Consider the following 490,360-nt stretch of genomic DNA (forward strand, 5'->3'; position numbering starts at 1 on the left):
AGTAACTTTAAACTGTGCCAAGTTCTGCCAATCTTAACTAACAGTTAATATCGATATGGCTGAGGGTCCGGCAAAAAATAAATCAAAAACGTATTATTTCCACCCGGAATGGGAGCATGAATTTCTTTTCACATCAGCAGAGAAGACTATGCCTCAAATGCCAACAGGCGGTAGCCTTGCCAAAACGTGGCAACCTGGAGCGCCATCATGCTAGCACCCATGCTAAATTCAAAGACTCATATCCACAGCGCATTAAGATCAAAAATAATTGATGAACTGAAAAGAGGAGTAAAAGCACAGCAGTCGCTTTTCATCGCGCCTACAGCAGAGAGCAAGGCAGCTACAGAAACGTCCCTCCGAGTTAGCCATATTTTGGCTAAGCACAAAGAAGCATTTACGGATGGTGAGTTGATCAAAGAAGCAATGAGCCCTACAGCTGACATCTTGTTTGCTGATTTTAAAAACAAATAAGACATACAAGCAAGGATAAAAAGTGTACCACTTGGTGCACCAACTGTAGCCAGACGAGACGAGTCATTGTCCGAAGATGTATCCCAGCAAGTATTAAAAGACTTATCTTTCTCGGAATACTTTTCAATTCAATTTGACGAGTCTACCGACGCCACAGACACAGCCCAGCTAAGTGTGTTTGTCCGAATGGTTTTCACGGATTTTACTGTCAAGGAGGACTTTCTGGCCCTTATCCAATTGAAAGAAAGAACCAGGGGTGAGGACGTTTACAAGACATTCAAGGACTTTGTGCCTTTGTACAAGATTCCCATTCATAAAATAGTGTGCTTCACAACCGATGGGGCACCGGCGATGATCGGTGTTCGTTCAGGATTCGTCGCGTTGTGCAGAAAAGACCCAGACTTTCCACCATTTGTAAACTATCACTGTTTGATACATCCACAGGCATTGGCATCTAAAGCAATTGACATGTCACATGTAATGAATGTTGTTGTTAAAATAGTCAATTCAATTCACGCAAAAGCGCTTCAGCACCGTCTATTTAAGTCTTTATTGGACGAACTCGATTCTGCATATGGAGATTTGATCCTTCACGCAGATGTAAGGTGGCTCAGTCGGGGCAAGGTGATCCAGCGTTTTCTGGATTTGCTGGCAGAGATCATCAGTTTTCTGAAGTCGAGGAACAGGAGTATGAGCAGCTGTCCGACGATACTTGGTTATTGGACTTGGGGTTCCTTACCGATCTGACCGCAAAACTCAATGACCTTAACCGAGAATTGCAAGGGAAAGCCCGAGAGCTTTGTCACATGATTAGCGCAGTGAAGGCATTCAAAGTGAAGCTCAGTTTGTGGACCACTCAGTTAAGACATGCGAGGCTGACACATGTCACAAATCTTGAAAAGGTATCACAAAACCTCACAGACAAAACCGCTTTTCATCGATTTGTGGAGGTACGCGACATGGGGCAAGTAGTTGGTTTTGTATCAAACCCTTTCCTCAGCATTGACATTGAACAGCTGTCAGTTAAAATGTAGGAGGTGTTTACATTACCTATGGGCATTAACATGGAGATGACATTGAAATGCAAAGCGACATTGAATTGAAGGCCAGAGCAAGAGACCAGGACTTTTGGTCTCTCGTGAGTAGAGAGCGGTATCCACTGATTGGGTCATGCGCGCTTAAACTGAGGGCCTACTTTGGCTCCACATACTTATGTGAAACGGCCTTTTCACAAATGAAAATAATAACATCCAAGTATAGAACTCGTATGACTGACGCACATCTTACTGACTGCCTCAGACTGGCAGTCACTAACTATCAACCAGATTTCAAAAGACAGATAATGTGCAGTCACAGCAGTCTCATTAAAGTCAGGCTGATAGAGCAACTTGAGCATTGACAGATATTTTGCATTGAACAGAGAAACTTAATATGGATTGTGTTCATTGAACTGTAGGCCAATATCTGTAAATATGAATATTATTAATTGAACTGAGAAACTCAATATTGTGCATTGAGCAGATACTGTGAATATGAATAGTTCGTATTGAAAAGATATGCCTACCGTAAAAATGAATATTGTGCCTTGAGCAGATACTGTGAATAGTTTGTATTGAACAGATATGCCTTCCGTAAATATGAATATTTTGCATTGGACAGATAACTGTGCATAACTGTGTTTTTCTTTGTGTGTATGTTTGCACGTACATTCAGCCTGTTGTAACAGAAATTGATTGCAAAAATACATATGAGATGAACAGTCTTACTCCTAAGTGGGTTTTTTGGAAGATATCGGATTGGTAGATCTCAGTTTACAATTTGGAATAAAAAGTGATCTTGGGCTTGAAAAGGTTGGTTGCCACTGCCCTAAGGAGACAGAGATGGGCAACCTGTCTGAAACACGCCTTCGGGGCACAGTGTTTAATAGTTAAAGTTACACAAGCCTATACAAAGAAAGAAAGAAAGATCACCTGATTGTGTATTATTTTTATTTGAGTTTTGCCTTGATTGTTTTGTTTGTTGAATGTGTGAAAAGTTCATTATTTTTAATAAACAAATAGCACAATGTCAGCACACCACCAGAGGCCAAGCAAATCATGAAAATGTGAGTAAAGCAAATCTGATTGAAGGAAAACGCATTTGAAGCGTCTGTTCAAGGCGTCTAAGTGACTTGATAGAAAATAAAGGAAGGAAGCTCCCCTTAATGTTCATATTTTATGGTTTTAATGTAATTTGCTTTCATATGAAACTGTGATGTGCTTTATTTTTACGTTTGCACAACGGTAATGTAATGCTGAACTTAAAACCTTGTTAAATGTTTTTGCATCACGCTGTTGGCAATGTTGGTGCCAGCATGTCCAACTACTGCGCAATTAGGTTTTTTCCCTTTAGTGTTTTAAGTTAGTTAAAAAAGATATCGTACCCTTGAGAACAACTTCCAACACCAAAACATTCAGAGTAAATTGTATTTTTACAAACGAGATGCTGATTAGCTCTAAAACTTGGAAGTAAAAACGTCATTTTCATTCATCCGCATACACATTAAATGTAATAAAATAGCATTCATAAACAAAAGTCAAGTGTTACCATTAGTACATCTAGGGAAAAATCTGCACTCAGTTATATTCTTTGTCAAAAAGCAACAGAGTGAATAGTGGAGGCTGAAAACAAAAAACCTTTTCCAACTTTCAGATAACACGCAATCAGAGTACAACATGTCGAGCTGGTATTAAACCAGATTACACGGACGCAATATTCCCTGATCTGATGATTCCTGGCAGTGTGCTCTTAACAATGTTAACTCATAACTTACATCAAAGGTGGATGGATGGGTAGGTTTGAAAACAGCGATTCATTAGAGGCTATTTATTATAGGTAACAGCGGGATACGGAAGCATTTCTCATCATTTATCTGCAGGAGGTCTACGGCAATAATTGCATCAGCAATATAAGTTGGTGTGTGAAGTGTGCGTGTGTGCATGCACCATTAAAGAAGAATGAGTTCAGTTGGAGCACATGGGGATGTGGGGGTGTGTTGTTGGTATCCTTACCATAGCAGGACTACTTCTGATGTGGGTGTTATGTCGTTCATTTGTCCGACGGTTGTTGAGAAAAGATACAAAGCTCTGCACAAACTTTAAAGACAATTTCCGCCACTGAGGTTGAACAAAATAATAATGAGAAACAATATAAAAATAATGGCTTAGCATCTCAAAATAGCAAAAAACGTTCTTAAAATATGACTGAGTATTTCTATTTCTATTTGGACTCAGCATCTAATTATTCTGAGGTTCAGACCTGTTGTTTTCTTCACTCTTTTGAAATCACTAGCACCGTCATTTTAGTTCACCTTCTTGACACCAGACCAGTTCCCGACATGCCGTTTTTTTTAAACACTTTTTTAAACTGTAGTCTTTTGACTCTTTGCTTCTTGTCCAGACATGCCATTTTTGAAACAGTTTTTTCGACAGGTCCACACCTGGCTGTGTTTTCTTTTTTTCTCATTTTTTGTAGTTTTCTTCACTTTTTTGAGAATGACAGCACTGATTTTTTTTCACCTATTTGGACAGGCCTTGTCACTCTATCAGAATCCTCCCTCTAGCAGTCTTAGAAATGTCTTAAAAAGGCCTACAATTTTAAGAGACAGTGGTCATTTTGATATCGTATGCAACTAAGAGATCAGGCGAACCTATTGACACCAAGCATGTCACAACAGTTTGTCTGGAACCTCCCTAAAAGATGCTCCAAAGTTAGGCTGATTGGTTAAAAAATTGCCCAGAAATCCTTTAATTGTCCCGCAGCGGGGAATATTACATCATTACAATAGTGTTTGCACACTACAAAATAGCATGTATGTACACCATGGTAATAAACGTGAAATTGCAAGAGGTTATATTGCACTTGCATGTTTACTGCACAAAGTATTATATGTCCAGACAGTGTACTTGGAGTCTGTGTGTTGGGGGTCTACAGGGGCCTAGTTGAGTTATGAACAAACATACATCTGGAAAGTCATGACGAGGCCAGGTATTGTCAAAATGTTAGAGGTTGAATAAAAGAGTGCATTAGGGAAGATGGTTAGAACCACAGCAGCTCTTCTTCGAAAAACACCATTAGCCGCCAGCTGTTTCCCTGTCTGTTACACCGCTGCCCGCAATCTGCACACCTTTCATGTGGAATAACCTTGTTTTCCCGATACCTTTTTATAAGCACACAGCAGCTTGGGTAATAATTAAAATGACAGAGGAACGAGAAGGTACGAATGGAAATGTGTCACCTTGACTAGTTTGTGACCACATCCAGAAGTAAGTCTTTCATTAATCATTCTGGGGTCATTGTTGCACTAGCTGTGTAGACATACAACATACAATAAGTTAATTTGAATTACCAGAGTTACTCAGGAACCATCTTCAAAATGTAATTATTTTTTGTCTCTCTAAATGTACATGCTTTTAAATAGGTTGTATTTTGAAGTGGATGTTATTAAGAATGTAAACGCCTAGCAGGAAACATTCACCATTTTGAGGAATAGGGCCGTTGTCTTGACAAAAGTTTGATGACAAGATTAATACACTCTCCATAGGAACAGTGAAGTATATCTTGTAGCGATGTTTGTGAAGATGATGAAGAAGTCTCCGGAGACACCAGCTTGTATATAATAAGGTTTATTACAACAGCATAGTATCATACACCAACACGGGCGATGCGGGGTTCCCAGAGCCAATTGTGGAAGTCCCCCCGAACTATCTCTGTGCATGCCATTTATAGAAGAAAATGTGTGTACATCCAAAGTGTGTGTGTGCTCACCTGAGGTACTCAATAACAATGTGTGCCCCCCTAAGGGGACATAGGTCCATTCATAGGGGCCCCCTGACGTATGCCAGATGTTTGTTTTTTCCCAACATTCCTCTTACCCAACCTTTGTCCTCAGAGAGTATCTACCTTTGTATATCACCCCAGATTTAACACACCACAACAGTTTAAAATAGTTACTGGAGACAGGGAAACAGCTAACCTGTCCAAACTTCCAACGTTGCTTACCAGGCCTTTTAAAGCCATACTTAATTAATTAATACTTATATCACTTTTTACTGAGCAATATTGAGTATCATTGCATTACTTTTAGGATGTGCTTTTGTCCAATGCGACTAACAATAACATATCAAACAATACAATCCTATTGGATAGTGAATAGCTAGTGTTTGTGTATGGTTTGCTTTGAAATATAACAGCCCTAGTCAAAGTTATTACCTAATATCTTTACAGAAAATCATATTGTGAGCTGTGCGTAGTTGTGCTGCAAACTGACTGGCCACTTAATTAGGTACACCTGTTCAACGGCTCGTTAACACAAATATCTAATCAGTCAATCACATGGCATCAACTCAATGGATTTAAGCATGTAGACATGATCAAGACGACCTGGTGAAGTTCAAACTGAGCAGGGTGATTTAAGAGACTTTGAACATGGCATGGTTGTTGGTGCCAGACGGGCTGGTCTGAGTATTTCAGAAACCGCTAATCTACTTGGATTTTCACTCAGAACCATCTCCAGGGTTTACAGAGAATGGTCTGAAAAGGGAAAATATCCAGTGAGCGGTTGATGCCAGAGGTAAGAAGGGAATAGCCAGACTGGTTGAAGATGGTAAGGCAACAGTAACTCAAATAACCATTCGTTACAAACAAGGTATGCAGAAGACCATCTCTGAACACACAACACCTGGAACCTTGAAGCAGGTGGACTACAGAAGACAGCAGCAGAAGACCACATCGGGTGCCACTCCTGTCAGCTAAGAACAGGAAACTGAGGCTACAATTTGCGTGGGCTTATCAAAACTAGACAATATAAGATTGGAAAAATGTTGCCTGGTCTTGATTCCTGCTGCTACATTCGGATGGTAGGATCAGAATTTGGCATTTATAACATGAAAGCATGGATCCATCCTGCCTGGTATCAACGGTTCAGGCTAGTGGTGGTGGTGTAATGGTATGGTTGATATTTTCTCAGCATACTTTGGGCCCCTTAGGACCAACTGAGCATCATTTTAACACCACAGCCTGCCTTTGTGTTGTTGCTGACCATGTCCATCCCCTTTATGACCACAGTGTACCCACCTCTGATGACTACTTACAGCAGGATAGCGCAGTTCTGAAGGAAAAGGGGGTCCAACCCGGTACTAGCAAGATGTACCTATTAAAGTGGCTCTTAATGATAGCATAAAAAGACGTTCTTTATCAATAGTGTTCCTATAAAGAAATGACTTCAATTAAAAAGTTGTCTGCAGTATGGAGGTGGAACAGAGGAGTCATCTCCAAGGAATGCAACAGAAAATAAGTCTCCTTATGTTGCCTGTGCCATTGCTCGGCAGCTCTCACTTCTCTCCCAAAGCACTGAACAGAGAGGGGATAAGAGGTAGAAAGTCTTTAGCTGTAGAAGGTTTTTTTCATTTTTGTTATGATGGATAGTGCAGACTGAGTGCCATGATGTTTGTCTCTGGGAGTGCTGTGTTGTGACCACTGGGGTCGCTCACTGATTCCCAGCCATCTCAACTACAAAACTAATAAGACACTTGGCATTTTCCCGGAGTGCTACATTACTTCCATTGTGAGCTTCTTGTAACTTATCGGAGAGGCTGGAAAAATGTGTGTGCTTCTGAGTGTAACTTATTCTGATTTTGTGTATCTGTATTCCATATGGGACCGTGTGATAGCATTGGTGCGAATTGTGTGCATACAGCTTTGTCTACGAGTCTTTACATACATAAGTGCAAATGTCAGGGAAAGATAGATGACATCATTGGGGGCTAGATGTGTGCATCCCGGCTGGTAACAAGGCAGAAATCCTAAGAGGGACAGAGCAGTCCACTGCAAGTAGAGAGCTCGGATGAAATATCCCCTTAAAAGCAGTTGGAGAGGTTTGATACCCTCGGTGAGATACCGAATGTTATCTCACCTGCAGGAGAATCGTTGCTGAAAATAGTCTGACGGCTAAGGAGGATTATATGTTGTTGATGAGATCAGCACAGACAGATGGAGTATTTATGCAGCAAGAAGTTTGGGAAACCAACTCAATTTGATATCGGAGCTTACTGCACTGTGTATTCCTTCTTAACTTTGCTGCCAACTGTTGAGACGCTGCTGCGAGTGAGAACAGTTGTGAAGTCAAAGACATGAATAAATTAGGAATTGTGTGTTTAATATATTCTGCAGGGTTGCTAATTTGCACTCTGCGATATTCACACTTTGTGATATTTGTCATGCAGACTTACTGTGTTAACAGTCCAGTGTGCCATACAGCATTTATTGTTTGAAGCTCATAAGCTTCAATATGATTATCAGAAGAGCTGAGTGGTGCAATTATTTGTGTTATCAACAATTGATAAAAAGGCAAGTACAACAGAACATTGGTAACATGCCTTCATTCACCTCCAAATCAAAAACATATGGGGCGAAGCCTGCGGGCTAGTTCAGGTAGTCAACTCGAGCACTAAGGATACATTTGCACATAACGCCCCTCGTCATTCTTGCAACCAACCAAACATAGTCCCCAAATCTGGCGCTCTATTTAAGCTCTTGGATCTGCCTGCCTCTGCCTCGCTAATGCTGCTGCCGCCACTGCTGCTTCCACGCTGCTAATGCGTTCACCTCACTGCTGCTGCTGCTGCTGCTGCTGCATTCACGTTGGCGATGCCCACCTGCCCCACCACCACCCCAGCTTCCACCTGTGGGCTCGGGGATAGTTATCTAATCATCCCTCAATGTTCTATGTTAGTATGTGGAGTGATGAGGCCCGATTCTTGACGCCAAACTCAAACTATATACTGCTTTTAATAAACATATTAATGAAACACTTGAGTTGTCTGACTGAACTGTAACAAACAAAGTCCACTTTCTAGCACAGAGAGAAATATGAACATGAAGGAGATATAAAATAAACCAGGGCTTTGTCTCAAGGCCAACTACCTCCACGGTAATACATTTGTCTGAGGTAAAACGATGACAAATAAAAGGCCTTTAAATGTTTCTATTTTCTCCACACAACGTGTCAAAAAGAATTGATGTCTCACTCTGCAGTGCCACAAATTATCCCTTGGGAGAAAAACAGCTCTCTGCAGACAGCTGAGTGAGGGGGATCCGGTCCCTCTTGAGAAGTCAGAATGATAGGTCTGTTTGGAATTCAGAAATCCTGGCTGCACTTTCTTTCCCAAGATGGCCAGCTTCTCCTTTATTGCTGTTATGTATACACCTTAGGGGTTATTCCTCCCGGACTATCTTTGACAATTTTCACTTGTTTTATTCCAGAAGTCTTGATACCAACTCAATGACAGACATATATTGCACTTCATCCTATCTACTTACCTCTAGGCTCGGCACCAGAACAAATCTACAGAGAGGGCATGTGATTTTAATGGGAGGGCCCACAAAACTGCTATGTGCCGTGGCACAATATAGATAACATCCAACAGCATGGCCAACAGCATTGCGTAATGTCTGAAGGATGTATTTTCTTAATTTAACTTACTTCCTGAAATCACTCACACCGTAGCATTAAATTGTTTTTTGGAGGAGGGCAGAAGTGTCAAATGGGAGGGCCTGACGGCGGTCCCTTGTTTTTGTTGCATACATTACACCTGGACTTTATATATCATTTATCCATACAAAATGTTTTTTTTCTATATAATGTCAAAGATGCCACCAATCAATGCGTCAGTGGGTGTCCACAACCCCCCCCCCCAATTCCCCATGTGTGTCCAGCAGATTGGTTTATGGCTGCAGCACACTCCAGACTGGGCTTCATTAACTGATAGCAGCAGAGATGGAGATATCATTGACACATGAGTGTGGACAGACAGCAGCTAGATATCCCTTAAGAAAGAGTTTTTCTTAAGGGATACGACCCACCGTTCCACCTTACCTTGCACATCTTAAAATTACACACATTTATCCTCCCTTGCTGAATAAAACTGCAATGAACATTAAGAGACAAATATCCAGATTAATGTAATTGTGCAAAAGGGGTCAATAGGGTTACTGATCAATACAGGTGACTCAATTACGATACCACAATTTTGAATGTCTGGGTTTTTGAAACAGTCAGGCACCTGCTTGTTTGGCATTCACTCCTGCTTTTAGAGAGAAATCAAACAAACATTTTTAAAGCAGCATTATTATTATTATTATTCAAGCATTTGCCACCATGACATATCAGTGACTTTTCACCCTGACCTTTGTTAGATTCCTGCTCTAAGTATTTACATTTCTTCTCTTGTAGTCATGTATAGGTCACTGAGTGCTGCAAAAAACGGTTTTGGCCTTCTAACTAACTGCTGGTGGATGTTTGAAGGAAGTGACCCCCATGATCTTAATCCAAAAAGGACCCAGTGGCACACAGTACATGTATGTTCCTGGCATCCTATCTTATACATTTAGAAATGTCATATGTCACATTAAGCTCACTGAGAAAATATTGATTCAAGAGTTTCTTAAGGATTTGTTAGATATTCCCCACATATTCTCTCTACCCCCAGTGATGACGTATCTCCACAAATACAATCTTGTTGTGTTGACAGATGTGACAACTTAAAATCATCCTTAAATAAATTGTCGGAGACGGCAACTAGTTCCAGAAATCTGCAAGAATTCTTGGGGTGTTTTTTCTCCATGAGGTTGAATGGCTGACTGCAGCGAAATGTCAATAGTCAAGAAACTGACAAAAACAAATAGATAAGAAATGTCTACACTATATATTTGATATTTTTTCCATTCTTTGCTCAAAGCATATAGTCTCCTCTCTCTTTAGTCAAACACTCCGTCCATTACTATACATATGCACTCGGGTATTTGTGTGATTTATCAGGTAATTGGTGTGACTCAGTTAGTCTCCTGGGACCATTAGTGAGGATTACAGACCATTACCTTCACCAGCTCTAATATGTGGTGTCATTCAGCATTTAATGCAGTTAAATCAAGTATTTCTACGATGGCCAGACATGGTATAAACAGAAACTGGAATAAGGTATTTCCAATTTATGAAGTTGCTATTTATTGAATGTTGCAACCTGCAGTGTTCCAGAAGAGAAGCTGATGCAGGAGGCTGATTTCATGCTGAGATAGGACCCGAGGAGGCAATATTGCTTTGCCCAAACCATGCTCACTGTTCGGAAGGGAAGTTCAGTTTAATTAGGGCAGTTCAATGTTGCTTTTTATGATACCTGGGGGGCCTGTTTTCTTTCTTCTGCATATTCATGATTCTATAACTTTTGTTTAAATATCAATGGTAAAATGTTATCTTCAGTTAACAGATTTATAGTGGCTAATTCCCCACTCATTGGGATGATACCAAGTATACTCAAGGTTTAGCATCTGGTGCTCAAAGGGCAAACATAAGCATTGACACAGGGATGGTTGTTTGGTTACTTGGAAATGACATTCATCATTTGAACTGAAATGTGACATTTAAAGCAATGATCATAGCAACATCCAAATAATGACCACCATGAAAGTCAATGCAAAACGAAAAGTCACTTGTGATGGTTGCTCAACAGTATCACAAAGTGCCCAGCTGAGATGTTACATCTCTCTAACAAGGAGAATAACCTTTCAAACTATTTTCCTTCCCCAATTATTAAATACCCATAAAATGTTTGTGGCATTCATTTCTGTTCAGTTCACCTAGTGATTATCCGTCGAGGAATTTATCAGTAAGTGGTTAAAGCTGGTGAAAAAATGCTTTCAAAGAGCTTCATATTAGGATTCTTCTATCCATTTTAAGAAATGTATTAAATGTAGGTACACTAAAGAATTTATAAAAAAACATATACATAATAGGAGAAGGATTTGGAAGGGGAGGTAGCAACAACAGCAAAAAGAGTTGACATGAGCTGCCTTGGACATCTGTATATATTTGATTTCATGTCAGCTGGTATGCAAAGAGCTGATGAATAAGCCAATAACAATGAAGAATTTGATAAAAGCCAACTATCTAAATGTCATGTTCTTATTTAGAATAAAATGTGTGGTATGTTATCGTCATTTTTTAAATAACATAATTAATTATGTATTCTCATCACATTATCCTTATTACCAGGGAGGTATTTAGCCAGCATACTCTTTCTTAAAAGTGACATATTATGCACATTTTCCAGGTAATACTCATTTATTCTTGGGTTTTTACCCTTCACTTAAAACACTGAGTGCCTGTCTCTTAAAGACCCCTTTCCAAAAAAATGTACCCTGCTCTGATTGGTCAATGTTTTCAGATCCTTTTACAGCAGTTTAAAGCCACAATGTTGGAATTCAGACTGTGTACATTTCTCCATCAATTAAGCGTTTTGATACTGCATGGTATTTACAGCATATAGCACCTAGACCTGGTTTATAACTAAATGAGGCATGCAGTCTCTCTTCACACCATATGGGACCTTTAAAGGATGTAGTCTGTAGTCAGATTCATAAAAGTTAAGGTTTAGCTATACAGAAACATTTCAAATCACAAAAGTATTTTAGTTTTCGGCCAATTTAAACCAGGGTGAATTGACAGTGTCTGCGTTTTTCCTTATACCCGTAATAATGTGACTTAACAGAAATTATTTATATTAAAGATGCCAAATAATCTGTGGTTGTCAGTGATGGTTACCACCTGTCAGGCAGATGACAGCCCAGAAATGATTCTAATAGATGCCAATGACTTTTTTGGATTTGTTTTTAATCAGCACCAGAGTACACAGGGTCCCCTGGAAGGATGCTAATCTTTTTTTTTTTTTTTTTTTTTGATATAATCGGCACTGTTGCATATAACAGCTCTGTGTGACAGATTAAATAGGAGGTATTGAGTCCTTGGTCCTGGGCAGGAGTGCTGAAAGAAAAGTGCCAATTTAATTTTCAGGCTGTGTGCAAGCATATGGCCACTGACATTCATTACTGACAGCGTGTCATTAGAAGGCCAATTTTCCCCACTTTAGGAAACTTTCAAGTGCACTCTGCAATACAGGCTTTTTATCCACACCACAGGAACATTGACAGGTATTGGACTTAAAAGGTATACCTGGGAGAAATGTTCTAAGTTAAATATGTGTCTTAATGTAAAGCTGTACTAAATGTGCAATATTAAATACAAATCAGGGGATTGCAATATATATTGTAATAGTAATTCAGTGCCCTATGAGGCCAGAGTAGCCATCAACACACATGGTTTTTCCAGAGGTTGGATGATACATTTCTATGAAACACAATTAAATAATGTATGAAATGCATCAAAATAAAACATAATATCTTTCTGTGCTTCATTAACTGAAAGTGAAAAGTTCAAACTCTTGAACCATCTGTCAAACAGAAGTGTTTGAGAGAGGACATCTAAAAATATAAGAAAACAAAAAATGAATACAACATTCATGAAATGTTCAAAAATAATTTGATAAATATAGGAACACTTTTTAACAATTAATAAGCATAGAAAATCTATTCATACCTTTGTTGATTTTTTTGGAAATGATATTAAAATAGTTATTGGATTTGGAAAAAATATATGTTGTATTTTTAAGAGTTTAAAAGGTTGAACAATAAAAAACGAATTATGCTAATGGTAATAAAGCCTCTTTGCTTAAGGATGCTGTTATACATGTTTAGTGTAATGGTATAGTTATTGAGAAATATTATGTTCTCTGTTTCTGCACTGCAGTTGTGCAAAGGGAATTGAGATGTTGTCGTATTTATTAGCCACACTTTGTGATGTGGGTTATATATCTTTACTAAAACTCTCACTTTTTGCAAGACTTTCCTTTCAGTCCTATTTTTGTTAACAGAGCCGAATGTATTAATGTGAGCTATTATCTCCAATCTTTTTGTTATTTTCATAAATTTGGACTGCTGTCACACATTGAATAATGGCTTTCTTTAGTGCCTCTGTTGACACACTTTTGCAATATGGGACACCAGGTTGGAGATATGGAGCCTCCAAACATTCACACATCAAACTTGTAATTACCACAATGAAGCTGAGGTAAATATTTTTTCTCATCCGGCAGCTTGCGCACACATTAGATCATATGTGATGTGGATGTACGATAAGTCTCTTCATTGTGGTTAATTATAAGCTACTGCAGTGTTTGAAAGGATCATTGAAAAAGATTTTGGGACCCAATGTTTTTCGTACCATTTGCAAATGACCCCCCTTGTCTGGATGCTAGCACCTCTTTGATGGCATTCAAATGGATTACAAGGGACTAGTCTTCACATGGCACTGTGTCAAAAGCCTTCATGTAAGAGCGAAGTCCTCTAACAACAACTGGGGGATTTACAAAAACAGCTTCACGGGTCTCAGTGGAGGTCATTACAATCGGGATGAGCGGCGTCCCCTTATGGTTTGAAGAGCATACATTGATATAGGAACAGAAGAAAGTGGGGACAAGAAATATGAGTGTGTAGAGAGCAAGCCAAGAAGGACGACGGCTTTAACTGGAGCGTTGAGAGCATCGGGGAAAGGAACAAACGTTTGTGGTTGGTTGATGGAGCAATTAAAACGAATTTCTGAGAAAGCGACACAGCTGTGAATACTCATCTGCTCACATGATCTGGTACAGTAAGTGGAACTGATGCCCCTCACTAAATCAGCAAGTAGCTTTTATTGAACACAAACACCATAATAGTTTATTGATATACTGTTGCCTAGTATTAATGTGCTGCAGTTTGCAAGAGCTATATGGGTCAGCCACTGTATGTACTTGCGATAACATTTCTTTAATGTTACCGTTTAACTTATCAAAAACCATGTAAAGGTCAAAACATTTGAGTGATCATAGACACAGACCTGGAGTTCATCAGCGTTAAGACAATTACAAAGTCAGCCTACTATCAGCCTAAGAATATTTCATAGAATAGAATCGGAGGATGAAACCCTCTTTATTTGTCACATACATGCACACAGCAGAGCACACACAGTGAAATTAGTCCTCTGTATTTAACTCATCCTAGGAGCAGTGGGCAGCTATTGTGCAGCGCCTGGCGAGCAACGGGGAGGGGGGATTGGAGGTGTCCGGTGCCTTGCTCAAGGGCACCACAGCAGGGCCTAGGAGGTGAACTGGGACCTCTCCAAGTAGCAATCCACTTTCCATATTTCAAGTCTGTTTGGGGACTTGAACCAGCGACCCTACGTTTCCCAGTCCAAGCCCCTACTTACTGAGCCACTGCTGTTACATCAGTTTCTGTCTGAAAGACACGGTAAAATAACAGTTTCTATTTCCAATCTCTACAGTGACGTCTCCGGCTTTTGCCTGAACATTTGAAATATCTCCAACTTGAGGCGCTCGGAGTTGCAGGACAAAATAGGGCAAGTGCTCAGCAAAAAAGACGCTGGGTGCAGAGCTTTTATTTGAGGCAGCCGCACGCAACGGTATTTGCTCTCTCCTCATTACAAACAAATGGGAAAAAAAGAATATGGCATAAAAAAGGCACTATGTGGACACAGGCCCTAATGCATGCAACTCTGCCTAAGTTAGTTAAAGTCCTGCTTCTCCATGGTGAGTAAAATTTACCTTGAAAATTCTGCTCTGAGCCTCAACACACGGCTGCATGACCTGCAAGGTCATTTAAAAATGTATCTGATTTAAGACATAACACCCTTGTTCTAAAAATGAGGTATATTGCTTTCATTATGTTGTTTCCGTATTGGATATATACAGTGAAAATGGCTTTGAACTACAGAGCATTTCCAATGGGTATTGAATGATCTGAGTGTCATCACTGCTTAATCTTTGTCATCTTTCAAAGTAATATCCCAAAAGATAACCCCACACGGGTTGTATGAATTTGCATGTGATAATTGGTTTGCAGCGATGAATGTGGAAGGTAATTGACAGTAACCAAGCTTTCAGACTTCCCACCAACTCTGGGACCACACACAAATAAATAGATTGATGGCAGAGTCATCTGATGTGACTCAAGGTGAGCTTTCCACTTCACAGTTATAGCATAATGCATGTATGTGTTGAGATGCAGCCATAATGCTATCTGTGTGTGTCAGACACCGATTCCCTGCTGAGGCCTTAATTGCATCTCTCGCTAATCCCGTCGCCTGTCAGGGCTGCTGCTGCCGACGGCCCTGTACAGAGGATAATCGCCAGGCTGATTGGGCAAAACAGGTCCCACCTGTCTCCCTTCTGCTGCAGTTTGAACAGGTTGATGAACATGCGTTGTGTTGCAAGAATCTTAAACGTCCCCTATTGTACTCTTTTTCAAAAATATATTATAGGTATCAGATATATGCAAAACACTTCTCTGAAGTGATATAGTAAAAGCCCTATTTGATAAGAAATAGAGTTAATATATCAATATTTTGCGTGGGAAATACACTAGTAACCTTACCTTAGTTTTTTCTATCTGAAAAAATATCTCCAACACTTTCAAAACAAAGTGAGGCCCATGACTGCATTCCTTTACAGCTACATGAAAAAAGACATAATCAGATTATTGACACAGCTTTACAAATTATGAGTTTCCAGTTCTTCATGGCCTGATTTTTTACGTAATCCACCTATATTTCTCTTGTATTTATTGGCTAAGACTCCCGAGGAAGTGATCAGTTTGTATTTCTGTTATATTGGCATACTTACAGTGGGGCAAAAAAGTATTTAGTCAGCCACCAATTGTGCAAGTTCTCCCATTTAAAAAGATGAGAGAGGCCTGTAATTTTTATCATAGGTATACCTCAACTATGAGAGACAAAATGAGAAAACAAAATCCAGGAAATCACATTGTAGGATTTTTAATGAATTAATTGGTAAATTCCTCGGTAAAATAAGTATTTGGTCACCTACAAACAAGCAAGATTTCTGGCTCTCACAGACCTGTAACTTCTTCTTTAAGAGGCTCCTCTGTCCTCCACTCGTTACCTGTATTAATGGCACCTTCTTGAACTCGTTATCAGTATAAAAGACACCTGTCCACAACCTCAAACAGTCATACTCCAAACTCCACTATGGCCAAGACCAAAGAGCTGTCAAAGGAGACCAGAGACAAAATTGTAGACCTGCACCAGGCTGGGAAAACTGAATCTGCAATAGGTAAGCAGCCTGGTGTGAAGAAATCAACTGTGGCAGCAATTATTACAAAATGGAAGACATACAAGACCACTGCTAATCTCCCTCGATCTGGGGCTCCACGCAAGATCTCACCCCGTGGGGTCAAAGTTATCACAAGAACGGTGAGCAAAAATGCCAGAACCACACGGGGGGACCTAGTGAATGACCTGCAGAGAGCTGGGACCAAAGTAACAGAGGCTACCATCAGTAACACACTACGCCGCCAGGGACTTCAATCCTGCAGTTCCAGACGTGTCCCCCTGCTTAAGCCAGTACATGTCCAGGCCCGTCTGAAGTTTGCTAGAGGGCATTTGGATGATCCAGAAGAGGATTGGGAGAATGTCATATGGTCAGATGAAACCAAAATAGAACTTTTTGGTAAAAACTCAACTCGTCGTGTTTGGAGGAGAAAGAATGCAGAGTTGCATCCAAAGAACACCATACCTACTGTGAAGCATGGGGGTGGAAACATCATGCTTTGGGGCTGTTTTTCTGCAAAGGGACCAGGACGACTGATCTGTGTAAAGGAAAGAATGAATGGGGCCATGTATCGTGAGATTTTGAGTGAAAACCTCCTTCCATCAGCAAGGGCACTGAAGATGAAGCGTGGCTGGGTCTTTCAGCATGACAATGATCCCAAACACACCGCCAGGGCAACGAAGGAGTGGCTTCGTAAGAAGCATTTCAAGGTCCTGGAGTGGCCTAGCCAGTGTCCAGATCTCAACCCCATAGAAAATCTTTGGAGGGAGTTGAAAGTCCGTGTTGACCAGCGACAGCCCCAAAACATCACTGCTTTAGAGGAGATCTGCATGGAGAAATGGGCCAAAATACCAGCAACAGTGTGTGAAAACCTTGTGAAGACTTACAGAAAACGTTTGACCTCTGTCATTGCCAACAAAGGGTATATAACAAAGTATTGAGATGAACTTTTGTTATTGACCAAATACTTATTTTCCACAATCATTTGAAAATAAATTCATTAAAAATCCTACAATGTGATTTTCTGGATTTTCTTTTCTCATTCTGTCTCTCATAGTTGAAGTGTACCTATGATGAAAATTACAGGCCTCTCTCATCTTTTTAAATGGGAGAACTTGCACAATTGGTGGCTGACTAAATACTTTTTTGCCCCACTGTAGATACGTTCAACGATTACTAAGTTAATTAGCAATTGTAATGGAATATATTTTTAAAGTAAACTATTTTAACCCTGTCCATCACTAAGATAAGATAATAAAAAAACTGTTTAAAGAACATCAAAATACAGTATGTTACAACATCGATGAAATTACCCCATAGTAAAATTAGCTATTGACAAGACTGTTTTGACAGTTGGAGAAACAGGTTATCTGATTTCAGGTTTTTTTCTTTTGTTATTACGTTTTATTGAGTTTATTGTGGAATACAAAACCCATCAACTTAACTGAGTTGTGCGTGGTTAGTGAGAGAAGATCGATGTGAGAATTTTCCCTCTAACAACTTCTCTCGATGCTGTCAGACACTTTTGTTTAGAGGGAGGAGGGTGCAGAGTTTATACTCCTTTTCTGAGGCTGTTCATAGGAACGGGTTGATTCATTTGGTTTCTGCTTGGTTTGGCTCAAAGCTATGTCTACGGAGAGAGTTAATGTACTTCTGTTGTCAGAGTTTCTAACAAAAAGTGTTGTTTTCTTTTTTTTTGTTACTTTAACTTGACCTTTAGAGCAGAGATTCCAACTTTTCAATTTAGTTTTGAGCGAGATACGGTATCAGTGAACTCAGTTTATGAGTAGACCTTACCCACCACAGGGGTTTCGAGTCATCTCTCAACTCCCAGGACAATTGTTCCTATAAATACAAAAGCAGCCAAATTCACAGTTTCAAAGCATTTATAGACAATGCAACGGTCAAAGATAAATACAAATTATTAACCAGCATATCTAACATCCTTTAGACACATCACAGCATGACTGATGCTGAATTATCCCCCTGAGCCATCTGCTATCTCTGACTGTTCAAGATTATTTGGAGACTATGTCTTGGGGTTTAGGACAGTCACAGATAATCCCTTGGGACCATAATAAAAAAGAAACGTTAGCTTGGCCTTCTATCAAGATTTGTTCCACTCCTGCCTCAACTTCAATCTGTTTTCCCATTCCATAATGCACCTATCGTTATTTCTGTAATTGTGGTTATCTATAAAATCAAGCCCCTTACTTTTATCAATAATAACCATTATTTTTACTTATACTTAACTCTTTTCCTAGATATCACAAGACCCATTTTAATGGACCTGATATCTTCTCCAACAACCAGAGGATATCAGGAGAGGCTCCATTTGTATTGTCTCATGTGTTACTTGATCTCAGAACTGTTAACAAAACTCTGGTCACAGAGTGGGCCAATGTCCTTCGAGATTAACCTTTGATTACTCCACATGCACTCTTCATAAGCTATTTCCGAAGACTAATGTTCCTAAACATGACATGACTTATCTTGGGGATTCCAGTTCTAATAGAAGTACTACATCAAGGAGTTGTTGGCCTTATTCCCCTGACTTAGAAATAGTAGAGACTGATTTTTATCAGAGATCTAAACACCTGCTCAGGTTTTATTTGACCTTTTATCATCCATCTGGACCTGCTTCTCTTTGCATTGTCTTGGATTACTGTGAAGAGCAAACCCTGGCACGGTAAACACTCAACCTGGAAATTGTCAACCTCCTCACTATATTGATGACACTCTACGGTGAGTTTTACCCTTGGGTGTCTTTACACCTGCAGGAGATTTCTATTATCAAATCTGCGGGCAACACCAAAGAACAAACATTTTTTACACCTCACCTGGAACCCAGGAGACTTTCTCTCAGCCCTCTCTGCTGCCTATGTCCCGAACAGGAGCTCCGTGCTTGGGACTCATCCAACTGCTACCAGGGAAAATTGCCAGCATCTGGTCCGTGTCTTGACCCTGTCAGGATAAAAATGGCAAACAGATACTTAATGTTTTATTTTTTACGTTTCAGCTGAAGACAAAGTCCCACAGATTATTTTAAACCATCTGGATGTTACCACAACAAATGTCCAGTGGGATCAAATAGCATATCTGAACAACAGGAGCTGTGAGAATAGGAATTCATCCTTCTGTTGCTAAAATTTTACTTCCACGGCCCTGACTTTGTTGTGGAAATAGCTTTTCTATGTGTTAACATGATAACTACTTTTCACAGATCTGCAGTCAAGGACTCTGCACAATTCTCAGCCCATGACTGTATACTCATGTTCCCACATCAACCACGTTGCAATGAATCATGGTGTTCAAGGTGAAGGAATCATAAATGCAGGTGCTGCTTGTGAACTGTTGTTGGTCCTGCATTGCAATACAAAAAAGCAGGTCATTCCTCTGAGCACTGTGGATTCAGAGGGCTTTTGAAGAAGGTTGAGCTCCACATTCACAGCAGCATGAAGAATGGTATGTTTATAAAAACAGATGTTGACATGCTGGAATATGACCGTGGAGTGTTATATTGGTGTGACTGATACGGCTTCATTTTTAGTATTAAGGTAAAAACTCTGTGTATCCAAGAATATGCACAACATAGCAATATGTATTATCACCAGTATTATATATTGCAATATATGTTATTATTTTCTAAATAAAAACACATTAACAAAAGCAATGTAGCATACATACGTATTTCTATTAGATGATAAAGGCATATGATGAGGTTTGAAGAATTAAAAGCAGTCTTTATTTGACCAGAACGGAGTGCAGAATACAAATTGGATATCAACGTCTTTTAGATGCAGTATATTCAAGATTGCCACTTTGCCTTGGCAAGTAAGATAGGTTGAAGTGACGTAAAAAATGGTTTGGCTAATAAGTAAGTAAGTAAGTCATGTCTCCAAAATGTATTGGCCAATACAATATGTTGTGTGTGGATGTCACAAGAAAGAGAGGTACATAAAAAGCATCATTGTTGCATTCACTGCTTCTACTGCAGGGCATCACTAGAGCTTGTTTGGTTGTTTGCTACACCCTTCCTATTTCAGCTCTCTATGGTGATTTGTGCCACTGACTGGCAGTTTAATGATATCTGTATTACCTTGCTGTGGAGCCAACAGTAGGACCTAATGTTTGTGTTCCTCCTTTTTCAATTTCCTATTGTGAATTTCATGGACACAGGTATTTCTGCTTCTGTGTGGACTGTCTCAAGCTATTCTACTCCAACAACATCTTGACATTTGGAAAAGAACCATTAAAGAAACAAGTGTGAGACTTTTAGTGTTAGTCTGCAAATACCCTGCCATTGAAAGTAATCAAACAAGATGAGATCTGCAAGAATGGGAGAAAATATGTTCTGTCAAATCTACAGTCAAAAGGTGGCTATTTTGGGAAATAGATCCGTTTCCTTGCTTGCTGAGACCATAGGGCAGATTGTTACCACACATAATGGAATCAATATTCTCATATTCTTTCAAGAAATATGCTTTTTTCCCCAACATTTTAAAGCTTGATGTAATGGTATTGCGAATGTGACTTGAACAAGGGTCATTGCTGAAGGGATAACGCTCACCTTCATCAATAGAGCACCTTATGACGATACAACGAACATGTTTGACCTTACCGTCCATCTTGACAAAGTGTTACAACCTTACAGTTTGAAAAAAAAATCTAAAGTAGACGCTGTTGAAACAGAGAGCCCAGTGAAATTCAAGCTAGTTACTTATGATTGTGACAAATTGCCTTCAGAGAGGTCTTGGTCTCTGCACATTGCTCTATATATAAAGGAGCAGCAGGTCAATACAGACCATGACCTTGTGGTCTCCGATTAATGGTTTGTTCAAAGATCATGAGTCAAAGTGCAAGCAAACACCTCAGAACGGTGACAGATCAAAGCCAGAAAATCAGTTTTTATTCAGCCGTGAGCATTGTGTAAAATATATGCACATTTTTAAGACTTTAAACTATTTGTTTTGTAGATGGTATGCATTATTTGATGGCTTTTATCAGACCCTTAGTTTGGACCCATAAGTCCACTATAGGGTCCTTGGAGTCGGAAATGATGTTATTCTTATTCAATTCGGCCCCAAAGGACAAAAGCCAAACCACATTAGATTTCCCAATCGAGTCCCAATAAAAGTGAGCTGTAGCATTTTTACAATATTTTGTCCCCAACCGCTGGATATCAAGAGGTTTAAACTAAATATAACACAGCAGCATCAGAAAAAATGATAAACAGCCTTTGAGGCAGAATTGAAGGTAAGTTATACGCTGTTGTATTAGCTAGGTGTCCCCTAGTAATCGAGTGTAAGAAGGTATTCAGTGTTGTTATTGTTATTATTCAGAATATCTCAACTGATGGTTTTTCAAGATTATGAATGCCATTGTATTAAATAAACTACAACCTTGAAGTTGTTTTCCACTTATTGTTTTGAAGGTTAATTGAAAATCTTTATTTTTAGTTTGCCTACAAAGGGTTATCTGCTTTTACAGTCAACTGTCTGAATCTTTGTCTTACAAGTATCTTGCTCCATTGCAAGTTCACAGCAGGACTTCGCCAGGGGCTACCGTTATCTGGATGACAATTTAGTGTTAAGTAGCCTGTATTTGCTGTGCACAAGTGCCATCTTTTGTGTCTGCTATCAAAGCCTTCAAAGTCTACAAAGAATAAAGACAGAACAACATTTTCCCAGAAGCTTAGTGTGAGTTCTCGCAGTTAAGATCGTATTAAAACATTGAAAAAACATCTTGGTGGTACAAAATAAATAATCAAACACATTTCATCATGATAACGGATCAGAAATACTCCTCACAACTCAAAGCAATCTCTAAAAACAGAACCACCAGAGAGGAGGGATTTTGGGGATATCTGACCCAAATGTCAAACATGTCCTTGTGTAGTATCTTTAGTAGCAATCATGTATATTCTTAGGTGCACTTGGCATCTTTTTATACATAAGTGGCTATCATTCCTTTCGCATATCTATTCAGCCAGGTTGTCAGTCTTCATAAATAGTTTCTTCAGTGTATCTCCAGAGAAGCTGCTCATGCTGCTTGATTGACACTCTAAAATGAGCAGCAAAAGCTTTGTGGTTTCACTGTCAATGTTAATGTTAACGGCAGGTCTTATGCACCACTAAGTGCAGACATCAAGCGAAGTGAGGCAAAGATAGATCGATCTACAAATTTTGATGAAAGTGACAGTAAACTTCAGAGACGCAGCGACATTATTTACCTCATCACTGAAGCAAACAAGAGGAGTCTGTCTGAAGCTTCCCACACTTGAGTTAGCATTCGGATGGATGCAATACGGTCAAATCAAGCCTCTTTAATAAGCAGTGTTGGGTGTAACCTGTTATAAAAGTAACAGAGTTCCAATACTGTATTACTTTTTGCTGTAACGCAGTAAAATAATACATACCTATGACGTTTCGGTAATATTGTCCAACACATTCTGAACTGAAATTAAATGGTGTTTTGTTTTTTTAAGAATTTACCAACATCGCGAGACACCGGAGAAACAATTGTGCGGGTAGAATAGTAAGCCTATTCACTATTGGTTAAGATGGCTGCAGAAATTCTACTTTTGCGCGATGGATGTTCTCACATTATTTTCACTTGATTAGAGAAAAAGATACAAACATAATAGTCAAGTGCATTTATGTTCGTTACCAAACGAATCGTCTAAATCAAGAAATAGCAGTAGCAACTTAAAGAAACACCTGGAGCAGTGACACGCTAATGCTAAGTTATTCGAGAGAGCTGCAGACACAAGTGTGATCAAGCCAAAGCAACAGAAGTTAACTTTCTCTGGGTCTGCCATGATGCTTGAACCCTGAGAAGTTAAGAGACTCAGGGCAGAGTTGGTTTTTGAAGATATATTGCCTCTGCCATCTCTGGAATCGGCAGCTTTTAGTAAGCTTGTCAGCTAAATCCCTGTTAACACCACCAATGACAAGGTAAGCTAACGTTGCCATAGAGAGGTAATGTTACCGGTAGCCTATCCAAATATTTAAGTAACTCAAAAGTAATGCAACATCAGTATCAGTTCAGAGACAGTAATAATGTAATGTAACGTATTACTTTAAAAAGACAGTAATAAGTAATATGTACTGTATTACATTTTGGAAGTAACTTGCCCAGCAATGGTAATAAAGTTAGAATATAATGAAGCAGCATTTTGAGCACATTGAGTCCTACAATATTTCAATGTATGGCTGCTGGTGTCTACTAAGTGTTTACAGATGCTGCACTCATTTCAATGAAACAGAATATGAAGAAAGAAAGCAATATTAGCCACCTACATCTTGAGCCAGTTAGGTCTCGACACCTGTCATAATACAAAAAAGCTGAAATACAAACCTGTAATAAACCACAACAGCATTGCTATAAATATTCTGGTTGTAATTAGGCTTTGATCTTTCAGAAAAGGGGATGTGGCACCTTACACACATCTGACCGCTTTCACCATATGACTGTGAGAAAAGGTGACCTCTCTGGGGAAGCACCGAGAGAAAAGAGTGGATCTTATTTTTTCTTTCCATTTTCTGCATGAGTGGATCTGAGTGCAGGCTTTGGTCTGCTTTTGTCTCCTCTCTCTGCTGTTTCTCTCATCTGCTACCTGCCTTACGCTTGACATTTCTTATCCATCTAGGTCAGTCTCCATAGGACAGAAGGAAAGAAACAAGAGAAAACACCAGGGCAACGAACAGAAACAACTATTTAGGCAACCTGTGATGTTGTGTAGCGGTGCAGGCAAGGATGGTGCTAATTGCCTCAACTCAGAGGACAATCCTGCTTCAATGTATTACCTCTCCACCATAAACCCCTGTGTTGGTTAATTAGGAATTGAAGGATCATGTTTTTGTTTTTTGAAGAAAAAATAAATGAAATACAGCAACACAGAGAGGCTTTTTGATTACACAGAGGTGTCTTTTAATAGAATAGGAACTGAAACACGGACCATATCAAATGTGATTAGCAGCATGTTCCATGAGAGTTGGCTAGTAGAGAAAAATACCTGTTTTGGAACTAATGGAAGGAGGCTTTTTGAATTTTAAGTGTCTGGGAGGAAAAACATTTCAACAGGGAGAGGGGAGTGTGGAGATCAGATCAGTTCTACACTCTTTCAATCATCCAGCTGTGAAGTCAAACACCAGTGCCTAGAGATAGAGTCATTGTAAGATAAATAAAGCTAGATGCAGCGGTCTGCCCTCCTGAACCAGACACGAGGAAGAGTAGCTGGGCGTCTCTCTCTGTCATCTGTCGTAGGGCCGAAGCTCAGCATAGAAACTATCAGGAAGATGATGTGTCTCCAGAGACAAAGATGCCTGGGGAAAGAGTCAGCTCTTAATCATCTGAGACCTACTTCGCTGGCATTTTTCTCTTCGGTGCGCTTTAGCTTATGCACACACACTGCATCTCCCTCTAATGCTATTTGCATACTTGCAAATCCTCACAAAATGCAATCCTGTGCTCCCATTTACTTTGGACTTCAAAACAATGCCTTCTTTTAACTGAGAGTGTTAGTTATTTCCTTTCAGGGCTTGGCAAAAGCTGTTATTATAGCATAATAGCTTTCCGAAAGGGCCACGTTGCTAATTAGAGACTTGGACTCAAACATGGCTCATCTCTTCAAATAGAGTCTGGCACGCATGAGTGGAGAATGACAGAGGGAATCCATCTCGGTGGTCTCCCACCTCCATTAGGTGTGTATATGGGAGAAGGAGTTGGCCACTGTGGGCTATTTCAGCCTGGGCTGCAGAGGGCAGCCAGGAGGATGATCATTTGTTACCAAACAGTCAAGAGAATCCCCACCGCACCGAGACAGGAGGTGAGGTGGTATGACCTCAGGCACATCTGACAGACACCAACTGTGAGAGAAATTAGATGTGATACAATCAATAAGGAGCATGTGTGAACTTGTCGAGTGCACCATAACATACTGAAAATGGGAATCTGTCTAGTTTGTTTATCCTTATTCCAATTAAGCTGAATTTGATTTCTGTAATAATGCTCTTACCAAACATGTTTATCTGTGTATTTGTCAGAGTTCATTGCATTTTCTCAAGATGTTGCTAGTCCCAGGCTTCTCCAACAATGCAACATAAACACACCTCAGACATAAAACGATAAATAAGTGCAACTAGAAACAGAAATAAAACAAAAATAATGCTGCAAGAGAACATTGCAAGTGACACAATGTGCAAGTACTTGCAGAAATAGGTCAACTATTTACATCTCACATAGAATAAGACAATAAAAGCAACATTTAAATTTAAATTAAATGTATGTCTAATTTACTATGCCATTCAAAATTGTTTTACTCGTCAAATAGTTTACACATTTTTATATTCATATTTTATTTTTTCACTCTTTTACTTCTGTTTTATATTCTATTTTGAGATGTTTATATTCTATAATAGTTTATTTTCTGCTCTTTTATTATTTCTAATTATGTACAAATTGTTTTAAATGCCACAGCAACGAAAACATTTTCCTAATTTGGGATATTTTAAGTATATCTTGTCTTATCTTAAATAATGCTCAGTGGAATTATACACTTTACCATGTGCTGTCACTTGTATTCCTATTGGTGTTACTTAGCATTTACTGTGTCATCTGGCAAAAGCTCTAACATTTCATTAGGCATTTATTCACATAGTAGGAAAGCGCAGGTGTTACTGATGACAGTAACAATGTCTGTGTTCTATTTAACCGTCCTACTAATAATTGCCATGCAGAACACCAGAGCCCTGACACTGAAGCAGCTAAATGGAACGCAGCCATTGTTCATTTTATTATTTACACCTGTGCTTTTCCTACTGTGACATACAGCATCTATCACATTTCAAATAATTCCCTATAGTTAAATCAATGTGGATACATCTGGCCAGATATAAGTTCTGTAACATCTCATAATTTCCATTATTAATACATTTAAAATCATTTAACTTAAAAGTTGTTTTTGTTAATAAACAATCATTAATAATGTGTACTTTTTGTCACTGTATGTGTAATGTGAAATCCTTATATGAATTATATGTTGTATCATAACTAATAGGACATGATGATGATTAGGATTACATTCTTAAAATCCTCTTTAACAATTTATTTCTGGATGAATTATAACATCTAATATATTTGTTATTTATGAACAAGTTATAGATGTAATAATGTATAGCTAGTGATATATAAACATTACTATTTTACATGGACCAAAAAACTATTATTAAGTAATGAAAAAAGATTACACATTTCCATAAATTGTTCATAAATATTTTATGAACAATTTCTTTAAGGTTCATAAGTAATCTGCTTATCGATAACAAATACTTGTGCAACGATAAACTGTAACATCATTATAAAAATACTCATATTTGGTTAAGATTATGAATAATAATTAAATTGTTTCTTAAAATCTCTTTCAATATTTACTCATTTAATTGATATAAGATGAGTTAACTATCAATGTACAATTTATAATGAATAACTATCCCAAACGATTTGTGACTTTTAAATATATTTTCACACCCACACATATAAAGCTTACTGTATTTAGTGAATGTGCATTTCTTTTTCGTTACATTTATGTCAGTGGTCCATTTTGTCCAAGAAAATATGTTTTCAAGGCCATCTCCTTCAAGTATTGAATGAACTTCAATGTAAAGATCTGTTCACATTCATGTTTTAGTTTCCACTGTGTTGGCCTATTGGGGGCAGTAAGCAACCAGAAACAGATGTTACTCAGTTATAAGAGGCAAGGATAAGTATAGGGCAACCAGTCACCAGTCTCTCACACACAGACAAGAAAAATCACTACCATGACAGAAAAAAAAAAATCTGCATTACTTGTCAGTTTTAGGACTCAATTAATAATGCCTGAGATGAAGCCGCTCTCAAATGCTAACTTGTTAGGTAAACAATCATTGGTACTAAATGAAGGGAAAAGCTGCTTTCATTTCGCTTGCTTGAGAAAACAAGAGGATCCAATAAAGGCTCAGGACACAAGGTAGAACTGCAATTAATATTCCTGTGGTGAGAAGTGGGCTTCATTTTATCCTGGTCACAAGGATCTCACGCCATTTCAAACAAGTCAGATAATTACCTATTTAGATTTCCCCCTGACAGTCTTTCTACTGTGACAGTGTGGAAACAATAGTGAGAGAGAGAGAGAAAGGGCAATCGTAAACTCAGGAGAAATTAATATGCCATTGTTTAACACGTGTAAGAGATGACTGTCTGTCTTCACAGAGGTGTTTAGGTGCCTATGTAGTGCCGAAATTAAATGTTAAGCCTGCCAGCATTTTGGAGGACATTTGTTCTGGTACTAAAAGTCGTCAAGCAGGTGTACTTTGATGAGTCGAGAGCAAGTAAGGCCAATTGTATGTTGATTGCTGATTCATCTAAATCAGTGGTAAAAGAGGGGACATTTGTTTGCAGTACAGAGGGCTATTTATCAACGGTGATTGATATCCAGCAACACTTGACTGCCTCAGGCTGGACTCATCCATCCGGTGCCAATCACAGAGCTTTGCCAGAGAAATTCACACTGCCTTCAGCACTCAAGCTTTGATGCTATACCAGTCCAGTCTCATTCCTGAGACTTCAACCTTTTAGAGAGTTGATATAGTTGTGTCCCCTAAAGCTAAAGCTAAACGTATATATTTATGGACACTGAAACCGGACTTGGACTTGAATGAGTTCAATCGAAATAGGAATAGAGACTCCTCATATATCCAATTCCGCTTTACTGTGATAAAAAAATACCCAAAACATTATGTAATATGTCCTGTTAGCTGGATGCCATGCTCTCTTCCTAGTAAGGTCTTGTTTTTCCGCCAGTTTTTCTTTTAATTCCTTGAAATCCAACAATGGTCCCAAGTTCTTAAAGTTATTTAACAGTATTTGCTATTTATAAATGAGTTTCTATGATATACAGAAGTGCTATGTTCATTTATACTTGATATGTATGACTAACTCAAACTCGACTTCAAAATACAGTGGGGCAAAAAAGTATTTAGTCAGCCACCAATTGTGCAAGTTCTCCCATTTAAAAAGATGAGAGAGGCCTGTCATTTTTATCATAGGTATACCTCAACTATGAGAGACAAAATGAGAAAAAAAAATCCAGGAAATCACATTGTAGGATTTGTAATGAATTAATTGGTAAATTCCTCGGTAAAATAAGTATTTGGTCACCTACAAACAAGCAAGATGTCTGGCTCTCACAGACCTGTAACTTCTTCTTTAAGAGGCTCTCTGTCCTCCACTCGTTACCTGTATTAATGGCACCTTTTTGAACTCGTTATCAGTATAAAAGACACCTGTCCACAACCTCAAACAGTCATACTCCAAACTCCACTATGGCCAAGACCAAAGAGCTGTCAAAGGAGACCAGAGACAAAATTGTAGACCTGCACCAGGCTGGGAAAACTGAATCTGCAATAGGTAAGCAGCTTGGTGTGAAGAAATCAACTGTGGGAGCAATTATTAGAAAATGGAAGACATACAAGACCACTGCTAATCTCCCTCGATCTGGGGCACCACGCAAGATCTCACCCCGTGGGGTCAAAATGATCACAAGAATGGTGAGCAAAAATCCCAGAACCACACGGGGGGACCTAGTGAATGACCTGCAGAGAGCTGGGACCAAAGTAACAGAGGCTACCATCAGTAACACACTACGCCGCCAGGGACTTAAATCCTGCAGTTCCAGACGTGTCCCCCTGCTTAAGCCAGTACATGTCCAGGCCCGTCTGAAGTTTGCTAGAGGGCATTTGGATGATCCAGAAGAGGATTGGGAGAATGTCATATGGTCAGATGAAACCAAAATAGAACTTTTTGGTCAAAACTCAACTCGTCGTGTTTGGAGGAGTAAGAATGCAGAGTTGCATCCAAAGAACACCATACCTACTGTGAAGCATGGGGGTGGAAACATCATGCTTTGGGGCTGCTTTTCTGCAAAGGGACCAGGGCGACTGATCCGTGTAAAGGAAAGAAGGAATGGGGCCATGTATCGTGAGATTTTGAGTGAAAACATCCTTCCATCAGCAAGGGCACTGAAGATGAAGCGTGGCTGGGTCTTTCAGCATGACAATGATCCCAACACACCGCCAGGGCAACGAAGGAGTGGCTTCGTAAGAAGCATTTCAAGGTCCTGGAGTGGCCTAGCCAGTCTCCAGATCTCAACCCCATAGAAAATCTTTGGAGGGAGTTGAAAGTCCGTGTTGCCCAGCGACAGCCCCAAAACATCACTGCTTTAGAGGAGATCTGCATGGAGGAATGGGCCAAAATACCAGCAACAGTGTGTGAAAACCTTGTGAAGACTTACAGAAAACGTTTGACCTCTGTCATTGCCAACAAAGGGTATATAACAAAGTATTGAGATGAACTTTTGTTATTGACCAAATACTTATTTTCCACAATAATTGGAAAATAAATTCTTTAAATGTGATTTCCTGGATTTTTGTTTCTCATTTTGTCTCTCATAGTTGAGGTATACCTATGATGAAAATTACAGGCCTCTCTCTCATCTTTTTAAATGGGAGAACTTGCACAATTGGTGGCTGACTAAATACTTTTTTGCCCCACTGTATATATATATGACTGAATCAAACTACATAAGCACCTTTTATAGAACAGTGCACATGAAGGCGGGGTCTAATTTATTGATATTTAAACATACACTTAGTAGCAGCTTATTGTGGTTATTGAATTGTAGATTTTCTGTCCCAATTCAAATCCTTAATGGATAAGCATATTGTAAATTATTCTATAAAGCTAGTGCAGCTATACTGCATGCTTATGGGTTTGTAATATGGCCAAGAATGTTTCCAGGGAACCATTTTTACAAATCAGCTCATAATTATAATCAAACACAGTCGAGTCGAGGCCAGCCACGTCAACAAAACAACATGATTACCATGAAATACTACACAAAGACTGGCTGTGTTGGTTGCCATGAGCCAATACATTTAAAAGAAAATTATGACTCTTTTGAGACTCAATCTATGTGCTCTGTTCTCCTATTTTTAGCTGATCCGGTCTTTTGTGTTTAAGTGTTTAAGGGCCAGGTAAGTATGCGGTACACATTTGCACATGTACAGAACATTTAAAGTAGTTGCTCCGGAGTTTTGGTGGAGCTATTATTTATTTTTCAATCTGTTATACTACATTAGCAGTTCGCCTTTTTTTTCATTTTTTTATTTTGTATCAGGCAAGTCACCTGAATATCATATATACTTTTCTTTCACCGGTGCCAAACACTTATATCTCACAGTAAGCAAAAGCTTAAGTGTCACCTCTTTAAAAAACTCCCCGTATCTCGTTATTTCAAAATGTGGTTATTGACTTTGCATTGTGTAAGTATATAAGCATATATTCTAAAAATAAACAAAGCTAATATTCTAAGTAACTTTATTTTTGACAATTAAAATGAAGGCAATGTTACATAAAGACAGCTGGATACCGACTTAACTTGGACCATATGCAAGCCTGCTTGTTACATTGATTAGAGCTTAGAGTAAGAAGGGATTACATCTCCAGAGGACTCCTGTATCGATTTGGGCCTTCATAGTGTGCGTAGTTAATGACTGAGACATTTTAGTTTTTCAGTAGAATGGAATACAGGCAGTTTACAAAATACATTTGAAAAGTTATTGCACTGACTTGTGGATGATTCATATTGTTATTCAGTTTCTGATCTACAGCATGCTCATTAAATACAAACTTTGTTTTCATTTTGTTTTCATAGAAAAAGGCTGTTGAGCTGTTTGGATGGCCTACAAGACATCACACCTTAATAAAATAGTACATATACTGTAAATGTCAAAAATAATAAGCCATTGTGCAGTAATGCAGTCTTACGAGTCCATAATGTAGCAGCAATCTCCAAATTATTCTAAACAACTCTTAAAGCAAAGAGTTTACAATGAAGCTTTAATACAACAAATGCAAAGCACAATATTTTCCCTGGCTCAGATCAGAGTCACAGCTTATTCATGTATGGTTATATTGAGGAAAATATGGTGCACATGCAGGTTCGGTGCTGTTTTGTGTTATTTTTATCTTCTCTAATCTGATCATCTCTATCATGAAGACAATGGGGTGTGGATAAAAGCTCAGGTGCTACAAAACAATGCATTAACAAGTCCAGAATGCCCAAGAATACTTAAATCTATGCAAATAAATGTGTTTATCATATTCCTTGAGAAAGGAATGACAGTAAGTACAATATAACGTCAAAACCTTTTCAAACATGGATATTGCCATCTCTTAAATATCATACAGACAATGAAAAATGCACATTCTAAAAATGGGAAAAGATTATTACAAGCACAACATTCTCTTTATATTCCCATAAACTGATCACATTAGAGAAATGTGCAATAATACAGTGAATCACCTTCGTCAATTAATGTTAGCTCTCTGCTCATTGATGGATGGCATTGATATTCAGAATAGATCTCTTAAACATCACCAAATGCACTATACATATAGAGCTTTATCAGGTCTTTACGACCCCTGTGCTTTACTTACTATGATTCATTCAACCATTCACACATAGCAGTACCACTTGCTCTAGGGAACTAATACTGATACACACTTATACACCATTTGCCATTGGGAGCAACTCAGGGTTCAGTATCTTGCCAAAGGATACATCGACATGTTGACTGCACAGGCTGGTATCGTACCCACAACCTTCTGGTTGAAGGACGGCCGCACTCCATCACAGCAACAGTCGCCCTATTAACAGTAAATCTGATATAATAAAGCTTGGAAATTATAAAATACAGTCTTTCCATAGTCTATTGACCTTGGATTCTTTTTGTTAGTTTCAAGTTTTGACAAGAGAACTGTAAAGGTCATATAATAAAGTTAAAAAAGCTTTAGGCATCTGAGTTGGAGAGACAGCCATTCTGCTAACGAGACTCTGACTGTTGTTTTCTGATGTGTGATTGATTCATAGCTTTTTAATGCATACATTCAACATTGAACACATCATGTTTGCATGATGCATGTTCAGAAGCTGTATATCTAGCCTTCGGGCTAAAGAGAGGACTTACAGACAAAGACATGAATTATAGGTAAATGAGGGGAACTGGTTGCCAGGGGACCTGTGACAAAACACTTCTCATATGTGATTAAATCTCCAGGCAGTGGCAATTTCAGGCAAAAATGTCCAAGGCAGAGTGGAGTGGGCAGTAGCCGCTTAAGTAGTAGTTCATTTTACAACAAAAGTCTCAAATGAACAAGCAGCAAGAAAGAAAGTATGCAATAAATGTTTCATCTTTGGTGGATAATTGTAAATCATAATGCCCAGAGACAGGAGCAACGAGAACAGGATTTGATTGAAGAAGATATATATTTTATGGCTCAGTAGCATCGAGGAAATTAAATCTGATGCCATTTATGCCAAGTTAGTTCAGTGTGACGATGCTCCCCTCTCGTCTTCATCTTTCTTTAAAATTCGCAAATTGCTTATAGGAATATGATTCAATAATCCAAAATAGATATGGAGCTCTTAATTCTTTAATTAGAAAGATTGTTTGCCTATTGTGGACACTAGCAAAATATAGATTTCTATTCAAATGCACATTTTGTGACTTGGAAAGTGATTCAACAACTCCATATGGTGGCAAATGAGCTTCTGCACCTTCAATTTGTTGTTTATTTCTTTGATATTATTGAAGAATACTAAGAATAGCATTTGAAGAAGAGTTATTACATAAAAGGCTTCTTTCTGCCCTGGTGCCTTTTCAAAATTCTGCTCTGACTGTGTTCTCTGTCTATGGTTAGCCGCCAGCCTTTTATGATGTCTGAATACTTGTATCGTAATCTAAGTACCTTTAGACCATCACATGTAGGACGAATTAGTTTTATTAAAAAAGGTGAATATTTTTTTTTTAAGTCATTTTGGATATCTTCCAAAAGAGCTGTAGTTTCTAATCATATACATTCCATTCAGTTACTTTATGTTATCATGGTCGGACCATGAATCCACCTACAAATAAAACCATCTGCAGTCATTAAAACCTTGTAGTAACAAAGCTGTGTCACACAATCAGTTGTGGATCATGAATAAAACTAGCATGCGACATCTGCCCAATTCTACATCTGCTAACACTTTAATGGTAATGGTTCGATTCAATTCCACTTTTTATGAGTTACATCACACTGTGCCTCAAAGTCAATGGGACACAACTGCTCAGATGGAGAGTCGTTTCAGGTAATGGCACATTCACAACACCTACAGTTCTCCTCTAGCGTCCTTGGCAGGACATCTGTTTACTCCTGGATCAGTATTGCATGACTATACATAATAGCAGTCTAATCAACATTATGTTTAAGCAAATACGGATTAATTTAATCAGATATGTCATAAGAGGAGGAACTTTCAAGGTCCACCAGCCAGCTTTGCCATTATGATATCAGCTTATTTCTATGGACTTTCTGTACAGCTGTCCTGCATAAGGCCGTTACTGACAATTTACTTCCTGAGTAAATTGAATTTCACTTTTCGTACAAAAGGCTACGTTCCTCTGTGTAGATTATAATGACAGATCACTTCTTTTTATTGCAGTGCAGATTAATTTAAACTACATACTATCTGTGAAACACCTTGGCTCATAGATCTTTTGCAGTGTCTGCTGAAATTAGGCATTATGCATGACTTTGAAGTCCTGATGATATCTCTCTATTATTTTGCATACTGTGCAGTACACCTGGCATGAACTCTTTCTGTGAATATTAAAATATCGTTCCATTTAAGTGAGCTGGGAGAGGCTTCTTTAATAAATATTTAATTGTTTTGACTACTCTGTAAAAGAAAAACTAGAAAAATGGTGTATTAGACAGTTAGAACGTTATGCTTTAAAGTCTATAAGAACAGATGCTGGCCATTTCCTAACATTACTACTACCTTAATGTAAAATTATATTTTTAATGTCCTGGCACATAACTTTATGATGGTATAGCTCAAGAACCACAGTATTAGACGGACCCTAATAGAGGTAAGTTTTACTCTTTAATCGAAAAACACTAAGATAGAATTGTATCTTCAATCATATATTGGGTGATTTAGAAAGTGTATCAGGTTCCCTGCAGCAGAAAAAAATGAGCAATTTCGTTTTATTCAAATAGAAAGATCATTAATGGCTAATGACCCAGGAATTATGGACAGTGGCTTTTTAATAGCTCCACTGGGGATGAATAAAGTCACTGAGTTGAAATGAAACTGGTTAATACTCAGGCAACAGAAAATGGTATTTGATAGATGTTGCAGCCCCCAGTGGCAGATGGTGTGGATATTGACAGGCAGGCCAGAAAGAAAAGAGACATCATTACTGCTCCAAGTCTACGGTTTTCTCATCTATTCTTCTGAAATTATGCTGCAAATTGGAAATTTAAATACTAATGAACACAGTCAAAAGATTTAAGGATCCATTTTCCCAGGAATAAGCTTAGAACCTCCTCCTCAGGTACTGAATACTGTGGTGAATATTGAAGTGTGACACTTGCTCCCAAGTGCTGAAAAAATGGTATTAATCAGGGCTTAAGGAATCTATTTCAATTGTATTGCGTTCATGATCTTGTGTCTCAAGCTTCATTGTATTGTGTTTCTTCACACTAAAAACAGGCGGTTATATTAAAGTCTTGGACCTTTTTAAATAAAGGATGTATTGCCTTTATTTACAAAGGTAATCAGATTTTTTTGTGAGGAAACATCTGTGTGATTTTTTATCTAATGACAATACAACAATATGTATTAACACTTTGAAAAGGTTCTGTTGATTGAATTGTATATTACCATAATATGAAACCCCCTCAATAATTCAGAAGTGCTCTGTAGTCAAACAAAAGTAAAAATGGATGGTTTGGCAAATTAGTTTAACTCCATGTCATATTTTGTGTCTCAGAAATGGATGAAATACTGACATGTTAAGTACAAATCCTATTCGGAAAGAATTTAAAATTTGGGGGGGCTTTTACTTATTAGAACAGTTTAGAGTTTCACTTTTCAATTTCTGGAGAATTCTTAATAGATCTCAGAGAGAATGGGCCTCCTGTCAACGCAGTGTGGGGTGGAAACAGTATTGATACTGGCTCCCAGTCGAGAGAGCAGGAGTCAGGCAGCAGTGTGGTTATGTACTGATTGAGAGCGGAGACAGCTGTTGATAGCTCATCAAAGGGTGAGGTTCCTTCCTACCATCCAGGCACTCTGGGGAATGAGCTTCTTCCGCTGGGACTTCTCCCTGGAGGACGCGGCTGTATTTTTACTTTTTAATCTCGCTTGGGTGGGATGAGAATGAGCCACATCCCTGCATTTGAACTTCATTCCCCTTTAAATTAAGTGATAGTGAAAAGCAGCCTATAGATCACCACCATCTCCGAACATACCGAATATATCACAGCAGTCATTCAATATTTCCATTCCTTCTATCTGTTGCTGTTTATGAGCAGGAACTACGACAGACAGAAAGTGGATTTAGGAGCATAAGAAGTGCCATAAAGAAATGACTTATTTTGACCTTCATCATAGGAATTTAAGAAAGACAAGTACCTTGCAAAACCTCTCCTTGTGCATATCTAATCTTGTGGGGCCAGCCATAACCAGTCTGCCGGTGGACAAGTGGCAGGCAGCAGGCTTACATTGAAACTGTGATTTCTGAATTACACTGTTTCTTGTACTGTCTTTTTAATGTAGAGGAAGTAAAGAAACCGTAACTGGGGATGTATTTGCTGTTTGAGGTGCTATATATCACTCATCAGCTTTAAGACATGAAGAAACGTTCATTTCCGCTTCAGTCTAATGTATTATCTTTGCCGGAAAGTGGGCGTGTCCGTCATTTTGGCCGGAAGTGAGGTTAGTGCCCTCATACTATATTATTCTAGAAAAAGCCCTGTAATGCATTTAATACAGTGTGTGACTTTAACAATGGCAACTATTTTTATTTTCCTATTTTGAGGAGGGATTGTGTCAGACTGTCGGATGTGTGTGTGTGTGGGTGGGGGGAGTTCCATAGTTTTGGAGCAGTGCAGCGAAAAGCCCACGCACCCATGGTGACTAGGCGTGGGGTGGGGACGGTTAGCAAGCGAGCAGATGAAGAGCGTAGGGAACGAGAGAGGTTGTACTCCTGAAGGAGGTCAGCCAGATAGGTGGGGGGCCACGTTGTCAAGGGCTTTGAATGTGAGCATGAGGTGTTTGTAGTCTATCTGGTATTTTACAGGGAGCCTGTGCAGTTGGATGAGGATGGGGGTTATGTGTTCAGAGGATTTGATGCAGGTGATCATCCGGGCAGCAGAGTTCTGATGATTTGGAGTTTATTGAGGAGTTTTGATGGGAAGGCCTAAGAGGATGGTATTACAACGTCAATGCAGGATGTTAGAAATGCATGAACCAGGTCTTCAGTGCTGGAAATACTATCTATATTCCATTTTCTTTCACCAACAGTCATTCAACCTATCTATATTCTACCTCATTATATCTGAGCGAAAGATGTACCTACCGCCACCAACGATGAAAACTACTACTAATGTGTGTGTTACACTTTTAAGAATGACGCTGTGGCCGATCCTTTGTGTAGCACATTGAATTTTATTCCTGTAGGAACAGTAACAGAAACACATGGATATCAGTCAACAGCGTCTGTGTCGCTCTGCATTACTCGTACCGTCTGATGTCTCACTCTTATTAGTGACTGGCGTCAGCTATTGATACCTTATGCACACAGCGCCTCCTGCTACCAGGTACTCCAACCATGTAAAATGTAGCCAGACCAGCTAGATAATTAATGAAATCACACAGAAAATATCAATCAAGTCATTTTAACCTGTTGTAAAGTCCATAGCTGTTTGGACATTTTTGATGTCTCTGCAAACACTCAGTGCCACATGTGCATGTTTTGAAAGCAGATATAATGTTGTACAGAGTGATAGCAGAAGAAGTTACAGCCACTCTCAACTGGAAGATTAAGAGCTCCCTGCAACAGGCTGCACACCTTCAACTCATCAGCAAGATAACAAACTGCCTTTACTGAGAGCACACTGTGAGCAGCATGACAACAGATTGTTGTTGTTTATGTCATGATCGAAAAATGCCAATTATTAACTAACTTTTGAACAAAACAACACTGCACTGCATACAGATCCCGCAGCTGCTTTAGTATTTTTCACAAAGTAGCTGCTCCATGGGAGGAGTGTTTGCTACCAAGAGGATTCTTGGACCTACGTATTAAACTACACTTGTTGTTTCCACTAATCTTCTTTGGAATACATTTGTTTTACAAAAAAAAAAAAAGGGGGAGCAATGAGAGCAAAGGTCACTCCAAAAACAATGAGCTGAAAGTAGCTAACATTTTCTCAAGAGCTGTAGATATAGGTACAATTATTTATGGGTCTACTTTTCAACATAGACAAATGAATGTGTTTCATTAATATGGAAATATTAAATATATACTTACAGAATGTAATACTTATTAAGGACTGTATGTATGTAAATTCCACCAATCCTGTGTGAAAATCCTAGCCATATTCTTTGTAAAAGATTGTCATGAGTTGACCTTTTAGGGAAAACGGGCATTATTCTTTAGTCTAAATGTATTGTTGACAATTTCTTCTTTATTGGAAACCAAGCTGTTTGTATAACATTAATATTGGTGTTATAAAAGTTCCATAGTCTCATGCAGGGACATTTGAGTGCTTTTGCTATTATTATATCTGATCCTAAACTCAATCTTAAATATGTTTCATAATTCATGTGCAGCAACTCTGCAAGTTGGCAATAAAAGTAATGATCACTAAGTGCTGTTTTGAGAGCTACATTCTGACTTATTCTACATTCTCAGGCTGTGAAATTGTCTTTTAGATTTATGGGTGAACCAGAAAAAAGGGAGGGAAATTATGTCAAATTTATTAAAGGTAGTTTGCTATTAGAATATATAGGAAAGGACAGAACAGATAAGTTTGAATACTCTCTAGTTGCGCTTTTCTGATCCTGTGCTTTCATTTTAAAATGTACTGCATGACATCGCAGGGGTTTTGTGCCGGTGGAGATGGCATTGTGTATTCAGAAGAAGATTTGCCTGAAGTACCTTACCCTTGATTATTTGAACATGAAAGAATTATCATTCCTGTATCAACATTCATAAAAAGTGGAAGGAAAAAAATAAGCAGATTTACATTTCTATTCAACATTCAGAGAAAATACTAAACTCAAAGCCAATCAAAGGGATGTGCTACAAAGGACCTGGGTGCTATTGGAAATGAAAATGCTGCTATATTTTTACTATGTTTGATGGTGGTTAATGAAGCGCTGGGTGGAAGAGCTGCAGGGTTAATAGAATAGTGGACATTGTTGAGCTACCACTATCCCCAACATGTAATGAAAAATTAAGTCTATATTGATATTAGGGACAGGCAAATAAATATTGCATGATATTATCCCCAGTGTAGACTTTGACCAAAGTACATTGAAAATGACCCGATGCTGATAAGATCTTTTGAACGCCTGATACTGTTAAATTGAAAAAGGAAGTTCTCACTATAAAGAAATCTTCAAAAGTAAAGAAGACAATGGCTAAAAGATAATACATGGCATATTACATTAGTGTCACCAACCCTATCAGATCAAATGAAATCCAACCCTATCAGATCAAAGGTGACCTCTGTATGTGTCATCTGTGTCCTCAGTAGTGTTGAACAAAAGACAGATAGTAATAGGACACATTACATCCAGAGACATCATTGATGGTACTAAATGGAAGGTCTGGCTTGTTTCCAATTCTCACACTTGTGGTCTGTGGATTCTTTCCAGGTTCCTACTTACATTACCTACAGATTTCCGGTAATTACCAACAGTGTTGAAGTGCTCATTAAGATTGCAAGTATGAGGTGTGGAGCTTTTTCCTAACACCATGGGGATATGCTGGGTTAATGAGGTCAACCCATCCCTTCTGCAAAAACACTATTTGTCGTCACTTGAGACGTTTCCAACCATACAGATTTCCAGTTGCAGTCCAGCAAAAACAATACATTAACAATTCAGTCAGCTTGCAATTCGGCTTCAATTAATTCACCGTTTATTATACTTGCTGGAATGAAAACAAACTGGGCAGAGTCCTTGTTCATGGGCCAACAGCTACAAGTTGAACGAGGACTGCGCAGGTACAGCAGAACTGATGGTTTCTTCAAAGCTCGCTGAGTATAGTTTCTTGCCAAACAAGTTAAGAAATTCATATTTTTGTTGACACTGTGGACTACAGTAACATTGTCATGAATGTGTATTCACCATTCCCCCACAGGGGATCAATTTTTCCAGGAAATTGCAGCAGTTGACTAAAATCCTCGACTAAACTCAAAATCTAGTCATCATTATAATGCCCTAAGCTCTGCATCATACTTTGCCCAATTCAGAGCCAAAATACTTCTTGTCTTTTGCTGTCAATTGGACACTGCATGATAGTTAACTCTGCAGGTGTTTGTTTAAACAATACTGTATTCTTCTGGTGTCTGAATACTTGTTATATTTTCACAAAAGAGATATATATTTAAAGGGTTCTTACTTTTCCTCACTTACTTACTTACTTACAGTTGTTTTCCATCTGCTAATGGACAAACAATGTTTTTTGGACTATTTAAGAACAAGCACAATCTTGCAGGTAGCAAAAGTAATGGCACTGTCCAAACTGTCATGGGAGGCAATTGATAGTTCCTAATGACATCCAGAACACTGCCCACAATATACTGTAAGCTTGGCGATAGGCACTGTGTTGATATTGAGTTATCTGAAGACTCTTATAGAGTGTAGTTGTGTCTTTACTCGTGCAGACATCGTCCTATTTCACTCGCTTGTACTGTGATTATTATAAGTCAAAGGGATGCTAAAAGTCATTTACAGATTAAGTCTCAGAACAGAGGCAGGGTAACTAAAGACTTCCTTTACTACACTAACAAAATCCAAATTGTCAAAAGTTCAACATTTTTTACCAATTTGTATGTATACCATATCTTTGTGATTACTGTATTATTTAAATATTCAGTGCTTAATAAGATGTACAATATCCACAGATGACTAGGTTAATACAATGCTATCTCTATTTGTAAAGCCTATTAAGATACAGTGAGTGAGAGACAATTGTCCTCTGGAATAATGCAGCAAATGACACTAATCTGCTTTAAATTGGTCATTGTAATGTAGACTTAAACAATGCGGTGAAGCAGGCATACTTTGGCAATATACATTAAAAACAACTCCCTAATATTATAGTCCTGTACTATGGGTCTATTTGTACAAATGAGTGTCTCATCTATGTTTCACCTATCTTTGTTCTATTGAAATAGTTACCTATATGGTGTTGATATGCACCCCTTTTTTTCTGTCTGTGTCAGCATTGGAGAGCAGATGGATTTATATTGTATTTGACTTGCATTGGTTTTTCTTTGCAATATCAATTTACCCCCAAAGACTCCTTTGTGTATGCAGTGAGCAGGGGGAGGGGAAAACACCCAAAAACAATATTTGCTTTTCTCAGAGATTGCTGCAGGTCATATACTTCTATTGTTCTTTATAGACACCTACAAACTGCATCGACTGCTTAAAATTGCTGAACTGGGGGACATGAAGTAAATACAAGAATTACAACAAATGTTAACACAGGTTTTTTACTGTGGACACCAGACTGGACTCTAGTTGTAATGTGTTACCCTGAACATTCTTGTGACTCAGAGGTCATAAATTGTGCAAAAAAAGTCAGAGAAACATACCAAAACTGAAAAGGTTGCTAGGGGAACTGGTGGGCTAAATGCAATGGGAGACTAAAGTTGGAAGGAAAAAAACACATGAAAGAGTGAACAAAGGATGTCCAAGCCAGTTATAGGTTTGGTTTAAGGGAGACAGAGCCAAGGCTTGCACAACGCCTATGTTACATTTAAATGACAAAGATTATTTCAGTTAAATCCAGGTCAAAATTAATGCTCCTTTATGACACCCAATGTGCCATTTCTAGAAATGGGAATCAAAAGCGATACTGACAGTCATTCCTCTAACAAACCATACAAACAAGGTTCATGGCATATCATTGCAGTTTCTTGGAGAGAAGAAATATTTGAGTTTCTGCCTTGTTACTTACATCTGGTGTGGAACTAAACAAGGCTTTGATGACCGACTCTAATGGGATCAGCACCTTCCAGAGAGAGTCCTATAGCCCAACCAATGGATCTCATCAGATGTCCTTCCCCCCTGCCAGACACTTACTTACTGTTGGGTTCTTGAAATGCATGGGGAGAAGGTGAAAAGGTTAGAAGTCTGGCAAAGGGGGAGTAGGGCAAAGCAGTCATTGTGCATCACAGGTGAGACGGAACAAAAATCTATTAATGTGTCTTTCCTTTAAAGTCCCCTGGTTCAATGATTCAGGTGAAACCCTGATGAAGAAGAAGACATACTTTTATTAATCCCTTACAGGGAAATTGCTTTTCTCTACTCTGTTGTGTTGACACACATTACACACACAGAGGATATACATGCACAAACACATGCAGAGGAGAGGTGGCGGAGCAGAGAGGCAGCCAGGTACCCGGCGCCAAGGGAGCAGATAGAGGTTAGGTGCCTTGCTCAAGGGCACCTCGGCAGTGGCCTAGGAGGAGAACTGGCACCTCTCCAGCTACCAGCTCACTCCATTTTTTTTTGGTCCGATAAGGATGTGAACCGGCGACCCTTCGGTCCCAAGACCAAGTCCCTACTGACTGAGCCACTGCCGCCTCTGATGAAGACTTAATTCACAATGGGGATTGTTTCTAACATGGGTAGAGCAGAACAAAACAAAAAAGAACATGTGTGTACATATTACAGCAACAGATATTAAATATTTTCGAAACTTCAAATTAGCTAACAAGCTGAAGGGGCAGTAAATGTAATATTGGAACTCTTAACATGAGTCTAACCTACCCTGGTCTTTGTGTGAAATGAAATGCAGCGCTTGAGTCTTCTAAGGCTTTGAAGTCTACATTTGGCATTCTGGACTGTGGGTGTCTTGCAAAACAGGTGTCTTTGTTGTGCTAAATGTATGCCCCTAACATTCTGTTCCCTCTGGAAATGCACCCTCGTCTTGACATCAAATAACTGTTGGTGAGATGGGTTTTTTTTTGCCATTAGAAACTAAATAAATGTCTAGATTATGTATAATTTTGTAATACCTTATTAAAAAGGGGTTCTCATTTATCAATCCAATAAGCTTTACATTAATATGCATTATTGTGTTATTTCTCTGGTACTTAGGCATGGTGCGACATTTGTTTCTATTATTCTATCTTAAGAATAAGAAGAAGAACATTAAATCATGATTCATCCAAAAGCTTGTATACCTGCTGTAACATAAACAATCACACTTTATGAGGTAACTCTCACTACGCAGATGTACTTTGAAAGAAATAATAGTGCGGTTTTTGTTGGAAGCAGAAAAAGAGCCATTTGAGTTACTGCAATTAATGTCCATTTTGAAAATTATCCTCATCCTCCCTATCTGCCTTCCTGTTAACTTAATGTCCTGATGGGTGACCTTTAAATGCAAATGCATACAAGCCCCTTGATAACAAAGAATCTTTTTGCTATATTTTCCATTTAGATGACAGTTACCGCTTCCTTTCTAGATTCACTGAAGAAGCAACCCTTTAATTCTTAATCACGCTAATTAAGTGCAATTAGACAATGGGGATGTGAAATATTAATGGAGCACTTAACTTTGCCTTTCTTCTCTAACAGGATATTACTCACGAGTCCTTGTGAACGGCAAATTTGTTCATGAGTCCGGACAATGTCTGAAGGCATAGTGGACACATTTCTGCAAGCCACTTTTCAAAGTCGGGATGGTGGCATATGGTCTCTTACATTGTTATATAACATACTTTTCTATATCGTGTTTTCAATCAAAAGAGAAAACTAGACACAAAGTAACATTATGCCACTTGGCCATGTCAGAACACAGAATGTGTCATTGTGTATGCTGTCTTTGCTACAAAAACCAACTCCCTTTTCACATGAAAGGTGGAGTGGCCATCTGACAGTTTTGGCTCAGTAAAACCCTCTGAAGTGATGTGCTACTCTCCTAACACAGGCACAAAATGGAAGGATCTGTTAATAGTGCCGTCCTCATGTTGTAATACCATCTGTTCCATGGCAGGCCATCGAGGGGTTTGACATCAAATTGAGTGCGATGAATGAATTTCCATGCTCTCTCTTTTCATTCCAACTTAAAAATCTTTCTTTGTTAGCATCTCGAAAGAGTTGAAGTCGACCAAAAAGAGGCGTTGCCAGCTTCAGCGCTTATGCTAGTGCCAATTCTACAGAGGTGAAAAACTACATAGAGTAAGGACCAATATTTTTTTTGTTTATGTGTGCTGCATTATGTCTAAAATATTCTCTTTGCCCTTAGTTGTAGTTTTTTGAATGAATTGCAAATTTCTTTAAAACTCATTGTGTATTTCATTGTTCAGCTTTGTAAAGGAAATCTCTGGGGACCACTTAGCTGCTTGTACATTGTGTGTTGCGGCCTATGTTTGTTTGTATTCCATTATGAGCCACTAAATGCTTATTATTGTTCCTGAAAGGAGTCGAGGTAAATGTGTCTCCCCTTCTGTATAGAATTGAAAACATTCAGATAATAGATTATCTCCACACATTTCTATAAACATAATTCATCACCAAGAAAGCTAAATAAATGAGGTTTCTGTGCTGTGTGAGATAAACAAAAGTTCTGGTGTTACATTAATACCACACATATCGATAGGTCGCCTGACCTCATCCTGGGAGAGAAATACTGGATGTAAGGGAGGGGGGTTGGTGACCACAAAGACATCCAACAAACTCATTCCTTTCGGTTTAAAAAGCCTCAAGCCTAATACTTGCTTTCCCTAGAGCTGCTATGTTTTTAAAAAGTGCCTCTCTCTGCATGAGCGGTCTCACTCAAGAGGGGACGACGGACGGCTAAACTGTAGTCAAAGCCAGCAGTGGAACAGACAGATGTAGTAGGAGACAGGCAGGTTCATTTTACCAAAACTGCTTGTGGGAATGGCCAAGGACCTTTTGGAAAAGACTGCTTTAATGCCATGATATGTGACACGGGTAGATGCACATTTGAAGCCTTCCGCGAAGCACTGATGATAATCGGACTTGCCAAGTTGTCAAAGCAAAGGGCTGAGTCCTGACATAGACAGCTTAAAAAAAACACTTTTTAGGGAGCTTGCCCTTTTATTTATTTTAATCTGTAATTGAATCCATGTTATAGTCCTGATCCTAACTATATTGACTTTTATAGCTTTCACCTAATTGTCATGGAAGTGAAAACAAAATACAGCAATAAGTCAACAAGAGTTTAATTAAATAGCCTGGTCTCATTTTTCCTCTTGGATTTCTGTGTGGGATAGAGGCGGTGGGGAACTGAATGAGGAAAGTCTCTGCCTGTAAGCATTAATTGTACAGTCTCACAGTCTCCCTTGACATGAGGAGGAATTTTGCTTGTGGGAGCAATGGACTGTGTCATTTTAATGCCCAATTTAGCTTGAGCTAAGACGTCCCCCCAACCAAATCAATTGCTTTTTTTATATTGCTGGAGCCTTTGTTGATGAGTTATGTCTGACAAAAGAAGCAATGAGCTTTAATCAGGACCACATTGTGTTCAACTCTGACATATGAAAGACATTTAGAAGTATATAGATAAAGTCTTAAGGTTAGGGTTTAGTGGCAGGAATTGCCAACCATTACTGCCCATTCCTCCACTGCAGACAAATAGTCTGCTTACTGTACATCCTCATAACATTTAAAAATATTTTTTGCTGTCACATTCTGATTGGTTGCATGTTCTGTGGCCAATGCTGTTTGTTAAAATGATCCTCAAACCAAACAAACAAAGTAGATTTTAGAAAAACAGTTGCAACACTAGAGATTTTCAAGGTCTTTCCTCTATCGCGGTAATGCCAGTATAAAATCCACAAACACAACAAAACTGCAGCTTTACTTGTATTTGCACACTGGATGGCCATAGCACTATTGGACCATATTTGATATATGGAAATGATGATGCAACATGATCACAGTACTTATGCCTGCAGGGTTAATGAGACTGTTAACAAACACTTTGATCCACATTAAGGTAGCCCCCAGTTTTTATTGAAACAAAACTAATTAAATCCTACAGAGATCACTTCCAGCTGCGCAACAACAGCAAGTTCAGAGCTAAACAAAAAACCAGCAACATAATTCTCAGATGAGCCAATTCCATTTTCATTACATTGTTTGTTGTAATTAGAGCACCCAAGTTTCAAGTTTATGATACACAACATAAATACTGACACTCAGAGGGCCAATGCATGGATGGAGCAGATGAAAGGATTCATTTAGACTGTGGTGAGATGACAATATGTTATACCACATCAACAAGCACATTGTACGCATTCTCATATAGATGGCGTCCAGTGATGCTGATATTGGCGCAACAGACATGTTCAACAGCTGACCATTTTCACACGTGTTCCTTTAAATGCCAGACAATTTCAATCAATTACAATAGGTTTTAATAAATTAAATTACAAAATTAATTCTCTGTTAATGCACTTAAGAACAACACATGAAAGCGTTGTGTGATCTGATGCCCCAATCGGTAGGCATACACAATTTTCTGTAGCTTCCAAAACATTTCCAAAAGAATTTTTCGGTGTTATGATTTAAAAAGCTAAGGTGGATAATGTATTTTAAAATATTTTACTAGGTATTAGGGATAGTCCTGCTAGGCAAATGTATTGAAAAATAATTGAAACAATCGGCTTGGGTTTTTGGTCTTAATATACATTTCCCACGACCCAAGCTTTAGGGTTTGGTTAGGTTTATGGATAAACAATACTCTGTACTTTCAAAGGGGCCTTAATATCCCTTTTAGGGTTTTACCTTTCCTGTAGTGTGTTATATAGGTTTTTGTGGATGTAAATGGTCTGCAAAAGCATACATTTCAAAGTTTGTTCATAATAGAGCATAATAGGGCCACTTTAAGGACTGTTCAAATTAGGACTTCGGTGAAATTATGTAAAGCTTAGTGAGAAATGTGTATATGTTAAAGATATATATATATATATATCAGGGAAAGAATATAAAAAAGACTTAGCCGATTCAAGTGTCCAAAAAGTGGAAAAGTACATATGAATAACTTCTAAAAGTATCTTTTCCTGACTACTCAGCATCATCAAGAAAGCACACCGGTTTTATTTCCTTGAAAGGTAATATAATGATTCCTTAATTTAAGGAGAAAGTACAAGTAATGCAAGCAGCCAAACCAAAGGCAAGGCTCTGCACAAGGAAGACGCTATGTTCTTTCCGGATGAATTGGTGGAGCTGCTCAAATGCAGTATTCTACCAGCTAAAGTGATTTTGATGCAGAGTCTTAGAAGTATTACTGAAACTGAAAAGTGCCTCATGAGAATATATCAGGACACAAAATAAAGGGAACTGCTGAAAGTTGTACCATCCTTAAGAAAAGATGAACATAAAATCACAGGGATAAGGAATAACTTATGTTGGATAAAATCATTGTTTACAGCCATCTCAACTTTTATGTTTGGGTATATTGATATCGACTTGCATTTGAACTTTTTCTTTCAGAGAGGCAGTAGTTCTTGGTGGAAGTAGTCACTTGTGCATTCCTATTTCATGTTATCTGAGAGCTGCACTGGAGCTTGGTTCAGTTAACACACTCTCTAACAAGCATTGGATCAATTAGTGCACTGGCCTGTTGAGAGGGGAGAGGAGATTGATTCAACAACCTGGTGAATAATGGTTAAGAGTTTTGGGAATACATTCCTTTCATTAATATAATTATATTTTTTATCAATTAGACTAACATTATGATAGTATTCCTTTCAATATAGCTTAAAATTGCAGAGATCAGATAGGAATTATACATGCATAGAGGAGATACAATAAAAGCTCTCAAGCCAATCGTTGAGCAGAGAATAAAACAGTAGGCAACAACATTTTGAATACAGGTCAAGGATTATTTTCCAAGGACATACAGTAACTGTTTTCTCTCACAGCAGAACATGAGGAGCTTAACATTTAAAAAAGTTTAATACAGTTCAATTAGGCTCAAACTAAATAAAGTGCTTGCATGGCGTATTAAGAGGCTTAATATCAAAAAAGAGTCATTAGTGCTATTATAAAAAAGCCAAGGCAAAGTCACTACAGATCCATTTTAAATAAATCATATACTTTTGTTAATGACTACAAGCCCCTCAGTCCCTCAATCTAATTATCCTGAGAATACAAGTAACCACACAGGACTTAGTGATGGATTGGGCATTCTCTGGGTTCTGGCAATGCAAAAACTCAACCTATAAAAGGGAAAACTAAATGCACATAGCATAATTGTTCCCAATATGAAAGACAGCTTTATTTTAAGAAATATTTAAAGAGAAACAAGCAGGTGTATTGTAAAACAAGTAAGCTTTATCAAAAACATATGGAGAATCCAAAAAACATTTGTACTGCCCAAGGACCTAAATACTTTTTTCCCCAACCCTTCAAATGTATATATAGAGCCCTCAGGGTGTCTTACAATGGACAGCAATTGTAATGGCAACAGCTACCATAGACACGCTAAGCATTATTTGGCATTTAGTTATGATAAAATGTTAACTATGTCTCTATACAGCCTAACTAAGTACAAGTCGTACCCGATGGTGTATAACATGTACTGTACCTCATGCGGATGTGAGACCATTAATTGGCAGCAGTCAAAACATTCTCTGGAAGCCAGGCATCCCTGAAACGCACAAAGACACAGGCTGTTGGTTTCATCCAGCAGATTTTTATTAGAATTGACTCCGAGATACAATGCTGCTTTATTAGCCGCCAACCTCTGACCATTGGCAAAGAATAGACAGTCCTGTCAATTAGGATCTGATATCAGGCAGATCAGATGTGTCTGAGTGATGTAAGCTGGAGCTAAATTAGAACTTGATAGGACTTGAAAGCTGAGATTCTCTGAGAGGTAAGATATTAGCTTTTATAAATGTATGCCAATATCTGACCATATCAAATAAGCTAAATATATCAATGGAATCAAACATAAAATGATGAAAATGTATTAATATTATGGTCAACAATTAAAACATGTTCGATAAATAGCTGCAAATAATAAAAAAAGAGGTAGTGATGCTTTTACATAAGTTCAGTAGTTAGGAGTTCTCTCTTTCTCTTGAATTCAGATGTATTTAACTGGCAATGAGGAACAATCATGTTGTTTGCAAAGTGAACATTTTTTAAAAATGATTACGACGTCAAGAATAGACTTTTTCAGTTTTAATGTGCCTGGTACAGGAAACGTGTTTGCCAGTAGATTTTTGAACATTTTGCCAATTTGAATTCAGCAGATGATTCCATGTGTGCGGTGGTGGTTTCGCTAGATCTTATTTGGTAGCCACCTGCCAAATGCCCAAATACCAATCTGAAGTGATATTATATCAGTCACAGAGGGGGAAAAGGGTGAGGTATGTGATTTTGTAGATGTATAGGGTTGAGGTTTTTAGTTGGATAGTTAGGTGTCTACATGATTCCAGCCTGTACTCTAGTTTACCAAACCTTGTATTTCATATGTATGTTTGTGTGCTGGATTTAGTTTAGCAGATGCTGTTTCCAGAAGAAAATCGCTAAGCCATTTGTCAAAGTACATCATAGTTGATGAAAGACTTTAACAGATCAGGGGATCAAACCTATGCTGTCGTGACCTGTACAGCAGCCCCTAACCTACCTGGAAGACACCAACTGACAATTTATGTTGATGGATTCCTCCAAATTCCACCAAGTGGGCTGCACCCTATCAGCGCTGCATATTTGACTTTGATTTTATTATTTCTGTAGTTTTTTGGCTTAGCCTTAGGGTCCAGTGGTGAACTCTCATTCAATGTATTACAAGTGAACACAAATGTGATCCCAATACACTTTAAGCTGAAAAAAATTAGCAGCGAATTACTTCACTTACTTCCCATTAGCATGTCTTACTTGAGGCTATGGCTTCATAAAACATGAATTACCCTGATCTCCTCAGTATGGTCTGGGTTTGACCTCCCACTCTTCTCTTTGGTGGGTGGTTTCAGATGTTTTCTGACAGCACTTTTGTGCTTGAAGACCAGGATCAGTAACACATGACTGCTTTAAATGCTGAGAGCCATCCATAGGACATAAGACAAAACGCCTGCAGCATAGAAGCGGGCATCTTGGGAAGGCAGGGGAATGGGTCAGGTGTTTTAGAAAAACAGCTCCTGTGAATGCTTTGTAGTAAAGAGGAGCTTTTGGTTGATGGCAAAAGAAAACACATTACTCGTTTAATGTTTCCACTTGAAGTATACCAAAGGAGATTATTGAGTGAACATTTGGTGTCAAGGTTCAAAGGTTCAAAGGTTCAAAGGTTTTATTGGTAATATGCACAGCATATACAGCGTATATGTTGGCAATGAAAATCTTATATCCCAGGCTCCTCCAATAACTCAACATACATGGTGCAAATAAGATAAATAAAATAATGCAAAACGAGAGAAGAATATTTACAATAACAACACTAAGGATGTAAAGATGTAAAATATACATATGTAGAATACATAGAAATGATTTAAATACTTTACACTGTTGAATGAGGAGGTATGGACAGATGCATATAAACATATATTTATGGCAGATGTGTATAATATATATATATATATATATGTGTGTGTGTGTACTATAAACAGATGTGAGTAGACATTCACACAGCTCAGCAGTTCAGTAGTCTTATAGCCTGTGGTATAAAACTGTCTTTGAGTCTGGTGGTCTTGGTCCGGATGCTGCGGTACTGTCTGCCAGACGGCAGCAGACAGAACAGATTGTTGCTGGGGTGATGGGGGTCCTTTAATATCCTACCGGCCTTCTTCCTACACCGCTGGGTGTAGAGGTCCTCCATGGATGGCAGCTCCGTCCTGGTGATGTGCTGAGCAGTTTTCACCACCCTCTGTAGGGTCTTACGGTTGAGGGCGGTGCAACTGCCATACCAGGCGGTGATGCAGCCAGTCAGGATACTCTCGATGGTGCACCTGTAGAAGTTGCAGAGTATCCTGGAGTCCATGTTGAACTTCCGCAGCCTGCAGAGGAAGAAGAACCGCTGTGTAGACTGATGTTGTTGGCTATGTTATACGCTGGGTGCATTTAAATTAGGACTGGATTTAGATTATAAGCCATGGAGAAGCAGCTCATCATCACCAATTACCTACAATGACAGGCCTTAGAATTAATGTTGCTCCCAGAAGAACCTGACGTCTTTCATTCTTTTCCAACAATACGATTAGTCTGAATATAATTTAATGCAACGTGTGATAGTTGGACCTACACATCCTAAATGTCCCTGAACCTCTTTAACAAACCAAATTTGACTGCAAAGTGACTGAGTTCAATCAGGTTAAGAATTAATGAACGTTTCTGGCTGATCCTGTGAATTGTCTACAGGATCCCTTTAGTCTCGTGATATTCCACAATTCAGTGAGAATATGTCTGTGCTACATCAAGATAAAACGGAAGCAAGATTCCACACCATTAAGCAAGTGTCTCTGGAGATTCAATTGTCAGTAAATGTGACTATAAGCACACTGAAAATTGTCTTGAAGAAATACGGTTTAATGTCATAGAGCTAAATTAAATCTAATTCAGCTGAAGCAATACAGCCCAAATGAATATTCTGAAAAGGCAATAAAATCATCTGCTTAGTCACTGATAGTTAACCAAACCATGAAAGTATCTTCTCAATTATCTAATTGTGGTATGCATAACTATGAAAACTTGTAATAAGGCACTTTGCCCTATAACATACTTGTCCAATTTAATGGTATATTGGGTTCTTTTTCCCCCTTAAAAATATACATTTTACAACCTATATTATCATCTATATGAAATCTTTAGCCTGGCAGTACCAACTTTGCATATAACCTTGCAGGACTCCAATGTTAGTTCTCCAACTAATTGCTTGAAACTAATGCATATTTATGTACACCAGGAAATATGGGATGGTCAAGTAATGAATCGCTTTTACTATTGAGGGCAAATCTCTTGACCCCAGAAAACTGCAGCTGCAATATCAAAAAGTGGGCAGACACTGGCCCGAATAGAAAATCAATATGGGTTCATCATTTCTTTTAACCAAAAACAAGTGGTATGTGCTTATGGGAGATAAAGAGCCTCTCACATGTATTATTGAGACATTGGAAGTTATGTCTGTTCTGAGCCAGAAAAAACATATCAATGGTGGTGGTCGACCATTCATAACTTTACTTTGGACATGTTGCCATTGGTTTTGCCCTTTATTTATTTTTGGAAGACTATTTAACCACTGCATTTTGGGGAAAAAAAAGACTATTAGATTGGATTTTCATAAACTTGGGCTGTAATACTGGAAATTGTTAGACAGAAATTAACAATGTGTATGAAATCTAAAAAATAGAAAGTTTAGATGGAAGAACATTTGTGAGACAGCTTGGCAGATCATGAAATGAAACCTCAGAGCTTGTATGTCAGCTGGGAATTTTTTCTCCTTTAGGTCACATTCAGACAGCTTCCTTCTTCCTGTGTAACATTTTAAAGGAGGATCATTGTCTAAAGATCACACAGTGTCGTTTTGGTATGTCATAACATCACTTGTGTTAAACATGCTTTAAAAACATGTTGTGCAGTTGTGTACGTGACGTGGGTTTCGGCAGAATGCATACGGATATTCTAATCCCAAGATCTCTTCTGTAAAAGGGACCATCTGTCCAATCCCTGTGTGCTGACTCCAAATCAATACACTTTTGTTGTGAGCCAAATTATTAAAATGTTATTTTCTTATGTGTGTGACATGAAATGTCTTTTAACATCATGGTTAGTATAAGCTCTATTGTATTTGATATGTAGTTTATAGTTTTGCAGGTTCCATCACACCTATGTGCCTCTGTAGCTTAGCTGTTTTTACCTGTTGCTGATAAAGGAGATGGAAGCATATGCATTTCAATAAATATTTATTTCTCCAAGCCTCCCCTATTACTCATTTTTTGACAATTCTGGCCAGAGACTTGTCCAGCAGCTCATATAGATGATTGATCATTGTGGTGTGATTTAGGATCGAAGCAATGACGGCTCCTCTGCCAAGAAGCGGCAATTATATTTGTCAGAGCTGTTGATTGATTTCTCATTTTAATGCCACTGTTTCAGGCCTTTATCTCAAGGTAACATTTTGTGGTGAAGTGATACCATGGAACAGAGCCAGGGCTGACATATTTGTACTTCATCTGGGCGCAAATATCCATTTGTGTCATTAAATTACTGGACATAATGGTTTTAATGAAAAGCAGGACAAGATTCTGCCTGCATAGATATGCAAGATGTTTTTTTTACAGTAATGGCATTTCTGTCAAATTAACTACAACATTGAAGCCACAAATCCAACCAATATTACTGTGAATTAAAGAGGGGCTTTAAGACAAATCCATCCGAACAAAGCTCTTGTAATGTCAAATTCTAAATTTGCCTCCATTTAGTCCAAACTGTGGGGGCATATCTACAGTTTATAATGTATTACTAATCACACCTGTCAGGATGTGAAGGCTGCAGTCATGGAAAAAGGCATGTTGGACAGCTTAAAAGCTAATTACATTTGGGATTTGTTTCTTTAGTCATCTTTGGCTGCCCAAGCCTGCATGCCCTTCTTGCTTTACTGCTCTTTGAATGACATTCATATTGTGCAAAAAGGTTTCAACAGAATTTCTCAGAGTGTGCTGCCTCAAATCAGCATGATTGCTATGACAACCTATAATTTTCCAATCATTTTGATGTGCCATTATGGACATAAACAAACTGCCAAATATTCTAACATCCAGTGGAGGCTGTGAATGAATATATTCTGTCTAATTTTTTTCAATCTAGAAAGACGATAAACAATCTGATTCAAAAAGCAAAATGCCGTTTAGATTTTGATTGATATCGTACCTCGAAATATCTCATATGGGTAATTTCGCTTCCTGGCAATGCATTTAAGAGTGTGAAATGTAGAATGTCTGTGTTACAAAGACAGCATGATTCTTAAATGTAAACAGATCATCACATTGTAAGATGTAAACAACTCATATAATGTTCTCTCACAGAAGACTTGTCATCAATAGGGGTGTAACGGTTCACAGAGTTCACAGTTCTGTACAACAGGAAAAAGCAACAACAAAAAAAGTCCCAAATGCATGATTCCAGGTTTGCTGTAATATATTTTGAACAGTAGTGCAAGTTTCAGTATAGAAATGAGGAACTAACATTTTTGAATAATTAACTGTATTACACAGTTAAAAACAAACCACAAACAGTACTACCACACACACTAACATATTATCTATAATGGCTGATGTCAAACGAAAAGGTTCAATAAGCTGTAAAACTAAAAAAGAAAACATTATAAAATACATAATAAGTGTTTCAATCACTTTCAATCACACTCAATAAAAGGCAATACAGAACTGTATAACATCTCCTGGTGTCAAAATATAAAATACATACATTTGTAATTCTACTATAACGTGAATCTTATATTGCATATGGGCGCATAGCCGTTGAAATATACAGTGGGGCAAAAAAGTATTTAGTCAGCCACCAATTGTGCAAGTTCTCCCATTTAAAAAGATGAGAGAGGCCTGTCATTTTTATCATAGGTATACCTCAACTATGAGAGACAGAATGAGAAAACAAAATCCAGGAAATCACATTGTAGGATTTTTAAATGAATTAATTGGTAAACTCCTCGGTAAAATAAGTATTTGGTCACCTACAAACAAGCAAGATTTCTGGCTCTCACAGACCTGGAACTTCTTCTTTAAGAGGCTCCTCTGTCCTCCACTCGTTACCTGTATTAATGGCACCTTTTTGAACTCGTTATCAGTATAAAAGACACCTGTCCACAACCTCAAACAGTCATACTCCAAACTCCACTATGGCCAAGACCAAAGAGCTGTCAAAGGAGACCAGAGACAAAATTTTAGACCTGCACCAGGCTGGGAAAACTGAATCTGCAATAGGTAAGCAGCTTGGTGTGAAGAAATCAACTGTGGGAGCAATTATTAGAAAATGGAAGACATACAAGACCACTGCTAATCTCCCTCGATCTGGGGCTCCACGCAAGATCTCACCCCGTGGGGTCAAAATGATCACAAGAACGGTGAGCAAAAATCCCAGAACCACACGGGGGGACCTAGTGAATGACCTGCAGAGAGCTGGGACCAAAGTAACAGAGGCTACCATCAGTAACACACTACGCCGCCAGGGACTTAAATCCTGCAGTTCCAGACGTGTCCCCCTGCTTAAGCCAGTACATGTCCAGGCCCGTCTGAAGTTTGCTAGAGGGCATTTGGATGATCCAGAAGAGGATTGGGAGAATGTCATATGGTCAGATGAAACCAAAATAGAACTTTTTGGTAAAAACTCAACTTGTCGTGTTTGGAGGAGAAAGAATGCAGAGTTGCATCCAAAGAACACCATACCTACTGTGAAGCATGGGGGTGGAAACATCATGCTTTGGGGCTGTTTTTCTGCAAAGGGACCAGGACGACTGATCCGTGTAAAGGAAAGAAGGAATGGGGCCATGTATCGTGAGATTTTGAGTGAAAACCTCCTTCCATCAGCAAGGGCACTGAAGATGAAGCGTGGCTGGGTCTTTCAGCATGACAATGATCCCAACACACCGCCAGGGCAACGAAGGAGTGGCTTCGTAAGAAGCATTTCAAGGTCCTGGAGTGGCCTAGCCAGTCTCCAGATCTCAACCCCATAGAAAATCTTTGGAGGGAGTTGAAAGTCTGTGTTGCCCAGTGACAGCCCCAAAACAGCACTGCTTTAGAGGAGATCTGCATGGAGGAATGGGCCAAAATACCAGCAACAGTGTGTGAAAACCTTGTGAAGACTTACAGAAAACGTTTGACCTTTGCCAACAAAGGGTATATAACAAAGTATTGAGATGAACTTTTGTTATTGACCAAATACTTATTTTCCACAATAATTGGAAAATTAATTCTTTAAAAATCCTACAATGTGATTTTCTGGATTTGTTTTCTCATTCTGTCTCTCATAGTTGAGGTATACCTATGATAAAAATTACAGGCCACTCTCATCTTTTTAAATGGGAGAACTTGCACAATTAGTGGCTGACTTAATACTTTTTTGCCCCACTGTATGCCAATAGCTTCCGTTATTTATTTTGGTCTCTCAGCTCTCATGTCTATTGGCTTCTTAAAAACAGCGGGGATAAGCTGTTGAACTGCTGTTCTCTTTTGCCAGGCTCCGGTGATTGCAATATGGGTAATGCCTTCTGATGATTTAGCATGTTTGACGTGTTACCATTAGCACCGCTGTCGAACAACGCCGACACACCGTCCTCGTTCGATCCAACACTCGCACTCCATCGTTGTAGTAGCGCACAGAGAATGCGAAATGTTCCCATACAGCTGATTTAAAAGAAGCAGGTGGATTGTCTAGCTCCTGTGTGTTATCTGAACTCGCCATGCTAACTTTTCTTCTTCTTGTATTGTGTTGGTTTTGTTGTGTTTTCTTCTTGTTCTTCATTTGTTGTTTAAGGGCGGGTGGCAAACAGCTTTTAAGCGCAATACCGCCCCCTGGATTATAGTGTAATGGATACAGCCCTGAGTGACAGTTTTTCCCACTGGTAAAAAAAAAGGCGTATTCGTCGTGTTACTGCATGTACCGAACCGTTACGAATACCGTTAAACACCTAGTCATCAATACACTTCCTGCCAATGGGCATGTGAAAAATAGCCAAGACATTCACAACAATTTTCAGTTACACAGTAAATTGCACTTCAATAACTAAGGCAAGGAATACAGGCTGACCTGCAATTCGAGATGCAAGCAGGGGGGTGAGTTGAGAGACAAAAAGGCCTTTGACTAGATTGTTGAACAAGCAAATAGTTTACAGGCTCATTCTTAAGTTAAGGAAAAGTGGAATTGTCATCAGACTATAGCCGAGGTTCTGAGATGCTGCCTATTGTGCTATCCACACAGATCTGCATACAACCAAAGCTTGTTAAAACATGATAAGACGATACTATCCAGATTTAAAGCGTGAAACAGCTTCGGGAAATCACAATCCATTTCCCAGAGCGTCTGCATATATCTGTTATAGGTCTGTAGAGCCTAAACTAACTTAGATGTAATTATTTTTCCCATTTTAATTTAAATCTATCAGGCTTGGCTCCACTTTTCCTTGTTTGCCTGTCCTCACCAACTTTTCTCCACGTTGTTTATTCACACACAGACTGAACATTGTTTTTATCTATACATTTGTGTGCAGACATGCAGGGATTACACCATGATGTTGACAGTAAGTGGGGCTGAAAGTCTATTGTTAGAGACGATCTTCCCTGCATTGTTTTCCCTTTTGTTTGTTTTATTTTGTACTTTTAACACTGAATTGACAGTCCAGCCACTGAATATCCAACGCAACTGGGAATTCTTCCAGGTGATCCAAATGGACAGCCCAGGCCTGCTGTTTTTTTTGTTGCAACATAGCTCTAAAAACCCAGTAAAAACGATATGACTGGCACCAAACAGCAGGCAGTTATGTCATTGTTTATTTCTCTCTACACACATTTAGCCACTTTATAGACCAAAATGCAAATCGTAAGATTAAGAAAACAATTTCAAATCCGAGATGGAAATGTTTACAAGGTACATGAAAAAGATTTATGGAGAATTAGTTTACAGATTACTCATGAGATAAGAATTAACTCAAGCTTTAAACTATTACAAACTTGGAAGTCACACTGGGATTGAGCCTTGCACAACCATAATATGACAGTAATGGTCTATGGAGGCAGAAATTACAAGAAAAAAAGGTTCTTGAGTTATTGTGTATTTCAGTCCTCACAATCCAATTAAATAGCTCTGTAGAAACAGAGACAAAAGCCCTCCCAATGGTTTATTGCATCTTGCATTTTAACTGTGTAAAACCGTATCAACCCTCCTCTAAGCACTAATATGCTTATTCATCTCATTGACTCTTAAATCTCATGGGTTTCATCCCACTGGTTTTGTTATTATCTATAACAACTTAGACATTAAAAAAGATTCCACTTTTTGGCAACCCTACATTTACAATATGTACATAATAACTAACATTATGTAAAAAAATGTAGAGGCAATGTACATTTGACAGAGATTATTAAGCGTTTTAGTGACTCCGAGATCCTTTAGATCTGTTTTGTTGTGATCTTGTTTTGTTCATTATGTTTTATATCCAACATATGCTTAAACACTTAAGCAGGTACCAATGTCACCTTTGACCAACTTCCAACACAAGACATTGAGGTTAGTTATGGTTTTTCCCAAGCCGTTACCTCACCCACCACCAACCCTCTTTTAATACCATCTGAGCTTGAAGTTGAGCCCTTGAAAATCCTTGCAATGAAATTAGTTTTCATGGAGTTTATCTCCCCATTCAGTGTTTTGGTCAAAGTTTCCTCTGAAAAATAATTTAAAAAAGCAGATATATCAGAATCTAAGAAATAATAATAAAAAGGAAACAGTTTGTATACCTCAAAAACACATTTCCTTATTGACTGTTGATATTATAGCTCAAATCCAAATGTGACAATATTACAAACATACATTTTTTATGTCTTGTAAATTGCATTGTTGAGGAACCTGCAATCTACATGTTTCATACATTACATAATTACACTGTAGTTGTGTATGACACTGAACCTTTGAATCTTAAATGTAGAGAAATGACCTATTCTCCAAAAATCAATAGCCTGAGCAGGCGCAATCCAGCAACTCCAAACCCAGAGGGCAATAGGGGAGTATTTATAAAGTCTTTTAGTCCAAAGAGTTGCTCCTAGGGATGCCATTTTGGAAAAAAAATATTTTAGTTTGTTAAGCCTAAAGTAATCCACAAAGTATCTTAGCCCTAAAGAGATCTCCATAAAAAAAACAGTTGGGAGTATGGAGGAGGACTATTGAAAAGCTAAAGCATTTTGTTTTTAAATAGAGGTGGAGAAATATTCTCTAAACGCTAATTGACAGAGAGCTAATGAAACACTAAATATTAGCCTGTAGGGAAAGTCTAATCTCATCAGATTTCTGCTCACAACTCCAACCCAAAACAATAACATCTGAATTGATCACATCACTCATATATTTCCCTCATTATCAGATTTGGTATGCTGCTCTCATTGCAGCTTTCAATTGACTTTTTGTTGATTATATACAAATCTGATTTATTATTTGACCAATTCTTATTTCTCATAGTTTCTTCAAAGTGCTTGTAGATACTGCCCTTTGTCCTTTGTCTTGGTGTTTCCCTCAAGTTTGGACACTTGTATTGTGTTGGACACGTATACACCATACTGATCAATAGTTAAAACAAACTTGTATAATAATAGGTCAGATTCACAACTTAGCTCCTATTTTCCCTTGACTTGGTAATTGTTTTGACTATGGTGGCTTCCCAACAAGCACCAGTATGTTTTCTTGCTGGGAAATAAAGCCAAATTATATATTGGCCTTTCCCATCAGAGTACTGATTGTATTATACAGCCACATGGCAAAGCCAATTCACCCCCTTAATAAAACATGATGTCCATGGTTGAAAAAAGCAATATTATTTGGCATTCAGAGTATCTCAAGAGAGGTTCATTGTAGTTATTTAAAGAACCAGTGTCTTGAATGTTCATTCTAAAGGGAAGTAAAGTCTCTATTCTGAGCTGTTTCTAGTTTTCTTAAACATACTGACAAATAAGAGATAAACCCTTTATTGTTTACATGCATTTGAGGATTAAATCTCCTCTGCTTCTGAATCATTGCTCCTGCTTTATTGTCGTAAACCTGCAAGCAATGTAACTTTATATGTTCAGGTACCCCATAGAGATGAACACATTTTGAGTTATGGGGAGTGATTGCATCTCTATTCCTTTCCTCATCGGCCAAGTCAATTAATTCTAGAATTTTGATGACTATCCATCTTTAATTATGTGTGTTTGTGTACATGCCTGTGTGTATGTGCCAAATTATTTGGGGACCATTTGTCTGATACTTGATATTCCCAAATACCCCACTAGCCTGAAGTCTCAATATAAGAAGATAAATTACGCATTACATAAGGGACCCTAAAGAAACAAAGGTTTCCAGAAGAGGAGCACTGGTGATTTAGTGCTGGTTTAGAAGGTGGCCCTGTGTTAACCCACGGTAGGATAGAGGAATAAATCTCCCCTGATCTGACTGAGCCTTGGAACTCCAATATAACAGTTCGTTTGGCCCCACAGGTCGAGTCAGCTAGACCCGGGCCACTTGCAGTATTTAATCCTCAGCCCTTCGGCTGAGTTAAAGCTTGGATAATCCAAGCCTACATGGATATATAAAGTCCCCTCACCATTTACAAAGACTTGCAGATCCAGGTGGGGTTTCACCAGCCACATGTGGGTCTTTCCCTCCTCTCTGCAGTTCACAGCCTCTGGTAACACTTTACTATGCAGTCACACAGCAACGAATTCGCAACAAACCAAAGAAATAACTGTGAAGATTATCTGACAAATACTTTTTAAATAATTACTCATAAAAGCCTGCTGTAGAAGGATTGTTCTCACTTGATATCATTGTAAACAATGGTGTAAATCAATGGCAGCTCTGTTCTTCCTGAAGGAGGTAGAAGCTTTTCAGTTTTGGACTATAATATAATTATAAATCAAAGCTTTGTAATTCCATCTCACATGAATGGGATGATTTATCATGTTTAATAGGGTGACATTTTATAAAAATGTACATACCACACGTATGATAGTTCTTAATTTAACAACAACAATGTACTAGTGCATGCTGCAAGCTTTACCATTTGCCGATGAAGGTTTCAAGGTTTTATTGGTCATATGCACAGCATATGCAACGTATATGTTGGCAATGAAAATCTTATGTCGCGTGCTCCTCCAACAACTCAACATACATGGTGCAAATAAGATAAATAAAATAGTGCAAAAAGAGAGAAGAATATTTACAATAACAACAATAAAGATTTAAGGATGTGAAATATATACATATGTGGAATACATTGAAAGCATTTAAATACTTTACACTGTTGAATGAGGAGGTATGGACAGATGCATATATTACGTATAACAGATGTATATGGCAGATATGTATGATATATAGATATGTGTACTATAAACAGATATGTATGGCAGATGTGTATATATATATGTATGTATGTGTGTACTATAAACAGATGTGAGTAGACATTCACAGAGCTCAGGAGTTCAGCAGTCTTATAGCCTGCCAGCAGTCTTATAGCAAACAACAAAAAGGTTTTGCAATTAATTCTTGATTAGTTAGGTTTGATTTTTAATTCTGTGTTCAGTTTTGTGTTGTTGCTTTTTGATTATTCAGTTTGTAAAGGTTAATTTAATGAGATAAGCTGGTTTGTTGTGGCTACGGTATTTATAAGTGTGTTTGACTCTATGTGTCAACCCCTGGAGAAATAGCCAATGTTTATGCTACCACCGATAGCAAAAAGAAAGAAAGAAATACAGAATGAAAGAAAAACAATAAAGAAAGTTTTTGTGTTGGAAAGCTAATGAGGGTTCTGTCATGCTAGCCGCTCTGTTTGGATGCACATGAAGTCAGGAGTTCACAAAAGTTCATCAACCTTTATGTCATCCATCCAATAGTTTTACTTTGGATGAGTAACCATAAAGGACAATTGCCCTGGCTTAAAAGACTTTGCTGGCTTAATAGTGTTGTCAAAAGGAAAGCACAATTGTAAGTCACTGATAATATAGTGATATTAGTTGTTATAAAAGGTAATCCTCTCACAGATTTTTTCTTTCTTCTATTTCCTAAACAGCAGCAGATTATATGTAACTACACACATCATTCATTAGGCATGAAACCTTCAGAACTTCTCATATTGCTCACAGTCTTCGTTTGACCTCTTATGATAAGATATGATATACAGCTGCACGACTGTTACTGAAAGCCACCTTTGCTTACTCATGCAGTTATTTTGGCTTTGAAGTCCCTCTAATTGCAATATCCTTTTGAAGTTAGTGGGGCTTATATCCTTGATAATTTAAATTCTCAGCTTAGATTTCAGGTGGAGTTGTTTCATCTTTGAAGCAGTCACTTGTGGTTATCTCACAACCTTGACCCCACCTAGGAGGACAGTCCTCAAGTTTTTCCTAGATTGTGTTGCTTTACTATATGTTATAGAGGAATGCAAGCCTGACAACAAATGCTGTGATATTTCTGTCATAATCAAAGTGTGCGCGTCTCATTATGTTTGTGAGGGAGACTGAGGCAGGAGGAGAGACAGACACAGGGAGAAACGGTACGTAATAGAATTAGGAGTGATTGAGTTCAGTGGCATGTGCAATCCTAATCACCTCACATTTAAAATCACCCTGAATAATTGCCTTGGTTTGCATTTGGGCAAATGGATAAGCAGGGCAGTCTCAGTGGGCTAAATGTCAAAGACAGGCAGAAACCCCTGGAGCGTCACTCCCACACACACTTCCTGTTCCTGCAGAAGGACACTTGGAAGGGCAAACCACACCATGGATTTAAAATAACATTTTATCAAACCACATTTAGCACACAACTCTACTTGCACTGCAATTACTCGTGTTTCCATCCAGCATTTGCTTGCACTGCATTTCATCAGATTAATTGTTCTTGAACACTGTATGCAGCTAAGAGACAAAAAAGTGCTATTGAAAGTTTGCAGTTGGGTTTCGCTTATGAAAACAAGTGTAAAATTCACAATCTAAGGTAAGCACTTTGACCTGAATTTTTAACCTTTACACACATCTACCTGTTTAAAATGCAGAGCATCTGCCTCTGCATACACATTTTCCCATGGTTTAGTCTTTGTCTCCACCTCCCACTACTTACATCAAGTCCTTGTGGGTTTTCATGCATCTCTTATAAATCACCTATGCACCCATGTTGGCGATTGCACTGGTGATTAAAATTTGTATTATTTGTTAGATAACCTTCACATAAGGCGTGTGCATAAAAATAACTGAAGATGAGAATGAATGTCCCGAAAGAGCACTTTAAGAAGAGCATGCAGGCCTATTTATCAGGAGCTAAAAGCCCTCTCTTCACTCTTATTCCCAGGGAGCATGACTTGGGAGCTCTAAAGGACAGGCAGTCATTATATTCACAACGAACAAAAGGGAGGCAGAGGGCTTGGATTCCGAGCACGCTTTTTAACCACACAACTTTCTGAAAGAGCCACTGTCTCAAGACCAAAGCTCTAAAAAAGGCACAGAGCATAACGGAATAGCCAGCGTACGAGTCAAAAACATCAAATCAGGTTTGATTTAACATGCCTCTAACTGCATCTTATTAGAGGGGACAACAGTCATGTTGGAAGGAGGATAACGTACTCTGCAAATAGACTTTGAACAACATAATTCTTGAAATTTCACATTTCAAAAACGTCCTTCTTATGCAACATTATGCAACATGCTGAAAGGTGTGTCCCCACAAATGAACTGCACTAATCATTTTGTTCTAATCAACCAATGCTTTCCCTTATGATCCTCTGCTTGCTGTATGCTCTCTCGATGTAGCAAAGTGATGCAACATCATTAGACTTGGACAAAACATCTGGTTAAAGAAAACAGTTTGGTACAGTAAACAAAGTCTACAGTGTTTTCTGACTTTGTTTGACATGGGTCTTGAACCGAAAGCAAATATAGATCTGTTGACACATTTTTAAGTGTGGATATCTTACATAATTCAATACTTCTTGTACAATATTACAAAGAAAGAGTTATGGGCTGCTGAAGTAATTTCCCTCCCCATGTTGGCTGAGAAACAAGACCTTGGTAGCAGATGGAGAAAAAATAAATATCATGTTCCAATCAAAAATACCTTTTTACAAATCAGCTATAGCTTATACAATGCTAAAGCAACACACATTTCTAAATCACCTTTTCTTAGGGTTAACCAACATTAGAAAAAAATGCTTTTCTGCTAAGCCTACCCTTTGAAACCCACAATAATTATCCCGCCTGTAAAAGTTTTACAAGGTCGCCAACATTGCAATTGAGCAACGATTGAAAATTGACGTTTAATTACTCTGGATAACATCTTAGTAAAGTCCAGATGGTGCGAGTCCAGATATGCAAAATAATGGACTTTATCTTCTCCATTATTTGTGTATACTTATACCTTGAAATTACCCTCTATACCTGAATTAGTTCGTTTATACTTCTGTTTGTGTGCAGACAGGTGAAGCATGGGCCAATCCAGATCACGGGACGGAATCACGCATTATTTTTAACTTATGGAAACAGCCTTGGTGGAGGTCTTGCCTTGTCAACTCTGTGAAGAATGTCAGCTATACTGGGAGGCTGAAGTATTAGCATGGCGTCAGGGTGAAGGCCAATGGCATTCAATACACACATCTTATTTACACTATATGTTACCAATCTTTCGCAACTTGCTCTTGCCGAAGTATTATTGTTAATTTCCTGCATTTACATATAGTTGGGAGAGGTTACCCCAATTCACCTTAAAATAACTTTAAATTGATGTTGTGGACATTTTAGAGTTTACATAATTGTGGTATTACTGCGTCAGGGTGGATGGTTCATCAAAGTAGAAAGCTTTGATGAACCATCAAAGGTGAGTGATGTGTTGGTAAGGTAGAATGGATGAAAATAGATAAAAAAGGGTTGGCATATTGTAGCTTTAAAAGAAATGGAGAGACACTAAGGTCATGCTGTGCATGCAGACCTTTGCCATTTATTTATTTTGTCAATTTAATAAATTGTTTATTGGTACAATGCTTCTCTGATTGAGACTCTAGTTTGCATCGTGTTATCAAAACATACATCTTGAATGTTATAGTTGATACATTAAATAGGTAAGGCTATTTTTGTGAAATGAGATTAAGGAGACAAAAAGTTATTTTCAAACTTTACTCTGTAAGCAAACTTCACAGAACACAATGTGGTGCGCATTTAAGTCATCTCTAACATGGCTTTTGGCAAATATCCAGTGGGTAAGACTTAAGGGTAGTCATTTGCAAAAATAGAATAGAATATGTATTCCTCAGTGTATAATCACCTTAATCTAATAATCGTTGTGTTTCAGTTATTTTAGAATGAGCTCATACATCTGCACCAGCCTGGTTTGGACCAATCAAACAACGGCTATAGAAGGACGTTTTTCAAACACTCAAAGCAACTATAGTTCCACTTTCCAACATGGTTTTTGCAGACACACAACTGATATTCCTATTCAACCCATTTAAAGATGTGTAACTTTAATGAGTAAATATCTACTATGGTGCAGTCTAGTGAGATTTTGGGTAATATCCATTATCACTGGGAAATGAAAGACTCACTTGTCGAAGCGTTGTAAAAAAGCATGCGGTGAGGGATAGACTAACGATTGTGAGGAAAAAGGGATCGAAGGTTGAGTCAACTTTTTTATTTAATGCAAGTAAGGGATGACATTTTCCTGGAAGTGCATTCTGATTAGCCAAAACTCTGACAAAAAAGAAGTAATGCAGCAGTAGGCAAGTTTTATCTTTACTAACTGTGGAAACTGTCTCGGGAGGAGAAGATCATTATTTTACTTTCTGGGAGTCCTCTTTTGTAACACATTTTCCCGGCAAGATTACAGGTTCAAAGGAAAAGTACTGCTTGGCACAATGTCGCATCAGTTCTTGGAGGAAGTCGTAGGTAACTTATTTAAGCAATGCTTGCTAACGAGCAATAGAAGAACACTCTCAAGCTTTTACAACCACTCCGTTAAAAGAAGAGGTTGGGCCATTATTTCCCTCAAAGTAGGTTTAGCTTACAAGTGGCACTGAACCACAGCATGCAGGCAGCAAATTAGCCTTTGGTAGACCTCCTAGCACGATGCTGGCAAAAATAAAAAGCAGGAATACATAAGGCACACATATATATGAGAACAAGCATTGTCAAAAATGATAGAATAAACAAGCTTGTTATGCTATTTAAAATGATAATGTAGTTTTTTTTGCATATTTAGGTTTTTCAATTCACTATCTAAACACAACACTTAAATATGATTACCTTATGACTTTGACATGGGCTAAGTAACATTTATTTGGAGGTATTTTTCTGGCCACCTGATGAATACAAGTTTTAACTCTTTTTTAAGCATTGTTTTTGATCTAACAACATGCTAGACTTCACCAGATTGTCTCTTACTATTCTGCCAGATGGTGATGTGTTTTCAACAAGTTTAACAAAGCTATTTTTCAGGCAGGCAAACTGCAGAGTCAAGAAAAAAAAGAAAAAACTGAAGTTTCATCATAAGAGAAACTTTTCACGTATTAGTCATTTGACTGATTATAAACATATTGATAGACTTCAGTTCTAAGACTGACAGAGTAATTTCATTTGTTTCATACGTTTGTTTATGTTGCCACCTCTTATGGCTTTACACTCTAGCTTCATCTCAACAGTTGCTCAAGTTGCTAGAGATAGTTAACATAACAGTTATAGCCAGCCTGCATAATAATATTGATCATGGATGACAGGTGAACAACTGTAGTGGTAGGAAGGAAGTTAGGTATTCTCTCCACAGAGAGTTTTTGGGGGGGACAGTGCTACAATTGCCTCATACAAAACAACAACAACTTGAAACCGTCTGAAAACATAAGAGACATTTGTCACTGACGACACAGCAGATTCAAGTGCTGAAGTGCTTGCGTATTGGCACTGTGCAAATCATGTATCATTACATTTCCAGCATTGCATATAATTTTGGCAGACTGCATCATACATGACTCACCTAACCACTGGCTAAGACAAGCAATTATCCAGACGGAAATGTGGAGACACATAGCATAACGGCTTTCCAAAACTCCTTTCCCTCTAATTGGCGAGCAGTGTCTGGCAATACAAAGCTGAGAGAGCAGAGGGTTTGGCAGTTGGAAGCAATGAAGTGAAAACAAGAGAAATTTGGGAATAAGTGTACAGCATGAGGTGGATAAGGCTCACACTGATGACCCTACATTAGCTTTTAAATGCTTCACATTTCCCCATGTAAGAACAAAACCTGGACATTTTGTAAGATATATTGTTTGGTTAGAATATTCCTCTCAGATCAACGGTGTTTGTAAGGATCATTGACACAGCCATTCAAAGACTTCCAACCTGCTGTATGCATCCAGAGCTCAGCAGGGTTATAGTTTTTACCTCCCAGATAGATTGAAATAAAAGTACAAGAAGGTAAAAATACAAACTGCAAAGCCCCATAACACTTCATCCATCTATTCACTTGTTTATTTTATAGCTGGTGCAGGAAGCCCCTTTGGTGATAATATACAGTGGAGTAATCTGAAGCATATGGAGCAAAACCTATTTTAGGAGTTGACTTTTTTTTCTGCTGATGGTGACAATTGTTCAGGAAGATGGTGTTTAGGTTCAAAGGCCACCATATCTCTCCCTCACCTGATTCGTCTTGCATGGATTAAATAGGTTTCTTCTCTGACTGCTCATCCTTATCACAGAATTGTGCTGTGTTTGCATCCACGCACAGCAACCCATTGGTTAATGCAGAGCTATGGTAACACATTTTCAAAACAGCATTTCTGTCTCACTTCAAGATATTAGAATGCTTTATACAAGGGGTGAATATATCATTTTGACCCCCCTATCGCAACAGCGTCAGCAATTGCAGAGAAACCATTTTTGAAACATTTAATTTGTTAGTTTTTAGCCATAGAGCAAAAAGTTCAGATTCATTTTAGAATAAATCAATAAATGGTGCGCTTCTACAAACAAAACAACAACATAATTAATACATTTAAACAAACTACTAATAGAAGAGTGTTCTCCGTCAGCAGCAGCAGCAGCTGATCCTGATCACTGATTTCTCTCTCCTGTCTTATTATACTGTACTCGCATTTATGTCCATATCCACCAGATCTAGCTAGTTCTAGCCAATGATATGAAGGCCTGCTTATCAACGGACCCCTGAACAATGAGCGTTGCTTGGCAACGGGGTGTAGCGGCAAAGCATAGCGCAGCATTGTGTATTTGTTTGTATGACGTTTGGCAGTTCTAGGTATAAATGCTCATATTTTCTTATCTCTTCTTTCTCCATGCCTCAAAGTTCACTAGATAATACATACTCATTTTAGCAAAAGTCACAGAGTTTGAAATGTGTGGGTTTTATATTAATAGAGTTACACATATTTCAAAACGCAGGGAGGTAAAAATGACCCCCTTGTTTATTTCTGGTGTTAATTTATAGAAGAGAAATGTTATGCTGCCCTATGCCAGTGAAGATTAAAACAATCTAAACAATGAGCGACAATGTGAGGATCCAACCCCTGCAGTTAGTGCCATGCCTTGTCAATGAACATCCTATGCTTATCCTCTTTTAGAACACAAGCTGAACTCCTTAAACACATTTTGATGATCCTCTATTGATGAATTCCTCTGATTTAATCAATATTCAGGCTTTGGGTCATGCCATATTCCTATTCTTAATTACTTCATGGTGACTGAAGTTTGATACCATTATCGAAGATGACAACAATATTATCTTTCAAACATTATTATAGATTATATAGGTGCTACTAATTATAGTTTAATCATAAAGACAGTAAGCTAATATTACATTTTACATCATGTTTTTAGGTGTGATATTATCAAATGAGCATAATTTCACAGTGAGATACTTATACCAACCTTAAGACCTGCATTTTATAGCAAATTAAACTCTTCGGGGAATTTTCAATTTTATATACAGTCCCAAAGCTGGAAACCAAAAGAGCTGATACTAGTATGAGCCTGGAATTGTTAAATAAGTTGTCACTTTGTGCCTTTAAGGACAGAGATAACAATTGTATCGGAATGTATTGATGCAACTTTTGTTATACTAGCGGCAAGCTACAATGTTTTTTGCACTCTTGCCATCTCAGGGCAACAAGCTGCTGGAATGCCAGCATCTATCCGTGTTTCATATCAGCAAATCTAGCACAGCTATGGTTTGTTTGCAAAGCCTGCCCTGTGAGAATGATAAATTGAAGTGATACATGTGTGGTCTCACCTGTACGGCTCAGAAGTCTCTTGGGTGAATAACTGTACTCTGTTTATGTGTGTGTGTACTGAACCTATCTTCTCTCCCGGGGAGTTTTGGGGTGCTGGGCTCAGCGGGAGCCTCTGGGAAGACATTATCGCCCACCCATCCATCCCCCATGGGTTGTACCTCCCTATATCTCAGCCAGCGGGGCTTGAATGCCATTTGTTACCCCTAGCATCTTATTGCATTTCATTATTAAACCATTCATTTTCCACAGTCTTAGTCCAGTGCCCGGTATTTGCAGTAAACTTCTCTTCTCTTAAAGAGTGCCACATCATGCAAAGTGCTATTTCTACAGATAAATAAATTGCCACTGACAGATATGTGTTTCATGCTGGGCAGAGTCATTGTAATGAATTATTTATTTCAAGATAATGAACTGAACATTTGACTTCTCTGTAAGTTTTACATTTTTTCTTGAGTAGTCTGAGGCAAAACAGCAATTTGATATTTTGCAAAAATATATATTCTGAATATATTAAACTTTTGGCTATGACTTTAAGGAAGTTTACACACATTTTGTATTAATTACCTACAAAGACTAGCTTTATTTTGTTTATACAAGCTAGTAACTCCCAAAAATTGGCAAATGAAGTTCAACTGCTGACTGTAAGAAGATAGTGTGAGGTAACAGAACATCAATCAGATGGAAATGGGACTCTTGAAACATTGGCTTTGTTTTAGTGATAGATTTTAAACTAATGGATTTTAATGGAAGAATCAGTGATTTGTTTTCCAACTGGACAAAACTGTAGCTGTTGCTGGGTGGGATCTAAACGAGCATAAGCAGGGAGCATCCTTGAGAAAGTACCATCTGTCAGGCAGATTCTGTGTGCTGATAGAAGGAACAACTTTTGCTTTAAATAGAAAGACATTGATGACCTGAAGTCTATTCATAAAGCACCTAAAGCAAATTCACTGATGTCTTATGAGGAAAGCTCTTTCTTTCCCATGCTTGAGCCATGCAAAGACAATGTGTTATCTGTGTCACACAAGGACGTTCAGTTTACGAAGGAAATAAAAAAGAAGCTAGAGGCTATATACAACAGTATGCAGTGTGCGAGTTCATGCACAGTCCCTCAACCCTTGTACTGTTTATGATAGAGAACAATGATGCAGTTATGGACCGAAATGATAGAACTTCAGAGTCTAGCGGCCATTGGAGCATGGAATAGGAAGGGGATAGAGGAGAACTAAATCCTGAACTATCATTTGTTGTTTCTGCTATCTCTTGTTGCCACCACAGACAAATAAGCGTTATCTTAAAATAGTATTTATTGTTACTATTACTCGTGATTCAGAAACAGGGAATTCATTTCATGACCAAAACAAGGTTGGTTTTGGAAGATTAGCATGACCATATGCTAGAATTGTAATTAAAAAAATATTGTATTATTAAAGATTTTATTTAGATTGTGGAATAAGATGTTTTTTCTTTCTAAATCTTGAATCAATCTGCTTTTTGGAGTTGTCCCTTTCCTGTAGTGTGTTAAATAGGTTTTAGCACATGTAAATGGGGGCTAAAATCCAAAGTTCTCTCCAGAGGGAACATCTCCCCCACACATCCCTCCTGTCTGAAACTCTTTTCCATAACATAATGACATCACCATGTAACGCTTATGCTTCTATTTGCTTGCGCAGCACAACAGAGCTGGCCAGCTAACCAACTAGAGCAGACTGGGCTCTGGTTTCAGACAGAAGGTGAAAAGCGGTGCTGTAGCACAGGCAGTATAAGAAAATGAAAAGCTTTTTGAACATTAAAGCATGGAGACATGTCACAGTAGAGGCACACAATGACCTATGAATAAACTGTCATCGTGTCATCCTCTTTATTATTCTGTTTTAGGGTCAATTCAAAGGCTCAATTAAGTATACAGTAGCAGCCACCTTTGGGCAGAGGAATGTATTGAAGCATTTGATTCTTTTCCTCAAGCCATAACAGTATTGTTTTTTTCATAGAAGCTGGTAAAATTGTAAACTGCTTTAACTTCTAGAGACCATTTAAAAGGTATCACAAACCAACAATGCTGTTTAGGAGCAACACATTTCAAAAGCTGGCCAAGCCATCATTAGTTTTGACAATCTGCCACAAATAGTTTATTGTGGTAATTTTGTAAAACCAAGCCAACCAATTTCCGCTTTTAGTCTTCAGGCTCCTGATGCATTTGACCTTACATGTCTCTATCACTGGAGTTTGAACACTTGACAGAGCCGTAAGCAAGAAGCAGCCTGGCAGTTATTAATCCCTTTGCATCACTCATTGTCAAGTGTTAAAAAAAAAAAAAAGGATTTCTGCCCATACAGAGGATTTAAATCAGAGCCTTGTTATTTCAGCCCATTGATTCACTGTCATCATAATCTCACCTCAGCAGAGGGCTGAGCTCCTATTACAACACATTTGGAGTTGTTTGTTTACCCAACGATTAGCATTGTGGGTGCACAGATGACAGAGTGTGGGCTCCAACATTAATGAACATATCGTCTGCACAATACCTGGGAGGTGAAGGGATATTGTAATAAACTGATCTGCTCCAAGTTGTGTTGTGCTGGGGTATTGTTCTATTATTGCAGCTGCCCTAGAAGTCTGTCCTATTAGAAATGCATTCTCTTCTACACACAGTTGGTTGCTTTTTCTCTATATTAAATCCTCTCTTTATTGCCAACAGCTCTTTTGATACTTCATTCATGACTAGATGAAATAAAAGACTCATGTGTTGGTTTAAATAATGCTCTCCACACTAATTTGGAATATGCAAATATTCATTTTGACTAATACGATTATTTTCCATAATTTATATATGCTGACACAAGAGTCTAGAGGCAGTATGTTGTAGAGCTTTAGAAGACAAACCTTTGGTCTAAACGAGTGCTGAGCTATGCAGAGTCTGGCTGAATATGGAGGGTGAGGGATAACTTTGATACTTTGGTGAAGCATGTCTCTCTCACACACAAACAGACACACACACACACACACACACACACACACACACACACACACACACACACACACACACACACACACACACACACACACACACACACACACACACACACACACACACACACACACACACACACACACACACACACACACACACACACACACATTGAATTGTTCACAAGAGCAGATCACTCCCCTGTGGATGGAGCTCCCACAGTGAGCTACAGGCTCCTACTCCCGTTTAAACAATGTTTACATATCATTCTCTATCTTTCTTCTCCCCCTCCCTCCCCCAATTTACTTGAAGGTGTCACATCATATCATAGTCAACATGATAAGGCACAAGATTATCTTCAATCATCCAGACCTCTCTTTGATTCAGGTCTTGTCCGGGATGGCGTGTAGGACGAGAGGGGGGCTGATGGGTAGCGTCAAAGTGTTCAGGAATGTGGCCTGAATGCATGAAGACAACACGCCCGCTCCATTACCCCCTCTGTCACATTCTGTTTCATATATCAAACTGATAGTGAGGCTCGTTTGGCTGTGAGACGTGTAGAATTATGCACTTGGCAAAGATGGACAAATAGAGCAGACAGATCTGTTATGCTTGGTTATCAGGGGGCTTGGGCCCTGTCAAAACATTGCCTCATCCACTTATGAACTCCACCAGGCTAGTGTTAGTTACGACTTACGCCCTTAGACCGTTGTTTAGTCTCTAAATTTATGTTACTGATGCATCGGGTCAGGCACCAGGTTGAAGTGACTTAGAATGTGTTCAAAATAGCAAGTGGGTATTTATTCATAAAATAAATGAAAATATGGAAACATGCAATAGCCTCAGAAAGGCTCAATAACTACACTAAGAGAATAGTATAGAGAATAGCATTTCAATATCATGCAAACAGCTTTTTCCTGCTTGAAAGGACCAATCTTGTTGACATTCCTTTCACTTCCCTGTCATTTCCTTAGGAATACTATATGTGGGAAAAATAGAAGTATTTCTAAAAAGTTGTCGCAGAGTTGTCAAAAAACAGTGTTGTCGAAAAAATATAACTAAAGGTCGCCCAGTGGCACTGGGCACATACTGTATCTGGATTAAGTTTTGCCTAATACCATGAAACCAGAGGCTAAATCTAGCTCATATTTGCCTGCAAAGTTAGTTGTCTTTTTAAAGTGCTTTTATTCTGAATTCCCCAAAGACTTGCTCTTTTGCTCAAAATCCATGAGCCAGGTTCATGTTTGCAGAACAGAATAATCAAGTGTTCTCAAAGGAGTTATTAAATCTTTATGTGTAGTGATGAATAAATGATATAAACATTAATATTTGACCTAATTAACTTTAGCCCTAGAGAAATGGCATTGAAAGCTCTCGGGCAACCTTTATTAATATTGAATAGTTAAGTTACACAACATCATTTTCTGTATACTAATTGGGACCCCCTGCTTTTTTGGCACAGTCAGTGTTTTCAGAAGTAATTCAGCCAAGGCTTTAGTGTATGAAAGCGAGTAGCAGTTTTATATTTGAAATTCAACAGTTACATCAGCAGTGTTTGCAGTGCTGTGCTTTCAACAACAGAGTCATTTGCAAAAAGAGTTTGATGCATTAAGATTCTACGTGAAAGTCACTCCTCATCCAAAAAGGCGGCTGTTGACTCGTATCGAACCGCACGCCTTAATGATATATTATGCCTCCCCCTCCCGGCAATTGTGACAGAGAACACCTTGAACAACACTGTGTGCATTACCGTATGTTCACAGCATTAATCTCTGCCGCAATATAGGCTGAAGCCAAAGCTGTGCCAGAAAAGAGATGCACTCAATGGATGGTTTTTAAGTTCAAGTGTGCAATTGGCTCCATTCTCTAAATTAAATTATATTGCAATCAAATCACACTATTTAATAGAAACAAAACCACTGTGGTCAGACTACAGAGTGGGGATGATGCTGAGCAGGGGATAAGCATTGTGATGTATTTTTTTTTTCTTTCTTGTAGGTGGGTTATTTTATCCACTTCATTTAACACCAATGAATCAGTCACTGTAATTGCAGTATATGCCAATAATGCTTGTGCCCCTTAGGCTTACAGAAAAATGTTAGACCTATGGTAGCTGTCAGGCAGTTTCAACAAAACTCCGAGAGATTGCAGAAAAAAGAGCTACACTCAATTTCACATTCAGACCTTGAAGACGGTGTGGAACACCCAACTGTCTCCTTAGCCTTGATCTACAGGCGGTTTGAGAGTTGACACCCTGGTCTGCCAGTTAGTCTAGTATGTCACTACAGAGGAATAAAAAAAAGAGGTAGAAAGATGCTGTAAGTGTCTTCATACTCTCCGTGCATAAATTATTCCGACAGCAAATTCTTCAAAAGATTGTTGAAGTGATTCCAGGACAGAGCGTGTCTTTTCAGCGCTTGAAAGAGCAGGTACAGTTTCAAACAAAACCTCTAGAAAGTTCTCTCTGCTGTAGGGAGCGTCAAGGTTTTGTCTGCTGTGAGATGAAAGAAAAGCAGCAGGGTTTCGATTCCAGACTCGGGAATGCCACGAAGAGTAAACCAGGCCATTCCTCTAAAGCTCATGTCATCAAAGAGATTAATTGGCTTCTGTCTCTTCAGAGTATTACTGATTGGCTCTCACAAACAGAGAGGCCTTTATCTCATTGGCTCAGGCACTGCCTTGGGTAGAATGAAAGACTGGGACCTATCAGCAGCCCCAAAGTCCATCTTAATATCTGACAGCCCTTTCATGAGTCCACTTGGTCTCTCGCCCCTCTCAGTGATGTCTGTTGCTTTGTTAGTGTCTTTGAGGGGAAATTGCTCTAATGCCATGATTTGGGATTCAGCTTTGCCCTGACTGATTCTGAACCACCGCTTGGCACAGAACTGCAAGTCATCTCATGCAACCAGCTAATTTCGTAACCTCTTTGACATATTCTATAATTATTACATTTCCATTTCAAATAGTAACACTTCAGCAGTTTAATAAGTAGTAATTCATTAGTACTCATTAAGAATGATTTAACATTGTGCTTATTGGGGTTATGAGACAGTTATGACTAATATGCTAATAATGTCTAACCGTGCAGGTCTTTACTCATTCGGAAACACAAGTTATTCATTAATAGCCTAAAAACTTGATTGAAGAGAAATATGATAATAATCGTTATATTAAAGAATAAGCCGGTAAGAAGAGCTGTAGGAAACATTATTTCCTTGTACTCTTGTCATAGTAATGTATGCTTGGATTAAGGATTGGGAATTAATAGATAATTATCAAATAAATATATACAGTACGTCTCATATATTGTTGATTCATTTAATTTGTCTGGGACATAATTAAACTGCCCTGCTGCACATATCTGTACATTAAAAAAGTCACACAGGTATTGATGACAGACATACATCAGGGTTCAATCCAGCCCACTGACAAACTCTGCAAAGCTTTTTATCGTGCCATGTTCATATGCTATTTAAAAAGGCATTGATATTTTTTTATCAGGACACAGCTGTGTGTCTGCTTGGAAGATAAAGATACAGAGAGGGGCACTTACAAATATGTTCATTTCAGTGATCACAGGTTTTCATTTTAAAAGCTTATATTTTATTTAGTAGTAAATTAACATGCTAGCTACAGTTCATGATACTTTAGTTTTATACCATTATAATGACTTACGATATATATATATATATATATATATATATATATATATATATATATATATATATATATATATATATATATATATATATATATGCACAGTGTATATATATATGTACAGTGTATATATATCATAAAAATGATATATTTTCTTTTTTCTATACATATATATTTTCGTGGTTATATGAACCCCCATGATGTTGGATTATGATGTTCATGGAATGCTTGGGTGTGTGCATACTTATAAAGATAAAGGGTAGATCGCAGAGTCTTGCCAATACTTTGTTGTCAGCTCAATGTTTTGGTAAAAATATGAACAAACAATAAAAAGAAAGCTTTCTCATTCACATCCTTGTGTGAAAAATATTATTATACCCCACTGTGGTCCTGCAGAACTTAAATCACAGGCACATCTGAACAAACAGCATGACCTGGCTGGACGTTGATTGGATATGTGGTAGATATATTGGTCTGAACCTTTTCTGTTGCATTTGTCATTAGGTTGTCTGGGAGAGGTAGTGAACCAAACATTTCTATGTGCCATGGTTCTCCCTTGACAAAAGCCATGGGGATGTGGCAGGTATTGACCTCCACATTGTGAAAGTCAAACGCCGAGATTGAAATGTCAGCCCTCACCATCAGAGCTGGACAATAACCATAATGAAGACTTTGTTACCACAGCCGTTAAATGTTCATCAGCTGATGGAGTGTGCTGAAATCTTCCCTTGGTAATAGGAGGTGGGGGCAGTCCCGATAAAAGCCGCGAATGGTGATCATTATCGATGATCAGGCCCCTGGATGAAAAACCATCAACCTCCCTTTTTGATGGAAATTGCACTTGATGAGACGTTAGACCAAATGTAAGTGGGTTCACAGACAGGGCATTTGTTGACATCACAAAAAAAGCATACGTCTCTCCAGGGCATTCTTGCAATTACTTTGCAGAGAGTGAATAAGAAGGATTTAAAGCTAATCAGGTCCACAACTCTTGTCAGTGATGCGATGGTACAAAACGCTAAAGTTAAAAATGATTTTTGTTAAGTTAATTGAGATTGTTTTGAAAAGGATGCTCTAATAAACACAAATATCCTGAATTGCTGTAATGTCACTTAAGTCCATCAGGCAAATGGAAAATGAATGAGACAAAAGAGTACAACACTTTACCATGTTCAGTAGGGGGAGCCAAGAGAGGGATCTCACCACTGGCTGGTTAGTTGGAGTGGTTGCTCTGGCATAAGTGAAACTGGGGGGAAAGCATGATCCTCTCAGTAGTTACACCTTTATCAAAGATGTAGCTTGTTGGTAAAAAAATAAGAAGCATGGATACTGGGTCAATGTGGTGGCCCATGTCTACAGCACATCCTTGGGGTAACAGTAGGGTGAATAGTAACAAAAAATGCAATGCAGGGAATAGAGAATCAAACATAATGAGAAAAAAAGGGGGGGAAATTATACAATAATGTAGCAGATCTGACCGTAAATGCCCAAATGATGTCATACTGCGTTGAGCCTTTCATTCTGTCAAGATAAAAAAAAATGAAAAAGAAGAACCAGCACTGTGCAATCAGTAAAGAAATACAACATTAATTTCTTTATTATTTTGTATCTGCGCCATAAACTACAGCACTTTATAGTATGGTGTGCAATGGAGGTACCTAACATGTAGGCTAATGACCTTGGTTAAATAGCAATTACAAAAAGAGAAGTGAGAAGCAGCACAGGTTGGTGAAAGGCTTAGGGTTTTTTCACATCATTTTCTCCCTTATCTGGTAACAATAATGACAAAAAGATTCAAGCCTCCTTGGGGAAAAAGGTCTTTGCTCCATGCCATTCACATCAAGTGCTTTAGGTGGGCGCTTGCTCTGCTGGGAGAAGGTTATCTTGAATAGAGGAAAACCTAGGAGAGGCAGTATTGATCCAGCCCACAAAGATACATTAACAATGAAAATGCAGGCAGGAATACTACCACATCTTCTCATTTGGTGTATTGCTTCTCATTTGGGGCTTAACAGAGTTCCTAGAGAAGCTTGCCAATTGCTTATTAAATATTCAGTCTCCCTTTGAGCCATATTATAAATGTCATCATATGCAAAGAAGGTATTTCAGTATAAATGAAGCTGAAAGGGCTGTATATTTAGTTCTTTATCACTCAAAAACAACCACCAAGATGGATTTCAATTAAATGTGTTACAGATACTATATGTCCGAATCAGTGTGTATTAAACACCTTTCTTTAAATCATAAATCTCAATGCATTCCCATCATCTTCAGCTGTAGCAATGTACTAATCTATCATGGGGAACATGGTCGATATTACCTTCCAAACAATTGCAACATCATGTCATCGAGAGGCGTTAGCATGGTCTTGAAGTACCGCTGTGTCCTTTAACAGTGTCAAATGATCACTAAAAAAACGGACAGAATTTTTTTATTCCAAATTGCACGACTATAAAACAATGAGCAACATATACCTGATGTTCCGTTCCAAAAAGATCTGTTGATTTATTGCAGCAGGCCTATAAATAAACAAAAGTACGATCAAACAAAGGCGACCGGCAAAAACAAACCCGGTAATAAAATGTTACTGTAAATCAGAACTAGGCCTTGACATCACTTTTTCATTGAAGGAATATTTATATAACATTGACTTCAATTATATAATCAAAGAGGCATTACGACAAACTTACTTGCCAAAACATGGCTGTATCCCAAGGAAAAACAGATGCAAAACAATGATTTAGAAAAACATAGCAACACAATAACATCAGTCACAATGGATTAATGTTTGTCTTTTAAAACCAAGACAACAGATACAAATACAACGGATCGGCCATGCAAGTGACACAGATAAGCTACATTTGCATATTGTATGCAGGACTTATCAAACAATGTGGCAACATTATTTCATCCATATCGGGCCATTACTTTGAACTCTATGTGACCGTCTGTCACTGCAATAAAGCCACAGACCCACAGGTAATTTTTCAAGAATTTCCCAACGGTGTTGGATCAAAGACCCCAGAGAATTTTAAACAGATAGATATATTCCTGACCTTGAGAGTAATTTATTCTCAGCTTTTCAAGGAACTAGCACAGAGAATGACATTAACATCTGTTGAGTCAGGGATCACGCCTAAGTGCATAATGCTGCCTGAGATTTTCTTGCATGAGATGAACTCGGTTGAGATGATCTGATAGTATGTGTAAGACTAAGGTCAAATAGAACGAAGCAAAGCCCAGCGCTGCACAAGGTTACTGGATCATACATTCATTCAATTTCTAAAGTATCAGAGTAATATTATCACATTTATTCAGTGATATTGCGAAAAGTGCCCATAGCAAATGTGCAAGTATGATATACAGTAGCTGCAGGTCATTTTCTAGCTTGAACAACAAGTATGAGATGATGTGAGCTACTGAGCAAAACACAGGTCCTTACTTAAACTTTGATCATATGATCGATCTGTGTAAGTTCGAAATGCATTTTTATCTGCATTTGATTTCAAATGTCAGCTGTTTTTATTTTTTTTTAAATATATTTTTTGGGGGCTTTTTGCCTTTAATCGGAAAGGAAAGTGGAGAGTGACAGGAAGGTGGGAGAGAGAGTCGGGGTGGGATCCGGAAAGGACCACGGGTCGGGAATCAGCCCGGGTTGCCGGCATACTGTGCAGGTGCCCGAGCCAATTGCGCCACGGCCCGGGCCAAATGTCAGCTATTTCCCTTTTGACCTGAATGCTGCCATTTAGTCTGGCTTGAACTAAAGTTCAATGAAATATTTGCATGAAAGTGCTATTTTGTTAAAGGGCAACTATCATTAGCTAGCAATACATTAGATGTTTAACAGCGTTACAAAGGTTTAATAAACACATTGGGTGATCCTCTGCAATTGGCTTGCCAATACCAACATTTAGAGACATTTATTTTAAGCATACTGTATATATAATGGATCATTTAGCCTTACTTTAACACATCTCAACCCGTTATCTGCCAAGACATCACCCAGTTTATTTAACTCACATTAAGTGAGAGAGTGAGAAATGATGTCATCTGACAATATTCTATCTCATAAACTAATTAATGTTAAATCAATTAATCCTAAATAATATTATGTATAATTGCCATTTCAATCAAAAAAGTCTCTAGTATTGGACAGAAGTAAGAATAATGTAACGTTCTTGAAACCTTAATCCTTTCCCTTTTAATATAACATCTCATTTTAATCTTGACCTTTAACATAATTAGCTTTTAAGGGAATACTTCTAAAATACATATGATCTTCTGCAACGTAACCTCCAACAACCCAGATTGCAACTCAAAGGACTTGATAAATGGCTGTGCGATAATACTGTTTTCTATTAACTGTACACTGTAACTGGAATTACCTTTCTGACAAGGTCATTAAAATGTAGGCTATGCAACTTATAACACATCTACTAAACCAAGAAGGTGCTAACCGTGGTAAGGTATTTACATTAGATACATTCCTATCCACCTTCCCAGAAAGAACAGGTGAACCAAGGTTGTGCTGTAACTAGATCATCAGCACCGGACTGTGTGAAGGGTTGTCAAAAGGCACAGTTTTTTAGTCATTCCTCCACCATGAGTTCATGACTGCTCATCAGAGATAAGTGTGAGCCAATGAAACCGCGTTTCCAAAGAAGCCAGTAAGCGCGCCTAATCCTATTTTAAAGAGCTCAACCGGGGGGCGGGTGGGTTGGCTCCTATCCACTCCAGCCAGAACCAAAGCGTGAAGATGGTGGTGCTCCACTAGACCCTGGAGACCTGGACCAGAGAGACGAAGAGTAGCTGAATGGCAATCTGCAGATGGTCTCACCGGCTACTCAGCGGGTGTCATGGTGGAGCTTCACTGGAGGCATCAACAGTCAACTTGTAAATACAACATGTGTGGCCAACACTGGAGGCAAGCATGGGATCATGCAAAGGCACAGATGGGGTGGGAAAAAAATGATAAACTGCTATTTCAGGCAGAAGGAGGAAAGAAAGGACAAACAATCTGTGCCAATTAGACTGAAGACAGCCGGTGTGGCTGGTGAGGAAGTTCAGGGCTGTTTAATTTTACCCTCCATCATTACAGTCACCATCCTAATCCTATTTACTTACGTTAAAGAACAAACATCACTACTTTCGAGATACATTTCAATCAAATATTCTCTACAATGTAAAAGTATAACAATTACATAACCTGCCATATTGAGAGTAATATAAATCATATTTGCACTAGTCAATATTTACATATCAATGTATGAAATGACTATCTGTTGTGAATTACCAACGTTAGCAGTTTGTCTTAGCTCAATGGAGCATTTTATTATGTTCTAATTGTTTTGTTTGTATAGCACAATGCTTTGCAACTATTTATTTTCAGTGTCATTATCCAAATTGAGTTATTTTGACAAGCAATAATATCTGATGCAACATGTTTCTTCTCATGGTATAAAAAATGCAACCTGACAATAGCTTGACATAAGCTCCAGCAAACAAGCACTAGACCTAATAGTGAAGTAAGAGAAAATTACAATTGATAATACCATACAGAGGAGCTGTATTTGATGAAATTAAATTGGCTTAGGAAATATGAATCGACATTGAGGTTTTTTTTTTTAAATGGGATCTAATAAAATAATGTAGTTTATCCTCTAAGGAATGGGATGTGATGGCATTGGTGAACCTCTGAAAAAAAAAAAACCTGTCAAATACTTTTCTACCTATGCACAGCTGTACTTAAAGGGGCCCTATTATGCTAATTTTCAGGTCTTATAATTGTATTTTGTGCCTCTACTGTGAAAAGTTTCTATGCTTTAATGGTTAACATGTGCTTTATTTTTTTCATACAGCCTGTACTGCAGCGCCTCTTTTCACCCTCTGTTGGTCGGATGAACAGCTCTGTTCTGATTAGTCAACTGCAAAGAGATGTCCCAACCCTTAGCCTATCACGTACAAAATGTTGTACAAATGAGTGCTAGCCAATAGAAGCATTGATGTTACCTATAGGAATGTAACTATGATCAAGAAGTAAAAAAAGGAATCCAAGGTAATGTGTGAAATCGTAATAAGTATAAAGCAAGTGCTGCATGCGTAGGCATGACTGCACAGTACACACTGAAGCTGAAAGCATGTACAGTTTTTTTACTACAGACTCATTAATTACCTTTTATATCTCAGTTCCCTAAATTACAATGTCTTATAGTGAATGATTGATTTTTCCTGCTCTGCCAATGCCTGCCTAAATGTCCCCGCTCAAGAGCATCACAAAGATAGTGCAACAAATGACTGCCAGTTTGGAGATAAGCGTTTTATGATAGGTTAAGTAGATAACTGCAGGTATACTTTATACATGTATACAATCTCCATATAAAGGCCTAAGCTATGAGCAGTTCTGGGGTACCATTGCTATATTTTCGACTTTAAATTAGGAATATCTAAAAAGGTAAAGAACACCCCATGATATTAAGAAAACAGGAAATAACTTTATGGCAACATTATTACAGACCTTGTCAGCAACTGAAATGCTACCTCAATGAATGCTGCTAGGAGAACAGAAAATGTCACTTCCTGCAGAACACTCATCTCATAGCACAATGCAAGGACTGCATTTGCATGTTTCAAGGGGTGACAATGTCATTTGCATAAATTTAATGAGTCCGTGGACACCTGCGGAAACAAGCTGACATTGTTCAAAGGCCTTTTTTTCCCCTTATTACTCACAATATTGGCCCTGGCTTGCAGACAAAGCACGGTTACACAGATAATCAGGAGGTTTGACATCACTGTCACAGAAAGGTTGTTTTCTTTGGAATGGAAATGCGTGCAGGACGTGGAATTTTATACCCTGCTAAATGGATGACATAGATGGTTAGGATGATACAGGTAGGAGGACTTGTTTCTCTGGGAGGAGCTGGCAATCACCGGTCACCAAGGCTAGTGTGTAACTGCTAGCAACGCAGGGCCCCTCAGCCTGTGGTATTTTGATGAAAGACGTTCAACTGTCAGCAACAAAATGGGCAAACTAATTACCAGTGTAACCTGATTTCCTGGTTCCCACTCTTCACAGCAGTGGCTCTCCCCAAGCACTGGGTTTGATTGTTAAACTGAGAGAAGGTTATGGGTAGACACACCAGAGACTGAATAAATGGATGGGATTGAGTATATGGAAATTAAATAAATATGCTACTCTTATTGGCAATGGTTCTGTGAATTCAAATGAGGGAAAGAGGGTCTCTGTGGCAATGACAACAAGGATTTACATTCTCTCTGTCAGTCAGGCTTCTCAGGTGGATCTATGGCACTGTGCTACACTGTAAAACAGACTTTGTGTCTTCATGTCGGGCAGATACGAGATGTATGTCTACAGCAGCACTTAAAGTTTTTTTATTGGCAAAATTGCAGCTGTACTTTGTCCTGGTCATTTACATTTTCAGCAGCTCCTGTTTGTGTAGCTACACTCAGCAGCATATTGTTCTCCCTCCTGAGTCCTTTATTAAATACTGATGAAACAATGGTGACACATAAGCTCTCCTTTGTCAGGCCTGAGCTAAGTTAATTAATTAGCAATCCATGCCGCAGTGCCAGGAGGTTGTTGATTGTATCGTTCTAAGCCGTCATCCTGTGTAAATTGACTGAGATTGAGATCTAACAAGGCTTTGACCTGGATTCCTTCCTAACAACCTGATGTGTGAAACATTGATGAGGGGATTTAGTTGGAGGAGGCTAGAGGACATGTTATCTTTAGCCATGCCATCACCTCCATTAGCTCAGAGGAGCGAACGCAGAAGTGGTGAGAAATTCACTCATGTGTTTTCATAATTATAGAGTATTGGTGAGCAACCTTGAAAAGATAGTCTTTATTCACTTTACTGGTGTGTTGCCAAAACACGAAAAGATCCCTGCACGCTGATTGAAATGCAATTAAACCATGGTAAGGAATTTACGTTTCGGTCCTAACTTTGTCTTCAACTACGTCCTTCAGTTTGAGTTTGTTTCCATGGAGATTACCTCCTCTGCAGCAATGCGATGCCTTTTAGCTTCATCAATTGTCATTCAACTGTAGTGTGCAAGCATAATATTCAGGAGGTGTCTTGTGACCTGCTCATTCTTTTAATGAAAACACAAGTACAGTAAAGCATAGCAATTGGTTCCATACCCTCAGCAGTAAAAAGTCACTTTGGTGGTCACACAAAAGTGGTTTGTGAATGCATTGCCACCTCCACGGGCCATCTAAAGCTTTAAGGCACAGTGACTGTCGAGTGAGCAGGCCCCATGGGCCAGAGAGTGAGGTTAGAAGTCTGTTCACTCTCAATCCACATGCTCTTGTACAGAATAACAAACACAGCATGCCAATGCAGATGAAGCACTGTATTCAGAACATCATACTACAATCAAACACTGCATCTGAATACAGTGTTTTGATCATTATCGCATTTATGCTATACATACAGACCAACATCTGGGAACTGTCTATGCCGTCTGTGAACAAGACTGCAAATGTAACATTTCCAATCCATGTTCTATTTTTGGCATTACAATAAAGTTAGTGGAGGTCTGACAAAAGATAAGATAAGATAAGATGGACCTTTATCTATCCCAGTGGAAAAATTCAGGAGGTAAAGCAGCAACTGAGTGTGAGTGAAAAACAGGACAGATTCACAAGAGGATAATACAATTAAATATAAGATTATATACACACACACACACACACACACACACACACACACACACACACACACACACACACACACACACACACACACACACACACACACACACACACACACACACACACACACACACACACACACACACACACACACACACACACACACACAGGTGTAGTATAGTGTCATGTTAATGTTTACTGGAAAAGAGACGAAACATTATGTTTGCCTCACAAAACAATAATGCTCAATGCAATAAAATATAAAAACGAGACCTACATCTAGAACGACAAATCATGCTTTCCAAGCCTGTATGCATGCATGTATTGGCGTTTTTCAACCTCCACCCATGTCCACAAAGGTAAGTGACTGCACACCACCTAAAGCTTAATCATAACAAGACATAACAGCGCTTCCTTCCAGGTAAGGACTCTCCCATCCATGACCTTTCAATTAACATCGGCACCTCAATTCCCTCTTGGTTGGTCTACCTGCAAGTGCCATCTGACCCCGCTGCTTATGTCAGGTGCAGCAGCTCGAATTGTTTCCAACCCAAGTTCTTCCACACTACACCGCTCCTCAGCTTCCTTCACTGGCTTTTAGAAAACTGCACAAACGCGCTTCAAGATACTGTTACTGGCCTACCATGTTGTGAAAAGATTTGGTCCTTGCTACATCCAGGATATGGTCAAAAATACTCTCCAGCAAGCGCACGTCACTGTGCATCAGCCATTGGGCTTACTACTCCCTCACTGTGAGTTGGATACAGGTAACCTATAACTAAAACATGCCATTTTGCAATCCTGGCTCCAAAATAGTGGAACGACCTCTCAATGGAAATTAGGACAGCACAAAGTTTATGTAGTTTTTGAAAGGATATCTCGGCAAGTCTGATTTTAATCATGTCTTCCACTCATTCACAACAAGAGGTTCCCCTGAGTGATGAAATACTTCTGTTGTTATTTAATGTGCTTGTCTGCTTCACTGAATTTGCTCATTCCATATTATTTTAGTCAGTATATGATTATTCCCCCACAGGCTTTGTTTTTTTCTAGCTAAGCCTAGGAATTCCCTGTGCTTCCTACTGAGCGACATCAAACTGAACTGGGCCTGATTAAACAGCATGCCTGAAACTTCATAAAAGAACTTGAACCATTTAACCTTCGAGAAAGATCCACTGGTAATTCATTCTTCTCCCTTTTGCACCATTGTAATTGTTCACAATAGGGGGTGAAGTTAATTGTAACACAAGCCACAAAGCCAAGACCTTGTTTCTATTCAAAGTGACAACCATGCTTCAGGGAAAACAATTACGTATAATTGCCACTTCAAGGCATCTCTATATAATGTAGAACAATCTTCTAACAGTATCCTGTACGTTTGTTGTGTATCCCGTCAGCTTACAGAAATGTCATCTTGTCAAACAATTGTCAAACTTAGAACTAGGCATTGTAGGTTTAGCGAGTTTCAAGAAACAAGGAGGGTATGAAAATATCTGCTCTGTGTATACATTTTAGGACTTTTTGGGGCAGCTGGCAGCCATTAGATGTTATGAGAGCTGGGGAAAAACTAAACACAAAAATTGAGCCATGGCTTCCTGACATCCTTGTTTACAATTGCCAACCCTTATGGTTAAGACAGTCAGTACATAAAATCACAGTTTTACAGAGCTATTTGACTTACTGCAAAGTCAAGATGCCACTAAACTTCGAACAACCAATGGTTTCAGTCCTGAAGGGTACTAGTCATCAAGAAAGCAACTTTGTGGGGCTAATCCTCAAGCTGCATAGAACTACGTTTTCCACAAAGTTGCACTGAAGCTTATAACAAACACACCTAAACGTTTTGTAATAAAGTTGAGCTGATATTTCTGGATTTGAATTGCATTACATTGTTGACCTTTTGCCAGTGTATTCTAACTATAAGTGTCAGCGTTGCAGGGAATAATTCATTCATTCATTCATAAATAAGGATGTGGACTGCATGGAGAAACTTTGATGGACCAAACTCAGGTGTCTTCAAAGCCGCAACTGACAATGTGTGTATAGGAGATTTGCTGAAAATGTCATGAAACCTACATTTCAATGTTTATCATAAAAAAAGCAATTCTGATAGTTTTTATGCCTTTTCCTCAAATTCACACAGGATGCTCAAATTGTAGAGATACTACAATTATAGCGAAGCCGGTCATCAATCACCTTTATGCTATGTACGCGTTATCCTTTATACACACATTTGTACACCAAATATGAGGTAGTTCCTATAAGGCGTACGGCGCCTTTAGTCAAGGTTTAGTAGAAGAAAATAATTGTAATTACATTTTACCCTAATAATATAAAAATAAATGTGTGAAATGAATATCCTTAAATTCTAGTAAAATACAAAAATGCAACATGATAAAAACAATCATGATAAAAAACATCTACAAAGACATTTACTAAAGAAATCTACGGAAGAGGATTAGGGCCTCATGAAAAAATGTTTTGGGGGAAGTCAGAATTTCGTACATCCCCACAAAAAAAATTCATGTTGCCCTAATCGTCTTCCGTAGAACTCAAATCAATTCTGAATTATAAAAAAAAAACATAAATATTGTAAAAAATAGTAAAACATTATTTAAACGAAAGACATTTTGTTGTGCACCTAGATTTAATTGCTTAGTGAATTCCATGGATAGTTTAGATGTTCTACAGGAAAAAACTTTTAAGGTTGCACTCTAGTAACCTAAAAGACATTTGATTGAGAGCACTAAAAAACCTGCAATACTTAAAGGACTCATTTAAAAAAGGTACTGCATGTTTATGTACCAACTCTACATAAAGATCTCAAGTGTGCAAATCCCCATACATTCTTGGCTTTTAATTGGAAAGTAAACTTCTTGATGGATAGGGTGCCTATAATTCAGTCCCCTGTGATGCAGCTTTTGCCGTGTTAGCAACAGGTGAGTGAGAATGAGCCCCAGATCACACAGGCAGTAGTTGCATGTCGATGAGTGGCAGGTAACTGGAGTGTGAGGTAGATGAAGGCCCTCCAGCTGGATGCTGTCACATGTGGTAGGACTGCTAGCGTAGGGTGAATTCAAACACTTACAACGTGTAAACAAACAGCAACATGCGGAGGAGTATATTGCATTATTATAGTTTAAAATGTTGACAGCAGGTTGCTGTTTTACTACATACAAAATAGAAATGATTAGTTATGTTGAAATACATTTACATACCTCACAGACTTGCTCCACCACCACACCACTTCCTGCTGCCTTCACTCATAAGAAGCCGACCTCCTGTCAATTCCAACACTGACCAAGCACAGCATCTGAAGAGACAGAGTCTTCTCCCCCCTCCCAAAACAAATCAGAGACTGCACAGTCCTCCCCACCTTCAAATAATTGATAAAAACCTCACCTTTTAGACTGGTTTTTAATGTGTGATTAGTGTCCTAGGGTTTAATGTTGTTGTGTGAGCATGATTTTATTTTGACTTGTATTTGATTTTCTTTAAGCTGTTTTGAGCACCTGGAAAAACAATTGATAAATAAAATGTATTACCAGGTTCATTGTTAATATATGAGACATAAAAGCACACTATTGGGCTGATTTTGTTTTTACTAGATCTCATTTAGCTTTCTTAATTTTTGTTCATTTTCAGGGTGTTGATTGCGCTGGATGGTGCTATACACCTGTCAATAGTTTGTTAAAAACGTTATATAACTTCATCTCCAGAGCATGAGTTTTTAACATGTTATCTTGCAAACTTGCTAACTTGAGTAAAGGCGTTACACAAAGTCGCTATGTACAGCAATAAGGTGATAATTGGTGCAGACCTATTAAACCTGCTAGATGGTGAAGGCAGTGTGAAGAACAAGCGCATGAATACATGCAGTAATCAGCCGACCACAGGACAAAAACTCTCATTAGGACAAAGGACGTTCATTCAGAGTTGGATGTCATCTTCTCAAGAAGCCAGTCAATAAAGCCTATTATATTCAGGTTAAAACTGTGAACAACTGAACTTTCTCTGTTTAAACCCATTATAATTTGAAAATTGTAATATAAGATATAGTATTATTATTAGTGAGGCCTACAAACCCTTGAAGTCTTTGTGAGGAACGTGCTGTTAGTGTAGGAATTTTTTTTAGCATTAGTTTATGTTCGCTGAAAATAAAATACCTTTTTCATAGATCTATGGGTCCGTTGAACAAAGACTTACAACTGTCAAAAACAATGTCAGAGAGAGAATTGCATAATGTATCATAGTAAAGTCACAATGACATACTTCATTTTTGCAATCAGAGAACAATTAATAATGGTTTGAGGTGCAAAATGCTTCCGATATTTGTCACCATGACAAAGCTGCATTTAGGCTGAAAACCGCGAAAAAACTGCAAAATGAGAAATATTTTATAGTGTTTTATAATGCAATCCCTCTGTTAGTAACCTACACTCCTTAATGGCTTTAGTAAGAATGTATAATATTTCTGCATGTAGATTTATATTGTTCATTTGGTCCGTTCTGTCGGGATATCTTTGGATTTAAGCATTTTATGCTATCCGCCAATATCAAGAGCCAACCAATTTCTTTCATATTGCATTACCTCTACAGTAATTGCTTGTCTGGACACATTCGAGGATATTTTGATAGGCCTTGATATTCTTCAGATGTGCTGACCTCAGGTTCAAAGATGAAACTAATTTAAACCTCCTGCCCTCGAGAGTCCATCCCAAGACAGTCATTTGGATGATTTTCAAGTGGTCGAGAGATGCCTCCGGTTAATTAAAAATTAACTTCAGATGATTAATTGACACCCTTAAGAGGAGGATCCTAACAGGCTTCCATTTGTGTGTGATAAAGACTGGTATTTGACTTGCAGTAGCCAATAATGATCTCCATCAAAATAATAAAATTCAAGGCCTATTTCATTTTTTACACTTTTACTGTGTTACATCATCTGTAGCTGCTTTTCATGTGACATCAGTATTATACTGATAGATTTTGCCATGTATGTGATTTATAAAAAACATATCCCTTATCTAGACCTACCACCACCCCTATCTTGGTTTCACATTCTGTCTCTGGAGGAAATCTTCTTAAATGAAGTTGTAACTGCAGAATGTCCGTCTTCAGAAGTGAAAATCACTTTTGTAATGTGTGAATAAACTTTAGGCTATTATTTCCTTTTGTCAAAGTGATTATCATCACAATAACATTTACAGAAAGGCAGCGTATCCTGTAACCTTTAAAGACACTCTTAAATGTGGCTGACTTTTATGGTTATTTACATTTTTTTTTTAATAATTCATAACTATACAAGTAAAATGTTTTCCCTTTGTGACAAAAGTTTTCCTTTTCCTCTTTCATTCGTGGCTACATCGAAACCATATGACACACCCGCTGGAACCCTATATTTCAAGATTTTCTCCCAGGTCAAGTGTGTGGAATTTCAAACCATCACCATCAAGCTAAGAGAAAAATGTAGGGCTGTTGATCTGTCATTTAAAATTCAATGTGATTGCTCTGTCAACACAACCCCAGATTGAGCTGTGCTTCATCTAAACTGGGTCTACTATAAAGTCAAATTAAGATCTGCCCATCGCAGTGGATTCATAGGAACACTTCATTATTACTGTATCATTTTGCAAGTCTAGTTTGATATGCACAAACAAATAGTAAAATCATGCAGCAATTCACCTTCCCTGCAAAGTGAAGCCAATGCGAAAGTTCAATACCGTCTATAGAAAGCAAGCAGCAAAAAAAGTCAAAGACCTCATGGTTGACAAGTCGCTGCCGTAATGTTGTCTGCTTTTGGTGCTCCATGTGTTATTGCCCAACAACTTTAACCATTTCACAGTAAATTTTCACATATAAATATTGTATTGTCTTTGAAAAATCAGTGCATTTCCTGGGCAAAGTTAAGGAAGTGGCGTAGCTACGTGAAAGTATATGCTTGGGTGAAGTGTCCTTACCTAAACAGAAGTTACACTAAAAATACATAAATACATTTGCAGACAGGACGTGAACACCAGTGTTTAAGTCTTTAAGGCCCACCCATCAACTCTAACCCCTCTCCTAAATGGGGTTTGTTGCTTGTTATTCTTCCTGGTCTACAATTACTTGGATTGCATTTAAAAGACATTTGTGGGCTAGACATACAGTAAGTGCATCTGATTTCCTAGGTACAGATAACAACACAATATTTGACATTTCAGTAAGAATTGTCACCAAACAGCAGCATGCTACATTTCGAATACACATATATTTGTTCCTGGAAGAGGCAAATAATGACATAACACCTGCAGAGCAGTGTCACCAAAAATGAGCAAAGGTACATATTTAAAAATCCAACCTTCTGCTGGCAAAATGTGCCAGACAATATCTGCCACGTCTGGCACAAAACCTTCTATTATTAATGTCTGCAATGTGTATTAATAGAGCACATCTGCCTTACCTCATCTGTGTCAATACCATATTTAATAAGTGAACATTTCAAATCAGCAGGAAAAAAATGACAGAAGCCCTGCACACCTGTGAATCCCTTATTTCCCTCCTCTGTCCGTCTGTTCCACACCAACCATACAACTTTAAACCCCTTATAAATAGAGTACGATGTCCTACCTTTAACATGACGTTCTTTCCTCTCCAGTTTTCCTGTAAATGAAGTCCAGGGAACCAATCAGATGTGAGCTTCTTCTGTTCTTGAATGATAACACACATTTGAATTATTCCAAAGCTTCTTATCTCTGTTATATCATTCAAAAAGAACTACTGACTAAAGCAGAATAACTTAAGAGATTCATTTAAATTGATTGGACAACAAATACATTGTTCATTCATTTACAGAGAGCCACATTTCCCAATTTGAATTAACACAACATATCAACAAAAGGCAGAACTGTCTCAGAAATGAGAAAAAGCCTTATATCCCAAAAAATAAAACTTTGTGTTCAAAACATTACAGTCAATATCTGTGTTGGATAACTCGAATATTCCACAAAATGTAAGAACAGATAGGGCCCAGTGTCATTTTGTACACACAACTTTGCTTACATTAATATCAAAACCCAACTATCACGTATTATCCTGGTTTACATTCCCTGTTTCCTTGAGCGAGCAGTGATCTCAGTTTGTAGCCCTCCAATAGAAACTGATTAAAATTCTATAAAACCTCCTACATGATCAAAATCAGGACAAGAGTCCCAACATGGAATCAAGTATACCTTAAAAGATGAACCAATCTGGGATTAGCACACATACACATTTTAGAACCAGATCATGAAATGCAACTCAAACAGGTTTCATAGAAGACTTCCACAGAAAACACCTCAAGGCAAATTCCCAACAGGCATCACTAATGATGACTCCAGATGCAGCAGGAGAGCTTTTTAGATTAATCCTTTGAAAAGCTGATGAAGGTAAATACAATTTTAAAAAAACATGTGTGATGCAAGTATTGAGTTCTGCTGACAAAACCATTCAGGTCACGTTGGTTGTTTGTGCTGGGCAGAGAATGAGTACAAAGAAAAAGTAAAGACCTAAATGGTGTGATAATGAGACAAATGTGTTCTTCAATTGTCTTGCTGCAAGTTGTGTGATATGGAAATTGTAATATGAAATGGACAGTTCAAAGTGATAAGATGTCTATATAAAATATAGTTAAATTATGGCTTGATATATGTATAAATAAAGTACTTCTGATTCTGATTCTGATGTTCACCTTCACTGATGATCAGAAAGAGAGAAGAGCCTCTCTTTAGCTAAAAAACAGTACAACTTTTTATACAAAATCCAATTTTTCATGTCTTTTAAACATAAATATCGTGTCCCCTCTGTGTGAAGAGCTTCGGAGAGTTTCAGGAAAAAGATTCTCTCTCTTTTTTACGGTTGCGCAACCATTAACCACTAAACAACCAAGGTGATACCCGCCCACCTTATCACCTGAATCTCCTCTTTGAGCACCATTGTCTTCAAACACTTCACAGAGGGGCGTGGCAAATCATTCACATTTAAAGCTACAGACACAGAATAAGCACTTTTGAAACACGACTGAAACAGAGCGATTTATGGCATGCTACAATGCATGATCTGTCTGGTATTTCACAACATTTTCTACAAAATGACAGTCTTATACAGCTGAACTGGATTCCCATTACGTTTGAAGGGGAACACATTGTTCACTTCAAGCATGGCATTGGAAGACAACATTGCAACAAAATGAATTGGTTACTCGGTTTAGGAAATACAAATAATTGGTTAGGTTTAGTAATCCCATGGTTTGGCTCAATGTCACATGGTTATGTCATTAGTCCTTAATGTAGTTCAGCGCATGTTTAACCAAGAAGACTGGCTAGACATTCATTCACTCTACAGCTGCATTAACCAGCTCATTAACCAATTTCTTTTCAACACAATCTCAAGCAGCCAATCATCGTACCGCAGTCAAACTTTAAAATCGTCAGCTGTTATTCCAGGTGTTTACGCTGCGGCCTGCCTCCATCCCCAACCACCTACAGTTAACGTGTCCAATGCCAAGGAGAGCTAATCCGAAGACCACAATTCCTCTTCATCCCTTCTTCTCATCAAATCCAAATCTTCAACACCACCAACAGTGTATAGACCCCAGAATCGATTATACTCATAGCTGCGCTTGCCCCTTAAGATATACAATATCAGAATCGCAGTCTAATCGCCAAGGACTATTAAACATTTCCATCATATGGCGCATGTGTTAATAAATGTTCTTTTAACAAAAAAGTCTCTCCTGATTAAAATAAGATAAGGAAAAAATAAATGTTGGGTTTCCCACGGGATTGTCCTGTCTTTCATCCATTTTGTTAATATGCTTTGTTCTTAATATGTTGTAATATCTTCCCATTAGATGTTGTCCAAAACCACACCATCACTCAGCTTAAAATGATAACCCTATCCCCCTATCACATTTAAAAACATTCATTTTGAACAGCTAATATGTTTTGGGGGGGGGCATATCATCTTATGAATATCATAAAATGTGCGGTTACAATGTGTTTTATTGGGATCTCTTTATAACTTCTCATCATTAAGCATTTTATGGTTATTTTGAGGCCTGCATTATGATTTGCAATTATGCTGCCAACAATTGACTACATCTAAGGATTAGATTTCTCCCACGCTCAGTTTAGCAGGCAGTGCAGTGATTACACTTACAGTGGGGCAAAAAAGTATTTAGTCAGCCACCAATTGTGCAAGTTCTCCCATTTAAAAAGATGAGAGAGGCCTGTCATTTTTATCATAGGTATACCTCAACTATGAGAGACAGAATGGGGGAAACAATCCAGGAAATCACATTGTCTGATTTTTAAAGAATTTATTTTCAAATGATTGTGGAAAATAAGTATTTGGTCAATAACAAAAGTTCATCTCAATACTTTGTTATATACCCTTTGTTGGCAATGACAGAGGTCAAACGTTTACTGTAAGTCTTCACGAGGTTTTCACACACTGTTGCTGGTATTTTGGCCCATCCCTCCATGCAGATCTCCTCTAAAGCAGTGATGTTTTGGGGCTGTCGCTGGGCAACACGGACTTTCAACTCCCTCCAAAGATTTTCTATGGGGTTGAGATCTGGAGACTGGCTAGGCCACTCCAGGACCTTGAAATGCTTCTTACGAATCCACTCCTTCGTTGCCCTGGCGGTGTGTTTGGGATCATTGTCATGCTGAAAGTCCCAGCCATGCTTCATCTTCAGTGCCCTTGCTGATGGAAGGATGTTTTCACTCAAAATCTCACGATACATGGCCCCATTCATTCTTTCCTTTACACGGATCAGTCGTCCTGGTCCCTTTGCAGAAAAACAGCCCCAAAGCATGATGTTTCCACCCCCATGCTTCACAGTAGGTATGGTGTTCTTTGGATGCAACTCTGCATTCTTTCTCCTCCAAACACGACGAGTTGAGTTTTTACCAAAAAGTTCTATTTTGGTTTCATCTGACCATATGACATTCTCCCAATCCTCTTCTGGATCATCCAAATGCCCTCTAGCAAACTTCAGACGGGCCTGGACATGTACTGGCTTAAGCAGGGGGACACGTCTGGAACTGCAGGATTTAAGTCCCTGGCGGCGTAGTGTGTTACTGATGGTAGCCTCTGTTACTTTGGTCCCAGCTCTCTGCAGGTCATTCACTAGGTCCCCCCGTGTGGTTCTGGGATTTTTGCTCACCGTTCTTTTGATGATTTTGACCCCACGGGGTGAGATCTTGCATGCAGCCCCAGATCGAGGGAGATTAGCAGTGGTCTTGTATGTCTTCCATTTTCTAATAATTGCTCCCACAGTTAATTTCTTCACACCGAGCTGTTTACCTATTGCAGATTCAGTTTTCCCAGCCTGGTGCAGGTCTACAATTTTGTCTCTGGTCTCCTTTGACAGCTCTTTGGTCTTGGCCATAGTGGAGTTTGGAGTATGACTGTTTGAGGTTGTGGACAGGTGTCTTTTATACTGATAACGAGTTCAAAAAGGTGCCATTAATACAGGTAACGAGTGGAGGACAGAGGAGCCTCTTAAAGAAGAAGTTACAGGTCTGTGAGAGCCAGAAATCTTGCTTGTTTGTAGGTGACCAAATAGTTATTTTACAGAGGAATTTACCAATTAATTCATTAAAAATCCTACAATGTGATTTCCTGGATTTTTTTTTCTCATTTTGTCTCTCATAGTTGAGGTATACCTCAAAATTGGAGAACTTGCACAATTGGTGGCTGACTAAATACTTTTTTGCCCCACTGAAATTATTTTCTGGTAGTTTCCCCTGATGAACATTAACAAGCCAAGTTATGTGTTATGCCACATCTTGACTCGAAGATACTTGTACATATTCATCGACGCATTTATTACTAGCAACAACACAAACCAGAACTTGTACTTAACACGTCTCGGTGGAAAAAACGTTCAGTTTTGCTGCACCAGCTGTTTCTGACTTATTTTTATAAGCTTTAAAATGGGTAAGAAGACTGTGATCAACAATGGTGATAACAAAATGACCTATTTAATAATGATGGTGGAAGAGGCTGCAGGTGGGAACACTTGACCTGGACATCCATTGTGTTGAATTTGCCCAGCTGAGGCAAAGTGTTACCCTCTTACATAAACCCCGCTGCTCTGAAAGGTAGGATAAAAGGTCAACAGCCCAAGATACTATATATGGTGGTTATTTTCTATTGTAATAGGGGTTATGCATTATGCTATTAATAATGCGTTGGCAAACATTGCTGTAATGACGTCAAGAATATGGATAAAGCACACCTGGCCAGCAGCGTACACCGAATGAACACTTAATGTGTTGATTGTTGTGCTTCCCATTCTTCACACGCCATGTCCCTAAGGTACGTAATTTCGCTTATTAATGTAAATATTTTTGTGTCTTAGAATAGAACCTACCCAGCTGTGATGGCGCACCATACCTAGTATTATTTGTTTTTGAGATTAATTAAAAATATCTAAAGTCAGATTTAGATATATAATTTCAGACCTTGATAAAATGTGAATTACATTTTATTACAAATACACCTGTCTGTCATGTTTCTGTCTAGTATTTCCTGTGATCAATGTAGAACAGGTCCAATCAGGCGGTGGTGGTAACTACCAAAAATGTCAAGAAAAAAACAATGCCTTTCACAAGCCCCCGGTAAGTGCCTCAGACGTTGAACCACATTTCTGTAAAGGCCAAACGGTGTATTAAAACCTTTGGGTCAGTCAGTGACTTCATTGGGCCCGAAAAGACATTTTAACAATGACTTACATTTGGACAGAGATGTGTATAAATCAGCTGATTTCCTGTTTTTTCATCAATACTTGTATAGCCCTTATTAAAATCATTAGGTTTTAAAGGTGTATAATGCACTAAAAGCCAAGTCCTGTTATTTTCTCTCCCCATTCATCAAAACACAGCTGTGTATGCTCCAGGGTCCCTGATACTGGTACTGAAAGGTTGAATAAATATAATACATAAAGTCATGCTTTCAGCCCTTTTATTATAGACATCAAAAGAACATTTAGAGACCATAGTTAGAAAACGTATGAAACACAGTAAATCCTGACAAGCATCTCCATCAGCATCCAAAATGCTTTAGTCCTCTTTGCTTTCTAAGATAACAGCAGTAAATGACAATATCTGACAGGAAACACCTGCTGCTGCTATATTTTTTGCTTCAACAGTCAAATGTTTAGGTAAATGTGCCACTAATAAAGAGTGACAAATTCAGCTTCAAGCTAAAAGCAGGTAGGACCTGTTTCACTACATGCTGCTTTTATTCTTCACCTGGTTTTTTCATTTATTTAGTAGATTTTCCCACCCAAAGTGTACCTCTCCACTTCAAACCTCCTCCAAAACTCTTTTGATACTGTTTGACGATAGCAAGGCAGATACTGTATCCAATCAAAGCACCGGGGCTTTCGATTATAGCGTTAAGAAAAAGGTAAAAGTCAAAATCATCGGTTTCCATTTAAGCAGTTGGCAGATAACAACAGATGTACACTAACATATGTCAAAAGTGATATTGTGGCCCTCATTCCCACATCCTTATTTCCAAACAACTGTTTTATTCAAATGGAGAAAAGCAAGCATGTGGCTACTTCCAAGAAACTTCTTATAAAAAAGGGACTTGTTATCCAAGAAAGTTACAATGAGTTCTCTCAATGACCATACACAAAAATTGGTGAACAATGCAGAAACATAAAACTTCCTCTATTGCTATCTATGTTTGGTTGTATTGAATATTTTTTACCCATTCACAAGTTTACACAACTCCTAACCTGAGTGATCCAGAGGCCCTGCACAGCCACTGTTCGTAACTACCGATGCATGGCAGAAATGCAAGTGTATAGAAGCACAATTTCCCATACATCAGCTAAGTTAGGGTTTTCTTCATTCCTTCCCTGTCTTTTGAGGCAGTCAAAGAAAGAATAATATAAGAAAAAAAGGCGTCATTTTAAGATTACCGATAAAATAACACTATAACAATAAATGACCCTTTTTGGTATTCTTCTTGGTGCACCAGTTTTCTCCCAAAATGTGTCTGTTCCTGTGTGTTCAAATATTGAAAAGTTCCCTATATTTATTTTTTTGAATCCTCCTCTCAAATTCATCGTGCGCTGTGCTTTTGGTCACCTGTGGAGAAATATGCAAATGTGGTAGAGAGAAAAAAAATCTAGCTTGTTGAAATTGATGCAGGACTCCAGCAGCAATTTCATATTAATTTCTGCCTCCACAGGTACTGTACCCTGAAGCTCATATGGTAATGAGATTTTGCTTGTCTGTTTCCATTTAATGTTTGGAGTGTGATCCAAATCTGATCTTCATTATGGTGCCGCTAATGTGGAAGCTTCACTTAAAAGTGGATAGGTAACAATATTTCTACTGTCTCTCATTGTGTAATCAGTCATGTAATTAAATTACCTATCTAATCTCAGTGATTGTTAAGGTTGATATTGGACAATCTTTCAAATAAACATGGAAATGAAAATGCCCCTGTCTCGATGGTTGCTCAAATATTTGATTAGAAATTCAACATATTACATTCATAAGAGAAGCTATTTTCAAATTAGTTCAACTAACATGGCGTCTCCAAATAAGTGAGAAATGAGGGATCATCATCTGAATCCAATATGCATTAGCTTTTTTATTAGAATGTGTCCTAAGCCAACTAAATGGATTGTATTGCACTTCCATTAAGTCATGACACAAGATACAAAATCAAAGCCACAGATGACTTTTATTACTTCTTTAGTGTGGGTCAGGCTCTAAAAATATAGAATCCAATAGCATATTTTCATTTTACCACCCTCGGGCCCAAAAGCTCTCTGTGTAGTGGTTATTAAATCAAAGAAGAAATAAACCCTATGAGATCATTAGGAACTATCTTTCACAGATTTGCACTGCCACAGAAGACATTACACAGTACACGTGCTTTCTGAGTAGATACCTATTGTACTTGGATAAAGTAAACGGACCTTCATGTGTTGAATTGGTTTAAATGCTATTATAAAGTGTTCAAACATGAACACATATATTGTGTGGGATAATAAGGAACGTTTAACTAAATACATAAGGCTGCAAAGCAGAGTTCCAAAGCATCTCAAGTAAAACAAAGTGTTCATTAAGTAAGGATGAAGGACTTCTTTTGTAAGGGCTGTACATTCACACTTCTCATTCGTTAAGGGGAATTAAAAATGAGATTCAGCCAACTTGCATGTTTTAGTCACTCATTTGTTTGAATACCTTCTCAAATTACATTTTCTGTTAATTTAGCGTACAACAGGAGGGGGCCTTCAAAGTGTTCACACTTTTGCTAATTGAATATGTTCCTCTTCATGTGATGTTGTACTACCCAGTTTGAGTATTTCCCCATTGAGAATCATCATAATAACAATCCACTGTGTGTTTGAAAAGGATCATCCAATGACACGCATATGGCGTACTTTAATTTAAGAAATGCACATATTGTAACAAAGCCCCCAGAAAGAGCGCAGGCCATTGAAGCAAAATGGTGTAGTGGTGAAACAATGTTACTACAGTTACGTTGTGACATCATTTGGGCACAAAAATACTTTTACGCATTGAATAATATTGGGGAAAAGACATCTGCTAATTAGCATATATGTTTTTTTTTTCTTCCCACTACTAACACTTTTAGAGAGCTTATTCAATTAAAGTTCTTCCCTCTCATTAATTTGACTGATCCGAGAGCAGAATTGGAAGCAGGGTTCAAGGTCAAACTCAAGTGCGCATGCTCTACCGGCCAAGATACGGTAACTTTTTGAAACTAAAGATGCTCCATTTTGGTCTTCATCGATCATTGAGCAAATTACATAGGAATTACATAGGGGCCCTTTCTCCGACGCTTTATCCAGTTGTCTTTAAACATCCATGATTGTAATGCATTTCTCTTAAACCAACAAGAAGTCTGCTCAGATTTCCAATTTTATTTCGTTTTTTATTATGAGTTATTGCTATACATCCTGGGAAAAACAATTGAACTTCAAACACAATTTCAATCTGCTTGTCAATTAAAAGGTCCAATCAGGAGATTGCAAATGTGTTAACCTGGACATCCATCCATACATTGCAGAAATATTTCAGTCCAGTGCTGGATGTGACGGACATTCAGAGTCATGCTGCCAACTCAGGTGCTTATTTCCCCACATTAACTTAAATGTCAGCAGAACCGTTTGACCAAATCTGGATGATTAATACCTTCACCAAGGAGGGCATGTTTTTTTCAGCAGGGGAAAACACGTCTGACCATCTGACCTTTTCCACTAAACTTCATGGAAGAGGTGAGGGCAAGCTATGAGCATTAAAAGTTTGAAGCAGATTTGAATCATCGGGCAGAATCATAAATTATTCACTTTCACTTATATCATAAAGCAGGTCATTTCACCATGAAACACTGAATAAATCCTTCAAATAAACAGACTGCGTAAAAGTTGTGTTGTTTTCCACAAACTTATTCCATCAAAATCAATGTTACGAACACCACGATGACAAAACTCATTTTAAAGGGTGCTTGAAAGCCATGGTCTTCAACTTTTCGCCACTAAAGCAGCTCCACAGAAAACAATTTCAATGGTAAATGTGTTACAAAATGACTTGATTGTTTTGAAATCACCAATATCTATGTTCCATGTTCAACATTACAAACACATAATGACCAAAAGATTCACCCCTCCTCCTTGCACCACAAAGCGCCATTGGCACTCTTTTGTGCCAGTAGCCATCGGGCAATACAATAAAAGCTTGATTGATAAAAACTTATAAAGACCTGCACTGCATATACTTTTAATGCATACTGTTACATTTACATTTTCTATTATTTTTGTCCAGCCTATCCTGTGACACATTCTTGCTGTTGCTGCTAAAACACCTGAATAACCATACTGGGATCAATAAAGCCTTATCTTGTCTCATAACCATGTCAAATTAATTTGAAGTAACACATCGATAAACATTATAAGCACCTGCAAAACTGAGAGGAGATACTGAGACATGGCTTTGCATTGACGCACATTCAGTTTTGTTGCAGACACTGCTGCAGTTCACTGTATGCTCTCTCAGAAGACTTTTTAAACTCCAGATTATTTTCAAAGAGATTACACAGTAAGAGTATCAAACACAATATGTCTCACTGACATGAGAATTTTCCATCTCTCTTCACAGGCAACATTCCTAATTGGTTTGATGTCAGCTGAATGTAGCTGGCTATAGGCAATAAGACACTTGGGGATTTAATGGGGAGTGAAAATCACAGCACCATCACCGTTTCTTCTTCATTTGAAATGCTACAACTCTCAAATGACTTCAGTGGAATGACTGTAATGCCCAGAGGGCAAATAAAGCATGCATCTGTCATTATAACAAATGATGGATTGTGAAACAAATGGGTTTAACCAAAGAGAGCCAAGTAAACAATTTTTTACTGAATGTATTTTCATACAACAAAACTCATACAGCAATAATATTCCTACTTTGTTTTGCTATTCTGGTTACACAGGAAAGTCACATAAAGCATGTTTGAATTTCCCAACAACATCCCTACCACAACATATTACAAATGGTTTTCTCTTTGCATTTCCAAGACAATTACAGAAGGGAATACATATAGGTACACCTCTCCAGGTCTCAGAAAGGGTCAGTGTAGTTACCATTAAATCATATAAATGCAAATATATCAAATCAATTCTTGCAAGCTCAATCACAAAAGTATTAAAGAATGCATGATACAAAGACGTAACTGAAATCATTTGAAAACCATTAGTTATAGTTAATCTAATGTCTGAAATAACCAAATATTTGACAGAAAAACTGTCCTATCTTTCAATAGATTAATCTCAGCTGGATAATGCCCCCTTTTTGGATGCACTTTGACATTGCTGAAATGTAAAGTGCAATACAAATGCAATTTATCATTATTATTATTATTATTATTATTATTATTATTATTATTATTATTATTATTATTATTATTATTATTATTATTATTATTATTATTATTATTATTATTATCATCATTATTATTATTATTATTATCATTATTATTATTATTATTATTATTATTATTATTATTATTATTATTATTATTATTATTATTATCATTATTATTATTATTATTATTATTATTATTATTATTATTATTATCATTATTATTATTATTATTATTATTATTATTATTATTATTATTATTATTATTATTATTATTATTATTATTATTATGTAATTCCATTAAGAAAAAACAAACAAAATAACAATTTTGTTTTAATATACTGCGAATGCTCAGTTGCAATTCAAACATAAAAGCTGATTATTACTTAATAATCTAAGTACTTAATGCTTTCTGCAATTGTATTTTTCAGGCATGTCAGAAATATTTTGGGCCCCAGGCCATTAATTAGTTTATGAATGAAGCATTAAAAAAAATCAGAATGATGAAAATAGGTAATGTGCTCAGCACTTATGGCTCTTATTAAGTTCTGGCAGGAGCATTTTTGGAATGTGACACAGTTTTAGAATATGGGATTTTTACAATAGTCCTGCCTGCTGAAGATTAAAGAATGAATGGCTTTTTTGGAAAAATCTTGCACTGACAAGGAACCATCATCCATGCCCTGTGTTTTACACGAGGGCTGAATTATGTTAACTTCAAAATGAAATAAACAAAGGCATTGAGTTTTTCCTTCTCTGCATTGTCTCTTTTTGCAACTTAAACCAGGTAAAATGTATCAAAGGACCCACACTATGGGTCTATAGTACCACAGTTATTGTGGAAATTAAGTAGATAGATGTGTAATGGAGGCGTTGCTTGGATCTATAAACATTGGGGGCTTAGTCCAGCCGGACAACTATACAATCAGAATATTGATATAGTATATAGATATCAATATATAGATAATATAATAGAGTACCAAAACGGAAACATATGGACTGTAGGTTACACAAAAAGTGTGCACATTTATTTAGTATCATAGCCATGTGAACCTGTTTTCATTTGGGGGTGGACCTCACATCCTCTAGGGGGGTCTGGGACATGTTCCTCCACAAAGATTTTTTTTTAATGTTAAAGTAAAACGATCAATCTCAAAATTAGGAGACTAGATCTCTAACACCCATATGAAACAGAACTACAATGATCAAAACATCTTTAGAATATGGCCACAACCAATTACAAATCATCAACTTGAGTGTGTTGTGAGTGTATTCATATGGTACCTCTTCGTCTCAGATCATGCTGTGGCTGGCAACTGAATGCATTTATGATCACTGATACGCAGTCAAATCACGACATCCAAAATGCCAAAATTAAGTCTTTAAAGCCGCAGTCCAAAAAACAATGGGTGATGTAACGGTGTCTGTTGTCCATTTGAGAGTCTACGGCTCTTATTCAGAACCTGAACGTTTTTATTAATTTACATGAAGATCCATCTCTGAACATGATGTTCCTGACAGTCATATGGAGGTAAAATGCAAAAAAACCCATCTTATTCTCAGTGTGTTACTCTGCTGTCATAATTTCCCTTTCTGCTGCTGCAATATTAACATGGTAGTCTACTGATCCTTAAAAAACGATGGGATGGGTTTCATCTATTGTACCCGGTACGTGATTTTCAAGGTTATTGGCACATACGAGCCATCCGCTTCACTTTACAACAGCGCACTTCCTGGATAGTAATCTCCTTCTTGCAAATTAATGCCATCCAAGCATATTGTCCCTTGTCGGTGCTTCGCCCTCTGCGGTACTGAAGGCCCTCGATAATTGTTCTTCTTTCCAGACTGAATGTTTTACTGGTTGGCGGCAGGCATTTAAAATACTAATTTCACGATTATGTTTTATCACAGGGCTAGCAGTTTTAGAAGAACGCCGATGTGTGAATTAGAGATGACGCATAAATGCTCAAAGGAAATATGCCCTAAATGTTAAGGCTGCTGGCTAAAACAGTTATTTAAAAAGCAAAAACCACCAGCGGGAAAACCATTGAAAAAAGTTTCAAAACCAGTAAATCTGCGGTTTCTCTAATGGTCACTTTATAAAGCGCATTTCCATCTACATGTATTTAGACATGATCTATTATTGGCCATAAAAAGCCTGAGTAGGAATGGCAGGAATCTAAAAACTTGATGTACAAATAAAATGTTCTTTTCCTACTATACGTAATTGCCAGAAGAAATGGTGATATGTGAGAAGGTGCAACACAGTGCAATTGTAGGCTCTACTTGATTGTGTTTTGTTATCTTACAACAAAATAAGTCACATTTAGGATTAAAATCTTAATTGCACAATGAACTTCTAGAAGTAACTAATAACCATTGTGTCAACTCAGCAGCTTTAAATTGCCAACATAGCTTTATATTTCCTTATGACACAGACAAACAAAATAAAATAATGAGTAGTACATTAACCGGTCTAAGTTCACAAGAACAAGCCTGGATGAAATATGTTGCTTTAAAGCACAACAAGTGCAACAACCATGTCTCAAGTAAAGGCAATTTAAAACATGTACTGTAGGTATGAGCAGCGAATTCAGCCTTATTAAAATATCATACGTTTAAACCAGTTAACTTTTGTCCACTGAGCAAAAGGGTATATCTTTTTTTTGGGTACTTTCTAAAGCAGGCTCAACAAACACATTTTCACAAAGCTTAAAAGTCATCATTAGCTAGTCATAAAAGGGATAGCAAATAATTATACAGCTACAGCTGATGGATGCATTTGAAGGTAAAATAATGGACAAATTGGACTGCTTTAGTGACCTGCTGACTGACTGACATTGACATCCCTTCAGACACGCCAATAGCACAGCTGAAAACTAATGATTATATGTTGATGAATTGTGGGAAGTAATGTGACTTTCACATTTTAAAGCATTTGTCCCGGGAGTTCCAGGGTTACATTTAACAAACAGAGTGCTACATTATTTGTTTGTTTATCCAAGCTGTGATGCAGATTTAAACCCTCGCCAACTCACTTTCAAATGTTTTCTGTGTTCCAGAGCCAAACAATATTTTGCTTCTGAATATCTGTGTTTACAAGATATTTTTTTACATTAAAATTACATAAGTAAAACTAAGGAACTGTAGAACTGACAACAAAAATAATAGATGGACAATGAGGAAGGACTATGTTTTGGCCTGTTGTGTTTTTTCTCCCAATAAAGAGCAGATTACTGATGTCATGTTCTGTTAGGACTTCTAGCTTGGAGTTACTAAACAACTTATTTTATAGAAGTGTATTATTATTTATTTGTGTGTGTCTTTAACTATTGTAGTTCTGTTTTTATTTATTTTGGTTTTCGATCCTCTTATTCTTTGGGAATGTGATTCTAAACTGTTCGCCTATGTAAAGCACTTTTTATAATTATCATATTCAAAATCCCCTCGTCTCTCTCGCTTCAATTTACTGTAACTAAACACAATGTCAGTATTTACATCTGATTGTTTTGGACTCCTTATCAGATCAACCTTAATGCATCTGGTTACCACCAAATATCTCATACTATTTGTACAAATACATTGCTCTTATTTGGTGATTGATGTAGTGATACTGTACCCATGATTAAAACTGTTTACACAGACTGAAGACATTACCAGAATGGAGACTTTAATTCAGTAATTTTATGGTTCTAAATTATATTTCAGCTCAAAACAGTAAGTCAGTTAGAGGAAATTATGTAATGTATCTGAATTATTGCTTAATGCCTTTGCCACCATATGCTTTGGTTGCCATGGTTGCTGCATTAATTGCAGTAATCAGTGTTTGCTTTCCATCTCCGCGGGATAATGTTAACTAAGGTTTTAACATGGATGAATGTACAGTTGTGAGGTAGTGTTGTAAATTAGCCATTATTATGAATAATTGGGAAGTTAAAGGTTAACTGAAATATAATTAAAAGGTTCAAATCTAATAGAAGGCCATCTTCCTGAGGAATTCCTTTAACCTTTAACAGATGTTTGCCCCCCCTTAAAGGGCTATTCATTATTAAGTTTTTTTTGTATCTCTCAATCGAATTACAGGTAACTTGTTACCAGCATATAGTCATTGATAACTCAGGATGAAAATGTAATCAATACATTTACATTTACACTTGGACATGCATAAAATATATTGGTGTAGCCTTCACGCAAAATTAGCCTTTGTTTCAAAAACCTATTTGACCCATACTGTATTTGTTAATTATTTGAGATATTCAATATTTGCGGGTTCAAAAATAGGCCATATAGGCTGGCAAATACACCAAATTGTGAAATGTTCTTCAGTCACAGGGCTAGAGCACAGTGGGACGGCAATAAGGCACCACTTCGATGTCAGGCAACTGCGAAAGTCTGAACCAAGCAACCCATCCTCAGATCCTCAGTGAAGAGTTCCCTGCGTGGTATGGGAACTACACAGCCGACAGCCATCAAGCTCCACAGTGTGGCAGACGGCCCAGTACACCACAGAGTGAACTTCCCTCTTTTTAAAAATTTATACCAGGCACTTCTTAAGGAAAACCAAGAGGATCAAAAGTTCCAGTCAAGCCAAGCATCAGTTTCTGCAGGTTTCAGGTCAGTTGAACAGGTAACAGCAGCTCGGTGAACCAGCCTATGGCTACAGCTCTGACTAAGAACTCTTCCCATCACAGACAACCTATATGCTGCTTACCGTGCATGTTCACCATACACATTCAACACTTGAGCTTCATTTTCTATGGTCCTTTAATATTCCATTGCATTGCAACTGTTACAGATCAGGAACCACTGCAATTTGCATCTTTTTTAAAAGGGGTATTTAGTGTGTGTACACTGTTCTATAATTTGTATGTAAGGCACACAAGGGGACAGACTCCCACCATCACAAACATTGTCGCTGACCATTTACTTATCATTAAAGCCTGTGAGGGTGGTCAGATCTGGAGGCTTAGGAGAAAATTGTTTGTGTTGCATCAAAAGAGCTATATTTAATCCTTGTCAACAGTTACAATGTCAAACTATTTCAATGGCTTTAAGTTCATGAAACATACATTAACAAGAAACTGCATTTCCCAATCAAGCCTGTCAGAGCCTATTCTATTTGTTTTAAACAAAATAACAAATGTTATAATAATATGCTGTAATTCCTGTTTAAAAGTCATAATTTAGTAGGTCGTATGGGTTTATATTCAAATCCCCACTATATTCATCTGCTGATATCCACATATCGACTAAAGATAAAAAAAAAAAAAAAAAAAGCTGGTTTATAAGCTACAAATATGCCTGTTGAGTTAAACCCTGTATACAACTACTCCAACGCTGTAGAACCAAGCAACTCCCCTCAAGGCCAAAGTATCTGTCTTGCCATCTTAGGCCAGTAAAGAAAAAAATACTCAAGAACATTTTAAACAACTTGAAGTGAGGTCATTCGAAGACTAACAATTCTTTAACAGATCCTTTGCTACTTGCAATGTACACCAAAGAAATGATCATGAGACTATGTGATTCATTATTTACCAACCTGGCTGCTGCTCTCTATTTGCTGATTTTTGAGATTGTTTGAGTATAAACTAGAATATGAAAACATGCACACGAAGCAGAGACCCAAAGTATCCAATGGTCCAGATGAAACAGCATGGTTTATAAAAGGCTTTTTAGAAAGGATATCATCAGTGCAATATGCAGTTAAAAGAAAATAAAACCATTATTCTTGGATGTCCAATTTGACAACTATTCTTTCCAAAAGTGATGTGATCAGTGCATCTTGTGTGTTGCTTGCTCAGATCATTTCCAGGGATAGGAAATGGGAACACCATTCAAATGTTGTTAACAACAATAACACTAAGAAGTACACCAGCAGACAAAACCGTCCCGTCTTCGGCTTGGTAATATAAATAAACTGTACTCGCTGTATCTAAAAACTGAATATATTACACTGTATGATTATCTCAAACATGTGATCTTTACCCCACTTGCAAAGAAAGTATTGCCAATTCAAAATGCTGTGAATCATCTTCAACTATGAACTTTTGAAATATTTACTTACATCTGTATTCCTTCTGTCTATATACCATTTAAAACCAATGGCAAAAAAAAAAAACATTGAGGGAGAACTCCAATTTGCGATGGTGCCTAGGCTAGGTACATACAAGAACAGCAGATACAACTATAACCAGTAGCAACAACTGAAATATACAATGTTTTTAACCAGCGATTAAAAAATGTTAAGGGTCTATACCAGTACAATATTGAACAGCATTTATGTCATATTCCAACAGTTTTATAGATTATATTGACACATACAAAAGTCAGTAACATCGAAGCGCATCTTTTCACTACTCTACATAGCAATAGTATTGTAGAAAGAAATGGCAGCCATTTTGAAAATACCCATTCCTTATCATTCCATTTACAAATCTAGGCATGGATTCAAACTGGCTTCTCTATGGCTGAGCCCTGTTTAACACAGCAGACATAAAAAAGGTATTCTACAACATGAGGACAAAAGGGAAACAGTGGTTGGCCTTTCTAGTACTTTAGCCTCTGGTTGTTTGGAACAATTGCTGGGACTGGAACACAGTTGCTCAGAGGGGACTGGAATCATGTTTCTTGGCTGTTGGGCCTTAACAACTGCTCCAAATTGTTGTCCCTCAGCACAAATGATGAAATAAAAACAAACCACCTTAGTCTTAGCGAAAAGCTGGCCTCAGATGCTATGCCTCAAGCAGGTTCCAATCAGGAAGACAGGCAGAGGTGAGGGATCCGCCCCGTTTTATAGACTCTGCTTTTCTTCAGGGTCCTAGTGCATGCCCTTAATCTGCTTCCCATTCTTTTTCCCACTTTGTTTATTTTCTTTCAAAGGAGCACACAAAGGGATATACTGCACATATTTGGATTTTCAGAGTCATTTTCTCAAATTATATTTTGTACTCTTGTAAATATTTGTCTATTTCTTTATTCTAAAAATGTTTTTAGCTCCTGTTTACAACTGACTTTTCATTGCTATGTTCATACATGAAACATTGCACAACAAAGCAACTTGTCAGGGTTTGGGGAAAATAGGACCCAAGTGCAGTAATAAGGAGGGGGTATACAAGGTAGAACGAAAAGCAAGCTTTTATTTATAATGATTGAGGACACAGGTAAAAGTACAAAACAGGGAAAGTAGCAAAACAAAACTATAACAAACCGGAAAGACGCAGGTGGACAAGGGAGGGCTGACAAGGGATATCCAGAACATGACAGGGAACAGACTCACCTGAACAACAACGACAAAACAACAAGGAACACAAGGGAAGACAAGACTAAATATACAGGGACTAATCACAAGACAAGACACAGCTTGGGAGGGGAGGAGAAACACAAGGGCAACAGGTGACAACAATGAGACAATCAGACACAGGAAGGCAAACACAGGAAGTGACACCAGACAAGACACAAGGAGGAAGATACATTTCAAAATAAACCTCAACAAAACCAAACACAACCCTATAATCATGACAAAACTTCCTTTATAAACCTACTTTGTTAAACCACTGTGACTTTATTTCTGATTCTGATATCTGGTTTAAGCCTGCACCCATGGCAATAAAGGCTGCAAACTGCACAGGGAACAACCCCAAGATAAGAAAGACATCTAAAATCCGTGGGCTTTAACTTTAAAATGTTCACATCCACATTGACAGATCCAAACAGATCAGAAGATGTCTTTTACCTGTTTGTTTAAGCCTAAAGCCCCAGAGACACAAACGTACATTGGGTTCTGTGAATTGGAGGAGCCATGGGCAGGAATCTCAATTATCTAGGATCCACACTGCCGGGGAACAAAATTAAACTGAACTTCCTCTGACCGTCACCCCTCATTTTTCTCGCAGCAGAAAGGGTCAGGAGCTCCGGCACTTTCTACCATGCTGTGGAGCTCAAATATCACACAGAATCCAGGGTGAACTCAACATCTGCTACCACAGCAGGTTTGTGCCGTTTGTAGGCTGGCAGGGGCTTGTGCGACTGACACAAAGTGGATTTAAACCAATAGGGCGATTATTACTGCAGCCAGGCAGAGCTCGGACTTGCCAAATGTGGCCCAGGCAGGCTGCTGTTTCTGTTCAACATGAGCCTTCAAATTCTCTCATTCTTTAAGGCTACCCTACAAGGCTCGAGATTGGGCAGCAAAGTAGTAATTTGGCATCTATAATTGGAGAGATAAACGTAAGCCCTGAGCTACTTTTGGAGTGTTAATGGGATTTTGTCCCACTGTTTTGTATGAATGTGTTTGCAGCAAGGACTACACCTTTCACTATTATGTGCTATCGTATATATCCATCAAACATAACGGTCCATGGAGGTGGTCATTCTGTGACTAATATGTCAGACGTAAATGAGTGCAATCCCTCCAGCCATGCATAACTGGCCGTATCAGAACAAATAAGGTATACTGACTCCTCGGTTCCAGTCCAACACTTTCCCACCCATATAGTATATTGCTGAGGTAGGGAACAATTGTTCTGCTGCACCCCCTCCGTCCCTCCTTCCTCTTTTCACTTTCCCTCTTCTAATTCAGTATATCTGAGAGGCAGTCTGCAGGGAGGAGGAGAATGAATAGAGAGGTGGAGACAGTGGCTATTTTCCAATGCACACCGTGGCTAATGGCTGCAGTTAAGATGGTAACATTAAGCTGTTAAATTAACCTTTCATGTCACTGTGGCCATGAATAAATTGTATATATCTGGTCTAACTAAGTGATCTGACACAGTATCATGGTAAAGTAGAGGCCAATTCAAAGGTTCAAAAGGTTCAACGGTTTTATTGGTCATATGCACAGCAGATACAGCGTATATGTTGGCAACGAAAATCTCATATACCAGGCTCCTCCAACAACTCAACATACACAGTGCAAATAAGATAAATAAAATAATGCAACAGTTAGGCAAGATTAGCATAGGAATAGGGACAGCTGTGTTCAAATGTCCTTTCTAAAGTTTCTATAGTCACTTTATTGCATCGCTTGTTTATTTTCACTGCTTAGAATCATCTGGCAATGTAACATACAGAGAATAGAGTTGTTGAGAGAAACACTTGCCAGCAAATAAAAAAGTAAAACTCTCTTGTGATTAAAATAACAATAAAAAAGGAACACCAGGCAACTATAGATGTTATTCTTTCCATATACAAAGGCAGTGTGTTGCTCAATGTCCACTTACTCGACTACTTAAAATGTCTTTGGTAATTTTTCTTTTTCATCGCACCTTTTGTGCCATTTTCATGGGCCTCCATCAACGGTCATCTAAAAGAATTCTTGGAATTGTTGTCACCAGTTTTGCATAAAGGTTAATTGATTTAAAAATTCAAACTAACCACTACTCAGAAACCGATTGCGAACTCAACACATCAAATTTGGGAATCCATGGGAGAGCATTTCTTTTTTTGGGTCCAAAAATATTCAGTACTTTCTGATAAATGGGTTTCTTTATGTTAACAGCAGCTCAACAAAGGAAAACCAAATGTTGGTTATGAGTTTGTTCTTCCCACCACAATGGTTATATATATGTTACTTTCTTTTTTGAAGTACTTTGTGTTCATCGACTTCGTTCATTAACAGATGTCATTTGCTCAGAAAACAAACTCATGTTGTGAGTATTGGTAGGTATAAGTAGAACAGAACAGAGAACCAAACAACTAAACTTAAAAATCTAATTGAAATAAACAATCAAATAAAATATATTGCTAATAAAAAATGTTAACACCAATATATTTACAGTTCAATTAAAGCTGGGATCACACTATCTTGTTATTATGCTTTCCGGTTGCTTACCCTTGTTTCAATTCATATAGTTCATACTGTGGTAAAAAACAAAAACTAAAGGAGGATTTCATACTTTCATACACATATTTATACCCAGGTATTCCCAAATGAACACCTACTGCTATAAACATATTCATACATGTGCACATACTGTAGGTGCAGTCATACAATATGCAGGTAAGCAGAACTGGACAAGAAAATCGTTGTTCAGTTATTGCATGTCAAATGAACAAACACACATTTGTTGTAGTTTATTTTTCTTGACATACACAACAAAACACGGAACTATTGTAATGGAAATGCAATGTTGGAACACTCAATAACCATGAATCACCGCTGCAGACTGTCCTCATGTGGTAGAACTGTCAGCACTTAGCGCCTCGGTGCTCTCCAAGGTGCTGATCCTGCTGCTGGGAGCTGTCCAGAGTGCTCTCTTCTTTCCCTGGGGGCTTCCTGCCAAATCTCCTGAGGCTTTTCTTTAGTGTGCTGCCCTACATTTGCACTCACTGCATTCTCACAAGAAATGTTTTAATTGATACTCAATTACATCTATTAGTACATTTTAGAGGCGTATTTATACTAAAAACACTACATTAACTTCATTAAAAGGTTCAGATATATATCTTTTTTTTCTTTGATAGTTAATATGGCCGACTGCTAGCTTGTGGAAGATGTCCTTATTAGACATACACGCCTGAATTTAATGCACTAATGTGATGATACAAGAAAAGAAGAACATTATTACCCTGCTTAAGTAAATAACGTTTGAAGGGATAAACATTGAAGGGGTCTTCTAATGCTCATTTTCAGGTTCAAGGATGCAAGTAATGGCAGTTGAAATTTATAAAATCATATGGCACAATCTATTCTGGCTTTTAAAATCACATATATTGTTAAATGTGCATCGCTAAGCGTGGCATTTGACAGCGCACGCCTTTAAGAGGACATACTCTGCTCATTTTAAGGCTCATGTTTGTATTTTGAGCCTCTTGTGGAGACAAAAAGGTCTTTATTTTTCTCATACTGCCCGTGCTGCAGCCCCTGTTTTCACCCTCTGTCAGAAACCAGAGCCCACTCTGCTCTGATTGGTCAACCGCTAAGAGATGTCGCCTATCACTAACTATGTGTTGGAGCGCAGGCCAATAGAAACTTGCGAGTAAAAAAGTGTTGTCGTTTTGGGTTGTGTGGGAGAGAAACTCCCTCTGGAGAACTTTGGGATTCAAGCCTTTGCAGACCATTTACATGCACACAAACACCGATAACACATTTCAATAAAAGGAAACCCCCCAAAAGCATAATAGGGCCCCTTTTACTGTACACACTTGGAATCAGCTGAATGGTAAACTGTTCAATGGCATTTTTTCATTTTGTATACATGTGAACGATTAACGTAAACTTATTTACTAAATGTTTATCGTTCACTTGGGAAAAAAAACATTTACCTTACTGTATACTATTGTATTCCATGTTGGAGTTACTAGTGGGTGACAATAGTACAAGTATAGTCACAGTAGGGATAATCTTTGTTTGCATTTTGCTTTTTCTTCAGCAAGAATGGGACTAAAGGTATAGAGGTCACAAAGATGCCCTGGGTCTGTATTTGTTTTAAAAGTGTATGTCAATTCTAGGTTGTTATTATTCATACTACCAAGGGCAGATATGTGCACATTTAAATGCACATGTCTCTATGTATGTATGTATCATAACTCTTGTGTATTATACATTGTGCATTTTCTGTATACATCATTTCAAATAACTTTGTTTTACCTATTTGCATCCCCAGCATATGCAACCTATAGCCATATATATTTCTGTTATGATTGTTTGTCATGTGTCTTGGGGGAAAAACAATTTCTGAGGAACTGTCCTTCAGAGGTGTCCTTCTGTGGTCACAGGTTACATACAGTGTGCATGCAAGAAAGAGTGATTGTTCTGGAATGGAAATAGCAACACTACTTTAAAATACTGAAGCCCCATAATGCCGTGAGAGTCCACAATGTCAGTGAAATACACAATACATCAAAGAATTGCCACAGGACCCTAACTACTTTTATGCAAATGTAACATTTATTAACATTGTTGTGTTGAACCAGGTTACTGAAATGAATGTCTCATGTATGTAAATGACACTAGGGAAAGAGTAGGTTATGTTGGAGCCTTTTTTGTCTTGTATAATCTTGTTTTGTTTGTCTGCTACTTTGTCTTTTGTTCCTTTTCTTTTGCTCTCTAAACAGCATTTTGTAATCTCTACATAGAAAAAAAGCCCTATAGTCAATACACTTGTCAAAGTGTCAGAATTAAGTGGAGAAAAATGCGCAGTACCCCTTCAGAATGCAGCCTTTCACACGGCTGTGATCAAGGACCCAGAGCATAGTTGTTGCAGAAACACAAAAGCTGCCAGAGGAAGAGTGGTCCCTCCCACAGATTTATTGACCAAGTTTACTGAAAGTGCAGCCTTCACCGTGGGGATTACAATTCAGCTCCATTTCCCCCCTTAATCCGGTCATTAGTCAAGGTTTGCGAGGACACTCAACATCCTCCACTTTTCAGCTGCATGAAAATAATTGTTGACCAACATTTTTAGAACAAAGGAAACACTCTTTAGTAAACAACAGCTTTCAGACACTACATACACGTGAGTTGGTAGAGCTATAGAATATATTTTACAGATCTATTTAGGACAGAGCAGAATTGTTCCAAAACACTCGGTAATACAACTGATTCATGAAGCATGTCGATTAAATAATTGTTCACCTGGATTAGTACTTCGTGGTCAGAACATCTACTCCCTATGCCCAACCTCCTGAAATACGATCTTAGCTCCATGTAAGTGTAAAACTCCTGCATTCAAAATCTTACTGAAGTAAACGTTATTGGCATCAAGATAGACTTTAAACAAGTTACTTATTTTACTTCATAGCCCATTTCAGAATCATGTACTATATTCAATTCCTGGAATATGAATACTGCTGCTAGACATCTTGAAGGGGCCCTATTCTGCTATTTGAAGTTCAATCCCAAAGATCACTCCAGGGGGAGTTTATCTCCCACACACCTGAACAGGGCCTCTTTAACCTTTAATAATATACAGTATAACAGATAATGTATTAGTTTATTCATGTTGTATTAGATAATCTGAACCTGGAAAGTAATGAGTAGCAAAAACTATCAGATTATTGTAGTGGAGATAAAAGTACAAAGTAGCAAAACATGGAAACACTATACATTGTTGCATCACAGCACTGAATTTGATACACATAATGGCAACATTCATGGGCCTTAAAATGTGGGGTCATTAGAGGTATCCATTATTTATCTTTTGTTGAATCTAACAACTCTTGTGATTTCATTCTGGATTTACATCAGTGAAATGTGCAGTAGTGCCATAACACACATTTGAAAGTTTGAGGATGAAGAAAAACCCACTTTTTTTTAAACAATGAACTTAAATATAAACGTTCTAGTCTCTAATATATAATCTTTTCAAGTGATGTGGGTATAAGCTTTTGTCAGTCAGGTGACGTTACATGCATTAGTGGCGAACATGTTATTTAGTAGCATAAAAGAGTTGCATAATGATCACTGTTATATAACTTATATTCTTAGGTCAAGGACAAAAAAAAGTAAAGCATCATGATTTGAACTTTGTCTTTTGGTTTCACACACAATACAAACAGCAGTCTCCTGGATAAAGTCATTGGTTTTGTTTACCCATTCATCCACCCCCACCTGTTCCTCTTTACTTAAAGCTTTATTGACAATGAGGTTTAGTTGCATAGTGACATAGGTTTTGGGAAACAAGGCTGCAAGCTATGATAAACTCAAATGGGATTGAGATTTTATTAGCTATGGAGGTAAGTTTTCATTTTTTTCCATCCCTCCATTTTTCCTCCATCTAGTTACTCTTACAGTCTCTCCCCCTTTCAATGGAAACAGAAAAATAACCAACTTTCCTCAGTGCAGGCTGTAGCATGCAGGAGCAGCTCTTTATAATCTGAATACGACTCCTGCTGATATTGATTCTGTCCGAGAGATGAGCCCTCTGGGTTTTTCTGATGTTTATGCAGGAGAATGGTGATGCTTGCTAAGTGGAAAAGAGACAATAAATCAATATGCAATGTGAGGGGAGGGGAAAGCAAGGCATCTTTTAGCTCAGGATGAGTTTTCAAATTTGAGTTTGGTTTTCTTTTTGATACACTTTTGTGGCGGAGTGAGGGGGAAGCAGCCCTTTCCTTACTTTTCCGTCTTCAGCTGAGATCCATCACTGCTGACCTGGAGGTCTTCATTAGCTGAAGGCTGTGGTATGGAAGAGAGCCTGGGGTGAATTGCAATGCAGTGTGTGTACACGCTCAACAGTAAACAATTCCAGTTTGGATACTGGTGTGGAGATTCAGTTAAAGTGTGTCAGATCCTTTTCCTACCTGCTCATACTACATTTGTGTGAAAAGTAGGAATATCTTAACTGAAAATCAACTTTTTATAGAATCACTTCAAACTGATGATTATCACCCATTTATGAGGTGCATGTTTTGTAAGATTTCGGCTATAGCCCAATCAACACCACTCGAATTGCCAACATACTGCCTGTTGTGCTCTGTTTGAGGGAAAGTAAAAAATCAAGTTTTACCAAAAAAGAAATACTCCAGTGTTGAGCTTCGAGTCCCACTGTTTGAAATCAGCCTGTGAAAACAAACACATTTAGCAGTGTCATTAGATGACATAGAGAAACAATTTAGAAAGTAATTTGGCTTTGTGTCAACGTGCGGAAAAAAACATCTATAAGAGGTAAAGTGCTCTATAACTTACTGTATATATAAGCAGTCAAAGGGATGTAATAGTTATACAGATGGAGAACAGAATACCAATAAAAGTACGTTACATGGCTTGTTTTGATACGGGATAAGAGAATTCTGACTACAGAAAGTCAGAATTCTGACTTTTTGTAGTCAGAATTCTAACTACAGAAAGTCAGAATGAGGAAAAAGTGAAAATGATTTTTTCTCAGAGTTCTGAGATGTTTTCACAATCTGACTTTAATCTCATAATTTTGCCTTTTTTTCTCATAATTCAAATGTATTCTCGAATCGTGACCTTGTTCTCTAATACTGACCTTAATCTAATAATTCAGACTTTAATCTTAGTACCAAAAAAAAAATATATATATATATATATACGTTTTGGTCAAATCTAAAACAGAAAACTCCCATTTACCGATTCCTCTTCTGTATGTAGATAATCTTAACATTATACTCATTGTTATTAAGAGTTTCGTTTCCTGATAACTACTCCCTGTTCTTAACCGGCAGATGTGAAACAGAGAGCTGGCAATGGTGTGCTTTACACAAGTTAAAAAGTATTTCAGATAAGCAAATCATATAGTTATTATCATTGAAAAACTTGACATCATTGTAATTATTAGTATTCATAACACCTCTACAGCAGGCATTTTGTTCTAAGTAAAAACACTATTTACTGCATCGTTCCATGACTGTTCTCACATTAAAGTCATGTTTTGGTTTTAAATCAAATAAAAGTGCATATGCTTATATAAAAGGCTGTGGCGCTATGCCAGCATGTTAAAGGGTAAGAGGGAATGCTTTCAGGCAATCAGTGTAGCTTAAATCTTGAATGCTTTGCACAGGCACATAAATGATCTTGTTTTCAACAGAATCACTGTGATAAAAATGATTGAAACAATACAAAAAGTAAAAACATATCCACAAAATGCAACTTTTTCATATTCATAATTCATATTCCTTGTTTAGTCCTTTGTCTGGATTGATTCAGAGAGTTTCGGCATAAGCATTATATGCATAAACTCATAGGTATGCAATACTGCTTTCAGTATTCCATGAATCTGCTACGCTGCTGCACACATATAAACAGTTCCAACATGTTTGATTGATTGCTGACAGCCAGAGTCATATCTCTTATAATTTAAAAAAAGTCTAATAAAGATACTTTAATTATTGCTCCACATAGAAACACTAAGTCTGCTGCACAGATGGATCATCAGCGTTGTTGTTATAGAGAAGACAGTGGGACGTGTGAAACCGGGTTTCAATGATTAAGGTTAAGCCTGCACAACAACAGTGTGACAGTGATAGTGGGCGTTACACCTCCGTGTGTCAGAACAGCTTTATTTGCGGGAGCCGCGTTATGAGTGCAGAGCAGCAGCCTTTGCAAGTACCGTAATTTCCGAACTATAAACCACTACTTTTTTCCCACGCTTTGAACCTCGCGGCTTATACAATGACGCGGCTAATTTATGGATTTTTCCCGCTTTCACAAGCTTCATGCCGCCAAAATGGGATTTTGAAAAAAAATACACAAAAAACTGAGCAGCATCCTGATTACGGTAGTCATTTTGTCACCCTCATCATGGCAAAGACACGGAGAAATGCATATGATGCAGCTTTCAAGTTGAAGGCGATCGATCTGGCAGTTGGAAAAGGAAATACCGGTAGGCACCTTCGGCTTATAGACATGTGCGGCTTATTTATGCACAAAATACATCTTTTTTTAAATTCAGTGGGTGCGGCTTATATTCAGGTGCGCTTAATAGTCCGGAAATTACGGTAATTGTTTGCAATGATATGCACTTTAGAACCTTAAACCCGATGAATGGACGTATTTTAAAGAAGTGCTCTTTGGGAGTTGAAGTTAATTTGTTCAATGTGGTTAACAAACACAGACTTGAACTCTTGACTTTCAAAAAACAGTAGCTCATGTTTTTTGCTGGTGACTCACCCAGGAGAGTTTGATGTCCATCCCAGCCTACAAAAAATGTTGTTCCATGCAATAATTTATTCCAAAAATCTCTATATTCACAACTAAAAGGGTTCATGGTCAAATGTGGTAGTGCAGGAAAACAATAAATAATACAACTTTTATCCTCCAAAGACTACTATCATAAAAGGGATTTGGATGTAAATTGGCAACATGTGAAACAAAGGAAAGCTCAATAGGCACAGAGAAATTAACGTGTGATTCATTTGAAAGAAACACTGCATTTAATTTCTTAGCCACAGTTGAAGCAGTCTTCAACAGCTATGCAGCGATTCCTCTTCATCTCAGTAAACTAGCTTTCCTTTATCCAAGAAAAACATGTCCGCTTATAACCACAAAAGTTTTTTGATTTGTAGAAAATCCATAAAAACATGGACTCGTACATTTTTGAAATGCCCCCGTGTCATCTCAGCGGATTTCACTGGCTTTGTCATTGCTACAAGGCTTTACAGGCGAAGGCAATTAGGGAAGCTGGAAATGGTGGCATCTACTCCTACCATCATCAAAATGTGTCGGACCGGGTGTGCTGGCAGATCCCGCCAATAGCTCGGATAGATGGAGAAAGGGCAAAAGTGCCGCTGCCTCCTCTGGTTGCCATGGCGAGGAAGGAGGTGTGGAGAGACAGCCATTGTAAGTAAAGTAAAAGGAGAGTGAATTATCATTCAGCAGGTGGCACCAATGCTGGCAACACCACCAAGTAATGAATGGTATTGGCCTGCCTGCACACACAGGGAGGACAATAATCTCCCATCAGCCACCTTCCTCTGCCCAGCAGGTAAAAGACCTCACACTGATTGACTTGTCAGGTCGGTAGGCATGTGAAGCACGGAAACATAACAACTCTGATCACGTGTTGAACACCAGGCAGAGTTTTGAGGGAGGGACAAAGAGTGGAAATAAGCCCCCTTTATTCAATATCGATTTACATTTTATATAAAAATTACTTACATTTAATACATTTCTTCAAAATACAAGCAGCCAAACAACATACAAATCAAATACAAAATTATAAAATTTCTTATATTTATCATCTTTCTTTTTCCAAAGTAACAGATGTGTTTATATTAATAACCTTTTCCGTAGCCGTGGTAAATATCTTCCTTGTCTACATATTTAATCCATCTGTTGATATATGAGACCTAGAAAAATATGGTATTCAGTATCTGTCTTTTCAGCGTACAGTACGGTATCTGGGCATCTGATCGGAGAACATTCAAGGTGGGCTTCAATATCTTTCACCAAAAAAGATAAGTTCATGTGGTTTATATTAATGTAGAAACAGGGCATGTGAAGTGGGAAATCCAAGGAAATGGAAACGCTGTGTAATTACATATTGTGTGACAAAGATCATGTCGATAGTATGGCATTCGCTGGAAATCCAGTCAGTAGATCCGTCAGGTACCGAGGTAAAAATGAAAAGGACAAAACTTCAAAAATATGATGCGTCACTGCTCAATTGTGAAGCTTTGTGGTCCTCATGTCCTATGATGTGTAAAACAAGAAAAAGAACCAAAGAACCAACCCCTAACTCTTCTCTACGAAACTAACATTTGTTCAGAAAAATTGAGCCAACCTGCCATCCTTACCTTCACAAAACTGTCCATATTCCACCCTAAACTAAAAACAGGTATGGGTACAATTTTTTAGCATTGCATTTTTAAGGTTTAAACTGTGCACGAGTGTGGCTTATGGGTGTTAATAAAGTTTTTGCAAATCAGCAGCTTTACTTCAGTGTCACACAGTATACAGTACAGCGCTGTATAACTTATGTCGGACAAACATTAGAAAGCAAAAACAGTAAATGGAAAATAAATCTCTTCAGCACACCAACAAGGACATTATGCTGATGCTAAACCGGTTGGACCTAAGAGTCTTGTAGGAAATAGAAAAGTCTTCTTTCCACCTTCATATTATATATTGTACACTGTGGTAAAAAAAGGAGTACAAAGTGTAAAGTTAGGCTATGCGGCGGTTTCATGAATTGTCCCCTCCAGTTTCTTTGGGAGTAGCTCTCTCCTCTCGTCAATACTGATGACCGGCTTCCGGCAGTTTTGCCCGTCGATATAGATCTTTGCATACACCGGGTTGGAGTAGTTCATTGGCTGTGAGGGAAGGGAAGCAGATCAAATATATTTATTTATCAAAGTTACTTTAGAACAGTAGGAGACTTAAAGCTGCATTAATACAATGTGTTGTTGTTTTTGCACACATTTTAGAGTGTTGTGGAAGATGTTAGTTAGCATTTAAATAAGAGCACATCCACGTAACAGCATCATTATCCATTTGGAGTCGTGTTATGTATACCTGACACATTTAAGGCAAAAAGGCACTCTTTTTTTTTAGCTCTGTTTTGGTCCCCACTACCTGATAAAAAGGCTAAATACTTGTATACGTCTGCTACTGTAGCTTTTTAAATGCAGGTGACGTAAACATTGGTTGCCTGCTTGTTTGCAGACAAGGTGGATTAGAGCGGTTTGCTGGCTACTTTGGGAAAAACCAAGACAAATAGCTAAATATCTAATGGGAACTGTAGAGTCACACTAATGGGTTTGACGCTGCACACAACCATACAGTTTAACATTACACAAGGCCATTTGAGCCAATGTTAATAGAAGAAAATAGTGATTAATGCAGCTTTAAGTAAAGTCCACTGGGATTATCAAGGTGTAAAAAGTGTCTTTAAGCAGACAGAAGAAAAAAACAGAAAGAAACAAAGAGCACAAGTAAACCATGCATGATTCCTTAGCAAGCAATGTGGTAACAGACAGAACATGCAGATGGAAGTACATTAAAACAGAAATCCAGAAAACAGAAAATTGCTTTATTCTAAAGCAGTAATAGTTTAAATATCTTTTAACACTTCTTTGACATAAGCAGTAAAGTAGCAAAAGACCAAAAACTGTCTATTGCTACTTTAAGAGCTGATGTATAGAACATCTAAGATTTCGTGAAAGTTATCTTGACTCACAGATAATTATAACAAATTGTTTCAAATATTCACCAGGTAAGTGCACACAAGGGTGCCTACTTGAGGATGAATTTGTGTTGTGGATGGCAAACACAAATTAAAGTTTGGAAAATTCACCTGTCCAGGGATTACCTCCTTGGGCACAGAATTTATGCCCAAGGTGTGAGGGTCACTGGATTTTACACACCAGCCCTGCAACACAACAGGCACCAAGTCTGTTTAAAAGTTACAAACACAGCTAACACCAAACACATAATAATGCTATGTACAGTACTTCTAGCTAAAGGTTATTCCACTGTTAATAAACTGAATAAAAATGCTCTGAGGTAAAGACGTGAGTCAGGGACTCAGTGACTGTAGTAGAAATCAGAAGCTAGTTTAAATTCAAGCCAGTGTGCCTCTGTTGGAAAAAAAAGAAACAGCCAGATTGGACTGACAATAGCAGATGTCAGAGTTGGCAGGGCAAGAAGCAGTGGCAATAAGCTTGAAGCTCTAGCAGGTGAGCTAGATAACAACATCAGTGACGGTGTTATGATTCATTTGATATGCTGAGTGTTAGTGCGAGGTTGAGGATCATGTACAGAATAAATCACAAACCGGATGAAAAGTCATCTTGGTTCGTGGCACTTGGATATACATGCACACTACTCTAGACAGCTTTTGCTAAATCTCTACAACACTTGAATGGTATGATTCTATTTGTTCATCCCAACACCAGATATCACACAGGAATTACATTTTTATTTTCTGGTTACACAATGCTTACCATGTTTTTATACACGTGACCGTTCTTGGATTGAGATAAGCAGGTGTAATAAGTATGGCATCAATTAAGGCCAGTTCAATCAGCCCCTCCTATTCCTTTACAAGCACTGCACTGTTTATCAAGGATGCATAAAGGGACGTGATTGCATATGGCTACTCCAACCTAAATTCCTAGAAAATGTTATAAAGCAATTAAAAGGCATATGTTGCTTGATTAAATTATGCGTCTTAAACTTAATGAGCATACTGACGGATTCACCAAAGCTATATATAAATACAGTTTATGTGTTCAGCTGACTTTTATTCCAAGACAGTTGACTCAAAAAGACATAACTTCCTTTCATCTTAAACTGCAATATGTATTTTACTTTTCCTTAGTACATTGGAAATGTCGAACAAAGGCAAAATCATGTTAATTTTTCATGCAGTGAAAATCAGTAACAGTGATTACAGTCATTCAGCAAATAATGCAAACAATATCAAGTGTTTTTAAAGGCATCACAAATCTTGAGACAGAATCATTTCTATAGTGATCAAGTGCTCCACTTAAGTTGAAAATTGAAAAGTATTGGAAGAAAATGCTATAACTATTTGTATGTTATGCAATGATATAGAGTAGTTTATTCTCCTCATTTGTATTTGAACTACAGTAGTCTTTATTTCATGTATTTTATATAACATTACTGTTCTGCATATATATACAACTCTGGAAAAAATTAAGAGACCACTCCACATTTTTCTTAAATCTTTATCTCTACATGTATGACAGTCATTCCAGTGTCTGTTGAATTCCAACAAAGAGAAAACAAATCTGAAGTTTAGAGAATACAATACAATTAAATAATAATAATTCAACCCAAATATATACAGTGGGGCATCGTAGGTACACCTCAACTATGAGAGACAAAATGAGAAAAAAAATCCACAAAAATCACATTGTCTGATTTTTAAAGAATTTATTTTCAAATTATTGTGGAAAATAAGTATTTGGTCAATAACAAAAGTTCATCTCAATACTTTGTTATATACCCTTTGTTGGCAATGACAGAGGTCAAACGTTTTCTGTAAGTATTCACAAGGTTTCCACACACTGTTGCTGGTATTTTGGCCCAATCCTCCATGCAGATCTCCTCTAAAGCAGTGATGTTTAGGGGCTGTCGCTGGGCAACACGGACTTTCAACTCCCTCCAAAGATTTTCTATGGGGTTGAGATCTGGAGACTGGCTAGGCCACTCCAGGACCTTGAAATGCTTCTTACGAAGCCACTCCTTCGTTGCCCTGGCGGTGTGTTTGGGATCATTGTCATGCTGAAAGACCCAGCCACGCTTCATCTTCAGTGCCCTTGCTGATGGAAGGAGGTTTTCACTCGAAATCTCACGATACATGGCCCCATTCATTCTTTCCTTTACACGGATCAGTCGTCCTGGTCCCTTTGCAGAAAAACAGCCCCAAAGCATGATGTTTCCACCCCCATGCTTCACAGTAGGTATGGTGTTCTTTGGATGCAACTCTGCATTCTTTCTCCTCCAAACACGACGAGTTGAGTTTTTACCAAAAAGTTCTATTTTGGTTTCATCTGACCATATGACATTCTCCCAATCCTCTTCTGGATCATCCAAATGCCCTCTAGCAAACTCCAGACGGGCCTGGACATGTACTGGCTTAAGCAGGGGGACACGTCTGGAACTGCAGGATTTAAGTCCCTGGCGGTGTAGTGTGTTACTGATGGTAGCCTCTGTTACTTTGGTCCCAGCTCTCTGCAGGTCATTCACTAGGTCCCCCCGTGTGGTTCTGGGATTTTTGCTCACCGTTCTTGTGATCATTTTGACCCCACGGGGTGAGATCTTGCGTGGAGCCCCAGATTGAGGGAGATTAGCAGTGGTCTTGTATGTCTTCCATTTTCTAATAATTGCTCCCACAGTTGATTTCTTCACACCAAGCTGCTTACCTATTGCAGATTCAGTTTTCCCAGCCTGGTGCAGGTCTACAATTTTGTCTCTGGTCTCCTTTGACAACTCTTTGGTCTTGGCCATAGTGGAGTTTGGAGTATGACTGTTTGAGGTTGTGGACAGGTGTCTTTTATACTGATAACGAGTTCAAAAAGGTGCCATTAATACAGGTAACGAGTGGAGGACAGAGGAGCCTCTTAAAGAAGAAGTTACAGGTCTGTGAGAGCCAGACATCTTGCTTGTTTGTAGGTGACCAAATACTTATTTTACCGAGGAATTTACCAATTAATTATTTAAAAATCCTACAATGTGATTTCCTGGATTTTGTTTTCTCATTTTGTCTCTCATAGTTGAGGTATACCTATGATAAAAATTACAGGCCTCTCTCATCTTTTTAAATGGGAGAACTTGCACAATTGGTGGCTGACTAAATAATTGTGCCCCACTGTACCTATAAATAACAAAACAAGAGACAATGATAATGCTGAAGTGGTCTCTTATTTTTTTCCGGGGCTGTATATACAAATGACAACTATGTGATATGCATCAGTAATAAAGACAAATAGAAATAGGATAAATACTAACTTGCACATAGTGATGTAGTCTAGGTCAAATTCATCACAAGTGCAAGTTATTATTTTAAGTTATTTCTATTTTTTGGTGGGAATACTTACTAATTATTTATCAATGATGCAGATCACATAGTTGTCAGTCTAAGAGGTTTCCACTTCAATGAGGGAAAACTGTTTAAGATTTATCTTATGTCCCATAATATAGTTTTACCTACATATAATATTAATAATAATAATTATATTGATCAATAGATTAAATCAACATTGATCTGAAAAACATAGTACATCAATGATTGAAAATGTGCTGACAGTAATGATGAATTATGAAATAATGGAAATACATAAACTACAGGTTTCTTGTAATAATGAAAACAGAATAAAAAATATGGCAAAAAATGAACATTTCTTAAACAATGTTAAGTTAAATTAGAAACTGAGCACATGTATTTTTTCAGTACAGTGGCAGTGATACACTGCCATAATGTTGCACATGCTTCTCAGGGATATACAGCGTTCTGTTGGCATTGCGGTTAGTTTAATATTAAGCACATATACCAACCTTGTGAGGGTCCAGCGTGAAGTTGGGTCTCAGCAGGCTGCCTGCATCAGCATGGTTGTCGTGGTCCACTTCATACATGTTGTATGATGGGTTCCCAATTTCCACATTTATTCCTCCGTTTGTCATGGGCTGCCTCTGGACTCGTTTTCCCCTGTGGTGCACGGAGCAAGGAATCATTAACATGATACTCAACATGCAGGTCAACATGCTGTGTTGAATGCTGAACTACAGTTCAGCATTCAACACCATTGTGCCCTCCAAGCTCATCATTAAGCTCAGGGACCTTGGGCTCAACAGCGCCCTCTGTGACTGGATCATGAGCTTCCTGACGGGCAGATCCCAGGCAGTGCGGATGGGGAACATCACATCCTCCACCTTGACCCTCAACACCGGAGCCCCTCAGGGTTGTGTGCTCAGCCCTCTCCTCTACTCCCTGTTCACGCACGACTGCGTGGCCACACACAGCTCCAACACCATCATCAAGTTTGCTGACGACACGACCGTCATCGGCCTGATCACAGACGGCGACGAGACGGCGTACAGAGAGGAGGTCAGAGCCCTGACATCTTGGTGCCAGGACAACAACCTCCATCTCAACGTCAGCAAAACAAAGGAGCTGATTGTGGACTACAGGAAGAGGCAGAGAGAAGCACACACACCCATCACCATCGACGGGACTCCTGTGGAGAGAGTCAGCAGCTTCAGGTTCCTCGGGGTTAACATCAGTGAGGACCTGACATGGACACATCACACCAGGGTCATATCCAAGACGGCTCGACAGCGGCTCTTCTTCCTCCGCAGGCTGCGGAAGTTCAACATGGACTCCAGGATACTCTGCAACTTCTACAGGTGCACCATCGAGAGTATCCTGACTGGCTGCATCACCGCCTGGTATGGCAGTTGCACCGCCCTCAACCGTAAGACTCTACAGAGGGTGGTGAAAACTGCTCAGCACATCACCAGGACGGAGCTGCCATCCATGGAGGACCTCTACACCCAGCGGTGTAGGAAGAAGGCCGGTAGGATATTAAAGGACCCCCATCACCCCAGCAACAATCTGTTCTGTCTGCTGCCGTCTGGCAGACGGTACCGCAGCATCCGGACCAAGACCACCAGACTCAGAGACAGTTTTATACCACAGGCTATAAGACTACTGAACTCCTGAGCTGTGTGAATGTCTACTCACATCTTTTTATAGTACACACATATATATATATAATATATATATATATATATTATACACATCTGCCATACATATCTGTTTATAGTACACATATCTATATATTATACATATCTGCCATACACATGTTATACATAATATATGCATCTGTCCATACCTCCTCATTCAACAGTGTAAAGTATTTAAATACTTTCAATGTATTCCACATATGTATATATTTCACATCCTCAAATCTGTATTGTTAATATTGTAAATATTCTTCTCTCTTTTTCACTATTTTATTTATCTTTTGCACCATGTATGTTGAGTTGTTGGAGGAGCACGCGACATAAGATTTTCATTGCCAACATATACGCTGTATCTGCTGTGCATATGACAAATAAAACCTTGAAACCTTGAAACCTTGTACAGCTCCACACAACAAATCACATCTCACTACTTGCCACACTTGGGTGTGCATAACTTTGCTTGGCAGAACTAAAAGCTGAATTATAATCAGAGGCTTAGCTCAGAGGTCAGGTGTTTTGCCGAACATATTCAAATAAACAACAAACTTTGTATACATAAAGCACAGACTTCCATTCATCTTTAAAGCTGTGTAGTTTTGGATCTCTTATCATCTGTTGCCACTTAGAAGCCTCTTTCTTATTTATATATTTATCAAATGACTTACCGTTGCCTCCTTCTGCAGATGTAAACACCTGCTACCACCATCACAATCAAGATTACCAGCAGGACCAGAGGCACAATGATCGCTATGCTTCCTGAGAGACACACAGAGGAGAGATGGTGTGGTGAGATGAGACACGATTGAAAGGATTCCAGATGGGCTCTGATAGTGACACACTGTATGTAACCATGCCTGACTGTGGCTTCAAAAAGGCCACTTTTTTTTCTTCCTCTCTAATGCTTGGTTGACTGAACACTTCCCTTTATTTACAGAACAGATGTCTATTACAAATGGGCTGAGCAGTAGCACTAAAGTAAATCTGCAGATTCTATAAAGACGTGAAACATTTAATTTTGAAAGCGTACATTAGAGGGAAATTAGTTGGCATCACCAAGGTATGTGGATTTATGTATTGTTTAAAAGTAGGCAAGTTTAAATGAAAAAAGGCGTGCGGCTATCGACATGAATCAAGCGATGTTTAATGCAGGCTACCTTGGCTGGTTCAGGACACTAAAGATATATTTCGGTTTAATCATTTATGAGGACTTTGCAGGGATATATTCAAGCATCCATAACCGCGCTGTCATTACAGCAATGGCATCTCTTTTGGTGCTTGTGGCATCGATGAGAGGGGCTTGTGATGAATACTTAAATCAGTTCTAAATGTGCTTAAAGGGAATTATTTTTACTCAACATTATAACCGGAGAGATTTAAATTTGTCTGAACTTCAACAGTTTTCCAGGTAAAATTTGGATAAATACAGACTAGTGGATACACTGAACATGGTATGTAGGGCCTTTCTTTAGGAGATGTCAATGTACTACTTAACTTTATTTGTAGAAGGACAACAGGCTGACGACAGCAGCTACTTTAATTCAACAGACGTAAATCTGCTGGGCATGGGCTTTTCTTTTCAAAAACTGGCATTATTGTATGGAGTTCAGGAAATATTTAGTTAAGGCGCCAGCCAGGGCGGAGTCCAATATGTCTGTTGATATTTTAAGAATGTGATAATTTCAGATGTACAAGTAATTTTGCAAATGTAATGCAATTGAGATGTTGTCGAGATGCCATATACACTTCAAAATACAGGAAATATAATAATTTGAAATTCCCAGTACTCACCTCCTCTGGTATTGTCCGATCTGCTGCTTTTAGGAGCGGGTCTCTCACACTGTGTTCCCGCCCAATTGGCTGAACACCTGAAAAAGGTCGAAACAAAGTAAAAATAAAGTCCCGTTAGAAATCCTGGCAGTAAAACTGCTGAAAAAACACCTTCACATGACGAACTACATTATGATGGGACCGTGGTTTACATATACAACACATTATGATTCAGTCTTGCTATGGAGTGCTTTGATTCAAACACAAACAAAACACCACCTGGAGAGAGATCACTAAATATATACATGTTGTGTCCACAAACAGTGTGTGGGAATTTACATGTTGAATATTCACTATGTAGAAATATCAAAGGATCACAGCGGGACAACAAGTCGTCATCTCATTTGTGTTCCAATGGGATCTGATGGGCATGATATATGACCCTTGTTAGAAGAGGTGATATCTAATTTCACACGACTGACGCAGATGGGTCTGTAAAGCATGAGCGATCTTGTGGGCGCGACTGGATGATGACAAAATGAAATTACTCTAAATTACATGCACTTTAAGAATCAGAACATTGGGCTATCAAAAATAAGAATGCAGCGCCATACATACGGGAAATGAATCACGCCCTCGTTGAACGAAATGTCACAGCGACATGAATTTTAATGGGATACTTGAAGCAACGGCGAGTTTGATCTCCTCTGGGAGGCGTACACGATGAAAGGACTAATTCCATAACAAATGAAGAAATTATTTTAAACTGTGTGGAAGGCATTGAAGGTAGACACCGATTACTGATGAGATGTTCAGCCTAGGAAGTTGTACGTGATGACTGGTCAGTAAAGAACATATTGAACTTGCTGTCATGCAAAGGTTGCAAATGCACACACTGAAGCCCAAACAGACAGTGTCACATTATAGTCCCCTCCCCCCCTGATTCCTGTGTGCATGAGATGGGTGGATGGGTGGCAGTGAGGGGCAAAAGTACATCATGCAGCAATTGATAATGTAATAAGAGCAACATCAGCTGATAACTGCCCAGAAAGTAATAAAGAGAATGAACAAAGAGTACTAATTAAAGGTGGTTAGCTTAGCCTCAATAAAAAAGCGCTAATTTGTGCCTAGTCATTGCTTAGAATAAACATTATAATTAAATTGTTATAAAAGGAATATTTTGGCATACATGAGAATACGTTTTTGTCTCATTTAGCTAATTTGTTTGATGAGATAATTAATAAAAAAAATGTTTTAACCGTACAACAGATTTAAAACTAGAGTCAGCCACTGATTAGCTTAGCTTAGCACAACAACTGAAAAATAGAAACAGCTAGCTTAGCGCTAGTGTCCAAAGGTTATACATATCCCAACCAGCACCTTTTAAAGGTCAAACACATATTTTTAAGACTTACTAACCTTATATAAAGAAAAATGAACAATGCAAATGTGATGTAATAATATTACAAATAAACCACTTAAAGGTAGGGCTATGGTAATAAGTAGGTTCACTTGTAGTCAGTATTACTACAACATAAACGGAGGATGTGAGAACACATTTTCTCTCCTGTTTAAATGCAAAGCTGTGAGTGTTACTGCTAAAAGGGCGAGTCAAAGCTCAAAGAGCATCACAGTGTTTGACAGCAACTTCAAAAGCTTTCTAATTACGGCTAGTTAGCTAACCTGTCATTACTGGAGCCCCAACAGGCCAGGGAAGTGTGACAAAACACATTTTAATCAAAATAGGAAGTCACAGTCCTAATTTACTAAGGACACACTCCAGTCACAATTAAATGGCTGGAAATAAAGACACAGAGCTGTCCAATAAAAATGTAATGCTATCATAATGTAGTTAAATAACCATGTCATTACACTGTCTTTCATAGTACGTTGTTTAACCTATTTATGATTGCTTTTTCATTACACTTATTACATGATAGGTTGCTACAAGGCAGTACTCAGACAAAGGGCCCATACAGTAAAGTGGACTGAGGCTGAAATGGAGCCAGATGGAGTTGGGGTGGTGGTGCGGACAAAAAGGTGTGAGTTAGCTCTGAATACAGCTTGAGAGGTGAGAAAGACCTACTTGCAGCGTGGTTTGTTAAGAGCTGTTAATGTGCACATCCCCTCATTCTGACAGAAGTAATCGCAGGGGTTGGCCAGCTCATCACAACGTTGGTTCTTGAACCCTGACGTACAGCTGCAAAACATTGTGTTGGGAGTGATAAAAGGGCCCAGAGAATATATATTGTTGAACTGTTTGCTGCATGATGAATGGAGATTGACAATCTAATCCCTTTAAGAAGCTTCAGTCGTAACATGTACGACAAGTAAGTCAATGTGTCTGCAGCAAGCAAATTAGCAAAGAAAATCAAACATGAACACAGCAATTTCACTGGTCACCAAGTGAGGGGGGGCATCTGCAAAAGAAGAGTCTGTTACAGTGGTCACACCTCTGAGATGTGTGTATAAGAGATAATAGAGATTTTTAGTCAATTAATTAGTTTTAAAAACAATACACAGAAGAAAAAATGTCACTTGGTTGCAGTTTAGGAATTCAAATGATATAAATTCAGAATATGTAAGATGTTTGATCATATATACATTGTACAATATACTACATTGGGAATATCACATATAACACAAATACAGAACACAAAACACAATCATATTGTAATGTGGACAGTTTAAAGTGGATGATTGCGAAAAGAAATGTGGCAAAAGGAATTTCTGGACTTAAATGTTTGAAGACTTAGGGACACCTGAAAGAATGACTCAAGGTCTTTTTTTGTTTCATGAATTGGGCTTAGTCCTGTCATTTTTGGTGACACACTGAAATGATGTTTTTTGTCACTGAAGAACCATATATAACACATCTGTGTACCTGTCTGTTTGAGCCAAGTGTATTTGCCATCCCTCTCCATCTCTCCCTCTACCACACACTTTCTGAAGATTGGCCTGTGACCTAAAGGAGCTATGCCACTGTTAGAGATAGCATGACGAGAGCTTGCTGGAAGTTCCTGCATTTGATGAAAAAGTCTAAAAAATAGTTGTGCGGTTCAATTTGATCCGGCCCTAAATAACTTATTTTCGTGGGACTGATGTTTGATCTGGACGGTGGTCTGCAGGAAGTTTTCACACCTGCAAATTTGGTTTGGATATATCAGAAAAGTCTGATAGTCTCCAGGGTACTTGCAGTGTTGACTGTTCTGCAGTTTGTTTGTAAACTTTCAAAGGTTAAACTGCCACTAAATTCAACTGCTGATCGTGGAATCTGTTCAGCAGGCAATCATATAATAAATCTGTTCGAGTCAAAGCGCTTTTTTGCGAATCATTTGGAAACCATGATAACACAAATGCAAGTATTTTCCCTGATAAGTAAAAGGTGTTTAAACCTCCGTGCTTATTTCTGACTCCATGTACCTTTACTGTTCATTAAGTCCAATTTAAAGTTTATGACGGCTATCCCATAGTAATAAGCTCTCAAACACAAACTGACACCTCTTTTTCTATCTGTGAGTGATTTTTCACAACATATGACTGATTTACAGTCCAATGATACTTATAATCATGTTTTTCTCATAATCAGTGGTGCAGGATAACATTCATTAGTTCATGTTTATAAAACGTATTATCTTCAATCCAAGTCAGTGGGATCAGTAAGCAGACAAAGACTCAAATGCAACAATGTATTCCCCTTTGTCCAAATCAAATGAACAGGTGTGAAAGCATCATTAAAATAGGAAATAATTGGAAAAAATATCCATACAGTGAGAGAAATAGCAACATACGACTTCCTCCGTCTAAACTTGAAAAACAGAACCATATTATGACATTACATTTGAGAAGAACATTTAAATTCAATTAAATTGGATCCTGTTTGCCTATTCCACAAAGACATCCTTAAAATGTACATCACAGTCACCTCGAAAGAATGTTATTCAGGGATTTATATAAAATGTAAAGTGATGAAGAAACATGGTGTCTCCTCAAGAGCATCTTTTCATCTGATAAAAAACTGACAGTGAACACAAAGTCCAAAGCCATCTTCTCAGCTACAGCATCAGATATGTGTTAAGACTGCAGTTTAAATTACTGTTGTGGTTTACTGCTGTCTTAGGTAGGTGTATTGATCTTACTGGCAAAAACAATTGCTGAAGTAAGTCCGATTTTCTGCAATGTAGGACAGAAAAAGAGCTGTTGTATAGTTAAAATGCTTCACAACAAGAATATTTAAGTATCTCTCAGTGAATAATGATGAGAGCTTAGATGTTCACCAGTTGTCTTGACTCTGCATTTAAAACATCTCTTTAACCAGTGTTAGTGTTTAATGCAAGCATTATCTTTACAATTGAAGCAGTTCTGCCATATGTGCTCATTTTTGGAAAGTTGGATAAAGTATGCATATACTCCGTGTATTAAGGGCAAACATTATGATTTCTTGACACAGACGTATCCATCATCTCACATAATCGCTGGTCTTTGCAGCAAATAATAAACCGCATTATCAAGATCTGTTAACCTTATCGAATAGGATGGGATCATTTGCATAGAAATTGATTCCATCCCTTGGAATTTGTGAATGATGACCGAGAATTTAAATTTAACTACAGTGGACAATGGGCAGTTAAAAAAATAGAGAGTTCCAATTTCCTCCTTGAAGAGATTTTTTACATAGCACTGCATATGATTACGGTTGAGGTGGTATTAATCTATGGGGCAGTGCTTTGAGTAGTCTTTCATAATAAGTCCCTCGGGTCTGCCTGCCAATCCTTTGTCTGTAACAGGTTTGTGCCGTAGGATTTCATGGCATGTTATTCAACTGACATATACCTCAACCCTCTTTTTTCTTAGGGTTTCTAAAACCTACTACTGGAGAGAGTCAGAGATGCCTGACATCAGCTCTTAACTGCAAGGAGGAACAGCGTGATATGTTCAGAATGGCAAGCTTTGAAGGGGCTTTGAAACCATTTTTATCTGCCTAAAAACCTTAAGCTCCAGTGAGGTGTCACAGCGTAAGATGGCGTACTGGCACTCAGCCCCCTGCTGGGCCATGGCCTCCACGCAGTGACATCAAACCTTCCCTCAACTTAAGGATTTCTTTCCAGAGGAAGACATCTACCTTGTTCTCCGAGCAGGGAAATTGTACCCGTTGGTGATTTTCAGTGTTGCATCTAAGGCCATGATTTCTGGGGCACGGAGCCGGCAATTGAATGGAAACAGTGAAAGTGTGGATAATAGTAATCTTTTTTTCTTTTTCCCCCACTTTCCTTCACCCATTAAGCAGTGACTTACTGACAGAAAGGCAGGTTGGTGTCGGGGTCCAGGTGACAGGTGCCTCCATTGTAGCAATATCCATCACACAGCTGACAGCTCGGTGCTATTCTGCCATTTGTGCAACTGGAGAGTGAAAAAACAATGGAATGCTAGCGACAAGCAGAAAACCACACTTTTATAAGAAAAAAAAAACGAGTCAGTCTCTGACATATGCATATTAATACAAAACGGGAGAGTTCTAATTCACTGACATTACCAGACACTAAATTGCTGTAGGGTGAGTGGTCTTATACATATTTCAGATTTAATCAAATCAATTCATTCAGCCTGTAGCCTTGAGATACAGCTACTGGAACCTGGGGATACACTGCAGAGCTGATGCTTCTTTATAAATGGAAAGGACTATGAAGCAGTATAGGAAAATGTACGAGGGGCAAGAAAAGAGAGAAGGTACCAAGCACTCACTTGCAAACCACATCCCCCGTATCCTCATTAATGAGGCAGGGAGCTCCATGGCAACGGAGACACTTGTCCACCTCGCACTTGTTACCCTCAAACCTGGCGGGACACACACACTCCACGTATCCGCTGCTGGAAAGTGTGCAGGCCTTGGAGTTCACGCAGTAGTGGTGACAGATGTCTGTTACAAAGTCACAGAGATAAAGAGAAAGAGAGAAGATAGCGCGTAATGAGAAACTGGGAACATAGTTTAAGCTGGTTTGATTGGAATTGTACAGGCCTTTTAATGGGACTCAATTATCCACATCAAATGACATCTTAGCCGCAGATGAAAGCATATCACCCCTTGGGTACGCGATGGTAGGAAAATACTAATGACGAGGAGTTGAAATTGTTTTCCACGCAAACCAATGAGACAAAGCAAAGGAAAATACATTATCACTTCAGCACAGAGACACCCGAGCATTGTTTGATTGTAGTATTTAGATTTTTGTTTATCTGCAAAGAGAGGAAAATGCAGTGAAAATACTTCAGGGGGTTGTTTTTGTTCCCAGTCTATGTCTTTGAAATGCTTATTTCTGTAGATGTTATGCAGCTTAACTCAAGCCAAAGAAAGCTTTGTGGTGACTGGTCTTACGGCTACACTTGAAATGCTAGTGGAAATCATACGTGCATAACCATTATAACTTTTTGTGTTTGCTATGGGCAGGACTTACGGTAGAGACAACGGTCCCCAGTATATTCTGCCATGCAGCGGCATACAGGCTGGTTCCCCTGAGTGACGTCGCATGTTCCACCATTCAAGCAGTAGTTGTCACAAATCCTCCGCTCACAGAAAGGCCCCGAGAAACCAACAGGGCAGCGGCATGTAGGCTTACCTGGGGAATAAAACAGAAAAGGAAAGATTAAGAGAGCATGAAAAGCACCAAAAACAATAGCTCATTGATCCTACTCACAAGTTTTTTTTCCTCCAGATATATAGCTTATTCCTCTATTCCTCCCATAAACCACTATTGTTGTCCGAAAACTATAAAATACTTTCAACACATCAATGCACATCATTGCGCTGGATGACATTTCCCATTATGTGTCGGTCTCACAAACACGGTCTTGCTGCTGTGAGTACTCTCAAGCCCTAACGGCTGAAAACAGTCCCCAGCAAATGGACTTCCTATTTGCTACAAGGCCCTAAACTATATAACTGTGGCTGAGTACACCTCTACCCAGTAATATTGGAACAAGCTTTAATCTGTCAATCATAGTTCCACACCAAGACAAGTGGTAAGCCGTAAAAAAGTAAAGGTAAAGATCCATCCTTCCATCCAGCAGTTTTAGACACATATTCATGTATGGGTCAAGGTGACTGCAGATTGGCACCTATGGAAAGAAGCTAAGGTGCCCTTTTTTTCAGTTACAACCTCCAAGTCCATCTAGAGGATCCCAAATGGTTCACAAGGAAGACATAATTTGCATATTATTCCCCCAGCATGTTCTAGGTCTGCCCACAGTTTTCTCCCTTGTCAGACATGTCTGGAATTTCTCTAAGAAGGAGGCGTTCCAGAAGCATTCTAATCAGGTTTCCACAAGACCTCAAGTGGCTTCAACATGAGGGAATGGTGGTTTGACTAAGTGGTTTTGTTTTAAAGTTTATTTTTTAAACAACAGTTACAGTGATTTCCTTCATACATATTATTTTACTTAACAAAAAGGAGGAAAGAACATTCTTTTAACAGCTTAACACACGTTTGTTGAGTGGGGTTCAGAGACATTTGGACCAGTAAGACCCCTCAAGTGATTGCCAGGCCAGCAATTTGATTGGTCTAAAATCACATGACCCTCAACTCTTAAGGTGCTGTCCTAGCATTGTTTACCAACTAGTCGCTATGTGTGTCTGTTTGATACTGGGCTGGATTTGTATGCAGGATTTGATGGCTGTGGCTGAAAAATAGGTTGATAAGAGAGTAAAACCAAAATGAGCTGAGGGAAACTTGAAAAAGTTGGATGATTATGTTGAGTGTGACCATCACTATGAACAGCACCAATTGCATAACTGTACATATGACTATTTGACTCACTGTCAATATTGATAAGCAGGTTTAATGTCAGAGCTCATGCCTATAAGTGAGATTCATAAACTGATATACATTAATACTGTGTGTATGCAAACTTTATAGTAACCTTACTTGTGTACATGACCCTGAGATATTAATAGAAGTTTGTGCCACAGCTGCACCACAATGTTTGCCATATAATGTAGTAGTTTTTGAGACATTACAGAAACTTCCATATTAGCTTTATACACACCCCTAATGGCTGTTTAAGTGGAATTAGTGTGATTTATTTTATTGTACTGAAGTAACACATTATCAGCAGGAGATAATTATTCTATCAAATCAGATGTTTTTATTCCATTAAAAAAACAATGTACTCTTCACCATGACATGGCTAGGGATTGTAGCCACCCCGGCCGATTGCTTGCATAGTATACAACCAAGTTGTCAAGAATTGGGTCTTGCTTCACTATTACAGTAATTTCACACACCACCACTTTGTAGTTGGGATAATCTGGGTTTGAAATGTCCAAGAGAAAATCACTCTGCCTCCGGTAACTTGTCTATTATCTCAATGGTGACTGGGGTTTAAGCTCCTTACACAAGCACCACTTTTAATCACAACAAAGAAAGAAAATAAGCTTTACCACTCACATAAGGAGTCACTCGTCTGAGCCAAAGTAAATGATGTAAAAGAAACTCAAATAAAAGGTATTTTTCAATGGGCTTTAGCTTACCTATCTGCTATTTTGTTTTAGATTTATAACAATTTTCTGTATTTTTAACTCAAAAGTACATCCATACTGTGATAAAAAAAAACAATAATAAGCTAGAATATTTGTGGATATATTTGTGTATATTTTCAATATCTGAAGGAAAACTATCATCTGAGAGACAAAATCAAAATGTAAATAAATGTTATCTTATCACATTGGTTATTATAGCCCCTATTGTCAGAAACAATGAAATGGTGGTTATGTGGTATTCTTTAAGGACTCATGCTCTAGTGAACCTTTTTGAAATAAAACCTAAGTATGTTTTTTTGTTGCAAAACATCCTATTAGAGTTAAGGGAAACCTTTTTAAGGGACAGTAGAGCTGGGATTCAATGACACTTTGTGTTTTTATAGATACAACTGAAAATCGTCCAGCCTCTAATTGATTGTGAAGCTGACTCCAGTCGCCTTATTTTATCACTAACGCAGTGACTTTAGGAACCAATTTGACTGGATTCACTCCTTCGCTTAACTTTGGTTGGTCATTTGTATGTTTTTGCCTCAAAGACAAGCAAGACCTTTATGAGAAGAAAATCTAATTGCCAAGCATGAATAAAACAAAAGGCCCCAGCGGCACAACACATACAACAACACTTTCATTTCCCCCTCAGCTGTCCGCCGTGAATAGCAATACAATGTATGATCTATTGTAGACCGATAGGCTTCAACCACAGTGCTTGCAAATGAAAAAAAATACAAGACTGATTGTCACCAATAGAAGCCCTGCCTTCTCTTATTCAGTCTAGGGTCCCTCCTGCAGTGATCTCACACCAACATGATTCCCAGCTATCATGACAGACAGACTACATTTCTATTTCATGAGCAGCGGTGATTATTCTAGCATCTGTTTATGTCACGTAGAGCCGATTTTGGATTCAAAAGACCATTTGAAAACTAGATGAAAACACAGATTACAGAATATCAGTTGACTTCCTGTTGGGTGTATGCTTTTTCCAAAGGCCAAAAGAAAAACAAACATATTTTATATTAGCTTTAGAAAAGCTAGAAGGGATTGGAAAATGTCCTCTTTGAAAGTATAAATGTTTAATAAAATAAAAATAAAATAAAAAAATCCAAAGGATTATTGTTTAACCTCCAACTGTTTGGTGTAACTACTGAATCACTCAAACACATTGCTTGGTCTCCTCATTTTATGTATTGGCTGTCATTCAATGAATACATCTTTAATAATTTTAAACCATTAGGATATGGTTATGTCATTATGAGAATTTATTGTGGGAACAGAACTGGATTTTTTTTGTATTGGGGAAAATGTTCTTGTGAATCTTGTATTTTTCTGACAAATGGAAATGGAAATGTTGTGGGTAATTGCTATGATTGGAAGATGATGTATGAGCCTGTAAATGAATGAGAGCATTTTTAATAGGGCTATTCATCCTGATTCAATTCCACCACTGACATCACAGCATATTCATATACGTTTGCTAAATTGAAGGCAGGACAGTTTTTCTTCTCCAGAAACCATAAAAGCATGAAAGAAACCTTGACATGGAAGAAGGTTGATAAAGGAGGATTGTTCAACTGGAGCATCAATGACAGAAACTGTCAAACTGGCAGATGTAATCTAGCAAATGCGAGCTGAAGTGAGAGAGTTTATAGGAAGACAAATCTGGTTGGGTTGGAATTAGGGTTGGGGTTAGGGTGAGGGGGATTACAGTTATGATGATTGAAAGTATCTGTCTGTGGCAGCAAAAGTTAATCTCAGCTAATTTAGTCTGAGTTAAATATTAGGAATCAGAACATAGGAAGCACTTATTGAAAACATACCGAAAAATAAGAGCAAAACAAAAAAAGACAACAACAACAGTGAAATATAAAGCAAGTGCAGGGCAGAATCAGGCTGCAGATGTGGTTTTGACAGTTGATTTTGAAGTAGACTTACCCAGGGGTGAGCCCATGCAGGTGCCTCCATTTAGGCAGTAGTCTGTACAGTGGTTGACCTCACAGCGTTCCCCGGAAAAATCGGGCCAGCAGTAGCACCTCCAGTCTCCTTTTTCATTGGCTAAGCAGCGGCCTCCGTTCTCGCAGGGGGGACGGCACAGTTCACCTTCACAATAGCAAAGCCCATATCGCTTATAGTGTGTAGCAGTCAATCACATCACACAGTGCTGTGCTGCAAATGTCGGCAACAATAGAGGTGCAAACTGGACTTTTTTTGAATGGATAAGGAAAATTGCACGCAGGAGGGGGGCTTTGTCGAACCTTCATACACGACAATTCTTCACAATGAAGTATGGTTTGGTCTGCAATTTGAAGAACTATGCATGCCGGCTCAGATTACATTTTTTTGCTGTATTTTGACACATTTCCAATTCCATTTAGGGTTTTCAGTGCTTATCAAAATCTTTTCAAAGTGACAATTGTTTCTGATTTTCTCCGCAAAAGCAAGGTTTTCCATATCCACCAATATAGCTGATGTTAATCCAACATCAAGCCATTTTTACTGTGAAGATGCGAGATTAGGCCTACCTGAGATGATGCTATCACTGCAGGTGCCATTCACAAGCACCTTCCCCTCCGGACAGGTACATCTTGCGCCCGTTGGGTTGAGCAGACACATGAAATCACAAGACATTCTGAGGCATGGATTTGATGCTGTAGAGAAAGTTTAAAAGAAAAGAGAGCCAAGAACATGATCGCTCAGTCTGGTTTGAGATGAGACAGACATTTTGTTTGTTTGCGAAAAGCGTGTTTGTTCTGTCTCAGAGTAAAGCTATTTATTTCAAGTGTTTTAATTTGAAGACTAGTTTTGTCTTGAAGCCCGGAGAGAAACAAGGCTAAAGCATGTGAGAAACTCCACTCAGCGCCCTCTTTCCCAGATTGAATAATCAACGACTTTGGAACGTGTGAATTATTTCCCATTGTCTAATTGATTAGCGGCACTCTGAAGTGCTCTTCCCCTTGCCGCCTACAGTGGCGAGACAAAGAAATGTAAACCTCTTGTGAGAGAGCACTCTGAATTCACACAAATACAAACACTTTCAAGAAGGTAAGTAGCATGCATTAGGTTCAATACTGATAATCAGCATGTGTGCACTATAAGAGGTCTGGCAATCATTAGTTCAAAATGAATGTTTGAATTTAAATCAATAGGAGGCCTCTAACAGAGCACTTAAGAGGCCAATTGTGTACAACAGGTGCCATATGGAAGAGTAAAAGCAAAGTGTTAAAAAATAGCAATGGCAAAATGGATCTAAATTAGGAATTTTATATTTTTTGATCGAACGATACAGCATACCTACTTTATGTCTCTGACTAGTCATTAATGGATACACAGTACACAGTGTATGCTATTAAAGATAATCATGGGTCTGATTTCTTCTACAAAGACCAAAGGCGTGAAAGCACAGAACAAATCTAAATGGTTGTTATGGTTTTGCTGAATATATCAGGCTTCCATGTCATAGCTTTTTTTTGCAGGTTGTGCACATCTTCTTCCCACAGACTACACAGACTACACGACTGAGGCCTAATGAGTCTCTGGGGAATGGAACAGCTGCCCTTTAAGTGAAAAACTGACCAAGACTGAGCTGTCTGATGTTCTATAACCATTAACACCAAAGATGTAACAAATAACTGAAGTTGGTCTACTACATGAAGAAAGTGAGAAGATGGTGGGTTGTATTGATTTGCTGTGTCTCAGGAAACAGATGGGTGTTTTTTGTCGACCCAGCTTTTACCAACCTTATTTTCAAAGAGCATATGCTGTTTCTCCATGTATAATTTCACTAAAAGGTATATATTTAATAGATGGTATGCATTTTTATAGCCCAAATTAATTGTTACATTGTTATGACAATTAATTGAAAATGATGCAAAGACTTCCACACAGTGAATGGTTTAGTCATCACGTCATTAATCTCAGCTATACTGTATTTAATGAACATTATATAGCGTATTGCCTTGCGAGCTGTATATTCAGTATAGGCTTTGATGCAGTTTTCTTTTAGTGTTTGTTTTGTTTTGTGAACCTCCTTACACTATGACTTTCCTACCTCCAACAACCCCTCTCCACACGACCTTGTACCTTGTACACTTTCCTTTTATGAGGGTGCTTTTCACAACGTAAACAACCTTGTAAATACAACTACACACTTCAGTTTGTTAAAGGACTGAGCATTCTTTAGAGTTGGACATTCCTTTGACAGTTGTCTGTTGCTTTCAAAAGAAATACGCTTCAGGTCTCAGGGTCAAATGTTTCATATATGCCAATTTTGTTCATCGATTACTCGACAATGCTGTAAAGTATGGAAATAAACCACAAACGGAATCTTAGACTTTATAAAAAAGAAATAGATCTGCAATCTATCATGCAAATAAAATATAATAACCTAGCTTTTCCTAACATTGTAACTAAATAAAAAAGTTCCGCAAAAGAGTATTTCAAGAAGCAAATAATATAGTAACACACTGAAATCAATAGATAATATTGATAACTGGAATTTAGAATCAAATCCAAATAATGTAAAACTGTAAAAAGGAAACACTAGCATCACATGTTGGGCCAGATTTAGAAATATCTTTAATTCCTCTCTGCATACTGTAACTTTAAGGAAAGAATAAGTGTAGGACTCATAGGTAAGGTCTCTGTGTTATTTATTATGTGGTGTTTTTCACATATTATTGGCGGTTGGTGTGCACTGGAGCATACGGTGGAGTTAGTAGTGCTTTAACCCGAATGCATTCGCCTGCTCACTGGTGGTTTCGTATTGAAAGAGAGAGGGGGTGACTCTGGAGGTGATATTTTCTGAAGACAGCTATTCTACCGCAACATTCATCGCAATTTCACCACAATCGCCTTCACAATTGTCATCTCACTTCAACTGCTGGCACTTTATTTTTGCCCTTGTTTATAAAAATTGTCAAACCAAAAGAATGAGCGGAGCACTTTTGTTTGAGCGTGTCAAAGTGTTAACTTCCTATAGTTTGCCCCTCGCAGCTTTTAGTTTGACTGCCTACAACCACAACAATATGTTTCTTAAAACTTAAAAATGAAACCGTTTGTAAAAATGACTCACCATCTTGTTGTTTGTAACGATGGGAGATCAAAACATTTGTAGGCTTCTCCATCCCCAAGCTGAGAAATTCCACCGACTGTTTCCCGTACTTGTGAATCTTGAAGACCTCGTGTTTTAATCCCGTTCCGTAGATATAATCCTCAAATATATCAATTCTGTATGGTTGAGAAATTCCTGTAAATCAAGGCAGAGAAACATCAAGTAACCATTTTAATAACACTTGCAGCTTTAGGATAATGAATTTCTATCCAGTGGCTAATACAAGAAAGCATGTGTGGGCAGATTGTTATTAACAGACGTTGTTTGGAAGTGTTATCTTTTGAGACACAAAAGCGAGGCAATTTGTGCAATTATTTGATAATAAAGTAAAGGAAGGCAAAGAGCAGCATGAATAGTACGTTGTGCTTTATTTTTCAGAAGAGTAGTTGTTTACCGTGTCTGTCGCTGATTGTCACCAGAGGGTCCGAGCCATCCAATCTCATGCTTCCTATCTGCGATAGCTCTGGATCTGCCCAGTACAATCGCTGGTTGAAATAATCAATGGCGAGGCCTGTGGGAGGATTAAGTGAAAATATTTTATTTACTTGACAAATTACACAGGGATCATCACTGAATCCCTCAATGCAGGAGACCTTAAGGTCAGAGTAGTTTCAGCAGATGAACAGAATGTGAAGACAAGGTTTTCTCTTTGTTTCTTTCTCTGGCTGTTTGCATCCCACATTAATTTTGCTTGCGTCCAAATAGCATAGTGGATCTTGGCTTGCTTACATTGCAATTTTTAATCAGTGCCTCACTTTTACCTTCTCCAAAAAGTCTGACTGGATAATTGAGCACCTGGCTTGGGCGTTTAAATGGGTTTGCTTTTTTTTCCCACGGATGATGAATTCCTTTTCCTGTTACTAAGACAGAGTGTGGGCCCCTTGAATTAAAGGAGGCCAAAGACGCTCTTCAGAACTAGATCAGCACTGAGTGTCTCCCTGTAGACACACCAACACACTCCGAGTAGCTATAAGTATTCTTTCCTCCAGCTTAACTTATGCAGTGTATATGTGGTATGTCTAAACACATGAATATTCACCATCAACCGTATGCGGTTCATAACAGACTGTACAGTATACTAAGGAATCTGATGACACTTCCTATGGGTATTCATCTGGCATTAAACAAATGCATCTAATGTAATTGCATGTGATATACAATTACAAAGCAGGTTACATCTTTCTGTGGCAATTCTTTAATTGAAAGTGTGAACTTGCTCCAGTGTGTGTAGAATTAGCTAATGAGCTTGTCAGCCAATTTAATGTACAGTGCTTTGTATATTCAGAGGATTGTAATAAATTACAGAGACGTGCAGTGCATCAAATGTATCACGGAGATTAGCGCGGTTTCATTACTTCTCTGGGCTTGCGATGGAAATAAAGTCCTGGCTTTGAATAACAATGCTTTATTTTATTTATGGTATGGACATATGTGGATTCTTCCAATGTGCACAGATGAATAATTTATATAAAGTGGCAATGGTGTTTTAAAAAGGTAGGTTTTTCGAGAGGTCAAGGGAAAGTTTAACTGGAATATGTATGGATCCAAGTTAAACATGGTTGTTGAGGAGGGGTTCTTAGTTAACATTGTTTTTCCTGCAGTAAAAATGTAGGGAGCAATTGGTATTAAGAGGCCTTACCCTTTGCTGTAGTGTATTATACAGGTTTCTGTGCATTTAAATGGTCTTCAAAGCCTAAAATCCTTCTCTCCGCTACGATTTGACTCAATTGTTTTTTTCTCCGAGACAGTGATATCACTATGTAACACTCACTTCTATTGGCTAGCCCTCCAACACACTACATGATAGGCTAACGGGCAGTACATCTCTAAGCGGATGACTAATCACAACAGAGCCTAACCAATCAGAGCAGACTGGGCTCTGGTTTCAAACAGAGGATGAATAGAGGTGCTGCAGCACCGGCGGTATGAGAACAATAAAGACCTTTTCTGAACATTAAAGCCTGTAAAGATGTCACAGTAGAGGCACACAATTGAATTATGAAAGTTAAAATAAGCATGGTAGGTCACCTTTAACAACATGTCAATACTATCTCTATTTGTTTTCGTACACTGTTTGTTTAAGAATTGAATTTTTCTGACATTCTGAGAACTTTTCCTCTAAGTAATTACATAACATGTAATGTACAATCATTTAACTGACCTCAAAGAAATGGTGTGATTTTTGAAGAGCATTTTTCTTTTAACTAAAGTATGTACTCCGGGGGATGTGATCAGACAAACATTTGTTGAATAGGATTCAAAACTGCATCTGCAACTGCCAAATAATAAAAGTACCTGGAGGAGTTTTAATGGCCAGTGGCAGAATGTAGCAATCATTTTTGTTGGCATGTTATTTGTTTCCGGAGAACTTACAAAAGGTATGCATGCATACAACCCTTTGATGATGCAACACATGTTCCTGCCAATGGTTTCACACTATTCCACTGATTGATGGCTGCTGGCAGTAACACTGCAAGAAACGTTTCAATGCGCCAGCAAAGACCACTCCACCGTTATTGGATGTAAACATGAATTTTAAAGCCGGACCTTTTAAAATATTCCAAAAGTCTGCTTTGCAAATGTTTTATGAGAAAGGAACTGCACTCAACATGAGTAATCACACTTGTGTTACACTTATAAAACGAGTGATGGTAATACTGGATGTTAATACTGCTTTGTTTGTTTTCAGGAAAACACCACAGGGTACCTTAAGGATAACCAAAGTAACGAGTGGGAAGGAATACATGGCAATTTGAATAATGTATTGACTTCAAACAGAAATACCTACCAGTGGGTCTCCTGAGGTTTTTATCTAAGAGCACTCTGCGCAGGGAGCCATCCATGGCTGATTCCTCTATTTGAGAGTGATCACCTATTACGCTCCAGTACATCATCCTGCAACAGAAAGAGAAATGCTGTACCTCCTTGAAACCAGCGTTTTGTAACAAACAGAAGACAGTAAGAATAGTGGAAAACCTTACCACCTATACAGCCAATTATCAATACATCTAACATTCACACAGCTTGATTAAACTTTATGTGTTATACACAACCGGCGGCAGACCTGTATCTATTGGTGGGTATTTGATTTGCGAGGGCTGGCTCAATGTAAAAATAAAAGATGGCACAGGCACGCAGTTTATTGAACTTGCAATCTGTTAATAGCATATGTGCATCTTGAATTTACTGACAAGAAAAACAACGTAGTTAAGGTATATTCGCATGTAAGAATGAAAACACATTTTTCGGGGGCATTGCCAGTATGTGGACCCAGTTTCAGCCAGAGCTTTATATTATTAACAACATAAACGTACAGGCTAAAACTGGACCTCTGTAGGAGCACTTGTTTCATAATCAAGCTCCATTTTGAGTCTTGTATGCATTCTGGTTACTCATCTACATGCAAAGAACATGTTTCAATCATTGAAAAATGTAAATGAGTAATATTTGAGCAAACAAAAGTGTTTATTTTGAAGATTACATTTGAATAGTGATGTAAAAATATTCACGCTCCACCATTTCTTGTGTTTTTCTTGTGACGCTCAGGGCTGACCATCAGATCTACACAGTTAGGTCAGAGACCTCCGTTTATTCTGCTGGCTGTAATGTGACAAATATCTTCCATTCAGACCATAACAATAAATGGGGCGAAGCCTGCGAGCTAGTTCAGGCAGTCAACTCGAGCACCAAGGATACATTCGCACATAACGCCCCTCGTCATTCTTGCAACCAACCAAACATAGTCTCCTAAATCTGGCGCTCTATTTAAGCTCTTGGATCTGCCTGCCTCTGCCTCTGCCTCGCTAATACTGCTGCTAATGCTGCTGCCGCCACTGCTGCTTCCACGCTGCTAATGCATTCACCTTGCTGCTGCTGTGTTCACGTTGGTGATGCCCACCTGCCCCACCACCACCCCAGCTTCCACCTGTAGGCTCGGGGATAGTTATCTAATCATCCCTCAATGTTCTATGTTAGTATGTGGAGTGATGAGGCCCGAGTCTTGACGCCAAACTCAAACTATATACTGCTTCTAATAAACATATTAATGAAACACTTGAGTTGTCTGACTGCACTTACATTTAATATATTTTCGGGCCTACACATTTTTTTAATATACATCCATCCCCCCCAGGGCCCTTGACTTTGGGATTGTTGTTGCAGATATCGCAACATACTTGGTGGTTCTCGGTACATATTCTTATAGTTGCTTCTGTCTTTGGTGATGATTTAATATCCATATAGGTAAGTGCAATTCCAGAAATAATTAAAATGTTGCACATTTTCAACATTACTATTGAAGTATCAGATGCTAATGCAGCTGATGAATCCATTTGGAAAGCATCAGTGTTCATTGTGAGCTGTATGACAACATGGGTGTCGCTACGGTTGGAGGTTACATTTAATGAACGTGCTGTGACTAACATTATTGCTTTTAGGTAACTGATAAGACTACTGAGTGATTTAAAAAAATGCTTACATTTTCAATGAATGTCAAGTCATAGCTTATTGATTAAAAAGTCAAATTGCCTTCCTCAAGTTTTGATTGGAGGGTTATTCAATTCACCTGTTGGCATCGTATTAATAATTGAGAGCGGCTTGTTGCAATTCTATTCCTGGCCAATCAGGGAGTGACTTGAGAGGTGGGGAATAGGCCGTTTTCACAGCACCCTTCTTTTATTATCTCTACAGGAAACACAGGTGTACTTATTAACATTAATTTACGGCACTGTTCCATTAAGATAGGAAACCTCAATTCAGCAGATATTCAGCCACAAATGGATTTTTTAGGCCACTTCTGAGACTACTTTGCTGATTTTACTTTTCTGGCCGAGGGTACATTTTATGCATCCTAGATGTAATAAATAATAAAGAACACCTTTCCTCTATGTTACCTGCGTTCTGGCCATAGTTAATGCCCAAGGGCTTCATGTAAATGTGTTTATTTGGATTGAAATCCCTGTTATATAAACATTCCTCATTGCCGAAGAGAATTTTTTTGTACAAAAGAGACATTTTACTATAATTGAGTAGGAATGTTTTATTGTAAGTAACTGGGCATTTTATCATTTTAATAGTACTTGAGATTTGTTTTTACAAGTGCCGATTAGAGTATGTCAGGCTATCCAATGGCTGAAATATTGGGAATCAGTACTACCATATACTGATAAAAATGTCCAGATGTGAATATTTTGAGTTTGATTGTTGAGTTTGATTAAGCATCTCATAGCTAATTTGATATCAAAGGGTTGACTTTTATTACAACTAGTGCTTCGTCAATAGAGGTATTTTATTATTTGCCAAAGGCAAACATGGTGCCTAGCTGCTGATAGGAAGGAGACAAATAGATCAACAGCAGATCTATCTATTTTTTTCCGACATAACACAATACTGGTCACAGTTCTTGAGAGATGTCAGTAATACAAGAGAATAGCTATGTGCACAACTTACCCTCTGCCTGGGTTCACAGCGATGGCGTATGGCTCTCCAGCTATGTCAGTAATCAAACGTGTGCAATTTGGTCCTTTCAGTTGACCCACATTTATGGAATATCGCAATTTAGTCCAGTGGGCTGTGTAATAGCTGAACCAGTGCATCCGAGAGTGATCAGTCCAATAGATGTTGCCTGTGATCCAGTCAGCAGCAATATCTCGGGGGCGCCGGAAGTCAGAACACTGCAACCAATAATAGCCACATTGTCAGAAGCTCTATTTAACTGGGTGGACATATTTACCAAGAGTATGACTAGTAATAGCAAGGGACATTTGCTATAGTGCAGTCTTCTGAAAGAAACAATTAAACATATGCTAGTAATTTATAGCTCTTTAGCTCTTTACTCTCAACTACGGTGGCTGACAAGTGCAAACATGCTACAATAGTCCACCATATTTGCATTAGGAGAAATGTGCTGCAGTTTCAGAAACAATTAAAATATGACAACACAAATGTTCCAAAACAAATTTAAATGAAGAAACATGTTCACCGACTTGATGAATCATGTGGAGCATTTTGTATTTGCATGTTTCGTCCATGTTGTTGATGTATTCTAAAGCTGGGCATGTGTTATCAAGTTGGTGACGATATTTCTTTATTTGCATTTGTTTTGGCACATTTGTGTATCTATATTTGCATCGTTTTTGACACCGGTATTTCTGTTGATGGAAATGTTTTGGGCCACTGTAACGTGTTTGCACCTGTTGGCCACCATACCAAACCCCTAATTTGAGAAAATCCGCAAAACAATTAAAAAGATATCTTTAAACAAAAGTGCCGCATGCTAAATATACTTACGATATTTTTTGCATTTGTTTTAGTTTGACTTCTTTCTAGATTGTCTTTGTAAAAGATTCCCCCGGGGTTAAACTGTGTAGCCCAGATGAACTTTTGGTGGTGAAACAGAGCATCCATCCCAATGATACGGGCATTGTCCTCGATGTGAGTGAGCAGTTTGTGTCCGTTGCTCTGGTTGAATGGATACACAAAACTTCTGATCTCAGTGTCATTAGCGATGTAGAGCAGCCGTTCTTCTGGTCCTGTCGGATGAGATGTGAATATGTAAGAAAAGCCAATAAAATAGAAGTCCATATTAAGTAGTTTAAGAACAGTCCATACACATACAGTTTAACATTTTACAATAAGGTCATAATAGCAACTGCAGACTACAACAAATTAAGTTTGATATTAGACTTTAGGATCTTACCTTTTGCTATGCAGTTGCCATTTATTTCCTTATAATTCCGGTCACATGTGCACTTAAAAGATCCTTTGGTGTTTGTGCAGTAATGAGGACATGTATCAAACTGTAGGCATTCGTTTATCTCTGGAAAAGGAAAGAGCGTAATTTAATTAGTAACAGCTTTTCTTCATCTCTAATAAGACACTTTATACGCAGAGCAGTTAAACCAAGGCCAAAATCGGTCAGGATATAATATGCATAAGTGAGAATGTTTGTGTAAGTATGAACCTTATATACATTTTCTCCATGATAAGTGGTCCCCTCGACCCATTAGTAAAGATGAGATTATATAATTGCTGAAATTATTTTCTTTATTCATAAAGGTAATAACTACAATAACAAAGGCCTTCAAACTTAGAAACAATTACAATGCCAAAGGGTTGAGTAAATTATGAAAACTATCATCCATTTAGACAACAAAAACTGCCTCTACACGTTCAGAAAGAAGAAGACAGTAGGCGGGAGAGGAGATCAAAACATGTAACATTTTGAAAGCAAAATATTTATGAAAAGTTAAGATGTAAAGTTACATCTGGTATTTGTCACTAATGAGATTATCATATTATCATACATTCCAGTTCACCTCGTCAAAAGTTGGTTGTAAAATCAGGTTGTGACAGGACTTGAAAGTGAAAAAGCTACAATATAAATTTCCATTTGAACCATTTTCATTTTCTTTCCCCGCATACTTCTACTGGAGTGGGGGTTTGAATACAGAGTTACTAAGTTTAATTTCTTCCAAACTAATTAAATACATAGAATAATAAAAATAAAAACATACAAAAAATGTCAAGAACATTAAATAAATAAAATACAGAAACATATGAGATAGATCAACAAAACGGGTGTCATCACATAATATTGCATCCCCTCTCATACTTGCAAAACACAATCAAACACCCAAACATTACCTTCGCATTGGCCTGTCTGTTGGTTCCTCTTAAAGCCGGGTTTGCACTGACACGTAGCATTAGCATTCGTTTGGTTGCAAATCGCATCCTCTCCACATGGATCTGTTTTCTTTCCACATACATCTCCGTTGGAAACTACAAATAACGACAGCACTTTGATTACAAACCCGTCCTCTGTTTCTTAAGCCACCTGCTGGGTTATCTCTTTTGATGTGCAAAATCTGTGAGGGCAGCATCTTCTTTCATAAAGAACACAGCACACGTCAAACATGGGCATGCATATATTACCATACATAACAAAACATCACGGTCAAAATGAGAAGATTGCTAAGCTTGATAACATCACAGTGACATTTCTATCCCTTCCTAATATTTCTTTGAGGTGTTTGTGCTGTACTCACAGGCTTTGCAGTCTTGTTCGTCTGAGCCGCCATCACCACAGTCACTGAACAAGTCACACTGCAGCTGGATGGGGACGCAGCGCTGGTTACTGCAGGTGAACTCTGTCTTCCCACAAGGCCGAGGTCTTCCAGCTAACACCTCTGCTTCAGTACACAGTGTGGATTGAAAATAAAATAAATATTCAAATAGAAAATATGTTTCTTTCAGTTTCAAATGATATTTAATTAGAATATTAAATGGTGACAGAGTTTATAACTCTCATTACATATTAGCTATGACTTTTCTGCATATTGAAAATAAATGTGTGTTTTTAAGGGCCCAGATAACCTTGGTTACTCTATTTTCTTTTTAAACCTTTTTAAACCGTAATAATTAGCAGTGATTGAGTAGTTGTTCTACTGCACATAAACAGCTGTATGATATTCTTGGTTATTTATTTTTGAGTAACTTTGAAAAATGTTGTATTGTGTCAACAATTATTTTAATTACCGGTACAGTTCACTTATTTCTTTGCATGTTATACCTTTAACACTGTGAGTTTGACAGTCACCCCAAACACAACAGAGAGGAGGAAGGGAAATAACAAAATGGAGTGATGGAGGTGGATGTAAGAAACGGTGGGGTTAGGGTGAAAATGGAGGGATGGATGGAGGCCAGAAGCGCACAACAGTGAGAGGTAATGGAGTGAGCTAGGAGATGGATGGACGTATCAACGGAATCAGAAAGGAAGATGAATTGGGGACAGAAAGAATGAAAGAGTGAAAGATGAGAGAAGCGATTTGTCCATTCCTTTCTGGCTTTCATCGTTCACACCTGGCTAGTGTGGGGCATGCTGGGACACTATGACAGGGCTGCCAGCCGTTATGCCTTTAGGCATTTTGGAGAAAGTAAAAACGTTTTGCGACACAAAAAATCCCACTGAAAAAAACTATTTTTAGTACACTAAATAAATTAAAACGCAGCCTGTAAATCTCTCAATTACACACAGTGGCAGGTACACCCCCTGCTTTCCATTTGTAAGCCCTTGAGGTGCTGATTTGAGCACATGCAGCTAGCTATTGGCATACGAAAATAAATGAATGCAAAAAAGACCTTTTTTTGAATCACAAACTGAGTGTATGATTGCCTGAGATACGTATAGTATATCCAGCAAGAGGCACAAATCAGGCCGAGAGTCTTCTTCAGCATATAATAAATCAGGCCTAGCCATTTGGCCTGTGTAGTCTCGCTATACGAGTGAATAGGAAATCTCCGGCTAATGATCATCTGGGAATTTCCAAATGCCGCCAGTAAACCCCTTACTGTAAATGCCTTGGATTGTGACAGACCAATCACAACCGTTTACCTACATGTGTCGGGACGTTTGGGGATGCCATGTTGAGATAACACGATGTTGTTGGGCGATGTCAAGGCTTTTTGAGTAAAGTGTATATTGATGTGTGTGTTAGCATGTTAGCAGAGCAGCTGTTGCAATCACAGTTCCGTGGATGTGTTTTTGGAACAAACCGTGGTAACAACTAACTCCTGCATTACAATACACCACCCTTATACAGTATGAAGGGCTGACCAAAATACTTTTAAGTTGTGGCACGCAGCTTTTTTTAAACCACTAATTTGGTAACACACATTTTAGTTTTTGGCCGCTATGTTAACAAGATATTTAGAAACCAAATTGCAAGATGAGGACTTTAAAACCCCAACATCACCAGGAAAACTGCACAGCATACTACCATTTATCGACCTGGTCAGTGATTGTACCAATAGGGTACAACATGGGCATGAAAGGCCAATGTTAATGCTACAGTTTTTTGTTGAATGCAACACTCATTTGATGCTGTTTTGAAAAATAGCTCTCCAGGGGTCATTCATAAATATAGTATGAGTGACCAGGAGATGATAAAAAAACAATTTAAAAAGAACAATGAAAAAAAATATCTGAGTAAAGCTACAACAGGAATGTGATTCTTTCATACTACTGTTCAAATATTATAAACGATTAAAACGTTTAAAGATTGCGCTTGACCCACAGATGGGCAAGGGCAATCTTAAAACAATGCATCAAGTGACCAGAACTTTAAATGTTTCCAAAATTAGGATCAATAAAGTACTTATCTATCTATCTATCTATCTATCTATCTATCTATCTATCTATCTATCTATCTATCTATCTGTGCAGATTAAATGGCAGGGTTTAATAAGTGCTTTCTGTGCTCACCACACTCCTCTTCATCCGAGTTGTCACCACAGTCGTCCACTTTGTTGCACACTTGGTCTGTGCGCAGACACACATGATCATTTCTGCAACGGAATGGCCTTGTAGGAGGGCAGGGAAGTTTAGCTGGAGATAAAAAGAACAGTTAATGGATATGTCTTTGAAAAAAGAGAACGAAGCTGCTTGCAATCTTGTAAGAAAAGACAATGAAATATTCACTATTGTAAAAATAGAGAACTGGTGGTTTATAAAATATGCATTGACTGTCTTCAAAGGAAAGCCTTGTGAGTGACACTCTGAACCCACCACACATGTCAGCGTCTTCATCTGAGTTATCTCCACAATCGTCTTTGCCGTCACACACCCACGTGTGGAGCTTGCATAAGGTGTTGTTGCAAATGAACTCATCCGCCCGGCAGAAGAAAGCACCTGCAATTACACAGATAAGTCCTCAGTAGCTCAGTAGTTTTAACTCTCAAAATTAGCAAAAAAAGTGGTTTTAAAATGTTAAAAGATATGATTGAAAAACTTTTATGACAAGATTACAATGACAAATCATTTAACTTAATGATCCAGACAGCCCTGTATTATTTGGCTCACAAAAGCTAAGTCTGAATCTATTCATCTCATCTTAAATCTTTCATCCTCGCTGTACTAAAAAAAAACACCTCTGCCACACATCATCTCATCCTACCTGTCATATTATTCTCTGTTGTTAAGTCTTCTTTGTATTAAATACTTTGAAATGGTCAGTGATGAGGACAATATTCTGAAAGCATAGCTACAAATTACTTTACACTTGAAGAAGTTAAACTTCAGCAACACTACCCTAGGGAGAGAAGTGGAAATAGATAATGCTAGAAAAAATGTTTTTTTAAAGTAAAATGTACCATTCGATTAAGTTTTATAACAAAATATAAAACAAAAAAGGAAATTTACTACTTGAATCTCTCTTTAAAATAAGTTGGACTACCACCAAGCTACTGCAAAATGTGGTTAAACTGGTTAAATAACATACAGTTCCCTACTCCTAACACTGGAAATGCTTAACATCTAATTTATGCCACATCATTTCAATGCTAGCATGTGAAAATAATCATTTTCTTTTTAGAGATGAAAAATCCAAATATCAGTCCTTAAAAAACCACCACAGTGGTGCAGGAATGAGCCCTAAAAGTCGTAAATGCCTTAGCATTTTATCACTACAGGTACTTTTTTTAAAAACGTGTTTGGTTAGATGCCAGAGCAAATGTCTTAATAACAGCTTACAAGATTTTCACATTTTGCTATACGACATAAAACATGTCAGTTAAGACATCACTTGTGAATATCCAAAGCTTCTATGTGATTTAAAAACGGTGGTTCCTAAAAAGTTGCTAACTCATCATCATCACGCCAAACATTAGCTGCCTTTAGCTTAGCACTAGTGATGCGGAGCAAAAAGACCTTGATGTAGTTTGTTATACTTCTGGATGTTGCATTAATGCTTCAGATATCATAAAGGTGTTTTTAAAATGTGCAGAACAAGACGAGCAAGAATCATTAAGGTTTATTTTCTGCAATATTTAAAATTCCAATGGAAAAATTCCATTGCTTTTGAACGAGGGAGGCCTTGTGATGCTAACTTCCGGGTCGGCTACAAAACTACGTTATCACTCTAATAACACACTAACACTTACCCTGGCTGCAGTTTTCCTCATCACTGTGATCCATGCAGTCCAACACATCATCGCAGCGCCAGCGACGAGGGATGCAGTGTGCACGATTCAGGCAGAGAAACTCATCTTCCCTGCACTCCTTCACACAGCCAATCTGTCAGCAAAGAAACAGCGTTAATCATCAAAACTGCCCATTCCAGTGATGTTGTCGGCTGCAATCACAGGAGATCAAAACAAATGATTTTCTGGTTGCTTGTTAAGTTGTTTTGTCATGTGAAGCTGCACTAACCTCATCTGAGCCATCCAAGCAGTTGTCATGTCCATCACACCGCAGGCTGGCTGACACACACCCTCCGCTGGCACACACATACTCGTTCACAGAACATGAAGGGGCCACTAGAGAAGAGCAGGGTATATCAGTCAACAAGCCGCTTTTGTCAACTACAAATCACTCAGGTGAGACCTTTTAAGATTTTGGCTCTACAGTGTGAAAAAGTGAAACCTTTTTACACAAAGCTGACTGAAAAGGTGGTTTCTTAGAGAGGATTTGTTACCGGTCACTAAATACAGATTGATTTTCTCTTGCAGGTCAAAAAAGATACGGTGTAATCATTTCCTCAGTGCTTTGACAGGAAATACCAGTGTAACTCGCCAAAGCAAATTTAGCAAAAACTGCGACCATTTCTGCCCATTAAAATAATGATGAATTTCAATGAATTTCAGTGTTTAATTTTTCAAGGTCTGCAAATTATCATGGAAATACATAAAGACCATTGAAATGTTTCTGAAAGTCACCATCACAAACTTTCTCATGCTTTGTAGCCTACTGTATATTGTACAGTAGGGGCATGTGCAAAATGCATTTATAGAGCCAATTATTCCATTGATTAAACCAATGATACCAACATAATGGATGTAAGCCAGTAAAACAAGTACTTTCTTTTGAATTCAAATTCTATCATTGATAATGGAATACTTTTATATTTGTCATGTGTAAATGTTTCGGAAAGCAATGACCTTAGACAAGCAACACTAAACCTTTCACTAAATCACATTCAGTACATCTAGCTATTGACAGGATAACCTTTTCTTTCAACTATGATGAAGCAGAATTAAATAAACTCAACTTTCAAAAAGAAAAACACGCATTCCGAGGAACAAAATGTTAGAAAGAAATGAATAGAATAGAAATGCTCTATGCACAGAGGTTTTATCCAGTAGTAATTCCTACAATGACTCTTTTTTAAACTAGAGGACATTAGTTTTGCACCTGTTTCCTGGCAGTTTTTCTCATCTTCCCCCATCTTGCAGTCTTCTTGGCCATCACACAGCCACTTCAGCGAGATGCAGAGGTTGTTGTGACACCGGAACTGGTCATCTGCACAGCGTGCCTCACAGCCTTTCTGTAAACAAATACATTAAAAACACAATATAAGTTCACGGTAGGAAATCTGTGCCATATTGTTATTATACAGTGAACGTTAACTCCTGGGAGGAAACACTATAAAGGGGCCCTATTATGATTTTGTTTTTTTCCCCTTTCCTGTTGTGTGTTATATAGGTTGTTGTGCATGTAAATGGTCTGCAAAGATTACAATCCCAATATTCACACCAGAGGGAACACACACTCCCAACGCCCAATTGGGTACCTTTGTGTACAAAATGACATCACTTTGTAACAATCGAGTTTCTATTTGCTTGCACTCCAACACATTGTAGGTGAAGTGGGTACATCTCTAAGCAGTTGACCAATCTCAAAAGAGCCAGCCTGCTAACCAATTAGAGCAGACTGAGGGATAAAAGAAAAGTACGAGAGAAATGAAGACCTTTTGAAAATGAAAGCATGTAAACATGTCACAGTACAAACACTGTACAAATGTGAACTTGAAAATGATCATTATAGGGCCTCTTTAAATATACACAGAACAACTGCTGATCTAATAGATTTTTTAGCTATAAGTCTCAAGGCAGTATTCACTACTCATTGTCTTTGGACTTCAGAGTTTGAATAGGTGAAAAGGTCCTCATGCTTTCTGTGATGGAGTGTAAATCTTCTCTTAAAGTTGAATTGCATCAGGGCCAGAAGCCTCTCAGATAATATTTTATTTATTGTGCACTTTTCCTATCCGCTCATAAAACATCATGGAGTTGAAGTTCACGACATATTGGACACACACACACACACACACACACACACACACACACACACACACACACACACACACACACACACACACACACACACACACACACACACACACACACACACACACACACACACACACACACACACACACACACACTTTTTTGAAACATAGTCTTTTGTCAACTTTGAATAAGCTGATACTGATACTCACTGGAAATCACTGGATCTGATATTAGAGCGAAAAAAACTGTCAATAACTGTCAGTGACATATAGGCTGCATTAAGTGTTGAGGTATGTCCAGTTTTTTACACTGGAATTAATTGGTTATTCTAAATTCTCATATTTAAAATGTTGCATAAAGTTGCACCGTAAGTTTTATTTTGAATATTTGACTGGGTGCTGACTGAACAAAACCGCTGAAAAAGCTTTGAAAAATAGGAAGCAACAGTATTGCATAATTGAGTTGTATTGTGGCCTAAATAATTCTGCCTTAAGGAGTGTAGGATATTTGTTTTGTGGTTTGAGCCTTGTGTTTTTTGTTTTGTGCAAAGTGCATCAATACTAATGTATTAATAGCATCTTAGCTGTTTAAGAGAGGGCTGTACAAAGACGGTATTGGACATGAAAAAGTTTTATAAATCCATTATTATTATTTTATTTATATTTTTTTTTTACTGTATTTTAATTCTGATTGAAAAAACTTTATAAGACACAAGTAATTAAAGGTTATTTAAGGTTTCCTCTGCTTTCCATGGAATGGTATTATAGAAATAAAATAAAGCAATAAATTAGAAAGAATAATGAATGGTAATATCGTCCTTGAATTATGCATTGCACTGCATCGTTACCACTGATTGAGCATTCTTTGTATGCTTTCTGAATCTCTTTACACCGTGCAATGCTAGATAAAGGCACATTTGAGCTAATTTCGTCACATATTACAAGAGCGTAACATTACAATGGCAATTTGCAAAGCCTCATAAATTAAGATATTCAAGCATATTTATAAACAAGCGGTCTTTGTTTCACTGAAAAGCATGGGGGATTAGGATTTTCAGATGCAAATAAACTCAAGGTATTTCAGGCGCTAATGTACTTGAAGGTACGATAACTCATCAGAGCAATATTTAATGTCTGGCATCTTTGGAAGGTAACAAACATGAAGACTAGATTTGGATCAACACTATGAATAATGTCTAGAATGGGATTATTTTCTTTAAAAAAAAAGCAGCATACCAGTTCAATTGTATCTCCCTTTCCATTTGGTATATTCAGTATGTGCTTGGACTGCAAGCTCTGATTCTAACACAGCATTATAAAAGCTTGATAAGCAAATCCCAATATCCATGAGAAAATACTGTTTCATCTGTTACAATATTACTTTTTATGTAAAGTGACCTGTAGGTTTGATGTTAGCCAATATTGCCTAATGATATAAAAGATAGGTTAGCACATGAAGCGAAGTGCTAGGAATGTTTTTTATGTTCATCAAAGAAAGGCATTATAACAGGAACGGCAAAATGTCTGACATATTAATGTGCGATAAAAAGGTCCATAGAGTAGGATTTATTGGCGTCTAGCTGTGAGATTGCAGAATAATGAATATCCCTCTGTTACCCCTCCCTTTAAAAGCTAGTTGGGATATTATGGTGGCCCAACGGTAATACAAATTACGAGACCCTCTCTAGAACCAGATTTTGGTTTTATCAATCCTACTGTAGAAACATGGCAGACCCTGTATTGAGGAAATGCGCTTTATGTATATTATAAGGGCTTTATATTTCCACGCTCCCTGATCGTGGCTTAACCAAAGGTCATTCATGTCTGCCATCTTGAATTCTGTCTAAAAGCTTTGATTTCGGCTCTGAGGAGTGAAGATCAAAGAAGTATCTCTGAGGATTAACTGATGTGTTTTCTAACCTGTGTGTGCATTACATGACATAGAAATGTACAGAATTTGGCAGGTGGTGTGAATGTATTGGTAGTGATGCTGCCGGCCGATCCAGCTGTCATTGTAAACAGAGGTTTCTTCATGTGACACATCAGTGAAAAGTACATCTAATTTCTCAGAAAATACATTTCCTTGTATCCTATCTCCTTACATGATTTCCAGCATGTCTGAATGCATCCTAGATTTGGAAGGACTGAAGGAGATGTGGGAAACATGTAAGATTCTGCGGATCCAATCAACAATTCTTAGGAGTTATGCACTAATGAAAACATAGTTATGAATATTATATTCTGTTTCTGGCTGTAACTCCCCGATTCCTTCACACTGGTCCTCTAAAAGGGTTCTTCGTTTGGAGCCATTTTTGAAGTGTGCAGTATTTTATTCCTAATTTAGCGTCTTGTTCATATCTGTGCCTCATTAGCACCACTTGTGGGTTTACCTTCCTCCCTTGATTTATAAATAAGTGTTACACATATCTCAAACACTGGCCTCATCTGAATTATCCAGACAGTCATAGTCCCCGTCGCAGCGAAATCTGGACGAGATGCAGTCTCCGTTAGCGCAGGCAAAGTCCTTGTGGTTGCAGGTGACTGGCTCTAAGTTGAGAAAAAAAAAAAACAGATATAAAATCTTGCCAAATGGATTATTTTTTCCAGAAAAATACATAACAAAACATACATCCCCCGGTGCAGTGATCGGCCAAATGTTCTGTGTTGGCAAAACCATCCTTTTAGCTAATTAGAGTCATTTTATATTAGGAGTTGAGGAGCTAAGCTGATCAAGATGTAAATACATTCAAGGCCGCTCTCACAATGGAGGGGGGCAACACACTCTCCGAAGCCAAAAAGCTTCAGCCATTTAGTGCAAGTGTGTCCCTGAGGAGAATATTAGGGCACAGCTAAACAGCTGCATCACATTCAATGTCTGGGCCCTCCCCCTTGTTATCAAGAACCGTTAGCTAACCCAGGGTGTGTGTTATGAGTTGTGCTGCAACAGAGAGTCCCAGCAGGCATTGCAGCAAAGAAATCTGATTTGCAGCCTCTGCACAGTCTGCGGGGTCCACCGGCTTATTCCTTCACCATCCACCACTTGACTGGCTTTTATTTGCATTTATGTGACATTAATAGGTATGGAAAATGAGTGCCTTATAAATCACGTAAATGATGCATACTCAGCAGGAACACACAATAGGCATGCACACATGAAGTCAAGGCAAACACGCACATACACACGTACAATGCGCAAAATATATGAAATTTAACGAGGTGTCATTTCACAAGTAAATAAAAGTGTTTCTTCTAAAAAGTGAGCATGAATATATATGAAAAGGGAATATTACTAGGGTGAATTGCAGAGGAGAGATGGTATCAAGAGCTCAGGAGTCTGAGTCTCATTATTATCAGAACAAGAAAAAGTGCAAATAACAAGAGTTTTGTCTTGCCTAGTAGATAGTGGGAAACATTAGCCACAGAAACATAGGTGTGTGTGAGAGACATAGAGCTTGTTGTGGTGGTGGGTGGGGCTCTCAGGTGTCTTCTAAGAAACCCAATTCTTCAGTGTAGAACATCAATAGTGTATATAAAAGAACGAACTGAGCTGCCAGAAAGTGAAGGAGTCGGGTACTCACTGCAGTTCTCCTCGTCTGAATTGTCTCCGCAGTCATTCTGGCTGTCACACCTCCAGTGGTCCGGGATGCAGTTGTTATTCTCACAGCGGAATTCATGAGGTCCGCAGGTCTTTTCATCTTTTTCACCAGGAGCAAACAAACACAAAGATGAAAATGGCTTCAAAGAGCATGAATATTAATGGCGCGCAAGCTACCATATTTTCTACGTGTAATCATCGTTTCCTCAGGGTTTCCCTAAGCAAGTCTGACACAGAGTTCAAAACAGAGTACGCACTCCAGAGGCTAACACACAGTAAGATGAAATACCTGACTGTGCTCGCAATCATCCTCAACACAGTTTGTGACAAGGAGCTGGCAAAATTGAGCTTTCTTCGAAAAAAACAACAGAAAAAATCTCAGAACACAACAAACACTGAGGTATTTGATTTTTGATTTTATCTATACCGTGACCCAAAAGTGTTTCTGTTTTAGCCTCCTATTAGTGACAACAAGACCAGTACATACTGTATGTGGTGTATTGATATTTTTCATTGCCATCGCTTTAACACAGTGGCAGCAATTTAGTTCTGTATCAGTCTATATCATACCATACCTTCTTTGTCTTTGATGGTATGTATTTGTAAAAGTATTAGTTAAAAAAAATATTCAGAAAAATGTGTTTCCTAAAAGGACCAGATACTTGCCAACATGTTTAAACAAGCACAAGGATCTATACAGTTTCCAAAGAAAAGTTCCCTCTCATTATGAGAAAAGCAAAAAAAACAAAACAGATTAAAACATATAAACTGAAAGTACATTGGCCAGTTGGAGACTTGGATTAACACCGAGGTACAGCTTCTTACTTATAATACTAACCCTGATGATCAGACTGAATGGTAAATGGACTGTGGGGTATGTATCTTGTGACATTGACATGTTGATTGCAAGGGCTAGGGATGAAACCGCCAACTTTCCAATTTGCTTTACATTCTGAGCCACAGCAGCTGTAAATCTTAAAAAGGTCTATAATATGTCACTCCTGTGGTTCAATAAATGGCATTTAGGAGTCTTACTGTGTTTCGACTTTGGTGTCAGTTTCGACTTGCAAGTAGCTCAGTTTGTTTGAACTTGACTTGGGAACAGGGTCAGCGGTTCAAGTCCCGAGAGGATAAGGGTGCGGATTGATAGCTGGAGAGGTGTCAGTATGCCTACTTGAGCAAGGCACCAAATCATGTTCCACTGGCAGCTCCTTGGTTCTGCCACCTCTCCATTAGTGCATGTCTATAGGTACTGTTTGTGCATGTGTGTATTTCGGGTCACAACTGTGTAATAAACCAGAGTGAATAAATGATTTTCCCCTCAAGGAATAGTAAAGGTAATCTTATTTATTTGCTGTTCATGCTGTTTAAAGTGACCCTGCTTGGGATTTATGGTGAATGTGTGTGAAGGGTCTGAAGTATATAATTCGTAAGTCATTACTGGCCTAGAGGTGGACTCACTTAAAAAAGAAACAGATGCTTTTTATATTTACTCCAGCAATGCTACTTCAGAATTATTCAAAGCCAAACTGAGCCTTCCTTTAAAAATTAATTTCAGCGCAGACATCATCATGGTTAATAGCCAAGGTAACGCTGTTATCAGTTAGGGAATAGATGCGTCATAAGGGGAGGATGGCGGATTCTGCCTGGATCTCTTTCCAACACGACAGCAGGAGGAGAGAATCAGGAGGGAAAGCTGAGCGCAGCAGCCGAGGATACAAGGCGGCAATTCATTAGGAGGCATCTCAGTCACTAACTGCATATAAAAGATGTGAAACAAGAAAAAAAGAGTAATATTTCCCCGCTAAGCTAGAGCTCATTACGGTGCTAACAAGCAAAACTTCCTTAAACTGTCCGAGGTAATTCAAAGAGAAAATAAAGTAGCTCTAAAGCAGCATTATCTCTTTAGAGGGCTCTGATCTGGTGAAAACTTTATAGGTGATGAATTACAGGATGACACTGCAGATAACACAGTTTGAGGGGCTAAAGTCAAACATCAGAAAAAATGTATTAAAGTGGGATAAACATTTACTCAATGTTACATCAGGGTCCTCTCGAGTTAAGTGACATTTAAGCGGCAGCAAAACAGTCACATGAAACCGACGTCAAATAACAAAGGAATCTAGAGGTTTGAAGCATCAAACATCAAAGCGTTCATAATACTAAAATTGCAATCTTGTGCAAGCCGAATTAACTGACAACACTATCAGAAATAGTTGAGTTATTTGCCCCATGTTTGTGCAGGCATAAAGATATTCTGTGCTAAAGTAACATTATTTAACAAAAACTATAATATGATTATTTTGAAAGTCTGTTGCTCACTCACTCTGAATACACATACCGACAAACCATGTGTCACAGAAGGGGTGGGATGTTGATCAATATTGGCTTAGGACGGGTGTCATCACGCATCTCAACCAACGAGAGCATAGGGGGCAGGTCTGAGACTGCTGCAGCACTCGGATGTACCGAAAGAGAAAAAAGAACTGGCGGGGACAGAAAAATGGAGGACGGTACCAAACTTTTACATGGACATTTTGAATCTCTTCCAGACGGCCGAGTTGGTAGAACCATACATATTTGGAACCACTGCAAAGTTTTTTTTTTTTATTTGATTACATGAATTAATGTCTAAATTGAGATTTAAAATATATATTTTAAATATGTTAAAAAGCACCTTAGTTGTTTAAAGTGTTTGCAAACCAAATGTTTTTCCACTTTTCTTCATATAGCAGTACTTTTATCTTAAAAGTGCGCAAAACTTATTTTTTTAATTCATTATTGAATTGTGAGCACAATATTGCGATTAATCAAGGAAAATCCCGCAATTAAAAAGTTATGTTCAATGCCCAGAACTACGTTTATTATGACTGACTTCATGAATAAAGAATAATTTTGTGTTGTTGTGTTTTTGCTAAACATTAAAACTAAGCAACGGGGATTAGCATTTTTGTGGAGTGAAACTAGTAATTCATTGTTAAGAGGCATTTCAAGCTAAAACAGCCCTGATTAAAAGTCCTTAAACGTTTTTTTTCTTTCTCAAGAGAAAACGTTCCCAAATGTGCCCTGACATTACAATAATGTTGTTTTGTTTTATTTTGTGTGTATTTTGTGAGGTTACACTCCGAGCAAACTGAGATCATAACGCTGAGCTCTTATCGACAAAAGCGAACAGCTGTCCTTCATGGGGTTCTATCTCCAAACTTCAACAGATGAGGCGCTGAGAACACGTTGAAGGCTGGAGACGGATCAGAGTGAAGCCAAGTGTAAAATTAATTCCGATTCAATCAGATCCTTCCCCCCTTTAGCTGAAAATGACGTGAAGTGCTGTGATTTATGGTTAAGTGGGTTCCCACAACTCACCGCAATTAGCCTCGTCTGACCCATCTGCGCAGTCGGGGTCCTCATCACAAACCCAGAGTTTGGAGATGCAGTGCATAGAGGCCTTGCACTGGAACTGGTCTGGGGAGCAGGTGCTTTCAGCTGTAAGCAGAGAGAGGATTTGAACTTTTTGGAAAAGGTATAAATATAAGAGTCTATGAGCAGCCATTAATCTCCCAAAACACTAACATACCTGTTCAGTGTTTTATTATAGCAACTAGTTGTTGTGCTGCCTATTAAAAAACCTCACATGTTACAGATAGCATCTTAATTTCAGTGGTGTAGTGCTCATTCCAAAAGTGCATTCCAAACCACATCCAATCATTGTGGGAGTCTAGGAAGGGGTGAAGTAATTAGCTTCACTTTAATTAAAGTCCTTTTTTTAAAGTCTCTCTTTCCCCCTCCTTACAACTTGCATCCTCTCCCCCCACTCTGACCCCGCTCGCAATCCCATGCAAGACAAATCACAGCATCCTGAAAGACTTGAATGGGCTGTGATATTCTGATGAGTTACATCAGGGCAGAGGAAATCTGGTCTTATCCTCTGTGCGATTCAATAACTAATCCCTTTTCACAGGAACAGGCCAAAACAAGGGCCGCCTTTGGAATAGTTAATGAACATTTCGTCATGTATTGTTTGAGCATAAAAATAAATCTAACATGTTATAATTACGATTAAGATGATATATCGTTATCAACTAGATACAAAAAAAATAAATAATCTAACATTAGAGTTGACTTATTATGTATTTACTTATCTGTCAATGTAGGTATGGGCACAAGTGCATCTGTTAAGTAACTAGGTCAATCAATTAAAAGTGTAAAATAAAATAAAATACTTTGATTCTAATTTGAGGAATTACTTGTTTTCTGTTCACGACTTCAAAATAATAATAAAATAGAAAATAAATAATAATAATAATAATAACAATAATAACCAATAGATTTATACATCTCACCAGTTATTTCTAAGTCTAAAAACAAATCTTAAAATAGTAGCTGTGTTTTTTGTGTGACTTTTGCTGTATTGTCGGGACAGGTTGATCAAACAGGTATATATTCATGAGCGACCCAGTCTAAAAGCCATTTCGAAGTCTATGAGTCTGAAAGTAATAATGCAGAGCCTTACGGCAGTCTGTCTCGTCCTCTCCGTCTCCGCAGTCGTCCTGACCGTTGCAGCGCAGGTTAAGAGGGATGCATTTCTGTTTCCTGGTGCACTTGAACTGGCCAGACAGACAGATGTATGTCTCTGAAAGAGAAAATGGGCAGGAGCAACGGAACGTTGCATCAATAAGAAATGCTGGGATGTCCAGACAAAGCAAAGCATTTACTGGCTGCTAGTGATTCATCCTGCAACATAGCCAGTTTATGAAAAGCTAATACATTCACTTTTAAAGGTGTTTTAAACATACAGTGTTTACTTTTTGAATGTTTTATTTTATTTGAATTCAATACGGATAAGGCTTCAGCTATTTACAAAACTCATCATTGAATATTTTTTAACCTTCTCTTTCCAATTAATGGAAAATGTAATGTTCAAGATGTCCTTAGAACTCATGGTGACATTTTGAAATAGCTTGTTTTGTATGAAAAAGAACCCGACACCCAATCATTCAATTGTACTTGATAAATTATTCCAACAATTAATTGATTTCCAAACAATTATTAAAAGTAGTCATTATTCATTTCCTGGTGATCAACTCATTAATTCGTAGACTGATTGTTTTAGCACTTAATTGTACCATCACCATCAAAAATAACAAAAGACATGACAGCACTGGGCGCGCGGTTTAATTGATTCTGCAAGCTAGAATGGTTTCTGGCAAATGCAGAAACAGCACAGCAAAAAAGGAAGGAGTATTAAATGACATTTAAAGAAAGATTGAAAATAACCAATTAGATTTTCTTAGTTAATTAAAGAGCTATAGTTGCTAGATCCTTACCACAGTTAGCTTCATCTGAGTTGTCACCACAGTCGTTCTCCCCATCACAGATAAATGGAGGAAGAGCACACAGGCCAGTACCGCACTGGAAACGCCCAGGCTGACATTTGAATTCCGCTGTTGGAAGAGATCATAACGTTTTCTGAGGTTACAGTATATACTGTAGATCAGTACAAGGCATTGTGTAAAGGCCATTAAATGCTAACAATATAAACTAGCAAAGACAGAAACACAGTTCCAACTCAATAATAATATCCCTCAAATATTACCTTGAAGTGTTCTGGTACACATAAGTATTGTTTGAAAGCCAACACTTTGAACAACATGGCACTCACGGCAGTCTGTCGGTTCATCCGATCCATCCCCACAGTCGTCCACAGTGTCACACTTCCACCAAAAAGGGATACACTCATCTGTCCCACAGCGAAACTGAAAGTAGAAAAATAAATAAAGAATTTGAGGTCAACATGAATATTTGACACGTTTAAGCTTCAACATTCTTCAAAGCCAAAGTCCAAATCAATATACAACCATTTTCTTGGAGTATATGTCTGAAGAGATAAGAATACGAGTGTGAAGCAATTTGGCCACGGGGGAAAGAAACAAGAAAAAACATGGACAAACAGAAGCAGGAAGTGGGAGGGGGAGTTGGCTGACCTGACTGGAAGTGCAGTTGGAGAGACATGTCTTGTTGTCAGCAGCCAAGTAAAAATTAGTGGGACAGGCACATTTGTGTTCCCCACCGGGAGACAGAAGACACAGGTGGCTGCATCCTCCGTTCGCAATCTGACACTGGTGCTTGTGTACTGTACAGAAGGACACAGAGATTAAAACTAAGTAACACAAAGACTTTCCTTCTCAAAACTCGGCAACAACTGCTCAGCATGGGAGGATAGTGCCAGATGGACTCCGTACCTTCGGGCTGGCGCAGGGAGTGGTAGACCTTGATGGATTTGATGGCCTGCCAGGAGTTGAGCAGCTCCATCCCTTGAGCGCCAGTCGTCTTATGAGCACGCCGAAGTGATTTGGACTTACCGTCCGTCCAATAGACAAAGTCCTCGAACAAAGTCAGAGCCATTACCCCTTGGATGTGATCGTAGGACACTGGAGAGGGACAAATGGCCAAGGGAAGATTCAATTAAGTTCTTTTTTGTAGTCAATTCAGCACTTACATAAACCATTTCCTTGAGAATTAACTCCAGCAAGCGTTCCAACTTCCAATTAGTCACCTCCACACACACTAATTTATCCAGACTCTGGGACATTTTCAATTGTCCAACATTTAGTGACATAAACACTATTAATACTTTAAATCCAACTATGCACATCACAGTTTAACATCCACAGCACAGCTTTAAAGAGGCTTTCCTGTGTTAATTAGGTTTATGTACATGTAAATGGTAAAGGCTAGAAATTTGGACTATTATTATTTTGAGTTCTTATTTAGTCTTATGTCCTATATATATTATGTTGCATTGTTGGAGGAGCTCGGGACCTAAGATTCTCATTGCCATAACAACACTGTAGCTACTTTGCACATGACAATAAAAAAACCTTGAACCTTGAATCTCAAAGTTCAGTACAGAGGGTGTTTCTCCCCCACACATTGCCTGAAATACCTCCATTGGAGTATTTTGTTAACTTCCGTAACAAAGTGACATCACTATGTAACACTTCAGCTTCTATTGGCTAGCGCTCCAACACATTGTATCTGATATGCTAAGGGGTGTGAAAACTCTGAGGGGTTGACCAATCACAACATAACCCACTAGCTAACCAATCAGAGCAGACTGGGCTCTGGTTTCAGACAAGGGCTGAAAAGAAGTGCTGCAGCACAGGCAGTATGAGAAAATAACAGACCTTTATAGACATTACAGCATGTCAAAATGTCACAGTAGAGGCACAAAATACAAATATGAACCTGAAAATGAGCATCATATTTCTTCTTAAACTAAGAGTTGGAGCAATTAGAGCGAACATCTTTGCTAAGGAAGCTAACTAGCTGCCGGCTCCAGACTAGTGTTTAACAGACAGATGTACCACCTTAGTCTCACCTTTGCGTCTTTGGGTGCCATCCATGTTGGCAAGAAGGATGTGGTTGTCGTCTGCCCAGTAGAGCCTCTTGTTGGTGTAATCGATAGTGAGGGCAGTAGGGCTATAGATCTCCGTGTCAACGATAACCGTTTGCCCTCGGCCATCCATGCCAATACGGCCGATGTAGGGGGGGTTCGCAGCAGTCTACCCAGAACACGTACCTAGTCAAAAGTACAGCGCAGATCAAAGAGCTACATTCTCCAGCGGGCGGAATGTGATAGGAATTGAGATTCATTTTGACAAAAGTTGAAAAACATCAAATGAGACGGATCTAACAGTTTTCAGGTTAACCATCTGAAAGTAGCAAGTATATCTGTGTTCTCCCTCAAGCTGTGAAATCAATCCATATTAAGGAAACTCTAAGGTGAGCTTTACAGTTGTGGTAATAAGCTTACCCTGTCTGTGGGTCCAGAGCTAGATCTGTGGGGCTATTGAGGCCAGAACTGATCAGGATAGTTGGGTAGAGACCATTGGCTTTTGAAACTTCCATTGTTTTCCTTTCTGCATCGCACCAGTACAGATTTTTCCCAATCCAATCCACTGCTAAGGCGCTGGGTACTGCCGTTTTGTGGACTACCTAGTAACACAAGCAAAGGAAGATCAGTTTAAGTATGTAGGTTTGTCAATTGCTATACATTTGTCCGTTAATGAATGTCAAGAATTTTGAAGAAAAAGATGGCATTCAAGGACAGGTGGTTCTTTAATGTGTTCACCTTTGACACACAATGTACAACTGAACGATAATGGCTACAAATGCATTTCCTCTGTGAAAAGCTGCTAAAGGGTACTGCAGACCAGAAACTGAGCTTTGTTGTTAAGTAAGTGAGACATAAAACAGAATACACTGTCAATTGTGATTTGCTTTAGTGTATATTTCATATCTCTAAAAAAGGAATATGTTAAGTATCTTTGATCCTACAATGAATATGTTCTTTGTGTTTTCTTTACTTCCTCATTTGAGCCACTTACAAAATGCATGAGATGAGTTGGAGCTACAGTTTTGGTGGAAGTTGAGTGTTATGTCATGTTTGTTGAGATCAGGAATTGGGTGAAGCCTGCCATAATCCAATTTATTGTTTTTTTGTAGTCTTGTGTGAAGTTGGTGCACTTGTGTTTTAAGAATTACGCAATTAAAAATAAGGCAACAGTGTAGCTTCACCCATAATTATGCATACCTTGTTAAATAAGGGGCTACAGATAGAGGATATAAGAATATAATTAGTCTCACTTAGTACAGACTTGTAGTGACTATTAATCACATACAAATTGTATTTTGATATGCACTTCTATATAGATCTGAGTAAAACAATCTAAATTGAATGTGCACTAAACCATTTTTTGTGCCATACTGCGCTGTGACCACTTCACCCACCTCATTGCAAATGTTATCAGTTGTAAATAAATAAATGGTGGTGTAGAAATGTTTATTGCATAAGAAAAAGTTGGTTAACTGGAAACAAAAAGTACTCTTTGCTTGAGTATTTCAGTGTGAATGCTAATTATGTTATTAAAGCAGCTAGGATGGAAAGCAGCAGACACACTCTCCTTTGAAAAATAATTTCTCATGTCACTGCGCTAATCTCAGACAGAGATTAAGTTCAAATATAAGTGAAAGTATTTAACTGGTGTAAATACAATCTAGAAACTGTCTGGGAACTCTATCAATATCCCCAGGACCGCCTAGCCTGTGAAGTCTGAAAAAGCAGTTGTTCAGAATAAACAACCATTGTGCCAGCTGGCAGATAAAGCTAACATCATTAAAACCCCCTTTTTACAAAAAGAAGAAAAAATGCCAGCAACCATGCAATCTGTCATTAAGGAACACGATGTGCTTTGAGGCCCTTTCTGTCATCATTTGCGAGAGGATATATAGTCTTGGCAATAGACTTGGCTGTCCCCGAAGCGGTAATTTGGACACGACTGAACTTAAAACAGTCACTAAAGGGACACTTTGGGAAGTATTTTCAATCACAACTGCCTCCTCGGGCAAAAAAGAGTTGATACTCGCATAAAGTTCTTCTTCTTTATCCGTAAAATCTCACTGTTGATCAAAGACATTGTTTAATGTGGCACTGAAGGTTAACTGAGACGAACGTCAACATTTGGATGTGGCTGACCGATCAAACTCCAGATTAATTTGGTCTTTATGTTTTGATCTTGAAAGTTCTCTCTCAACCTTTTTCATTTCAAGGTAACATTTAAAACAGAATAGAGAAGTTCAATCAATCATTTTGTCTTATATTATTTCATCAATGTTAAGTGTTTTAACACAAAGAAAATGTATTTTGCGACATGATTTACTTGCTTTTAATAAATATATATTATAGAATTAAAACCAGTCATCAATGACCCAGTGCTTATGTTCCTTCCGCTATCAAATGCAAAATACCATCTGTGACATCACTGAAGTTTAACTTAAATAATCATTCACCCCACATGGCACAGTGCAACACAAGATAAAAAGAGTAGAAATAAAGAAAAAAAGGATAAAAATCTAGGTTTCACTACATAGTTTTGATTAAGCCATTGAATTCAATTAATATCCGTCCTGGTCCAATTAAACTCCTATCTTGGCACAGAAAAAAAGCCTCAGAACTACTCTCTGCGACCAAATAGTTTCTCTATCATGGCAATCCTATACACATAGCAATGGATATTAGTTGCTCTTTTAATTAACCCGAAGTGAGAAGCTTCGCGATCTGTGTCTCAGACAGTTTGTCCTCTTGCTAAGCTGTGGCAGTGGCTCAAACCCAGACTGTGGAAGTAATTGAGCTGAATGAGCCTAATATCCCCAACGCACCAATGCTAATGAGAGGTGGGACGGGGGCCCAGCAGGTGTTCTCCCAGTGTCCCCTGTGTCTGGGCTCCGATCCCATGACCCTGACAAAACCTTGTAAATTACACCACAGAGCTCCATTGTGTCATTGTGCTTATTATATTTATCCAAAAGCCATTGATGATATTCCTATCATCACTGGCGCACATTCATTGTTGTTAGGCTAACAGGCCGTTGGCTGCCCACAGAACAAATTCATTATGTTGACTGTATAAAAGGAAAAAGGGCGCCTATCTTCTGCTAAGCAGTGATAATGAGCCACTTAACATATGGTTTGCCATACTTAAACCGATGACTCATCTTTACAATGCATGTTAGTGATTAAAATAAATTAGCAAAAAACTGGTGAGAGCAAAGAAAGATAAAATAATTGTGACAAACAAGTAAAGTACAGCTAATGAATCTTGGGTAAAATGGCACTAGGCACCATATGGCATGCAGTCAGAGCAACTAAACACCGTGGTACCTTCAGGTCACTCCCATTGAGGCGCATCCTGTTGATTTTTCGACCATTTGGCCTAGTTGAGTCCACCCAATAGATGAATTCCTTCTTGTAGTCGAAGTCTATGTGGATGATGTTGTTGAGGCCCTGAGGAATACAGAGAAGACAGAAAACACAAATATATAAAAATGACAGTTTTATTTCAAAGTAACAGTAAGAGAATGTTCCAGCACCCATTTTGTAGATGAACAAGTTAAATCCAAACCAATACATGGAGGTCAACATTAATAAAACATTTGATATTCCTAAAGGTGGATATGCTAACATGATGAGAAACATAGAAAAAACAAGCCTAACTTCCAACGTTTCTGTTTGTGTTGTGTTATTTACAGCACAAGCACTATTGATTTAGGAGGGTTCCCCATAGGTTGTAATGCTTTCAGCAATACAGAGCATTTGAAGAGCCAGTGAAGCCTCCAGTTCTCCGGGAAGTTGAAGTCCTATCAAAGCAGGAGAGTGAGGTACTTCCCTTCTCTGTCATGCTCACCTGACCCCACTGTCAGTCAGATGGAGCTGCTCACAAAACAATTGCCCCCACCCTGCTGTCTTTCACTGTGGGTGCAGACAAAAGGTGTCAGATAATCTGACAAGTGAAATGAGATATCTTCATCAGATCATCAACACCCTCACAGACAGGCTGCAAAGGATCCTGGGGGAACTTCTTTTTCTGGCTACCGGTGATTTAAAACTACATGATTCTCAGTTATAACTAACATTCTGACGTTTTATCCATCCATCCATCCATCCATCCATCCATCCATCCATCCATCCATCCATCCATCCATCCATCCATGGACCACAAACCCTTATGTTTGCTGTAATAGACCTATCTAAACTTAACACAAAAGTAAGGACATTTGCGTTTGGCAGCTTATTACTTTGTTGTAACAATGCTTCTTGGCAATAAATCTTATACTGTCGGAAAGCCTGTTCCTTTCACATAGTGACACCTTTGTGAGGAACATGCATTTGTGGGAGGAGGAGCAAAGCTGAGTATGTGGGTTGCACCCATGAAAAATGTGACAAATCTCCTCTGCCAATGCCAAACAGCTTTTTTTTTTGCTGTTGACTCTTTTGGGGTTGTTTGGTGGATTGGATGATTGAAGTCTGATGATACAAGACATATTGGCAACAGCAGCAGAGTAGCGTGTGGAAGAACCATACACAGCCACAACTGCCTCTCCTCCTCATGATGGTCCCCAGACTGGTCACATGCTGCTGCCATACCATTTTTCAACCAGTATTTGTCCCAAGTCAGTCAATGTGGTTGTGTGGGTCACTCTGGCATGGACAGCTGATCCCACAGGTGTTCAATGGGGTCGAGGTCAGGACTGCAGGCAGGCCATTCCCTCCTCTCCACTCCTACTCTATCAGTGCAGCAATCAGCAAAGTTCTCTGTGCCTTCTCCACACTGTGACCCTGCGATCTAAGTGCTGTAGGCAGAATCTGGACTCATCACTGAACATAATGTTTTTCCACATGTTGAGGTTCCAGTGCAAGCCTGACAGTGAAAGGCAGTCAAGGCAGGCGTCCTGGCGGCCGTACGAGACCGGAGATTGGCTTCAGTTTGGCATTGGCAGAGGAGATTTGTCACGTTTTTCATGGGCGCAACCCAAATACTCAGCTCTGCTGCTCCTCCAACAAGTGCATGTTGCTCACAAATGTGGCACCATATGAAAGGTAAAAAAAGAGGCTTCCAACAGTATAAGATGAATTGCCAAGAAGCATTGTTACATCAAAGAAATAATCTACCAAACACAAATATCCTTACTTTTTGTGTTAAGTTTATATCAACTACAAACTGTGTGTTATTACCGAAACTAACAGTGAAACCACAAGCGGCCAACAACAAATTCACCTATCAACTCAAATCCTGTGTGATTTTTTCCCCCTTTTCCGCCGATGTTGTGAGATATATATACAATCTGTGGGTAATCCAATTAATTAACCAAAAGCAAAACAATAGTAAGACAACAAAAGTAAACACACCAAATGTGTTTAAACAAAGTGTAGGAGGAGTATAATATTATTGCCATAGACGTGTGTTGGTCACATTTATGCTTACAGCCATAGTAATTCATAAACCATACCTAATATCATGAACATATCATCTGAACAGGGGGTTCTAATGGTGTGGTAAAGTGATATGAGGTCAGTAAAGTATCCACCACCACTTAGTAAAGCCATCTGCATATTTCCCTCTCTAGCTTCCATTAACGCTAACACGCAGTGATTAAAGTGAGTTGTGGCTGATGAGAACTCCGATACATACACTAGAGTACATGGAGTCAGGAGGTTAATACAGCTGTGAGAGGAGACTGCAGGATACCCCAAGGCTGATGTACAGTAAATCACAGCCAACCATTTGTGATAATCAACAGTCAGATTCAAGCATCGCCATGAGCAGCAGCGATGACACGTAGGAATGATTGAAATAGCTTTTCCACAGGGTCCTCTATAGGGTGATTTTACTCTCAGCCAATCAGGGGGTTGGGGAAATAGCTCCTTGAGGATGAGGGTTTTAATCACCTATGAATGGATTCTAGATTTTTAACATTTTTACCAATTTATAATAGGGAGGCAGACAGCGTTCCCACATTTAACAGTAAGTCCTTCCTTTTTAATAAGGCCTATAGTTAAGGATGGTTTCAGGCTTGCCTCGAACATCCTTATGGGTCATATATTCTATAGAGTTTTATTTTATATTTCTATATTAATTTATTATTAGTATTTTATTTTGCCGTATTTGCCATTTTTTTTTACTTCATTTTATTTGTATTTTACATTAGATCTTGTAATTATATGTAATTGATTTTTTTATTTTTACATTGTCACTCATGTTTGTTGATCTGTAATGCCCCCTGAGAAACGTGTATTGTGATGGGCTATACAAAGAAAATATGATTTGATTTAATTTTACCTGAAAACTAAATCTATTGTTTGAGAAAAGGCATTATTTGCACTAAAAGGTGTAACTTCAAGATTTTATATTGTCAGATGCTTCTTAGGTCGCATTCACACCTAACAGTGTGCTTCTTTTGAGCGCACCAGAAGCAAGTTTGTTACATTGTCTCATTTTTGAGAATGTGTGATTTGTGTTCACACAGGCAAACCTCAAACGGACTATACACTGTAAACAAAAGCCATGTGCACATAAATGCTGCTCAACAATAGGTCAGTCATTAAATGTGTAAATCCCATCCCGTGGAGCATCAGCAGGCTATTTCCATACTGCTGTTAATCTGGAGAGCATATCAATAGGCTCTAGTGGACGGCACATGATTATATAATCAGACAATGTGCGTTAAAAACATTACAACACATATAATGAGAGACGTTCTGCAGTAAGGAGGATGTTTCAACAGCGACAGGTGGTTCTGATGAGATTGTACCATAGCATTTTCGCTGTACACAGGGGACGAGTTAAGTAAGCAGTCACAAAAGCAAAAATTGCCTAGCTTGTGTTTATATTTGTTTATGTCTCAACATGAATAAATTAATGATTTCAGAATGAATGAAAGCATGACCCATAGGCTACTGTATACACAGCCTGGATAAAAAAGCAAGCCACAACTTGCTAACTTCTCCTCCAGTAACCAGAACATGAAATTAAGTGTAAAAAAAGCGCTTCATATGTTCTGGTTCGGACAGCGTTCACACCAGCGATGAGCCACTCCAGAGTTCACTAGCAAGCATTCCCAGACCACCTCTCTTAGGCAGATCATAGTCCGTTTAGAGGTTTCGGACTGTGCTCACACCAACCCAAATGAACCGCACCAAAGGCTGAAACGCTCCAGGGTTCGATTCAACCGTACCAAGCAAGGCTGGTGTGAACGCAACGTGAAATGTGTGTTTAAATATATATATCTGACAAACTTGGTACAAGAAGCACGGTAATTTAGAAATGAAACATATAGAGGACAACATAGTCATTTCAATATCAATCTGTTGATGCCTCTAAGCAGTATGTCAATCTGATAATGGTGAAGACTCATCTACCCTGTGTTTAATTTCCCTACAGGCACTATGGCGGTGATGCAGAAAGTGCTTACCTGTTTCAAGATGGTGTAATTTGAGCCATCGACGCTCAGCTTCCTGATCTCATGGTGGTCCGCCATAATGAGAAAAGGCTCTTCAGCTGAAATGAGGAACATGCAGCGTTAGAGGACCAGAGGAATATGCAGTAACTCACTGGAATTATGCAAGTGTAGAGATAAAAAAGAGCGACTGACCTGTCAGGGCCTTGCATGTATTGGGGTTTCGCTCCAAGGCTTCATAGCCATCCACACACAAGCATTTGTAAGAGCCGTAAGTGTTGATGCAGCGCTGGCTACAAGGAAGGGTAGTGGAGCATTCGTCAACATCCACACACGTCTTCCCATCATCCTTTAGGTGGAAACCAGGCCAGCATTTACACTGATGACATATAAAACACAACAAATGTTAGGGTTTAGGGGTCAAAACCATGATGATCGTCATATTACTCCCGAATTGTGAGTCAGGAAATTTGGCGTATGTGTTTGTCTCCACCCTTCTCTCGAGTTTGGCGCGTATAACTTATTCCTTTGATGTAGCTTTCATTGGCTGCCCATACAGTACAATAAGGGATGATCTGCATATAACTCCAGAATGCTGAGTGATAGAGTCATAAAAGCTGGTGTCCATCCTAGTCTCCTCCTACTGTTAAGTGTCGGACGTTTCGCATTTATACATTGTTCCTCTGATATAGCGGTCACTGACCCCCCATTCTAAAAGATATTGAAAATGCTTTTGATATCTGGTTAAGGGAAGGTTGAAAAAACTCTGGACCAAGACTGGCATGTTCAGGGAGGCAAAAAAGCACCATGTAGACTAAGATTGCCAGTTAATTGGACACTCAGTTCCCAAGTTATAAAGAGTAACTACTAATGCTTGGTTAGGGTTAGGGTTAATTGTTACTGAGACTTGATCATGAATTTCGGGAATGGAAGATGAGAGCCTTTCTTTATTTTAAATAATTATTATAAAACAAACCATTCCAGTTTTTTCTTTGTACAAGCTTTATTGTAGCCATGTTATTCAAGCAGTGCACCTCTACATGCTTGATTTTTTAAGTCATTTTCAACGGACAATTTATTTCAGACTCCAGTACCTTTGCCTCAAAGGAATGCAGGTCAGCACTGGAAAATGTCTCAAACCCTTGCATCCAAACATGACATCAAAGCTTTGATACACAGTGTACCCTTGCTCAAAAATCCATCGCATTTCAGTGACCAGAGCCCCCCCCCCACCCCAAATCACTCAAAGTGCTTGTATCAGCTGCTATGGACCCAGAGCAAATCCCTTTCTTATCCACAGTTATAACCTTGAGGGCCTTTCTGCTGATCTTCCTGTTCAGGCCACCAATGGATGAGCTAAGGGTCTGCATTGATGTGCTCCCTGTGCAGCTCTGCCCCTGACATGACAGGAAGGAGAGGGTTTCTGTGATTTCCACCAGTTTTCTGATGCAGTGAGCACCATATTATGGAGGAGTGAGAGAGGGGTAATACAGAGACGAGATATAAACTGCTGCAGGATGATAAAAGTGCAGCCAATGGAGTTCTCCAGTGAATGTGGCCTTGACCTGGATTCATTCCTATCATCACATGCCACCAATGCCAGGCATGGCACAATGGCCCGGCACCATGAGGCAGCGCAGACACAAGCTGGCATATCATCAGACTCCTTTAACAGCATTCAAGGTTATTCAAAAAGCAACAAGTTTAACCTATATATGCTCTGACCATTTTCATCTCTTCAATTATGTGCAAAGTAAGGCTTGATTTATTATTAATAAGACATCATTAATGCCCACCTTCTGCTAATGATGCAAGAGCTTTGAACTATAGATCAGTATGAATTCTGTGGTACTTTTCTTTAAATCTGCATATTATGTTGCAAGTCACACTGTGGGAAGTAGGTCACATTAAGTGACTCGTGTCTACAATTTAACACAGTGGGGTCACAGAGTTTGCATTTGGGAGGTAGCTTGCTTTTGAACTAAACCACAGTAACAAGCTCAAAGCTGGTTCGGAAAATGGTTGTATTTTCAGCTTTTACTGGAGGAATAAGGCTGTAGCCAGCAAGTGATTCAGAGGAGGAATGTACTTTGGAGCAACTGAAGCGTGACTAGTCCACTGGTCATTTACCTTGTATCCCACAGGAAGATCTTGGCAGTCCTGCGTGCACCCACTGATTCGTCGGTTCAAGCATTCTTTAACATTACAGTTCCTCTCATCTGACCTGTCTCCACAATCATCTCTGCCATCACAGAGGTTCCCCTCAGAGATGCAGCGTCCATTGGAGCACATGTAGAAGGAGCCGTTGCACAAGCTTCCTGAAAAGAGCAAGATATGACTGTCACTGGCACAACGCCCAGTCATTTATCATAAAAGTTGCGGGAATGTTTTTGACATTTCAAGATAGCTCTCCCGGTTATAGCGCCTTTTGTATCTGCCACATGTCCCCACCAGTTTGCTGGGCGAGTAATACTGCTGGTGACACTGATGAAGGGATTCCAGAAGCAAGCCAAGCAGCAGTCTTACCTGCGGCCAGACATTTGAGGTTCAGAGGCAGTTCGTCAGAGTGGTCGGGACAGTCTGCATAGCCGTCACACTCCCACTGAGAGCTGAGGAGACAGCGGCCGTCCCCGCAGCGAAATTCTTCTGATCCACAGGAGCGGTACACTGAAGTAAGAAAGATAGATGTTTTTCATCAAGTTACCCTGGGACTGACACAGCTTCAGTTGAGGGTGGAACATAATTAAGTGCTCATAGTGAAAATAAGCTTTTTCACTGCCATTGTTAATATTTCAATGAAGCCCCCTCAGAGAATATATTGTAAAATCATTGCTGATTAAAAATCAAGCCATTTGGAGGTGTAATGGTGTGCACAGCTGCATTGGACAGTATTTCAAGCAGAGCATAAATGTTTCATCAGCCCACGTTATAACCTACATTCTGTGAAAAATGTTTTTAAATGAAATACAGATAATCACCATCATTTCAATCAATCTTTTGGCATCTCATATTTTAGCATTGATAACTGGCAAAGGTACGGGGAATACAATAACTGAATAAAACTGTTTCGACCAATTACCATTATTTTGCATGGTAATGTACTGTTTCTTATCAAATCAATGCACAATGAATCAAAATTATTATTATTATTATTATTATTTTTGTTTTAATTGGGCCGTAGAGTGCCTTTATTAGGGACCAAGTGTTGAGAGGGGGACGAAATTGCCCGAAATGTTCCCAAATCGGGAGTCAAACCAGCATATCTAACCACTGAGTAAAAAGGCGTCCCACAATCAAAGTCACGTACTTCATGTAACACAATCGTGCCACTCATGTTTGAACCACATTTTATTTTTGGTCCCACTTGCATGGTCCATTCGACCTTTATTCACTTAATCTTTTAATTCCTTTTAAAAACTGTCTCCGACCATAGAAAAATAATTTTCTTGAGGTATACAGTGTGAATGTGCAGAGTTCAAAACCATTGAAAATAATATGTCTACCAATTCTGGGTTAGGAAACTCTCTAGTACAACTTATTGGAAAAAAGAAAGATTCATATACCATTGGAGTAAGCAAGCAAGAGAGCAAAATAAAAATACAAACCACATTCCACTGATTCATCTGACCCATCTCCACAGTCGTCATCATGGTCGCAGACGAATCGCTGGGGGATGCACGCTTTGTTGCGGCAGCGAAACGAGCTGTCATCACATGTGTTGTTTGGTGCTAATGGATGAACATAAATGGTTTCAAGAGGCTAATCAACAGATACACTTTTTTTCTGAACATGGTAAGCTTCCACTCTGTGTAAAATGTCAACTTTTGTGAGCCTTATGCTTTTATTATTTTCTCTGTGATTGAAATTGTTCCTCCACTATTGAATAAAAAAAATAATAGAGATAACTATTACGTTTGAATTGTCCAGGACCACTTTGTGGAAGGCGATCAAGAATACACCCCTTAGAAAAGACTGCAGTTTTCCAAGAACTTCTTTTGTGCTCTTTTCCTACAATATACTTGTTTTCTTTTCTTGCTCAAAATAAAAATAGGCAAAATCATTTACAGTCCAGTAGGTGTTAAGTGTTTTCTATTTTTGACAGTAAAATGTTAATGTTTTGGTTATGAAACCAAGCAACAATGCCTTTTTTGGGGGGAATCCTGGGATTACATTATATTTTTTTGTTACTGCAGAGAGAATATCAATATGTAAAACTAGAGTTTACCGCAGCCAGCTGCAGACAGTTCATCGCTCCCATCGGGGCAGTCCCTTTCGCCATCACAGAGCCAGCGTTTTGGAACACAGGCATATGACCCAGGGCAGCTGAACAGCCCAGGAGCACATGTCACTGAGCCTGAGAGGAAAACAAGACCACATTCCCAACACAATAAGTCAAACATACCACAGAGAAACATATGTACAGGGTATACCTAACCAAAGCATATTCCTTTTTACTTGTTAGGATAGTACTTTAATATTTATCTGTAACCGCAATAGATTTTGAACCCACATGGGAGCAGAGATGGAAGAATTACTCAAGTGAAAGTAGCAATACCATGCTGTTAAAATACTCTGTTACAAATAAAGGTATAGGCATCAATATGACGTGTGTATCCTGTAGTGTGTGCTATATGCTTTTGTGCATTTAAAGGGTCTGCAAAAGCTAAAATCCCAAAGTATCCTCCAGTAAAGATTTTCTCACACACACCCCTCCCTCCCACAACTCCTGTTTTACACCCGTTACATAGTGACATCACATCACATAACCTGCAGCCTTTCTGTCACTATGCAACTCTCACACTTCTATTGGCTAGCACTCTGACACATTGTATGTGATAGGCTAAGGGGTGGGAAATCTCTTAACAGTTGACAAATCCCGAGCTGGCCCGCTAACCAATCAGAGCAGACTGGGCTCTGGTTTCAGAGGGAGATGCAGTTCCCCTTGTGCATGCTAAGAAATAATGATTGTGCTGTTTTATAAATCAATGTTGTGCTTGCGTTCTGTAAGTCAGCAATACTGAACTTTTATATTAGAGCTTAAAAAGGGAAAACACACTTAGCTATAAAGGTAAATACAGTAGTCCAATTAGGCATGTCTAGCCAAATGCATATCTTCTTTTTTTTATGAAATGGAAACCTTTGGGCAATTGCATTCATATTTCCTCCACATCCCATTGCAATCCAATTATGCAACAAATGTTCACAGCAATGTTTGTCACTTTGTTGTGGTTGGATTGTTTTTATTTTATTTCAGAATTCATTACGTACACAACTCATTTGCCCATTGAAAAAAAAAAGCTGTGCCCCTTGGGTCTCGGTTGATGAGAAATCTATTAGCCTCAGTGCCTACTTGGATCATCAGAAAGGCCTGCGGACTCATTTGTTGTCTTATTGAGATTGTTTTATTTTTGTCCATTTGTTTTTTAGCTCTGTAACAGTGAACACATTGAGTTATGCAACGCATGTGACCTTTTACATCCACAGCAGACTACTCCAGACATCTGAAAGGGAGACCTACCGCATATCTGCACGCTCTCATCAAGGCCATCCTCACAGTCGTTCTCGCCATCGCATAGCCATTGTTTGGCTATGCATTTGTTCTTCGAGCAGGCAAACTGGTTCCACAAGCATGAGGAGTCTGCAGAAGGCAGTGGGAAAGGACTTTCAATACTATAAATCAAACAAAACAAGGAGGAAACAACAGTAAAAGTGACATACCTTATAGAAGGGGCCGAGGGTTTTTAAAATCATGACACAACAATTGGGTTAGCTTCTATTTACCCCAAGGCTGGCTTCTTTAACTATTTTTCTACTTCACAGCACACATGAGCTGCCACACCAAACACTGTTTGCCTCTCACAAAAGACATTTTGATGAAAGCTCCTGGTTTCTGTCTGACTAGGGAAATTAAAACATCAACTGAACACAAAACAGAGTCTATATTAAATATTGTATCAATAACAAAGCAAGTACTCATTATTTTGTTCTCTTATTTCAATTTAAAAAAGAAACTAGGCTGCTGGGGGTGACAAGAAACAGTTGGGTGTCAACTTGGCTGTTCAACCCGCAAAAGCCATTGTGTGAAATGTGGATTTATTCATAATCTGCACTGAGTTTGTGTCACTGAGCCACCCACTCTCCCTGGGAAGCCGTTTCTGTGGTCTCTGTCTCTCAGATGTAAGGCCTGGCAAAGACGGCAGGAGCTTTGATGAGATGTGGAGGGAAGGAAGGGGTAATGTGTGCTTCAGGTCACACCAGTTCAAGGAAAACTGAGGTTGGGGGGTAGGTGCGGGGAGTCTCTTACACTGCTTTGCTTTCCTTCCTTTCAGACTTTGTAAATCCCACCAGCTTTCTACGTGCCTTGATACTGTGATGTGAGATAAGGATAAGATAAACATTAAATGGCTAAATCTGCAAAAGCATGATTATCAAGACTGAATTTGCACTTCAATCAGCTGCTTCGACAGCTGCTTCAAGTGTTTAACAAAATACCAGGTCTGTAGCACATTAAATGTATGAAAGAGAGTCTTTCATCTCTCATTTTCAATGGTGTTTCACACCGAAGAAAAGTGCATTATCCGTTGTGGAGTGACAAATGACTGTTCCATCTTATCACATGTGGAATTTTAAATTTTTCTGAAATGTAATGACATTTTCCTCAAACCACTTTGCCGTCGCAATCAGATAATCAGTAGCTGAACGTTTTATATGGTAATTAACCAAGAGGAATGGGAATATTGTCTCTTTTTCCTGAAAAAGCTATTCAGAACTTCTCAAAGAATCGTGGCAAAATTCATATCGGCTCTGATAGCATTTGAAGCATGGGATGTTATCATTTCACACGGACACAAATTACATTTTCAGATAAAGGAATGGGAAAGCTGTTCATGTGTTATGCATCTCTCTAACAACATTCATGGCCAATTTAGTCAATAAGTCAGATAACTTGAAGAGCATTAAATATGAGAGCTGGATAGCACTGCACTGCGTTGCACTGTACTGCAAGTACAGTATATGTTGCAAGTGGAATGTGAACAAATGTGCTGGTTCTTTATACAGTAAGCAGTCAAGTGAAATATCTATAACATCTCTGCCAACAACTGAAAGAGATCTTAGACTTCAAAGATCTATGGTCATATTTTGTTATTCTTCTTGAAATAAGTCCCTTATCAGCCTCCAACTACCAGAGTCTGGATAGTTTGAAGGCAAAATGCATTATACATAAACAAGACTAAAGTCTGCAGACATACTAACAGCTCTGTGAGGCTCTACTTAAGCACAGTGGTCTCTCGAGCTAAATGTTGATGTCAGCACGCTAACATGCTCATAATGATAATGTTAACATGCCTGGATTTGGCAGGTGTGATAATTTACACATTTTGTCCCTATCAGTTCCGTGAAGCATGTGCTTATTAGCAATGAATACTTAGCACAGCTGAGGCTGATGGGGATGTCACACAGGTAATTGGTCAAGTACTGGACAAATCTGAAGGGGTACTGATGTGAATGATATTGAAACATTATGGCATTGGGATTACTAAATTCTGGAGGGTATGTTGCCTCGGAACCCTGACGGTCTGTACCAAATGTTGTACAAATCTATTATAAAGTTGAGACATTTCCTTGCAAGTATTATGGATGACTTACTCGTGGTGCTAAACAAAGGTCAAGGGATCACCCAAGGTATTAGGATACACCCTGTGGGCACCATGGACATCTTTACTAAATAGCAATCCATAGAATAGCTGAGAATTGTTAAAGTAAAAACTCTTAATATCATGGTGCTGCTGGATGAAACTACATGGATCATTGAAGTCAGTAGGTTGTATCCTGTATGTACCATGAATGCACCAAATTCCTTCTCAATTCTTTGATTAGTGTTTAAGTTATTTCAGTCTTTGAAAAGTAGTGGTCCGATTAAAGAGAGGAAACAAGCACTTATTTGTGGACACGTACAGTATGTGCATGCTTTAAATCGATCAGGAAATCTAAAACACACACAACCTTACACATACTTGAGTTAATGACAAAATATGTCATTGTGTTTGTGTGCGAGTGTCTAAAATGGGGTGTCACTACTGTCAATAATTGCAAATTGCAATATCTACATCTCGTTTATCTCACAAAGATAGGAAATGCAATAGTCTTCCAGTTCTGTGAACAGATGACAGCACTAACTGCCGACTGCTTCCTGACCTCTTACAGCCTAACTAAAGCATGGCCTAGACGATGCCATAGGCTGTAGTGAGTGTTTTGACACTGTGTGTGTGGACTTATTCATCAGATCTAATTATCTTGTGCATATGTGTGACGGTGATAAAGCCCAACAGCTACTCTCAGCACCTACATGAAAGCACCCAGTCCATTTTGATTTGGTGCCAAAAGCAATGACACGTGAACGGTTGTGCGTGTGAAATCTATCGGTTTGAGGGCAAATTATCCATACCATGACTTAATTATGGTCTCCCTGTTTAATTGGAACGTACTTGACTTTGTCTCTGCATACCTTAGCACGGATCAAAGCACAGGTAAGAATGCTTTGGCTGCCTCTGGTACAGGAAGTAAAGGAGTGGCATTGTGCTATGTAATCCTTTCATATGTCCCCGCTTTCTATTGAACATAATTTCCCATCTTTGTTATAACCATTTTAATGACTGATGCCTCATTAATTAATTGTTACACTGAAAAAGCTATATATTGTTAGTCATTGTAAGAGAGACGAGGAAGAAAACATGTGTCTTTAGCAGCATCACTATGAATTCAGGGCTGGAATAAGACTTTCAAACACGCAGCAACACCCACTTGAGAAATCTCAAACACACAATAAGAGGGAGCAAAACAAAGGGAAGAGAAATTGCCTTATGGCATGATACACAATCATCTCTTGTCTCTTTGTTTCTTCCTTACACTGTAATATTTGTTGGGGGCCTGGATTTATTCAAATGACAAAAGCATTACAACAAATAGCTTCATTAATGGAACGTAAATATCATCCCGATTACCGACAGTGTAGGGAACATCGAACAAATACCTCATCTTTTTTTCTACGTTAGATAACAGAACATCATTTCAGTTCATTGTGAAGAAGCACTTCTATTGAGAGGTAATATTAGTTGGTTTACCAACATTTATCCACCTCATCCTTGCAGTGCTAACATTTGCTCTTTAACATTAAACACAAAACAGAGGATATTGACCTGTTTTAGTCTAAGTAATATGCCAATCCTTCTGATAGCAGCAGATACTTTCTTCAAACCATAAAAAAAAAAAATCTCATGGTGGAACTAGAGAAAAGTCCTTTCTGCACGATAATTGAAATAGTTAACTGTATAAGTAAAATGTTGACTTGCTAGGGGTGCTAAATGAAAAGTCAAGGGTTTGCCCAACATATTAGAATTCATCATTTGAATGAACAAGTAGTTTCGTTAATGGAAAATAAATATCCTGCCAATTCCCGATAGTGTTGTCTAAATCAAGCAAATAAAAAATGTCTTACGAGTTAGAAAACACAAAATATTTTTTTATTTATTGTAAAGTTCTTCCATTAAGAGGTAAGATTAGTTGGTTTACCACACTGGAATTCATCTGCTCCATCCTCACAGTCTTTTTGGCCGTCGCACAGCCAAACACTGGAGATGCAGTTCCCACTTGGACAAGCAAAGTGGCCCTCCTCACACTTCTGTCCATGGGAAACTGGGACAAACAACACAAACAAGTCAGTTCTCTTGAAATAAAGTAATGTTTGAGGTTATTATATCTTCCTGAGCTCCCTATGACTCTCTCATCCCACTGTCATTATCATCTCCAAAAAAACGAGATCTGTCCTAAGTCTTTTCTAATTGAAGTTGGCTTCCATAATCTGTCTCTGAGTGTCTGTCTAGGTGTGTGTTTGTTTGGGAGGTTTCTCACCCTGGCAGTTGGTCTCGTCAGCATAGTCCCCGCAGTCGTTTGCACCATCACAGATCCACGTCGGGTGGATGCACAGGGAGGTGGCGTTGCAGCTGATGAAATCCTTTTCCGTCACTCCCAGTTTGTAAAAGTGAGAGCAGTCTGTGTGGTCTGAATACAAAACACAGCGCCACAATAATTATCTTGTCACCATGGAAGTAATTGAAATAAGGGTGAGTGTTTAGACATAAGTCAATCGAACTTTTTTAAATGTATATTAATAGATAAATAGATAATAAATAAATAAGGACATGAATAGTTATTTTTTGTTAATAAACATTGTTGTAATTCCAATAAGAATAATTTGAACTGGATCTGAGTGGATGTATTTTTTTTAAATGTCTCTTAATAAATTAAGTATGCTGGCAGTTCAGTTGCTTTAAGTGAGGCATCGATGTTTCTTCTGGTGCATCCCATATTTAAAAACATCGATAAAAAGAGACCTGGGCAGACATAAGTAACCAGATTCCTGTGATCTGCTACAGGTACACCTCTGTTTTCCGCATATTTATTTGACCTATACTGTAATTGCAAATCACAAGGTCAAGGACTCACTACAGCTTTTTTCATCCGAGGCGTCGGCACAGTCGATGACCTGGTTACACCAGGCTGAGCTTGGTACACAGCTCCCGTCTTTGCATGATGATTCCGATGATCCGCACGTGACATCTGGGGGAGAGAATTAGCATTTCAAAAAGCAATAAGAGGCAGTAAGAGGTACAGCGCACAAGAATACTTTCTGGGGGAGGTTTAAATAAGCTTTCGGTCCTGGCAGATAAGAAAAAATCTCTCTGATGAATTGGAATATCAGTGCTATAAACACTGCCTGAGTGTCATCAGCTCTCAGTGCGGTGCAACATCAAATGACCCATAATATGCAAGATGGGCTTGTTGTTCATTTACCAAGTACCGCACAATGCTTAGACTAATTTCTCCAGCCTGAAATACATAATCAGTATATAACATACATGCTACTATAATTACATTTGCCTAATGGCAATGGAAAAAGTTATCGGTGGTGTCCCATTAAAAAGCAAATGGAAGGCAGAAGATAAACTCCTGGCATCCTAGAGTTGGAGAGTGTGCATTAATTATGAAAACACCTCTATCTTCTTGTGGGCTCGATCAGCTTGGTAGCTAGACCTTGATAACATCCCACTATAGCCCAATTACAGCAGGGGAATGAGCAACTTTTACTGGATTATTTCAACATTCAAGGTTAAAAAACAAAATCAGTTGCAAAAAAATGTCCAGGCAGCTTCACAGGTTGTGGGGGCTTGGGAGCCACTTTGAATCTGTGCACTCTGATCCTGGGACTCATTAGACGGTGAAGGCTTAGCTCAGCATGTGGCCTAGCGTGCCGTATTGATATGAGCATTAGTGTCGCCGGATCTTGCCCTCAGAGGCAGGACGGGATTGAAACGGGACGGATTGAGCCGCAGATCAAACGGTTGCGACTCACTGCTACAGAAAGCTTCATCCGAGTTATCCCCACAGTCATCGATCCTGTCACAGAAGCGACTGTTGGCCACACACCGTTGGTTGTAGCAAGGTCTGAAACCATTCCGGCAACTCCTGTTGTCTGGACAGTGAAATTCATTCAAGAGTTAAAAGTTAGACCATCCTCTTTGTAGCACTCCAAAATCAATCCACAAGTGATTATTTCTCAGACAATTCATCCAGGTGTTTCTTACCACAGTACTGCATCTTCTCATCTGATTTATCCTTGCAGTGGGCTACTCCGTCACACGTTAGCTGGTAGTCTATGCACTCGCCATTGCCGCACTCAAATTCAGTGTGGATGTTGCAAGAGGAATTTTCTGCTGCAGGAGACAATGAGGGTGTCAAAATCTCAAAGCTTGACTGTGCATATTGGGCAAACTTTGTAAAAGTATGTGAGTTCAGAGGCACTGTGTACTGTAGTGGAACTCCACATGTACTCCAGTGACCCAGTTTTGGGTCAACATTTGAAAATGTCATTCAATAACCCAATTATCCTTAAACTGTTCTTCAACTTGAGGGAAGTCTGGCTGTGACATGCTTGGCATATTCTCATATTCAGTTAGCAGCTTACGCTTATTTGATTTAGGGTAATGATTTAATAAGACATTATGACATTTTACGAAGTGAAATTCGACAATAAATTCTTTCACGAACCAATCTCTGTCTCTTCTCTGCTTTAAAAAAAAAAAAAAAAAACTTGCTCCAGTAATGAAACAAAATGGGGTGTGGTGGAAAAAGCCTGTCGTCCTCTAGCGTGACATCCAGGCGACCATCCAGCTTTTTCCCTGAGTCACTTGCCATGTTTAGTCTGGCCAAACCTCCATCGTTTGAACAGCACCTCCCACCTTATGGTCTATCCTCACATTGCATTTGAAATTCAACCTGCAATCTGTCAAATTAGAAAGCCAGACACCATTGGAATAATTCAGTTGTGTGACTTTTTAGCAGTTAACTGTAACACCCAATGTTTTTTCTGGCATAAACATAAAGTCGCCAACTGATATAGCCTTAGTTCCCTCAGCAGTATCAACTATGACTATTGGAATCGTTACAAACTTACTGCTTAGTCGAAGAGGAAGATAAATCATGCCTTACTGTGTGTTTATGCTTAAAGGAATCAATTCAAATATATCAAAGGTGTATGTAAACAGCACAAATAAGAGCTTAACCCAAGTTTGGACATAAGCCAGGTTAAACTATGCATTTCAATGTTTTAAATAAAGAGTGTCCTTTCGATCGATATGTGGTGCCGAGATGTCCCAAGGGTTAGCACTGGTTTAATTAAATCTGAAGCTCCACATGACTTACACACGCATCGGTTGTCGTCTAAGAGCACACGTTCTCCGCGGCAAGTGCAGTTGACCCTCCCATACGGGGTCAGGAGACAAAGGTCGCCGCAGCCTCCGTTCATGTGTCGACATGGGGACAGCTCACCTTCAATAACAATCAAACAGAAGCGATTAAGCGGCGAGAAGCAGTGAAACAAAGAATTTCCCCAGGGATGCACTCTTTCTTGAAGTCTTTGAAGGTCCGAGCTGTTCAAGTCTTGGGCTGCACAGTTTGAAAAATAAAACGTATTGAGATTATTTTGACTGATACAAAAGGATTCATGATATTGGAAGGATCGAGAGATTTTCAGTTTTCCCTTTCATGTAGTATGTTATATAGCTTTGTGTGCGTGTTAATACTCTGCAAAGACTAAAATCCCAAAGTTCCCTCCAGAAGGAGTGTCTCTCTCACGGGTCAAAAGTCGTGCTGCCGCACAGGCAGTGTTAACAAAATAAAGAGCTTTTTGAACATTAAAGTGTCGCTGTACAAATATGAAACTGAAAATAAGCATATTATGGCCTTTTCAAATCTGTAAATTGTTCATTGTTCCATGATATCTCTGTAGTTTCAGAATAATAAATTCAGAATTGTATTTTTTTTACATATTTAGCTTTCAAAAAGTATTGTGCTTGCTGTGATTTGAATATTGCACTACTCCATATAGTTATTTCAATACAAATTGGATTAATTGTGCAGCACTATTGAATACTCATGGATTTTTTTTTTCAGAAGCCTTCCTTGTCTACTACAATATTAACCAGTGATTTTCCAAATTCCATTGAAAGTTGGCATACAATTTGGGATTGGTAAATCAATCCAGGAGCTCTTGCTTTTTGAATCTGAGGGCCTAAAACACTAAACTTGATCCTTACAGCTATTTTGGGGCGAAAGCTAATATAGATTTTCTCCTGGAAAATTCCATTAGCGCAAAGACAGAAACATTTTGATGCATGGCATTGTCTACATTCACTGATAACAGGAAAAATAAAAACACTAATAAAGCAGAACATTAACTTATATTTCTGACTGATGTTTTTTTGATTTTGAACTGCAATACTTACAATTTGTTTTATTTAAAAGGATGAGCACTGTTCAAGATATGAATAAAAAAAGCTGTTCCATTGTTAAAGGCTACCTCTATCCTCACTGACAGGTAGTGTCTCGGCCTTGGGTGCTGTGTGAACAAGCTGTGTGAAGCTCTGTGGGAATCGTGTATTGCACTAAACCGCATGACCAAACTGCAGACATAACCCCTGAAAGAAAATGCGAAGGAGCAAAGGTAGAAAAGAAGCTTAGCAACAAGACATGTAGTATTAAGTGTAAGTGTTAACGGACATGCTTGTCCCTTCTGTTATTACCTGCCTTCCAGCCATGAGGATTTTATTCATTTGAGAAGAAACAGTTCCTGTGTTCTGACACTCAGGGTTACCATTTGTATGAATATTTAAAGCATTCATTGTGAGGAAAATCCAATGAGAGGTTAACAATAAAAGACCTGAAGAAAGGATTAACTGGTTATCAAATCAACCATTGTTGGTGTGTTGGAGTGAACGTTATGCTGACCTGCAGCTGTGCCCACGCAGGTCACAGGATGTGATTATGTTCCATGAAGAGATAAACGAGGAGCAGCATCGCTCTCGGCGTCCTGGCCCAACCACTGGGACACACTTAAGCCCACCTTCCTTTGTCCTACTTGGAAATAAAACTTTATACGACCCTTAAGAGACTCCCTTAATAACATAGGCTACTTATTTTTATTAATTACCTCTGAAACTTACTATTCTAGCGATTCTTAATATGAACACCTTTATTTATCATTCATTTATCATACGCTTTGCCTTTTCTTTGCTTTTAATAAGAAGAACTTATTCGTCGGATATTATTAGTCGACACTGACACTAGCTGATAACATATACAGTATATTTGAACTGTGTTGAATATTTTACTTTAAGTGTAGTGTCTTTTTATTTTTAGTACGTACTATTCAGTTTACTGTTCCTTACAAATGTACTTAAAGTTTTACTTTTTGTACATTTGATAGATTACATATCCTGTTTCTATATTAAAAATAAATAATGAAAAACTACTGAAACCTTTCCAGAACATGTTGTTTAAGCTATTCTCTTACCAAAAGTGAATATTAACTGACATGTTGTTCTTAGCTAAAAGTTCATTTGCATCTGTAGTCATTGGATGAAAGCCACCAGTTATGTACAGGTTGAGGAAGTAAGAGATAATAGTAAGTTGCAGTGAATTAAGACATTATACTTTGAGTAATATTGGTAATAGTCCCGAATAGAAAGAACAAACCTGGCTTTATTACTTCCCAGAGCATTGAAGCAACAACAATTGCAGAGCTGGGGGAGGATACTATAAACACGGCACAATATCCTCATTTTGCCAAAGTAAAAAGCAAATACAGTGGTGTATTTATTTATTTCTGTTTTCCTTAACTACACTTTTTACACAATGAAAATGCTCAAGTGTAAACTTTTGCCCATAAACACACATCATCACCCACGCACCTGCCCACACATAATACACAAATATTTGCATACACAACATTGCATCCAATGGTCATTAAGCGGAGCTCATCTCCAGCTGTTCAAATACTCACAGTTGTTTGTGTCCCTGGCCACTGCTATAATTCCCATTGGTTGATGAGGTATGTCCGCTCGAAGCACCTTGGTGTCCCCGCCTGTGTACTTGTTTGATCGCAGCACGGATCTGCGGGCCCAATCCGACCAATAGATGAAATCTGCATAGATGGCGAGCCCGTAGAAGTTTCCCGCTCCCGATTTAACTATGACCTTAAAGAATATAGGAAACGTGTTCATGTTAAAACCTATTTTTATCATGCTTTTCACCTTTAAATTAGCCCTATGGGGCTTTTCTCGGTTTTCCCTTCCCTTTACTGTGTTATAGAGTAAAGGCTTCTGAGCATGTAACTGGTCTGCAAAGGCTAGCATCCCGAAATTCACAAAAAACTTCACAATCACATAAATACATCATACTAGTGCTTCTTTTAGCTAGCACTCTAAAACATTATACTTGATAGGCCAAGGGATTGGACATTTCCGACTTTTCTTTAAGAAGTTGACCAAGGAGTCGGCTAGCTAACCAATCAGAGCAGACTGGGCTCTGGTTTCGGACAGAGGGTGAAAAGAGGTGCTGCAGCACAGGCAGTATCACAATAATAAAAAAACACTTTATGAACATTAAAGCATCTGAACATGTAAGTATGCACAAAACACAAATATGAGCCTTACAATCAGCATAAAATGTCCTCTTAAAGGCATGTGCTGTCAAATGTGACTCTTAGCAATGGACTTAGCACATTTAACAATATACTTTGTGTGATTGAAAATGCCTGAGTAGATATTGACATATTAATTTATACATTTCAACTGCCAATACTTGCATCTACAAATACATTACTCTTTCCAAAAACTGCCTGGAGAACGCATCATCAAAATGTTTAGTGTAAACCTAGGAATAAATGTTTTGACTCAATCAACACATCACACACGCCGCCCACATGACTGCTTAACCCAGATGTTTAGGGAGTAAATGACAGTGTCATTGGCAGGAAGGCAGGAATCCATCAGATGGCTCCTTGTGGGACTCTCCAGGCTTGTGGAGGAGGGGGGATCATGGCTGCCAGCAAATATGTAGTCTTAGCCATTAGTGGGACAGGCTTGTAAGCAGCATCACATTAGCCCTGTGCTGTACTGGGATTAATAGGACAGGTGTTGATTAAAGAAGCCCAGCATGTGGAAGTAACAACTGGCCATCAGGCAAGTGAGAGACAGGAAAAGAGGCGTAGTGTGGAACGGGGAGGGGGAGTGTAGAACGCCAGATGGGGTCGAAAGCAACATATTGATGGGAAATCAGATTTGGGAGACATTAAGTTTACAGCCAGCAACATAGTACACCCTCGGAAGTTGCAGTTCGAATAATGTGAACATATTCTGTATGTCCTTATCAGCCCTTCACTTTTCAATAATGTTGGAACAAGGTTCTTCCATTACCATGTTGACAGACTACAAACCGATGACCTAAAGAAGGAATCACATGACTACATACTTCTCAGTCAAAGGACACTTACCGTTCTCAGACACTCACATTCCTGGTAAAAAGGGTATATTTTCCCCAGCCATGCTGACATCTCCCCTTATTATGCACTCTGCTGCCCTTTGTGAAGCACTGCCGTCATTAACAATATGGGTCTCCACTCTCAAAATGGCACGGGGGAGTGGGCCATGCCAAAACTGCCAACAACACTGTCGGCATGTAATGGCACTGCTGCAGAGAACGGGGGTAGATGGGCCCTCGAGGACACTTCAACGGCATCCAAGTCTACATTCATATGACTACATACAGAATTGGTGTAATGTCATGCCTTTTATTGTATCTATTCTAGGGCATGACACAGTTGTGTACAGCACCTTGCCTGAAACGCCTCAATTGGACTCATTTGTTTACTTCAGAAACATAGTGACATACCTATGTAACACTTGCACTTCTGTTGGCTAACGCTCCGACTTATCATAAGTCGTGATACGTGCTGAGAGGCGGGCCATTTCTAAGTGGTTGACCAATCACAATAGAGCAGAGGAGCTAACCAATCAGTGAATACTTATTATGGGCTCTGGTTTCCGACAGAGGATAAAAAGAGGTGCTGCAGCACAGGCAGTATGAGGGAAAAAAATACCTTTTTGAAAATGTAAGTTATAAACATGTCATAAACAGGCACAAAATACAAATAATGAATCTTAAAAATGTGCATTATAGGGCCCTTTTAAGAGTTACACAAACGTACTTTTGGTATAGGCGGAAGTTAACAGCTACTTCTTTTTAATTTACACATTTTAATTGGAATGGTGAGTGTGCACCCAGAATGGTCTCACTGTGAAGCCTTCATTAGCAGGTCTATGCTGCAGCAAGGGCAGGTGGGGGACCCAAAGGTGAAGACTTTCTGAGCCTTCTGACCCGGCTCGGCAAACACATGGGTAACTAATTGAGATGGGCCAAGGTGCAAAGCTGCCGAGGTCACGTCAAGAAAAAGTTGAAGTTCATTGCAAGAAAGGGCAATTTTGTACTGTAATCTTACATACATCCACTTACGTATAATCTTTTATATATCCAGCTGGGATTTTATAAATGATGCATGCAACGTTTCATGGGCAAAATGAGGGGAGTGAGAACTCCCTTCACTGAGATTCTTTAGTTTAGAAAGAAATGACTTCTGTGATTAAGGAACCATCTGTACCCATAGAGCTGAAATATCAGAAAGAACATCAAGAGGGTTTTCAGATCCTATCCGCTGCGTAGAGGATCATATTTCAGGAGCTCAATAGGGATGGGAGATAAAATGGAAGAATTTTGAGGAAAAGGGCATATCAATCTGACATCCTTGTTTCACTGGTGTGTTTTGTAATGAACAACTCCATCACTGAGAGAGAAATGAGAAAACAATATAACATTTCCAAGTGTATCACTTTTATTAGACGCTTTGTAAAAAGACATAATGTGAAATAGGCTTAAAGAATATTTTAAAAATTGAAATAAGGCAATCAAAATAACGCATTTCATTCTGGGGCATTTTATTTAATACTCACATATCTGCTGGTGCCATCGTAGTCACATCTCTCAATTTTGCCAAGGCTTCCATCTGAGAAGTAGAGCTTCTCGGCTTTGTGGTCAATGGTCACTCCGTTGGGCGTCAGGATGTCTGAACTGACGATAATCCTCATGTTTTTGCCTGCTAAGGTGGACCTCATGATGCTGGGCCTCTGCTCGTTCCAGTTTGTCCAAAACATCAGGCTAAAATGTGGAAGGACACCCAAACAAACATTTATTTTCTCGTATTTAGCTTTAACAAGTGGCTTGATCTTAATGTGAAGATATCATCCTTGCTCTCCAAAAGAAGCACATATTCCCCTTTAGTACTTGTACGAATGTTTACCACCAGAGGAAGAACTACAAATCAATTATGTGGAGTCTAAAATTGAATCAGGGAGCAGGGATGATCGTTTTTGCAAGTGCTGCCTGCAATAGCAACATGTCAATTAGGATACTCTCTGCTATGCCTGCAAAACAAACCCTGATGAACAGAAAAAAAGCTTCTCTGAATCACATTGCTGGAGGTTTAAGCATTTTTGTCAGTCAGCTATCAACATGTTTCCAAGACTTCCACGGGCCTGTCATTGGCTCCCTGTTTTTCGCCCCGAAGGAGCTCATCACCAATAACTAAGCTGCAATTTGATTAAACTGATGAGCATCACACGTTGTGAGATAGAGGTCATTTATTCGTAATCCCCCCCTGTGAGGACATCTAAGAATATGAAAAACACAGATAGAGGAATGGAGTAAATAAATGAAAGATCTCTATCTTGGTTCGTACGGGTTTGCAAGATGGATGGTGCATGTTTAAATCTACAGCTATGCAGTTAAACCACAGAAAAAATGATGCAAATTGTAATAAAAATATCTTTCAGCCACTGGGCTTTTGCATCACACTATGATGAAGTCATGGTAGTCCACTCTAGTGCGATAATAAGGATTCCGGTTAGAAGTCACAACCAGGGACCGCTAATTAATCACTCGAGTTGGAATTCTAATTATCAGACAGTGCTGCTGGAGTAGGATGGATATGGTGCCAAATTGCCAACCAAGGATTTAGTCAGAGGTCAAGTAACAGTAGTGGCGGGAGAAGGAGTGAAATACTCACTCCTTTTAAGACTGCTCACAGAAACATTTTTATAGTCATAATTACGCAAGAGTTAGATCTGAACTATATGTGACAGAAATACTGAGGTGTTATTTTTGAACAACAGACAACACCTTTGCTGAGAGAACTGGCACGCAAAGTAAACTGTTGAATCAGGAATTCAATAAGCTGTTGGTGCAGCTCAGGTGTTAAAATGCTAAACAAGCCAATCTTTATCTCAGTCATTAGTCTCAAAAGGTTTTTGTTTAAGAAGAAGTATAGGGTATGGAAATAAAAATTAAAAACAAATTAAAAAATATATAAATAAAACTAAAGCTTTAATTCAGCTTTGTTATACATTTTAGATTGACTACATATAGGGACTATTTTTAAGTGTTACATAATTTAATGCACATGAACAGGTTTTTTAACGTAGTTGATCTTTTTTAATCTAGTTAATTAAGATGAATTAAATTGTTGATTTGAATAGCTTTTCTGGGAAATTGTGAGAGGAAGGCATTGTCAAACCTACTTGTAACAATGGCACAAACTTGTGTTTATCTTAAAAAGAAAGAAAAGTTGGGAGTTTTTTTAGGTTATTTAAATGAAAATGTTGTGGTGTTGTGTCTCCTGAACATAAAACCAGATTACATTTGTATACTGAAGAAGGCTGAGACAATGAAAGCTATATACATGTATTGTATTATCAGCATAACAAAGAAGAGCAATATCATGCTTAAGGATGATGACGATGAAAAATGAGAAAACCTGAACAAATAGCAAAATATATAATCATAGGTAAAAAGGTGTGACGGTATATAACACTGGCCTCATGTCCACAGTTTTCTTGGATTAACTGAATGATACAATAATTCAGAGTTAATGACAATGTGGAAAGATGTAAAAGAGCTACTGACTTCTGACACTCATCCAGGGCCAGGACATGTGGATGGTCTTCCTCAGAGAGAGTGACCACAGCATTCCGGCTGAAGGCTCCGACTCGTGTCTGGTCCACAGTTTGTCGGGTAATGGTGGAGGTTGTGGAGCTGGTCCAGTACAAGGTGTCCCAGCCCTGGTGGTATGCCAAGCCCTCCACTGAACCAACATCTCAAAAAAAGAAAAAGGCAAATGAGAATTTGGCGCAAGTTCCAAAGATTTGAACTTGCTCAGACAACACAAAATAAGCACAGGCCAGTCTGAAGGACACATATATTTGAATCTGGCAACATTTAAAAGTGGAAAATGCATCCGCTGTGTTAATGTGTTTCGTCATTTCTAAGAAGAAAAACAAATCTAGTATAGAGCAAGAGACCATCTGAAACTTAACAATACACAAGATAACAAGATTTGTCCTTTTTAAATTTAGGTCCAGGGAAATCGTACTGATATATTAGGTTGTGTGGCATTTCGGTAATGAAATTAACCTAAATTAAAACATTAAGGGTATCTCCCAGTGCCATCAGGGGCCACTAAACTGTGCTAGAAGCTACAAATATTGACTTTGCTTTTAACAGATGGCAGGCCCCAATTGTATTAGAACTGGGATTATGTTTCCTCTGTGATTGACAGGGAAATGACTTCATGCCTGACTACGCCGGACAGACATCTATTTGTTGATGCAACAGTCACTCAGCACCTGAATATGTTTTTGTTGCTAGACCAATTTCCTAAACAATGAATATGAAAATGACTTTGCAGCCACCCGAGGCGTGTGACTGACAGGGAGGAGACCTCCATGGAGAGACACAGTGATCACAGACTGAAAAGCTGGCCGTATTCTTGTTTTGATCATTTACTGAGATTCTGTGTATTTGCGGCAACTGTTTTGTAAATGACCTTTTGAATATGACCTTCGTTATTTCAATATTCCTAGCAACGAAACATTTGAATAAGTCGGGTCAGAATAACTGCGGTAATACAGTGTCGCTGGGTTATCATGTATTCATGTATATGAATATGACTACTGCTCCCAATGGACCACTGTAGGGTATTTGTGGAAGCCTTTGACTTGGGGATTATTTCTTATGGGGAAGAGGACACACAACATATTTTATATGGCATGCAACACATTTTTGACACAATGCAAACTCCAGAAGGCAAAACCACTACTTCATAAAACAATGAGACAACCTAACCCAAACGGTGCTCCTATGTACAATGGAGAAAGTTTTTGGATAAAGGAAGCATTTAATTTCCATTTGAAACATTATTTCCTACCCTGACACAGCCTATCCATTAAAATTCAATAAAGACACTGGCCTCTAAGCTATCAGATATAACAGTGTGTCTGCCGGGTTTGTTAAGGCTTTGGAAAGATTACCTGCATGAATCAGGATCTGTCTGTGTTTGTTTGTTCATGTGTAAATCTTCTTTGCTTATTGTTTATTTCTGTCAAAACAAAGGATCCTCCATCTTAGGAAAAATACACTAACAAGTCCAAAAGAGTACCTTCTCCTCTCTGTTAAACTCAATATGAGCAACAATAAACACAATACAACATACATTTAACAATGCCTTAGTATTCATATGGCATCTGTATGGATGTAATTGTCGTGATCTTTGTTTTTGTGATTAATGTCTCCTGTTTTATTTTGAATGCATCATCTCTTTGTGTCTTGGCTCGTTTTACTTCCTGTCAGTGTTTTATCCCACCATTTTCACTGCCCTTATTCTTTCCACCTGTGCTGCCTTCATGTCTTCACCTGGTCAGCTCTGTATTGTTAATGTTATGAGTCCTTTTTCTATATATGCCTGTCTTTAAAAGTTATTTTTCTTGTTCGTGTCGCCCTGATCTGGAGCTTCTTGTCAAGGTTCGTGTCAATGTTTCCTATGACGTGTCATCCTGTCCCACATTTTTAATTTGTTTCTTTCCCTCAGTTTTACCTGGCTTGCTCTTTGTGCTTTTGTGACCGGCCGTCACAAAAGATTTATCTTGTCATTTATGTAACCATTTGCACAAAATTTCATCTATGCAGGTTGTAATTTGTCATAATTGTGGACATGTGGCCGATAATAGCAAATGTGTCTATTTCCACTTGTATAAAAACCTTTAAACTGAACAATTTAGGAAACTACTTGAGTCCAATTGCTAATTAATAGTTAGCAATAAAAGGCGTCTGGCAGCTTGGAGTTTCTCACATATTGTTAGCAGGGCAAGGGAGTAATTAAGGGGGGACGTGGAGTATAATTAGGGAAATATGGATGATTAACATCTTCACCTTTTCGAAAAGACGTGATGAATGCAGAAACTTTTAGAGGGAAATAGAAGGATGTCTTGTTTTTACATAGAGTTAGAAGCTGGATGATGGAAGTGGTTTCATCAAGACCAATGGAATTGACAATATCAATCAAATTACAAACAATGTGTTGCCCTTACATTACTTAAAGTACAAGAGTATGCATTATGGATTCAAACATTTTAAATTATACTCAAATTAATTGTTTGCTCCTCTTTGATTTTGCATTTTGCAGGTGTGAAGCGCAAAAAACGACAGAGGGTTTTTATTAACGCCTCCTAGAAGATGAATACATATGCAGAGTGCTCCCTCAGCGGGGGTTTTAAAGATGGGTCCGGGGGATATGCGTGAGTGGGAACGCTCTGCCAGTCTCCCGGTGTGAGGTGGGATTGGGAAGGTGCTGAGCCCTTGCTCCCAGTAGAAACTTCACAGGATGGCAGATGATGCTAGCCGAGCAGAACAGAGGGTTTTGCTGTTCATCTGAATCCAGTCATGCTTATCAAGACAGGACTGACTGGGATTTAGTGGAGGCATAGAGAGGGATTGGTATCACAGTCAGTAAGCAGAAACCTTTCAAACACAGGTATTATACGGATTTAGAATCAAATGGTCTTTCAGAAGCCAATAAAAATAGTCTAGCAATACTATTAATGCCATGCCAACTGCTATGTGAATATTCTGTACTAAGCAAGGTTTTCCAATAGGATTAAAATAGAAATACATGTAATTATTATCTGTTGAGGGCAGCACATCATTACAAAGGCAGCTGAAGTCTACGGTCTATGTGTGTACTGGATCATAAGCATAATGGAAGCGCTTCAATCTCCATAATAAACCAATGCAGTTTTCTTCAATTCAAAAGAAACGTACACCAAAAAAAAGGCGTTTTAAAAACTATGTGCAAAAGAAACGTTGCCATTCAGACAGATGTATTGATTGAAATGGTTAATATATATTCGTCGAATCAAGTACTGCCACCATGACACCAGTTATACTGGAAAATAAGACATGTATGCCTGTGCTGTGGGGACAGAGGTAAATGTAAAACTACTTATGCAAGTGTGAAATCCACTTACTTTCCGCAATAATAGATCTTCCTGTCCAGTCATCTTTTATCATCTGGATGTTTCCGAAATGGACATCGCTGAAAAAGATGCGGTTGGTCCGAGCTGCATTCTGACTGTAATCAAAGGCCAGGGCTATGACATTCTTGAAGAAAGCTGGGTTTTCAAAAGGCTGGACAGGTGAGTTGAGGTCGTTCTCGTCTGAAAGGTGGATGCTTTTCAGTATGGTCCTCTCAGAGAACAGCAGATAACCTTCGTAGCGCTCACATGCAAAGCCGTCCTCGGCCAAGCGGCCATGGGCGCAGGAGCATGTCCGCCGGCCGCTACCAAGGTGGAAGCACAGCTGCTGGCAGCCTCCATTACTCCTAGCACAGGGGTTTGTGCCTTGAAAATACAAAAAAGAACATGTTTTCTTAAAATTGGCCTCAGTTTCAGCTTTTTTGGTGATCATGTTTAAAATGTACAAGACAGGTAACAATCATAGCTGCAGTGCATCAGCAACACAAGATTTTCAAATGAGTTTAAAAAAAGACTTTCATAGACCAAACATGCAATATTGTGAGTTCAGTGTGCAAATCAATGAGACCTCCACCTTTTTCTCTGCCTCTATTAAAGACTGTCACATCCTTTAAATTGACCCCCAAACCACTCCTCATGGTCACAGCCTCGCTGGTGTCAGTCTTGAGGCCACGTCGGATTGAACCATTGGAGTGAGCCCTGAAGAACATCCGGAGAAACGAGGGGGGGAGCATTAGTGGTTTTGATTAAAAAACTGAAGGCACACTGTATTCTGATTTTTACTAGGGCAGGGTAATTGGAAATGTAGATACTTCATTGACATTCATAAAGCAAAATCAAAGACTGCAGTCACCCACATACAATTCTTGTTATGAAGTCTATTTAAATAGATGATTGATCTCAAGTCAAGAGATCATGCAAGAGAGGTTAAAGACATGCACAGACACACAAACAAAAGAGACATACAATTCACTATAACAACCTTTTTCCTTTTCAGTGGTTTAAAACCTGACTCAGTCTGTTGCTTTAGATATCAAACAACAGTGTTCCGATGAACTGCAAGCATGTAAAAATACATAAAGCGACCAATTCTTATAAAGAGAAACATGTCTTCATCAAGTTTAGCTGAATGCTTTAATTTCGCAAAACGATGAGAAAAGATTTTTCCCTGCTGACGAAACTGAATACTGAGTGTTTACAACAACAGAAGGTACAAAACCCCACTATGAGAATCTACTGTTCTTAATCTTTTCATGAGACCTTTAAAGACAAGGGTTATTGTCAGTTTAGTGTTTCAGGCATTGCAGGCTATTGCATGTGTGTGTATTTATGAATATAATAAATTACCTGTCAGACCAGTAGATGTATGGCCCAAACACAGCCACTGAGAACAGGTCCACGTTGGCCACTGATAGCACAATCTCCCGGCTTTCACCTGTCTCAAGGTTGATCCTCTCGATCTTATCTGTGCGGGCGTCGCACCAGTATAATGTATTTTCCTGGAAGGTTATTTTGAAATTCATATCACAAAGCAGACCTCCTAGGCACACTCATATTTCAGCCCAAAAGAGATGAGGTAAGAGGTACAGTATATAGGAGATGAACAGCAGAAGAAGAGGTTGGTGATAGTGTTTGTGCAAATGTACCTCATAGTCGATGGAAATTCCGTTTGGCCACATGATGCCTGAGTTGACCAAGGTTACCTGGTCTGAACCATCCAGTCGGGCGCGGCCGATACAGGGGTTCTGACCCCATTCAGTCCAGAAGAGATACCTGGCGAGCATAGCAGCATACAATTAAGAAATACAATTGAACAATAAACTTTCTGATATCAGAAGAACTATAATAATAACACATAATATGATAACAGTACATTTTGAGCAGTGTAAATGATTAAAGAATAAATACACAATGCATGGGGCTGTCAATGTTAAAAAACATTCAACTAAACATTAGTCACTTAAACTAGAACATTTCTTTTTTTTTTTATAATTGACCACTAATGATTAAAATCTACAATCCATAACATGCAAGATGATTGCTTAAGCAATCTTTGTTTTGCATTACAGCCAACACACTTACACCAATATGTACAGTTTTAAGAAAATATTGTTCAACATGGCTGGTCTGCAAACATATCTGTACAATAATTTTCCACAGCATGACTACTTAAAAAAGAAAAGGACTAAAATGTGCAAAGCCAAAGCAAAAACATGTCTTCTTTCTACAATTAAATCAGCTAAAAGCTATGTTACTGAAATGCTAATATAAAAAAAATATGAAAACACATAGAAGAAATGGCCTACCCCTTCAGTGGATGTACTGCGATGGCTCTAGGCTGATCAAGTCCTTCAGATATCACCACTGAGCGGTATGCACCATTCAGGCGTGAGATTTCTATTAGATTGAAACCATGGTCTGTCCAATACAGGTTTCCTGGGGACAGAACAAATAACAATAACCAGGCATAAATACAGCAGAAGGCTTAATGTTTTCGCCAGTTGAAGTCAAAACAAACACATCAGTGCTCATAAAGTGAGAATTTTCACCGATCAATACCAACTTGACAGCCATTGGTAATTGACCCCCAGCGCCACGGGGAGTAGCAATACTAACCAGCAATCCAGTCAACAGCTATGCCTTCCACGCGGCTGATGCCGGTGGTGATGATGTCCTCCCTCCAGGTCTGATCACGTTTGGCCCGGGATATTCTGTTCAGGCCCATGTCTGTCCAGTACACGGTGTCATTGCCTGCAAAGCCGTACAATAGAGTAAATGACAGGAGAAAAGTGGAAGATAAATGTGGCTGCCACAAAAGTAGTTATGCACAAAAAATCTGCTCATTTTGCACTACAGCACAGTCCATTTCACAAAATGTAGCGTGCAACCATAAAGTATGATGTGTAAAAAAAAAAGAAAAAAAACACATTTCATTCACAGCTCTTTGTTGACTTACAGTGCCTAAGCATGGAAGGGAATTGTCAGCCAAAATTTAAAGGGCAGTATATTGCTTCAGCAAAACATGGTGCCGGTTAAACTATTATGGACCCTTTGTGATTTTACAGCCCCATTAGATAAGCAAATGAAATAGTACATAATTTATTTATGGATTGCAATCTTTCAAGTGCATCTTTTCTGTGCTTTCCTGTCAGCTTGGCTCTGTGGAGGTTGTTAGGCGGTTAGGAGGCGTTATATGTTTATTTGCACGTTCTTGTTCCTGCTGCCTTCACACTCTTCACACGCATACACACATATGAGAGCTGCAGGGCTTTCATCTGTTCTGCTCTGGCAGCCTGGCTTCTGTAATGACAACTGAAGGATGTGCGTAAGCTATCAGCTGCTTCCTTCTGATGGGCTTCATAATGCATTTGCATGTTGCACCTGCACAAAGTAATAACGGGTTGGACAAGTGGCAATCTTGCTCTTTAATTTTGAAAGACCCAATGTTGCCTTTCGCTCTGCTTAATTTGTCTTTTCGAAAAGCTGCGGTCACACATCCAGATTGCTATTGATATTTGAGGACACTCACAGTCAGAATTAGATTTTGTTTCCTCTTGAAAGTTATTGGATGACAGATTGACATAATATTGAGGAAAAAGGTCTAGGGAAATAACTCTATTCAAGTTAACTACTAATATGTGATCATATGTAATTACATTTGGCATGTACACCCCTTGGGGTGGACAAATAATGACTACTGCAAATGTTTGCAATGACCTGACATTAATTACCTTATTCCCTAGCAGTTGAGATCGTTTGAATACCTACTAAGATGACTACAGCAATGCTCTGTGGAGTTGTAGTTATATAGGCTTTTTAGCGCTTTCAGCTGAACGCTAATGTCAGCATGCTAACATCATCACATGACAGTACTAGCATACTGATGTTCAATTTGAATATTTACTATGTCCATGCTAACATGCACGATTATTAATCAATGTGCTTGTTAGCTAATTAGCAAATGTGGTAATTACTAAAAAACTGAGCTGAGGCTTGGCAGCCTTTATCTATAACATAAGTAATTATGTAAATTATTGATTTTGACTTTGGGATGGCGATAGAAGGGGGAAAGTTATCATTGATCGTACCACATTTCATGGCAGTACATCCAATCTCTGTTCGGACATTTCAATAAAAAAAACAAAATGTAGACCTTTGGGCACAACAAATGAAATATCCAGGGATCACCACAGTCGTGTAAAAACATCATCTAGGAAATTCTTATATAAAATAATAGGTGTAATAGGCCTAGTTGTTCACACATTGCGGTCTGGAGGTCTGAACATGGTTTAAAAGAATATGTTTTCTGATTCAGGGTTGGGGTTAGGGTTAGAGCCCAATGACCTTGCAGATAGTCTTTTTATTTTTAGACAGAACAATATCAATGCAACAGTCTTTGTTGCATTTAAAGCAATATTACATTTTATTCTGGTATGGTTTTTCTCCCTTCATTAGCTACCAGTGTGCACATAATATTCACTTCCAAAGGACATATGAGGTCTGTGTATCCCTGCTTCTACCACTCCGTTGGGAATAAAACATCTGTTTCAGCAGCCCAATGCATATATTAACATTTTCTAATCACATTTTTTGCAAACATATAATGGAAAGTCATAGAATACATGTCAAATTACCCAAGTATGCCTTTTTATCTAATGCTGCTTTCTTAAAGAATTGCTTCATATCCTTAGTATTTGAACCCTTGTGTGTAAAGTCCAGCAGTGGCTCAGTAAGTAGGGGCTTGGACTGGGAATCGTAGAGTTGCCGGTTCAAGTCCCCGAACAGACTTGAAAAAATATGGAAAGTGGACTGCTACTATCGCTGCACAATAGCTGCCCACTGCTCCTAGTACCAGGATGGGTTAAATGCAGAGGACCAATTTCACTGTGTGTGCTCTGCTGTGTGCATGTATGTGACAAATAAAGAGGGTTTCATCCTCCGATTCTATGTATTTGGTTTCTGTTTTCAGTATGCCATTTCCTTTACGCTGCTCTTGTTATCATGCTTCAGTGGCAACCTATTACACATGTGGAATGCTACCAGCCTATAGTATATTCATAGCATTTGTTTGGGTTCTAGATCTATCATTTTTATCACGTATACAATATGAAAGGAGGCAGGGATGTAACAAATGACAATGCAGGCTACTGGGTCCATGTTTTGCAATGCACGTTACGGTACCTTTATTTGATACAATATCTTGGGAATTGCTTTATATTAGGATTGTTTCCGAGGGTTGTGAGGAAATACTTATTCAAGCTGAGGTTCCCCGGTAATGTGAACTTATTACTCTTTCATCTACGCTGCACTCCACACGCCCACAGACCATTATTCACAAGGTTCGAGCCCGGTATAACAAAGACCTTTCCCTCCCCCTTGTTTTAAGATTAAGGAGATGTTGCACTGTGGGAGGAAGGGAAGAGCAGTGTGTTGTGTAATGAAATGTAATGTAGCACCACCAATAGCGATGCTGTTTCATCAGTGATACACTCATGTAACCAACAAATATATTATTTTATAGCTTACATGGTGCAAGTTTAGACTATTTTCAGTCATGTTCTCTTGATTTTGAGTGTGTATAGTGAAGTATGAGTGGAAATGCTGATGGGGAAGAATAGTAACAATTGTGTCATCAATTTTCCCTCCACTTGACATTATTAAGACCACTACAGAGCAACTGGCCTGGAAAGGATTCCACTTTAGGGGGCCCATGTCGTGCCAACACGGATCTTTAACCTCATCACGCAGCTGTGTAATGGTAGGTCTAGTCACTATATTATCGGTGTTTCATATAAAAGGTTTCTTCATTATTGCACTACATTATGATTACAAATAAAAAGCTGCAATAATATATATATTTCCTCAGCTAAAAGGCACATTAGAGGTCTGTTGCCTAACCCTAATGTCCATTCATAGACGTATGGTTATAGATCGAAGGTATGGACATGCCCTTTTGAAGAAATTGTCCTGGGAATGTAGATGACATTTAAGAAGTCTTTCATTCCGAGCGCCATCAATATTCTTAACTCAGCAAAGTGACCTAGAAGATTTAAGCCACAAACATTGATATGACTTTTTAAATGTGTAATATGACTAATGTATTTGTATTTTACTACCTTGCTTCTCTGCTTTTTATCTTGGTGTTTCTTTGTTGAGCCAAAAATAATACATTTTGACCCTTGTTGACAGTAAATATTTGTTTCACAGTTGAGGAATCCAACCTGCTTTGTTTTGCAGGGAAATCAAAGGTTTTTGCCACAGGTAAGCCAACATAATAACTTATATCAGCAGGAACAAACAGTATACACATTTAACCATATCCCAAACCAAAAGACACATTATTTAAGCTTCATTGGATATATAATACTTTATATCTGATTGCAAAATTGAAGATCTCTCAGTGTTAAATGATATGTTACCTGCATGAAAGTCAACTCCCACAGCAAACAGCGTTCCTGTAATGGGCATGAGGGCCTCGCTGTTGTCATTTGGCTCAAGAGCAATTCCCCGGATTCCCTCGTGGATGGAGTACATCAGAAATGAATCAACACCTAAAACACAAGCAATTAGCTATTACACCCTCACGAAAAGGAAGTAAAGCATTGAACAAAACAAACGGCTTTGAATAGGTATGGACTCATTACATGCATTGAACATAGGTGAATTGTTTGACAAAGATTTGTCGGAGTGCTAGAAAAACCGAACACAGGTGTTACATAGTGAAATCCATATGTTGTAACTAAACAGAGGAGTCCAATCGAGATGTTTCAGGCAGGGGGGGAGTGGAGAGAAACTCCCTCTTACAAAAACCTATATAACACCCTATAGGAAAGGGAAAAGTCCCAGAAACATAAAAGGGCCTCTCTTCAGGTGTATGTGAAATATCATGATGACAGCTCTAGAGTGCATTATTAGCAGGTTTTGGCTAACATACCCTCACAAGACATACGGTCGCTACGCAAGTTGTAGCCAACAGTGCAGGAGCAACTCCGGGTGTTCTCGGAAGTTGGGAAGCAGAGCTGTGAGCATCCTCCGTTGTTAATCTGGCACTGGTTTCTTCCTGTGAAAAAAATACAAAAAACAGGACAAGGGCAATAAATAAACTAGCACAGATGAGTGATTGTGGGTAGTGTGTGTGTGTGTGTGTGTGTGTGTTTGTGTTGTGAGCAGGCTTACCTTTCTGACCCTCCCTGTCGTACACTTTCATATGAACCACCCCACTCGTCTTGTTTCTCAGGATCACAGGGTTGCGGCCGTCTCTCTTGGTTACCGTTCCCAGCTGGGCCGATTCCTCATCTGCCCACCAGAGTTTTCCGCCTGTAACCATAAAGTTTGTTTGATGATGCAAATATAGAAAGATACGGGCACAGGTTCAGTAAAACACCAGTTTAAGGGTTAATTCTGCTTCAGGTAATACCCAAGATTTATGTCTTCTTTTCTACAAAATATATGCAAATCATGTTGTGATTAGAAAACACTACAGCACATTCATATACCAATTCCTACAGCAAACGGGTGCTTCAGCTTTCACTCTAATCCACCAGGGCTGGCACTCTTATGCCATACAACCCTTTAACAATTGAAGCATTTTCCAAGATGATTTGAGATTAAAAACTGGAATCCCCTGTTCCCTGCTCTGCACACTGGCTTGTGATAAACATATTCACCTTGATGTGAATACATGACAATAATGTAAGGGGGAGGTCTCTATTATGGAGTGGTATTGGAGCACATTCCAATGAAATGTCTACGAAGAGCATGCCACCATCACTAACACATTATATATATACAGCGGCAGAAAAAAAAGAGACCACTTTAGCATTATAATTTTCTCTTGTTTTATTAAAGACATGACTTTGACTTAAATTGTGTTTTATTGTATTTTATTCTATAAACTACTGGCACATTTTCTCTGTGTTGAAATTCAACAAACATTGGACTGGCTGCCATACATGTGGAGATAAAGATTTAAGACAAGTTTTTGGAGTGGTCTATTAATTTTTTCCAGACCTGAATATACACACATATTTACTTTTTTTATTTGTGTAATTAGTTTTTGAGCCACCAATGCCTTTATTATGGATACAGATGTGAAGCCAGGTCTGAATAGATGCGCCTCAGTAAGACTGAGCCCCAGAACATGGGCAGGGGGTTAATTTATATATTTATGAGTATTGAATGCACATGATATTAATTCTGACCCTTCAAATTGAGCAGATACACATGTAGTGAGCATAAACAGCAACAATTTTCAATCTAATTTGGTATTGATATTTGTGTAGTTATAGACAATGGATACATTTAATGTGATTCTGAGACAGGAAGATATGAACTCATTGATTTGTTTTACTTTTTTATATAAGTGCTTGGACAATTGCATCTGAAAACATGTACTGTAGTTGTTGTGTGTCATAATGTTTCACTGTCTCCTCCCTGACAGACTGGATGGCCTATGTGACTCTGTGTGACACTGAACCTGCAGGCTTAGTGCTGGCGTCGTGAACATAAATGATGAGTGTGTCTTTGGAAAAAACAGCACATGCACAATAGGCTCCTGACCCCATCACACCCAGCCACCACCGCACTATCCTCTCCCCCCCCACCCTCCATCTCTGTCCTCAGCAGAAATCAGTGATGCACTGTCCAGGCACTTTGCCACAGACTCTACAGACGTGACATGAACTCTCAATTTGAAAATCCCACTGAAGTGCAATGTGCAGAAGAGCCGTGTGGCTGCTCGTGGTTCAAAATAGACACCTCAAATGGGGGAGATAGACCTGAGATAAGTCCTTTTTTGAAAGGGACAAAATTGCAAAAAATGAAGCATTACATAAAGTAGGCGTGCACTGGAATAGGCAGCGTTATGGATAAAAAAAATCCTATTTGTAAAGTATCATCAAAATCAGATATTGTTAAGGGTCATTTGAATGAAAAACATATTTTAGAAGCATGGCGACCCTCCACTGAGGATCTACTGTGGTGGGAAGCTGCAGCCACATATGAAATGACTTACAGGTAAATAAAATTGCTTATGGTTTGTGCAGAATCAATCCCTCTGAGCAGTAATGCTGGTGCACACACAGTTGGGAATGTATGACTCTTCGGCTATATATATTACAGTACAGCTACATTATACACAATAGCAACCTTGTGTAGAATAGCATACAATATGTTGTTATGAAAGTGTTACTTATTAAATGATTTGCAATATTTCTTTTAAATATTTTCTTTTGCAAAAAACACACATCACACACATACATCCCTTTAGGATGAGGTACTGCTTTGTTAACTCAGACTATTTGATTTATTTAAAATACAATTAACCTACACAGGGGATGTACAACTCGTTTTCGCAAATCAGACACATTCCCATGAGTGCAAATGACAGTCTACATGCAGTTTACCAAACATTTGGCCCTGGAGGGCATGCTAGCTTAGATTAGCTTTGCACCCTGTGTTAATTTGATGCCGTGGGGGCTGCTGGCTAGCTTTGATTGCTTGCTTTCGGCACATCATATTCAATTTCCACCTCAACTGCTAGTTTGATTCCAGGCAAGTCAGGGCTGATGGATCACCCACACCTTTTTTCAAAAATAGAAGCCCTCTCCTTTGCCTGAAGCCAATCCAATTGTTACAGAGCCCTGGGATCTGAGTGGATCGACCTCGTGTCACTAACAGTGCCTTCATTACGTCTTTTCACAGCCAGCCTAAGCAATCTTCAAGACAATGCACGCAAAATAACACAAAAGTCAAAAGGAAATTCAGGTAACACATTGCTCATCAGACAAATTGTCAGTTCCATCGATGACAGTCAAGCTCAGAGTAAGGGTTACATTTTGCGGGTCGATTATGGCTGTATCCTGACAAAACCTGTACAGAAGCAGGTGATGCTATATTTCCTTCTGCAGCAATCAGAGAGAAAATGATAGTCTGATACTTCTCCACTCCACGGACATCACCTCACTAGAATAACCACTGCCTCATCCACGATACATACTCAAGCTCTCCTCGTCTACATTTGACATTTTTTGGGAAAAAACCCAAACCACTGCGACCACGTCCAACTAATCGATTGAGGTAAAAGCCAGAAGAGAGTCAAACCAATGGAGGCTAATTATTGATTGCACAAGAGGTTTTAATTACCTATAATCACTTGCCAATAACTTCAAGTTTTCATCTGCATATTCATGTTGTACTTTTCCATGAGGTATCTAATTGCAGTCTGGTGAGCTAGCAAGTCAAATAAGACAGAAACCTTTGGGTAAACTGAGTGAATGTTCAGCAAATGCACTTAATTGCATCTTTCACCATGGAGACAAAACAACAACGTCTGCAAGAAGGGACATTTCTCTGTAATAGGCATCATAAATAGACTATTCGCTTGTCAACGAAAGGAGATCGAGATGGGGAAATGACATGTCTGGGTGCTGCCCTGCTGTCTTCCCTGTTCTCATTTTCAGCTGACCCTATACATTTCACAAGTATATAAATGGTCTACAGCAAAGGGGGAGGCATATTGGTGCAGACAACAACACAACTAAACGAGAGAAAATGACACCAAATGCAAGATCTCAGGGTAAAAAGGAAATGTAAATGTGCTCTTTACTCAGCTACAGTAGTATAGAAAACATTCATGTTGTAGTGTTTAATTGGTATAATTAGTTTGAAAGGCATGTATATGGGCACAGTGATGTCGTTACAATCAAGAAGTGTTAAAAAAGAAACATTTTAATGTGTTGCTACTGAGCACATTTACTCAAGTATTGTATTTAAGTACTGTTTTGACATACTAGTTCTTTACAGAGTAACTAAAATTAGCTTTACGATGCCATATTATGCTGATTTCCAGGTTCATATTTGTATTTTGTGCCTCTACTGTGACATGTGTTCATGCTTTAATGTTCAAAAAGCTCTTTATATTTCTCATACTGTCTGTGCTGCAACTCTTTTCACCCTCTGTCTGAAACCAGAGTCCAGTCAGCTCTGATTGGTTAGCTGGCAGGATCTGTTGTGATTGGTCAATTGCTTAGACATGTCCTGCCCCTTAGCCTATGTTGTACAATGTGTTGGAGCGCAAGTACATATAAGCAGTAGTGTAACACAGTGATTTCATTATGTTACGGAAGTAAACAAAGGCGTCCAATGGAGGCATTTCAGGCAGGGGAGGGAGTGTGTGGGAGAGAAACTCCCTCTGGAGGGAACTCTGGGATTATGACACACTACAGAAAAAGAAGAACCCCAAAAAACATAACAGGGCCGCTTTAAAACAAATTACAACAATAGAATTTCATGCCAATTATTTGTTGTTATAAAAACAGAAAGATAATAATAAATCCAAGGATACTACGCAAGCAGCTGTACTGTATAGCTTTTACTTTTACTTTAACTTTTGCTGATAATACTACTGTAGTTTTACTCAATCAACAATAATTAAATTCAGGAATTATAACAACAACATATACACATTCCTTCTATGCCTAGTTTTAAAATAATACACACATTTAATATCTCATCAAAAGAGGTCATTTGAGCATTAAATACACTTTCATGCTCGCATGAATCTAAATGTTAACGTACAAATCCACCAGATTGCTATTTTCTATACATATAAATTCATTATTATGTGACGAATGTGCGATGGAATTTCTCTATTTATAACAATACAGTTACAGTGCTGTTCATTCTACCATTCAAAACAATTTCCTCAACATAACAAAAATGTCATTAATTTTGATTGATGGAGACTCGCTAAAATGTTTCACTATTTTGCTGTACCTGCTACAGTGCAAGAACAAAGCCATTACTCTATGTCACCTCCGGTTTTATCTCCCATTTGTGAAACGCAATAATGAAGTCTCCATCATCCAAGAAACAGTCCTCCATAGTCAAAGTATTTACTTTAAAAAGCCCAAAAAATGTGTCTGGAAGCTGCAGAAGGTAACATCTAACAAAGCAGTGGGATTCCATTCTGCCACAGCTGTGTTATTCTGGTGTTTACGCTCTCAGCTCATGCCGACAGATACCCAGTACACATGAAACGAAGGCCAGCTCGATCAACAACAAGCTTCAAGAAACACAAAGCATCACTCCAACAACACTCCTAATTTTCTTTTTCCCTTAAAAAATGTAAAACTGCACTTTAGCCCGCACCACAAGCACGCACACACACAAAGTACACTTACACATCTAACGGCTCTGTTCAATATGTTTGCTCCCTCCTCATTACCAATCTTGGCAAGAAGAGTGCATTTGCATGGCTCGCTGGGTGGCTTCCCAATTGCCGAGATTGCAGCAGTGTGAGAACATTTTAAATTATAATAATGATCTTTGAGGGGGAAAAAAAAGAAGAAGAGGCGATGAATTTCATTTTATTTGTCACTGATTTGAAGAGTACAGGTACAGGCCAAATAACTCTGGTTAATATAAAACCAATAACGGCTGATCTTTGTATCTTATTACACTCAGTATTACTCTTACTGTTCGATGCTCATACTGTGTACTCTACACTGTGTATGACAGAGCTGGTACATGTTCTGGTACCAATGACAAGTGGTGATAATTGGAAACAAGTGGGAAAAAAGAGCCCAAGCTAAACACTGCCCTACATAAACATATGGCTAGTTTCCAGAACATGGTGACTTAGATTTCAGGAGATTACTAAATGAACCTGTGAGTTGATGGATGATGTGACACGTCGGATTCAGCACGGATACCCAGAATAAACACATAATGAACATCCCCCTCCCTTTTCATTACGAAAGGGGGTGAGAAAATCAATCGTCAATCACTGCTGCACTGTGTTTTAATTATCTGTGGCCCCGTGGTACTTCACTTACAAAGTGAAGCACAACTCTTGCGAGGGGCCGACTAAATAGCCCCATTCTCCAGCCACTTTACTGGTTAAACACGTAATCCTTGCACACTCTCTGACTAATCCCCAGTGGCAATCTGATGCACTCGTGACAAGCTCCACTCACCCATCACAGCCAGAGCGGTGCCTTTGGATAACTCCCTCTTTAGAGTCTCCAGCACTTCCAGGCCATTGCCGTCCAGATTGCACCTGTTGATAGTGCCATTGGTCGAGCTTATCCAGTACAGCTTGTTGGCAGTGTAGTCTATTGAGAGACCTGAGGGGAGAAGTGAAGAGAGGATGCCAGGTTAGCACTCATTTTGCTAAGATAAAAACACAAGCAAATATTCACAGACATTCAAAAAAGGAGGAAAAATATATAATTTGAGACATTTCACTGAACAACAGAATATTATTACTTGGGAAATAAAAACGCTGAGTCATCCAGTCGTTGAACTGTAATAAATTGCACCATAAAGGGAAATTACTTTATTCAACAATGAATATGAAGCCCACAAGAACTTTCCTATTACTTCAACAGTTTTGCCACAGCACATGACGTAACTGCATTTCCTCAACAGCTCTATGCATTTGGTTAAATAAAGGGATCTACTAATAGAAAGCTTTATTTGTCTACTGGAACATATTTGTGACGGATCAGTTCATATTAGCTCCAGCTGGCATGACAAATCAACAAGAGTGAGACTAACTGCTTTTAAATCCATTTCCTGGCCAAATGGATGGCATTTTTTTTTAGAATACCGCCGTGAACGGTAACGAAAATGAAGGCAATTTCAGTTGTAGACCCCTGGACAACTCACTGTCTCCCACCATGTGTTGGATTTATGTCTGGCAGATTCACAGTCACAATGCGTCATTAATTTACGCTTGTCCCCAGGTCTACCCCATAATCATAAACGAAGCCAGTGAAATATGGCCGCGCCCTGCTATCTGTATTGCTGACAAGCCGGGGAGAATGGAGAAATACAGGAAAGACAATGGCGCAGTTTGTGTGACAAAGTGGGAGTTTAACCTTGAGCTGTGTGACAACTGCTACTTGAATTGAGAGCAGCTGATTGTTTTTTGCTAAATCGAGCAGCAATGGCTCACTTAAGCGTGCATCATGGGGGATAGAGTTAACACTCAAAAAGTAAGAAAGTATAATGATAGAAATGTAATTATAATGTGCATATAGACTCAGAGTGTTGCAGTAATGAGTCCTAAAAACCGGGACATACTTTGCATTCAACCTCTCAAAATCAATGTTTTTTTGGAGCTTGAAATAAGTTCTGTGGTTAACGCAAGCTGAAAATATTTGCACGTTTTGTTCTCCAACATAAAATATGGCAGTAAATACTCCACTTCCGCTAGTGACTAAATGAAACTACTAGATATTATCACACTAACAGTAATCAGCCTTAAGCTTAGCGGTGGTGATGCAGAACCATGCGACTATAGTTCGTCTGGAGCATCACGTTAGCTTTTTATTTCTGCCAATTGCATTTATCCTTAAACAATCATATAGTGGTGTACATGTTATATATATATATATATATATATATATATATAGATATAGATAGAGAGAGAGAGAGAGAGAGAGAGAGAAAACAGTGTTTTTTCTCGCAGTCCCGAAAAAACAATGTTTTCGTCTAGTTTGTTGCTGTGTTCGTCATATCCGACGGACTTATATCGGAAAGTACAACAATTCAGCCGTGAGTTTCTTCTTGGAAAAAGTACAACTTTCTTCAATTTGGAAGCCAAACTCTCCGTGGAACTCAGCAGCCTGGGACTACTCTATTCCCCTATTGTGCCGACCCCAACCTGGAAAGGAGCCGCAAGCGGTGTGAGAGGAAACAGAAAAGGGGGAAGCGTGGAGGTATCCGGGCGAGGCTAGCGGCTAGCCCACACAAGCCGGCAATTCCAACTCTACTCATGGCAAATGTCCGTTCACTGGACCACATACGGTTACTTAGAACAACCCGGCGTGAGGTAAGGGACTACTGTGCTTACGTGTTCACGGAAACATGGCTCCACAACAACCCGGACTCCGCTATTCAACTAGACAAGCTAACATGCTACCGAGCAGACAGAAACATAGTTAACGGGGGGAAGACCCGCGGCGGCGGTGTGTGTATTTACATCAGTGATGCTTGGTGTCGAGATGCTATTGTTTGTTAACCAACACTGTTCCCCGTTGGTGGAGTTTATGGTTCTAAGGTGCCGTCCTTTTTACCTGCCGAGGGAGTTTTCCGCCATTCTATTGGTGGCAGTTTATATCCCTTCGAGCTAGGGTGGCCAGACGTCCGGCTTTAGGCCGAACAGTCCGGCTTTTCAATGCCCTGTCCGGCATCCGGCTTGATGCTGCGCCGGACGCCGGACAGGGCATTGAAAAGCCGGACTGTCCGGCCTAAAGCCGGACGTCTGGTCACCCTACTTCGAGCCCCAACAACAAGGACAGAGAGGAGGCACTCAGTGCACTTTACAAAGCCATCAGTGAGCAACAGACAGCACACCCAGACGGCCTTCTCATCGCAGCTGGAGACTTCAACCACGCTAACTTAAAAACTGTTCTGCCTAAAATATACCAGCATGTTGATTTTTCAACCAGGGAAAACAACACATTAGACCTAGTCTACACGACCATCAAGGGAACATACAAGGCGTCCCCCCTCCCCCACATTGCCCTCTCTGACCACCTCACTGTCCTGCTGAAACCGGCCTACAGAGCAAGGGTAAAGGTTGCCAAACCGGTTTCAAAATAGGTATGGGTGTGGACAGAGGACAGCACTGCTGCACTTCAAGACTGCTTTGATACGACAGACTGGGACATGTTCTGCAGGCAGCAACTTACAACCATCACATTAACATACAAGAATACACAGAGACAGTCACAGGCTACATCACCAAGTGCATTGATGATGTAACCAACACCAGAGCCATCCCCATCCAAGCCAACCAGAAGCCATGGCTGACAGGGGAGGTCCGCACGCTGCTCAAGGCCTGCGACACTGGCTTCAGAGCTGGAGACCCAGCTGGGCTGAGAGCAGCCAGGGCTGACCTGTGCCATGGCATCAGGAAAGCTAAACGTCTGTACACCAGGAAAATCACAGGACATTTCAAAGACAGCAGGGACTCACAGAGCCTGTGGCAGGGTATTACGACCATAACGGACTACAAACTACCACCGCAGACCTGTGACAGTCACACCTCCCTGCTCAACAACCTCAACGGCTTCTTTGCACGCTTCGAAGCACAGAACAACACAACTGCGCAGAAAACCACCCCCCTGCCGACGACCAAGCTCTGTGTCTGTCCCCAGCCAGTGTGAAGAGGACACTGCTGAGGATTAATACCCGCAAGGCTGCGGGACCTGACAACATTCCTGGTCGAGTGCTGAGGGACTGCGCAGAGGAGCTCACGGATGTCCTAAAAGACATCTTTAACACCTCCCTGAGCCAGGCTATTCAAGGAAACCACCATCATTCCTGTGCCGAAGAAGTCATATCCAGCCTGTTTCAACGACTACCGCCCCGTCGCACTGACCTCAACCATCATTCCTGTGCCGAAGAAGTCATATCCAGCCTGCTTCAACGACTACCGCCCCGTCGCACTGACCTCAACCATCATGAAGTGCTTCAAAAGGCTGGTCACGAAGCAGATCAAATCCACTCTTCCTCCCTCCCTGGACCCGTTTCAGTTTGCCTACCGAGCTAAACGGTCCACAGAGGATACAATCACCTCTGCTCTACACCCAGCGCTCACACACCTGGACACTAAGAACTCTTACGTCAGAATGCTATTCATAGACTTCAGCTCAGCATTCAACACCATCATCCCCCATCAGCTTGTGCTTAAACTTACAGACCTGGGCCTCAGCCCCTCTCTCTGCAACTGGTTGCTGGACTTCCTCACAGAGAGACCACAAGCTGTGCGGGTCAACAACAACACATCAAACACACTAACACTGAGCACGGGGGCCCCCCAAGGCTGTGTGCTCACCCCCCTTGTCTTCACCCTGCTGACCCATGACTGCAAACCCAGCTACAGCTTAAAAACACACTGTACACAGACACACAAAGGGAGCCTGGGAGCAACTGTGGTGTGAGCAGTTGGGGATCTGGTGCCTTGCTTATCCTGGTAGGGCCCAGGAGGTGAATTGTTAACTCTTTGGCTACCAGTCAACACCAGCCCCACAGACTGAGCTACTGCCACCCCAAATTGTGCTTAAACTGTAAATAACGGTTATTGTGCTCAGCAGAAATCAGTGTTCTGCATGCTAGGTGAAATTGATATGTAAAAATGTAATGTCATATAATCAAAAAGGCCTACATTTCATCACATACAATTCTCTATATCTGGCCTTTTTCCCCCAGAATATTCTCAAATAAGGATGCTGGTGGCAGGCCCCCAACATTCAATGATACATCAAGATAGAACATCTTACATTCCAGCACTTTCCTGTACCGGCAGTGCATCACATCCACTGCTCAATGATTCCTCTCCAGTACACACACTCCTTAATGTTTCAGACTGCCAGTTAGACAGCAGGCTGATTCTACTGCTCAGCTGCTTTTTGTGAACAATCATCCTTAACATTGTCCCCCTCCTTTAATATTTTTTTACAAAAGGTGGTTTGTCTTCTAAACCCTCTTTTTGTTAGTCTGACATTACGCTGAAATGGAAAGCTGATGTAGCAAAACATTGATTACAGGGTACCATGAATCGAGCACATAGCCTACTACTGTACTGTTTGAGAGGATTGTACAACTAGTTAAATATCTAATTGAGAGAAAACTGGATTTTCAGATGTGGATTTGTTTCTTGTCTTGGATTTTGGGGCTTTTTTGGCTTGAGTATCAAAGATGAGTACAAATGGCATGAGTCTGCTGTGTACTCGAAAAATAGAAAGCCTACCCTTTGAGAAGAAGTGCCCCCTTCAGTTTCTATTTGCACATATGCCACTTCAAACGACACAAAAACCAGCACCTCCACATGCACATTTGTGGGTGCCTTTAAAAGATGATCCGACAGAGAGTGAGACAAAATCGTTGGTGATAGAAGTGGAAGGGGGGTGTTGAGCATTGCTGTAGAGATTTGCAGCTATTCAATCTCAACGATGTACAAAAGGTGAAGCGGAACACAAGAAGTCATCATGCAACGTGGAAGGCAGACCTTTGGCAGATGGAAGTGGGATACAACGGGCTTGAGCAATATACAGTTCAAAGTAAAGCCATTAACATTACAAAGCAATTTTGGTGTCCAGCCACCAATTTTGAAAATGACAATGTGCCATGGTGGATATTTTCTGTCTATACCTGCAGACAAATGTCTATACTGTAAAGCAAAGCAGGATCATCAATCATAGCTTTCTTGTTCGCCCAAGTGATATACTTTCTATCATGACGATCGTTTATGTTAGAGTACAAGATTAGTCCAGGACAGGTTCATGTATCACTGATGCTAAATTGCACCATTTCAATCCATAATATTAACTCCAATGGGAAGAAACATATTGTACAGAAGCCATAAGAGCATTCTTAGATAAGAATTGTCCAATCATCAACCATGGCAGCTTGATGTATGTCTGGCAGGCATTAACAATAGAAAAGCAGCAACACAAATGTTCTTTGATGCTGAAAACCGATTCAAAAGTCTTTAAGAATCAATAAGTCAAGGACAGAAGTAGATTGGATAAATTCCTCTTCAAGTTTGGCCTTATATTTGTGTAGGTTTCAAAGAAATAGCCACTGTGACCCCTTGACCCAAATATCCTGTTGATCGTTGTTTCTAATTCCCTGTTTCGATATCATCACCAAGGCGATGGGTGTTGAAGCACATCTCAACAGAAACAACAATTTAAATACATTGATTATAAATAGAATAATGCAAACTGCAATTACATCAACGCTAATGTAAAGACCTTTATTGGGTTATCTTTGCCAAATCAAAGTTCAAATATGGGGAATTATATCGAATGCATTTGGAATGAAGTGAACATGGATGCAAAGTGGTGCAAGCAGCAGCACAGATGTTGATGCTGAAAAATGTAATTGCATGAAATTACCATAAATTGAACCCATAATAAAATAAAACAGACACATTTCCTCAATTTCTGTCTTGTTTTGTTGTAACACTATGTTTGCAGTGGGCTGCTACAGATCTTGCAGACAGTTGGCATAAAAACAGGCAAACAAAGCCACTTGGATTATAGAATAAACACAAAATATTGAGAGAATGTAAAAGTACTGTATATTTGCAAATAAAAATAAACGATCTTCATGGCTTGGTCAGCTGAATCAACAGAACAGTGGTCAACAGAGCGGTGCAGGAAAGAGTCTAAAAACCCATAAATTAGATAGCATTTTACTACCTACAAATCACTCTTAGTCAATGGTTTTGCAAACTTGTTGTTGGTCATTGGCCTCAAATAATCTATGTGGTTAACACAAGCTGTAGACAATTTTACTTTTGTTCTACAACAATAAACGACGTCAGTGTATACTCCAGTCATGAATGCACAGAGCCTCAATGTGTCCAGAAATGGCAGAGGTCTAACTCAGTATTTTATCGAAAGGTCTCCTACTGACCTACAGGATCCCTTTGATTCTGGTGGAGGACCTTGCTGTTACTCCCGTCCATGTTGGCCATGTTAATGGTGTTGCCATCTGTCCAATAGATTTTTCTGTGTGGGAAAGATGTGAGGTGAATAGTGCGTTATCCAGTCAGGCACAAGACATAATAAGGTTTAAAACATAGTCGATGAATGCTACGTTGTTATTAATTGAACTATGAATGTAAGCCAATAGATTTTGTTCCACCCGACAACCTTGTACAAACGTTTGAAGTTTAGATTTCTCTTTACAACAACAATGCTTTGATCCCTAGCTCAGGTGAGGTCTGTAGTGAAGTTTCTTAACAGTAAGCATTGAAGGCGATGCACTGATGAAGTGCACAAACTGCTTTAATCTACTTACCCCTTGGCGGGGTGCACTACAAGGCACCTTGGCTTATCAATGCCGTGGATGATGGAGGTCTTTAGGGAGCCATCAAAGCGAGCCACATTGATTTGTGACTCGTCATTTTCAGAGCTGAGCCAGTATAAGTTCCTGGAAAGCCAGTCTAAAGCCAGACCGCGGCAGTTGGCTATGTCTGTCAAGGGAGAATGGAACAAGTGTTACTCCTTAGTGCTTTGCAAAACTATAATGTAAATTACCTTAGGCTACATTTAACATAAACAAAAGGAAGGAATGGGTGGTATTCAACAATTGAATAAACTTTACTTTGAAACGTTTCACCTTGCAGTCAAAAAGAGGAAGTAATTGCAATTGTATTACAATTTATAAAATGTGATTAACACTTATACAATAAGTTAGTAACTGCATCGCCCCCAAAAAAAAACAACAATCACAACCTTCCACTGCTGCAGAACGATTATGTGTGTGCAAACTTCTCTATATTAGTCATTACACTGAACATTGGTATACATACTACATAGAAGCTTGGATTTTGTACTCAGTATGAATGTATGGAAAAAACCAACCTGCGCTAATGATGGTTTCCAGCTGGGTACCATTGATGAAGCCCCGTTTGATGGTCTGGGTTTTGATGTCAGCCCAGTAGATCCTCTCCTCCTGGGCATCGTACTCCACCACGGTGACATCATCAATGTCCGGCACTGTTAGCGCCGTCATGACATTCATATACGGGTTGTCTATGTCCACGCCGCGGATTTCCGACCTCCGAACGTACAGGAGGAACCTTTTCAACGCTGGTGAGATGATTAATAAGTGAATTATTCAAGACTTTGTGACACTTTGCTGAAATTCTCTGTCAGATTCAGGTGAGAGGGTGATAATTACAACCTTATTATAAAGGTAACCTCAATCAAAAGGAACTTCATATGTTCTATATATAGTATCCCATGGTTTTGCTATGATTACATAAGGAGAAAGCATGAAAAATGAGGAAGGTGTTCTGGCTCACCAAAGCAGGATTGTCTGTTGGGCGAAAGCTTCATCAGGTGTGGACAAGTGCAAGATGCAGTGCGGTTGTAATTGATGAGACACAGATGTGAACAGGGACCACGTCCATCATTCTCCTCACATGGGTTGGAAGCTGATGGGAAGGCAAGGAAAGGAACGTCTCAGAATGCGAGGTTTCAGGTTGAGATGCCAATCAAGGTTATACATAAAACTTACAGGCAATTATTTCAGAAGTAAATCATTGCTGAAAACATCTATACATGATATGGTTCTCGGTTTTCGCTGAACAGTAGCAAACAACTGCTTTTAAGCATGACACTTCACCAAAGCATGTCATTCATTTATACCAAGTGTGGCTATTTTGAACATTTTAGAAGGCACCTTTTTTAGTGTGAAGAGAAAATGTTGGGTTGGGACTACTTTTAGCTGAGTTTGATTGATATTCAATCTTGGTTAGTATGTTACTGTAGGGTAGCAGCTCCTCAATCTAAAGAACCTTACCTGTTGACAGTTTCTACAATAAGCAAAGCACATCAGAAGAAGTCCACTTTATGAATTTCTTACTCTGTACTAGTCAGAATAAATCACCTCAGCAAAACTGAGGTAAGTCGACCTCACTTCAATTATTTCCCATGATGCTGCAAACTCTTTTTAGGCATCAAACACATCTGTTTTCACCATCGGCTCTGGATGATTCATGTCAAACAAGCTCATTCAAAGCTAATTTCCCGTTGTTCCTTCAGCAACACATTGGAGAGCCTCATTGCATCGCACATACTGCTTATTTAAGACAACAACAAATCCAACTATTTCTGCGAGCTGGCAACAGCACTCAGTTGACTCAGTATGCTAATAGGGGGAAAACTGAACAGCGTTGCATTCAACTGAATCATGCTATTGAGGGATGACAGGCAGCAACAACAGAGCCAGGGTGTTTGTTTGCTCTAAACGGTCATATGTATTTGCAAGAAATAATGGAAGAAATGAGCCCAAGCAGCTACGTTAAGGCACGGAAAATGGCAGTACTCCTGAAAAAATAAGGAAAAGTCAAATTCAAGGAAGCTTTGTTGTGCTTTACAATTTAGGATGCAAGTGCTTCTTTCAATGAAAAATGCATATTTGTTTTGTGTATTTTTCATGATAATGCTGCTGATAAAATTACTATGTGGTCTGTATGCCTGCAAATATATATCTTCTAGATGGCATAAACATGACAATGCTTACAGTCACACTGAGAATAACAAAAAGCTAAATTGATGTGTGTAAAATCATAAAACTAGATTTTCCTGCACTTCGCTTCTTTTCTCCCTTAATCACTTAAAGGAACAGGTACACACACGGAGAAGCAGGAGGGACTTATGAAGGCTATGTATTTCTACCTCATTGGTCGCTATATATGATATTGTTAAGCCCAGCAACTCCAAAAACCAGCCTGTAATATAATGCTTAAAACCTACAATGGTTGAATTCCATTTTGCTGTAGCCTAGTGAGCTATTAGTTATTATTTGTGGGTCGAAATGAATTTATACCAGCTATAAACAATCCAAGCTACTGGGCTGTGGTTTATTGTTGGTCAGAGTTGCTTTTATAAATAACAATAACGTCTGTGTGGTAATCAGCAAAAATATGTTAGTGGGTCAAATACTTCCTTATCCTGAGCCTAACCAACTGCCTATGCGCAGAAGGATAGTTTATAAACTAGTACAACAACTACTAGGTATATTGAGGACTCTATAATGCCAATATACAGTATAGAAAAAAATACACACAAAATGTCAAGTCACCCAATAGAGTGTACTCCAAACCCAAACCTTAGTGTAAACCAAACCCAACAGCCCAAAATATAAACGAGCGGAGACATTACTGACTAGGGAAGGGTTATTATGTTATTGTTTAATCAAAAATCTCTGTTGTTTATTTCTATTTTCTTTTGTTTAGAAATGGTGTAAAAATATATACAGGTATAGTTTCTTTGTGATTCTCTGTCAGTAATCAGCAAATGATCTGTTCTGTCAGCACCCAGGCTGACAAAGTGCCTCCTAATTTCAAAAGGCTTGTTAGCCAATGTAAAACACAGCCTTGCCTTTCAAGTGACATGTAATGCATTTACAGGCTGTTTATGCCTCCAGTGGAGCTTCACTGTGGTACCTGCTGAATAACTCAAAACAGCTGCATATTGTTGTTTCCTTTCTTCATAATCCCTCCTTTTTTTTTTCTTTTTCTCTGGTCCATATATTTGTGGCCTAGTGGAACATCGCATTTCTAGGCAGTAGTCCCCCCGCGCCCACCGCTGAGCTCTTTTTAATAGGATTAGGCACGCTGACTGTCTGCTTTTGAAAAAGCAGTCTTATTTGCTCACACTTATCTATGGTGAACAGTCATGAAAACGCAGATACAGGAAGGAAACAAGCAAATTAACTCGTGACACACTGGCAAAGCATATAAATCACTGAATAGATGCAAACCCGATTACCACCATAATAATGCCCATTTAAGGATGATGGCTTACATATGAGGAAAAGCTAAGGCGGATAAACAGAAAACTTGGCAATGCTGGAAAAAGGAATTGCAATAGATCTATCAAACAGGCACTCTTGGCGAACACGTTAATCAAGGTTTTTTTGGGAGTTCTGCTAAAAAAAACATTCAAAAATCAATGTTAAAACAACCATTTTACGGAAAACATTTTTTTTTAGTAAGATGCAGATTTAATGTCATTCATTTGAGCCAGCAAATTTGCATATCAAATGAATATTGGCTTCAAATGTAGGCTTCCTGCTAAAATGATCACCTCCTCAACTCTGACAAGAGCAGATTCAGAAGCTTTTACTGGAAAGAAATTGCTTGCACTATTGTTGAAGTTTCTGAATGACTTCATATATTTCCTGTAACATAAACACATTATTCACTCCTCTAATTTATTTGTTAATTGGATATGCCACAATTATTAATTGGCAAATGTGAGTCTTATTCGATTGCCCTCTTTTTTTTATGAAGAAAAAAACCTTAATATAGTGGCATAAGCCAATTAGAATAATAGGGATGGTGAGAAAAACACTTTCAGAGGTACCATTAATTCAAGCTAGCTAATTATCTGCATGAGTACCTTTTTCATGCAGACACATGCTCATTGATTGACAGGCCAAATGAAGGCAGGAGCAGAAGCTGGAATTAATTACATGATGCTGTTTTTTTTACTCCCCTTTGAGCAAAATGAGAATGAATTGTGTTTTAAAAGATAATGCATCCTCAGTCACATCCAGTACTAGAGGATTATAGCCACATTCATAATAAATACCCAATGGTTCATATGATAGGATTTGTTGATTTTGCACTTTTAACAGCTTAATAAGCTCTTTTTTTGTGCATGAGCCTGAATACGAGATACCCAAAGTGACTTAAAAATTTTTTAAAAAATCCTGAACCTTTGTTATTGCTCCTTTAATCATTGTCTCTTTAGAAAAGTATTTTTTGGGAAATTACAATTAAAGAGGGATATTTGTCTAAATTGTACGGTGGCCAACAAATGTGCAGCATTTAAAACATTCCCCAACTAATGCGCAGTGTTTAATGGAAGCGCAGCATTAATGAAACATTGCAAACACAAACGCTGCTAATAGAAAAGGCTGCAAGAAGCTCAAAACACAACGAAAACAGGGACAATAAACAGTGACGCTCACTGCTGGGATATGAGTGCTTGTTGACGTTCGGGGATTATAAAGTTGGCCATCAATCACTGTCGCTGGAAATGTACCTACAGTTTTAGGGTCTTATTTTAACTTTGTGATCACACGATTCCTCCTGATATTATTGCAGATCTGCTGTAAGCTAGTTAGCTAACATAGCTAACCTTGTTATTTCAAATATACTGACAAAACAATTTGGAAACAGACTCCGCAAAAGTTACATGTGACAATTGGTGAAGATGTTTCTTTATTTTCATTCATTGTGTTTCTATATTTACCACTGTACATTTGTTTAAAAAAAAGGTCAAATTTGGCATTGTGAAACATTTACATTTTATATTTTTGTTATCTACCCACTTCTGTTATACTTAAAACAATGTTCATAGAAAATGTACTTATGAAGCTTTGATCTTTCAAAGAACGTATAACTAGTCGCCATGTTAAATAGGGTGACAAACCATCATTTCAAAGCTTGCATGCAAGGCAGTTCTCAAAGAGTTAAATGTCCCTGCTACGCTTATCCTAGAAGAAAAAAAACACGACAAATTATACATGAACCTGCTTCCAGCTGTGAAATGTCCCCCTTCCATCAAACGGTCCTCACCTTGTGGCTGCCTGCTGGGGTGAAAGATCTGCAAGTCAAAAGGCTGAGCGCTCGTCTTCTGGATGACTGTGACATTGCCCCCTGTCCACTTGTTGGCTCTCGCCAATGTGTTCGTCCTCCAGTCAGTCCAATAGACGCTGCCTCCAAAAAGAGACACCGCAAAGGGATGGGACAGGTACTCATGGCCCCTGAGGATCTCTATGACCCCACTTCCATCATAGAGAGCAGAGAAAATGGCGTCCGAGCTGTTTAAAAGTGAGCAAACACAAAGGCTCAAATCAAAGTGGAACTTGTCTGTAAATTCATTAGAGCGGGACAGTAGAGATAGGCAGATCAAAGTATAACCCACCATTCGACTGATGGAACTTTTAAATAGTTCAGAACCCACTTGTACATTGTGCTAAAATCTCTAAATATTACATGTCATCCATTATTTAATGCAAGAGGAGAGTTTTGAGTTATTTTTTTCTGCAAGGACTGGTGAATCTTTCGTAGTATATAATGTCATACATTTATATTGAAAGCTCTATAAAGTGTGAATGCTTCTACACAACGTGGGAGCTATAGTGGTATACCGTGCATCCGTCCAAACAATCCTCTTTTCCAAATGATCCAGAGTGAGTCCATTAGGCCAGGCGCCGATTTCCATATCCTTGAAGACGATGTGTCGACCTCCTCCACTCATTGACGCAGCCTCGATTCGAGGGAAGGTGGCATCCCAGTCAGTCCAGAAGAGGATCCTGGAAGTAGAAAAGGCAACACTTTGAATTGATCGTTAGACAAGCAACAATACACACAAATATGTATTACTTCATTGATCCAGTAAAACGGGCTGTTAGACCTCATTATTATCCATAGAGCAATTCCTCCACTATTAGTTTTTGTCAATGCTAGTAAAACATAACATATACGATGCTGGTGTAACTGTATGCATAATCATAGACTGTGGCAATGATGACTGTCCAAGAACAGCACCAGCGATCCAGTTCAACCCCTCAACATCTGTGACATGACTTGAAATGGGAGGCCATCTGTTTTATTATGACTTTTCACAGCTCAATGAGGCCTGAAAATTAACATTGATGGGCACTATCCTGAGACCTGCTACAACTCAGAAGCATCGCGTCTGTCCTGCTTGGTCTACAAAGTCAGCCAGAATGAAGGAGAAAATGGGTGCTCAGGCTTAAATCACATACTGACGACAACGGAACAGTGTTAGGAAGAAATATACTTGTCCAGATCAATAGCCTTATTCACTTGATACGGCCTTCCTGATCAATGGCCCACTCCTCTGAGTGGATCCAAGTAATTAGATTAGAATTATTGCCCTGGAATGGAAATGTGCCTTTAGGCACCAAAAGCAGCCATTAATTCTACTCTGTACAACCATGAGATGTAGTCATCCTCAGGAATGCACTATAGGAGGGAGTGCATGAGAATATTACTAATTTCTTAAGAGTGTGAAATTGATTTTAAGGAATGTCTGGATTTTGCCTTAATCTGACATATATTACCCACAGTTTACGACCACTGGCTACTTCTTAAATGCATTAACTAACATTTCCTAATTTGAAATACTAACAACACCTATTTTGTTGCATTTTCTTTTTCTTTATTGTTGTGTAATTAACTACGGTGTGTCATCTCTAAACTAAATGTTGTAATTTGTAGATAGGAAAAACATTGGATGCATCCTAAAGCTTTGATCTATAGTGCAAATAGTGGAAACAAACTCTTGTTTCAATTGAAATAAGTAACTACATCATAATTTCTCTCTGATAGAATTACATTACTAATGTACTCTTTCAACAAATATCAAATATCATGTTAAGTACATCAACAAAAATGTACCTTATAAGGGATTATAAAATTATAATATACATTACACACAGGTAGAAGGAGCACATTTGTTTGTTTGCAATAGCAGTACATACAAACTTCATATAGGAAGAGAGGATCAGGGCAGCAAAAGGCCTAGCGGTAAAAAAAAAAGTAGTTTGTCACTTGACTATGCTTAACTTAACAGCAGAACATTTCTACAAAAAAAAATGTGTTGGTTGTTCTAGCTAACTTCTCTGTTTATAACAACGTTTCATGGCAGTGGGTTTTTAAATAACACATCTCTTTGATTTATATTAAGGCTAAAAGTAGGTCCCAATTAGAGTAAGGACATGGCCATTTTGAGTGACAGGGAGATGCTGTCACATGTCACTGGCCGCTAGCTGTCTGCTTTACTGCAACACCTGCACATACCTCAGCTACACCTACTATCCACCTTTTGCCCATCTTTGAATTAGTTGGGATTTGGGGATGAAGTCACTGCTTAGACAAAATTGGCCAGAGCCCTATGAGCCTCACAAGAGCTCAGTTTGTGATTACTAAACTTTTTATGTATTATTCATAGAAAAAAAAGCAAGGCATCACATCCTTGTTCAATGCCAAGTGCAGGGCATTTACAATGGAAACACAAGTCTCATGTTATTGTGCCCTCATGTGCATAAAATATCATGCTTTCCCACCCAGATCCCACCCTTCTCCACCTAAGCTCCTTGACCAACCAGTAGAGCCGTCAAAGTGCAGCGACATGGACATAATCCTCCACCAGCTTCATCACCTGTTTGAACCATCCAGCACTGACAGCCATGTTCTAAAAGGCACCTGGCCAGACTAAAGTGACTCTGCATTGATAGGAGATTGCTTTTTTCTACCACCCTCAGAAACTCCTTATCTTTAAAAAAAAAAAAGGATCTCTATTTGTAATATCGATATCCCAGACTTAAGGCAGCTGCTGCTAGGCAACACTTCCTTCCTGTGGTATAATACACAATATTCAATAGCCAACAGAAGGGCATTGCAATATCACAAATAACATTGCAATTATGTTTACTTTTTTATTTGTGTTATGCTACAAATAAATTCTCATGGGAGTATTTTGACACCGTTGTACATACTGTATACAGAATAGTAAGAGAAACAGACAAAGAAACAGAAGAACATAAAGGAATAACATGAGGAAAGGTAATCCTATTGCCCAGTGAAAAAAAAACCAACTCATTGTCAGTATTCCACCTACTAAATAAATAGTAATTAATATAAAAAATACAAACTTGAACAGTGTGACATAGAATTATATCAGTCCTTTTATGCTTTGTTGGTATGTTACAATATGATAACATTTGCTTAAACGAATACATCCCAAAAACCGGATGGATAACCCCACCCACCCTCTCCACATGCAGCTGGACAGACAGCGGAGCTCCTATAATGCCGGTTTGTTTTTATTTTTATTACTTCTTTGAGATGTTCATATTTTAGAATTGTTTATGTATATGTGCAGTGACTTGTATTGTTTATGCTGCTGCAACACAAACATTTCCCAGTCTGGGATTAAGAAAGTAATTATTATCTTATTTATTGTTATCTTAACTGTGTTATTGGTATATTTTCACTAATATTCTTCATTGATGCCAGATGGAATTTTTAACATTTATCAACACAGAACTATTTGAGATCAACCACTAATATGTCCATGTTTTAAAAAAGGACAAACAACATGTTGAGTCCAACAATAATTTGTAATACTTGAAATCCACTGCCAAATGAATTGTAATTAAAGTACCAAGTACTTCTCATATAAGGGACATACAAGGCTGCATGATTTACTACGATAATATAATACTATCCAAAGTATAAACCACTTTCTCGTCATTAATGGTCGTGCACACGACCATTCACTTCAAGAAAATAATTTATAATATAATAGTTTTGAGGACCTACAACTATTTTCTCAGGGATATTTAAACTTTCAAAAATATATTTGCATAACAGTTCAGCATTTACTGCATGTTTATTTCACCTTTGCCTTGAAGAAGTAAAAGGTAGATCGATGGCCGCTCTGTGTCTACATAGATAGTTGATGATTGAGTTGAGACACAACAAAAGCACTTTCTGTCTTATACCATGTGTGATCGGAGAACTTCAACTAATTACACATGTTAGAAAAAACTAAAAACTGAAATAACCTCAATTATTGTGGCCGGCAGGTGCAAACGTGGTACAATGGCCCAACACAATTTGCTTAGGGAGAAGCACGCTGCAGTTTCCAAAAAGATGCAAAGTTGCAAATTGTTTAACAGTCCAAAACAACATACACTATCAAAGCCTCCTAGGTGGGTTCCAATGAGGAGCCTATTAGACCCAGCTAATAAGAAGCCTATTACAACCAGTGTGACGTCGTCCAACAACCACATTTACCAATTTGAAAAGCTTAATAAAACACTTGTTATACCAAGAAAACAACTAATTGCAACCAATGCAATGTAATAGATGTTTCTTTTCCTCGCTTGCTGACTGGGCAAAGGGAAAGTCTGCTATTTATCAGTCTACAAATGTGCCCCATGCATCTCAGCAGGATAAACAACCATGATTTTGAAATAGCCCCGGAGGGAATTATGCACAATAACAACAAAACATATTTTGGGCATTATATTTGAAGGTCTTGCTTAAACTGTTTGAAAGAATAACATAGCCCCAGGGAACAAGAGTGAAAGGGTAGTAAAGCGTGTAGAGCTGGAGCAATGGTTCGGGGAGTATTAGCTACCTCACTTGTCATTACTGGAATGGAGCATGCAACACTGTTATTGATGTATTCTATAATGTATCAGCTGCCGTAATAGACCTTAGAACAGCATATATATTCATATGTCAAGGAAGATGCAGAAGTGAGATATAAAAAGAGGTTGTTATTGTAACTATTTTCCAATAATCTCAATGTGTGATGGATTGCATGGTTTCTGTATGTGTGAGTTATACGTAACCTACCCCTGGCCCGGGTCTAGAGCGATGGCCCGCGGATGCTCCATGCCCCCGGCGATCAGCGTTGTTCGCATATCTCCGTTAAGCTTGGCCACCTCGATCTGGTCCAGATTGCTGTCAATCCAGTACAGTTTCCCTGTGATCCAATCCACAGCCAGACCCTCCGGGGTGGCCAGACCATGCTGCACCACCACTTCAATCCCTGTCACCCCTGAAATAAAAAAAATGTCCATTGAAAAAAGGAAGCAGAAACGCTACACATCATCATCATGTCTCAGACTTGTAAACAACTATTTATTTTTGACTCAACCTTAGCCAAGCTAACTTGAAGCTAATGCACTAGCATGAACCTTTTTATTTTGAGTTTTTATACTCATGGTTGCACTTATTGTACGTTGATTTCGATAAAAGGTTAGGGTTAATGAAATATACTGTAACATGATAAAATAACTATATATACGTAGCATGGGGGCAGCATTGGTGGTGGTGTCTATTTTCAGTCATCAAGTATACCTTCTCAAAGAAAAAGTCGAGACTGAGAGAAGAAACTCTCTTCGATATAAAGAAGATTGCTTTCCACAGGGTTCCATTAAGCATGTTAAAAAGGCTGTCCCACCATATTTATAATCTCAATGTTTAGAATTATTCTCAGATGCTGAGGCTTTTATGTGTGCCTCACAAAAGGGTGTTGTGGGAACATCTAAAAGGTGATTGCTACCGTTCTGCAGAGGGAAATAAAAGCAAGTAAACCTAATGAATGTTCTGTCACCCACAAAATACAGAGCAAAGGAAAAGTTATGATTCATCATTTTATGAGGAGGACATACTGTAAAATATCAGCTGAAGACTTGTGGTTCTGCAGTATTTTTTTTAATACTTCAGACAACCGGTGATAAATTCTCAGGCAGAGACAATATCAACTCAGTGCATCAGAACCTGAGTATGTGTAACGGCAGGAGAGTAAAACAGAGCGTTATCATCGGCAGTGTCTCAGACTTCCATTACCGCTGTGCAGCACAGATGACACGACTCTCTTTAGCCAATACATCAAAAACAGTCTTCAGATAGCAAACGTTTGTTTACGCGCACGTGGGTGTGTGCGCGTACCGCCAGTCTCGGAGAGCCTTCCTCTGTAGATCTTATCCTCCACCACATCTGTCCAGTAAAGGAGGCTGTGATTCAAGTGGAAGTCGAGCGCGATGGTGTTCCTCAGCCCTGGCACCAGCAGGCTGTAGTCCCGCTTGTGAAGGTCTATTCGTCTTATTTCATGCCGGATTGAGAAAATGATGAAAGCCTCAAAGGGATCTGGCCAGGGAGAGAAAAAGGGAAGAAGAATAGTATTTTATGTATAAAGAGGGCCATGGACGGGTTAGTGAACAGTTTTTAAAATGTCCTTCTAGAACAATTGATATCATGTAAAGTGCTGGACAAGACCTCTTCTTCTTTAATAGTAGTGATGACACTATATGCTCTGGTACCTTTTCAGAGAAATATCATTGCAAAAGTTGTAAAAAACCCCATGAAAACCTGTATTATAATAAGTAACAACAGAATACGTATGGAGGTTTTTACACCATGTCATTTTGGATTGGATAACTTTTTACATATTTTATCTAATGCATTTTGTGTCTAAGAACCACTTGTAAAGGCATTGACACACACACACGTACGCATTTTTACATATGGCTTAATTTTCCATGTAAAAATATTTGTTGGAACCACAACTCCTACTTTTCTAAAAAAGGGATTTTCATATAAAACATACAATATGTAATGTAAAAGGCATATTCAATTAAACAACACAAATAAATGTAATGCACTTGTTTATAGGGTTGTTCCTGTGAGCTGGCTCACTATCGTGGCTTACTGGAGTAGTTGAATAGAACAGGTACTCAATAAATCCATTGCTAGTCCTACCATGACAAAGGTTCTGCTGTTAACAGGTCTTGTAACATTTTTATGTGAAACAACACAAGAGTTGCTAGCTCTGCTTTGTGACATTAGCTTCTGTAATTGCAAAATAAGTGATGCTCCAATCCAAGAAGGGTTAATCTTAATGATGGTGACTGGTTTGCAACATGATTCCATCAAAATATGGTGGAAATGTGTCACAGGGATTTGCTAAATTAAGTAAAGTCTGTAGGGGCATTAAAACAATTTATCGTATTTAGCTCCATGTATTTTTTCTCACTAAGCTTGCTTTCTATCTCTCTGTTGATGTTCTGTGTGGAGGACATACTTTCATACATGCATATCTCACTGGTTTAAACCACCACATTAATATGCATTGGTTGCTGCCAAACCAATTTGTTGTCAAACACTCTGGGAATCAACACATTACATATTTCCATTTTCTGAAAAAAGTAGATACATTTGAAAGCGGTCCCTTTAGAGAAAAAACATCTTGCAGGGTCTCTAAGAAGTGACTAAATCGAGGGACAAGTCCTAAAGCCGGCATCTGTGTTTGTATGCTGAACTTCTCCGGCCTTGCCCACTGAGATTTATTTTAATCAGTAAGATTATTTCCGCTTCTGAGAAATGTTTGTATAACCAAAACTTTTCACTCTTCGCAGCATTCTCCACTAAATCAAACTACAGTTTGGGTCTGTACAGTCTCAGGGTCTGTAAAAATGCAATTAAAATAGTGTCCTTGCTTCAATGGCACATTTCGGTGTAGCAACCAAAACTAGCTACAATGCAACCGGAGTGATTATTTGTGTTTGCAATTCTTTTATCCCCTGAGATGTGAAAAGGAAAAAAAAGATGAGTGTATGTGAGCTCGGAACTTCACAAAGAATCCAATAACACCTCACTCAAGATTAAATTGGAATGTTTGTGCATGTATGCAAAGTTTGATTTATGTTGAGGCTGTAGAATTGTGATGGTCTCCCAGAGAAAATGGTGTATTCTTTTCCCTGCGTTAATGTAAGATTAGAGCTGCAATGGCCATCAATCTTGGTAGTGAAATAGGGAAGCAAATAATCAAAACAAGGTCCATAAATCTGAATGTGGCAAGCCACCCGCAAGTGTGTGTAACTATTGTATTTCAACACAGTCACAGAGCAGGCTCATCAAAGACATTATTCAATAAAAACAAAAGCGGAAAGTTTTAATTTGTAATGTGATACTATGCTAGCAAAACATTTGTGTCTGTATGAGAATAGGTCTTAGGTGAACTTGTGCAGTAGAAATACATCTGAGGAAGTATGAGAAAGGAGAACAAGCTTCCCTCATTCAGCATCAGATCACATAGAAATAGACATGGCTCGTCACCCGGATGCCTCTTCAGATTGAAACTGATTGCATTTGACCTGACAGAACCCTGTTTCAACACATATTACTATTTTTCAGACTACCTTGCCACTTTCCCAGCACTAACTCAAAAGCCTTCCAATTCTGTAGTTTGTCTTTTCTTGTTTTTCTTTCCAGATTTCCTCATCTATCATGTAAATAAAAAAAGTATTCTGAACAGTCTTATTTTTTATGAAGGACCAACACTACATGGTTACAGTTTTAAGGTTAGGATTACAAATTATTTGTAAATCAGATTAAGATCTGACAGTACCCTAAATCAAAACATTTCAGTAGTTTGCCATTTCTTATTTTGATTTCCATTTTATTTCATAAATATTGAGAAAACTTTAATTTTTTTAAATGAAAGGCATTGGCTAGCTACAGTCTCAGGGTGTGGGTTAGGGTAAGCGGTACCAATTAAGTCAGATTTGAATAGTTTAGAGTTACTGGTATGCCCTAAGATTAACTTTACTGCAGATCCACAGGCACACACCATACCAGCAGTCAACAGCATCACTGAAAACATACATTAAAGAAAGCTATGGTCTGTTACCCGTGCTGTGACAGCTGTCTCCGTCTGACTCCAGCGTCCATCCCGGATAACAGGAGCACTTCACTGTGGTTTTGTACTGCTCACACACCTGGCTGCACTTCAGGTGACGACTGCAGTAGTCCACCACCTCACACGTCTTGTTACTGGAGTCCAAGTGAAGCCCAGGGGGACAAGAACACACGACTCCTTTCCCTGGTGCCACCGTGCACTGGTGACTGCAGCCCCCTCTGGCTACAAGACACAAATCTGGGGTGGAGAAAGGCCAACAGAAAAATGTTAGGAATTGTACAGACACTGGAAGAAAGCCTCAGGTTTAAAAGACCATTTAAAATAATACAGTATGTGTTGCTGCTAAATTTCAATTTTACAGACCGATAAGCAATAATTGACTGAAATCAAAAATGTTTGATGTTTCAAGGATAACATATTTTTACCTCATAAGGCAAGCATCGGGATTTGTTCACATATAATGAAGATAAAGGTGTTGTATAATGAGAACATTTTCATACAGCAGATGCTCTTGGGTTTCACTTCAGGGTGAATGACTTGTATTTCCACCACTGTTTTTAAAATCTAAACATGAACCAGAACAGAACTTTTCCTGTCAAAAGTGGTATAAAGACAGACGTGTTTTGAGTCTGTGCACTTTCATCTGGTTAGAAAGTGTTTTTTCTGCCCCTGCACACCTGGCTTTTGTTAGAAGCTGCCGGGTCAAGATTGACTGCTATATTGGTGAGAATGAAACTGTTCCAGGGGCTGTATTCCCACAATGATTAAGATTTCATTCTCAGTGGGGGGTGGATCATGCGGTCACAGTTGTTAATGGTGGTTTGTGAGTCCCACTGATGTGGTGCAAATCAATCAGGCTCTCAAGGTCTCTCTGAACACATAATTGTCTATGAGGAGCCAGAAACCCTCTTTCCAGCTCCGATAACACAGGCACTCAAAGATCCTGAAGAGCCCCCCTGAGGCTTGGTTAGTGACGTTGTAGAAAATGAACCTCAATGTTTACACTGCTCACTTTAAGAGATTATATGGCTTGGGCCAGTCACATGAGATCACTTTTCCCCCTCTGAAGGCTGCCTGGACAAACACATCCATATTAGCCATCAACCAGAACCAAGAGTATTATTTTATTTTCTGTCCCCTCTGCGTCTGAGACAACACCTACAGATTCCATGTCAAGCTCGAAAAAAGCTGCTCTGTGTGAAGGAGTTGATATAGCAGGGGCCCCTCTCGGAGATGTTTCTTCAATATCCAGTGATATAACAAAAACAAAACAAATCCAAATGAGAAATAGCACCGGTGCTGTGAGGTAGCTAAGCAGGAAACGTGTCCTAAACACCTAACGTGAAAATAGGAGGATGTGACAGCGCTTCAACTTTCCCAATTAAATTTCATGCAACTCTGCAAAGCTGCTAAAACAAGTACATTTCAGGAATAAATAACTGTTTCTAAATAAAGACAAATATTCTCCAGTTTTCACTCCTAATTTCAAAGGGTTTTATTAAAGTGATTGGTTTCCTCCTAAACCAATGCCGCCAACTCCAGTTGGTCCATCATTGCAGGAGTTGTCAAAGAACCGCAAACACAGTGGGAGTAATGCAACATCCGAATGCCTAAAAGTCTTTGGCAGTCATTATTTATGACAGTTTTTCTTTATCTTTTCGCTTAAAAGTGAGACTTCACCTTAAATATATATTTTGAGTCTCAACACTCACCCCCTGTGGGCTTGAAGCGTGGCTATAAAAAGCTCCCCATAAAAAAAAAAAACAGCAGCTATGGTCAACTTGATTTCCGAGAGTAGCATCATATTCCGAGTTTTTATAACTTGAAGTCAAAAAAATCAATACAAACTTCTCAACGTCAGTCTATCACCCTCCTCCAAGGTGAGGAGTTCAGGGAGAAGTTGTGTATTCAGTAGCTGTTTGGGACACACACTGACCATACTGATGTATGCTCCACAGACATGTCTGCTATGTTGCTATGTCTATTTGTAAGTGCTCACCATTATAATATTGGAATGTATTGGAATTGACACAATACATTAAACGAAAATTATTTTTTTATAATCTTTCACACCACCAGGGGATGAGTGTTTGATATAATGTCAACATACTTTTATTATTTTGGGTAAAGGGCTTTTTTAGACAACCTCACTTTTTTTTCCCGATTTGGTGACACAGCTTGTGAAAGGCCAAAAAGCCAGTTCAAAAGGGAATGTATTTCTTTATTTTTTTCCTGCACTGAGCTCTGATTTTCACCTCATCGAACGCAAATATTTTAAGCAGACCATTTGTAGAAATAATTGTCAGTGTCTTGCAGGATGTCTGAGGGGAAAAAAAAGAAAATATGACTTCACAGATACAACAAACATACCGCAGATGGGGCCTTCATCCGAGCGGTCTGCGCAGTCCACTTTTCCGTTGCATATCTTATCTGGTGTGAGGCAGACGGAAGTGTCGTTGGCACAATGGTACTTGGGTGGCTTGCAAATGGCAGTCTCACAGGACTCTTCATCTGAGCGGTCTTCGCAGTCAATGTCCCCGTCACACACCCAGCTCTTCGTTATACACTTCCCTGCAGAGAATGACATGAGGAGAGAGGCAAGACACATTTTTTTCCCAAGTTTTACTGCAGTTCAGATGATGTAATCTTGTTGTGGTAGTATTGGATAATGTGGCTTCCAAAAAAAAAATGTTTTCTGCCCTCTCACATGAGATTGAAAAAGATTGCACATTATTTTCCACATGTGGCCTCCATATCCAACAAACTGTTTCTCAGCTATGGGCTAAATGTTCGACTTGATAACATTTTAAAAAAAAATCAAGATGAGTTTTGGTGGTACCTAACCTTAAGCTTAATTTGTAACTCCCTGGCCGTGCAGGTTGACAATAGATAGGTGGGACTACAGATGGGGGTGATAAGTAAAACAATTCAGACATCAGGAGGTGTCTTCTTTTTTTTTACCCTCCCAGGTGAAACAAGGATCGCAGCATATGCCAATTTACACTTTTTCCATCACAGGGCTTTGGGATCCCACTGGTTTGTGCTTTGTGCTGGATCAGAACAAACAGACGTGGGAGGCTGAAGTGACTGCTGTGGGGGTGTGGATTTTGTGTGATATCAGGTATGTCGGTGTGTCTGTTTAGCCTCAGATCACCTCTCAGCTTCCCAGTACCCCACACAAAAACAGTCAGATGACACTTGCTTTTAATTTTCTCAAGGCCTAATATGATGCCAGTGTAGTTGCATGCGGAAATGCAAGCTCACATGCTATTTGAATACAAAAGCTTTTCATGCATGAAATAGGGAAGTGCACTTGGGGTGCGGAAATGTTCCATTCCAACTGTCATCCAAATGGGTGTGTGTGCCAGTGGTGATACACATGTACAAACAGGGTCATCTTTTGTACAAATGAATTCACCAGTCTGGATTCTGGCAATTTCACATAAGATGATAAGAAATGACAAACTTAATCTTGGTTAGTATTTATCAGAATCAGAGCCATAGTGCATGTGTGTGTATACAACTTAAAATAGACATTTGTGTGGCTGTTCATACAGTACAAAGAAAATGGGAGTGGAAGGCACAAAAGCAAGATTATATTGTTTGTTATACATATAACCATGTACTTTTAAACTAGGAATTCCAAAAAAAGAATGGCTTAAAGTCATATTAGTATAAAAATGCAACCTATCTCTAAATGGATTTCCTAAAGACATTCTAATCATTATTTATGATCGGCCCTAAATATGGCCAATTTAGAAAAGGAGTTACTGATTATATAACAATAAAGATCTTCATTATATATTCCCGTATACAACATGTTTTGTATTCTAACTCAGAAAATAACACCTTATATACACCATGCTCTGGCTGAATTAGAGCGATGTATTCATTGAAATGTCAAGTAAAGTATCATCCACAAATACCCCGTATAAACTGAATCTATGGGGCCTGCCGCCCACACACGAATGTAATATTATAAATACCAAATTCAGTTGACGACCTAGTATGAAGGTTAAACATTTCAATCTTTTGGCTCACCGGGGTAAATAGGTGTCTACAAATTGATATTTGGGTGGTTCAATCCCCAGCCCTTGCGGTCAACATTTTGAGTGCAAGTAAGTGTCGTTGTGTAAGATGCTTCACCTATATTGCTCCCGTAGGCATGTATACCCCATTGAGGTTGATAAATTGCTATGGATATAGGTGTCAGGTAAATTATGTGTAATACTGTATTGCATGAGCACAGATAGAACTATATTAAGTATAGAAGATTCACCATTACAGAAGATTGCTCTGAACTATAAGGGTATGTGTTCTGATAATCACCACATCAGCATCAGTATAATGTTAATGTACCCATTCCATTCACGATCTGCAATAGCAATCTCTGGCGGAAACTTATCCTGCTCTCATTCAGGAAGAAAAGTGCCCTAACATTGCCAGAAGCCTGTAGGCATGGTTGAGAAGAAGATGGATGTTACAAAGTTGTTACTCTCATATTATACCCAGTATAGACCACTTCTATAAACCATCACAAGAATATTCAAAGTGTAATGCATTGATATGGGTTTATGCATACCCAAACCAACCTACTAGAGTGAGTCATTGGCTTGAGGCACTGACTTTTCTAAGCTCTAACTGTGGTGCCTGAGGCAATGATTCTGAACTGAGCATGGTGAACATTGGATGCTCTGCAAACCTAAGGGGGGAGTTGCCATATTGAACAGTAAGCATATGATTGAGGGCCAGAAACATGAGCTGCTTTTCAAAAGCAATGCAATTAATAAGTAATTAGTAATTATTTCAGACAGGACAAGTCCTCTTTTGTATGGTAAGGCTTGTTGTTTATTTCTCATACATTTACTCATCATGCTCAATCATAAATCCCTGCTGCCTGGGGCCCAGACAAGGTGATAACCTTGTTTTTCTGTTTTACCTATCAATATCTCTTACCACATGATGGGAAAACAGGTCAAAACTAAATGTTTGACCATCACCAGCAATACTAACTTACAGGTCAATTTTATTCACACAAAATGTAGGGGCAACCTCTAAACTTTATCAAATCAGAATATAATCTAATTCCTCATTTAATACTCTAATGCTTGAGACACTTAGTTATTTAAAATGTTTGCTTTTAAAGGAGCAACTTCCCTAAATCATGTCTCTTTGATTAAGTTACATTTTTAATGCTCATCTAGTTGTGCTGTTCCATTGAACGCAAGTAAAAAATTAACAATCATTAGCTCTGTTATCAATGTATCTTTTAAATATGGTAATGCATTCATCCGCAAAAGGGTTGATGTTCAAGAAAAAGTATTCAAATCAAGCTTTAGTCCTCGTTTTTCAAAAAGTATAAACTATGCAAAATACAAATAGATTACCATCCCTGTAATCTCTCAGACCGGCACAAATGGCCCCTTCCAAAAACCTGTTTAAATGTTGTTGGTGAGGGCACTCTGTTCTTTGGAGGAGGACAGAACAAACTGCATCAGTGCACAGGGGTGTGACATAGCAGAATTAAAGTGAATAATAATTGTGAGGTCTAACCAACCCCTAACCACACAGCATTGCTTCCATTCATGATAACACTGTCAAGGGACAAGTGAAAAGCTACAGAGCTAAAAACAAAAAGGAACCGAATATTTCTTTGACCTTCTTCTTTCAGCTGCAGCACGAAAATGAATGCTAGGGCTGGGTATATAGGGAGTTTATACACGCCATTTAAATGGTCTGTCCTGATTGGTCGCACAAGTACATGCAGACTTCTCTGCACTGCAAGTGGATAATGGTTAAGCCTCTAGAGCCTGTCAGAGAGTGAAGCCTTTGTGAAAAGGAAGACAGCCATTTGGCAGCTTTATTCACAAGTGATACACACAGAAGAAATGTTCATGAAACGACTGAGATACTTTCCTCCTCTCTATATCCAAGCAAGACAAGGCTAACAATGTTGAGTAGATATTGTTTACGAAATGTCTCAATTCGAAGGTTAAGTACTGTGAAAGTCCAGGCAGTAAATTGCCCATTTTTAAAATGTGGTTTTGTAATCCATTCATGTAACTCCAGACCAGCATGTCTAATGTAGAGGGAGTTTCACAATTTTTCTGAAGATTTGTCATGATGTAACCCACCCACAAAGACAGGGAAAATCTGTGAGTATATATAACGCAATACCATAGTCAATAATCAAGTCAGTTCACTGTGTTGCTGTGTGTTACTGTCCTTCATGCTCAAATTAGTTCAGCCAGGCTGCCATGGTGCAAAAACTACTACATCTGTCTCGGGCGGGTGATGCAATATTTACTCGATGAACTCAAATGCAAGCTGCATTTAGTTTTCATGCCTTAGGTTATGATTTTATGGCACAGACCTGCCCACATTTTCAGCGTCAGTTGACTAATGAAGTGTTCAAATAAACACTACAACAGTGTTTGCATGTGTCAGACTTTATCTAAAAAACTTCTGGAAGATATTTTGCCTGCAATTTGTCCATATCAATTATTCATTTGCTACTTCGAGACTTAAAGGCAATGACAGTAAAAGTAAAACAGGGAACACCAAATTCAGCTTCTTTAAACATGCAAATAGCTGCTGACAATATTCCTTTTAAGTGTTTTAGTTAGCTGTCTTATCTATTCACTACCTGTATCTTTGCAGGTAAATTTGGCCTTGGGGTCACACATCCTTTTGGTGCCTTCGCAGTCTTTTTCGTCGCTCCCGTCCTCACAGTCCTTGTCTCCATCGCAACTCCAGCGTTCTGGGATGCAGGTTCCATCTGTGACACAGTGGAATTCTTCTGCACTGCACTCGATCACAGATGGCAACACTAAAACAAAAGCCTTAAAGTCATTTACAGCACATTGCAAATACATCACACTATTGAACTATTATTTTTACAAAGGCATCTTCTACAGTTTTCTTTTTTCAAATGTGTGTCTTTGCAGGCGGTGCACTTGGAAGCGATAACAGATCTGTTGGTTTCAAAGAGGGATGTTGTTTGACTCACACAGCATTCAAGGTTTATGTCCGTTAGAGGTTTTTGTCTTGTCTAATGATTCCGGTCACTATTTTATGTCCCCAGCTGGCGATCATTACAAAGAAGAGTAACTGGTAGTGCTACACCATTATGTTGTAGATGTTGTTTTGCAGGTCTTGGACATGCTGGATATATCCTTTGATGAAAATGAATGCCTTAACAAAATGTCACTGGGAAATACATCAAACATTTCCCATGTTTTTTTAATGGCTTAATCTTTATGAACCAACTCATGTCAGTTTCCCACTGAAAAATGCACCCCTCACTCAGATTGAGAAGATACAAATAACATCCTGCAATACGGCTGCCGTTTGAGGTGGAAACTGCATACATTTTGCAGATGTAAAGTAAACGCAGGTTGAAAGTCAACCAGAGTCATCGATCTTGAATCACAGTGACTGACACTGTCTAATAAAAAGTACAAATCTACATTTGTTAAGATAAAAGTATAGGATATATCTGCTAGTCAACAATTTAGGTAAGGAAAAGTAACATTCCAAAGGCTGATGCTATTAATGTTAGCATGTTGTTAACGTGATAAAACACTTGACTATCAAACTATAATTGTATAATAATTGTAAAATATAAAAAATAATGATGCTGGATTTAGTTGTGTATGTGTTTGTGCTTAACCACACTTTTCTAGAAGAAAAATGGCAACTGCAAATGACTGTCATGCTGCCTGAAGTCCAGTTGATCGGTCAAATGACATCAATCCAATTGCTTCTCTTTTCTGGTTGATTGTTGTTAATTATATGAACAGTCAATCCTACAACAGCAGTTTATTTGTATCTGTTTTTTGCTAACTCTGCAAATGCCTGAATTTGTATCATTTGAAGAAGTTATAAACATTTTAACATTTTAACACAATGTTTAAACATTAATTTAAGCCATGGGATTGAGCATTCAGTATGAATGATTTGTTTAATCCCTAAAAGTCAAACCCAAAGAACGTTTCCCTCACAGCTGAGGTAAAGCTAAGACAGATTCAATCCCCTGGGGTAAAAGCAGATGCAGTCACGGGGGAGTGCAAAAGCCTGCAGTTCCCATCAGGAAACAGTTTGATGAATAGTCTACACATTCTAGTGACAAGCAAGTGAGCTGTGAGTTTCTAGGTGCTTGCATGAGCTTTCTGTGGTAATTAGATTAAATGATTCAACTGCTGATGGTAAAATCCTCCCGAAACAGAGTGAGGATAAGATAAGTCACACGTGAGAGTGAACACAAAGTTATTGGACTCAAGCTGATTAATTGTTAAACATGTAACTGCACAACCTAAATTTAAACATGATTTGACTTGCAAATAAAATCATTAGCACTCTCAAACAGATGTAAAGGTAGATACAATCTCATAGAGGTAACTAACTTTGCTTCAAGGCACATTTTTCAAGAAACTCAAAGATTACAAATACCCAAGATTACTTATTATATAATGGGGTAATAACAAATACATTGCTTTAATATGTTGATGTCAGCATAAATAACAAAGGTCATCTTACTGTATGTCAGAGCAGATAAATGTGTCTATTTGCATTTCATCTGACTTTGATATGTAATCCAGGCATTCTTACGTGCTGAACCACCTCTGCAGGTTGTGTTCTCATCACTGAAGTCTCCACAGTCATTGTCCCCATCACAGGCCCAGTGGTCTGGGATACAGCGACCACTGGAACACTTGAACTGGCTGTTGGCACAGGACTGAATGCAACCAACTTCATCACTGCCATCTCCGCAGTCATCATCTATACACACAGACAGTGAAAGGTATGATCTCATAAATACAAACATATATAAAGGCTGATAAATACAAAGGGTGAATCAACAGACATCAATTTATTAACAAGCTCAGATTTATATGATGAGTATCTAAAAAAAACGTCACCTGAATCACAATGCCACTTCATGCTGATACATCGCCCATTGGAACAGCTGAACTGGGTGAGGGGCTCACAGGTGGGGAAGGCTGAAAAGTTTGCATATGGGTATACGTTAGCTACAATAGCAATCCAAGCTAAACCAAAAGAAGTGAGGGTGCAATGGCAACTTTGCCTCCCCAACACATACCAGGCCCATCTTCCAATTCAACCCTAATTAACGACACACCTATACAGTTTTGTGATGCAATATTGTACGCTTGTGCCTCTGTTGTGATAAAAAGTCTTTCCACAAACAGATATGGAGAAAAAAACACACACACACACACACACACACACACACACACACACACACACACACACACACACACACACACACACACACACACACACACACACACACACACACACACACACACACACACACACACACACACACACACACATACACACACACACACACGTAAAATCCAAGGATTTGCAAAATCAGTGGGATTCATCAAGAAACCATGAAAATGTGTATAAAATGTTGTGCCAAGTAGGTACTGAGGTATTTCACAGAATACTCCGACCTGAATGTATCCCCAGGTGTTAAATTAAAAAATACTTTTTGGGAGTTATAGGTGACCCTGGATGGAAAGGAAAAATAAAGTTAAGACAAATCGAAAATTCCTCCTTTGATTAATGTTCTCTACTAAAAAGGAGCCTTGATTCACAAAAACTTATTTTTGCACATGCTCTTCCTGGATCAATGCCTCCAATTTCAAAGCTTTGCGTGTATAAATGCTTGACCGTTAAATAACTAAAATGATTTACAATCTGAAAATAGTATTAGTTGTTTACACATTGGAAGGTTATGGAAGAGAGGGGAAATGTAATCACAGTGCATTGACAGTCATTTTATTTATCACAAGGTACACTTTGTTACATTTTTGGAATCAGATTGTTCTCTACGCTAAAGGATTTCAGGTTTAAAGTAAAAAGACAATTGAGAAAATATACTTTGTATATATACTTTCTAAGTGACAATGTAATGTATATACAGTATATGTAAAGACTTAACTTTACAATGCAAGCTAGTGGAAGCAAATTGCCACATATGCAGTCATTCATTAGCTGATCCAACATCCATCACAGGAGACAGGGAGGCTTCATGAACCAAATTGGTCTATGTTGAAGCATCAGTATTCTCCACCGGTGCTTCAGGAAGTATAGTGCACATTCTATGCATGTTGACTATTGACATTGTCAGGATTGACATTTATATTCCCATCTGATACCATTCTGGTTTCCAATTTTGAGATGCTTTATATATAGTATTTAAAAAAAAAATCTTTACAGGATGCCTGAAACTTTATTGACTTCGGTTTGAAATTCAAGTCTACATTTGAATTGATTTGCCGGCATCTGCTGCTGCTGCTGCTGCTGCCTGGAATACCTTAGGCGCTGTCGAGAAGACATATTGTATCTTTATCTGACAAGTGACTTCTACATTTCCCACAAATGTGTTAGGTCTCACTGACAGCGCATGACTAGTTGGAATTTAACATTCATTAAAAATGAAGCACGAACATCCATAAATAATAAGGGTTTCAAGTAAACAGTGTGCCTGGCAAAAAATGGAACACCGGCATCCATAAATAATGATGGCTTCGAGTGAACAGAGAGCCAAATATGAGACACCGTATGACAACTACTAAACTACTGACAAACAAAATCCAAATTAGCATCAATCTATGAGGCGGCCACCACTGAGCTTCAGGTGTTGCAAAACCCACAGTAGTGCCATTGATGCTAAGTGAGCTGCCAGGGCTTCACAGTACAGCGCCTACAGAGGAGTAATGCCTGAGGAGGCCCAGACAACAGTAAGGCAGAGAATATGTTTTGCTGCACAGCTTGATTATGATTGAATGAAGCCGAGCATGAACTTTAATTACTCCTTACACCCTGGCTGTTTGTGGCTACGTATTGAACCAGCTTTAGGACACACAAAGGGAGGCTGAGGCGATACAGCACTGTGCAGCTCTTGGCAAACATCTATCACTGTAAAAGGCTGATTTCATTCAACTAGTGATTAAAAGTGGAATCGTAAAACCTTTACCCCCATCTTTTTAAATGTGTGCTGGTAATTCATCCAGTTCAACTTCAGTGCTGAAAAACATATTTTCCACAATAAAGCGCTCTTTTTCCCCAGCTTGAAAAAAAGGTTAAATACATCTTCAAAGAACTCCAAAAAGCTCGGGCCATCGTGGCATGCCACGTTTTTTTTCTTTTTCAACAAGATTAATGCAGAACACAGAATGCCACTTTCACTAACTGAAGCTGACAGTTTGTGTAATACCACTGAGACACGACTTAAGAAAAGTGAACTACTGCACAGAAGTATGCCGTTTGCTCAGCACCAGCCTGTTAAGCTGATGCCATCAGTGAGGCCATGTTGAGTTCTTGAGAAAGAACATAGTATCAATAATTAAAATCCAAACACTGTCTTAATTGAATAAGGTGTTGCATGTGAAAGAGTCTGGCAAAACATCCAAGAAGTAAAATAAATATTCAGTCCTTACATTATTTATTTTGTCACGATGGCACCATCCTAATATGTAGCAAATTCATGGCAATGTAGCTAATTACTTTTTTTAGATATTATTTCTGGACCAGTGGTGGACCAATTCAAAAAAGACTGTGAGACATTGCTATCCCTTGAGCCATGCCACTCACTGGATAAAACCAAAGTCCTATCCCTCTAGTCCGTGTAAAAGAACATATAATTCTGTGTTTTCCTACTTCACTACAAAGTTGGACAGCTGCAACATTTATGCAAAATGAGAGTAAAAAATAAGATAACTGGTCCAATTACTCACTTCTTAGTCTGCAATTCCATTTTTTTTTTTTTTTGCCGTGTGCTTTTAAGGACATTATGTTGAAAAAAGGGAAATATTTGTATTCTAATGCTGAAATTACATGAAATTACCCAGTGTGAGTGCTGCTCTGCACATATTTTCTATCTACCCATTATAGGCATAACAGTGCCTGCTGGACTCTAATTATAGTCACATGTTGAATCAAAAGTACATTTTAAAATGTCTCTGCCTGAAGATTAAACCAATGTGTCACTATGGTGAAACCATATTATCCCTAAGATACATCTCATAAGTACAAAAAAAAAAATCTTAACGATGATACATTTACACCAATTACCATTTTAAACTGCACGATGTAAATAAGTACTGGATGCCCTAATGCCCTTATTAGTATTTCAATTCAATCACAGCGGCGACCCATAATGACATGTGGCAAAAAGCCATTTGTGACTCACTGCATGATATTTCATCCGACATATCCCCGCAGTCATCCTCCCGGTCGCAGCTCCAGGCTCGAGGTATACATCGTCCGTTCTGGCAGGATAGTTGGTCGGGCTGACAGGGCCGGGCTGGGAAAGAAGCCACATAATTCAATCACACGTGCATAAGTCAATGCAGGATGTGCACAACAACCCTAATGATCACTACATCACCATGATGTCAATGTCCGCCCGTTGCAAACTTTTTATCACTCAATCACACAGCGGCACAGGGAAGGTGTGAAAGCAGTGGGAAATGTGCTGTGGCTTGACGCGCTGTCAGTTAGATGCTGCAAGGCCACAATGAGCATGCGAGGACAGCAGACATGGGATGTCTTGCTGATGTGGGATATGCACGTCAATCTGGCGATGTGGGAACATTCATCATCCTCTGGCTAATGCTCACTGATTGATTCTCTAAGGATAAAAAGCTTCTGAGAGGCACCATTGAGGGTATGGTTGGCTGTGTGATATACTGTAAGTACTCCTGACGTACAGTACAGTCGACTCTCGATGTTGTGACAACTCTTTGGTACTGGAGAGTGCTCTAGTAAGGCATAATGGTGATAACTTCCTTCAAACGCAAAACAGCTCTGCAAAACACAATTTTATCATAACTAGTTTAATGCATTACTATATAGTCAACATGTTTCTTTAAACACTACAGTCTACATAAGCTAGATTGAAGAGCATGTTTAAGTCATTTAAGAAAAGTCCAACTAAATATCAACTGACCCACAGTCACAAGATGTTCTAATACAACAATTTCAGAACATTACAAAGAGCATTACATTACAAAAAAACAAATGAGTTGATGACGTTTCCATTCAACTGGTGTTAACCAGAAAAAATGAAACTTCAGAGGGTTAAGAAGAAGCGTTATTTACACTCATAAAACACAGGAAAAAGGGACTAGATTTATGAATGTATTTCTCTATTCCTAAATCAGTCAATGAAGTACCACTAAACTGGGCTACAGTTGATCCCATAATTATCCCAGAATTACAACATGTATTTCCAATACCATCATTCCAGAACAATACAAAGAGCTGTGGTCAGTATAATTACTCAAATGCATGGGCCTGTTAAAGACTAGATTCTGAAAGTTCTGTTTTAAAAGGCTGATACCACAGTTGGCCAATGCAATGTTTTTTTGATGACCAAATGACAAGCTAGCTATGTGACCCAGGTTCCATCACTCGGCGAAACCAAGCACAAGTATTACCAGTTAATGGTAAAAGCTCCTGACACCAATGATTTTCTGGTTCATACTACAAATGCGAAACGGGAAACTCAGGATAACATCCTGACTCCAGAACTAATTAAGAGTTCATAAGGGGAAAAAACACTTCTGACAAAAATATGTAGAACTGTACATACCTGAGCATGTTGTGTTGGCCTCATCCTCGTTGTTCCCACAGTCATTGGTTCCATCGCAGAGCCATCTTTTGGGAATGCAGCGGTTGTTGCTGCATTTGAACTGATCCACAGGGCAGGTATGATTGTCTGCAAAGGGTTGACAGGTCAGAAGTCGGACAGTAACCTTGCTGCAATTAACTGAAATATAATAAAAAGGCTAAAGAAAAATGTAAGAGATCCATGTTCAAATGATTCACAGCGTCTTAGCGGGATTTCACTCGTTGCACTGTTTGACTAATCTTTCACAGCACATTAAGCCATGGTTGATGAAAAAAGAGTGATATTCTTTTAGAGAAGAATCCCATTAAGTTTTTCCTTGGTGGTTTGTCCTTAAATAGTGAGTAATGGAGTTTTTGCAAAACATTTTTACAGTGTTCTTAAGTTCCTTTGTTGGCTTCAGTGCCTTGATTTCAGTTTTATATTAAAGCCACTTTCACATAACAGCTTCCCTAGAACACCAAGCTTCTTATTTTCTTTTCAATCATTTAACTTTAGTTACACATTGACCGTTCAAAATCATTTAGCCTCACAAACCATAAATCATATTAAATTAATGTGGGCAAATTCATGTGCAGATATTGCCACACTATCTGCATGATAAATTGCCTTTGATTTTGAGACAACCTGGTGTTTGGATATGCCAGATGCTGCATGAGCGTGCCACCCTGACACGTTAAGTCAAATTACTTTGGTTATCATCTTGTGTCTAGTCGCGGGAAACATTACCTCTATCTGAATTACATCTTGATTTTGCCGCAAAACTCAATAAGAAGGCACAATCTCTGTCGAAGACGTGACTACTAAATATTGATAAAAATGCAATGAAAATCATTTAATTTATCCACTTAATGTTTGTTTTGTAGAACCAGTCGTGAAATGATACTAAGTGCATTTACTCAAGTACCATATTTCAGTATTGTTTTGACATAAAGGTATTTTACTTCATCATATCAGTTTAATACTACCTCATACTTTGTACTCGTTTACATTTCAGAGGCAAATATTGTACTTTTTTGTTGGTACTTTTTACAATAAATTTATTTAACAGTCATATTGACTAGATACTTCTTATATATAAAGCACATATGATACAGAACTATAAAGTCACTAGGTATTTTTTGAAGCTCCTTTAATTGGCTTTATATTGAAAAACTGCAACATTAAAATGTTCCATTTATTGTTCACAGATAACAACAGGACACTATAACAACCACGATAATATAATACTGTGAAAGAGCCATTCGTCATAACGAGTACCCTCACTTGTAATACTAGTATGTTTTGATCAAAATAATTGTACTTTTAATTAGGTAAAATGTTGAATTCACAACTTTTACTTATAATGGAGTATGTTAAGACCATCGTGTTTTCCACTTTTACTTAAGTAAAGGTTCCGAGTACTTCTTACAACACTGTTGGAGACACATACTATTTATTTAGATCACAAAATGTCCTATAGCTGACATCTACATATTTTGACCATCACAGGAACTCTCTGTAGGCACTAGAACAAACCAAGTTAGACAATTGTTTAAGTGCATGATATCCCAGAAGAGTGGATAATTAAATATATTCAGATGATTCTGACAGAAGATTAAATTATAGTGCTTTGCTTGAAGAAAAAAAAAAGAAACTTCATCCGAGTTTCTTCTAACATGGTGTTTAACCGTCTGATTTGTTAAAGAGCAAAACTGCCTCGACAGGGGGAAAAGGGGAGACTGCAGTGTGGAGGAGGAACACTTTTCAACCCTTACTTCAGTGACATTTACGAACATAGAAGCTGGCAGCAGTACAGATGTATCCCTTACTATTTACTATTAACTGTTTCCAGTACTATTGCAATCTTGTGCAATAACCCTGGTATGTGCAATACAGACTCTTTCACATTTAACTTTTTGTTATTACTCGCTGGTACTTCACATAATCATCGTTGTGCAACACACACTTTTTTTTATTACAATTTCAATAACTCTATTTGTTCGCTTTTATAATGTTACTACTTTTTCTTCACTGTAAACCTGAAAGAATGTAGGGACTGCCTTAGTTCTCTTGATGCACTTAAAGGTCAAATGTTTTCAGACCTTAAATATGATATCATCGCTGAAGAGGCAGATCAATCCTTTTTCATTTTCTTATTTTCAAAATGTGGGTTTACAGAGTATATTTACATGTGTTTGCCTTATTATTTGATATGTTAGTCTTCTCATTTATGTGTGCCTTTTATCTGCACTGCACTGTTGATGTTGTAATGCTGTAAATGTCTTTGGAATGACTAAAGGATTTATTTTATTTAACTTGTTTGTTTTTACTTGCTGCATGTATGCCTATCACACCATGTATTTTCTGTACATACATGTATAACATGTTAACAGTGTGTTTGCATGCAGTGCCTGCCGCTCAGACACATGTTAGCATTCTTACAGCAATTGTGGCTCTCCTCGTCACTTCCATCCAGGCAGTCATCATCTCCATCACACTTCCACAAGGCCCGAATGCATCGCTGATTATGGCACTGGAACTCATCACTTTTACACCGCTGTGGCTCCAGGCCACCACTGGAGGCTTCTGGGAGAAAAAGTGGTGAGAAAAAAATAACAAAAATCAACCAGAGACTTCTTCATGATATATGTGTTCAGGGGGAATTATTGGCATAGCTATGATAGCACATACAACATGTTAATAATGTCTCGTGACCCTATGTGGGGTCAACTTACATATGTGAAAACTCTCTTGGATAATTTCCCACGTGTATTTATTTGTTCATTAACAGATTTGCATGTGAAAACATGAGGTTATTATTTCATGTCTGTCCCATAGGATGAAGCTAGAATTACAGTATACTGCACAGGATGATATTAGGCCTTTTCCTCCGTCTGATTCATTATGTCCTCCTACCTGCACAGGTGACATTGTTCTTCTCCAGAAGCTGGTTGTCAGCGCAGGCACACACTCTGCCTCCTGGGATGGCAAGGCAGAGGGTACTGCAGCCCCCATAATTCACACTGCACGCATTGTCACCTAGAGAAATAAATCCCAAATAAGGTGTCTTGCTAATATAAAGCTACATTTTCTAAAGCCTACCTTAAGTGCCGGTGGTTTACTTTTACATTTGTACGGTGAACAGCAGAGGCTCAGGGGTCACTAAATCACGTCACTGTTGCAAAACTCTTTGACAGACGTGCGAGGCGTACGCCACGTGATCTATGACCACATGTCAAGTGAATTATTGCGAACACGGTTGGTGTGAGACATTTGACATTTTTATCTTTCTTGAAGGAATAATTTCTCTTTTTTGGACAAAGAGTGAAAAAAATACTGTCACATAAAAAGTTAAGGCATGAGACACCTTTTCACTTTCATTTTCCCCAGAGCCCAAAGGAAGGGCCTGAGCCAATGAGATAAAGCTTTTGGATTTGTAAGAGCCAATCGCTTATACTCAGAAGACTGAACAGCCAATTAATCCATCACTGACATGAAAGATGGAGACATTTCTAGTAAAACGTCTTTAAAAACTAGGCTGTGCACGCAGAACCAACCATTCATCTGCATCATATATTTGTCATTAAACTTTCCCACAGTCCAGTGTATTGGAACATTTTAGTATAACTTAAATAAAAATAACCTTGTTTTCATGATCATATTACCTTTAACTTACAATTAGGAAGTTTTAATGGTTGGAATTATGCTTGAACTTTGCTTATCTCAGTATAATTGAGAATAATATCATTCATACAGTGCAGTTTGTATAAAGCTGCATATTTTTTGTGAAGTTGTTAAGGATGTTTCTTAATTTGCATGTGTTTTGGCACATATGTGTTTTTATACATGCATTGTTTTTGAAATTGCAACATGGAAGTGTTTTGGGCCGCTGGACTACATTTGAGCAAGTAAGCCACCATACTTTTAAGCCATGACACCTGGTAAAACCATATTTTGGATTGGTTTTAACAGAGTTTCATGCACCGAAAAAAGAAAAAGCATCAACCAGCCCTTGTTGTGAATTACTGTAGGTGTCTGAACACAGTTTTTTTAGGCCTATAATGGGATAGGGAAAAACACTGTCAGCCATACCCGATTCCCCTATCTGTTCTTCTCAGCTTACTAGCAGCAGAAATCCATCATCATTTATTACAGAATTGAGCTAAACCCTGAATCACATATTTAACTTCATAGAGAAGAGTCCCGGATGGTTTTTAAGTCACTGTCAGTGTTGATCAATGCCCTGGTTTACGCCATAACATTTGACACCATTAGACACAAGTAGACATCTCAAGTGTATATATCACATTAAGAACCCTCCATTAAAAACATGTGTTTAGGTGCCTGGACCAAGAGCAGAGTGGTTCTATTTTCAGTGCAAAACCTTCTCAGCTAGTAGTGGCAATGAATGGAGAGTAAATGAGGGAAAAGCAGCCAACCTTGCTGACTCTGTGCATCGTAAACTCGCAAGCCAAATAGTGGCGGTCTCTCGCTCCGCAGCAGAGTCACATCGCCGGTGGTCAGGTCCAGCTGGAACACCGAGGCATTCATGTACTCCGTCCAAAAGATGAAATTACGATAATGAGAGATTCCGAACGGATGGTTCAGCTCTTTTCCATTGTATACCACCTGCAACATGGAGCAAACATGCAGTGTAATCAAAAATTAGCGGGGCCACGGAAAGATGCCATCAGCAACAAAATAATCAATCATCTCAAAAAGGGGGGCTCTGCGTGTTTAAACATGGGCTTAATGTTGAAAGTATTAGAACACAGTATATGATGAATGCTGTTTAATTTCTTTGCACAAATGTATTCACAAGCCGCTGTCTGCTTATAATAATGTTTGCTCAAATGTTGGCAATGATTAAATAGCATTTGCAAATAATTCATTAGCTTAATATGCCAGTAGAAACTAGAGGCGATGGGAGCATTTGGGATGAAGGGCTGTCTTGTTGGCAGTTGTGGTTGGAAGAGGAGCCGCGAGCAATAATTTCACTGCTCTGCAGATTAACATTGTATCATAAATAAAATATAGGAATGGTTTTTGGACCTTGACATAATGATGATTGTGTGAACAACTGTCCAACTCTGGTGTAATAGCATAGAAATATTGGCAGAATGAAACAGGAGTGTTTGAGAACTGACAGTTAATGTTTTTGTTTCTATGGTGTGGGTGTTTTTGGACCAAGTTTCTTTCAAAATGACAATAATTTCAACCTAACTGTTGCTCAACAACTCAAAAAAAGAATCAAGGTAATAAATACCCTGTCAAAACACAGCTGCATATTTCTTTCTGTTATAAATGTTGCTGCATTCTGTCTTTATTGATCACTTCAGGGTGTAAAACTACTTGGGTTGATGCTATAAAATTAACACATTTAAATTAGCATGTTTATTTGGTGAGGTTTATTAACTCGGGATCTTAGATTCCACCCTCTGGCCCTCTATTAAAATCTCACAAGCATCACAATCCTCAAGTCTAGCAGAAACACAGCTTAAATGAATCCTGCAAATGACTTTCTACATCATTTAACTGCTCCATGGAATCTCTACATACAAACTAACACTAACCATTCTTCCTGTCCCATTGAGATGAATCTTCTCGATGTGGTCGTAGTAGGCGTCGCACCAGTACATGGTACTTGTGCTATGGTCCAGAGTCAGGCCATTGGGCCACAGCATGTTGGAGGTGACGAAAATGCGGCGGTTGGATCCATCCATCCAGGCTTTCTCTATCCGCCCTATGCTGTCGTTGACTTCATCTTCTTCCCAGTCCGTCCAGTACATCCAGCTACCATGAACACAGATACTCATAATCATTGCAATGACATCGTAAGGCATTGGTTCATGCAAAATCTATAAGTCATCACAGGATTCAAACTAACACTGATCACATTCCAAATTCAATCGCAGGCACTTCATCTCAGCTGTCTCCTCATTCATCCCCGCCCTTACTTTCGTGACACACCGATGCTGGATGGTTGAGCTCCTTCGTCAGCTTTCCCCTGCTTTGATTTCTTATCAATCCATAGACATGTGACAGCATTTGTCAAAGTGATGTATTCCGTTTCACAGTGAAATGTGTTGTGTGCTTTGTACACCCATGGGAAGGCGTGACTTAGCTCCCCAGTGAATCGAATGTGAACTGTTTCATTCACAGCGTTCATTCATTCATTCGGGAAGAATTAGAGAGAACAGAACCTGCACTGCCACATTGAACCTCATAGGCATTTGATCAGAAGACGTCATGACAAGAGCATTCTCGACTGAGAACGAAATGAACTGGAATACGGATTTCCCACATGTAAAACCAAACATCCCCAAAAGTCAAAAAGTGCATCGTAGCCTGAGAAATTATTCAGGCTTATCAAGTTGAATTGCCGCTTGACTGCACATCAAGGGAAAGTTGGAAGTCCTATATTCCCATAAAACAAAATAAAAATGCAGTTTTTGTGTATACCTTGTGTATGCAGAGACTGCAACTCTCAATGGGCCTGTGGTATTTGAACCTGATTGGGTCAACGATTTGACGTGATCCACTCTCTAGTAACTATGCCCAGGGGATTTGCTCCGTTTGAGTGATGCTGACTGAGCCATGTGGCCCCCTGTTCTCATCAATGATAAAGGGCTGGCTAAGGGAAGATGAAACAGAATGGGATATGGAGGTGAATGAAGACTTGAAGTCATCTTTACGACATTCTGAATTATTAAGCAATATACCCCACACACACATACATGCCTATACTTGCACACAGACAAACTTAGACACTGTGTCAGATGGACTGATGGACATATGCTTAGCCGTGTGGTAATAGGAAAAAACACATACATATAATCTGAATATCTATACTGGCTAAGCTGCAATTATGAAGTTATCATCAAGCAAAAAATGGAAAACTGTTAAGGCTGAAGCTTCTCAAATGCATATATTATTTTGTGACCAATATATTTGAGTTTTAGAATGTTTGTTGAACAAAATTGGACATTGGAAGGCATCAATTTGGGCTAGATATGCCTGTAAAGTTGCTTTTTAACAATTTTCTGACATTTATAGACCAATTTATTATCAATAAACCAAAAATAATTATCAGTACATTAATAAACGTATGTTGCGGCCCATATTGTCATTTAATACAATATGCCCAATATTCAGAGAGTGATAAGATGTACTTTATATGAAACATTCTTTATAAATGAACTTAACATTGGAAAAAGGGAATGGTGTAAAAAAGGCACAGAAGAAGAATACATCAAACATCATTGAGGAAATACAGTATACCACATGTAGAAAAGTTGCTACGAAGCAGTGTGATCAAACAAGGGAACACACACACACACACACACACACACACACACACACACACACACACACACACACACACACACACACACACACACACACACACACACACACACACACACACACACACACACACACACACACACACACACACACACACACACACACACACACACACACACACACACACACACACACACATCAAGGCATCCAGAGATGACCAAAACTGATTGAACTACCACTCTAATCAATTAACTCAATAATGAATGATAATTGTATGAGAATTCCTTTTATGAACACATGTCTGTATTAGCTCCTTAAGACAGCGAAGATATAGAGGTATGACTGTTGAGTCGACATCGTTAGTCCTTACCATGTCAACACAGACTAAAGGCGGCTGAAAATAAGGTAGCAAAGATGCAGCGGTGCATCGATGTTACCTGAAGAGACCCCTCCAGCAGAGAAGATAGACATCAAAGGACTTTCGGGTTGGGGCTGAAAGCTTCCTCGGAAGCCCAAAACTAACTTTTCTAATCATTTGTGATGTCAGCGGGAGGGTCGGAGTAGAAGTTATTAATCCATGTATTAAAAAAAAAAATGACATGATATTTCCACCCCTTGACACTGCTGCCTCAGTAAATCTGTCAGGGCTGAAAATTCTGGGGCAAAACATGCTATTTCCTCATTAGTCTCACAATGCTATGGCATTCTCGCCACAGTTGTAACAATTGATTTTTTTTTTTTCCTTCACTTGAATGCACATTGATTTTATGTTTGAAAATCAATGTGTTCCTTTTCCTTGATTTACAATCTGGACCACTGTGACATATTTTGCATGCTTAAATCTGGGTTATTGTTAGAGGAGAAAACAAGGCACAACAATAGATGAGAAAAAGCAAATGGTTGACTTAATTACTGCTTTTAAAGTAAGTATTGACACATGTTAGATAAAACAGGAAATGGCAAAATTCAAAACCAAGTATATTAGCTTTGGGTTTCGGTTTGGTGTATTTACCTACAGCACTGAAACAGCTGTGTATGGCAAAATGATAGGAACAACCCTCTTGAGGCTTGAAGACTAATCTCTGACTGCTATGGATTTGGTGTGTGTTAATACGATTTAAGCCTTAAAATGTTAATCCTTTAGATCCTTAAGACGCTCAATGAATTTGAGCTTTGCACCATCTCCTCTATATGTTAAATACCATCTCTGCTGGTGGAGTCCTCATGAATCATACAGATGATGTGCGAGAACTACAGAGACAGAGCTATGAAATAGGTTAATTGTGGCTCACAATACAAATGGCTGTGTGTTAGGTGTATGGGCAGCAAGATGACCCACTATTCTATTTAAAATAGAAATACTTTTTGTCTCAGTATAACCACGCTGGTATACCTTTTCATGTTTTATTTAGAGATACACATGAGGTTATCATCAGTCCTTGCAGATATATGCTAAACGCGATTATTTTCAGGATTACCTTTTGAAGCAGAGTGATATTTACATCTACAAAAGGCACAGTGGTCTTATCTAGAACCATACTGTAGTTAATACATTTACAACAAGGCAAGAAGGAGCTCAAAACTGATTACTGTATGCCACTTCAGTCAGAAATGTGGAAACCATGACTCATTCTTAGGCACAGAAATACTCTGCTTTCATAAAATAAACAATTCTACTTAATGGTTAGGAGACTAGTAGAGGTAGTCGTGCATGGGTTTTGCAAACCCTTCTACACTATACAAACCAAGTTTAGTACCAAAACAAACACATTTTCCAAAATAAGGCAAAACTTTGTGATCTCCTGGGTACAGAGGGAGTAAACAATACAATAAATGCAGCAAATAAACCTGTGTTAATCATTTCAAATTTGATGTTCCTTTTCCACTGCAACACACTGGTGAGCTACATAATTGTGACATTATACAAAACATTAAAACCAATTTCTTCTGACCTGTTTAGAGGGTCCACCACGATGGCCCGGGGGTGTGACATATTCCCTTCCAACAGAGTCTTCCTGGTCTGCGAGGCTCTCTCGAGTCTAGCAACACTGATTGTCTTCCTGTATCCATCGTTGGTCCAATACAAGTTACTCCCAATCCAGTCCACCGAGATTCCTTCAACATTGTCCAGTTCTACAACAGAATCACCAAACAGATGTTCTAGGTTGGACACAATAGTATGTGATTGGCACCACAAACAGAAATATATGTATTTAGTTAATATAAAATAGGACGATTTATGTTAGCGCAACTAACAGAAATGACTATGGTATCCTGAAGTGTTGGATATGTATTCACTAGGAAAATTGTTTGGTAAATGGTTTTATTACCATTTAGTGACATTTAATATATATTTAATATTGAAATAGAAAAAGGTTGTTTGTACAAATTATGAATAATTGAGAACCGTCTTTCTACAAAGCAGTCTTTTGACAGGTTAGTAAAGCAAATGTAATACTATTTTAAACAAATTAGTACAACATTTAGAGTACAATGAGGGTGTTTGAGTAGATACCTTTTTTTCAAGTCCATCAGTATTGATTCATGTAAAGTATTGAAGTCAGTTTACTGTATTCTAAGGAAATGCTGCAGTTCATAAAACTAATTACACCCACCATCTTTGAGTATCGTCTCTCTGCTGTTTCCATCAATTTTTTGCCGCCCAATAAGGAAACTGGTGGTGTCAGCAAAGTAGATGTGTCCCGATTCTGCGTAGTAATCGATGGCCCGAGGGTTGACCAGGTCCTCGATTGGAACAATGTGCTCATCGCTGGACTTGATATTCATATCCAGGCCTCGGATCACGCCTGGACGCCCCTTACCGTAGAACAGGAAGAGATCGTTTTTGGGCTCTAGGAGGCAAGAAAGGACGGACCCTTTTTTTACTGTTATTGTCATTAATTGGTGTAATTTATCAATGCTGATTCAAGCATTAAACCCTCTTACTGGCCACATTGTTTTATATGAGAGCCAGAGCCAAGGCCATCCATTCACCTTAATGGAGCCAGTAATCAGTGCCAATAAATTCACTCTACCCCTTCAATCATGCTCCCGCTACAAAGCTGCCTTGACAGTGGGAGAAGGAAAATGCCTGAGCAAACAGACAATGGCAATACTTACATTGGCTGTGAACACTGCTTCTGAACTAAAATACCATGGTGTCTATGTAGAAAGGCAAATAGAAAGGCCTAGAAAGCTGAGGCAGCTCCTCGGCGGCCTGCCAGCCGCAAAGGGGGCTGTATGTTCTCGAACCCTTTGGGATCCTCTGGAAAAGGCAAGAGGAGAATAAAGGAGGGCTTCCTCTCCTTGCTCTCAGCCCCTACCCAAGAGACTGGGATGCTGTGGGTGAGGACCACACATGCCTCACTTCAATTTATCATTTTGTGAGGGAGAGACCAACTACCCAGGAGAAAATTAAGCATTGCGAGAGACCCAGATATCAAACCCCACAGTGACTGCTGTAAGAAGAAGCACTACCATTTAGCGCCGAATCTCATTATGCTTAGGGAGACTGAAAGTGCGGGCAAGACAGAGATAGCTGGTGTCATCAGAACATCTATGAGGGGGGCATAAATCAAATGTGTCATGGCTAGTCTCTCGATGCATCGTTACCCCGATCGAACACTGGTGGGCCCCTCTGATTGTGTCATCAATTTGATCTTCTGCTTTTATTGTCAACTTCACAATGTCCAGCAATTGATCAGAGCAGCCAACAAATGCAGATAAACTTAAATCCTCATTATGGCGATAATCAATCAGGCCGGCGACAGGTCGATAGCGGAACGTCTCTTTCAAATGGGTCTGTGTCCACTAGTGCTCATCTCTATCAATGTCAGTCTACAAAGCTGATGCATGTGTGGCACTCTGTTAGCTTTATTATGACGCATGACCTTTACCGGCTGACGCTAATTTCAAAGGGAGCACTGATGCAAAACGTCCTTTTGAGGCACTAGTGTTCCTAGAGGAAGTACTAAAAGTTATATGACTGTTTACAAGGACATGTACTTGAACACACAAAGTTGCACACATTTTTAAATTAGGGGTATTATTGTTACACATTAACAATCGTGATCAATCTGGAAACCTTAACTCGTTAAAAAAAATATAACGCAACTTAATGACATCACCAAGCTTGACCCCAACATACTCTCCTACATTCAGCCCCAATGTTTACTATGAATTGCATGGCACTGGAAAGGCAAAGGGAGCAGAGATATTGGCACATGTTACACGACTTATCTCACCATGTGGTCATGCATTTTAAATACCACGTGTAGTTGTTTATCAACCCCCAAAATACAAGTAAATACTGGTATTTTAAACCTGTGATTAATCATAAATGATTATGGCAATTATCGCAATCGATTGAGAGCACTGATTTAAATTCAAGGAAAAATATTCACTGACTTTTACAGGACTGTCCGTCTGAGTCCAGACTGTATCCGGTACGACAGCGGCAGGATCTTGACTTGTAGCTGCCACTCAGAAAGCAGATATGGGAACATCCACCAGGCTTTCCATACAAAACTATTTCACATGCGTGACTCCTGACTGTGGACATAATCAGAAAGGACAGAAAAATCATTATAAGTCAATGAAGCATCCTCCCTCTGTACTACCCAGACGCCTTCTTGTGAGTCACAACATCGAGAAGACTGTGACACAAACATTCAGATGTGAACCCATCTATCAAAAATGTCCTGTACCTTTTGGTTGAGTGAGTTTGTGGTAAACACGGAGCCCTCTGGTATTCCCCAGGCTGGCCAGTGTCCTGCTCTCTGCTGTCATGTTGAACCTGTGGATCTGTAGCAGCTCCACGCTAGAACTCCCTTTGGAGGAGTCAGAGTGGGTAGCATATAGGTAGTCCTCAAACACGGCTAATGAATAAATATAAGTCACCTGGAAAACAAGAAGACTCATGTTTAGAACATTAACATCATCCCTGAGGACGAAAATAGGTAAAACCACCTGAGAAAACAATACAAATGTGTAATAATCTGTTTTAATCATGCAAAAATCATGAAAGCGATAGGAGAGTGAGGTAAAGCTGTCTGTACATTTGGCATGCCAGACAGGATCAAAAAATGGACTCCACAGGGAAGCCTATGGCCCTGACACACAGCCTCCACGCTACATTTAGCAAGCTGACAACCACACAAAGCGACATGGCTGGATCAGCCGTGTTCACAGGAAGTACACCTAAGCTCACACCTTAACTTCAGGGGCACTGCGAAACATGAGAGAGAATAATTAAATAAATAAAAATCCACTCAACCGTTTCTCTCTATGGATTTGGTCTCGCCACTCTACCTTAAAAAACAATCTCACACACAAGACTATGTGATTAATACACATGAATCTTTACCTACAGCATGTGTAATGCATGTTATTTGGTGCTTGATGGATTGAATGTGAGGACAGAATCAAGCAAACATGATAGACATCAAAGGAAGAAAGTTAAAGAAGTACTGTGTAATTTGCAGATTAGAGATTCAATGATATCATATATTTTATATTTTTCTTCTATGTCTTTCCTGCTTATCTACATAATTATAGCAGCATGTAGCCATATTACAATATTAAAGCCTATCTGAGCATGATTCGACAGTCACAAGCACCCAATATGAGAGGTCGGAATAACTCAATATGATCATTAGTTGTCTTCAATTGGAATCGAAATGAAATAAATCAAATGTTTAGTTAATATGATACACAATTCCGGTCAAAATTGAGAACAACAAGCCCATACTAACTTAAATGGATCAGAAAGTCTGATGTGAAATATATTAAAATAATACCATTTGAACATTGTGGTTTGGTTTAAATTATCAATATATAGCTGGACATATATTCTCTATAATTTCACTTGCCATGTTCATTTTGCTCTAAAGTTATTAATTCAATTACTATAATTTGCATCTTTGGAATATTCATTCATACAGAAGTGTGCACAAATAAGCCTAAGAATAGAAATGATTTCATATGGACTATTCAATTCTAACTTCATTGAATTACCTGAAAACATACTATTTTGAGATATAAATCTGAATTAATATAATATATTAATTCAGATTTATATGGAAGGACTTGTATCGTGATTTCTTGAGTACAATATATTATCTATACAAAATGAATGAGGGATTTGAGAAACATTTTGAGTTTCTGAGGAGATGATCTGAGTGCACCTCTCAAGAACAGTATGATCCGTTTCAAATGCTAGCCTAGTACTTGAAATTGGCTTAATTTGAAAAATTACACTAAGTTACATAGTAATTCAGTTCAACTCAAAAAGTGTTTCCCCTGAACACTGATAATACTGGCTATAATAAAAACATAAAAAAAGACTATGGAAAAGATGCAGGAAGAAGCTGCATGGCATTTGTCATTGTAGATTCAAGATCATCTCTCTAATGAGACCACAAGCTAGAGAGGGAGACAATATTATGCAAAGAACATCTGCATACAAAATAAGGTGTTTGAAATGTACGTTTCCTCCCCCTCATAAAGGGTGAGTATGTAGTCCAAGTTGCTTGAAAGGGCCTTTTAATGAATAGTCATAAACTCTGATGAAAGGCTTCAAGCAGGTACTTTGGGGAAAGACACTATTGATATGCTCATTTGGAAGACAGCCACACATGTGCCTGATACCTTCAATTAAATAAACCATCTATTCCCCATTCGAAAGACCTTTTTTACAAAAATGACTAGTAAATTAAAACAACAACCAGTGAATATCCCACCTGTCTTGCAGTTATAAAGCACAGTGCCCTAAATCAGAAAATTAAAAGTCCCTCTCATGTTACAATTTGGAGTCTCTTAAATGAGACACTAGCGATAGGAGAAGCCAATTGTCTGTTCGGATTACCAATGACGAAATGTCCCCAATGACTCTGTATGATGTGGAGCCCATTAAAGACATAAAGCAGCGTTACAGTGAAATGTGACACTCACTTGGCTCCCATGAATAATGGTGTGCCTGTTCCTGCCGTTGTAATCCACCACATCGACGTAATCCAGGTAGGCATCTGCCCAGTACACCAGCTTCTTGACAACATCCAATGCCACAGCTGTGGGCTGCTCAATTTTATAATCCACCAGCCGGGTCCGGTTGGTGCCGTCCATGTTGCAGCGCTCCACCTTGGCCACATTCCCATAGTCCGTGAAGAAGAGCATTCTACAGAGGGAGCAAGAGTTTCAATGATTATTTGATGTTAGGGATAATACAAATTTGTAGTGTAAGCAGTGTCATCATTTTTATTCCAAATATTCTCAGACCTTTAACATGCAATAAATAAATCATTAGCAAATATTTTTCCTTGAAGTACACACATTTTTTGTGGCTTGTTTAGTATGATGCCGCATTTGCCTCAAGCCATTTGATAAAACAGAATGACCCTTTGAACTCATACAGTAGAGCCTTTTTATGTTAATTCACGCTGCAGTTGACTGTTCATTGAACCCCTCCGTTGTAAAGTGACTCTACAATCGCAGCTTTGAACTTTACAGACGGAGATTAGATCTGATAATATGGAACATTTAGCTCCTTTTAGAGAGTTAAGGGGTGAGGTGTATTATAAAGCATTTCAAAAAATGTATTTAACTGTATGTTTATCTGATCCAAGCGGCTAATATTTCAAGACCTAGCTAGCAAGCTTAGCCTACTGATCCAACCTCAGCGGCTGACATTAGCACACCTGACCTAACATCTTACTGATCCAACCTTAGCAGCTGACGTTAGCACACCTTGCTAACAAGCATGCTGGTCCAAACCTAGCTGCTAACATTAGTACACCTGGCTTACAAGCTTACCTAGAGAAAATTGGTATGTGTTTACAGGTTAGCCTACAAGTTAAACTACTCCAGTTCACAACTAGCATGTTGTTTTGGAGCTGGTCTTGGGTGTAAACATAGAGTGAAGGTCTATGCCAATGTGTTTTTACTTGATTGTTTTGTTTAGTCACCATCTACAGAGCTTTTCCATTTGGAATATTCAAACCGAAACATACAGTAACAATCTACATGGTTAATCAACTATTATGTTTTAAAGGGACCTGTTGAACATGAAACTATTCTTAACAAAAGGTTTAACATTTTGGCATACACTTTGTATTATGTCATCTAAAATAAGGGAGCCTACAGTAAAAACAACTAAGGAAATAATTTAAAACCCTAACAGGCACATTAGGCATTAAAAAAGGTTATAAATAGTATGGTTATTTAATATTTTATATATTAAAAGTACTATCTTGAAGTCTGATCTAGCAAAACCCTTGTCATATGAAATATGTTTTTACCTTTTTTTGTTATTTCCTTACACACCCGGTGTTGGTATTAAACCATTTGCTATGTCCCAATGATCCAGTCCCAAATGTTCCAAGCCTATCTCAAAAGGAAATGAGAGTAGCTATAAAACAGCAGCATAACAGTCGTGCATGCACCTCTCTCTCTCTCAATTGCGGCTATACACCTGCTGTGGGCCTGCTGTAAATGTGAAAAGAATGGCTTCTCAGATACCCAGCAGCTTTTTTATTTACACGTACGCTCCGACGGTTGAAGCATTTATGTGACTTTAGCATCATTTAAATTATTCTGATTATGCCATGTCGTTGCTTGAAAAAAAGCCCTGGTTCTGACAATCTCAGGATATTATGGCAGCCTATATGTGCTTTCAGCCCATTCATGTTCAGTGCTGTGCTACCTTACAAGCACAACATAATTATCTTAAATGAGAAACAAAGAAGTGCTTGAAAAATGCTTAAAGAATGGTTAACATGTTGGAGTGAGTGTGGGGACCCAGAACAAAGCAACAAGCTAAAAGTGATTATATATTTAAAATTATTAGGTTGAAAAAACGCCACAACACTATTCTGTTTCTTCATTATGGTAACAATAGCTTGGGCTGAAAAGTAGTGTTGGAGAATTGCTTCAACCAAGCACAAGTTTTGGATTTACATGACATGATCCGAATGGTGCTTCACATTCGTCAGATACAGTAACTTAAAACAGCTACAGTAAGGCCAAAACAAATCAATAGTTTCCCACTTAAATGTGGTGTAATACAAAGAGCACACTATAAGAAAATAAAGTATCTCTAATTTAAGTCAATTCATAAAAAGTGCTTAAGGTGATGCTTTTTTCCCAGAGCTCTTAACAGATGAGACACAACAATGTGAAAATATAGTTTGCTATGGAGTCTTAGTTTTCTTATGGGTTTGTTAAAGGTGGTAGGTCATTTAATACAAAAAGCAATAGCCAATGTGTGATTGTCCCAAACAAATTGCGATTGCATTATGTTTTCAAATGTCCAAAAATACCAATGTTAACATTTACATCATCAGGGCCTCGCTCTTGGGACTCATGTAAGGAGTAAATGTGCAAATGTGCTGTTATATTGTTGTTATAGCACCATATTACATAATGAGGGTGACTTGAATAGTTGTTTGAACACAATGTGTCACTTTGACAATTTGACAGTGATCACAACCCATTGCCTATTGTTATTAAAAGTTGATATCTGACAATATATTCAAAATCTTAACCAAGTTTTCTCATTTTAACCAAGAAGTTCCAGATTGTGAGGGCACTGAAACAATGCACCAATTCAAAAGAAAAGAACATGAGTCATGTTTTGAGCGCACAACATGTTATGTAATTAATTAAATAAAAAGTATGCATTCTTAGTCTGTCAAGTTGTATAAGATAGTTCAACTTACTAGTGCTTTTACAGAATAAAATACAAATAGGCACGTCACTATGTTAACCCTTTGATACACGACATGGGTCAAAATGATCCAGAGTGAATTAAATTGTAGACATCTTTGCAACAAATTACTTGAATAATTCAGAAATCCAGGTATTCTTCAATTAACTAGTTTTTTCATCACGACGTCTTATTTTAATTTTTCCTTTCCTACTTTTTCAAAAAAAATCACTTTTGTATCACTACCCTTCTAATTCAAAAATGACCCGTATTGACCTACAATGTTATTTCATGCATGGCTGAGGGTTTCTTTGCTGTATTTTTGGAAATCAATGTAAATAATCATTTAATATTTCAATTATGGATTAAATATATTGTTTCTGATTAACATACATCATTATTTTCATTGTCCCTTTCTTAATGTATGAACTGAAACAGTTTTTGTATCACTACATCAGGTTTACACACATGGGTCAAAAATGTCCTATACTTTTCACATGCGATACTTCATGCCATGTACAATTCAACAGGCACATCTGATTTGCACATCTGATTCATATGAGTCTTATTTTACACTTCTTTTATCTAAGAAACTATTTAATATATTGTGAAAGATAACTATACATAATTTGAAAATGAATTGATCTTTCTTGACCCTCCAAATTGAAGGAGAAGTATAGCTCAACATGTGGATTCAGTGGCAATATGGGAAGGCTGCTGTCCTCCTGAGCACCATGCATGATGACAGAGCAGTGGATGACAACCGTGTGAACAAGAAAACCAGAAGTGATCCAGTACTTAAACAATTAATCGATGAACAAAATCAGGAGAAGACACAATGGATCAGATAGTTCGCACCTACACATGTAAACGGAGAGCACCAAGATGGCCCAATGTGCTGGATGTCACAACACTCAATGCTTCATGGATGCAATGCATGGCGGCTATTCATCAAGGAGCTGGGCAATTGTCATGCCACATATGAAGAGGCAAATGTAGGGCACGTCCCATCTCTAAAAACACAAAACAATGTAAATGGAAAGATGTGGGCAAAAAAAAAAAAAAACACAGCCACCACCCAGCTACAGGAGGACACCAGAGAGGAGGGCCAACTGAATGGGAGGAGGTGCAAGATCTGCCCTGCTGGTGTTCCAAGTGCAACAGCCCAGTGTGCAAGGATCACAAACAATTGGTTGTCATTTGTGAGGCATGTGTGCACTGAGATGGTCATCTTGTAATAATACTGGATCACTTCTGGTTTCTTCTTCACACTGTTGTCATCCACTGCTCTGTCATCATGCATGGTGCTCAGGAGGACAACAGCCTTCCCCTTCCCACATAGCTCACCATGGTCATGTTGCCACTGAATCCACATTGTGAGCTATACTTGTGAAAAGCAATCAACAGTAAACATTTACAAATCATGATTATGTTGATCAGAAACAAGATAGTTAATGAACAATTGGAATATTAAATGATTAAATACATTGATTTCCAAAAATATAGTAAAGAAACCCACAGCCATGCATGAAATAACATTGAAGGTCAATACGGGTCATTTTTGACCAATGTTGTCCCTTAAAAGGGGTTTGCATTGCTTGTGTATCAAAGGGCTAAAAGAGTTGAGAGTAACTGTTGAATTAAAACAAGATTTAAAAAAAAAGAATGTTCTGAAATGCCTCTTATAAAATGGCAGTTAAGCCTGCCTCTCTGCATAGCAGCTCTGTAACCTGGAGGCAAACGCAGTAAAAGCAGCATTTTGCATTTGCTTGTTGTAATTTGAGGACATTTAGAAGGCATCCTGCAAAGGACCTCGGGGTGTTGAGTAGACATAAAATGATAGACAATGTGTGATGCGCTGAGGAGCAAAACCATTTACTACCTCAAAAACCCGTGTGGAGGGAAGAAAATCAATTCTGAAAGACACAGGGAGCTAGTGGAATGTAAGGCAAACACTGCATGGCCATGGGAAAATAGGTGCTACATGTAGTGTAATTTGTTTCTGACAATAGGGACTGAATCACATTGGAGAAATATAACTGCATCATGGTCACTTTAAGTATTGAAAAGAGCTCAGGTCTGCAGGTACACTAATTAACATGGAAGACTTGCCACGCTGTCTTGCTGCGGTTGTGAAGACGGAGCTCCAACAACCGCCAATGATAACGAGCTACACCGCAACGGGAAGCCGACTTAATCTGCACGAGTCAAGCCAGGGGGAGAGATGGGCTGCCCTTTGAACCCCAAAAACAGGCTGTGCTAAAAAACTGTTGGAGTCAGCAACAAAGGAAACTCCCCAAACAGCTGCACCTTCACATGGCATACAAATGATAGCTTTCTGGGATCAGGATGGTGCTGATGCTGAACTTGTGCATTCCGGAGCTATAACGAGATCCACGTTGTATTCTGGACATGAGCATTTCCGTAAAAAAAACCCGCGTGGGAGAAGTGAAAAACAGTGTTGGTCCTACAATGAAAAGGAATAGACTTTTACAACTGACAATGAAAGGCACACACTCAAAGTTGTTTTTCTTGATGTTTATTTCCTAAAGCAGTGGCAGAAAACACATTCCTTCAGCTGCTTTTTTCAAGTTGGTTGTTTTGACCTCACTGCAACTTCCCAATAAAACAGTTATGATAATAGTTAAGGACATTGTGAACAATTATAAGTATCTGCTTTTGGTAGCAACTTGCATTTTAACACACATAGAGATGCAAACAGAGAATGGCAGAATTATTTTCTCTTTAAAGAAATGTAACCGTTTTTTATTTACTTTGATGTTATTATTTAGAATATCTAATAATAAGTTGACCTTTTGTTTACAATGGCAGTGTTTTGAAGGCTGTATATTGTGTGTTTTGTGCAGTTGTACAGTTTAAGATAAACACTATGTTGTATAATACAACACATGTGATCACCTAGAGATTTTGTTTGTATATTACATTATTTTTTTTGCCTATCTTCCACAGATGGTGTTTGTATAAGCAGCATATCATACTTTGGGATTTTAGCCTGTGTAAACCATTTACAGGCACAACAACTTATATAATATATTATAGGGTAGGAAAAAACCCCAATATATGAATATGCTCTGATATTTCCTATGTTGCCAGGAGGGTCATATGTTTAAGGTTTTAGCGAAACATCTCAACAACTATTAAACAATTGATTAACTTACATTTATGGACGCAACAGGATAAATGGTGATAACTTTGGTGATACATTAAGCTTTAATCTGCAACCATTATGAAGTAAAAATTGACTATGATGAAATGCAAATAAACTAAATGTGTTCCTATCACTAAGACACTTACACAGAAGATAATTTGGACAGTAATTATGTTTTACCCAAATACATTGGCAAAATAAATGTGTTCTAGTATTTAAAAAAAACATTTTCAGGAAATAGGTTGGACTCTGTGGCAAATGTGCAAAATCTTGATTCTTGCACACATAAGAGTAACGTCTCCATATATCATTTTTAAATCATCCAGGCCTCAGTAATCTTTTTGAGTTCAACCTTTCCAATCTGTGATGCACATGGTACATGGTGTACACCTTTAAAATGGGACTCACAGGTAGCATGAAGTTTAGCTAATGAACGCACCATACCATCAATCAAAGTCTCCTCCACAAAAGCTTTTTAAAAGGAAAGAAGAAAGGGTTATCCATCAAAAGGCTTTCCCGTGGCAAAGTACAAATGCCTCATCTGATAATAAGAAAGGCAGGGAGAGAATCAAAAAAGAATGAAAATAGAGTGCCAAACCAGAGCATATTCTATAAACACTGTGCCTCGCACTGTTCTGCTCTCTAACACCTCCCTGATTTCTTTTGTTTTCACTCCATTGCTCCTGGTTGACCGACCTCTCCCAGACTCGCTTTTTTCAGAACCAACCATACCAATATCTCACCAATTAGAGAGCTAGGAAAACTTCTGTGTCTTATATTGTCAATCTGCTATAGCCAGCAGCCTGCATGTCCAGCTCCCTTGTGGGCTGAAAGGCTCTATATCCATACAATCATCCCTTTAGACACACAATGGAATGGGCACTTATGTGGGTGTGAGTCATGTGTGATTACAGCAAATCCACTGAAAAACAAGCCATACTTACATTGTATCAAAAGGTGACTCAAAAGGAGCAAACTGTACTCTCTATGGTATTGTTTTTTTGTTTTACTTTAAGCCATATTGCTTTCCAACGGCTGACCAGCATTTAATGAGAAAGAAAACACGCTGCCAACCGCATCCGAACCGTCCACGTCATTAAGATACCAGAATCTAATTATTTTGATTTAATAAAGCACAATATATAAACAGGAGTTCTACATCAGTAATATAGTTCAGCTTCAATACAATTGTTATGCGTTAGGATGCAGAACATACTGTACATCATCTTTGCCTTACATGGAATAGGTAAGAGATTTATCAGCAACATGCTACCATTGTAATGTATGTATGGGGGCGGACTGTACCACAAACTCTAGTACTAAAAATAAAATGTCTATCACTCTTAGTAGTCCATTATATTATATCATATTATATCAGCTATATTTGATTCCAAATGTTTAATTTGTTTTGTCATGAAATAGAATTAAGTCAAATAAAATAAAGTAGACACTGTTCCACAAATTTAGTACTAAAAGTAAAACGAGTATCACTGTTATGGTTCTATTATATCATTTTATATATTGTATTAAATTATATTTCATTCTATCATAATATATTTCATTATACATTATTATGTGATACAATATAGTAGATAAACTAAGGAAAAGTTAGGAATGTGTTCCAATTTGGAAGACATTGCACATGATTAACATTGTTTAATACAATTACATTAAAATTGAATAAAATTAAATAAGAAATGCACATACACAGTCAAAATATACATACCAACAGTTCTCAAGGGTTATAAACACAGGATGCTGTACCTTTTAAAGATATAATATTACTGTATATATATCAGAAAATGTGTGTTGTTATTTTATGAGATTAGTGTTTGTTTATGTGTCCATAATTTAATGGTCCTGTTATTCTCTTGCTCGCTAAGAAGGGATAAAAGCTTTGAGCTACTGAAACTGGTTCACATTTTAGTTCAGCTGCTGCATGCAATTTATTTATTTATTTTAGTTTGTTTGGTATTTCTGCATGATGACACACGGAACTGCTGAGAAACCTGCAATAAAAAAGTTCAGTGTGACCGTCAACCACACGCTAACTGTTTTAGTTTTTACTTGGAACATTGTGGGGATATTTCTAACTCCACAGTTGCTCGGCTTTTGTGTGATCTCTACAGAGACAAAAATCCTGTAATGGAAAGTCCTGAAGGGATCTTTTCTACTGAGAGATGTGCGGTGAAATCAGTGAATACAAATGAATGTCTCGGCAGTAGAAGCTGTCTGGAGCATCACCAGCTATCCGCCAAATTACACAGCTCAAAGAGAGGAGGGCTGAGTCGAAGGACAGGGAATCATTTAATCCCGTCATTGCAACTCAGTCACATTCCTCCAGACAAGTCTATTGTATTGCATTGTGATTTATATTTCTCTTCTCCTTTCCTTATTCTATCCGCTTTAACAAAAGATGCATGATGATGAATGAGCCTTGCCGTTCTTACAGATGCTGTGTGGTAAAAAACCTGCAGAACACTCACCCCATGAGAGGATCCAGAGCTATTCCTTTAGGATTGAGCAGGTCCAGTTGTAGGATAGTGACACACGTGTCCCCGCCGTGGTTGCAGGCAAATATCTTGTCATTTATTGTGTCGACAAAATAAAAGTTGCCTGTTAGCCAGTCAATGGCCATGTGCTCCACATCTGCAATGGCAAAGAAGAGGTGAATTATTGTTTGAAACAGTTACATAAAATTACGATTATAACACTTTCAATGATTAGCACAGAAACAGAGAAACTAACACTGACATAAACTTTGGGATTTTAGTCTTAGCAGACCATTAACCTGCACAGAAAACTACATTACATACCACAGTAGAGGGAAAACCCCAAAAAGAATAATAGGGCCATTTTAAGATCCTTACCATAATGCAACGCACTGTTAGACACAGCATGTATCATACAACAGCTTTTAAAGGCAAATAAGAATTCAACATGAAATGTAAACTGATCTTGGAATGTCAAAATCGTGCGGTGTTACCATGGCCTCTGAGAGTTGTGATTGGCTGGCATGAATAGTACATAAGGCCTACAAAATGACACGAAGCCAGGGAAAAAAATGCACTGTTTTCTGCAAAGGTTTTATATTTTGAAGAATCTGGGATGGATCAGCTACAAGGAGGGAAAGAGAGTGATTTTGATGCAGTAAAGCTGGCGTCAGTTTGAAGGACAGCTGTAGGGGAAAGGTGAGCAGCCAAAACCACTGAGGCTAACCTGCCTTCAACAGCACAGATAATGAAGAGATATAGACAGAGCTCAAAGGTAAGAGTGTGAGAGGAAAAAACAATGAGAGCAACAGAAATAAAGGGGGATGGTATCTCCTCTATGTGAGTATTCATGATTGAAAAAGTAGTTTGCACTTTAAGAGAAGAAACTATCAAAAAACATACGTTGTAAACTTTGTTGTGTTCTTATTTCCTGTTCCCGTGTGAATCCACGCAGATTCCTGGTTTCAGCACAGCGGAGTTGCCCAGAGGACTCTGTAGAAAGGGTCCAGCATACACTTTCCTGGTTGCGTTGGAAATCTAATGCCAGTGTTCCATTTACACTTAGAGACCTCAGGGGCTGGAGGCCTGTTCCATTTAGATGGGTGATGATAATACGATCCGAACCACCAATGAGAAGCATTGGTCGGCTGTCACCAGGATCTGGAGTGAGGGGGGAAAACACGGAAGATATTACTTTGACCACAAGAAAAGATTGAATAAAGGTAAAGCAAATCATAAAGTATAAAAAATGGTAAACTCCAACTTTAATATTGTCTGAAAAAGCACCCAAACAATCCAATAAATGTTATCAGAGCTGATTGATTTGAACAATTACACCAAACGTTGAAGCTAATTAAATCCAGGACAGTCCAAAATAAAAAACTTTTAGAATTTAATTAAGTGTGCGTATTCTCGACTATTCACCGCCCAAAAAAAGGCCTTTATTTATCCCTATTTTCCACATAAGTTCAAGTCAAGGGATGCTCTCCTAATATAGGCAATAACTCAGAATGCCTGCTCACAGACCTGTTTTCCTTTATCCCTTTTTGTATCCCTTCTGAATCCATTTTTAGTAGTGATACATTTTTCTCCCACATTAGGGGGTACATTGGGTTTGACCAAGCTCTCTGTTTGAAGTCTATCGTTTGTTTTAATCAAGCAAGGAACATCATAGCTGATGTGGCAATAATGGCAGAGCTTTTACTTTCAGTCAAAGTGAAATGTTTAAAATATACAGACAGAGTATATTTAAATGCTTATCATACTGAAATGACATGAATTACTCCCTTATTGAAGGCACTTTTTTTACGGATACATTTGAAAGCTGCTGGCAGGCTGAGCACCAGCAGGGGAGTACAAGGCAAGGTACACAATATTATCAGTTTACTTTTCCTCAATGGATGATCACTATCCAACTGCTTTATCTAAATATGGTTTGAAAAAGAGAGCACATTTTCCATCTACACAGACGGAGAACTAGCAATATTTCTGACTAATTAATGAAGATATAGGGTCCATCATTGTGAAGCAAAAAACTACAAATGTCTTTCTTTTTGTTACAAATATTTTATTCCACTAAAAAACACAAACATTTTTGTATTTATATGTACTATAACATAATACATATGCTAAGTTGAATTAAAACATGTGTTGGACTTTGACTATGTGCTTGGAGATATTCTACACTTTTGTAATATAAAATAATCCAATGAAAAGACAAAACAAAAAACAATAATAATGTGATCCTACAAACTACTGCCTGTGTATTAAAACACATCTAAATAAACATCAAAAGACCACATGTTAATTTTACATTTCTATATTGATATTGGCATGTTATTGTATTTGAGTCAATCCTACATACACCATCCTGCTTTACTGTGAATATTTACTCAATCAAATGCAACATGTATTCATTAGTGGTGAAAAACAGCCCATAAAAAATACACTTTGGAGTCGAGTTGGAAAAAAACGTTGCTAAAAAATGTTTTAGAAAAAAATACAGTGCTTAACTGTTAAATGTTGTTGTATATTTGTGATGCACTTTGATGATTTAGATACAAGTAGGATCAGATGAAAACTTAACAACTATAGAGATATAGCCTATTGATTGTCGTCCTTAAAAGAAAGTCAATGATACAATGAAAATACATAATGAGCCCTGTGACAAGTCTTTCTTTTTCTATTTGGAAATATGATTCATAGGATTGATGTATTACAAAAGTCCAAAAAGGTTACACAAGTTAGTGAAGTGCATAATCAAGCCACCACGAGTGGTGTAGAGTTCGATTTGTGATAGGAACACAACTAGAATAAAACATATTACACCTTTCACTTTCACCTGAACATAATTCTTTGAGATCCAATCAAGATTAAACCCCAAAAAGAACATTTTTACTGCCGAGTTTTAACTTTAATCTCACATTCAACATGTTAATATGTTTTTTCATTCCCTGCTGCCCCTCATCTCCTAGCTCTATCTGAAATGTATATTTATGAGCTTTTACAACTAATGGTAACCCCATAGTTATCCCTGTACCACTATCGCTCTCCGCTAAATGAATATTAATGCATGTGAACATTGGGTTCAGTTAAGTTTATGGGTAATCATATTCAGTTTATTCCTTGTAGGACACCAGTCACATTGATTAAAAGCTGTTTGGTGTTCTCTCCATTTAGGTGTCGGGCCTCCAGCTATTTTCAACACATATATGCCAACACCTTAAAAAAAATCAGCTTTAATTTATGTTTCACAGAGAAACAGCACCCAAGGTTAAGCTTGTTTATTTAGGGATGGCCACCCACCAAAACACAATACCTTTTATGTTTGTTTTACTTCTGTTTTTACTCATCGGGACAGATTTGTTAGCAGCATCAGGTATTAACATAAATCAGGACGACGTTAGGCATTGTCTTGGCACAAAATGCTCCAGAATGCTCCCACTTAAAATCTCACGCTCGTTAATTTTATCATTATCCTGGCCTGACCACGTCTGCTCGTTCCTTTGTGGGTGATAGATGTGGTCGCTCCGAAACCACATTAATCTTGCCCTACCAAAGCTAGTGGGTGATGACAAGTAACAGTTCCACTCCTGGTTGAACAGAAACACCTTGTTTATTATTAGAAATTAAACATAGGCAGATGATTTTGTTTTCCAAAGCAAGTGTGCCGCTCACCTTGTTTGGCTTTGCAAGATATCCTGTCAGGCTGCAGGATGTATCCTTCTGTGCAGCTGCATCTGTATGACCCATAGGTGTTTGTGCAGGTTTGGCTGCATGTGCCATACATGGCACATTCATCATGATCTTATGGAAGAAAAAAAAAGGAACAGAGTCATTTGTAAAAATTAGGTATGCTCAAACATGACCCAAATACATAAAGTATACTTAATGCGGCCTCACTCTGGCACCTCCGGCATAATTTATTTTATAAGCAATGAGCCTTATTTGGGAGCTGAGGTACCCAATAAAGTATTCTTTCTCAAACAGGATCAAATTCAGAAAGCTTTGTCAAACCCCTTCCCTTCAGCGCAATTATGCAATATTGTGCCATGTCGCTGGTATACGTTGTGTGCAGTGTCCAAATAAGACACTCCAGAGGCACCTTTGACAGCAAAATCCTGTTTTCGTTGCCGGCTGTCAGAAACAAGGCCCGTGGCGTATATGAAGAATGTAAAGAGGGTGAAAAAGAGACGCAGAGAAATGGTGTGCTGTATCAAAATGTGTATGCATGTGTTTCGGGGTGAAATGCACTGTGCCTGCAAACAGATGGTTTTCTTATACCGGGCACCTCATGCCTATTCATCTGGAGGAAGTCTGGCCGAGAGGCACATGGAGGGATAGCTGAGGGGAAGAGGGAGGAAAATTAAGGGAGGGATCCATTGCAGGAGGCAGTTATATCCTACCTCTGCAGCTTGTCCCGTCCTCGCCGACCTCAAAGCCATCAGCGCAAAAACAGAAGGTGCCGTTTCTCGTCATGACGCAGCCATAGCGGCAACGGAGCTCGTGGCAGGCTGACAGGAGCTCTGCAGGGAGGAACAGAGGAAAAGTGAGAATTGGAGAGAAAGGGGGGTGGGATGGAATGGAAAATTACTTTCTGATTTGGGAAATGACTTTTTGGGGATTTCATCGTGAAGTGACCCTTTCAATCAGAACTGCCACCCTGTCTATTGGCGGAAAGAAAATCTGCTTTCACAAGTTTAAATCTGATTCATACAAGGGCTTTTTTGATTCACAACTTGGAATTGAAAATGGGTTTGTTTTTCGGACAATCCGTATTTTTCTTTGTCTTATGTTACTGTTTGAAATAGGATAATTACAGGAGGAAACAACTCAAAGAAATGTCATGGCGTTAATTAGTAAATGTCACAGGATACAGACAGGTAGGGACAAAAAAGGTCACTTTTGTACTGTAAGGTTTAAAAGACTTTCATGGATTCATAAACATTCAACCCTACAATCAATCCGATGAAGACATATTTCCAGGCCTACAATTTAAAGCAATCGTTGGACAAATGCATTAACTGTTATTAGTTCTCAGGAAGTGCTATAAATGGATATTTCCCAAGTAAGTGTCTGAATTTTGAATGGCGATAACGCTCTCTATAGCACTAATCTTTATACACAAAGAAACAAAGGACGGCTAATTATGCCGCGATGAAAGATCGGCAGCATAAATAGTACAAATGGAAGTATAACTCTCAAACAAAGCCTTAATTGCACAAAGATTGATATGCCGCGGCTGAACATTAATTAATGTCAACGTCAATGCAAAAGATAAAAGCTTGCATTGATTGTCCTTGGTCTTTTCTCTGCTAACCATTTGAAGACATTCCGAAATGTGACAGCAGAGGACCAAATCGTTTCTTGACAGGGTGTATTTACATTGAAATGTATAAAAGGAACTAAAACACAATCAAAGCTGCACTTATCATTACTTCTAAGGAGACCATGGTCTTTTGAGTTTTATTTTGAAGAGTTCACATTATGTGATGTCAGTAGATCAGACACTTTTTAACAGTTATGGAGTTATCATAAGTGCTTTTGTCATTTGTGTGCCTAACTGATTCGCTGACACATTGAGATGAATGGTGTATTGTTATGATATATATATATATATATATATATATATATATATATATATATATATATATATATATGTTGTTGTGTGCTTGTTCGAGACCAATGTCAAATAATAATATTTATTTGTTGTCAGGGAAATTTAGCAATGGTATACAGTGAGAAATGTTGACTAACAAGCCAAAAGGGGGACACATTTACACACATAGCATGTCGTTACTGAAGCTAACCTTACACAATAACTGTGTATATGCTCAAAGGCTCAACATATTTCTGTGTGCATGCATACAGACGAGGAAAAAATATTTTGTAAGTAAATGAACAAGCTTCCAGGGTGGTTTGCAGAGGTTCTCGGGTTTTGCAAAGAGTTTCAAAATGTCTTTGTATGCATCTGTTATTAAACAGTTTTTGTGCACGTAAATGGTCTGCAAAGGATAAAATCCCACACACTCCTCCCACTGCCTGAAACGCCTCAATTGGATTCCTTGATTATGTCCATAACAGAGAAACATCACTATGTAACACTTGTGGTTGTATTGGCTAGCGCTCCAACACATTGAACAGGATAGGCTAAGGGATAGCCAGCTAACCAATCAAAGAGGTCTGGGATCTGGTTTCCGACAGAGCGTAAAAAGAGGTGTTCAGCACAGGCAGTATGAGAAAAATAAAGACCTTTTTGAACACTAAAGCATGGAGACATGTCACAGTAGAGGCACAAATACAGCATAAAAGTCCTCATAAAATATTTGTGTAAGGTGTTTTTTAGCTTGTCAAATTTCTGTATGAAATGATGTCCAAATCTATGTGTTATCATTTATAATGTAAATGCTTTATATTTTGTGTCTTTGTCCCATCTCAAGTTCAGATTTTACAAATATGCAATATATCTGTACTGTAAATATTTCATTAAACTTCTGAATGAATATTGAAATTAACAGTATTACCAATCTCGGTACCACTTTACAACAAGGCTACCCTTATAAAGGAATCATAAAGGGTTTATAATTATGTCATTTATTAGGTTGTAAACACTTTTATCACACTATTAATCATTAACAACCATTTATAAATCAGTGCTTACATAGTTGTCATGCATCAACACAGGCTCACTATTTGGCAAGAGGACTAAGCCTTATATTGGCTAACTAGTTTACTTTGTCTTCTTCATCAGCCAACATCCTTGGTATCTGTTGTTCACTCAGTTGATTTCTTCCCCCCATCCATCTTGATGTTGCTTTGCATCTCTCAGTTGCCCTGTTTATCTCTTATCTTATAAAAGTGTATTAATGATTAATAAAGTGTTCACAACCTAATTAAAAAATGAATTACAGACTATTTGTAAACCCTTTAAAAGGGTAGTATTAATATAAAGTGGTAACAAAATCTAACGAGTACAAAAGGGTGTAGACAAATATTAATTTGAACGATGCAGAATGTAAAACAATGGCTATTCTACCTCTCTCAGCTTCAAAGAGGTTTGAGATGGAAATACAGGAGTGAACCTTATGTGTATTTGGTTTTCATACACAACCTCAAAGGAGTTTTGACTGACAGCGATCGGAGTGGAAATTGACTGCATTTTCATTTTAGGGCAAACTATTTTCCGAGGTGAAAAGAGGGCAAGCTAACACTGAAGTATTAAAATGGTAAATGCCCACTCGCCTTTGGTCTTCTACGACCACGCCTGTTTGAATATGTATTAACACTCCTCACTGGCTCACAGAGGTTGAATAATCCTGGGGTGGCAGAGAGCCGGAGCTCAATAAACTTTAAAGAGAATCTGGAAACACACACTATATTTCAGAGGGGCAGGGTATTGCTTTTCAGTGTTAAAAGGAACATTTTGTTGACATTAATCAGTTTGAGGCCAATTGTTTACTCCATTTTTTCCACCCACTAAAGTGTGACTGTCAGGGCAGCTGCGGGTTTTGCTGCACTATAAATGTGCGAGCATTAATCCAAAGAGCTAGGAAAAACATGTTCATCATATTACGATACAGCTTTATTAAGAATATATTATTTTGATCTACATATATTGATATGAGATCATTTTAAAACAGATATTTGATATATTAATTCATGGAATCGTGAAAAAGTGAAAATCTGATCACAGGACACAAAAGCATGTTTCATGTTGGCCTTTAATAGCCCAAGTAAACCTTTATGAATGTCAGGAAATACCCATATGTCCCCTTTGACATCTGATTTTGTCCAGATGTTGGCAGGATGGTGGACCCAAAAGCAGTAAAAAGAGGATGGCAGGTGTTTATAAAACAAAGTGAGTATTTAGTAAACAAAAGCTAATACAAATAAATAAAAACACAACACAAACACAAAAAAACAGGGACAACCAGGCATGCAAAAAAATTGAAAAAATTAACATGAACTGTCCATGGAGTGCATGAGGGACAATAGCAGGACCATGGGCAGGAACACAGTTGATCAACACAGTATGACAAGGAACACTTAGACAGTGTTGTGTTGCTCTAGCTCAAATACAATATGTTATTCAAATAATGCTAGTGTTCTCTTGAAGAGGGTCAGTAGAGTGGTAAACCACCAATTGGAAGGTCAATTGTTTGATATCCAATCCATGCACTCAACATGACAAAATGTCATTGGGCAAAATACTTAACCCCAAATGAATTCCTATGGCAGGACAATAGTATATATGTGTGAATGCTCTCCTTTGCATGGCAGCATCTGAATGAATGTGTATGAATGCTGATTTGTAAATGTAAAGTGCTTTGAGGGGTTGAAATATACATATATTTCTGTCCATTTACTATTAAATCTAAAAACTTCCCCATTCTCATATGGCTCAGAATTTGTTTCAGAATAATGTATTTGTTGGAGGCTATTTTCTGACAGATTTCACAAACCATGTCATTTTGTCCCCACCAAGTCACAGGCAGACCTTAAGGGAACGTGCAGGTTTGTTGACTTCAATACTGTTTTTAAAATGTGTTTTTTTCGGGACAGCACTTAGTTGATGCACTGATACTCCTCCTGCTTCACCAAACTGGTGGCGTGTTGACTGCCATGTAACACACCAACTATGGATAATTACAACCCCTCTTGAAGTTAGCCCTTGGAGACAAGCTAACATCCCTACAAGGTACAGAAATTGTTATCAAACCACCAACCATGTAAGAAATGTAAAAAACATCCTACTAACTCCAAAATGTCTGCAATAATACTACTCAGTCGTAAAAGCTCCTTACTGCACTTGCAAAACCACTAGAGATATCAATCTGTCAACACCTAACTTGTTATGGCACATAGGTTTTTCAGGAAATGCAATGCTGCAAAACCGACACACCATTGAATAAGAACGGCGAAAAAAAAGAAATCTGATCTAAAATTGGGCGAAATTTGAAACTGTATTTTCTTAATGATCTACATATGTCATTCCTTAAAGTTATCCTTATCTTTGTCTGCAGAACTATGGCACTAATAACATTTTTTCCAAGATTCATTCATTTACTGTATTTTTTGTTTGCATGCATGCATACAAACAAACAAAAAAACTCACATGCGCTCACACATAAATGTCTCTTCCCTGGCTTCATCCACAATTATAGAATACATTTTCAGCTCAATTTAACACGAGACCATTAAAGTTTTACCCCCTGAAAATGAATGCAACAGCCTGTTGGTTAACGCTACAATATTTCCTAATGTGGCCAACAGTGACATAATGTGGCGCTTATTATGACATAATATAAACCCAATGCATTTATGTTGCTTCGTTCAGCTCTGAATTACTCACTAGTAATTACCAAACAGCGTTAAATTAGAAACATGCAGTGAAAAAGGTTTTTGTTTCTTTTTCTGTAGAAATGGATTTATTAGATATCAGAAACGCATTTAAGCCTTTGGGTCTGAATTATAACCACAGTTCCATCTATTCTCAGCCTTGGCCCTAATGTTCTGCATGCGGCTATTGCTATGGATAGTGTTTTTTCTTAGTTTTCTCCAGGAATGCGGCAAACATTGAGATTGCTCCTCCAATTATGCAGTAGAGGCTAAAGAGTCACAGCTGAAAAGTGGTTAAGATACACATTTTCATAACAGGAAAAACAACATACTATACTATAGGCTATTTGAGTGCGAGTTAAAGGTCACTCCATCCAACGGACCCTCCAAAGGACATGTTCTGTGTACAAGAGCTGCAAGCTGGGAAAGCAAGCATTCATGTCGAAGTAATTTAGAGGACAAGGATGTTTTTTTTGTGACTGAGTGTAAAACGGTTTGAGATTCTGCTGGACATATTGGGGTGTACTAGAGGGCAGAACTCAGAGAAAAAAGTGGAGCCACATGAAGCTCTACAAAGAAATGACAAAACATTAAAAACAATCATCCATCATGATGGCAACAGCTGGAGAGAAGGTGCCAGGTTGAAAGTAATCAAAATTACACACACCTTACAAAGAGCCACATGCCAGTAAAATGTATCCGCTTGGATGGCTACATTGTCAGCTGCTGCTATCTTTCTGGGACATTAGCATTTGAATGGTGCAGTATAAACAGACTTTCTCTGCCCCTTTTTGACTGTTATGCACTTTGAATAAACTGCCAATCAAAAGAAAAACAATGGCTTTGTGTGAACCCAGTTCATGATGGGCTGTCTCTTATGATGGCCTGACAGGGGTGAGAAGGAAAAGTGCTTTTTTGAAACCTTGTCCTCTTTGCTAGCTTAAAAATAAATAGGCAATTTTTGTATGAATTGTCTTGCAGACCAGGAGCAGGAGTATACATAAACAATGGTGGAAAGAGCACACAAAGCTTTTATTTAGGTACTAGTAATAATACCACTGTGGAAGAATACACTGTTACAAGTAAAACACCTTCATTCAAAAGTAAAAGGACAAAAGTGTTTGCATTAGCAGTATAAGCATTAGCAGTATTATGCAATGAAATTATCCAAATTGGGAACAATACAATCTCCTCTAATATATTTAAAGTTGCTTAACTGAAAGTACTCATGATGCAAAATGGCCATTTTTTAATCAATTATTGTGTACCTTGTTTTTGCTAGTATAGGTGAAGTAATCCATAATAATTCATCATGATTAATTAGTTGATTTACATATATTTATTTTATTAATTAAAATTATGAACCTGTAAAGTAACAACTAATTATTTTAAAATACAATATTTGCTTCCAGATTATAGTCTAGTATAAAGGAGCATACAATGGTACAATACATCACAATTGTACTTAAAGAGGTCCTATTCTAACGACTTAAAAATAAAGTATAAAAACAGGGGCCCTATTCTGCTAATTCTCAGGTTCATAATTCTATTGTATGCTTCTACAGGGCCATGTTTACATACTTCAATGTTCAAAAAGCTCTTTATTTTTCTCATACTGCCTGTGCTGCAGCACCTTTTTCACCTTTTGTCTGAAACCAGAGCCTAGTCTGCTCTGATTGGTTGGGTGCTGAGTGTTGGATAGTGATGTCACTATATTGTGGAAGTCGACAAAGGATTCAAATTAAGCCGTTTCAGGCATGGGGGAGGTGTTTGGGAAAAACTCCTTCTGGTGAGAAATTTGGGATTATTTACATGCACAAAAATGTACATAGGACGATATAGAAAAGGGAAAATCCTCAAAAGCATAATAGGGCTCCTCTAGTATGGTACTTGAGTACTTTTACTTTTTTTTCTAAAATAGCAATAGACTAAACAATGGTGATATATCCTGTATATTTGCTGATAAGTTTGAGACAAAAGTATTTACTGTACTCGAGATGAACTTTGGCAAACCTTTCTACATCTCAATGGGAATAAAAAAAAGAACATTCAGCACTTTGAAAAATGAGTATTAAAATGCAGCCAGGTAAAAAATGTGTTGGGTAGAAGGTACAGTACGTTAAAACAAATAATTGCCAGCCCTTGACAGGTGGGTCAAAAAGTGAAGCTGCTGGCAGCCGTCTCTGTTTATTTACCTTCAAGCTTCTGTGTGGACCCCATGTGACCTGTGCATTATTATTCATGGCGTGGTACGGTAACTTGCACGTTTCCCTGTTGTGAGGCGGTATGCAAAATGGCTACATGCCGGGCTGAAGATATTCAAAGTTAATCCTTATATCTGCTCAAAGACGCCAGATGATCAGCTTTCCCTTTTGGCAAACACAGAGAGCTGCAGGGATTGTATATCTGCCACTGAGCCTGCTTGATGCTTTTCACATATCTTGAGCTATGCGGTGCTACTATACCCATGAGAGCAGGAGTCAATAGCGAAGTGCATGCTGTAGCCTTGATTCTATGGTTGGCACATAAACTGCATTAAGAAGAAATATGCTAAAAATAGATCTGATCTATGCTTCTTCTAACTTAATATCAATAAATATTGGCATTAAGTATCTGTAATTATCTTTCTCCTGCCACTGCGGAGTAATACAGCTGTTAAAGAAGCACTTGGTAAGAGAACACTCAAATTATAATTTGTAACCACAAAGATAATGTGATAAACAGCATACATGTGTTTGTATTATCTTCTCTAAAAGACTGCGCCTTAAAAAAGAAGTGTCTGCTGAAGTTCAGAGAACCTGCAGAAATATTCATGAGCTGCTGAGAAAACTGATATTAAACAGTAAACAACACCCTTCTCAAAATGTGGAAAATTGGGATGCCTAAAATGTTTGAATTACTGAAATACATGGTCAAATGTTACTGAAACACAGAGGCATATGCATTCACAACTGCCAGCTCAGTCTAATTTGCAAACTAATTTACTCTGATCCGATGTATCAACATCTAGCAATTGCACAAAATTAATTCCATCTGTTTCTGAATTGAGCCTTGAAAAAAAGTGTGTTGGGATATGCGAAGCCCGGAGGAGATTCTGCTGCCTTGTTACGTGTTTTTTTATGTTATTGTATATTTAGAGGTTTGCCCAAATTTGCCTAAATCCTGTCTATAAAATCTGGAAATGGCAATGTTATTATGTCCCTGGTAGCCAAGTGTGCTTGAATAAAGGAAATGTGATGTTCATTTTCAGGTTCATATTTGTATTTTGTGTCTCTACGGTGACATGTGTCCATGCTTTAATGTTCAAAAAGGTCTTTATTTTTCTCGTACTGCCTGTGCTGCAGCACCTCTTCTCATCCTCTGTCAGAAACCACAGTCAAGTGCTCTGATTGGTTGACTGGCTGGCTCAGTTGTGATTGGTCAGCCGCTTAAAGACGTGTTAGACATGTCCCACCGCTTAAAATATCACGTGCAATATGGTGGGCGCTAGCAAATTAAAGCGCGAGTCCAACTTAGTGAAGTCACTGTGTTATGGGAGTAAACAAAGGAGTCCAATGGAGGCGTTTCAGGCAGTGGTGAGTGTGTGGGGGAAAAAGTCCTCTGGCATGAATTTTGGCCTTTGCTAAACCATTTGCATGCATATGCAGGAAAACCCCAAAAGGCTTTTCTATGGCCTCTTTGCCGGTGTTGATAAACCATGACCTTTCTGAGTGAAAGACCAAATTAATCATAGAATGTCTCGTTAAACATAATCAATGCTAGAATGCCTTTTCAAAAACTTGGAAAAACCCATTTTGTATCACCCTTAATAGGCCAAACAGGGAATGATGCTCTAGTCAGCAGTGTTCGAAAGAAGTTGACAGCATGTCTCCTAGCAACACTGGCCCTCACATGTCAATCAACATGGTTGACGCCCACCCATAGGCCTGGAACTCAGTGTGTTTTCAGATCAGCACTTTATTTTCTGTGTTCCCTTTACTCAATCCATATAGTTGTTGCATCTTTGTCCCTCAGTCTGTTTGTGTACACACGTCAACAATCAAGACAAATGTCAAGCAAGCTTACTGAGAAGATATTCACCACAAAACAGTTAACACAAGTTATAATTTTTCCCCCTACTTCAGTATAGAACTCCAGCGTGTGTTGTTAGTATTCCACCGTAAATTAAATACTGAAATATTTAACTCAAGCAAATGTCAACACTGTGACTACAACACAATGCACATATGATAAGGTTGTTCCGAAGGTGCATCAGGTAAACTTCAAAGATTATCTTAATAAGCCTAGATTTTTCGGATTCATGGAACCAGTGTGTTCTGCTGGAAACAAACCGCACAAGAGTTTAAGTGAAGGAGAGCCGAGACCACCCTTCACGTGGCAATCTCGGCCCACTTGCAAAAGTTGTGTTCACATTACCCACAAAAACTAAACCTAGGGGTGAAACACGAAAGATTTATAAAAAAACTACTACTCCTAAAGAGCTAGGTGAACATACACCCTAAGATGCTGTTTTTCACAAATACATCCAAAAATGTTCTTACCCTCTTTAGAAAAATGGAAAAATATGCAAAACTGAGGCAGAATTTGCATAGTTTATATATTACTTGACAAGTAAGGAGAATGGAAATATGAGTTCAACTTTAAGATTTATTGAAATCATTGTCAAAAGTGTATGGTAACACTGAGTTTCTGTATATTTGGGTCATTTCACTCCACATTTATCCAGCACACCACTCGAGTAGATGTTTCTCAGACCATCCATATTTGGCCGCACAGACGGTGGAGTGTGACACTGTTGGTCTGCCAATACAAACAAAAAGCCTCACGATGGACGAGAAAAGACTAACCAAAGGCTAACAGACAGATTGCCCCATGGGGCCCAATTATGGCTTCCATTTGGGGATGGCCATGGCCTTTGCCTGTGAAAAGTCAGTCTTTCCCTGAAATTGTGTTTGCAGTCATTAATGTTATTAATGAGGGACCAAAGTAAGAAGCAACCCTAACCCAGAAGGTAGACCCATGATTTCCTCAAGGACTATTAATAAGTGGATTTCCCTTCTTTAAATCAGGAGCTTTACCCATTCCGTAGGTCTGTAGCTGTGGTTGGTATCCTCTAGGTGAAATCATTGATCCCACTAAAAATGAAATTGGGTCATATATTCCCTTAGGTTTTCACATTCAACAGTCTCCAGAAGTGTGCGCGGGAATATTATTTGTTTAAAATGAGTAATGATTGCAGTGACACCATTTATTGACAGGGCTTTAGAAAGTTATCTGAGAAGCTTAAGTGTGTCAGCTTTGATGTGACTTGAAGCTGTCCGGATGGTCTAGAAGTACACATTTCCCTAGAAAATAGAGGAATACATGCACATATACATGTAGTTTTCAAATAACGTAATCCCATGGCTCAGACTGGGGCTCAAATGTGACATTAAATGTCGTTAATCTCTCAAAGCACGATTTGTGGAGGGATTTGAGAACTGGTACACTGCCAGGCATCTGACATGGCCTTAAATATTGGAAGACAAACCATGGGTGTGGGTGTCAGAATCTCCCAGCAAACAATGAAATGTTAATTCTAACCACTCCTGAGGAAGAAAAGCCGCTGTAATAGGATTTGATTACACCAGATTGTTTCCTCATATTAGCGAGAGTTACGATATGAGTGACAATATCTTGCCAGACTGCGGAACAACAAAGTAAGATGCATGAAATATTGATTGCCAGTGTCTGCTGTTATTTATATACTGTGTAATGGGGCTTGGAAGTCCCTTTACTGGAGATACCAGGATAACAAGACTTGGAATCTCAACTCCTTAAACACCAAAGCAATTCATGAAAGATAAATTAAATTTTAACATTCCATGAGCTTTATTCATTGGAAAATTCCATGCAAAGGAATTGTAAATCATCAGATGCAACTGTAACTAAAGTAGGAGTAGGACATAAAACAGTAGTGAAAATTGCAACCTCATCTTCTCTGGTAAAGTGGCTGCAGTGAGGCAGAATAACATACCAAGAAGCAAAGCACATTGCGGAGTACCACCAGAGAGAGGAGAGTGACCACTTTTACTACTTACTGTAAATGTTCCATCCATTAGAGGGGCAACAATTTAATAAATATGCTAATATGTTACAGTCTACAAGGTTGGTTTGGCAGCACATTTTCAACCTACTGAGAGATACTACAAACATATTGAGCTGTATTCATTGCTAGTCACTTAGGAACATGAGCAGCACTTATCACAGGCTCCTTCACTCTGGAGAAAAGTGTTTGTTTGTTTGTTTGTTTGTTTGAGTTGTCGTAATAAAAAGTTAATCAAGTGAGATGATTGAATGTTGTTCTGAGACAGTGGGTGGGAGGGATGTTGCGTGTTTGACATTGTTTAGTTTTCAGAGATTTTATCATTCGAAAAAAAGGGAAAACCGTATGTTTCCTTGACTATTTTACCATCAGAATGTCAAAGACATAGTCAGAGAAAAAACGTTTAAGGCAGGGTTTACCAGAGAAGATAAACTGGGGAGGCAGGGCTTTCTCACTTCCATGTCAGTAATTTGCTTTCCAGCTTCTTCACAGCCAGTGTATATAATTTAAATACCCAAATAGCTTTAAAAAAAAGTGTGTTATCCGCAGAGGGCAAACACATTGCATTTGACAATTTGTGATACGACATGGACATGATCGCTGCATAAAATTCCAGATTACCCTAACATGGCAGAAAAAGATCTAAATATTTTCAAATCAAATGCATTATAGAGCCAGTCAAAGCAGAGAGGCAGCAGCACCTCATCACTGCAACATTCAGCAGATTCTTTTTGCTGACGATTTTCTGTTGAAGTGAGTTGGAGTGCCGCAGATTGAAATTCCAATCATATATTTAATCACAACCAACTGTGCTCTATGGGAAGCAATTTGAAACCATGTGGGTCTGCTCTTCTTTCCGATATGTGCCACAAAGATTGCTATACTTTTTTTTTCAGAACAGAGCTAATATGCATCAGGTATTTAATGCAAGCTATTTTCAAAAAAGAAAGACGGATATATTAGCTTTAAATGCATCCATTGCAAGGAGGAAACTAAACTGAAACTGGAAGCTTGGGAACACTAACATTGTTTAAGCAAAGTATTTCAACTATCTAACTATCTATCATCCATGTTGCAAATATGGCTGAATTTGTGTTTAATTACGTCTATTTGTTTGCCTCTTTAGATAAGTTTGATTATGGATGTGTTGCACTTTTATTCAGACTGACAAGGGCATTTAAACCAAAAAAAAACATTTGATACATTTAAATATTTTGATGGATTATATGCCTGGACTCTTAAGGTGTCATTAATTATACCGCAAAACCAAAAAAGTTCTTCATAACATCGCTGGAAATGTGTAAGTTGTTTGGTTACGCTAATCCTAACTCTATCCGTAAATATGGGGCCAAGCAATTTAAGGATTTCATGTTCATTTTTCAATTAAATAATGCAGTTTTATATTGAATTACTATTAGGTTTTGTCTTTGTCTGGTTTGTGGAAAAAAATATACAAGTAATCCCACATTCATTTAGACATATTCTTCAAATGTAATTGTGACATTTTAAAGTAGCTGTTTAACAGCTCTGAATCCTGGAGGTCTCAATTCAGAGCTTTTAATGTGACAAGCTTAAATCGATGATAGAATTTGCTTTGCGGTTTAACTGAGAGATTGTGACAACACTCAATAACTGCTGAGCTACCTGCTAGCTACAGTATAACTCCCTGGAGGGATCATTTGTGCAATCTTCTAAATTGTGACGTGAAAAAAAACACTCTTAAAACACAAAGTTCAATCCATATTTTTTCCAAAAACACATGATAAGTGTTTTTTGCTTCTACAAACCACATTTGGCAAGTGAAAATTAGGCCAGCATGCAGAGCATATTAACCAGTCTATAGCCAAGAGTTTCTTATTTGTTGTTTGGCCAGATATCATGCTAATTAGCTACGGCTGAGTCAATTTGCATAGACTGCTGCCATCAGAGTGGGTAAGATTAAGAGTCACTGGCTTAAGTTTTAGCTTCTACTTGCAGCAGCTTGTAGGAAACTGTAAAAAATGCGAGTTAAAATCAACATTGTGCACCTTATGATTTGATTTGCTTGACTCAACCTTCCATTGAGTTACTAGCCTTGCCATAACTTCAGGGAAAAAGAGCCAACATCTGGAATTTCATTTAGAAGTAAAATAACAAGTATGGTATATATTGTAGGTACAGTGGCTGACAGGTGCAAACGCGCTACAACAACATAAAACACTTCCATTAGGAGAAACGCACTGCACTTTCAAAAATGATGAAAATCCAAAAAATCAGAAGTGAAACCCTGTCACCAGACTTCATGAGACGAAATGTCTGGTGGTTTCATATTAGCATTGTTTTTGAAATGGCAGCGTGTGTATCCTTATGAAGATATTTTGTGTCGTAACGCGTTTGCACCTTTCAGCCAATATATATAAACTTTTACTTGCATTACACTTTGGAAGTGTGGGACAAAACCAAGCAAGCAATGTGCAGGTAAGACATGTCTACTGAAGTGTCGATTGATGCATCAATAGTTTCCATCCCGATTTAAACACAGGGACTGGTTTTTGTTCGAGTCTTCAATTTGTAACAATCACAGAAGCGCACCTAGAGAATTACAGTTCATTCAGACGGCTCACATGGAGCAAATTTAGAGTATATATTAGATGGTTGATGCAGAACATTGATCCATGTTTTTCCCTTCCCTGGGAGAACACACTTTGAAGCTTAACACAAAGACATAGGAAAGAGATCAGGGAGCAACAAACTTCCCCACTGGGGGAGAAATCAGAGCCTACCCTCCCTAGGGGGAGGAAATGGAACAGAAAGTGTAAGCAATAACTGTGGCAGCTACTGTATGTTTGTATTGCGAGCAGTGAAGCAGCTCTTTCATTGGCAATGAGAAAGTGAACACATGCGAGAGAGCTTTAAAAGAACACTATATTAGAGTACAGATCTGGATATGTGTTTTTACAGTGTAACTCGAGCAGTCTGAACTAGTTTAACTGCCTTTTATAGAATAGAAGGTTATCAAAGCACAAATTATGTCTAGAGTTTTCTGTTTGTGATATTCAAACTGACCTGTTTTTAGTTTGAGAAGGTTTTCCGCTCTCATTTGCTGACTGATTTGGCAGTAAATGTCAAGTTTCAAATAAATAAATGAGGCTGTTAATGATGAAGGGATTGGTTCGGGTTGAGTCAGTCAGGTATAAAAATACCAGAGTAGTTCTTGATGCGCTATCTAAATGTCACCAGTGTTAAAGATGGTGTGAACTGCACGTGATGCTCATGTTAGCAGCCAGTTTTTTTACATAATGCTCACTCAATTCTGTTTTGAAATTACAATTTTAAAGAGGCCCTGTTATGCTTTTTGAGTTTTTCCTTTCCTGTACTGTGTTAAATAGATTGTTGGGCATGCAATTGATCTGAAGAGGCTAAAATCCCAAAGTTCCCTCCAGAGGGAGTTTCTCTCCCCAACCCTTCTCCCTGCCTGAAACGCCTCCATTAGACTCCTTTGTTTGTTCCTTTGTTTATTCCTGTAACATAGGGACACCACTATATAACACTCACACTTCTATTGGCTTGCACTCCAACACAATGTACATGATAGGCTAAGGGGCAGGGTATAACTAAGCGGTCGACCAATCACAACAAAGCCGACCAGCTAACCAATCAGAGCAGACTGGGCTCTGGTTTCAAACAGAGGGAGAAAAGAGGATGCATGTTTTCCTACTTTTTTAATTATATATTAAAAAGTCATAACAATATCATCATTCCCTTGAAAGCTGAGCATAGATTAGGATTAGGATGTTTTTTATCAGCAGTGTCTAACTCGTAAAACCTAATGCTGATGATCTTTTTGGTTATGCCCAACAAAATGGCTGCATTTTCTCTTTACAATGACACACTTTGCACAACAAATTGTGCAAATTATGATACACTAGTGTCCGCAACCACGTAATGAAATCATAATTTTCAAAGCCACAAAGCACATTTATGGTACATATACAGCCATAAAGTCTGGTCTCTTGGCATAACAGAAGAATAAAGATGATTTAACTTTTATAAAATGCTATTTTCAGTTTAAAATAAAGGGAATTATTATACAAAAACGAAGACCGTCACATGGTAGTGGAAATTCAAAAGTACATTCAGTGTGGAAGGGAAGCACATTACAACTGGCCATTTTAAAAAAATAATAAATCATGTAATATCCTGTACTATATATAGTCAAGGTTGTGTTGCTGACATTTACTTTGAGACAGCCACATTGAGTTGGCTTCAATCTATCGGTGATCTTTGATGGCACAGCTGCCATCATGATACAGTCTCCAGCAAGATCTCTTCACTCAAAATAGCAGGATCCAAACCCTAGAACTCAGAAGTGACAACTATTTATATTTCTACTCAATGATAGTGTCATGACTGTTTGTTCCCCACAACAAAAACAAACTATGTGTTATCTCTTGCTTCCATTAGCAAAGAGAAAAATGGTGACTGTTGAACTTTGAGTAAACAGACATAGATTTAGCCTGGCATTAGAATTAAGCTCTGATTAGAAATGTAAGGCCTAATGCCAAGCCATACGCATTAACAGTCTCCAAATTCTGTTTCTAAGCATATCCAAGCTGTTTCTTTAATATGTAGTGTTCCTTTGGAAGATATTTGATTATGTTCACTTTCTGGTACTGCCCGCAGGACAACATTTGTTTAAGTCTGACATTTGTCATCCTTAATGCAAGCAGTGGAGACTTCAGAGATCCCACGGCACAGCCTGGAGCATACGATTTAGAGTGAGCAAGTTTCCTGAAGGTGAACGAAAAAGAGTTGGTGGTTTTCCATCTGGGCACCTTCATATCAAGGCCCTCTCGGGACGCACGGCATGTTTATTCATAAGAGGTGGGCAGGAACGGGAGTGGGAGAAAAAAAAAAGTTTTGTAAGAGACCCAGCTGGTAGCCTAAAACTTCTCTTTGGTGACCTCAATTTCTCCTGCTACCCAATGAGTCCCGTCTGTCTGTGTGGGACTAAGCATACACTGCAGTAAGTGTCACTGTGAGTCAACTTAAGCAAGGTTGAAGACACAAAAAAAAACTGTAATGACAGGGAGGTGTCATCTTTAACATGAAAGAGAGTATAAAGACAACAAATTCAAGACTAGTGTTTTATTTGAGAGAGAATCAATATTTCTACTGCTTCAGGCAAGGAGGCCGAAAACTGCAGGGTTGTATTAAGAGGAGGATTGTCAACATTCGGGTCACACAGTCCTACACATCAGTAGAGCCTTTTAAAAATAATTTAGAACACAGAGGTTCCATGTTGACTACTCATTGAAAAGGACTGTGTGAAAAAACATCAGTCAGACAAGAAAAGTGGATGTATGCAGTTCACAAGGCTAAGTTGGTGATGTACCCTCATCATTGATGCAAAGGCCAGAGAAATGGGTTTCAAAGAATGACTGCGTACTCCTCTCAGAGAAAGTTTACCCCCACCCCACCTTTGGCTTCCTTTCCTTGATGCCAAACGGGATCATGAGTATGGTATTTGATTCCATACAAAGTCTGCATTTTAGTCTGGATAGCTTAATATTGGTATACATTATTGCAGAACATATGTCTTAGATTTACAGCATTGTTTAGTCGAAGAAAGTGGAAGAAACAGTACAATAAAATATCTCTAACCAGATCACACACATTACTATCCTACGTGATCTCATTTTGATTACGCATGGAATAACTAATGTCTTATTCTTTCAGATTCCATTCAATGAGTCTTCCCTGAAACTAATTTGATGCCCTTTTGGGAGGACCGCCTCCCTCTGCTGTAGATAAATCTGTGATAAGCAGAAAATAAATATGTAAATAAAAGAACAGGACTGATCATGAGATAACTAAGGGAAGTGAACACAAAAGCAGATGTTGCTGGAGTTACGGCAGATATTAAGAGCGATAAAAATCCCAAATGAGGGAACAGCCTTTAATGAGCCAATATGATCGTTTTTGGCAGAAGAAGGCAACGTGGTTTCCTCAATGCTTTAGACCTTACATTTAAAAACATGTGTATGTAGTGAGCAATCAATAAAATGTTTAGCAACCTTACGATTCAAGGCTTTTGGAAGGTTGGTTGCTACATCTACACCACTAACAAAAAAGAACATTATTCACTACGTATTTACTACATTTGAATATTTATTTTATATTTAATGTCAACACATATTTTCCCACCTATTATACTCAAATGAATGGTGTTCAAGTAAATGTAAGGTCTTCCTTACTGTAAAATAAAGTTTGAGAATAGGCAGCACATCTGCTGTTTGTGCATTTGTGCTTCTGGATTTGCAGGTAATTCAAGTGTGGCTCTAGTTAACTGGAGATTAGAGGGCTTGAAAACCATGGTTTATAAATCTCTTTAAGCTTCAGGTTCACTTGTGAAAAGACCTGAGTATTATACCCAAGATCGTAGCATACAAAACTCTTAAAGTAACACAATATCACAAGATGTGTTCTTTCTTTTTTTTATAAGTATTTGTTTTACTTCAATAAACTCCTGGGTCTTCGAGCCATTAAAAAATTGCCTTTTAAGGTAACAAGAAAAGGTAAGGTTTATGCATGAAAGACTTATTCTTCTGTACTTCGGTCTCTCTTTAATCTCCATTTGAAAGTTGCACAGTTTTACTGTGCAAGTCCTTGTGCTGTTGATTTGTGCCAAACACACAAAAAAATTGACCCTCGTCAATTGTTTATTTATTTTTCACCTTACGAGTTCCCTTTTTCTTTACTCTTGGAGACTGAGCAATGCATTAAATCGATAGTTCCCACAAGATACAACAACTTGAAACTTACTGCTATCATATTTTTACTGTTAACAAGAAGCTTATGAGAGTGTTGTCGGATTGGTTTCCTTTGATATCATCTGTAAAGCCTCTCACTATAACAACAAACCCACTATGACCCAGTAACAATGGCTTGCCTTATTGTTAAAGATTACAATTGGAATAAATTCCGGGGCAAATGACTCTGCAATAGTCACGGGTGTCTATCGGCGCCATCACGTGTCAGTAGCAAATGAAACATTACACCCAAGTAGATGCCCTAATTTAAGCCCCTTTTCCGGAGCAAAGCAATATGACCTTGTTGCAGTGTGAATTATATACTGTATAAATAAATTAAACAGGGATTTTGAAAAATGTTAGAATTTAATAAAAGGTAAAAAAACATACTGACTTTATAATTTTCACATATATATTGTTAACAAGGTGGCTAATAATTTACATTATGATCCCATTCCCCCCCCCCCCCCCCCCCAGCATCAGTGGATACAATTACATTTTTCCATCTTTGTTGACACAGGTTTGCAGTATAGCGCATGGAGCGGGAGATATCTGAGAGAACTGTCGGAGTGTTCTACCTTGGCTGACTTGAGCGTTTCTTCCAGATGGGGTTTTGCATTTTAATTTAACCTGACATGACATGAACACAGTATTTGGACCAGGTTTGCATACCTCCTATCCTGCTTCACCATTTAGTTAGATGAGCAGACCTTTTGGTATTAACCCTGAAGATCTGTGTCTAGTTTAGGGACAATTTGGGCAGATTTGGCAAGTAGCCAGTGCAGGGTATCTAATGTGTTCTACTGCAGTTACATTGCAGGTTTTTAAAACCACAGGCCTCCATGCAGCCCTAGGCTGGGTAAACCTTTAATGTATCCAATTTGTTCAGTTGTATGTGATCTGTACATGTCAATGGCATTTTTGTTAAACCAAAACAGACATATTGCATACTGTTACAATGTCTCTACACTTCACTCAATCTTGGTTTAATTCCCTTCCCTGATCCAAGGCATTCTACCAAGTAAATACATCAATGCAAGCAATAATTCAGGGAGTAAGACATTTCTGCTCCGTGCCAACAAACAAGCTCTTGGACTCTTCACAGCTCTGAATCAGAGGCTAGCATATCCTTACACCTAGCATTCACATAGAGACAACGCCCAGCATGCCTTTAACTGTCTAAAAAGGTCAAAAAAGGCTGTGGTCTCTGCCAGACAGAGGCTACCGTTGTGCCAAGACTGCAGCAATCACATAGCAGACGCTGTCTTCACAGAAGCCAGGTGCCGATAGCAGCTTGGTATAGCTGCTAAAGAATGCGAGCAACAGCACAAACTTGTGTACAACACCACACCTGGTGCTTCCGTCCTGCTGCTTTTCTTGCCTGTTCTGACAGGAAGGATGACGAGAAGTCACCTTGGCAACCAGTCCAACTGCAACACTTGGGAAGAGGCAGCTCATGCTAAGGGGGTAAATGGTTGTCTACCAATAGGAGGGTCAGTGGATGTACTCCGAGGTCTGCAGTCAACATTCAAAGGGTCCTTGGGCAGGATACTGAACCCCAAATTGCTCCCCTAGGCATTGCCAACAATGAAGATGGGCATTTTGAGTTGCTATGAATAAAAGTGTCAGCTAAATGGAGTCTAATTAGCATTTATATCACCAACCATCAGGCATGAGAGTTGAATCTAAGCGTTACAGACGATAGATGGATTAGGCAGTGCGTATCTAAGTGAACGTGAAAACGATCCCTGATCTCCCATAAACAACAAAAGCACACTTTGGCTTAATTTACTCGATTAAAGTTAGGAATCTTATTAAGGGGAGGTAAGAGTAAAGCATTTTCCAAAGCAATTTATTGTAGAAATGGAATTTGGATTCAATGTGTGAAATAAATTCCACCATCTTAATAAACCAAATACGATGAGCACAATCTGATTAATTTCCATAATGATGAGAATGCTTATTAATTTATGTATTCTAAACCCAAGGCGATAAAGAGGATTGGCTTCATTAACTCTTACCTCGACAGTGAACTCCTTCGTCGTAGCCATCTTCACAGTCCCTGGCACCATTGCAGAGTTTATTGAAATGAATACACTTTTTTGTCCCGATGCACTGTATGTGATTCAGTGGACATCTGATCACCACGTCCTTTGCACCTAAAAGAGAGAAGTGTAAAAATAAAAATATTGTTATTCCATTTATTCCAACATTAATAATTGATGTACTGTTTCTGCAAAACCAAATGAGCTTTAACAAAGTTCCTATCAGCATATGGAAGACAGTGGGAGACCATATGGAACATACATTTGCATGCTTCATTGTCATTATCATTTGTGTATTTTGCAGGCGATACACATTTCTCCTAGTGGTTGTTTTTTCTCAAAGTGCTGATACTTCAAGACCTTCTTTTTAAAGGAGGCGGAAGAACCTGTGCATATGCAAATGTATTTATACTTCACACAGCATTGTTCTTCACACACAACAGATGTTCGCCACACTCCTCTGCGGACGCACTGCTGAAGTCCTGTAACAAACTGCCCGACCATCGCTGCAAGCCAGGCGAACGGCAGAGAGCAGCTGCTTAAGGATTCATGAGGCACATAGGTGACCCTCACTCATGTGGCAGCCACGGGACCACATAAAATACAGCGCACCACCACTGTAAATGTGTCACATCTCCACCCCAACTACATTGGTATCAATTACCAATGTGACGCTTCAGCCACTTAACGGAAAGATTTATGGGCTCTGTAACAATCCCCAGAGTTTTCTCATTCCGAAAGGACTCAAACCCAAGCCCACTTGGAACGCCTTGACCGGGCAGTTACTTATTCATAACATGCTTTTCTACTTTGTAAGGTAAGAGATGCAGCAATTAACGTGGCTATTACAGAGACAGCCATCATCCTGTGTTGATTTACAGTACAGAACGGATCTGTATTGACACAATAATGACTCACGTTAGTTCCTCCTCTGGAATATTTGTATTGCTTTAAAAGTGTAGCAAAGGGAGGCCTTTCTTTTTTAATGAATATTTCTTGGCTTTCTGCTCAAGCCCCAGTGATTCACACTATTTCATTGCCATATTTAGGTAAGTCAAATATAAGTGACCTTGTCTCAGGGTTCATATTTCACACATGAGCAAACTGGCAGCCTCCTCTGCTGAGCTGCGAAATGTCTTTAAATCATCACGTTCCCCCCCCCCCCAACCCCAGCTCCTCTCGGGGGATGGAGTTTGATATGTGTGCTACTTTTCAGACTTCATGTACAAAGGAATATTTGTAAAATCATTACACATTAACAGTATACTAAAAATAAATGTACACTAAGGATTCCTTCTTCAACATATCTGACATTTTAGGAATTTAAAAAAGGAAAAAATGCTTTTTAAAATCATTTGGGATCAAAATATGAATACTCTGTAAATTATTTTGTCGTACATTTCAAAACACATAAGACAGAGTACACACTGTCACGGGATATTTCACCCAGTGCAACACTTTAGTAAATGTCCATTTGGCAAATGTGCTATTTAACACCGAGCTGCAAAGGTCTCTGACAACGTAACAGCGCCGTCAGCCTCTCTCCTTGCTATCTCACCACATGGGTTCTAATCTAATGTGATAAGGGGAGGGATGGTGCATGAATATTCAGTGGCTCTGATCTGTCATGCAGGGGTACACAGATGGTCTCTCAACGGCTGAGGTATCCAGAATTCCTCTGTCAATTCCCAAACTACTGTACTATATTGGATGATCGCTCAAAGTCGTACAAACCAGGATAGTACAACACGTCGTGTAACACATCCTCTGACAGCTATACCTGGGTTTCACTCACCTTAGATTCCCATTCCGAGACGCTAAAGGATGCTTAATGTAAACATCCTTCAGATCAGTACAGGCAAGAGATTATCTCAGGCAATCGACAGTGCAGTGACTATGAATAACACTGGAATATCTTGTATGAGGAAAAGAAATGTGTATGGATTAGGAAAATGAACTCATAATTACAACTCTCTGCAGGCCTGTAGTGATAATGAGCTGTGAGATAAGCATCTCCGGGATCAAATACTTAAAATATGATTACAATAGTATGCAATGCACTGAATTTGTATTTATTTGTTTGATTCAGGTTGATTTGATTAGCAACCCGGATTGTGATAACACCCATGCTAGAAATAACAGAAGGCCTCCAAATATTGTTAAATGAAAAATTAAAATAACGCACAAACAGACCAATGCACACACTTACTAAGAGGTCTATTCTGCCATTATACCATATTGTAAGCACTTAAGCTTAAGTGTGAAAGGTGACGATTTTTAAAATAGTTTAAAAAAATAAACTTTAGCTCTATAACTGTCATTGCTGGAGTTTAGAGAAAGTAAACGAGCAGGCGAGAGTTAATGGAAACAAATCAGAGGCAAAGGTTTGCTTCTCAAGGCTTTAACTCAGTAGAGGACACATCCATTTAATTGAAAATGTTTCTTGTTCCCCTGACTGTCTGATGTTGCTTGAAATTTGGCCACGTTTTTTATTTTATTTTTCAAATCAGCAAAATCATTTTGCTCCGCACCTTGGTCTACTTCCACTCTCGCAAGTGGGTAGCAAGCTAGAACTGTGTTTGTTATTACTGGATAGATTGAAAACATGTTGCAAACAGATAAACTGTATTAGGTCCCTGTTGTGTTAGGCAATCGCTGGTGGAGAAATCTTTAGTCAGTTTAGATTTAAACGGCAAGGTCCCAGTAATGGCTCGATAAATGAATAATGTCCTGAGATGAAAAAATGCAGGCTAGTTAGACACAAGTTTAATCATAACACCTTGAGTGTTACAAAGATGTTCCCCTGGTAGGTAAAACAAAAAATGAAAGTGTGATTTGTTTATTCAGGCAAAGCGGGAAACATTTAACTTCACCTTCAATATTTATCACCATGAATTAAACCATTCCATCTAGTCTAAATACTGCACATATATTATTAAAAATATATATTTGTGTTGTACTGAACACGACTGCATTCCTTTACATGGCTCTAATACCAGGGTAACATTCGCAGATGCAAAACGGGGTCGGCCTCATCCACAACAACGATGTGGTGAAACTACAGCGATGAGGTCAAGTACCTGGTGACAAAAACCTGGACGGCAACACCAAGAAAACCAAGGTGCTGATCGTGGAATTCAAAAAGGTCCAAAGGGCAGCACAAACACACACGCACACCCATTAGCATATACGGGACAGAGGTTAAATATGTCACCAGTTTCAAAGGTCTTGGTGTCCACATCACTAAGGACCTCTTCTGGGCAATCAACACCTCTCCCTCCCAAGGAGAACGAGTTCAGCTCTCCTTACATTCCGGTGAACTTCTACCACTGCACCATTGAGAGCATCCTCTCTATACGCATCACAGTCTGGTACAGGCAACTGCTCCGCTGCAGACCGGAAACAACTGCAGAGGGTGGTGAAAACGGCCCAACGCATGACCGGTGCTCCATTCCCGGCCATATATACAATCTGTCACACAGAACGCATCAGGGACACCTCTCACCCCAGCCACATCCTGTTTGCTCTCATGCCTCTGGGAGGCGATACAGAAACCTCCGTACCAGGATCAGCAGGTTCAGGAAGAGCTTATTCCCCTCTGTTATCACCTGGCCAAACCCTGAACAATGATAGCCGCCCCCTGACTACCTTGCACACACACACACCACCATGGATATCCAAGGACTGACTCTTCACCAAATCAAACTAACTTCTCTGTATTTATGTGTCCAAACGACTATATTTTGTAAAAAATACTCACGTATATTTTTATTATCAAAAATAAAATAACAGTCAATAACATTGTACAGTACATGCATATATATTCCATTACTATAGTGCTATGTTTTAAGTGTAAATACATCAAATTGTTTAAATCTTTCATATATATATATATATATATATATATATATATGTGTAAATTAGACTTTACTGCTACTTTTGCACTTCTGGTTAGATGTTTTGCACCAAAGGCCTCTAAGAAATTATTTGTGTGGCTGCACGATCTTAGATTTTAGGACATGTTAATTAAAAATCATGCTGCTCTTCACCGACATTAAGGAGTGAATGAGGAGGAATCAGCTGGGCCAAACTAATATCTCTACTTAATGTAAAATGAGAGGTTTCTAGGGGGGATATTCCAACAGCTATGTTCATTATGATAATCACTGTAATCTGAGCCGGTGCAAGTTTGTGCGGAATAATGAATTTCTGAGAGAAAATAACCTATTAGCAGGGGAAGTCGCTTGAACTTCTGCGTACAGGGATTTATCCTATCCACATTAGATTTTCTTAATATATGTTTGAGAATTGATGATCAAAGTAGCATCCTGCTGTTTGACCTATATGAATAATTCTCCATGATGGCTTCATATCAGTCACAAGCTCCTCTGTGGTCAATCCCACAATGACAATGACTTCAGTGACTGCACGCACCCTCATTATGGTTACAGCAAATCACTAATCTAATCATTACCATAAAATAAAAATGTCATAAACAGCCTAGACACCACTAGCTATGACTCAATGCATTATGGTTATAGTTATTTACCCTGAAGGCCAGTTGTGACCAGGCTTTTGTTGCACCATCCGTTCACAATGATTGGCCTCCAGAATTGCTTTGTGCACCTTTGCCGAGAACCACTCATATCAACACATTCACACTGTACCGAGCATGCCGTTTAACTATGAATAGTGGTCGTTTGTCAATACACAACACAGTTTGTACATAATGCACCCCTATAAATATGACCTGTAGATCTCCACACCGCACTTCCTTTCTCAGCAATGCACGATACGCAATAGTTCAAATGTGAAGTCAATTGGATACACTTTCGTCGAGAAAATCAAGGACTGATATACAGATACGGACTCCTTTTATTTGAATTAGATGTTGCATATTGTGCACGAAAAAGTTGAACTGTGCAGATAATTCTCAGGTCAGTATGTACTGGCACAATTAACTTGGTACAGCTATGTTGTTGAAGGTTGTCAACTCAGTGAGACTTGAATAATTGAAACTTTTCACATTATCTCACACTTCATGTCTATTTTCTCAAGCAATGAAAAGCCAATGCATACTGTATAATGTTGTGGTGTAAAAACAGGACACTGATAGTCAGCCGGAAGATAAGACAGGGCAGCGCAGCATTCACTTGGATGGATGAAGACTTACATGTCATTAATGAATTATTAAACATCATGTATTAAATCCCTAAAAGTCCTGTTTTATCACCAAAGTTGTCATAATAAAAAAAAAGTGTCTTTATCAGGTTTGTTTTGAACCACAGTAGGTTTCTGCTCAGAGTCTTTCTATGACCATCTAGATTTCACGTAGTTGACTGTGTCCTTCTTCATAAGAATACTACAACAATTGGAAAGAATATTGCTCAACTCTGAAAGTACTTGACCCTGGCTATGACCATGTAAAATGTAAATAAAAAATGTATTATTGTTTAATGCCAGCTGATAAAAACACCAAATGTTCCAATACATTTTTTTGGGTTCAGGTAGATTTGCACCAGTACGTATACCAGACAAAAATAAATTGTGTTACACACTTTTACAAACATAAACAAATTGATCTTAGAGATTGTACTTTTATAACAGTGTAAACACCTTTACACAATGTACACAATCAGTAATTATTACCGGTTGCATAGTTTGGTAAGAGGAGTATAATGTTTGCATTTCATTCAAAACCAACTGCGTATTCAAATATGTGTGATTAATGCATTTTGCCTTTGCATTGTTCACTAGTAGTAGCTACAGTAGTCTGAAATTTCCAAAATAATTCACGGACGAGCAATTGGTAAAAACAAACCACGACAGAAGAAGTTGCCAGAAGAGGTGCTATGATGTTAACATTAATCTGTAGGCTGATAAGCAGCATCACTGGTGTGGAAGAATACATGCCAAGTGTAAAAGGGCGTGAATGTTTCAGCAATGCTGCTCATGTGGCTCTTAACGTGTGTGTTTACGCGAGCTGAAGCAAGTGCTCATGGAAATAGTGAACTCTTCACCTTTAGTTTTTCATCCGTCTGCGGTGAAGTCATTATTGTTGTCACGCTTAAAGCTTGAGGATGTATGGGCTAAAGGACGTCTGTTGTGCTGGGGCTTAAGTTTAATAACCGATGGAACAGGATGATACATTTGTAACTGTCGTGTAACAGCACTGCTGGCAAGCAATTTTCACCATATCTCGGCTTGATTTGAGTGCATGGGCTGCTTGTACCCAGCTCTAGGTTAATATCTCAGAGGCAAACAATCCTTGGAAGAATTCTCGACTACTTATCTTGCTACTTGTCATGAACAGTGTGCTTCATTGGTGAAAATGTGGAACTGAGGTCCATGGCAACAAACTGAACTTCTTAAACACATGCAGATAGATGTCAATGGGGTAAATAAGAGAGTGTTTTGAAAAATGACTGCCTACTTTCAACAATTGCTTAGGAAAGCTCTCCCGGTCAAATCCTGCTTTTAAAGGCAGGGTGTTCTCGAAGGTCTCTAAAAGACGTATTTTCCCTTTATGACCTTTCTGACGTCCTTGACATTTGAAATGATTTACTCAGCAAAGAGGGCTTATTTTTGGTGTATTTGTCTGACCCGAGACAAAGTAACAGTATTTCCAATATCAGTTTATCCAGACAGCGATAGGACAGACTTACTCTAGCACATCATTTAATGTTGTGATTATTAATAGATTTAGAGAAAGATGCCAAAGGTGAATGAATATAAGTAGGTGTTGCCTCCCAAACATCAACAGTACAATGTGCAATCACTTGACTCCCGACTAATAACATGGAGATGCTGAGAGGCCGCCAATGGCACAGTGTGAACTGGACAACTCCCTGGTGGGAAAATGTGTATACCTTTGAGTGTTTCTGGAAACACATAGCCAGCATTTGGTGAAGCTCTGCCAACCCTTTACTACAGCCATCTTCAGTTGTTGCTTGTTTCGAGCAGCCTTACACTTTCAGTCGGGTCTTGAGCATTCTGACTTGGCCAATTAAGAGCATTCCAATGCTTGGCTCTAAACACGTCCTTGAATTGACCTAAGGATCATCAGTGTTTGAATTGTACTGCACTGGCTAATGGCCAGTGTCATCTCATATCCAACTTGCTAACATTAGCCTAAATCTTGACAATTACCAATTATGTATTGGGAAGTTAATGATATTACTTGACAAATCCCGAAAATGCACATTGCAAAGATTCAAAACGATCTATCAACAGGGTCAATACAGAAAGAGGTCCAGTTACAATTGCACATGTATTTCTTGCCATAAAACCGTAATAATAAAAACGTGTCCCTACCTGGATCATTGCACAGAGCTTTTATTTATAAGACTGTGAAAACTATCTAGCAATCTATGTAATGTTTGTGCTTCTCATCTCAAAAGGTAGCATTCATACAGATATGCAAGTTATGTTGCCAACAGTAAAGGAGGATCCGGTTTTCATTTTCCTTTTAAAGTCAAGCCTCAAAATAAACCTCCGCATTGGAAATTTAGTGATTTGCTCCAGCATAATACATGCTATCATTCCAAATCGATCGACAACCTCAGAAATGCAAATCAATATTAAACACTGCATGTCATATGTACTTGATGCAATAAATGAGGGCAACATCACAAAAGCAATATGCACAAAACCACTCAGAAATCTAATTTCCTGTGTGCAGGGGTTTATTATGTGTCGAAAATTGTGCTGAGTATTCAATCAAATCCGTTTGAAAGAGAGAGAAAACTTTAACACTGTTCAGTGGAATGATGCTGGGTGTTGGCACCGGTGACATTCTGGCTCTACCGTATAATAAAGAATCAATACATCAGTCCGCAGAGAAGAATAAGCAGCCTCGGAACAATGTAGAATAGCTGCACTTCAGAAACACAATTCCCCAAAAACTGCAAAAAAGCCAATATATCAGTATGTGGAAAACAACAACAAAATTAGTCAATAGAGATACTTTTGTGACTGACCATTATGCAAATGTTCTAGTCTAATTGTTCTGGGGCCAGCTTCAAATGAATAATACATACAGTATATTATAGTCAGAGAGGCTAAAACCAATACTCACAGAGAACAATGATCCCATTACTGTATGAGTATAATATACAGTGTTGTGTTTAATGCTGGCAGAAAATAAATACACTTGTGTCTCATGGCATCTAAATGATTTAATTCATGCAATGAGATGGGAATATATAGGTTTTCTTTGTTTCTCATTTCATCATGTTGAATTTATGACAACATGAATTGTATCACAAAATCACACATCATATTGGGTGTTGTAAGCTGATGGCTATTAAACATATTCTGCATAACAAATGTTCATATAGTACTGTACTGACCCCGACTTGATCCCCCCGTCTAACTCAGCTGCCGAAACATAGGTCTATTGTGGTCTTTTTGACGTGCTATAATGTCTTACTATAGGTTTTTGTTTTGCAAAAGGGGTGAATATTTGTCATGTGAAGAATATGGCCACAATTTAAGTTTAAAAAAAAGTCAAAGAATGAACAAACATCATCAACATATATGTGAAGAAGTAGCACTTTTGACATTGTATCAAAAATGTAAATGTTTTGAAGAGGTATCTACTTAAATTAGCATGCTAAGCAGCTAGCGAAAGCCTGAGTCCAGATTTCCTCTCAATCAAAACTGAGAGAACAAAGAAAGATGGCTGCCTGAGGCCTGGTTCATCACAGTGAGGTTACAGGGTCAGTTTTTTTTGTTTGATCATTTATTTATTGGATAAAAATCTAAATGGTGAACAACTATGAGCTTGCCAAGAGGGAAGCATACAACATCTCAGGGAGTTGCACCTTCAGCTCCCGACTGTACCTATTAGAATTTAGCATGTGAAAACCAGCGTGTGGTGTTTGCTTACAGCTGCCTAACAGTAATTTTAGTCTTTACTTACGGGCCTAATGCTGCCCTCTATTTCTTTGGAGCATGTGGCCGGGGATAACATGTTTCTCCTTGAACACAACAGACTATATATATACATATATATATATATATACAGTATATATATGTATATATATATATATATATATATATATATATATATATATATGTATATTATATATGTTGCTGTTACATGCACTTCAATGTTCACAACTAGCTGCTAACTTTGTCTATCTGATGCTAAAGAACTACATACAGCTGAGAAAGGGATAAGGGGCAGAGCTGGATAATACATTTCCTGCTGGTTCCTCATAATGAGATACCCTTTATCCAAACAATGGTCTTGGTCTAAAGAAACCTAAACTAAGTATGTATTGTTCTTAAACCTAAACAAATCATATGGATGGCGCCAAATCAGAAAACCTTGAAATAACTCACTCGCTCAGCAATGAGTGATAAACAACATTTCATGCCGAGGGCATGTGATAAAGTAATACATTGCACTAGTTTTTCTACTGTAAGTGGGTTTATATGACAAGATTAGAACACGTATATTTGTATATTTCTACTGCACTACTGCACTACTACCACCAATTGAGTTGGTGTCACTTCAGTCCAGATTTGCCTACATCTCTGATCAAAGTAGTTGAAAGAGCATTTCAAAACTGGGTTGAATTGTGTATGTGCGGAACACATTTGTTTCAAATATAATAGGGCAGCTCTTCATCCTTAAGCCTTGGATTCTTTCACGAAATTGTTATGGTTTCAGAAAAAAAATGGACAATATAATGACCTTTGCCTTTGCCTATAACTCACATTATGTAATTAGTTTCACAGCTCAAATTAGCCAGTTTATACTGAAAATCAATTGATTATAAGTGAGTAAATAAGCTTTTTTTTAATTAAATGTTTTGCCTGAAGGCATCTTTAATGAGGACTTTGGTTAGAGCACAGTGAGTAGGAGGGCATGCTTTCCTTTTTTTTCTAAACATCCTCTGGCAGTAATCCAGTTCCCTTGAAATAATCATTGGACTATGGCCATGTTTATAGAGTGGCTATAGGAGAATGCATTTCACTATCTATTAGAGTAACCATTATTTATGATTAATAAATAAATAAAAAGCCAATGTCACTGATCATTGAGAGTCAAGTTCCAGCTACAGTATGAGATGAACTGCACTTAGCATAGCGATATTATTTTCATTGAGTGTGGTGGTAAGTATGTGTCACCGCGTTTGCTCCGAGTTAATGCCCATATCGCTCTGATGTTTTGTTCTCCGCAGCAGCAGTGGGGAGATAATGTCGACTTTAGCACTTTTTGCAAGCATGTCAAGTTTAAAATGTTTTTTTTGTTTTTGTTTATGTGGCTTTGGTTCCTCAGGTGACAAGCTGGGATGCTGTCCTTTACAATGGTTGTACTAAGAGGGAATACAAAAGGGGACATGTGTCAGTGCAGTTTAGCTGTTGAGATGGGGGCTGTGAGAGCAAAGACAAAGCCGCGATGTGCTCCTCCCTGTGCATCAGCGCTGACATGGATGAGACATGGCGCGGGCACTAGATTGTCACCAGGCAACGAAAATCACTCTCACACTAATGGCTTGGCGGGAGACAAATGCTCAGACATACGGAAATGTGTTAAGCCGCAGAAACAGGGGCAATGCAGCAAACTGAATGTGAGCAGATGATATGTTAAGGGCAAGGACGATGACTTAACTTTTATACTAAGCTATCACATTTTGACAGAAGAGACAGTTTTTAAATCATACAGACGAAAGTATGCACCGCCTTCATGGGAATGCAAGCACACACAAGTACACACAATATTTGTTGTGTCTGTTACCCGCCCACTGAAACTACTGGTAGAACAGATGGCACAAGCCTGGGGAAGTGTACATAAGTTGTGTTCCAAATGTACAGAGGAAAAGCGGGAGGAATAGTAAATTAAAAGTCTAACTCCAAAGCATCTTGCTAAAAAAAATTACAGGGCCCTGCAAACAAGAAACGCTTGTGGCAGGTTTGATACGTTTATAGCAAAGAAAAAGGGTGTGTGCATTTGATCTTAAATCAGTCGTCAGACGAAGGGCAAAAGAACCAGACATGGTATCCAATTAGCTTTCGCTACACTAACACTCACAGTCACATTAAATGTAGAGATAGTGCCTGCCAGCTTCATAACAACTTTGATAGACAACACAAGACAGGACACAGCAGTGTGAAAGCAGAATCTTGGATATTTAATGGTCTTAAAGACGTTCACATACTCCCAGACAGATTCCCACAGTGTGCAGTAAAGATGCTTGACTGTAAACATGCTGTGTTTGTAATAATGGTATATTTTAGCTTTTCTTTTTGATGAGTCAAAGAAAGGTTTATGTGTCAGCAGGGAGTGAACGATAGAGAGGCAGGAAAATAAATGTTACATAATGCAAAAGGCCCTGTCCTTCAGCTCAATAACAAGGTGCTACGCTACATTACCTCCTAAACCTCCATCCCACTGGCGCCAGTTTTTGTGGGAACCCAGCCCATTGGTGATGCATTTATTTCAATATGGGACTTGCCAGATAAAATACCCAGCAGGATGTTGATAGGCAGCCTACGTTACACCGACTAGAGTTGCTTTAGCTTCATCGCATACATACAGATCAAATATTCTCCTAAAGTAGTGTTTGTCAACTGTATACTTCCAAATGTTTAAATGGCAGTGTGAACAAATCGACTTCCCATTAAGAATTAAGTATAGCGGTATTGCATGGGTAGAGGAGTCTGGCTGTGATTGTTAAAGGATCTCACTGTGTGTACATCCCTGACCTCCACACGCTAACTGTCTGTTTGCTGCATAGCATAATACTTCCTGCATTGGCGTTTGATGTATGTACAGGTAGGCTATAAACAAATACATTTATATCTATGTTTAATCAGGAAGTCTGTTATTTTGTAAGAGTCTGAAGTTGATTTATTATACATTATGTCATTCACTCCTCTCTTGCATGCTCACTCATTATGTCCTTGCTGTTATTTCCTAGGGCTGTCAGTCTTCATATCAGATGTTCTCATTAGCCGGTCACATCTATAGCAACACACCTACTGTATATTGTTATGCATTGTTAACTTATCATCCTGCTGCTGTCTCCTAAAACAGGAATCTCTATGTGCCTTTAGCACATTCATTCTGCTGTTACGGGCCCAAGCTTAACATCCCCATCACAGCCCAGTTTTTCGCAGATTCATCATTTAATCAGCCTCGCCGTCTGCCGAATCATTAACCACCTCCACCACCAGTGTGCTAGACGCTCCTCGATTACAAATGTCCCTGTAAATGTGCTAATATTGTATTATGACATTTAATCTGTCATAACAAACAATTATCTTTTCTTATTTCATTTGTCACTCCTGATCAAAATTCACTTTTTTGTTTGAGTCCACCAGCACACAATAATGCCCTTACCATATTGGATACATTAGCAAAAGCAAAAAACTGTAATCCATATATACTTTTAAATTACACCTAATTAATGCTGCAATGTTTCTCTCTTTTTAAGCCAATTGAGGGCTGCTTAAACACAACATTGAAGTATTGTTACCCAAAGAATTCCAAACATGGCATATATTTACACATTCTGCAAACATGAAGAAAGGTTTGTACATGACTGTAGAATGTTGCACAATCTGCATTTAAATTGGTCTCTAGGAGCTTTGCTAACACTGTGCATAAATCAGGGGTGTTCAAACTATGGCCCGGGGGCCAAATGCGGCCCGCAGGCCATTTTGTATCGGCCCTCTGCAAATTCTAAAAGTATCATGCAATATGGCCAACAAATTAAACTTTTGCTTGTCTTATATTGTACTTCTCAAATATATGTGTTCAAATATATTAATGAACCCACGTTTTCAAATAAATTCAGTCTTTTAAAATGTAAAACATTTTCTAACAAATCTCAGTTCATAAAGAAAACCTCAATAACTTATTTCTATAACAAGCTTAAAATTGAACCTTCATATTTACTCTTATTAAAAGCAATCTGAAGCTTCTGTTTTAAGGAACGAGCTGCTAACAAAATTAATGAAACCCTAAAGAGAGATGGGATGTAGGCTGTTTTTATTAGTATCGTGCATTATTCACCTACATTTGATTTGTTTTGCTAACTTATAACTTAACTTTTGAGACAATATTCACCTCTATAAGTGGCCCAGCTCTCCATATATTTTTCTGTATGTGGCCCTCGGTGAAAAAAGTTGTTTGGACACCCCTGGCATAAATGATCCATCCTTCATAATAAAAGCTCTTCTTGTACGGTGCATCACTGCCTACAAGAGAGCATTATGTAAAGACGAAACAGTATTACTCCCCAGATACTGTCAACTGTAGAACTTTTGGTCGAAAAAACCCTGTTTCAATGGTAAAATGTAGAGTGGTAAACATTATTTCACTGAGCTACATCATTTACAAAATCATACTAATTATTATATTGAACTGTTGTTTTACTCTGCCTTTCTCTTACCACTAAGATTGGGGTAACTGGTCTTGTGGGTGTCTTTCTTTATACATAAACTAAAGGCTGTAAAATATGTTTCTGCTTAAAAAGATGCTAAAATGGCTTGAAAATAAAATATAATAAAAGAACATTAAAACGTAAGATACGTAGAAAAGTGTCTAGACAAGGTAAGAAATAATATTAATCCTATGAAAGGCATATATACTTAATAAAGAAACAATCTAGTACTAAACTAAAACAACAGGCATAACCATGAGATACACAGGCTGCACCCCTGTTGGGTCATCATGGTGCTCGTTTCCAAGCTCACTGAAAGATACTGACTAGTTCAGTATAGAGAATGTGGGGAGAGATGCACTCCCCTGTGGACAAAGGGGAATAAGTGCAAGAACCCCAGAGAGAGCTCTCTTTGAACGGTTCTCATCCCCCGTGACTCAATGACACTCGGATCAACATTGGTGTTGATTGGGTCGAGCCAAACCCCAGCCATGAAACACAGCTTCTGTAACCATGTTTTTGAAGTCAACCACTGACCCTTTTACTGTGTTTTCCTTCGGGATTGACAATTCAATCAAAGGACTCACTGGGATCCACGTCCACCAGATTCACAAAGCTCCACATGGCAGCACTACTGAGACGAGCCAAACGTCCATGAAATCCCTTCCTGAAGGATTCATGAAGGATTTAAGTTCTGAGACAGTGTTTGCAAGTGTGTAACATCAATGCATCAAGAGAGAGAGCTGCATACTGACAGCCATTAGCACAGAAAAGTCTCATAAAATTAAACTGGAAAATATTTTTTACAGGAAGTGAATTATGGCTTCCACACTTCTCCAATGCACAGCAAACTGCAGATCTGTATGTCCCCAGACAGCCTTGACATTTAGACGTCCTCGTAAGTATGATGCACAAACTAAGAATGTGATTATCCTACCCTGGGAAATTTCTCAATCCTTCCACATACACTGTCACAACACAAGCTGCTGCTTGGCCCCAAAACAGAGCAAAGGTTTGACTTTTTCACCACACAGAAAGCGTTGACGTTAACTGCACACAATGGGAAACAATTTCATGTTGCTGTTTTCTTCTTGAGACATTCCTGAAGGCATACTGTTTTCGCGGCTCCCTAAATAACCGTCGTCAGCTGTCCAATCCCGTAATGCCTGCAGCTGAGCGGATAAACCGGTGCCTCCTTCTAGTCTCTAGGTATTGCAATCCAAGGCCACCTTCCTCTTTCTCGTCCCCACAGGCCCTGAGGATGCAGTGATTACATCTCCCTGACCAAGCTAAAGCAGGGAAAAGAGAGTCCATCAGTGCTACCACCATTTTTTGTATTTCTGGACAGGAGTGTAATTTATCTCCTTGCCTTTATCTTCAGATAAGAAAATCCTCTGCCCCAAACTTTACCCAGGAAATCAAATTACTGATGGCTTTACACCTTGAAATTATTGTGCTGTTATGTTAATCCTCTATGGCTTCGATCAGTGCATATCATCCTATATAAACACAACATTACTTTAGCCCTTGCTGTCATTCAAGGCAGACCATATTCCAATCCCGTCTTATGTTTGCAGGGCAAAGCTTATCTAATACCCCTTTCTATCAATGCATAATCCATGATAATGAGATGTGCCAAATTCCTTACATGAATATGCAAGGTCTCCTTTCTGTAGGTATTGTAAATGAAATAGTGCCTGCATTAATGAAAGGGATAATTAATTGCCTTATGGAGATTATATGACTTGGCCCAAGCTACCTTGTTTATATTATATCTATTTGACCTATTTTGTGATTCACTAAGGTATAGTGACAGGTCATGGGTGACATAAAACCTGATCAGAGAGGATGTTAGAAAATCTGCCAGGAACTGCTATTAGGGCTCCATTGGACCCTACGCAATAGTTGAATGTGACATCGATATGAGTTTAACTTTCTTTAAAAGGACATTACTATGTCTTATTTGGTTTTCCCTTTCCTGTAGTGTGTCACCTAGGTTTTGTGCATGTTAATGGTCTGCAAAGGGCTAAATGTTTAGTTGATCTCCCACACACCTCCCCTCCTGCCTGAAACGTCTCGGTTGTACTCCTTTGTTTATACTGTAAACAAAGGAGTACAATATGTTACTGTAAACCAGACAGTAACATAATTGACAACACTATGTAACACTTGCGCGTCTATTGGCTAGTGCTAGGGCAGAAGATCAGAGCAAACTATTACAGTTACTACAGCTACTACTTCTCAATATATAACCTCTGTCGAAGGGCATCAATATCAATTATTGTTCATTATGGTCAATGTATGCAGAGATGTCACTGGTAAAACTATAAAGTGATAATCATGCCTAATAACTCACATGGATGAGAAACCTGGAGTGAATGCTAATCATTTCGTTTTGTTGCCTATTTTTGGGCTGTGACAGACTGTGTGACAGTGACAGTCTCATCAGGAATTACAAGGGCTAATGCAGCGCAGAAAAAAGGGAAATTACAGTTCTGTTCATCCATTAAAGGAAATGTATTTCCCCAAAGTCTGAAAACAACAATACCCAGGAGCAGACATGCCACATCCTGTTTTGATGTGAAGGACGAATGAAGGTTTACAAGACTGCATTCGGATCTACCAAACATATTCTTTATAGCATTAATCTCTATCACGTGTCAACAGTATTATGAATAAAACCCCTTTTTCAACCACAATAATATTCTTCTGCTTTGTTCGGAAATGATCAGTAGATTATTGTGCTATCCTGCCCTTGGAGGTAAGAAGTCGTCAAATAAGAGTCTTATTAGATAAATAACCAATCTCTAAGAATCAAAACCTCCATAGCAACACATACTTAGTAACAACTGGTGATTGGTCGGTCACACTTGCAGGTGCTTAACTGTAGCATTAGTTGTTTAATTGCTGCATCAAGTGCTGGAGATTATACATGAGTTTAGCAGTGAGCATTGTATGTTGTTTTATAAATTTGGCGTCCATTACAGTTTGTACTCAGTAAATTGGATTAGCTCAATGTGCTGGAGACTATTTTGCTTCACTCAAAATTGTTATCATGTGGTGGCAATAAGGGGATAGACAACTGTATGACAAAGTACAGACTCGACCATGTAAACATGGACAAAACAACCATTCAAACTATTTGCATAAAGTTGCATTAGCACAAAGTTTGGGTAACAACAGATCATCAAGAACTTGCTGATCATTTTGTAAAATGTCAACCGATTTGGTGGAACTTCATTTCACCTACTGTATAACCCTAAACCTTACCTTAGATAGAGTAAATGAGAGTGCTCTGTCAATGACTAGATGGGACATGTTATGGACATCTTCAGGTTCATATTTGCATTTTGTTCCTCTACTGTACAAAAAGTGCTTTCTTTTTTGTCATACTGACTGTGCAGCACCTCTTTTCACCCTCTGTTCTGATTGGTTAGCTGGCTGGCTCTGTTGTGATTGGTCAACCACTTAGAGATGTCCCGCCACTTAGCAAATCATGTACCATGTGTTGGAGCGCTACCAATAAAAGTGTGAAGGATACAGACTGATGACAGTTTGTTACTAAAGTAAAGCAAGGAGTCCAATCGAGGAGTTTCAGGCAAGGCTAGAATATGTTGGAGAGAAATTCCCCCTGCTGTGAGCTTTGGGATTTTAGCCTTTCCAGACCATTAACATGCACAAGTACGTATACAACATAACACAGGAAAGTGAAAACCCCAAAAATCAGTAATTTTTTTAAATGGTAAATGGTTTGGTATGACATTAAGAGGGTCTATCTGAGACACAATAAGACTAATGTGGGTGGCATGCTCTTACAAGAATGACCTGTACTACTGACATGTTGACCCTCTGATGATCCCGTGCAGGCTAATAACATGCTGACCATTTCTTCAAGGTAGGAAAATACAAGTAATACAATGACATTTTTTATAAAAACATTCCTGCACCACAGTGCTGTCCACCTTTATACCAAGTATGTTTCAATCACTTGAAAGAATGGAGTGCAACCGCTGCTAGAACTATGAAGTTACCAACCAAGGTTTTGTAAAAAAAATACATAGCTTACAGATATAACAATGCCAACATGACCAAGCATTTCTATGTAGGACAGAATCGCCATATGGCTTTTTTTAGTGAAGATTAGTGATTGTCAGTCGAAACAGACTTCTAAGTTCTGACAGTCGACTAATTTACGTCGCCTCATTTAAAAATGCAAATAGCACAGGAGCCTCAAAACCCTATTGGCTTGATAGTTTATTTTGTCTTATTTATGCAGTTTTCCCAGCTGTACATGCCACGCAATCCCTTTTCAGTGTGTCCCTAATAGTTTCACCCAAGTATACTTGTAGAAATGCTTCTATTACTTTCAATGCATTTCACAACCAAATGTTTTTTTTGTTTTTTTTGGAACATCACTTGCATTGCATGTTAATACAATTCAGTATACCATACAACTGACACTTGCTGGCAAATGAGGCGCTGTGGCACAATTCCATATGACAGTGGAGCATTAGTGAGTAATGGATGGAATGAGTTACTTACAAGTTTTGCCAGCTTCGTCCGAGTCGTCGGGGCAATCGGGCTCGCCGTCGCAGAGCCAGGCCTCAGGGATGCAGGTGTGGTGATCATGACAGTGAAACTCCCCTACGTCACATAAGATGTCTTCTAGGTTGGCATGGAAGAGGGGTGGAGAAAGAGACAGAAAGAGATGCAGCATGAGGCGATGGTAGTGAACCTGGTGGGTCACATGTTTCAACTGAAAACATGTGCACTTTAACATGAGTGTGAGTGAAAAGGAAATGGCTTCCTGTTTGACATTCTATAGAACCACATGCAGTAATTGGATCTGGAGAACGGGGTTGATCCAAGGGAAATTATCGTTATGTCATTTTCAATGGAAGCAGTGTTCAAAAATTAAAGGCAATGCTTTTCAAGATGTGGCAGCTCCACAGTGAATGAGGCTGGTAGTGGTAGCCCAGGCATTGTGATTTTGACAGCTGCTCTCCTCCAACAAAGACACGGTGTCCTTCGCTCCTTGGAAAACTATTACAAAGCAGTTTGGCAAGTTTGTTCTTATCTTTTTGCCTCCTTTTCTGTTGTGCTTTGATTTGATTGTGTGGACTGGGGGGAGTTCAGTGAAGGAACAGTCAACTAAAAAGTCATCATAGCCTTTCAATATAGTGAGCATCCGTCAAAGTGTTGACATGTTTCCCGCCGGTAGCTGTCACAGACTCAACTCGATCATTCCGTGAAAGGACACCCGCTTTTTGGTAAAGATCTCACAATGTGACCCGCTTCTATTTGTCCTAGCGCCGAGCAAAATGCGGCAATTTGTTTCTAAGCTTAATCCACAGACAATCAGACAGGCTCTATAACTCCCTCCCTCCCACGCTCTCCCTCTTTGTCTTCATTTTTTTTCCCTTTTCCCAGTGTGTTCCTAACCCATTAGTAGTGGGAGGGAAGCAAGTGGGAGATCAACTCTGCGGCGTTTGAACAGTGGGAGTGATAATTCAACGCACCGCTGCTTCACTAGCACCCGGCACCCTCCAGCAAATTCACTATACCAAGGGACAAATCTGAAAAGGTCAAACACCTCATCCATTCTGCCTTCTCCTTTTCCCAAATGATGCAATATATCTGAAAGCTTACAATTTAAATCAAGGTCTCTTTTGAAATATTCATAGGCTTTTTCTTTTTTTCAGGGGAGGTGTTCTTAAAAGCTGAAAAATTAAAATGCATGTACTGTTAAGCTGGGACAGGGGTTTCTCAAGGTAGCGTAATGGAGGAGGAACAGGCTCATGATCATTTTTGTTGCCTCTAAAAAGTGGAAAAGGGGGGAAAAAAGGATCTTGCCAAAAAATTAGCGAAACTTCATAATTACTCTGACTATTTTTTATTCTGTCCCAACACAATTGACTTTGGGCCAATAATCTTTAAAAGTAATTGTATCTGCCGAAAAACATGCAGTCTTAAAACTAGAACTTTGTATACACGCATATAACAAATGAACTGCACATGAGCAAGTTTACTAGATTATTTACATTCCCTCTCAAAAATATAATAATGCATCAATGAGCACATGCTGGGGCTGGAGGTTGGCAGCTGCATGCTCATCTCACCAACGTCTCTAAAGGGAGAGCTCCTTCGCCTCTAAAGCCGAATTGATTGCCGTTGAAAGGCAGAAGGTCTGTTGCAGAAGGGCCATTTCCTCCGCTAGAAATGGAATCCATGAAAAGGAACTGCTCCTGGTCCTCCTGGAGCAGCCTGGGCTACCTTTTGATGTTCTACCTCCTTTCATGCCTCTTCACCTTGAAAGCTAAAGGGGCCAAATATGAGGTCGACCAAATGACCTCTTATGTCAATTCATCTTCTCCGTTCTGCTCCTCCAAACAGCCTCTCCTTGACACTGTCAATGCAGCTGTAGTGGGAAAATAACCGGATAAACACACAACTAAGGGGCTCCCTCCGCTCTTTTGTTCTTCTTCAATATACTTTTTGCCTGAGAAAGATGCATAAAAGGTACAGTATTACAGCGTTAGGTATCAGATTATTCTATACAAACATCAAATAAGTGGCAATGGCAGGAATAGCAAAGATGTGAGAAAAAAAAAGGTAGCAGCCGCCTTCAGCAAGCGGGAGAAAAAAAAAACCAAGTCTGGACCATTACCATAACAGTGGGAAACACACAGTGGCACTCAGCCGGGCACATTATCATGAGCTTCATTCCTGACACCCAACAGCCACCACTGGCACAACATTGTGGCTCATTAAAGCCATTGAGCCTCTGAAATGTGCCAGCTTTTTCAAAGGAACAAAGAGTTATTTGGAGGCAAGCAAACAGGGAAGACAGGGTCTGCTCAAGGAGCACCAGCCTTGCAGTATATATTTCCATCATGTTTGTTTTGCTTTAGATGAGGTATGAAACGTGTTGACCCAATTACTAAACACATCGGGTATACAGCATGACATACTGTAGCCTACTCTTCTATTTGCTCAGTCTTATTACACTCTAAATTACACGAGGTCTTACGTTATCTTTCTAAATAATATTATATTCCAATGTGGTAAGCTAAAAACCACTCAGGCATTACAATCCCCCGAATTGCATCATACACACAGTTCACAATATGGTATGTGGATAAGTCGTAAGCCACAGGCCTATTCAAACAAAACCAGTGTAATAAAAGCAGCAGTGTAGTACACAGTTCAAAGTGGGGAATTAAACGTTAGCTGTGTTAAGTAAAAAAAAAAAAGGGGGAAAAAAAGAGGCTGATCTGAGAATAATTCTCACTCAGTCAGGCCTATCCTACAGTTGCAGGTTGAGGAGAAGCTATTTGCAGCTTGTCCAACTTGCTTGGCTCTACATAGAAAAGAAAGCTGTGTGTAGAGGGCATTGATACTCTATTATACCTGTGATGCAATCAGGGTGCTCAAGGTTAACAAACAAACCAGATTGGGAGAAAACAACATAAATACTGTATGTGCACACTTCACCATACTCTCGAAGTAGATAATTCATCTATTAAAGGAAGAGGTATCTGACTAACACACACACACATACACTACACACACTATTTATTATAAATTGTTTTTACTATTTAAACTGCTGAATTGTCTCATGTAACTCATGTAAAGACAGCGTATTCGTCAAATCATTTATTTCAAAGCCAGAAATATAGATTTTTTTTTTTTGTACTTAAACCAAACTAGACCCTAATGTAAATAGTCAAGTTTTAGCGGGTCCCTATTATGCTCTTTGAGGCTACCCCTTGGTCTACAAAGGCCCAAGGTCCAGAGGGAGTATCTCTCCCACACACTCCCCCCCTGCCTGAAACACCTCAATTGGACTCTTTTGTTTACCTCCATAAGATAGTGACATCACTATGTAACACTCATGCATCATTAGCTAGCATTTGATCATATTGAACGTGATAGGCTAATGGGTGGGACATTTCCAAGCAGTTGACCAATTACAAAAGACCCAGCCAGCTAACCAATCAGAGCATACTGGGCTCTGGTTTCCAATAGAGGGTGAAAAGAGGTGCTGCAGCACAGTCAGGACGAGAAAAATAAAGACCTTTTTGAACATAAAAGGATGCTAACATGTCAAAGTAGAGGAACAACATACGAATATGAAACCTGCATTATGAAGCCCCTTTGAGTATAGCTATCACTGCTGCAAAGTTTTTCACCTCCAGAGCTTGTGAAAGATGTCATACCAAGAAGTGATGTAAGACATTATAAGTTTTCATTTAAATTTTCAGGACACTTTTTTTCTCAATGGTTACAAGCAACATATTAAACTCATTTTTAAATGTTTTTACATTACAACACAGCACATTTGAACATCATTATACTGTATGTCAAAGCAACCATACTGTCAACACAGAACAAATGCATGGGTACTGCAGGGACAGGAAGATGGAACGAGGGAGTTTATGGTTGTGAAGGAGACCTTGACCAGGTCATGGCAGTTAATAATATTGCAGGACACTGAATATAGAGCCATTTCATACATTACATAAACAAAGATCTACCAATGAAAAGACTGCAAAGGTTCCGTTTATATGAGGCAGCTATTCTGCAGTTGTCACACTTCAGAGTGACTCAGTTTATCAGTGCATAGACTTAGAATGACACAGAGTTATAGACACGATCACACTGAGTTCCGCTCAGAAATAGTATATATATATATATATATATATATATATATAATAAAGTAGCTAGGCTTACATATTTAAGGAAGAGGTAAGCAAATAAATAAAATACTAGTACATTGTAAGAAAACATTTATTTATTTATTTTTAAGATTTCTTAGCTTTTAGCAGTGTTAAAAAGTGGGAGACAAAGGGGATGACGCACAAAAAATGGTTCAACGCAGGATTTGAACCCAGCTCTGCATGGGAATTAAACTCAAGTACATAGGCCCCCAGATTCCAACAACTGAGCTATACGGCTGCCCAGAAGAAATGTGAATAAGTAGCAGAATTATGAAGCTTCAACCAGAAATGTGCACTGCAGGTCAAAACAATCATCAATGTGATTGGTGAATACAAATTTCTAAATAAGTTAATGAAACTAAAGTAGGAAATCTACATTCCTATACTCAATGTGCTAGGTCTTTACTAAACCCAAATATCCTCGTATAGAAATGTTTAAGTATTATAGCCCCTTTCAATTGCTTTTAAATAATAGGCCTACAGAAAAAGAAGGGTTGCACTCCTCAATTCTCCCGCCAATAAAAGACACATGCGAAAAGTTTACCCAAATTCTCTTATTCTTTAAAAGGTATTTTGGGAAATGCTATGTGAAAGAATGTGAATCAGATGTAGACAGGAAAGAGAGAAAGTAGGCGCTCTGAAAAACTAAATCAAAGCGCTTCATAGCAAAATAACTCTGCAAAAGGCGCTGATGTCAGACTGATGATATATCACAGTATGTGTGTGAGGGTGGAATATTCCACTCAAAGATACATGGATCGGATAACATAAATCAGTCAAACACGTTAAAATACATCACATATAAATGTTGCACAAGTTATTGAGGCCAAGCCTACATGGGGCACAACAATTCAAATGCACTTGGAGAGTTTCTGTGTGCACACACACACACACACACACACACACACACACACACACACACACACACACACACACACACACACACACACACACACACACACACACACACACACACACACACACACACACACACACACACACACACACACACACACACACACACACACACACTTAAGCCCTCTCACACTGTCAGAGCAGTGCGCTGGCCAGCTGCAGGTCATATGCATTATGGATGAGCATAGGGCTATGAGCCAAACTAAGCAGGTTATTAAGAATAACAACAGTATAATGCGGTCTCTCCCTTAATCTTCATATCTTTAATCTGCCACGAGATGCAGTGCAGCGCCATGCATCTTAATGCCGCCCCACCTGCGTAATGAATCTTTATTACAACCGTATCTCTAGAAGTGACATGTGCCATGTGGTATTTAGACTTAAATGCCATCCACGTCAGGTCTGATCAGAATATGAAGACTAGAAAGAGTACCGTGACTCTGTTGACTGATGAACGATTTGAGAATGTCACAGCACTTCTGGACACATGCCCAAAGTTATATATGTAATCGGCAGTTCTTCATTCCCGAAAACCTCTACCTCCTAGATCCAGGAAAACTTTGAAAAGACTAATTCCTAGAAATCACTAGGACAACTCGAGATCTGTGTTAGGAGACAAAATAATGGTGTACTAAGAAAGAGAAGTAATTGTGTTTGCAGAATCCGAGATATAACTGGCTCTGGGAGATGCCGCCTCGTACCCGGGGCCATCCCCCATGGCAACGCTTAACAACACTGCATTCTATCCATGAAACGGGTAGGAAAAAAAAAAAACAACGCATTAAGACTTTGGGGCCTTCATTAGATGCTGCCTGACCTGCACCACAGAGTGAGGTCACTTATTTTCTCTAGTTTCAAAAGACAACGGCAGAATGGCCTCCTGCTTCTTGGCATAAATCCCCGCACCAGTAAACGATGAATGATTCATGGGGCTGATTTAAGCTGTATGCTGTTTACTGACCTTTAACTACACATGCAAAGGATTTTTTTAAGTCTTCCACTGTGCTCTTGAGCCGAGCTCGTACACACCACATCAGATTAAGGTGTCAGGTTAATGTGTAGCCCTTAATTGGAACAGACGTGGAAGAAGTCGGTAGTAATGGCGACCTCAAGGGGGTGTCGAGGACTGGGCTGATAGATTTTTTAACAAAATGACCAGGTAGATAAGCTTGTTGGTGGCTGAAAAAGCAGTGAAAGATATCTTTATGAAATGTTACACCTTGAAAAGGATCATTTTAATGATAATAACCCTAAACATTTACCATAATTCTATCCCTTATTTTCCTAAAACATGCCAGAGTATAAATAGATAGTGAAAGACATGGTGTCCTCAAATGGGTCTCAAGGACCGTGCTAATAGATTTGTTTAAATAATTAGCAGATGGAGAGGCATGTTGAAGGCTGGAAAGGCAGCAAGTATTAGTCTTTGGAAATGTCATGACTTGAAAATGATATTTTTTTGTTATTTTAACCCTAATCCTCATTCTAGCCCTTATCTTTTAGCATATATTATGCTAAAAGATATATTTTTTTATATTTTCCTAGCATAATGGTCCACAATTTGAATATTACAATTGAAGTGCTGCTGCTAAATAAACACATTCACAAGCAATTTCCAAAGCATGATCAAAACACATCTTGTCAACACAGAAAACTTCTCACATGTTTAAATAGCAATGTTTCCGCAAAGGCTGTCCTTTGATATTACTTTCACACCGCTCGAAAACACTTTGTTTACCCTGCTGGCTGCTGTTCACCCTGTTCTTCTGAAAAACATATGTGAGTGACAGCATTTTACTTGGTTTGCTTGTTGGTACAGTATGCCAACATCCAAACTCATATGGATCCATAAATGTATAATCACTTATAAACAAAACATGACAGGTATGCCTCACTTCTTGCGGTTCACTGTACAAGCTGGGAACTATAAATATCGCACTAGTTTTCAGTATCTCTGACACCCAATATCAGAGCCTTATTCTGTTAGGCTACGTTTACTTGTGTTGACACACTTCTGCAATTTATTATGGTATTTGGGACGTTAGAGTCTGAACACATCCACATATCTGTCTTTAAAAAGTACAACTAGTTGATATGACAGGGACATTTTATGTGTTAGCAGAATGTCCAATTAATGCCAACTTAAATAGTCAAGTTGAGTTTTGATCCTACATTACACTTGATGATGTGAAGTAAGCAGAAGTAAAAAACCTATGTTTTGACATTAAGAAAAAAAGTCACTTGTCTTTATCTTGTTTACCATATTTTATGCCCTTCAACTCCCTCCCCACCAGGCACCATTCAAAGAAGCAGGTTCAGAGTTATCTGATAAACTTTGCAGAGGAAAACTCCAGATCTCGAATAGGCAGATGTTCTCAGGTATAAACTCAATCTGAAAAACAAGATGTACACACACTGAAGTAACAGTTCCAAATGACAAATATCACATCATATCCCTATGAGGGGGTTTTCCCTTTCCTGCAGTCTGTTATATAGGTTTTTGTACATAAATATGGTCTGCAAAGGATCAAATTGCAAAGTTCCCTCAAATTGGATTTTCTCTCAAACACACTCCCCCCTGTCTGAAACACCTCCATTGTAGTCCTTTGTTAACGTATGTGACATAGTGACATCATTAGGTTACACCTGTGCTTATATTGGCTAGCTAGCGCTAAACAAATTGTACAAGATAAGCTAAGGAGCAGGATATCTCTAAGTGGTTGACCAATCATAACAGAGCCAGCTAGCTAACCAGTCAGAGCAGACTGGGCTCTGGTTTCAGACAGAGGGTGAAAAGAGGTGCTGCAGCACAGGCAGTATGACAAGAGAAAAGACCTTTCTGAACATTAAAGCATGGAGACATGTTACCTTAGAAGCTAAATGAGCTTGCAATCCCATTGGAATGAAATAAAACAAAATATATACGTAATAAAATGTTCTCAATATAAAGCAGGTATCAACTAAATTGATCAAATAAAAGACCAAGTAAGATTTAACAAAATAAAATAATAGTACTGCTTCCAAAGTCTTTATGTATCCCATATATGAAAAGCAAGGTATATGTTAAGTACTGCTCTTAAAACCCTAGTAGGCTTGCAAGAATAAGATTTCTCGATATTTAATTCCACCTGAGCCATTATTTCAATCATTTTTAATTCATCAAAGTTACCCAGAACATGTTAACCTGCTGCTTGGGGAGACATTGTTCAAAAACAGCTCAACTGCATGAATGTGGGCACATAAGGATGAATCTATGGCATGTCAATTAGACCAATAAGCCCATTTAAGTGTGCTGCAACGTATACTGTACTATGTTAATCATCAATCATTCAACACACTCCACAGGGCTCTGAAATTACTTGAATGACGCCTACCTATGTGAATTCAATTTGCATGAGAATGTGTCATTATACTGCCAATAATAGAAAAGTACATCCCCTACAGCCTTTCCTCGGCTGGCCTCCTTTTCCGTGCTCCACCCAAGGTCACCTAATCACACTGTGTTCCTTCAAAGACCTCTATCTTAACCGGCAGCAGTCTGAGGGATTTATGCCTAACTCCATGTCATGATTACCAATCAGGGGGAGTAATAGCTGCTTAAGCAGATGGAGGTTTTGTCATCGCTGAGGGTTGAAGCGTCAGTCAAGGTTTCCACCGGGTTTGTCCAATGCAAGCTCTGCACTGCAGGGCATGTCAGTTGCTTGGGTGTAGCCTCCAGATTTAAACCACATTATTACAGTGGGGTGAGAGATGTTAAAGTGAGGGATCACATCCTGCCTGGCCCAAAATGTACCACTGCAGACACCAAGAGCTGTCCATTACCTAGCAACTTCATGTCCATACATTCACTGGGAAACCTCAAAACTGAATTAACTTAGACTAAAATCACACAAATAATTTTAAATCTAAATCTTCTCTATATACAGAAAGTACTTGAAAAAAAAATGACTTGTTCCCTTTACAATTTTCAAATATTGTACCAACACTACCTCACTGCCATTAAAGCATTAAAGTATTTCATTGGTCTAGAAAATGTTTATTCTTACTCATTCTGTCTTTTGTTTACCGTGTATTATTTACTGTTTTACAGATACAGTTATCCTTACTGTTTCTATGTGTTTTTCTTTCTTTTGTATTACATATTTTATTTTATCATACTTTAACTTGTGTATAATATAATGCCTTGTAACATGATGCTGTGACAAAAGAAACCCCAATTTGGGATGAATAACGTATCTCTAATTTAATCAAACTTAAGGACATTAAAACCACAAACATTTTGAAAAAAAGAGAAACATATTTTAAGGGTTTATATAATATGTTGAGCAAAATAAAGAAGAAAATAGATGGAGATCTCGCTACTCCAAAACCGCCATGAACTAAACTAATACAGCACAAAACCAAACAGATATTGTTAGGTTTATGTTCTCCCAGTATCACCCACTGGAGTTGATTTTAAACTAGTGAATCCATAAATAATTAAGAAGCTAACATAATATAAGATGACTAAACAAGCTTTAACATATACGTAAATCCAGTACATTTTGCTGTTTGCTAAGAAAAATGTCTATTAATATAAAGTATAGGGTATCTGATAGGCTATACTTAATATTATAGCCACAATATGCCAAAACCGGCAAAAATTCCTTTGACATTATGGTGCAACGAACCACTTGGCATTACTAATGTGACATTTCCGTATCATTGCCTGCTACCTAACCATAGAAGCATATGATCAAGATTGACTTGCCCTTTATCTAAGTTTTTCCATTTACTCATCAGTGAATTCTGCAAAGTTGCACAGCTGGGGGTCAGCTTACGTAGATCGGATTAGTTTTGTTCCATTAGAAATGGGGAAAGGTGTCTCTTCCAATGTGCCTCACTACACAAACCATCCTTAATAAGCATGATAGCAGTGACTGTTTAAACTGGGATATGAACCAATACCGAGAAACTGTCATCTCTGGGATTTGCACTGTTCTTATTGTATGTGCCAGCTGTTGTCCAATTTTTTTTTGAGCGCATCTTATATATAGACTGGAACCTTTTTTACTGACCATGTTTTTTTTTAAATGTTGAAAAAATATCTTCAAATAAAACAATCGGAGAAAAATGACTATAATGAGCTAACTAGCCACAAGTATACTATCATTGATATCTTATTAATGCTAAACACCACTGAATATATTGTTATTTTCATGCAGTATATTGTGTTTTTTTTTTTGGTACATTGAGACCTTAACTTATTTTGTTTATACAAATATTTTATTCTATTTTTGTTTGATATTGTTTGACATTTTACTTTAACATTTTATTTGATCTTTTTTATGTATTCATGTTTTTTAATTTGTTATAAAATAGAGCAAAACCTAACTTTGGGATGAATAAAATACTATGAATTTGATTCTGACTATTGTCATACACTGGCTTTGCAGTAAGAAGACCACTTTAAAGTTATTGTTCTCACCGATTATATACACTGTAAGCTACTTCCTGCCCTTACACCTGGATGAATGTGTCCTGTATGTTGCATTGGTCTCATTACAGGCCCAGGAGGCTAATTTAGATACAACCCATAAGCAGTTTTTACTGCTGTATACATAATATGTCTGCTTTACTCAGGCACCATCAGCACAAGGAATTGATTAAAAAAATTACACCCAGCTTTCTTGTTCATACTTATGCATGACAATAGCCCTGGTGACAATGTGTAAGAAAAAAACACTGTTAATTTAGTCTAACAAAGCAAGTACACACTGCAAATATGGAATACATTTTTGATTCCATGCAATTATTAAGTATCTTCTTAGAATATAAACCTTGATAAAATTAATCAGCAGAATGTTCTCCTCCTTAACAAAACCAACTCAGTGTAGTAATAATCTAATAGTCCCACACATACATGCCTAGCAGGGTGTGTAGAATTTGAATTAAATTACACATTAAATGGCACATATGCATATGGAAATATTACATTAGTAAATAGAAGGTATGAGAGATGAATATACATTTGTTATTTTTGTGTTGGTTACTTTACTTTAAGTTTGTGTTCATTTGAAGTACTCTTTGTAAGTCTAATGGTCAACTCATAAAGTACAATATTTTATATTAATGTAAATTCATAGCTAACAGTAAGTAATTCAAGGGGTATCACATTCCTGCAATACCCGAGGGTATAAGAATTCATCCATACCAGAGATCAATAATAATTGCAATAGTTAATTTCTGGTATGAGGAATCTATACTGTATATGACTGCTATTGATCAGAAACAAACATCAGCAAAGATTTGCTGATGTTTGTGATCATCACATAAACAATTTTCATGTTACTATGGATAAGACAACTTTTTGTATTGGTCTTGATAATCAGTCACCAAATTAATTGCTCAGATCTCTGAGAGTGTTGCTAACAAATGTGACTAGTTAGACAATCAACCCCAAGGTTAAAGTCACATTGATTAGGCTGTACACCTTTGTTTTTCAAACATAGTAAGGAATTAACAATAGCATTAGTGTATATCTCGAAGGGCAAACATTATAATAAAAAAAATCACTTTACTTACACTTTACAACCCAGATTTGTGTTTGTGCAGCCTAGGTAACATCATTCAACAAGCCATTCAGATTCGGCAACTTCGGCTCACTTCAGAATATACCACTCCCATCTGAGAATCTCCAGTCCACTACATTGCATTTTTTCTCTTAAGTCAAACAGACTGAGCTTTTTCAGAGAGTTTTAAAAGAGACGGGCGCCTAAACGGAGCGTTTTGAACCAAGAGGGAAAACAGAAGTACTAACTACTTTAGCGAATATAATGTTATCATAAATTATATTACTGAAGCAATGAAATAAAACCACAGCTGTGATAAACTGAAGTGTTTCCAGTGATTTGTAAAGTATCATGCTGATAGAAGTTTACATTAAGACGCAGCACTTATGTTCATTATTTCTAAATTACCATTTGAAGGTCCTCATCACTAAACACTTGCTTTTTAAAAACACATGTTAAATGTATGTTTATTGCCTCCACATGGTAGTTCCCCTCACTTAATACATTGAAATGGTGATGGTGTTTTCAGACCATAACATATGCATTATGTATTAACATGCCAATGCGCATACACAGTATGTGTGTTTAGTATCCGCCGCAGGTCCTATAGCTAATGAAAGCAGGGAAATGATAAGCAACACATATTACTTGTTAAACAAAGCTGAGAACAGAGTGCTTTCCACGTCTCGGCCTGAAGCAAAGACTAATCTGGCTCCATTAATATTTCGGAAAAGAGAAAATATCTAAATTCCCCTCCTAAGGTTTTGGACAGGAAGAACTGCATTTTTTGCCCTGCAGATATATTATCTGGTTTGTATTATAGTCTTAAATGCAAGCCCTTGTAGAATTCTGAAAGAACGAAGAACAGTAAAAGCAAATTAATAGTCATGATGATCATGACCCATGACCAGTCATTTGATCTTTTTTTTACAGTCTTTTCACCAACCTACGATGAGCATTTCAAATACAATAGGCATTTTTTATTCAAATATATCTTAATGTGAATCTATTGTTGTCAAGATTCACATTGCAGCTCACCGCAGTAGTTTTATTACCTCTGCCTATTATATTTTGCAATGCTCAGGTTACGCGGACATTTCCAAAGGGACTTTAAAATCTTAAATACGATCTGAAGCTGAAGATGGACAAAGGAAATAAAACGGTAGACCTGAAGGGTGAATCTGCCCTTTAACTTTGCATAAAGGTCACATTTTAAAATGGAAATTATTTTTCCATGAGGGACTTTGAATACACATTGGGCTGGAAAAAAAAAAAAAACAAAACCCCCCCCCCCCAAAAAAAAAAACCCAAAAACCCCCCCCCCCCCTTTTTTAAAAATTTTTAAATTTTTTTAAAAAATTTGGAACCCCCAAAACCAAAATTAAAAAAAAAAAAAATTTTTTTTGGGGGGGGTTAAAAGGGGGGGGGGTTTTTCCCCGGGGTTAAAAAAAAACGGGGAAAAAAAAAAAAATTTTTTTTAAAAAGGAAAAATTTTTTAAAAAACCCAAAAAAATTTCCCCAAAAAAAAAAAAAATTTTTTTCCCCCCCGGGGGAAAAAAAAATTTTTTTTTTCCCCCCCTTTTTTTTTTTAAAAAAATTTCAAATTTTTTTAAAAAAGGGAAAAAAATTTTTTAAAAAGGGGGGGGAAAAAAAAATTTTTTTTCCCCCCCCTTTTGGGCCCCCCGGGGGGGGAAAATTTTTTTTTTTAAAAAAAAGGGGGGGGAAAAAAAACCCCCCGGGTTTTAAAAAACCCTTTTTTCGAAAGGGGGGCCCCCCGGGGAAAAAACCCCCGGGGAAGGGGGGGGAAAAAAAAAAGGGGGAAAAAAAAATTTTTTCCCAAAAAGGAAAATTTTTAAAAAAATTTTTTCCGGGGGTTTTTTGGGGGGGGGAAAAATTTTTTTTTTTTCCCCCTTTTTTTTTTAAAAAAGGAAAAGGGGGGGGGGAAAATTTTCCCCTTTCCAAAAATTTCCCGGGCCCAAGGTTTTAAAAGGGGGGAAAAACCCAAAAAAAAACCCCCCCAAAACTTTTTGGGTTTTTTTTTAAAAACCTTTTTTTTAAAAAAAAAAATTTTTTTTTTGGGGAAAGGGTTTTTCCCCCCCAAAAAAAAATTTTTAAAAAAAAATTTTTTTTTTTAAAAATGTTTTTTTCCCCCCCCAAAAAAAAAAACCAAAAAAAAAAAAAAAAGGGATTCCCCCCTTTCCTTTTAAAAACCAAAAAATTTTTCCCCCAAAAAAAGGGCCCCCCCCAAAAAGGGGAAAAAAAAAAATTTTTAAAAAAAAAGGGGGGAAAAAAATTTGGGGGTTTTTTTCCCAAAAAATTTTTCCGTGGAAAAAAATTTTTTTAAAAAGGGGGGGGAAAAAACCCCTTTTTTTCCCCCCCCCTTTTTAAATTCCCCCAAAAGGGTTTTTTTTTTTCCCCCGGGGGGGGGGGGGTTTTTTTTTGGGGGGGGGGTTTTCCCCCCCAAAAAAATTTTTCCCTTTTTAACATTGGTTTTTCCCCCCCCCCCAAAAAAAATTTTTTTTGGGGCAAAAAAACCCCCTAAAAAAAAAAGGGGAAAAAAAAAAAACCCCGGGGGAAAAATTTCCCCCCCCTTTTTTTGGGGGTTTTAAAAAAAAAAAAGGGGGGGGGCCCCCCCCCGGGGGGGGCCCCCCCGGGGGGGGGCCTGGGGGGGAAAAATTTTTTTTTCCCCCAAAAAAACCCCTTTTTTGGGGGGAAAGGGGGGGGAAATTGGGGGGTTTGTTTTTCCCCCCCCCCTTTCCCCCCCCCCTTTTTTAAAAAGGGGGGGGGAACCCCGGGGGCCCCCCTTGGGGAAAAATTTAAAAATTTTTTCCCCCCCCTTTTTTTTTTTTTTTTTCCCCCCCCTGGTTTCCCCCCCCCCCTTTTTCCCCCCCTTTTTGGGTTTTTTTTAAAAAAAAAAACCCCGGCCCCCAAAAAGGGGGGAAAAACCCCCCGGGTTTTTTTTTTTAAAAAAAAACCATTTTTTTTCCCCCCCGGCCGGGGGGGGGAAAAAAGGGGGAAAAGGGGGGGGGGTTTTTTTTTTTTGGGGGGAAAAAACCCCCCCGGGGGCCCCCCCTTTTTTCCCCTTTTTCCCCCCCCCCCCCCAAAAATTTTTTTTTTTCCCCCTTTTCCCCCCAATTAAAAAAATTTTTTTAAAAAACCCCCCCCCAAACCCCCCTTGTTTTTTTCCCCCCCTTCCCCCGGGGAAAAAAAAGGGGAAAAAATTTTTTTTGGGAAAATTTTTTAAAAAGGGGGGGGGGCCCCCTTTAAAACCCCCTTTTTTTTTGGGGGGGTTTTTAAAAAAAAAAACCGGGGGAAAAAAATTTTTTTTTTAAAGGGGGCCTTCCGGAATTTTTTTTTTTTTAAAAAATTTTGGGAATTCCCAAAAAAAAAAAGGGGGAAAAATTTTTTTGGGTTTTGGGGAAAAAATTTAATTTTTGGGGGGTAATTTTTTTTTTTTGGGGGGCCCCCCCGGGGGGGGTTTTGGGGGGAAATTCCCAAAAAAAAAAAGGGGGGGTTTTTTCCCCCCCCCCCCCCCAAAAACCCCCAAAAAAACCCCCCCAAAAAACCCCAAAAAAACCCCCCCCAAAAAAACCCCCCCAAAACCAAAAAAACCCCCCTCCCCAAAAAACCCCCCCCCCCCCCCCCAAAAAACCCCCAAAAAAAACCCCCCTTGGGGGCCCGGCCCCGGGTTTTTGGGCCCCCTAAAACCAAACCCCCTTTTTTTTCCCCAAATTTTCCCCCGGGGGGGGGGCCCCCCCCGGGGGGGGGGGGGGCCCCCCCAAAAAAAAAAAACCCCTTTTTTGGCCCAAAAAGGTTTTGGGGGGGGAAAAAAAAAAGGGGGGTTTTCCCCCTTTTTTAAAAAAAATTTAATTTTAATTTTTTTGGGGAACCTTTTTTCCCCCCCCCCCCTTTTTTTTCCCCGGGGTTTTTTTTTTAAAAAAAAAAAAAAAAAAAAACCCCCAAAAAAAAAAGGGTTTTTCCCGGGAAAAAGGGGGGAAAAAAATTAAAAAAAAAAAAAAAAGGGGGGAAATTTTTTTGGGGGGGGGGAAAAAAATTTTTTTTTTAAAAGGGTCAGTCTGTATCATTTTAAAAACTGACTAATACAAAATATCTTTACTCGCATAATACTTATTGATTTAAGATTAACCTTTCAAAAGTTGGCTTAATCAAAACTCAAATTATTCTTTCAAACATCTATCACTGCTGAAAATATCTCAATTTAATCCACCAAATGTATTTGATCTTTTTCATTTAACTTTTTGTATTATCAAACATTATTAATGTTTTGTTTTACCTCCCTTTGTTTCCTGTTCAGAGGTTAAATAAGTTTGAAGGTTGACTTTAGTTATGCAATTATCAAACTGTCAATAGAATATTCACAACATACTGCAAAAAAGAACAAAGAAAACACCCACCACATAACCACTCAACTCAACTGTTTAAAAAGAAAGCATAACACAATGGGCTTAGGGACTGATCGAAGGCATGTGCTATAAAAGTGTTTTAAAGATGTTATAAATTAGTGCAAATCTAATTTAAGTGGCTTAATGGTGTATCACACTATATGTGTTTCAACTGTTGAAGCCTCCTGCTCAGCTTGTTGATTTTTGCAATTGTAGGAAGCATTTTCATTTGTGCAGTCAAGGTGTTTATAAAGGTGTGGATTCTCTCCGGGTCTTGTAAAATTCCTGTTTACCCACTGAATTTATAATGGAATCCAATTAAGGATGAAATATTCACACGGTATGAGCTTCGCATCAGGCAAACATGAAAACCAGGCTACTGGTGAGACACATCAAAGACACATTTCAATAGCCTTTGTGAGGAACAATGAAACGTTTGTGATTGTGATCCTGAAAGAGCACTTATTGGATTGAAGAAAGGAAAGAAAGAAACAGTTATAATAATCACAATGACCGTGAACAGGTGTCTCCCTTTGATGTAGTGTGTTATAAAGGTTTTTCTGTATGTAAAGGGTCAGTAAAGGCTAAATCCAAAAGGGAGTTTCTCTCGCTCTCCTCTCCCCCCCATCACTTTATAACACTTGCGCTTCTATTGGCTAGCGCTCCAACACATTGAACGTGATAGGCTAAGGGGCGGGACATCGATAAGCAGTTGATCAATCACACACATTGAATGAAAAACTACTCTGAACATGTGCAGTGTCCTGTTCAGAGTAGCGACTTGATATTTGTATCTACAAGATATGAACATCACACTGAAATCCTCAACAAATACATATTCAGCCTGTTTAGACATTCAAAGTTAGCTTTTCACATAAGTAAATGTTCAATCAAGATATTATTGGTAACTTTCTGTCAGCTTTAGTCCATATACTGTAGGCATTATTTACTTTTCTATATTCTACACTGACATTTTATGCCATTCTGTCAAATACATCTCAGCCATGTTTTGCTTATTGTTCAATGAATAATGGCAATGCCTTCCTGAAGAAAGAAGCTCTCAGGCTTTGTAAGACAAATGATAACAATTTGTGCTTTTGAAAAGATGAAGGGTTTTCAAGCTATCGGACATGACAGGGAGAGAAAAGGGTTTTGTACTTTGAATGGGTACTCAACTTATTTACAGAGTGTCAATGAGAGAAATGCCGTAATGGAACTTTAATGCACAGTTTGGAGGACAGCGTTGTGGCAGGGCTTTCTGAACATACTCTTATTAGCTCCCTGTTTTTAGGAAAAAGCCATGAAATTACATCTTGAGTTGCTGAACTAAATTTGTCTTACTAATGTACAAGAAAAACTATGAGAAAATACTAAAATGTTGAATTTTTACTTACTCTTCTCCTTATTTTTCTAATTTTTCATCATAGTTAATTGTTGTGTGTATGCTTAGTAAATGTATACTTTCTTAAAATGCAAATAAAAAATACATTCTGTAATAGGTACAATTTTAAGAATTACACAGAAAACAAAAATGGAATGATGAAAATGAGAAACAAATAAATTTGAATAATTATGAATGAAACATGAATGTAAATGTGCTGTGTATTCCTCTCTCATTGTTTCACACCTTGTTTAAAGCTTGGCTGTCAACATAATGTCGAAAAATGCGAGCCATGGGTGTTTATTTGGAAGCATTTTAGAGGTACAAGATAGCACATAAATGTTTTGTGAGCTTAAGTAAGGGTTGTCAGTTTTCTATTCTGCCAAGACACTGCTTTGATTGCCAACACATCGCAATCACAGCGTGTGTTGGGAGGAGAAGCCACCAGTCAATGACAGTGTAAAACAGTCAATAAAATATCTTTTCAAAAGTGCGAGTCACTGCAAACGACGAGATGTCCTTGAACATACAGCCATAAATGAGCGTTAAAATATGAGGATGATAGGTCCAGCAGTAGGCTATGCAAGATTATTTGTGGACAGGCACAGAGATGCACACAGAACCTCATAAACCTATGGTGTTGATATTTAAAAAATGATTATATTAAAGAAAAAGTGGAGAAAAGCTAGTATGAGAGGTTGATGATACTATATGAAGAGATTCAAAAGGAAAACACTTCAATAATAAATGGTTCAAGCACATAAAATATTCTTCTCTGAACTCCCAAGGCAGTGTTATGTCAACACCTGACTTTAAGCTTATACATATTTAATAAAAGGCAGTGGGAATGTTGCTTTGATAAAGACCTCATTAGGTACACGATGTAAAAAGCGTGTAACAGCCTGTATGATGACAGTCTAAATGAGTTTGGCAAAGAGAGCTGTCTCACTTAAATCCTTAAGAGAAAAAAAAAAAAAGCCTTGCAGGTAATAGAAACACTAATGTTCAGAGTACAGCACAGCCATGACTCACGCTCACCAAACGTCTGCACAGGAAACAGATGTGGTGCAACCAGACTCAACATATGACTGCATTTAATAAATAACTTGAGTTTTTACCAATGGATTATTAATTAATTTGCCCAAAAAATGTTCCTACAGTATACTGTTGGGATCCTGCAGCCACCCTCTACATTAAAGAGATCAGTGGTGCTGTGTACCTCTTTAATAACTTGCATTAGAACGTGACAATGTGAAGTGAAGAAAGGTCTGCTCTGAAAATTTGAATGGTGCACTTACAAAAAAAGTGTGGAACATTGGACACTTTCCACGCTTAACATCCGCTATCTCGGCTAAGCAATGGAAGTGGCATGACCAGCCGCTATTGCCAATGCTCTAGGCAGCGCAGCACTAATAAAAAATACAAATGCAATTAAAATGTACACATGGAGGGTTTTTGTTGTACTTCATATACACCTATCAATATACTAGTGTTGTCAACAAGACACCATTAATATTATTGGGTTATTTGACCAGTCTGCAATGATATGATAACAAAAACAACAATGTTACTAGCTAGCTAGTTAGCTGTTAGCTAGTTAACAGTGTCGATCATCATTTTCAGAGGGCACAGCAGCCGTGTGCAATTTTAGACAACACTACACAGTCAACATTCAAACACTGTGCAAGTGTTCACAGTAATGACATGGCAGTGTACTAAAGCGAGTATCCAAATTGAAACAAAACATAGAAAAGGGAAAATAGTTATTTCTGATATGTACCAAATGGATTAAATAAGCTTTGGTTTAGTTTGTTTTCAAAGTTGTCAAATATAGTCTCAACCATTTTCCATCAGCCAAGTATGCAAAGTGAAATGAAACAGTTGTTTGTCCACCCTTGACTACCAGAGTTTGCTAGGCATGTTGTTGACCAAAGTACACAACATTAAAGATGTAGGGTTTTGTAAAAGTATAAATAGTGTTAAAGAAATGCTGACAATGCTTTGCCTCTGGCTTTATCTTTTTAATGTTGTCTTATTGTAAGTGCAGATTACATTTTGTCTTTAACCTTTTCTGTTGTTCTGTGGCAAGCTTTATACTCAAGAGAAGAATGCATCTTTGTTATTGTATTTTGCACTGTTATTTTTACTACATTTTCTCCTTAGGTGAAGTGTTTTTAGTTAACACCCTAGTGTGTTTTAAAATCACTTTCACATGTATTCTATTCCTATTTACTTATCCTCTGCCTGACCCTTCTTTTAAAACAATGTGCAAATAAAACATAACAAGATTTGTTTCTCAAAATCATCGGGACTAAAAAGATGTTTTCAAGACAGCGTGAAACCTTTCTCGAAACACAAACATCCTGTGCACTGTGACATCAGGTCAGGTCTATCCACTGAGTCGTGGTGTTTTTGCCAAAATCCGGCGATGTTTTACACATGTAAATCAACGAGATGAGAAGTGAACTCCAGGGGAATTGGAGGTGTATGTTTAATAAAGTAGTTGATATAAATTAATTGTACTGCATATTTAGTTGTGCAAACAGAGCTATCCATTCTGTCATTACAGTTGATAACGAGAAAAAAAGAATATGACAACTAACTTTGAAAACTAAACTATGGTCGATAAATAACAATTTTAAATGTTAAGTTTCAAGTGATTATTTCCATTGAGTAATTGTATTACAGCAGAATGTTAATCACATGCAAAAATGCAATAACAAAAGCACAAGATAGAAACAACCCTAATCAAAATGCTAATTTACAATCCTCATGTATGTATGCTTATGTGATTTTTGTTCGAAGGATTAAAAATGTGTTTTTAACCACTTCATCCTAGGAAGTAGCATTAGATCATGTGGTGGATTGTCAGTCTAAATAATCCTTTTTTTGCAGAGCCTTCTATCTCTGGGCTTTGACAAAGATATCTGGTTTGCCACTATGATCTTAAAGTCATGGTCAATAATGCAGTTTAGGGATTTCCTATGTCTGATATCTCTGGTTGTAAAACAAGCACATCATAAAAAAATCTCACAGCTCACTCAATAAAAGTTGCGTCAACTCTTTAGAAGCCTTCAATTCAAGTGTGCTTCAATTTTGTTTTCAGCAACGAAACCAGAATATAAAACTGAATCAACAATCGTTCCCTTTATAATTGATGAGTCTGAAATGCACCCACAAACTGTAAAATATATTAAAATGAAGGTAATTAATAAGACATGATTGACAGTTAAGGACCAGCTTCAAGGAATTAATAATTATGTCATGCTCAATTCTCATTAGCGAAAAAACTCACAATGCAGTTATGGTATATTTAACAAAATATGTTGCCACATACAGTATATCAGCATACAAAATATGCAACAAAAGGGAAATAATAATAAAAAAAACACTTCAGTAGATGCCATTGACATAAACCTATAGTTTTATGAAGACACACATTAAACAACTAAATATATATTTTGCAAACTGAGAAAATAAGGTTTATAATTTAGTCAATCAGTCTCTTGTTAGTTAAATATATAATTATATTAATGACGAAAGACCATGCAGCTGATTGATACATGCATGAAGCTAGAAATAAATGTATGTGTCATTTGTCTGTTGTCTGGGCAAGCAGAGTTTTCTGATTATAAAGCAAAGAAAACATTTTTTTGAGTGGAATGATGCTGCAGGGGTCATGGAGTGCACAAAAACACACCAAAATAGAGAGAAAAATCATAGCCGTGATGTTCTTTCTTGTTGATTCAGCATTTGTCAATATAGTTAAATATGTATTTGACATTTGACATATTATAATTATAAATACAACCTGTGTCAGTAACAGTATCCAGCAAAGAAAAATACATACAGTAATTAAGAAAGTTGTTATTCTTTGAGCATGAAACCCTTGCTGAATCGACAAGAAATTCTGCGTGGGTTATATCTCCAACATACCAAAACGCAGAAAATACTGTAAGCAGTGGTATTAAGCACTGGGAAGCTTCCCAGTAGCTTTGCTGGTTAATAGCCGTTGAGAGAATACTGGTGATTTAATGTTCCCATTAGGAAGGCAGCATTAGGGAACACAAGGCCAGTTGTTAAATTTGACGTGTTCATCATGACAAGTAAAGTAACACTGCTGGTGCAAAAACAAACCATATTAACTTTTGAAGAATTCATTTATCAAAATGTTATCTGTCAGCAAGCAAAATGTTTTATTTTCTGTGCTTAAGTATGGGAGAAGAATCCATTGTATTCTTTTGTTTACATAACATATTGATGTCACTATGGTACAATCGTGCTTCTGTTGGCTGGCAATCCAACACATTGTATGTGATTGCCTAAGGGATGGGACATCTCTAACCGGTTGACCAATCACAACAGAGCTGGCAAGCTGACCAATCAGAGCAGACCCATTTCAGAATGAGTGTGAAAACAGATGCTGCAGCACAGGCAGTATGAGAAAAATAAAGAGCTTTTTGAACATTAAAGCATGTGTTTGAGCTCACAAACACATATTTGGCTTTCCTAAACCAGAACGAAAAAATGTGTCCAACTCCTTACTTCATTATTTTGCATTTGTTTTTAATAATGAAGGATTTCAAGCAGCATTGAAACACTTAAATCCCTCGTGTGCTGAACACTTCTCGTTCTAATTCCAGTTATAGCTCTATCCACAAAGACAAAAAAGGACACACTTGGGGTAAAAAAAGACACGTCTAATACCTGATTGGATTTGTCACCCATGCACATGACCACTGGCAGAAACATGTTGTAGCAATTTCACACCAAAGCACGGCCGATGTTACGGCACTTTGTCACTTTGGTGAGAGTATAGGGGGAGATTTCCGGTTCAGCGAGACCCCCGCGTGCTATGACCAAATCTGCCCTATTTTCCCTCGCCTATTGAACTGACCCCAGATGATGAATGTTCCCCTCAAGAGGGAGAGAAGCAGGCACTGTTGTTATTGATGCTCTCAATTAATAACCCAACACACTACCAAGGATTCACACATGCTTTGTTCAGCTCATTGCTGCATCTCAACAAACAGCTCCAAGACATAATGCGATCTCCTTTCAACAAATATTTATACAGTAAAGTGAAATATTATGGGGGAATTGCTCGGTTGATTGTGAGAAATAGCTCATAATTATTAGATATTATTCATGCATGATCTCAAGACAATAGACGACTAATTTATAAAGTCAAAAACAACAATAGTGCCACATATTTCAGCTGATGGTCTGGAAATAAGGCTAGGCATTGAACTGACTTTTCATCAATATTCAGATATGAACACTTTATAATTTTGGATCACAACATATTGCAAATGTTGTTTTTGTCAGTTTTTAAAGGCTGCGTTATTACGTTAAGTAATTACATTAAAGCAAAGTAATGTCCTTTTTTTGAGTAGACTTGAGTAGGATTATTTAATTTGATTATTTCTGATTACTATCCATCCAAATTATAATTATTTCATTATTTCATTAAAGCACAAATACAATATGATTACAATATCTGTATCGAGGTATTTGGTAAAAACGCAATTTTTGCCGTTTCTACAGAATAGGATTAGGGCCACATGTGAATGTCTTTTCGAGGTCGGACCAAAAGCCTTTCATTTCAGAATAAAAAAATATACACATCTTTAGGTCAGATCTCAACACAGTGTTCGCTTTTCGCTATAATCCTCTTCTGTACTTATTTGAAGAAATGTTTCTTGAGTTGTTTTTTTCCATTCTTTCCCAGATTACCATCTGTTACTGTTATCAGTCAAGAGTAAACAATCAGGAATGTTATTTCCTCTCTGCTACAAGGAATCAAATCTCTCACACATCCATCTAATTAAAAACCAGTTCAGTGCAATGCAGAGTAAACATATTCAGATAAGATTGCCGTGTTCATTAAAGACCGAAGCCTAAAAAAAAGCCGTCCCTGTTGGCAGCTTGTTCCTGCCACCTGCTCCGTGCGTGAGGCCGAGCCCGCGAGCACCAGCAGTCAAAGTGTCTCTCCACCAACGGGCAAATGGCCATCTGAAGGTGAGAGACACCAGTGGCTCTGGGCCAGCGTGAGTCACTGACTTTGTGTCCTCGACACCGACATCAAGTGAGCCCGGAAACTGCACTGCCAGTTTCATCTCCCCAGGCAAGGTGACTTGTTTCCCTTCTCCCCGCCTCAAATATTTTTCCCAACTGGCGTCTTGAACCCTCAAGATCCCATCGCTACATTCTGAGGAGTAGAGGCCGAAACGCCACACTGTCACAGTTTCCTAGTGACATAGCACAGACGTGAAATAACAGAAATCTTTCAATGATTTTTTTATTTAAAAATGTCTCTAATCATGGGCATTGAAAGCATCAAAAGAGACAACTGATCATTTTTAAATGCTGTTGAATGATTTGAAGGCAAGTGAGTGGCAAACATGCTTCGAATATTTTATCATATGGAGTTTAAAGTGGCCTTTTAATGCTTTTCTGGGTTTTCCTTTTCCTGTAGTGTGTGAAAAAGTTTTTGGTGCATGTAAATAAAATCCTAAAGTTTCTCTCCAACACACTAGCCCCCCACCCCCAACCCAGCCTGAAAAACGCCTACATTGGACTTCATTTGTTAACTTCCATTACATAGTGACACCACTATGCAACACTCGTGCTTCTATTGGCTAGCACTCCAATGCATTGCACATGATAAGATAAGGGGTGGGGCATCTCTAAGAAGTTGACCAATCACAACAGAGCTTTCAATATAACCAATCAGTAGACTGGGCTATGGTTTAAGCCACAAGGTGTAAAGATGCGCTGCAGCAGAGGCAGTATGAGAAACATAAAGACCTTTTTGAACATTAACGCATGGAAACATGTCACAGTAGGGCATATAATAGAAATATGAACCTGAAAATGTGCATAATGGGGCCCTTCATGAATTATACAATTGCTTTGGGTCAAATTGTCACAATTGTTTTGGAAGAAATGTACACTTAAATTATGCTTACAAATGTGCACACAAAAACACTGAACCCTAGCCAGACAAAAATAAGGAAGAAAGTGACGAAAGAATCAGTTGTTTTTCAAGTTTGTTTATTGCTCGATTTGATTGCTTTTTTCAGACGCTGTTTAATCACTGTTGCTTGGTGTTAATTGGTGACAGAACTCAGGGCGTAGTGTACACTTTTCACCATATTACTAACAATTCCAGAGATGGTTTATTCATAAAGCTGCTAGCACTTTAGCTTAGTTATTACCAACACATTTCATTTTCAATAGATTGTGTCACAGTTCATCAAAGTGTTTGATCTGCCAGAATTACTTAGTTCTGAATAACCCTTTTAAAAGTGAAAGGGAACTCTGTAATTTGTGAATGTACTTCTTAGAGTAACCTTTTTAGAGACATTTGCTACAAACGACCAGAAGAATACCTCGGATAGTATTCCCACCTGACATCATCTGTTAGCCAAACACAGCAGACAAGCTGTGGAACATAGAAAAGGCTTCTTGCGTAATAAAATGACAGCACATCCAATTTTCTCTGTATACAAAACTCCATTTGGCCTTTCACTGCACATACTAGCAATATATAATATAAAAATATGCAGCACAGGCAAGGCTGAGATGAAAGAAAAGCCCTCCAGTCTTAACAAGAAAAACGTAGCTTCAAGGGCAAATTAGCTACGAGCACCCTCGGAGGGATGGATGGAAATGGAACGATAGAGGTCTAAAATTAATATTCTGCATTTTGGTTAATCTGAAACTCAGCGATTCCTGCGAGAGAACTTAAAGAGCCGAGACTGGTGACGTATTTACTATGGTGACAATGTGGAAGTAATTGTTCGGGTGCCTAACGAGAAATGAGTCTGAATGTTTTTCAAGGGACTCACATTCACTGCTAAATGACTAATTTGGACAGTTTTGCACTGAATGAGCGATTGGGTTTAAATAGACGTCCTGTCACATGTGACGATGAAATGAAATACGGAGACAAACACACTTTGCAGGTTGGTAATTATCCCTATAAACTCCACACAGACTTGATGAATGGCTCCGATCAATTCATGTCCCACGCTACACAGCCCAACACGGACTTCACCTATGCACAAATGCAATATTTATATACCTAGCATATACACTCTCTTGTCTCTCCTGTTTTGGTGGTAATAAAAGTGTTTCAAATCCAATGCATATGTATTTTGGTTGTGCACATCTCTGGGCAATTACTTACTATACTCGGTCAAAGGTTGAGACACTTATCCAAGCCTGATCTCATAACTGCTGTCTTTGGCAAACCTCAGTTGCCTTTGCCTCGACCTCCAGCGAATCTTATAGCTTTTTTAACACTTTTTGGAAGACTTTAACACTATTGAGCAGGAAATCACAAACACTGCCTTCCAGCATTTTGTGGATAAAACAAATGATGAAAAATGTACAGCTTGAAAACATCCGATTTAGATGGTCCAGCAGTGGCTCAGTCAGTAGGGGCTTGGACTGGGAATTGTAGGGTCCCCAAACAGACTTGAAATATGGAAAGTGAACTGCTACTTGGAGAGGTCCCAGTTCACCTCCTAGGCCCTGCTGTGGTGCCCTTGAGCAAGGCACCGGACACCTCCAATCCCCCCTCCCCGTTGCTCGCCGGGCGCTGCACAATAGCTGCCCACTGCTCCTAGTACTAGGATGGGTTAAATGCAGAGGACCAATTTCACTGTGTGTGCTCTGCTGTGTGCATGTATGTGACTAATAAAGAGGGTTTCATCCTCCGGTTCTATCCATCTATCTAGATTGAAAGGCTCTTATGGGAAGCTTAAAATATATGAGGCCATATACAAAGAAAATGAGATTTCTTTATATATGAATACATATATTTATTTATTTATTATTGATTTTATTTAGACTTAGGTGAAGGTGAAGTTTTTCGGGGTAAAAACCACATTGAAACTATATTTACAAAGTCATGGTAGATATCACAGAATACTTCAATGCCGTTTTGTGAGTCACATTTTTTACTGTAGGAATGCAGATCACCTTCATCAAGATCAAAACATCTGGAGCATCTGCAGAAGCTCATCTATAGATATTTATCCAGGGTCCTTGAAGGGTAGGAGGAATACTTTCTTACTCGAGCAAAAAAACAACTAAAATATTAAACAAATGTTACAGTGCATGTCTGTTGAAAGAATAGCTCTAAAACACATTCAGACCCCCCTTCCCCCTCCCATTCCGTGACATACGCCCTCCCCGTTCATCTACACTAGCATCAACCATCTGGTAATGCCTTTCCATCTGGACCAGTCCAGTTTTTGGCAACAATTGGACTGTCCCCTGTTCTTCTCTAGTGCAAACAAATAAGTCTGGGGAGTTTATTCTAAGATGTTACAGCTTTCATAATTTGCTCACAAAAAAAATGTGTCCATTCAGCTACATTTTTTTTAACAGTTTGCAAGCCTAACGTTACATTTGCAAAAATGTCACATTTTGTTCGCTCCAACACTCTAGCAAACAAAGCTAAACAACAAAGCAAATATCTCTCAAAACTGTGTATATATTTATTCAATGAATCATAAGACAATGGAAAGCCCATACGAAATACAGCCATCAATAGGAGGTTCAACCTTAATGTGGGATACATGCCTGTGCCATTTGCTGAAGCCTTATATAGTTATAGCGTGGGCAACAAAAGACAAGCAGCCATGTCACAGCATGACATGCATGATTTCCCGAAGATGATTTCACTAGAAATAACAAACCCTGCTGAACTCTGCAACTCCAACAGTTATTCGAGATGCCCTGTTGAAATACTGTCAAAAGTAAAATAAAAAGACATCTTCTATGAAATTTTACTTTATTATTTCCTGTGTCCTTGAAATGTCATTGCATAAAAGACCTCCAATCAGAAGCTAGACACAATGTATTATTGTACAGATTTGTGCTGCATTCTTCCTTCACACAAAAAAACAATAGAAGAAATTCTCTGATGGTGTGGATGAATAAGGACTGATTACTGATTGGATAGTTTTGGGACAAAGCTTCACACCAATGCATTACAGATTCATAATTTTGAAAGTGATTTCCCGCAGCTGTGAAAAGATTGTCCTTTTTTTTTAGAACAATTAATCCAAAAATAATTTTAGGTCTGTAAGAAATGGGTTGATTTTTCTTTGAAGAATTGAACCAAAACATGTTTTTTTTTTTTTTTTTAAACATTTCAAGCAATGATTTCTGATGATGGAGGTCAAGTGGATCCCATTTTCATCAAGCATGTCTTAGCAATTGATTTGAACCAAAACAAAACAGTAAAAATCTTTAAAAGGGGCCCTATTATGCTTTTGGGGGTTTCCCTCAACTGCAGTGTGTTGTGTAGGTTTTGGTGCATGTAAAAGGTCTGCATTGAGTAAAATTGCCACAAACACACCGTTCCAAATCCTTCATTCGTATTATGTTTTCAGATAATAGAGTTGAGCAGTTCCTTAAGTTGTGACATATTCGACAAATCGGAGTTTTGAATTAGTAAACATCTTAAATTGGATTGGGCAGCTGGGAAAATGGGGTAATAAAAATATTGCGTTCATTTTTTAATCCACATTGTTACAAAACTATAAGTGTTGAAGGAGCATCTGGTTCTCTTAAATATCCCTGTTTTTCTATTGTTGTTTTTTTGGATAATTGGAGGATTAGTTCTGATTATACAAGAGGCAAACTAGTCATATGTCATTATAAAATCTGAAACTTTCTCCATGGCTAGACACACCGTCCCAGTCTGAGCTGTTTCTCAATCAATGCTTTTTGTATAGCAAGGAGGTTAAAATTGGGAAAAAGATCTTGAGAACAATGGAATCTCGATGATTTGTCAAAATATTTTACCTTTGGAAAATTGTTCGTTGTGAGGGGGAAAATGGGATGCAGAGTAATGAGAAAACATAAGGCAAAAACTAGGGCTTAGTAAGAACAAAGTAAGTAGTGTTCTGTGAATGAAAATGATGAAATACATAATGTACTGAATATCAAGAGGAGGAGAGGCTGGTTTAAATTAATATTATTGGTTTATCTCTTCTCCGAAGTAGCTTGGAAGTGCTCGATGGAAGCAGGTTGAAAGTTCCAGTTACCCTTTTCCGTTTGGAAAATATTACCTTCCCTAATTACCAATGCCAAGAGTGTACTTTCTAGTGCAAGCAAAGAGTCCACAATGCAAAGTTTAATTATTGTTATCTAAATCATTACAACGCCTCGCTTGCGTGTGCTGATTAATGTTTATAATGAAGTATAGGAAAAAGAAATACGACATAGTTTACTCAGGTAGACCGGTAATTAGATCAGGATGATTAGGATCACCCAAAGGTCAGGTAAGCTCATGAGAATGATAAAAGGGACATAATGAGAACGCCATTTATAAACAGTTTCTTTTATGTTTTCTTTGTACTCGTGTTTTGTTGTTCAAATTACTAGTTATCTCTGACATGTCGCGGATTGGCTTAATTACGAGGGTTTGTTTTGATAAGCGCCACCCAGGCTTTCATATTGTATAATGGAACGTATTTACTATGACAGGAAGCCACTGTTGCTAATCAGGTGGTGCATGACAATGCTCACCAAGACATCAGAATGCAACAGTTAGAAAGAGCTGATTAAACACCAATTATATTTAGGAAAATATGTTGGCAAAACAGATAAAATATATTCTGAATATCTTTTAAATTAATTCCACAGTTTTGTATAATTTTGCTTTTATTGGGATTAGTGGATATGCTTAGATTATGGTTTGGTAATCATTCACGATGGATTGTATTAGAGTAAAAAGAGTTAAAAGGGTAACTTTAACATTTATTCCATTACAATTACTAGTTAACTGTACAGCAAAGTAATTTTCTAATGAATTATAATTGTATTTATAGGCCAGACATGTTCACATGTATACAATGGGTCTAATATACCCTTAACACGCCTTTTATATTTGTATTTGCCTGTAACCAAATTCTCCAATTTTTACGCAGAACCCTAATTCTAAATAACGACTAAGACTTTGTATGTGTCGTGGCGTTTTAGTCCTTTCCTTTTCGAATTAAAAGGCCACTCTTTGGATGCCGGGATTCGTGACGCGCCTCTCTTTGTTCCCAAAAAACACAAACCGAGATTATCGAGTTGAATCGGATTTATTTGGTTGATCCGGCATACAAACGAACATAGGCTTTCTTGTCTTAACTTAAAATAAAACGTATATCTCCGTGTCCAAACAATTACAAAAGAGCACGGTCAAAAAGATTATACTGGCTCCCGTCTGAGGTCCCCAGCTGTATGCGATTGCCCCGCTATATAAGGGCACACAGACATGCAAAACTAAGATATATCATTAAATAAGTTATTCAATAATTAATAAAATTCTAATCAGAAATTTGGCATACAAAAATAAATCCAAATGGTCTAAACCAAGAATGGCTCTAACAGTATGTCTCTTCACAAATAGTATTTTTTAGTCCTCAAACATAAATCCCGAAAAAAGGCACTTAAGCACCATCACCCGGCCTAGTGTTTGCTGTCTGCATCCATCAGGCCACATTTGCAATTAAAGCAGACAGGCAATGAGCCATGCCCAACATCAAGAACTGCCTTAAAAATGCAGGTTGCTTTCTACTACTAGAGTAATGTGCTTGTAATTTACTTCATGGTAATTCTGCCTAAGGTCTCAGTTGACACATTAAAAATGCTCCCTGCGTCAAAAGGCATTTGCACAGCCCAGCGGGTCCGTAGGAATCAGCGGAGCGGCAATCAATCCCTGCCACTGGGTTCTGTTGTGACGATGACAAAACAAGAGTAAACCTCTGATGTTTTGGACAAATATGCTTTTACACATGTCCTTTTACTATTGAGGTATTTGAAAACTGGAAAGAGTCAGAAAAACAGTGTATGAAAGGCAGGCAATGCGAATTATAATGCATAAGGAGGAGGGTCAAGGGGGTCAATACTTACCCATTTTGCTGATTTATTCATAGTTTTTGAGAAATTGAGCCAAAATATTGAAAAGAACCTTCAGTTCATGATCTCAACGGCTCCAATATCAATGGTGTAATATGGCATTAAGCTGTAACACATTTCCTAATGCACAGTCTTACCGGGCTTCGGTTTTGGCATGTGGTGTGATTAATGTGCAGACAGACATAGTCATTGGAAAATATATCTTTCCATTACCGGATTGGATCATTTACTTTTATTGAAGACCAGCAGGTTGTACTCAAAGGCACTTTGTAGCGGCGTCTGAGAAGAATAAAGTTGTCACACCTCTTAGCAAGTCCCCGGGGGATCTTGAGAGGAGCGCATCAGTGCCTCGCGGGTGTGGCTGCAGGCTAGCTGGGTCTCGGAGGCTGCTTTGGGCGGAAATGTTTCATCCTGGCCTCCCTGTGTGCATCAGCACTAATCACCGCTCCTCCAGACACAAACAAGCACCCACGCACAGAGCCTCCTAACAATCTGATTTCACTCCATCTGCACACATGCAATCTTGAATACCAATCTTTCTGATTGGAGATGATAGCAGCAGGATCTTTGTCTCAGCTGGGCTTTAAAAATCACCCATTAGCATTATCCTTTGACTCATCTGAATGCAAAACTAGTATCTGATATAGGCAGTATCGCAGTAAAATTAGTTCCAACTAGACTTGGCAATAAAGCCTGTGTCTATATTCTTTAAAAATGCCATTTGTAAGAGAGTCATAGACAAACACCACCATCACTTGAGTGCGGAGACAAAGAGGGTTTTTAAAACACCACTCAAACTCACAGCATTCAGTTAGTGTTTCCTTAAAACAGATACTTCTGCAGATGGTATTATTGTATCAAGCACTATTAACACAATCTTCTTCTCTCTGAATCACTGATATGTGAGCTATGCAAACTCTTCCAATATCATCAGATGGCCTTCCCATCATGCATTGCTTCAAAGGAAAGCAGGGAACCTATGTCACTAGCAGGTGGGAAGGTAGCAACAGTTGCACGTTGGCACAACTTTACTCAATATGTACACCGTTTATGCAGCAATTGGCCAAGTTGGCAGGCCATGTGTTGGCTTCAAAAAGGGGATTTATGAATATAGTGAGCATCCATAGAAGTAAGGTTTGAATCCATCGCTTCAAACCAACCTACAATTGAATCGGCAAGACACCAAATGCAGTGAAATGTCAGATATATTTTGTTCATAGATGACAATTGCAATGCTAGTTCAAATGGGTTTAGGACACTTTCAAATTAGTAAGTAAATCCAGTTATAAAATCATCTTTCCAGGGTTTCTAATAAGGATTTGCTGATCAAATCAAATAAAAAAGCGAATACAATTGTTTGTAATGCTTCATGTTCAGTGACTTTTATTATGATATAATGACTTAGATTTTTTAAATATAGGGTTGGATTCCAATATCCTGTGCATGCCGTTTGCGCTCCATTATGAATTATGCCCTCATTACAGAGGAAAAGCCAGGTGTAAAAGTCAATGATGATACATTTCATTCATTTGGTTATGCATTTATTTATTCCTTTATTTATTTTGACACCACCTGTGCTCTGCAAATAAAAAAAGTCCAACTGTGCTATCTGACTGGAGCTCTGTATTGGCCGATTATCCCCAACACCTATTTTAAGGGTCCAATGCCCAACAAAGATCCTTCAAGATCAGATTCAACATCCAAATGTTTCCAAGGCAGGTTAAAACAATACATTTTATCTGCATGCAAAATGTAACAACTCCCCCAAGAGCTGAAATGAATTGTTTAGATGTATTGATATTCACTTAAATGAGGAAGTAAATCAAACAAGAGATGTTCTGCCACAGAATACTACAAAATCCTCTAAGCTTCAGCACCACAGTCAGTGCTCTTATCAAAGCAACCAACATCTGACAAAAGGTTGAGCTTTTCGATAAATCTATTTAGTTTTCATCAAGTCTTTCAATGACAAACCTTATTGAAATGCATCTCTGATCTTCGTGACAGCCAGCTCTATTATACAATAGACAAACACAAAACATGTGACCAAAAAGAAAACAAAACAACGTCAAAACAAATACAGAAATAATCAAATTGGAGACTGTCGGAAAGTTTTGACAATCCACTTTAAACTTGACATTGGTACGCATGCACACATGTAATCCAATCATAATGTAATTAATGCAGTGAGTAAGAGGAAGTCCATGTAAACATCAGTCTCTGATTATGCTAATGTAATTATACCCCTAGTTGGATTAGGCTTCAAGATGTGAGAGTACTCCCATTATATGAAGGGCATTTTAACCATGTAAATAATTCATGCATGACTCTTTATCTGAGCTTGCACTGCATTCGGTGACTCAGCTGCTTGAGGGGAGAGAACATGCAACAAAGAAAATATACTCAAAAGAAGTTACAAAGTATAAGTGCACAGCTCACCTACATCTTTCTCATGGCTGTATCGACGCAGGCTGTAAGAATGTCATCCAACAACAAGCTAAGGACAACATAAGCATTTCAGGTTTTCGTATAAAAGGCCCTTCAACTATTTATTATTTTATTGCATTGACATCCACTTGAGTCTATTGTTACACGAGGCTCTGCTAGCAAAAGAGATGTTGCAGCTTCTGTTCCTGAAGTGTTTCTATCTAGAATCAGACCATAAGATTTCAATTATTAGAACAGCCGATTGGAAGATTTTGCTGCTTACTTATAAAGTCATGAGCGGCCACGTCCCATGTTATTTATCTAACCTTTTATTTCCCTGTACAGTATGTCCCCTACCGCAACCCTGAGATCTACAGATGCAATTCTGCTCGTCGTTCCAAGGTCCAGATCCAAACACAAATTGGATAGAGCCATTTCTGTCAGGGCTCCTGGACTTTGGAACAACATTGCCTTGGAGATCAGGGCTGCAAACTGTCTGCTCTTTAAAGTCACTTCTCAAAACTCACTCTTTGAAAAGTTGCTTTTTGTGATTTTATTCATGTTTGAATGATTTATTTTAGTTCATTAGTATCTCTTTTGTTGGTGTATTTGTTATGGTGTTCTGTTTTATGTTAAAACAATTTACAACTGATTTCCAAGATGCTATATACTTAAAGTGTATTTGTTATAATTAACTTAAGACTTAAGAACCTCAGTGCTAATTTCAAGCCATTATTTCTCATCACGTTTTTAACCATATTTCGTTAAAGATGAAAAATCAGATTCACAGGGTATACAAATTAGCCTACCTTTTTTCAACATACTTAACAATACCAAGCTCCCGACGTCTTGTTCCTATTTCCATATGGAGACGCCAAGATGGCTTTGACTGGATTGTAGGGACACTATGCCACTTGAAAAGGTCTGGTAATTGATGTGTATTTGCAGCTTATATTAGGATTTATTTGTACACGTTGATGTGAATTAGGGGTGTTGAAATTAATCGTTTCTTAACGATTCTGCATCGATGCAGTGACAGGACTTAATCGATTAAAGCGTAGTAATGTAGCTTCTTGATTTCCGGCCGCGGCCGGACAATAACGTTTCATTAGGTTTTTTTTTTTTACTTTATTGAACAATTATATCAAGACATTATAACAAGGCACATAAACATCAAGCTCCATTCCCAAGCGGACCTATGGGCAGTGGGCACATTATGGATTTCATTAACTAAACAGGAAGGACGCACGCTTAAAGCCTGTCACTCGGTGACGCTGATGCAGAGATCAAGGAACAGAAGTGACAGCGGCACAGCGACACCAAACACGGAGCAGTCTGCTTTATCCACCAACAAAAGCAACACAGTCCCAGAATCAAGAGGCTGAATGACCCACTCGGAATCAGTCCATGTCGCTGCGGCTCAGAGACACACATGGATTTATGTTTTTACTTGCGTTACCATCATGTCAGGTTTTTATTGATTTAACCAACTCTTGGATTGCAGAGTATGAACGTCTTCTTGCGATCTTCAGACCATAAATACTTGCGTACATTTCGTGAAGGCAGGAGGAAAACCTCCGCGATTAGGTCTCCTCTCAGTCCAGCCCCCCCTGAAATAATGAGTGACATGTTGATAGTTACCATAGTAAGAGGGCAGGGTCCGTAACAGGTGGTTATTAAAGTATTGGCTTTCAGACTATTAAAATATTGCTGAATTCAAATTATAAATACTTAAAATGTGCTTGATCTTAAAAAAACAACAAGATAAACCCCTTATTATTCACTCAAACAAATGTTGATCTCTGACTGAGATATGATGAGTCTAACTTAATCTCATAAATGCACGGGATTTATGAAACAGTAAGACAGATATTGTAAGTGTGCACCCACATGCAGTGTTTTTGTTTCAATGTCCTGTAAATACAGCTGTTGTCTGCTGTGTTCAGACTAAAGTCCTGTTTGTGATACAACATTAAGGACATTCGTGTCCTTGAGTTGAAGACAGTTACTACAAGCTGCAGCTAAACTGCAGAAGTATTAGTTTGTTTTTTTGAAGATACAACTATTTCACACTTAGGGAGGCTAGACCTATACATTGATTTTTGGTTTATAATTTAATGTCAAGACATTTATGTTATTGATTTCTGAAGCACTTTCTAAATAGTTCATATTTATCTGACTGCTTGTATTCATTGAAGAAGAGAAGCCATGTGCAGTAATATAGAAAATTGCGGATGCATCGTGATGCATATCGAATCGTTGACAGGATAATCGTAATCGAATCGAATTGTGACACCAGTGAAGATGCACAGCCCTAACGTGAATGTCCGTGTAATAGCTTATTACAGTGATATATCAATTGTCAGTAGTTAAATAAACAGTCTATTAAAGGATTTTAAAAGGGCACACTGTCACAGTGAATGTCTGCTACTCTTTGGGTTTCTCGGTTGTCAGGCATGTTTAAACAAAAGGTTGTTGTATTAAATTAAACTCCTTACAAGAACAGTACATACAACGTTTTTACTTAAGGGAAATGTAATTGAAAATACCTTCACTTAACAAAAATCCTTGAATACAAATTCCTGCTACCTTCCATTGAATGGTGAATATGCAAGTATTTTATACATTTTAATATGAAATTCCAACTCTTTTTTTTGAGACAGTCACACACATATTCTAGTGGAGGCCATGTAGATGCTTTTAAGGACAATCCAGCTAGTTTTAAGGGGGCCCTTTTATGCTTTTGGGAGTTGTTCCTTTACTGTTCTGTGTTATACAGGTTTTTGTGCATGTCAATGGAACACAAAGGCTAAAATCCCAAAAGTTTCTCGCCCACACACTCCCCCCACCCCCCCCACCCTGCCGCCTGTAACGTCTCGATTGGACCCCTGTGTTTAATAGGTAACATAATGACATCATTATGTAAGACTTGTTCTTCTATTGGCCAGCACTCCAACACAACATACTTGATAGGCTAAGGGGTGGGCCATCCAGCCAATCAGAGCAGACTGGGCTCTGTTTTCAGACAGAGGGTAAAAATAGGTGCTGCAGCGTTAAAGCACGCAACATGTCACAGTAGAGGCACAAAATACAAATATGAACCTAAAAATGTGCACAATATGTCCTTTTTAATCACGTAAAACTAGTAATACAAGATAGAAGGTCTACCTGGACCCGAACAACATCGCAGTGGATCACATTTTAGTAATATCTTTATCTTCACCATGATGGATGGTTCTGCGTACATATCAACTCCCAATTGACGATAGGCCTTTCGGAAATTCCCCATTTTGTTTAGAAAAGCATTATTATTACGATATCTATCTGCTATTTCTTTCTAAAAAAGTGAACAAAAACAGCTTACATTTAAAACAGATATTTATGCCAGCATTGTGTGACCTTTCCCATTAAAGTAGTTGTAGTATAACCAATTAAGGGCATGAGCATGTCCTTTTCTCCAACACCTTCATCGTAAGAAGGGCAACTATATTAAGACTTTTTATACAGAAAGAGAATCAGAGTTACATGGGGCAAATGTCCCTCTCATTGGCCCGAGGGTAAACTGGCTGCTGTCAGGACGCAGTGTAGGGTGAGATGGTGGGGGCCGGGGGGTTTAGAAGGGAGAGGCAACACAGCAGGGGGCAAGCTCCCCTACTGTTGAGCTATGTGGCCTCTGGAAACCATCCAATGCTGTCTCCGCAAGACACAACATCACCTCACCTTTCACATCCCACGTTCTCAAAAAAAATCCGGCAAACCTCCATCCAAGAGCCAATTAAAAAGGTATACATAATTTATCATGTAATCTACCAGAAATATAAAATTGAATATGATATGCAGGTGATTCCTGGGAGATTTCATTCTGCAAGCAAGGACATGGGAGGAGCGCTTAAATGTTATTCTTCATTCACTGAGAAAAAAAAACAGAGATGGAAGAAGAAATAGGACTTTTTACTTAAGTGAAAGAGGCAAAACTACACGGTACAAGTCCAGCAACACAATATATCATTAAAAAAAAATGATGATAAAAAATGGGGGTGGTAAAAATGAGTTTGTTTAAAAAAATAAGGAGAATTTTCCAAAAGTCTTTGGAAAAAGAAAACTAAAACTAAATGTTGCAGCTGACAAAGTTGGAGCTCCTTTTAATTACTTCATTTACTGCAAGGGTATTTTAATCTATGATACTATATCTTGTGTTTAGTCTGCAAAGTAGATGGTAACCAATGTGAATAAAGTAGAAGGGAAGTACCTCAAATGTGTCACTAAGTACAGTATTTGATTAAAGGGACTTAGATGCATTACACTACTGGAAAAAGCTCACACACAGCTGGATTGAACCACTTCTGCTGATATGATGAATGCACCCCCGCCAGGAAATGTGGTGCTAGTTTTTAAATACAGGGCCGTTAATGACAAAGTTGAAAAATTTCACGTCCCCATTGTGCAAGGCCAGCACAAAAGACGCACCATGCCTGTGAAATGAAAGTAAGCTCAATGGGAGAGCTATCCCTGACTATTAAAATTGTGGCCTAGGGGTGAAATCATATTACAGAGGCAGCAAGAGATTCTTATTCTTTCTCCCACTGTGTTCTCAGCAAGCTGAAGGCAGGTAAAACACATCTCTCTCATCCCCGGTATGAAATGACTCCCCGGTTCCTCCAATTAAAAGATAGCGGTATCATACAGCAGACGCGGAGCTGCGATAGAGTAATTGCCCACTACAGTTCGTCGAGGGTTCGAGCAAAGCTTGTCCGTTTAAGCCTGGAGGGGCACAGGAGTGACACGCACAGGGACATTAGTGGACACATCTCATGATCCAAATCCTCTCTTTTGCTTAACAGCTACAGTTTAATTGTCACTAGCTCTGCCAATCATTCCGTGCACATTACTCTTCTCGTACTTGCTGTCGAGGTAAATCCAAAAGCCGGACATCTCAATGACTAATGCACCTGTGGGTATGCACCAGGCTACTTATTATGTTTTCCTGCATAGAAACACAAAATGTGCACATACAAACAAGCAGATACAAATGTGTCCATTAAGGGCCATAACTCACTTGGGGGCCAATGCTGGCTCAGTCCAGTACTCGAAATCCCTTCTATGTCACCCTTTCAAATCCATCCTCTAACTAAGGCTAAAACTGATCTGAAAGAGGACATATGATGCTCACTTTCAAGTTCATTGTTTTTGACATTTTGTACCTGCTTTAATGTCCAAACAGGTCTTTATTTTCTCCTACTGCCTGTGCTGCAGCACCTCTTTTCACCCTCCGTCTGAAACCAGAGCCCAGTATGCACTGATTGGTTAGCTGACTCTGTTGTGATAAGTCAACCGTCAAAAATGTCTCGCCGCTTATCATGTAGAATGTGTTGGAGTGCTATCCAATAGAAGCGCAAGTGTTACAAAGAGATGTACTTGTGTCCAATCGAGGACTTTCAGGCAGGGAGGGAGTGTTGAGAAACTCCCTCTGGAGGGAACATTGGGATTTTAGCCTTTGCAGACCATTTACATGCACAACAACCTATATAACACTATACAGGAAAAGGAAACCTGCCTCTCTGCTCACATGATCTTGGTAGTGTATTTATTTATTTATTTATTTATTTTTGCCCAACTCCAACCACTTTCTTAAAATAGGATTTAGCAACTCATCTAAAAAGTATTCAAAACATTCTAGATAGAGACCTCTTAGGTTTGATATTGGCTATTTACAATGACATCACTAATTTGGACCGTCATTGTTGCACATCTATCAGTGTACCATTGGTAATCAATAGGTAATTATGTTTTCATTACGGTGATCATTAACTCTTTATTCACAACTATATTATTGATAAGTCATGTGTCATGAGCTTCAATTACACTTTCTTCCCAACCTCTAAAAGACACAAACCAATTGACCTTAGCCTAATTTCCTCATAGAATACACACCTCATGTGTTATTGTTGAATTCACTGTTGTTCATAAAGTATTGTTTTTAAAAGGGAAACAATGCAGACCAACTTCGCTAATGAAAATTATATTTCCCTCATTCACTCATGTCCTGTGTCCACTAAACATAGATTTTGGATGTCATTTCTGTCTATTTTCTTACGATTTATTTTACTTGTTTATTTTCTGGGCCACCAAATCTAGGGTAGGAATGCAGTATATGTGAAGGGCTAAGACATACATCTGTATTTTAATCCCTTAAAGGCCAGATTGCAAATTATAATAAGCTCAGAAACAGCAGTTTCACTCACTCAAAACAAAAGTCAATATGAGCGAGTCCAGCATTGAAAGCAGAGTTGTGTCCGTTGAATCGTATGCTCGGAGCGAGCAACTGCTTAATGATCAGTTAATCTACCAGAAAATCAGCTGTAGCGGTGGCCTGGCTTTTAAAACAACCTTCACTGCAATACACGGTGGTTTGACATTTTGCTGCAGTTTTGTGATATTTAGCAAAAAAGTTTTTATAGCACTAGGAAAGGCCTTGCTTCTGCCAGAATCTTTAAACATTTATTGCAACGTTTGAAGTTCTGCAGCGTGGTGGAAGTCAGAGAAATATCGCTCCTTTGTTGAATTACTGTAGTGTTATAATCACAGATCACACCAAATAGCCTTGGTAGACATGACACACTTGCTGTGGTCTCATCGCTATGTAACGAGAGTGTTCGCCATGTCTCCTCAGTAATTTAAAATAGAGCAAAGAAAAAAATTGAGCTTCATCTCTGTCTCTCTACTTCTCATCTCATCAGTAAGTACCCCAAGCCGAATTTAAAGCAATTTTCTCCACTGTCTACTATTCATTTCTCCCTGTGTAGGGATTCTCATAAAGGTTTGGCTCTTAAAAAAAAGGACAATCATCACTATATTCTCATTTTCAATTATGAACCTTTAGATGAAATTTACAACAGGAAATAAATGGCATTTAAGTTCCAAAATTCAATCAGGCACTTGTTCCATTATCTGACTGTATTATGCTGTTTTCATGCTGTAATTGTTCTGTGAGCAGGGGAGTCATTTAATTTGAACAGCTTTAATGTACTTCCCCTTTTTAAATAAGGTCCATCGAGATAGGCAGCATCATCACATGTCATCATATCACACTGGTATCACTGGGATTAAAAAGGAATTGCCCTCCTTGTACTTTATCCTCCTTAAAAATATATATATATATTTTCAATTGTTGGCTATTTTACCCTACTGTCAACATTTGCACATTTTGATCGGTTGCTTATTTTGGATGTTTCTGACATTTCTTTCTTTGTTTTTTTTTTCTTTATCCAAAGCAAGGGTCAACAAGGACAGAACATGTGGGATGCTGTACAGTTAAAAATATCCCTAAGGCACATTCGTGAAAAGGTATAACTACTGGACCTATCACCCTAATATTGTTTGATCTATGTTGATCTCTCTATGATAGCATTTCTTGTTTCAATAGAGTTGAATTATTTACAGTTTTTGAAAAGCATGCAATTTCAGGATACAAGTCCAAAGAAACAAATCACTGTTGTGTTTTTTTGACATCTTGACTACAGGTTGCTCAATTATTCTTGGTTACTCCACTGAGTGAACTTTTAGTAGTCCAGGATTCATTTTATCATCCCTGCAAAAAACATTTATGAAATTGAAAAAGTCCACGGATAAATTGAATACAAAAGAAATGAACTTAGGAATTTGGCCTTTGATTATTCTCAAACGTCCATTAATGAAAGCTTTTCAGAAGTTACGGCAATTTGTTTTTTTGTGGGAAGCTTAAGAAACCTGAACCCCCCCTCCCTGAGTTAAAGTGTTTTCTCAACGAGCACACAATCACTTAACTGCCTGCACCCAAAAACAAAAGAGTAAATATACTATTAGCATATCCTGACTTCAAAATATCCTGTAGAATTGTCGGTCAGGAAAGACAATCAAAGTAGGCACCTTAGTCTAATCAAGGTCTTCAGCACAAAAATGTATCATGACGCAAAACAAGAAAAGAGCAACACATTTAACTTTGAATGCCAAAGGCAAGGTTAAAAGTTCCATTCCCACTGGGCCCATGTGTACCAAAAATGTTTTAAGTGCTCCGGATTTGCAAGGTACTTTTGATAAATCCATCAACCAGCTGGCATCTTGTGAAAGCTTTTCAATTACTCCCAAGATCAATCGAAACAAAGTTACCCCATGTCAAATAACAAAGTCCAGCGAAAAAAAGGCTAGAAAACACTAGAATTTGAATGAACTTTTCATGTTTAGTTTTTCCCAAGCAGGAAAAATATGAACATGTGATCCCAAATTACAGTTTGAAACCCTGTTTTAATACTAAACTTGACTGACACAAGAGCAATTCCCCCCATTCACCCACATGTTTGCTGCTTTATGCATTGCTGCACGAAGGCAATTTATATGCCCGACACAAAGCAATTTACTTTCCGTCTTGTATACTTTGCCATGTCCCATGATCAAATTCTTCACACACACACACACACACACACACACACACACACACACACACACACACACACACACACACACTCACACACACACCCCAGTGTAAAAGGTACAGTCTAAAGCAGTTCTGCCTTTAAGATTATGTTCTGTTTGTGCTAGATAAAGCCCAGTCTTAGCAGGTCGCCTCCTCTGAAATACTACCATTGTGGTTGCCCTAAAGCAAGACACTTATCGAATGTGCGACCGCTCCAGTGGAGCTGCTCAGAGAGCCAAAGAACAAGAGTGCGGTTTTGTTGGACAGTATGTGAATGTGTCTGATGGATTCAATTCAAAAGCAGGAAGAAGAGAGCGAAATCACAACGGCATGTCCACGGTTTTAGTTCAACACAAATCTGCCACGGCACAGAAGCATAACATGAGCCAATTTCTCAGAAATGGAGACCATGTGTGGTTCAGGAAGACGGTGCAACCAAAAATAATGCGGCTTTAGTCACAACATAGGCCCGTTTGAACCTGCAGAGAACAAAATAAGGTAGAGGCAAAACTAATGTGATGTGATGAGCTTTTTTCTTTTCTCAACTTTCCTTCTCATTTGTCCCCCTGATATCACTTGTGTTTTGTGACTGACTATACTGATTATACATCTTGATTTGAATTCAGATAACTTCAGAAAGTTTTGGCAGATTCATAGTAGAGTCATAGCATTAAAAGTCTGGGACAGAGCAGGTTTGTTCTTGCAGATTTGCACTCGCATTCAGCAAATTAGTTTCCTTTTTTTGTGAAATACACTGCTTTGTAAATATAGTCAAGTTTGGCACTCTGTTGTATGTTAATGATTTAGCAATCACCAAACTGTATGGTCATAAAAACATTACTCGTTTCATTGACAGTCTAACTACATTTAAGATTAATCATGCCAAATGATAATAGCTTGAAACTATTTTAAACATTTTTTCCGTTGACATACTGCATGTAACTGCAATCATTAGATGTATTTTTGCAATAGTGGTAATCAAATTTCAAATACATGTATATATATCATATTTAGACATAGAAAACGTTTGCATACACAATTCAGAACACCCTCAGATGTACTTGAAAGCGATAATAGGTTGGTGGAATATACTTCATCTGAAGAGTAAAATGTTGGATTATTATCAATAACTCTAACCCTAACCCTAATGCTGCAAGGAATTACTTTTTGAACACCATAGAAGTGTGTGAGATGACAACCAAAGTGTGTAACACAAAAGCTAATTATAAATGTCCAATCTACACTGCTCATCCATTTGTGAAAAAACAAAAAAAAACCTTCAGTTCAGTCTCGTTGTTTGTTCAGGGTTGATGACTATTAACTCTAATTCCTTGTCTGATCAGCCTCCCTAAAAATAATAAACCTTGGCCAGAGTATGCCAAGCCCAATGTATTGTAACATTCTACAAACATGTATTGTACAAAAGAGGAACAAATTAAATAAGCCATTTCCCACTGGTGCTTCAAGACAAATGGCAGGTTTCAGCAAGTTAAAGAATCTATAAGGTTAAAAGAAGCTGTCGGTCATACTGATGGGTAAAACCTTTAGCTAAAAATGAAGAAAAAAGGAAACTAAAGCAACTTAAATTGTAACTATTCTGTCTACACTAAAGGTATATAGATGTGACTGCCATCAGACTTTTTCTTTGAACCAAGTAATTTCAGATTCTTTCTACCAATATCAATTAATCTCAACGTGTACTTTTGAAATTACAGTTAAATGGAAATGCTTTCCTCAAAAGTAATAGTGGAGTGGATTTTTCCTGCTTTTATGATTAAAAAAGAGATTGTGCTATTGAGATGGTGGGACTCAGAGTTCGTTCTGAAGCTAGCGCCCTGGCAAAAGGAGGCTAGGTAACCTTTTACTAAACCAATAACCACACTCAAATCTGACAGCCTGTCCTTAATAAAAAGAGCTCCTCATTCCGGTCTAGTATGGGTGTGGATTAGGTAGGGATCACACCAACAATAGGGCTCTTCCTTATTTTATCATCAATGTTCTATGGGCAACCCAAAGTTGGATGTTGCGATATTAAATCCCATACAAACACCACTTACTATATAGTCAAAACAACATTGGAGCCATCATAGTAGTAGTGTGGAGATGATTTTAACCAAGTGCTCGATCTTTTACATTTTAGTTTAGGTACAGTGTAGTAGTAGTAGTAGTAGTAGTAGTAGTAGTAGTAGTAGTAGTGTAATATTATCAATATTGTAGTGGAAATAATGGGATCATCATTAGCTTGTATTTATTAATGTTTCCAGCTATGCTTTTGCTTCGCTAGCAACCTCCTTTTTCTTGTACCTTCCACCTTTTATACCTCACACTAACATCAAATCAACATGAAAACTTCAATCCCCTTTCTTATTCCCAATAATGTTCTGTCTTTGTCTTACAATAAAGGGAAAACAATAATAAAAAGGGTAAATAGGAAATGCATCAAGTAGCTGAGAGATATTTAGGGGATTATGCATAGAGGCTTTTATTCTGGATAACCCTGTGTTTATCAAAGCCAGAAATGCTGGCCTTGTGCAGTGAAAGCTGGAAAGTGTCCAGTGTGTGTTTACTAAATCCCTTTCTCTACAGCATGAATATGAGCCAGATGGAAAATTGGTTATGGGATGTTAATGTCAGGCCTACCTGATTTCCTTTCCCACCAGAGCCACAATCTATCAAGCCAGCAGCCTTGCTAATGATCTCTGACAGATTGACACGGCTTCTCTTCGGAGAATTCGCATAAAAACAGGCACGTGTATTGATCAGCAGGTCTCCAAATAGCATCCGGCTGATGCATATTTTATCAGTTTGCACAAAACAGAACAGACGTAGAACAATCTCATTTCCGAGTGCTTAAACACACTGAAATTGAAATGTCCCACAGCAGAGTAGGCTCTACAATGAAAGCAGAGGAAATGTGTGACAACAAAGCTACCGAGCAGAGGAAGTTGTTCCCCTCAAAGACCAAAACAAAGAAGCCCATGCTGTTGGACACCAATTTAATTGTCCTGGAAACTCTCTCATAAGGGGCTAAAATCTTATGTCTGACACGACAACACATCAACACATTTTCACATAGTAACAGGGTGTATATAGTAGCAACTCTAGTCTTATTTATGACAGATTTCTCTTCATATTTGGTACAGCACCTCGATACCTCAACAAAGTCACTTCAAGGTGATACCAGGGAGAATAGGATCCCGAGACCTATTGACTTTGTTCATTATTAATTCAGTTTCAAGCTAACAGCAGCGGCAGCATCATTTCAGAAGCAGGGATGAGAAATTGGAACAGCTGGAGGGGCAATACTGTGGCTTTACTCTCTGGCCTGGCTGTCAATACAAACATGGAAAAAAATGGAGGTTTGCAGCACACGTGTCAGGTCAACCCTGGATGTACCATTGGAATCCAATTGATTTCTATGGCCATGAAAATAAAGTACAAAAGTCCTTTTTCAAAAGTTGTCACTAAAGTTAACAGAACTCCAACTAAGCTTCCACTCACTTTAAGACAATGTATTATTTACCATTTCTCACACAGAAGTTACGACTCTGGAAAGCAAACAATGCAATATGGCTGAAAGTTTGATGACGGAGGAAGTCATTATCATGGAGCAATTAGATATATTCTCTTGTTTAGGCGGGGGGATTTTTGTCTACTGCCAGAATGTTCGGTGCCAAAGCGTTATTAAAGACTGTTGCAACAGCTGCCACCACACAAAATAAATGTTCCATGCAAAGCCTTAGCTTTGATGTTTGGGATTGAAGTCTTCAACTGGCAGCATTGATTTCACACTTTATCAGGAAAAAACATATCGCCTGGAATTGCAAGACACTGGCTCACTGCAACGTGTGCAACCACAATGCCCACTGAACAGAAAGTAAACATTAATGCAATTTTGAGGCGGCTGTGATAAGAGAGGAGCGGCGTGTAATGACCGCCTTGGACGGTCCGTCAACAGATCTATAAAATGTTATTACTGCTCTAGATAAAGCAATGTCGATAGAAAGGCGACAGATGTGCTGCTGTAAGTACGTGTCAGCTTTGTTGCACCCCTGTTTGTGTGACAGGCCTAACCTTTCACTGCAACACAACTGACAGCCTAAATCGGCCTACTCTCCTTGGTTATCCTGATTTAGCTTTTCTCCTGCCACAGACAGAAAATCACTAACAAGCTTAGGCCGCAGGAGTATCTTGAGAAACCCCCAAACCATTATGGCAACAGTTTACCATAAGTCTCATTATTTAGCATTTGTGAGCAAAACATGTGTTGAAAGGAACACTGGTAGGGTTGTGTGGCAACTAGTGGCGAGATAGATGATTGCAATCAACTGACTACCCCTTTTGTCAACCCTCCCTTTGCAAGATTAACTGTTCAGCTATACTTACAGGTTTTCAGGAAATCATAATAGTAAAACATGTTAATTAAGCTGCCCGTAAGAGCAACTCGCTTTGACGACAAGTTTCATAGTGGCCAAGAAATGCAATTACAAGTTTGGGATACGTCATATGATGCAATTGGGCCAGGGAAAAAAAAGTTTCCCTTGAATTTGCTAGGAGACGTCAGAAAATATAGCCCTTAGTTGAATAATTAGGTTCTCAGAAGTTAAAGATATACCAATATGTTCTCATGAATACTCATCAATTGTTGATGAATATTGAACATAAATAACAGCTTTAAAATGTCCTTATATCTACTTTTTATATCATTATTATGTGTTCAAATTTACTTTTGATACGTTTAGTCTGCTAACAAACGCTATGTAGGGGACTTTAAAGTAAAATGTTTCCACGATTGGGATCACAAATGTAAGTAAAAAGCATCTGACCTATGAGTTTGTAATACAGCTGTAGTGTGGTCAGTAAGCAAAACAACACAGCTGTCGGGAAAAATAATCAATGTTATTGTTAGGATGTTGTGTAGCAGAGGCATTCAAAAGTCTTCAGTGATGTGAAGATTATAGTCCTTGTAGAAGAATGACACTTTTGACAACTCTGAAGTGACGCTTTTGTCAAAACACATCTCATAAATATTCACTAAATAGCTAATCTCTTTTGAAAACTACTCAGCTACAAGGTACAAAGTCTAACAAAGAAACATTTCCTCGACATTATTCATAACAAATATTAAAGGAACAAGATGGTGTTAAAAGAGATATGCTAATGTTTTTGATAACTGATCTCTGGTGTACGCTACTTTTAAAAGAGACAATTTCTGACACGCAGATTCAAACAACTGATAATATTGTCATGTGGAAAATGATATATTTCACTTATTTTATTTGAATGAACTGGAACCACCTATTGTATGTGTTCATAATTCATTATTTGTATAACATTCTACTACCATTGCAAAAATACAACTAGAATTTTCCACACTTTGAGAAAACACTGACGAATACATTCATTTTTTAAAAGTAAAACAAGACTAAAATGTGAAAGTGTATCCATCATTAAAAAAAAAAAAGATTCAAAGAAAAACAGCTCTATGAAAAATATATGAATGGACTGTTTTATGGTATATCTGCACTGACAAAGAAAATAAGAGACAAGAAACAGGAACAACAAAGCTGAATACAACTACTTGACCATGCAGGACAGCACACTGGCGTTTATCAAAAGTAAGCTAACATTATCATGATATTATCTGGGTCTACAGGAATTACAATCATATTTGTTTTGGTCTGTTATCTTTTTATGTTTACAGGATATCAGTAGGAATGAGTCAGCAAGAATAATAGTGAGTCAGTGAATGTTTAAACAGCCAGCATTTTGGTATGATGTCACAAACTGTATTAGTATTTTTCTGCCAACATGTTAGTTGTTAGCAAATTCTTATCTGCAATTATCAAAGATAGAAGCTTCATAATTTGTAAAAGATATACAAATTACCCCCAAAAACGAGATTTTGGGGGTAATTAATTCCTTTAGTTATCAATCATCAAATTACTTAAATTTGACTGACATTAAAATTCAAGCTGCACAAAATAAAAAAATGAACCTGAAAATTAGCATAATAGGGCGCCTTAAATCCTGTTTTTGTGAAAAATGTCAATTACTCAGCACCAACCTCCTTTCGCAGCGGATTGAATGGAAGTTAAATTTCATCCCAACGCGACCAACACAGAGTTGCAAGACCTCTTGCCATCTCGAAAATGGTGCGACATGAGCACATAGTAACCCCAGAGAGGTACTCCATCACAATACGTCTGCAGATTAATGGCTGAAAATGTCACAGGGAATAAGGTCAGGCACCAAGAGACCTGGCTATGAAGAGACATCTGAGCACTTCCAAGTCTGAGTCGCACTTCCATGGTCCGCTGAGAAGGCAAATGTGCCGCTGTCAGGCCCTGCCTCGCGAACACACAAACGCACACACTTAACACCAGCATGGCGTGTGTGGCCGCTGTGATGAGGGAGGACAGGGACAGGGTAGACTCTTACATGGAACATTAGACATGATTAGAAACCATTCACTGAATGTTTCTGTCACTGCAATAACACAGCATTACAGAAAAGGCACGTGAGGGGTGAGATAGTGAGTGAAGACGTCATGTAATAACACTGAAAACTTTGCTGATGTCACTATAAGCCAAAATTCTGTCCCATTTTAAACACTGGGTCTAGCATAATAATCAAAATTACACTATTTTCATAGTAATGAGTTCTATTTATTCTGCTAACACCAGAGCATAGATGAATTGCTGGCATTGCGGGCAGCAGTAGCTCAGTCTGTATGGACTTGTATGGACTGTTCCATTAATATTCAATAATCAGTCAGTCCATTCAACACTTTGATCCAGACCAAGATATCAGACATTACAAAATATGAAATATGAATTCTTCCTCTAGCGTCTAAATAATAATAATAAAAATATATTGTATTTGTATAGCACACATTAAAAACAACGTTTTCTCAAGGTACTTCACAATGCTATGGGGAGAAAGAAACAAACTAAGATGAAATATAAGCTACCTAAGGATCATATTTAATAAAATACATTAAAAATGATAATTAAAAAAAGAAAATCCAAAAAATTTAACTAGTGAGCTGAGTGTCAAAAAGACAAAAGAAAAAGGTTAAGAGCATAAAAGGTTTAAATATAAAATGTGGCATAACAGCTGCAAAGGTACAGAACAGAAAATAGGCAAAAGGAAAAAAGTAAACATTTAAAAAAAAAAAAAATATGGTGGCAATATTTTCAAATGCAAGTGAACATATCTCTGCAAAAATTGCAGATCCTAGAGCTAAGATTCTATTGAATTTGTTAAAGGGGCCCTCGTGCTTATTTTCAGGTTCATATTTGTATTTGTGACACAAGTTATATTCTTTATATGGCCTATTCTGCAGCACCTCTTTTCACCCTCTGTCTGAAACGAGAATCCAGTCTACTGCGAAATATCCCGCCCTTTAACATAGGTTAAGAGGCGGGATAGTGATAGCACTTACCATGTGTTAAAGTGATAGCAAATAGAAGTGCGAGTGTTAGGAGGTGATGTCCTTATGTTAAGGAAGTAAACAGAGAAGTCCAATTGAAGCGTTTCAGGCAGTGGGTGGGGGGGGTGTAGGAAACTCCCTCTGGAGGGACCTTTGTAATTGTTGCCTTAGCAAATCATATAAATGCACAAAACATATATAACACAATACAGGAAACGGAACACTCAAACAAACTTAATAGGATCTCTATAAATTAGAGTCATTTTGGTTCCTTAACTCTTGCTTTGGACTCCATTTAAAAAAAAAAAAGAAGAATTTTTGACTAATGATCTTATTATCTTCTCACATATGTGCCAGCAAGTATAGTGGCTGAATATAATCATCTTATCCATCAAAGAAATGATTACTATTTCAGCCATAATTAAGCCTAGGGAATATCCACTTACACTACTAATGTGAAATAAGTGTCAAGCATACAATTCAAAGCTACAATAATAACTGTAGTAAAATGGTTCCCTCCCATGTGTGTCTCTTTTGACAAACTCTCAGCACACTGTCCAAACACTGTGCACAATGTCCTTGCATTTGTCAGGCAATCATGGAAATGTTGGGTTTTAAGGTATGGTACTGTACAGCACAAACATGTCTGATTTCTAAAAACCCTGAAAGTACAAGGAACAGCCTTACATGTCTTGAAAGAAAAGGTTTAGACTCCAATCACCCCCCAATTAAATTGAAGCATGGCCTTTTGCTTTTTATAATATGTGTCCGTTAGGCTTTTAGCAACGTTCAAGCAATTCCAAGCAAGGTCACTGTTGAAGTCTCCTTGCCACCTGCTTCTGCCCTCATGGCATGCCACCTGGGATATCGATTGGTGTCAGTCGCTGCAACCAGTTTCATTCAGGACTCAAAAGACACTGTAATGATTTAGAATCACTTTGGACATAATTGTTAAAATGCTGGAGCTTCCCCCCTACCTGCTTCACCATTTAGGCTGTCAATCAAGTCCAATATTATTAGACTCCTCTTTTTTTCCTTCTATAAAGTGTGGGCAGAACAAAGAATCCCCAAAGTGTGTTCAAACATAGACTTTTTACTTCTCTACACATTAATTGATTGATAGGACATGTGTAGTGTACGAGTCAACAGATTTTTTTATATTCATTTCTTACATTCCTTTAGATACTTTCTATGATGTGAGCAAAAGAGAAGCAATTTAATATTGTAGATTCATCAATGATTCACGTCAAATTCGAAAACCTCATTTATAATTACTCATTTTTTGACGTTAAACCAGTAATAAATTGTAAATATCCTTTGGTATTGACAAAATAATCCACAAATCTGAGGGAGTTTCTCTCCCACCCATTCCCCCCGCCTGAATTGCCCAAGTGGACTCTTCTCTTTACTTCTGTAACAGAGTGACCTTACTAGCTTAACAATCACGCTTCTATCCGCTAGCGCTCTGACAAATTGTACGCGATATGCTAAGGAGCAGGACATCTCTAAGCTGTTGACCAATATTGACAGAGCCTGCGAGCTAACCAATCAGAACAGACTGGCCCTTGGTTTCAGACAGAGGGTGAAAAGAGGTACAGCAGCACAGCATGTTTAAACATTAAAGCATGTAAACATGTCAGAGTAAAGGCACAAAATACAAATAGGACCCTGAAAATGTGCATAATGATCTTCAGTGAACAACCCAACATAATCTACTGTATAGATGTCTTTAAATTATCTAATACAGATATACAATGTTTATTGATGCATTGTATTATTCAAATTATACACTTGAAATACAAATATATTCCCAAAGAAAAACACATACTTTTTGATTGGTAAATTATGTTGATGTTTCATTTCGCAATTATCTCTGTGCTGAAACATTGTGAATTGCTATTGAAGAGCAATTTTTCTCAGAGCCAGACCAATAGTTTTATCAATAGTTCCTCTCTTTGATTGAATTCAGGCCTCAACAACCTGCAACAAATCAGCATTTGCCGACACCCACTAAGCAACAACATAATCATGTTTGGACTGAGAAAATCAAATTTTCAGTCAATTATCTTGGTCTCTATGGAACTGATAATGGTTGCTCTTAAGCAGCGAATTGGCACCGTTTAAATGTAAACACAATGTCTCATACTGAATGTGTTGGCTGAGTGTATCAGATTTCCATTTTCTGGTCCAGGGCCACTGTTTCATTGGTGGCCACCAGTGGTGGTGTGTGGGGTGGGGGGGGGGGGGGGGGGTAGGCCGCTGGTGTACAGAGGGGTTCTTGGACTACATTAACATTATCAGTAAATCCCATCATAGCCACAGAGCAGTAAGCCGGATGCTGTGGCAGGGCCCCAGCTAGGCCCTCCGCTGGCATTTTCCAAAGCCAAAAATGATGAAATCACAAAGGCTGTATCTCAGCACCACTGAAGAAGAGATGTTGTCTTTCAGCCAGTCAGGGTGACAATGGGTGCCTGTATAGTATGACACCTACACAGTCTCAAAATACACTGCCTCTCTGTCAAGCGTAGCAACAAAAATCCTTTTGTGATTTCTGAATGCAAATAACTGTGGTATGAGGTAAATGCTACATTTCGGACCGGTAAGTAATTTACAGTGAAAGAATCGTTGAATTTGGAAGCTGAGGTTCTGCTTTTCCAATACAAATCCTTGGTTTCTTAAATGCTATTCTTCCAAAAGCAACAGAAACATTGAGATATCATTAGAAAAAAAAATATTGATTAATACAAACAATGAAACAACTAAAGGGAAATGTTCAATATTGTGTATTATACAGTAAAATGCATGGCGTGTGAAATATACCAGATTCCAGTACCATACGTTTCACATTTATTATAACATTTTTAAAAATACTATGGCTCGATATACTTTTGATTATGATTTTAAAGAAATAATAGCAGTAATAATCTAAGTTAAATGTGTTGTATAATTGAATAAATGCCATAATCCTACAACCAGGTCAAATAATGCTTACATGCAGTAGCCTACCCAATGCTGCTGCAATTTGGGTTTTTTTTGTTTTTGTTTAAATGGGATTATAGTTAATAATTGGTTGTAGGTGTTATTGATTTCTAAATAAAAGTTTTAACCCTAATTAAGCCATGTCAAATCATATTATTTATTTTGCTTTGAACATTTGATTGAGGCCTTCTGCCGTTGCTGTATTCTGTACAACTATTATACTGATTTCACTTTCCTGAAACAGCCAATAGCAAAGGCTAAACAAACCAACAACTCTGGCATTCTTCCTGTCAGATTTACTAGAAATAATGAGGCTTACATATCAGCCAGGAAGATCGACATTTGACTCAACTGTCAACAGTAAAGCCTGAGGATCATTCCGTTGTTTTTTTATCGTGCCTGATACTCTCTATATATGCTTTTTGTTTCTTTGAATCAATAACTGACCTGATCGAGATCAGTGAAGAACATGCCCTAAACATGAAAGCAATACAATATCCAACACATCCTCTCCTCAGCATGGGCTAGTGTTTTGTGCTTTTTATAGAAATGCAGATCGGTGTTGCTCATGTTGAAAGCACTATGTTTATTCACAAAGTTCAGATGTTCATACCCCAACAGCAGGGTTTCTTTTGCATGAAGTTTGTTGTTATCACGGCTGCACATATTGAACCGATCTATGACCATGTTGAATCTGGAAGTTGCAGACTCCTGCTGCTCTTGACTGATTGAAATGGTTCACAATGTTTCAGTCGTTGTCTCCTCAGACAGATTTTTCCCCCTCCGCTCTCCTGTTCTACAGCTTGACTCCAGCTGTTCTAATGCATCTCGCCTTATCCTCAGAGACACTCTGTAAGATTAACAGTTGACTGCACATGCTATGGAAATTATGAAACCATAGAAGGAGGAGGGTAGCCTACACTTTGCACTCCTTTTATGATCCATACAAATATAAACACAAAACTAGAAATAAATATTAAATGAAATTGATTTTAAACAATTAGTCAAGTAAATCCAAAATCTGAAAAAAAAGTATTTGTCTTTGGATAAATTGGGTTTCTTGACATTTTCCATTTAATAATGAAATGCAATAAAAGATAAATAAAGAAAATATAATCAAAATATGTATATTAACATAAAATGTTACAATAGAAGCTTGAATAAGATAAAATAGAAACAAATACAGTATATGTACATGCAGGGTGCGATTTGTAGGGGGGGATGGTGAGGATTTCCCCCCCTCTGGTTTTCCTATCCCTACCTCTGCTAAATTATTTTTATCTCCGGTGGGGACAAGGATTTCCCCCCCTTGATAGCGATGAATGCAACTTAACTGCTAGCCTACTTAAACTCTTGAAATCTAACGATCTTCAGTGTCTTTACATCAGAGTAGGCTATTCAGCAGCCTTCTGGCAGACGGTGCATATTTCTGAACGTCATCGAACACAAAAACATTGTAACATTTTTGTGCGGGAACTTCGCAGGAAAAACAGCGCTGAACCAAACATGAAACGCGTTCAGAGCAGCATATCATCTTACTTTACAGGACCCATTTGCAGAATTGTGGATAGAAGAGGGCCGAAATGCTGCAGACAATGCCCCGAAAGGAAAAACGAAAAAGCCACCACAAATGTGTCACCAGAGCCGACTGTTTACTTTGTCTAGTTTTCCAGACCTGTCCCTGAGTGTTGACAGCACGTTGTGCTATTTAGTGAATTATTTTGAGTGTTTGATTTAAGTTGATTGGAGGGTCTTTTCATGGAGAGCATTGATGCTGTTCTATGGTGCTTTCTGCCTGTTAGTGCGTACGCATGTTTTTGTGACGTTGAATAGAAATCCATGTATGGGTTATTAAAAGTTTTGCCATGTTGTGATGGGGACTAATCCACGGACCCGAAAAAAGGGCCTGTCTACTTTTTGCGTTTTTTTCTCCCTAGTTATGCAAGTTAAAAGTCCAATGTTCTTGTCTATGAATAAATTAAAAAAAACATCCCCCCCCTCTGTTTTTTTGTCAAATCGCACCCTGTGTACATGTATATATGTATGTACAGTATATAAAGAGTTAATGTGTGCACATGTTCCTACAATAAACCACAATTACTGCAAAATCATCCTTCCCAGTTGTTTGCTTTTAGCTCATTCTTTTACAGTAGAATAAGCCCAGATGCACCAGAGCATGCATTCAGATCATGCTGCTTAAAGACGTTGTGAAAGATGAAGTAAAAATTCAATTTTCCCCTCAAATGACTGCTGTCTGTGATCAGTAGCAATCAGAGGTGCCAGGTGAAGGTCCTTTGTGAAATACAACCGGCTATTAAAATGAAATATGAAATGGGGGAGCTCCCCAAGGGGAAAGGTGCCTTATACACTCTCTCGCATTATACTTTAATTAAAAATGCAGCGGGACAAAGATTGCAGCAGAGTTCCTTCTCCGCAGGTAACAACTGCTTCCCCGGAAAAGACAAATCAGATTTTTATGAGTGATAGCAGTGAAATACATTTCTCAGGGCTAATGTGACCTTAAGGTACAGCTTCATCACTTATCACAAAGCGCACACACAAAAACACACTAGTGACCTCGTATGGACAAGGCTCCATGTGATGTAGTATATTTATAAAGCTAAAAATGATCCTTATATGAAGAAACAGCTGTTTACATTTATTGACACAACTGTTTTTAATACTTTAAATCTAGCTGGTTATCACTAGCTTACTCCTTAGCATCACATTACACAACACAAGCTAGGCATGTAGATAGCTTTGATTTTTTTAATTTTATAAATGCTTTATGTTGATTTAAAAAGGTTCTTGTAATTAAACTCCTCCTTCTCTGTTTGAAGATATTACCCAAATATGCAAAGCCTTTTAGCCTGGCACATCTCTCTGAACCAGAATAGTAACGTTACCTTAGACTTTGTATAGCAGCTAATGCTAAGACCCAGTGATCTAGGAGAACAAAAGAGACCTAAAAAAGAGGGAATATACACTATTAGCTGGTCGGAAACATAATACTTAATGTCTGTTCATTTTAAAATGATCACATTTGACTTTTCCATTAACTCAAAGGCACAGAAACCCGTAGGTTTTAATTTCCACACTGTAAATCAAGTCAAATATGCTTCAGAGATAAAACTCATGTAGGCCAACATGGCTGAAAGCATCCACAGAGGATGTTAAAACTGACATTAAATATTAAATCTGAAAGCTTCAATATTACTATACACTCTTGATTTCATAAAAAGTCAATGTAATGTACCCATAACAAAATATACTCTTGATTAGAATTCATGTTTTTTTTGGTTTTTTTTATAACTACCAATGCACTGCCAGTGTAAGCACACACATGCTAGCTAAACTAGACCCAGCTGGTCCTATCATCCAGTCAAACAATATTAAGGATACACAAATAGTTGTTCAATGATGAAATGTTTGTTCAAAAATTAAAAACTTCCTACAAATTCTCACAGAATTGTCAATCATACGTTATGCTTATTTCCTCGATGAGAAACCACAGAATAAAGCCACAGGCCCTCATCTAAAAAAAGCCTGTATAATCTAATATGTCATGTATTTTGCAAATATTGGGTTATGTGATATTAAGATGGGAACTATAGAGACAAAAGTTGGCACCATTTTGGACTTTAATAAGTCAACATTGCTTTGAAATGAATATCTTTCCTGCCTTGAAATGTACAGTATGTGCAGTTTCATTTTTTCGGTTAATTGTCCCGGGGTAGTGCAAAATAAATAAAGTTGATTTACTCAAGGTTCTATTTCAATATTATGAACAAGCTTTTGAATCCTCTGAGCAGTGTCTCTTTTCCTTCTCAGACATAGTCGGATGAATAATGCTTTTTCCAAATTAACAACATTTTTAAAAAGTATAAATAATGTTGGTACAATTCCAACAGCTATTTATTGTTGCCGACATATATTTTTTCATCAATCAATTCAACATCTTATCAGTTTTTTTTGTTGTACATCTAGTCTTACAAGCTTCATATTTGCATGTAAACCTGTAAAAGGCATAGACAAGTTTTAATATTGAATACTTGCTTGATTAAATGCAATATTAAGAATGAACATTACATAGTGAACACTCCTTTTTGGTGGGTGTCGCTTTTTCTGTCGACCATCTGCAGTTGCTCGTACCTTATGATGTAAATTAGTGCAGAATTACAAGAAAATAATGTAATGCAGACATGCCTCATTACACAGTGAGAGCCATTATGGTGAAAATTATATACATCGCTTTAGGGGTTGATTATTGCGTCCAGATGAGCAACAGTTAACTAGCTTTATTATGCAAAGCAATTGGCAGGAGGGAAACGGAGGGAACTGTAATTTATTATAAACTTGCTTATAAATGATAGAAACACCACACAAAACATTATCAATACAGATTGTTGTTTTTTCTATTTCAAAATAAAACTATCTAGTATGAATATTATACATTGTTGTTAAAACCACAAAAATAGCATTTAATAAAATTGTTTAGTCGTTGTTTTATTCTTTATAGAGCTTGAAGTATCATTTGAAAATCAAACTTATTCTCAAGCAAACAAAAAGAATATTCCTGGACTTAGGTTAATGAGCATAAGAATAGTGGTTGCTTTTTAATGTATTCTGTGGTGTAACTTAATGTAGGAAGCCCAAAAGGGTAGGATGGATGTCCTTAAAACACCTTCACAACAGTACCTATATTTAATTGGTTACCATCTGTCAACTTCCACTCTCACCATTCAACACTAAATGAGGTAACGGGGTGTAAAGAAGAAACGTCGATCAAAAATAGATGTTGCCTCTTGGAAGTTAATTGAACAAATTGCTAAAGAAGACATTTGTCTGGTTCAACTTCAGCTCTCTACCGCATCAATATTTAATGCCGAAAAAGGGCAATCTCATTTTCTCGTAACCACCGTTTGATATAAAAACAAGGATGTTGTGCCTTTGCTATCGTTCCAGAAAAGACAAAGAGCGAGAGAGGGAAAGCAAAACAGGGATGAGCTTTAAACTGTGGCTCCATTCTCCAGAAAGCTATGAGGTCAGAGAAGTGTGGAGGATGGTCGGCCAGGGGCCTTTAATAATGAAGAGCTTGTGTTCCATAGGGAAACACAGCCTACAGCAGACATTCACACCGAGGAGGCTATGGAAATGAAAGATTTGGAGGTGCAGAAAAGGTCCCACCTTTGCTGTGAAGGAAACTGGCTGGCTATTACGCCCTTAAAGTGATAGGTGTTTAATTCGATTGACAGCATTTTAACACCCGACAGAATCACGCTCAAATTCTATTTCTCATTCCTCAGTCTGAAAATCACAGGTAATGTACAGAAAAGGTATGCAATTTATATCTCCACGTCTTTAGAGTGCTGCAGTGGTTATTCTTCTCAATAAGCAAACCAAGACATTAGCGGGACACTACATCCCACAGAGCTAATGGGATTTTGAAATTACATTTCAGTGGAATTCTAGTCTTGAAAATCAGTTTTGTGGTGATCAAGCATTTATAATACTAACACATTTTTTTCAGCAAGATTGTTTTTCAGAAAGAGCACAACTTTCATAATTATGAATGCAATAGGCAGATATAAAATGCTAACATTAGATTCAAAGGCTTTATTGTTATAGGCATAGTAGCTACAGTGAAGATATGGCAATGAAAAACTTAGTTGCAAGGCCATATATACAATGTCACTGACTAGACTAGACTAGCTACTTCGGTGTGACGGTCTGCTCTAGGCGGTGTTTCCCTGACACGGCTAGACGCAAACCAAAAAAAGCATAACTGTATTTAAGGGATGCTTATACTGTATAATAAAAATATATCGTAAAAGTAAGTAGTAAATTGTTGAATTAAAAACTTAAAGAAACTTGTAAAATATTTTTTGAACTAAACCGGACACAAAATGAACCAATTAGCCAATCTAATAAAAAATGTTCAAAGACAACTTAACAGAAGAAAAAATAAGACTATCGCTGTCTTTACTCTATCAACACAGGTCTATTGAATAAACTATAAAAACGACATATTGTGAAGCCCTTATTCAAAACTAAGCTAAAGGAGCACAACATGTACGAGTGTGGTATTTATTTACGTATTTAATGGTGTAGAACAACACTTAAAAATGTCTTAAGCTTTGCTAACCAAATATGTCAGGCAACAAGCCAAAAACGCATTCAAAAAACAACTGACTTACAACGGAAAAAAAGTCAACACAAGTTTAACATGCACCAACATAAGTTTAACATGCAGTAGACTTCCTGCATCAGCAGAATATACAACAGTGAGGAATTGCAAACACTCGAGTGCTCCCAGGATCTGAATGAACATCATTTGGGCTTTTATAGCAATGTAAATAAGAAAACCAACAGCACCACTGGCTGTCGCACATGTGACACATTGTAAACCCACAAACAGCAGGACTACATTCATGTCACAGTGGAGCGACAGGGCTTGACGATCAGATGACACACACTCATAAGCTCTTATCATACCCCAGCTGACCTGTGCAATATGCTACTTTTTGGCAATAAGAAGGCGACATCATTCTTCTTCCTTCTATATCTTAACCAATAAAAGAAGCAACTTATCAAAGCATTCATATCTGCAAAGGTTATATATTAATATTCCAGTCACCCGGGCTGCACCAATCTCGCTTCTTCTCTCACAATACTCTCAGGTTATTGCCTTTACTGAGCATTGGACCCCAGATGATTTTCTTTTAAATCTGTAAAGCTCACTGTGTAGAACTGACTGGGGTTGTGGTTACTACTAGATTACTTTGTACACTTATAAACAACTGAGGAAAAAGCTTTTAAAGTCCTTTGGGAAATACAATTATCATTCCTGAGTGAGATGATAAGATTGATACCACTCTTGTGTCTGTCTGTTAAATATGAAAATACAGCCAAGAGACTTGAAGAATGGTGCATTTTGTTGAAGAAAAAAAAAGGTATAGCAAGAACAACTTGTGTTTTCACAGAGAGCTACAGCATGTGCCAGACTAATTCATGCTTGGGTGCTATAACTTCCTGGAGCAATGTCAAATCCCCAGAAGGTGTTGCTGTGTTTCTTCTTTTTTCTTTTCTTTTTGAACAGCCAAGGTAGCTGTTTAGCCTTGCTTTTAGTCTTTCTTCCTAATTAAAACTAACTACTCATAGCTGTAGCTTTATATTTACCGCACAGATATGAGAGTGGTATTGATTCTCTAACTCTTGGCAAGAAGGCAAATAAGCATATTTCTTAAATTTATAAAAACTATTTCTTTAATATGGATCTTTCACATGATTGACATCTGATCCATTTCATTAGACTGTTGACTCCACTTGACAGTATTTCAATTTGCATGTTTGTTTTTTTTAATCTTATTTTACATGTATATATAGTATACTTGTCTAATTCTATTTTATCTTGCACTGTTTTATGAAATTTCACTATATCTTAAAGTTGCCCTATAAAGCTCTTTTTCACGTTCATATTTGTATTTTGTACCTCTCCTGTGACATGTTTACATGCTTTAATGTCCAAAAATGGCTTTATTTTTCTCATATTCCTCTTTCTGAAACCAGATCCCAGTCTGCTCTGATTGGTTAGCTGCCCGGCTATGTTGTTATTAACTTCTTATATAACGTTTTATAGATTTCCCGCCACTCAGCCTATCATGTTTAATGTTTTGGAGTGCTAGCCAATAGAAGTACGAGTGCTACAAGGAAAGGAAAAAGAAAAACTCCAAAAAGCATCAAAGGGCCCCTTTAAGATTTTCATTGTTAATACTTTACTCTAGCTATTGTGCATATGATAAAAAAAAAAAGCATTTGATTATTTGATTCTTGAACCTAGATAAGTATTGCTGCGTACACCGATTCATGAGCATATCTACAATAAATGCATACTATTTTTCACAATACTTAACCATTTGAGATGCCCTTTTAGCTATTCTCAAGCTCAACTCCAGCAAATACATCCCCTTGAGACCTCCTTAGGGATACTGTAACCACGGAGATAAACGACATGTCCTGTGTGAGGAGTGTTTTGAGCAGACAGATGCTGGAGTCTGACCTCCGTTAACTGTGTCAGGCATCTTGGCGCGATGGCAGAGAAATCGAGAAAAAAAAAAAAGGTTCGGAAGGCACTGGCTGCCCGGAAAAAAAATCTCCACAGACTTCATTTTGAGATTGCAGCGACTACAGCGAAGACTTCAGGGAGCTGATGTGCCTTTGTCTTGACCGAGCGTTATAGGAGATGAATCAGAGCACGGAGTTAAATTTGAGTCAGACATGAGATGTTGGTTAGATGAACAAGAGGTTGAGAAAAGAGCATCTAAAAATGAGAACTGCCATGTCATGCTTGCCACAACGCATGATGACAGCCCTTGAAGACAATCTCTTTGCAAGTTTATTTTTAGACTTTTTTATGTATGTAGTCTTTTTTTTTTAAAGGAGCTTCACAGAAAATACACACCTGACAAGAAGACATACTTGTCAACACAGTTAATAGGCTGCTTTGGTGAGCCGCATCTCAGGAGAGGTCGCTCAGGTTTAGCAGCCACTTGTCAGGTAATTTCTACCTCCGCATAAGAGATTAGGGGGAGAGTCACGCAGCCAATTAGTGTCATTGCAATGTCTCGCGACATTAATGCGCAGACGGCAGATCTATCACGATTGTTGTGCAATCTGAGAGGTTAATAACGGGGGAGCAAAATTTAATTTCTCGACATTTGATTGAGCCAAACACATGAGTCAGGAGACCAAGCACTTTAAGAACAATCAGTATTAAATCAACACTCTGTCACATTAGTTGGCTGAATCATCAGGCAAGGCCTTCAGATTTATTGCCATGACTATAAGTCATAATGTAAATGTGAATACAGTGTATATATCTATATTGATTCAAATGATACCCTTTCTTTGTTGGGTTTTATAAACAAATAGCCCTGAACTTGATTGGTTTCTCTCCATTTTAGCAAAAAAAAGGCAAAGATTTCTTAGTTTCAGCTTTTCAATTAAGGATGTTCTTCTTTTCTTTGCTTAAAGTGATCAAACATTTTGTAATTTAGTTATTGTTGGACTAATTAAAGTCTTTATTTAAAATAATTAGGGCCAAAGGAAATTGTGTTGGAGATTTTTTTTCTTTTTTCAAACATTTTATAAATCAAACACATCAATCACTAGATTCATCATAATCACCACCATGAATAAATTCTCTATTAAATACTGCACACTGATAAGAAAAAAAGGTATTGAACGCCTTTTTATTTTTCAATACACTTCCGGATTTGCAATACAGTTGGCACAGTACTCACGGCATGTGTGTATAGTGTGTTCGTAATGCATGTTCTTCTGTTTAGCACATGAACGATATGTGTCTGCACACTCAGCTATAGCCCCCGTGTTACTATGTTGTTGATTCATCTCGACTTCTAAATGTTTTATTAATGACTTCCCAATGCTTCAAACTGGATAAAGAAACGTGCCCTTCAACTTGAACTGGCTCTCTGTGTTGAACTTCATGAGCATTCATGGCAGCGATCAACGTTCACACATCAAGTTCGCACAGGGCCTCTCACCTTCCCTGCCACGTGTCCACACACATTGCAGATGGGAGTTTTCTCTGGCACCGACTCTAAAACAGCTACTCAATGTTTGTCTCATGTTTTATACATTTAAATGATATGCTTTGATCTAATCTGAGCTCGCACACCTACATTTGTATACTGTATGTCAGGCTACTTTAACTTTCAAGAAATTCCAAATTAAAATCAGCAAGTTCACAACTAGGCAAACTATACAACACTTTTTGTAGAAAGCCCAACCGAAACACTATTGAATCACATATCTAGCTAATCGATTATCGCTGTTAGTATGTGGAATGGACTAATTAAGAATTATTTTATTAGCAGACAACACAAACTAAACAATAGCTACTGTCTATTTCTACAATACAAGAAAGGGAAAAGAAAGACTGTTTTTTGTTTTTTTATAAATTGATATAAAAATAGGATGAAAATAAATGGTATTGTAATCTGTATAGGGACTTGTATGAATGGGGGGTTTTTTTGTCTGCTTTATTTTCCTCTTTTTCATCTTTCTTTTAATTATTTTGAGTTTGTATTATTACGACCTTGTTTGAATCCTACATTGAAAAGACGTGTGTATGTATTAAATGTACACATATATGTGTATATGTGTAGCTAGTAGGTAAATGTGTGTATACATGTGTATGTATATAGAAGATCATTGGTATGTAGGTAAACATACGTAGTATGTATCTGTGTCTTTAATGTACACTACAGTATATAACTATTGAATTGAATTAGTAGATAAATATAAGTGGTAACTGAGGTCGATGATTGATTCTTAGTGGAGATGTTGTGCTGTTGGCAGGGTTAGGATTGGGTTCATGCATCTTTCTAACACTATTTAACAATGATGAAGTGCATCATGCAGAGAAAAAAAAAAGCACAAAAGCCTCTAAGGGAAACTGACACAGTTATGTCAAGCTTGACTGTATAATTGTGATGCTTATCACGCTTCTTTATAGTAAAGTACTCCAAATTTTCTCTGTTGGTTTTTCATGGTTAATGAGGATGGAGTGATTCTCTAATGATCAGAACAGATGCGATTTCTCTACTGGGACATATACAACATAGTCTTTGGCTTCAAGGGTTTGAACAATCCAAACTGACATTCATCCAACACCAAATCAGAAAAGAAAACTCTACAGAAACTGCAGTTTGTACATCAATGTGGGACACACTTCAAACTGCTATTTCAAATGCAAGCAAACAAACAGTGACAACACCTATTCCGCCACAACAACTCTGGTGCAATCTGTTGCTTCGAACAAGCGGGCATGCATAATGCGCATTAACATAAATGTCAATCCAGCATGGAGGGATGCATTATTGAGGTTTCCATCAGTTGACAAGGATTAAACATTTCCGCACAGCATTTTGTCGCTTTCTTCCGCCCCTCAAAAGACCTCTACTAGGACTGCCTTTTGTTCCGCTGCAAAATCTGATTTCCTAGAATTATGCCTCTGATTTTTACCCAACTGGAATTGTTGAACTGGAATGAAAAGAGAAGAACATGAAAGAGGGAAAGAGAGAGGGGAACAGACAGCATATTAAAACAATAACATAAGCCTTTGCTGAGTCAGTTTAATGTCAGACTATCGGTCACACGGTATTAACCTCACAAGCACCGCCGCTAAAGACGAACCCTTTGCATGTGTCGGATTACATAAACCGAGTCAATGTGTAAACAATGTTCGGTCACCCCGCGCACAAATGTTAGCCCTCAACCGTAATTAAAGATGTTTGAAAAGAGCAACAACAGTATAATGCTTGCTGTTGTACAGGGATTTTGATTAGGTAGTTAATTACCAACCCATCACTGATTCGCCAAGGCTAAAAGGTATGTGAATATTATTAAGTATAGTTTGTTCCAAAGCTATGAAATTGTACCAACAACAGCCTCGTTTTTATAACACATTTTTCGAGAAAATTTGTCATGGCCTCAGATAAACTTTTCCCATAATCCATTATCTCATGCTGTCTGTGGGCTAATGTGTTTCCAATAGTTGAACACTATCCTGGTGTGACCTTTACTTGAGCATTTTCTACCATTGATTAGCCACCTCCCACTGCATGAAGTACAATTTGCACCTGATTACTGCTACACACGTCACACATATTAACACACTCATGCACGGCTGCATTAAACACACACAGATGGCTGCAGATCCTACACTGACATTTATTTAGCATTTGTTAGATTTCTTATATTTTATATTTAACTTCACTTAGGTCCAGGTTTTTTCAAAATAAGTGTGGAAGCCACACTTATCTTGAAAAAAGTATTTTTTTGTGCAAATTTGAACTCTTTTGATATTTTCAAGTGGTTCAGGTTTCCTACCAAGTCTAAATAAATGCAAATCTGGTAAAGTGGAACCCTTAAATTGCCCCTGGGTGTGAAGGAGAGTGTGATTGTGCGTTAGACTGTGACAGGCTGCTAAAACCTCCATAAGTTTTCCTGCCTTTTACTTTAGTGCATACTGTAGTAGGCTGGTATACTGAAATAACACATTAAAGGTAACCTTATGAAATGTGGAAGCCAGATCAACACATTCTTGATACAGATCTACTAAGAAGCAGTCATAATTGTTATTATACTTCCTGCTTCCTTGGCTGTTTTTGCAACAGTTGGTGTGCACAAAGCTCAATCCAATCACTACGCAACAGAGCAGTTATGATGTCACAATGGTTGATTATAGTCTGTTTTCATGACAGATAACATGACTACAGCATATTTTTTATATGGAATGGAGAGTTTTGATATGGTTACATCAACATAATTGATTAATGACTTGCAATATGCAGCTGGGATATACATTAAAATATTTAAGAGTTATGTTCCAGTTTAATATCTTCAAAGAAATTCTATAATAAACCATGACGAGCAGCTCCCCATAACCAAGGTTCCCTTTCATTTTTTGCAAGGTATACATCCTGCCGCAGAAAAGTTATCTTTGTTGCTGATTATGAGTTTGCACGGCAATCATTCACCTACATTTAGTTCAACGCTTTGTTGTTTTTTGCAATAAAACTGTTTTTTTCAACTTTTCATTGCTAGAAATGCAAAAAGGTGAACACCAAAGGCTACATGTCTTTACCCGCTTTTATGCTGGATATCCTCCCATTAAATTATATTTTTCCTGAATCACATAGTGTTACACCTACATATAATCTAACTGCGAGGCTATTATATTGTTGAATACAAACGTTCATGTCTACTGGTGTGTGCAGTTTGCCCCTTCTTCAACAAGAGAGTTTTAAAGTTGTCACTAACCGATACGTACGCATACTCATACATAGGTGATTATACCGCTACTACTCATGATTCTGACTGAAGGTTGTCGAAGCAATTTACGGCAGTTTTTGGGGATTTAAATAGAATATTAGTTATCTTTGGTTTGACTAGTAATGATTATAGGAGATTCAAATGTTTTTTTTGTTAAATAAATGTTTTAGTAAAGAAAGTCTAAAATATGTAGCTTATTTGTCCTTCATTAACACAGAACATATACCTACATACATATTTTATTAATATGTATTTGTAATTCCCTCAGTTTGATATTATATTAGTATTTTGTATTGATTTATACTTGTTTCTTGTCAGTTTGGATATGTTAGTTCCTGTCTTTTGTATGCACATGTTTCTATTTTTTTTTCATATTGATTTCTATTGGATGTTGTTGATGAAACTGTTCAATAAATTTTAAGACAAAACAAACTATGATAATGGCATTTTCCACAAGGAAGTAACTGCTTTTGTGCACATGTGCAGAACAAATCGAGTTTCTGTACGGATCGTGTTTCTGGTATGGATTGGGCAGTGAGAGTAGGGAAATAAATGAAAGTGTTTTTTCACCAAGGATAACATTTGTTTCGGGATACAGTGAGTAGAATAATAGCTTGACTGTAGCTCTCTTTGGCAATCCTAACACAAGGTGTTGCTGGCTTCTTATTATTTATGTGTAATTTACTTTTCTTGCCTGAATCAGAAAACTCATTGGAAAAGTTTTTAAAATGGAATTAAATACAAATGAATTAAGTATGGCCGGAAGTGTGCAATATCATAACGTATGCATGTAAAAGTAGTCGAGTTGGCATTAAATGGAAAAAAAAGTAAGAAACTCAATAAAGGGGTGACACAACTCCAATTATTCTTAAAAAATAAAACAACATGTGGAGTTCCATTGTTGACCGTCCAAGACAACAAAAGCAATCATGAGAATGTACTCTCTTAGAGAAACATATCACATCTCAGTAAATCCAATGGGGTTTTTATTTCTCCAGTGTTTTCTTCTTGGCAAGGGCTGTTTCTGTAACAAGTGGCGCTTATCAGGCATTGACCACTGAGAGATACCTTTGACAGCCGACATGTTTGATGCACATCACTAAAGCAAAAAGGGGAGCAACTGCACGCATTTCAAATCAGCCAACACAAGAAATGGAACGGGGTTGAAAACCCAGAAGCATGAGGCGCGGGAGCTCTAATCGTATCAAAGACTTTTACAAACAAACATGGGTGAACTGTGATTGATGGGAAGGCAGTTAATAGGACTCCCAATCCAACACCGCGTGAAAAGGGAGGGTGGCGTGGAGCAGAGATCAATAGCAGCTCGGAAACATGTTAGGGAATCATACTGAATCAGATTGATGACAGCTGGTGGTGATGTATTTGGCAATCTAATTTTAACACAAAGTAACTCTGCGATTGCGCTGCCACATGACTGAACTCAATACCTTGTGGGCCAGATATATCACAGCTGTTGAGAGTGAATAGCGCGCCTGCTGCAGGTGTAAGTAGGGGCAGCAGTGGTGTTTCATCTTTTATTTTCAATTCATGCACTATGCCATGTGAGTGCATTAAATTATTCATCCCCAGTTGCAATCTCGAAAAATATTTTAGGCCGAAAAACCTCTTTCCGTGCACCGTCAGGCTCGGACATGGACCGAGGCTTTCTCCTCCAAATTGATATTGTAAGAATCAGAGTGGTAGATATTCTTAGTGCAGCCCAGAGAGGTTGACAATAGACTGGATGCCCATCTGATGTAGCCACTCGTTGCTTTACACACAGGCGTTAAAATGATGCCAATATTTCCCCCCTTCTCTCCTTTATCTAACTGGACTGGGCTACAGAAAGCTCTGCAAGGGAAGCCATCTACATTACAGTGAGAGCAAAGACATTTATTTACAGAAAAGCTTAGTTTGTGTTCACCTGTCTGTTTGCATCGTGTTCAATATTTACCGTTCGTACAAGAGAAAGTTTGCCTTTGGCGAGCCTGATACCAAAGAAACCCTTAATGATGCATGCCTTTTGTAAATGCTGTATACAATTTTCATTAAAGATCATTTTGTTCTGTGTATTAATCTTCTGGTTATTATCTGAAGTATACAAAAGCTCTTTAAAAAGGCAATGGCTTGTGAGAAAGACTGAAAAGCAAATCAGGCTAAAGAGGAAATAACCTCCATGCTGCGATTAATGCAAATACATTTTATGTTTAAATACATAAGAGAAAATATGGATTATTACATAGGTGTACATTAAAGTGAAACAACCCGAAGGCTCAATATTTCTTAATTGCTGTGTGCCAATTTTTCTTTTAAGAAGGACACAGCATAGCATCACCAACTGGCCCTAGGTTCGTCTGCTGAATGAAGCTTGTTGGGGGATGGATGAATCCCTCCCCTGTTCTGCTTTTCTGGGCCAAGTCTGCATGATGGAGCCCTGAGCCTTCGGTCGGTGCCAGGTGGCAGCTGGGAGAGAGAGTCCCCAGCCAGGCTTCAGCAGCCCTCACTCTGGCCCTCTGGCCACCACCGTTGCCACTCGGGGCTCGACACCAGCACTCCTGACCTGCAGATTGGTCATGATGCGCCTGCAGTGGCCAGTTTGCCCGAACATGTGACTTTTGTTCATCATTTGGCTAGCCAATTATAGCAGGTCACCAATGAGGTTTTTGTTTTCCTGCAGAAATTTCCTGAGCTGATTACTTTAAATCAAGTAGTGTTGCAACACAGCAGAGCCTCCACCAGTCTATTCACCTAAATTAAATTGTGCTGTGTCTGCTATAGACACAAGCAGGAAATGTTCTCTGCCCACACAAAGAGATGAATCAAATCTTAAAGTATTAATCAGGGAGAAGCTTGTTGTTGTGTCTGATGCATAGGCTCAGCGTATGCTGGCTTGTACATTAACAAGGGGAACTCAGTATGCCGGTTTAATATTTGGATGTGAGGGTTGCCAAGAAATATTACAGCTTCTTCATACAACAATGAGTAAACTCTTCATGCAGGGTGAAATGCTGCCTCAGGGTATGGCTACGTCTTCACCACCTCACTCATGGAATAAGAAACGTTCAACAGCTCATGATACTAATAATACATTTCTCGTAATTTTTCTAGTCTGTTTTGAGCATACACTATACAAGAAGTAGACATGGTTTACGTGACATCACCGATTTTGTTTGGCTACTACAGTTTTTGAAGGCCTCAAGTTTGCCGTTCTGGCTGTTAACGTCATAGTGTTTTGGAACCGAACACTGACAAAGACATTTTAAAGCTACGAAAAAGTTACATTTAACTTTCATGAAGTGAAACAGAGTGAAAGGGTTAAAGTTCCAGGACCAAAACACTTTGATAGCATCATGTCGCTAAAGCATTAAGCATAACCTCCTTCGCTGTCTATGTCACTCTCAATAGAAGAACAATTTAGAAAACTATCATGCTGACTCGAAACTAGCAATGTAGATAATAAAGATATTGGATTCATTTTTAGTGAAAAACCAAGAGAGAATAAGGGTAGTTTCATATAGACTTCCATACAATCTTACTACTAATGGCTATTAAAGAAAACACAGATTAAAGGCACTTCTGCATTGGCTTCCCTTTTCACACTGCTTGGGCTGGGTACTTTAATGAAGTACAGTAGAGAAAAACAGTTTGAGGTTGAACTATAAAATAGTGAGGTTAATGGTCCCCCAAAATGTGTATATACTCAACACTACCTATTCCCATAGGAACGCAAACCTCTCCAGGAAAGCCGGACTTCCTAAGTGTTCTGGTACTACCATATGTTAGCTGACTGGTCAAAAGCTAAGTAAACAAAGTGAAGGCTACAGTTGCAAAACCTCTGGGCGTGTGCAGGCAGAATGGAGGAACTAGGTAGAAGCAACAGTCCAATCTACAAGGCTCCACTGATGTAGCATTGGATGTCAGCACATGCTGCGCACACACTGTTGTGAAGGGGGCATCTCCTCAGGGTGCTGCCGTCTTACAGCCAGCAGTTCACCCTTTCAAACTGACAGAAATACTTTTTTTCACCCAGTTGCATACTAACTTTAACCTTTACTATCCAGGCAGGCCACTCCGAACAACTCTGTGCCATAAAAAATACACAGTAAAAGTTATAACAGATGGTCTTGCTTGTGCATGAGCAAAGGTTTTGTTCACCAGTTAAAAAAAAAGACACACAGCATCACAGTTACATACATCATTTTTACGATGCCTTCTATCTTATCCATCTCCCGCTAATGACCTCATACTTAACTTGTGAAAGGAGTGGTTTATCTCACCACTGCCGTTATGAGCCCCATTTTCATTAGCATATTTGGCAATAAAACAGTTATGCTTTCCTGCGTTAATAATTTATCTGCACTTTTTTTTTTGTATCAAGCAGCAATTTCACTTTACAGTCAAGCTTAGTTCTGGGAGTCAACTCCTGCAAGATGGGGCTCTCCTCCGAATGAAGACTTATAGATTCATTATTTATTTCTTAAATGATGTAACATTTCAGAAAAAATCTGATCCCCATGCCACCAAGATAATTAAGTCTGCACAAAACATCAACACAAATCGACCATAAGGGTCAAAAATGTAGTTCCTCCTACTATTGGTAATCAATGCCACAAGTCAATTTACAGCCAATGGCTTTTTACACCGCCAGCCAATCCATTACTGATTCAATTGTAACCCATTACGATTGTAAGAGGTGATAATAAAAAGGAGAAACTATGAAAATCCAATGGCTTCATTCAATAACATAATTCTAAAGGAGGCAGCCCAGCAACACCAACATCTCATTGCTTACCGTCACCTCTGCCCCGAGATGGATGTAAGAGCTCAATGACAGCAACACTTAGCTGACATCACTGCATAGATGTGTCAGCTGTTCTGATGCCTTTTCGTGGCTTGTAAAAACTGATTGCAATTCTGCGGAAAATGCTGCATAAGCTCTTGGCTCACACACACCCGAAGAACCCAGAGTATGATGTTTGAAGTACTTCTAAGGGGAAAACTAAACATTGAGGTTTGATGGACAGTCTTAATGTGCGCATATACAAACTGAAGCTGACCTTCTCAAGACGGTACAGGCTACTATGATGACTGGTTTTCCATTCAAGTCTAACTTGTGAAGAAATGGGCAATTAAAAAGCACCTTAAGTCAGGGACGTGAATGCCAAAAACAACAGCAACCAGTGCCCACTTCACAAGTTTTCCTTTGCCGTGCTTCACCACCTAGGAGAACCACCCTTTACTTTGCCTCTTCCTAAACCTTGACTTTATTTTCTCTTTCCAAACCAGCTTCAACTGGAATTTACATGTGGTATCCCCAATCACTGGGTGAAGACAGCTTACCAGACCACCTTCCGCCCCGAGGATCACCTATTGCTGAGGTAGACACTTTTACTTACGTGTCAGAAAGGATGTGGATGTGGGCAGTGGACAGAAAGGTGAACTACAAAGGAGGTCTCACAGCTGGTGGTCTCATTTTAAGTCCATGCTTCCCAGAAAAAAGATGAGAAACAGCTATGAAAACAGAGATCAGTCCAACCTTTGAAGGTCAACCACTAGACACTGCCCAGCATTTCTCCTATAACGCCAACTCAGTGTAGGCTGCATGTCATAGAAGGGCCTCAGGATCATCAAGAACAGTAAGCATTTTTCGTTTAATGTTGCCAAAAGGCAAGTGATTTACATAATCTCCATTTGGTTATAGTGTATCATGTCCAACTGCAATTTAGTGACCAATTTCCTGCTTCCAAGCCATTTATTACGAGTATAACGAGTAAGGATACAATGGTGACATTAAGTAGAGTGAACATTTATTTAACTCAGCAGCACCAAGAAAGCAGAGTTATAGATAGTCATTGTGCAGATGTCAGAGATTATTAATGCCCAAATTCCTCGAACTGTGGCATGATGCCAGGTGCTGTAACACCAACACACTGGCTTTGATTCACCATCATTCAACGCAATTAGGACAGTTTTAACGGACTGAATGTGTGACATTATGATGATGCATAAAAATGGGGCATTTGTTAAAGAATGATGTTATGCCTAAGAAATAACAAACATTTTGTGCAATATCATTACTGGAATTAAATTAAGCCTATTGGATTACAAAATAACCCTATATTTTAAAAAATATAACATTCACAAGACAGCTTTGGGTAACAAGTAAAACATCAGTTAACTCACCATGTGTACTACTTCTGTACACTTCCTAATAACATATTTATCTGGGAAATGTAATATGCTGTACACCACATAGCAGAGGAAAGAACATAAATGCTATAGCCTAAAGTTTATCCTGGAGCTTTATTCACCCTCCTCTCCCTCCAGGCTCTCTGACTTAAAGCAGTACGTTAGTGATGCACTTCCATAAAAGTTAGAGAGGACTCAAGGGACAGATTTTAAAAGAGCGGTCCAAATCGAAGCAGCACAGGCTCAGAAATATCCTGACTTCTTCTCCCTTGTATGGGTCGAGTACCACAAAAACTCACAATTTCCATAACACAACCTGAGGCTATCTGTTCAGAAGTGTAGGGCTCAAGAGAAGAGATAACCCTCATTATCATCAAGGTCAATGTTTTTTTTTTAAATAGAATATATAACTAAACGTTGCATTTTTCATGTTTACAAAATCCATTCATGTGTTGATGAATGAATAACAGTTAAAAGACTACAAAATGAAAGTCATTTCCAAGAAAATGTATTTCACACAATTAATAAATTAATTACAATGAGTGATAAAATCCCAGATGTAAGGGCATACTAAGATCACACAATGCTCTGTATAAATCATATGCTATGATCCTATGCAGTAACTATTTAGGCATGTGTTGCCTCCTTGCACTTTTTATGAGTAAAAAGCTCAATTTGAAAACCCTAAAAAGGAAGGAAACTAAGTTTAAGGGTTTAAAACCAGGAAAACCTTTATGTGTTTATCCCCACCGGTCAACATACAGCACACACACACCTCTCCATCACTTTGATTTTTTGCTGGCCTTTCCAGACACTGACATACACAGGCACTTGCATGCACTCCGGCGATACTATCTCACTATCTCACTTAATTAGCTCCTAAAGGCCGCCTTCCCTGTATTAGTGCATGGACCTATCTGTGTCTTCCACTATACAATCATCTTTTTAAACGGGGTATACATTTCAAACAACCTTGAGCTGTTTGTGCTAAGTGATGCTTATCTGGCACGGTCACTGACTGAGATCAAACATAGTGAAGTTTAAAACCTTTTTTTTTTTAATGTATTTTTATTGCATAAACAGGCAGCAGTCTGGAGTGTGTGAAGTTCTATAGCCTGTCTTTGTGGGATCAGCAGCGTCCTGCCATGGCGGACAGGCCAGCCTTCTCAATGTTAGATGGACAAAATAGATAAGGAGTGGGACAAGCATTTTAAAGAGGAAAAACGCCATTCAGTAAAAGAGCTTCGGAATTGAAATGGAAAACCAGTACTTGGCATTCAACAGAACACCGCTGCTACCACAAAGCAAATTAATTTTGGACTAATTAGGCTAACAACCAGCTTTGGTGTTGGAAGAAATAAGAAATGCTATCATCATTAGTGTCCATTTAGACACGGCTTCGAGAGCTTTCATTTATTCTCGTTCCAGAAGCAGAGGAGCAGGACGCCATCAGCTCGCAGACAAAGACCTAGGTCCCAATGTTACTTTCAGATCTGCGCGTGTGTCTGAATATATTATCCCAGATTAACTGTTCCAAATTTAAATATCATCCTACTGGCCCATACGTGACAATCCAATGTCACATTCTTAACTTTAATCCCATTTACATAAATCAAGCGCAGTGCTGCAAAGCTCATGAACAAACTTCAGCAGTCTATGAAAATGTCAGATGTGTGTTTTCTCCACCCCCCCACAACCATCACTACTCCTCATAGAGCATGGACATCCTCAGGGACTTCAAGAGACAAATTGATCTTTTCATTTCATGCACAGGAAGAGGTAAACCGTGTTTCTCTCGCCTACTGTGATTGCCAGGCGAACTCCCAAGCCCCAGTTTTCCACGCTGTGTTGCATTTGGGACAGTCTCACAAACAACCAAACATATATCAACAGTCATTGCTATGCTGGAGGACGAAAAAGTGAGGGAGCTGTGACTTTGAGGTCAGCTTATGGAAATACTATGCTCCACAACAGCATTCATTCAAGTTGTTATAGATACATCTGCTTCCTGTCACGGCAAGTATACTGTACTTGCTTATCGGAATGATACTATGGAGCAAGTACAGTATGCACCTTTCCCATAATTTAGCATGTCTAAACCCAAAGGTCAGCCCTAAAAATGTAACGGCCACAGCAAAAGAAGTTGAAGTATTAGCAAAGAAATTATTATTTCAGCAAAAATGTGCATTTCCATCATTGTTAACAACTGAATTTTCTACATTGAGAAAACACATGGTCATAAAACTTAAAACTCTGATACTTTCAATAAATAACTCTCGGTGCTTATAGAAATCTAAGATATTGGGTAACATAACTCGATCTTATTGCTGCAAATAAAACAACTAGGTGAAGACAGTTTGGTTGACTATGCCCTCAAATGATCCCATAGGGCACCAGAAGGAAGCGTTCTAAATGTGAAAATCCTGCGAGACAGAACTCAGGCATACAGATATGCTGTAAATTAGTGACAAAATTAAATTTCCGACGTGCAACAGTCAATGTGCTGCTCATAAACGACTTCCCAGACATCACTGTTAAGATTGCACACAGCACCGAAGATCTAGAATTGTCCCCGCAGAACTATAGTCCTACCAACTGCGTCTCCATCAGACGCTGTGATGCTCCCCGGGGCAGAAACACAAGCTACTCTGGGTGAGGGACAAAACACACTTAGGCAAGGGGGATATTTTCACCTGCTGCACTGTAGGATAGTGCTGCTACCCACCTGCAGTCAGCGACACTGATTCTATGCTGGCTCTCAACAGCCCATAATGTTCCTGAAAATGCAATAAAAATGCAAAGCTGTGTTAAATGCGCAGGGCAAGTTCAATGTGTGCCAATTAAGGTGGTGTCGTTATTTGGGATTTGTCCGCTGCCTGGCATTATAACGCAACATTTTAACATCCTGGTTGACAGCAGGAGAGATACAGACTTCCAGTGTATCATCCCACACTGGACAAGAAAAATAATGACGAGCAATTTCACACTCTTTACCTTGCACGAATTGTAGCTTTTAAAGATAGATTTTAACATCCAGCAGCTGCACATTTGGTGCCTGTAACAAGCCCAGACTGCACTATAAAACGGCCCCGTTGTGTCAAGTTTCCCTCGGACTGCGCATCCCCGACGGCCCGGTGATCCTTACCTTTCTCCTCGCCCGACACCGTCGAGGGCTCGGCGCACGGAAATAATCCCGAGAACAGGGCTAGAAAGACGAGTAGGAAAAACTCGGACATGTTTTCGGAGAGCGGGCTATAAAGAGCCACGGTGCTTCTCCTGGTCCTGCTCCTGCTCCCGGTCCGGGGTCCAGTCTCCCCCTCCACCACCACCACCACCACCCGGTTGTCGTAGCGCCGTAATACGGTGATGTCCAGCGGAACCGGTGCGCAGAACAGTGCAGCGCTCCTCCCGCTCCGCGACACATGCACACCGCCGCTCTGTGCAGCTGAACAGACGCACCGGAGACGGCAGGAGAGATGAGAGTCAGAGGGGCAAGGGAGGGGAAGGCGGGGTAGGGGAATGTAGGAGGATAAAGAATGAGTACGTTTCCTGTCTGTTTCTCAATGATTAAACGCCATCAAGGTTGCGCAGCTTGCCTGAGATTCATCATATTGGTTAGCTGTGCAGTCAGTGAAGTGGGTGTCAGACTGAAATCCGGGGAGGTGATTTGGAGGGAGGCAGGGGTTAGTCAAAAAAAAAAAGAAGAAAAAGTCAAAGAATGGAGAGTGCTCTGCTCTCACCATTGTCTCGAACTGTTAAAAACTGAATCCAGTATCATGTAAAGTGCAACTAAACCATATGATACAGATTTAGCTTTTAACCTGAATCTTTCTAACAAGGTGGGCAAATGTTACTGTCATGTCAAGGACAACCCAGAACTCATCCATAGAAGAAGAAATTGAGGATTCCACTATTGCACACACAGTCAGATTTAGACTGCCGATTACCTATCCTGGTGTTATGAGTAGTTGTCAAGTAGTTTGGGGGTCAAGCGCTTTGCTCATTGGCAACTCGGCATGCCTAGTAGGCAAATCGTCCATTTTCCAATTACAAGTTTAAACACTGTTATTTTGTCCTTTCTGGGTCTTGAACCTGCGACCCTTCAAGCCATGTCCTTATGAACTGAGTTACTGCCACCACTACTGCCAAAGAAAATTACATCTGTTGGGAATTCCTGACTACTTCAGAAAGCCCAGATGTCAAGGACACCCAAAACTGTCGCCTAAAGTATAACAATTACAATCTCGTCATCTAATACACAGTGATATCAAGACTGCATTTAACCTGTCTTTTTATTAAAAGCAGTTAACAGCTATTAGAGTTTAGGGGTATTTTGCCTTGTTCAACAGCACCTTGGTAGAACCCAGGAGAAAATGTGGCCCCTCTCAAGGTGCCAGTCCACACACTGGTTCTTACTTGGACTTGAACCAGCAACTATCCAAGCCTTGTCGTTAGGAACTGAGCTACACAGAGAACTACAATTAGTTGGCTTTTTTTTTTATTTGAATTACAATTATATAAAACAGGCAACGCTCTACTACATGGCAACGTTTTCAAACAGCCCTCCTAAATACCAGACCATGAGGTTTATTGATCCGTCGGAGAAGCTGTGGTCACTTTGGAGCTTTTATATGTTAACAGTGCTTTGGCCTAATGCACCAGAGGTTCATGGAGTAACTGCCAATTTGTATACAGGCAGTCGTTTTCTGTTGCCATAAAGCTCAGGTGAAAAGACTGCCTGAAGAATAATTGGTAGCAATTGTGTTGCTACCTTGTAAGTGCTTATCTTTGAAAGGGGTAAACAAAATAACAGAAGCACAGCGAGAAAAGTTGGAAGCCCTCTGATTTAGAAGAGGGGAACTGCTGTGATAAATGTCATTTGTGTGAACTGTTGCAGTCCACTTGAGATGTTCTTGCAGTTTAGATAAAGGAGCAACAAAAGCATGGTGCTGCGCTAACGAGAAGGCAATTATTACAATCATGCAGTACTGTAAGTATGCATTGACATGTAAAAGAGATATTTCTTGATCATAAAATTATTTTTAAATGAAAAAGGCTCACCAGTCTTAAAATGTTTGCCAGGAAAAACTGACCACCAGCAGTGCTAGCTGAAAGAAATGTGGCATATACATCAACAAACTTAAAAAGAGTTGGATTAAGAGTTCCTGACAGTCCAAAATACTAAATGAGTGAATCTTTTGAAAAGCTCAATTTTTCCAAAGGTCTATTTCAAAGTCTGGATGGCATATTATTAAAAATTAGCCTCAATCTTCTTTGTTTTTATCCACTTTCTGCGGAAAACAGTCATGACATAAACCTTAAACTAATACACTTAATTTGAATGATTCACAATTCTGATTACATGAAATTAAAATGTTTGTTTTGCAATGTATTAACCTTACACAGAACCATCTGAGAACCCATTATGGAAATAAGCTGGCACTAAACAAATACTTGGCAGTTGATTGGAGGAGCCATATTTTAATCAAACCCTTGCCAAAGCCAGTCAGAAGAAGAGCGCAAAACATATTTTCCATTGAACAAAACCTTCAGTGTGTTCATTGTACTTCTTGTATAAATATACTGTTATACTGTCTGATATAATTGATGACAATTCAGCACCTAAAGGACGCCCATAGCTGTGAAGAGCTCCTCACAGGCATGGAGGAACCTGATTGGTCAGATCATTGGTCATTTGGACAAAAATGAATTACTAGAAGCCTGACAAAATGATGGTGATCTTATGATCCTGTAAATCTCACATGATATTGTTTAAATCCATTTTGTGGCAATTAAATAAATCTAAAGTTTGCCTTTTGAGATGTTTGGCAAAATCATTTCTGCATCACCAGTAATAATATAATACATAGAGTAAACGTTTTCATCAGTAAGTGTAATACAAGCATTTTTCTTCAGCCATATCAAACACCTTTTTTTTTTGTTTTGTTTTTTACCAATAGGGTTGTGAAGCCTCTTATTATAAGAGTATTCATATCTCACAGTTCTCATGTTTCTACATTTGTGATTTGCGTTTTGTTACATCCCATGGCTATGAAATACAAATCTTTAGGGTAGTAATTTCAGTAAAATGCTATTTTTAGTTTGAAAGATAAAATGCCTACATGCTGTGAAATCATGGCTACAATCATCAGAGCTGCTGAGTGTCATGAGTAGATACTTTCCTTTGTTTGGAATGGATGATGCATCTGAGCTGAATGTGGGAGAACTTCAGAAGAGCAGCATGTCATAGCTTTGCACAATGTTTGGAGAAGAAAATGAGAGCAATGCATGTAGCACGCATGTGTAGACAGCAAACAATGTTTAAATATCGGTGTGGATCGATCGGGGCGAAACTAAAGTCAAATGCAGGGGTGGCATGGTTGTCTACTGTAGGAGTGTATCATCTAATACACTTGCTGAGTCCAAGGTTATAGGAATGTAGACTTATACTGCAGACTTTTACAGGCAATTACAAGCTGCCCTTAAAAAGTAATACCACAGGCAATTGCAAAGAAATACACTTGATACACACTGCTTTTAGAATGTAGTTTTAGCATTCATCCATGGGCTTGCAAAGAGCAGTTTACAAAAACACTCACCTCAAGTTCTGTGGAGCTGTATTTATCATTGTGAGGCACCAAGCAGGTTAGCATAAGGAGTCTCACTTGGTTTATCAAAAAGAGATAACAAAAAAAATAATACATTTGTTTTCACATAATTTCTCAGAATGTGTTTTATCGGGCATGCAAAATAGGGGAAATGAACAGGACTCAACTAAACTGAACAGAAACTGAAGAAAAATAAACTAACCTAACAAAGACAAAACTGACCAAACAAATTGAAGCTAAAGGGGGGAAAAATGACACATGGGGGATCATACCATTTTTTGAAAACAATGGGGTAACACAAAGGCAAATACTTATTCAAATCTAAACTGAGAATACAAATAAACAGGACAGTATATCAATCAGCATAATTGACCAAAAATAAAGCATAAACAAATGAAATGAATACTCAATTATTTTATTACTAGAATACATCCAAATCCAAATCCCCCCCCCCCCCCCCCCCCCCCCCAGAATTTGACAGGCACTTGGTACAATCTGATTGGCCACTTCCTGTATTTAAAAGCATGTTCATATGCTGCACCTTTTGCCCGGGCCTCACAACATTACATGCTAACCGCAGCAGCGTCCTCAGCACTGGTAATTGAAAGAATCAGAGATTAGCATGATGTAAGGCGAACTGAACTAACTACATACAGCTAGTGATGGCGAGATGAAGCCTTATGAATCTGTGAAGCTTTCCAGCCAATTGGTTCGCAAAAGGGTTCATCTCATGAGGCTTCATTTGCACACAAACCCCCTTGTTGGTCAAAGTTGGTAAAACAGGCAGATATGACATCTCCACAGTTTGATGTCTTTATACAGAGAACCCAATGAGGGAAGCTTTAACAATAGGCCTAACCCTTAAAAACACATGAAATCATATTTTCATGTAATCAATTCATATCAATATAGTATATATTCCTGTTGAATGGTTGTGATTGAAAAGCCTAAGGAGGCTGGCATACATTGAGGGATTTTTATTCCTAAATAATATTCGTAAATGTATCCATGTTATAGCCTCAGAAAAGGTAAACAACATCAACGTATACATTTATTAACTACATTATGACATTAAACTTAAGCTTTTATAAACTAAATAAATAAGTATCATCCGGTCGTTGATCCTGCGACCCTGCAGTTAGTCAGCTGCTTTCCAGCTGAACCACAGCCTACTGCTTGAAGTACACTGAAAACTCTGTAAATTGTTGTTAATTTACTTTGTTGATTCTCTGCCAATCACCACGTTCCTGCATTTCTATTTCTCACTCATCGTATCCCGTCTGGAGAGGGCTTCAATGGGGATGTGTCATTTGGTGCAAAACCTTTATTCAAAACCAGGAAAGATAAGCAGGTTAGGAAACCAAACTAAGTTATGTGTTGTGTGTGTCTATCTAGTTCGCTGCACTTCGCTTCAGCTCCGTAACTGCACACACACACACAGTCCGACACAGTACATCAATACGTGAAACAAACAATCCTCAGAGAGGTTTAAGTGAAGGTTTGAGTCCTCCTAATCCCATCGGCGCACTGGGGCCGGCTATGAGGGGGAATATGAGTGTTATAAAACTGTCAGTGGTTCAACCGATCTGAAGCAGTCACGTGGTATTAACGAGCTTTGTCATCGATGACGTCACTGGCCTCAAACGATACAAGCCTCGATACGCGCTTCACAAAAAACTTGCTGCATTACTCAACACACGCCCCGAACCCTCGACGCAGTACGTAACATCACTACATACAGCAACTAATGAAATGCAAAAAATACAGCATTTATCATCTTTCTGTATACTAATGTATGTGCAAGATGTTAAAAGTTCAATAAACTCACTGAGGAGAAAATAAAGAATAAATTGTGAAAAGTAAAGACTATTAAGCTGTGTGTAGGAGGGTAATTTACAGTGTAGCCATTACAATCATGTTAAAGCAGTTTCGCAGTTTAGTTACTTCAGAAATGCTAGTTAGCTTATGTTTTGATATCTGAGGGGCCAAAGGGGTACAAGATGTTTTTTTTTTTGTGGGAAAAAATAACATTTATTAAAAACAACAAAACTGAATAGGGTGTGCTTGTGTTTATCTAATATATTAGTTTACTCTTTTCATTGTTTGCATTCGAACTGTTGCATGTAATTATGATCTATTTAATGTGAAATAAATGTAAGCCCGAATTGGTCCAGCAATAAACTAGTAAACTTAATTCCATTAAGTGCAAAGGAAACAAATTCTGCCAATAAAAAATGACGTCAATTGAAGCTCAGGGAAAAGACAAAAAATATATCAGATTAAAACAGTCTGCCGCTTATCTCTCTGAACCAACTGCTATTAAAATTATAATGCTAGTGGATGGAAACAAGCATTTATCGAATTACCTTTGCCTGTTTTCGCTGATTTTAATTTACCACACAACTCTACAGGATACTATTGTCAGAATGCAGGTCTTATCTTTCATGATATTAGATAATAATAATAAGCGAATGTCTCGGTTGTCCATCACTAAATGGTTAAAGAACAACAAATTGAAGAAAAGACAAAAAAATAAATGTATGAAAGTGTAGTGCATCAGTAAAATATAAGTTAATATGCAGCCTGGTAAAGACTGTCCAAACAGGAGACTTCCCCATCTGGGCCAGAGTATACTTAATTAGGGATATTTTTCCATCTTTTTTTATAAGAGTTTGATTGTTTAGTTTTTCCCCACAGTAAGTAGAGTGTCTTTGACAACTGTGATTAAGGCTATATAAATTGTACCTGTTATCATTAAAAATATAATATTTGGAAAGAGACTGTTGCTAAAGAAGCTACAGTAAGCATAGACTGTCGACTGCATCACTGCAAACTATTCAAATATCCACTTTAAATGCTTTTCCTAAATGCATGTGGTTCTGCAACACATATTCATTACCAACGGATGAACCAAGCTGTTAGTGCTTCTCAAATACAAGCAGCCATGTCCTGTCACAGCGTCGTAAATTCATTAAGCGAAACATTGTTTACGGTGACAGAGAAATGTATCCAGGATGAGATGGCTACATGCCTAACTTTCATGCGGAACGATCTGTCGTGTTTTATTATTGAGTTGTCACCGAGAATGAACAAGTCCAAGTCTTCAAGGACATTTCTCAAGCAGTCCCTGCTGTTTCTCACTGCCAGGATTGCACTGATTTCTGCTACTGGAAGAAAGAAAAAAAACAAATGAATAATTCCATGAGGCTTTCATATTTTTCCCTTCTTTTTGTTGAATGCTGAGAGCTGACTGAATTTTTTCCCTCACAGTGGCTATACTTTGATTGAACAGCTTCAACTCTTTTTTCAGCCCCTTATAAAGTGCTCTACTTATATTCGGAATCATTCATATGTGCTAGCGCCAGAGCCGCATTAGCTCTTGAAATGCTACCTCTCCTATTCACCTCTACCCTTAATTAGCTGGAGTCACCGACCTTTACACAGTAACATCCACTCGCATTTAACAATCCGTTCACTAAATGTGAGTGTTGCCATGCACAAAGGCACATGTCAATAGGAATGATTCTCAGCATGGTCCAGTGGGCTTGGCTTTTGTAGTGGCTGTGTCAGAGGGAATCCAGAGCTAGTGGCTGGTCGTACCACTGAATAGTATAAGCCAGTGTGGACTAATGGGCACTCATGCATAACATGTCACTCACTTGCGGTACAGGTCCTGACATGCAGGACAGTAAGGGGGCTTGTCATGAGTATACGCTGACATGCGGATACACGGTGGCCCACCTCACATGACCTCGCGGTCGTACATCTTTGGCTCCGCAGGTCACCATCTAGCCCTGCGCCCTTGGTGTTCCAGTCCCTGACTGACATGAGTGATCACCGTGCCAGCCCCTTGCGCCACATCCAGGCCGAACTTCATGTTTTGGATCATCTAAAATTAGCATCAGATTTTGACCCTGTTTGACCCTGTCATAGTTGTGGACTCATTATCAGGCTGATAACCCCTCCGCTTCTTTTTTTTTTGTTGCTTCAGATTATAGGATCATCAATCTTTTCCAGCTTCAGAAGTCAAAAGCAATTTTTAAAAGAAGGGACTTGAGCGAGGATCAGCCGGGCCAAATCTGGTCTGACATCGGTTTTGTATCTTTTGACAATTATTAGGCAGGAAAAGCAGGAAGTGCAATGAATGGAGTGTGGTTGTTGCTGAGGAAGAGTGCAGTCCTGCACCAGGACCATGAAATGATGAGGATCCATGGGTGTCCCCAAGGGTCTCGGAGCTTGTTAATCAAGCAGTGGGATGACAGGCCATTTACTATATAAATCACTGCACTCTCATCATGCTGAAAATGACTTGCATTATTTTTTTTGAACATGTGAATGTAAAGTGCACCTTTTTGTTGCAGTCTGTCAGGCTAATGTAACATGGAGCTGTATGTGTTTTAACCTCCATCAAACTGATATAAGAGTTTTCAGAAAAGTGTTTGTTTTTTTAATACTCTTGTTCCAAATATAGCCTTCTTTTTCATACAGATATTAACCCTCTGTTTCACACAGAAGTCATCAATAGCCAGTGTCAATGTGAACCAACATGTGTTATTGTACAAGAGTTGATTGTTCCTGCAATGCAATTTTATGCAACGTCCGGAGATGAACATCGAACATTCAATTCTCACATATACAGAGTAGCTGTGATGCCATTTCCTGTTCTTGTTCTAAGCTGTTTGAGGAGCAATTTCAACAAAGCAATTTCAAGTTAATTGTCTTTGTGTGAAAACATTAAAAAAAAGCTTCCGTAATTTCTATTTATTCATGAGTGAAGGAATAACCCCGGTCCTGTAAGCGAAGAAACAGCATGGCACAAGGACTATTTTGAAAACATCTCCTTTCTTCCCTCTATTATTTCTTGAATTTTAAATCTTTTTTGGGGGGAAATTATGCCACCACACTTTATCAACCTCAAGGGAAAACAAACAGGCAGACATCCAAAGACGCACTCATCTGTGTGGCAGCAGTGCACTGACTTACTACTGCCATCTAGGGATACATAAGGATTTTCTATGTGCATCATATTCACATTGGGGGCACTATATACTCTGTATTAAATTTAACCAATAAAATTACAACCCAAAAACGACAAATAAAAAAGTTTCCTCGGTGTGAGCTGATGTTCAAAAATAAAACACATCAGTCACTGTTAGGCAACAAAAATACATTTCCATTTTTGCGTGACCGGTGAAGTCTTTTTCTTTTGCAATATTTTGTGCCAGTTCCCAGTGGACATCAGGGTTGGAGGAGCCACAATACAGACAGAGCAGCTCGCCATCTCACGCCTCACACTGCTGGATCCCACTCCCACCGAATAATAACCCCAATCTCAGCTCTGCCTCGGAAGGAGGGGAGTGCTCAGAGCCACCCTCAGCTTAGTGCAAGGCTTTGTGTCCGTATACGCGCACAACACACTCACACACTGTCACTCTTTCCTGCCACAAGTAGCTCTGAGAGAAATGCTCCACTGATTGGCAGTAGAGAAAAAAATCCGGAGAGAGGAGCAGAGCCGGGAGACCTCAAAGTCAGTGAGGAGGGCGGTATGGAGGCAGCAGGCGGGAGGCGGGGAGGTTGGGGTGTGTGTGTCTGATCAGGAGGGGTTCAATAGTAGTTTCCCAGCAGTTCGGCCCTTGTACCTCCGGGGGGTTCACGCAAAGTGTTTCTACCAAGGAAGGGGAGGAAAGAATCTGGAAAAAGAGGGTCGGCGATTGCGTTGTTGTATTAGGGTGAGGGAGGGGTGAGATGAAAGATACCACTGCTGGATATCAAGCTAACTAACGGCAGCGCTTTCCATCCCTGATTGAGATTTAAGATGTGTAGGTAGGTAGAAGGGGGGGGTGAGCAGTGGTGAGTCAGCTGACCTTTCCGAAAGCCCTTCACCTCAGGAAGCCTCCATCGAGGAGCCTATTAACAGCCCAAGCTTGACAGCTTTTGATGAAATCAACATTAATTATCTTAGACGTACCTTTTAATGTTGTATCTCAAAAAACAGCAAACCAGAGCTGGAAAAACTACATTTCAGAGTGCGAATCTCTTTGCGTAGCATTAATACACTTGGTCTGTTTCTACAGCTTTGATAGTAAGTGTTCTGTGCTCCCTTTTCTCACCGTGGTCGGCCATCCTGTGTCTCTAACTCATAGTGACAGGTCGACTTCATGGATCTTCGTTTCACAAGCCGTGGCAGCAGTCCAACAAGCGGGCAGCAACACACACACACACACACACACACACACACACACACACACACACACACACACACACACACACACACACACACACACACACACACACACACACACACACACACACACACACACACACATACACACATCTCCTCTGCAACATCTAAATAGGTAATTATCTGACTTGTAAGAGTGGGGAGGTGGCAGCCAGTGCACTTCACGTGACCAGCCTAAAACTAAAGCCTCCACTCAGCAAAGGAATATTAATTGCCTTTTCCAAGTCGACGGGGGAAAAAAGGAGAGAGTTGACTATCAACAAGCAGCGTCTACCAGCTTCTCGGCAAGGTTACTGAATAGTGTCATTGTTGTCGTCTCCTTGTTGAAGGGAACAGCACGCCAATAATGCTGGTGGTGTGTGTGCTTCAGCATTGGCTTTCTGTCTGTTGTACCTGTAAAGACATGGGTGTTTGTTCAGCTATGAATGGGAGAGAGAAGGGGAACAGCAGGGGAGAGAGGGAGAGGAGTTGCAGGATTTTGGAGGTGAAATAATCCATTATATTGCAGGTTGTATCATGCCTGTGTGAAGGGGTCAGGAATCGGTTTCCTCTGATCAGCAGGGGAAAGTAAATACAATTTAGATCTAGAAATGTCCTCCAACAGAGTTACCAGGCATCAAAACATGCAATGTAGAATACTAGCAATGATGCAGCAGAAACAGGATTTTCACTTCTTTTTTTTTACCACCTCAGCTCATTGATATGCAACATAGCTCTTACACTGATAATTGCCTGCTGAGCTCCAGATCAATGCTGTAATTTGCTATCAAAACCCCATGATATCATGTGTGTGCAGTCTTATCAGAGTTAAGGGGGAAAAAGAAGAGCGACGATAGACAGGGACAAGGAGAAAAAGCAATGACGTTAAGAGTAAATGGGAAAGTTAAGATTTGTTCACTGTGGGTATTACCTTATTACCTACCAGTGCAGTTTGGTGTTTTCACTGTTCTGCAAACATAAGAGACACAGTGGCTCTAGAGACAGAAATAATGCATGGGCAGGGAGGCTTTTTCCTCACATACACAGCTGAAGCCTGATGGTGCTAAATCAGGTACAGTATATTTGGTTGCCCCGGGTCATAATAGCTTCATGCTTGGTTAGATTTTGGTTAATTTTTAATGTAATTCATTTTGATTTCTCTCTGCATCCATATGTGTCATCTGTTGCAAGTAAGAGGTAAAGCACCCAGTGGGACAGGAGAGAGTGTAACTGTAGCTTTACATTATCCTGACGAGCTAACGCAATTAATTAAATAAAGCAAGCGCAAGCTGACGGGAGCTTCTAAAATCTCTGGTGATTAGGGTAGAGATTCTCGACTGTGGGAACATTAGGCAATTGTGTGACCCATGAATGTACCTGCTCTCCCTGTACTGTCGTTCTATTCTGGATTATGGCTGTGGGAACATTTTAATGGCTTGCTAGTAGTCCAACAGACGGCTGCTTAATTTATAACGGTGAATTACTCAGAATATTTATCCATACCTTTTAACTTGACTGGCAGGGAAATCAGTTATTATAGTAGACTGAGATGTTAAACATCCACTCTAACAATAATGCATTCAAGTTATTTCGCAATCCCCATTACTGTACTGGTAGGGAAGGCATATTAGTGTATTAACAATATTACATCAGAGCTATCAATAAAAAACATTAAGGAACACTCTTTTTTTCCCTTTTGAAAAAAAATAAAAATTGCAGCAACTATTTTGCAATGAAAAATGTAGTGCTCACCATAACCCACTAGAATGACAAAATGACATGACAAATCCTCACATTACGCTTTAAAACGCTGAAAAGCATTTATGTTTTCTGTCTTGTGGATGTGACTGTATAAACTAAACGCATATCTACTATGAAAAGTTATAGCCTTTCAACAGTGTACCAAAGATTCAAGAATTATATTGGGTTCTTTTAGCATTTAGCTTCCATGAGTTTCACCAACAAACAGGCAAACAAGACCTTATTAGGGCTGTCTTGCTGAAGAAAATGATTGCTGAGTGAACAACATAGGTAATGGCTTAGCCTAACCAGGAAGACGACATCAACACTGTGTCAGTCTTCACACATTGCATAAAGCTCTTATATTTGCAGTCACTAAACCCAACCACAGTTTTGTTACAGTGATTTTTCTTGTTGGAGTTGGAAGATTTCTACCGCGTTCCTAACTACTCTTTATTTTCTGAAAATGGAGTTAAAAGGCCAAAGTACAATGGAATAGCACTCAGAGTTGGAGTACTTGTAAACATAGGGCAAATCCATTAAGAACAAAAACAGGACCCCAAAACTGAATCCAGCCATCATTATTTGAATAATTTACAAGTAGTGTTTTCCTATCTATATCCTTAATACCAACAAAGGCGCTATTTATGCTCTTACTATGCTAAAGTTAAAGCTAGGCGAGTTATCCTTGGGGTTCACAAAGTCGCCTTATGCCATGAACTAGAAAAAGAGTGATCAAGGTTAAAGCCATCTTGCTTGGCAAGTGCACAATGTACTATTTGAAGTGTGAAAGAGATCTCAATCAAGCATAATATGTACACCCACACATTTCTAAGTACTCTAAGCAAGCGAAATAAGGGAAAACTACTGGCTTGTGCAACCATAATAAAATATTAAGTAAGTAATGGTGAGCTGTAGGCGGCCAATTCAAACTCCCTTGACTTAAACTTGATAAAAGTGCTTCGTAATGTACAACCCACGGAAATCAGTTTTGCCCAATGTAATAATAACGTACCTGAGGTCATATAGTAGGAAACTAATATAATATGAATTTATCTTGCTACTGACCGTTGAAGCAGTACCAATTCCCAAGATTTCTGCCAATGGGAAGTAGACATAGAACCACTTCCCAACCAAAAATAGATATATTTTAAGTCCAAGAGGGGATGAAATGCAGAATAGTCGGTGCGTGAGTCGGACTCAGCCATAGTAAATTGGACATCAGCTCGACCAGTTGAGCTACCATGGTGCCCCAGGAAAGTTTTTTTTAAATATTCACTTTCCTAGGTTCCAGAATAATCAAAACGCTCCACGCGAAAATGTTCTGAAAGCACAGAAGTCTCAAAAGGGCCTTAAAACCAGTTTCTGGTATAATATCTGCTGAAATGAGGTGTGTGTTAAGTTCAGGTAGGATCACAATGCCCTGAGTGTGCAATTCTCTACCTTAAGCCCCTAAAAAAAGGGCGTAGTCACTCCCTGATTGGAAATAAGGTGATATACACCAAGCTTCCTTATAAGTAGCCCACAGCTGATCTGAATAACCACAAATCAAAATCAGAAAAATTCTAATATCCAGGTTAAATAAACTGGGAAAAGGGAAATGACAACAAGTAACAAAAGATAAGGTGCTGTCACAAATGAGTAGCTATACCTAGCCTTAAACTGAGATTACCTCCACAGGAGTTCTGACTCCTGGAAATACTTGTAAACCTAAGACTACAATATGCGGTTATACTGTATTACATCTTGGTAACCATCGTCTAGGAAGCATCCACAGACAGGTGCCATCTGTTGAGAGTCAGACAAAAAGAAACGTCAAGATAAGAAATATGGACTCCATGTTGCATCAGCGGCGGCATACACAACGGATTATTCATAAAGATTTTGTCTCGATGACCACTTCATATCCAGCTAAGCCATCAAGACCCTGTCTATCTGTCTTTTGGGATGCTGCTCTCTTTGTTGTGTATCTTGCATGAGTTGTGTTGATAGCATTTATGGAAGCTGACAGATTTTGGTTGTGGCTTGCCGCCTCGCCTAATGGCCTACTACTGTATGATTGATGGAAAGCTAGGGGGAAAAGGCACCCATTTCTTGGGTTTCCTCTCCAAACCATATCTTTCTCAAAATGCTCACCCTTAATACAGCATTACCTTGACTCTGAACAAGATTGATTGATCAAAAATGATATTGGATGAATATTTGATTCTCTTTTACAAACCGCATATAGAGAATTTCGATCACAGGTTATTGTTTCATTAAGTTTTTTTTACAGCGCGGTTGTCATTTAGTCGGTGTTGAATCGCGGACTTGCTGTTGTCGAAAATATGACCCGAGGAATAGCTGCCATTCCAAAGCAAGCACCCTTTACATGTGCTGTTTTCCTCTTTATATTTCCCTGTAAGACTGAGGTCAGACAAATCTGTCTTGACAAGTGCAGCTGAGACTTCAACAACTGCTCTTGACAAAATGCTTGCCATGATGCCTTGAAACTGTGCACACAAGACAACAAGGGAATTACAAAGAGGTAGATGGGAGATCACAAAGTATCTTTTGTCATTACACTGTCTCATCTGCGCAGTACTCAATGAGTGGCTCAATACTATTCTAATTACAGAAGCAATTATTCCTTACTCAATGATGCAAAAACTACACAAGGTATTGCTATTTTGATATCTTTATGAGGAAACACTGAAAAACAATTTAAGAGACTCCTTTCTTTTCATTATACTTTGAATGATCCAAGTACATTTTATAATCATTTATTTATACTAACACTCTTAGGCAGAACACATTTCATTTATGAAATATGAGGCACTGTCACAGTGTCACAATTCTGCAGAGTCTGGAATACTCAAGATAAATAAATCTTTCTGGCGGTTGCCGACAACTGTAGGATTATGACCTTTGAGTTTATAAAATAGCTGCAGCAGGAGCGATACCCGCTTGGCACGTTAACCGACACAGTTAAGAGCAGCAGTGACACACAGCAGTGACGCAACACTCATGGAGGCAATTTAAATACTAAAGCTGTGTCTTATTCTATATAACTTCCAATGGATGACTTTTACACGATTGACACTGCTAATAGCAACGTTTCTTTCAGCATTGAAGTAATATAACTATCTGTACATTTATAGCTATATTGGAAATAAGAAAACAAATAGATAAGTTTAGCAGACTTTGAATGTGACTTTCAGAGATATTTCTTTTTAGTTTCTTTTTTATTGTCTTTATATTTTTGAACTTATATTGCAACTTATGTTATCGATTGTTCATGTTCGCACCACTAGACATCAAAGCAAATTATTTGTATGTGTAAACGTACCCGGCAATAAACTTGATTCTGATTTTTCTGAACTGACTTGACTCACAACATTGATGAAAAAAATATTTTCCATTAACCAGTCTTTAAACAATTCCAGAGCCCATATTGTGTTCCCCTTAGTGACTGATTACTGACTCTCTGTCTTCTTCTGTTGACTTCTGTTGACATCCAGCACTCTCTCAGTCTTGCCCTGTAGTTTTTTTTCTTTACTGCAGACAGTCCAGATTTTTCTCTCCACTAATATATAAATGAATAGTCCAAAACTATTGGTGTTTTTCTAATGGATAAAACTAATGTTTGTTGTCCAAAGCAGGGATTAAATTAACTGGACTACCTTCTGCAGAATGATGTCTGCAAGTAGTCCCTTGATCCTCATTAACTACGGTCCATTCTCCTTATCAGCGGTCTGCTAAAATTAGCAACCCCGTGAATGTCCAAATTGACCTATCAGTTTTGAGTATTCCATTAAGCAGTGTTATAATCAAAGTTGTTCTAATCTGCTCATTGTTGTATCATTCATTTAAAGATGTCTTTGTTCAAATTGATCTAATTTGTGTTGGTAGAATTGTGGGGGGGTCTTGTGATTCATTTTATGATAGTGTTTGTCATTCACATCATAATTTCGGGTCTATCTATACTGTTTATATCTTTCGTTTTTGTTGCATCTTTCTCTCTTGTTTCTCTTTCTGTTATGTGATGTTCCTGTTGAGACATTTAAGAAAATCATGGACCTTATTGTTAACTAAGCTGGCACCGTTTTTGAATAAATTCCACACAAGTCATTCTCAAAGTTATTTATTTACTTTTTAAATTACATTACTGGCAGATGTTACCAGAGAAAAAGCCATGCCAACACAAGCCAACTCATCTAAATTTCATGATAGTAAAAATAATGACGTGCAGTCCAATCCAATGCCATATAACATTGATGTATGTCGGAGCTGAAAGTCCATTTTAAATCTGCATTTGGTAACCTTTCACCACCTGTAACAGGGGGAGAGAAGAAAACCAGACTTTTTGAGACACTGTGGCTCCGAAAGTCCTGTTTTCTTTTATGGATTTATAGTCAGTACAAAGTTCGTGGATTTCATAAAATGTGTGGGCCCACTTTTTGGATTTCCAGGGAAATCAAGACACCATCAGTCAGTTTTACTCCAGGATGTGACAGCGTTGTCGTGTTATGCTCCTTGGAAGATATTTGCTGATGCCACTCAAAGAAAAAAAAGGTTTGTCTACATGACCTCTGAGTCATTTGAGGCAGGGTCATTCAACTCCATGTCAGGGTTCATAAATACACAAACATTTAACTTGGATTTTTTAATTATTACCTGTCTGGAGGTCAGCAATACATCCCTGTACAGATCCACAGTGTTGTTTAGCTTCTTCAGGTGAAATTACTTCAAGAGACATCAGCACTCTGTTGACAGGAAATGAACACCAAAAAGAAAAGGAGCTGGTTCTGAATGTTGGTGTTATCACTTTTTACAGTGCTTAGAGGTAATTCATAATTTACATTATTTGAGTTTAAATTAATAAACCACACATTTCAGTGAACACTGAATTTTCGTTTTTATCAAATACATTTTTTGTAATAATTTTAGTTTGTTGCAGAATTAAATAAACATAGGCTTGAATTGCATCAACTCAAAATAGGATTCAATTTAAATTAAATTCAAATCATATATATATATATATGTGAAGATGAAAATAAATAACAATGTTTGCAATAAACCAGAGACATAATGTTGCAGGTAAAATGCAGGAATGAGAATTATATATATATATAAAACTTGTCAAATTGAATAAGATTAGAGGTAAAACCATAAAGTACTGTACTGTATATTATAATAATATATTAATATCTTAATATGCAGAATAAATAAATGTATATAGAGGGTAAGACTTGGTTTTGTTGTGATGGGCAACAATACATAATCACGTATTAAGAGTCTCTGATCTGATTTCACATTGTGCAGAAAATTAATGGAAATCAAATGCTGCGTAACATTGTAGGCAAACAGAAATCATCTGAAAGTCTAAAACTGTACACTTTTCATGTAAGGCAATATTGGTGTCTAGTTAAGGAGTGAAAGGGTTTTATGGACCTTTTAAAGTCAGTGGAGGACGGTGTGATGTTGGATGTGATGTGGCTCACATGGGCAGGGTAACAAAGGAGAACTACCAGCTCAATGTGTTCCTGAAATCCAAGTGGGTCTCCAGCAGAGCAGCACACAAACATCATGCTGTCTGTTATATATACAGGATAACATGGCAACAACATAATACAAACACAGGCAGTGTGTGTGACTGAACTGTGTGTGTGTTTGTAAGATACAAACCCATGAGGTTCTTTATACGTAAATATAGATAGTTTTAGACATTTTGAATACTGGGACAAATGAGTAAAACATTAAGGTGTAAGAATCTAAAGTTGTTTTAATTGCTCGATTACTTTACACTCATTTGAGATGACTGATTTATGGGTGTATTTTATTTATTTGTGCTTATGTTATTGCTGTTATCTTTGTATTTGATTTTGATAAGATGATTTTTTTGAGGAAGACAGAGTGATTTTCTTAATTGTCTCGATAAAAGTACCAATATGGATCATAAACAAATGGTTTGTTGAACAATTAAAAACAAACCAGGGTTATATTAATGACTTTTAATGTTCAGGAAGATAAAGTCTTTTAGTAATAGTCAATGGCATTCTGGTTTTATAAAAAACATTGATTCATATATATATTTGAAATCTTTTGTATTCATGAGTGCAACCAAGGATTTAAAGAACAGACCAGAAAAGGGGGAAGCATGTTCCTCTGTTAGCCTGTTTCTACAGGAAGGTGTTAAATTAATGGTAGGTATTATATGAGGAGAGGAAGGGATTCTCCTCCTGTGTGTGTGACCAGTTTTTCTCTGTGTCCTTTTACCTCTTTCGTATCCATAAAAGCAGTGTCCTCATTTTCAGTCATTGATCCTGAAACTGATGCACCTAGAGAGGACACTCATAAATAAAGAATCCTGAATTTGCAGATGGGGACGGACAGGTGAGAACTTCCAATGTTCAGGAATCTTCTGCAGAGGGGGAGGAAAAAATAGTTCCCGATGATTACTTGCTTTGTGTGCCTTTTTTCAGTTTGGTGTCCAGGAGGGTGTGTGTGTGTGTGTGTGTGTGTGTGTGTGTGTGTGTGTGTGTGTGTGTGTGTGTGTGTGTGTGTGTGTGTGTGTGTGTGTGTGTGTGTGTGTGTGTGTGTGTGTGTGTGTGTGTGTGTGTGTGTGTTTTAATGTGTGTCAATGTGTCTTTGGTTGCTGCTATGGATCAGTTCAGCCTCAGGCACTCACACCCCCTCCTGGCACACACATATCTGAATCCATCAGTGTGTGTAGGATCCAGAGGCAACGGTTATTATTGTGCGCTAGATTTTGAGATGATGCACAAACGCAACACATCACCATCAGATACTTTAACTGGAGCTAATTTTCTCTCATTAGTTGTACTGTCATTTTATTGTGATGGTTGTACACTGATTTCTGCAAGATAGAAAAATCAACACCTTAGTTTTTGTGTGTTTTGTTTTTATGCAGTGATGTTAACTCATCGAGGCCTGTCGACCTGCTGACATTTTGAGGCTCAGGAAGCTAAAAAAAAAACGGGACATTGCTCTGTTGGAAATTACATGTTTTGGCAAAGGGAAAGAATCACACAGAAAATCAAAAACAGGCAGAGTAAGTCAATGCCTGCACAGGCAAAATAAATAGTATAGTTTCCATAGCGTCTTAGGCAATAAATTCAAGGACTTCTCAAGGACTTTTCGGTCCTGAATTCCCTCAAATTTATGGCCCAACACAGCAGGGATTGGGACACATATCAAGGTAATGGCATGAACTTTTATTGATTTGCCGAAGGCACTGCATCGGGCCATATGGATGTCACGCAGATCTTTAACAAGCTTGTCTTTGTACATGTCTTCAGTGAGCCAAAGTCTTAGAACTGACATTTTACAGGCATAGCTGAGGATTCACTTCGCATTTGCTTCCTCGCTTGTTTCCACTCTTTAAGCTGTATGATTTGACTTTGATAACTGCAAGCACATGTCTATCACACCTTCTTCAGGTATACAGTATGAATGACACACATCCACACAAAATATATAAAAATCACTGCTTTCTTTACGTTAATGTTTTTAAAATATATATTCAAAATCTGTCCTTTATTGCTTTTCCCTACATTTACAAACTTTAAGGATTTTAAGGACATGTGATACCCATTAAATTAAACATGCACAGTTATGATTGAAATCACCATCTGTCAAATAAGTGTCTGAATAGAAATTGAGTCCGGAATTTGATACTATAAAAGGCCCATTTCAGTACCCATTTTTTTTTTACTTTGTAGACCAGCCCTGGTATCTTCGTGATTTTTGAAAAAGAACTTGAAAAACAATGTGCAGTGACCTGACCTGAAGACAGGTCCTGGTTGGCCTCCAGTGTCTGGCACACTGCCAGCACCAGCCAGGCATTGAGAATATGCAGCCTGTTCTTCTCTGCTTCTTCCTCCTCTTCTTCAGTAGGAGCTTTGAACTCATCAACCTCCTCTGTAGTCCCATCTGGAGCTCTGACAGGGTTTGCACCACAGAGGAAGAAACAGGCTGTAATTCTTTAGTTCAGTGTATTTTGTGCCGATAAACACTGTCAGCGTGAAATGAGTCTTGTTACCTCCTGCAATGTTTCTGAGGGGTTCTCTGCTCTCCCTCATTGTTAGCAGCTAGAGATACTCAACATTATCTCTGTTGGAGAAAACAAGAACTTGCAAGGACCAATAATACAATACAGCCACACACTTTATTGTTGTTTTACTGTTAAATATGTGGTTATTGTGAAGCAGTAAAACATATTCCGCAGCAGTCAAAGAACCCCCAGCAAGTATTCTTCTCCGGTTGTCGGTCTCCAGCTGTTGTTGTGGGGGCTGGAGCTTCTGAGGAGGCGATGCTGCGGACATATACTGCCTCAAATTCAACTACAAGCTTAGTTTTGTCTGTAGATAAATCCCCCAAAGTAATTGCTCTAGAGCAGGGGTATTAAACTAAATTTCAACAAGGTCCAGTTAGAGAAAATGTCCTCAAGCAAAGGTCCAGAACATCAAAATGTGTAACTGGCGTTATGAATGAGTGTGATATACATTAGCTGTGACCAAGTGGCTGTATCAACGTCTGCATGTAATCAACAACTGACTGTCTCACCAAACAAACACAGTACAACTCAAAACAACAATATTTATTGTCACTTTAACTATACAGATATACAGTATAATACTGTAGATATTTTTAATGTTCCACTCGGGATGCATTTAAAATAAAATATATATATATATAAAAAAAAAGCTTTTGAAAATGTGTCCATCTTAAAAGAGCTTAATTTTAGAAACATTTAAAAAAGTGCAGCAGCAGATTTCATCTCTGTTAACCGCTACACATCTTAACAGTTTCAGGCAATTATATAACATATCTGTCCGAACACATCATAACAATTGAACAGTTTTAAGGTTTGTCTTTCTTTCCCTCTTATGTTCCACTCCCTCATTGACCTTCTTTTGTTCAGTGAGAGGACTGAGCTCTAGCCTGTCCGGCCAGGATTTTAAATCGGGGCTGAAATGGTGTCAGGGCCATTCTCATACACATGTGAAGGTGCTCATTGGTGCTCCACTCACTGCCTTCTCTCTCTGTCTCCTGCTAACTCGTCTCTGCACTCACTCTTCTCTCCGCCTTCTCTGTGTTCCGCATAGTTCACTAACAGGCGGACCGCGGTCCGGGTCCAGACCCTTACGCCGACATATACGGACCCGGACCTTTAATCAATGCATTAATAAGGGATTTTCATATTGACTGGGCAATTCGATTTTACAGGGAGATAAACACTAGAAGAAGAGACAAGTTAGCAGGAGAGAGTGAGAGAAGGCGGAGAGAAGACTGAGGGGAGAGACGAGTTAGCGGGAGAGAGAAGACGGAGAGAAGAGTGAGTGAAGAGACGAGTTAGCGGCAGACCGAGAGAGAGAGGGCGGTGAGAAAAGTGAGGGCAGAGACGAGTTAGCGGGAGACAGAGAGAGAAGGCGGTGAGTGGAGCACCAATAAGCACCTTCACATGTGCATGAGAATGGTCCCTGACGCCATTTCAGCCCCGATTTAAAATCCTGTCCAGACAGGCTAGAGCTCAGTCCTCTCACTGAACAAAAGAAGGTCAGTGAGGGAGTGGAATATAAGAGGCGAAGAAAGACAAACCTCAAAACTGTTCAATTGTTATGATGTGTTCAGACTGATATGTTATATAATTGTCTGAAACTGTTAAGTCAAGATGTGAAACGGTTAACAAAGATAAAGGGAAACTCAAGCTGCTGCTGCTGCACTTTACTTAATTTTGAAAACACATTTTCAAAAGGTATTTTATTTATTTTCTCTATCTTATTTTAAATGCATCCCGAGCGGAACATTAAAAATATCTACAGTATTATACTGTAGTATATCTGTAGAGTTCAATAAATATCGTTGTTTTTGAATTGTACTGTGTTTGTTTGATGAGACAGTCAGTTGTTGATTAAATGCAGACGTAATACAGCTACTAGGTCACAGCTAATGTATATTACACTCATTCATTGATGTTCTGGGTCATTGCTTGAGGAAATTTTGTCTAATTGGACCTCGTTGAATTTTAGTTGAATACCCCTGCTCTAGAGTTTGAATTCATCTGTATTCTGCGGTGAAGATTTCTACTAACACTACCAATAATATAACCTCTGCTGTAGGCCAGTGTGCCTTAATTTCCCATAGGTTTTTTGTGCAATTACCTATTTTTTTTTATCAATGAACCCTTTTTAATCTATTTTGTTTTCAAGGTCTTAATAGAAATATCCAAAATAATTAAAACATATGTCAATGTCTTGTGACAGGTAACACAGGTCAACCAAACGGTCTATCCACCATGGTGTCCTCAATTAAGAAAATGTTCTGCTAAATTCTCTGCAGCAGCAGCAGCAGCAGCAGCATCTGAGACCCGGATGATAAACAGAAACTAAGTGAGTTTCTCATTCCTTCGTCAAAGGAAAGGTTTTAAGGGTTCATTCACTCACCATAGTGAATACTGCATTTTTGTTGAATCGTTTAGATAGCTAACCAAGCATAGAAAATGACAAACATTCTCAGCTTCACTTATCTGCGGATCAGCCCCTTTTTTCTGGTTTAAATCCATTTTATGTATTTGAGTTTTAAACTGTAAGTCACACAAATTACATTTGATAGTATAGTATAGTAACCATTTTGGTTGTAGACAGGAACTTTTATTCTTGTTGTCTCTACACTCTACAGCAGCATGAACACTCCCACATTCCATCTGACCATGGAGAGATACTTAAACAAAAAAGTGTTTCTTTTGGTATACCACCTTGCCCCCCACACACCACATGTAGCATTATGCGTCTTTAATGTACGGTTCATGTACTGTTAGACTGTTTATGCTTATTTGGCATGGAGAATTTAGAACCTGTTCGAGGTCAAAAGTAGCTGCCTTGTAAGGGCCTGTTTCCACGTAGTGGCTTTTTTCTAAGTTGAAGCCCCTTCATTCAATTGATTCCAATAAAAGACATTCCCTCAAGAAATAACGCAGCACCATATGCTTTTTTCTAAAAAATATTTCAACTTTGGAGATAAGCACTGGTGACCTCATTGTTGAAATTGGGGAAAAGTTTGCTTTTTAACCGTGTCTTTCATACGGAAATAACAAAGACATAATAACAAAGACAAGAAAGCTAATCTGTTGTGGCAGATTAACTGGACTAACCCGATGAGTGTTGTACGTTTAACATCGTACACGTCTTCCTCTCTGTACGGCTGTGCGGTGAAACTCATTGATACAAAGTATAAAAGGCGGCAGCTTCTGCTGGTTGTTCATGGCAAAAAAATAAAAAAATGTGATTCTGGCTGTTTTGTGGATACAAACCCTAAAAAGACAGCTCTGGGTCTTTCTTTTCTTCACTTTATTAATGCACTCTGGCAAACAAATGTTTTGTTTGCGGCGTTTCTTAATCTTCTTTTTGATTTTATTATTTTCCCCATTTTTTAATTACGAAATAACTTACAGTATTTGCAGGCGCCTTTCCTTGGCATGTTCAAGGGCATGCTATCTTTATGTTTTAAACAACTGTGTTCATGTTGTTTTTGAGTTTCTTTCTTCCTTTCTTTTTTGAATGTCTCCACATACTGTTTCTTCTCCATTGAACTTCTCCTCTAAATTGATTTTTTGTGTCTTTTCTAGTGGTAGGATTCTTCAGCCGGAATGACTTGATGTGCTCCCAGATTTGCTTTGTGTTTTCCTCCCAGATTTTAGTTTGTTTTCTTATGTTTTGCCTTGCTGAAATTCCAGTTGACCAAGGCTGTTCAAATATTTTTTGCGATTCAGGGAAATACTCATTGCATTTTGACCGATAAGGGGCTGACATCAGATGATGTATTTTCCACTTTTGGTGGGCACATGGACATAAAACATGTAACATTACTTGGCCTGAAATTCAGTTTTTGCTGCACTGGTTTTTGCACAAGTTGTGTTTGTTACTTGTTCTTTTCCCACCTGTATTTGTTTTTATGGTTGTCTCTTTCTTGTATCGTAGTTGCTCTTTCAAACCTTCTGCTGTTCATCACAGCCAAGTCTTTTTAGCATGCTATACCCATGATGCTTTGTTCATTGCCAGAAGGGCATAAACTCATTAAACCCTTTTGCTCTTGAAAAAACCCACTTTTTCTGTTATGTCTCTCAACTTTTATTTATTCACAAACTATTGGTCATCATTTCGGTTGTTGCCATGGAAGAATAGAACGTTTGACAGGGGAGGCAGCAATACAGCCTTCTCTTCTCAGCTTAATCCCCATCTACTGTTTTTTGGTCTCGATTATCAGTCAGTCGATTCTGAAAGTCTTGACAAAATCATCACATACTGTCTGCCTATTAGACTCAAATGATCAACAATTTATGATCCTCCTCCTGGCTGCTCTGTGCTGCCTGGTGGCTGCTCCCATACAGATTGGAGGGCAGAGACAACTGAAAACGGATGCACTCTGTCATTCTCCATTCGAGCATGTTTTGTCCACTGTCAGTGTTGAGGAAAAAGGCGGACTTGAAAAAATGTAATCTGTAACCCAGTAATTGGTTATTCGGAAATCTACTGGAGCCGTACACAGCAATCCCCTCTCTCTTCTGTATGTTTTGAGCAGAAAATGTTTTCCAAGGCTATTCACTATTGTAAATGTTTATGTTATTTAACAAAAGGGTTTTCACAGCTATTTCAGAATGTAGTTTGAAGTACCACAAAGATGTATCCTAAGCTAAAATGTTCAGAAATACAAAAGCGGACTGATATCTGTTCATATTTTGTCATAATTTATTGCTATCATAATTGGAATTTAGTTTATTGCCAAATAGGTTTTCATATACAAGTTTTATGTTTGTGTGTGTTGCTGCCTAAATAAACACAGTAAATAAAATAAAATTAGAAAAACCATAGCAAATATATATATATATATATATATATTAAAAAAAAGCTGAAGTGCAAGAAACATATGTCTACAAAACAGAAAATAGAAAAAAACAATATTACCAATTTTCTCGAAAAAAAGGTGTGTGGAAAGAAACTCCAACAAACTTTGGGATTTTAAACTTTGCAGGCTATTTTCATGCACAAGAACATACTAAAGGAAGGGGAAATCCCCTAAAGCGTAATGATACTGTCAACATTGTAAAACACTTGTATGCTATCACCAATTAAAAAAATGATAAAAATGACTTATTTTAAACTTTTTGTTGCTAGCCCGTAACAACTTATGACAGCTTAATGGAAAGACCTGGGTATAGCATTCAAAAAGTCGACAGTTGAGTGGTATTTTTTAGTGTCAGTGTTTCTTAAAAGTAGAATTTTCCTGAAGATGTTTGTTTTGTCCATTATTTTCAATCACAATCTTCCAGAGTCAAAACATTTAGAAAGGTTTACTGCATCTTTTACCTGCAAAGTTGTTACTGGAGACACGTCATAACTGAGTAACACATGTCATGAGAGCCATCACCAAGCAAAATTTTTCAGTTACATTGGCCATACGTTTTTGTGAGCCATTCATCTGTGTTTTAGACAGTTGACCTCGACAGATATTATCCATGTGTACTGAGCATACAGCGATGAGATAAATGCCTGTGAAGTAGGTCCCTGAGAGCTTCCTCTCTCCAGAGGCCTTTTTGTCTCTGGAGACCCATCATTTTCCTGAGAGTTTTAGTCTGAGCTTCGGCCCTGCGACAGATGACGGTGAGAGACACCCAGCTATCCTTCTTTCTGTTCAAAAGGGCAAACGGCTGAAAGCGTTTTATTTATCCTGCTTCATCTATGGGTATATATTTTTTTATTTGACAGCTGGAAGAAATGAGTGCAGCAGCTACGCTCAAGATAGACTCGTCTTACCATTGGGATACCACAAAAACATCTTATGTTCCCTATAGTAGGTCCTTTAAGGTAATGTGTCTCATTGCAGTTGTTAGACTCCCATGGATTTATAATTCATTTCCAGGAGTCTTGTAGAGTAATTGTTATATAAATTGATATTTAAAATCTCAAACTAATTTTTAAATTATTCCAAGAGACAATACCTTTACTGATTGTTAGAGGGCCAGGTATTTACACATTTGCGAGTCTTTGATACAATGCTGGTAATCACTCATTGAATTCATATTAATTGAGGCATGGAATGGTGTGAAATTGCTTGGAACACAGAAACCTGGATAATATTCCTAATGACATGTCACCTAACTGAGCAAACCCATTCATCACATATTTTTGTATCGTACACATTAGGTAATACATCAATTACGTAAAGTGAAGTCGGAGGGTTTAAACACCTCAAAGTCTTTTATATCTTATCAGTGCTGGATGGCTAGCTAAGAAGACACATCATGTAGATAAAACCACTTTGGAGATGTTGGAACTCCACCAAACGGCTAGTGGGTAGCCGAACATCTCACCAAACTAACTTCTCTCCAACCAATACAACTCTAACCCCTCAGAGAAACATAACAAAGAAAAATACCAAACCTCCCGAAACCAAAAAATTATAATTGGAGCTAATGTGGTAATTAGCTTAACTTGTAGCTTCTGCATTCTAAAGGATTCGACCTAACAGAACCAGATGGAAATCCATACAGAATACTAAGCCTCTCAAACAAGAACCCAAGTTGTCTTTGCCGTTGTGCAGACAACACTAAAGCAGACAAGGAATGTCAAAGAATGTCCCTTTTCTCCCAATATCACTTTATAGTACTGGTATGGTATGGCATTTGTATTCTGTATGAAATGGTTAATTTACCTCTCCCATGACGATAGCCTTATATAATTGGCTCTGCGGACAAGGTGATTAGCTGCAATCTGCTGTCCCTCTAGGACCTATACTCCTCCACAATCCTGAGGCGGGAAGGAAAGATTGTAACGAACTCCTCCCACTCTGGACATTAAACTCTTTCAATCGCTCCCCTCTGGGTAGAGGCTGCAGTCCATCATGCACCAAAAACTGTTTCTTCCCATCTGCAGCTGGCCTCATTAACAAGGCTGGATGTGCACCCACCAACATACCAAAGCAAGTGCCTTGCGCGGAAAAAAATGACCTGGCAATAAACTGGGTTCTGATTCCTGAAATCCATTATAGAGCAGTTGAGATACCAGTATCCATTCTTATGATTAAAAGTTTAGTTTAACAGTTTTAACAGCCGAGCACCCAAACTTTAATGCAAAACATTTTAGCAATTGTCTGTTGTGACATTCAACCTTTTCGTTTAGTATCTTAGTATAATTCTTATAGACAGATGTTACTACATGAACTTATAAGCATTACAATTTAACTTGCAATTCTACTCAGAAATTAGAAAGAACATTTTACTTTTCTTACTCATCATTGTGCCTAACTTTTGAATGTACAGGATTCTGTCAGAATATTGAATATGTAACCCCTATGACTGGATCCTGCACACTAATAATATAGATGTATGCTGCTTAAACATTTAAGATTTGTACATTTGCAGCAGATGTAAGATTTTATTGAGATTGGTGTTGGTAATGGAAGTTAGTTTTACATATTTAACAAGCTCACTAACTAACTCTTCTTCATTGGTGTCATGATTTTGCCACTTCACAACTCGTCTGCAATGCTGCTGCTGATATAAGAAGCTGAAAGAGAGTCATCGATCTAGGAATCATAAATACATATTTACATATGGAAGCTGAGATGGGGAATGAAACAAACCACCCTCTGTATGACTACAAGAGACATCTCAAAGGCTATGTCCATATTTATGTATAAGACCTATGCTCTCACCGCCATTATCTCCCTAGTACAGTACACATCGTCTCCTGAATTATTCAGTTTTACTAGAATAAACTCATGAAAAAGTCTCAAGCCCTAATTGGTGACTTCTTTGAAATCCATGACTGCATATAGGTGCATGCCTGTCTCTCCGATGCTCCATTAAAAGCTTCCTGTGCATTATGCAGAGTTCTGCGCACCCCTCTGACATGATACAGATGATAAAAAGCCTACCCCTAGCTTCTGCGTGCATGTGAAAGGAAGAAGAAAGGTTTAAACATTTCCAGCTCTCAGATGAATCACCTGTGCATTGTTTCATAATTAATTAGCCCATAAAGAGACTGAACAAAAGAAAAAGGGAAGAAGCGGTATCTTGTGAATCCACCAAGGTAATTAACATCCCTCCCCTCAACCTGTAATATCGCAGCTTTCTCCAAGTAATTGCCTCCCGCACCCACGGGGGCCCGGTGGTCCTGTGTTTGCCTGTTTACACACAGAGAGGTAAGACTGAGTGAGTTATATTTAGACCAGGATTTGATTTCAAAGGCTAGGCTGTATTTAACCACCTTGTGAAGAAAGAAGGTAAAATAGAGTGTAAACCTTCTGCCTGCCTGTGTTTATTTTGTTTAAGTTTTAAATACTTTTCAAAATAAGAACACTGGATGTCCTGATCTAGTTTAATATATAGTACAACAATGGCTGAAGTATCACAGGGCGTTTCTTGTCCACCATGTTTATGTACAGTACTCTGAAACATGTATTTGTAAGCAGCCCAGGAAGAGTTGTCAGAATGAAAAGGTTTAATGCAAAATAGATGAATCCCCCCATGGTTTGTTTAAAATAGCATAAAACCATTACCACGTAGGATCCAGCCGCAGAGCCAAGCCAAGCAAAGATCAAGGGAGTTAGCAAGTTATCATCCGCGCACCACAATTCCATTTGGATTCACATGGGGCGCCACCCAATGAAATATGGCATAACAAATTCAATCTAAAAATATGAGCTCCAAAGGCAAATTTGATGTAGACAAATTAAATATTGATGGGTCATTGGAAAAAGCTGTGCTTTCATATTTCTGAGTTTAATGTCTCAGGGTGCGATTTCTGTTTGAATGATGGGACACAAAAAGCGATAAATAATGTATTTACTTATTTTTTTTATGGCGGGCTTCATGAATATTAAGGGATTCAAAAAAACCCGAGCGTAAGTGATTCAACTTTTACATCTTTAGTCATTTGATAGGCATTTGTGACTAAGAAGAGAAAAATGCTATGCTGTCAGACACAGACTATTTAACTAGGCCTTAAAAGATTAGTTATATATTCAGGGAGTATGGCTTATCTTTTGCTTGTCTAGAATTAGATGTCATGTCCGTATGGTATAATATGAAACCACTGCGAGCTCTGCAATTACCATTTTAAAAACGTACAAGCCGAGATGAAAAAATATTTTTTATTAAGGGTTACATTTGGGACTACTGGGCTAAGCTGAGCCAGTGGTGTTTTCATATTATCTTACAGAGTTATGAGAGGGGTATAGTTATTCTTATATATATGATAAGTGTTTTGCCTAAATTCTTAGTCTGAAACATGATTACTTTCAGTTACTTTTGGATTTCCTCAATTTAATGCAATAAAATTCAAAGAGAAAATAAATAGCAATCTGATATTTTTACTTAAATGTATTATTAATAATAATAATAATAATAATAATAATAATAATAATAATAATAATAATAATAATAATAATAATAATAATAATAATAATAAGACAACAGAACAATGTAAACTTAAAAAAGAAGAAAACAAGATATTTAGTACATCAAAAATGTTTCCTCAGAGATTTTATTCATAAGAAATCCTTCCTTGGGTTAAGCATATTCAGGCAGCACACATCACCAATTAAAACACATGAGCACAGTTTAAAAAAGCAAAAACAAAATATGAGCTGAAATGCTCTATTTTAGTTTAATACATACAGCTAACACACACTATTGTACTACATAAAGGTTCACCGAATTAAAAAAATTATAAATGAAGCAAAGACAGTGAAAACCATAAAGCAGATCCAGGCAGTAGGCCTGGATCTGCTTTATGGTTTAACACTTAAAGTATTAGCCTATGAAAAAGTACATTTTGCAAAGAAGACATACAACTAATCCTTTTACAACAAACACAATTCATCTTTTTTAGTAGTATTGTAATCCTGCTGTTATCCCCAGTTTTAGAACTGTTACAGTAATCTGATTACTGGTTTTTTTTACGTATTTTAGGGGACACAGATTGTATCCTGATTACATAATCCCATTACATGTAATCCAAGCCTGCTTTATCATTCTTAAAATTGTATAAATAATGCTTCATGCATACTGGGCTAGCCTTATGTAATCTGGGCTTCTTCTTCACATATAGTCCTTACCGAAAACTTGGACCTTTTGAATCCCACTTTTAATGGGCATCCAGGTTTCTTGCCTCAATCCCTTGCTGCTCCTTGCCATGCACGACTGAGAGTGAACAGTCAAGGTCAATAGCTGATAACACTCTTAACCTGAGAGTGACCTCATGGCGGCTTGTTTCACTTGAGGGACCTTACTTTGGTTGAGGCAATTTGTCATGTTCGCAATGTAACCGGCAATTACCCCACATCCTTTTAGGCATCATGTACCATTGACTCTCAGCAACTATCTGTGGACCCCACAAATCCCAGCTGATCCAAATAGGCCAAACATAGCTCCCATATTAGAGTTTGACCTCAAATAAGCAGTTTTTTTTTTCTATGGATAGAAAAATTAAGAACATGCTAGACTGGAGAGGATATTCAGCAGCATACTATACCCTCAGAATGTGTGACAAGGATATTAGTTTAATATTGAGTCTTTCGACCCACAGGGCTTAATATTTGGTCAATAATTCATTGCTCTTAGTCATTACATTTTTAATATTTTATTGCTGTCATTAAACCACCTCTTTAGTTGATGTGCTAGCAAAAGAGCGTAACCATTTATTGAGCTGCTGTTGATTAAGAAAGAAAGACAGGAGAAAAAAAATAATGGGCCCAACATGATAATTATCCACTGGCAATAAACTTGAGCAATTACATTTGAAAAAGAGAAATCAGGACAGCCTTCCTGTCTTACCTTCTCACATTGCCTCATTCTTTCTTTTCTAACACCCTCCATACATCACTTTTACATACAAGTCTAAAGTGGGTCAGCTCTTGCTTTCGTTGGGAAAGAGCATCCACATTCATCATTGTGGTGTAAGCTCTTTGTTGCTAGACACTATTATCCCTAAATGGCACTTGCACAAAGGTTTTTTTGGCTTTGGAGTGTTTAGAATTTCCAGGATGTAAAGATGCCTGGCTGAGAATGAATTACTGTATATAGATTCAATAGCCCATTGATAAGTTTTATGATCTTTAAATTCCACACTTCCATATTCAAAGGGGCCCTATTATGCTTTTCGGGGTTTTACCTTTCCTGTAGTGTGCTCTATAGGTTTTTGTGCATGCAAATGGTATGTTAAGGCTAAAATCCCAAAGTTCCCTCCCGAGGGAGTTTCACAGTAGAGGAACAAAATAAATATATGAAACTTAAAAATGAGCACAATAGGCCCTTTAACCTTGATTGGGCTATTGAAGCATGCAGGACACAATAACGTGAACTAATTGATGTAGTAAAATTCAGGCAACTTATTCAGAATTTGCATCATTTCAAACGTTTCTATATTGATCTGCATCTGCTGTTTATTTATACCCTATTCAAAGAAGTTTATGGTTAAATTTGTTGAACATTTCTCAGAAATGATGTCCCCAATAGTTGGATTTTGGAGAAACCTGCAGAAATCTTTTCTCTGGCAGCTTGTCCAACAGTAGCACTGCAGTTAAAGCATACCTAGTAAAGAACTTTAACATAATACCGTACAATGTAGGACTGTAGATCTTTACACTACCCATGAACTTGAACTCATGACTCTCTGTTCACTGCTGTACAACCCAACACATTGTGGGTTTGGCATCCTAACCTGACCCCAATTTTGTCTCAGTCTCCAGGAGACATCCTTATCCAAAACCTGAGATTATCATACAACAATAGGAAATATACTTGTCTCCTCAGTTTCATCAGAGCCAAGCCAGCAGGCTACCTCTGTGTAGATCCGGGGGGGCGGTGTCTTCCAAATGCTGTCGTCATGCCTGGCTGTGAGGGAACATTTCCTCTCAGACAGAGATCCAATCTGAACCGCGGGGGGAAAGTCCCCCCAAGGCTACAACAACATATACAAGACACAAAATGGTCAATGTGCATCAGCAACAGAGACAATGTTCTCCTTTTGTAGCGAAACAAATGACCAGCATGCTTTGCTCTTTAACTCCTGTTCACATTGTGGCCTCTGGGGCATTGCTTTTTTTTTTTCTTCTCATGTCCTCTGTGGCCTATGACCAGGTATTTCCTGGAACAAAAGGCTGAGATTTTTCTTTTCAATTTGAGTTTTGACATAAATGCCTGGAGCTTTTAGAACATAAAGTATAAAAACTAAGATATTCTGACAGTTTCCTACTGGAACCTTCATTTGGCCTTTCTAATTAATGACACTCAACTTAACATTAACCTTTCTGAGTAACGACATGCCACAATTGTCAGTAATAAATGTAATGATGGAAATAGGATGTCAAGGTGTTTCTGCGCTTGCCAGCAAGACTTGCCAGCTCTTATTCTTGTGTTGCTGATGGTGTGCATTTGAGTGTTCTTGTAACGTTTGTCAGAGCATTTATGTTATATGTTTTAACACTCCATCTCAGAGACCCTATAGCTGTAAAACATGGCTAAATAGAATGGATTTTGTTACGTTCTTTAACTGTAATTGTTGTTGACAGTAATTTTGCCCCCCAAAGTTCCAAATACATCTATTTTGATTTGGTTGTTGGAGTTTTTAACAGTATGATTTCTTCCATAGACGTTGGCCCTATCCAATAACAAAAGAAGCTTGATTATGTAACAAAAGGAATCTATATTTATTCATTAATCTTCCATATAATCTTTGCAAAAGCAACACTTCTTTCATTTCTGCAACTGTATCAAATGTGCAAGTCGAAGGGATGGGATACTTCTTTAATACTTTTCTACATATTTAGATTTAATTAGTTAAGTACATTATTATCGGAATAATTGGTTAATTATTGATGACTACAGAAACCCAAGGAATAATAAGTAGAAGCCTTGGCCATAAAAAACAAGTGTTTCACTCTTTTCATTGATTGAAATTTAAGGGACACATGAGGGAACATAAACACTGAACCACAGGGGGATTATTCCTTCAATGAATTATTTATTGTGTCTTAAAGTCTTTCCTTTTTGATACAGTAGCAGTATTTCAATGTATGAAAAATAATCTGTTGCAAAAAAAGCACCTTGTAGCTAAAAATTAATCTAAATGATAGAAACCATTGTCAGGAGATGAGCGATTGCCATAAATAACCCAAAAAGTCCTATTTGCAAAGAATCGTAAAATGCTACAGAAGTGCTAATACAAAGATACACTTAGCTTAGGTTTCAAAAGCAAAGAGATAGAATACAAGTCAAGGACTGACTCTCATTAAAATATTTAAAACAGACAATCAAAAGGGCTGACAGCCCCTTAATAAATCTGATGTTAATTGTTTAGGAAAGCATGAGCACCTTAGGGTATTCTTGTGCAAACTACCTACAATAATGAGGCACGACAGTTATTTAAAGTTACTGACTTATTCAGAACCATAAAGTTATGAATAATATAATATTCAAGGAGCCGTCTGATTCACTGTTTTTGCATGAGGTTGCATCAGACCTTGAGTGACACCTTAGACTTTTAAAGCATTTTAATTTGGTATTATGCTTAAAGGGTATCTGTTTAAACAATTAAGACAATGCAGCTTGGGATTTGTTTTTTTATTTTTTACTCAGATAGTTCATTTGTGTCAATACAGACTCGCAGTCACAGTCATCTGTCTGTATGGTGTGTAGGAAGTTTAAATCAAAAATCAAAACTATTAAAACTTGAAAATTGGAAAATAAGCTCCTGATAAAGTCATCCTTTGCTGTAAATGACTCCATTTCCTAAACAGCCCTGTATGCTGTAAAATGACAATTATTCAAACAGTTTCATTCAGTGCACATCAATTTGATGCAACACTGCAGCAATCATCCCTCATTGACATTCAGATGGTTTCGCGTTTCCATCTCTAACATCACTGCAGTTGACAGTTGAAGCCTATTTCTGTAACGGATGACATCATATGACACAGATGACTTAACTCCCCAACTGGGGGATTTCAGAATGCTGCTGAACGTGCTAACACATTTACACCCGCAGCAGAGTCTTACTTCCGTCCATTTATTCCAAATGTAAGCAGGACGGTAAGTGAAAGTGTGTCCTAATAGGGTTTTATGGCATGTCAGTTTGAGTCAGTCCGAGCAACAAAGTTCTCACGGAAACTAAAAATGTCAATCTAAATGATTTAAGTTGTCATTAGCTCTTCCCATGGCATACAGAGATGCTTTAGAATATAATTACAGATCTATTGACAGGCTGACACACTTAAACCTTCAAAATGTAAATGTACCTGCAAATTCAGCATCATTTTTACAAACAGTTCTCCCTTTAATTCCAGTTTTATACTAAATAACGCTAGATTTATGTTAATTTTCGATTTTATAGAATTTGTTGTAGTTATGTTAAATGTCTTAAGCCACTCTTTTGATGTTATAACAGTTGTAATGTTGTATTTGTGTGTAGAGAGGTAGCCTAGGTAAAACTCTACGGAGAGAAGAGGTCACCTTGAACAATGTGTTCATAGGCAGGAACAGCTGTGCCTTCAGCTCTGTAAAAGAATCATAGTTTTTGTAACCAACAAACAACATTACTTGTTTTCTAACTGCATTCAAACACTCTTTATAACAAAACAACAGCATTGAATGATTGCCGTTACCTTCCAAAACAACACTGTGAGCGTTCGGGCTCACACTTGGGTTCCCAATGATGGAAGGACCACTGGTACTTTGAAACAAAATATATTTATTTTCGTACAGCCCGTTAACAACGTTCTTGCTGGCTAGTTGCTCTCGTCCGGCGTGGGAGGTGGAGACAGTTCTCCCTCAGGACCCAGTCTACTGCAAAAGAACCCAGAACCAGGTTACGACCATGACTTTAATCAGTGCCTGATTACCTGATCCCGATCAGCTGTCTGGCCTCCGGCTGAGCCACTCCTACCACTCCAGCAGCCGGCGCCCTAACCACAACCCGCTGCCACAAACACATATCAACAGAATGACATTTAACCAGTGGCGGGCCGTGCATTTCACACCTAGGCCTTCAGTGATGTCCTACACAGTCCTACCTGAATTATTCCACCTCTTAATACCATCATTATGACGCCATGGCTCTAGAAACTATACATTTAGACAGAAACGCAGTATAACCGGGCGTTGCATCACCTTAACATAGTCAAGTACAACAGAGTTATATTAATATTTCCGAAGCATTTATAATCAATACATCAGCATTTACAGTTAACTTAATTAATCAGATTATCTGACAAACCGCTCCTTGACACCTGTGTCCATCACATAACGCAGAACAAGTGCCAGCTGTGCTACATTACCCACATCTGACGTCTCGTCCACCATAACAGCGACAAAGGGTGCTTTTTTAATCTTCATTTTGATCTCTTCTCCCATCACTTCAGCAATAGCATAAATCAGGTCGTTTTGTATTTTGCCTGACGTCCCAGTAAACATGTTGTTTGTGTACAGGTGGTAATGCAAATCTGTGTTGTTCTCAGCAAGAAAAGAAAGAAGCTCCACGTAGTTTCCTCTGTTTCTGGACTCGGCGCTTTCATCGTGTCCCCTAAATGAAAGTTCCTGTTTACCCAAAAACAGGACACAATCAATCAGTCTTTCAATATTTCCCTATTTTTGTTCACCCTTTCGTTGTGGAGCTCCGTTTCCCTGCGCACTTGTTCGTTGAGCTGTAGATCCACTCGGGTGTCCCCAAAGGTTTTCAAAAGCACCAGTGCTTCCAAGTGCCCAGCTGTGCTTTGGTGTCTCGTTGCTGCCTTGGTTAGACAACTCAAGTTTGCAAATTTAGTGTGGCTCCAAACACCAAATCGATCAGTTGCAAATACCAGGCATTCCCGGCAGTACAATTTGCAGTGCCTCTCGGAGGCTGTGAGCCAGGGGTAGCGCTCGTAGTTTCCCTGCTGTGCTAGGCTCGCTAGCGTTGGAGTTGGTCGATCCCTTTTCAAGATGTGTAGCTTTACTTGAAAAGTTCGTTTTGAAAATGGCGTTGTAATTATATCTTGGACCAAATTGATCTCTTCTCCTCCTTCAGCCATTGTGGGTTGAAAAAAATAGCTTGTTGAAATCTACACAAATTAGCTCGCTCAAGTTCTAGTTCTGTTTGCTAGCTTTGCCCATAGACTGTATGGCTCTGCCTACTGCCTAGCTCTGCCTCTCAATAGTGCGTATCCAATCAGAAGATGTGCACGTGCTAACGTTAGCGTACGCCTGCTAGCTGGCCCGTTGTCGCCACCTCGAAATCTGATTGGTTAACGCCACAATTTTGTTTGCGTTCACTTTAAACTACAGCCGCCCGCACTGTTGATTCTGAAGGCCTAAGGGCAGATTTCTTTGACCCTAGCAACACATTATGGCTGAAATATGATTGGATAAAAGCTCTAACATAAAGGCCAGCCCTCCAAATCTCGTTCTGAGGCTGGAAGCAGCGCAGCCAAGACGAACGCTATAAAATGAAGAGAATAGACTATGGGGAATAATTTAACACGTATCTGTGGAAAAAATATATCAAAATTTAATTTATATTCTGATGATGTTTAGGCCAGCAGAGAAGGCCTTGCTGGCCCTGACGGCCCACCACTGCATTTAACTACTTGGTTAAGGTAACGGAGGACTTGATTACATACGGCAACACAGAGATAATTGTTTTTAGGTAAAAATACAATACAAAAAAGGAAAGTAGTGTTATGCTATAAGGGTCATGCAGTCCGATTGCTATCCCTTTAAGAGAGAGGGGTGTGGCGCATGCATGTGTGGGTGGGCATGGTAGAGGAAGGGGTGAGCTAGCGTCGGTTGGTGGTGTTGGAGAAGATAAAAAGGAAGCAGCAGAAAAAGTATGTCCATGAAGTGTTTTTCCTGTAAGTTAAGAACCCGAATAAATGCCACGGCCTCCCAAGAAAAGCTAGCCTCCCTGCCTTATTTTGCAAAGTGGGTTATTGAACCTCGACCCTGGAAGACTACAGAGAGTCTTCCCCTGTTCCCCTCGACTACGGTCTGGGACAGGGACAGGAAAGTTCAACATTGGCGACCACGAAGGGACTTTCATATTCAACAGTGTGAGCACATAAACAGTAAATAAACCGTGAGATTTGCCGTGCTAATTGGCAACTTTATGCGGCTACAAGCTAAGCTAAAGGGCAGGCCGCTAAAGCAAACAAGCCGGAGGATTGCGGCGAGCTAACAAGCTATCTCAACCCGTTCATGAGTCTAACTGCTACAGAGACTCTGGTAGAACTTAAAATGGACAATGTTAACAACAGAAATAAAGGGTATGGACATCATAACCCTTTCATATGTGACAATGAGCCCAGTCCAAGGTTTTCAAGCACAAACCCTTTTGCTGAGGCTAGCGGGCCCAGCTACGGCCTTTAAGACAGTGAAATACAAGGCCGAGTCCCATGCGACCACGTGTAAAGCCCCCAAGCTCACGCCACGCCATCAAGGGTGCGGGACACGTGTATGACTGCTACTATTACAAACCCCTTCACCCCTGGATATATGGGAGGATTCATACATAGCACGCCAGTCCGTTATCCTCCATGTCCCCCATGCCCATGGGCTGCACACCACTTGCTGTAACCCAACTTTAGTGGCTTGCTATAGGCTGTCACCAGAAGAAGAGCATAGTCAGACCATGCAATTAAAGCGCTATTCCCCCAAATATGAACTGCCAAAAATCTCGTGCACACCAGCCTCGCTGTGCACACTGCCAGGATCCTTTAGGGTGTGGAGGACTGCGAACAGAGAGAAAGAGTCCCAACACTGCGCCCTGGCCAGTATGATGGCACAACACCTTGGAGAGAGTTCCTGCACAGGTTTGAGAGCAGCGCTAAAGCTAATTGTTGTTCAGAAAAGACTATGGCTATCCAATTGAAGTTTTGCCTTGTGGGTGCAGCAGGGGCAATTGTCAACAGAAATCCCAGGTCTTCAAAGTGGGACTACCGCCACCTGCTGAAGGAACTAGAGACCGCATACGCCCCCTCTTCAGAGCATGCAGCAGCAGTGGCTATTGAATTAAGACAGCGTGTCCGCAAAACGGGTGAGGATCTTCATGTTTTGAGAGATGACATTTATGGGAAAGTGTCTGTAGCCTACAGTAACAGGAATGAGACTGAACAGGACGTGATAGGCGTTGAAGTTTTCACTAATGCTGTAGGAGATGCAGAAATGGTACAAAAACTGTTGGAGCAGCGGCCTCAGACACTAGCCCAAGCATATGACATTGCACGCCGCCATGAAACCACCAAGCAGGCTGCGCTTTATGTCCGCATGCACCCAGGGGCACACAACATCACTGAACGGAGGCCCCGTGCTGCGGTCATCAGGGAAATAGCAGAGGAGGAGCCGATTGAGACTGCAGCCACATCCCCGGGACCCAGGTGGAAGCCTGAGCCTGCTAACTCCAGCCCATATCCCCAACACACCTTCTCTAACCCAAAAATCACACCCAACAAACAAAAAGGCCGTAAAGACATCAACTGGGAGAGATTCGTTGTCATAACTGTTCAGGATTAGGTCACATGAGGAGGAATTGCCCCTCACCAAAGAAAACAACAAAAGCCTAAGTGTTTTCAGCATTTTCTGAAATTGCTGACCCCACTGTGCTCCACCTTAAAACACAGAATCAAGAAATGAGCATTATCATGCTTATAAACAAACTGGAAGTGTATGCTGTTTTGGACAGTGGTGCACGGAAAAGTGTGTTGGCTCTGCATCACTACGAAGCTATTCACCCAGAGGTCCGGCCTCCTCTCCAGCAATCAGTTGTTACGTCCGTTGTTGGTATCGGTACTCGGTGAAGATATTTTCCCTGTCCAGATAAACCAACGCCAAGTTAGCATACACTTCCTGGTGGCTGACATAGCTTCAGATGAAGCCCTGCTAGGCCATCCATTCCTGGTCCAATCCAAAGCACGTCTTGATTATGGTACCAATCATATGGTTCTGTTTGGTGAAGAGGTCCCATTATTTAAGCCACAAAGTAAGCCACCGTCACGTGCCGTGAGAGTATCCCGGACTGTTGTAGTGGAGCCTGGGCGGGAGTACCTGGTACCAGGGTACACACGTTTTCAAAGACAAGCTAAAGGGGAAGTAATGCTGAGCCCCACCAAGGGTTTCGTTGAAAAACACAGACTGCTGGTAGCCCGAGCCCTTGTAGAAACTCAGCACTCCGGAACTGTGCCCCTCCGCATCTTCAATCCAGGCAATACTCCAGTAACCATCAAAGAGGGGGCCATCGCCGGTGTTCTTCAACCTGTCGAAGCTGTGCAGCCTGCAGCTACAGATCAGCCAGGGCAGGCTGTCATTGGTCCCACGGTTCCCCAGAACCTGCAACAGCTTTACACCCTGAGCTCTACTGAACTGAAAGCTGAAGAGCAGCTCCAGCTTGCAAAGCTACTGCACACAGTATGGCAGTGTGTTTTCTACTGGCCCTGATGACCTCGGCCGCACTAGCCTGGTGCAGCATGACATCCTAACCAGGCCAGGTGCCCCAGTCAAGCAAACACCACGCCGTATGGCCTCAGAGAAGCAAGAAAGTGCCAACCAGCAGATACAACAGAGCCTGGAGGCAGGACTGGCCCGCTGCAGTCACAGCAGCTGAACCTCACCTATAGTTATGGTGCGCAAAAAGGATGGCACCTACCGTCTCTGCATAGACTATAGAGCCCTAAATGACAGCACTATTAAAGATGCGTATCCACTACCCCGCATCCAAGACACACTAGACACCCTCTCCAGTGCCAAATGGTTCAGCACTCTGGACCTCGCCGCCGGCTATTGGCAGGTCGAGCTGACCCCTAGAGCACTCAAAGCATCTGCTTTCTGCACAAGAAATGGACTGTTTGAGTGGAATGTGATGCTGTTGGGATTGTGCAACGCCCCAGAGACATTTCAGCGTTTGATGGACCGTGTGTTGACCGGCATGCAGTGGGAAACCTGCCTCATCTACCTGGATGACATCATCGTGCTGGGCAGAGATGTGCCGGAGGTGCTGCAACGACTGAGCCAGGTCTTCGACCGCCTCCAACAGGCTAACCTGAAACTCAAGCCTGCAAAATGCTTTCTCTTTCGCCGCCATGTGGCCTACCTGGTCCACATTGTCTCTGAAGATGGTGTGGCTACTGACCCCAGCAAAGTTCAGAAGGTGCAGGAGTGTCCGCCGCCTACATCAGTCCAAGAAGTCCGCCAGTTCATCGGCCTTGCATCATACTACAGGCGGTTTGTCAAAGACTTTGCCTCCGTGGCTGAGCCTCTCCATGCCCTGACAAAGAAATATGCCCGTTTTCACTGGAGTAAAGAATGCCAGGTGTCATTCAACGAGCTCAAGCATCTGCTAACCACAGCACCGGTTTTGGGTTATCCTCCTCCAGCTGGTGAGTTTTTGTGATCAGGCGATGCAGTGCCAGTTGGACTCTGACATCAACCAGGCGATGCTGAGCACAGTGGGGGTAGAGAGACCCTCAGCTTCCACAGCAGTGAGTCCAGTGGGGGTAGAAGAAGTTTCACCTGCTGGGGTTGACAATATAAATCCTGGAATAATCTACCGGACTACGACCAACAACACTACTGGGCTGTTCTGTGGCTGGACCCAGAGGAGCTGCAGAAGGCTCAGGAGGCTGACCCAGACATAGGCCCCATCAGAGCATGGATGGATGCCAGCGACAAACGGCCACAATGGGTAACAGTCTCCCCGTACAGCCCAGCTACAAAAACATATTGGAGCCAGTGGAAGCGGCTCTATTTCAAAGACGGAATTCTGGTTAGGCGGTTCTACTGCCTAGATGACACACAGTTTTATCCGCAAGTTGTGCTGCCTCGAGTCTTCCGCCCTGATGTCATGGAACAAATGTATGACGGCCAAATAGGTGGACATTTTGGTGTGGAGTGCACAGTGGCCCGGCTGCAAACCCGATACTTCTGGTACAGAATGAGAAAAGATGTCGCCCTCTGGTTTAGCACCTGTACCAGCTGTGCATCCAAAGCCAGGCCCCGTAAGACACCACAAGCTCTAATGGGCACTGTCAGGGTAGGAGCCCCCATGGAGCGCATCGACTTGGACATCATGGGGCCCCTGAACGAGACAGATCGCAAAAACTGTTATGTGCTTGTGGTACAGGACTATTTTACAAAGTGGGTGGAAGCTTACCCCCTTCCCAACCAGCAGGTTGAAACTGTGGCTGAAGTGCTGGCCTCAGAGTGGGTGTGTCATTATGGAGCACCTCAGACGCTGCACAGTGATCAAGGCTGAAACTTTGAATCCAAAGTGTTTCAGGAAATGTGTAAGTTGTATGGCATTGAGAAAGCAGGCACAACACCTTTCAGACCTCAGTCTGATGGCCAAGTCGAAAGATTTAATGCCACACTACAAAAGATACTGGCCACAACAGCTGAGCGCTGCCACTGGGACTGGGACTTCATGATTTCCTATGCTGTTATGGCTTACAGAGCCACCAAGCAAAGTGCCAATGTTTTCACCCCCAACTTCATGAAGTTCGGCCGGGAAGTGAGCGAGCTGGTGGACCTGGTAGCTGGTCTACCCCAAGAGTCTGGCACACCCCTTTCAGCCCCTGAATATGTCCAGCAGACCCGACAACGCCTAGAGCTGGCTCACTAAATCACCAGCCCTTGGAGAGTCTGTAAGACATGCCAAGAGACAATACGACAAAAATTGCTGTCGTTCACAGTACCAGATTGGTGATACTGTGTGGTACCTGATTAAAGGGACACGGATAGTCAAAAACAAAGTCAGGAAGTTTCTCCCGTCGTACGAAGGACCATACTTCGTTCTGGGGCACTTGGATGATCTGGTGTATTGCATCCACAAAGGCCTGAAGACTAAAGTGAAAGTGGTTCACCATGATCAGCTGAAACCCTACCGCTGCCGTGATCCACTGGACAATGCCTGGGTTATGGAGCATGCCCGGTGATGGACACCTACGGAGGTGTCGGGCCCCTGCTTTTGACATGGATCCTGCAGATTCTACCCTGGGTCTATCTCAACTGTTCGCTGACACTGACCCTGCAGCTGAGGAAGGCTCAGGCTGCACCTCATCAGATCCAGAAGTGGACACTTTCGCTGCTGCCGTTTCAGTCCCCTCCACTCCTCCGGACTCTTCTGCCCCTGAGGACATTCAGGTTAGTGGGGGTAGTGTGGCAGAGCAGCATGGTCGGAGCCATCCTGTTCCGGGGCCACGGATGGGCCGCAACAGAGGACCACCTGTCTGGTATGGCGAATGGGTGAGGCACTAAGCCCCACAGTTAAAGGACTGTTATGTTGTTTACTAATGTCCAAGCTAAATGTTACTGTTTCATACGTTCATACATAAAATGAAAAAAACTTGAGGAGAGCAGGCTGATAACTATATGGGACTAAAGTTATATTTCTGTCTTTGATATTTCCTTTTAAAGTTGTACATTTAATGGAGAATTTAAGTTTTGAATGCCTTGTGACTGCTATTTTAGAGCTCAGCTGTGCCTTTTGTTTAGGGTTTCCTTATGCTCCACAGTGATATATGCACACAAAGACTGCTATGCAACTGCATTTCTGCACTGAAATGTTGTACCCTTTTTCTATCTCCCACTTATAAATGGTCTCTATGCAGATGTGGATGTTCATCAGTATACATTTTATGTAATGGTCATATAATTTACTGTGCTGGATTAGATTTGTGTGAAATTGCCATCCAGAGTGGGGGTAGTGTTATGCTATAAGGGTCATGCAGTCAGATTGCTATCCCTTTAAGAGAGAGAGAGGGGTGTGGCGCGTGCATGTGTGGGTGGGCATGGTAGAGGAAGGGGTGAGCCAGCGTAGGTTGGTGGTGTTGGAGAAGACAAAAAGGAAGTAGCAAAAAAAGTATGTCCATGAAGTGTTTTTCCTGTAAGTTAAGAACCCGAATAAATGCCACGGCCTCCCAAGAAGGGCTAGCCTCCCTGCCTTATTTTGCAAAGTGGGTTATTGAACCTCGACCCTGGAAGACTACAGAGAGTCTTCCCCTGTTCCCCTCGACTACGGTCTGGGACAGTGACAGGAAAGTTCAACATTAGGTACTCGTAAGTGACATATAACGTGATATATTACTCAGTGATGTAGTTGTCCGTAACCTAAAATAACAACATGCTGACTTTGATAGATTCACACAGCACACACACTCCAGTATCCTTAAGTTGTGGAAGAGCCCCAGGCATTGAAGCACAGTTGATATTACAACTTCCGTATCAGTCACGTGATGCCATTGGGCCGTAAAACATGTTTTTCTGTGACTTACATTGGGAAAGACAAGTCTGTATATCAACATATTTTTTGGGAGCTAAACCATCTTCCCAGAACAAAGACATAAATAGCCCTTACCAACATTTTTATGTTCTAAAGGTTGTAAAATATGCAAAAAAGCCGATCCATTTATGTGACAAAGCATAGATCTTTGTGTTGTGGATTAGAGGCGAGGCTTAAGAAGTTTATGAATCAGTAGTGACTTGCTCGACCTTAAGGCTTCTTGGTCTAATATTTATTCTCCTTTGATGGTATGTGGTTGGTAAAGCTGGGTAGGCTGTCAGCTAGCCTACTGTAGGCTACAAAGCCCTGCAGTGATCTTCCAGAAAGCTCTCGTTTTATTATACTCTACATTTAATTAACTGTTTAGTTTGGACTGCCTTTTTGAAAACTGTTTGATGTTTGTGTTTATATAATGTTAGATGTTTTTGAGATTTACTTTTAGATGTTTATGAGATAAAAGCCACTGAATTAGAAAGAGCAGTTGTTCGGATGAATACTGAATCATACTGATTTTAGCAGTGGCGGAAGAACTCAGATATTGTATCCTGCATTCAAATGTTTTCTTGAATTAGCAATAAAATGTACTTAAAGTACTCATTATGCAAAATTACTTATTAAGAATTCTGAGTATGTTAATGGGTTTATAATACAGTATGATATAATTGTAATGATGCATTACTGAATTCATCAATTAAGTGTTGCAGATGGAAAAGGTGGATATACTTTAAACTAATTAGATAATGCTTTGCAACTATAATAACATATATTTCCTAATGTATGATTCATTGGGAAGTAGTGGACTAGTAGTAGTATGAAGTACAATACATTAGAAATACAGTGGGGGGCTGTCAGGGCCAGCAAGGCCTTCTCTCCTGGCCTGAACACCATCAGAATCCCTGACTAACCTTTTAATATAGTTGTTCCATTAACATGTATTCAATTATTTCCAATTCTCTATTCTCTTCATTGTATAGCTTTTCCTCTGTGTTGCGGTCGGTTGCACTGTGTTCAGTAGTGGTTGTTATTGTTGAAACTCCTATTCAATCATATTTAAGTCAGAATGTGTTGCTAGCGCTTGTAGCTTACAATAAATGGCACAGTAACTGTTGCATTGACCAATCAGATTTTGAGTTGGCGACATCGGGGCCATCTAGCAGGCATATGGTGACGTCGACATTTTCACCTCATTTGATTGTCAGCACTAGCGTGTGTAGCGACCAGTGTTGGGTGTAATGCGTTACAAAAGTAATTACAGTAATGTATTACTTTTTGCTGTAACGCAGTAATATAATGCATTACTTCTGAAATGTGGGTTATATAATACACATTAATTCTCATTCACGCAGTTACAACACATTTTAACCCGCGGAAGCCATTCCAACACCAGAGGAGCAATTGTGCAGTTAGAATAGTAACTCAGTAAGCCTGTTTACTGTTGTTTAAGACGGCTGCAGAAAGAGTTTGCAATGCAGAGCTGCAGGCTCGGAGAAAAGAAAAGAAAAACACAGGAGTACGCGCAGGCCAAAGCACCAGAAGGTAACTTTCTCTGGGTCTGCTGCTTGAACCCCGAGAAGTTAAGAGACTCGTGGCAGAGTGTTGAAGATCTGCAGCCTCTGTCCTCTGTGGAATCTCTGGCTTTTAGAAAGCTTTTCAGCCAAATCCCCGTTAACACACCAAAACCAGGTGAGTTAACGTTGCCATAGAGTTACAGGGCCGTGCAGAGGCTCCACTAACATGTTATTAATGACAAACAGAGACGTAATGTTACCGGTATCACATATTATTCAGCCCACTTAAACTGAGCATGAACTTAAAATGTAGCTATTTTCCTAATTGTCAGCATACCGCCAGATATATAGATAGCTTTAATTATTGAGCTGCAATAAACTACATTTTAGCATTTAAACTCTACTTTTGCGGTTATTTTGGTGAAAGTAACTCAAAGTAACGTAAAAGTAGTGTAACACATTACAGTTCAGAGACAGTAATAATGTAATGTAACTTATTACTTTAAAAAGACAGTAATAAGTAATATGTACTGTATTACATTTTGGAAGTAACTTGTCCATCACTGGTAGGGACCTGCTAGTAAATGGCATCTGTAGCGTCCTTAGCAAAATGCACAACGTCGAATATTTCAGTTTGGATTTTAAAGCTGTTTTTTCAACCCACAATGGCTGACAGCGGAGGAGAAATTGATTTAGTGGAGCTATCAAGCCTGTCGCAGCCAGGGAAAGAGTTTGTCTGCCACTTCCAGTACTTTGTTGTACTTTGGAGAAAGTACTTAGGTCTCGATCTGAAGAATATTATATAGTTTGTAGTTTGATCTAAATTGTTTGTGAATTACTGTTGATATATAAAATATATATATGTTTATACTGAAAGTAACAGTCGAGGTTTGCTCATCCTGTTGTATATGTAGAAGAATTATTGTCAAGGTCACAGCCTGGTACATGCCTCAGGACTCTGGTTCCGTCTATTTTAGGTATACAGCAGGGACATAAAGTGGCACATTTTTAGGGCTGATATTAGCTTTTTTATTTAACATCTGACATAAGTCCTTTAGTGTCGTCCATCTCAGATTTGATGGACATGATTCTGTTGGAGCAACACAAATGTATTGTACGGAACTCTCATGGTATAACATTGGATGCCACTGAAGAACAAACAGGAAAGGAGAGTTGAGTAATTTTTGCCTTAGCCCTAAAGAGAGAAATTTCAGAATGTAATTAAGGCACAGGCATGAGTCAGGTGCAACTCGAAGAGGGGGCGAGATTCTCAACGGGCTTCATCTATTCTCACACCAGAGAGCTATGAACATCAGAGACTTTAATCTTTATTCTCAGACCCCCTCAGGCCAACTCAGCGGGTTATCTGGATAACCTACAGGGCTTATTTCCATTTTGACAAAGTGCAGAATGCAATAAGCCTAAAAGAACAGGGTCACTTCTAAGATGCAAATAAAAAAGCCAAGAACATTCTGGTACAGTATGGGAGGTTAGCTTCAACATTTCATTATTTAATGATGAATAAATTCTTTTATCTATCCTGTGAAGTTGTACAAAGCACAAACACAATACAGAGCAGGGAATCTAGATTGCTTGTCACTGATAAGAATATATTCCATGTTTTTAATTATTTAAAAGACTTACATTTTCAGGTTCAAGATATGAAATATCTCTCTTTGTCATCAATACAATTGCACAAATGGTCAAGTCTGCTTTTAAAAACTCTGCTTCCTGCCTTATTGTGGCCCAATATTGATATAGTTCTAAAATAGTAGGAGCTACTGTGTAATCGAAGATATTGTATTTAAGAGAACATACAGAACAAAAATTCAATTTTCGGACATGCACTGATGTGATTGTCTTCGGTTATATTAAGATTACTGAGTATTTCTAGGAAAAAAAAGTTCTTCATCGATTCATTTGGTTTCTTATCGAGACAAGGTCCAAATCAGACTCCAGTGGGGTGCAGATATGGTGCTGTTGCATTGCTGCAGGTCTCAATTTCCGTGTCACTGTATATACCCCAGGGGGTAGGATCCAACATGCCCTCATCTCTCGTCACATGCTGCAACATGTGCATCATACATACTGTAGAGGGAAGGAAACTTTTTCAGGTGTCAACTATGGAAGCTATGGGAAGCATAAAATGATATGATTAAAATACATTTCTGTCTGAAAGATAGACATTACAACTTTGTTACACAACATGGAGTCAGTAGTACACTTAAGGCTGCTTGGGACAAAATGAGCATTACTACAACAATGGTTGATGAAATATGATCTTGCAGAAAAAAAGAAAAATGATGATTGTATAAATAAAAAGGAAATCACAATGCAAAACTTTTTTAGACGTGCATCTTTCTTTTGGAAAGAGATGGGAAATGTTAAGAAAATTGCTCTCGACAGGTAACTAGAGGTGGTCTGGCTAAATTAAAACACATAGGCACGCACCTAATGCAAATCTGAACCCACAAACACACCTCTAATATTAAACTATTGCTTTTATCTATCTCCATATAAGGAGTTTGCCACCTTTAACCTGTAATTTCCGTTGGATAACAATGCTGCGTATGTGCATCTGTCTTCCTGTCCGTTTTATCGAATTTATCAACAGAATCTGCTGCTCATACATAGAAAAACCATCCCTGAGGAGTCCGGAACCCATAAAATGAAGGCAGTATCAGGCAGCCTGACTGTGCTGCAAACTCACAGAGCAATCTGCCCTCACCAAATCCCTGCAGCACAATTCAATTCCATATACTTCAACTGCAGGCCACGGGAACCCAGGGTGTAATGTGACAGCCATGAAAGGTTAGAAGGGCGGCAAGCAGTGATGGGCAAGTTACTTCCAAAATGTAATACAGAACATATAACTTATTGCTGTCTTTTTAAAGTAACATTACATTGTTACTGTCTCTGAAATGTAATGCGTTACACTACTTTTGCGTTACTTTGAGTTACTTTCACCAAAAGTAACTGCAAAAGTAGGGCTTTGTTTAAGTGGGCTAAATAATATTTAATACCGGTAACATTACGTCTCTGTGTGTTATTAATAACATGTTAGTGGAGCCCTGTGACCTGCTGTATATGAACGAGTCTCTGAGGCAACGTTAGCTCACCTGGTCATTGGTGTGTTAATGGGGATTTGGCTGATAAGCTTTCTAAAAGCCAGAGATTCCACAGAGGACCGAGGCTGCAGATCTTCAACACTCTGCCACAAATCTCTTAATTTCTTGGGGTTCAAGCAGCAGACCCAGAGAAAGTTACTTTCTGTTGCTTCGGCCTGCGTGCACTCCTGTCTCTTTCTTTTCTTTTATCCGAGCCTGCAGCTCTCCATTGTGAGCCTGCAGCTCTCCATTGCGAGCAAGCAGCTATAAATTGCAAATCTGTTTCTGCATCCCTCTTAACCAATAGTAAACAGGCTTACTGAGATACTATTGTACCGGCACAATTGTTTCTCTGGTGTCAGAATGTCTCACGATGTTTGTGAATTCTTAAAAACTAAACACCACATCATTTCGGGTTAAAATGTTTTGTAACTGCGTTACTGAGAATTGTAACGGGTATTATATTATCCAAATTTCAGAAGTAATGCGTTATATTACTGCGTTACAGCAAAAAGTAATACATTACTGTAACTCCGTTACTTTTGTAACGCGTTACACCCAACACTGGCGGCAAGCACGAGGATACTCTCTCAAATCCATAAAGAAAAATCCTCTACATGTAGATTGTGTATCAACCGTTGGAAATTAGTGTTGCAAAATATAAGTGAATCATTCGTATACATAGTTAGAAGGAACAATAACTACATTTACATGCACACATTTTAAAGTTTCCTCACTTTTCTAGAAAAAAAAAACTAGATTTCTACTAAACTGTTTCCATGGGTAATGAAAGCAAATATTCCACAGTTATTCCTGTTCTTTTTAACATTGCTTAGTTTGTGTTAAAACTGTTAAAAGCGTTTAAATAACTTAAATTGCCTTCCTTTCCAACTGAAGCCATGTTACCCCCGTGTGGACCGTTGTCATGGTTCTGCGAGTTATAGATGAGAGCAATGCTCGGTACTGCCTCATGACGGCATCACTCAATTTCCAGAAAACTTTTAATGGGCACCAGGTAAATTATGATGCAAATGAGATTAATGTCAGTTGTAAAGGTAAACAGTTAATGTAGTAATGTATGTATACAATGGATGTAATGAATGACTAGTAACATGTTACCCTCTAATTCCACAATAAATTGACACAAATGATCGATCTCCAATGGGTAGTTTTTAGCCTGACGGACCATCATAATGGAGTTCCCTCTAGATAAAGAAAAAAACAAACAAATCAGAATTCAAAATATATATTGAGTGCAGTGGGTGGGGGGGTGGGGGGGGTATTAAGGGTGTAGAAGTACATCTGAAAATAAAGTGGAACAGCAGCATTAATTGTTAAGAAAAATGAAAAAGAAATAGAGCTTGACTAGGGGTGATAGAATAATTAAATCTCTGGATACTAATAAGTTTCTCTAGACATGGATATAAATATTTTAAAAAACGACAGAAAGACCTTAATAAATAAAATAACGTAACAGTGGAATAATGAGTTATGATGTATTTGAGGGTCAACAAGGCCTTTTTCTGTTTTGAGCTAACGAGAGCACTGAGACAAGAGGATTTAAAACTTCAACTTGTACCAGCTTTCTAAGAATCTTGATATATAATATGATCATATACAGAAGTATTACTATCTAATTTCAAGAATTCATGTTAATAAAGTTTGTGGGTAAAGGTTTTGTTCTATACATGCTTCCCTCCATTCACTGCTCTCACAGAATAAATACATAGTTTATTGTACTCAGTGCAGAAACACATATACACACAGAAACAAATTAGTTATCAAATACGGTGTATTTTCATAACACCTCTAGTCCACTGGGAATTAGCAATAATTACAATCCAACTAATAAATGAATGTATTAAAAATGTAACGCCCCTAGGAAAACTGCTTATTATTTATACCAGCGCGCAGCTGTACCTGCAATCTGTGGCTGGTACGTTGTTAAAACACTGGAGGGATTGATTCTGAGGGAAATCTGTAATATTTAAAGCATTAATATGTGCCTGGCTGTCTTCACCAGAGGTTTCCCTGATAAAGCTACCCAAAGCGTTTATAAGATAGGGCAAGTTTTGGATTCAAGAGTTAATATTTAATAGCCAGTGCTTTTAAAGTTCAAATTCATGTCAAGCCTGTAATTTTAGGTCACGTCATTGGTGTATGTGAATTATTTGAAAATAAATTCAAAATTATTTCTCTCTTTAATCTTGTTTTTGACACTTCGCCATTATTTTCTCTTTTAATTTTGCCCTTCTGCCTCAATGTAATTTTTATTCACGGGCATGGGAAATAAATCCAACTCCACAAGCAGAACATCAAGAAGAAATTCATTTAGTCTACAAGTGTAAATGCCAGTTCTAAAAACTAAACAACGACATAGTTTGGAAACCTACGGAAGGGGATTAGGGCCATTTTTTATTAGAACAGATCAAGATTGAAGCATGAATTTTGAGATTAAAGCATGAATTCTGATTAAAAAAACTCAGGATTCTTTCAGCATGATATGTGATTATGTAAATGACCGGGTAATAAGTTATTGTCGTATATGTAGAATCTCTGCACATTACTTCAGCTAAAATCAGTTCTTTGACATAACATTTAATGATAATGGGCAACTAGTCTCATACTCTGAAGATTGCTGCAGCAAGTTCCAAAATGCCTAAATATACTTCAAACACGTATTACTTTATAATTAAACTATATGTTTAATATGTGATAATCCGTCCTTTTTTCTTGGATTCTGTATTTTGTGTTTGCTGTGGCAGTTCATGCTTTTTTTCTGGAATGTAAGCGTAATATTCTGCGGTTATTGTGAAAAGAATTGGATCATCATTGTGTGTCCTATACTGAGTTTCATTCTTATTGCTCAGGTTGCTGTGACACCTTCATTTCCCTAAAGGGATTAATAAAGGTTTATCCTATCTTGTCTGTCCATTTGTGCGACTTTTGAGGCTTTTTTTTCCTCCTGGGTAGAAATACTGTACATCTTGATCTCACACTACTTAGTGTATGGTGGGATAACATTAGGTTCTAGGCTGTACAGGCACAATATTTTACTTGTAAGAAAGTCACCCAGGGCTGTTGTTTTTCTGGTGAGTACACTATTTATTTAACACTGAAAAAGAAAGAAAAAAAAAACACAACGATCTGTAATTGCAAAAACTGTAATTGCACTCCATTCATAATGTTGCTTTTCATGATTCCAATCAATACTTCAGCAAACTCTAGTTGCCTTGTGTGCGAAATCATAGACTAATTAATTAGAAAATCTTGAGTTTGGCAGAATAATCAGCATGCTGTTGTGCCTGTTGATGTAAAAGCACAACATAGTGCTCTTATGTCCCTCTCAGCTCATTATATAAATTGTTAAATGCGGGGCTGATATTGTCGGCTGAAAACAACAATTTGAAAAGTGTTGGTTAGCCTACTGTCTATTTTTCTGTATTTTAATTTAAAGTCCTTTAACACCCCTTAAAGCACAGTGGATCAATCAGCATGGACTAATGATGTGCAGCCAAATATAATTCCAACTCACAGTACGTTATTTTAAATATAAGAGAAGATCCCAATTGCTTTCAAGTGTGAGTAAAACAATGCACAACACAATGTTGGCAGTGTACAACATTAAAAGAAGTGACTTAAAATCAAACACGCAGTCGTATTTCATTAAATAGCATGAAATCAGTTTTGTTTATATAGAGATTTAAGCATTTTATTTAAGCGTACCAATCATCGATGTATAGAGAACTGGATTCAGCATTGGAGGCAAAGCCCCGTTCATTACTACACTATGAGGGTTCCTCAGTGGCGCATGAAGTCCAATATGGATCAACTGTTGATTCAGAAAGTTCTCGTATGTGGGTTCAAAGAGCATGCACACTTGAGTTTTTTCCCAAGCCCCACCTCCGATCTCCCACTCTCGGCTCAATCAAATATAGAAAGGGAAAATACTTTTGGCTTCGGCATTTAGCACATTTTACAACCTTTGGGCCCTAATGATTTAAATACCTTATTTATGTTCGCACTTGGTGAAGTAGTTTATACGCTGGTTTATGGGCAACTCTTTCCCGATGTCAATGGTAAAAAGTATTTTTCGGCCCAAATGACATAAGGGACTAGATACGGTTGGGCCACTATGAAAATTTGCTTCAACGGCGGGTGCCCTTACTAGAAGGTAGGTACCAATCATATACAGTAATGGTCATTCAGCACTGCAGTTCCCTGAGATCATCTGTCAATCAAACAATGTTCTAAGAGACGTATTTACCATGGTGTCCATGACAGCTACTGTCATAGAAACTACCCAGGTCAGCTTTTATTTAAACCACAAATGGCATGATTTCCTGGATTTCTCTTCCCACTCGAGAACTACTTGACAATTCAGCTAATGTAAAACCTCTCCTCGACAAGTAGTATGTTTGGTAAAACTACTAAATCATGTGATCATACAAGAACATGTACACATTTATACTGTAAATGGAAATGAATTGACTTACGTTAATTGAAATTTTTATTCAGGTATTCCAGAGAGATATTAGTTTTATTTCAACTTGAGGGATTGCTGATACATGCAAGATCCCGAACTGTCAAAAGTTTCGACAAGAAAGCTGATCCACTTCAACTCAGCACATTCCAATTTAACTCCCTCCCCCATAACATTGTGTCCTGTCCTCCCCTGCTGTCACTCTGCTGTCCGTCTTACAGTGCTTCCGAGCCGCTCATCCCTGTCGTAATGACCTCCTCGGGGACCTGGAGGCCTTCTCTCCAGTCCCAATGCTGTTCGGTGAAGGACTTTGCCACTTCATGTGAAACAATAAAGAGCAGTGACAGAGCGTAGTGCCGGCTGTCCTCTTGTTAAAAGCGCAGATGGCAGAGTGCGTACAAAACCTTCACACCAAGATGAAAAGGACAGTAACTTGCAGGGTGAAGCCCTCTCTCTTGGTGATATGATGAAGGGTGAAAAAAAAATCTCTTTGATAACTACTCTCTTTGACAGCCACTCCTTAAGCCTGGCAAAAAGACTTCCTCTCAATAGCAGATTATGTGCAAGAGGCACACTCTAAGATATCTGCTGTAAGTACCCTTAGTGTCAAAGAGGTTTCGAAATGTAGCTCGTGGCACTAGTGTTGATTATGTGCCTGCAAAGATAAAGCAGGTACAGTTGTATGTTTTCTACCAAGCAAATAATTGCTTTCAGTCCTTTGTACATCCAGGTATATATTAATATTTATATTAATATTTTGTAGATGCCAAGATAGAGTATAAAGTAAATCTACATTATTGAAAGCCGACCATTGGTATCGATTGTATATGGCAATGTTCAAAATCCGTACACCATTTAATTCTCAAAGTAATGTTTCCGTACTGCCGGCTTACACTCTTTAGGGAAAACCGGTCTGCTCTATTAAAGCTCATGCAAGAGTGGTGTGTTATAGTTTCCTCAGTTTATGATATGTAACCTCGTCTCCGGTGCACTTAGATAACTACTTTGGATGTGCAAATATTTCCGCGAGACTGAGTCCTAGTCCCACAGCAGCAGCCTGACTGGCTACTTCGGTAAGGAAATACACATTGTGTTGCCTCCCCCTCGCTGCACAACTGTGATGATTAAAATCCAACAGAATCATTGAAAACAATTAGAATCACGTCCAGGCTGTCATCTGCCCGACATGTGGAAACCCCCTCTGGCTTCAGCTACCGATCGACTGGTTTCTGTTACACTGAATGAAACTGTGTATTTGGGGATAGGGTTGTGACAGTAGCTCCTCATGCGCCTCCGCCGTCAGTCTGATAGTCTGGCATTAGTCTGTTTGGAAAACAACAGTGGTCGTTTGGTGTCTTTTATGAGTTATTGCTGGAGGTAGCTGCCCCCATGGATGTGCCTATTTTAGTTTTTTTTGACACATTTCAATGGAATGTTGAAACACGGGAAGATTTATTAGGACAGATGAGATTCTGTTTATGTTTGACATAAACAATTCGCTACTTTAAAGTATAACATCTAACATTTCTGCAGTAAAATGTCTCAAAATGACAGGGCTTATGTGATTATTTGTTGTGGAGTTGTGGTCTTTCATGATCTCAAATGTTTCCAACACTTTAAAACCTAGAAGTATCAGTCATTTTAATCAAAGGTAATGGTCCGTTTCATTCAAAAAGATGACACACCTTTGTGTTTGCGTCACTGCCAGGTAGTCTGTTAGAAGCTGTCATAAATCCAAAGCACATTTTCACCAAACTTTTTCTATCTTGCATGTTTTTAGCTCTATATTTTTTATAATATTATATTTTTTTTACAAGTGTATTACTTAAAAATAGAAACACGAGAGAGAGGAAAAGAGAGAAACAAGATCAGCATTGCAGAAAAACGGATGTTTAATGTTAATCTGCTTTATTCAATGTTTTAAAGGTTTAACTCATTGAGTCTGACTGTTTTACTGTTGAGGTTTTAAAGGGTTTTGTTATAAACCTCTTGAACGTCTTTATCTGAAGTCATAGGAGAAACAACTTGTGCAAATATCACATCCTTTTCATTCTGTCAGCCAAACTGTGTCAGAGAAACGCAGATGCTTAATGTAAAACCGCTTTATTCAGTGGCTTTAGAAGTTCTATTCACTGGACCATTGTTTTTTAGAAATGCGGGCAACTTCAGATAATTCAGTTCATGCTAAAAGTAGCATTAATTATAAGTATTATTAGCAATATCTACTTAAAGTATCACAGAAAATGTTTGCCCCTGCGTCTAACATATTACATGATACCATGAGTAAAAGGTAAGGCACACTGCTCAAAGAAAATTTGGGAACTAGGGAACAGGTGAGTGAAGCAGATGAGCAGGTGAGGTTTATTTACTGACGGGAGGGCAAGTAAATGGGAGTGGCAATGTCTGAAATGCAGGGTTAAAACAAAAAACAAGCAAACAGAATAAGAATGACTAAAGTACAAACAGTCAAACTCAAAGCCATGATATTGAGATGGTAATGGTGATTCACTATTGCTGCTTCATTGCTGTAGCTAGTTGAAGTGTGTCTTGTTTTAACTTTTATATATTCTGAAGTAGTTTAGTCCAATGGTTCCCAAGTAAGAGCTTCGTTAAAATAATCAAAAAGTAAATCTTATTGGTGATGGAGAGAAAGAAAAGTATTCGTGGATTATCTAATATTTGCTGTTTATGCCTCTCAAGTTCCTAACATTTATATAAAATTAAAATGAAATTAAAGAGCTTGGATGGTGCTCGTCTTCTTCTTGGAAATGTTAACAATTCGAAGACGTCAGAAACATGAAGGGACATGTTCTTTATTCCGTAGGGTAAACCCAAAAAGGTTGGGAATCCCTGGTCTAACAACGTTTGACACTTTATATTCTTATCTCAATAATTCTTGCATACAATCTAAAAGATTAATAGTAGTTTGAAAACTGCGCTTACACAAATCTAGTCGCATTAAGCACATATTTTCCTCTGAGATATATTTGCCTTAAATTGAAAATACTCAAATAAAGTTCCTCAAATGTTACATAAATACGCTGAATTTATTTCTGACTTTAATTAAATATATTATGTAAACAGATTTCACATAAATGTATTAGGTTAATTGAAATCAATAATATTAAGATGAACCCAATATATTATTATATATAATATTATTGCGTTCAACTAACCTAAAACAGTGATGGGATATCTGTTTACATAATACATTCAATTAAAGTAATTTGCAGTGTACTGTACTAATTTCAGCTGTACCCAACTACTGTTTGAAAAATAATTTCATTCACAGAAATATACAAATAGGACAACAATTTATAAACAAAATAGATACCAGAAATACAAATGATGTATGTATACAATTACATTTCAAGGCAGTATCTTTGTAATATAACACTGTCCAAGCAATTACTGAATGAATAGATGTGTACACACTTTGCAGTGGAATAAGTACACAAAGTTTCGGTACTTTATGTGTGTCGGTCAGTTGCTCAAGCGAAACAGCATTCAAAGTGTAAATGCATGGGAGTAGTTTGTTAAACCAAACTCCCAGAGCTGCGATCCGGATTTTCTTTTTTTGGTCCTTCGAACAAAACAGGAGTCGTGAATATGCAGCACGAGGAGTGGAAGGAGGGGAGCAGCCGCTGCAGGCCTCATAAAAAGCGGCATTAAGCTTCCCTAATTAAACTGAGCTCTCCCCTTCCGAACAGCGAAGCATGACTTTGGGGACTTAATAGAGCCTCCTCGGGTCCTTTCGCAGCTTGAATTGGCCTCCTGCACCAGCTCTACTGCTGGAACACTGCAAGCTGCTACAATCAATAAAGAGCAACTTCATGAATAGAGAATATCTCCTCCATTATAAACTATTTTGAACCAGCTGACCATGGTAAAATGGCTTGATTTAAATGCATTGAATGCTGAATGACATCACAGTTTACAGCTGGTAAAGGTAATCTATAAGTCTCTGTAATGGCCTGAAGAAAATAGCAGGCATGCACTGATTAAATGAATTACACAAACATCCCAGTGCATAAAGTAAGGCCTATTACTCAACTGTGGCAATGTAAACATTTTTCATAGAGTGGCATATCGCATTAATGTTTACTGTGTTACCGAGGATGCTGCTTTGTTTTCCATTCACCTTGTGCTCTGCTGTGCCGCGGTGAGGGAGAATTCAACCCAAATTATGGATAAGGTGCGGGCTATGAAAAACAAAACTCTCTACAACAAACTCGCATTTCAGTCTCTGGATACTTTTGGCACTCTGAGATTCCCTTGGAATGAAGAGTGCATTACAAATTAAATATATTATGATTATTATTATTATTATTACTTTTGGATACATATTTTGACAGCTGTATAAAAGGTACTGTTTCATTGGATTTAATATGTGGGTCATTAAGAACGTTGAAGGTAGGGCGAAATTGGAATGGTTCGTACAGTGAGGATCAGAATACCATTAGACAATGGTTCATAATTAATGACTCCTGTAAGAATTAGGGTGAGTTAAGGGTTTTACTCAGTGATGAGAATTGGTGATAATTTGTTCATCAAAGATTGGAAAGATTTGTGCCAGATCATTCTTCATAAACATGATGGATTCAACATCATAATCTATTTTATTGAGTTTCATTTTAGCAAAATGCTCTGAGTGAATTTGTTCCATTTAGCAGTATCTAGGGCTTTTATTGTGAAAGGTAATAGCAGAACAATTTAAATTATACGCAACTTGTAACCTTGGCTTCAGAATCATGGTGTACTTTTTGACATGACGCCCATTCCGCACAGGATTGGAAGCTTAGAAAAAATGAATTACATGATATTCGCGTTCTGTGTGATAGTATTCAAAAACAAATATTTGAACAATTATGGTGGGTAAAATGCTACCGGTGTTTAAAGGCCTTTACATCTTTAGTGTCAGAATAAAGGAACTATGAAATCAACTTTTCCCAAGGATTGCTGGGACTTTATTTTTCAAGAAGTGAATTACATGAAGAACAAATACATTTTATCAGTTCATATCTTACTTGGCCTACACATACAGTAAAATACAAAGACTATTCTGTATCAGCTGATCAAGGGGCAAGAATATCCATCAAACACATTGCCTTTTGATAATGTATAAGAAAGAGCTGTGGTAGAAACTCTATTGCAAGAGAGGAACATTTTTATAACCCTACAGTCCTAATAGTAGTATGGTGTTCCTTATTGTTAGTGCAGAAAATAACACTCCCACTATATTGGCTTCACAGGCTGCACAAAGACAAAGGGAGGTATTGCTGGTCGTAAAGTCTAAACATTTAATACCACAAAGAGAGCAGCAGGGTGCGGGAAAAACATCCCCTAGCTGGTGCTTGCGCTATAACTCAGATCGCTTCTTTTTGGTAACTTATAGATCTTCCTTGTCATTTCAGTGTGGTGCGCTTTGCATTGTAACCTTGCCTGAAGTGTGCTATAAATACTGAGTTGATTTGATTTGATTGATGCTGCTTGCTGTCACTTTGGTTAATGGGCTACAACAGGCTACACAGCGGGTCAGTTCATGTTAAAGCATTAAATATTTTCTATCTTCTTTCATGATGTCTACAGGAGCTCCGTGTCCTGCTGAGTTTCTAATGTTTTCAAATGTGTGCTGTCAGTGAATTAGATCCCATATTAATTAGCTTGAACTGTTCCACATAATGTAGTTGTGCCACCCACGGACAGCTTATTTTAAACCAAGCGGCAACCTCTGGTTCTCAGAAGTCAAGCTAATCTTTCTAACGGCAAGCGGGAGCCGAAACACAAGTTGCAAAAAGTGTCCAATTGTGTAGAAGTCTATGAGGAAATGACCCTACCTTTCACTTGTTTTATTAGCTAAGTGATTTTCATTGGGAATGTAGGGGCTCAATAGCTATTTTAAAGTGTTGTTAATACAGCATGTAAATATAAACCAGAATAACGGTTAGGGTTAGCAAAAAGCTTAAAGAGCGATGACCAATGTGCTGAAGTACATGTTTCATAAAGGGAGACCACAAACCAACGGTTGACATCATGGTGACTTGGCCGACTTGTATTCAATTTTTAAATATTAAAATCCAATGGATACCTTTGCTGAATGCCTTCAGATAAGGTAGCAATTTGCCAACAACCACACACCATTCAAGTCTATCACAGTTTCTGAGGTGATCGTGTGGCTCTTCCTGTGTGTGAATCTTTAAGTTACTGCATGCAATGGTAACTGACAAACATCAGACAAAATAAAATAAAATATCCATAGCTCCACCATAGGGTTGTCTAAAGGTGGTTTTCATGATATCAGAAATCAACTATCTTTGTCAAAGTATCTTTGGAATCTTCTTTATTTAAAGTCAGAATGAAGGTATTAATGGATTTGACTCTGTTTCAGTAGCAGGTTGTTTGTGGTCGGGAGGCCAAATATCTGTAAAAAGAAACAACAATAATCCCTCCATGTCTTTCATATATTCATTATTTTAAGAGTCATATTTACTTTCTCTCACACACAGTAGTGACAGAAGGGATGACACCTTACTACCCACCTTCTAGTTAGAACTGTGGCACAAAAATAAATATGGAAAAACCATCTACCTGTACACCCGACACTGCTACGTCTTTTTGTGCTTTGGTACAGTTGAGGTGGTACGTTCTGGTAGTGTTACATTGAATTGAAATGTGATAGAGATACGATAGAGAGAATGTCAGGCTGACAGACGGTCAAATACAGATGAAGACAGGAAATCACATCTCACATCAAAACTCATCGAGGCCATTATAATTGATTAGCCCACCAATCATTTGACTTCCAACCAGCATCTAATAGCCTGCTTTGACTGATTAGTATGCCTGAACCTGGACAGCTTCTGGTGCACTTTGCTATCTCATATGTTGAATTCATATTTGATTTACCTAAGGTTTGTTCCAATTCTTGATCCACTGAGATTTCTTTTGGGGAATTTCTTCTCAATTAAACAGTCTGCATTGGCACTGGACAACTCAAGGCTAGTTCAATATGGTTTTGTTTTTTATTTGATCAAAATATTTGATTGTTAAGACCTCTGGGTTCGTACAAAATGAACCAGAAAAGGAATGTTTCTTAGAAATGGAATGGAAAACCTGTTATAGCATCACTTTCAGAGTTTCACCTAAAAAAGGAGCCCTAAATGCTGGGAAATCTTTGAATAACACTTCACTTTGCCTTTGTGTTGCTTTTTGTTGATAAGCATTCACTAATGTGAAATAACAGCTCAGTTGTTGTAGGCAAAAACCGAGTCACCTGAAATCCAATGGCACATGACGGCCAAGTGTATCAATTGCATTTCTTTTGGCTGTGTTTATCTAACCCTGCTGCCCTGTATCAGCTGCCAACCTCATTTCACTGAGATAAGGGGATTTCAAACTAGTCCCATTGCTAATTATATTACTGGATGTTAATCTACCGAAATTGAATTATTTTACAAGCGTGAAGCAGAACATCAAATTATTAATTCTCACCTAGAATTGTTTTATATCTGGAACCAGGTTCCCACCTAATTAGAGCAAAATAATTACTTTGAAAAGTGTTGATGTTGATTCTAAATCTGCTTAGGACAAGAGCTTTGTCTATTTCTGTGATGGAGGGATGATTGCAAGTTGCAATCAAAACAAAGCAAGTCTGTCAACAATTGAACTTTAAAACACACTTTAAACTTTACTAATTGACTTCACTATAAATAAATTTACTAGTTTTCTCGTTATTGAGTTATTTTCCAGGTCAACACAGTCAGCACTGTGCAGAATCCTGCATTTTCTCTTATGTGGATTTTGGTTTTGGTACCATCTACACAAACTTTTACACCACCTGTAAAGAGAAGTAGCTTTGTTCAATTCTTTCCAGCGTCATCATTAAAGTTGCACTAATGAATGTTGAGGGGATGACTGTTTAAATAAAAAGGCGGCGCTTTTACCCGCAGATAAACATCAATGGACTTAATGTAGTTTTAAAAAACTGTTCAGCACCTTTTAGATTATTGTTTTGATTTCCTGGGCCCTTATCAGCCTAATTTGAAGCCCATCAGCTAATTTTTTTTTCATCCTATACAATTTATTACAGTTGGCCAAAAGTATTACACCAGATAAAAACTAATATTGCTTAACCTACTGGATGGTCAAATGGAAACAATTTGCAACCACATTAAGAAAATCAAACCAACATTTTGAAATGTTTTGTTGAAAGCTCACCGCAGCCAAGGTAGTTAAGAATAACAACAAATGCATATTTAAAGATAAGTCTTCCTCATTAGTACAAATAGTCTGATACAACTTTTACCCAAAATAATGGATAGGCCCATGGATTTGACCATATGAGCATGCCACCTAGAATAAGTGACTGAAATGGATATGTCCGAGTACCTTCACATCAATAAAAAAGAAAATCATCGATAGTTTCTCTAAAACAATGAAAAGCGGAAACATTTCAACCTTTCTCATCCCTTCTCTCAAGTTCTCTAGGCTCTAAAGAAAAAACACTTTAGAAAGAGTTCACCATCACCCTGAAAATAAATCGAACCTGTGTTAATAACACATTTACCTTGGGGGAGAATTAAATTCAGTTAAGCCAAAAGGCTAGTCTGTTCTCTACTCTGTATTCATTCTTTGTTATTTTGTACATTTCCTTTCAAGTGAAGTATTTTTCATTCTGTATTTCCTTGTCTTTGGAGGACAGGATGTGGAGCTGCAGATGGAGAGAAGGGGCTCCAGAGGCTAACTTTGCATAAATCATTTTTGCATTAATAAAATTTGGCCAAAATTCACAAAGGGCATCTTGTGCAATGGTGTGTCCACATGAACAACGTCTTAAGCATTGAATTTTAGGATTTTATTTCCAAACAATTCCATTTATTTGTATCTATTTAATTCAAACCAACATGTATTTTGTTATGATAAAAGCACATTACATTTGTTTGTCGGAAGAAACTTTTTGCGTTTTCCACATTTGTTTTCCATTGGTAAATAAAACTGAGTGTGTGTCTAGATCAGAATTGGATGAAAGACCAGGATTTTTTTCCAGCAGGGCTTTATGATGGTTTCAAGAGAGCCATAGACAAGTACTTACATCTTTGCCAACATTTCTTTTGCACATTCATTCTTCCACTGTTCAGAGGGAAACATAATGCACCATATTGTAATGCAACAAGAATCACTGAGAGTGGTATGTTCCGCCACAAGCACTTTGTACCCTTCTCCTCGCAAACCTGCTATTTTTGTTGCTGTAGTATAAGTGCAGCATGCAAAGTGCAAAAAGTGCCGGGTGAATCCTCTGAATCAATTTTCAACATAATGCATTTGAAGAAAAAACACAAAACGTCCCTTTAACTAAAAAGTTAGAGTAACCGGATTAATGAGCTTCAGCAATATGTCAGATTCGTCATAAACTTAGACTTCTAAGATAAAATAGACATGTTTTTCTTGTGCAGTGTTTGGAATTATTTCGCAGCCACCTTGTGTTATTTCCAATCTATCAAATAAAGGTTACACGGTGGACAGAGCAATTCTCAGACTGGAGGCTGGAGGTCGGTCAAACTGCCTTTGAATACAGCAGGAATGCTATTACTGAAAAGGAAGGCTTTTTCTATACAATATAAATCAGCTTTGGATGACAGATAGGAAACACCCATTCACTCGCAGGTCAATTATTGACGTTCCTCACAATAAACTTTCATTTTAGATGTTTTGAAGCTTTTTCCCAAGGTATTTGTTTGCCCTTGTTGACAGAATGGCCATTGGAGTAGCTTGCGGCACGAACAGACCAAGTGTTGATATGTCTTTATGATAAAACTTCTTTGACTCCCTACAAACCTCCAGCAATTCACTCTACGTGCCCCATTTCAATAGCTAGAGTTTAACAATCAAAACAAAGTTGAAAACGTCTTGCATCACACACAACAGTGAGTCAACATGAGCGAGGACAGTTCTCCGAAACTGAAACACTTTAATGGAACACAGTTATTCTTAATTAAATTAATTACGCCTGTGTTTTTCTCTGCTGTGAAGTGAACACATTTTCCCCCCATCCCTGCTTTTGCCAAATCTCGGCAAAACATTTTTCGTTATTTGACCTTTTTGACATTTTAACAAGTAAACCATATCTATTTTTATATTTGAGGCTTGTTACTTCCCCAAAAGTCACAATTGTTTGATGTCCTGGCTCCACAGTAGTGGAACTAACCTCCCACAGACATGACCTCAGAAACCCTTAACATTTTCATAGCAGTCATAAGTTTAGACCTAGACCCATAACTAAAGAAACCTTTCTCTACCACCTGTAGTTTCTGAAATAGATAGCATATTTTCAGAAATCGATCCATCTTGTTCAGTTGGTTGTAACCAAATACAAAGCTTTGTGTGTCTCTTTGGATAAAATCATCTGTATATTGTTATTTCTGTTTACGGCTCTTGGTTTGGCTTGGCCCTGAAATCATTCTTAGCACCAGAGAAAACTTGTTGCAATTCCAGTCAGAGGATTTATAAGACTGACAGTAAATTATAATGAATTGTGAACTGATAGTGAATGCAAATCAAGTGACTCTCCTTATTCGAAATGTTGTTCTTGTTGTCATTGCTTATTCAATGCTTTAGCTGACATTTAAGGTATCATTAGAATTTTTCCTTTAAGGTCATGTGAGAACATTGAACAACAGTGCAGTCAATGTTCTTCAGGCACCCAAAGTCGCTGCTGTCAGATCTTGAGTTCTGTACATGAATCTACTACTAAGTATAATTTGAGGTGACTTGACATTTGTATTGTTTAACACAATGATTAAGTGGCTGTTGTTCGCTGGGGTGGACAACCCATCTTAAGCAGGTTTCAGGCAAGCACGGATGACTGACATTCCAGTACAATACAATGGTGTTTTTATTGGGCTTAAATATAGCCAACCCTAGAGTCTGATTTATGAATTGCATTCTAAGCTTCCATTGCTGCAGTAGCAGAGTTGAACTGAATGTATTTACACTGACAGTTGAAGAACAGATGTTTTGACTAATCCTGGTCAGACAGCTGAAAGCAGTGTGTGCAAATGTGGAAGTTATTCAGTTTCAAAACACTAGTTGGTAACTGGTTATGACACAGGCTTTGGGATCAAATGATATTTATGTACCATTTCTGTTACACCTGAATTGTGGATGTGAAAGTGGCTTAAGCCCATCCAGATTCCTTAAAAGCTTCTGTTTAAAATCTTCAAACTACATATTCTGTAGAAATGTCCCTCTTACTAAAGAATATTTTCAACATTAACTGCAGGATCTGCTGTCCAAAGCTCTTTGCAAGAGTTGTTAAAATGTTAACTTCACATACTTTACAGTCTTGCAGGTTTACAAGTGAGGTTACACAGCAGTAATGGAGCCCATGAATCAAATCTTTATTCATTACCAATGCATTTCCCAAGTTCAATTCAGTATACAGCTCTAGCATGTTTAATAATAAGCCTTTTTATTTGATTTTTTCATCAGAATGTTTAATGGATAACCGGCCATTATAGAGAGGCTACCTCAGGGTTTTGATGCTGCATATATTTACTATAAATCACAACCACTGTCCAAATGTTGCTTTCATGTGGCACCGATAAAGTACCACTTGACTAAGGCTTGAACATATCTATGTGTAAAAATCTCCCATCACCATTTAAATCCCAATAGCATGTCTTGTCATGATATTGCTAGATGACATTTACATTATAATTTAAAGTCTGACAAAATTACAAGATTTTACTTTTTTTTTTAACCAAAATCTGTATGTCTTTCTTTAATTTGTTTGATATTATTCAAATGAATATACATATAAATAATGAATACATGTGAGGAGTTCTCAACTCACATTGAACAATTTCAGATATGACAATATAGCTGCTTTAGTCTGGTATTATTTAACACATCTTCCAGATAAAATTTAAAAAGTCCTATTAAAAAGTAATATTTCAATCGTTAGTCATAGTACCAATACATTGAAAAAGCAATGTCTTCTTATCCAAATTAAAGGCTACTTTAAATTTCTGAGGCTGTTTATATTCAAGTGTCCCAACATGATTTCATGGGTAGGCATATAAATAGTGATAAGCCACTTGTCATGTCTACGCATTTTAAGCTTTGAAATGCTGTTTAACGCCAGCTTTTTACTCCCAACTCATTACATTATGATGCACGGTCGCAGTTTCACATACATGATTAAAGGTAACTTAAGTTACGTAAGTTTTCATTGTTAACGGTGACATGGGGACTCACGTTGGTGGTTTCACTAAGTGTAATTGTTAAGGATTTAAAAACTAATTGGTAAGGTTTAGTAAAAGATCATGATAAACATAATTTAGGTTACATTAAGGGTGTTTGTTACAAAATGTAAGTTGAGTATGCAAGTTAAAATGTCCTTAAATATTGTTAACGTTGTGAATTCAAACAAAACTACTTTGCTTCTTAAATGATGATTCAGATGTTAATTATGCAGTCCGCTTCAATACGTCATCAGTTGACTTTTGGTCAAGACTCGAACAGCAGTCTAATGGTTAAAAGTCTTGTGAAGGTGTTTGTTTGAACCATATTTCCACCTTAGTTTGTTTCACAATAGTGTTGTAGACCAGTCTAGAGACCACTTTTTAAAGGTCTTCTCCTTATCTCGGAGCCCACTGCATTTTCACTCGATCTTCTCTCGTAGACATATAGGACTCGAGATTTCATATCAAGACCGGTCAAGACCACGGCTGTGGCTGGAGTTGAGGTTGGATGTGAAACCCCTGTTTCAAACACAACCAGTAATTTGACTTCACTGACTCACTCACTCCAAATCACTCCCCGTTCACACACACTCAAACAGTCTTGAAGTGAAGATGTCAGGAAATAAACGATAATTCAATTTGGCTACACAAACCACAGAAATGTCAACAGCCCACAAATACTCAACAAAAAACACCAGGCAGTGTGACCCTCACAGAGTCGGGCTGGGACTTCGTCTAACTTTTCCAGACACTTGGAAAACATACAATTTATATTACGTTGTGTTGTATTAAGATCTTAGTGTTGTTAGGAGGAGTAAAGAGCTAGATAAGCAAGTCTCCTGCTTGCTAAACAACAGTGCACCCTCAGCTCAAAACATGATTCACGACACAATCATGCAAGAACAATCACCATTATTTACAGCTTTAACAACCTATTGATTGTAATACATTAGAAATACACAGCATGTACTGCCTTATGCCATATGTGTTGAGCAGATAGCTAACTGTAATTCCACAGCTTTAACAAGGTCAATAAGCATCAGGAGATTAACGCACACAAACACACACAAACATTGACCAGAAGTGATAATCACTTCAATATTTCTCAGGTCCTTTAAACTGATGGTGATGGTAATAACGCATTAAAATGTCCCCGGAGTTAGTGGTTTCTCCGTTCTTTATTAAAAATGTGTAAATCGCTCCAGTTCCCTCAGAGGCACCTGCATGGTGATATAAGAAATGGAATGCAAACTTTAAAGCTTGTGTAAAATTTAAATTGTACATAAACGTGAGATGAATTTAGGTCTTTGTAGGCGAATGTATGCTTACTGAGATCCCACTTAATTAAAAATGTATGCTACTGAATTATCTACGGACAGACCAATGGGGAAATTATATTTGGGGCACAATGGTGCAGTGACTCCAACCCCTAAGCAGCTAAAGCATCATCAGCCTGCATAATGTACTTACTAACAGTCTTTCAAATGGTAATATTAGCTAACATTAGCTGGGAATGGTCAGCACACTTGTATACTTTAAATGTAAAGCTCAAATTATCTGTTTTTGTAACCCCCTCCATGTGCAGAAATGTCATTCTGTAATTCTTATTTTACTTTTGATTCAGGACACTTGTGTTGTCATGTGTGAAATGAATGCCACATCTAGTCCCTGAACAGGAGGGGTGTGCCTTTGACGTGGAAGTGTTACTTAAATCCTGCCAGTAATCCCACTTAATTCCACATTATAATCAATACTTTGCTACTGGTTGTTACCATGCAAATGTATTCCCACTCTGTGATAATCTTTTAATACGGTTTTAGATTTTCACAACTCTGGCTCCCTTTGTTCTCTCCCATGTTAACGAGTCATGTACTTTTGAATATGCGGATTAGAAATGATAGCCGACAATGCATTTCAATTAAAGTATAGGGAATATGGATTATTTTAATCACATCGTCTGAAAATTAAAAAACGGGACACTCAAATGTACCCATAGTTCTCAAAATGTAACCTCAGGTGCTCTTAAATACACTTTAAACCTGGTTACATAAATCCAGAGCACCATTCTGATGAATAGTGTTCCTGATGGCTGCTGGGTTGGTTCATGCAGGGACTGTTGTAGAAACCAAGCACAGTGTTAAGAGACTTATTTAAGTAAATACTTTTTAAGCTTACAACAATGCTACCCTGACATTTTGCTTCAATAACATGTCCTTGAGTTTTTTGGGGTTTTTTTTGTCAGGGTTGCATAAATAACATTACCATTAACAATCCAATCCAACCTGAGCAGAGAACTTTCCATTGCGTTTACTGGAAAACAATGTGTTAACATGTCGTTTAAATTCATAAATAACAGATTTCAGTGATGCCTTTATTTGTTTTTTTGTTTCATTTATATCCTTCCAAAATGAATGACAGCAGTGGCCAAATAAAATGAGCCGTTTTTAAATCATAATTTCAAAAAAGTGTGGAACCCCCTTTTTTTCAACAGATTTAAAGTCCTAAACACAGAAGAGATAACAGTTTTTCTTTTTATCACTTGTCCCTCAGCTTCCATACCGAACAGATATAGTTTTATTTTGCTGTCCACACACTTTACCACTTTACAGCACCTAAATGTGTTCAGTGCAGACACAGATCGATCACTGAAGCTGCTACTCTGCTATCATGCTGCTCACACTACATCACCTGTAGACGTGGTGTTATACCCCGTTTTCACAAGCTGCTAAGTGAAAGCTGCTACTCAACAGCAGGTTCAGCCCTCATACACTAGATACATTTAGCTATTGTATCGCTGTGTAGGTAAGAGCACTCACTTTACTATCTAGGGAAGATGACGAAAAAAGACTTTCTGTAGAAAGTAGAAAACATTGTACATTTCAGTCACAGCACAGTGTTTTAGTTTTTACTGCTTTGGTTCAGTCTTACTGCACTTCTCAATGTAATTTCCACCAGCTACAAGCAAATGTTTCAGTGAAAAAGCTCAACTTTGCGCTACCGATAAGCACCAAATGACAGACAAAACATGTTAACAACTAGCTGATCTACACCAAAACAGAATGTAAAAATGTTGTCATATTGGACAAACATTTTTCAGGTGGCCAGATTATAGTTGACTCTTTTTTTTTTGGGGGGAGCCAGTCTCAAATGCCCATGAACTGCAGTTTTTAGCACTTGGCCTATGTTTTCAGCCCCAGAGGTTTCAACTTGGGCCAGATACACAACCACCAAATGACTGCTAATGGTCCACCGAATCCACTGGATGTGTACATTAACACTGTTAGTTTACAAGTTGGCCATTTTAACTGAAAAGGTATAGAGTTTAAAGATTGCTTTGGCTGCCTACAATCACTAAATAATACAAAATATGCAGGTTTGACCAGAGATATTTATTTTTTGAACTCCAACAATTTGGTGCCCTTCAAAAAAATACAATATAATTTGTATTGTATATGTTTGGTTTACCACTAGATGGTTTTATTGCAGGATCCCAATTCCATAGCAAACTTCTAGCTTGGCATAACAGATACAACTGTAGCAAGAACCGCTAATGAGGTCATTGCACACTGTAAGTTAGACACAGCAAAACACAGCACTGGCATTCATCTTAAAGTTGTGTGTTGTTAATTAACATGCATGTACAGAAAACAATGAACTTATGGTCTGACTTGAACAACAACATACCAAAATCCCGCTTTTCTGCCGTTTCCAAGAAGGATAGAAATAGCTGTTTTTTTTCATCCACGTCAAAGTGTCCTTGGGCAAGATACTTAACCCCAAGTTGCTCCTGTCGGCATGTCTAGGGTAATAAAGTATAACTAAGTGGATTTGGATAAAAATGTCAGGCAAGAAAACATGTAAATAATAAATATATAAATGTAGAAACTGATAAATACTGGTAGAAGTAGCCAAGATGTACGGCATGCTAAATAATATTCATATTGTCAGGTACTTTATATTGTGAAAAAATGGCTTTTAGAGTCACACCAGCACTGTGACAGGGTTGTCGACAAAACGTTTACAAGCACTTAGTAGCGGGGGCCCTCAGGCAACATTTTGCTGAGGCCCCCAGGGAGCCTGCAGCAATTTCTACAGAGAACAGATGAAAAATATTTTTTAAAATAAACCCAGTTAGCATCACTCATTTAGTCTTGTTTGCTGTTGGTTTTTATTGCCCAAATCATGCACTTATTTTCCCCCTTTTATGTACAGAAATCCTTTAATAAGAAAACAAGGGCATTATTAGAGCACTGCAAAGGAGTGAGCTGCATGCTGAAGTAGCCAGGTCTGAGTGCAGTGACTCTGTGTACCAGGTAGCTTGTTCTGCTGAGTGCATGTCCTCTTCATTTGCATTCACAGTGAAGCTCATTCTTTGCCAAGCGGCTCACACAGCGAGGCCAAGGTCGGGCATTGTCTTGCTCATACACATCAGACTTCCCAGGTCCAAACTCCTCACACCTGAGTGCCCCCACAGCTAAATGTCTTTGAACACGGCTGATGCATTTTCCCATGACGGATCAACAAGCCCCTATTGGAACTTTATCAGTGCAAGAAAAGGCAGGTCAAGTCACCGTATAGTGGTTGAGTGAAAATATAAATGTAACTCATTTTCCGCAGCCCGCTTGCTAAACAACCTCCAGCAAATTACAGAAGCAGAGGCAAAGCGGAAAAAAGTGCTTGCCCGCATAAATACATCAAAACTCTTTATTGTTCTGGCTGCATAAAATAAGCCATCAGCCGGCAGTTTATAGCGCTCTGACTCCATCATGTCTTTGCGAGAAGCTGCTCAAATATTAAAATGCTTTTTGCTCAAAAATGACACTTCGCCATGCTGTGGGTTGTTTTTTCGGACTGTCTTCCGTCAACACTTTAGCAAAGTAATGCCCCTAAAAGTTTCTAATGGTGTTGGGGAAACTTCCGAATGACCTTTGCACAAAGCGTTACAAGGCATATACTGTCAGGTAAGCTTTCTATGGCATATAAATGGCGCATTTAGAGTGAATTAACGTCTTGAGCTGTTTTTAATGTCACACCTGCTTTGCTGTGACCTTGCATGAAACATTTCTTTCTCATCTCACTTTGATGATAGACTGCTGCATTTTGGTTTATGAGGATTTCATGCTCATCTCCTCCGTTGTATGTTATACCAGGTGGCAATCCGACAACTCAATGATTTTATCTCCATTTTTCAGACACGCCATTTCAGCAAACACTGTCCAACATCTTCTCCCTTCCTTTAAAAAAGGTGTAATTGTTTTACTTTCCATTTCTCAGACATTCAAAAATAACTTTGACCAGGATATGAGGTGTACAATGTTGTAGAATGCATGAATGTGTCATTGTATGAATATGTTGCAGTAGTACTTTGCATACATTATAATGGCTTTTGTGCTAGCATATGCCACCTACTTTAAATGAAATGAGCAAGTGATCCAGATGACTTAAAAAGTAAAACGGAAACAGAGGGATTGTCAGAAGCTGGGACGCATATAATTCAGAATTCAATATGCCTTCTCACTCCTTCTCGCCTGTTATGCCATCTGGATTTGTTTGGGGAAATGCTGCAAGGCACATATTTTTTAAGCAGTAAGTGAAAAAGAAAATGTAGGGTTTTTCCTGATCTTTTGCATTTGTTCTGTTTGAAAGCTGCTGAAGCTGAATACCAACACAGAACCTTCAGTGAATTTCTGTCACTGCTTATTGTTTCTGCAAAGGTGCTATGTTGCAGACATTAATCTTATATGCATTGGACATCACATGTTTTATTAAAGCTTTTAATTGCCATTTAAATCACTTTTAATATAATAACCAAATGTGCATATCCTTAAAATCTGCACCTACTACACGCTCATGTTAGTAAACAGAAAATAACAATGTATTTTGGTGATATTGTTCTACATTATTCATCAGGTACACCAGCACAACAGCATGGGTGAGGCTTAGTGCATACTAAGTGTGTAGTAATCACTTGCACACAGCCACTTTAATTGGCTGTTCAGTTACAAAGAAAGACAGTCAAGGATATTTTCATATCAAATATACATACCCTGACTCAAAAATGAAGACAAAGTATTCATAGCGTTTGTGAATTGGTCTGGAGATATGTTAATGTTTGGGGTAAGAACCCATGGTTTTATGCTATACTATGCACAATGATGTATCAGACAAGGCTTTTTACTTTATGGCAGCCGACTTATTATCCAAGTTGAGGCTGTCATGGAAGCAGATTGATAACCTTAGCCAAATCTGGCCAAACAATTTAAAATCTAAGTAAATAAGTGTGTGGTATTTCATTAAGTATTGGATTGTAATGAATATAATGTTTGCTGATTAGCTGGATGGTGGCCAAAACACAATCTGAGTTACTGTCAAAACATAGTTTATATCAACATTTGAATCATAAATCAATTAAATTGCATGTACGTTTATGGAAACATACTAAACACAAAAAGTTGTTTTAGAGAAATTAATTTTTTAACTTGGAACACATAGCTGTAATTAAACCAAGGTGAGGCCACCTTGAATTTGCGCCTTTCTCAAACTGGAACAATATCAATCCATCATTGAGTAAAACCCTGAACCACACTGAACGCTGAATAATTTTTAAGTCTACTATATGAATACAAGTGACAAACGTTCTCCTCTCCGGCAAAAAGAGGAGCTGTTGTAACTTTTCGTATTTATTGATTTCTGCAACTGATATTGCTCCTGATAATCCACCAGCTGTTGGAAGTTAAGAGGAGGATATCTTCCAGAAGGCGTAGACATCTTCTCGTTTTAACTCTGATGTTTATACGCTTCTTAGTTTTTGCAACAGTCCCTGTAAATATAAATATATATATATATGGCTATAAACTTGCTTTATAAGCCACTTCTACTCCCAGCTAATTGGTTTTGGATGGAACTTAATGTGGCGGACCGTCCACAAGAACGCAGGAAGAGGGTGTGGTGGGTGGTGTGAGAAAGTCCATTAGTGCTTGCTTACCTTGGCACAGATACGATTGATGTTGTACTTCCTAATATACAATGCATGGACTACTGGTGCTATTCATGAACACCTCATTATACCGTATGAAATTCAAATCACCTGCAAGACCTTTAAAATACTAGGTAACATCCACTCTGTGTGATAACTAACCCACAACTTGAATAATATTAGACTCCATTCTTCAACCTCAGGGTTAACATATACTACTGTACTTTTGATATACCGACCCCGCATTAAAAGCCTGAATACTTTAAATTTACGATAGTCATAACTTGGTTTGAATTCTACATGGTCGCACAGTTGGAAACGCCTTTGTGACTTATAATGACGCACCTTGCAGATCTTTCACTACACGCTGGCTTGCATTCACAATCACATTTTTACCTCAGTAACCTGCTTGGCTACATTTTGCTACATTATTCATTTATGCCCTTGGACTGAAGCCTTTGTAGCAGCAGGGAGCCACGTTGTGGAGCAAATGGTGTATTCCATTACAGTAGCTTGGAGACACACAAACACACCTTGTCATTGGAGGTCAAACTTCTAGTAGCACTTAAACACGGAATTTGTATATTCCTTGGCGAGGTTATGAGTTAATTACACAGACAAGATCCTCACAAAGACAGAGCACTGGCATTTAATTGGAACAGCTGACATGCTTGAACATGAATGAAAGATTAACACTCAAAGGCACAAGGCTACGGGCATAATGAAGGCATGACAAAGAGGATACTTTCTGACAGGAGCAATCAATGGAAAGTTATTACTTTGTAAAATATCATGTCTGAAATATTACTCGATTGACCTTTCATAAAGAGCGTAAGAGGATTATCCCCCTTTTTTTATCAAGACCACGGCACACCAAAATACTCATCTGAGAGTATACAAGAAATGCAAGGGTACAATTATGCTACCTGTGCTAATAAAAATTAGCTAAGGGGACTGGACAATGTGGTGCGCAACCGGCTTTAATCAAGAGCTAATTCCTGCTCGTCTCAAGGGCTCCTACAATTTCCCCTTTAAGAGCGTAAGACAGAAAGAGGGCAGCATGATAAAAGGTCAGCATGTCTGGAGTTTCTAAGTTTTTGTTCGTGCGTGGCTTGAGGCCTTTATTAAAATGAGCAGCATGCACTCTCTGAGGAAGCTCACTGTGATCAGTGAGTTTGCACAGGGCAGTCTTTGCAGCCGAGCCCTTAATCATTCATTCCCAGACCTTAAAATAATCATGTTTGGATTCACACACTGAAAAAAAAATGACGTTAAAAAGGCTGCTCACTCAGGACATTCACAAAAAAAAAACCCTTTGTTTTACATTTTCTTTCTCATACTCTTGTATACCTTTGATTTAAATAGCAGATTTTTACTGCGAATCAGGAAATGTAAAGTTTTCCCATCACCTAAAAAAAATGTATTTTAAAAAGATTATAATGGAGACCAGTAAGCGCCAAGGACAAGGATGTCCAAACTATGGCCCTGGGGAACACTGCAGTCCGTGGTCCATTTTGAATTGGCCCTCAACAAAGTCTAAGTCTAGTAAAATTGAATATGACCCCTGTGAAACTTGTGCTTGTCTCATATTGTACTCCTTAAATATGTACAAATATATTACTAATCGTATTCATGTGTTAATAAGCCCAACTTTCTAGTAGATTTAGTCAATTAAAGATTAAAAAAAGTTGATAAAAGAACCCCAATAATTTATTTACATAACGAGCTTGAAATATACCCTTCATATTCCATTGCTTATTATAAGCAATATGAGGCTTCTATTTTATGGAATGAGCTGCTAACACTTTTTGTATCAAAATAACTGAAACCCTTTGGAAAGCTATGATTGGCATATTAGCATATTTAATTATCAAGCAAAATGTACCTACATTTAATTAATTTTGCTAATTTATACCTTCATTTGTAAGGCAATATACCTTAGCTCCAGTGACATGCCTAGCATGTGGCCCTCAGTGAAAGTGTTTTGGAGACAACTGGCCTAGGACAATGATGCATTCATGTGCTCCTCAGATGGTCTCATTACCCAATTTGAGAATTTGTTCTTTGTTGTGATCAAGAACTTCCAAATGTTGAAACCTCCTTGACCCTACAGGGAATATTTGTTCTATTTAATTTCTCAATCCTTTAAATAACTCAATCTTATAAGCTGTTGTGCCAACTTGGACCCTAGAGGAAGGCAACACAAACTCAACCTTGTATGTATGTATCCGCCCTCGAATTTGGATCGACTCCAAAATATTATGGAATCTTTCTTGGCCAATACTACACCCTTCCAGCGAGTTTCATGAAAATAAGGACATACGTGTTTGTATACTATTGCTGACAGTCAAACCATGCTGAATACATAACCTCCCTGGCAAAGGTAATAATCATCCCTGATGTCATTATTCATTAATAATTCTCAGTTTTAGATGGTACATTTTTCTTGTTCAGATTGGTGTAGCTATAGCTTCAAAGGGTAAAGCATACTGTATATTCAAACAACAACGTGAAGTAAAAAAGAAAGGAAGTTATTCTTAATTAAATTGTGAGTATAAAGTCAAACTCTCACAGATGCTGTCAGCGCTGCATATGTCAGAGGAGCTCCGCTTTCATCTCCATAAACGAAACTGAACAATAACAACAATCCCAGTAGATCAGATGAGCTCTAGGAAGTTTCCCGCATATTTCCCTGCAGTATCTCACCTTTGCTGTAGCTGTCTCATAGCAGCCAGAAGGGAAAGTCATCACTAATTAACATGTCAGAGCTGGCTGCTGCCATATGAGCTCCCAGACACTGATTGACTCATGGCCTCGGGCCTCCCGCATGAACTATTCAACATGCTCTCCAACACGTCTTCAGAGACAACAATGTCACAGGGGCTTATGTACTATTTATACCACTAAAGCTATTGTTGTATATCATTGATTACTCTGCCCTTTTCGTTGTGGCGCAATATCAGTATGTTCAATTGGGATCAAACCAAAAAGGGGGCGTAAGTAGCAAGGTGATCCCAATGGAAATATGGCTCATGTGCATCCAATCCTTCACCTGCAGATCTGCTTGCACTGCTTATCGCCAGGTAATTTCCAAGTAAATGGGCAGATTTTTTCGTGTGAACTTTCTAAAACAGAAGACGTGAGTGGATTAGCGCCACACATGGTTTACTCTCTCTCACCACCAACATGAAGGACATACGAGATGCGTCTCATCAATCTGCTAAAAAACCCAACCCCCAGCAAAGCAAAACAATTTTTACAGTGCATATTCTTAGCAACGTTTCACACACACAGGGTTACCTTAACTCCAGGGCTTTTCTCTTCACACTGCATTTCTACTCTGGGTTAAAAGGCCAGTCGTAACACGAGACTGCTGTTAACATTAGGGAATTTCAAACAATTCCACTCTTTACTAAAGCTTCACTTCACTCTGGCAACTTTTAGCCCTTGATTTAGTCGATTTTCAGGAATAACCCCGCAAACTGAGTTAGACATTTAACACATCCCTTAATAACGGTGATGGAGTCAAACTATTTGACTCCATCACCGCTTGTGTATGCAACACCGTAGTAGTGTGAACATGCAAAGTCCCCTTACCTCTCTTGAGTGCTAGCCAAATTAACAACAAGCAAGAGTTCAGCTGTTTATTTGATCATGATATAAAGAATTGTGAAGCTATCACAGAAACCACAATAAAAATATTCTAATGCTTGTCTGAATATAAAGTATTGTACAGCGTTAAGGGAGAAGTGTTTCAATTTCTGTACACACCAACAAAGTTCTCTGTCCATTCATGGTCTGCCCAAAGCCCTGCAGGGTTTAAAAATATATATTTATAAATATGCACATAAATGACTATAATTTGGAATTTCAATATTCCCCTCAAATGTGTAATTCATGAGGATGATTAGCGCTTTCAAACCCTGCATGTAAATGGAATGTAGGCTGCTGTGTTTGAGAACTGGCACCTCACCATTCAAGAACCAATTCAAAAACTGACGTACTGTGCTTACAGCTGTTTGCTTCCTATAAACCCAACCTAGTAAAAAGAAATGTGAGATCAAGATAACCATAAAGCAAAAATTACCCTCCGAAAGACACCTTTTATAGCAATGAGATGAGAAAAAAGACCAAGACCAGCTTCATCAAAAAAAGAAATGAAAATATTCCCATGGCCACTTTTGCCAATTAGATAAATATTATAAATGTAATTTCATTTTATAAGTAGTACAATAATTATATTTCATTACTTTGGACCTAATTAAAAATGATTTTGTATTCCTCAATAAACATTTAGCTAAATTGCTGTATCAAAGTAATTTGCAATCAATATCATGCATATGACCTTTAATCCAATTGCATTATCATACTACTTAAATCTTTGTGTGTAACCCCAACAATTCATGTTAAAATAAATCAAATATCAACGCTTCCAACAAGCATAGCATAAAAAATACAGCTGAGCAGATAGCTAACATTAGCTTGCGGTTTTTCCACAAGCTACTGAAATCCTGGACATTGCATTCATGCATTGAATATTATATATCGTATATATTCCACCAACATCAAGATTATGAAAATAACCGTGATACATTTTTCTGTGCAGTATTATGTTCTGCTCAATTAATCTGATATTAGCCCCAAATGATAAAATGTTGTCAATTTTATTCTGTTTTTTGTAGTTGCCTGTCACAGTCACTGACATACAGACACACATACATTGCTCACAGATGTGGATACTGCACCTACAAATATAGAGGATATTTGACTGTTTTGTCATGATTTAACACAGCATAGTCCAGATGAGATACTGGTCTGCACAAAGCATAGTATAGAATATTAATATTAGAGTAACCTACAAATATGCTATACATAATATACAGGTAACTCATATATTTAAAATGCATACAGGCGATCAAGTTTATGACAGTCAGACACATTTCACCTTGTCATTGTCAGTGGTAGAGAGAAGTAAACTCTTCTAAATATGTTTTTTTTTCTGATAACATATTGCACATTTAAATGTAAGAGTTATTCCAGGGTCATTTTATTTTAAAGCAGCCAATGGCATGTTTCATTATTTAATAGCACCTTGTTTTTCTATCCGAAGGGTTTATTGTTCTTCCAATCTGTAAATGCCTTGATCGACTAAAGAATCAACAAGGGGCATTTAAAAAAGCACAAGTAAAGCTGAGCCACCCAATACTGTGATTTCACTCAATAAATCTCAGACATGTTTTTGTTTTCTGAGTTACAGCGTTACAGTTTAATGTCAGGACCTCATCGGATGCTAATGGACCAATTGAATATGCCCGTAAGATAAAAAAAGTTTGTTGTTCACAAGTCCCATTCAATCTGATGTAAGCACCAGCAGTGATCGTGAAGGTCATCCAGAGCCGTTGCACACATATTAATGAGGCACAGTCGTTGCTAATGGAGGTACAGTAATAAATATTGGCACTATTGAATCATTACGATGAATCCGGAGTCTCGTGGCGGCTGTGTACTTGGTCAAGTTCATTTTTTCTCATCTGCTACTTTTCATCTTCTCCACTTTCACACTCCATTACTGCATGTCTGTGTCTGGCACACAGGCAATTGTGGATCAATGTGGATACTGTGTCTGCACCCCCCCCCCCCCCCACTGTTGTTCCCCATCCTTCACACCCCTGCAATCGATCAAGCATGGATACATGCTAGCTATCAATAAATACAGCATCATTTAAAAGTTTAAAGGCACTTACAGGGACACGATGTGAAAAACAATACTTTATATTGCCATAGATTATAAATTAACATAAGCCTTGCAGCAAATTTCAGCATGGGGTTGATTTCCCAATTAGCCGTGCTATACTGTCCCAATGTTCACCCAATATGACCTGTTTCATTGGGGTGAATCTATATATCCTAATTACTCACAGCTAAGTCACATTTAGATGATAAAATCCTGTCTGCAGTCGACAAATGCTCTATTTCAACAGCAGTCTCCATGTGTCCGACCCACATACGATCGTAACATTTATAGCTCTTAACATCAGTAAAGGGACTTCTTTGATTAAGCCCGGGTAATGGACAAGACAGAAATGCATTGTAAAGCAGTATCGTTGCGCCTCCTAATTGCCTGATGGCTTTAATTAAACTTCAGACTCTTATTCTTCACTAATCATACAGCTGCACAGCTCCCAACCTTGCTTTAAACAGTACTCGGATGACTTTTTGCTGATGTCAGCTTTTAGTTAAGACTAAGTCTGTTCAAAAATAGGCACTTAACGGCTCCTTCGTGCCATGCACCGATGAAGCTCTGAAGAGGGTCCATCAGTGCTACCCTTACAATTCGTCACCAAGCAGATACTATTGAAGCATTAATCAATATGCTCTCCAAACAGCCACCTATTGCCTTTTATTTTTCGAATGAAGCTTAAATTATTTTTATCAAGATAACCATCACGCAATTTTATCACCGTCACATGTGAATATGCTAAAAAGGCCTTCTGCTCTTTACAACAAGGACAAGGCCAGCCACCACTTTTGAGAGTACGTGTGCATGCTCCATATTTTTATGCGTTCGTGACTCAGATACAAACTGCTCCCTGAAGCAGCAGAGGAGACACTCTGAGGAGAAGCTTTTATTTCTAGGGGTCCAGGAGTTAATGTCTTACTTATATATTTTGTAACCTTTAAAATGATGCCAGCTTTGTCACAATCCTGCACCTAAATGCATCTGCTCTGCCTTACACCTTTAGAAATGTTAGCACCATGGGCTGAAACAAAAACTAATTACTCATCAAGTACAGTGCAGACATTTTTATAGGTTTAGGACTGGCAGACAAAAGACAGACAGTGCAACTTATACTAAAATGAAAATTGAATGTTCATTGAAAAAAACCCAGTGTTTTCCTGGAGGATATGGTGAAAGTGAAGCTTAGATTTACTCAGCTGGTTTCTCTGACAGGAGCCCTACATAAAATACTACATCTGGTAAAAACAACCAAGACCTATAAAGTGTATTGCAAACATGTGACTTAACACTGGGTAAAAAGTCAAGTGTTTCTTGATTATTAGAAGCAGCATATAGTTTGAGTTTGGTGTCCAGCCTCGGCCTCTTCACTTCACAGATTAAATAAAACATTGAGGGATGATTATATAACTATCCCCCCAAGCCTCTTATTGTCGATTTTCTTGGTAAAATGTTACAGTGATGCTACAAAAGAATATCTCTGTTCGTCAGAAATGGTTTAATAACTACAAAAATATGAAAATCGGATAGACCGTCAGATTACACTTTGTTTTTACGAAGGTCCGAATAAATAGGGGATCGATGTCCGGTCGGTCTGCTGGTGGATGGGTGGCAGGCAGCAGGTTTACACTGAAACTGCGATTCTGAATTAGATTGTTTCTTTATTGTCCTTTTTTCTATAGAGGAAGTAAAGAAACAGTAACTCTGGATTAATTTGTTGTTTGAGCAGCAATATATGACTCTTAAAGCTGCTGCAGCTGAAGAAACTATTCCGCTTAGCAGTGATGCATTTTATTTCGTCGAAAGTGGGCTGTTATTTTGGCCAGAAAGCACCCTCATTCTATGTTTTTCTAGGAAAACCCCTGCCAAGCCAAAAGAGATATTGCCAAATTATAGACTAACAAATGAAAAGGACTTTTGCCATGAAATGTACAAATTCATCTTGGTTCGACAACATCGGCCTGCTTATTCTTAGCATCCATCAGCAAGTCATTGGAGAGCTGGGTAAGTTACATTTATATGGTATAAATGTGTCAAATAACCAACAAGATTTGTAGGATTACCATACAGAAAGTAATGATATGTTCAATCAATGGTTATGAGAACATTCTTTAATTTCCAAATGACTACAATGAATACAGGACACAAATAACTTGATGTTTACAGATCAGTACATTTTAATTTGTTCAGAAGTCAGCAAACACTTCTTTTATTTGTAATTTCACTAGCAATCCAATCAAATCAGCCTCAAAAATGCTTGTATATGCATTCATGTGAACCGAAGTGCTTTGGCAGTATTTTTTGGTAGTAAGTGTTGACACCAGTTCTAAAATGGAGAGAAAAGGCAGAGATGAATAGCAATGGCTTTTGTGTTAATAAAGAAAATTGACAGCTCTTTGCAGGCACACATTCAACAATATACAGGACGGAATTCAGCGCAATGAAGCAACTCACCAAAAGAGAGAAATACATTTTGTTAAAGATTTTTTGGAAACACCACATGATGAACACAACAATCTTCAGAGGAAAACCGTGGGATATCAAAAGAAAAGATCAGGGGTCCGCGAGTGTGCAACAGAGAGATTTGAGATAGTGAGCACAGGCCATAGCATCACAGTGCCTTATCTCTCTGGTAAGAGATGGACTCCAACACCGAAAAGGAATTGGAAGATTTATTTGTGGGCTGCTTCGTCTCCATGTTTACAGGTCGTGCAAAACTGTGCATGGTAGCAGAAACTCTGGCTGATATCTTACTTTGACTGCATGAATCATGTGTACTGTAGCAGCCTGGTCAATTATATATATATTTTTACTGTTGTAGCCAAAAATGTTGAAACTAACAGATGAATGTGTTGAATGTATGCATTTACAACATCTGTGTCTACTGCATACGTTGGTTCAAGATGAGACACAACAGATAGGGTTAAATCTTTAAGAAATGGATATCTTTTTTTAAATCTTCATTTGTAAAAAGGCATGTTAAAAACAACATGGCCTTCAGAAAAATAGAAAAAAAAGATCTCAAAGGAACAGTGGCATACAAAAGACAAAAATAAACTAAACATCAACTTAAAAGACATTATAAGAAGATAATTAAAAATATCTTCAAATAAAGTACATACAACAAAGGGCTAGTGCTAGGACATTCAAGAATTCGGCCATGAAGGACCAACATATTCTATAAAAAACCTTCAGAGTGCAGATAGGAATGAAAGGTGAAAGTGTTGAAGTGGATATATCTGTTCCCGAGTATGAGAAGAAAAATGAAACGTGGTTGGTTAATTAATGGCAGATCTTTTGCAAAGCACCAAAGATGTATGGAGTAAAACAAACATAATGTATATATATCCCAGTTGATTATTTAGATACTTAAGAATACGTTGTGAATTGCAAGGTCTCTAGTGTTAAGTTAGAATATTTTTTCACTAGTCTATGCATTTGAACGATGGTAGAAAACATGCTTTGTCTCGCCCAGTGTGTCACCTTTAGTTTACCTTTAATACACATTTTTTCCATAGAATTTCAGACTTGTAGGTACTCCAAGGTACTTGGAGAATTATTCTATGTTGTCCATAGTATCACGTGACCATGTGCTGATGAATGCCCATTCTCCTGCGAACATCTAGTAATGCTGTGCACAAAGCCAGTTTGTTCTCCAACAGCATTGTATTCTTTTCCTGTGAGCTCAAAAGAAAAAGATCATTTATATTAGAACGTTCTGTCCATAAGATACTGCAGTCAAGGCGTATGATTAATGAACTGCTGCTGTGTTTCTCCTCGTACGGCCAACAGTAGGTAGGTTGAAAGTCAGGTTTCAAAATGATGTAAAGTGAAACCTTTCAACTCGACTCAGCAGAAAACACTGTGATTCCTTCAAGCTGTCGGACCTCAAGAGGCATACAGCTAGCACATCAGTATGGAAGGTAGAAATAAGCATCTTCCAAAGCCAGGTTATTATCCTTAGCTAGCCAGTCATTACTATAAACCCTTAAGAAGAGCAGAGCCCATTCATAATTCGTGTCAATGCACAGTTCCGTTAACATCTCGGAGTGACATATCACACGCAGGATATACCCTCCAGCATGCATTGAACACTCTGGCAGACCAGGCAGACGTTCAGTGTGTGAAGTCGTATATCATTCTGAATCTGACAGACGGTTCAGGTTATTGATTTTACGAGGGAGGCTTGGCGGGAGATATCTACGGGTGCCATCTGAGACCAAAGAAGCTCCCACTGCTTAGCATTTAAAGGTTCACTAACTCGCCAAAACTTCCTGAGGTTTTTGTTGGCCTATAGTGGACTGTATGAAAAAAAATCAATGAACTTAATGAGCAGTTTTACAATTATTTCAGTTCTCACTCATGGTGCTCGTTGCATAATAGGGACTGTTTAAATAATAAAAAATCCTATATTGTTCTACATCCATCATCAGCAATGGACAGATGATGTAATAATCATTCCAAGGTTCTGACATATTTTGAATAACTTATTTATACTGCTGTTCAAGATTTACGTTATATTATTTAGTTAATATTTTCTTGCCATTGATTGCACAGTCAACTTGATATTCATTATAAATGTTGTGTCTGAGAATCTTACCTCAGGCTTCTTCGGCCCATCTAAATGAAGACCATAAATAAATGTAGGACCGTGGTTATGCTTTTAAACTCCATAATGCTTAAGCTATGTTTATTTCAACTTCAAGGGAGAATTTGCAGCTGAGATCCTCATTCCAGAGTGCCTTAGCTCTGTATATACACACATACCATTCACAACTCTTGTTTATATTTTCCACTCACATATTTTGAAATGTTGTTCTCTACACAGTGCCTTACACTTGAAAATTACTTGACTTTTTGAAAGCCTTCCTGTGAAAGGGTAACCTGGTATTTGGAAATCCTTGAGTCTACTTTCCCATGTTGTCGTGTCTAAGTGACAAATGAGGACAACTTTCTTTGAAAATAAGCCCAGTATTGAAAGAAAGTGCTGCAGATGGCAGCCACGAAACGGGTCACATTCTAAATCGCTTTGGGCAATTCCTCACCGTCAATGTATGTTTACTAAAATTGCTTGTTTTGCCATTGACCCAAATCATAGCCAATGAGTCAAATTCTCGAATGGCCCTACAAATAAAAGAAAAAAATTGTCTTACTTTTTACTTGATCCACTGGAAATTTGGGTGAGAGTTAAATAGAAAATGTTTTGTGTTCAGAAAAGCTTAGCATTGCGTCGTCTACAAATATTTTTAACGTGTTGGCATATTCAAAAGTTATAGCTTATTGAGCTGATTTTGAATACGTCAACACTATTTCAAGACAACATGTTTCTTTTTCCAGACTTTTTTTTCACATCCTGGCTTTGTGTGATTTCCCACCTGTTTTAATTGTCTGACCTAATTAGTTTCTCCTGTAACCCAGCAGCCCTGCAACCACCTGTCCTCCTGTACACCTGCCCTCATTAGTTCAGTTTTTAGTTATGTCCTGTTTGTGTTCTAAAGTCACTGTTGGGTTCCTGCATGTCGTCTATTGGGAGGTTCTGGTCTCTTTTGCCTTGCCTTAATACTGGGCATAAATTGCAAAAAATACTTTGCTTACTTAGTTTCAGAGTCTAAGAAAATAAGGTCAAAGATAAGTCATGTCTGTGACTTAACATTTGGAGCTGGATTCACAGTTTGATTAGAGCATTGCATCATGTAAAAATGTTTAAATTAGCTTAGCTTAGCATTAGGAGTAGTAGCAGCTAGCCTGGCTTTGTCCAAAGAGAAAATGTCCTCCTACACCTCTAAACCTGAATAATTCACACATTCTCAGAGGGAGTTAGGTATTTATTTTTTTCTGACAGGATATACCTGTATAAGCTAGACCCTGCTTCTTAGAGGCTTTAGTCACAATGACATGTTTATCAAATGCTACCTGTAAACATTGTGACATGCACCAAGAGACATAACCAGGGCTCAGGGATCAATATTTTGCTTTGCCTTCATACTGGGAAAAAAGTTTTCACTTAATAAAATAAACAAAGGAAAATAGGGTCCATGTTGAAAATACCAAACTACCCATTTAAATAATTGACTTAAAGATATAAATCTATACCACACTATGCTGTTTCTTCTTTGGTAAACCAGTATGCTACAGCAATTCAGTGAGTAATTCAGAAATGTTTTTAATTCTGAAGGGAACTAGACTTTCTACTGGGAGCACTGGACTGCAGAACAAAATGCAGTCAGACATATCAATAATTCATGCATTTCAGAGTGCTATTAAAACGATGACAAGTGAAACCTGACAAACCAAAGGGCTACCTCGAAAATGTCTAATGAGCCTAAGCCAGAGCTGTTGTTGACATGGATATACATAAATACACACACACACACACACACACACACACACACACACACACACACACACACACACACACACACACACACACACACACACACACACACACACACACACACACACACACACGCAATGCTGTTAGAGGTAACTATTTGAAAAGGCAGGCATTTCTCATCTGTTGTCTTATAAACAATGAGCTGTAGCACTACGGGTCTCACACGCTGCTGCAATCAATCAAAACAGAGGGATTACAGTGGATTTAGGTTAAGCTTTGATTTCCATACAGCAGTGGAGGATGTACTCTGTGGTTCTGTCTCTCTATTTCTTTAGTGCATATTAAAAAAGGATGGACTCCCAGTGGTTGGGTATATATAAAAGTAGTGGCTTGTATTAGCTAGCTTTGAATTATCATTTTATTAGTTGTAGTGTTTTTGCTGTTTTACCATCTTGTCCCATACCAAATACTTAGAATGAGATGCTAATAAAGTCCCTCAGACTTTTAAAATCAAATCTTTCACAGCACTCGTTAAAGTGTAAAGGTGACTAGTGCAGATTTAACACTGGACTCGTAAAAGTGTGGTCAGCTATTAAAATTCCAAATGCATTTCCTTGCGTTTTATCTACAGTGCAGGAGCATTTTCATCATATCTATTTTTATATTTTCTTTTTGCCATTTTACTGCCACCGCCATAGAAAAAATTGGCTAACATGATGTCGGTCAGCTTGTGGGTTTGATGTCACTGGCTGCTGTTATAAACAATCAAATGTTTGGCTGCACACCATGAGCTGGAGTGCCAGAATGTCTTCAGAAAATAGTTGTATTGGGAAAATATAAACAGGACTTGTGACAGTTCGCTGAATTTATAAGCCAGAGCTTTAAGCAGCATGGTGCCTGGAGATGCCATGCTGCTCACAGCATTTTGCACTAAGAGGTTTAGAAGAAATCTAATAACATTAAACCGTAATGTTATTAGATTAGATGCAGGGGTGTGGACAAATAATATAAACACTTAATGAAAAAATAAATAATTTTAGTGTCCAAAACACTGTTTTAACGGACAATCTCTTCTCTTATACATGTGCTTATTTTCTACATTAATAATACAAGTGAAACCCAATAATATGACGCTTATTTTGCTAAAGGACGGATGTTTAAAAAAATGCTCTCCTATCAATTCCTTTTTTTTTCCAACTCACTTTGCTAGCAGCACCTTTTTTAACCCCCTGTATGAAATGAGAGCCTCTGTTGTGATTGGTTAACCGCTTAGAAACCTCATAGCTTTTCACATGCTGTTGTGTTGGAGGGATAGCCTATATACACAAATATTGTGGGGTTCCATATGTATGGCAAGCTCCCATTGATCCCATAATGTTCTTATGGGAGACATTTAACATTGTGGAAAACTAGCTTACATAGTTTCAGAGAGTAATCAAAGAAGGTCAATCTTATGTCATGTCTGTGCAATAAGTAAGGAGTTGGTTTAGGATGAGATTAGAGTAGCTTAGCATAAAAACAACAAAAAGCTAGCTTGTCTCTTTCCAAACAGAAAATGCCCACTTACACCTTCAAAGCTGATTCACATGTTTTTACTGGGAGTTAGTGGGTTTATTTATCTTCTGGCAGGAAATCAGTTAGACACAGCTTCCCAGAGTCTTGTAGTCACTATGAGTTTGCAATATTTTGTCGAATGCTGCCTGAAACTATTTTGACCGGCATCAAGAGACATAACCCGGGCTCAATGAATGCATCTAGCAGAGAAATTGTATGCTGGAGACAGAGTGCATTAAGTACAGCAGGGTGGAAGAATAAAGAGTTATTTCCTTTAAAACCAAAAAGTCTTGTTTTCACATTTCTGTATTTTGATTTATAGATTCAATATAACATGTTTTCGGTCTTTATACTTACCTAAGATTACCTCATACTGATCCTGCTTAACTAACCAATATATACTCTGAAAGAGAGTCAAAATAAGCTAATTTGAAAAAAACTGGCTTCTTTCTTATTTAGATTCATTAGTATCAATGAATGTCCCTGACACGAGACTTCTCTGTATTGTAATAATAACTCCATTTAAAATCAAGAATTTATTCCATAAGTCTCCCCAAACAACCTGAAGCACTGATACAGACACAAGCTAAAAGGTCAAGCGCAAAATATTTTCAATAAACTGAGGATTCTCTCTCTCGGCATAAATGAATGTTTACCAAGATCTGCACAACCAAGTCAGCTATTCACTCTCCCGGTTCTATTTAATAATTGCATCACTGAAAAAGTATCTCTCTCACACCTGATGTAGATCAGAATCCCCAAATCTTTCAGCCATGCCTGATACATTCACTGAAGGTGGTGAAAGCACACACTTTGAAAAGGGGGAATATTTTATTCAAAGAGAAAGGAGTCTCACCTTTATAGTCACAGACTGGCTGATGAGGCCATGCACTACATCTTTTATATCTCTATCTCATTCTCCATCTTAGGCGTGATATTTTCTCTCCTATTCATATCCTCCACCAACCAGGCTCTCAAGAAAAAGACTGCCTTTCTTCGGAGCAGGCGATGACATCATTAGCGAGACATCCCTATTGTGTGCTTTTATAACGGTCTCACAGTGTACTTGCTCTGATAGCCCTGAACACTACCTTGGACAGAAAGCAGAGTTCATTTTTTGATTTTTATGACAACTTCAAACTTGCCAATGTCAACAGGGAGGACACATACAGAAGTGTGACAAGGTATTTTCATTTGAGCAGCCAACTATACTCTCCAAGAAAAAGAAGAAAAACGTGGATACCTAGTGTTCATAATTGTTAAGCGAAGATCTTGTAATTTCGAAAGGCTTTTGAGCGGAATGTCTAAAATGTTTAGCGATATAGATTTCACAGACTGAACACAGATACTCCAAAAACTCCTGTGTCATTTTTTTTCAAAGAGCATAAATCTGACAAGTGTTTGCTCTCGGCACACATTTCATAATAAAATGCCTTCTGTTGTGATGTAAATTAATAACTCTCCTGTTGAGTGTGTTGAGCACAAATTCATTCCTGTGTGTGTGTTACACTGATGCTTTGTGTGTGTTTAACGGAGTTGCAATGCAGCTGTTTTAAGTACACACTGTTTGCATGAGTGATTCCCACTGTCTCCAATCAGCCAGCGGAGATAAATCAGGGCTTGTTGGGTGCTTGCTGAGGCACTAACTGTGCCAGATATTCTGATTCTCAATACCTCCACCCGGCTTACAAGCTGCAACAGATATTCTAATTGAAAGTTCTTATCCTATGGAGGAAGAGACTTACAATTTTCTGATATCTTTGTTTGGCTGGACAAGCTGATGTGGGAAAATAAGGTTATTTTTAGTTTTTTTTTTACTAAATGTGCCTTTAAGGGCTTTCCCTTTCCTGTAGAGTGTTATATGGGTTTTTAGTGCATTTAAATGGTCTGCAAAGGCTAAAATCCAGAAGTTCCCTCAAAAGAGAGTTTCTCTCCCACACACTCCCCCCTTGCCTGAAACGCTTCAATTGGACTCCTTTGTTTAAGAAACAGTGACGTCACTATGTAACACATCTCTAAGAGGTTGACCAATCATAACAGAGCGATCCAGCAATCCAATCAGAGCAGACTGGTCTCTGGTTTTAGACAGAGGATGTAAAGAGATGCTGCAGTACGGGCAGTATGAGAAAAATACATACCTTTTTGAACATTATATGATGTAAACATGTCACAGTTGAGGCACAAAACACAATTATGAACATTAGCATTATAAGGCCCTTTTAAATGTTCATATTGCACATCATTCTTGACAATATTAGTCTTCTCACACTATTAAAGCACGTTGTGTGCTTTTAGACACGAGATACGATCATAAACTCTTTATTGCTTTATCCCACACAAAGGCAATAACACATCATCATGGTGTTGCAGGTTTTATTAGCCATGCCAGTCTCTGCCGTGCCAGTCCTTGTTCCCTCAGAGGAGCTTTTCAAAATCTTTGTTTGTCATAACCCAAAGCCCAAAAAATCTGAAAAGTCTGAAAAGTGAAGACGGTGCAGAAAATGGCTTAAACATGCTTTTTTTCTAATATCCAGAAGGGGGAGTCTACACTGGTCGCAAAAAGAAGTGTGGTTGTATAGAAGTCACTGAGAAAATGTTCCTACCTTAATAGATCTTTAATGACAATATATAAGAAAGAGGTCAGACATGTATGCGTATTCAGTATAATATAAATATGTGTTTGTTATTTACAGTAAATGATGGTACTATTTAATAATAAATAAACAATTGTACTTTTGGTGTGCGTCTTTGTGTTTCACAGGTTACTTACTTGTGAAACAGGAAGTAACCTGTCCATGTTTTCCTCTACAACGTCACCCTTTAACACTGGTTTTAGTTCTTGAAAAACATTTTGGTCTGAGATACTTCTTCTTCTTATCATTATTATTATTATTTTCCAGCAGACTGGGCAGAGTTTGGCACACTGTTGCCTTCCACTGGTGGAGTAACAGAATTGTACATTTTCCCTTTGAAATATATGTGTTGAGATATGGATCTGCGGTCTTTAGGCAATTAATTAATTCCTTAGTTCCCTTTTTGATATTCCAAAAAGTGTTCTTGGTGAAAAAGTTTCAACCCCCAGTTTAGTCAATTCACTAAATAGGTGTCTTCTTTCCCTGGCATAAACTTGGCAGTTTATTAATAAATGTTTGACAGTCTCAAGAACTCGGTGTTCACAATTTCCATTTGTGTAGTCCACAAATCACGAGCCGACGTGCTCGCCGACAATGTCCCAGCTTTGTCCATTTAACGTCATCCTTTCAAGGCATGTTCACTGTGCTGCCTGGTTTAACTGACAGTTGCCTGTTGTAGAATTTTCTTCCTCTGCTGTCAGCACCACATGTTGTCGCCACCGGTGATTCATTATTTCATTTATGGTACAACAACAATCCATCCTTCCAAACGGCACCTGTATGTCCACCATATCACAGCCTAAACTGTGCCCTATCTGCCACCTCATTGCCCTCAATCCCAACATGTGCTTACAACCTTAAAAAAAACCCACACTAAAGCGAGAGATCCATCTCCTCCAACCTTGCTTTTATATGGGTTGTTAGTGCAGATCAGGAACACCTGAGACTAGGTGGAGCCAGGAGCAGATCAGGTGCACCTGTACAGGGGTGCAAAGAGGAAACAGATAACCAAAGGGGGGACAGGGGGGGAACAGATACCTTGTTCAGCGTTCTGCTGTACTTTGCTCCATCATCTACCTATGTTTTCCAAAAAACAAGATGATATTTTCCAAAAAACAATATGGCAACAAGGCATAACTTGAGGCCTACAATAGGGATAAAAAAACAAAACCATTTTTTAAATATGAACTCACTATATATTGATCAAAACATAGGGAAGTGAACTCCTTTTAAACACCTAAAAAAAAATGTTGATTAGTTTTCCTCTTTGGATGATTATCATATTGAGACTGGTTAACAACCTCAAACAACAAACATTAACTTACAATAACTCTATATTTGTGTAACTTAAGGTCTATTTACACTAACAATTTTGTATTAACAATATGAGTGCCTAGTGGCAATGGGGTGGCATTGGCTCAGTCTGTAGGGACTTGGCCTTATGACCGAATGGTCGCCGGTTCGAGTCCCGACCAAAAATAATACAGTGTATAGAGAGGTGCCAGTTCACCTCCTGGGCACTGCCAGGCAAGACACTGAACCCTTAACTGCTCTGTTAACCTCTTCACTCATGTGTGTACTACAATGCATGTGTGCACCTTCCTGTATACTGCATGTGTATTAAAAAAAAATATATATATAAAGCCAAAGTGAAAACTGAAACTGAATTTACCCCTAGGGGGATAAATAAAGGCTCATCGTCATCTTCTTCTTCTTCTTCTTCTTCTTCTTCTTCTTCTTCTTCAATGACACCTGTGCAGTGGATTTATTGAAACAGGTGATCACACAGGGCAGTGCAGCGTCTTCCTGCACACTTGCAACCTATTTGCACTTCTGAGGTAATGACATGGCAGGGTAGAAAAGCTGGGAACACTCACCTTAAACTGTGGTAGGAAAAAATATGTATGTTAAAAAAAGCTTGGCAGTATAGATTTCTTCTATCTTATGCAAGACTGTGTCACACAAGCCAGATAAAACACTGTTGCCAGCACAGCATAAGTAACCACATTAACTGCACATGTTATCTGATTTTAATTATCTAAATTGGGGCTGGGGAAAAAAATTAAATAGCATTCAGTTTGTAGAGCGTCTATAGAGACATGGCCTGTCTTTAGTCAGTGATCCAGCAGATATTTGATGTTACTTCAGAGCTCTACACAAAAAATAACCAAACATAACTCCAGCTGTTGAGGCAGCTGGCAAATCTGGTCTTTATTGTAGAAAACACATTTTAGTTATGAGCCAATGAGGCTGGCTGGTTATAGTTGAGCTTAGAGCAGTTTTTCTTTGAATGTGGAAAAGGTTGTGTCATTGGTGCCTGTGTTGTCTAAGGGCCTTTTTATTTCCATACTGGTTCATCTTTATGTGGTAATAACATTTGTAATCTTGTAATTGCCCTCTACTGTTTGAATCCGGCTGAATTTAGCGTACAACAAAGTATCTCTGGAGCTGACATCAAATGATGAGAGATGGTGGTTTAATATGGGCCTGCATGTTTAAATGTGTACCTTTTTTTTTAAACAGCCAAATGGGTCTCAGAAAAGCTTTTTGGAACATGTTACACTTTTGAGATGGCAGAGCAGATGTCACAGCAGAGGCTCTCCTCCTCGCTCAATTTATCTTTTATATTTTCATTATAAAAAATTCAAGGGATCCAAAAATCAAATGATAGACTAACAGCACTCAAAACATCCAACTGTACATTAGCAATGATTTACCACATTTGTTTAAATGAATACGGAACAATGAATAAATGTCATTGAAAAAAAAAAGCTAATAGGGAACAGTGGCAAATCATTACATTAAATTGCATTTAGCAGACGCTTTTATCCAAAGCGACCTAGAATAAGTGCACTTTTTTGCCGCATCAAAGAGACATTGGAAAGACCTTGCAACTCAAGAGATGCTACCTTATTATTTAGTTATATTCATTTTAAGTTGTGCTGATAGTTGTCAGCGGTACAGATCAACAACACTTATATTGTGTGCAAGGATAAGGACCAGCTTTAGCAAAAGATATAAGAAGGAAAACCTTCTGTTGACATCTTTGAAAGCCTACCTGCTAGGCAAGGCTAGACTTATGGAATTTTGTTTTTTAAGGAAAAATCTGATAGCTATAAACAGTGTGTTGATCCTGTATGGTACCATATAGGGGTCAGAGGAACAATGTTACAGTCGCCTAGTTGCAAAATATAAGTGCTAGTTGTTATAGCTACGAATGCTTTGCATTATTGATGCAAATCTACTCTGAATAATCCTTGGAAAAACAAATTGTAAATCTGGAATGTGTAAAGCCAAGATCTACCATTTGAAACATGTCTCTTCTGCTTTGGTAGAATGCAAAACTACAAAAAAGCAAACTTACACTGTTCCATGTTACAGTATATTTTACTGCATGATTAATTACTTCTCGGTCATAAAAACGTTGTCTCAGACAGAAGATGTCAGCGTGAAACTGCTTTAATTGGGACGCTTTTGAACTGCTTGCCCAGTGCTGTGCAATGATGCATGGTAGGGGCATAAACTGTATATTTCATACTGCACAGAGAAGCCTATGCAAACATGCTTTTTTTTTTATTGAGTAGTGAAGCCTCACAAAATTCAGTTTGATTCCTTGCGCAGTTATACAGGTTATACGGCCATGACTTTGAAAATAAAATTAGGAAAAGTGTGTAATGTTATCTACTAAACAAAACTATATAAGGTCTCCTTGGATCCAGTTGAGGAAGCACACACTGAATTTAATGTGCTGCATAAAACCGCATGTGATAAAATACGCCGTATGTAAAATTATGGCCATGCTACCGCTATAGAGCTGCAGCCGCACAATCGCGCTCCATCTCTTAAAAGTCTTCCTCCGTCTGGTTTATTCCTTTTCATCTCCTTCTTTGAAAGGCAAAATCAATAAGACATGATGGCTTTCACCTCTCTTTCATCTAATCAGTAACCAAGACAAAATGTCCTCATTGTGTACATGTTGTAAAAATACCACAATTCTGAAGCATCACATGAAAGCAGGTCATGGCAGAGGGATGGAAATTGACTTTTATTCATACATTATGTGTGCAACATATAGTTCATCAATCCATTTATTACACAACCCAATCTGTTGAATATTCTCTTTTTCTTTAAACATTTTTTGAAAGAGTATTTATAGAATTTATAATAATAACCCATCTTTGTGTTATGAAAGGAAGACATGATAAAATCAACAGGAAAAGGCAATGGTAGTAATAAAAGTGCAAATGAACTCCACCTGCAGATTTACTCATGCAAGCTTAACTCAAAACGAGAAATGCAGTACAGTGGCAACTATGAAAAAGAGAAGAGGAGATTACAGGATCTTACAGATGTTGTGACTCTACATCCAACCCCAAATGGACATAGTTACAATTGTCACCACTATATAATGGGGGAAACAATTTAGCACTAAATGACGTAATTTAGGTAAAGCTGAATACACATCATACCCAATTTGCTTTTTTCTCACAGGAAGGTTAAAACCACTAGTTATGTTTTGTTAGTATGATTACCTCCTCTGCTAACTTGTGTCACTACATACAGCTCTTATCAGATTGGTTCCGCTTCGAATGCTCATTGCCAAACGAGGTCCATGTTGACATAATTGGAACAAATATGCTGGTTCAATTCAAAGTCACAATAATCCCTCCTTTCAGTGGAACTGATCAAGGTTCTCCAATGAAATCAAAGCTTTACGAGCACACCTTTGGAGACATAACTCTATGTGCTTTTAGTTAACAGTATTCTGGAAAGTCTAAGCAGACTAGAATACAAATGAGAAGTCTGATGGAGCTATTTCCATTAGCCCATAACATTACCTTGTTGATGTGGACAAGCTGAATGAATGCACACAATTTACTGTCTGTTGTGGCCTAATAATATTATATAGCAGTGCATTCTATTGAGTGAAACAAAGGGGTACTTAATTCTTATGAACTCTGGGCAGTTGATGTCAAAATAATCTTTATTTTCTTTGAAATTGAAGAGAAAGCCAATAAACCATATCTGTAGTTTTAGGCATTTTTAAACTCAAATTAGGTATTATTCAGGTTTAATAGCAATCGTTTTCCCCTGTGGTGTTGAATTATCAACCTCCAAATGCATAAAGCTAAGGCATTATAACATTTGTATTTCTTTAAAACACAACCAACATCTTTTTTTTTTTGGATAATGTAGCTTTAATCTGATTTATAATCTGCTAATGACCAAGCCCTATATGAGGTCCATGTGAGTTGTCATTAAGTAAGAAGAAGACATCCTGTGAAAAGTGCCTATTTGCTTTCTTTGTGAGAGTTCGATAAAAGAAAGTATGTTCTTCTCAAATAAATCTATTTCCTACAACACTTTAAAGGTTCAATGAAAATAAAGTGTACCTGTTTTCACTCAAAGAATGGTTTTCCAGATTCAGAGATAAGACAAAAGAGAACGTTCATTTTCTTTGTCACAGAGACGTAATTAAAATGATGTTCAAACATCAACAAAGAACATGGTGTTGTTTTAAGGCTTTCATGGAAGCCTGCTGTTTATTCAAATCAGGTATCGCAAAAGCAGAGAAAGATACCCTTTTGTAGTATGATATTAACATTTTGATTTTCATAGTTTAATTTCAGTAGTAAAATAAGTCTTTAAAAACGGGACGCGGATGCAGCTTTTAGAGAGATTTACACTCAGCACTGTGCTTCCTGGAGTCCTGCGTAATATACCCTCCATGACAAAAGTACAATTCCTAGCAAGCATCCATGCCAAGTTGAAGACATACTCCTTCCATTTTAGTTAGATGCATACAAATGGCATTGCACATTAATAGAGATGTACAATTTTAATTTCCTGTAAGCTGACTCAGCTTTGAACAGACTGTTTTGAATAGGGTTAACACTTTAATGGCCGTTACGGCTAACAGAAAAGCAGGTAGGCTCTTTCGTGACAAGGCTGGTAGTCAATACCTTTACGATATTGTCAGAAATAAGCCGGTCACATTGAAACTTTTACTATAATACCATACCTATATTTAATTTTATATTTATTTTGTCTTTGATCTAGAAAAATAGGCTATTTGAATTATCCTGCATTGCTTTTTCTTTTATTTTCTATGTGACGTGTGGTGTAGAAAATGCATTTAAATCATGGATATCAAATGGGTTGTACCAATGTTCCCTTATTTCCTTATTTAATTTTATTGAAACCCCTTTCCCACCCTTGTTTAAAAAATGATCTGCCTTTGTGCACCAGCCGAGTAAAATATGAAAAGTGTTGTTTTTTCAGCAGCAGAATACAAAAAGTAGGTTTGCCCTAGAATTTAACAGCAATTCAAACACTTCCTCAAAGCTGACCACAGAGGTTGAAATGCACAACAATCCCTTCTATCAGTGGAACTGATCAAGGTTCTCAAATTAAATCTAAGTTTTCACAAGCACACCTTTGGAGACATAACTCTATGTGCTTTTAGTTAACAGTATTCTGGAAAGTCTAAGCAGAGTAGAATACAAATGAGAAGTTTGATGGAGCTGTTTCCATTAGCCCATAACTTTACCTTGTTGATGTTGACAAGCTGAAAGGATGTACAAAATGTACACCCTGTTGCGGAGTGATAATATTATATAGCAGTGCATTCTATAGAGTGAAACAAAGGTATAGAGTATATATTAAGTCTTATGAACTATGGACAGTTAATTACCAAAATATTAAGAAAGGCGATAGAACACGTGTGAATTTAGGCATTTTTAGACTACAAATAGGCAAAGTATATCCATTATTGGGTATTATTCAGGTTTAGTAGCAATATGTTTTTTCCTGTGGTGTTGAATCATCAGCCTGAAAATGCATAAACCAAGGCATAGCCTTTGTATGTCTTTAAAACACAATCAATTTAGAAAACATTCACCAACTTGAAAACATGCGCAGTGTTCCTTAAAAATGCTGCTTAAACACAACGATACAAACACACATACATACATATATATACTAAGTTAGCTAGCTACAGCAGATCTGCAATAATATTGGAGGGATCATGTGATCACATTGTTAAAATTAGCCAATAAAACTTACATTCTAGGATAGTTTCCAGTAAAGGCTGGTCACAATGACTAAACATTAAGTCCACTGCTCTTTCAGACCATGTTCTAAATGTATAAACGATCATTTTGATGTATCCTTAAGAATAACAAATGATATCGTTACACCTCCTCTGCTAATCTTAAAAAGTTTTTTAAAAAATACAATGAAAATGAAGCATGATCAACCAAACACTGTTAGGTTGTGGTACATCTAATACTACATCTATATCTATTTTATTAAATCTTTTTATTGGACAATCATAGATTTTTCCCTGCCTTGATGGATCTTTTGCGTAGTAAAAGGCAAATAAAGTGTTAACCTTGTGATGACATATGAGTGATTCTCGTTTGCAGGGAGAGTTATTGCCATCAAATTTGTATTGAAAGAAGGTTTTTTTAAATTAAATATGAAGAAATCTAAATATTTGTTATGTACAATGCACAAAACTCAGAACCTTCAAAAGAAAGTAAGTGGAGAGCGTTCCCTGTTGCTTACCTTATCTCTCCCTCGGGAGGCTTTGCTAATTTCATTTTCGAAAAAAGAAGTCAATATTCTTCATGTTTGGGTTGGTTTTATTGAATATTTTCTAGATTTCTGATAAACAAAAAAGTAGTTTCTGAATTTAATATTAAGTGGATTACCCCTCCCCTGCCTACTCTGCCATTCCTTGCAAAAACAAACAGTTTTGTAGAGGCTTTTTCATGTCTTTCCACAGCCTGTTTGAGTCCCTAGAGCCACTGGTGCATAAACGGGCAAAAGAAAGCTGAGAGCTGCATACAGACAGTACACACAGACAAACAGACACACAGTGTCACACACACACACACACACACACACACACACACACACACACACTTTCTCTCTCCGTTGCAGAGTTCCATAGTCATTATGCCACACTCCAGGGAGACTCGTTAAAACATTCTGGAGATGCAAACTTTCATTCCATTTGCAAGTTATCAGAGCAGTTTGTCACAGCCAAAGTGTTGTGATGGCGCTATGGCGTTCCCACAAGGGTTCCGTCAAAGTGCCCACCCTTTTCCTTTTCCCTCCATGCGCATCTCCAACTGCACTTACTGTAACTCCAGCAGTGGCCTTGTAGCCTTGATGACAATGATGCATCAATCATCAGTAGAAGCTCTTGAATAAACGAATGAGAGAAGGCTAGGGTACGACAGTAATGCTCCTCAAGATGCCCTTAAGAGTTGTTCCCGTGGATATGGAGCCCGGAGACGAGCACGTACACAGCAGTCCTCAAGTCAATCATTCTTTATCAAAGAAGGCCATCCATTCCTTTTGCTGCCAATTGTTTGTACACAGCTCTCAAACCTGGGCCACCGAAGAGGGAAAAGGACAAGCCAGGAGAAAGTAATGATGTTTGTGATGAGCCTCAGTGTTGACTCAAGTCTAGCTGCTAAATCCCTTGGCTCCCACAGGCAGGCCATTACACACACTCGGTGTGGTACACATAAGCCGGCAGAGGGGCTTTAAGGGGGCCAAGATGCTCTTATTTGAGGCTGTGGGGGTGGCCGCCAGATCAATGAACCCTCTCTGCACAACTTGCACGTTTTCACCCTTTCAATTATATCTCCTTTCAACCAATTTTGCCGTGCTCACCTTTTATTATTCCACTGTTGGTTAAGCTGTCTTTGATTTTTATTTTATTTTAATAGCAAACCAATTGTCCTGCATCTTCCATCAGTATTAAACAGCATTATGAGAACCTATTAGAGGAGCACAAAAGCCAAAGTTGGGTCACATGAAATTATCGTTTACTCACTGTTCGGATTCCTGATGATTTCCTATTAAAAGAAAAATATATTCGGCATTGCCAGGACCAGCAGAGATCATTTAAACAGAAAAGTGACAGGCTAAAACATAAGCAGTGATACAATCATTTGGGGAGGTTTTGCATTTCTGGAAAATGTCAATATTCTTCATGTTTGGGTGGGTTTTATTGAATATTTTCTATATTTCTGATAAAATGAAGACCATTTTAGGTGAGGTATTGGAAATAAATAGTAGCTTTTGCAGTGTATTAGAACACACAGCTGCATGCACCGATGTCTCCTATATCTCCCTTATGCTCCATACGTTGCTTTTATACCTGGTTGCATCCAGATTGGAACACAGGATGGTATTCAAACTCACTCTGTGGAAAAATTTGATTAGAATCTATCATGCCAGCATTGCCTGCAAATTCGACAGATAAAAAAACCTACATGATATTTCAAGAAACACAAACCTGTGCACTAGACTACCTTTAGATACAGTTAGCTAAGCATGTTTCCATATAACCTCAACCTTCAATGGTATACAGAGATTAAACACAAACACAGTATAGTGCTACGAGTCATGCAGAAGCCATGATCTGTAGAGTGGTGTAGAAATTAGTTAGCATGTTAGCACTTCCTGTTCCATTGTCTCATAGTCAAAGGTTTTTTGAATAGTTGTTTGGTTAGATGCCTGAAATACATTCTGTGGTTAATAAACACTTAAAAGATTCTCGCATTTTGTTCTACGACAATAACACATCAGCTGGTGAATGTCTGAATCTTTTACACGTCTTAAAAAAAAGCAGTTGTTAAAACTAGTCCACCGTTAGCTACGCGGTCCAATGTCATGTGACCGTGATGTAGTCCGTTCATCAGGCTTTCAAAAGTTTTGTTAAAATGTGGAGAGTACCTAAAAAATCTAAAGTTAATTTCTAGATGTGATTCAGTTCACTTTATCACAAAAGATTCATTATTTTCGAAGAAACCTTCACCATTACACAAAACTAATGTTCTAAAAGGTTCATAATCACAGTTGTCATCTTGGAGCTGTCTCTGATAAATGATAACAATGAGAATAGCATTTCAAGGCCACAACAATAAAAAAGGCAGCTACCTGCCTTCAAGAGACAAGCTGGTGAGGGTGGCAGTTTTACCTTCAGGGACAGCCAACAGACAACAGAGGCTGTCAGCATAGAGCCCAAAAAAAACCTCATCAGGCCTCTTGGTTTATAGAGCTTAGCTGTTATTTCCTGTCAGAGAGGTGCTCAGTTGTCCGTAAGATTACTACATTGAAGTTGTGACTGAGGCTGCGCTCAGATGTTTGGCAGGAGTTGATCGGAGGGCATATTTGCAGCATCTAGTGAGTCAACATGTTGATCCTCATTTCCATATTTCACCTGGATGCTAAGCTGAGCATTAGAGTGGTCTCCCATAACACAAAACCAACAGGGCTGGAAAAAAAAACTGGCTTGTGACAAAATGCTGCTTGAAATGCAAAGCAAACAGATATCGCTTTAAATTTGACAAACAGTGCATCTTTTGTGCTCAGCCCATCACGGCACGCTCGGTTTGCGGGTTTTGTCATGAAGCGAGTAATCATCGCAAGTATCCCTTTTTCCATTCAAAGCACTGTTGTCCCATCTCCCTCTGTTTTCTGACAGCATTATTCAGATGAGTTGTGCATTGCAGTCTGAGTCATGTTTACTGACCGAAGACAGTGTGAAATCCAGAATAATTGCTCCCCAAAACTCCCTGGCATTCCCTGGCACAATGTTCTGGTCTACTAAAGTCAAGCAGGAAGTCAAAGTGAAGCAGAAATTTCCAAAAATAAAAATGTTCTTTTTATTTTTCCTCTGACAATTTTTATGTCATTGGAAATAAATGAATACGAAAATACTCTGGAGGTACGTCTGTGAAAAAGCTAAGCCTTGGGACACCTGCTTTATATCCAGCTGCTTGCTTAGAAACAGGGGCAAAACAAACAAATGTGTCAGGGGCACAGTGTCTATTTTCAACATGGTGCCTGTACAAAAAAATGAACAGCAAAGGGTAGAGATCTCTGTGTGTGGTGTGGAGTGTGGTGGCACTGGTGACAGGCAGATAACAATCCCACCAAAATGGCATAGCCAGTGCTTTTCACAGCAAGGGGATGGGGGAGCATCATTGCCATTCAGCGCTGCACACACACGAATACACGCACAGCCAAATCTTAAAAGCAGCCATGTCCCCCCACCTCCCTCCCCGCATGTCACTCTCTCAAATTGTTTCATGTTCTTTAGAGTGACTAAATAAAAACCAAAAGGCAAACAATCCTCCAGAGACAGAGAAAACACTGGTGTCGGATACTTTGTAGTTGTGCAGGCGTCTAATACTTTCTAGTCTGGTTTCTTCAAGATGGCTTTTTCTATTTGAGCCTGACTCTTAAACTGTGGGAGGCTAAATGGAAGGAGGAAGCATCTCTTAAGGGTTTACTGCCATCTGTTGGTACTAAGGGAAACTGGTAATCAGTCAATATTGTGTATGTACTATACGGTTTATTCATTTGTGATATGCATCCCGACTTCAACTGTTTTACGCAGTCTATGGAGCAAGGCCATTGTAGAGACACGAAAAAAAACATGACCAACATCTATAGCATTCAGCTTCCCCTTTACTTACCCATTATACCTCGTTTTTTTCAGTGGTTGGTAAATTTCCCAAAAACTTAACCTGCCTGTCAAGCACAAGATAATATGCACTGTGAATTTGTTTTGCAGCATGCCGGTAAAAAAGGGCTGGCTGTTTCTCAGACTATGTAAAATGACTCGTCATAATGAATGTGCACGGACCTCCGTTTTCATAACATCTTGAATCACCGTCTCACTCTGGTGTTTGCATGCCTGACTGCTCCATAATTACCATTTAAAGTGGGATAGAAGTGAGGTGAATGAGATGGTTGTTTGCACCTCAGGTCACGCATGCTAGGCTGCCTTTCTTGATTACTTGATTAGGTGAGGCTAGAGGAGACCGGGAAATCAAACAGATGGATTTGTCGGAATTTCTACAACAACCTTTTCATACCATTAGCTGTGTGTATACGACTTAAATATTATCCTAATTGCTGATAATAGTTCGGTAATGCTCTAATTTAGTGTGATTGTGAGAATGCCAATAAATCCAGCAGTAATGAAAACCATTAATTCCCCTTTATTTAAAAAGTCAAACTGTATGGTAAAGGTAAACAAAATAATACAATGCTTGCATGGTTGTTACACAAGATGTATAAAAAAAAGAAATTTAAGTTCATATTATGGGGCATTGCAACCGTGACCATTGCTTTTTAAACATGGCACACCATCACCATTAAGGGGAGACAGAACCTAAAAACTGGCGGGGAAAAAAAAGTCACATAATTGGCAGTATAATGTATAATGAGGTTACAAAAACAGTTTGCCTTTCAGAGGACTAAAATATCAGGGCTACACAGATGGACCTCTGGCGAGTTAGAGTTCCATGACTAAAGACAATAGATGTGAAATATGCCTCAAAACTGGCTCATTTTAAAAGGGAACCGTCTGTGTCCAAAAGACAAAAAAATAAGTCCCCTTTTGTCACAGGAAAGGGGTTTTGATTAATTTAGCGAAATGTGGCATAGCTCCCGATGGAGTATAAAGAAGAGTATTGATTGAGACAAAAAAATAAATGTTGAAAATGAAAACAATATTAAAGCCCTTACATTACAGTTGAACTAAATATTAGGGAGGTTGGGATTTAATAAAGAAGGAAAAAACTAAATACAGACAGACTTCTGCAATAAGTCCCCTCTACTGCATCTGGTGCTATGATAATGTAAAAATACAAATCAAGATGGTAGTTTTAGCCGGAGGTCATCAGTCTGTCTCTTCTTCCTCAGACTCGGACTCTGAAGAAAAAAAAGGAAAATAATAATAACCAGTTAGCACAGGACTGAAACATTGATGCACAATAACCATCCCCACTGATGTTAACACTTAGAAATGTGTCAGAAAGAATGCGCAGGAATGAGTCCTAAACTTGGAAATTAGTTAGCATTTGAGCTTTTCTAGGCTCCCTTGTCTCAAAGTTAATGTTCATTAAGTTTAAAAATGCACTTGGATTGTGTCAGATTCCAGGAATAAGGTCCGTCTTTAAAACAAGATTTTCACATTTTATTGTACGGCATTAAAGACGCCTGTAAACACCACAGTCGTAAATGTCGGAGGCTTTTAAGTATCTTAAAAAAGGCGCTTGCAAACAAATGGCTATCAGACTACTTATCACACCGACCATTTAGCCTTAAGCTTAGCGTTGTGGTGGTGAAGTCATGTGGCTATGAAGTCTGTTTATAGCCAAACGCTAGCTTTCTATTTCAAGTGATGGCATTTATGCTTTGACTTTTGTAAAGTGTTGTTAATGTGGAGATTATACGAATGATTAAACCAAACGTTTTATTATTATTTGCAATTTTCCAAAATCCAATGAAAAATCCCATTGCTTCTAGTAGCAGGAGCCCTTGTGATGCCAACTTCCGGGTTGGATAAAAAAAACCCCCAAAAAAACAGTTAATGGCTCAATCTATAAACAGGGGATTAATCAATTACAACCAATCAATGCAACCCATACCCATGAAAAGGAACTCTAAAAAACACAAATGGGTAGAAAAAGAAGACCTTGAGGTGCTTACCTTCCTCTGCATTCTTGAGCCATTCAACAAACTTTTTCATCTGCTCAAGGAAAACACTTTTTCCTTTAGCAGTGTGGGCGTCGTTGTACCACTTCAGAATAGCCTCCTCACTCAAGACATCAGCTGTTTGAAGAAATAAAAAATATATATACAATCCATGATGCCAACAGCACAAATATTTGCCCAGGTGGTCTCTAGGCAGGATGACAACATCCATCAAGACAAACTATTGGATCTAATCCATAGCCATCTGGCTTCACAGCTTCCGACTATCAAACTTAACTTTTCCTACAAAAGGCGAGGATGGTGGGAAAAAAAAGGATTAAAAAAAAAGGAGCTTACCTTTGTAGAGCAGAACAACAATTTTCTGGAAGGAGTTCATGAAGTGGATGTTGTCGTAGCAGTACTCCTGGATCTTCAGCAGGAGGGTGAGCTCAGAGAGACCCTGGGAGGTGAACGCCTTCAACAGTGGGCTGTATTGCTGAGTACGTAGAATTAGGGAAATTTAAATTAGAAACCAGAATCTGATTTGATGAGCTCTTATACAAGTTTTACTTGGCCAGGGAAGAACACTTTGGGTTAGTTAATCAATTATCTTTACTTCTATATTGAAATCTAACAGCAGCTTAGATTTGTATTAATCATCACAATCAAAGTTGTCACCTTTAAGAGTTTGATGGCTTGTTCCGTGACCAACTCCTCCTTCTTGTTCCACTCCACGGAGCACATTACACTTGCCCAAATCAGCCCAATCATCGTCTGCTCTGAGATGTTGTTCTTCTTGATTTCCTCTCGGACGTAGAGGATGATCTGCAAAAACCGAGTTCAGAGATGGGTCACGTGTTATTGGGAGATATGTGGAAACTGCGGACAGCTTATGCTAAGGCTCATCAAATCCTGCAGAAGACAGGGGTGTGGCACCAGGACACAGAGGCTTTCCAGAACTTTTCATTGATTAACGGCATCCTCAGGGGTGCGATTCACAAAGTGGGACTCGGAGGAAAATAATCCACGAGGCTTACATCTTTGAGGGGGTCCCCGCGGGACATCTGCTCCTCAAGCTCTTTTTGAAGCTCCTTGCGGGCACCAATGGACTGCTGGTTTCTAGCAAAGTCTGCCAGCTCCTTCAGGCCGACATCGGAGAAGTACTTGGAGAAGTACTCGCAACTGCGCTTGTTGGCTGGGAAAAGCTCCTAAAGAAAAGGAGAAAAAAAGCACATTGTCAAACATTAAGGCAAAACCTGATTGAAGTCCCAAAAGTATGTTTTGTTAGGAATGTTCCTACCGGAGTAAAATTATCTAGAAGTGCTTGAGGTCGCAATGATAAGTGCGATTTGAGTTCTCTAGATGATAGAAAAGGAACGTCAGGCTTCCTTTAGCTTAGGATAAACCTTTATTTTACAAGCTGACCAATTCTGCTCCTCAGATTAAAGATGCCTTTGTTCAATAAAGTTGCTGGATGCCACAATAGCTTGAAAGTGTCAATCATGGGGGCTAATTTTCTTATTTTAACATAACTTTAGAGTGCACAGGTAGGCTGCCGATGCTTGATGCTTCTGTAAGCTCCATCTGAGCCTTGTTAAAGACATTGTACTAGACGTAGTCCTCACCATGAGCCTGCTGTCCATGCCAACCTTTCGGAGACTGGCAGAAACAGAGTTGATATCCTTCTCAGTAAGCCAGGATCTGAAGAGTTTCACAGCGAAGCACGCTGAAACACCTGAGCAAATGGATAAAAATGTGAGTAAGCTGTTCCCGACAGACCTGCCGGGATAAAGTTAGGCCTGGGTAATGCGTCAGTAAACAACGCCGCAGGAGGCGACAGGTTTTAAATTAAACCTTAGTAAAAACGACACGGATGATGCGAACAAAATAAGTTTGGTCCGCAGGTGTGGAATGTTTTAGCAATCGATAATTTCAAGGACTGCAAGCAAATATGAACATAAACCAATCTTTTAATCCATCTTGAGGGTGTTGATTCATTTAGCCAAATGACGATAACTGGGCTCCATTGGGACTTACTTAAAGCCATCCATTAGTTTTTTCCATGACTTTAAAAAGGCAGCAGATCAACGCAAGGCTCCATTTATTTATTTTTTTAAAGAAAACCCATACCCCAAGCCTTTAACAAGACCATGAAATATTATTCTTACTAATTACAAGAGATATTTTATCTTTTTTTTATAATCTTTTAAGCCTTCACATCATGTTTAATTCACAATCATCACTGTTTTGTAATTTATCAGATAGCAACATGTTTATTTAAAAAAAAAAGTCCAACTCAATTCACATCTTTGTCACAATTCTCCATTTTAGGGGTTCCTTAAAATGTGTGTAGATATGCTATAGTCATTGGAATACTAAAGAATAATACTAACATTACTTGTGTTAGAAAAAGAAAAAATACAGTAAAGCGATCACAAGACAATATGGCCATCGTAATGTACAACATACTTCATTAAAAAAAAGGAGAACATAATGCTCATTTTTAGGTTCATATTTGTATTTTGTGCCTCTACTGTGACACGTTTAATGTTAAAAAAAAGGGTCTTAATTTTTCCCGCTGCACATCTTTTCACCCTCTGTCTGAAACCAGAGTTGAGTCTGCTCGGATTGGTTAGTTGGCTGGCTCTGTTGTTATTGGTCAACTGCTTACAGATGTGTCAGACTGTCCCGCCCTTTAAACTAATATGTGTTAGAGCACTAGCCAAAAAAAGCGGAGTGTTCCATCGTGATGTCACATGTTGCAGAAGTAAACAAAGGAGTCCAATCACATCCAGCAAACGAGGTAATGGTTAGCATGAAGCAGCATCACTAAAAATGATCAGACATGACCTCAAGCATCTAATGCCTTCCAATTATATTCAAACTTTAATTAAATGTTGGTTGTTTCTGCTGGATTATGTCTGAACTACATTTAGGATGGGACACAAGTTTGTAACTTGATGATTTTCACTTTTATCCTCCATATCTATTATAACTGAAGAAATCATCATCAAGATGTTGTGAGGAAAAAAGGGAACGTAAAGCCAAACAATATTTCAAACAATAACAAAATTACAGGCACCAGAGACAAGACCAAATAATAAAAAAGGGATGAGATTATTCGACCCTCTTACCGTATTGTTTTATCTCAGTCCAATTTTTTTCCCTTTTGACCTTATCTGCGAAACAATGAACAACACTAGGTATGCCTAGAGACAGAGGTGTATGTACCTTCTTTGACCAGGTTCTCATTGAACAGGCTGCTGAGAATTGCTGCAGACAGATTGCTTTTGGCCAGCAGAATTCCTGTTAGCATGGCTAGCTTGTTGCGCTCAGACTCAGTGAAGCCCTTGAGAAACAGCAGCAGCTGCCAAAAAGAAAAACCGTTAAAGAAATATTATCAAACTTTTTACATTCAAGCAGCAATACCATGGTTTTAAATGGACCTAGACAGGTAGTATTCCTGTAAAGATACATTTTGCCATAGACAAACCTTTTTAATCTCCTCCTCGAAACCTTTCTCCAAGTATTTGTAGCGCCTGATGAGTTTGTTAAAGACCTACAAAAAAGCATTAGACATATTTTAAATAAAACTATGATAAAAGAAGCAATGATAAAAGTAAAACAATAGTAAGTCAATGATGATATTCACCTGGGCATATGCCTGCATGGTCTCCATGTCCTCTTGTGCTTTGAAGAGGCAAAACTCTGTACGGGTCAGGTCGTCCGACAACGTTCCGCCTGGGGCTAAAGAAAAAAGATGCTTGCTTTATTCTGCAAGTATGAAGCTTTATACCAGACATTTGTTATTTTTATTTTGCATGGTAATGTGTATGCATTTTAGCATTAAAATATTTCCTGGGTACTACAAGTCTCGTGCCACAAACTGATTTAATCTGTGCGATGTATAAAATAAGAAACCCATTTCTTACCCAGCATTCCACCAGCCACCAGGATGTCGAACAGAGTCTCAGCATAGCGTCGGTAGTCGAGCTTGGCACCAGAGGCATCGAGGAATTTCGCGACAGCTTCCAAATCAGTGCCAGATTGGTTCAGTCCTTGTACTATGCTTTCCTGAAAGTGGGTAGGGTCAAATCTCTCCTTTTCATCTGTGGAAAAAAAATAATAAGTAAAGTGGATGCACTAATTTTTACAATACATATCGAAACCCATATCTAAATGTCACATTTTATCTTCCTTGCATCAGGCATTTAAGTAAGGGTCTCAGGTAAATAGGGATTTTTTTGCTTAAACAATTGCAACAGTTTTGGGACGGACACCTTTGTTTAGAATGCAAAGCGCCAATTTAAATGTGCTTAATGTCTAGTCGGTGAATAGATGACTGATTTTCAGTAAATACAATCATATTTCTGTGTATGTGATTTTCAGTACGTAAGGTACTCAAGCCTACTTGTAATATAAATTGACTACAAAAGAAATCCAGAACACAGGCAATATAGCTACAATCCTTGTGTGCATACGTGTTTGACCCCTTAAACTTTCTCACCTCTTTTGCGGGTTTTGAAACGCTGGCCTGTTAGCGTAGGCTTCTGCTGCCTTTGATTATTCATAAAAGACACTCTAGGAGAAAAATAGGGGAAAGAAAGGAGATCAGGTTTATGACAGAAACAATGTTTTTTTTCTAATTCGATTGATCTATGATGCGTTGAAAGAAACTGCAACGCTGTGCACGTGGCTGAAATTAACTAGTCCAGTTATCGCCACCGAGTCTTAACATAGTGCGACACAACATATAAAACGTGACGGCAGTTTTTAAATTGCCATTGATCAAAAGCCAATTGTAATGGGAACAACAAAGGTGAACATATTGTCGTTATTAAAGTGGATGTAATGATCACACATATATGCAATGAAAAACAAGCTAGCCGTTAGCTTTCGTTTTTACTTCCTGGTCAGACATTTTAGGGGCATTGTTATGATGTTTAACTGCTTGCAATAATATAAATACATCATCACAGTAGCTGTGTATCCATACTACAGCAACAATATTAGCCGTTTGTCTACCATTGTTTAAGCTTGTGATGCGAATCTGTCGAACCACGTGATGTTATTTGGCGGTAACATTACACATTCTTTAAATACTGGTTTAGCAAGGTCTGGAATCGAAGCGTAAACTGTGATAATATCGAATTTAATACGATAAAGCCAGGGATGCCGGACTTCAGACAACACCGGATACCGCTAAGCTAGGTTAGCTAACTAAAGTCAGCATGACGCAGTGCCTTAATAAGCTTAAATGTACGACCGTCAACAAATTAACGTCACGTTAAACAAAATACATACATCAACTCACCGAAATCCTCTTAATGAGCAAAAACAGTCCGTGAAATAAAAGAATAATATCACTGGACTCCGACTACGTTACTATCAGTTCCAGGGAAGAGGAAATTGTGGAAGGAACAGCACATGCGCATTTACACTGAGTCTACGTGGGTCATTCCACTGGTGTGGGGGTGTGCACAGTTCACAAAATGTAGAAAAATGTAGACAATGCAGTAGTAATGAAATAACTAAGACGAATTAGGCGGGATATAAAGTACTTGATGCGATACAGTAGCTTTACTCATTGTATATAGTGCAGAATTTAGTATTGTAACACGTATCTGGGTAATGTTACCCCTGTACATTTAAAAGGCATATTGTTAAACGGGTCAATGAATGGAAGACAGTTTCATCTCCCCCAAAACTGCCAAAGAGTCATCTTTCTCGCTCCATTTTTTCGTTAACCCTCTCCATTGGCCCACCAAACTGACCTACATTTGGTATTGATAAATAATGGGTAAACAAGTCGTTGCTATCTAGTATTAAGACACAGGAGGGGGATGTTGGGCTGTCGGGTGGATGAAGTAGCTGTCTACGGGATGAAGGGAAACTTTAATGTTGCGTTAACATTCACCTCGTAAATCTTGTTTTTGATTGAAAGAACTACCTTGACATGTTTTGTAAATTGAATTCTTCCTCTTTTAAACAAACATTAAAATGTTAGCCCTGAAATTGAAATTATGCTATAAACCAGGGAAAATAGTTAAATTCATTCGCCATCCAATAAAATGCATGACTATACCACAAGTTATCAGTCCACTCATCCAAAGAAACATCCCATAATCTCAGTGTTTCTGTTTAAAGTAGCCTTAAAGTGAATGCTTTTCTTAGAGAAAGTAGTTTTTTGATAAATATTCAGTTGAGCAATGTAATAAAGTAGC

General features: G+C 38.5%; 2 protein-coding genes across 3 annotated transcripts; both read right to left on the minus strand.

The window, feature by feature from the left end:
- Positions 1-118,362: 118,362 nt before the first annotated feature.
- LOC134867416 (low-density lipoprotein receptor-related protein 1B-like) lies at positions 118,363-383,451 on the minus strand. Its single transcript, XM_063887959.1, is given in 92 exon segments — positions 118,363-119,597; positions 120,581-120,655; positions 124,309-124,459; positions 126,162-126,252; positions 127,285-127,361; positions 129,350-129,463; positions 132,559-132,663; positions 133,006-133,180; positions 133,716-133,877; positions 137,729-137,893; positions 138,316-138,441; positions 140,865-141,038; positions 141,298-141,414; positions 143,692-143,798; positions 146,352-146,575; positions 147,192-147,433; positions 147,601-147,720; positions 148,548-148,682; positions 148,949-149,089; positions 151,165-151,287; positions 151,468-151,590; positions 152,841-152,973; positions 153,109-153,215; positions 154,090-154,222; positions 157,407-157,513; positions 158,545-158,661; positions 161,925-162,044; positions 163,072-163,191; positions 163,886-164,002; positions 164,221-164,314; positions 164,543-164,691; positions 164,801-164,989; positions 165,940-166,111; positions 166,113-166,140; positions 166,375-166,556; positions 169,282-169,404; positions 173,370-173,455; positions 173,550-173,733; positions 175,485-175,672; positions 175,881-176,021; positions 176,960-177,082; positions 177,580-177,708; positions 178,873-178,992; positions 182,925-183,047; positions 183,264-183,413; positions 183,858-183,971; positions 184,765-184,884; positions 184,997-185,125; positions 186,114-186,239; positions 188,752-188,944; positions 191,756-191,960; positions 193,764-193,953; positions 197,159-197,530; positions 197,739-197,863; positions 198,512-198,663; positions 198,811-198,937; positions 199,471-199,600; positions 199,781-199,915; positions 203,584-203,715; positions 204,099-204,224; positions 204,341-204,481; positions 210,142-210,291; positions 216,602-216,696; positions 216,989-217,163; positions 217,555-217,782; positions 217,998-218,129; positions 222,288-222,532; positions 222,863-223,027; positions 227,109-227,313; positions 228,210-228,407; positions 230,950-231,195; positions 233,329-233,529; positions 237,605-237,787; positions 239,569-239,739; positions 239,880-239,960; positions 243,188-243,301; positions 244,592-244,717; positions 247,052-247,195; positions 247,526-247,648; positions 249,049-249,238; positions 250,183-250,402; positions 253,867-254,047; positions 254,530-254,766; positions 256,322-256,465; positions 256,621-256,813; positions 258,860-259,088; positions 267,270-267,432; positions 268,179-268,436; positions 270,954-271,082; positions 271,682-271,801; positions 291,512-291,649; positions 383,324-383,451. Coding segments are annotated over 92 exon segments (13,815 nt in total). The 5' UTR covers positions 383,415-383,451; the 3' UTR covers positions 118,363-119,456.
- Positions 383,452-482,636: 99,185 nt separating this feature from the next.
- LOC134867254 (eIF5-mimic protein 2-A-like) lies at positions 482,637-489,599 on the minus strand. Of its 2 annotated transcripts, none has more exons than XM_063887681.1 (12): positions 489,451-489,599; positions 488,644-488,717; positions 488,069-488,245; positions 487,789-487,883; positions 487,630-487,695; positions 487,368-487,503; positions 485,762-485,871; positions 485,174-485,344; positions 484,815-484,961; positions 484,494-484,632; positions 484,152-484,274; positions 482,637-483,371 (listed from the first exon to the last, which is right to left on the minus strand). In XM_063887681.1, the coding sequence occupies exons 2-12, from the start codon at positions 488,705-488,707 to the stop codon at positions 483,340-483,342; spliced, it is 1,260 nt and encodes a 419-aa protein (XP_063743751.1). In that variant the 5' UTR covers positions 488,708-488,717; positions 489,451-489,599; the 3' UTR covers positions 482,637-483,339. The 2 variants fall into 2 exon arrangements, with proteins under 2 accessions (XP_063743751.1, XP_063743752.1); XM_063887682.1 differs by having other exon boundaries at positions 489,441-489,553.
- Positions 489,600-490,360: the final 761 nt, after the last annotated feature.

Source organism: Eleginops maclovinus, chromosome 7 (assembly GCF_036324505.1).
Source record: "Eleginops maclovinus isolate JMC-PN-2008 ecotype Puerto Natales chromosome 7, JC_Emac_rtc_rv5, whole genome shotgun sequence".
NCBI lineage: Eukaryota > Metazoa > Chordata > Actinopteri > Perciformes > Eleginopidae > Eleginops > Eleginops maclovinus.

Coding starts and splice junctions, on each gene's coding strand:
- LOC134867254 (XM_063887681.1), bottom strand. CDS start 488,707: ATGAATAATCAAAGGCAGCAGAAGCCTACGCTAACAGGCCAGCGTTTC. Junction 485,345..485,761: donor GCATGGACAGCAGGCTCATG/GTGAGGACTACG, acceptor CCTTTTCTTTAG/GAGCTTTTCCCAGCCAACAA. Junction 484,633..484,814: donor AAGCCATCAAACTCTTAAAG/GTGACAACTTTG, acceptor CTACGTACTCAG/CAATACAGCCCACTGTTGAA.